The sequence below is a fragment of the Ambystoma mexicanum genome, chromosome 6q (genome assembly GCF_040938575.1).
Source record: "Ambystoma mexicanum isolate Mex_15411 chromosome 6q, UKY_AmexF1_1, whole genome shotgun sequence".
In the NCBI taxonomy this organism is placed as follows: Eukaryota; Metazoa; Chordata; class Amphibia; order Caudata; family Ambystomatidae; genus Ambystoma; species Ambystoma mexicanum.
The window spans coordinates 1,494,411,416-1,494,988,131 of NC_090937.1; positions in this window are offsets into that span (position 1 = coordinate 1,494,411,416).

Consider the following 576,716-nt stretch of genomic DNA (forward strand, 5'->3'; position numbering starts at 1 on the left):
AAATGCAACCAATAATGGAAATTAGCACCACAGACAAACTAGATGTACATGGAATGACACTACCCATGTGTGACCAAGCCACAGCAAGACTAAACAGTTTAGAAAAATCAATCTCAAACACAGCAGGCTTGGAAAAGATATTAAAATTATCCTTAAACTGCAGAGTAATGCTGAAACGTATCCTTGATGTAGAGCAAGGACTAGTTAATAGAGCACTGGGTACAGTTGTTGGCTTTCAAACATACCCATGTGACAACAAAGTTCAGTTTGTCAATATTCTCTTTGATAAACTTTCAGAAGTTAAAAGAATAGGACGCTCAACAGCTCGATTCCTTCTCTTCAAAGACATGTATGTACGCAGAGAACAAGTTTCTCTAACTCTTGCATACGCAGTCACCATTCATAAATCACAAGGTCTAACCTTAGACAAAGCAATGATAGACATTGGTAACACAGTCTTTAAAGAAGGCATGAGCTACGTAGCACTATCACGCTCACGTACACTTGACGGTCTATTTCTAATCAACTTTGATGCAAGTAAAATAAACGCTGATATTCCTTGCATTTTAGAATACAATAGACTTTGTTCACTATACACCCCCCATCTACAAACATATCCTGTTCCAAAAAAAGGAAAATGTTTTAAAAGAAAACTAAATGAAACAGAAATGCAACAGGCTGTCACTGCAAATCCTCCAAAAAGAGTAAAAGAAACTAAAACTTAATCAAGTACCACAATCAAAAAAGAATCAATTAGGGAAAGTAAACCAGGTACTTCTTCAAAGAAGGAAGACAAACTCCAAAAAAAAGCAGTCAGATACATAACTACATGGTCCATTTAAACTCTCAATATAGTTGGTGTAAGTTGCTACGCAAATGTAGCAATGAATATTCTATTTCAATTACCACCAATTGTTGAGAACAATTACTTACACAGTGCAGACCCATTTTGTTTGCAAATGTTAGTACTTCACAGAAATGCAGCAAACAATCCTGACAACACGTATAGTGTTTATGGAATAAGACCACAATAGGACTACTGTGCTGGAATGGTGAAATTCACTATAAACTCACAGGAAGATCCACAAGAATTTCTAATGTACTTACTACAAGTACTGGAAAACAAAAACATACCTATAAATGAAATCTTCCAGATTTCATACATGTGGAAACATACATGCACTCTCTGCAACAATGTGACACAAGAACAAATCCCCAATGAGCGCTTTGTGTATATATCAATACCTAATTGTGAATCTGTTCCATTTCAGCAACTTGTACAAAATGCAAACCACGGTAGATTATGTTCCACCTGCAATTCAGATAATCGCTCCACGTTAGTAATGAAAACACATAGTAAATACGTAATACTAATGCTTCTACGTTACAATGCAGATGGTACCAAAAACAACTGCAAGCTGACTGGATTCACACATGGTCAAATATCACTTGGTAGGAAAACCTTGACTACAATAGGTATCATCTACCAAGCAGGAGCCACATGCAACTCAGGACACTACACTGCATATAAAAAAAAGAAATGTGGATGGTTTGAATGTAATGATAGTACCATTACTCTAAAGCAGAGATTACCAGCAAATCCTACAAACACTTATTTAATGTTCGTAAAACCAAACTTTGATAACTAAACTGTACTTAAACCGTAAGTACGCTTGTAGTAAAAACATATAAACTGTCACAATATTCGAAAAGATATCTAACTGCCCAAAGATGCTACAACAACTAAACAGATAAATTAGGACTCCTCAAATAAATAAAAAAATAGACAGTTAGAATACACCAATTGGTATCTAACTGTGCCAAAATTTAGAAATATTCAAACAGATAAATCAATACCACGAAATTATATCACAAAATAAACAGTTAGAATACGCCTACTGGTATCTAACTGCTCCAAAACTGTACAATATCCAAACAAATACCTAATATCTTACTGCTCCCAAAAACTGGAACAATCCAATGTATAAAGCATTAGCCAGAAACAACAAGTAAACACTGAAAACAAGCAAACAAATAAACTGTAGCATAACAGAAAAAGGTTTTCTTTTTAATCCAACATGGATTTTTTTTCTCCCACAGACCCAATGATTTTAGCAACAAACACAGAAACTGAGCAAATTGCACAGTACTCTCATTTGTCAACGACTAAATATGAGGGTCAAAAAAAAGAAAAAATGTTGATTGTACAATGTAATAACTCTTTATAAAATACTAATACTAACATGCTATTTTCTTTTATCACAGAAATGAACAAGAAAAACATGGACTGCCGTTACTAAACCAAATAGTAAGTGTAACATCATAAATACAACCATCGCAGCATATCACACCCATACTGGCTTATAACATTGTTCCTTATAAATGTGTTTTTGACCCAAAGTTATAAGCCTCTCTGAGTGTGATATACTGCGGTGCTTCTGGCCAGGGCATACACTCTTGGGTGCATGGCATATGACTGTGATATGCTGCAGAGCTTCTGGCAAGGGGATAGACTCTTGGGAGCATGGCATATGACTATGTCACACCCATAGATTCAAGCATTGCAACCATTTTAATGTCCGCGGACACAAGGAAGGTCCTAGAACACATTCAACTTGCCAGAGGACAATACGGACAGCGTCCTCAGGACACCCCCATTTTCTTTGTGTATGAACATTTCAGGACACCGCAACTGTTCTTAGAACACTTTCAGCTTGCCAACGAACAATACAGACAATGTCTCCAGGACACCCCCTGCGAACATTCCAACACCCCACAAGTGTTCTTAGCCACTATGAGTGTGATATGCTGCCATACTTGTGGCCAGGGCATAGACTCTTGGGTGCATGACATATGACTGTGATATGCTACAATACTTCTAGCCAGGGCATAGACTCTTGGGTGCATGGCATATGACTGTGATATGCAGCGGTGGTTGTGGCCAGACCACAGAGTGTTGGGTACATGGCCAAATGGCCATGCACACAACATTCTATACCCTGGCCACAACCACCTCAGCATATCACACCCATAGATTCAAGCATTGCAACCATTTTAATGTCCTCGGACACAAGGAAGGTCGTAGAACACATTCAACTTGCCACAGGACAATACGGACAGCGTCCTCAAGACACCCCCATTTTCTTTGTGTACGAACATTTCAGGACACCGCAAGTGTTCTTAGAACACTTTCAGCTTGCCAACGAACAATACACACAATGTCTCCAGGACACCCCCTGCTAACATTCCAAGACCCCACAAGTGATCTTATGACACTTTCAACTTCACACCGAATCCATTCTGTTTATTTACGAACATTCCAGAACAGCCGTGTTTTCCGCAGACAAATCGAACACAACAAAAGCGTCTAGCACATACAAAAAATACAACATTGAACCTATTTCATACTCCCCCACCCTCCCCAAACACTCTTACACACCAACACACGCCACTAAATACAATTTTAAATTCAACTTTCACTGCGCTGTCGAGGTCGGCGGCGAATGCAAGATGGCGGGCGCGATAGAAAATCTGACGCGCATCACGCACCACACCGCCCAATCAGCGAACACGTCGCATGTCCGCGGACATGACGCAAGTCCATGGGCCAATCGGGGTGCTGTCCGCGAAGCGAACAGGGCAGTCCATCCGCGAAGCGAACACAGATATCACTATTTTTTTGCCTTACATTTTGGTCATTTTTAAAAAAACTACTGGATGGATTTACACCAAATTTGCAAAAGCACGCTTTCTGGACCAAGCCGCCGCTCCTGCCGTAAATTTGGTGTAAATCCGTCCAGCGGTTCGGGCTGTAGCCGTGCGCAAAGTTTTTTCCCATTATGTCTATTGGAAAAAACAAAAGTTTTGGGACCCCCCTATAACTTTGCCCCCCCTGGACCAAACCTCTCCAAACTTTGCAAAAAACTTCAGAGTGGGCCATATACTTTTTTTCCAAAGTTTGGTGAGGATTCGTCCAGAGGGAGCGAAGTAATAAGCCACCCAAAAAGTGCTCTTCCTATGTAAACACCAACTTAACCATAGCTACATGGACGCGGTAGCAGGCTTGTAATTATGGTTAACTTGCTCAACCCATAGGAAGAGCACTTATTGGGCAGTTTATAAATTTGCCTTCCCTGGATGAATCCTCACAAAACTTTGCAGAAAGGGTATATTGCCCGATCAGACCAATTTTGCAAAGACTGGTGAGGGGAAAATTACAGGGGTGTCCCAAAATGTGTGTTTTTACCCATAGACGCTATGGAAAATAGATTGTCACCAAATTTGCAGCAGAAGTGGTGGCTTGGTCCCGAAAGCAGGCTTTTGTAAATTTGGTTTAAATCCACCCAGTCATTTTAGTATTTATCGGTATTGGATCCAGTTCCTTGGGTCGACCAGTGAGTGAGGATCCCTGGATTGGGGGTCCTCGGGGATTGGAAGTGAGATGCAGTATCCCCCTTCTTATAACACCTTATCCCCAATCTACCATGTGGGATACTCATACACTCTACCCCTCCTTTGTCGATACAAACACTTACACATGTCACGAAGGACGACGGACTAACACTCAAGTCATTTAACTGACATATCCTAACTGACATATCCTAACACAAGGATCAGACAAAGTCAGGCAATAGACCCAAAGGGATAAAAGGTGGTTTACCATAGCACAATATGAGCAAGACAGACCACACAACAAGAGAGCTAACCTAGCACAGAGGTTCAAGAGGAGGCGAAAGACGGTGCAAACTGAAAGGGTGACAAGGATAGACGCAACCTTTTTTTCCGACCAAGGCCAGTGAAACCTACGCAGAATGCATACAATAGCCAAAGAGTCTTGCAGGAGAAAACAACAGTACACAGGACCCAGCTCTGCTGATAACTAAGCCGGGGAGAAACGCGTTGCTCTATGGTACCAACTTTGATTCCAGAGAGAAGAAAAACCAAGCGGTTCATAACAGCCAGTGAGTCGACTGGAGAGTCGATAAGAAACCAAACTGTGTTGAAAGAAAGTAGCACACAGCTAATTGAACTCTGAAAGTACAAAGAAATGTTGATAACAGAAGCGGTAAAACCAGTAACAGAGGATTCAGGCACCATGTGGATGCTCACTCAGGAAACTCTGGGTGATTACCCCATTGTTGAAACTAGCATAACTTGAAGGTCTTGGGAAAGGCGAGAAAACAGTCACAGTGATCATACATGGGTCTAGTAAAATCCTCTGTAAAGTCGAAAGTCTTAGACAGATTATTGTGAAGCTAAGGGAAGTGAATCCCGTATAGTGAGAAATGATTGAGAGAATGTGTATGACAGGAGTGAACCTGAAGGATGGATGTCCACTGTGAACTGTTTAAAAAGACATTAAGATTTGTGAACGTCACAGATGAGATTGTGTTGAAAGCAGTAGTGAACTAGACGAAGGGAAGCTTTCGAGAAAAGTCTGAGCCTGGAAGAGCGGGACCCAGGGGTGAAAAGGCATCACCCATCATAAAAGCTGAAAGGAACTTTTGTTTATTATTTTGAAACACATAATGTTTTCTGAGGCTAGAGATTTTTTGTGGAGAAGAGACTTAACCACCGAAGCCCCTGATTGCTGAGAGCGGTACTGTTGGCTCATGCTGGGAAAGCTTGAGCATGTGCTGTGCTCCAAAATCCTACCTTGTCCTAGGCTTAAAATATGGGGAAGGGAGACCCCAAGTGCTGCATCCTGACTTATTATTTATGAGCACTTTGAACATTATTCCACACTTCTTTTTGTATTTAGCGTAAGGATTGGCAATGTTTTTTTTTAGTACAGGCCCTTTTATTTGACAAGACACCACTCGGACTGCCATATTATTGTTTAATGGCCGAAGATTGCTCCCATCTTAGATTTAGGTTTAGATTAGGCGTTTTTCCAACCTACCTATACAGTTTAATAAACACCCTTGAACTGTGATCACTTGTGTATGTCTTTACCGTGGCCACCATGAGTTGCTTCCATATGGTGTCAGGATTGAGATGTGACTCAATTGAAACTAATTGGGGAACCCTACAGTTTCACAAACTTAGTCAGAGAACCTTTAACCCATTGCCACCAAGGAATCAGTGGAGTTTGATATATGCAGTAGTAGGGAAGCTGTTATCCCTCCTGGGAAAAGAGGAATGATTCCTACAGACTTGTGCCTGATACCCCCTCAATTGTGTTACATATAATTGGCCCCAATAACTGGCCTAGTGTGGAAGTTTGTGAAAGACGACTTAGCAGTAATTATTGATCACGACTTCAGAGGAGATATACAGTTTTTCTTACAGAATCATGGTGAGATCCCTTTTGAGATACGTCGAGGAGATCAAATTGCCCAAGGGAACTTTATTTTGAGTTTATTTTAAATATATTTTATATATATTGACATATTACTCAGTAGGTCTAGTTGAACTTGATACTTAATTTGTTTTGTCTGTTGGTCATTGTTGCCACGAGTTGTAATGATCTTTGGTTGTGCTATCTCTTGTTGCTTTCTTTGTTAATTGACAATTTCTCTTTTAGTTTGAGATTTCTGCATGGTTAAATGAGGTGTAGTAATATTTCTCAGAAATGCTCTTGATCCGTTTTGCCTTTTTTGTTTTTTTCATAGGTTCTTTATTTTTATTTTTATTGATTTCTGTTGTGCTTTTGTTTGAAAATATCATAATTTTCTGGCCTGTTTGGCTTTGTCATAGACTCTCTTGCGTTCAAATCCTTTGAGATGTCTTTGGTCACTACTGTCGAGATGCATGCTCTTGCAAATCTGTTTGGTCGTTATTTAAGTAGATCAAATTTGGAGTTGGTGCTGTATCATTTATGGAACTTGTGTGTATTACTATGGATTGTGCCGTGCTTTGTTTAACCAAAGGTCTTCCAGTTCTTATTATATATCGGGAGTCGTTTGGGGATTTCTCTCTTTGTTTTTATTTATCAACAAATATGGACCAGATTTTTGAATATTGGCTGTAGTCATCATTGCAATAAGAGCAGTGGTCATTTGTGTTTTTTCCGACCTATCATTCCTTGCAATGTCAAATAATCGCGCCTGCCACATTGTGCTTGCTTCTGCCTCAACATTAAGGCTGTCTTGATTTTATTGAGAAATGCCTCATGTGAATTTGTTTAGAATGGATTAGGGCTAACTGTGTCGCTTGATCTTTGAGTGTCTCAATATTTGTTTCTTGAGGTTTCATAAACGGAATCATTGTCTGTGTCTTGGTTGCTATAAGCATGTTCTGCAAGTCGAGCATGGTTGTTGGTATGGGGTCTTGCTGGAAGTGTTGTGCTGCTTCACACACACATTGATTATCAGTGAAGAGATCATCTCTTTCGTTCATCTCTAGTTTATTACCCCATTGAACAGGAGACCTCTGTTCCATCAGGGGCGTACTTGTTTTCTTATGTCTTAAATTTGGTGCCTATCCATCAGCTTCTTGGGTCTTGTACTTGTATTTATAAATGTTGACGGGTTCTGCGTATGTGTTTGTCTTGTTTATTGTGTTTTGACAAATACTTCTCTTCATTGTTCGTGATTTTTCATCAATGTTTCTATTTCTGTAATGTCTAGTGAGAGTCTCATCGTCTTTTGGAAGTGGGGAACTGGCTCCAGTAAAACCTCTGATTTCATACATTGCTCATAAATCGTTTGTCATCTATGTTTTTTCCAATTTAGCTTTATCCTTTTGTGAGAGGTCAATCGTACACAATTCATTTGGGGCTGCTTGGTCCTTTGCTGTCCTTCCAAATCTTTGCTGGTCTTTGTCTGAAGCCAGCTGTTTCCCGAATCATTTTCTTGGTTTGGAGTGATCGGGCTCATAGCTTTGCGTTGAATTAGATCATCCTTGCTCCACATTTTGGCGAGTTTAGTTCCTCGAAGGTTCGAAGGCAATATTTTATCATTTTCATCTCTTTTTGTGATGTTCACAGTCATTGCAGCCAGTTCAGTCTGCATGCTCTCCTACAACCTCCCCTTCGGAGCTGGTGTTGTTCAGGAAGGGTATCCATGAGATCTTGTAGCCGTCATTTACCAAGGGCGGGTTCCTCCTGTCCCGACTGTTTCTCTCAGTTAGTTCCTTAGAGTCAATTTTCTTGATGATTGTAATATCTTCCCTCTGCACTAGTCCGTCCCCAGGTAGTGGGGAAATGCTAGATGGGTGAGTCTCAATCATCTGTATTTGGTATTAGTGGATTTTTTTGGTTGAGGACCCAGGTCGTTGTGCTGTTTGGTTGTTTTTTTTAGCTTCTGGTTTTGAGGGCTTACGCCACTTAGGTGATGGTGTATCTACTATCGATAGGGTCTTTGTTCGCTGTCACGTACGCGGACCGGCTGGGCCCTCTTTGTCTCCACACCCCTGTTTTGGGGCATCCATCATTGAGTATTTATCTCGAGTTAGCAGAGTGAAGGGAGCCCCGCAAGTCAAGTCCAGAGCCGATTCTTCTATTTAGACGGTGGCAGGGCCGATCGAGAAATGCTATGCTGTAATGTACCTTGCAATGGTCTGTCTCTCCCAGTAGCCTAGCGCAAAGGTTAATTACTCTGCAATCTTTCGTTGTCAAAATTCTGTTACTTTATCATGTGCCGAGCTCTTCTTTCAGTGTTTCAGCTGTTGCTGCGAGTGCTGAATTTGGGGCACGCTGAGCACGGTATGCAAGGAAGTGTGCTATTTTATAGTACTTTCAGCAGGTAATTAGCAGTTTTGGGGGTAAGAAGTATTTTAATATTTCATGTTGTAGTATCAAGATCTTCGTACGTGGGTCAAAGGCAGGATGTCCACAGTCCCCAGCAGATGTGCTTAATGAATACTTGATTGAGACTCACTAGTCGGGGGAATAGCAGGTCCTGAGCTTGCAATCTGTGAAGATAGAAGGTCTGTGGCCAGGACCACTGCACTGGAACCAATCTTCTAGTGCACAGTATGTTTCTCACGGGATGCACGCACAGCAGAATGCGCAGGCTGCAGTCGTCGCCTGCTTCTTTTTCCCAAATCCAGTGTGGCGGGTGTACTTTTATACTGTTTCGTCCACATTGAGAGTACTCCCAATTATAGAAGTCTTTGTGCGTTCAGCATTCAGGCATTCGTTGGAGTCCAGAAATTCGGGCTAGCCACCGCTGTCTATGGTTCAGGCTCGCCAGCCCGTCCATGCATGGACTGCACAGACTGCTTTCACTCCGCAGCCCACTCCATGGTTGCGAGTGAGATTATGTAGAAATGAGCTCCAGCACCAAACGAAAGAACAGAAAAACTGGAGGAGACTTCACAGACTGCTTTCACTTAAGGCCTCACTCCGACATTATAGTTAAGTTGCACCAAAAAAACTATAAAATTCACTGAAAAATCTTTATTAAAGGGACTTTATGGTTAAGTTGCACTAATAAAAACCTATGAAATTCAATGAAAAAACTTATAGGGACGTTACGGTTAAGTTGCACTAATAGTTCACCATCCTTTCCCCTCACTCTCTGGCCGGCCTCCCTTGGCCATCTTTGACTCCACCCTTTCCTTCTCCGTCCACATCTCTGAGGTCTCTCTAGCTTGGACTATTGTAACAGCCTCTTTCTAAATCTACTTGCCTCTACTCTCTGCCCTCTGCAACTAATCCAGAACAGGACTGCGAGACTTGTCCTTGGCCTCAAGCCCTGGGATCGTATCTCTCCAGCTCTGAAATCTCTCCACTGGCTCCCAGTCGATGCAAGGATTAAATTCAAAACCCTCTGCATTGTCCACAATGCTTTCTGGGGCGTGGTCCAAAATACCTTCAGCTATCTCTCCGCAAATACCTCCCCTCTCGAGCTCTTCACTCCTCTACCTCCAACTCACTCAGGGTCAGTCATTTTTCTAAGAAACGAACTGGGGGTAGATCTCTGTCTTCGGCTGGGGCCTCCCTCTGGAACAGCCTCCCTGCCACTCTAAAACTTGAGGAGAACCATTTCCTATTCCGGAAGCACCTCAAGACCTTCCTCTTTTCTTCTGTCTTTGCTCCCCCTCTCCCCTGCTGATCTGTTCTCTCTTGGCACCGTGCACCTGGCCACCCTCTGTCTTTTGGGCCCAGGTAGCTGATCATCCTGCCACCCTCCCGCACTGCCTCCGGGCCACCCCTTGCACTGGGGTCTGTATCTTTGTTAAAGGTACATTATGGTTAAGTTGCACTAATAGAAACCTATAAAATTCAATGAAAAAACTTTGTTAAAGAGACGTTATGGTCAAGTTGCACTAATAAAAACCTATGAATTTCAATGAAAAAACGTTGTTAAAGGGACATTATGGTTACAAGTAAAACCGAATAACGTCAGAAATTCACCAGTTAGGGTAAGCTAAGCAACCATAACTCGCACTGCCACCGTGCACTGCCAAGAATAACACCTAGAACATCAAAGATGACATCACAATGTCAAAACAAGAGCCAACAACATCATAAAGGTAAAACAGGCACAGTTCAGAGATATACCTCCTTCACCTTTTGTAGTAGCGTGGGTCAAGTGAATGCAAAGCTCTTAAAATGGGTGTGAATGTGATTCAGTAGCAACAACAAACAGCTAAGCATCAGAGTACAAAATAAAGGCAAAGTCCAATCAAGGTTCTATAAAAATAGATATATTTTAATAAAACACACCATAAGTGAAATAACTAAATAGAAAAACGCTAATCAAAACCCAAATCTAAGGAAAGAACCGTGAATCAGCAAAGCTCGCACAATTCCACCCACTGAGTAATTAATCAATGATGTAAGGTAAGTAGAAAACACAATGTTCTTTAAATAAAATATGTTTGTCGGATGCAAACAATGAATTAATCTCCTGACCAGTCTCTAAGGTGCAAAACTGGAGCAAGGGGACAATTAATAGTCAATAGTACATTCTTGAGAATCTTGGAAGAGTAAACCCAGTTGAGGAACTTTGGATTGTGTCTACCCAAGTAGCAGGCTGGCATCAAGCAGGTTTGAATGCGGTAGCACTGTGCTGTTAGAAGGCATTTTATGGTGACGCAGGTTGTAGCGCTCACACAAATCTCTTCGAGGTCAGGGTCCAGCGGGATCGAGTCGGGTTGCAGCCAGGAAGGGTTGATGATTGATGATCCAGGGGTTTGATTCTGCAGGTTGCAATTTTCAAGAGAGTGACCATGGTGCTGCAACGTGCATTACAGCAAAGCAGCAAATCGAGAACGAAGCATGTCGATTTGTGGCATAACCCCTGGTTCGAGTCGGCATGTGACTCTACAGCAGTTTGAGTCGGATCCGGCGTCGAGCCGTTGCTTCAATCCTAGCAGGTGATTGCTCAGCAATGAGTGGGCATACGATGCAGATACTTGTTTGAAGTTTTGAAGGAGTGCAAAAAGCAGAACTGGCAGGAGTACTCAATGTCGAGCCTGTCTCAACATTAGTTGAATCCAAGTTCCGGCGGCAGAATGGGGAGCCTTATCTGATCTGGTCCTCCAGATGTTGTGAGACCCACTTCAGGAGCTTGAGGACAGGATAACTCTATTCAGGATCTGCTCTCTCAGCTTCAGAAAATTCTGGTGCACAGTGGTTGGTTTTGGTCCACAAAATGACTAATCTCCAATATGACCTGGGAGTGGCTAGGGGTGGAGATTTCCTGTACCTTGGACTGCTTCTTTTTAATGTCAGTGGTTGGGGGCTTTGGAAAGTGCAACACTCCCAAAAGAGGACCAGTGAATTCTTCTCAGGTTGTGTTGCAGAGTGAATCAAAGAAGTGGGGTGAGACCCCTTCTTTTAAGGTAAAGTTCTATAGGTGATTGGACTTAAGCTAACTGCTTTAGAGGTCCAATCTCTCTTCTTCAAAGCCGTGGAGTTTTTCCTTCTGAAATCACAACCAAAGTGATTGCTCTAGAGGAAGTGGAGGGGACATGGACGAGAGGCAGAGGCAGGGAGAAGCACAATGGTAGTCCTCAATGGCACAGATCTCTTCCTGTCTAAACTAACCCTGACCCTCCCTTTCTCAATAGCATCAATGGCCTTTAAACATGCCTCACCCTGGTATGAGGCCAACATTTTGAGAATTGGTATGCTCTTTGATTCCTGTGCCCAGGCTAGCTTCCTGTGCAGTGGATGTCTTCTGGGAAGGGCATACGTTTACAAAGGAACTAAGAGAGGTTAGCCACCAAAGCTGTGGAAGCAGTTATAGAAGTTTCAAGGTCAGGCTTGTTTGGGGAGAATAAACATAATCCTTCCACCGCAGAGCATAGGCTCAGAAGGCTAACACATGTGTGATATCAAATTGCTGCAATCATCATCCTTGACCTCTCTGCAACTTTCAACATGATCAACCACACCATTGCCATGAACAGACTCTTCTCCTTAAGCATCAGGGAATCTGCCCTAAGATGGATCTCCTCTTTCCTTTCTGACCATTCTCAAATCACCATTTTCTACCCTTTCTCATCTGCCCCCTGGCTAGTCCCTCATGGAGTCCCTCAGGGAGCTTCCCTCAAACCCTCTCCATTTAAACCTTTACCTACCTCCACTCCCCAGACTCATCTGCTCCCACAACCTCACCTGCTATAACTACACCAGTGGCACCCAGATCATTTTCAAGAGCCCAACTCCCAGCCGTCACCCCATCCAGACGGATATTGCATCCTGCCTCACAGACATAGACCATTGGATGATGAACAACCACTGCCTCCTAAATCCTAGCAATACAGAAATTCTAATCTACTCTTCTTCCCATCCACTGGTTGGGTGCCCTTAGGACCACCACCCACTACATTATCCTCAGTCAAAAACCTGGGTTGCACCCTCAGCTCAGACTTAACCCTATACCACCACAATAATGCTGTTTACAGATCATGCAACTTCCATCGATGCATGCTCAAGCAGATCTTTCCTTATCGCTCTTACCCTTATATAATCTCTGCAATCATGGCCATCATTGAATCCCACCTCGACTATGCCAAATCCCCTTATCTGAGCACCCCTGCCTTTCAACTCAGAAAGCTCCAATTGATCCAAAGCTCTGCAGCCAGGCTCCTCCTTGCCCCAGTGATCACATCTTCCTTGACCCCAGGGTGCTCCACTAGTTGCCTATCAGCCTCCAGGCTTCTTTTAAAGCCATGTACATCACCTATCGTAACCTACACAAAAAAGACACTGAATTCCTCCAAAACAAAGGCCCCTAAAACCTGGCTCTTTCCCTGCTTGACCTGAAACACTGCCACCACCCCCACCACACATGCACTGGCCTTAAGCAGTTGAACCCCCACTCCATTGCTTCTCCATTTAGTTACTTTGATCAACTCCATTTATCTTTCATCTGGGCATTGCCCTCTCAGTCTTTCTCTCCCATGTGCCACTGCCCCCTCTATCTAAATAGTCATGGTATGGTACCCAGAGGAGTCTTGGGGATGTGCAGCATCTCACACTTGTAAGAACTCCATAAGTGGGCTAGGTATTGCACCTGCTTGGATTTGGGCATGGACTATGTGTTGCATTTGGACTGTTTAGGGGTGGGCAATTTATTACTCTTCAATGCAATTTGAGGGTGGTCGTTGTCTCTGCACTTGAACTATTTGATGGGGTAATATATTGCAATTGGGCAGAATTGAGAGTGGGCAGCAAATCACACCTAGATGAACACTGATTGTGGGCAATACATTGCACTTAGATTGATATTGAGAGTGGGCAGTGTTTTCCACGTAGATGGAGTTTGTGGTAATATGTGTATAGCACTTAGTTGACCCGGGTGCTGCACTTTATTCAAGTCCAAAGGGGGCAACCAAGTTATGGTTTCCAGGAGATTGTGCAATGTGTTCCATTACATGTAATGGAGGTGTTAACTGTTGTGTCCTGTTCTCACTACTTGTTGTCCTGTCTCTTTATTAGCGCTCTGATGCCCGCGGGCTTTCAGCGCTTTATAAACAAATAAATAAATAAAAATAAATAAATAACATAATGCTGTCTTTACGGTTAAGTGGATTTTTCAATGTAGCCATTTAATGATAGCTGGATACTCACAGAATGCAGCCACCAAAATTCATCAAACTAGATGTTTTAGAAAGTTGCCGAATGTACCACTTCTAGGTTTTCACTTGATTATAACCAATGGATTTTTTCCACTCGCTTTCTGCGCTTTTGGAACCAGCCAAAGACATGGCCACATTCCTGCTCACATCTGCTTTAACATACAACTCGAATGACACTTTGCACAACACTGCTGCTAAAAGAATGTAGCTACCTTTCACTACAAAAATTAGAACTGTAGCCACACACATAATTGACTATCCTCATACACACACTCCTCTGGCTTATTTCCCTAGTGTACCTCTCTCCAGCCATACACATTCCAATTAGACATGGATGTCTAGCAGGGACCCATCCAAGCCTTCAAAATATGTAATTGCCATTATGCACACACACATACTAGCACCCCCTAACTTTCCCATACTTCAGACTTCGGTCCATACAAGGGTGTTCCACATAAAGTGCATTGAGACCATACCCATGGTGAAAAGTGCTATACAAATGACACAATTAAATGAAATGATTTTAATAATTTGAGCATACTATCCACTGCACCATAACTCAGGTATGGCTTATATTTCAAGAGTATTCATCCACCAGGAAGTAGACTAGGGTATAGGATTTTGGAATAGTGAAATACAAGTGTGCACCTGTGCCTGCTCTGTACCACTGGTTGAACAGGTGTTGCATATCAAGCTACCGATGCAGAGGGGCACAAGTGCACGCAATGCTTCTGGCATGGCGCTTATGAAAGTGGTATCTCATCAGCAGATGAAACTTTCAGAGATGGAATTAACAGCATAATTGTATTAAATCAATACAAATCCAAAATGCCAGGGCTCCTGCACCCTTGCTAAATGACAATCCACCACAGTGAATGAGTTGGAAAATAAGCTCAAAGATGTCTTCTGTATGATTGTACAACTGTGTGGCCAGGCTATACAACAAATACAGGCGGCACAACCTGCCAGACAATATCCCAAATGTGTATCAGTGTCTGCAGATGTTGGTATAGGAGGCACAGCAAAGTGTGCATAAGCAGCAAGGAGACTTCAAGATGGAGGAGATACTTATGTCTAGTAGTGATGACTTTGCAATCGATATGTATGAGACAAGTGTAGAAGTCAAGAGTACAGCAGAGTGCACAGATCACTGGGTTCTGCGTTGAAAAACATGTCATTGCTTTCAATGGAGGGAGTGAAATGAATGCAAAGATAGCAAATTGAAATGCACTATGTGTAAAATGTTCCATGTTATAGTGGATGGGTCATCTGTATAATTTGCACTGAATAAGCCAACCCAGAGTAATCAACTAACATGAAGAAATATGGAAAAATATGGAGCTTAAAGAGGTTTTTGCCATGTGTGCATATGATTGAGGTATAACCAATTTGCATGTTGCCACATTACCAGAGGGACATGGTAGGGAACCGGTGTTTGTGCGTCAATATCGTTTGCCACTGGCATGTTTGGAATCATTAGCTGAGACAATAAAAAATGTATAATCAAGAGGAATTATTAGGCCCATTCAAAGCACCTCAAACACTCCCATTGTGGACGTGTTGAAACCTAATGATAAATGGTGTTTGTTTGCAGACTTAAGAGTGTTAATCAAAAGGGTACCTTTTTCCAGGTGGCCACTTCCATTTATTGATCAGGGTCTCACACAGGTTCATGGGTCAAAGGTCTTTACCACAATGGATCTTACAGCTGGATACTGGTGTGTGCTACTGGCTGAAGACATACAAAATGTGTTTCCATTTTTGTTCGACAAAACCCAATATCCCTGGTCCCGATCACCCTTTGGGTATGTCAATAGTGGGTGTGAATTTGGAATATTTTTTAGGAAGGCGCACCCCGATGCAGCAGAAAGGGGGACAATAGTTTATGTAGATGATGTCCTGAATAAAATGATAACCTGAAGATTCATTTAATTAGATTAGACATGTGCTTGGCCAATTACAGATGGCGGGAGCCAAAGTATCTTTGCAGAATGCACAATGGTGCAAACAGAGTGCAAATGTCTTGGGTCATGAGGTGACTGAGCATGGGTTGAATCCACAAAAGAAAAAGGTGTCGGCAATACAGAAGTTGAAAGATCCTACTAACTTGAAAAAATTGAAGAGTTTATTAGCGATGACACGATATAACAGGACGTTTGTTGAGAATTACTCAGAGATCACTCAACCTTTAACCAAATTATTGAAGCAGAGTGCACCCTGGAAGTGGGAGAAGGAGCAATGTGAAGCGGATGCTAAACTGAAAGAATGTCTCATGAAGGCACCATGTTTAGCCTATCCCATAAAGAACCATGATTTCTTTGTAGAAATAGGATTCACTGATCAGTGTATGTCAGCTGTGTTATCTCAGATGCATGATTTATATCACAAAACTATTGCCTATACGAGCAAGTAATTATCTCAGGAAGAAACTAAATTCAGTGAATGTGAGAAAGAACTCCTAACCATTTCTGCCCCATCGTTCTAGGGGAAAAGTTAATTATTGAAACAAATCACCAACCCCTACAGTTTCTGTAAAGTAAAAGAATTAGGTCAGGTAATTTGGCACAGTCCAGAATTACTTCCTGGACGTTGGCATTGCAGGGATTCCCTGTGGGTGTAAAATATGGGCAGAAAAAAAATATGCCAGTTGCTCAAGGGCTGGCAGATCTGCATGATTGCACAGCGGAATGTATGCCTGATGAAACAGATAGAGAATCTAATTTAAATGCATTTGAGCAATCTCCACACAAAGCTTTTAATGAGAGGGTGTAGGGATTTACCAACGGTGTATGTTGATGGGTGTGCATATCATGTGAAAGATAATTAAGAAAAACAACTTGTGGCAAGAATAGGAAATATCTGGTTTAAATGTGACAACATCCCAAGAGCAAGCATGAGGATTGGAGCGAGGAGTAGCCAAGTAGCAGAGCTGGCTGCCATCTATAAGGCAATTGCTACTGCAGTTGAAAAAAAACTCAAAGAGATGGTTTTGGTGACCGGTACTGATTATGCACAAAATCATTTTGTGGAGTATTTACCATCTCTGGAAGGCAGAAGGTATGCTCACATATAACAAAAGACCTCTTAAACACGGCAAGATGATCCAAGCCATAGACAAACTAGTGTCAGAAAATGATTTAATAGTACACTGGAGAAACATCTGTGGCCATTTAAAGGTGCCAGGTGAGGACAAGGAGGGGAATTACAAGGCGGATCAATTAGCTAAAATTGGAGCTGTAATGGGAGAGTTGTTTCCTATTGAACACCTGCTCGGTGAAAAACAAGTAGATGCGATTATGCAATCTAAATCTCCAAAAGAAGTCAAACAGCCTGTAGTGCAATGGAGTTATGATGCACCAGATCAGGATCTGATCCAAGCGCAAAAAGAAGACCCAATTTTAGGCCGATTTCATAATCATTTGGTAGATGCAGAACACAATCCTCTGTCTGAAAACAATTGCAACGGAAAAGAAGAGTTGAGGGTACTGTTAGAAAACAACATATAATTAGGTTACAAGATGGTTTGATGATTCGGGAATATGTAACAGTTCATATCCAATGGGTGGTGCCTCTATCATTTTGGGGACTGATGCTACATCATGCACATGACACGATAACTGCAGGAAACAGGGATTCACAAAAAACCTTGGAAATTTTAAAACATTATGCTTATTGGTCACATATGTCCCAAGGTGTTGAACTATACACCAGAGGGTGTTTGGTATGTGCACCATTTCAGACTGCTTCTCCTATTAATAGAGGTTCATTAATGAAAAGATGTTTGACCCTTCCATGGCCAGATTTGCAAATTGACTATGTTGGGCCTGTAAAAAGATCATCTAGGGGAAATAAATATTTATTAACTGTGGTGTGTTTGATGTCCAAGTGGATGGAAGGCATTCCAACACCCGTTTGCAGTGTGCAAACAGTAGTACGTTACTGTTAAATTGCGTATTTTCAAGATTTGTGTTACCCCAAAGGATAGAATGAGACCCAGGGAAGTCATTTCACGAGCGCATTGATGTGTAAAGTTTGGAAGATATTGAATGTAAAAAGTAAAAAGGAAGCTGTACATCTCATATCGACCATATTCTTCATGTGGGGTTAAGACAAACAATAGATCTAAAGTAGACATACTAAAAATGTTTGTAGCTGAGGCATGCTCTACTTGGCATCTTCTGCTGCCTTTAGTATTGATGGCCATTACATTGACTCCCGCTAAAGCAACAAATATCAGCCCTCATGAGATATTGACAGGGAGAAAAATGGTGTTGCCACAACATTTATTGTACAGGACGCATGAGCAAACACTTGTGAATGCCTCCACCATTCACAATATGTGGAAGAATTGAGGAAGTATTTACAGCATGCATTTGCATTTGTGCACTGAAATCTGGAGAGGGCTTCTGATAGTAAAAACACCTATTATGATAGGAAGAAATCTATACGAAAATACAAGGTAAGTGATCAGGTTTACAAGTATCACTTTGGGAAAAATAAACATAAACACACTACATTTCTGGAAGCTTGGCAAGGGGCATTTGAAATCATAGATAAGGTCTCCCTGTGGTGTATAAAATTGTTAAAAGGGAAGGTAAAGTACCAGTGGAGCAATTTGTCCATGTGAATCAGATGAAGCCCTGCCACCCAAAGCTTGAGGTGAGAAGGCTTGAGCAAGTTGAGACTAGTTGAATGAATATAATAAATGCAGTACAAATAAAGATAACAGAGAAATCAAGGTAATCACATCTGCTTTTCAGTGGATATAAAGAGGAATGATAAGGAATTTTGAGATGAAGAAATATATTGTGGGGCGTGCATTTTTGGAATTATTTTGGTTGCATGATGTGGGGTGTTGTTTTGAATTGTGTTGATGATCTTATTTCCAGGTTTTCCAGGTGTTTCAGTGTGGCAAACCTATGGAGCCACTATGTATTAACAGTGATCCCAATTTTATTTTCTGGCCTTGTAGCTTGGTACTTATTCTATTTTGTTTCTTTTACTCTAGATGACTAATTCCTTGCACCAGCAGGGGCGGATCCTTGGAGCGCTAGCCCCTAGGAGGATGCCACAGGATCGGAGGCCCCAGGAAAGCTCATAGACCGAAGAATGGGGGTTAAGATGAGGAGCCCAAGATGCCATAATGATGATGCCTATGGAGTAGATTCCATGAAGTGGCGGACTGGAGGATTTCTGCTGATGATAGCATTGTGTGCAGTGGTTGTGCGAGGCCTGATGGACATGACATACCAGAGACGTGGTCATGTATATTCTGCGTACCAGGAACTAAAATGGACATCAGACTGTGGACAAAAGATTTTGTTTGTTTTCCTAAAGAAAAGAAAAGGTTTTTTTCATATACATATGTGGTATTTATTAATGTATCTGTGGGAGAGGTTGCTCATCCCATGGAATATGTACATAAGTGATGAGCGTGTTATTTAAGGTATGTGGTGTTCATTTTGAAATATGGACTTTCCATTTCTTCATGGACATGTATATGTGTTCACTTCAGTCGGGAGTACACATTTTATTTTATTTGTTATTTTATTTTAGCTATGGACATTTCAAATATGGACACTTCAATGGGAGACAGACATATGTTTTTTTTTATTATTGTTTTCAATTCTTGTTTTTATGATGGTTTATGGGAAAAGAGGGTGGAGAATATTGAATTTGTCCGGAGACACTCATTCACTAGTATAGAATTTTATTGAGTCACAAACACGTGCATACTGTTAGGATGAATTTGATTATTGCCGCTGGAGTCATGAATTATCCGGCGCCCAGGAATGGGCAATTACTGGGATATTACAGCCCCGGCAGAACAGGTACTTGCTCATTCCTGGGTGCCGGTAAATATCAGTCCCATTCCCATTGAGTCCCATTGGACTCAATGGGAATGGGGAAGCCGGATGCATCGGCGCCATTCATGAATGGTGCTGGGGCATCCCACATGGTCTGCGAGCGGGTGCCGTTCTGCCCGGCAGGACAGACCTAATGGGCTGAAAGGCACCCACTCGCAGACCTTGTAGTTTGCCGGTCCGGTAACAACGGTACCAGCAAGCTTGTAAATGAGGCCCAAAATCACTGTGAGTAACCAGGGTTTGAGAGAAAGAAACACATTCAACTGGAGGACCTGGGTTGAAAGAGGTATGGTGATTCTGGCAATTCCAATTGAGTTAATGGAGGGATGGCTAGTTCTTACCATCATTAAGATGAGGATGTTAATCCTAATGCTGACAATACTGGGGAAGGAGAGATGCCCTGTGGTGCATGTGTTCAGAAAGGGTTGATTTTTGTTTCTCCTGCAGTGATGTTGCAGGCAATCTCTACATGAGAAAAAGGAGGGAGTATGTAAGGAAAACATGACATTGTTTTCAATGGAGGCAGTGAAATGAATGCAAAGACAGCAAATTGAAATGCACTGAACATGTGTGAAATGTTCCTTGTTATAGTGAATGGGCCATCTGTATAATTTGCACTGAATAATATCTATATCTATATATATTATATATTTATATATATTATATTATATATTATATATATATATATATATATATATGTATTTTTTCTTGATTGAGCTTCCGGTCTTGTGTATCTACTGTATCTGCCACCTTATCTCCTTGCTTTATTCGTCAATTTTTAACCTATGCATAACCTACTGCTGTAACATAAGCTTTGAACATTCTTGTAACCTCTGCGCCCTGATACCCTTGGGTCTGGTGCTCAATATAAATAAATAAACAAACAAACAATAAACTAACCCAGAGTAATCAACTAACAATTTCCAATTAAATAACATTTCCCCGGTAATTAATTAATGCAACCTTTATCAGAGCAGTGCAAATGATTCAGATGACAGATTCTGTTTTGTTCAGTGGAAGTAAACGTGAATGCAAAATGCATTGGCTGCTTTTTTCATTCAGATGGTGCTATTGTGTGCTTTGCTGGAAACAAGTAGATACCAATTTGTTCTGAAGCTGTGGTGTTCGGAGAGAGAAATACCATGATTCTAGACGAATCAACTGGGTGACAGGAGACATCCGGAGAGAAGGGACAGGGTCAGCAAGATTGACAGGCCTATGGTATCAATCTAGCTACAAGGGGGGTGGAGGGTCAGTCATCATTTTGCGGAGACAGGAGATCAGAAGTGCAGCCATCAGCTGAGAAGAGAAGGCCCTGCCAGACAGTCCAAGCCCTTAGGCTAAGCTGGGACTGTGAGCTGACCTTCATGGGGAGAAAACTCTGCATAATTTACAACACTTCTATTTACTGATAATCCACTTCAGAGAGGAGGTTTTCCTGTTAATAACGCAGAGTCTTTACAATTGAACGTGAGTATATTTGTGAATTGAGGAGCACATGTGTGAATGTGTTCTGAGGTAGATAGAGAAAAGTTGTTTTTATATAAAATAATTCAGTATTGTTTAAATGTCATTTGTGGGAATTGTATTTCATGCTAAATGTAGCTGTTGCCAAATGTGCATGAACCAAGGTCGAAGTAGGTAAAGCTTACACACTGTGTTCTCATGTTTGATTTTCTCTCTTACTTTTTTATTCTGGCTGAGTAGTATTCCCATGAATATTTTGTGTCGCTATTCAATGTTGCTGTTTTTTTCCAATTGGTAAGGTCAATGATGAATGCACATTTTAAAAGTTACTGCGCATTTTGATACATTATTCCCGGGATCTTGGTTGTGTCATTTGTTTACTGTGACTTCATCGATAGACAGATTGTATGTGTGCGATATCTCTGCTATGCATGCTGGCAGCTGAGCAGATCCGTCAAAGACGGTAGTCCAGTTTTGTAAATAAGTGACTGGAAAAACAGCTAGTGCTGTTTGTCACCGCAACTGCAAAGCCCAATAGTCTGTACTTATAGTCAACGCTAAACAGAACACAAATATTAGGAAGGGGGGAGTCTTGTCCCATCATACAAGGCATTAATATAAATACGCTATGCTACCACTATTTTATCATGATACTAAAATACTAACAAAGTAATGTAAGAGCCCTATGAAAAAAACCCTAACAGTGCCTAAAAATCTAAACAAAGGGGAACTCCAAGTTCCCAGAAACCGAGGAACAATCTCACAGCAGAAATGGATGAGGTGAGTAAGGAACTGCATATACAGTAAATGGGGGCCTTACTGATAGACTCAAGGAGGCTGAATTTGGGAATTTAGGGCAGGAGCCCAATTCCTCAATAACAAGTGTGCCCTACCTGGCATACATCCTGTGAAAACATTGGTGAGGTTCTCTCCATGTTACTACAATATTGTCTCAATCCATGACCTCACAGGGGCCTTTGCACCAATCCTAAAGAATGTTTATTATCTCTGACAGTGCGTACCGTAATATCAGGAGGCCATTTGTATGATGACTACAGTTTTTCTTCAAGTAATGAACAATTTACTCATTTGAAGGCCCAGCATCCAATCCTTTCACAATGACACAGTGGAGTAAAAGAGCTATGAAAACAATCATGATGTGAGACTCAAGAACATATTAGATTTCTGTTGTGAGCGTGAAGTAACTTTCTGAAAAAAAACATACATATTCAGAAGGGATTGTTTACAGATTGAGGCCATGTGATTAATGGGGAAGGTATATAGCCAAAGAGAGTTCTGGGGCGTTTGGGAGAAGGTTCATTTCGGTGCTAATTCCCTTCAACCTTAGAGATCCCCAGCTCTTTTGCTGGACTTAGGACTTTTTAATTTTAACTCCTGAGTGAGTTGGAACTTTCTCTCTCTCTCTCTCTCTCTCTCATGTGTTTTTCCCTGATTTGGATTTTATGTTTTCACTGTTTTTGGAGTCTGACAAACTCCATAGGCATCTTTTTGTACAGTGACACACAGCATCCTCCGTGCAGTGTCACTGTGCAATCCTTTGTATTTCTCTTAAGTTTTAAATATCTTTTCTTGGGTGAACTACTGTTCCCAAGAATATTAAGGTGAAATTAAACATACTTACATTACTGCATTATAGTTCCAGCACACAACATCTTATGTGGAGTGCTGGTGGGTTACCTAGTAGCCCCTTTCCAACTTTCTCATGTAACATGTGTTGTTACCCTCACTACTTTAAATAGCTTGTGGCAACGGCTTAATGATTACCACCGGTGTGTTTTTTTACTGCAGGCTGAACCCTCAGCTGTAGTAAAAAACTCATGGGTGTCCATTTTGTCAAAATGGCCCTGTCTTCTTTTTTGACATTTCCTGTTTGTGGGGTCTTCCGTGGCTTACACTCTGTACGTTGAGACAGGTTTGAGCCCTTTGTTTGTTTTGCCTTTGGCGGGATTCATCCCTGAAGCCTGCCCATGGCTCCTGTGGATCTGGAAGGACAGGATATGAGGGAGGTGTGCCTGATCGAAACCAGTCCTGATTAGCTGGCTGGCTGTCTGGGAAGGTCAGCCACCTTGCTGTGTGATTGACAGCCTAGGCTGTGAATGAAAGGGGAAAACACGCTTAAAAGCTGAGGGTTTTTGGACTAGAGGCAGATTCGACCACTGGTAGAAACATACGAAGAAAAAATCATGAAGTGAAGCCTGCTGCAACCTCCTGGACCTTGAATAGCCTGATGAAGCCCTGCTGCTGTGCTGATCTCCTTTTTCGTATTGACAGAGAAGCTCTGAACGGGGCGACTCCTTCCCCTAAATTAGTGGAGCCAACTAATATGAGACAAACTCCACTTTGGGGCAATCCCTGACTTGCTGTGCCTCTTCAGTGCTGCAGAAGCCCAATGCCAGGGGTTGAGTGTCCATAACCGAGTGCAACATTTGCTGCAGAACGAATCTAGCCAAAAGGTCCAGGATCCTCCTAAGGACAATCTAGAAGCAGGAAATCCTGATCCAGAGTCCCCTTACCAGAGTCCCGGACCTAGGGAGCAAGGAAAGTCTAGCCAGAGACATTAAATCTGCATCAGTGCTGTTTGCGAAGCGCTGAAACCACAAAGTGCTGCTAAATCGAAGAGCGTCTGTAGCTGCAGAAGTTCTTCCCAATTACTGCCACAGAAGCCCTACAGACGTCCTCCCTCCTGTCCTCATGACTTAGGCTCGCTCAGGAAGCATGGTCTGCTTGGCTTTTGCAAGACGAAATCCAACTGGACCACTTTTCTTCTAACCAGAGTTACTTTTTTCGGGTTGGGGTACTTACCTTCATCCCTTAAGTCATGCTTTCTCACTTGGGAATTGCACTTGCTTAATTTGTTGATTTCAACTCCCTTTTGCACAGGCTTAACAGCTTGTGTTCCTAGAGTGATTTTCTAAACTATCTGACTTTGTGAAAGAATTTTATCCTAGGAGTGCATCAGAACTATAGACTTTGTCCAATTGACTTTGGCTGTCCTGGCTCCCTAAAGGCACCTCTCTGAATCCATAGATTTTGGCATTGCTTGTCCTTCAATTGGTTGTAATTTGTTGAAGACATTTATTGCTGGGAAAAGCTTACCTAGATTTAATTGGAGGATTCAAACTGCCTCACCTGATAAGAAGGTATGTTCTAACCTTTCTATTTTTCCTTAACCCTTCCTTTCTGAAACTCTGAGTCTGAAAAGTAAATTGGTGTTATATATAAATGCAATACTATCCTTGTTATTGTAGTCACTTCAGGGTGTATCAATTACAAAGCTGCGGAACTCTCAGGAGCGAGAAAGCTGTCTGACTTGGGCTTAATAATAAACAATGAACATTGGTCTTTGGAACTGGGATCACAGTGTCGGTGGTACTTTTTTTTCTGCTAAATTCGATTAGTGTTACTGCCACAAGTCTGGCAGATATACTGCCCGATTCAGAGTGGTGGTATGACAGTGTCAACCCCATGTCTTGGACTCCATAGGGCTTCATGGGGATATTGCCACAATTACCTTGGTTAGTACAACTCAAGAACATTTTACTACCTTTTGTGGAAAATGTACCTGAAGGTCAAACTAGGATTTGATAGTAATTATGTTATCACGAAAAAAGGTGGTATTGGTAGTCCCACCACATGGTTCAAATACCACCACCTTAGGAACCCATACTCACCAATGTCCTATATGCCCGCGAGAAGAAGTAAACGTTTATTAATTTTAAAATACTTTGCACATTTGTTTACTCACCCAAAATATTTTCAGGATAATTGGTGTTTTGAATACCCAGTATGTGAGTAATGCGCACAAAGCAGATGTTCCTTTCCACCGAGAATGCTTTAAGAACAGGTGTGCAGTAAATAATATAAGCATATTAATTTTCAAAACGCTTATATATAGAAAAGTAATTAACAAAGTGTCACATTTTCTTTATGCATTTCTGCATAGTATAGTCCCTATTTACCATTGGTTTTATTGTACATGTGCGGTAATATCACTCAAACAGGGTATTGATAAATTACACACATACAACGACTCCAGGGGATAGTGAAAGCATAGAAGCTGTAAAAAACACCCTTTTATCTTGATTCACAAAATATAATCATGAACGTAATGTAGTCAAATTACTTGCCTTCCAATATGTGTGGCACGCCGAAATGTTATAAAATTCATGGAAATTGTGTTTTACATGATTATAAAACCATGCAATACATCTGAAATCCCTGCATCATCAATCACACAGCCACGGATATATACAATGAATGCCCAAATACATTACCACTGGTCTTTTTGCATTTGTCTTATTAAATCCCTTATGAAAAAAGAGGCAACCGGGAGACTCAGAGTGAATAAGAAAACAATTTGCTTCAATCAAATAAATGAACTCTGAAACAGTTTAATGTAGGCGTTGTTAAACATACTTTAGCCGATATAGATTCTCCCACTAAACGACTTGCAAAGTCAGTTCATGCAAACCTTCTGCCAAAATGAAAACAACCCTTGTCCATCGACATTTCAGAATATGCTGACTGGCACCATTTTAACATTTTTCTTTTTTTTTTTTTTACTTTTTTCGAATGCCATTTTGTTCTGTTTGCTTGAATCAAGATTGCGTCTGTAAAAAAGGAACACGGTATAATCAGTGAAGTAGTTAGCGCCCTGTTGTGAGCCAATATGATCTTTTATATTTTGTGTGAGGGAATATATGTTGCTAAATTAGAAGCTTTGCAAAGATGAAGAGAGTCATTAACAACTTGGCCCAATCAGTTCTTAATTGTAATATCTATTTCAATTTTCAGTTGCTATATGATGAGTTGCTTGATTCTCCATTTGCGACTTCTAGTTTATCTCAATGTATTGCTATAGTTTAACACGCACACACTTTCCTTCAAAGCAATGCAAGCATAGCATTTAATTTTTTTTCCGTATGCCCATTATTTTTCTTATTTCATTTTTAAAAAGCATGAAACCAAATACAAGTACACTATAGGAGAATGATTCATTCTCTGTATGTGCATATTCATTTATGAAAGCTTTAGTCTGCCTTTACAGTAAATTAGCCCCCTGGAGAGGAAGACTATTGGGGCCTCCCTGCCAGTTAGGATGCTCGGAACAAGGGCTTTACCACAGGTTGAAGCCCACATGCCAAGCCTTCTCGGAAAAAGGAAGCCAGCATCTTCCCTGCATGGTAGCAGGTAAGTACTTGTGTGTCCTATCACCTGACCCTCTGCCCACAATCTCTATCTCCTCCTCCTTCGCTCACGCCCCCACCACCACTGCTCTACTTACCTACAACTGCCTCTTCCCTTGTCGGCACCTGGAACTCTATGGCATAACAATGACCACCATGGAAAGGGAGAAGAGACTACATCTACATTCCTTCACCCTTGTCCATGGCAGCCATTTTGCTTTGTATTTTTCTTTTTCAGTTGAGAAATGCCAACCCCACCATTTATAAACTTTAAACATATACATCTAAAAAAAAGCTTTTAATATTAATATCTCAGGGGAGCTGATCTGATGGTAATACAGACATCCATGTGCTGCAAAAGAAGTTGATAAAACCGTATTCAATATTGTTCATAACATGTCCATATAGCTTGTGTGAGAGCTGTATCAGAACATCACAGTGGGGTCCCCTTGACATCTTGCATTCCACAATGAAATGATGTGCAATTTTAAAAGATCCAGAGGTTAGTCTTTTGAAAACCAATGTATGTACACTTGTCTGTTTTAAACTATTGGTACAAAACCCTCAACTTTATTTTCAGATCCTTACATTGTAGTAATGTTGATTTAGGAGACGTAAAGCTTTAGAGGAATGGATATCTGAGATTTCCTTGCATCCCAGATGAACAAATCCTGTTTCAATGCATTTTGTTTATCAAGTTTTACCGGAAAATGCGAGGGGGGGGGGCACGGAACACCCACCCATCACCCAACCACACCCTTTGTTTCTATGTGCATAACCCCAAGTCATCATCTAAATATGTGTGCAAACAAACTGCAAATATATAGTTTATCTGAAATCAGGGGTTCAATGATTGTAACCCACCTTGTAGAAAGAAGTCAAATCATAGCTTTTGAAAGGGAACTCAAAAACAGAATGGCAATGAAAAGGAAAAGGTGAAATGCACAAAGGTCAATACATGACATCACACGGATTCATTCGTATACATTGTCACACACCCATTCATCTCATGGCAATTCCACATCCCACAATATAATTGGTATCCTCAGCCTTCCACTCCTCCCCCCTAAAACTCGTGAAAAATAGCAGCCCGCCTCTTTCACATGTTATCAGTCTCGTCCACCATCAGTCCACAGCCTCTTCCATTTCTCAACCCTACCATACATCCAACCCACATCCTTCCAACTTGTATAGAGAAACCTTAAGTATCGAGTACTTTTATTTAGACTTAAAATGCACTTACAATTCAGGTACTGCAAGACAGATGGATTCAGGTGGCCCCTGAGCAGGGTTGTTACTCGCAGACTGAGACCAGTAGCTGCACTTTTCTCTGCACGCACTGCGAGGTGTAGATTAAGGACTTATTTGATGGTGGTTATTTTGTAGCAGCAAGTAAAACATTGAAACAGTTTGAAATACTGCAAACCTAACATAATATCACGAGTTTTATAAAGCAAACGTTTTCGCAGTAAGATAGCATCTCTCTTCTTCCATGTAACTATACCTTTTTCACTTCCATTACTCACAAACACCTGATTCCCCTTTCTAGAAAGGTTTCTAAGTTGCTGTGTCTTTCCATCTGTCTGTGTTTCCCTCCATTGACCTTTTCTAGTTGTGATTATGCATTAGGACAGATGTCTTGGAACACATTTCCTACAAAAGTTGAGAACACCAAAACCAAATCAGCATTGCTGTCAGCTCCCTTTTGAAGTTGCCTCCCTTTCTGAACACCATTAGGGATATTGTCCTAATATCTGTACTGTGTAGTTGTTCACTTAATGCAGGCTCCAGCCCAAATCTCAGACTGTATGAAGTCAAAACAGAAGCCATTAGCTCAGAGCTGCTAACTGCTTAAAGCGTGCAACTTGCTCCATGCCCCATAATCTAAGAAAGTAGCAAGAGACCATTAGCACACTGTGTCAGACCGCGTAAGTGGGTGAACCTACAATGCCTCAGAAAAGAAGGGAACCATTATCCCAACATGGCAGGCCACTTATAGTGAGTGCCTCTGAAGTGCCTCTTTTTCCAAGAAATGAAAAGAGCCATTAGCACATCGAGGCAGACATATAGTGACCGCCTTCTTCATACATCAAATTCCAAGTAAGGGAGAGTAGACCCATTAGGAAAGCATTGCAGACCACACAGAAACAGGGCTGGGCTGGAGGAGGGGCATCACCAGACGGATGGGGCTAGTCATAGCTTCACGATTATGGCATGCAGGGACCTAGCTTTACTAGGGGAGACAGACTATCAATGCACACAGGTGCATGAAGTGGTATAGATGTCATCACTGTTAATGGAGGTTAATTCAATTTCAGATTCTATATAACATTTTATATCAAAAGGCATTGGTTTATTAATATTCGTGTAAAAAGAAGGATTTCTATTCCTACCAACTGCACTCATGGCAGCGTGTGAATTAGAAACATTTCAACGCAGCAATGCCAAATCAGTCTTTAAATATGATTAAGGGTCCAATTCATACAAAAAGTGCCTGAAAACTACTTAGCGCCTTAATCAAATGTGCGCCTACTTGCACTTTTGAGATTTTTTGCACGTTCCGCATATTCATAGATTCAAAAGTGCAAAGTAACCCGAGGCATAAAGAAAATTAAGTTACACCTGGAACGCCCACATCACGCCACCACACAAATAACAACCTTTGCACCTACCTTTTGCTCCTATCTTTGCCCCACCATTCAGCACCCTGACAAAACTGCATGCCATCCCCCTGTAACTCAAGGCAGCACCACAGAAAAACTGCAAACCGTACCCCCATAACCCAAGGCTGCACCCCGGCAAAACAGCATGCCATCCCCACTCAACTCAAAGCTGTAAAAAAAAGTGAAATTGCATGCCGTCTTCCCACAACTCAGGGCTGGACCCTGGCAAAACTGTGTGCCGTCCCCCAGAAACTCAAGGCAGCACACCAGGGTAAATGCGGACCATCAAACCCCAACTCAAGGCAGAACCCTGGTGAAACTTTTTGCCGTCCCTCTGCAACTCAAGGCAGCACCCCGGTGAAAACTGCAGACCATTAACCGTAACTCAAAGCTGTAGCCCAACTGCATGCCACCCCTTGTAAACCCTATGGCAGTACCCCATTGAAACTGTGGTCCATTAACCCGTAACCCAAAGCTGCACCCTGGTGAAACTGTGTGCTGTCCCCCCTCAACTCAAGGTAGCACCGTGGCGAAACTGCAGCCTTCAACCCGCAATTCAAGTCACCCCTAGTTTCAAGGAACCTAAAATGCTGGCCTATACCACCAGGTCATATCAGACCCCTCAATAGCAGTCCATTCAAGTCCTGACACCACCCCCACTGACATTCACCACTACCCCCAGGCAGCCCCCTGCCACTACACCTCCCTCCCCTCACTCCACTGACCTCTGCCACAATCCCTAGACAGCCCCCTCAAGCCCTGACACCTTCACCACCCTGCCACGACCCCTGGACAGCCCCCTCAAGTACTCACACCACCCACCACCTCCACTGACGTCTGACAAAATCGCCAGGCAGTCGTCTGCAGTTACAGCAACCTCCCCTCACCCCACTGACCTTTGCAGAACCCGCAGGCAGCCGCCTGCCACTACACCACCCTCCCTTTATTCCACTGACCTCCGTCACAATGCCCAGGCAGTCTTCCCGCTACTAAACCCCCTCTACCCACCCCACTAACCTCCACCACAACCACCAGGCAGCCCCCTGCCATTACACTCCCTTCCCTCACCACATTGACCTATGCCACAATGCCCAGGCAGCCCCCTCAAGTCGCGACATCATCCACCACTTTCAAATGACTTCTGCCACAACCCCAGGCAGCCGCCTGCAACTACACCCCGCTTCACCCAACTGACCTCCACCATAAACCCCAGACAGCCCCCTAAATTCCTGAGACCGCCCACCACCCCCACTGACCTCCACCTCAACCCCTAGGCATTCCGCTGCTACTACACCCCCTCTCTTCACTCCAATGACCTCTGCCAGAAACCCCCAGGAAGCCTCCTCAAGTCCTGATGCCACCCACCACCTCCACTCATCTCTGCCACCACCGCCAGGCAGCACCCTGCCAGTCTTACCTACTGCCACGATCCCCACTCACCTTCGTCCATCACCCCTGGCAGCCCTGTGCCAGTCTGCTCCCCTACCAGTCCAGTGTGGAGTTGCAAATTACCTCAACTCTTCTGGCCTGCCTCCACCATGAAGTACGCCTACCACATATCCTCCTCCAATGCAAATAACTTGGAGCACTGCTGTGGAATCCAGGACTAGAGCATCTTCTATCTCTCCGTGGCAGACCACAGTTTGCTGGACCTCAACTGGACAGCACACTGTTGCACCACATACACTGTGGATACACCATGTACATGTGACACGGTAATGAAATGCAATGTGGCATGTGTATAGTGCCTATGTGCCATTTCAATTTTTATTTATTTATTTATTTATTTCACACACAAAGCCCAAAGGCAGCTAGGCGTTGTGAAATGCATAAGGATACAGTTAAAAGTCTTACATAATACCAATTTAGTTACATATTACATGATTGAAATTACATTGATTTTTTGCATATTTACACATTTTAACAGTTATGAGGACACCAATTACGTTGCATATTGCACAATTTACATAATTTACACTTTTGCACATTGTTACGTTTCCTCATTGCATCATCTCAGTTGGGTAGGGAGGGCATTCCACAAGTTAGGTGCTATTACTGTCTTTCTGTCTTCTATACCTAGGGGTAATAAGCGGATTTAGATAGGCAGACTGCGTAGTGTCTGTTGGATTGGGCTTTGCAGATGAGTTTGCTTAGGTATTTGGGGGCTTTATTCGCGATACGTGTGTGAGTTATCGTCAAGAATTTATATTTGATCCTATCATGGACCGGGAGCCAGTGGATGCTCCTTTGAGTGGAGGAGATCTGTTCATTCTTTGGTATAATTAGGGCAGCTCTTATATTTATTGATGTTTCTAATGTTTGTTCCTGCGAGGAGTGAATTACAGTAATCAATCCTGGACATAATCAAGGCTCTTGCCAGGGTGATAGAGTTGTTTGAGGAAAGGATAGAGCTGGCTCTTATGATTTTAGAATTTAGATGTGTCGGCTGCTGAGGAGACAACAGCATTGACGTGTCTGTTTAAAGTGAGTGATGATTCTATATAGATCCCTAAGGTTTTTATTTCGTTGGACAGCGGGGCGGTATTGCCATCAATGATAAATGCTTTGTATAGTGATGGGAGGTTACTGAGTTTGGTTTCATTTCCAATGAAGATAAGCTCAGTCTTATCATTATTGAGGCATAATTAATTGATGGCCATCCAAGCTTGGATTGCAGTGCAGATTTTATTCACATTTTTATCATAACATCCAGTGATCAGTATTTGGGTATCATCTGCATAGTTTGTATACGAGATAACCATTTTATCAAGTTTGTCGAACAGGAGCTTAGTGAATCCATTGTATGGTGTGGGAGATACATTCGAACCTTGTGGTACACAACAGGTCACAGGGACAGGCGAGGCTGCTGAGGTGCCCGAGATGGCCCTCATAGTCCGATTGGATAGGAAAGATTTATTCCATTTGAGGGAGTCTTGGGAGAATTGGGCAGCAGTTTCAAGGTGTTAGCATAAGATGTCATGATTGACCAAATCAAAAGCTGCTGAAAGATCAAGCAGGAGGAGAATACACAGTTGACCTTTATCATTGTATTGGTCCATTTGTGTTTTCAAGGTGAGTAAGGCTGCCTCTGTACCATGACCAGGTCTGAAGCCTGATTGTCTTAGACCCAGAAGGTGATTGTCTTCTAGAAACTTTTGGATCTGTAGGTATGCTGCGTGATCAAGTCTTTTAAGTAAGAAAAGTAATGTGGTGATGGGGCAAACATTAGTGGGATATTAGGGTCTAGTGTGGGTTTTTTGAGCAAGGGCAGAACCCAGGCTGTTTTTAGATCTATCAGGACTGCAAAAGAATTATTGATGAGACTGGTAATAAACAGTTTCAGTTCAACCGCGCATTCTTTTACTAAGTTTGCAGGACAAATGTCCCCTTTGCATTTAGAAGGTTTTAGGCTTTTGATGATATTGACGGTATCTGAGGTGGTGAGTGGAGTGAAGGAGCATTTGGAATCATTTGGAATCCTTAAGGGTGTCCAATGTAGAAGGTGTAGTTAGTGAAGTTTGGTTAAGGCTAAGTTTGGATTTATTTAGTTTTAGTTTTCATTGTAATAGTGACATTTTGTCATCTAAGGCATTTTGAATGTTGGAGCACCATAGTTCGTCTTTAACAGTATGATCTAGTGAAGGTGCTTGTGAATACAGTTCACGTAAAATGGTGATTAGCTCTGTAGTATTAGATTGACCATTAGAGATTCTCTGGCTGTAGACTTCATTTTTAGATGTAATAATCTCTTTATTTTAATTGTTGGTTAAAGTCTTCTTGAAATGGAGATTTTAGCCATTTGTTTTCAGCAGATCTTTTTAAGGCATGCAAGGCTTTGAGTTCTGGGGTAAACCAAGGGTTGATATGTGCCGCAGGTTTGGCTTTATTTATTTTTAGTGGGGCAACTTTTTCAATCGCTTCAGTCATGATTTCATTATATTGTCTGACTAGGATTGAGGGGTTGTCTGTTCAAATGAGTTGAGTCAAGCATCTGGGTAAGGAGGGGTAGCATGCTGCCACTAATGATATTTTTGGAGTTTCTAGAGGGAACCATAGGTGTTATAGAGGGTTGTTTCAAATTTTTGGTACTAATGGTGGTGGTAAATATGATAGTATTATGATCCGACCAAAGCAATGGGGTAATAGATTGGAAATTGGTGATGCGGTTAGTGTCAGCTAGCCGGTCTAAGGTACATCCTTTTTCATGAGCTGGGGTAGAGATACTTTGTGTGATTCCTTGGGCCGGCATACAATTGACCTGCATGTATGTCTAGTGGGTCGTGCAGGCCAACATTGAAATCACCCATGATGATCAATGACCTCAGAGCACTGCAAATGAATGCCATTGGAGGTCAGAAGTCCAAGGAATCACAGATTGGGCATAATCATAAAGAATCCCTGGGTGCATTTCTGACTGTGCAAATGAAGGCAGGTAGGTAGAGGTGGCAAAGTCCCTGCTGGTGACAAAATCATAACACACCAGTGTATTGGTGATGGGAAGCCAGTCAGAGAGTGTGTGACTCAGATAGACAGGATCTGTGTGCTGCCAGGCTGAAACATCAATCACAGGCCTTATTCCTGTGGCAGAGGTGATGTGGGTGATTGCAGTTGTGAGCGAGTGGGTGGCCATGACATGGGAGTGACACAGAAATCTACCATCCACTGCCAAGTGATGTGTCCAGCCCACCCATCCAGAGTGAGGCCGCATCTCACTGCAATACCCACAATGGCAAATACACACAACAGTGAATGATGTGTGGGCACATACACATTGACAAGCAAGTGCAAAGGGAATAGTTAAACATCAGTGGACTGGAAATGAAGTCACAATACAATAAACTCCACCTCCAGTAGCAAATGTGCAGAGGAAAATGAGATGATACCAGATACAATGCAAAACGAAAACATGTGCAACATGCTGCAATACACATGAGCATGTGGTAATCATCCCCAATGAGAGACTACAAGCACCATCATGAGATATCTCACACATCACCACAAGCATACACGTCTGTACACCACTGCATACTCACCAGAAGCCTTCACCCCAAAAACACCAAAACACTGATGCCAAACAAGCAGTGCCCCTCCACATTGAATGGAATCTGATAATCAACCAGTGCCCCCTCAAACTGTCTGATGGCCCCACTCCTACATGTCACCCACATGCACACACCTCCCCAATATCACAGTAGACCAAGACACGCACAGTGGTGCCATGACCGATAATGAATAGATGCTCTAGTATCTAATAAACACTGACAGCAATGCCTGCATGGCCCCCATGTTTGCCTCCTGTCTTGCCTCTTCATAGTGGAAACTGCTGAAAATGTCTGCCTCCTTATGGTCACCACCTGCTGCTGCTGGGCAGAGTGCAAGCTCCGGAGGTACGCCCGGCGAGTTGATGACTGTTGTTGAAGCATACAGTACCTGCACTGCCCTGGAGTGCCAACTGCCCCTCCACTGTCTGTGCCCATGTTAGTGTCTGCACAGGCACAGTGACCAGCTCATCTGCCTTTTCAGGGACTCCCACCTTGGCCTGGGAAGAATGTGCAACCAGATTGGTGGTGGTGGTGGGACGGGTGCAGAGGCGGCCATGATGGAATGTGGCCAAGAAGTCTCCCTGGAGGGCAACTGGAGCACAGAGAGGAATTATAGGACTAGGTAGGCCATTGCATCAGACATACCACAGGGCCCACCCGAGAGCAGTGCCATTGCCAGCATGTCCCGGAAGTGGCACATCTCATTGTGCTGCTCTATATGCACCTTGCAAGAAGCTTGTACAGCATCACAAATGGAGGCAGTCCACCGCGTGACACCAGCCATCTGGGGCAGTACCCAATCCCATATGGACACATCGGCTGAAAGCAGGTCACTGGTCTGGGTGGAGGCATCCAGGAAGGTGGTCACTGCCACAGCAGATGACCTAGGGGCAGGTGGTAGTGCACAACCCTCCACAGTGGACTGCACATCCTCATGTCCCTGGGCCAGCAGTGCAGCATAAACACTCCACTTGATGTACCCACCTGACCCCATGGGCTGGCCTGCAGTGTTCTCCTCCATCACCTCCACCTCCATCAGCCTGGATGACTCAGGAGAGACTCCCCCCCCCTGTGTCCCCTGTGTGGCATCACTCTGTCCCATCACTTCTGAGTTGTCCCCCTGTCACAATCACCTCTTGGGTCTCACCCCAACAGCCTCGTCCCATAGTACAGATGCTCCCTCAGCCACATCACTCTCCGAAGAGGAGGTGTTTGCAGTGTGTGGCTGGGGTCTGTGCCTTGTCTGGAGGCACGGTCCCGATGTCCTGGCTGCACAGCACAGCTTCTGCCCTTTAAGCCAGCTGCAGCAACTGTGGGAAAACAGACAAAGAACATTGGCATCAGTCAACAGTGTCAAAGCATGTGTGGAATATACTAGACAAACAGTAACATTAAGTCAGCACGGGTCAACCAGCAACCGCCATACACACACACACACACACACCCATGCAATTTCCATAAATACTGACACACAAATGTAGGGTGAATGATGAGTCACAGTCATTACACATGCCCGTGCCAACTCAGCACATAAATGTGGGTCCACAGAAATATTGTAAAAAACATGACAGGGGTGGGTGGTGAGTCCCTTAGTAGGGTGGCCAACCACTGACTGAATGCATGGAAGCATAGCTGGTTTTGGGTACTGCTGGGAAAACATTGGTGTCAAGACACTGAGTTGTATGCTGGTTCCCACAAGACAGGCATGATTGGACCACACACAGCATGGCCATGCAACTCCCTGCTTGGTTATCTCAGATTCTATAGGTTCTTCCTCTTCTGTCTCCTCACCTGGATATTCTGCGGACTCGTCTGCCATTTCGTCCTTCTTCTCTCTTCTTCGAGAGTCAGTCTTTTTTCTGGAAGAGATAAGGGAAAGCTCCCACTCAGGCCACTTTGCCTTAAATGCAATCTGCCAGGCAGTGGAGACTCCGGGGAGCCAACCCAGGGAAAAGCCGTAAAACAGAAACACCCTGGATGTCTTGAGTCCTGCTGGGTGAGTCCCTGATGGTCATCCTGGGATGATTTATAAGATTCCTGCACTTTAGCTGGCCGATGATGCACAGAAAAAGTGGAGGAATGATGAAGGTTCTATCAGGATTCCTAATGACAGGTAAGTCCATCAGAGTGTCCCACAGAGGAACGCACAGTAAGTGCGAGAAAGCAGAACAACAGAAAACTGACAGGTATGGAAAACTGGAGTGCAAGTACGAGAATGTAAAGGGAGGAAGAGGTGACAGGTACAGCATGGCTTTGGGAGAAAGGGAGAGTGCAGTCCACAACCTTGCAGACAACCAACAAGTTTACTGAACTGCCGGTGGAAGTGGGGTCAGAGCAGCACTGTCGGAGGAACAGTGGGCAGAAAGGCATGGAAGAAAGCTGCAGGCCGAAGCTGCGAGGAGGGTCCAGCACAAGAACAAACAAAGTTGTGCCTCAGAAAATGGAATAGGGCGGGAAGAAAGGAGCAAGGAAGGCGTAACTATGGAGCATCTTACCCGGAGCTGTGGCAAGGGTTGCAACACACCGAGTGAATGAGGGAAAGCCGGTATAATGGAATGGAAATTAAACCGCTACTCACGTTCAGGGGAGAACGTGATGGGGAAATCAATGGAGTCTCCGATGACTCCATAGCTTCCAGGGCTGCATCATGACAGGGCACCTGTCCACCCAATAATATTTAGCAACATGTCTCCCAGACAGCTTGACCTATAAGCATGCAACATGTGCATGCACCCATTGCAGAGGTACAAGCGTGTATGTTGTTGCCCTAACACATTCATATGGCATGATCACACGTCAACTCTGACTTCACATGTAGTGGGATGATAGATCTCATCACCTTCTCTGAGAGGTCAATGCACCAACATGACATTTACCGACATCCTTACACATGTGTCACTTCCAGATGATACAGATGTGTCCTGCATGCATGTCCCTCACATGGCCACGACATAGTAATCTGGCATTCTTACTTTCCAAGCACTTGTTCCCATAAAATCGCATGGCATGTGCAGGAGAGGCCCAAGTCACAAACAAACAACAGTGCACATATCAACGCATGTTGAATCAACAGATGTCAAGCATTATCAGGAAGCTGCATGTTGATGTGGACCACTGCAGCACACATGCTGCATACAGAAGGAAGTACCTGCAATCATGCATGCTCATGCACAACACACATGCACGGTAGAGCAGTGCACCACATGGCTACTCACCAGCAACAGCCTGAAGTCATTGCCACTCCCTAATCTCAGCATGGAGGGATGGGTAGAACTTCTCGAGGACCGACAGCTGGGCAGATGACATCTTGTAGCAGCCCGCACTGTGTACCTCCACTGAGGCACCTGCCTCCAGGGATGCTACAGCCTTGGTATGGTGCTGGTTCTTGAGGTCCTCCCAGCTTTTCTGCACAGTCTTCACGGAACAGAGTGCCACCCCCTCCGCGCTGATGGCGACTGTGATGTACACCCAGATCTGTTTATGTTCTTCAGTTCCCAGATGCGGTGCTGGGTTGAAGAGGGCATCATCATTTTCCAGGACCCGATCCACCAGGATGCCATCTTCAATGGAGGTGACGTTGGTAGCCCTCTGCCTTGCTGTCATGTGGGCACTGCTCGGTGGTGAGGAGGATGGATCAGACAAGGCAAACTCTGAAGCAGATGTGGGCAAGATAATGTCCTGGAAATGGTCTACAGAGCTGTGATGGTTGAATTGAGAGATGGGAGTCACAAGCCAGCAGATGAGGTGGTCACAGGGCCTTGCAGGCCAGCCACAGGAGTACAGTCAATGGGTGGTTAGCAGCCACTCCAATGGAGTACAGGTGGTCAGGAGACACTCACTCTCAACCAGGCAGCAGCAGATGATGAGGTGGGAGGCAGTACAGGACAAGAGGAGGCACATTTAATGGCACAGTGGCAGAATAAGGGGCATTGTAGTGTGTCACATTGGAGGCAGCAGATATTAGAGAAAGGGGCCTTAGCACGTACATTATGTGGTACACCGTGCACACATCACTTCTTCACTGCACATGCCAGTGACAGGGATATTTAAGAGGTGCAACGCGCATCACTGGTTGTTCGCGAGAAGGTACAACAATGGAGGATTGACTGTTGCTGACATGCAGTTGGGGGTGCTTCACAAGATGTTGCCTTTATGCAACGAGTACTGCATTTTTCTTTTTGGGGGTTGCCTGTGTGCATACGTTTTTTTCATTGGGAGGCTTTCTGAGTATGGCATATGCATTTTTTGGTTTTGGGGTGCCTCTGCGTATCGTGTAATTGTAATTATAATTGTTTATTTGTAAAGCGCTTATACACAAGTTAAGTGGTTCAAATCGCTTCACGGCAGGAAGGGAACAAGGGGATATCATCGTCATTCTTAGGCCTTCAAGATTCCAAATGAATTAACAGCAATAACCAGCATACTAGGCCAGGGCATTTCTACTAGTATAAGTGCGTGATACTGAGTTGGAGGTCACACACTTATACTAGTAGAAATGTGGGGGGAAGATGTGGGGGGTGGAGAGGTGGGGAGGGAGAGGAACATACAAGCCAGAAAGGTTTGGTCATCAATACGCCAATGTATGCGGGCACTGCAAGCTAGGGAAGAGAGAGAGAGGAGGGCAGGAGAGACGTACATGCTAAGCCTAGTACATTCAAGGTCGTGCAAGTGCGCAGACAGAAGTGCAAAGGGGAGGGGGGGGCTTTTTCTACTGTTTTTTAATTGTTTTGAAGCTTTCCACATATCACATACACATTGATTGGTTTTGGGGTGTCTCTGCATATCACGTACTGCGTTTTTGTTTGTTCTGAAGCTTTCTGGTTATCGTGTATGCATTTGTTTGGTTTTGCAGTGCCTCTGCATATTGCAAACCACATTATTTCTGTATTCGGAAGCTTTCTGAGTATCGTTTTTGCATTTTATGGCTTTTGGGCTGCCTCTTACGAATTGAGTATCACTTTTTGTTTTGTTTTGGGGTGCCTTGGTACCTTGCAGCACCATATATGTAGATGTTTTTTTTTTTTTTGGGAGATATTTTTGTGGGTGCCTTTCATTTTACCTGCACTATGAGTGGGATGGCTGCAAAAGGGAAAGGGAGAAGACGAAGATGTGGTGAGGCCAAATGTGCCCCTGACCCAGGAGGACGTGATGACAAGGCCCCTGGACATGAACATGGTATTAGGCCAAGAAGTTAAACCCTGCAGTGCAGGAAGAGGCTCCACCCCAAGATCAGGCACAGGCAAAGGATGGGGAAGAAGAATCCTCAGGACATTTTGTTAGGGAACACCGTTTTGGGGTCTACGTCTTGGCAGGCAGTAGCGACACAGTGAAGTGGCAGGAGGTCACAGGCCTAATTAATCATGTGGTGTGGCGAGGCGCACTGCTTAAGAGGTACAAAAGAAGATGAGCAACCTCATATGAAGGACCAAGCAAAAGCTGAGTGACAATCGTAGCCTCTGCCCAGGTCACTAGAGTGGAGCCACCACAGTAGGAGGAGCTCACTCCATTTGAAGAGCTCACACGTGACCACATCAGTAGTGAGCAGGTGCAAGTTGTGGAATGCATGGACACCTAAGTTGACACATCTGGTGTGTGGCATTTGTATCTACCATACGTGTAGACAAATATGGATGACATGCCCATATATGTGTTGTAGGACAGTTGACTGCAGTTGGCTGCCATCCATGGCCAATGCATGTTTTTCATTTCTGTCACATGACCTGAGTTCTGATAGGTGGTTGATAGGTGGGGTTTACATGCCTGGTACATGTTAGTGTCACAGTACACATCACTGTATGCTGGCCTTCACAACTGTGCCAGTACTTGTACAATTTCTAGCCAACTTGGTGCCCACTGCAAAACGCTATATTGTGCCCCCCTGACTGGCACACATCACCCCCAAGCCACACCTATGTGTCACGCAAAAAGACATCTTCAATATCAATGAATTATTGTTAAACTAATGGAGCCATTGTACTTTACAAATGATATCTGATGTGGAAACACAGATGTTGCTGCCGAGGTGCATGTTTGTTCTGTCACCTGCTCTTAGGGAATGCCTTGCCAGAATGTATTTCAAAGTTGCCCTTACTGACACACTCTCTGCTGGGGTCTGAGTGTCACAGACCACTGCACTGTGTGGCAGGCGTGTTGTTAAAACAACCTCACTTGAATATCACAAGGACTGACACTAGAAATACCATGGGGATGATTAGCTGATAGAGGGTCATCATTCCAAGATGAGCAGTCTGGTAAACTCCTATGGTACTGTCTGAAGATAACCCTATAAGACAGAGTAACAGGACGAATATCTCCAATGAATATTCCTGTCTGCTTTGCATCGAATCAAAGTGCATTTGGGAAGTGATACAATGATCAGAGGGCTCCATATTCCATGGACTAGTCCATGATGAAAAGGTTGTATGTGTGAATCATTGAATAAATGCAGACACATGGCTTGGTGCTCCCATCATTGTTCACAACACTCACCCTAACAATGCAATGTTTGCAACCATGAAACATACATACTTGTCCAGACATGTACATTATTTGGGCTATAGAATGATATGGCAGTTACTTTGCACACTCAGATGGGCTATGAGACCTCTGTGGTTCCTTGTTTCAGTATAATTGCAGATGAGGATGGGCTGGGTCTAAGTCTGAGCATTCCCAGTCATCTTTTGTGAGTAATGTTCATAGACAGGAACAGATGCCGCACAAGAAACACACAAACTGGAGGTACAAATGTAGGGAATAATTGTTCCAAGTAAGAAAATTAGCATGTACATTAATGAGCCGATAAAGCATTTAGAACAAAACTGACTTCTGATATGTCGTATGTGGTCTACATTTCCCCAGCCACTGACTCTTCATCATTGTGCATACCTCCAGTACAAAATAGCAAAACCATGCTATGTCTGAGAGAGACGGCATTAGCATCTCTCTGAGTGCTTGCCTGTAGCCAGTGAATATTATGGTGTGGTGGTGTAGTATGGGTGTTTAGCCCAGTGGAGTTTCAATTTGAGGGAACGTCTGTGATAGAAGCATGTGTTAAAGTGTGGGGACAGTATGGCACACTCCTTCTAACTGCATATGTCATCATTCCCAGAATGCTTGTGCATGGCCAAATGACACAGCTGTGCTTCAAAGGACAATCAAGTTGTGCGGTCACAGAGTTTCACTGCAAATATAGGGGAAAGCGAGCACACACAATGTAAAGTATAACTTTAAATTGTGTGAGCTGGCAGCGCCCTTAACATGACAGACAAGCGTCAGTCAAAGACAGTCAATCACTCACTTATAGACAGTCATTGACTGACACTTTAGATGACACTGCCAACTTCCACAATGTAGCGTGAAACAGCCTATTCATGAATTGCGCCTGGCAAACAGCAGGTGATTCGTGCCATCAAGAAATAATACACAGGGTGCTGATAGACCTGCGGTCAGCACTAATGTGACACATCAGACAAAAACAGTTATATTGGCGCAGCACATGGAGGCATAGACAAACAGAGTGGTTATTTGGCCAGTGCACTAATCATTGCTGCACACATATCACATATCACAGCATTGATTGTACATGGACTAAAGTCTGAACAGTGACACAATGGACCCTGCTGTCCTAATCAAGGTGTAAAGTCACAAGGAGGATGAATCTGGCAGTGTTTGGCACCTTGAGAGGATGTAGAGTATATTGATGGTGAGTTGATGCATGCATTTGTTTTGCAAAGGGGGCAGTCTCGTCCCCCCATGCACTTTAAAGTAAAGAGAGATGCATTTGAGGCACTATGATGACCCAAGGGGGAGGGGAGACAGTGAGAGGGATGCCTTATCACCTAGCCGGACCCCATGCTACCATATCCAATTATAGTGTAATCATATGGTGTGGCTCAATGTGTCGGCGGCATTCCTATGTTGCGTAGGTACTAATACTTATAGGTAGAAGAGAAGGCTTGCACAGTTAATGCAGCATTACATGCACTAGGCCCAAATCCGTGAGGCCACAGAAATCTCCAGTCATGCCGGACATCAGATGAGGACAGTTCGCACACCACCCAACAAACTGTTTATTCATTGTTCTTGAAAGTGTTATAAAGATGTTTCTGTCACCCAAGAGGAATGTACCACAGAAGGCCACAATCAGAGGCCGGTGCCTGGTGTGCATGTTATTTCACTTTGGTCAAAGCATGACCTGGCCCATTCTCGAGTGACCACGAATGATATCCCATATTACTGACTAAACACAAAGATCCCCGATTTCCATGACACCAGGTGCCCTTTGATCAGCAACCCCAAAATAACAAGACCTGAAATGTACAAAGAGGACGGATAGGGTTTATTGTTGAAGCGACCATCATGTGATTTGTATTGCATGGTGCTGGGAGGGATACATTACAGTTCAAAATGAGGGCGGAGACTTTGGGGCCGGATGGCGCGGGGGGAGTGAGTGAAATGTGTGTGTGAAGGTTAGAAGGCCCTGGAATCTCATGTTTGTACATATTAAGGCCTGCCAAGTGCACAGTATGAGTGATAAACAAGCTGTATAGTAGGAGTAAAATTAATTCGTTGTCTGACCTTTTACATGAGAAGCACCCACACAGTGAAAGACGGACGGACTGGGCTAGGACCAACAAACTGCCATTCCATTTGGATGAAAACAGTACCTGTCCATCCAATCAGCCGCACAGGTTTTTGCTGTATGTCGTTGCGTCACTATGATGCTGTGTACCTTTAAAGGTTTCAGCTTGTACCTCTCTTTGGCTAAACATTCATAGCAGCAGAGTTCTTTGCTGTTGCTCTCATCTCTGTGTGAGATTAAATTTGTTATCCTTACAAGATCGATTTAGGCCTTTCTTCCCTAGTGGGTTGTATGGTTTATAGTGAAAATGTCGACTGCAAAAATGTCGACTGCAAAAATGTGGAAAAAAAAAGATTTCGAATGTGTTTTTTTTAAATGTATTTCTTTAATGGAAGGGTTTCCCCCACCCCCCATTTATTTTTACTAGCTAGACCCCAAAAAACATACAAATAAAAAAGAAAACATTTGAATTTTTTTTTCGACATTTTTGCATTCGACTTTTTGCAGTCGACATTATAACTGGACCCCGGGTTGTATCTTTTCTGGTGTGAGCGTTCATGGGCGTGTCTTCAAACTCCATGTGCCAATGCAGCCGTGTTAGGCAGAATTACCTGCAGTACCCTTTGGGAACACTACAGGCAATTAGGACTACAAGTGTAAGCACAATTTCACCTTTTGTACAAGCCTGTACTAGACAGTAAAGTGGTAGCGATGGCTGAGCAGCCAGACTTATTTCAAGAGTTTAAGTGAGCAGTAGAACAAGTTACACAAAGGACCAACCAATACAGTGATTCATGTAAACACTTACTCAAGGTTTCTCAGTAAAAGAATATACATTTATTTACTCAATCCTTTATAAACATTACACTAGCACAAGCAGCTCAATATCACACACTAATACACCACAAAAATCCAACCAGTAAGTAACTAAACAAGTTTAGCTCAAAAATGAAGTGTGAGCAAAATGGCTCTTTAGGTACATAGAAAGGGAAGTAAAAGACAAGGTTATAAGACTAGACAGCCCAAATACAATCATAGGCAGGAAAAAGGGTTCAAGTTAAATACAATCAGCAATTCTTCCAATAGGCCTAGGCCAAAGTCAATGGTTCAGAGTCTTTTGTATAGGATAGCTCAGTTCCGGTACGTAACGGTTAAGTCTTTGCCACTGATTTTTAAAGGATTTGGCTAGGTAAAAAGTTTGACGAATGTTTAGGGAAGGAAAAGTCTTCGTAGTTGAAGAAAGTTTCACGCACTTTCTCAATGGCCAAAAAGATTTCCGGACCACGTTGGCACAGTACCTTTTCAATGAAGAAAGCTGGTGCTGAGGCAGTTGTTCCTGGCAGTTTAAGCAGATCTCGCTGTTCCTGAGCTTCAGTCATGGGGACAATAAGGACGACGTCAGGAGATTCCTGCACTGCCCAGCAAAGAGGCCAAAAGCTGTAGCAAGACGTCGGTTTAAGGTGTAAGTGCCTTAAAGTCCTTGTGGTTTCCTTCCCTCTGGCTATCTGGTTTTCAACAGCAATCTGAAGAAAATTCGACCAAAATAGGACAGTGTCCAGGTGGCTTGCGAGTTGGTTGTTCCCACCAAACTCAAGGGAAGAAGTTAACCTTGAAGGGCTTCTCTGTCGTCAGAGTTTCAGGCAATTCGGACCTTCAGCAGGGCTTCACTGGTCATCCAGGAGTTACAGCAGTCCTCTTCATTCCTCTCCTCTTTGGTTATTTCGTTCCAGTGGTCGACTGTCCTTTCCAAGTCCCATAGACCTGCTTTTAAACAGTTTTCCCCTCATTCATTCAGCCTGGCTGTCACTCACACAGCAGGGTGGCTGTCCTTGCCAGACAGCCAGCCTGCCAATCACACCAGAGTTTATTCAGGTCTCCTAGGAGACTAAGCACAGGGATATTCAGGCACCTCCCTTCCATCCTGTGCACCACAGACAATGTGGCACCAGAGAAGGTCTTCAGCACAGAAGCCCACCAAACGGCATAAACAAAGGGACCAAACCTGGTTTGGCGCGCAGATACAAACACAAGAAGGACTTTTCCTAAAAGAAAATGGTGAAAAAAGATGACCAGAGTCTGTTTTTGCAGATAGGTATGGGGCTCCACATTGTAAAATATGGCTACCCCTGATTTTGAGCTACCGTTGTTAGCGGTTGCGAAAAATCATGATAGTTGTTCTAAACCACTGCCACCAGCCACTTAAAATAGGAAAAGGTAACATTTTATTGTTACATGAGTGTTTTGACTCAGGGGAAGCCAAGCAACCCATCCAGCACTCTATAGTAAGATAGGGTGTGCTGGGTCAGTAAATTTAAAGAGACTAGTAAAGTCAATTTAACTTTACTTGTCCTGAGAGACAGTAGTCATTCTCAGGGAAGGTAGTTAAACCTTTGGGGAGTCTGAAAAGACACCCCTGTGCCACTGCACTGAAGATGCTGTGTGACACACAGAAAACGATGATGCCCCTGGAGATTGTTTAAAACAGCATAACCAAAGAACAAAAAAGTAAAATGTATTGAAAATGAAACGTTCAAAGCCCCATAGTATAGCAAAAGAGCTGGAGGGCTCTAAGGTGGAGGCGATTTAGCACTTGTGTGAGAAATCTCCCAATCAAGCCACTATAGCACTTTGTCAAGGATATCACACGTAAACTTCTCAGGCATGTGCCATATGTAGCAATGAAGTAATATTCATTTTTGTGTCGATAAAGGTCACCATAAGAAAGAGGGGTCACTTTGCACATGCCATATTGGTGACTGGGGGAACGTCAAAGATGACACAATGTTGCAATGTTACACAAAGAATCTAATGTAGTTAATGAGAATGGGGTATGTGTTACTTTTAGTGTTACTTTGTGTTTACATTGGTACATTTTAGATTGCATTTACGCAGCAAGATAAATATCAAAACCGCAGATGAAATATAAATGCAATATAGGTATGGTGTGCCACGTAGCACCTTGAAGTTGCGCAGCAAGGAGCTTCATTTGTGCATGATTTGCAATTGGGAAATAACTGTGAGAGGTCACGGTACTCTTGAAGATAGATGCATCGACATTCATACATGGTGGTCTTGAAGTAAATTGTTTTTGGGACATTAGGGGTACAGGATGAATGTACAGATTTGCATGCCTCACAGTCCTCTCAGAAATTGTGCAAGGTCCAGGAGCCTGTGCTGGCCTGATGAAATCTTTGTGAATGGTGAAACTGGTTTAGCAAGGTTGAAGGCTGAGGAAGGGCAATGAGCAGCTGCAACAATATCTGATGATCAGCTACATGCAGGACAAGGATTTTTACGACTTGTCACTATTGCGGAAAGGCAATGTGAGCATGTTATTCATTGTTCAGGGAAATACGGCCATCTGTTCATGGTTGAGAAAAAACCAGAGGTGAAGGAACACCACATTGCAGAGTTGACCAATGCTTTGTGGGTTTTGATTATTTTCTCAGGTTGTGTCCAGAGGCCATGTGTGTTGAATTGGTAGTCCTTTATATTAGAGTGAAAAAAGGATGCCAGCAAGTTTGTGTGTGTGAGATAGTTTTCGCCAGTTCAAAGGGAACTTGTTTATTTTCCCTCTCCTCAGATTGTGTTAAGTGTTCTTGCAAACAATGTGCATCACATCTGGGGTCAAAAGGTCCCAGGACAGTTGAAACTTGTAATGAATCATGTTTGTGTTTAAATGTATAACTATGCGATGATGTCACAACCTACAACGGAAGATCCTAGGAAAGGATAGTGTTACGAAAATTAGCTGATGATGGTAGTTAGATAAGTGTGACCAATGAGAGTGTGGAAATTAGTATTGGTTTGACCAATCGTGAGTGGGGGATGAGTTGCAATAATATGTTTTAACTGTTTTGTCAGTTGCAAAGTAAATATAATGTGAAATGTTTGTCTGGTTCAGGGAGACTCAGTTTAGTTTAACTCTACACTGTCATCTAGCCCCTCCCGACCATTTGAACAATAAGCTTTATGGACAAATGTGCACTCACTTCTTGAGAGGTGATGCTACTTTGCGTTAAGGTGATTGGAGGTCTGCCCCAACATTATGAACAGTTTTCATGTGTTAATTGCATAGAAATGAAGTACATTGTTTGTACCTTTTTCTGAGTGTTATGTTATTTTCTTGAAAGAATGTGTAGAATTTCTGAGCTAGGAGATGCTTTGTGCTGACCTAAAGAATGAAAAGGCCCCATTTTCAGTACCTAACCCTGTGTTCTGGAAGCAAAAGCTTGTTACATGAGCCAGGAGTCATGAATTGTACACATTTGAACTGCTCTGTTTAAACTAAGGGCATGAGCTGCACACTGGGGGAGGTGGCAATCATCTAAGTGGCAGAGTTCTCAAAATGCACTTCTTTATTGGATGAATGAGTATGCATGTTTTTTTAATGGGTGGTGTACTCAGAGTCAGATGTCTGACTTTCCTGCACCTTGAGCTCTGCTGTCGGTGAAGTCGCAACTTCTGAATAGACCATGACATGATGCAGCTTGTACATGTGGCAATGGAATGCAAAACACACGTGACTGCACATTCACTGCACATTCACAGTATCTTGTAGGTGTATCATCATCCAGTGGATGTGACAATCATGACTCATGCAGGATCACAAAATCACGTGCATGTTTCCAAGGCCAGCCATTATCTTGCCTTGGTGGCCGGTGGACATGAATAAGCAACAATGATGTGCGTAGCCGAAGACCTAATAATGAAAACAGGTCACCGAAGAGATGAAGGAACCTAAGTCCTACTTACCACCCAATCAGACATGAATATGATGATTTGGAAGCCCACGGATCTTTTAGCTACGAAAACTCGGAATAACAACTAAACAATAAGGGAAACACAAATATATCCCTTTGCAGTTGGAATACCAGGGGATCAGGACAAATGCTACATAGTGAACATCATGATCTACAGGAGCACCAAATAATCTGTTTACAAGAATCGTGGCTCTCTACTACCCCAAGCTCTGAAGTGTATGACGTATAAATGAACCCTGCAATAACACAATCAAAAGGCCGAACCGCCTCAGGATTGTTTACTCTGATCAAATTAGATGGCACCTTCGAAATCATTCAATCAATAAACCCTAATCATTGGACGAAAATCCCAATTGACCAATACAAAATACACAGTCAAACAAAGACGATGGGATTGTGGAAGTTAGGAATATTTAACCTCTACTGGAATCCCATAGCAATATGTACCACCACCTTTACTGACATTGTATTGCCTGCGGTAGATGATATGCGATGAAAATATAATAAAATAGAAATCATTATTTGCAGAGATTTGAATATCCACCTGTATGAACAGGATGGTGAGGAACTAGATACAATGAAACAAACTTCTCAGGCTTGAATCTGGTCCAAAGAAATGGCTAAAAGACAACTCATGTTGATCAATGAAGACTCTACGGAACATCAACCTCCAAAATCAACATGGCGAGGACTGTCCTTTTGTGAAATATTGGATTATATTTATACATCTGAGGACATTGCAGAGATCATGGTAAAATTCACAAACACTCACAGAGTACACAGCAACCATAATAAAATATCAATTGAATGGCGGGCGACAATATCCCATCCACAGAAAATTCAACTACCAAATTTGGACCTGAACAAAGGCATGTCCCGATTAAGAATCTCTGCAAAGTAAATAGCCAATCTACCAGAAATATTTAAAACTTCACTAGCGCCTTGAGATCATACCAATGGTACATAAGGCGCTATATGCAAAATAACATAACATAACATGACATAAAAAAGACAAACTAGAATATAAATGGATGCTGAAGCCGTTTATGTACCCTATTAAACAGAATAAGAAAACATGGAAAGATCATAAACATGCATATAACACTCTAATTGCCTTAAAGAAAAGTGATTTATGGAAGAACTTAAGGCAAGTAAAAAAGACGGGCAGGTTACACTTCTCAATAACTGTTAAAAAACTAAAACAGCAATACTACAATTGGCTTGAGGGCTTTAGAGCAAATATAATGCAAAATGATGCAGAAACAATGCTAAAAGCACTGCATAACCAAAATACTAAAAACTTGGGGACTTTGCTCAATGAAAACACAAGTCGGCATGCAAAATTGAATGTCCCAGAGATAGCAATAATTGACCACTTCTCAACAATATACAAAAAGCGAACTGAACATGAACAAACTACTAAAAGTATTACCTGGAGCATATCCTGTGACCCGACAGATATTCTGAAACATATCCGAAAATTGAACCCATCAAGGGCCCCCTGACAGACTGATTTAAGGAAAGCCCCAAAGCAAGGGCGGATTTATGTATTGAACTGTAATTAACATCACCAATACCATCCCCCTTACTTGGAAAACAGCTGTCCTTATACCAATTTTTAAACAAGGAGATAGGGCGAACCCTAGGAATTACCGCCCCATAGCGCTGTTGGACCCCTCGGCAAGGATTTTGCTTCTCTACTTTTACAGAAACTTGTAACGTGGGCAAAATCTGCTGGTTCGACCCGAGACAAACAGGATTTGTTAAAAATGTGGGGGCAAATATCAATCTGCTCCTCTTAAATCTGCTGAAACTGGATTCATTGAAAGACAGATTGTTGACCCAGGTCATCGATCTTAAGCTCACAGTTGATGCCATCAACATAAAGAAACCATGGGAGAAACTGGAAAACTGGAACTGCCCTAATAACATATTACAACCTATAAAAGTCTTTTACACCAATACTTCCGTTAAGCTAAGATTATCACAACTGTCTACAGAAATTCTAACATCAAATGGGTTGAAGCAGGGTTGCCCCCTTGCAGCAACTCTCTTCAGTCTCTACATATCAGACATCATGGACACCCAAAAGAACATTAATGCCAATTCTCCCAAACTCAACAATGGCAAAATAACATACACATTATACGTTGATAAAAAACAAGTGGGACTCCAAAAGAGAATCAATGAATTAGCTTCATACATTGAAGCAAATGAACTAAAAATAAATGCAAAAAAAAAGTCATGACTCTGGTACATAACCCGAAGCTGAAGCAAAAACGTCTAATAATATTCCTTGAAGGAACAAAACTGGAAACAGTAACCTTAGTGAAATATTTAGGAGTTATGATAAACCGGTCAGAAATTGAAAAACAATGGGTTGATAACCTGAAAGAAAAAGCCTTATCTATAGCTAGGCAAGGAACAATATTGCTTCGGAAATATGGAGTCTACTCTTTAAAGCCGTTAATAACATTCTACAGGTAGATAATTATTGCCATCCTAACATATGGCTCAGAAACCATGCTTAATGCACCAAAGGATATGTGGATGAGCCTAGAGGGGATAATATGGAGGAAAAAAATGTCTTTGCCACCAACATACCCTGCACTATGCATACGTCATGAATTGGCATTGCAATCTTTGGAAGCAGAGAACACCTGGAAATCCTTAACCCTATACAGAAAGACTCTCCTAAAAGATCATATACCATCGATTGATACATTACATGAGAAGGCAATAACAACAAAGCAACAGTTCTGAACTTATGGAAGGACGCTTGTACTAAAATATTAGAACGTGAGGACATCTCCTTGGACATGTTATTAAATCGGCCACAGAAAGCAAAAATAAAAATGATAAGGAATGACTGGATTCAAACGATCCAACAGAGCGCCCAATACAAACTTTCAATAACACATGACATTGATGCTTGAGTGTTGAATTAATTTCCACTATATCTGCAGCAATTCCCAGAACTAGCTATGAGGGACACTTTTCTGAGACTGTATCTTAAAATACTTCCGACGAAAGAGATTTTGACAAAGACAAAACAACTGTCAAAATTCCTTACTTTCTATAGATTCTGCCAAGTCCAAAATCAGGTATAGAGTTTATATCATATCATCATGCACTGTACTGCCTTAGATGATAAAAGAAACCTGTTCAGTGAGATGTTGCCCCACTCAAGAATCCAACATCAACCAAACCAACATTGGGACTTAATATTGGGGGGGAAATGACAGACCATTCATTTTTAGAGTCATTCAATTCTGGAATTCAATAATGGACCCAAGGAATTTGGAATTGAAGCCAAAATCATGCAACATAGAAATGGAAATGTTAATATGTTAAACTGAATTAATTAATCAATTTTTACCCATTTGTCAGCATAACAATTTGAGTGAAAAGTTTGTAATAAACTAAAACATTCCATAAAAAAGAAAACCAAAATAAGCAACACTGCACATACACGTGTGAGGACATAATCCAGAAGGGACAAGATGTGAAGGGCCAATAGTTGTCTCTGTGTAGTACATTCCACATAGGGAGTGTCAATGGAGCAGTGGCCATGCAAGCATGCCTTTGTCAGTTCCATGTTGCTATCTCCTCATATATGTTTGCAAGGCATGTGATTATGACCAGCCACGTAGCTTCTGGGGGGCCAATGTTGCAATGGTGGTTGGGGATATCATGGCAACACATATCCCTGCATGTAATTTGGGTCATCAGATGTGCAGGTTACACTTCCACAAGTTTCCACAAGAACATGTCTGGGCTTGTGATGGGATCACTGATGATGCACAGACCTCTATACATCCACTGATTATCACTGACAGTCATGTCCGTATGTATGTATCCTCCTGAATTCTCTAGCAAAATGACCAATTTTTCTGCATCCCCAACACTGAAGTGGTCCTGCTCCCCCTCTCGGCCACATTCCTCCAAATCCACTACTGCCCCCACCTTCCTCCTTGAAAACCTCCTCTTCCTCGCTGTTGACCCCCTTGGTACCACTCATGGTACTGTGACTGAGACCCACTATTCCATTGCCCTCCGTATGGCCAAAACACAGCGATTCTTGCGTCTGCTCACGCCACTCCCTGCTCGGCTGAGTCTGTTTGAGTCACTGCCACAACCGCCCCTTCAACTGCTATTTTTGCCAACTTTTTCTGCACTAGTTTTGCATCCTCCACCTGCAACCTCTGTGCCATTTCCTTCTCTCTTTAATCTGCTTATAGTAATGTATATTTATAGTCTGTATTTTGGCCCATCCTTTTGCCTCTATACCCACGATCCTATCGAGAGCTTTCTGTACTCCATTGGGTAACATCCTCCACATCTCTTCTACTTTCAAAATGTATTAAGCAGGGTCTTCATCATCCCCATCATAAAATGCATTATGGACTGCAAGTCCGGTGTATCTGGGTATGCCCGCCGAAATGCAGCCCGCTCTTATGTCATTAAATTGCACATGCACATCATCATCTATTTTTACTCCTGGGTAATCAGCTTTAACCTAAACATTCCCTCTCTGGACCCACCACAATTGCTACAAGCAAACTGTACATGTCCCCCATTGCTAGAGGAATGCCGTCCATTCTTTTTTCAAAAGCATATATCCATTTCCCAGCCACTGCAGTGAGTGGTCAGAGCACTTTGATCAGGATGTGTTTGTCCATCTGAGCCCAGGGTACAAAGTGCACCCTCCCGGGGTCTTTATGCAATAATGGCAATTGTGTGCCCACTCCTTCTCCCCTTCTTACTGTCACTCACAGTCTTCCTTGCCACTGCTGTTCACCCAAATCTGTTCCTCAGTTGTGGACCCCACCAGCTCTCTAACCTTGGGGTAACTATTGGAACCTCTTCTTGATCCTCTAGTTCATCCACTGTGTCCCACTCTTCCTCCAGCAAACTCCCTGTTTGTGTCACCATCCAACTTCATTGTCCTATAGTCTACACTTCCTTCCCCTTGCTCATCGCACACCCCCATCTCCGTCTCAATGTGGACATCATTAATGGTGGTGCTATCCAATCTAAACAAAATGTCTCTTGCTCTCCATTTGTCTAGTCCACACTCTGATTTGCTTCCTTCCCCCCTGAGGGCTTTCAATCATCCAAACTCCATCTATGCTGCATTTAATGCCTCTTGTAACTCTTTTTGTGGTTTCCTATCTATCTCTCTCTTAATATTTTTCAATACAACAGTATTAGTATGTGTTTGGTATAGGGGTGTTAATACAGATGGGGCGGTGCTAGGGCTGACAAGAGCACATATGTTGGATTAGTATATCCGGTGGTGGGAAGGGTTGGATGGAGTAGGGGATGGAGATACCTCCATCCCCTACTAGGGATGGAGGTATCTTTTTCTTCAAACACTACTGCTTTAAATAAACTCAGGGATGGGTTGTTGTCACACAGAGGTTTACCATCATCATTGTCCTCTATGTCCTCAACCATTTTCCAAAGTTCTAAAATCTCTTTCCTCCCTCGGAGATTTTTTCCTCTATTGTTTGTATCCTGCTCTGGCCATGGGCAAAACAACCCTCTTGTGTCTCTGTCACCCATTGTTTATGATTTTCTCAATGTTATCCTTGTACAACGGTAATGCATTGCACACATGTACTCTAATGGTGTAACTATCCCCATGTTGAAAAATCATATGTGCCAAAATGTCACACCATATACAAAATATAGCTTGTCTAAAGTGTTCCTACCAGTCTTTCGCTCCCTCTTCCCCGTTGCCTTCTACCTACAACCCAATTCATACTACAAAATATAGCTTGTCTAAAGTGTTCCTACCAGTCTTTCGCTCCCTCTTCCCCGTCGCCTACTACCGACAACCCAATTTTTCCTGCTCACCACACACCACCAACACCATTTCTTCCACAGGCCCCCCCTTGGCCTCCTCCTACTACATAATATAAATTAAAAACACTAAAAACACCTAAAACAACAAGCTAAAATAACATCTACTTCACCTTATTCCCCAACCAAGGATATATTGGGCCCAAGAATTCAGGCCCTCTAATTATACAGAGCCCATATCAACCAGTAGTCCTAATGCACCACTCAGAAATAAAGTGGAGGAGAAGCTCAACAAGCAGGTGGTCTTTATTTATTGGCTAATAAGCCTTGAGAGATTCTGATCATGCAAGTGCTGAAGAAAGAAGTGCAAAAGTGGAAGGGGTGGTGGGACTGAATACTATGCAAAGGAGAGGGTAGTGAAGGTAGTGAAGGGGCCCAGGGCTAGGTAAATGCTGAAGGAGGCCCAGGGGTAAGGACAAGGAGGTCCAGTCAGTGGGGAATACTGAACTAAGTGCAAAGAAGGGGGCGACCATAATCAGGTGGGATGCTGGTCAGGGAATGAGCTCCCCGGGAGTGTGCTGCTGGTATGGGGGAGTGCTGTAGACTGGTCAAAGGAAGGCCTGGTAACCTTCAAGACTCATATGGACCAGGCCACCAGTCACAGCAGCAGATGTAGAGTTAGCAAGGGAGGGAGAGAGGGAAAGAGGTAGAGAAAAACAAGGTCTTGAGTGTTTTCCAGAACTTAAAGAGTTCCAGCTCAAGTCTGACAGGGGCAGGGATGCTGTTCCAGAGGGAGGCACCTGGCGAAGAGAGACATCTACCCCCACTCTCTGCTTGGAAAAATCATCTTACCTGCAGAGAGTTGGAGCTAGAGGACCAAAGGGCTAATTCAGGTAGGTATTTGTGGACAGAGAATTATATAGTGGGGTCCGAGTCCCCAGAAAGACCTGTGGATGATGCAGAAGGTCTTGAATTTTATCCGCAACCAGGTGCCAGTGGAGAGAGTTTAGGTCTGGAGAGATGCGTTCCCTGAGTTTGAGGCCTAGGATAAGCATTGCAGTCCTATTCAGGATTATTTGAGAGGGTGGCAAAGGGAGGAAAGAGGCAGGTGAAGGAAGAGGCTGTTCCAGTATTCCATCCTAGAGAGGACCACAACTCTTGATACATTGAGTTTCTGGTGGAAGGGGAGGAAGAGAAGAATTCCTCTAAGGAGGTGAAGTTAAAACTGGGCCTTCTTGGCAAGGTACAGTTTGTGAGGGGAGAAGGAGAGGGAGGAGTTTCGAAGATGACACCAAGATTTGTGGCCTCACAGGATGGTGAGGGGAGCAGGCCCAAGGAGGGTGGTCAGAGAGTAGGCAGGAAGGTGGGAAAAGAGGTCCCAATGAGGAGGATCTCTTTCTCACTGGCATTAAGACAGAGATCACTGGCAGTGGACATCATTGAGCAGGTGAATGGACCGACTCCATGGGTCTCCCCAATGGTGGTAGTCCGGAATCCCAAACAACTAAACCTGTTTATAATTTGTGTCGACATGGTCTTACCTAACAAGGCCTTAACATCTTGACCTACATGCAGCTAGACCTGTATCCATCCTCCAGATACATCACCAAATTCACTTCCCATAGAGGACTGTATCATTTCAAGAAGCTCAGTTTTGGATTTTCCTCTGCTGCAGAGGCTGTTCAACATGCCATTACGGAGCCCCGGTCTTCCAGGGATGATAAATATCAGTGATGGCATGCTGATATGACGAAAGTTGAACATCTGGAATGCTTGAAGAAGGTCCACAAAATAATTGCAATGATAGGTCTGACAATCCAAAAAGATAACCATGTTTTCTTCCAAGTAAAGTTAGAATTCTTCGGTTCCATCTGTCTAGAAGAGGGTATATATACTGATCTGAAGAAGGTGCCAGAAATTCATGAAGCTCAAGCTCCCACTAATGTGTCTGAAGTCAGGTGTTATCTGGGAATGCTCCCATATTGGGGAAGGTTAATCAAGAACTTATGAGATTGTCAGAACCTCTAAAATACCTGACTTAAAAGGACACTCCTTGAGAGTGTATTCTGCTTGAGGAGAAAGCGTTCATGAAAATCAAGCGGTTCTCATGTCAGACACAACCGTGGCATTTTTTATTTCCATGGAATCATTGAGAATTGGTGGTTGATGCAAGTCCATTTGGTTTCTGGGATATTGTGCTATAAACCAGAATGGTGTCCTGAGACCGGTGTCATATGCCTATAGGGTGCTATCAGTCACTGTACAGCACTACTCACAGATTGAATGGAAAGCGTTGGCAGTTTTTTGGGCTCTCACCATTATCATCTGTTAGTCTATGGAAAGCCCACTGCAGTAATCACAGACCATAAGCACATGGAACCAAGTATGCAATGGTCATTGTTGCTACCCCCAGCAAGAATAGAAAAGTGGTTGCTGGCCCTACAAGGGTACAATGTGATACTCTTCTACTGCCCTGGGGGTGACAATGTCTCAGACTGTCTGTCTATGCGCCCACATGCCCGCGGGTCAGGTTCACGCATGGATGAAATGACACAGAAAACTACATATAGTTGGTTACTGAAAGTGACATTCCAAAAACAATGTCAAAGATATAGCATCTTCCTGAAGAGGCAATGGGCCTCATTCCGAGATTGGAGGTAGTCATGGTGTTATTTGCGCCATGACTGCCTCCAATACCGGTACCGGCACCGGTCTCGTTCATTGGGGACTTACCGGTGTAGTCCGACCTTTGCGGGACTGATAAGTCCCCATTGAAAAAAACATTCCCCATTCCCATTTCAGCCCCCATAGGGCTCAATGGGAATGGGGAAGTAGCTAATAATGGTACCGCAATTTATGGTACCGTTATTAGCTCTGAAGTCCTTTAGCGGGTCCCGTCCATAACGCCTGGTAAACCAGGCATTGAAGGAGGGACCCGCTAAGGGAACACGTAGTAGGGCGGTAAGGGATTACCGGCACCGTACGCCTTAACGGTGCCCGGTATCCCTTACCGCCCTAATCGTAATGAGGCCCAAGGATTGCGTGCAAATCACCCGGAACGCTGTCAGGAATGGGGAGAGGAAGCAGGTTCTCCAACACATGGAAAAGAGAACTCAATATGCAAAACATATTCATAAGAAATTGTGGAAGATAAAACATGAATTGACGTTCACAGCTGAGAGTCTGCACTCGTGACGCAAAGATAGTCATTCTGCCAAGCCTAGCCCTTAAGTTGTAGGTCTTGCTCATCAAGGCCTGGATTAAACAAATGGTTTAGTTCTCAGGTAGATGAATTAATAAAACTGCACCTGGTGTTAAGTGAATTTCCCCAAACGGAGGGGTCCTCCACTTTAGTCTATGCCGAGATTCTGTAATCCCTGGGAAAAGATAAACTTTGATTATGGATCGACAAGTGCTTAGGAACCCTTTTTCGTGATGATTGATAAGTGGTCACGATATTCGGAGGTAGAATGTGTGTTGTCTACTACTGCAATGGATGTGATACCCATACTGCACAAAGTGTTTGCGACGCATGGGTACTCCACAGATATATGTTCGGACAATAGCCCTCTAATTCAAGGTGATGTACTCCATCAGTTCCTAAAAGAGAGTTGGATTTCCCATAAGGAGATTATCCCCATGGGCAAATGACAATGCTAAGATTTTAGAATAGCTCATGGTGAAAGTGTTACCTTAGACTGGGCCTACTATCACTTCTTCCTTATTATCGTTTAAATCCTTATTCAGCCAAAGGGCTTGCACCAGTGGAGTCACTGTTTGGAAGGTGTCCTCGAGTCGTCATTCCTCATCTTGACTCTTGTGAACCTAAGATTATCGATGACGAGATAGTGGGAAAAGAAAGCGTGATAGTCACTGAAGTTAAAATATACGTCAAAGGCTGCACAGTCACAAACTGGTACAGGGTAAAACTCTGCTGGTAAGAACCTGAAGACTGGCTGTCCAATTTGTGTGGTGGATAAACAAAGGGTCCATGATATTGGTGTCCGATGCAAAGGAGACTATAACGAAAAACTTTATTTTCTTCAAATTGAATCACCATCCTGTCCATGAGCCAGATGGTCATGGGGAGTCAGTAGGTAGTGCTGACAAGGCACAGATTCACTTAGTACTACTTTGGTGTTGACTCACTAGAAAGTATGGCTGAGAAGAATGAGCAAGGATATTAGCAGATATGCTTACTGGCTGGTACAGATAACAGCTTATTTACAGTAGCTTGCCAGGCACACCACTATCCACAGACAGTGTCCATGCGGCAACAGAATATCTGGAGGATACGATATGATATGGCATTATAACGCGCCTATACACAAGTGTTTCAAGGTGCGGCGAGGCAAGGGAGGGGAACAAAGGGAGGAAAGACAGCGATCCTACTAGGCAGGTGTCATTCAGATCGTGCAAGTGCGTGGAAAGGGGTCGGGGACAGTGCAGTACATGGGAATGGATAAAACAATTAGCAAGTAATGGCCAGCAGGTGGCAAGTTTATAGAACAGGGCGCCTGGTGAGGGACCTATTCTGCCCAGGAGGGCTACTTATATAAAAAGAACACTTCAATAGGTCAAAGGAAATCACTTTTGGCACACTCCTCTTAACCTATGACCAAAATGAATGTATACAACACTCTACTCATAATACCCGATCTGGGTAAATTCTGCATTTAGTTAACAAAATATACAGGTATTTCATAGCACTCATACAAATAGATGAAACATAAAACTTTTAGCGCTGATTGGCCTAATAAATTGTGTGTCAAAAGACATGAGGATGAATCATGCACTGTCAAGGTCTAGTAGGCAATGTTTAACAGAGAAAAGATGAACATTCTTAACAAAGACAACAAAATAAATGACCAAATGTTCTTTTCAGAGAAGCAGTGACCATGGACTGTGGTTAAAAGGTGCATCTACACCAAGGTGTTTCAGGCCGTCTTTATGGGCTAGATGATCCTCGTATCTGTCACAGCCTTCTTCACGATGGGGGCTGTATGAGAGTGGAGTGCTAAGGAGTACAATTAAGCCTAGGCACATGGAACGGCGACTGTCTCTTAAGGTACTGATCCCGAATTGATCCTCTAAAAATGGAGGCTGTAATCAGGCTTGGTCTGGTTGTAAGAGGCGAGTGTGCAAGGCGCTTGTGTGCTGTGTGTAGCTGACAGAGAGCTGCCGCAGCTATGGAGTGGACTGCTGAGTCAGTGAGGAGCTTGTTTCCAGGCTCCTCACTGACTCAGCAGTCCGTTCCGTCCTGAAGAAGGCTGTGACAGATATGTTCATCTTTTCTCTGTTAAACACTGCCTATTAGACCTTGACAGTGCATGATGCATCTTCATGTCTTTTGATACACAACTTATTAGGCCAATCAGCGCTAAAAGTATTATGTTTTATCTATTTGTATTCCCAATAGGGAGGCACTAGTCCAGCTGAAAGGCCGAAATGTTGCTCCGAGCCACTAGTACTGCGTAAGGGCATGTGGCCCATTGGCGATCGTCCCATAAGATCGTAATGCTGCTCCACTGATTAACACGAAGCAGCAGGTGTCGGGAGTAAAACCCATCTGCAGGAGTGGCATACAGATGGCAGTGGCAAAAGGGGAGGAAATACCTGTCAACCAAAAGAAAAGAAAAAGAAAAGAATGGCCATCAGAACTACATTCGAACAACTCACTACAATGATCACACTAGATCCACAGCCATATGCATGCTAGCCCACTCCAAAGGATCATCACCACCCCAAAACCACTTGCGACTCATGACTATCCATATCGAGGTGAAAACACCATCACAAACGAGTGTACCTGTGCATGCGTCTGTGAAAACAGAATCCATCAGATGGGATTGGTAACGTGCATGGACACAAGTGTCTGAAGGCGCGTCGAGACAGGGAGGGCTCAACAAGGCCAGATAGACGATGGTCCCACTATGGCAGCCCTACATCACATAGCGCAGGGGAGGCGGACAGATTCCAAGAAGCCCTGTACATGGCAAACACCGTATCAAATTATCTGCCCATGCATCCATTCATCATTCCCTCATCCCGTAATGAGAACGCCTGTTACCATACTCACATAACATGTGAGAATTCCATTGAGTCTGTGCGTTATGCAGCCTGCAAAATCCACTGTGCCCCAGCCCGTAATTCCAGTGTTGTGAAGTAACATGTATTTGGGAACGTCCGGCCTCATCATCCACTTCGCTATTGCGCATCCCAAACTATTCATATCAATCATTGCATCCTCGCCATGGCCCCTGTCCCAAGGACACTGAACAATAGAACGTTATATTTGCAGTCAGACCTGTGGGCATCTCCTCGCCGCTAGCTGAAGACCGAAAGCGCCGCCCTTCGAATTCCTCATTTGCAACATCACGTCGAAAAGGCATCTGTGGCCGCTTGAAATCACAAATTAATCCATCTAGTGCGGCTGTGTGTGAAAATGGCAACTGCCTTCACCCACAAATGGGACGCCCCGCCCGTCGGTGCAACTCGGTACAGTGATGCATGAGGGCCCACCGTTACTCGAGTACTACGTTCCACTGACCCTTCACAAGTCTGTTCGCGACTGCAAAGAATGCATGTGAAACAATGGGACCATAGCCGAATGAACATATCAACCAATGTTACACGGCCATCGGGTACTAATACATGATTGTAATAGCAAGATGCCTTTCCTCGAATTGCAGCGTTGTGTGCGGGACGTGCTCGCCCAAAGGGGAGAGCAGCTTGCACAGGTGGAATGAATCACCACAGGTGGAGGCCATACAGCCTGAAAACACATAAATTGCACGCCCAGTCTCCTCCCACAACCACTCCGAAATGCTACCGGCAGGACTCGCGATGTTGGCCCTGGGGGACCTGATAGCACTGCAAGTACTCCAACTCCAAGAAGAAGACGAACACCAACTACAACCGGCCGCACGGAGGAGACGCAGGAGGAGGAGGAGGGCAAGGCAGGGCCAGCAAGGGCCGCCAGCACAGCCACTACCACCACGCAGGCAGCCCGCAATCCCACGCCTCCGAGCACATCCGTTCAACCTCACTGATGAGCAGATCCACACCCTCTACCGTTTGGACCGGGACACCATAGCCGCCATTGTGGACATGACACAGGCTGACCTTGTCAGCATGATAGATAGCCCAACCGCCATCCCACCCCTACTGAAGGTGGTGTCTGTACTCCACTTCCTGGCCACAGGCACCTACCAGCACACAGTCGGACAGTTGCATGGCATTTCTCAGCCACTGTTCTCACGGACACTATTGCAAGTGCTCGATGCCCTCCTGCAGCACGCAGACGACTACATCTCTCTACCACGCTCGGAGCAGGAAATTACCAACACAAAAGTGGGATTCCATGCACTTGCCGGCATACCGGGTTGCATTGGTGCCATCGACTGCACCCATGTGGAATTGGTCGTCCCACATGCCATGGAGGCCCAGTACCGCAACCGAAAACAATTTCATTCACTGAATGTACAAATGGTGTGTGACTCCAACAGGATCATTACACATTGTTGTGCCCGATTCCCTGGATCAACCCATGATTCCATGGTCTTGAGGAACTCTACAATACCACGCTACATGGAGCGACACGCAGGGAACAGATCCTGGCTACTCGGTGAGTCTCATTTCATAAATGATGATGTGGGGTATGTGATGCGGCAATGACCTGGCAGGAAGGGGGGGGGTGCGTACGTAGCAATGGCATTCCACATAATTCGTTTATCGTCCACATACAGGTGATGCCGGATATCCACTGAAGAGATGGCTCCTCACACCAGTCCGGAACCCACGGGACCAGCATGAGGAGGACTACAACCATGCCCACTCACGTACCCGTGTAGTCATTGAACAGGCATTCGGCCTACTGAAGACCCGTTTCCGGTGCCTCAGCAGGTCTGGCGGGGCACTCCTGTACCGCCATGAGAAGGTTGCAAAGATGGTGATGGCATGTGTCATGCTCCACAACATGTGCGTACGTAGAAATGTGCCCATGCCCCCTGACGCAGAACTGCAAGCACCTGAAGATGGTCATGATGAGGGTGGGGATGTGGCAGCACCTCAAGGAGTCTGCGAGGCACAGGAGGGCCGTGAAATTCGTCAGCATCTCATAGATGCATGCTTCTAGCACTCACGCCTGGTGGCTGATACATGGACACGGGACTCGTGGCACTGTGTGTGTCTGGTACATGCACAATATGGACTGTACGCCTATGATGGCCTAGTACACAAAGATCATTGTCCACACATCTCATTGTTTGATCGTGCATTGTTTATGGCATATGTGATATCATGTTGAACACCCTATCGACCCGCCACCCAAGTGAGCCCAACACACCCCCTCCACCCTCCTACCTCCCCCCCGAACACCAGTGTCCAAAGATGCTCATTGTCAGTGGGCAGTCGCTATTGCAAGCCCCCTCTGCGGGTATCAGGGGCACCCCTGCCTGTGGAGCGCAGGTTCCTCCCAGATCTACGTTGGGGGCTGCCCTGGACGGAACTTGCAACGGATGATGTCTCTGCCTGCTCACGTCCATGCATGTCCCTAAGGGTTTGTGAGAGCTCAGTGAGCACACGGCGCACTGCGGCAAGTTTGGCACATACGTCTTTGGACGTCGCATGCAGTTCCCCCCTCAGGCTCTCGGTGCTTCTCTCCATTTGGACTCTCAGGCTCTCGGTGCTACTCTCGATTTGTGCCCTAAGTGTCTCAGTTGATGTTTCTATGTCTGCCTTAGTGCCCCCACATCCATCGGCATGGTCCTTGAGGAGCGTGGCCAGTTGCTGCTGTTGCACGATTAACTGGTCGAGGGACTGTTGCCTCTGCTGGGCCATGGCCATTTGCGGTGGTGTCACAGAGGGGCTGTTCACCTCATGTTGCCCTGCCACAGGGCTTGTGGGGGATGGCCAGTCGTCGTCTTGTGGGTGCCCCTGCGTGGTATCCTCATGATGTACGGGATGGAACAGACAGGGGGATTGGGACAGGTCATGGATGGATCTGACTTCGACATCCCCGTCTTCTGTGTCGGAGCATGCTGCCATTAATGGGGTGTCACCTATGGTGCTGCTGCCACCAGAGGCAGTACCTTCTGTGGCATCCATTGGGGGGACCTGTGGTGGTGCTGTTGTGGGCATGCTGGCTGCTGGGGTGCCTGTTGATGTTCCCTCCTGTGTGCTGCCACTTGATATGTGCTGCTGCCGTGTCTTGATCCGTGCAGCTGAGGTGGAGGGTGTTTGGCCGTCGGTCTTGGCCCTCTTTGCAGGTGTGCTGGTAGGGGTGTCCTGGAGCTCGTCGTTTGGATCGGACCCTGCGGTGGAGTAAAGGATGGCGAGCGTTATTAATGGGTCTGTGGGAATTGGAATGGCAATGTATCACATGCATTGGGGTGGTACCTGAGGGTGATTTGGGTCGGGGCCTTGGAGGTGCTTTCATTTGTGTGTGGAGTGAGAGTGCAGTTGTTTGGCAGCCTGCAGTTAGGGTGTGCCTGCTGCACGTGTAGTGGGTGTTTTAGGGGTTTTTAATTATTTATGTATTTATTGTGGTTTTAAAGTGCGCTATCAGGCCAATGTGTGTGGACGTTCTCCTGGCCATGTGTTTCTGTTGCACTATGTGGGCACGTGGTACTTCACATGATTGTACATTGTGGTTTTGGCATTGTTTTATTTGGGCCACCTACCTGATTCTCCGGATGTCTGCACTCCTTTCTCCATCCCTCCGACTCCCTCTATGCTCTCCATTCCAATGGTGGAGGCACAGATTTCTTCCCAGGGGGTCAGCTTGATGGGTGATTCCGACCCTCCCCCGGTGGCTGTGGCAATGTTGCGGTTGGCAGAAAGTATGCTACGGACGCGTATCCGCAGGTCGTCCCACCGCTTCCTGCATTGCTGTGGGTTGCGGGGTGCGGTCCCCACCGCACTTACCCGCTGTGCCACCAGGGCCCATATGGCCTTCTTGTTCGCAAGTGCCGTTCTGGTCATTTGCGTGGAGAAGACGGCGGCGGCATTCTCCTGGAGGGTCTCTGTTAGCACGGTGAGTTCCTCACGGGAGAAGTGGACCTGTCGCTTGCGGTCGCACGCTTTCTTTGCTACTTTTCCCATTTTTCTTGGTTTCACTAGGGTGGATGACGGGTTGGGATGTGTCTCAGGGTGGTGTTTTTAGTGGTTGTGTGTGTTTTGTGGTTTTATAGGTGTACGGGGTGTTGTTTCCCGTTCCGGGCCCATGTTTTTACTTCCGTTTCCGTATATTTACGGTCGCCGTACTTTCCGGTTGGCGCTCACTGCGGTGTCCGCTAAGATGGGTGGCGGTATTGCACCTAGGGCGCCGTACGGCGGCGGTGTGGGCCGTTTTGGGGTCATTTCCGCCATCGCGGACTTTGCACTTCCGCCATGGCGTGGTGCTCGTGCCCGATGGGTCGGAATGGGCCGCACTTTGCTCCATCGTGCAATGGCGGAAACGCTATTTACGCTGTGGCAGTCCGGTCAGTCGCTTTCCGCCAGGGTCGTAATGAGGGCCCATGTTTCATTTGTGGTTAGCATTGATATGTATCTGTGCTGTCGACCCCAAGTGTGTGTTATGTTTTCATTATTGTAATCCTTACTAATGCAAATACTATGTTTCAGGCAGTTGTTGAAGCGTCAACCCACGCACTTGATGCAGAGCCTGACATTCAAGTAATTCAAGGGGAAGCGGGACCATGCGTATACGAATCGGCGCAACAGCTTTCGGAAGTGCGCACCACATTGACAACAGCCCTAGATTTTCTTCAGCAGCACGAGGTATGGATACTGACAGCTCCATCGAGTATGATCATATAACGTGATTCCATTTGCTATACTTTCTTCCCTATTAACGCAAGTACTGTGTTTCAGGGAGACGATGGAGCTTCAACTACAATCACAAGATCCCATTTAGATGATGCAGATGTAAAGAAATCGGCGACATAACTCTATTAAATCTGATCATATTTAAATATTCCTTGATTCTTTATGACAATGCAACATTTGTGGTTATCTCTTTATATGTACCTGTGCCGTCAACCCCAAGTGTGTGTTATGTTTACAATATTGAAAACCATACTAACACAGGTACTGTGTTTCAGGGAGTTGCTGATGCCTCCTCTTCAATACAATCATTCGTGGCTGTCCATGCAGAGCCAGAGGTATGGATACTGACAGCTCCATTGAACTAGGTCATCAGAGCTCGAATACTTGTTGTTTGATTGTTCCACACAATGTTTAAATCGTGTTTGGCTATTGAGATGTACATGTGTGTTCATCCTCACGTGTGTTTTATGCTAACAATATTTTGATACACAGTAATGAAAATACTATGTTTCAGGGAGTCGATGGAGCCTCATTCCGTGCTGTCTATGCGGATACAGAAAATATAGTCGTTGCGGCGCAAGAGGAATGGGAGACATGCAGATACGACTCGGATCAACAGCGTGCAGATGTTGAAGGTCGAGTCAAAAAAGTTGCAAAGAAAAGAAACAAATAATAAGGTTAGTTACAAACAGTTTCTAACTTTAGAAATTTTTGTTGTGCTGGGGACTATTTTATGTTTTTTTCCAGTCAATTGTACTATACTTTATCTTGTGTTTAAACTGAACATCCCTTTTCCAATCCGTCCTCTAGTTACCCGTGGGTCTACAAACTATACATACACAGACAGTGAAGCGAATGAGAGATGTTGCTTGCCAGACCATTTACACTATGGAGGCTATGGAGGAACTATTAATTCAGACGCGGCATGTTGAGACTCGGGATGCTCATCTCCAATGGCCAGAAAATGAAATTAATTTGTCCGGAGAATCCAGCAAAGTTGTATTGGATCATTGCTACAGTATGACCGCACCACCACAACAAGATACTGGATGTATTGAAGATAGCTCTGAAGTAGTCGCAGATCAATTCACACAATCTACACCCGCCAAAAAATTGCCACCAAAAAAAGCTGTCGACATTGTTGTGTTCTCCCATCAATGTTGAAGTAGCAGATGTTGAAATGACAGAGAATGAACCAGCAGCAGCATTCACCGACGCATTAGAACATGATAGCAGCGATATTTCTTTCAAATGTGGTGATATGTCCTCAATGTCACAGGCCGAAACAACTTTGACGCAGGATGACAGTCTAATGAAAGAGGGCAAATACATAGTATTCGACAGTTGTTTGATGGATATTATAAGTATGCTGAAATGTGGGCATTCCGTCAGAGGGAAAGTATGTGGGAAGCCATTGATTCATGTGACTCGTCAAAAACAAGGCAGTAACGTCACAATACATGCCGCCTGTAGATTACATCATACGTTCTCATGGTCTGCACAACCGATGCTGGGGAAACTGCCAGCAGGCAATCTACTGTGTGCAGCTGCATTACTTTTTAGTGGCTCCAGTTTTAGAAAGTTAGAGTCTTTCTTTCAGTTTGTGGGACTCCATTTCATTTAAAAAACGCAGTACTACAAATACCAACGTGATTATCTGTTTCCGGCCATTAGTGATGCTTGGAAAATTGCACAATTGTCTCTAGCAAGTACATTCGAAGGCAAACGATTCAGGCTAGCCGGCAATGGACAGTGCGACAGCCCTGGATTTTCTGCCAAGTACTGCACCTACCACTTTCAGGACATGGATAGTAAGAAAATTGTGAGTTCGGTGGTCGTGCAGGTAACACAATGTACATCCTCAGTGGCCATGGAGAAACTAGGATTTATAAAATCAATGGAATATCTGCAATCGAGGGGAATGCACATCGACCTCATAGCCACGGACAGACACGTTTCAATTGCCAAGACAATGAGAGAGCAGTTCCCACATATTAAACATCAATTTGACGTATGGCATCTTGCTAAATCAATCAATAAGAAAATCTCGGCTGCAGGGAAAAAAAAAGGTTTGGAAAGTATTTCAGTCTATCAGCAACCATCTTTGGTGGATCTCCAAAACTTGTGAAGGGTTAGTGGAAATACTGCTTGAAAAATGGCAGTCACCGATGCACCACTATACCAACGTGCACCGCTGGTCAGAAAACCTACATTTCCACCAATATGAACATGGCCCTTTGTCCCCAGTGGACGCACGGAAGAAGTGGTTGAATCCATCTTCACTGACACACAAAGCCATTGAGAAGATTGTTTTCGATAAAACTCTATCAAGAGATTTGAGGGGACTGACATAATTCTGTCACACAGGAGGTTTGGAGGTGTTCCACAATATGTGCCTAAAGTACAGGCCAAAGCGCTTGCATTTCAGCATACTGGGCATGAGACATAGGACTCTACTTGCCGTCTTGGCCCATAATGAGAATCTCGGCCGTGAACAATCTAGGACTACGGGTAATGTAAGGATGCCTCGCTACACTAAGGCCTTTTCAAAAAGAAGTAAGCAATGGGTGATCAAACCAGTCTATGAGGAAATGGAGTTCGACTTTGTCAAAAGCCTTATTGTTGCAGTATTAGAGAAGCACAGATATGGAATTTTGAACGTTTCTGTGCAGAGCACTGATCCATTGCCACCCAACATTGCCACTGTGCCATGTTCACCCAAAGGAGAGCTGGCTGTGAAGTACAAATCCCGGTTTAAATAATTGTAATACGATTGTCTTTTTGTAAATAAATGTTATTGTACAGTGTGCATACAAAGTACGCTAACCCTAACCCCTACCTTCACCATCCTGGGTGCCGAACAACCTGGGTGTCGTCTTTTAATTCTCTCTCTATTCACCTCATATTGCTGACCTTGTCTATATGTGTATGTATATATTTTTATTGATGTAACTAATTTTCGCAATCTCTTGTAAATGCTGCGCACTGTTAACCAAGGGAGGCTTTCGTATTGCAAATAATAAAACAAACAAACAATAAATCTCACTTTCAACTCAACTCCTCGGGTACTTTATACTTTCCCTGACCTTCCCCAAAAAATTAAAAGTCTCAATAGTTTAAACAAATATATTTTATTAATTTTATTCAAACCAAACAACAATACAAACAAACCCAACACACAGTGTAATTTACAACATTTCCAGTAAACACCATTCGTATTTCCATTTTGCCACTGCTCCCCAAGTCCCACCCTCCATTATGAGCCTATTTGTACTTCGCGTTCAGCATCTGCTAGATGTGGCCGGGTCTCACTATGTTCGGATTCCGTCGGGTCCGATATAGATCCGAACAGTTCCGCTATTAATAGTTTCCATGCCATCAAGGTACCCAATTCTTCCTCCCCACTCATGCTGCTCGCCTCCTGCCATACTACCGTTTCAGCCTCCACCCATTTCTGTAACTCCCTCCATCATACCTCCACCCGTGGCTTGTGGCACTTCTTCCATCCCATGGCGATCCTCCATTTTGCTAACACATATGCCAAGTTTCTCAGTTTCTCAACATGTTTAAGTTTCCGTGGTCTGGGGAACCCTCCCAGCAAGCAGGCCCAGGCCGTATCTATGACAAGCATGACCCCTTTTGTCGCAAATTTTTGTGCCACTTCACCCCAGAAACCTTTGATTCCTGGGCATGACCAAAACATGTGTGTTATGTCAGCGTTTTCCATGTCGCACTTAGGGCACGCCTGTCACCCTGCTTTCCGGAACTTGGATATCTTCAGAGGGGTCATGTATGCTCTATGCGTTATGTACAGCTGTATTTGTTTAAGTCTGGTGTTTCTTGACACTTCTTTGTGATATCCCAGGGCACGTTCCCACATCCCATCACCCATTGGGGCCCCCACCTCCTCCTCCCAATCAAGTCTCAAATGTGTCAATTCCTTCCCAACCTTGGTCATCACCATCTCATACAATCTAGAAATCTCATGCCCCCCTTCTGATATGTCATATATGACCCCCATAGTAGCATCTGGGTCCTCTGCCAACACTGTTTCAGGCCACGTTTTCCGAATTTTCTGAACCATCCTATGGTATGTAACATATTTGCCAGTGTGTAATCCCACCCCCTCCCCAATTTCTTCAAAATCTCTAATGGTCCCCTCTTGCCAGATGTCCCCTAACGTTACCAGTCCCACCGATTCCCAGTAGGTTCTGATAATCACCCTCAGCTGCTTGTCCCCTCCTGCTAATGTGACCAGCGGTACTTGCGGGGACAACGGGAATGGGTCCTCCATCATCCGACACGCTCAACATCATCATTTTAGGGCGCTCCTTCATATCTGTTTCAGGCAACCATATAATTTCCCTTAAGTAAAATGGGGTACAAACCCGCCCAAACAACCTATGTTCAGGGGTCACTTCGTCGGAGAGCTAATTGGCCACATATTGTAATTGACTTGCTATATAGTAGACCTCAAAATTGGGCAGCCTGATACCTCCCTTTTCGTAGACGTTCTGCAACTTCCATAGCGCTACTCTATTCTGGGTACCATGCCATAGGAAGTCCCTGCACACACTATTCAGTTTAGCGAAGAACTCCTTGGGTATCTTATATGGGATATTATTAAAATAATGTAAAAGCCTAGGTAGGACCACCATCTTAAGCACTGCCCCGTCCCATCATAGCTAGGGGCAACTTCTCCCAAAACTTCATGCATTTCCGGATTTTCTCAACAGCTACCAGGGTGTTGTGCTTATGTTGCTCTTCCGCGGTGTGATACACATCTATGCCAAGTTAACGGAAAGAACCAATCACCGATGGTATCTGTAACACTGGCAACCTTTCCTCCGAGGTCCCCTTATAGCTACCTAGGGGGAATATACTGGATTTTTGAGGATTTACCGCTATGCCGGACAACCCCGCGTATTTCTCCATCACTTCAAGGATATATTGAAGATTCTCTTCCGGGTATTTCAAGTATAGTAATAAATCATCCTCATATAAGGATATTAGATGCCGCTCCTCCCCAACCTCAATACCTATCATATCGTATTGTTGCCTGAGGTATATTGCTAGGGGCTCCAGGGCTAGGATGTAAAGCATCAGGGACCAGTGGCACCCCTGTCTGGTACCTCTACTAAGCTGCCATCTCTCAGATATCACAGATCCCGTTCCAACTCTGGCTAACGGCTCACTGTATAGCATTTTCGCACACCTGATATAACCCGGCCCTACTCCGTAACCTCCCAGGGCCGCCAGCAGCCATGGCCACTTAACGGAGTCAAAAGCTTTAACTGCGTCTAGGGATACAATCGCTATTTCGCCTTCATTTCTATCCGCCCATTCGATCACACGGTGGAGTCTCCTATGATTATGGGTTATATTCCTGTTAGTTTGATCTGGGTGGATTAATTTACTAATTACTCTCCGCAATCTGTTTGCCAGGACAGCCGTCAGTATCTTGCTGTCCTGGTTCAGCATCGACAAAGGCCTGTAGGAGCTACAGCTATACCCCGGTTTGTTGTGTTTAGGAAGCTGTATTATGATCGCTTCTCTGAGTGACTCCGGCAACCTTCCCATCTCAAACGCTTCGTTAAGCATGTCTAGCATTGGGGGTAGCACTTCTTCTCTATTTACTTTGTAAAATTCACTAGGGAACACGTCTGCTCCTGGGGTCTTACTGGTGGGCAACTGCTTCACAACCTCCTTCAACTCCTCCAGGGTAATTGGTGCATCAAGCTCTTCTCTCTCCTCATCACTTATCTTAGGTAATCCTATATCTTCTAGTGTTTCGGTTATCTCCTCTTGACTACTCCCCTCCTTGTCCCCGTATAGCACCCTATAATAATCTGCAAATTCCTTGTTAACTCCTTCTTGAGTATCTACTACATCGCCATCTTCTCTAGTTATTGTCCTAATCGGTGGTCTAAGGGTCTCACTCTTGTACAGCCACGCTAAAAGCCTACCCGTTTTATCTCCTCCTGCGTGCAGTCTTTCTACATACTTTTTGTAATTGAGGTTACAGAGCCTTTCCCAATATTCCGCACATTGCTGTTGTAGTTTAAGTACTAGCTCAGTGTCCACACTGTCACTTTCTAATGTCCTTTCTAGTTCATCTTCAACTCTTTGTAGGTCAGCCAGAACCCCACCTTGCAGGCCCTTTGACTTAGCTATGGCTGCCCCCGCATCACCACCTTAAAAGCTTCCCATAGTGTACCCGCCAACACTACCAGTATTCGTTTCAAAATAGTTAATGATCTCATCGACCTCACGAAAGACCGGATCTTTGAGTGCATCCGCTCGGAGGTGCCACGTCGGAATCCGCGCCCTCGGGGGGCAGTATTGCCACCCAAGGATCAGGGGCGAGTGATCCGAGAGGACCCTCGCCTTGTATTCTATTTGAGTGCTCTCTGCCACCACATCCGGCTTCGCTAAGACATAGTCCAGTCTCGTCTGTAGCTGCTGCGGGGCAGAGTAATGCGAATATTGCCTATCATTGAGATGTTTTGTTCTCCATACGTCTACCAAGCCGAAATCATCTAGTAACACCTGCAATGCTTTGGACGCTGGGGTGGGCCTATCAATCCTGTTGTCAGATCTATCCACCTTGGGGTTCATTACATATAACCATCCTCCTGTCAGTTTCCGCCATTTCCTGCAGTAGCTGAAACGGGACATGAGGTGCCACCCAGACAAGCACTCCCCTAGCGTAAGCAGAGTACGACAAACCCACCACAATCCCTTTCCTTTTTTTCCCAACTAGCTCCAGCTTCTCCCGCGTCAAATGCGTCTCCTATAACAATGCAACATCTATCTTTTGCCTTTTCAAATACAGCATGACTTTATTCCTCTTCATATAACTGTTAAGTGCCCTGACATTCCACGTCACTGTCCTGAGATCTCCCATAGCGCTCTGATATCTTCCTCCCTCATTCCCAACCAAACCCTCCCGGTCATGCTATGCAGATACAACCCTTCAGCTCTTCTATGTAGGCTTATGTTTAAACTTAAACTCCCCAAAACTATGTACACCCCAAACTTCCCACCTCCCTTCCCTCCCCCCACCCAACCCTTCCCCAACAACGCCCCCCCCAACTGTTGCCTAGCTCCATCCCTGGATCTCAGGCACCCCCACATCTAGCCCCGTCAAGCACAAACTTATGCTCAGGGCTCAGTAGGGTAAAGTCGCCCTAATGGCCACTTAACTATTAGTATTTCGGGGGTGAGTTGCCTCCATCCTATTGCTCCTATTACCAAATGCATTACGCATTGGGTTAACCTTATGCAGCTTCCAATTACAATTTACCTACTATATTCCAGTCCATGACGGGCACAAGGCCCGAATGCTATCCAGTGTTCAACTAGTCTCGCTTCCCGGTATAATCCGGTACCCCCAATGTCCGTGGCACCAGTTTTTTAGCCGTCCTGTTCCTGCCAGTCACGGTCCTCTTCTTGTTCCGGGGAACCTTGCAGATCCAGCCATGTTACCACCTCTTTGGGAGTGTCAAAAAAGAGCGCTCTGCCCTTATGTAGCACCTTCAGCTTTGCCGGGTACAGGAGCATGTACTTGATGCCTGCTGCTCGCAGCCTCCTCTTACGGCCACGTAGCTGTATCTTAGTCTCTGCACCAGCATCGTATAATCCGGGTATGCTGTAATGTTGGCGGATCCTCTCTGTATTGTCCCACCTTTACGAAAATATTCTAGGATCTTCTCCCGATCTCAATAGTGCAAGATCCTCGTGATGATAGGTCGCGGCGGAGCCCCAGGTCGTGGTTTCCTCATCAAGGCTCGGTGCGCCCGCTCGACCGTGAATCCCTGCGAAAGCTTATCTGCTCCTATTTCTTGTAGGATCATGTTTTCCACATAGTTTGTAGGGTCTTGACCCTCCTCCCCCTCCGGCATGCCGACCATCCGTATGTTATTTCTCCTCGCTCTTCCCTCAGCTTCTTCCACCCGATTTTCGAGGTTAGCAACCTGCTGTTTGAGCACATGAACTTCCTTTGCATTAGTTGTGCTGACATCAGTATTGGTCTTTAGGGCACTCTCCAGCCCACTTGTTCTCTCCGCCAGCCCCCTGACATCTTGCCGTAACAGGGTAAGTTCAGTCCCGACCGCATCGATTTTGCCCTCCAAGGCTGTCCGCAAGTCCACCATTGCCGCGCCCCACTTGGTGCTCCGCTCCGATATAGCCTCCAGGATTTGGTGCTTATCTCTTTCTGGGGATTCTTCAGCAGTAGTCGTGGACGCGCTCCGCTCCGATGTTGTGGGGGTCTTCTGCGCTTTCGCGAAGACTTCCATTGTAGGTTGTTTGGTCTTGGTTCTCAGACTTTTCACTGACATGGTGCAACCTTGTCCATGTGTCTGGCTCCGGCCCGGTGCCGCTTAGTTGTTGTTCGAGTCGTTGGAGTCTCTGTTTATCAACCTACACCAATTGTTACACACGGAATTGTTATTCAGGTGGATTGTAACTTTTACACGTCACAATTACCTCTCAGCGTCCGTGCCCGTTATCAGCAGGGTGCTGTCATCAGCATCTCCGGTGCTTCTTCATGGTCTTTGCAACTATCAAAGGCCGATGGTACATACAAGATGCATATACTCATTTGCTGCGTCCCAGACCTTACGAGGCCGCTTCACGGTCCACCAGTGTAATCCTTTGTTCATTTTGTTTCTGGGGTACAGGTCTCGGCGCCACTTATTGTGTCCGTATTTGCTCATCCACTCCTCGGTGCGGCTTCAGGATGTAATCCCTGTGTGCTCGACGCGTCCAACTTATTGTGGGAACACTGTCAGTCTTCTTGTCCATTTCGTGTATACATCGTCCTGGTCTAGTGGGAGCACCAAGGACGTGCCGCCTATCTCATGGCCCAGTGGCCCAATGCTGTGTACATCCTCTCGGGCTATTCGTGGGCTTCTCTCCGGTAGTCGGCCACTCACTGTTTCATCTGCCGCTGCACGCCAGCAGTCCAGTCACTGCCTGCCTGGCACCCGATTTCAAGTGTCCCCGGGGATCCCTTTGTGTTGGCAAGCTGCCATCTTAGTATCGATTGCGCCGCTTCCGGATCAGGACACAAAGTGGCCTAATTCGATCTGCTGTGTCTACTTTCTCTCGCCGATACGCTCATCTGCTGCCTGAAGTATTAACCCAGATACCGTATCTTTTTTCCGCTGGAATCGGCCGTCAACACATGCGTTTTGCTTCAAATCAATAAGTCGGATCACGGAGCTCCAAGGAATCGCAGCCTACTCCATGGCTGCTTGGCCACGCCCCCCAAAAGTCTCAATAGTTATGGTTCTTTGGGGCTTCAAAAGTCGCAGACAACGAGGACAAAATTGGGGGCCTTAGAACGCGCCAAGCGAGCCGTTGCAGATGGGAGAGAAGCCAGTTCGCATCTGCACATTGAGGCGCAGTACATAGATGGATTCGAAACTTCAAGTTCTCACAGATGGCTTTACAACGGGATGTTGTAAAGAAAGAATGTATGCTCATTTCTAGTGAAGGTCAGCGGCTTTGATTTTCAGCTCGCGCCATGAAGAGGCCCACAACTCGCACTGGCAGTATAAGGTTCTATTGTTTTTTGACCTTGAGAGACAGGGACCAATGCCGAAAGAACTTCATTTGAAGGGGGGTGTGCAATAACGTAAGAGACGATAAGGCAGAAAATTCTGAAACTAGACCGAGTTTCATGTTAGTTCAGTATACGAAAAATCGTTGTCAAGAGCACAGTGGGATTTACGGACTGCATTACGCAGAGACACAATGGAAATTGCAAATAAAATGTAAGTAACTCTTTAGACGCTTTTATACCGGAATGAAGAATTAATGAATAGATGCATGAATAAATGAATGAATGAATGAAGAGCTTGGAAATCGTCCTTGTAGCGGGCATATGGGCATGCAGGTCCACATTCCACACACATGTAGACAAAAAGTTGTTTCTCATTGTGTACTAACCTCGATTTATTTCGTTACTTTTCACATTTATTTTAGAGCCGAACATACTCAATTGCACTATCCTTGAAAGCAAATTGTTTCAGCTCAGCCGTAATAAATAAAATGAATAATATTAATAAAGATCGGCTGGTGAGACTAATTATAAATGTTATGTTTTCAAACCAGGTATATCCTTCCCATTTTGCTCGTGCCACCAGTTTCAGACACTGACAGATGGTTTTTTCAACCGCCAGCTGCAGCTTAATGTAAACAACTGCACAATTCTGATGATTTTATGGGACGATCGCCAAGGGCCCATTTACCCTTTCGTGGTACTAGTGGCTAGAAGAAACATATCAACCTTTACGCTGGCCTAGTGCCTACTTGATGGAACAGCCTTGCGGTTCAACGTGCGACAAAAGTGCTTCTTTTAACGAAAACCAACACCCTGTGTACCATAAAGGAACAGCGTGTGACTCACAATAAACTTTTACGGATTTGCGGATAGAGATGAAAGAAAATAAATGACTTTCGGAGTTCATATGGCAATTGCTGAATATTCTATAAACATTTAATGTCAAATAAATGTACTTTACCAAATATACCGTGTTGCTGCTTGATTTTAAAGTACAGTTTCATATTCCGAATTGTGGCGCGCTGTGTTGTGAGTTGATCTGTGTTGGTTTCTGGGTTCTGTGTGAAGTCGCGTAGAAGACGACTGGGCACGTTTGCCTACGCAGCACAAAAACATCACGGAGAGAGTCGGGGAATATGAATGTTTTGATAATGTCAGGCTCAGGGGCGTGGGATATGATTTAGTGCCACAAAAGCAGGTCAGCCAGGGCGATGGAGGAAATGATAGAATTATCACAAAATGGCAGCTCCCTGATGCCTGTTTTCGCGTGCGTTTAATGGACGAAAACTCGGGTAAGGTCCATAGGAAATTTTTCTAAAATCGAGCGATTTAGGCTTAAAAACACATGGTCGACCTGTAGGGGCAATAACATTTTTTGACCGAACCATTCCTTTAAGGGAGGCTGAGAGGCTGTTCCGGAGGGAGGCACCAGCCGAAAAAAGAGATCTACCAATAACTTGTTGCTTGGAGAAGAGGCTGACCCTAGGGGAATTGGAGGCAGATCCTGGATTCCGGTATTTCGGTAATTGTTTGGCGAGATGTTTGGGGGGGTTTTGTTGCCTGGAGTGTACTGTAGCATAGAGTAACCATATAGAGAATCTGACCATATATGATGCAATTATGAGTTGTTGACTGAGTTTGCAACGTGTTTGTTACAATTATGATAAATGAACAATGTTATTAGGTGTAGGCCTTTAAAATGACAGGCTATGAACAGTTGCTTTAATAAATACGTATCACGCTGCGTGAGGCTGTAGAGATCACATGCAGATGCTGTGGAAACAACTCACGAGTCCCAAGTCACATTGGTGTTCGATGTTTGCAACACCCACAATACGAGTAGAAGGTGCTACGTTGACAACTCCCTCAAAACACAAAGCAAAGAAAAGGGCCCAGAATCCTCATCTGTCGTCTTTATCATTGGTCATAACTCCAAGCCTCCAGCTCAGGTTACAGTTGTGTTGCAGTCACTGGAATCTGGAAAGCATAAATAATGAGTGAGCTGGCATGACAAATCCTTCACCAGTACAATGACACGCTGCTTGTATCACTATAAGCACCTCAAATGTCCGGGATAGCATGCTCACTTTCCTCACCTGATTTCTATTTGGTATGTTTGTAATTTGCTTTTGTGAATCATCTTTTTCTGTCCAGCGTCCTTGCTAGTCTCCAAAAATGTAGAGGAAAATGGGGAACAAACGACCAAAGGCAGTTTATCTCTGTCTGCTTGGTATGCAGTTTCCCATTCCCCTCACATTGAGTTAGTAGAAGGACAGGTGGGTAAAAAGGAATGCATTTCATTCATTAGGGAGACTTGGCAAAACATCTTTGACTCTACACTTTCCTTCTCCGCACACATCTCTGATGTCTCCAAAAAAATCTAACTTTTTACTCCACCTCCTTAGAGGTACTCTACCTTTCCTCTCCTTCCCTCAAAAGCTCACTGTCTCCCAAGCTCTAGTTCTTTCCAGACTGGATTACTGTAACAGCCTCTTCCTAAATCTAGCTGCCTCCACTCTCCGCCCTCTACAACTAATCCAGAACTGGAGTGCAAGACTTGTCCTTGGCCTCAAGCCCTGGGATCGTATCTCTCCAGCCTTGAAATCCCTTCATTGGCTCCCAGTGGATGCAAGGATTACATTTAAAACCCTCTGCATTGTCCACAAGGCTTTCTGGGGCCTGGGTCCAAAATACCTTCAACTATCCCTCCGTAAATACCTCCCCTCTCGAGCCCTTCGCTCCTCTACTTCAAACTCCCTCAGGGTTAGTCGTTTTGCAAAAAAACGAGCTGGGGGTAGATCCCTGTCTTCGGCTGGTGCCTTCCTTTGGAACAGCCTCCCGGCCACCTTGAAACTTGAGGAAAAACATCATCGGTTCCGGAAACTTCTCAATACCTTCCTCTTTGCCTCTGCCTTTGCCCCCCTTCTCCCCTGTTGATCTGTTTCTTCTCATGGCATTGTGCACCTGGCCACCCTCTGTTCTTTCGGGCCCAGGTATCTGCTCACCCTGCCACCCTCCTGTATTGCCACCAGGCCACCATCTGCACTGGAGTTCTGTATCTGTACCCATACAGTCCCCCTCCCACGTTTCTTCTGCACTTATCAGATATACCTTTCTGACTAACTTTCACCTGCCACTTGCTTGCTGCACTACCATGGTTTAAAGCCCTTATTTCTTATTTATTCTATTTAATATTTATTTATGTTTCCTCTCCTCTGCTTCGCACTTTCCACTCCCCCCCTCCACCCCTTGCACTTCTCTCTCATTTTCCTTTCACCTGCACTTGCGCTTTCTTAAATGTCACTGGGCCTAGTAAGATCGCTGTTTTCTGTTTTTTCTTTGTTCCCTTCCCTTTCTGCCTGGTCGCGCTCTGAAACACTTGTGTACGCGCGCAATATAAATAAAATTTATATGAATGAAAATATCATTTCATTTCATTTCATTTTCATTTAATATCATTTCATTTCATTTCATTTTCATTTAATTTCATTTCATCCAGCAACATGTTTCACAAAAATACAACTTTTGAATAACTGGGCATACGATATACTTAACAATATCACTGAAACGATGAAAGTAAATATGTGTGCAGATAAGTATGTGGTGGCCAAGATAAGGCCCCCTCGGCCAGCCTCAGTTTGCAGCAAATAAGGAGATCAGACAGCCGGGTGGTAAATCAAGCTTCATGTATTTATATCGCAAATACACAGCATAGAGTAATCAGCAGGGAGAAACTGCATGCAACATGCAAATGTTCGGGCAGCCGGCACAATGAGCTCTCTCTCTCGTCCCCCCGGCACCCTGCAGGTTTAAATAGCATATCATAGGCAAACACTACTATGTTTCTGTATCATCACAATGGGGGTGTTACTTGTCATGACATTACAGACAGTTGGCAAGACTTGTCACCATCTTCCTTGTGACATTGTGATGCAGTGTTGTATTATGAGTATGCAGCAATCACAGAAACGGCTTCTGATATCTCCCGTATATTCAATTTAATTTAATGTGATACCATTTATAAATAAACTTTACACATAATTCATAAATAAATCCTAATCATAATCACATTACAACAGAACAAAATAAAGAAAAAACATTCTCAGCAGTAATAATATTAATATACCATATATAAAACCAATATGAGGAGAGAGAAGAATTCATCATAATACTTCTACAGATATCCTTATCACACATCACGAAAAGCCATTCAAAAACAACTTTAGTTGCTACAGTCACTATTTGTAATCATTCAATATGTGAATATTTAGATTGAAATTAAAATTATAATTAGCGTTTTTTATATAGATATTCCCAAAAGATTCTCTATCATCAGCCAGACATTATATACTGATATACGAAGCTTAATATTTGTTGCATTAACACATCAAAGCCAAAAGGTCATCTTACTTATAGAATCCAGATCGTGTACATATGTGCCATAATGGATCTGGCAAGTCTTTGTCATATTTGGACATTCATTCAGCAGATGTTTGGCTGTGTCTGTTATTTCTCTGTTTTTACATAGTTGACAATAATGTTCTAATGGGGACAACTGGCTTGCAGTTCCATTGACTGCCAAAGCAGGCAGATGATCAATCCTGGTCAGTAAAATAAATTGTCTATGTCTGATTGAGGGGCAGAGGTTTAAATATTGCTGTGGATTCTTGAATGTATATAGTATATATGAGACAAATATTTCTTTAATCTGATAAGGTGAGCGTAATTTTCTAACCAATCCCACAGGTCTACCCGTTTGCATAGTAAGAGCTTCATTGCACCAATCCCCCCCCCCGTCGTGTGGACCAGCAGATCTCTCTATCGAAGCTTTCCATACTCTTCTTAAGATGAATTCATTGACTCCTTCGATATTTCTTGGTACATAGATGGCATGAGCTGATTTTCTTGTTTGTTTCACATTTTTAGATACATCTCTGCTCGCTTTTTTAGAACTAGGGATTTTAATGATAAGATCCCCAGTTCTAACCTAAAGATGGCCATAGGTATACATGTAGGGAGGCCTAGATCTCCTTCCAGAATTTGCCATCTACTTCTTGGAGCCATTTTAGATCAATAGACAGGAGTGATTCGAGACCATAGGTTACCATTGGAACAAGTACCTGAAATATAACTGGTGAGCATCCCAGATAGTGCATCCACCATGGTTAACAGTGAATCGGTGCACCAATGCTGTAATTTGAGCAGCCCTAGCTATATGTGCATGTTTACACGTAATATAGTCTCCCTTGACATCTATCTCAATGTCTAGATATTTATATTGGGGCGTATAATAAATCTCCAGTTCTCAGACCATTAATCTAAGGTGAGTGATCTTCCTACCAGTGAGCACCATCAATTGGGTTTTCTCACAATTGATTATTAATCCGTTGTCTTCCGCATAAGCCCATAATGCTTCAGCAGATCTACAGAGCCCACTAAATGTGTGATCCAGGATGACTAAATCATCAGCATAAACTAGTACTGGGCAATGTACTGTACCGATTATAAGGGGGCAATTGTGATCTATTGAGATAGCCACAGGGAGATCATAAACAAAGAGATCATAAAGTAGTGGGGCCATCACACAACCCTGTTTGACTCCTCTGTTCTGTATTATCTGGTCAGTCATATTCCCCTGGGCATCAAGTTTAAGGGACACAGTGGTATTTTTATGAAGCATCCTCAAATAGTGTATCAATCCCTTTGGTTAACCTAATGACTCTAATTTTAGCCACAGCTGTTCTCTGTACACCAGATAGAATGCCGCTTTGAAGTCCACATAAAGGGCATACGATGGAGGGGTACCACTTTTCCTAGCGCTCGTGCAAAGAGTGACCATGATAACAAGGTTGTTTGTTGTTGAGTAGCCTTGTCTAATCCCACTTTGGAATCGATTAAGCAGCCCTGTCTTATCAACCCATTCTTGTAACTCATTCAGTAGCAATGTTGCAAAGAGTTTGCCTGTGCAATCTAGCATGGATAGGAGCCTATCATTTACTGGGTCCATTTTATTACCCGTCTTATGTACCGAGATTAGAATGGCAGTCCGCCAAGAAATAGGTATACGTCCTTCAACTAGTACCATTTTAAATTGAATTTTTAGTAGACCTGTCCAAAATTCTGGCTTACTCTTGAGCACAAGATTGCCAAAACCGTTGGGGCTTGGGGCTTGGGGGGATTTTATGTTTTTAATCTTGGAAAGTAGCAGGTCACTAGTTACTCTGAGAGGAGGACAGGGTGGAGTAGTATTTGCTACAGCCATACCTTCTTCACAGGTAGGAATATTGCGACTTTCCAAGAAAGTCTCCCATTGATTGGCACCAGTAGGGTTTATCAGGGGAGTTCTTCTGTTACCCCTGGCTTCCCCCAGTAATGCCCAGATACTTCAGGAGATTTTAGAGCACAACCCTTGAACCGTTTCCTGCCATTGTGTTATCTTCTTCGTGCATCTCTTTAGTTTAATCCAAGATCTAAACTTTTTCTTAAATGTCCTAACGGTAGAATGATATTACAGATTTCGGATCTCGGTTGCCTTTTCACATCTCTTATACTTCTGTCATAGGGTTTACTTTTGGCAGTGTCTATAGCTATCATCCCTAGAGTAGAGGAATCATGAGTGCTCGCAAAAGCAGAGATCCTCTTCTCAATATCATTCACAGACATTGGTGTGAATAGTCTATAATTGGAGGTAGACTCTGTAGACGCTTCATGAGCCGCTTTATCTATGTTTATTTCCGACCAGCAAATGCAGGTCGCAGAGTGATCTACCCCCACATTACCCATAGGTTTACCATTATGGTGGACTTCATCAGTTACATATGTTAGGATTAATGAAGCATGGTTGCTCCACACATTAGAGCTTAGCTCCATGTCCTTGACTCGGGACGCTATTTCAGGACTAATAAATATAGAGTTGAGCATACTTTGAGTGAAGCCACTTTTCCAGGTGTATTTACCTGTATAATCACTAAGAGTCCTCCCGTTTACCATTTTGAGGTCCCAGCTACCAACAACATTTAGCCAATGCAATCCCTCAGGGTCTTCAACAGAGTGAATCATTTCACTCCTAGCTTTTATGTGAGGGTTGATGGAGGTCCCCTCAACCCCTCTCATCTGACAGTTAAAGTCACCTGTAACTATAATAGCTTTATTCTCAGGGACCAATGTCCATTGAATCAGGAAGTCATGTAAGGCCTCCCGAATACACTCTCTCTCAGATTGGCTCCCGGTGGATTGCATAGGCTAGGTAGCAGGATTCTTTCCATGATGCCTCCATAATAACTTTCCATCTCAACTGCAATAAGATTGTCATCCAGGTCAGTGTGTTTACGACATGATTTTACAGTGTGTGATACTCCAATAATCATCCCCCTCGAAGTCCCTTTTTTGCTAGGAACTTATATATCGAATAACCATTCAGGACAATAGACGAGGTTAACCACGTTTCCTGGAGACAGGTACATATGTGATTAATGATGTAGAAAAGAGAACCTAATGGAGACAACAAATGGCTAAAATTTCTATAATTCCAGGAGATAATCGAACAATCTCACTGTTTTTGCACAACCACTGGGAAAGATTCTGCAAGCCATTTTAACATATTCTGAACATCTACCGTCTGACCCTCTTTCCCTATCGGCAGTAGGGTCACGCTAAGCATATTCTTCACCTCCGTTATGTCCTTCTTAGGCCATTTTGGATCTTCTTTTTCAGGGTCAGCATCAATTTCTACTTCAGCCTCCAATAGACTCTCCCTGTAGTTGTGTAACATTTGTGCGGTCGCTAGAAACTTACAATGAATTGCTGATACATTTGAATTCTCTCCATTGAGAGGCTCAACAAACTCAAAGTCCTCCGATCTTAGAACTCGCAACTGTGGTACTGAATGTAATCTGACGAAAATTCTGCTCTTGTGAGCCAGTCGTGATCACTATTTTGATACAAATTCTTAATAACGCAAATTCGGTTGCCAGACTGTCCAGCGCAATGAGCTTTATACGTTGAAGTTGACTTTGGTGGTTTCCTTGCCTGATGGACCTTTCTTGAGCTATTATTTGGGGTAGAGGAGTTCTTATTCAGTTCTTCGCAGGGTTGAGGTGACACATGTTCTGGCATTTCCTCCTCTCCACCAGAAGACTCATTATCTTTATCAGGGATGAGGCAACTAGTCAAACAGCCCACTCCATTGGAATTATGTTTTTTTGCTCTTTATGTTTTCTTTTTGGCTTTCTTTGTGCATTTCCCCAGTGAAGCAGTTTCAGGGAGTGGAGAGGCAATCATACACGCCCGTTTACTTATGGTCGCCCTTCTCGCCAACCGCCTTTGTTTTCGTGAGAAGAATGTTGTTGATTTATCCATGGTATTCAGCTCAGGCTCTGGGTTCATGGCAGGCTCTGCTAGATTCTCTACAGCTTCACATAGGTCACATTCAGCCTCATCTTTAGTGTTTTCATTAGCAGCACTTATTGGTGCAATATTCAACGTGTTCTCCAGTATATGACCGCACATTTTTAATAATATTTTCATTGCAAATTGTAACAAAGCCATTGTAGATTGCAATTCCGCCATGGCAGAAGGACATTGAAATGAATCTTCATTTGCCTCTGTTTCTATTCCGGTCGCTGTCACTTCCAGATGTACCGCTAAATTCAGTGAGGCTGATAGTCTATCTGATGGTGCTAAGGAGAGAGGACATTCTTCAGCATTTAGTCCATGGGAAATGTTCTCCAAGGGTTGCAATGGAGCGGGCGTCATTGATCTTTGCATGTATAGACATCATTCTAAAAGGGAATTATTGTCGATATCCCCATAGTTCGTCACATCTTGGGAGTTACTGCTATTATGTCCAATGGGTTCCATTTCTTCCAATACGGTCAAATTCTTCTCATGCTGTGTACTCGTGGCAAAAAGGCAGTTATTGCGTCTTAACTAACTGGTACTTGCTTTTTCATTCTGCTATTGCCCACTACACTGTCTGCAATTCTCGTACAGTCTTTGCCATTCTGTTTCTGTAAATTATAGTTAGATTGTGGACCCTTCTTATAGAATGGCATCTTGTGTTTGCAATAAAGGGCGTCCAGAAAGTACTGAAAATTCCACTCAAACAGCCCATTTCCGGAGATTGCCCAGCAAGAAGAAAAAAAACAAAGCATCGTGTATCTGGCATGCTCGTGAACAAATCCACATTGCGTAAGTGGCAAGAAGCAGGCAATTACTTCTTACTCAAAGGATAAGATCCCACAGTCACCCAGTTGCACTCTTTAAGTAAGTTTCACAGTGGCGTTTGTAAGCAAAAGGCGCTGCAGCAACTTACAGCAACTTGCAGCAACCTATGGTGGGATATAAGGCTTATTGGGTGGTTAATGGAGGTTTCCACTACTACTCTCCTCCAAATCCACAATACACCCTCTCACTAGGTTGCAAAATCAGAGCTATGTTTACTTTTATTTGCTTCTGAAACTGGACCCACTTACACCTGCTTGCGCTGTAAATGCTTCCTGGTGCTACCTAACGCCACAGCTGAGTTTTATGCACTTTGAGCACTATTTGCACTGTAAAATACACTATAAAAATACCACATGTGGCCGCAAGTGCAAACATAGCCAGGGAGTTATATAAGGGGAGTTATTTCAGTGGGACAGAAGCCTACCTGCGTGTCGGATGCTCCCCACACAGAGCTAAAAAGACTCTGTCAACGACTCTATCCACTAGTTGAGCTCCTCACTCCACTCAGCCTTGATCTTGCCATGGTCTCAGAGTCCGGAATTTCCGCTCCCCAAGACCTCTAAGACCCCTGAGGCCCCCTCCGGCTCGGCACCGGCTCGGCACCTGGACCTCTGCTGGTACCGCTAGTGCTGCTGGTACCTTCGTCCTCGTCTTCTCTGTCCTCTCCGTCTCACGCGATTAGAGGAAAGAACCTCAAAACATAATGCATATGGGCAATCTCTCAACTGAAATTTTCAAAAGCAGCCGGTCCTGATGGGCTGCCCCCCTGTGTCTTTAAGGATGACCCTCATTTTTGGGCCAGGTACCTTCTTCCACGTTACCAGTTGATTTATCAAACTGGTAGAGTTCCAAAATCATGGTTAATGGCTATTATAATTCCGATACACAAAAAGGGCGCCCTAATTAATCCATTAACATTTAGGCCAATCGCCCTAATAGATACAGCTGCAAAAAAATTTGCACGGCTGATTCTGTCCGAGTTGGAAGCCCATTTAAGTGCTCTGAACATTCTTTCAAAAGCCCAGGTCGGTTTTTGGCGTGCAATGGGCACTCAGTTAAATGCTTCGATTCTAGATCACCTCCTTCGGACTGCACACTCTAAGTCTAATGGCACCATATACATGGCAGCATTAGATCTCTCAGCTGCCTTTGACAACGTACTTCAAACTCGCCTTTGGCAGAAGATGTTGTCATATGGTATCCCTTCCTCCTTGGTAGCTATAATTGCTGCTCTACACCAACACACTTCTTACCGGATTCCGTATCAACGCTGAAGGGCTATTAACTGATAACATCCCCACGCGCACAGGCATAAAACAGGGTTGCAACTTGGCCGTGGTATTATTTAACCTTTACCTAGCCGATATCGACAAAATCTGGAAGGGCTCAAATTCTTTTCCGGCAACATTGGGTAGCATGCGGCTCCACTGGCTGCCATTTGCGGATGACGTCATCCTATTCGATAGAGAGCCATTTGGACTCCAAAATAAACTAAAGATATTTTATGACTATTGTATGCTGAACAACTTGACCATAAATTCAGCTAAATCACACATAATTGTCTTTACAGCTAAAAAAAAACGACCCAGATTTAATTTTGTCATTAATGCACAACCTATCTTGAGGAAAGAAGAAATTATTTATCTGGGCTATCACCTATGGAATGGGACGTCTATCGGCTCTTGGTGCACAGTGTTGAACGCCAAGTTTAATCCACTGTTGGCCCAAATGAGAATTATCTTCCAAAGATATTGTAGATTCTCACTTTTGCCCCTCTTGCAATATTACACCATGAAAGTAGAGCCCATCCTACTTTACGCTGTAGACGTGTGTCTTTTGAAGTTGGGGCCTCTTTTAAATCTTTTACAAGGTAAACTTTGGAAGAAAATCCTAGGGTTACCAGGATACCTACCCAATGCCATTATTTTACACAAACTAGGTTTATATCCCTTAGCGGATAAACATCTCTGGCAGATGGTAAATGCCTTCTCTAAAATTATCTCTCCTCCTCCAAACTCTCTTTATGAGGACTTTCAGGCAATGCTTGCCCATAAATGTCCCGCATCAATCTCTGAAGTTAAAGGTCAAATAAATGCCACCTTAACATCGCTGAATATGTCGCAGCAGGATTTAATTGATACTCCAAGTAAAGTTAAAAGCCGCTTTTTTAAAAACTCATTGGTATGTAACTCTGATCAGATCGGAGGTTACTCCTCTTTTAGGACCTATGCCACATTTAGGCTGGCAGTTACACCTCGGCTGCCTTACTTATTATGTTTCCCTGATAAAGAGGCAAGAAGGTCTTACTTGCGTTTCCGTTTGGATCTGATCCACACGGGTGCCCGGATCAGGAACTGGTCTGGCTATAGGGATTTGGTGAAGTGGGAGGGTTGTAGATTTTGTTTAAACACTTCTGAGAGTGAAACTCTAGAACATTTGTTCATGTATTGTAACTTTTTTCTCACCCACAGGCGATGTTGCTTGGATGCATTTTTGACCTCTTATTCCTCATTTGAATGTCATCTAGTTTGGCTTCATTGTATGCAGTGAAACACCAATTCCACCATCTTAGCAACCGTTAGACTTGTTGTAATGATCAAGGAGCATCTGCTGCCACTCAATAGGGCCATCTTGAGTGGGCAGTTTGTGGAGTCCTCCCCCTCCAAATAATTTGTCATTGTGTAGTAATTTCACCATCTTTTGCCTCTGAATGTCTGATTTTCTGTATTTTTGTCTTTTTTCTAGTTTTTGTGTCTTCCTTTATGTATAATGATTCTGTTTTGTCTGACTTTGTTAGGTGTATCTTCTGTACACTTTCTTGTGGGACTAAAGAAAGTTGGTGGTGTGTTGTTTTTTTATGGGTAGGCAACAGGTTTCTTTTTAAATGTTTTATTATGTGTTATTTGTTCAAGTAATGATTAACTTTTGATGAATAATGTAACATTGCAGAGTCAAGCCGTGCTGTGGAACCTCACTTTCTCACACAGCCACTTCCGACAATGCACAACCTGCTTGATGGTTTCACGGTTGTGGCATAACATCTCCCGTATATGGGGCTAATGCTAAACCTGTATAGAATAAGTGGAGGAGAAGGTCTGATGTGTCTGATGTGTCCTCTACCCTCTGAGGGGTTTGGGCCTGTCCGGGGTGTCGTGTAGAATGGGCCCAGGGAGGCGGATGGAGGTGACATGGAGGGTCTGAGGCTTAACTGTATCAGAGAGCATAATAGCATTGTATAACATAAGATAGCAGTACTGCATATCCTAGCATAACAATCCTGCACATCATAGCTTAGCAAAGCAATCCTGCACATCATAGCATAGCAATCCTGCGCATCATAGCATCGAATAACAATCCTGCATATCATATCATAGAATAGTAATCCTGCACATCAAAGCATAGCATAGCAATCCTGCCACATCAAACCCCCCCCCCCCCCCATTTGTTTATTCCTTAACAGGGTTCTGACCACAGGGAGCAGGAATGTTATTTCAAAAATTCAACCCATTCGGTGGACATGTGACCTAAAACATCTACCATCTCCTGTTCATTGGAGGCAACCTCGGTAATGTGAAATTTCTCTATTTCAAGTAGCAGTAGTCCAGCCTCAGTGGGAAAGTGAGACCCCTGTTTAGTACATCATGATAGAAGGCAGCAAATAGGAAAAACTATCATTGCAAAGGCAGCAATTATAACAACAATTATTAAAATACCATGTAGAAAGGAAGCACCTATTGACCAGTCTCTCGGGCTAGATGTCAGAGTCACCCCTGGAACTACAAGGAACGGAAGAGAAGCAGAGAGAATGACGGCTGCTGCAACTACCCCGTCCCGGTGAAGCCCTCCTGCAGTCCTGAGCTATCTACCCTTTGATGACTAAGGGGAGATCCAGTCCGGAGTCTTCTTCCCTTGAGCCTGGTGGGGATAACCAGCTCATCTTCTTCAGCCAGAGAACTCCGCCGTGGTCGAAATCGTTGCACACTGCTGTGGTGGTCCGGATAGCCACCTGCTGAGCCTCTCCTGTTTTTAAGGAGCACACCTTTTTGTTGGCACTGCCGGCTTCATCCCTGTGTGGTGCTGTCATGCCTGCGCCATGGGCGCATACATTTACGAACAATATGGACATTATTTCCCATTTGCGAGGCTTTAACTACACTTACCACAATGCACTTGGCTATAACCATATTTTCCTGGCCATTCCTATTCGCCATCTTTGGAACTAAAATCCCCAGAAGCCCTAGGGATCTCCTCTGCTTCCACCAGCTCAGGAACAGAGAGGGAGGTGGCCGATTGTCTACAGGTGTGCTTAGCCAGGTGCGACCAATTAGCCTGCCTCTGCGCTGGGTTGGGCGGTATAAATGCTGCTGCCTGAAGGAGCTCAGTCTCTTGCATTAGGAGTCTTCCCGGAACCTTGTTGCTTTGAGCTACGGATCTTGTTTGCGGTTCCTCCTTTCTCCGGCTTTGGATCCAGTGCCCTGCCGGGCTCTCTACATTGCAGCTGATCACGCTCTGCTGCCTTCCAGCCTCCGCCTTGGCCCTGCCGGGCTCTCTACATTGCAGCTGATCACGCTCTGCTGCCTTCCAGCCTCCGCCCTTGCCCTGCCGGGCTCTCTACATTGCAGCTGATCATGCTCTGCTGCCTTCCAGCCTCCACCCTTGCCCTGCCAGGCTCTATACATTGCAGCCGATCACGCTCTGCTGCCTTCCAGCCTCCGCCCTTGCCCTGCCGGGCTCTCTACATTGCAGCCGATCACGCTCTGCTGCCTTCCAGCCTCCGCCCTTGTCTTGCCGGGCTCTCTACATTGCAGCTGATCACGCTCTGCTGCTTTCCAGCCTCAGCCCTTGTCCTCTGGGCTCCCTGCTCCACAGCCTGCCTCAATCCGGCTGCCTACAGCCCTTGTCCTCTGGGCTCCCTGCTCTGCAGCCTGCCTCACTCCGGCTGCCTACAGCCCTTGTCCTCTGGGCTCCCTGCTCTGCAGCCTGCCTCACTCCGGCTGCCTACAGCCCTTGTCCTCTGGGCTTCCTACTTTGCAGCTGATCACGCTCCGCTGCTTACTACCTACCTTTTTCCGCTGGGTTCTCGGCCTAGCAGCCCTCTACAGTCCTCTGCAACCTTCTACAGTCAGCGGCCCTGCCCTTCAGGGCTCACTCCTTGCTGCCCGGCCCTTCTGGGTTCCTTGCCGTGCAGTCTGCTTTACTCTGCTGCCCTAAGCCCTTTCCCTCTGGGCTCTCTACCTTACAGCCCTGCTCCTGCGGGCTTGCTCATTGCTTCCCTGCTCCTCTGAGCTCTCAACCTTGTTCCTTACTGTCCTCTGCTATCCAATCCTGTTACACGACTTTCCCTTCATTTCCTTCTGCCAGTTTGCTATCAACCTCCTTTTCCTGGATTTGTCTGTAAGTATCTTCTCTTGTACTGTTTGTAGACCCTTGTGTACAGAGCTTGTACGTTGGTTCCCATCAGTCAACCTCTGCCCCTTCCCTTGTCTCGTTTCTACATTACAGACACCCATAGCTGCTGTTCCAAGCCATGAGCAAACAGCGTGGGCATCTGTTATAGCAAACTGTGCAGAAGGCTAGAGTTTTTCCTAAGGTTCATGGAATACTCTTTTCCTATATCTGCATACACCCCTAGAGGGAATCCATTCTGTTGTATCTTATTCCTTGCTACACTTGACTACTCTTCGTTCTCATTACTTTCAGCTGTGTGTGTACTATTCTGTCCACCTTACTTCGGCACAACCACCCGAAACCCTTCCTGGGTGTTCTGTGCCTCTCCTTTCAGGGTGTCATCTCGTGACAGAATGCAAGAGCCAAAAATTCCTTGTTCATTAGGCAGGAAAGGCACACACAGTCCAAGGATGCTTTCCTTTCGAGTTAAGAAACCTTTACAAAAATCTATTGTTTCCCCTAAGATATCAAACAAAAACATTAGTCTAAAAGACAGTCTCGCCTTAGTTAACAGAGATTTACAAGCACTGTACTACACTCACTGGCTAGCTGACCCTTCTTCCATGTATAATTATTATGACATTTGCGACTATGATCCGCAGTCCTTATCTGTTGAAGAGCTACAGCAAGACAATGAATTCTTACAGATCTTGTTAGCCCAAACAGGGAATAACACTCCTGTGTCTTCTGACAATTCTTCTAACACAGCTACAGCCAAGGATATAGCACTCATTGCGGGAAACTCTAAACCAGAGTACGCTGTTGCTAGTGTGTTATGCTCAAGATCAGCTTGGCAAGCTCCCCAGACTGCTGGAAACCCTCATTTGACAGTACAAGGCACTAAGTATCCTGAGGTTAGTCCACCTGGTCCTGGGTACAAAAGACCAATACTGACTATCGGTTGTCTTAATACTTCCCCAGTATCTACCAACCACAATAACCTTAAGGTCAGTCTTCCTATTGCTACAACCAAATTTTCTGCTACACCAGATTCTGAAGCTTTAGATCAGGCCAATGATACATACCTGCTTCAAGAACAACTCCTACGCCTTAGAAGACAGACCGAAGATCTCTATGATGACTTTGTTTATTTACATAGTAAAAATTTAATGAAGGGACACAATATTCCAGACCTTCTGACACTATGTCTTACACCTGATATTCTGTCCTTAGAGATCGACATGATAATGCCTGGAATTGCCACGCAGAAAAGGATACAGACTTATACCAAGCAGATGGAAGACATAAATTTAGCATATGCATCCCTTCTAAAGTCTGACACAGCTCCTTCACCTTCAAACCACAGTAACTCAGGTTGTTGTACAGACAGCAAAACATTAACTCCTTTGGTGGGCCAATTCACTCACACTGCCATTACACCACAAGACAAGTGCAATCTTCTGATTAGTGATCCTTCTGAGTCAAAAGATTGTTCCGCTCTTACCTCTGATTACTGTCCTTTACTCACACTTACAGCCTCTTCTGAAGTGATCAAATCAGAAATATACACTACTTCTAAGGGTTCTTATACCACTGACCCACTTAGAAATCTGAGCACACCAGACTTTGAAGTTCAGCCTTCAGAACTCCTACCCTATCCTGACCCCACATCTGTCATACTGCATGTTACTGTATCTGCTAACCCCATCTCTGATGCTCCTCCTGTTAACACTTCAAATTCTGCTACTGTTACAGCATCTCACATCATTCTTTCTGCAGCAGAAGCACCCCCTTCCTCTCTGCCTGCAAGGACAGAACCTGTTGCTGAGTCCGATAACAACTTTTCTTTTAGGACTACAGCTCCGGTTGTTCCTGCTGGTGCCTCTGCAGCACTAAAACTACCAGACTCAACTCTATCAGTCTCAGTCGCGTCACTGCCCACTGGGTCTTCTACTGCACCTACACTCTCAGTTCCTACAGCATCGGAACAATCTACAGCCATTCATGTTCTCCCTGCTGCTGTGGTTTCCGAACTTCCTACTAATCATGAAGAACCCTCCACTGTGACTCCTGAAATTTCTGCGGCTAATCTCGACTTGGCCATTGCTGCTTCTGATGCCTTGGAAAACCTTCCTAGTGCAACCAACTCTGCTGTACCTCTGGCTCCACCTTCCAACACCTTACCGTTGCCTTTCAAAGCAAGATTTGCTATGGAGCCTGCAGCAGTCTTTACAGTTCCTTTGAACACACTGTTGGGATTGGTGCTCCAAAGACTTTGTCTTTTCTGAATTCTACCTCAAAGGTTCAGAACACTAATACTGTCTCTGTCCTTCAAGACTCACACCTAACAACCTTAAACAGTATTTGGTGCTTCATGTTGTGCCTTTTTGGAATAAGACTCTTTCACGGTGTGACAGACATTCTTCTTGTTGGTCAACTTTCAGGGAGCCTGGAGAGGGGCCTGGAGAGGGGCATACTGTCATGCCTGCGCCATGGGCGCATACATTTACGAACAATATGGACCTTATTTCCCATTTGCGAGGCTTTAACTACACTTACCACAATGCACTTGGCTATAACCATCTTTTTCTGGCCATTCCTATTCGCCATCTTCTGAACTACAATCCCCAGAAGCCCTAGGGATCTCCTTTGCTTCCACCAGCTCAGGAACAGAGAGGGAGGTGGCCGATTGTCTACAGGTGTGCTTAGCCAGGTGCAACCAATTAGCCTGCCTCTGTGCTGGGTTGGGCGGTATAAATGCTGCTGCCTGAAGGAGCTCAGTCTCTTGCATTAGGAGTCTTCCCGGCACCTTGTTGCTTTGAGCTACGGATCTTGTTTGCGGTTCCTCCTTTCTCCGGCTTTGGATCCAGTGCCCTGCCGGGCTCTCTACATTGCAGCTGATCACGCTCTGCTGCCTTCCAGCCTCCGCCCTGGCCCTGCCGGGCTCTCTACATTGCAGCTTGTCACGCTCTGCTGCCTTCCAGCCTCCGCCCTTGCCCTGCCGGGCTCTCTACATTGCAGCCGATCACGCTCTGCTGCCTTCCAGCCTCCGCCCTTGCCCTGCCGGGCTCTCTACATTGCAGCCGATCACGCTCTGCTGCCTTCCAGCCTCCGCCCTTGCCTTGCCGGGCTCTCTACATTGCAGCTGATCACGCTCTGCTGCTTTCCAGCCTCAGCCCTTGTCCTCTGGGCTCCCTGCTCCACAGCCTGCCTCACTCCGGCTGCCTACAGCCCCTGTCCTCTGGGCTCCGTGCTCTGCAGCCTGCCTCACTCCGGCTGCCTACAGCCCTTGTCCTCTGGGCTCCCTGCTCTGCAGCCTGCCTCACTCCGGCTGCCTACAGCCCTTGTCCTCTGGGCTTCCTACTTTGCAGCTGATCACGCTCCGCTGCTTACTACCTACCTTTTTCTGCTGGGTTCTCGGCCTTGCAGCCCTCTACAGTCCTCTGCAACCTTCTACAGTCAGCAGCCCTGCCCCTCAGGGCTCACTCCTTGCTGCCCAGCCCTTCTGGGTTCCTTGCCGTGCAGCCTGCTTTACTCTGCTGCCCTAAGCCCTTTCCCTCTGGGCTCTCTACCTTACAGCCCTGCTCCTGTGGGCTTGCTCATTGCTTCCCTGCTCCTCTGAGCTCTCAACCTTGTTCCTTACTATCCTCTGCTATCCAATCTGTTACACGACTTTCCCTTAATTTCCTTGTGCTAGTTTGCTATCAACCTCCTTTTCCTGGATTTGTCTGTAAGTATCTTCTCTTGTACTGTTTGTAGACCCTTTTGTACAGAGCTTGTCCGTTGGTTCCCATCAGTCAACCTCTGCCCCTTCCCTTGTCTCGTTTCTACATTACAGACACCCATAGCTGGTGTTCCAAGCCATGAGCAAACAGCGTGGGCCTCTGTTATAGCAAACTGTGCAGAAGGCTACAGTTTTTCCTAAGGTTCGTGGAAGACTCTTTTCCTATATCTGCATACACCCCTAGAGGGACTCCATTCTGTTGTATCGTATTCCTTGCTACACTAGACTACTCTTCGTTCTCATTACTTTCGGCTGTGTGTGTACTATTCTGTCCACCTTACTTCGGCACAACCACCCGAAACCCTTGCTGGGTGTTCTGTGCCTCTCCTTTCAGGGTGTCATCTCGTGACAGGTGCAGACCCCCTTCAGACGTCCTCCTTCACAACGAAGCTCCAGGAATCGTGGGTTAGCGGGAAAACCAACAGGAACAACTGCCAGGGCACCAGCTGCATCGTGGAAATAAGGTACTGTGTTCTGCTCGAGGAAACTGGGTGAATCCCTTTTCTTCATCTCCAAGGCTCGTCCTTTTCTTCTCTCCTTCTTATAACTTTTGCTTCCAAACATTTGACAATATCAAAGTACTCTTGGCTCTGCTGAATCGTGAACTGTCTAACGGTGTGATCTTCGGCACAGGTCTCCGGTGTCACCTAAACATGGCTCCGCCCCTTTGACTTTTGCACTCCTGTTTCTGAGTGTTTTTTTCGATACTGCCTGCCTAACCTAAATATTGCCTGTGATTTTTGTCTCCAACTCCTTCTGGGTATCTCAGGTGCTAAGTGTGTTTTTGCCCCGGTAGCATTTCATGTAACAGATACGCGTTTATTAAGTAGACCGAACTGTCAAAAAGTGATCACAATCGTATCCGCAGTATTGTGTTTTGTTTATAACACCGGTTCATTCAAACACAGGGTACTTACCTTGAGATTTACTGTACAAAGTGAATTGGTGAAGTGTCGTATATTTAACGTGTGGTTTTGGTAAGGTTTAATAGAGGTGTTGTGTTCATAACTGACGGTTTAAAAATAAATGTACTTATCTTTTTTACCTGAAACTTTGAGTCAGTGTTTGCTTGAGTCAAAGTAATTGTGGTCCCTTTGTGTAATCTCTGCTACTGCTCATATACTCTTGAGATACGCCTGGCTGCGCTGCTACTGCTACCACTATAACTTAGGAGTACAGGCTTGTACCAAAGGTAAACTTGTATTGCCACCTGTAGTCTTAATCAGGTGTAGTGGTCCCTAAGGGCACTTCACAGGATTCTCCCTAACAGATATGATATGATATGGCATTTATAATGCACATATACACAAGTGTTTCAAAGCGCGACGAGGCAAGAGAGGGGGAACAGAGGAAAGACAGAGACATCGATCTAGGCCAGGTTACATTGACATCGCTCAAGTGCAAGGAAGGGGGGAAGGGAAAAGTGAGGGCGGAAGGGAGAGGGGGCAGTGCAGTATGTAGGATAATAAATAAAAAGTGCAGCAAGCTGGTGGCAAGTGCAAGGGTAAGTGCAGGCATCAGGTGTCAAGTGCTGGTAGGGGGCTGTAGGGATACAGAAACAGTCCCTGAGTGTAAGGGTTGGCAGGGGGGCAGTGCAGGTGTGCCACTGGAGGGGAGGGGATCTGGACACGAGATCAGAGGGTAGCCAGGTAACCAGTGCAATTTCAGTTTCAGCCAGCAGATCAGCAGGGGAGAGGAGGAGAGAAACCAGAAGCAACGCAGAAGGTCTTGAGGTGCTTCCAGAACCAGAGATAGTTTTCCTCAAGTTTCAGAGAGGCAGGGAGGCTGTTCAAGAGGGAGGCCCCAGCAGAGGAAAGAGATCTACCACCAACCCATTGCTTGGAGAAGCGACTGACCCTGAGGGAGTTGGAGACGGATAAGCGAAGAGCTCGAGAAGGAAGATATTTTGGGAGAGATAGTTGATGGTATTGAGGCATAACCCTTGTTAATACTGTATAATGTGGCCTTGGAGGTATTTTATGACATCCTCAACCTTGGAGGGGTTATCGGGTACCCAGGTGCAGCATTATTTTCCTAAAAGTTTACAGGAACCCCTGTAGGCAGCGAGCAAATAATCAAGCGTCATTCTATTCTGGAGGACCATCGTTCTGAGTGTGATTTGCTTGCTCTTCAGTATCCGTACACCTTTGGCAGTGTTGTTAGCTACCTGTTCGAGGAGAAGTGATAAGGCATGAAGATTGGCCCTGTTAGGTGCAGTGCTAATGCTCGGGATCAGGAATCCTACGAGGCCTTTGAACTATGTCCAGGAGTCGCACTTGGCCAAGCGAGGTGTGTAGTGAACTTTTGGAAATAGGGACACATGGTACACTGCTGGGTGAATAAACCCAATGGTGCACTGACCAGTCCAGTTATCTGGGAGCCATTGGTATGCGCTAGCCCCACAAAGGAAATATAACCCTCTGTGTGTAGAGAGATACGTTGGTGCTATTACTATGAAATCATCCTATCTTACCGAAAGCGGAGTTGTTACTGGTGGTTGTGGTAGCACTTCTGTTAAGCAGATTGGTTGCCAGTGTAATACCCATAGAAAGGAGCGTGACTAGCGTGGTGAAATAGATCAGAGCGTGTGGAACAAAGGCGGTTGGTATCCTGAGTGGTAAAGTATTGGCATAGCTGAGGTAGAAGAGTCCCTGTGGAAATATATGTGTCATAATGGGACACAAAGAGTCGTTAATTAACACCATTCAGCAATATTGGACAGGACAGGGATGAAGAGGATGCCCCACTGGCGCACATAGGAGTATGGGAGCATATATAGCAATCAGAAGCATTTGTTAGGTCAGCGTAGGCCCAAGAAAAGTTGAGGAAAGTGTTTGTGTCTGGGTGTAAGATGGGGTATGTATGGTGCAGAAGAGCGAATATCATGGTAAGAATGGTCAACATGTTAAAAATACTCAACATAACCTAATGTAATAGCAGCACTATTCCTAGCTTTAGCAGTCCAACCCTAAGGCGATTGTAGCCTTATGCCCAAAAGTTCCAAATAGTGTCCGTCATCACCGGAAGCGGTAAGCAGGAGAGATGATGATGTAAAGGTTCAGGATCCCCATCAGGGTGATGCTGACAGATACGTGCAGCAGAAAGACTTTTGAGAATGATGGGTCACCTGCCAAAGTCAAGTGTAGCAAAGACTTTGAGAGCGATGAGCCACCTGCCGGGGACAAGTGTAGGAAAAATCTTTTGAGGGCAATGGGCCACCTGCCGGAGACAAGTGTAGCAAAGAACTTTGAGAGCGATGGGCCACTTGCCAGATACAGATGAGATGGTGGCCGCACTCCGAATGTTGTACCTCAGTACCGGTAGTGGAACTTTGTTGTCAAGAAGTGCTGGCTGTGGAGTTCCCTGTGTTTTAGCTTCTTGGACCACAAGGGGAAGCCAAAGAGGAGCCTATTTCTCCTGTACCTATGCAGATTTCAATGTTGCTGTGTCTTTGGTGCTGACAAACAGTGGGTTGGCTTTGTCTGGGACCTCGCGCTGTTTTCTGTCATTAGGTGGAGGCGCTGCTTTCACACACTGGCTAGCGTGAACCCAGGAGTCATTTCCACTACAGTGAACAGCGATGCGGTCATCAGTAATACCTGGAAAGGTCCTTTCCAGTGAGGATTCAGGGATCATTTTTGCTGATGTACTTTCAGGACCACACAGTCTCCCAGCAGGAGGCTGTGGCACAGTGTTTCAGGTGGTCGAGTCAGAGCTTCTTTAAGTTGCTGGAAGGGAGAACTGACAATGAGCATTAGTCTTTTGCAATATGACACCACCAGATCATCATTTAGTTGTAAGTCACCCAGCTCACGGGAATGTAAGGGAGTAACTGAAATGTACATGGGCCACCGCATGAGGATACCGTGAGGGGAGTCCATGTACTCTGTTTACAGAGTTTCTTAGGTACATGAGGACAAGAGGGAAGGCATCAGGCCAGTTTAGACAGGCTTCCTGGCAGACCCTGGCAAGGCAAACCTTCCCGTTGAACGGTTTGGCGTTCCACTGCCCCTGCTAATTGTGGGTGAAAACTACACTGCAGGTGCTGGAGGATCCCCTAGGCACTACAAATGTTCTGTACAATTTGTCCAGTGAAATGGGAGCCTCTGTCATGGTTTATGGAAACTGGCCAAAGCGTGGAATGAACTCTTTTAGCAGTCTCCTGGCCACTGTAATTAAATCAGTGTATTTACAGCGGGTGGCTTCAGTCCACCCCGAAAATGTATCAATTATTAGTAGGACATACTCAAAGGAGGCCCTTTGGGTAAGCTAATGAAATCTATTTGGATATTCACAAATGGGGCCATAAGGGACTTCATGTACCCCTGGAGTGATTTTGACAGGCTTAACAGGGTTAAATGTGAGACATGTTGGACAGTGAGCACACTATTTATGAGCAATGGAGGGGCACTTGGGGGTGAACCAACATTTCTGGACCTCAGCGGTCATCTTCCCCTTGCTTGAATGGGACACAGAGTGAGCAACAATTATAAGGTATGGTCGGGGTGCTAGTGGGGCCACTAACCGGCCCGTTATCACGCCATAGGCGATCGGAGCAAGAAACGCATTCCGGCTTTTCCTAGCCCTGTTTCTCAGCCCCGGGGGCCGCATCTTGAAGCGGGATTTGGAGCCAGAGGGCCATGGAGTGCCACATTCTTTGTATGGCCATCAGCCAGCACGTCACCCTGCGTGGTGCTGTCAGAATGTTGAGTGTGGCCTTTGCACTTCACAAAAGCCAACTCAGTAGGTGGCAGAATCGCATTGGGCAGGGCTTCAACATAGGGTCATTGAGAATGGGAATACCTTGTGCAGTTAGGTAACTTCTCTATTTTCAGAGGGTCTCGTAGTCATGTGAAATACCAAAAGCGTAGCGTGAATCCGTGCATATCGTGACTGTGCATTGTGGTTATGTTTGCACATGGCGATCTTTGACCAGTCAGCTTTGACCAGGTATTTCTCTTTGATGAGGGTGGAAAGTGCAGTAATATTTGCAGTAATAGCCTCCCCACCAGTACGGTTGTCAGGCCTTTGCAGTTTGCCCATCATCTGTTTGTATCCATTGTCTTTGAGAACTGCTAATAGTCTCCAATTGTGGGATCGTAACAACCAATTACTCCGTGCAAATGTTCCATGAACACAGTGGGGTTGTCAAGCAATGTGTGGAATTGCTCTGCCATGTGGTATAAGTCAATTGAGCTCCAGGGAGTGTGAATTCTCATAGGTTCCAGATCGAAATTTGCCTGAGGGCAGGTGTGCACAGGCATAAAGGTGGTGGCTGTAGCAGAGGATGTAGCTGCGTCCATAGTGGGTAGCAAGGGAGGCTCAGACATGGATGAATGTGACAATTGAATATCCTGCCTGTTCAGTTGTTCTGGCCTGGATGTAAAAGTGCAGGAGTCAGACAGTGCTTGCAGATTCTCCATGTATTTCTGGTAAATTGAGTGAGACATGCACCTGTCGGACTGGGGGATAGGCAGAGGAGTGGATGTACCTTGACGTGGCAACCTACTTGGCTGAGAGCACGTCCAGGTTGGTGTGTAAGTCGAGGCTGAAGTGGAGGTGGGACAAGGTGATGAGAATTTGCCGTGTCTCCTCACAGAGGGGATGGATCGGACTAGGAAGCAGGCAGGGGTGTGAGAGGCAGGGGAGGGTGGTGTGCAAATGTGACAGTTGGTGGTGGGGTAGCTGGTGGTGGTGGGGGTGGAAAAGGAGGTGCGTGTGCTGTTAGATGAGTCAAGTATGCTACTAATTTCTCTAAAATGTCTACAGGTGGCGCAGTAGGTGCCTCTGAACCAGCATCTCTACTGGTGTCTGTAGAAATACTTGGGTAGAAGCCTGTTTTTCTTGTGTGTCTATTCTTTTGTCGGCCAGCTTTTGTGAGCAACCTGTACTGCTTTAATTCTTTCTACAACCTAGCCTGAGAGTTCTTAAGCAATGTAGTCTGACTGTCGCGCATTCTGTCCATAGACACTTTGTACCATGCAAAATAAGCTGACCAATGACTATCAGACACCTTACACTTTCTGTGTTCCAAGGCCTTGCGAAAGACAACAAGGTGGTCCTCCTGAAACAACCCCTCAAGTGGCCACTGAAACCCCTTTTGACCCAGAGTCAAAACATTCCACACTTTCAAATATTTACAGGTTAATGCCCCATATATCAAAAATATGAAGAAGCATTTGCTCTTTTACTCTTTTTATGATTGTGATAGACATTAAAATATGTGTTATTTTTTTAGAAAGGCCTTGTGTGTCTGCTTATATATTGAATGGGCAGCTTGTATGTATAGCGGGCAGATGCTACAGACAAACTCATAGCCTGAGTGGGAGGAAGCCGTTGTTGGATTGTGTTTTGTTGGGAGACACAAAGGGAGGCAGGTACTGCAGATTAAGAGGGGTACTGCAAATAACCTCCCAGCAATTGGTATTTGCAGGTGGTGACAGCGTAAAGACAAACAGGAGAGGTGGTACACAAAAGGGAGACAGGAGCAAGCAAGTATTGATAGAGTTTACTGAGTATAAAGATAACTCATATGCAAGAATGACCAGAGAAACTGTGTCCAACGTATCTCAGCAATAACGTTTCCGAAGCCACCACTCCATCACAACAATGTTGATAAGGGAGATCAAGCTTCCTTTGGTATCTTCTCCGCGTTCGGACTCCTACGTCCGCTTGAGCCTTACCAACTTCATCTAAACATTACATTGACCTGGAAGAGGTAATCCCGTTCTCACCAGGAATCTGACATAACTACATGAAAGCTCGAGGCGCATCTCATTAAGGGTTGCTGTCTCTCTCAACTGTTTGTAAAAATTCGTTTCATTGAATTGTAAACAAATAAATAATAAAAAAAAAAAATAACGTTTCACACTTAACGATCAATTGGCCAAAATGCCCTCCACTTCGTCTCTATAGCTGAAATAAGAACATAGATATAGACCACAGGGCTCTGAGTGTTGTGATAAGTAAATCAATGAAAGTGGGAGGCCAATTACACAAATGTAGTTAAGCAGGAACGTTTTTCTTGGCAATCACGGCCTGCCCGTGTCTGGAACAAATGCATGTAGGTATTTCTGTTGTACTAAGCGTGCTGTAGCCTGCATAGTGCATGCACAACACCCAGCATAAATCAAGAAATAAAACCCAAAGTCAATTCATAAAAAAAGAAATTACAATACAAGTAACCGCAAAGGAATATGGCAATTCCCTAAACAAGGTGGGCCTGCTGGCAGCAATTTAAAGATGTCTGACGTAGTTCCACAGATGTGTGTGGTAATGGCATACCATGGTGACCCTTTGATCGAGTGGCAAATCTAAGCTACGGCATGGAGAAATTCAAAAAATAACTCACGACAGAGAATAATCTCAAGGTCAAACAATCAGCTGTGCACCACCAAAATAAAACAGCGATGGTGTGCTGACACGGAACACAGACATAGAACTTCTAAAACCCAGCAAATTACATGTGCATAGAATTCTTTGCACAATCCTGTCCAATGATACTACCAACCAAGGACCAAAATTGTGGTACCTGTATGGCGGTGGAGAGAAAAAGAAAAAAACAAGACAAATCCTGTCCGCTGCAATCCTGGAAACGGCAGGCCACAGGAATGCACAACAATCAATCTGAGAAAATACCCTTCATAGCCACCCAGTGACAACACACCTGGATCCCCCACACCTAGTCACAAAATGTGTTTATGTGACAAAACACACAAACCATGGGCGCAGTGAATCTTAACCCACTTAACTAGGAGACGGCATCATGTCTTACTTGCTCCAAAACAAGAAATCAACCGTTACAGCACACAGCCCCTTTCCATAATCACAAGAAAATGCAATAGTGCAAGCAGGAAAACGAACTGTAACATAAACAGTTAAACCCAACATGAAAAATGTATAATCCAAATAACCAGTGCAACCAGTGATACCAAATTTACCATTAGTATACTCAACAACACTTCCTTCATTCTTACCCAGAACATGACAAATAAACAGAAATTACATTACACGATAGACCAGTTGATCATAAGAAAGGCCCTTTTCAAACAAAGAAAACAACACCTCTCCTGCTTTCTGTAGTCCAGAGCTTGACTTTATCATTGTTTTATGTGTGTTGAGAACAATTGAAAAAACATTAAACACTGAATATTTAACATTCGGCTTTGATGTTGAGCTGTGCCAGTGCTTTCCGCCTTCAGATTGTGCTGCACTGATACAGGGAAGAGGGAGTCATGGGCAAATGCAGGGGCATTGCTCTGCTCTGCTATACCTGTTTCTCTATTTGCCTGCCATAAACTGTACATTAACTTGTAATACTATTTATCTCTCAGTAAATGGCTAATAAAAAAATAAAAAATCCTTTCGTGCAAGATAGCTTGCTGGACTCAATCTTGGTTATTCAATTTTATCTCTACACCAAAGCCAGGATCGAGCACCTAGAAGCCCACAAACAGACAGACAGGCTGCAGACAAACATGATGAATGCGCTCGACAGAGCTGAAACTCTATGCTGTGCTGCTATCACAAACAAATACTCAATACAAAACATCAGGGCATATAAGTAGCAAGGGAAAAAGCATATAAGACATTGCAAAACAACTTTAGTCACAGTAACATGCAGTGCTGAGAAAACAGTTTGCCATAAGCACAAGGTTGATATTTACCACTCCGTCTGAGGAAAATCAGAACAGGTTAACGGTTGTGCTCTGTGACAGAGATTTTCCAGAGGCCATTTCACACCACTGAGTTTGGCATCTTTGCAGATAACAGCTGTGCCAATACTTCTTAACAAAACCCTCAGTATGGACCTAATGTAGCCGGCCGGCGGTGGTTGAGGTCGATGGCATCCCCCCGAAAAAAAACTCATGCGCAGTCCTGGCCAGAAGTCACTGCACCATTTATGTGGTGGCCAAGATAAGGCCCCCTCGGCCAGCCTCAGTTTGCAGCAAATAAGGGGATCAAACAACTGGATGGTAAATCAAGCTTCATGTATTTATATCGCAAATACGCAGCATACATAGTTATCAGCAGGGGAAAACAGCATGCAGCAGACAGGTGTTCGGCAGCCAGCAGAAGGAGCTCACTCTAGCGCCCCCACCATCCTGCAGGATTATATAGCATACTGTTGGCAAACACTAATGTGTTTCTGTACTATCACAATAGGGGTGTTACCTGGTACAACGTTACAGACAGTTGACAAGAACAGTCGACATCTTACTTGTGACCCGTGACACAGTCCTGCAGGGACATTGTGTTCTATTATGAATAAGCGGCATTCGCAGAAACTCCTTCATATATATGGTAATAATAATAAATGTGTAGAGAATGAGCAAAACGGAAGGTCTGACATGTCCTCTGCCCTAGGAGGGGTTTGGGCCTGTCCGGTGTGTCGTGTAGAGCAGGCCCAGGGAGGCCCAGGGAGTTGACATGGATGGTCTGAGGCCTAACTGCATCTAAGAGCCTAATAGCATTGTTTAACATAGCATAGCAAGCCTACATAGTCTAGCATAACAATCCTGCACAATATCAACCCTTCACATCATAGCACAGCAAAGCAATCCTGCATATCATAGCATATCATATCAATCCTGCACAATACAGCACAGCATAGCAATCCTGCATATCATAACAATCTTGCACATCATAGTATAACATATCAATCCTGCATCATAATCCTGCACATTATATCATAGCATAGCAATCCTACATAGCATAGCATAGCATAGCAATCCTGCACATCATAGCATATCATATCAATCCTGCACATCACAGCACAGCATAGCAATCCTGCATATCATAACAATCTTGCACATCATAGCATAACATATCAATACTGCACATCATAGCATAGCGTAGCAGTCCTGCATATCATAGCAATACTGCACCTCATAGCATAGCATAGCAATCCTGCCACATCAAGTAGCATTCCTATGACACAAAACTAAAGCCAACGGGTCTGCCTTTTTACAGTTAAACCTTTTGTTTTGTGAGTGGAGTACTTGTAGTCGAACTCCTCAGAATGCTGTGGCATTAAATATAACACTTCATGGCACCAAAATGAAGGGGAAAAAAAGGTTGCAAACAGTCACATTTACATCTTGTGGCACGTTTTATTGATGAACATCAACTTTTTCACTTATATTTTTTGAAGCCGTGTCATATCTGGGGTAGACACAGTGGCAGATGGTGCCTGAGGGAGAAAGGTCGTGGTGGTTTAGTTTACAAAAGCAGGTGCCTTTATATCACTGACTCTGGTCTCACAATACTGACGAACTGCCAGAGTGGTCTGGGATTTAGCAATCAAGCTCACCTTTTCACTGGCAAACCCCCGAGACGTGATTAAGTTGCACAAACGTTTTTTATTGTCACCATAACATAATTGTACTACCCGTCCCTACAGATTATTTATGTGTTCTGCCCTACTGCAAGGCTGTAGGGTATTTTACGCAGCATCACCACGGAAAGAACATCACCCGTTGGACCTCCTGCCAGAACGGACTGCTAAGAAGCTTCTGAACGTTTTTATTTAATGTGTGATGTGAGAGGGATGGTCAGTGTAGTAGTCTAATGGAGAGGGGATGTGCAAAGATACGAGAGGTCATGAGAGTGCATGCTAGACAGGTATCAGGTGAAAGAGGGTGCGCACAAGACATGGTTGTGGGCACTGAGCTAGTCTTGTGTGGCTGCAAGGGTGCACGAGCAATGCGAAAGCAGAGTGTATACAAGTTTGTGCAGGGAAAAGGAGGCCCATAGGTTTTGGAACAGGTCCCTGGGGCAAAATGATGCCCATGGAGGAGGGGGCTCAGAATTTGCCAAAGGGAAGAGGCACAGAAAACAGTGGACAACAGAGAAGAGGCTGTATAGGGACAGGTAACATGAAACGGGGCAGATAAAAAGGGAGGACCGTTTAGAGTAGCAGGGGGGGTGATCGTTGAGAAAGGGACCTCCTGGCAGTATATCCGGCAGACTTGAGGAGTGTGGGTGGTCATGAAGGAAAGAGTTACCTGATGGAAGGAGGCACATGGGGGCTATGGCATAGGCACATAGAACATATGGTAAGATGTTCAAGGAGGAAGAGGCGCTAAGAATGGAGGTGAAAGGATTAAGGGCATAATACACAGAAAGTCGTATTACAAGTACACTTTGCGACGTGCAATTCTTATACTGCTGATTCATAGATCGGACTTTGCACTGGTCCTTTCCCAATTTGCGCTGTGTTGAGCGCTTTACGCGACGCACAGCGCAAAGTGTGGTTAGGGCAAGTGCAAAGAAATAAGTAGGGCGCGGATATGCAAAATCCCCATTCGATGTGCAAAATGAAGAAAAATTAGGAATAACATGGGCATGTTGCACCATGCAAACCAGCAACACGCCCTATCAAGCGCAATGAAAACCCTTTTCCTGGAATTCATTACACAATTGCCCAGAGTCCAAAGTAGAGCGCACATCTCGCAATCTTATTGCCATATGATACACGTTGCAATGTACACAGCACAAAGAAAGCCAATTATAAAAGTACAATGCAGCCCCATTCAATGTCTCTGTCTCTGCACTGGGCAGCATAGGGAAGCTGCATGAAGCGCATAGTGCATAATTTAGGTGTGTAGGACCCTTCCTCTTGTTTTCAGATTGGTGCCTCTGTGAGTACATGAGCCAAATCAGTTCCACCTGCCTCCTGCCATTTTTTCCTCCTCCTGCCCTGTATTGCTGCCAAACCTCACCATCTGTTTCTGCCTGATAGTGTTTGAGTGCTGACCACCAGTGCTGCCTTGAAGTGCTTGCTGGTACCGCATTTCCTGTTCTCCTGTGGCTCACCTGTGGCTCACCTGTAAGGTTATGTGACCACTTAATGTGCCATCTTGGGACCTCCACCTCTCTGTACTACCACAACAGCTCTGGAGCACATTGTCAGTCCCAGCTGCACCATACCATCCTCAGGGGATGCCATGTTTACTTCACCGTCCGCTATATCAGCCAGCAGCCCCAATGTGAGGATGAGGGCTGCCAACTTCACTGCCATCGAAGCTCACATCCTTGGTGATCGGGTCCTGGCAAACTATGATGCTCTCTTGAAGTCACAGATGCCATCAACGCAGAGTGGGTTTCAGTTGGTGCCATGGACCATGTAAGAAAGTGCTGGGACAACCTCAGGCACCTGTGCCAGGAGAAGGTGACAGCGGTCCTTGAGGCAGGTGCCACTGTGAAAGTACACTGTGCAGTCCTCCATCGGTTTTGTCACCACTTCACCTCCTGGTCCTGGAGAAGGTCATCCCAGTCGTCCACACCCAATTGTTTACCTGCAGGCATGGATTTAAGCTGCTGGTGAATACCCACAAGATCCACTACTCTAAAGTGTTGGTGTATTCTGAATGTATATGCATGATTTAAGGGAATATCTTCTGTTCATGGCATGTGTGTTGCACTAATCTCTCCTGGCATTCAGCCTCATGCTGATGCTGTCCATATGTGATTGCATACATTTGTAAAGTGTACAAGCATAGGAATCCCCACTGTCAGTTCTTTGACAAAAGTATACCCAAGCACATGCAATGTGAATTGATGACCGCAGTTACTCGGGCATGCTCACTTGCCTGATTGAGATGTTGGGGGCATGTGAGGGACTACATGCACAACACCTCTCTGTGTTGCTTATTTGCTAATGATGATTGCATCATCCACACTCAGCAGCTGAAACTGGCTCATGTGTATGGACGCATTGGCCTGACATTTATATGTTTGTGCATTGGAGTCACAGGGACAGCTGTGTGATCTGTCAGCCCACTGCATGAGGGGCCACACATGATGTTTGATCATGCCATGTGTTGGGGCTGGAAGCAAACTGTCAGGGGTGCATTTTGCTGCATGTTAATGGATGTACAAGTAACCAAGCAGGTTTTGTGAAACCTCTCCATCCACTTGCATGGTCATGCCATGTGGAATCAAATTATGACTGTCTCAAGGGGTCCTCCATGGAACATGGTAACTTTACAACTGTGTTGTACTCAGCAATGCACTTTGCACTCCCATGCATTTAGCAGTTGCCCACCCTACCAAGGGCCCCTCTTCCCACTTCCCTACCCATGTGTACTATCTCCCAGTGCTGCGCTGCAAGGGGGGGGTGGGTCTTTGCCAGGAGGCGAGGGGCATGGGCCGCCTGTATCCTTTGTTATGCTTTGAACTGCCAGTTGTCCTCTCTCCATTTATTTATTTATTGTAACACTTATATAGTGCACCATAACCCTGAGGTATCAAGGTGCTTTAACTTAACAATGTGGTTACAGTAGAATTTCATTAAGTGCTTCAGGGATGAATGGTGCCAGCATAAGTTCAAAATCAGAAAGCAAATACATGGTGCCAACCACATGTTGCATGGTGACACCTACACACAAATGTAGGTCAAAATCTGAAAGCAAATACATGGTGCCAGCCACATGTTGCATGGTGACACCTACACACGAATGCAGGTCAAAATCAGAAAGCAGGGGGCGTGGTCAGCATGCTAGCAGCAAGGCGTGAGTCCCATGAGCTCCCTCTGGCTGCCCGCAATATCCTGTTTAAATATCCTTTGGACGGACCGAACAGGCCTGGAAAGACACCCGAGCTGACCTAAAGCGGTATAGCACCCCTGGAAGAAATCCTGACTCCCGGACAAAATCCGCTCAGCATCTACTTCGACAAACCTGGAGGCCCCCTGTGCGCGAGAAAATGCCCGCCAAAATGGCCGCCGCGGTCAACAACTGAGGAGGACACAGGCCGGCAAAGCACTACGAGGAGGGGAGGAGGGACCCATAGCCAGCTCCTCGGTGTGGGCCTGCGGAACACAAGCGTGCACTGACCCGGCAGGACCCTAGATTGCCAACTGGACCTCTGCAGTGCCGGAGACACATGCACGACTGTGTCGAGAGATGCGACAAGTGCTGGTGCCCTGGACACATCCTGCTGCACCACGACCTTGCAAGGTGCTACCCCACCGTGTGAGACGAGCAGGGGGCACCATGGGCAAAGATAAAACAAAACGGGGTACCACACAAAGCACCATTGACCAATACGCAACTAGCACCCCCACCACTGCAATGGAGGTGGAACCACCAACGGCCTCCACACCTGAGGCTGGAGAACTGATGTTAAAGGACGTGATGGCCGCCATCGCTACTTCTCGCTCCTCAATGGAGAAAAAAATGGACGGCATCTCAGCAGAGGTCTCGTTCCTCCGACACGACCTCCAAAAGCTGTCCTCTCACACAGGGGAAGTAGAACAGAGAGTCTCAAACATGGAGGATGATCTTGGCGGGGTCCACCTGCAACTATCACAGGCAATCACATGTCTAAAATCTCTGGAGGCACGAGTGGAGGAGGGAGAGGGAAGATCACGCCACAACAATATTCGCATTTTGGGACTGCTGGAAGGAGCAGAAGGTCCCAGTATGGAGCTCTTCCTCAAGCAATTGTTGGCGGACCTGGCAGCACCGAAATCCTTCTCCAATTTTTTTTCAATAGAGAGAGCCCACCGAGTACCATCAGGGCGTCCAATACCTGGGCCCCCCCGAGGACCGTCATCGCAAAGCTATTGAACTACCGAGACAGAGACACGATACTGTAGATGGCCCGATCCGGAGGCCCGACTACATACAACGGCTCCAAAATCGCGTTCTTCCTGGACTACACCCGGGAAGTGCAAAAAGCCAGGCAATCCTTTGAACATCTAAAGAGGAAACTGCACACTATGAACGTCAAATATGGACTGCTTTTCCCAGCACAACTCAAGATCCAGCATAACGGCACCACGGTGCACTTTACGGACCCAAAAGAGGCCTGGAAATGGGCCGAGACACACATCGCCGGGAATTGGGATTTGGGGATCCTGGTCCCTGGGAGCAGGCCCAGACTCCCAGGAGACAGAGGGCGACGAGGGCGGCTCCCCCCTTGACCGGAACCGAATGGTCCGGCTCAAGGAATAGAAAATTGACGCATTAAACCATGTAGGACAACTGATGTACACCCAGCGAGACTACACCAGGGCACGGGCCAGACACGCATGCAAGGGTACTGTGAAATCCTGTTCACACTTGGCCATAAATCCGTCAAAGGGACATGATGTAAGCAGCGGGCCCCTAAGAGCCACCACCTACGATCCCGAACTCTGTGTGGATTGTGAACAATTTGGGTGGTGTGGCAGAACGAGTAGAGAAAAGAACATTAGGTAATAGTTATTAGTTAATGAGTTGACTGTCCTTTTGACAGTGTGTTGAATTTGTTATACTGGGCGACAGATTCTTCAAGTTGGGTGGAGTATGGGGTGGGGGGTTCAAAGTTGTAATGTTAAACACAGCACCAGTTCCAACACACGCATGGCAACAGCTTCCTTACTAGTAAGCCATGCAAAACACAGGAGTACATATGTCCCGGCAGATAACCACCTTACGTACGACCATGACCAATCCCTGAATGGGCCGCTGTATCACGCAGCATCTCTAGACACCCAACAAAGCGTCACTATAGTCATACAGCTCAAATGGCAGGGACCTCCAACATGAACAGAAATAGAACCATCCGGCTGATGACATGGAATGTAAACGGGCTTGGTAACAGCATCAAAAGGCGACTGGTCCTGCAGGCACTGAACCGAAACTCCCCAGACATAGCTTTCCTAACGGAGACACATCTCGCTGGTACAAAGTGCACACTATTTAAACGTTCGAACTATAGATTGGCATTACACGCTGGTTTCACGATGGGATCGCGAGGGGTATTAATCCTAGTACACAAAAGACTTCCATATATACCCATCACTGTTACACAGGACACGGGAGGCAGATTCGTACACACAACAGGAACCCTCTGGCAACGCACTATATCCATGACTGCTGTATATGCACCACCCAATCTGCTAACCTCTCTGACCAATGACATAACGCCCCTACTTGCTACCAACTCTGCAGATCTCACACTAATTGGGGGAAACTTCAATGAAGTAATGAATATAGACATTGATAGAACACATGTAAGGCCAGAAATCCTGAAACGCGCACTAAACTCGCCACATTAACTAATGCTCCGGGGCTGCAAGACGTATGGAGATCATCGCATCCCAACGAAAGAGAATACTCGTATCACTCTGGAGCACATGCCTCACTGTCCCGGTTAGATTATTTCTTCCTACCATTAAGCAATATACATGAAGCATGTGAGGCACACCTACTCCCCAGAGGCATATCGGATCACTCTCCACTCACAATAACGATTAAGACCAACAGATCAACTCCCCCACCCAGTTGGAGATTAAATGGTTACTACCTAGGATTCCCAGAACTGGTAGAACATATTCAAAAGGTCACCGAATCGTACTTTGAATTGAATATTGGCTCTGTAGACAGCCCGGTAACACTATGGGAGGCTCTAAAGACGGTATTAAGAGGTGAGATCATAGCCTGGACCGCAGCTCACAAAAAGAAACATTTAGAAGCAATACGCGAAGCCGAAATAAAGGTACAGAATGCTGAAGTTGAGCATATAACCCACGACCAACCCGCGACGCACCATACACTATAATTAGCGCAAAAACAGCTGCAACACATAACTTTAGATAACGCTAAACAAGCACACGCAGCGATGCGAGCAAGGGTATACGAGACAGGGGACAAGGCCGGGAAAATACTAGCATGGCTAGAACGTAGGGAGCTGGGCCTTACCCAAGTCAGGAAACTGATGACGGAAGGACCAGATCCACTGGTAACAGACCAGGACATAGCCGAGGGGTTCGCAAAGTACTATACAGAACTGTACAGAGCACAATCCTCACCGCTATTGACTGACATTCTGTATGAAATCATTCTCCCTACTTTAAATGTGCAACAGCTCAACATATTAGAACAAGAAATCACAGAGGAAGAAATAACCCAGGCAATGTCAGAACTCCAATCAGGGAAAACCCCAGGTCCAAACGGCTTCCCAGTCGAAATATGGAAGAAATTGGTGCGAATGTAATCTCCCCGCACCTGCTACGCCTTTTTCAACACTCACATTCACTGGGTTGCCTCCCCCCAGACCTTAGAAAAGCCACGATAATAGTTTTACCAAAAGTGGATAAGCCACCTGACAAGTGCAGCTCCTACAGACCCATCTCCCTAATAAACTGCAAGGCCATACTTGCAAAGGTACTGGCCAACCGACTACAGCAAGTTATACACACACTGGTACACCCAGACCAGTGTGGGTTCATGCCGGAGAGATCCACTAGACAGAATATATACAGATTACATACGGCACTGAAAAAAGTACCTGGGCTGCAGAGCCCCCTGGCCTTGCTTGCCATAGACTTTGAAAAGGCTTTTGACTCTGTTCATTGGGAAGCAATTTGGGCGATTATGCAACAAATGGGCATAGGACCGTACTTCATGAGCTGGGTCAAGCTGCTATATCACCTTCCTGAAGCGGTAACCAAGGTAAACGGGCATGTCTCAAATCCTTTCCGGCTGGTTAAGGGCACAAGACAGGGTTGCCCCCTGTCAGCTTTGATATTCGCATTAGCGATCAAACCTTTATCCTACTAAGATACCAATCCTACTAGGATCCACACAAACATGGAGTGGATTCAGATGGGCATAAGACTGGGAGGACAAGGTGTCCTTATACGCAGATGACCTACTATTATACCTACAGGACCCACGTGACTCTTGCCCTATCGTGACGCAGTTGCTAAAAAGATACGACAGGTTCAGCGGCCTCCTTGTCAACTGGTCTAAATCCATACTGTTCCCAGTGAGGCAGATAAACAACACAGTACCAGACGAATGCCCATACCGCATAGAAAGGGAGCAATTTAGATCCCCAGGCATACAAATTACACATAAATTGACAGACTATGTGCCCAAGAACTTACTCCTTATAACGTTAAAGTTCAAAGATGACGTCCAACATTGGATGTCCTTACCACTTACACTATTAGGACGCGCTGCACTTTTCAAAATGATGGCCCTCCCCCGCTTTCTTTATATATTGCAAAATGCTCCACTGCCTGTTACGACCTGTGAGCTTCATAGAATAGATCAAATATTCAGGAAATTGCTATGGAAAGGGAGACGCCCACGTCTGGCACTCAGGACCCTACAAAGATCCATATGGGAAGGCGGAATCGGACTCCCCCGACTGCAAACATATTACTGGGCCAGTCAAATTGCAATAATAAATGATAAACTACATAGGGACACCACACTACCGCACAACTGAATGCCGGATTCCAACCCACAAGAAAGACCCATCATGAAATACCTCTATTGCCAAAAAGACCGGGCTGCAGCCCCATCCATGCAGACACATATAACTCTAATATGGTCAGATACTCATAAATACTTAGGCTGGGACAGGAAGCTAACCCCAGCACAACCACTGTGGAATAATAAAAACCTCCCGGAAGTGAACAAACTCCCTAAATGGCGCTCCTGGTCCCAACTAGGCATTACGAATATTGGGGACGTAGTGAGAGAAAACGAAATAATACCATTCGAAGTTTTAGCCACCACTTTTACGCTTCCGCCTAATGAACAATACCACTAAATGCAACTTAAACATGCGCTACAGGTCCATTTCCCCGATATGATAGACATGCCAGACTACTCCCCGCTGGAACGCAACCTGTTCCCAGAAACGATTAGACAGAAAGTCACGTCTACCTTATATAGTGCCATAACTTCCTTTGCCATGAAAGAACTATCAGGTTTGAAGGCCAAATGGGAGAGGGATGTGGGCGCCATACTTCCTGAGGACTGGGTGGCTGCATTAATGTTCCCCAGAGAGGTGGCTATCTCCTCCAGGTTCAGGTTAATACAACTGATGGTACTGTACAGAATTTATTACCCGAGGGTAGCACTATTCAACTGGGGGAAAACCACCAACCCGCACTGCCTGAGATGTAAAAGGGAGGAAGGCTCCTACTATCACATACTTTGGCAATGCTGCAGCGAACTGTCAAGGGTAATGGGCAAAATAATTCTCATGAGCCCCAAACAACTACTGTTGGGAATAGAAAAGGATTTCAAGCTAACACGTTATGAAAAAGCGTTTCTATCTACCACCTCTGCAATACTGAAAAGAAATATAGCGCAACTCTGGGGCTCTGCAACAGCCCCAACTTATGAGCAATGGTTAGCAGATGTATTGCGATGGAAAAAAGAGTGCATACAGCCCGGGGATGTCCTGAGAAAGCTCAGGAAATATGGCAAAAATGGGAAGAAATATGGCAAAAATGGGAAGATGCACACTGAACAGTAACCTGTATGGACAGACTGTGCTAAAACCCAAGGACTCGTAAGGGAACCAGTTTGCGCAATATTAATGTGGTTAAATGTCCGGTTGTACCAAGCTCCTCTGTATGTGGAACAACATGTGGTACTACGAATTGGCGGGAAAGGGAAATATTGGTTACCCCGTTGTTCGGGGCTGTATGTTTTCTTTGTGTTTAAAAAACAATAAAATGTTATATTAAAAAAAAATCAGAAAGCAAATACATGGTGCCAGCTACATGTTTTATGGCGACACCTACACATAAATGCATGTCAACATCAGTAAGTAAATACATGGTGCCAGCCACATGTTTTATGGCGACACCTACACATAAATGCAAGTCAAAATCAGTAAGCAAATACATGGTGCCAGCCACATGTTGCATGGCGACACCTACACACAAATGCATGTCAAAATCAGTAAGCAAATGCATGGTGCAAGCCACATGTTGCAAGGTGACATCTGCACACAGGTCTGAATCGGTAGGAAAAAGCATGGTGCCAACTCCAGGTTGCAGGGTGGCAGCTACACACAAATGCATAGTCAGATTGAGAGGCGCACACCCACCAGGACACAGGTGACCAGCAGAAGGGGGGTGCATTCATATATGGTACAGACGACCATAAGGGGAGGGGGTTCATTCATGCCAGGAAACATACAAGGGAAGCTCGCCTCTAGTTCTAGGGAGCTATAGAAGGTACATATAGGACAGACTATATAGTAGGGCATGATATGTACAGTGAGTATAAGCAATAGGGTGCTTGGGAGAATATAAATATGCCAGGCCATCTGATAGTTGACTTCAGGAATGCATGGTAGGTCCAGATCTGGTCAGCTCTGTAAGTCCAGATGGGCTCCAATCTGAAATTGTACGTATGTTGTGTCTGTGAGGTGGCATGACCCTTTTGGCCAGTCCACCTCATCCTCTTTCATCAAGTATACACAAGTATACACAGATTACAATTAAGCATAGTTGCCTTCATCTGCCTTATTTTTGGCAGTATGTATGAGTTCTGTCTGTACGCCACTTGGTTCCTGCTGCCACATCCAGGCTCTGTGCATCCATAAAACGGCCAAGAGCTGTTCACCACACATTGTGCCAGGAGAGATTTGCTTGCTAGGTGCGATCTTCTGAGAGGCCAAGTTCTTTTCCTGGCCAGCAGGGTGAACCTCAGATGACTTACACCTCAAAGTCACGGCAGCCTGTCTATCTGACACAACACGTCCACTGGATATATTGGTGCATTTGGCCCATGTACAGTTGGACTGCTTGACCGGCTTTGGCTGTTGTTAGAGGCAGTGACCTTCTACATACCTTGGGATGGTGTTGGCACGAGAGCACGGCCTTTCGGGGAGTGCCCCCTTACAGGTGTGGCTATCCCCTCTGAGCAGTGAAAAGGCCAAGCAGCCCAGCAGTTTCCCAGTGGTCTTGTCAGAGTAAAAGGGGTGTGGACTGGCCACACGGCCTGGCCACCATACAGTGGATATGGGCCAACGTGAGCCATGCCCTTGCACTTCTCTACCAACTCTTTTTTCCAAAGCAGTCTGGGTCGAATACAACTCCACAGGGTGCCACAGCATACTTCAACATGCCAGTGGTAGCTGCATGTGCAGCAGCCACCACCCTTTACTCAAATTGTGCTTGGGCAGAGCCTCTCCTCTTACCCCTCCAGATGTGCCGTTGGTGCCCACATGACTGACCAGGCACTCAACCTGCAGCACTGGGGCATGCGCTGACACTCAGGTCCAACAGATAGGCCAGAGAGTGCAAAGGTCATCCTAAGGACAGCCACCTGTGCTTCTGTTACCTGGCTACGAACTCAGACCATATTTGGATAACCACTAGTTTTGGGCGAATTCCTGAGTGAAGGAAAATTAAATGTGCAGGAGCCCCTCAGTGACAACAAGTGATTTGGGAAGTGCCCTATGCAAAATTCCCATCTGGCAGTGGGCACAGTAAATGTGGGCTACAGTGGCCGACTTCCCAGCGTCCGTCAGGGGACTGGAGTTTTACTGATCAGGCTCAACCCGTGGACAATGTTATTCCATTTGCAGACCCCATCACAGTGCTAGCGGCTTAAGGCCAGGTCTCAGGATGGTGGCCTTAAGGCTTGCACCACCCATTCCTTCGGCCATGCCCAAATGGCCATTTTAAGGAGCCCACCAGATGCCCTGAATCACGGCTGGCCTGGCTATGTCCCACATTTGTCTGCAGCCAGGCTCTATGGACCACATTGCCTGCATTCTATTCTTTGGTAAATGTCTCCCTATGGGGCAGGGGATCTGGAGGAGCTCCTCCGTGCTGAGACCGGGCCACATAGCAGGGGTGTAGGCCTGGATGCAGTGAGAGTGGCTAAGCAAGGCCAGCAGTTGAAGGCCCAGGGAGGAATTGAGCTCCAGAGTCTCAGGGAAGAGCTACTGGGGCTCCGCCTGCCAGTCAGGGCCTCTGCAAATGGCACTGCTCTAGGCCATCAAAGGCATAGACCCGATGGCCGCGGTGCCTCCCTGCCCTTGGGTGTCGCTGTCTAGGCCACAGCTGTCAAGTTTCCCTGTTCCGTGCGTGTCTCATCATGGCAGTGTTGTTTGTATTCTTTCCCATGCTACATGTTTATGCAAGGAGACAAGGTTATTTTCCGAGGCATGCTATGGTAGTACTGAGACATGTGTCCTGGTGCACTTTGCATGGCCCTGTCTGCTGGTTACACTTGGGTCACTGCAGCATAGGTATACTGATGTGGAATGATCTGTTAACATGTGTTTTGTAGTCAGGAATCAATGTGTTGGGTTTACCTGTCTGTGTAACGTAATTGTGACTCATCATTTTCCCCACACTTCTGGAACGGTATTTATAATGATTACACGAGCATGTGTGGCAGTTACTAGTTGACTTCCGGCTACTGTTACTTTTGTGTATGTCACGCATGCATTGTCACTATTTACTGAGGTCAATGTTCTTTGTTCCCTTTTCCACAGTTGCTGCAGCTGTAGAAGGGAGCGGAAGCAGTGATGTGAAGCACAAAACTAGGGACAAGGTCTCCAGACAAAGATACATATTCCACCCACGCCAAGTTGACACCAGCTCTTCAGAGTGAGATGTGGCTTGAGGAGCATCTGTTCCATCAGTCAAGGCTGCTGAGGATAAGGAGGTAATTGTTGTGGGGGACATAGCAGTGGTGCAACATGGTGGTACTATTGACACGCAGGGGCCAAAAAGGAGTTTCTCTGGGTTGATGGAGGTGGAGGTGGAACTGGAAGCTGTTGCATCCCGACACATGGGGTAAGGTGGGGGCATCAAGAAGGTGTTCAGGCTGCACTCTTGGTCCAGATGTATGACGATGTGCAATCCACCTTGGAGGGGTCAGCACAACCTCCTGTACCTAGGCCATCTGCAGCAGCAGTGATCAAGATGCCTCCACCCAGACCAGTGCCCCACTTCCAGCCGATGTGGCCTTCTGAGATGTACTGTAGCCCATGCTGGCTGTGTCGCCAGGCAGATGGCACCTGTTTGCGATGCCGTACATGCATTTCGCAAAGAGCTTGTATGGCATCAGAAGCAGATGAGTCACTTCTTGGCACACGTGGCAACAGCATAGCTCTAGGGAGATCTCTCTGGGCGTACGACGTTGTTTCATCGATAGGCATTTCAAAGCCTGCAGTTTAAATGTGTATGACAGTTCATCAAATTTGGGGGGGGGGCAGATAAGTGTTTGGGGGGCGGGTATAGTTAGAAATCAGTGCAGGTAGAGGGGGCTGAGGGGAGGAACACCCCCCCCCAAAAAAAAATGGATTAACTGTCAAACACATTTAAATTGCAGGCTTTGAAATGCCTGATGATGAAATGACATGGAACCCTGTCTGGGCTGGACACTGCAATGGCCCCCTCCTCCATTTCCTTATATGTTCCCCAGTCATCTTTCAGTCAAGCCTCTGTGCCATCTACCACCACGGCTCCCTGTGCACCAGTCCCACCATTGTCCAGTCTGGCTGTGCCTTTGTCACTGGCCGAGGTGGATGTCCCACAACAGCACATGAGGTGGTCGATGAGCCTGCCTTGGTAAGTCATCAACGCTATACTCCTTTGCTTCTTAACCACGTTGGCAACATCTAACTGATACTTTTGTGTACATATCTACATATGAAGCTTGAATTACCCTTGCTTCTAAGCAGCATCCATCTACAGAAATATATACAATTTTTGTCACCCATATTGCTTTTTGTCAACTACATCTGCAATCCATGAGGCAGTCTCAGTGATGTTATTTTACACTCATCCCTTTGTCCTGAACTGATGCTAAATAAAAAGGTTATATGACTCTATGGGAGTGGGGACTCAGTAGCTTTGGCACCATTGTTAGAAGTGCCGGCGCTTCCGTGACGGGTCTGCCTGCCGTGGCCACTGCGCTCAGCAGGGTCAGAACTGTTGGCTGCAGCGGTTCCGGAAGGCAGACTCCTAGTTTGCTGGTCCGGAAAAAAGGGTGCCGGTTGGTCAAGCTACCAGAGAATGTCTTATACAATCCAGCAGTATATCCATCTTCCCCCGGGACCTTCCCCACTCTCAACCCGCCAATTGATCTGAGTACCTCCTCTGGCGTAATCAGGGTCTCCATGTCATACATTTCACTTTCACCTAAAAGCGGCAGATACCCATCAAGCTCTTCCTCACCTACATTCCCTTCATCCCCATATAAATGCTCATACAATACCAGCAAGACTTCCCCTGTAGTGGAATGTAGAAGCCCATCCAAAACCTCAATTGCTGCTACCCATTGATCTGCTCTTTGTCCCCAGAGTTTTGATGCTAGCAGGGCATCAGCTTTGTCCCCCTTCTCATAGTATTGCTGCTTCAATGATTGCAGGCCTGAGACCAAACTCCCAACCTCTATTTCCTTCAGATGCCGTTGCTTTACCGTAGCCAATTCTAATCCATCCTCACTAGTTCTTCCTCCCTCCAACCCTCCCGCCTCCAGCACTCAGATCTCCTTCCTCAGATTCTCTGTATGGTGCGGTTCTCTGCTTAGTAGTATCCTCCCGATCAGGAGGCCCCACCACATGGCCTTGGTAGCATCCCACACTGTCCTATGTTCAACCTCAACCCCAACCAAGCCCTGATCGCTCATATAGTCCTAGAAGCCTCCCCACCCTTCCTGTGTCCTGCCACCTCCATCGTACCCCTCTCCGCCACTATGGTCCATGCACCTGTCTGCCCACATTTAACGTCTTCTCAGAGCAATAGCAATCTCACCTTCTGAACAAATATCTCTCCCATGGCTTCCCAGAGGAACTGGGACTGCCCCATAGTAGGGTAATATATCATGGCTAGGGTCACCTGCATTGCCTCCAATATCCCTAAGACCACCAGGGGCCCCCAATCTGCCATCTTTCTCACCCGTGGCTCAGACAACCTGATTCTCCTGCTAAGGAGGATGCCCATACCACCCTTCTTGACTGGCCCAGAAGACCAGAAGACTTGCCCAATTGGAGATCCTGGGATGCACCTTTCCTCTCCCTTGGTCAACCTTGTCTCCACCGTCACATCCAGTTCCCTATTACAAAAGTCCCTCCCCAACAGAAAATCGCTTGGTGGGTGAATTTAGTCCATTAACATTTAGGGTCCCCATCTTCAACTCATCTCCCGTCCCCAGCCTTCAACCTGCACCATGAATGTTGTCAGTCTGTACTCCTGGCCCTCCTAGGCCTGGACACACTCTTTCTCTGGACAATTCACCAGGTCTTCCCGAACCTCCACCAAGCCTTCTCATTACCCCCCTTGAACCTCCACTGCCCTCACCCATGGCCCCCTCCCCCTATATTTCCCCTGGAAAAGAACCGTCCCCCTACCAAGACACCCACCATGTGACGGGCCACCAAGGGCAACAAACAGCCTCCCCAACCATTCTACATAACCCCCACCTCCCCCCATTAACCCTTCAGTGTTTCCTATCCATGCTAGGCCTTTGCCTGTGTCCACCACTACATCGCTCTGCTGGAAGTCTAACATTTTCTCTTGGGTGCGGGAGCATGTTGTGTTTCTTGAATTTCCTCCCTCCTGGCATCCTCTTCTTGGCTAGTAAGGACCCTTCGCAATCTAGCTCCTCTGTCACTCAAGCTGCACCTCACTCCTGATTCTCATTCAAAACCTCCTCTTTCAGGACCTTTAAGACCTGCTGTGGCTCTTGGCCACTGGTGACCCGATAGTCTGCCTCACCTCTCTCAAACGACAATGCATAGTGGTAGGACCAACAATATCTGATGCCATTCTCTGTCAGCCACTGGGTCAGTGGCTGACAGTCTCTCCGCCAGGACAGGGTGAGGCTAGACAGGTCCTGAGAGACCCTGACTTATCTCCTTTGAACTGGATCCTCACCAGTCGCTTTGCCTTCTGGAGGACTTCCAATTTCTCCCTGTATCTGAGGATGCAGGCCACGATGGATCTCGGGCCCCTCCCCCCTCCACCTCCTCCTCTACGGGCTCTTTCCAGTTGAAATTCTTGCCCGTGCTCTGGCGTGAAAAGTTGGTTGATCAGGCCATGTACCTTCTTCCCAACCTCGGTTGCAGTCTCGCCCTTCTATTCTCTCACCCCTAGGATACGCAGGTTGTTTCTGTGCTCCCTGTTTTCAAGGTTATCACATTTCAGGAGTGTGCCTTCCTCCCTGGATTTGAAGTCTGTTTACCTTGCCTTGTATTTCATGCCCAGCAGTTCCACCTGTAGACGGTTCTTTTCCATGCACTCCATCTTATCTGCCAATTTCTCCACCCTGCCCTTGGGGTTGCAAATTGAAGCCTATATGTCCATCCGAATTGCCTGATTTCCATAAAAATGTCCTTCAAGTCATCTCTGGTTAGGGCTTAGGCTGGCGTGCTCCCCCTATGTGCATCCTCCATGCTTGGGGGCACCCCCAAGTCCTTCCCTGGCCTCTTCTAAAGCGGGAACACAATCCCTGTCAGCGCACTCTCCCTTAACTCCACTGGGCATGCTGCTCTCTCCAGTGTGGGTTGGGGCCCGGGTGGCCTTGCTCCCATGTGTCAACTCTCCACATGCCACCAGTACGTCCGTGCGGGCCCACCGCACCTCTCAACTTTCCATGTACCACTCCCACTGTGGGGTCAGCCCTCCTTGGTCGGCGCAGTTCGCCTATGTTCCCTTCCACCAGCCACTCCTAGTGGTGCAGCACCCACCTCCCCGACAGCTTGCCACTGCCTCCCTGATCCTGGGGTGGTGCAGGGTATATTGTGTCCCCGCTGGAGTATAGGTCTTCTGCCCTTCAATGTCACTATGTGGCCCGTCTGCTTCCAGTTACCCCCTCTAGATCCCAGTTGTGTGGGGTGGTGAAGCCTCAATGGTGTCTACCTCTCCAGTGTGGGCTCAGGATACATTGCAGGCCCACTGTCAATCAGACCAACATGCTGGGTTTCTTTCAATTGCAGGTAACAGGCTCTGTGACCATACAAATACCACAGATTCCTTACAACAGCAGGACTGGCCTTATGCGATTAAATCAGAAGTGGGCGAGCACAGTAAATGTAATCCTCCTCAAAAGGGGCTGCGGAAGTACAGCAGCCAGGCCCCTCAAGTTGAGATGGCTGGCAGTCTTGTTGACACAGGAAAAGGCAAGCCTTTTCAATGTGGGCCCGGGACGCGGCCTGGGTTCACCATTGACCACGTAGGCTATTGTGGCCAGGTCCCGCTCCCTTCTATTTCCCAGATCTCCTTCACTCCCGACTTTGGGATCCCACTCCACTGCTGGGACACACCACAGCTCTCTGGGGACTCGATCCTCCAGGTGGGCAAACCGTTGCACCCCTGGTCCCCAACCCCAGCGTGGGCTCTGCACTCCTCCTCTCCACCTCGGTCACAGCTCCAAATATCACTTCTCTGGCTGACTGCAGGCACTCCACACCAGCCGCCCTTGATTCCGCTGCTCGGGACACCACAAGCACTTTGACCGGAAGGAAATGCAATTACAGCTCTATAAGAATGGCATACGGTGGAGCTCTGTTTATATGCAGCCATCTTGGCCCCCACCCCCTGGTTGTCTCAACCTATGTATTTTGCCAATGCCTACACATGACCAGGCAGTGGAGGGACAGCACGCACTTCAGGGCAGTGCAGGTGCCTTTCTCCTCTGATGACTGTCATCTTGTCAGAGGGAGTGCATTCATAGGGCACACACTACCAGGCTGCAGCATATTCTGACTGTGAGGTCAATAATACAGGGCATTGCTACCCAAAGGACTCAACAAAGACAACACCTGGCACAGATGAGGCAGGGGGAACGCCTGAAGCTAGAGACTCTGGTGTCGGTCAGGGTACGCTATGCAAGACAGCATGTGGAGCAGCAGCAGGCAATGGATTTGGTTATTTTAAAGGCCAGGGCTGAGGTGGAAGGAAGGGTTGTGAGGGGGCAGGTTGACATCCCGGTGGAGTCTTAAAGAGCGGTGGAGGAGGTAGAGTTGCAATTGCTGGACACCCTGCAAGCCTTCCATGCAACAATGGAGGCCCACCTACAGGCAGAGGAGGTGCACAGTGAAATGTTCCTGGTCGAAGCCCCAGCCAAAATCCCAATGGACTAGCCCGCTGCCATTGTACATAGTTTTATTGTATTCAGTTTCATTTTGGAGTTTGGAGTTTTTGTTATTCTTCTCCATGGTCATTTCTTCTCTTCCCCTTATTTTTGTGTTTGTATAATTTGTTAATACGACTTTCCATGCTGTTCATACCACAATGCTTGTGGTCTCTTTGTCCATTTGCACATTTACTTTTTTCATGTTCTCCAAGTACATATGTCCTATGGCTGTCATGTTACTTGGGGCATCACTGTGTGTGTCATATTGTTACTGTGATCTTTGGTGGGGAACATGTGCACATGTACCGTTTGTGTGATGGATGCTGCATCCATTCTCAATAAACGTGGGGATCTATTGTAGATGTGGGCAGGTGATGTGCTTTGGGATTCACATTTTTGACAGCTTTGTCATGCACATCTGTTCTTGCCTACTTGCGTACTTTGCAATATAGAGATGTTGTTCAATTGTGTACATGGTGTGGACATATGTGTGTGAGAATTGTATGCTGTGGTTGACTTTGTACTCCATTGGTGAATGTGTTCATGTGTGTTTGGTGATGTTGTTTTTTGTTAGTGCTTGACCTGGTGGCATTCTTTTGATTGACTTGGGCATGTGCACATGTGTTTCACATGTAGGAGTGGGGCCCTCATATGGATGGAAGTGGCAAGTGGTGTTTTCTGATTACATTTCTTGTGCAGGGGGACTGCATGCTTGGTGTTGATGTGTTAGTGCTGTTACTGTGACTTTTCTATTGTGTGTTTAATGGCGTGCATACATGGATGGTTGCAGTGATGCGTGAAAGGTTTCATGATTTTGTGTGGAGTCTCTCATTGGGGATGGATACTCAAATGTTCATCTGTGTTGCCACATGTTCCACATGTTGTTGTATCTGGTGACAGCTCAGTCACCTCTGCCAATTCTCTACTGCAGACTGAATTTATTGCATGTTAAGTTCCTTTCTGGTCCACTGATATTTTGGTGCTCCTTTGTTACTTGTTTTTTAATGTGGATGTGCCCACACTTAATTCATTTGTATGGGTATTTTACATTGTGTTGATGTGAGAGGGATGTGGCCTCACTGTGGATGAGTGGTCTACACACATCACTTGTGCACTCAATGGTAGATTGCTGTACACCACCCAAGGTATGGTCACCCACCCACAAACATCTGCAATCAGCCACTACCTGCTCTCATAACGTGCATCACCTCTACCACTCGAATGCAGATGAGTACCATGATTACTTATTCAGTCTAGCTGAACACATCATAGGTTTCCTTGACTTGTGCATTCTCTGACAGCCTTCACATCAGACAACCGCAAGCCTGTACTACTTGGGTCGCTAGCAGGGGCTTAGCCACACCTACCTACATTTGTACAGGCACACATGCACACACACATTCTAAATCCCTTGTGCCATTCTCTGATTCCTCAGACTTTGTCCCTCCAAGGGAATTCACCTACAGTGCTTTGAGACCATAGCAATTGCACAAAGGCACTATGCAAATGCCACGATACATTACATTGTATTACTATGTTACATGTACATGGAGTGGTAAAAGTATAGCTTGTGCAACAGTGTGGTGTCCTGTTGGGGTGCTGTTGGGAAGAAACTATGGTCCTGTGTTAAATGACAGTGCTCCCAGTTGTTCATGTTGGAGGAGGATATATGGCAGGTGTTCTTCATGGCCGAGGCAGGCTAGAGAAGTTGAGTTAAGTGGACTCTCCACATTGGACCTGACCTGACCAGTGGTCAGACATGAGGGTGGTGCCTGGGGTTGAGGTGTTGGGTCAGTGGGGGTAGTGGGAGGAGGGAGCATTTGACGGTGCTGCCTGGTGTGGGGTGGGGGTCAATGGGTGTTGTGGGAGGAGGGCGGACATGTGGGTACTGCCTAGGGTTGGAACAGAGGTCAGTGGAGGTAGTGGAAGGAGGGTGAACTTGAGGGTGCTGTCTGGGGTTAGATTGTAGGTCACTGGGGGTAGTGTAAGGAGGGAGTACTTGAGGGCGCTGGCTGGGGTTTGTGCCAGTGGGGGTAGTGGAAGGAGGGCAAACTTGAGAGTGCTGCTTGGGGCTGGAGAAGAGGTCAGTGGGGATAGTGGGAGGAGGGCAGACCTGAGGCTGCTGAATCAGAGTGGGGCAGAGGTCAGTGGAGGTATTGGGAGGGGAATAGACTTGAGGGCACTGCATGGGGTTGGGGCAGAGGTCAATGGGGTAGTGGGAGAATGATGAACTTGAGGGTGATGCCTGGGGGTGGGACAGAGGTCAGTGGAGGTGCTGGGAGGGGAACAGACTTGAGGGTACTGCCTGGGGTTGGGGTGGTGATCATTGGGGCTATTGGGAGGAGGGTGGACTTGAGAGTGCATACTGGGGTTGGGATGGAGGTCAGTGGAGGTAGTGGGAGGAGAGCAGACTTGAGGGTAGTGCCCTAGTTTGGGTTGTTGGGTCAGTGGGGGTAGGGTGGAGGAGGGTGAAATTGAGGTGTCTGCCTGGGGTAGGGGGTGTTGGGTCAGTTGGTACAAAATAATAGAGTTGTGGTTATTGACCAGGAACAGGAGTTACAAATGGGAACCACAGGGAACCGATGAGGGAGATCATGGTAAACCACAAGCGAAGCCCCAAGATATCACGAAGGTGATCAAGATAGGGAGGGATCAGAGCCCCTCAAATGTTGAAGACATGCTTACACAAACTTTCATGCAGGATACACCTGAGTAGGTTAGGGCTACAATATGGCAACTGTTGCCAGACAACACAATCAAGGTGGTGAAAGGGAAGGTGGATGAAAGGTTAAGATCGGCCCAGGTGTGGGCGTACATTCTGAATGCAGCTGCTGATGCACGGGTGACAGTGAGAAAAGCAGTGCAAGTGAGGGAGTGCAAGGAGTGTATAGAGAGAGAACACACAGAGGGGCAGGATTGTGAGGGGCTAGCATCAGCACCTGTGCAGATCCTGGGAGTGGTTCAGAATGCTGAGGGGTAGCTCTATGTATTTTTGAGAAAAGGGTGAGGGAGTGAGAGAAAGGGGAAGCAGGCACAAGCTGGCTGGGTACCAGTAGCAGCAACTACGTGCATCAGAGGGGCATGAGGACATTCTGGAAAAAAGGGGTACGATGACAGATTCGGCAAACAGGTGCCTGCAAGGAGAGAGAGGCAGGTTACAGGTAGTCCTAATGGCTGTGGTGACAGCAACTTCCAAAAGCACCACCCACATTCTGACACACACAAATGGGCTCCTGACAGCATGGGGGAGATATACACAGACAGAAGGGCAAGAAATAAACTGGATTTCAGAAGGAGCTGTGTCAGACAAACCAGAGACACTGTCACAACCCAACAGGATGTTTGTTGGGGCATGTGAACCAGAGAAGGACATTGACGGGCCACTATATAAAGAAAGTGGTCAGCAGCTGCATGACTTGATGGTGTTGGGGGAAAATAGCATTGTATGCTGAGTTACAATCAGTGGTGTTGGCTCGGAAAATAACAAAGATAATCACATTTGCGTGGGAGTGGCCCAGAGTGAAGTGTGCTTTATGTACACGTAGTGGGATCAGAGATTACAACTATGGAAGGCTTTGGACAGCAATTGTAGTGGTTCATTGAAATAAAAAGAAGAGAGGAGAAAATGGGCATGTTTTCAACTTTGATACTGCATTTTTACCCTGGTTTCCTCTGAGGTTCACCTGATGCAGTGAGATAAACTGGGCTACAGCTGAACAGCTGTGACATGCAAGGTCACGTTGCTGTGGAATGCATGCACATCATGCCTCAGGCAGCCCGGACGGCTCAATGCCCCCTCCTGAGAAGTACATAGCTGACATAGGTAAAGATGGCTGAAGCAAGATCTGCAAGGCCAGGGGTGATCTTGCAGATATGACAGAGAAACCATTTTTCAGATTGCGATATTGATGCAGCAGGGCACATGTCCACAATATACTTTTAGGATGGAGCATAGGAAAGTGATTCAGCAGATTTCCTTTTTATGGATGAAATGTCCTGCATCATTTTATTAAATTTAAAAAATCCAAATAAAACAGGGCTTCTACACCCTTGGCAAATGGCACCCTGCAATACTCTTCTCACACCTACTTTACTTTCATCTCCAAAGATTGCAATGGTGACTCGCCACAACCTATTAGATATTAGGAGAATCAGGCATCTCGTTCCTTTCAACACTGCCAAGGATCTCTTAACCACTCTTGTCTTCTCTAAACTGGACTATTATACAGAGGATTCCAACACCCTCAATGCCGCATACACCACCATTCAGGCCTGGATGGCGGCAAGCCAGCAATGCCTGAATGGGGACAAGACTGAGATTCTACTCGTAGACGCCTCGCTCTACTAATAAGTCTCAACCACCAATACTCATCATTCCGTATCAACAAGATCCGGGTCCCTGTCTCATCCTCAGAAAAGACACTAGGTGTCTGTTTGGATGCCACCCTCTCAATGTCCCACCAGGTCAGCGCATTTGCCTCTTCTGGAATTTGCACTAAGTCAGCTTGATTGAACAGGCACGTTAACACCCACACTCAGATTTATTGGTCGGGGGGAATTGAAATTAGAATTGGATTTTCTGGAAAAATCATTGACGAGGGTGATCACAAATTGGTGGACATTAGTGGCAGTTGCTGTTTCTCTATTTAAGATTCCAATCACACATCTTGACTAAGAACTCACCAAAATCTCTGCAAGAATACTCAAATCCAACGTATGTACAGGCTTCCAAATCATATCTGAATTTATGAGAGAAATTAAGACATCACAATGCTTCTGTGAGCTCCCACGGATTCACTTGAACCTTACAATTGGACCTGTGAGAATTGTGGGGGATTTGGGAAGATTAACCAAGGCTTACTCATGGAGCAAGGATTGAAGAACGAAATAGAGTAACCTGCAGAAACAAGAGTTTTGATAATACTTCAGATACCACAGATAATTGTCTAAAAACCATGCAAGACTTGGTACACCTGTGATGAATTCACCAGCGGAGGCAGATAGGGTACAACATACATAAAAATGGGTGTCGACCATACGTGATAGGTTGGAGGGCATGGCCGGCTTGTGTGTGAGGATCAAGGATCCTATAAGAATAAACTTTGGAAATGCTCAGAACATTATAAACAAAGTTAGTGCAGTTTATGGAACACTTTTTCATGTTAACAGCTATCACATGGCTGGCAAAGACAAACAGATTGCAGATGGGATAATGGGTCTACTGTACTCCAGTAGCTTTATGAATGCTTCACTAAATAGTGCAATGACTTGCTAACTATACCCAGACAACATTTTAGGAAAGGGAGCTGGCTACTGGTGTTATAAATGCCTCTGATATTATCTGAGGTAGGTTGATACAGGCCTTGACTCCCGAAACAGTCCACCTTTGGTTGTGGCAAGGAGAGGACGTGTTTTCCTGGTGGTGCTGTGTTGTGCCTGCTAAGGAGTAGGAGTCTGCTTCACTTAGTGATTACATGGCCCGAATCGCTCAAGTGAAGCACATGCGTAAAGTGCTGTCAGGCACGTGCTGAAGGTTCACTTGCAGTGCCCTATTTGGAGGTGAGATGTGAGCAACCTTGTTGCACCAATGCATGCCCTCCGTAGTACAGTGCAACACAAAGCTAAGGAGTCAATTACTCACAATACAGTAATGAGAATGGAGGAGTCGGCCTTTCGAGTTCATCTAACCCTACTGTTGCCCGGGTTAATAAGGACCAGCTCACCCTGATACATTTGCATGGTAGCTGTTGTGTCTTGTGTTCTCTGTTTTGGTCCTGCATGAACGCTTGCCTGAGAGAATGCCTGATGGAATGTTATGCCTATGGAATGTGGTGTGAGTGCCCATGAAAGCTCCATGAAGATCAGTTCGAGTGAAGCAGATTGTGAGAGAGGAGGCCGGTGGATGTCTCCTGTGTACCTCCCTACTTGCTTACCCTTGGGCGTACTTGATCTGTATACCTTGTCACTAGAACTTAGTAAAGATGTTCACTTCCCTAACCTCAGTATCATATCTTTCATTTCAAACCGCAAAACTGGTGACAAGCTGGCTTTAGGGATGGGCCAGGAAACTATAGCTGTCCGGAGTGAGCAGTGCCTGAAGGAGGAAAGGAAGCAGTGAGTCCAAGTGGGGGGGACCCACCAGCTTCCGCCCCGCCAAAGGTGAGCTGACCCCTGTCCCATAGCCAACAGCAGCTGCATTGCAGGAAGGAGGTAGCTGGGGGATGGAGTTAACTGTAGTAGCAGTTGGAGTACCAATGGGGCCACCTTACAACATCTGGCCACTGAAGCAGCACTTCCCAGTGGGGCCACCCTGTAGTTTTTGGCCACTGGAGCAGCACATCCCAGTGGGGCCACTTTACAGTTATTTGGCCACTGGAGCAGTGCTTCCCAGTGGGGCCAGCTTACAGTTATTTGGCCATTGGAGCACCATTTCACAGCGGGGCCACCTTACAGATTCTGGGCCTCATCACGACTTCGGCGGTAACCCTTAAATCCGGCGGTAGCGCTGTTACCGGCGGATTTAAGGGTCCGCCGAATCAGGGCTTCGGCGGATTTTGCCCCAGCTCTGAGCTGGTGGGGAATCTGCCGAAAATGTGCGCTATTACCGCGAAGATTCCCCATTGAGCCCAATGGGGCATTCCCGAATGGGCTCAGTGGGAAATGGGGACTTACATTACCGCCGAGCTCGTGATCCAGCGCTATTAGCGCCGGGGAGTTCGGCGGTAGGGCTAATACCGCCCACGCTAATAGCGTTACCGTTACCGCCCAAGTCGTGATGAGGCCCTCTGGCTACTTTAAACAGCTTGGCAACTGCAATAGTAGTCAGCATCAGTTGGGCCACCTTTAAGTATTTTGGCCACTGGAAAAGGAGTTACAAAGATGTGTAGCAGTTCCCATCAGGGTCATCGTGAAGAATTGGTCACTGGTTTACAGCGGGGCCACCTTACAGATTTTGGCCACTAGAGCTGATTTTCCAGAGGAGTCACCATACCGTTATTTGGCCACTGCAGCAACATTTCCCACCGGGCCACCTTGCAGTTTGTGGCCACTGGAGTTGACATATGGGAGCAGCTGTTGTAGCAGCATTTCCCAGTGGGGCCACATTGAAATTATTTTTGGCCACTGGAGCCACTCACCTGAACATTGGCACATATACAGCCTGGGAGAGATTAAGTAGTTAGTGGATCAGACACCAGATGGGCCACCTTACAGCACAATGGCCTTATCAAATATGCAATTCAGGACACAGTGAGCGCTAACAGTCATCAAAGGAAAGCCTGCTGTTGCAAGCATTTCATTCTGGGCCCTGCATGCTATTCAGCATCAGAGGTGCTCATTGGAGGGAGACCTGGGGATATTGCAGATGTTGTTGTTATACCCTTGATGAATCTGAGAGCACATATCTCATGGTTTTGGAAGAACTCGATCCTGATTTCTTGGCTTTTTTTCTGAGAGCGTTCAGTATATAACAGAGAGTACTGACTTGGTTATTGTGTGTGATGTGAGGCCTGTGATATGTTTTGGGTTCAGCCTGGTTATGTTTGGCTCAGTTCACTTTTAGCTTGGTTGTGGTTGAAGTGTTTTTTTGGTGTGGTTGACATGGTCTCTGTTTAGGAGAGTTGCAGTGTGTTCAGATCATTGATGGTTGTGACAACAGTGCATTAATTAATAGGATGTTTCTCACACTAACATTTTCTTCCACAGGACCCACGTGTACGTTATGGACTTCAAAGTTAGTGGTATTTTTACAAAAGATTTAGAGTTCAAAATATTTGGATTGCAATGCATCACCTTTTGTATGTTTGAGGGTGATGTGCATTGGGAGAATGCTGGATGTTTGCTTGGTAACAATGTTAGGGGGTTTGGAACCTGACACACATTGTATAGGGTTGTTCTACCACCAATGCCACAGATTTTGGGGTTTGGAACCCAGCACTGGTTTTATACGGGTGTTCTACCACCAGTGCTACAGATTTTGGGGTTTGGAACCTGGCACTAATTTTATAGGGGTGTTCTGCCACCCGTGCCACAGACTTTGGGGTTTGGAACCCTACTCTAGTTTTATAGGGGTGTCTACCACAGGTGCCAAATCCTTTGGGGCTTGGAAACTGGCACTAGTTTTATAGGGGTCTTCTTCTACCTGTGCCACATATTTTGGGGTTGCAACCCGGCACTAATTTTATATATTTATATTTAAAATGTATAAACCACAACTAAGGCCCAGCCATGGCGTCTAGGTACTAAACGTTTTCTAGTGATGTTCTGCCACCCGTGCCATAGATTTTGGGGTTTGGAACCTGGCACTAGTTTTAGGGGTGTTCTACCACCCGTGCCACAAATGCTGGGGTGTTGGACACTGCACTTGAGGGGGTTTCCTGCCCGTGCCTTGGGGAGTTGGACACCAGTACTTTAGGGTGTGATCCTCTCTGCCTGCTGTGCACAGAGTGGGTGCATGTGCCCTGTGCATTTTGAGCTATGATTATTTGTTTTGGTAGTATACTATAAGATGAAGCACATGCTGTGTTTTAGTACACCTTAATTGCTGGCAGCAGGATGAATTAGGGTGTTGTTTCGGGATCATGTGGCAATACTGCTGTGTTGAGGGTTAAGGCTGGTTCCTTGATATGAGTTTCTGTGGTAGGCCTGCTACAGATTATGAGTGTATTGGATAGTGGATTGGCAGTGTTGCAAGTCATTGAAGGGGCTATGTTGGTGGGTGCATGAGGCATGTCTCCTTGTTCCTTCAGAATAGAGTGAGTGGGATTTGGTTTGGAGTGAGTGGGATTTGGATTGGAGTGTTGGAGTTTGGAGATGAGGTGCCCAGAGAGTTTTTGATTTCATACTTTGGTTGCTTTACCCTGTGTATTTTCCCTCGCACTTCTTTCCGCACCTTTATCTTTCTTTCTGTTGAGGGGAAGGTGTGTTCCCTGCTTTGGTTCTGCATGAATTCCTGCCTGAGAGAAAGACTGATGGAATGTTATCCTTATGGAATGCTGTGGTGTGAGTGCCCCTGTAAGCGCCATGAAGGTCAGTTGGAGTGAAGCAGCCTGTGAGAGAGGTGGATGTCTCATGTGTATCTCCCTACTTACTTACCCTTGACTTACCTGATGTATTTACCTTGTCACTGGAACTTACTAAAGAATGTCCCTGACCTGAGTATCAGATCTTTCATTTCACCCCGCAACAGTAGCCTGCTAGAATTTTCACTAAGTGAGCCGCAGCCGCAGGTAACAACGCTACCAACAAAGACCCCAGTCCATACAATTTTGACGTACTTCAGCAAATCCTCACCAGAGTGCGGCCCGTCATTTCATTTTGAAGCAACAGCAAAGGAGCCGAGAGACATCTCTGTTGCAGACCTGCTGGCGGGGGCTTTGTAGGGTAGCACACAAGCTGATCTCTTGTGCTCTCCCCGCAAGCTACCCGACATAATCCTTTTACAAATACCGGACTCAATACCTAATGAGGCAGTTCTTAACTTAATTGCGGCAGGCCTGATTTTTTTTTGATGGCCCCACATACTTTTGATGACTTGGATAAAGCTTCAGGATTCTCTAATTCCACAATGCAATTACAGTCATCTGCAAGCAGGTTTTAGGATGCTTGGATCAGGGCCACCACCCTTCTAAAAATGCTGCCCCCCCGCCATCGGCCACCCCGCGAAAAGGTAAGCAAAAAAACAAAAATATATATGTTTTCCTTTTTTGCCACGGCCCGCACTGCCTGCGATGGTCTGGATTCAGGGCTGGAGGAGGGACCCAGAAATAAACACAGCCTGAGCCTGGACACGCGCATTTCTGCTTTGGCTCGCGCTTCCAGGCTGTGTTTATTTCCGGGTTTCCTCCTCAGGCTGTATGTAGGTTGTGCCGGCCCGTGCACAGCACATCTGTGTGAACATATGGCACTCGCTGCCAATATGTTTGAATGTTTGAATTGGCAGTGGCACTGCATGCAGAGGAGACCTGGGCTGCGGTGCTGAGAGATTCCACCAAGCAGGCAGCCTGCAGCAAACACTTCAGAGCTGAGAGGTAAGCAGAGTGTGTCTGAGATACAGTCTGAAGTGATAAGGCACCACTTTTGCAACGTCATTGAGCTAATCAGGCACCAGCCCCCAACCAGCGCCGAAATAAACTGGACAGAACGTTTCTTTTGTCATTCAGCATCATAGCCTTTCTTATGCAGGATGATGAATTTCCAACTGAAAGACCACCAGTCACCTTGCAAATCTGTGACAGTTTAAGCAAGCAACACAATAAAGCACCATTTGAAATATGTGTCCATAACCATTATCTCTAATAGCTTGATTTGCTAAAAAATAAAGTTTGCGTTGATGTCCTTAGTTGAATGTTCTTAAAACCATACATAACACGCTGGAGGTTTGTGACGAATCTCCAAACCTAAGTGAGTTTAGTACACAACTTCTTTTACTGTGCATCTTAAAGCGCTGAAAACAAAGTGGGTAAATCGATAGTTTGCCTTTTGCATCTTATAGTTTTCCATTTACGATGTGGAAAATAAAGGTACTCTGATACTGTTTTATCTCAACATTCTGCTATATGGATTTACATGTTGTCATGGTGCTTTATTATGCAATTTGTGTATTTTGCAAGTAAACTCTATAAAACAGTATTATTGTAGTCCTCGACTCCCAAAACTTTATTATTTCTTCCAAGTAAAGCGTGGAAGAAGGTGGCCATGCCTAAATTAGAGAGTGTGTTAAAATCCCTACTTCGTTGCGTAGCATAAGTGTGTGATCCTGAGCAAATAATGCAATCTCACCCTGACTTCAGCTGCACAAATTGGAGTGCTTATCAGTGATTATGTTTCACCCTTACAATAGGATAGTTTTAATAAGTGTAGGGTCAAATTGGTGTACACTGGTGCTCCTCTACTAGTGGCTCCAAGACTGTCACATATCATTGCATGTTTGCTGCACTGGCCCTCCCCCAGTCTCCAATCACTTCATTTGACAGGCAGACAGTCTCACCAGCCAGTCAGTGCACCAGAGTTTCAAGAATAGCAGACTAACTGTAGGTGAACCAACATTACATTTTCTCCCTGTTGCTCCCAGCCAGTGAAGTTGCTTGTGCAGTCCAGAGTACTGCCCCACACTCTGCCATGTCCTGTTATGCTATGATATTAGGGGCCTGTTGGGCAGAATCACCTGCAGTACCCTTTGGGAACACTACAGGCAATTATGACTACAAGTGTAAACACAATGTCACCTTTGGTACAAGCCTGTACTACACAGTAAAGTGGGAGCAATGGCTGAGCAGACCAGACTCATCTCAAGAGTTTAAAGTGAGCAGTAGAATAAGTTACACAAAGGGCCAAGGAGGCAGTTGTTCCTGGAAGTTCTAGCAGATCTCACTGTTCCTGAGCTTCAGTCATGGGGACTAGAAGAAGGACGTCGGGAGGTTCCTGCAATGCCCAAGGAAAAGGCCAAAAGCTGTAGCAAGATGTCGGATTAAGGTGTGAGTGCCTTAAAGTCCACAAGTTGGTTTCCTTCCCTCTGGCTATCAGGTTTTCAACAGCACTCTGATGAAAATTCGACCAGATGGGGACGGTGTCTAGGTGGCTTGTGAGGTGGGCTTCTCTGTCGTCGGAGTTTCAGGCAATTTGGTCGTCCAGGAGTTGCATCAGTCCTCTTCCTTCCTCTCCACTTTGGTTCTTTTGTTCCAGTGGACGACTCTGCTTTCCAAGTCCCAGAGACCTACTTTTAAACAGTTTTCCACCATTCATTCCAGCCTGGCTGTCACTCACACAGCAGGGTGGCTATCCTTGCTGGACAGCCAGCCGGCCAATCACGCCAGAGCGCATTCAGGTCTTCTAGGAGACTAAGCACGGGGAGTTTTGGGCACCTCCCTCACATCCTGTCGACCCAAGACACTCAGGCGCCAGAGGAGGGCATCAGCACTGAAGCCTGCCAAAGGCCAACAAACAAAGGGACAAAACCTTGTTTGGCACGTGGAGAAGAACACAAGCACCTTTCCTAAAAGAAATGGCGAAAAAAGATGACCAGAGTCTGTTTTTACAGATAGGTCTTGGGCGCCATATTGAAAAACATGGCTGATCCGATTTTTAGCTACCGTTGTTAGCGGTCGGGAAAAATCATGGTAGTTTGATCTAAACAACTGTAACGCTCACCTGATTCCCACGGAGGCGCTGGTCTAGGCAGGCAGGAGTCTGTGACTCGAAAAGTGATGTGCAGGACTCGATTGGCTTCTGGGGCTGAGCCTCTTCGCACTGTGTGTCAAACTCGAAGGGTGAGATTTCTGCAGATGAAGGAATATATGGGGTTAAAGATCTGGGCAAGTGAGTGTCCTTCTCTCTCTCTCTCTTTCTCTCTCTCGTCTAGCTTCTTCGTAGAGCCCCCAGGTAAACGTGCTCACCTTAGATAGGTGAATGCTGGGCTCTCCATCTGCGTCTGGTGCAGGGTGCCGTTGCCAGTTCCTTCACTGGGTGAAACGTAGGCCTCTTAACATCAGAGGATCGCAACCGCCGTTCACAGCACGAGCGGTGAGCTTCCGGACACCTTTTAGTCCATATAGTCTTTAGGTGCGTGGACACGTAAGTATTGAACAGGTATCGGAATAATGTTTTGTTCTATTTGTTTTGCAGGGCTCTAGCGTTAGAAGATGGTATGAAGAGAGCTAAACTGGAGCCAGAGCCTTGGAAAGAAGCGCTTGGAAATGCGTGAGATATGCAAGCGCTTTAACTGTCTCTTTCCTTCACAGCTGTGAGTTCGTGCTGAAGAGGTGATGAAAACGCCGGAGTAGTTGCAGGCGCTCTATTGTGGAGAGCGCGATGGGCGTAAGTAAATACCTGTCTAATGTCTCTTCTTTTGTCTTTCAGATGCTGGGTTGCAGTGTTGAAAACATCCGGAATTCGCGGATTGCCGGTGAGTAATAACTATGCTTTTGTCTCCACAGGCGGAGGTGCAGCGTGAAGAAATGGTCGCTGCCGATGGACCAGGTAAGGAAAGCGTTGCATGTGAAGTCGTCGTGCTAACCTGTTGTTTCTTGTCCTTTTACAGGCGCTGCTGAAGACTGGATACTGGAATGGTAAGTATTGTTCTTGCAGATACAGGATCGGAAGAAGAAAAGCTGGAACAGACTCGGTGAGCGTTCTGCTGCAGATGCAGAATAACGCGAAGCACGCTTCATCAATCGGGTGTGGTTTAAATAGCCTAGGAGTGATGAGGCGTCTTCCTCCACGGCCCCGCCTAGGTAAGAAAAGAGTTCCTGTTCCAGAAGAGTTCCAGTGTTGTATCCAGGGCGTGGAGCTTGCCCCACCCAGGTAAGAAAATAGTTCCGGCTTACAGAGGATTCCTATGTAGCTGGTAAGTAAGCAGCATGGTCTGCTGCAGGTAAGTCCACCCAAGCATCTTCACATATAGTATGAGCCCGGCGCTTCCAGTGCCGGGACCGATGGCTTTGATGAGTCTGGTGCCACTGGCGCCAGGACAAGGTCCAAAAGGTCCCAGTAGGGACCGGCTGGTGCCTAGGCTTAGGATTAGGGGCCTGCTTCCAAGGACGTTGGGCTGGTCCTGGCTCCTTGGAAGCAGTGATCATGACAGCACCCCCCCTCAAGGCCCCTCCTAAGCGTGTCTTCTCCGGGGGTTTTGGCTTGTCGGGGTGATTCAGATGGAATTTCTTGACCAGACGAGGTGCGTGGACATATTCTGAGGGTTCCCAAGATCTTTCCTGGGGGCCGTATCCTTTCCAATCAATCAGGTAATATAATTTAGATTTGGCGATTTTGGAGTCTAGGATGTTCTTTACTTCGAATTCAAGTTCTCCTTCTACCAAAACAGGTTCTGGGAGTTTAGTCAATCGGGTTTCTGGTTGGACTGGTTTTAATAAGGAGACATGAAAGACTGGATGTATTTTCATATGCGCAGGTAATTCCAATTTGACAGCCACCGGATTAACTATGGCAGAGATGAGATAGGGACCAAGGTATCTTGGGATGAAGGTGCGGGGTCCTTTAAAGGGCAGGTGCTTAGTGGATAACCAGACCTGGTCTCCTACTGCGTAGTGAGGGGCTTCTTTACGGTGTCGATCTGCTCCTTTTTTGAATTGAGCTTTAGCTCTTTGCAGATGGGCAGTGGCTTCCTTAAAAGCACGAGTGATCTCCGAGTGCAAGTAATCCACAGCAGGTGTTTCGAATTCTTGGGGAGGATCCAGGTTAGAGGTTCTAGGATGGTGTCCGTATAATAGGAAGAAGGGAGTCTTCCCGGTTCCAGAATGAGTCGAATTGTTGTAAGCGTATTCAGCGATCCAAAGAATATCCTTCCAAGGGTTTTCAGTTTGTTGGAGCATGCAACGTAGATATTGCTCTAAAGTCTGATTTGTCCTCTCGGTTTGTCCGTCAGTTTGGGGATGGTGACTGGTTGAAAGTCTTACATCAATTTGGGCTAGACGACAGCAACTTCGCCAAAAGTGGGAGATTAATTGACTTCCCCTATCGGAGACCAAAACCGAGGGAAAACCGTGTAACCGAACAATGTTTTCTAAGAATTCTCGGGCCAATACTGAAGCTGAAGGTAGGCCCTTCAGGGGAATGAAGTGAGCCATCTTGGAGAATAGATCCACGACTACTAAAATGGTATTATACCCTGAGCATGGAGGTAAGTCCGTGATGAAATCCATGGACAGGGTATGCCATGGACAGGGAGGGATGTCTAATGGGTGTAATAGGCCGGCTGGTTTCTCCTTCTGACTTTTATTCTGGGCACACACACCGCAGGAATTTACAAAGTCTCTAATATCCTTCTTCCATGATGGCCACCAGAAATGTCTTTTGATCTTTTCCATGGTTTTGGTAATGCCAGGGTGACCCTCCATTAGAGAGTCGTGATAACAGGAGATTACTTGTTTTTGTATTTTCCCACAGGGCAAGTACAATCGTCCTCGGAAATATGGTAGGTCTTGATCCACTGAGAATTCTTTTCCCTTTCATTGCCAGTCCTGCAAATCGGCCGGATTTAGGAGTGATTTGACTGTAGTCTTGATGTCTTCAAAGGATTGAGCGCTGACCAAACCCAAAATCCTTTGTTCTGGGATTATGGGTATTGGTTCTGGATTGGTCAAATGCTCATCTACTCCCATTCGGGAGAGAGCATCTGCTTTTCCGTTTTTACTGCCTGGTCGATAAGTAATTATAAAGTCAAACTCAGCCAGAAACAGAGCCCAGCGAAGCTGTCTGTAAGACTGAGCTTTGGCTGTCTTTAGATATTGTAAATTGCGGTGATCAGTCATTACGGTGACTGTGTGTCTGGCTCCCAAAAGATAATGCCGCCAGGCTTTAAAGGCCGATCTGATGGCTAAAAGTTCCTTGTCTGTAATTGAGTAGTTAATCTATGGAGCCGAGAACTTGCGGGACCAAAAGGCTACCGGATGTAATTGGTGTGTGACCGGATCTCTTTGTGATAAAACTGCCCCCATAGCAAGACTAGAAGCATCCGTTTCCACGATGTAGGGGAGTTCTGGATGAGGATGTTTTAGAACAGGTGCAAAAATGAATTTAACTTTTAAGTCCTGAAAAGCTTGTTCGGCTTCGGTAGACCACTCAAAACGTTTGTTCTTCTTTAACAGAGCGGTGATGGGCTGGACTATCCGAGAGAATTCATGAATGAATCTGCGGTAAAAGTTAGCGAAGCCTAACATGCTTTGAACTCCTTTTACAGAGGTTGGTGATGGCCACTTAATGATTGCATCAACTTTCTTTGAATCCATATGGACTCCGTCAGGTGACAATATGAATCCCAGGAACTCAACTTCAGTTACGTTGAAAACGCATTTTTCAAGCTTAGCAAAAAGGTTATGTTGACGCAATCTCTCGAGAACCTCTTTGACGTGTCTCTGGTGTTCCTCTTCAGATGATGAATAGACGAGGATGTCATCAATGTAGACAACAACACACACATCTATGAGTTCTCTAAGGACATTGTTCATAAAATGCTGAAAAGCGGCAGGAGCGTTACAAAGTCCAAAGGGCATCACTTGATATTCGAACAGCCCGTACTTGGTGCAGAATGCCGTCTTCAATTCATCGCCCTCTTTTATTCGTACCAAGTGGTAGGCTCCTCTGAGATCCAACTTTGTATAAATACATGCGTCTTTGACTTGGTCCAGGAGTTCAGGGATCAAAGGTAACGGGTATCTGTTTTTAACGGTGATTTGATTCAGGGCGCGGTAATCTATGCAAGTCCTAAGGTCTCCTTCCTTTTTCGGAACGAAGAACAAAGCCGAGGAAGCTGGAGATTTTGAAGGACGGATAAACCCGTTAGCTAGGTATTGGTCCAGATATTGTCTGAGGTGAAGATTCTCTGGCTCGGTGAGGGCATAAATCCTACTACAAGGAGGAGTTGTTCCGGGTATCAGGTCTATTTGACAGTCGTAGGACCTATGAGGAGGCAGGGTGTTAGCTTGGTCCTTCCGAAAGACGTCTTGGAATTCCTGGTATTCGGGAGGTAATTTGGGAACCTCGGAAGAGATTGGTGCCAGTGAAATATCAGGCCGAGGATAACAAGTGGTAAAACATTCTGGAAACTGAACCGTCTTTGCTCGCCAATCGATCTGAGGATTGTGCTTCTCTAACCAAGGAATTCCCAGAATGATCTGGAACTGAGGGTCCTTGATTACATCGAACACGATTTTCTCCCGGTGTCCATCTTGGCTCACTAACGTCACTTCTTGGGTGGCATGCGTTACTGGTCCGGAGGCTATCTCCGTGCCATCCACTGTAGTAATGACGTCTTTTACTGCCTTAGGGACAAGAGGTAGATTCATCCTTGATACCATTTCACGGTCCACATAATTACCGATTGCTCCGCTGTCGATGTAAGCTTCAATTGCATGCAAACGATCCGGACGTTCTGGGCTAATGAGGACCATAGGCACCACGAAATGCGAGGTCACGGGACAGATTTTAACGCTCGGCAAGAGGACCTCTACACTTGTCGGGCTAGGTCGTTTCCTTGCTCAGAATTTTGGGTACAGGTATCTGCGGCTCCTACAGCCTTCTTAGCTGGCTTCACTGGGCAGTCTCGAAGAAAGTGCCCCGAGTTACCGCAATAGAGGCATAATTGCAGCTGTCTTCTTCTTTCCCGTTCCTTTTGAGTTAAAGGTCCTTTCATGCCCCCTAGTTGCATGGGTTCCACGGTGTCAGCTCCCCTAGTAGAGGTCTGTGGTTTAGAAAACACTCGGGTATCAAATCTGGAACGATCAGCCTTCCTGTTCTGTAATCGGTGGTCTAATTGGACAACTAAGTCAATATAGTCTGAGCATTCTTGTGGAGGATTCACAATTTGAGCTAACACATCCTTGAGCTCTCCACGCAGGCCTCTGTAGAAAAGCGTTATTCTTTTATCCTCCGGCCATTGAGTTTCCACTATAAGTCTATTGAATGAGGCAATATAAGTCAAGAGGTCTTGATTACCCTGTCGTAACGAAAGGAGTTCATTGTCCAAAGCCTGCCCCTGGGCATGTCTTGCGAACAGTTTCTCCATGCTGGACTGGAAGGCCTGAAGATCGTGAAGGACCGGATCATCCTGAGTGACCAAAGGGATTGACCAATCTGCGGCACTGCCACTGAGATAAGAAAGCACGAAGGCCACCTTTGTCTGGTCTGTTGGAAAGGCAGCTGGGCGACATAAGAAGTGTAGGCAGCACTGGTTGATAAACACTGCAAATTTCTTTGGGTCACCAGAAAAGCGTTCGGGTGGAGCCAAAGGCACATTACCGGGTAGATTGATTTGCACTGGATTTGAGGATGCAGAAGGGTAACTTACTCCTGGAGCGGGCAAAGGAGTCTGTCCTGCCTGTGTTTGTAGTAATTGCCTAGCGAGGTCTTCCGTTCGCTCCTTGGATATTATCAGCTCTCTTCTCAAAGAGTTTGTTTCCTGACGAGCTGCATGTACCTCTGTTCTTAGTTCCCCAAGCAATCGGGCCAGTTGGTCTGTGTCCGAGGTGTCCATTGCGCCTGGGTAGGAGTTTTGTGGTGGGCTTCGCGTTCTGTAACGCTCACCTGATTCCTACGGAGGCGCTGGTCTAGGCAGGCAGGAGTCTGTGACTCGAAAAGTGATGTGCAGGACTCGATTGGCTTCTGGGGCTGAGCCTCTTCGCACTGTGTGTCGAACTCGAAGGGTGAGATTTCTGCAGATGAAGGAATATATGGGGTTAAAGATCTGGGCAAGTGAGTGTCCTTCTCTCTCTCTCTTTCTCTCTCTCGTCTAGCTTCTTCGTAGAGCCCCCAGGTAAACGTGCTCACCTTAGATAGGTGAATGCTGGGCTCTCCATCTGCGTCTGGTGCAGGGTGCCGTTGCCAGTTCCTTCACTGGGTGAAACGTAGGCCTCTTAACATCAGAGGATCGCAACCGCCGTTCACAGCACGAGCGGTGAGCTTCCGGACACCTTTTAGTCCATATAGTCTTTAGGTGCGTGGACACGTAAGTATTGAACAGGGATCGGAATAATGTTTTGTTCTATTTGTTTTGCAGGGCTCTAGCGTTAGAAGATGGTATGAAGAGAGCTAAGCTGGAGCCAGAGCCTTGGAAAGAAGCGCTTGGAAATGCGTGAGTATATGCAAGCGCTTTAACTGTTTCTTTCCTTCACAGCTGTGAGTTCGTGCTTAAGAGGTGATGAAAAAGCCAGAGTAGTTGCAGGCGCTCTATTGTGGAGAGCGCGATGGGCGTAAGTAAATACCTGTCTAATGTCTCTTCTTTTGTCTTTCAGATGCTGGGTTGCAGTGTTGAAAACATCCGGAATTCGCGGATTGCCGGTGAGTAATAACTATGCTTTTGTCTCCACAGGCGGAGGTGCAGCGTGAAGAAATGGTCGCTGCCGATGGACCAGGTAAGGAAAGCGTTGCATGTGAAGTCGTCGTGCTAACCTGTTGTTTCTTGTCCTTTTACAGGCGCTGCTGAAGACTGGATACTGGAATGGTAAGTATTGTTCTTGCAGGTACAGGATCGGAAGAAGAAAAGCTGGAACAGACTCGGTGAGCGTTCTGCTGCAGATGCAGAATAACGCGAAGCACGCTTCATCAATCGGGTGTGGTTTAAATAGCCTAGGAGTGATGAGGCGTCTTCCTCCACGGCCCCGCCTAGGTAAGAAAAGAGTTCCTGTTCCAGAAGAGTTCCAGTGTTGTATCCAGGGCGTGGAGCTTGCCCCACCCAGGTAAGAAAATAGTTCCGTCTTACAGAGGATTCCTATGTAGCTGGTAAGTAAGCAGCATGGTCTGCTGCAGGTAAGTCCACCCAAGCATCTTCACATATAGTATGAGCCCGGCGCTTCCAGTGCCGGGACCGATGGCTTTGATGAGCCTGGTGCCACTGGCGCCAGGACAAGGTCCAAAAGGTCCCAGTAGTGACCGGCTGGTGCCTAGGCTTAGGATTAGGGGCCTGCTTCCAAGGACGTTGGGCTGGTCCTGGCTCCTTGGAAGCAGTGATCATGACAACAACTGCCACCAGCCATTTAAAGTAGGAAAGGGTAACATGTTACTGTTACATGAGTGTTTTGAATCAGGGGAAGCTAGGCAGCCCCTCAAGCATAGGAAGATAGTGTATGCTCGGTCTGTAAATTTAAAGAGACTAGTAAAGTCAATTTAACTTAACATGCTCTGGGAGATGGTAGTCAGTACCAGAGAAGGTATTTAAACCTTGGGAAGTCTGTAAGACAACCCTGTGTCACTGCAATGAAGGTGCTGTGTGACACACAGAAAAAGATGATGCCTATGGAGTTGTTTTAAAACCCCATAACCAAAGAACACAAAAGTAAAACCCACATCAAAATACATGAAAGAGTGGGGAAAAAAGGCTCACACTCTTTCCAGGTAAAAAAATCAAATCCTAGAAATCCAGAAAAGTTCCTGGGGGTCTCAAATGGTAAGGGACATTAGCACATATTGAGAATTCTCCCTAATAGGGCCCGATTCATGGAATAAAATAGAGCATAAAAACGGGCACTTGCATGCAAAACGCGCGCAGGCACCCGTTTGTTGATTGATGGAACACATTGTGCGTGGTTTACCCGAGACTTGTGCAGAATCCGCGCAGGTCCAGCATGTCACTGCGACACCACGAACGCCTTGCGCGAGACGCCCAGCGAAGGTGCATACCGTCTAGTGCAGTCACCTAAAAAGGGGTTGGAACATGTGGAATGGGGAACAACAAGTGTACATCTGGCCGTTACGTGGGAAGTAGCACAGTAAAATACTTGCAACCTCCACACGCCCGCTAACAACACGTATTCATGGAATCGAACAGGGCTCTCCGGCACATGGAAAAAGACACGCTAATCCGGAAATACGTCCGCAATGCGAAAGCTGGCATAAGCATCACCACACACCAGAAACATGCATAAAATGTGCGCACAAAAGCCAATGCACGTATACAGCTACAATGAATGTACCATTTTTCGCAGCCGTGATTGTGGGACAAAGCAGGAGGAGGATAGCCAGGCCTTGCATTTATTTATGCAGGACCAGCCTTTTTGTGATGCCTGATGACCAGGCCTATGCCAGGTATAGGTTTCCACCTCATGTCATATTAGACCTGGTCACAGAGTGGGAAGATGACCTCACATCACCCACCCTGTGCTCCCAAACACTGAGCCCCTTGGAGAAGGTGCTCAATGTGATGAATTTTTTGGCCACTGTGTCATTTCAGCAGACAACTGCCATTGTTGGGGGCATCTCACATGCCATGCAGTCACGCTGCCTACACCAGGTGTTGGCTATCATGACTGCACGCCCCTCGGTCTGCAGGCACATATACATGCCCAGAACACCCGCTGAAAGGAAGGCCATGGACAAGGACTTTTTCGGGGTGGCACACTTTCCTAAAGTGCTTGGTGCCATCAATTGCACCCATGTGGCCCTACGTCCACCTAGGGCCACAGAGCACATCTATCGCAATCACAAGCACTGGAATTCCATCAATGTACAGGTTGTATGTGATGCCAAGGGAATCATTACCTCTGTATATGCCAACTATCCTGGCCCCATGACAGTTTCATATTCAGAATGTCACCCCTACAGCGGGCCCTGGAAGCTGGGAGGCATGGCGACAAATGGCTCATTGGTGAGCACAAATAGCCCTGCGAATGCATGCATGACTCACACAGACAAAACCACACCACTGACAACACATCTCACCTCCACAGAGGACAGTGCCTACCCTCTGAGCACCTACATGATGACGCCAATATGGAACCCCATCACACCACCCCAGGTAAGATACAATGCAGCCCATTCTGAAACTAGGGCCATAGTGGAGCACATATTCGGAGTGCTAAAGTCACGCTTACGCTCCCTTGACCACTCTGGTGGTGAGCTACTATATGCGCCACAGTAGTGTGCAGGGACATTGTGGCAGCATGTGTCCTGCACAACATTGCAACACAGCGTGGCGTACCAGTGGACATGGTGGTGCCCCCACATCCCCAACCATATGGATGGCGGCTGAACATGGGAGGGGAAATGGCACATGGCGAGGCCACTCGTACCCAGCTTTTGCCACATTTTTTCACCTAAAATCCAAACCCTTCGGAGTGCACACAGCCCTGGCACATTACAGGTGACAATCGATGATGGCAAAGGGACAATCATCTGTCCCAACCTTACCACCCTGAGAACCTGTCCTTAGAAGTGCCACATTGTGTTCATCCCTTAGAACTTAAACCAACTCAATCCGGTGTGCACAAAAGTAGTACATGGAAGATGTAGCATGTCACTAATACCATGGCAAAGTATAACTCTAAATGCTGCTATGTCACCTAAACCATCCCACACTCCATGTCACCTGGTCGCAACACCTTGCCATGGCATGCAATGTCAAAAGTGTAAATCAAATGGCCATCACTCAACTCCACTGTCACAAAGTGCTCAACAATCAACGGAACCAGTTCATAAACAAGTCACTCTCGCACATCAAACTATCAATGTACACAGGGACAACAATTGGGCAGCACAACCTACCAGATACACAAGCAGAGTAGTGAATATGTCTGACAGTGACCAATCATAATTGCACAAGTGCCTCAACATGTCGTTACATGCACATACCACCTTTCCATCACTTTTGGTGGCCCTGATAACTAAAGTGGGCAGGGAAGCACATACAGACCGAAGGCCAACAATAATACAGATAGTCAAGCCAACAAATGAAGAAGGAACATGATCAAAGAATGGATCCCAATGTACAAACACAAAGGGATGGCAACCATGCACTGGACATGCGATCATGAATCCCACTAGGGGTGTATACACAGGCCGGACTTGCGACTGCCCACAGATAGAAAGGAAGCCCAATGCATCTGTGTAAGTTACTCTTGCATGCTGCCCTCCTAGCAAGCCCATGGAAAGGGGAACCAGGAGTGGCATATGTGTCTTGACCCAAGGCACAAACACCAACACGAGGCAAGCCTCTATGGGTCTAGCTGGAACCTACAGTGGATGCCTGCGGATGCCACACAAAGACACACACTGTCACATAAATGCACAATAGACAACAAACAACACAATGAATAGCCCATGGCCCACCCAGGAGGGTGGAGGGGCAGGGTGTTTAGAAGAAAAAAACAAGACCCCTCCACGGGTTCATGGGCCGCATGGCTATCATGGATTGGGAGAGCTGTCGCTGTTGTCACCACCCTCTGGTGTATCATTAGAAGGTGGTAGTGTTAAGGGAGGATCACCACACATAGCCCTGGCCTGGTCCTCCATGGCATCAGCGATGCGGGACTGATATGCTCGCATCTGCAACAGTATGGCTCGGAGGTCCCCATGCAACACCTCACGGGATGCACAGAGTTTCTCTGTTTTGGTATGAGTCAACTGTTGCATCTGCTGTTCAGATCGACTACTACGGGCTTCCTGAAGTTCAGTCAGTGTAATTCTGAGGGACCTATACTCTTCCCTCAGGGCATTCCTGTGTGCACGACCCTCTGCAATCAAGGATGCCCGCAGAGCCCTGAGTTCCGTCCATAAGGTCCTGCTGCTTGCCTCCATGTGAAGCCTGTGTGAGTGGCATGTGGACTGCATTGCCTGCAGCTGGAGCTCCACCTGTCTTTCTGGGGCACCTTAGAATTGGCCACCCTTGCCATGCCCTGATCTAACATCTCATAGGAAGCTCCCTGTTGCTGTGCAACACCATACATGGACTGCTCCCACACAGTACTGCCAGCTGACACACGGCCACCGCGTTGGCAGACCCCACGCCTGGCAGGCACATGGGAACCTGGCCCTTGATGTGATGGGCCAGTCTGTGGCTGATCAGCTGTCCCAGGACCAGGAGCCAATACTGTGGAGCGTGACCCTGCACCCTTAACCACCACAGACTGACATACCAACACTGACTGGCCCTGTTAGGGGTCTTTACCCACTGCAGATGTTTGGGACACAACAGCACCCACAGTTGATCCACTCAACTGCAAAAGTGTTGAGGAGGCCATATCTGGTTCACCACCAGATCCAAAGGAAGCGTCAGAGGCGGAGTCCGAATGAGTCAGGTCCAGGATGGACTGTGGCACCAATGGATCTTCATGGACTACCACACCACGTCCTCCACTTGTGCTTTAGTGGCTAGTGTCCTGTACCACCTCCCCTTCCTCCTCTGCATCACGTGCCTCATCACCTGCACAGGGACAGAAATGAATATGACCCATGTTAATTGCATAACCCACTCACACAGCTACCACAATGTTCAGATGCAACACATTAACCTGTCATGTCACTCATGGCACAAGAAACCACGCACGTATGCGGTGTAAATGGAAGGGAAGGGGACTATGTATGCAGTCATGGATGTGTGATCAAGGGCTCAACAACACATATAGTGCATGGTGCATAGAACCTGCTTTACACACAAGCACCTGACGTGCAATACACAGATGCCACATAGCCATGCATGAACTGCTAAACAGCATGAGATGGAACCTGATGACTACGTCCCGGAGCCATGTACAAAAGTTGTGACATTACATTATATTGTACTCACAAATCCAAAATGCACAAGTGTCACAATGTGCAACGATGCTAGGGTGTCGGAATAGAGTGCAAGGTCACATTGACATCACGCCAGTGAGTAGGCATGTTGAAGGGGATACCTGGGTTTGGATGTGAGAGGGGCAGTGCAGAACATGTGAACGGCCAACATACATGTCACCAGTAATGTAAATGTTGTGGCCTGTTGGCAGTGGAAAGGCAAATGCACACATCAGGTGTCAAGTGGCGGTTGTGGGTTGTAGGGATACAGTAAACACACATCAAGTGCAGGGGATAACCGGGATGCAGTGCATGGGTGAAAATGTTGGCTCAGAGGACCATGTCGGATATCAGATTGTTGTCAGGTCACTAGAGCATCATCTCAGTCATCCTGGACACCAGCAGGGGAGAGGAGGAGAGTAAGTCCAACACATTAGGGAAGCATCAGATGTGCCTACATACCTGGAGAAGGTTCACCTCCAGATCCATTGAGGCAGGGATGCTGTACCAGAGGGAGGACCCAGCCAAAGACAGACGCAAATCACCAACTCATTGCAATGAGGAGCTACTGACCAAGAGTGAATGTAAAATGGCTGAGTGAAGACTATGACAGGTAAGCAAATCTTGAAGATGCAGAAGAAGTAATATCGGCCCCAGGACCCATAAGGACTTCTGGAAAATGAACAGGGTTCAGAAAAGACTAGTTATAGCTACTGGGAGACAGTGGCATCATCACAGTCCGAGGGAGAAGCAAACCCTGGCCCCAACACAAAAGGAAACTTCTGACAGATCTGGTCTGGGTGAGTAGCAGCGGGAAGAGAGTTCAACACCAAAATCTAGTATAAGTCTGTTGCAGTAGCCCACCATAGGTAAGACCAGTCCTCTATAGGCAGTGAGCTGCAGGGGTATTGAGAGGAAAGGAAGAATACCTCTAAGGAGATGCATCTGGCAGGGTGACCCGCCATCAAAGGTTGGAGCAGGAAGAGGGCCACGAGAGGCTGCACAGAGAGTGACATGGAAGGAATGATAATGTGTGGTAAGGACGAGTGTCACAGTGTGCAGCACATCTTATGCATGCAGTCTACAGGACAACAAGCACTTGTCAGTCCACCATTACATGCCCACCCATGGCAGTCATGTAAATACAGGCAGAACTGCCGGACAATCACAACAATCCATACAAGCAACATACACATGTCATGGACGCACACGCATCAACACGCACTAGACATGTCCTCATAAATGGGCAGGTCTCCCACACCTTGGATCTGCTTCACATCAATCATATCACTGGCTTGTTTTTCATATTGAGTGAGCTCATCGTCCTCTTGTGGTGGCCCACCTCCAGTCACCAGAGCTTCTCTTTGACTCAGCCTCAGAGGTAATTCAAATGCTTCAATGCCTCAGAAACTGTGCGCCTCTCACTAGCCAAGGCGTTGATTAGATCTGTGACGTGCACCAGTGGGCCATATGCTGAGCATATCCCGTTCATGTTCCCGCACATAGTCCACGAGGATCTTAAGCTCCTCATCACTGAAGCTCCTCCTCTTCGTGCCGTGCCTTGGGTTAGAGCCTGTCCCGCTACTGACCACTTTGCCTTCTTGCGAGGTGGTGCAGACCCTGGATGGCTGGGACCACTTGGGTCAGTAGTGGCTGGAGCACTGGTGGACTGGGCCATGGTATCACCCAGCGATGTTTGGACAGGAGGTTTCCTTGCAGGTATCCGTACCTGTGTGCAGATGGCCACCACTTCCCCAACACATCCCTTCCCCTTCGAAACAGGTACTACTGCACCAGGGTCCCTGTTGATCTCAGCCTGGATGACTACAGGGCTGGCTGTGTGACCCTGGGCCTGGGTGGCGGGTGCTGCAGCTGTTCCTGCAGCTTCTGATCTAGGCTGGTATGGACAGCAGATGACACTGCTGCCCCAGGAGCCTGGGTGCTGGGGACGTCAGCATCAGCTGCATCTCCTTGACCCTGTTGGGTGGGGGGCACAGCTCTCCCTCATGGCCACCACGGCCACGTCCACCTCGGCCACCCTTCCCACACTTTGCCCTCCCACTCATGGCACTGATGGAATTGTGCAATGGGAGACACAGATATCAATTGTCCTGGGCAATTTCAGTGAGGGGGCAGTGTACGTGATGTTAAACGTACCAGTGTGCTCCAGCAAGGCTCAATGTAACCTCAGGGGAAAAATAAATGGGCAGCATAATGCACAGGCACCCCAAAAATGAAAATTACATGTGCGTGGCACCCAGAAACGCAAACATTTGCATACGCAAAGGACACGTAAGGTAGTATGACCTTGAAAATGGGAGTACGCGAGACACAGGGGCACCCACAGTATGAAAAATGCATACATGACTCACCGTCAGCCTCAAAAACAAAAATTAAAATGCACGCGCGTGTGCACGGAGGCAAATCCCCCACCAAATGAAAAAGCTTGCACTCTCGCTGTTCGGTCGAGATCGTATGGAAACGCTAGAATCGCAGAAGTTCACACGTCCTTCCACTATCACTAGCACAAGCGTGTGATGGTCTCCTACGCACTGATTTATCTCGATACTGTACGCTAACGCCCAATGTCCAGAGCGTGTCATGTAACTTAAGCGTGCAGGCCCTTTCCTCTAAAGCCATGCTAACACATTGTTTCCGCAAGTGCGTAGTCAGTCTGTTTACGGCTGGCCACGCGAGTAACACAGAAGACGCACGCTCCTGCCTACCAGCCAATTTACCTGCCTCCAAGTGCCCCGAGCTGCCTCCTACAAGCCATCTGCTGCTGCCTGCCCCCTGTGTGTGCCTGCTGTCCACGTGTCTGCAATTTTGGTGCCTGCTGTACAGCCATTGCCAGTGCTCCTGTCGTTGGACCTGTGACCACATCTGCTGATCCAGAAAACTCCCGACGTGCCACACCACTGCTCCACAGCCCAGCACCAGGACCACCTGCGTCAGGGGTTGCCATGTCTGAAGCAACATCATCGAAGGCAAGTGGCAACATCCCGGCAGCGACACAGAGGGCTGTCAGCTTCTCAGTCAGGGAAGTTGATGTCCTAGTGGAGCCAGTCCTGGAACATTATGATGCCCTCTTCCACGGACCATTGCAAGTCGGCAAGGAAGGACAGAGGAAGATCTGGGTCATCATCGTGGGTGCCATCGTGGGTGCCATCAACGCGGAGGGGGTGACACCCTGTGACTACATTCATGTCCACAAGTGCTCAGAGGACTTCATAGCCGGGACCTGCAACAAGGCCCTGCGCTTCCTCAGGCTGGCATGGACCACGAGGGGTGCCATGGCCGGTTGACCACCGACAACAAGCTAGATTGGTTCTACCCGGTGCCGTACGCCCTGGTCATGGATTTGGAACTCCGTCTGGAGTCGACTGGTAAGTGTCCATGTATACTTTTCCACCATAGTGCATGTGCATGTTGATATATGGTTGGAGTGTGCACCTTGGCCTTATGTCTGTTATGTCTCTTGTACAGATGTATGTGTGCATGTCCCAGAAAGTGCTACATGTGATTCCATTCAAGCATGTGTCACATCAACGGTGTTTGTGTAGCAATGTGTGATGCGCGACATCATGGAACGGCGTGCACATGGTTGATTATATGTGTCTGCACTTGACCATGTGAGAGGTGTCACGCATGTGTGCTATTGGCAATATCATGGACACCCATGGTGCATATGTGCATGTGTCTGAAGAGTGTGTGTGTGACTGGCCAACACTGTGGGATGGATGTCACTTTCGCATTAGATTGTGTGATTGAGTCATGATGCCAAATTGACATCTGGTGCACTCTGATGTGCTAGCTCCATGGCTTGCTTCATGACTGTCAGCTGACGTGTGTGAAGGAGATGTGTATGTCGAATGATGCAAGTGAGGTTAATGCACAATATTTTGGTGCTAACAGTGCCTTGTCCAAGGATGTGATTGTCTGCTGAGAATGCCAGACATGATTGTGCATGTGTGTTAATTTCACTCACCTGTGTGTTGTGGACGGTGATGATGCTTGTGACCTTTGACAGTGCCACTCAGGTACATTTGCTTTGTGCCAAACCAACATATGTTCAGTTCCCATGATGTTTGTGTTCCATGTCTCCCTATCCACAGCGACTATGGAAGAAGAGGGCAGAGAATGTGCTGTGGAGCAAGGCAGCGGGGATGCCACCACCAGCCACAGATGCACGGCCCAGTCATGCTCCCAGCTCTTATTATCTTCGGTGACCGAGGAGACTGGTGCTGCATCAGAGACAATGGCCACAGCTGCTGCGGGGTGGCCCAAGAGGGTGAAGTTGCTCATGGGCTCCTCGGCACGGGAGGGATAGGTTAGGTGGCACAGGGGCAATTCGATGCGGAAGACGGTGGGGAGGCATCTGGGTTGGTGGAGGAGGTGGTGCAGGAGAAGCCCGCATCAGCCCAGTTCATGGGGCCCGGCGGGGGTGATGACTTGGGTGGGACTGGTGCAGTAAAGACTCGGGGGCAGGCGGCAGTACAGATTGCCGTGGATGGGCCTGTGACTGATCCTAGCCCTGGGGCTACCCACCCTAACAGAAACACCAATAACTGCGGATGTCGCCATTCGGGACCGTCTGGAACCAGCGCTACCCAGTATCATGAGGCACACAGGCACCATTCATGATAATGTGCAGGCTTCCAATCTGGGGCTTGCACGTCATCACAAGGAGGTTCTGCGTCTTGTGTACTGGCTAGCACATTTCCTGTCTCGATTTGGGTGCATGGGCTGGCCACTTCTAGGACGCCCTCCACATCTTCCTCCTCTCTGTGCCAGTCGTCCTCCCTGCTGTCTTCTGGCCCAGATGTCACCAGTGCCCCCTGTGTACCTGCCCCAACCCCGGCGGCCAGTCTGGTGAAGATCACATCTCTGCCAGAGTCGGGAGTCAAAGTTGGTTCAGCAGAGGTGGTCACCACGCCGATCCAGCCGGTGACAGGAGCTGTGGCAATGGAGGAAGAGCAGGCACCAAGGAGCAGGGCATGTGCACGACATCCCCGGGGCTTGTCATCATCCCTGAGGCTGTTCTTGAGGCACAGGCACCAGGCTATTTGGCAGAAGCAGGCTCGGAGTAGGAAGCTACAGGACTCGAGGCATTCAATCACAGGGAAGCAGGTATCGGCATTCAGGCAGGAGGCAAACGTGGACCTTACCCATAGGATGTCTTCCGTGTCAGAGTGTTTGGGCCAGCAGATCGGGGCAGAGCAGCAGTGGGAACGGGAGGCAAGAATCACCAAGGCCAGGGTGGAGATTTCACTGCGTCGGGCAGAGAGGCGGGCTGAGGTCCTCTAGGAGACTTGCAGGGAGTTTGAGAGGAGCATGTTGGATTCTCTGCAAGTCCTTAAGGGGGAAGCAGAGGCCCCTCCTAGGGGAATTGGACACAGTGTTCGATGATGCCCTGGCCGAGACTATGAGGGAGCATAGCGAGGAGAAGGACTAGCCCGCTGCCAGTGTATATAGTTCTTCAGGTGTAAGTTTCATTTATTTTTCCCTTATTTTGGAGTTTTTGCACTGTGCTCCAGTTTTTGTACATACTTCGTTTATGTGATGGCATTTTATGGAGTGTTTTAAAAATTGTTTTGTTATGCATTTGGGACAATGGGCCTCATTACGACCCAGGCGGTATGTTACCGCCTGGGCCGTGACTTTACCACCATGGCGTAAACTACGTTTACGCCATGTTGGTTGGCGGACTTACCGCCCCATTCCGACCTTGGCGGGGCGGTAAGTCCCCAATCCCCATTTACCGTTCCCCATTCCCATTTTTGCCCCATAGGGCATAATGGGAGTGGGGAAGGCGTTAATTACGCCACCGTAAATTAAGGTGGCGTAATTAATTCCATGGTCCCTTAGCGCCATGGATTTTAACACCTGCTAAAAGCAGGTGTTAAAAGCTCCATGGCGCTAAGGGACCTCGTACTCAGGCGGTAAGGGTCGGCACTGTTTACGCTGCCGTAAACCCCTTACCGCCTGGGTCGTAATGAGGCCCAATGGACATATACTACTTGTACATAATTGGAATTTTGTTTTGTTTGTGTCACTGGTTTTTCATTTGGAGAAGATTACTTTTTGTATTTTTTCATGAACAATTTATTTATTTCATGGAGATGAGTGTGATTTCAATACTGATATTTAATATATTTTCAGAACATTTATTCAAGTGGTGTTTTTGGAAATGTTTGACACTTCATTACTCTGTTCTGTTTCCATTATGATGATCTATGTTGTTCATGTGTTTGCACACATGCCGGCATGTGTCATGTTTAACATGGGGCATGGTCTGGTGTGCATGAGCAGTGTATTGGTGTTGGGTGTAGTTCCAGTGTGCTCCGTGTGTTGGCATTTGATTTCACATGTGCACAATGTATGTGTATTGGGCCTCTGTGTGTTTGTGAGGGTGGTGGGTTTGGTGAGTGATGTGAGTGTGATATGTTTGCAATTTTGGCACCAAATTTGGTTGATGCAGTGTAAGGCTTCACCAGCATGTGTTTGTGCTAATTTCATTGTGTTTCGGGTAGTTGAACATCCAGCTTTGCAAATCACTTGTGTGTTTAGGGCTTAATTGGTTCAGGTGATGTGTGCTCATTGATGCTCATGCAATGACACACCATTGCAATGTCTGTTTCTAAGACACATATCTAGCGTGGTTTGTGTTCTGTCACAGTTAGAGAATGCGTACATGTGGAATCTTGACATTACTTTGTCACATAGCATGCTGGGCCTCACTTTGACATACACCTTTGTGATGCGAATGTTGGGATATGGTTGTAGTATGCAATTGCATGTGATCAACTGGGATACCTGGGAAGCTTGTGGGCCAAGTATGTTTTGTTTTCGAGTTGGTGTATATTTGCTGAGGAGGAGGGTAAGGGTGGGTCACTACACAGCAAGCAAGTTCATGAACACACCATCATTGGAGTGAACCTGTATCACTATGTCAGCATCCATCAAGCAGGTGGTGTCCAGTATGGCGGGTCCTGCCTGAAGGTTGCCATGATGGGTGAAGGGTGGTGGGGGTGTCACATGACACAGGGCCTGCCTGAAGGTTGCTGTGACAGGTGAAGGGGTGGGAGTGTCCCCTAACACGAGGCCTGCCTGCAGGTTGCTGTGATGGGTGAATGGGTGGGGGTGTCCCATGAAATGGGGTCTGCTTGCAGGTTGCCATGACAGGTGATGGGGTGGAGGTGTCCCATGACATGGTGCCTGTCTGTAGGTTGCTGTGACGGATGATGTGGTGGGGGTGTCCCATGACACTGGGACTGCCGCGGGGTGTGGTCACAGGTGATGGGGGTGCCATGTGGTGTGGGCTGCCTGCAGGGTGCGGTCATGGGTGATGGGGGGATCCCATGTGGTGTGGGCAGCCTGCAGGGTGTGGTCAAAGATGAAGTGGGCTGAGGGGGCTCCCATGTGGTGTGGGCTGCCTACGGGGTGTGGACACAGGTGAGGGAGGTTGGGGAGGGTCCCATGTGGTGTGGGTTGCCTACGGTGTGTGGTCACAGATGATGGGGCTGTCCCATGTGATGTGGCCTGCCTGCAGGGTGTGGTCATGAGTGATGGGGGTCCCATCTGGTGTGGGCTGCCTGCAGGGTGTGGTCTCAGGTGAAGGGGCCTAAGGGGGCTCCCATGTGGTCTGGGCTATCTGCGGGTGTGCTCACGGGTGATGGGGGTCCCATGTGGTATGGACCAGAGGATAGTTCACCAGTGCAGCAAAGGACCAGAGGAGCAACTGACCAGAGATGTCACTTTTACTTCATTTTATTTTAAATGTTTTCTGTACGCTGTAACTATTGAACTGGAGTACAATTAGTAAGGACTGGACTTGTGAGGAGGGACACTTGAGGGTGTTACATTTACCAGCCCACTACTGCCCATGGCCATGCTAATTCCTATGGCCAATCCCACCCACTACCTGAAGAGTAAGAGTATTCCTAAGAAAGTCTAACTTTTGAACTGCGTGTTTTTTTTTTTTGTTATGCACACTGGCAGGTGGTGACTTTACCAGGGTTGTGTTCACAGTGAAAAAAAATAGTAAAGGAAAGATATGTTGCTCAAACGTACAAGTAACATTCTGAAAACTAAATTGGGAATAGCAGAAGAGCTATCATTTTAGAAACTGAAAATACACCTTTTGGTAGACCCTTATTTTACCATCAACCTGACTTCCCTAAGATTTTTTTGTGGAGACCAATGTGTAAAATGTACCACTGGGTGCATTCCCATTTTAAATGCAGTCCATTGGCAAGATACAATTAGTATTCAGTTCCTACATAAGTCAAACCCTGCTGAGAGCACCATATTGGATAATTAAAAACTTGTGAGTGAGGATTTAGAGGATTCTCTGGCTATGATATGATATGATATTTCATTTATATCGCGCTCATACACAAGTGATTCAGAGCATGACGAGGCAAGGGGGGAACAAGGGAAGACAAATCAACGATCTTACTAGGCCCAGTGACATTGAGAATGCGCAAGTGCAGGGGGAGGGAAGGGGGGAAAGTACAAGGGAGAGGGGAAGAGTGGAAAGTGCTGAGCAAGGGGTACAAAAATACAAAAGGTAGTGCAGCCAGCAAGATGAGCGCAAACAAGGGGTGTCTGGTAAGTGTAGGTAAGGGGACTGTAAGGTAACAGACCCAAGTGCAGGTGTTGCCAGGGGCAGTGTGGGTGAGTGGCTCGGTGGTACAGAAAGCAGTGGGCAAACCTGGTGCATTGTGCTAAAGCAGACAGATCAGCAGGGGAGAGAGGAAACTAATGTAGAAGCAAAGAGGAAGGTCTTGAGGTGCTTCCGGAATCGGAGATGGTTCTCCACAGAGTCGCAAAGAGGCTGTTCCAGAGGGAGGCCCCTGCTGAGGAACGATATCTGCCACAAACTCATTGCTTGGAGTAGTAACAGACCCTGAGGGAGTTGGAGATGGAGGAGTGAAGAGCTTGAGTGGGAAGGTATTTACGGAAGGAAAGTTGAAGGTATTTTGGACTCAGGCCCCAGAAAGCCCTTTGGACAATGCAAAGGGTCTTGAAATTAATCCTTGCTGCCACTGGGGGCCACTGAAGAGATTTCAGGGCCTGAGAGATACGATCCCAGGGCTTGAGGCCAAGGACAAGTCTCACACAAACAGGATTGAGGAACTCAAAATGTTAACCGGACTGGTATAAGTCTATGCACATTAAATAAATTAATTAGTTAACAGTTAAATAATAAATGGAACTACATCAATATGCAATTCCTTAACTCTCATATATACATAGTTTTCAACTGGACTATATACTACATCGACATAGTAGATTTACTGAAATTCAGTTATGTGTTTATTTTGGTGTGCCACCCCAAGATTTCCTGTGGCCTCATCAGGCCACCGCTATAAAAAATATCTGAGGGCACCACCTGCTTGGACTCCTCTACCACATCTTACTCATTATTCTCAGACCCTGCCAGTTTTGCTCCAAGAGCAACAGCATTTCCTGTCATTTCTTCAGCGCTATATGAATTAACTAACAAAACATTTAATGACCATGCAATGTTGCTAGTGATGCTAAATAAAAAAATGATCGAAAGCTACTACAAATTATTCTAACACCACACCTGCATTGCCGAATAATTATCCTCTAGGCCGAGGGGAGGATTGATAGTCAGAATTGCCAGTTCCTAATGATGTTTCTAATTTAGTCGATCTTGAGGCAAGGCCTTCCCGGGAATATGGCTCCGTCCCGGGAAGGCCTCACCTTTTCGAGCACCTGAAAGACTTGGCCATGCTAATGTGCTGGCTGTATTAGACCTGGAAAGGTCAACTACTCCTCCACCAATACTAGAAGAGGTGCATCAGCACACTCTCAATTATGCCATCTTCAAACAAAGGTGTAAAAAGAAGCAAGGAGGTAAGTGGACCAATCAGGACACAAAAAAACCCTATAGCTACATCCAGCAATCGAGGCTGTAGGAAGTTTCTTCGTACCCTGATTTTGACGTCTACGTCTTCAAAAAAGGAAAGCTGTGTTAGGATAACTACAAAGGTCCATGTAAACTTGTAAACTTGTACCTCGGGAGGCTTTACAGTTTTCCTTTTTACCTGGAGTTCAATGTTCTGATAATTTGGAGGTGGTGGATAATCCAGTGGTCTCAAAGGTTGACCGCCCGGACCAACTGAGCCTGAATTCTGGCCCAGCATTTAGCGGTGCATGGGGACCGATTACCCCAGTACCCTTTATTGTTTCTGGCAAGCTTGTACCGTGCGGTAAGGCACCCGTATTTATGACCTTAGAGCAAAAAAGGCACATGGCAGATCTAAAATGCCCTGCTTCAAGTCCCACACAGTGATTTAGGTCAGCCATTAAGCAGAATGTATATATGTGCTTACTTTTAGAAAAACTTCTGATCTCTGATGAAGTCACAATTTTAAATGTTATGTTTTTAATGTATTCTATGCTGTTCACGGTCTGTTGAATGGAAGGATATTGATTGGGTAGAGTTTGTGAGTGATAATCAGTTACATGTGCGTTCCCGCCTTGTAAGGCAAACACTCTTGAGGCAGCCTCATTCCTGCTCCCAAAGGGCTTTGATTTAATTGAAACTGATAAGTATTCTGTGTTGGTCAAGCAGGCTGTGAGTGATGCAAGGACAGAGAAAAGAGACTTGCAATTGTGCCTGCAGCAGTAAACCAGAAGAGGCACTACTGTGGTGAGAGTTGAGGTGCATGGGCTCAAGGCTGATGATGTTGATGTTTTGGAGACTGAGACGTTATCTTCGAAGTATCCCTTGTTACAAGTCACATATGCCCGATCCAATGAGAATGTGTGACATGTTGCAGCGGATAGACGTGCTGGTTCCAAAATTGACCAAGGCATAAGTTAGTCCTGGCTGGCTGAAGCACTTCTCCTTAACAAGGATTTAGCTATGACGTGCTGGTTCCAAAATTGATCAAGGCATAAGTTAGTCCTGGCTGGCAGAAGCACTTCTCGTTAACAAGGGATAGCTACATTCCTGAAACCATTACAGTTGACTCCTGGAACACTCAAGGTTTCTCCCATTTTATGCAATGTAGGAGATTTTAATTTTGCTTCTAATGATATTCTCCTGCTTCATGAAATCTGGCTGCTGACTGTGCCTTTTTTGGAAGGATATTTAATTTTGTTAAATCCTGCCCTGAAAGGCCTGAAGGGAAGACCGAGTTTGGGCTTGCTGGTAGCTGTCTGTAGCGGCATAGGTGTTAGGCAGAATCACATGCAGTACCCTTGGGGAACACAACACACAATTAAGGCTACAAGTGTCAGTACAATTTCACCTTTGGTACAAGCCTGTACTACACGGTTATGTGTTAGCAGTGGTTGAGGATCCAGACGTATCTCAAGTGTTGAGTGAGCAGTAGAACAAGTTACACATAGGAGCAACAAATACACTGATTAAAACAAACACTTAATCAAGGTTTCATGGTAAAAGAATATGGATTTATTTACACAGTTAGTTTGAAAACATTACACTAGCAAGAGCAGCTCAATATCATATACTAATTAACCACAAATACACAACCAATAAGTTACTGAAGTGGGAGCAAAATGGCACTTCAGATACTTTTAAAAGGGGTAAAAAGACAAGGTTATAAGAATCAACAGCACAAAAACTTTCATAGGCAGGGAAAAGGGTTTCAGTGAACTACAACAGCGATTCAGTTCTTAGGACTGGACCAAAGTCAATGGTTCAGAGTCTTTGTATAGGATAGCAGAGTTCTGGTAGTGTATGGGAGCGAGGGGTCCTCAGGCCCCCTCGCGTCGTACGCTCCTCAGTACAAAGCTTGGACCATGTGCCTCCAGTAGTGGGATTGCCCCTTGCCCTTATGTAAAGTTAACCACGGTTGACTGCTGCATAGATGGGACTACTGAGCAGGACACAGGGCATCCATCTTTTGTGCCCCCTTTCGACTCCATCTTGGGTAAACAGGCCTCACTGCGATAGTACAGCAATGCTCAGCTCCCCTTCCACCGCAGCAGCCAAGGACAGAGACACACACACAAGGCGCACAGGCAGCTGGCTGGCCCCCACCCTTGCATTCCCCCTGCGAAGGAAAGCTCTGCGCTTCCATTCTCACGCAGAAGCCAGAGAAAGTTGCAACAACCAATATGATACAGTTTTCTTCCTTTGAGATCACTGCTCGCCTGAGAACCAGCATGTGAACCAGAATGAGCTAAGCACTTTCTGCTCGATTCATCCCCATAAACGTGTCAGCCACCCATCCCCATTTTAGAACAATTTATTGCCCTCCTGACCCTACGCTCCTAGTGAGGTATTTCTTTCAAGTGCCAGACCCTTGCCTGTGCTGCGAAACCCACCAAACACACCAACTACTAACCTTAGGCATTTTTACTATTATATATATATATATGTTTTTACTTGTACTAATGGGTTTGAAACCTAGGAGAGATGTGAAACACACCCTGATTCTTTTACATGCACAATAAGAGTCAAGGACAAGCCACAAATGACCCAATTGTACTGACAATAATCATTGTGTGTGACCTATGTAGAAATATGAAAAGTAGCATAAAATGTTTTAGATAATTTGTTATGTAATGTGTAATTTAATGTGTAACATATTAGCTTAGGTAGTGACCACAGTGACCGGACCCTGACCTACGTGGAGCACAAGATATTTGATGTCTGTCATCTCGTCAGCCACTCAGCCAACCAGAAGGAAGAAATGCCACCCACACCTACATCACCACACCGCCTGGCCAATCGGGTCCATTTAGCATTTTTTGTTAGAGTTACTTCAATTGGCATAAATACAAGGTTGATGTAATGTTGAGCAGGAGTTTTTTGGGCTATTTCCTAGCTGGAGAAGTAAACCATCCTTTGAACTCTTGCAGCCGGGTCTCAGTGCCTCTTTCCCCGACAAGGGGTTGTGTCGGCTATTTTATTTTCTCTCACACGTAGTAAGCCGGGGAAAGGCACCTACATTTTTGGTGACCCCCACAACGTGATTTAGAGAGGTGCCCGACAGCGAGATCCAGTGCGCCCCCAGCAAAACCATCGCCTCTGCAGTTGACCAGACTGTGCACACCAAGAAGAAAGGGTCAAGGGTTCCCGGTTGACGAATACCCGATCGAAAAAGCTGCTTGCCAAGGCAGGCCACGGCTTGGTTGGGGGACGGACCTGAGCGAGGTCTGGCCGTGAGCGGCGAGCCTCGGATTACCTGACTGAACACGTGGAGCCCCATTTGCAAAGACCCCAAAGGAAGGTAAGGGGAAATACGGGAAGAAGGGAATTAGCAACAAAGGGAAGGTAGTTAAGAATAGGGTCTGCGTGAGTGATGGTGATGCTTTTCTGATCTATCCTTTATATGGCCATTAGGTGTTGTAAGAAGTGAGAAGAAGAGAAGTGGTATCCTAGCCCGTACGGAGTAGAAGGTGGCGCCGCATAGAATTTGTCCCGACCAAGTGCAGAATAGCGATAAAGAGAAAACTAGTAAGGATCTCGAGTAAACTCAAAGTAGTTTTAGAATATTGTTTTTCCGTGGAGGTAAGAAATCTTGAGACATAATAAAGGTGAAAGAGGTGGGGAGTGATTGCGAAATAGTAGGTAGAATAGGGAAGAAGAAAAAATTAGGGACAGTAACGGGAATAGGGAAAGAGCAAACGCGCGCAGGCAGTGCATGTGTGTGTTGCATGATTATATGTTTGTCGGTCTGCTTTTGTGTATATGCCTTGTTGAACACGCTAAAGTATTTCAGTACAAGTAATTTGTGATTGATATAAGATAAAGCAAAGAAATAAATTGTGAGAGGTGACCAGGTAACACCTCTCAGAAAGCTAATGCGACATATGGTAATTGTGAGCATTGATAAAGAACGTATTATTTCCATATATTGTAATATTCCAAGTGAGAGGTGGGAAGAGATTCAAGGGTACCAGAATACACAAGAAAGGAAAAGAAACATTGCCATGGGGGAGTAACACCACTGGCACATATTTTCCAGCACCTTGCACTATATAGCGACAGGATACATAAGTATCACAATCAGTGGATCACTGACATAAAAGGAGACAGGGTTACACCAATTTGGCCAGACGGAGGGTCATTTGACAAAAGAGTATTGGACCTAGTATCAACACATTTGCTAGCACGATACAAAGGGAAACAGTAACAGAACCGGAGAGAAGTGTTAGATTTATGGCGAATGTTCGAGGAAGTTGCCCCCACGGCAGAGGTAGGTACAAGCCGAATGATAGAAAAGCAGAAAAAAACAGAAAAAGTAGGCGCAACACCAAAAGGGGAATGCTCAACAACTACAACCGAAAACGAAGTAACAAAAATCTATACCTTAATGACTAGGCCAGCGGTAGGGTTTAGTGAACCCCTGTATATACCACCCACCTCCACTGCTCAGGGTGGGGCAACAGCCCCCGAACCTCCACCATATGACAAAGGAGGCCTGTACGGCCCCACGAGTGCGCCTCCTGAGGACATAGCACGTTTAATAGGTGATTTGAACCGCCAGTTAGCACACGCGCAAATTGAAATAACACGGTTAAGAGCTTTATGTGACAAAGGGCAAATACTGCCAGGGGGAGGGGAGGTACCCCCGCTCTCACTGGCAGATCTCACCCCCCCGATAGGGGCAGCAAGCAATGCAACCCCAGCAGCCTCGGTATCAGGACAATCTATAACATCACAAGGGACGTCATTGCAGCAGAGACAAAAACAAGAGTGGCAGTCAGGACAGTTCCTGTTCCAATTGAATAACAAACCAGTGAGAATTATACGCCCAGATACACCGGAGAGTCAACAAAGTGGAGATAAGGGTGAAAGACAAGGAAGTGAACCCAAGGAAAACTGGGAGGATAATAACGAGCTAGAGTCAGAAATAGAAGAAATATGGGATGATTTAGATGAATACGAAGAGGCAGCTGCCGCAGAGGGTTCCCCACTGCCAAACTGCCGTTACCCAGACACACTATCACCGCCATTATGGCAAGGTAGATTAAGACAATGAACAGGGAGGACAGGGAACATACTGCTAAGTAAAACGAAAAAAGGGAGAACAAGCAAAACGGGAAAGAAACAGAAACTACAAATGCCACTGATACATAATGGAGCAGGTTGGCCAAACTATATTCCGTGGGCCCAAATGGATAAAACCAACTTGTTAAAACTCCTCCCACCGCTGATGGGAGGGGCAGGTAAGTGGATACATGTGGTTGAGAAGAACACGGCAGGCGTGCCGTTAGCTATAGGTGATGTGAAAAGCTTATTAGTATTAGCAATCAGGGACCAAGCAGGCACAATCTGGGAAAGAGCAGGGTTCCCGGGAGTAACAATGAGCTGTGATCGACACGATGGATCACCATTCAACAATGTTCAAGCACAAGTGTGGGATGCATTGCGGCGTGCATTTCCAGACGTTCCAGATTTACATGCAGTGATGCAGTGCACGATGGAAGAGAACGAGGATCCTGCGCAATTCATTTTGTGAGTGCAAGACTTATGGAGAAGCGAAACTGGAACGGCATGAAATCAATCAACAGCTTTATTCTATTTTATCATTAAAAAGGGGTTGCCGAAAGAAGTGCAGAAGGCCTTGGACAAAATAGCTGGGATCGAAGCAAAGGGTGGCCTGAAATTCAGAGCATAATTGTACACCACTGGAGGAGGATCAAAGAGAAGGAAAAGGAGCTCACGCAAAAGAGGCTGGCCGATGAAGCAAAATTAGTACAGACAGAATTAGTGAAGGTCGCCACCATTACTGCCAGTATAACAGCAGACAGAGGAAACGAAGGAGAGGAAAACGCGGGAGGAAGACCCATTGGGATAGCAGCGCAGTGGGTTGGAGAGGACCAAGGACAGTGGAACGAAGAGGAGCAGCCATGCCAAGGATCACAGTGGCAGAACAGACAGGCCCAAGGAAGAGGTGGGTACCGCGGGCAGAGGGGAGGATACGGAGGAATGGGAAACAGAGGGTATGGTGGGCAAGGACCAAGAGGAGAACAACAGGGATCGTGTTGGAATTGTGGAAGATGGGGACATTATTCACGAGATTGTAGAATGCGACCATCAGGGTATTTTCAAGGGCAGCAGCAGCAGCCCATGAACAATGAACAGGGGTGGGGCTGCCCACACCTAGGTGGAGCTCCAATGAGGAGGGGGGGACTACAAGATCAGTACTGCTATGACCCCCAAATGCAACAAAGACAGCCAGACCCACAACAGCAGCAACAGCAGCAGCCACAACAGCAAAACGCACTACGCCCCAGTCCTTGCAAATCCAGATTATGAAAGGGAATTTTTCCTGTTTTCACACAGCAATGGAACATTAATGACAGCAGTATTGACACAAAAGACATCTCTAGGCCACAAACCATTAGCGTGCTACAGTGGAATATTAGACCCAGTAATGCAGGGACATTTCGCTTGCGAACAGGCCCACGCTGCAGTGGCCTTCGTCATTGAGAAAAGTGCCACGATCGTAATGGGATGTTCAGTGACGCTATATGCGGAACACTCATTATTTGCTATCTTGGAAAGATCAAAATCTACTCTCACAACACAGAGAGCCTCTGCTTATGAAATAATAATATCAAGTCCAAATGTACATGTGGTCAGATGCAAGACAGTGAACCCAGCCGCATTCATTACAGAGCCATGCACAACTGAGGATTTACAGGAACACGATTGTAGCACGTATGAGGGAGAGGGCAATGACATTCCCAAAGCAAGAGAAAATGCCCTTAAAGAAGGAGAAATGTATTTCATAGACGGGTCAGCATCCATAAACTCAGAGACAGGAAAGAAACATGTGGGGATGGCAGTAGTAAGCATGGAAGAAGACACATACAAAGTGATTGTTCAAAAGTGCCTCCCCTCACACTACTCTGCACAAGCAGCCGAACTGACCGCACTAATCAGTGCGTTACACACAGCCAAAGATTGTGCCGTAACAATATATTCAGACTCAGTTTATGTCACCACCACAGTTCACTCAGGGCTATCACGCTGGCGAAGGAGAGGGTTCAGAAGAGCAGACGGGTCCCCTGTACAACATGCCACGTTGCTAAATGAACTAATAGAAGCTTTAGTAGAGCCATCGGTAGTAGCGGTGGTTAAATGCCAAGCCCATACCAATAACACAGACGCCGCCTCATTGGGGAACGCGGCAGCCGACGCAGCAGCGAAGGAGGCCTTGTACTTCAATAAGACACCAACATCAGAGTACATTGTAAAAACAACCACAGCAGAACAACCAGCAGAAGCCTACAGTAACACGCCCATAGCACAATTGATAGAACTCCAGAGAAGGGCCCCACCGGAAGAGCAGGAGTTGTGGGGCAAACAAGGATGTAAACAATCAGCCACAGATCTCATTTGGAGACAGGAAACGACAGGCAAGGTAGTGATGCCTGAAGAATTATTAGAAGTAGCATTCCAACAACTGCATTTCCCAGCTCACGTTGCAAAACAACACATTGCCTCAGATATTCAAGAGGATTGGTTTGTTCCTAATCTGCAAGAATACTTGTCTAAATTTGTGACTGAATGTACTACATGCCAAACTTACAACTCAGGAATGACATTATGAACTCTGCATGGCACATTGCCACGCCCTACAGGTCCATTTTGAGAATTACATATCGACTATGCCGATATGAGAGAAAGATGTAATGGAGCAAGATACTTGATTGTGGTAGTATGCCCTTTTTCACGGTGGGTGGAAGCGGGCCCCTGTCCCCATCCTGATGCAAAATTTGCTACCAAGTTCTTTGTGCGAGAAGTATTCTCGAGTAAGGGAATCTGTGACGTGATCCGTTCAGACAACGGCACGCACTTTGTGAATGACCTCTTCAAGGAAGTAACCTCCCTTCTGGGGGTGAAACATAAACTATGTTCGATTTATCATCCAATGGCGAATGGAGTTGTGGAGAGCATCAACGGCTGCTCAAAAGCAATTTATCGAAATTATGCAGCACGTTAAAAAAAATTGGGTATATTGTCTGCCCCTAGCACTCACTCAGAAATCAACCATGCAAGGATCACCATTTAAGCCCGCACGAAATCGTGACGGGGAGAACAATGCACACGCCGCTCTCTCCTGTTAGGAGGGCGTCTGATGCGCACAGGGCTGCCACAGTGCTGGGAGAAGAGTTTAAGGAATACCTAGCACAGCTAACGCACGCAGTACACAGCATAGCAAAACAAATTGTTCCACCATTTACTGAAGATGTAGCAACAGACACCTCCATGCCGGCAGCAGATAGCCCAGATGGGCCATTAATGCCAGGGGAATACGTCCATGTTAGAAATTTTGTAAGAAGGTGGAATTCACCAAGATTTCATGGTCCATACACAGTGGTGTACAGCAACCCAACTGCAGTTAAAGTGAAGGGGTTGAAATACTGGGTGCACCTCTCAGATGTGAGAAGGGCGCAGAGCGTCGCACTTCCCCAAAATGAAACCGACTATGTGGATGCCATCACTAGCACAGTCTGACATGATGAAAACTGCAACTAAAACAGGGAAAGTATAGTGGAAAAGCGAAATGTTTTTACATATTTTGTCTCTCTCTCTCTCTCTCTCTCTCTCTCTTTTTTCTTTCTTTTCTTCTCATATAAATCGTGTTGTTTTTTTCTATTTTTCTTCATTATTTTTATGATAAATGAAAAGAAAATTCTTAAATGCCTAATTGAGCAAAGAGATGAAAAAGAATGAACAATTACAAATATGTTTCTTTTCATGATGACTTAACAAATTTGTCTCGCCCACATAGGTTCAACATGAGCCAATGCGATGAAACGGCTGAGCAGGCTGAGATGTTAGATAGAAATAGGGATGCCACTAGGGCCAGTAGATTAAGTAATGTGGAATGTGTTATAAAATATGCTGCCATACTATTTGCAATAATGATGTTTTATTTTATTTGGTATAACGTTGTTTAATTTGTGGCAAATGAAATGAACAGAGGGGGGAACGGGGCTAAAATGACAAAACCAGGGTCTAAACTAATATGGACTGGAGCAACAACTATTTTGAAGGACACTTATAACATTGAATCTAATAGTATAAAGACAACGGGCCTCATTACGACCCAGGCGGTAAGTTACCACCTGGGTCGTACCTTTACCACCATGGCGTAAACTATGTTTACGCCATGGTAGTTGGCGGACTTACCGCCCCATTCCGAGGTTGGCGGGGCGGTAAGTCCCCAATCCCCATTTACCCTTGCCCATTCCCATTTTTGCCCCATAGGGCATAATGGGAGTGGGGAAGGCGTTAATTACGCCACCGTAAATTACGGTGGCGTAATGAACAACAAGGTCCCTTAGCGCCATGGATTTTAACACCTGCTAAAAGCAGGTGTTAAATCCTCCATGGCGCTAAGGGACCTCGGAATCAGGCGGTAAGGGTCGGCGCTGTTTACGCCGCCGTAAACCCCTTACCGCCTGGGTCCTAATGAGGCCCAACGTCACCCTATGAACAATCGCATGTAAACAAAACTGCTATTCCATTGTTGAGTAATACTATGGCCAAGGAAATAGAGCTTGGATGGAATGTAAATGACGATTACTATTGGTTGACTAACTCCGGAAATACAAGCATGCACACACACACGGCACCAGAAACCACTACTGAATACACACATGTCACCATGAACAACATAGACGATGCATGGTCCAGAATATTCCCTCTGCAATATCCATGAGTTGGTGCCCAATTAAAAAACAAAAGGAGGAGAAAAAGGGGGGTGGGAAAAAACAGATACGATATTTATAATAACCTGGGGTTAGATGAAATAGAGGACCCCTGACACCCTGACCAATCAAATAAATGGTATTCAGACATGAGCGCCGCAGAAAAACAAGCAAGTAATGAAAGTTGCTACGTGTGCTCACTTATTCCTCATGCAACTGGAACCCCAAAATTGTTAATCCCACAGGAAGTACCCTTGTTTTGAGGCCCAATGTTTGATTCATCTGATGCTGTGTAGAATAAAAAAGATATTTCAAGCACACACAGTCACTATGGAAAAATTGGAAAACGAACAAACTTGCACCAGCAGACGACAAGGAGTAATCTGCCTCCAAGAGCCATTTTTCATCATAAAAGGGACAAGGTATGCAGACGACAAGTGGCATGATGAAACGATTAAATGCAAAGCTGAGGGGCTTTGAGGGCTGCCAGATGAAACATACGAGTGGGCAAAAGAAATGTGCATCCCCATCTGGTCACAGCATATCAAAAAGCTAACATGGGTCACACCCCTGGAGAGGCCCATAAAGATTCAAAAAGAAATACCGCACAAACTTTGCTTCCATGGAGAAGGGAAGGTGAATATGGGAACCGTGCAGCAGTGCAATAAGACTTTAATAATGCCAGATATGAAAAAAGGCATTAATGGACATATATTGGATCTGTGGCAAACAAGCCTACCTGCATCTCCCAGCATCCTGGAGGGGCACTTGTGCCCTAGCCACACTTCACTCAGCATTAATGGTGATACCAGAGAGCCACGTTCAGTTTACAGCAAGGCCTTCGGCTGACAGTTCAACAGCAGGCCAATCGGCTGACACATCGGCAGCAGGCCAATCGGCTGACACATCAGCAGCAGGGCAATCGGCTGAACCATCGACAGCTCCCGATGAGACAATCACTGAGCCCCCAGCATACGAACTATTGTCAGAAGAAACATTAAGAACCAAGTTGTCACGCAGCAAAAGATCCAATTATATTTTGTTCAAATTGTCAGAACTCCTTGCTGAAATCCCGCAGGCTTTTCTCATCTGCAAAGACATCTTTTGCATCATTTCTAGCACCAGTCATTCAAGCAAGGACAAACGCGAAATGGCTGCAGATAACACGCTGGGAGCTCATCCAGCTGGCTAACGACACTGAAGAAGGATTCAACATCATAAAAATAGAGCTCCGTGCACTGCGCCTGATGACGATGCAAAACAGATATGTCTTAGATCTTATCACGGCGATGGACGGTGGTGTTTGCAAAAAAATTGGGGGGGCGTGTTGCACTTCGTACCAACTTCAGATGCTGATAACGGGACACTGTCACATGTGATAACAGCAGTGCATAATTTAGGAGAAAGAATGAGAGCAGAAGGTGGAGCAGATAACGACACGTGGTTCGACAATCTTTTCAGCTGGATAAGATCATGGGTGAACATAGCAGCGAAGATACTCATTCCCATTATTGTCTTTCTTCTCCTAATATTCTGTGTGTGCCAACTGGGACTAAGATGCTGTGAAAATAATATGCCTAATTCAGCGATGATGATGGTAACAGTGGGCCGACAGACAACGGTGGCTACCATGATAGATGCCCAAGTACAAACTGGAGAATACACCACACTGCACTATAGGATGACTGCCATCTATGGGCAGTATGGGGATGTGGTCGATAATCTACATTACACTACGATTAAAGAACCAAAGAACTTGCTGTGGTATAATGAGGTTTGGATAGATTTAGATGGGGATGGTGGAATATGCTTAATGGTCACCCCAGAGGAATACACAAGAAGAGTGTAAAGCATGGATGCCAATAAAGGGCACACCTGCTTGGGATGAGGCTGTAGCTGAAGCTGAGCGCTACCAAAGGGAGAACGGAAAGAACGAGATAAGTAGTTTGTTACTTTAGATGTAACGAAAGGGGGGAATGTATCGGAGCGAGGGGTTCTCAGGCCCCCTCGCGTCATACGCTCCTCAGTACAGAGCTTGGACCATGTGCCTCCGGTAGTGGGATTGCCCTTTGCCCTTATGTAAAGTTAACCACGGTTGACTGCTGCATAGTTGGGACTACTGAGCAGGACACGGGGCATCCATCTTTTGTGCCCCCTTTCAACTCCATCTTGGGTAAACAGGCCTCACTGCAATAGTACAGCAATGCTCAGCTCCTCTTCCACCGCAGCAGCCAAGGACAGAGACACACACACAAGGCGCGCAGGCAGCTCTCTGGCCCCCACCCTTGCACTCCCCCTGCGAAGCAAAGCTCTGCGCTTCCATTCTCATGCAGAAGCCGGAGAAAGTTGCAAAAACCAATATGATACAGTTTTCTTCCTCTGAGATCACTGCTCGACTGAGAACCAGCATGTGAACCAGAATGAGCTAAGCACTTTCTGCTCGATTCATCCCCATAAACGTGCCAGCCACCCATCCCCATTTTAGAACAATGTATTGCCCTTCTGACCCTACGCTCCCAGTAAGGTATTTCTTTCAAGTGCCAGACCCTTGCCTGTGCTGCGAAACCCACCCAACACACCCACTACTAACCTTAAGCATTTTTACTACTATATATATATGTTTTTACTTGTACTAATGGGTTTGAAACCTAGGAGAGATGCGAAACACAGCCTGATTTTTTTACATGCACAATAAGGGTCAAGGTCTTCAATTACAAGCCACAAATGACCCAATTCTACTGACAATAATCATTGTGTGTGACTTATGCAGAAATGTGAAAAGTAGCATAAAATGTTTTAGATAATTTGTTATTTAATGTACAACATATTATCATTAGGTAGTGACCGCAGTGACCGGACCCTGACCTGCGTGGAGCACAAGATATTTGACGTCCATCATCTCTCCCAACCAGAAGGAAGAGATGCCACCCACACTTACAGCACCACACCGCCTGGCCAATCAGGTCCATTTAGCATTTTTTGTTAGAGTTACTTGAATTGACATATATACAAGGTTGATGTAATGTTCGAAAGGGAGTTTTTTGGGTTATTTCCTAGCTGGAAAAATAAACCATCCTTTGAACTCTTGCAGCCGGGTCTCAGTGCCTCTTTCCCCGACAAGGGGTTGTGTCGGCTATTTTATTTTCTCTCACACGTAGTAAGCCGGGGAAAGGCACCTACAGTAGTAAATGGTTGAGTCTTTGCCATGGAGTTTAGAAGAATTTGGCTAGGCAAAAAGTTAGATGAATGTTTAGCCTTCAAAGTCGGGAAAGTTTCACAATCTTTCGCAGTGGCCGAAAAGATTTCCGGACCGTGTTTGCACAGTACCTTTAAAGTGACAAAGAGCTGTAGTGGAGGCAGTTGTTCCTGGCAGTTCGAGCAGATCTCGCTGTTCCTGGGCTTCAGTCGTGGGGACCAGAAGGAGGACGTCAGGAGGTTCCTGCACTTCCCAGGGATGAGGCCACAAGCTTGGCAAAACGTCGGTTTAAGGTGTGAATGCCTTAAAGTCCACAAGCTGGTTTCCTTCAGCCTGGCTATGCGGTTTTCAACAGCACTCTGAAGAGAATTCGACCAGGATGGGGACGGAGTCCAGGTGTCTTGTGAGTTGGTTGTTCCCACCAAACTCAAGGGAAGAACTTAACCTTGAAGGGCTTCTCTGTCGATGGAGTTTCAGGCAATTCGGACCTGCAGCAGGGCTTCAACGGTAGTCCAGGAGTTGCAGCAGTCTTCTTCCTTCAGCTCATCTTCGGTTCTTTTGTTCGAGTGGTCGACTCTGCTTTCCAAGTCCTCCTGAGCAAAGTCAAGTTTGCTCAGGAGGATGGCTCTTGACAGCATGAGACAGTTCTTTGGTCTCAGGAACTGTCTTCTTAGAGAGATGAAGTTTGTAGTGTGGGCTGGCGAAGATGCAAGGGCATTCACATGCCTGGTCATGGATAATTCAGCGTCAAGGTAAACCCCCAGGGTTTTGGCATGTTTAAAGACCTGAATAGAAGTGCAATTAATTATGAAGGAAGAGAAGAAGGGGTCAAGGTATTTAAGGCAAGAGGGGCACCCACAACGAGTAGCTGTGTCTTCTCATCATTGAAACAAAGTTTGTGGGTAGCCATCCAGGTCTGGATAGTAGAATGCATGTTGTTAATGGTGTCAGAGTCACTAGCGTGGTTGCCAGAAATAGGGATGCAAATCTGTGTGTTGTCAGCAAAGTTGGTGTAGGTAATACCCAGAGCATCAGGTATGTCAAAGAGAGGTTTGGCATTGGTGTTGTAGAGTGTGGGGAAAGGCAGGAGCCACCAAGGGGGACAGGGATGGGATTGGCTGCCTGGTTGTCGTTGAAGACTCTGGAGGTACAATCACAAAGAAAATATTTGATACTGCAGACTGCCTCAGGAAAGAAGTGGAAGATCAAGGAGAGATTTTGGCAGAGAAGGTCACGTTAAACCAGATCAAAAGCAGCAGAAAAGTACAAAAAGAGAAGGATGGCGAGGTTGCCGGTGTCATTGATACTGTGAAGTTGCATTTTTAGATCAAGGAGAGCTGTTTCACTACTGGATGGAAACCAGACTGTCTGATGCCAAGGAGTGAGCGCTGTTCAAGGAGTTGCTGAAATTGGAGATATCTATGTAGAGTTTATGATATTACTTAGGATACAGGTTGTATGAATTAAAATGTATTGCTGTTTATGCACTCCCTGTCCCGATACTCACTTGTAAGATAAGGAATTTGGTTCCTATGTTATGACATTGTCATTAGTTAGTAATATGGTGAGACTATGATGATTATGTGTTGTGTATAGTGCATGGCACTTTATGGTCTTGCCCACGTGCATGCTGTTTGCCCCGCTGCTGATGTCTGTAGGGTATCACCAGCATCTTCACTCTGCTTTTAAACAGTTTTCACCCATTCATTCCAGCCTGGCTGTCACTCACCCAGCAGGTTGGCTGTCCTTGCCGGACAGCCAGCTGGCCAATCACGCCAGAGTGCATTCAGGTCTCCTAGGAGACTAAGCACATGAAGTTTTGGGCACTTCCCTCACATCCTGTCCATCCCAGACACTCAGGCGCCAGAGGAGGTCTTCAGCACTGAAGCCCGCCAAAGGCCAACGCACAAAGCGACAAAACCTCGTTTGGCACGCAGAGACAAACACAAGAAGGACCTTTCCTAAAAGAAATGGTGACAAAAGTGACCATAGTCTGTTTTTACTAGGCAACCCCTCAAGCACTCTATAGGAAGATAGTGTGTGCCGGGTCCGTAAATTTAAAGAGACTAGTAAAGTCAATTTAACGGTACATGCTCTGGGAGACAGTAGTCAGTCCCAGAGAAGGTACCTTGGGAAGTCTGAAAAGACATCCTTGTTCCACTGCACTGACGGTGCTGTGTGACACACAGAAAAAGATGATGTCTTTGGAGTTGTCTTAAAACTCCATAACCAAAGAACACAAAAGTAAAACAGACATCAAAAGACATGGAAGAGTGGGGAAAAAAGGCTCACACTCTTCCCAGGTAGAAAATCAAATCCTAGAAATCCAGCAAAGTTGCTGGGGGTCTCAAAAGGTAATGGAAATTAGCACATTCTTGAGAATTCTCCATAACAATGGGAAATAACTAGATCTAAAACTCAGAATTGTTATATTCAGGCAGTCAAGTTAACGTGGGACCCTCAACTTTACAGGGATAGCAAAGTTTTCCTTCATCAATTTACATTTGAATCCGGCTGCATTGCCCACCAAGTTTTTTTAATCTAAGTTTGTGGAGCTGTTGGATGATGGATGAATGATATATTGACCCCATTGTGAACAGGGTGTTAGTTTGTGGAGACCTCAATATTGTTTGTTTTGGTAAAAATAAGGAATTATTAGTACAGAGCACTGGCAGTTCTTCACCTTTCAAGCGAGGCTCCTTATGGTTGTCGCTCATGGAATCCCGAGGGTTACACTTGTTAAATGGTCATTTCATGGGGGACATACCTGCGAAGGCACCTGGAGGAGAGGGTCACAAACAGCTACCCTAGATTAAATGTTTGTTTCAGGGAATATTTTTTGATGCTCCTCCGCTTTGGAGATCATTTCGACATTTTGTAATGACCATTTCATTCTTAACATTTTATGGTCACTGCCAAAAGCCGAGGAAAGTGCCTGTAATATATTGAAGTTGGAAGTACCTCACGGAAGAAATCACTTTCTGTACAAAACAGAAATGTAATCCTTGATTTAATGAGGCGCTTGTGAAAGCCTAGCCCAAGAGTTTAAATGCTGGTGTGGATTATCTGCTGATTTTAACTAGATTTTATACAATAAGGGGAAATAATATCAGGTCTTGTTACAAGAACAAACACATTTTTCATTATGAAGTTGAACAGAAAAAAAGGCAGTTGCGATCAGATGGCAGTAATTTTTGTAACCTAGACAGAGTTGATAGTACAAATAAAACAACTGAAATGAAGTTATAAAAACTGGTTGCGCTCTCATCGGGCACTACTGCTGCAGCGAGGCATTGAAAAAATGCTAGCTGCCTCAAGCACTAGACGGTCTGCGGATGTCTGGAAGCTTTTTAAAAGGTTTGGATCCCCCCAATAAGGTCTTCAGTTGAACCATGTATCTGACACAGCGTGGGTTCAGTATTTTGAGAGCACATTGGCGAAGAGCTTACATAATGTGGATTTAGTCTCTTTTACTCGCTCTTTGAAATGGGATCTTGTATATGATGAGGAAGATATAGCAGTGATCATTAAGAAATCCAGTAATTCGTGAGCTCCAGGGCCTGATGTCTTTTTTCAAAGCCATCTTGAAGAAATGCCTTGCGATTTGGTCAGAATTCCCGTATGCGCTCTCTGAACAGGTTTATAAAACTAAATGTATTCCTGCTTCCTGTAATTTGTTTTTTTTGGGGCCTACTAATTTCGTTAATTTTAAAGCAACTAGCTGACTTGATTAAGGAGAGTTGTACATTAGATATTTATCAAATAGGGTTTGTGAGAGGTTTAGGTACAACACTAAATGGTTTTATTTGAAATATTTTTAGGAGAAGAGTTTTATCAGAGGTTTCAATAATCTATTTACCTTTTATAGATTTTGGGCCTCATTACGACCCAGGCGTTAAGGGTTAACGCCGTCGTTAACCCTTAACGCCTATTCTGATTTTAACGGCTGCTCTTAGCAGCCGTTAAAATCCATGGTGCTAACCTACCCTGATGCTAATTACGCCACCGTAATTTACGGTGGCGTAATTAGCGCCTTCCCCACTCCCATTATGCCCTATGGGGCAAAAGTGGGAATGGGGAAGGGAAAATAGGAAATGGGGATTTACCGCCCCACTCACCTTGGAATGGGGCGGTAAATCCGCCATCCACCATAGCATCTGCTGCTATTTAGCAGAGGGCTGACTCTACCAAGGACGCTACATTTTGGTGCATTATAAAGAAATGAGTGCTGAAGAATGGTGGAGAGTTCTTTGTAGCGGCAAAAATACATCAGTGACTTTAACTACAATTAGATTCTTTAATGCAGTTTTTCAAATCTTCGATATTTTACACATTACGAAATGTTAGGTTATCCGATTCTGGAAATCACTTATAAATATGCGTTTTACTCTGCATTTTACTTGTTTTGTTCTTGTTAGAATGTTGAATGATACGTATTGGAATGGTGATCCTTTATTGAAAGGAAAGGTTTGCAAAAAGCCAAACGCTTAGTAATAAATAAATTAATTAATTAATGCAAGACTGAGATCTGGAGGAACAAGAAGTTTCATTTGTAATTTCATGATTTCTTGGATTGGGCTAACCTTTGTCTCCCCTAATATTTGTGCGTATCCTATTAGTACACAATGAGCAAAACATGACAACAAGCCAATAGTACAGATTTTGCTAAGTGCAGTTGGGCTGTTAATCATGTCACATTAATAAAGACATTGTGATTTTACTGGTGTGATATTATCTTGTTTTTAAAAATAATGCAAAATGTCATGGAGCAAGGGATACATATTTACAAGGAGTTGAGCTTTTGTCGATTTAGTTTAGGAACATTATTTTACTATAGTTCTAAATTTTAGGGCGTCAAAATCTTTATTTTTTAGCAGATCAGGAATTAAGATGAGCTTGCATTGAGATATCTGCATTTGTTCAGCAAACAGCACACTGAATTTGATTGCAATATTATCATAATCCATGCAACATTGTGTTCTGTAATTCAAGCCAAGTAAATGTTCTCTCAAGAGGGAAAATGTTATTTTATATGCAGTACCTGTGGACAATTTAAACACCTGCAAAATAGCAGACATCACATAATCTACCAATATGTTTTTTTTGTGCACTTTGCAAAGAATTGTATGTGGGATGTGTGAGAAATGATAATTATGTTTCGGAATGAGACTATGGTAATAAATATGCGAGGATCATACAGACAGGTACAACCGAGATAATGTTGTCCTCTCTTTGAACCCCTGCATTTTTTTAGCATTGTACAATTATTTGTTACAGCTAAAAATAAGCTAAAGCTAAGGTGTGCTTCCTTTTTAGAATATTGAATACCAGTACATCTCCAGTCCCCTCCCAGGCCCTCTGCACAGCCCTGGCTTCTCATTTCATCTCTAAAACTCAGGACATCCTGTCCTCCTTTCTTCTCCCCGTACACCCTCTACTCCCTGCTCTTCCCCTGGCCCTTCTTCGGCCACCTCTCCCCCTCCTTCCCTGCCTTTCCCCTGTTCTCCCTAGACCGAGTTTCTAGACAAGTCTGATCTATGAAAGTCTTGTCAAAACAGGTCAACTCCTGTTCTTCCAAAACCATCAAGGATCATATTTACACCCTGCCTCCTGCTCTGGCTGACTTCTGCAACTACTCCTTTGCCACTGGAGTCTTCCCTCCCCCCTAAAGCACTCCCTTGTGCACCCTCTTCTTAAGAAACTCTCTGCCAACCCTTCCTGCCCGGCTACCTATTGCCCATTATCTCCATCACTCCTTTCCTGGGCAAACTTCTGGAAAAGCTGGCCATCTCCCAGCTTAATCTTCACACTAAATTGGTTAGCTCTCTCCACAACCATCAGTCTGGCTTCAGAGCTGCCAGAAGCACGGACACTGCTCTCCTGAACATCCATGAAGACCTGCTCTCCAACCTTGATTCCAACATCCCCTGCGTCCTCATCTTACTTGCTCTCTCTTCTGCCTTTGACATGGTCAACTGTGCCATCCTGCTCAACCGTCTCTGTGATAACCTGGGTATCACCGATCAGACCCTGGCTTGGCTGGCTTCTTTCCTATCCGATCGACCCTCACAGGTCCAACTTGGGTTCTTCCTCTCCTCTATCTCTTCCTGTGGTGTTCCCCAGGGGTCTAAACTATCTCCCTGGTTGGTCAACCAATACCTGGCACTTCTTGCCCACCGCATTGCCACTCTCTGCCCCAACATTAAGTGCTATGTGGATGACACCCAACTCATTTTCAGGCTCCCTTCTCCCATCTCTTCTCTCTCTCTCATCTCTCACTGTCTGTCTGCTATCCAGGAGTGGTGTGCGCAAATGATCCCTGCCTTAATGCCAGTAAGACTGAGATTCTCCTCATCAGCACACCTACTCCCTCCTTCCCTGTCGCTCTCTGGCCTGCCTGTCTTGGCCCTCTTACTGCTCCCACCTGCGAGGCTAACAAACTTGGGGCCATCTTCGACTCCACACTTTCCTTCTCTCCTCACATCTCTGAGGTCTCTAAGAAGTCACACTACCAGCTGCACCTCCTCAGAGGTATTCTTCAGTTCCTCTCCTTCCCCCAGAAGCCACTGTCTCCAAAGGTCTGGTTCTCTCTAGATGACCTACTGCAACAACATCTTTCTAAATCTTCCTGCCTCTACTCTCCACCCTCTGCAAATCATCCAAAACAGGACTGCAAGACTTGTCCTTGGCCTTAAGCACAGGGATCATATCTCTCCAGGACTTAGATCTCTGCCCTGCGAGGATTACGTTCAAAACCCTCTGCATTGTCCACACGCCCTTCTGGATACTGGGGCCTCAATACCGTCAACTCTCTCTTCCCAAATATCTTCCTTCTCAAGCTTTTCGCTCATCCGCCTCCATCTCCCTCAGAGTCAGTCACTACTCATAGTAATGAGTTGGTGGTAGATCTCTTTCTTCTGCTGGGGCCCCCCACTGGAACAGCCTAACTGCCTCTCTGAAACTTGTGGAGAAGTATCTCTGGTTCTGGAAGAACCTCAAGACGTTCCTCTTTGTTTCTGCTTTCTCTCCTCCTCTCCTCTGCTGATCTCCTGGCTGAAACTGAAACTGCACTGGTTACCTGGCTACCCTTTGATCTCGGGCCCGGGTCCCCTCGCCGCCAGTTGCACACCTGCACTGCTCCCCTGGCAACCCTGGCACTCAGGGGCTGTTTCTGTATCCCTACAGCCCCCTACCAGCACTAGACACCTGATGTCTGCACTTACCCTTGCACTTGCCACCATCTGGCCACACTTTTATTTATAGACTTTATTTATTTCACTGTTATCTTATGTTTGTACTGCCGGCCCACCCCTTTCCCCTGCACTTTTCCATTACCCCTCCCCTGCACTTGCACAATCTCAATGTCACCTGGCCTAGTAAGATCATCTTCCCTCTGTTCCCCATCCCTTGCCTCGTTGTGCCTTGAAACACTCGTATATAGGCGCTTTATACATGCCATATCATATCATATCATTGGCATTTATGAATCCATATTCATCTAGTCAACCTCCTATAAACATGGACGGTACTCACTTTTCACTGTGAGTGCTTACTCAAGTCTGGGCATCCCAATCCAGCAGTGTGGTACCACATTTGACCATGCAGTGGCACCCGTAAGCACAGCATGCTGGTGATACAGGCATCCACATTCTCATTGAGCCCTATGGGGCTGAAATGGGAATGGGGATCTACCGGCACCCGTGCAAGGGCAAATACCGATCCGGCGGGGTCAGAATACACTGGTAATTGCCCATTCACGGGTGCCGGTCTTTCATGCCGGTATGGAGGTAGCCTTGCCGCTCTTACCAGCAAGGCTACCTCCAACCTCGTAATGAGTCTGCTATATGTAGATGACTGGACCAAACTCCAGAAAGACTACAAAGGGTGTACAATGCTTTGAAAAAATATGAAAGTTAAAATCCATAAATCCAATGTATTTGTTTTCATACCATCTGAAGCCAAACAGAATTATGACTACTCGTTGAGTTGGATCAGGCCCATGTCCAAGTTGTAACTAATTATCATTACGTGGGGTATTCATATGAGTAATGAAGCATGAGGCGATGCAAACACTTTGGATCTTAGTAGAAAGGCAAAAAGTGTCGGTAGTTCAGGGAGTTGTACTAGGAAAGGTAGTCTTATGTTGTCCTCCTCTGTTATGGAACCTACAAGAAGGGATATATTGGAAAAGGGTGTTAGGACTCTGATTCATATCATATGTTACAAATTAGGCTTGGTATCCATAAACGGTATGATTAAATGGCGAGTGTTGTCACTTTATTTCTAATGCTTGATGGAAAAGACAACGTTTTTCCTAGTACTAGGGGTGAACTTAAAAACTAAAGCAGACTCATTTTTCTTGAAAAGGGAGAGGGAACGTCTGGTTTGTATGGTAGATGCAGGGATAAGTGAATAATTACTCCTGACCAATCCTGCAGCACGTAAAGAAAGACTCATGCCTCCACGAAGCAGGTAAGTCAAGTACATGCCCCCACAGACACTGAAAAAATAAAACACACACGCCTAAAAACACAAACAAATTTCAGCAGAAGGCTACTTTAAAACAGAAATAGAGTTAGCAACAAAATTACAATTTAAAAAAAAACTGCGTGCAGAAGACACAAGGCAACTGCCTTCTCCAGTTGGGTCACTCACACAGTGATAGCCACGTCAACACAAAACCCCTTACAGGCCAGCTGCCTCACCACTTCTTGGGCATGTTGGCACAATCCAACAATGCATGCACCCCATTGGACCCGTGCCCTGACAACACCACCACTATCTGCAATCAAGACATACATTCCCATGAGCCACAGGTGAAGCAGTCAAGAGACATATGTGAAAATAAAACATATCGGAGATTCGTTGACAATATATTCACATTCACAAAGCAGATAGTACGCAAGTCTGTAACACAGCACACACAGGATGTTAGTAGTCTGAAGGCACTAACAAAATGCAGCACCACATGAAACCTTTGCACAAATAGTCCTCGGCCTGGCACCCTCTGATCACTGACACTGTGAATACACCCAAAAGAGCTGTCAAATCACCAACATGTGACATTCCTTGCCACACATGAATATTAATACAATGTTGCATTGAGCAAATGTACACCCAACACACCAGCTCTCCATGCACAGCCCTATGTTCCCTGAGCATTGTCCACCTCTCTGCCATTTGCATCATCACTTTACAAATGGCTTTCCAACACCAGCTTCTCATGGACATTAGTGCGCTTTCATTAATTGACAACAATCATGCTCCCGCATCACCGACACACAGACATGTCAATCCAAATACACATATGCATGGCCACACACATCACTGGGTGGTCGGCTGAAACTGAATGAAGAATGTAAATTCTGCAGAATCTTTCAGAACCCTGCGAATAAAGAAACAGTGAGGCATACCTTCACGGAATGGCCAAAGCTTTGCCCATTATAGATTGCATACCTAGGACATTTAGTACATAATTATGAGACAATATTAGAGCATGATTTCTGGATCTATTGTCTCAACACTAATTCCACATCAGTCCACATTGATTTGTATTAAATCGGACCGAACATTAAAACAATATATTGTGAAGGAATATAAATAACAAACTTATAAGGAAAACCCCTACAAAAAATTAGGTGTTATGGAATGTTTATGAAGCCAGGTGATAAACAAGTTGCCTGTATTCAATACGTTGCCTGCATTCAAAAGAGCATGGGGTAGGCTAAATATGAAATTGATTGTTCACATGTTGGAACAAATCACATATTCATTAGACACTTTGAAAGAATTTTAAGAATCTATGACTTTTAAAACTGTAAATTACTTTTAACATCTTTTAATCTTTTGATATTTTGAATGTGTATTCCCTTACATGAATAGCAGTTTGACTGTCTACATTTGTCTCTAAATATGAATGATTGGGAACATTATACAGAAGACTACCCAAGTCTGTAGACATCCCCCTACCCGCTTCTTGCCACTTCTCCACAATACACAACATATCCCTAACCCAAAGGTAATTGGTTCCATCAGACGCAATACAAACTCACTCGTAGACTTCACAGGCTTAGAAACCGCACAAGACCCCCTGATGTCTGCAAATGCCCTAGGTCTACTCACACCAGAAATTCACATCTCAGGTACTGCTCCCGACCCACCCTAAAGCACACCACCCTCAAAAATAATTCTAACTACTTGCGCCCCAGCAGACCACCTCCCCAGTCTATCCCCAGTGTCCCAAAAATAGCTTTAGCCACTCAGCCGTCCTCACTGTCCATTATCATCATCAAAGATGTACCTTGTCCCCTACAATGTGCACTCATCAATGCTAGATCACTTCCAGCTCACACAACTGAGATCCAGGAACTCATTACTAACTTGAACCTAGATGTTTTTGGCCATCACCGAAACTTGTCTCCATGAAGCCTCAGGACCATTCATCTCTCTTGCTCTTCTTCCAGGGTGTACCATTCTCCGCAAAGACAGACCTACTTCCAAAGGTGGGGGAGTAGCCCTTATCCTCAAAGAAAACCTAACAGGCAAACAAACCTTATCGCTGTCATTTGAGAACGTGGACTCCATCTCAGTCAAGCTCTCCATCTCAGCAACATCACCATCAATATTCACTTAGCCTACCGGCCACCAGGCCCTCCAGCTGACTTTCATGACAACCTAAACCACCTCGTGGGTGGTAACCTAAAAACTCCCACCAAAGCAATCCTTCTAGGTGATTTCAACCTGGGCCTCAAGAATCCAAAAGATAAAAATGCCAAAGCCCGAGCCAAGGGATTACTTGAACTAGGCTTCCAGCAAAAAATCAACAATCCAACCCACGGTAAAGTACACACTCTAGATTGGCTTTCAGATCATAACTGTGGTGTAGACATCAGCTCTAACGTTCCGTCCCCATGGACTGATCACCACCTTATCCACGTCTCATTCCCAGCACCAATAAAACTAAAGATACGCCAATATCCATCTCGCCGCTATGGCTAGAAGCGCTCGCAACCTAACCTAAGACAGGATCCTCCCATACCTAGACAGCCCAGTCTTCCAGCTCCCACTCTCCTCAGACCCCGCTGTGCAAGTGGAAATTTACAACACCACTCTCACAAAAGCTATGGATGCCATTGCCCCGCTGGAGAGCAAGAAAGCAAAAACTAAGAAACACTCCAATTCCTGGTTCTCTGCCAAACTCAAGGAACTTTGTTCCCACAAATGATCTGCCTTAAGCAACTGGCAAAAGACACCACAGGCATCTACTGTAGACATCTATAAAAGCCTTGCAAATCAATGCAAAAAAGCTATTATTCTAGCTAAATCAGCATCCTACAATGACAGGATTTCCAACACCACCTCTGAATCCAAGGAGTTGCTCTCAATATTTAAAGAACTGGCCTCCCCGGTCACCAACACACAACCAGTCATCAAAGACAAGTCCTTGTGCACCAATGTTCAAAAAGCAATGATTAGAAAAATTGAACTCCTGCAAAAGAAAATCAGCGACCACCACAACTACTTCTCCAAAATACAGATGTCCACCTGCTCCACTTCCAGCACAGCCACTGCAGTTAAAAAGCACTTTTCCTTCAGAGGTTCCACAGCACTGAGTCCACCCTATTGGATCTCAAGATCCAACATTGTAACCTAGTTGACAAAGGCCAACCAGCACTTCTCCTCTTACTGGATTTGTTGGCTGCCTTTGATCTTGTGGACCATGACAGCCTGTGCAAACACCTTACAAATGCTGCTTACTTCTCCACCAAAGCCACAGCCTGGATCTCCTCCTTTCTCAAGGGGAGATTCATGAGGGTCTTCTCAGATCAGGCATTTGCAGCACCCACCACCTTACTCTGTGGTGTCCGGCAAGGTTCTTGCACAGCCCCGCGCTCACCAATATTTTCACCCTTCCCCTCTTCAAGGACTTGGATGAACTTGGCATAGCCTACGTAAAGTAGGCTGATGACACCCAAGTCCTACTCCCCCTCACAGGCTCCTATGCACAAGATGTTGTCGCCCTGGACAACATTTATGCATCCATACAGACATGGATGTCAGTTAATGGACTATGTCTTAACGGGGACAAAACAGAGATCCTCCTTGTAGGCTCTAAAAAATTGCTTAACAAACTTGACCCGCAATATCAGACTTTCCTCATTGACAACACACCTATTAAGGTGTCCCAGCAGTCAAAACCCTTGGGGTCTATTTTGAATCAACCCTATCCATGACATGCCAGGAGAGTACTATTTCCTCAGCCTCAGCATTCACCACCAAAATCATTAATGCTGCAAAACCCTACCTATCCAATACTAACCGTTTAACAATAGGTAGAGCCACAGTTGGGGGAAAACGTGACTATTGTAATGCCTTACTCCTGAGGACCTCCTCCAGAAATCTCCATAGGTTACAAGTTACACAAAACAACGCCCTCCGAGCCGCCCTCAGCATACCTAAAAGGGAACACCTCTCTCAAGCTAGGAGTGATCACATTGGCTACTAGTTAAAGAACGCATCCTTTTCAAAACCATGGCCATCACTCATAAATGCATCTCCCACACTGCCCCCCCCCCCACCTAGCAGAAAAGATAATTCCCCTCACTGCTACCAGACCCATCCGCTCAAACCGTGCCAACATGATGTTTTTCCCCACCTTCAATAGAACTAAATTGGGAGAGGCCAGCTTCCAACATCTAGCGCCCAAACATTGGAATGCCTTGGCGACAGCTGTCAGAAATTAAGCATCTTACACCACCTTTCGCTATGCTCTTAAAACCAAACTGTTTAATTAATTTGCATAAAAATGTAATAAACCGGTTTCTGTTCCAATGTAACCAAGGTACATACTGTACACCTCGCTTCCTGAAACGTACCTATACTTTGTATTGTACCCTGTACTCAAATGTTTGTATGCCATTTCTCTGTATTACCTCCGCAACTAAGTAAGTTTTCTCCAATAGCACCACGATGCCTAAGGGCTGATGTGCGCTTTACAAATGGAAATAAGTAAATAAATGAAATTTGAAAGCAAATTTGAATTGAATTTGGGAAGAAAACATATATTTTTAAAATGTGTTAAGAATATTTTAACAATTTTTTTAGCATCTTTTTTTAGAATATGTAGAAAATGTATTTGTAGTGTATTTGATAAATGTTGTATATCTCTTATGTTTTATATGTGAAAGTAAATGTAGTTGTACATACAAAATACGTAAAAGTGCTATGAACTAAAGTGTAAAAATGAATGAGTACACATTAATGTGCATTTCTGTGTATAAAGATTTTAACGTATACCATTCAGCAATGAAGGCACAGACCACATACAACATGATTGTGGCCATGCCAACAACCATGTACTACACACATATGTTGAATTAAGAACGTCAACCCAGTTTGACACGACACCATTGAATTAAGTCCACTTACCACCAACACGAGCCATTACAGATCTAGTGAAGTTGGCACACTCTGGTTTCTGCAACACCCATGGTACCCCTTCAAATCACAGAAGCAGCCTCCAATTTACACAATCCACCAACTTTTACAAGTGCTCCATGAGTGTCATACCCTTAAATTAGTCAAAGGACACCTGCAAAGTTAGACACAAGTATTGACGTGCACAGAGACATGCCTTGATCAAAGGACCAGTGAAGTTTCATGGCACACAACACTCAAGGGAATGTTAACCGTGTCCCAGGGAAAAAGGTACAGTATATTGGACAGGTAACCTGACACAACAGGGACAGGAGGACACCTGAGTGGGCAAGGGGGGGCATGCAGGACACTGGCACCCTGCCTCATATGCCACAGGAAACCTGCTGGGCTACCACTCAATCAGTCTGTAGGAACACAATACACCAGGACGGCCGGTATACAACCTTCCCAGGCATCCAGGCACACCAGGCTGAGAAAAGAAAGAAGTAGGGATGTGGCAGGCCAAGGAAGCAGCCTTCATCGTACACCTCAGGCTCACATCACCTCCTTCTCGTCACGGCCGGTCAGATAGCAAAGTGAGCTAAGTGCTCACACCTGATATCTGTGTGCAGCTTGCAGTGGCAGGTTCAAATCCCGGCAGAGTCAAATCAGCCGTTCATCCATCCGAGGTTGATAAACTGAGTACAACTCTGTGGGATAATAATGTCTTCTGTTATTTCAGCGCTCTGACACCTATGGTGTGTAGTGCTATATAAGAAATACATTATTATTAAATTGTTGTCCTTCTCTGCCTCCTCCCCCTCTTGCTCCACCAGATACCACTGTCTGATACACACACAACCACGGAGCACCATATGTGCACACTGACATGGACATATGCACATCCACCATGATCCCCCTAACATGCACAGCTCAACATTACCTCCATCCCCATAAATGTTTCTCTTTCATCCCTTGCCTTGTGTAAAGGAATTTTAAGAATGTGACAGGAGTTAAGTTCCAAGTTTACATTAATACCTTCAGGTTAGGCAGTGTCACACACTCAACAGGGTCGAAGAGTGACAGCTGCAATTGTACCAACGCATTAGAACAATCATGGGCAACCATCAATTGCAAGTGGCACGTAGGCATGTGCAACGTGAGAAAGTGCCACAAAGCACGTGGGCCTGATTCCCAACCGCAACTTTCAATAGAGTCATCCACTTGAGCAACGCCATGTAAACCAGGCCCTCTGTGTCCAGCTATTCATATTCCATGACCCACCTTAAATTTACAATGATATCCTCAAAGACAGAAGGGAAGACTCATGGGTGAAGTCACCTGTCAGGTAACGATGCAACATCAGTGAAGCATATTATACCAGGCAGGGAGCAGATATCAGTTGTTTGGCACATATTTATTACATGAAGAAAAGGTGAGTGAAGATGCTGGTCATACCCTACAGACATCAGCAGTGGGGCAAACAGCATGCACGTGGGCAAGACCATAAAGTGTCATGCACTATACACAACACATAATCATCATAGTCTCACCATATTACTAACTAATGACAATGTCATAACATAGGAACCAAATTCCTTATCTTACAAGTGAGTATCGGGACAGGGAGTGCATAAACAGCAATACATTTTAATTCATACAACCTGTATCCTAAGTAATATCATGAACTCTACATATATATCTCCAATTTCAGCAACTCCTTGAACAGCGCTCACTCCTTGGCATCAGACAGTCTGGTTTCCATCCAAAACACAGTAGTGAAACAGCTCTCCTTGATCTAAAAATGCAACTTCACAGTATCAATGACACCGGCAACCTCGCCATCCTTCTCTTTTTGTACTTTTATGCTGCTTTTGATCTGGTTTAACGTGACCTTCTCTGCCAACATCTCTCCTTGATCTTCCACTTCTTTCCTGAGGCAGTCTGCAGTATCAAATATTTTCTTTGTGATTGTACCTCCAGAGTCTTCAACGACAACCAGGCAGCCAATCCCATCCCTGACCCCCTTGGTGGCTCCTGCCTTTCCCCACACTCTACAACACCAATACCAAACCTCTCTTTGACATACATGATGCTCTGGGTATTACCTACACCAACTTTGCTGACAACACACAGATTTGCATCCCTATTTCTGGCAACCACGCTAGTGACTCTGACACCATTAACAGCATGCATTCTACTATCCAGACCTGGATGGCTACCCACAAACTTTGTTTCAATGATGAGAAGACACAGCTACTCGTTGTGGGCTCCCCTCTTGCCTTAAATACCTTGACCCCTTCTTCTCTTCCTTCATAATTAATTGCACTTCTATTCAGGTCTTTAAACATGCCAAAACCCTGGGGGTTTACCTTGACGCTGAATTATCCATGACCAGGCATGTGAATGCCCTTGCATCTTCGCCAGCCCACACTACAAACTTCATCTCTCTAAGAAGACAGTTCCTGAGACCAAAGAACTGTCTCATGCTGTCAAGAGCCATCCTCCTGAGCAAACTTGACTTTTGTAATGTCTTAGTCAAGGGCATGTCTGCTTCCAACTTGGCAAAGCTGCAGCTGCTACAAAACAAAGCCCTGCGTGTGGCACTGGGCCGCCCCATATCGGACCACATATCTGCAACTCGTTGTCAAGTCCAATGGCTAACAATAAAAGCACAGATTGACTTCAAAACATTGTCCATTGAGCACTGCTGCATTTACAATGAAGCCCCCCAATACTGCACTGTGAGGAAACATCACTGTCGCTCTCTCTGTTCTTCCAACCAGCTCACCCTGGCTGCCCCACGCTTGAAACTTGCCAGAGCAGGTGGGGTATGTTCAGCACGTTGCCCCATTTCTCTGGAATTCACTCCCTTTGCACTTAAGAAACAAGCCCTCCTACCCAGCACTCAAGAGACTTTTGAAAACCTGGCAGTTCAATAAGTACGACTAATTTTACTCTGGATCTGCATCTCTACATTGTGAAATGATTATTGAATTCGCACCCTGAGTGTCTGTTAACCTTATTCTAGTCTCCTCGTGTGCAAACGCTGTGATACCCGTGAGTCTGGAGGTTACACAAATAAAACATAAAATAAATAAATACACTAAAACTAATCACACGCTAGCGCAGCTGTATACACTTCTTCAGCAGCCTAAGCACGGTGGCAGTGTGGCCCGCCATCAGGCTCCTGCTGATACTGCAGCATTTTGGGCTGTCTGACATCCTGCGAGGTCGCGACCCGTGGTATGTGGTGCAGCATCCTTCACTACACCCTCCAACATCAGTAGACCTCTGCTTGTGAAACCTGGTCCTACTGGCTGGCCAAGTGGAGTGTTCTTATATAAGAAGCAGGTTGGTCAGGTGGTGGGTGGCGCACAGGTTCGGAGTCAAGAGTGATCGATCCCTAATACTGGAGCAGGGCGGAATTAGGATGAAGATGAAGTGAATCATGCATGGATAAGAAATGCATTTAGAGAGGGCTAAATCCTTGAGCACGTTCTTGAAGAGTACAGGTTTTAAACACTAGTCTCTGGGTTCACAATGGTATGATTGAGAATGGATTTTTTCCTTGGGGTTCTCATATTCATAAATGCTCAGTTAATCAAGCCCAATATGTTCAATGTTAAAAACGGTTTCTTGTAAGGCGGACATCCTCCAGAACACCACGAGACACAGTAAAGCTGCTCCCACTTTATTTCAACGGACACAGGTGGGTAGACCCTGAAGAGCACCCTCCTCTTCTCCCTTTCTCTCTCTCTCTTGCACTCTCTCAGTTTCTCTCTCTTTCTCTAGCTCTCTCTAACTCTCTATGTCGCTCTCTCGCTACTCTCTCTCTCTCCCCATCCTCTGTGGACATCCCACTGCCATCCAGAACAGAAGAGGTTTCTCTAGTAACCTGCCTGGGCAGCACATACTGAATTCACGAATTCACAAAATAGCACGCTTCTTCAGGAACTGACTCACATGATCAGCTATCATGTCTTGCTTCAATAGGCAACAAGCGGATATGGTATGATATGTTATGATAAGATAAGAAGTCATTTATAACTCTCGTGTACACAACTGTTTCTTTAACTCGAAGCAGTCAAGCTTTTAACACTCATCGCAGTAAATGTGCACATGGCTTTCCATGTTGTGCATATAACACCTGCGAATCGTGTCAGCATCACAAGCAATAGGGCTCTAGAAAGATTGCTATGTATTGCTTTGACTTTCTCAAAATAATGACTCACATGCATTGCTACATCACTTTCTATGCCAACATGCCAGTACAGTAACACCATCCTCTAAACAAAAATAGACGTTCTCTGTAAAGATGCTCTTGGGTACACGAGACACTTTTCGGCACAACTTTTTCAGCCGTGTGTCTGCTGTATTACACATTTAGACTCTCTGTAAATGTAGTGGCTGAATTAAGTGTGAGAAAATCTAGAATGTGTTCTGATTAATGCTTTTTAAATATTAAATAAACTACCAGCTGCAGAATGTCCAAACAGGTGGTGTCATTGCATTATGCTTCAAAGCAAACGGGCGTTCAAGTTGCCTAACACCGACTCACTTTAAACATTGTATTGTTGGTGTTTAATCAATACAATTCCTATCGTAAAATACGCAAACAAGTGGTGAGTTGGGTCACCAAGTCAACAAGTGCCTTCCTCCACTAACCCCCTAACAATGTGCCTTTCACCAAATGTAGTTGCAAAATCCACTGCAAATAAAATGTTGTTCTTCCAGTAATAAGAGGAGTTTAGTGTGAGTTCCCCTAACAAGAAATCACAATGTTTACTGAAGAAAACCAAATTGGCTTCAAATTGTGTTTAAAGAAAAAGGCAAAACTCCCAGGTTCGTTCAGTGAAAACGGGACAAAGTGCACCTTTCATTGGTGCTGCATTCTCTCTGTGAAAAAATAATCTACAATTCAGTAGCTCTGTCAACATTCCAACTTCACTCAGTCCTCGACCTAACACAGCCTGTTCTAATAGTGCTTTGTGTCCGTCATTACCTTCTTGCCTTATCAAAAACCCTCCTTCTCAAATGTCTGACCCTGCGTTTGATATCTTCTCAATTCCCCATTTTCTCATTTTTTGGCACCGACCTTTCTTTCTGCTGATCACTTTTCTCTGTTATTTTCTTTTGACTCTCATTTTTCTCATCACCACCCTCTCCTACTACTACGTTTTGGAGTTGTGACCCCTGGCACTTTTGAAACATCTTCATTTCCTAACGTGCATCTACATCGTCCTTCTTTTGCAGATGTGTCCCTTCTTTATCTTGATTACTCTTCTGTCTTTATCTTCGCCTGGTTCTCTTTGCCCTCTCTCTCCTTGCATTCCTAAGTGTGAGCCTTCTCATCCAGAGCTAACGTCTTTCCAGTCAACTCATGGGTTTTAACGTGATGAAAATAATCCCATTTGGCCTTAAATGTGCCAAGACTCTCCTCTCTTCACACGTACTATGCTCTTGATCTATTCAACACTGAACAAAGTTACACTCACCTGTGACTTGTTTTCTTTATCCTCGGTGCCTCTTCCTAGCAATATCCTGTCACCTGCCCTCCGAATCCAACTCATTTTCCAACTAATTTTCCCTCAACTTCTGACTTTTGCCTCTTGACTTTCCATATGGAATGTATAATCTGCAGTCACCATTCCCTCCTGCTCCTACGTTTTAATCACATTGCAGATCCATACTAATCCCTTCCATCAGCTCTCATTCCTTTGGTATAGCTTGACTTTCCACCCATCTTAGCTGTATCTTTAATGCTTACCTCTTTGCTGGCAGTGCATCCTTCTTCCTTTAAGCATGCTGCAATTCTTCCAGTTCACAAATTACCTTTGACCCATCTCTTCCTCCAATCTACCCTCCTATTTCTCTTCATCCTTTTACCGCTAACCTCCATGTGCAGATAGATTTAAATCTGAAAAAAACTCCAGAACTTCTGCACCACATTGGTCAAAAAACATTCAACTTTATTCAGAAGTGTGCCCTTGTTGATAACATGTGTTTCGGCTCTCAAAGCATTTCTCAAATCAGGGCTATTATTCCAAACTTCTTTCCTTTTGTAATTGTATAGATACCAGTTTTGTTAGCGTCTTCTCGCTTATTAGAAAAGCATTGTTGATTTCAGTTGGGATTGATCTCAGAAATGTATTCCTTCTGTGAACGAATCACTCTCGTTGGCTGAATTCACTCACCTGCATGTGCAGATAGTTTACTCCTGTTTTGTTTAAAAAGTCTCCAATTTTCCTCTGCCTATGCTGCTATCCTGCTTTCATCCTCCACACTATACTCAGACAGTGCGTCCTCGAGTGACAGATATCCTTACTGTTTCTTGATAAGTGTCTTTGCTCATTCACTTAGATCTAGATGCTGCTTTTTACAAGGTAGAACATTCTATTCTTTGCTTTTCACTTTTTTCTCTTGTTATTTCTTTTTCTGAACTTTCCTTCCTGGTTCCTTCATATCAATGAAATAATGCTTATTCTGTTTCATGGCATGCAGACCCCTCTTGTTCTCGCCCCTTGAGGATTGGAGTTCCACAGGGGGAAGTTCTTGCTTAACTATACTTTCGCAATAGCATTCCCTGTTCTTCAATTAATCTCTTTTTTGCCTTCTTTGCCACTTTTTGAGTGGTGTCTCACAAAACGTGTTTGATCAACTCAAATCTTCACTTTCTAAATGTTATTCTACCACTAAGTCATGGATGCCCACCCATTATCTTCATCTCAGGCCAAATAAAACTGAGAACCTCTTTTCTTTGCCTCCTCCCCTCACAGCTGTCCACTCCCTCCCCTATTTGCATTCCCTCAAAGGATACCTCTCTTTCTTAATCAGCCTCGAATTGTGACCTCTACTATTACCCCTCACTTGCTTTCTCCAATCATATTTCTCCTCCTACTCATTCTACTCACTTTCCACTTTGCAATATTCACAGAATTCATCATTCTCTCGTTTCCTCTTCTATACAATCTCCATTCCTCACACTTTTTTGGATGGCTTGATTCCTGTTCTTCACTTTTAGTAGGCATTCGTGTGTGCTGCCGCCCCTCTTAAGAATATGTTTAACTCTGATAGCCCTCTTCTCTGTCGTCTTCCACTTTGTACTTGCACCTCTCGTCTCCTTATTGCTCACTGCTGGATATTTCTTTATGCCTTTTCAGTTCCCAAGAGTCCCTTTTCTTGCCTCCCTTATCTTCCTTCTTTCCTCTTTGTGTGCGCTTCATCTCTTTATCTGCTGGCTCGATATGATAGGTAATATATAACGTGCTTAATACCCAGCGGTTTCTAAGCCCGGACCTGGGGATTGACGCCTGTATTGCTCCATGTCGTCTTGCTTCCAAGGTGAGCACGTTGCCCCTGAGCTATCCCCCCGAGACATCCTACCTATGCTCATACTGTTGTCACACCATTTCACATTTTGACCCCAAACTTTGGAATGTCCTTCACATATCCCCCTACTCCTGGTTCTTTTTGCTCTTCTTTTTTCATATATGATTATGTTACTGTGTATTCATTTCTCAGTACTATGTTTTTACAAATTCAATAAAATCTAAATAAGTATCCATTCTAACAGTTTGGCTGACGTCCTTTTAATCCGTTCCTGCGAGGAAAACACTGCCCCCCTAAATTTCCCCTCCCCCTCTGCTATTTATCCGATTTTTCTTTGCAGCTGCCAAAGCAGGGTACCCGAAATATATACCTGCATTCAAAAATAGTTTGAGGAGTTATGGGCATCTCACATAATCTGCATTCCCCTCTACATGAAGTTTGTGTGCCACTGATCATTAAAAAAAACTGCATTATTCGTCTCTGTGGCTAGACACAGTAACATTCCACCAGGGAAGATCTGGTGAAATGAAAGGCACCCGCGGCACAAGTCAGAGTTTGCCGGTCGGGTAACAACGGTACCGTTGTCACTGTACCGGCAACAGCGTAATGAGGCCCATTGAATTGGTGGTCCTTGTATTCACGGAGGGTCCGATCTTGTATCTAGTAATGCATGACCCAGGTTTGCTATAAACAAAAAAATAAAGCAGAGGTGAGTACACCCTTGCTTTAAACCTCTATTTGTGAGAATACACTTGGACAGTTTCTACTGCTGGTTAAGCCATACTTGTAGAAAGGTATCACTATGTGACTGGTTTATGATGCCCAATAATACCTGTGGACACCCCCCAAGTATAAACCTTATGCCACAGTACACCTCTATCAATGCTATCGAAGGCAGCTTCGAAGTCAATAAATCTAAAGAAATTGTACATTCCTTTGTCAAAGCCCTTTTCTTAAAGTAATGTAAAATAAATCATTTCATTATTTTACTGTTACCGTTTATAAAACCGGCTTGGCGCACATATATTCTAAATCCACTTTCAACCCATTCTAGGAGACTCTTCAAAACCAAAGATGCAAATATCTTCCGCTGAGCATCAGGAAGGGCGATAGGACGACAGATCTTTACGTGTGTTGTATCTCCCTTTTAAAAATTGGCAACCCCAATGCATATTTCCAAGAGCTAGGTATCAAATAGTGTTTCTTAATCCTTTAGAATATAGTGTATAATACACTTGCCCAAGCCTTTCGAGATGCCCTTACCATAAAATTGTAGAGGCCATAAGGGCTGAGAGCCCAGGAGGGACTGCTTTTCTTTATTATGTTCTCAATTCCTTCTAAATAAAGTCTATAGGCCATTGACCAGTGCCCCCGTGTTCCCCAGGTGTGAACATGACCTGGGATTGACTGAGTCCCAAATATTAGATCCATGACTCTCCTGCCAATGGATGCATCTACAGTGCTTGTTAAGGAACATCAACAACCTTAATCAGTTTCCAAAACTGACATGACCGGTTTGTCGATAAAGCCCTCAACATCGCTTCAGTATCATTCTGGGCCAAGCTAGCTTTATATCCTCTGAGCCAGTATCAGTAGACTTGCATGCATTTTCAACTTTCCCTACAATATGTAAGATCCTCAAGATCTTTACATTTCTAATACCAGCTGTCAATTTTCTCTTTTACTGTTGTACCATATGTTTGAATCTATGAGTTTGCTTATAGTAGGGTTTAACCAATCTGTCTTTAACAGGTGGGAAAGAGTTCAATATCTGCACATAATCCGAAGATTAATACATTCCATGTACATTTACAGCCACAAGTTCAGTTAACAAAAAGGTATTCAGATTCACCAGATCATGTTCTTTCCAAAAAACCCTATTTCTTCCTCCAGTCACAGTCGTACCGATCATTTAACCACTAGTAAATTATGGTTACTATTAGCACTATTCTCCAGTCTCAGTTCCGTTACCAACTCTAATACATTTTCACAGGCAATTTGCATACTTTTTGTTTCTGTTCCAGGTAGCTTTAGCTGGTATATTGCATACAATGCCCCGTTTAGCATACATAAACCTCTGGAATCCATGAGATTCATACAGATACTCAACCAAAATCTCTCTTCACTGTTTACCTGGGGAGATATAAAACACCCAGGAGGGATACAGCATTGTGCTATAAATATTCCAGTTGTCATGGGATTTTTCAAATAATCATAAATTACTTCAGCAATGCAATCTAAAAAAAGCAATGTTTGCGATCCCTAGCTGATTTCAGTACACATTATCCAGTGCGCATGTTTTAAGTCCGGAATACCTAGTTGTATGCTGTAATTGATTTCAATCCGGAACACACTCAAGTCAATGCCTAGCGTGTAATGCACAACTGAAATCCTTATTTATTTTTGTCTAAAAGTTCTTTTATTCTGAACGATGTACCACTCATATCACACCCCTCTCATTGAACCCCCCCCCCAGGTCACACTGAACCAGGAATCAGGCTGGTTTGCAAAGTTAAAATATTTATGTAGGTATTCACAATTTATTCATACTATGTTTTAATGGGTACACAATAATCACCATTGGGGTGATGTAACAGTGAATAATCTCTTTAATACACAAGGAGCAAAACAATTAAACACAGAAATAATACTTTTGTGTGTGTGTTCAGATCAGATTGCACTGTGGTTAACGGTTCGCCACACACACCCCTCAGCCCCAATAGGCAATGTAAAGAGATAGGAGGAGAGAGCAGGTATTCAGGAATAGCAGAATTCGAACAAAATAAAAATCCCACTTTCCCCCAGCGAACACAGAAGAAAACAGAATTGACTGTCAAGCTGTTTGAATGGCTTTTAAAGTTATCTGGAAATTGGATTGGGCAAAAACACTAAATATGGTTTAAATTCCTGAAATTGTTATAATTCTTATGGGAGCCGCTTTAGATAGTTGCACAAAAACACTAGCAGTGATTTAATACCAAGAAACAATTAGAAATCTTAAAATTAAGGTCGGGAGCAATCATAAGCTGTTTTACACGTGTAAGAATTTCCATAAAACAAAATTTGCGGCAAACTTTACACTGTGCAATTATCGCAATAATGGGATAACTGTAAGGATTTGGGATGCGGTTTGTTTCTAGCACAAAAACTGAGAAGGTTATGGACGTTTTAGTGGAGGTCTTTTTTTCGAGATAGGCGCAAGAAGGGAACCAGGAATGCACTTTTAAAATGACAAAAATGATTTCTTAAACTAGAGGATAACTATGAAGACAATGAATACCACACAGGAACACAGCCACTTGATCAGGGCGACTGCCTGCAGTGGTCCCGCCTTCTTCAGATGAGAAAAGATCAGCGCAGAGATAGTTCTAGCAATACTAGCACAGGAGGAAGATAGTAGGGATTGGATAGAGAGTTCAGGCAATTCAAAAGTACTCCTAACAATGCAGGTTCTGAAGACAAGATAAGATGGATCTATGATAGGGATTGGACTAAGCAAGGTACATATGCTAGTGACACAGTTCTATCTATAGATACTCACTCGATATGTTTCAAACGGAACCGTCAGGACTCTGGTCAGGGATTCTGGTCAGGGATTCTGGTCAGGACAGACTGCTGGGCACGTCGGATTTGAGCAGCGTCAAGGTGCTCTGGACACTGCACGGCACAGGACTGGATCTGATCTTCAATGCCCTTTGGTCACAGCACGTCACAGGACTGGATTGGATCTGCCCTTTTTGTTTCTGATGATAATTATTTCAGCAGGCAAGCAGTACAGCGCAGCCCAGCTGTATTTTAGTTCCCCTTAGGTTTGTGGGGTTGGTTCTGGTTCTGGAAATTGAGGCCTAGCTGAAGGAGGTTCAGCTATGCAATGGGTTCTGCTTTGTCAAGTTTCTGGAGTCTGGAGCAAGGAAGATGGAAAGTTCTGCAGCAGGGTGCTCTGCCAGCATTCGGATAGTGGGTGAACCTGTCTGTCTTTATCTGCCCTCTGCTGTCTCTATTTATGCCATGCTAAAGGGGGTGTGTGTGCTGGTTTAGCCTAAGCTCACCCATTTGACAAGGATTGGTCAGAATCTCCTCTCTGCCTTGATAGGAGGAGAAAAACAGGGTGTCACCTTCATGGTGTGGGTTTATGAGGCTTAGAGAACACCCCTAGCCTCTTGAACACAAAGTCTACTTTTGCCACAATACATATTTACACATATGCAACCTCTATAACAACCAAATATACAGATTACATATTTTGTACAGCAGCTATTCCTCCAAACCCCGTAGCTGTGGGATCTTGTGTCTGCTTTTCCCAGAATTTCGCCCTTTTCATCAGGAACACAATTCCCATTTATCAGCACATTTCTACAAGTGTGCACGTATATAACGTGTGCATAAGTGTATACAGTTTCAAACTTCTAGCAGAAATACATTTGGTGTAAAATCACATTTTCTGTTGTTTCCCTCCAAATTATGTCACACAATTTTACCGCCTCTTGAAATGTGCAGCCACAAATTAGATTTACAATTCTGTTATTTTTGTGTTTTTGACAATTTTAAGTGGCAAGTTATAGGTATTTAAACAAAATGTTCTTTGAGAATGTCCAGCCACAGATGGCTGTTTGTCTCCACCTCTTTTTGTCTCCCTTCAGTTCAGGAGAAGTCTCCTCCCTGTTCTCTTGGCACAGGCCATTTTATGACAGTCTTCACACCTAGCCTTTCCTGCTTTGCAGCTGTTCATTGTTTCCTTCCCCACTGCAGACAAGGTTCTTCCCCCACCCTATAATTATCATTTAGGTGTGATTTCCTGGTGGAGAGAGCCGGAAGCGGAGGTCTTGCCTCTGTGAGGAAAGCTGTTATTCCAGTTTGGTTGCTTTAGCCAGGCTTACATTTAAATGTAAATTCTGTTGAATTTTTCCTTAGCTTACAACAAACTTGTGGGATCAAATCACAGCTAAATACTTCTTCAAGATTTTACACCATGGAATCAAAACAATTACAAGTTGGGTTACTCTCAAGAACAGGCCTCTTAGCTTGCAAACATTTGATTTTAGTTTATACATGTTTAAAGTTTTAATCTTGCAGGCCCCTGACAGCTGTCATTCAGGCGGCCGAGGGTACTGCGTCCAGATTTTGACAAATCCACAGAGCCGCTTTTGCTGTGAAAATCCCTTGATGCTTTCCACTTTTCAGGACATTGTAAGTTCACAATGGTTTCATGCACTAAGTGAATTGTAGCACCAAGTAAGAATTGTGGGTGTTTGAGGGTATTTTGTACTGACATTCTGAAGTTTCAGCAGCCAAGAAAAAGTGATTGAAAGCAAGATTTTGGATTTCATCTATCAAAGCACTGCTTTTCCTTCTGTACTCCATCTTCACATGTTGTGGAGCCCAGTGATATGTTTCAGGAGTGACATCTCTGTTCAACCACTGACAACATGCATGGCAGTTTGGGCAGCCATCTTTTTGTGCGTTGCAAAGTGCGATTTTCAGAGGTTTTGGCGCGCACAGGGGTTTTGCTGACATTTTGATTTTTCCGGCACCATCAGAACACAGTGATGCCGCATTGCAGAACAACAAGTGGGTTGAATCATCCCACAATCCCATACCAGTTCTGCCACCTGAACATAAATATTTGGCATTTTCCATTCCTGTAACCTTAGGCCATCCCCTAAAAAACCTGATGATAGTCTTCTCCTTGGGCCCATTTATCCCAGATTGAATAAAACTGTGTAGCAATCCAAAAGGGGTGGGAGGTACATAAGCCACATTTCTTGAAACATTAACACACCACAATCAAGAACCTGTTCCCACAGATTAAATAAATGAGCAAATCCCCTGCTACTCCACAAACCCTTTTTGACTGCAGTCCCTTTTATAGTTTCTCCTAATTCATTGTTACTCGGACCTTTTGCTAGAGAACCCGCCCACCATGACCAGTTTTCTATTTCCTGTGGCAAGGTTCGAATAGTTCTTTCAAGTGATTTGCAGTGATTGACGAGTTATCTGTAAGATCAGATTCTTTTTTTCTGCCTCACTTTTCAAAGCCTTGCAGAATCTTGTTTCTCCTTATTTCTCTGAAATCATATCCCATTGGCAGAAAGAAAATAGCAGCATCCAGAATGGTTTTTTAAACCAATCCAGAGGGAATGTGCAACAACACTTTATCTAAACAGTTATCACTGTATAACTCAACCTGGTCAATGTTACTAGATAAAATTGCACACAATGTACAAAAGGTTTAACACATTCACTCTATTTAAAATTGTAGAGGCCTCAGATATGGGCCCAAAGTTACTTAAATTATGCAAAAAACAAGGGCAGTACAAAGACTGATATGTTTTTCGATATTTCTCCTCTGTGAAAGATAGTGAGCTAAAGAATCTGGGTAAGGCTCTCCTAACCGGGACTATAATCGACAGAGTGTCTACCAGGAACCACTTTGTTTTTTGCATAATTTAAGTATCTTTAGGTCTCGCCCTAAGTTACTTTGGGAATCCAGACATGGACCCCTGGCTTAGTATTATTAGAGAGGCCCGGTTCCACCCTACTGATGATGTCCAGCCAGACAGAAACATGTGTTTGGGGTTGCTGTTGGTACTCTTGTTCAGCAGAGAATTGTCTAGCATTTCGGTAGTGGACTGCCCCAGGGGAGGACAAAGACTGATATGTTTTGGATATTTCACTCTGTGAAAGATAGTGAGCTAAAGAATTTGGGTGAGGCTCTCGTAACCAAGACTAATGTCTGGCAGAAGGCCCTCTGTCACCACCCTTGTTTTTTGCAATATTTAAGTAATTTTGGGTCTCACCCTAAGTTAATAGGGGAATCCAGACGTGGAACCCTTGCTCACTATTCTTAGAGAGGCACAGCTCCACCCTACTGATGAGGTCGAACAAGACCAAAACACGTGCCTGGAGTTGCTGTTCGTACTTTAGCTCGATCGAGAATTGCCCAGCATTTCGGTGCTGGACTTCCCCGGGGGAGGACAATGACTGATATGTTTTGGATATTTCTCCTCTGTGAAAGGAAGTGAGCTAAAGAATCTGGTTAAGATTATCGTAACCGCAATGGATGCCTGCCAGAGGGACTCCCAGGACTCCACTTATGTTTGGCATGATTTAAAGACGTGGATCCCTTGCTCACTATTCTTAGGGAGGCACAGCTCTACCCTACTGATAAGGTTCAACCAGACCGAAACATGTGCCGGGGGTTGCTGTTGGTACTCTTGTTCAGAGGAGAATTGCCCAGCACTTCGGTGCTGGACTGCTCCAAGGCAGGACAAAGACTGATATATTTTGGATATTTCTCCTCTGTGAAAGATAGTGAGCTAAAGAATCTGGGTAAGGCTCTCATAACCGGGACTAATGTCCAGCAGAGGAACTCCCATAACTCCCATTGGTGTTTGCGTAATCTTTGTAGCCGTCATTTTATTCCTATTTAATTTAGTCCTCACAGTTAGTGTTAGATAAATGTGCAAACCGGTTATAAACGTGTCGGGCGTAGCCAAGTGTGTCGTAGAGGTAACAATGCCTTGATTAGAGTGAGAGAGTGTGTTAATTTCATTACACATGTCCTTTGCAGGTAATCCTTGCCCACTTTTACTTCTTAGGGCATGCATAGCCATTTAATGCTAGGTAGTCAGAATATGAAAACATCACTCACCTGCCTCTCAACTGCAACACTTGGCTGTCACCCTTAGGTGTCATATATAAGGAGGGCAAAAGCCAAAAGAAAGTTAAAGTTCAGGCTTAATTATCTGATGTATGCATGAGGCATCCTGCCTGATGTGTCTCCGTCACCCGAAGATCTGCAAATGGTTCACTCAACATACTTCATGCACCTAATTCAGGTGACTGCAAAAACCTTTCAGGATTCCTCTGGCCCTCCCTCGGGGCACCACCAAGGTGTTGGCACCAGCAACAACCACCCCCAACAGTATTAAAAGTTATTGAAGGGTATCATTGAAGTGTATACCGTGTTTATAATGCTCCAAAAATCTGGACACTGGCTATGTCCTCAAACATTTCTCCTCAGTCATTATGGCTACAGTAAAATGACCACAGTTATTGATAGTGTTCATGGACACTTAGTTGAATATGGTATGAAGACTGCAATCTAAAAATGTTGACACTGGCAATGGCCAAAATACTTTTTCCTTAGTCATTATGGCTACAGTAATGTGTCCTCAGTAATTGATACTGGGCATAGATAATTTGTCATGTCCTCTGTCATGTCCAATCGCTCACCTGCTACTGTTCCCAGTTCCCACATGCACTCTCAACGGCAGCGACAGCAGCAGCGGCACAGCCACAGAGGTTTCCCGGCTGGTGGACCAGTGTCTTTACGCCCCTCTCCATGCTGGCGGTTGCCATGGCGACTCCTTCACCCTCTGCGGCGAAACAAGGGCGTAGGGAAAACTACGCATCACTTGCCCGAAAGACGCCCGCAACACCAATCCCTGTCTGTGTTGCGTTCCACATGACATGCAGCTGCGGTCAGGTGACCGCGTCCCATGACCATGCTCGTATTGGAAAAGGGCAAGCAAACGCGGAAACATTGCTTCACAGCTTCTTCACGGAGAACTGCTTGGCGTTTGGATTACTCTTGTTATTCACGTACTACCTTGATCACGGAACGTTTGTTTGGACTGTCTTTTGGATTTTCCTTACCTGGATTTTGGCGTGCTCTCTGATCACCTGGACTTTTGACCACTGGCTTGGTTACTGGACTTGGTACTTGGATTTCCCTGTCTCCAGTTCTGTCTTTTGGCTCCTGACCTCGGATTGTGTTTTGTATTGATCACGGATTACGTTCTTGTTCCATACCTAACTCAGGGGTCTCCCAGAGTGCCATCAGAACACCTCAGCCTGCCGCTGCTGTCAGCATACTACCTGCCTACGCCTGCAACCTCCCACTTGTCCACTATAGGTAAGCTGTTGTTACATTGTCACTACTTGTCCTTACCATTGTTGTCAATTATCACTGTTTAACATAACCCTTCATTGCCTTACAGTGGTCAGGGGGTTCTTCCGGCGTTCCCGGTTCCAGGCTGACGACACTCTACACCTGTGGCCTCAAAGATTGCTCGAGTAGCGTTTTTGCCCTTACTCGTGTGGTACTTGGGAACAGAGGTATTATTTATCTACACAACCATCAAGTCAGAACAGACTGTGAAGCCTTGTGGTTGTCCAGATAATGGATACCTCAGCCGGGGACCCTGTGACTGCTCTAATGCAAGCAGTTACAACACTCAGGACTGACATGGCCGCTGCCACCACAGCACTCAGGACTGACATGACCGCCGACACTACGGCTATACATCATCGCCTTGACACCCTCCAAAGCTTCCATCATCCTCTGCCTGCAGATTCCGAATTTGGGGATCCTTCCTCGTCACAGAACCCGACTCCTGCCACGCCACCCCCTACATCAGCTGTCCCTGTGAATATTCCAACACCATTTCCTCTTGCAGCCCCGAAAGATATCAGGGAGACCCCAGAAAGTATTGCACTTTTCTAAACCAATGTAAACTCCACTTTATGTGCCGACCTCAGGCATTCCCTGACTCAGTAACTAAGGCTGCATTTTTGCTTTCCCACTTATCAGGTGTGGCAGCCACTTGGGCTAACCCTCTGTTAGAGAGTGGTCATCCTGCCCTTTACGATTTTGATCTATTAGTCAGTGAAATGGCCAAGGTTTTCGATACTAGGTACAAGGCGCAGTCCCGGGATATGGAATTGTTGGATCTCACCCAGGGCAGACAGTCGCTCATAGAATACATTGCTTGGTTTAACCAACTCTCTGCTGAAAACTCTTGGTCCAAAAACAAAAAGGCAGTAGTGCTTTATCGGGGTCTGTGTAACGTCAGTTGTACCATCTCACCCCTCCGTCTATGCTGGCCTGGTTGACTTGGTATTACAGTTGGACGCGAGACGGACCGAACGCAAGGCGGAAACAGGTCTGTCACACCTTCCACCATCACCCACATCTGATCCTACTTGTGAACCCATGCCGATAGGTGATACGCAGTCGCATTACGCAGGCTGAACGAGAATGTAGGAGAACAGACAATGCCTGTTTCTACTGCTGTTTCAACGGTCATTTCGTTAAGCAGTATCCCTGCCGCCCAAAAAATAAGACTCCGGGTTTTCAGAAGACTCGCTTTTGAGATCAGGGTTTGGGGCGAGTCCTTCTCAAAACCCCTCTGACCTTGCCTTTGGTCCTGTCCGACCCGTGATGGTCCAGGCTTCATTTAATCCTCCCACAGGCAACACGCATCCAGTGACATAGTGATCGATTCAGGGGCTACAAGATGCTTCATAGCCATCACACTAGCCAACTCGCTACCATTGATATCCTAAAGACATCCGGAGCCGGTTCAGGCGGTTGATGGGACGTCTCTCGCTTCAGGTCCGATTATGCAACAAACAACCCCGCTGGAGGTTGTAATACAAATAATCCACAAGGAAACTCTGTCTTTTGATCTCATTGCCACTCCTCAGTTTGGGAACATCCTAGGCATCCCATGGTTAAAGAAGCACAACCCTTTAATCAACTGGGGCACAGGCCAGGTTTTCTTCGAGTCTGAGATATGCCAACACTATTGTCTAATAGAGTCCCCTTCGATCTCCAATCTGGTGAATGCGCTTGGGGCAGTAGCTTCTTTGGTCCTCGAGGATGATTCCGTGTCTTTGGGCCTGCATGTGGTAGGAGCGGTCATGGCAGGAATCCCCTCTATGTACCATGACTTTCAAGCTGTGTTCGACAAGGGTTCCGCGGAAGGCCTTCCTCCACATAGGGCATACGACTGCCCCATTGATCTGGTCCCCGAGGCTCCGGTTCCAAAAGGCAGGATCTACTCTTTAACACAGGCTGAAGAACGAGCCCTACAGCAATATATTCAGCAGGCTTTACGCTTGGGCCACATCCGTCCTTCGACTTCGCCAGCAGCGAGTCCGATCTTCTTCGTCCCGAAGATGGAGCGGGATCTCTGTCCCTGTGTGGACTACAGGCAGTTAAACTCCATCACTGTAAAAAACCGCTATCCCATCCCTCTCATCTCTACGCTGCTAGATAAACTCACTCATGCTTCTATTTACACTAAACTGGACCTTCGGGGGGCGTATAACCTTATTCGCAGGCGTAGTGGGCATGAGTGGAAAACGGCCTTTTGCTCCCGACAGGGATTGTTCAAATATACAGTGATGCCATTTGGCCTCTGCAACACCCCAGCCACGTTTCAACGTTTCATGGATGACATTTTCAGTGACATCTTGAACGTCTACGTAGTGGTCTACTTAGACTACATATTAATCTTTTCTTCTTATCTGGAGGAAAATATTATACATGTCCGGGAAGTGCTGTCCCGACTCCAAAAGAACGTGTTGTTTGCCAAACCTGAAAAATGTCTTTTCCACACCAGTCAGGTCGAGTTCTTCGGGTTTCACATATCACCTGGGGGTCTGTCCATGAATAAATCCAAAGTCCGAGCGATCAGCGATTGGCCGGTTCCAGCGAACTTGAAACAACAGCAAAAATGTTTGGGGTTCGCCAATTTTTACCGGCAATTCATTGCTGGTTTCTCTTCTATTGTTGCCCCTCTCACTGCCCTGACTAGTCCCCTAGTCCCTTATTCCTGGTCCGCAGGACAACAAACGGCTTTAAGGCATGTTAGGGAGAATACTCTGTTTAGGCTGAATTTCCTAACCTAGTAAGTCCCCCAGCAGCTTTGCTGGATTTCTGGAGTTTGTTTTTATCCATCCTGCTAAGAGTGAGACTCTTTTTCTCCCACTCTTGGACATGAATGTGGTTAATTCCTTTGAATGTGAATGTGTTCTATGGGCTATGGAGTCTTTTACTCCATATGATCTCATATGTTTTACTATGTGTGTTACACCGCACCCTCCGTGCCGTAACACTGGGGCGTCCTAAAGGACCCCCACCATAGACTCCATACCCTGGGACTGACTACTGTCTCCCAGGGCATGTAAAGTCACCATTGGCTTTACTAGACCTAAATTTACTAACAGAACTAGTACAAACCATCCTATTGTGGACGTACTAGTAGGGGTAGTTTGATTACCCCTGGGTCTGCTATTCGAGGGGGCACTGTCCCGTCCCCCCTCATCGAGTTTTGGCTGGTGGCAGTGGAAACTACTTGTTATATTCGACCCAGAATATAACTCTATGGGATTCTTCCCATTGTTGGAGGTTAATACTTTTTCTCGTTAATCTCTAACATACCACCGGTTTATTTATCTTAAATAAATCTATCGGTTGGTATTTTTTGCCAGAACTCGGTTTTTAAAATGGCGTCTGTGTTCGTCTCTGTGACTCCTTAACCAAAGGTTGAGCCCTTTGTTCCACTTTTGGCGGGCTTCTGCACAGAGGCCCTCCAAAGTGGTGCCATTCTGTCTGGGTACCACAGGGGGTGTGGGAGGGGGTTTAGGTACCCTGGACTGAGTTGCCTTGCCAACTCAAGTCGCACTCTAGTGTGATTGGCCCAAGTGGTGATCCACCCTGCTCACCACTTAGCGTGATTTGATTGACAGCTAGGCTGAATGAATGGGGGTTTTCTGCATAAAAGCAGGGCTTTTGGGACTGGATCTTCAGAAGTTGCCACAGGACCTAAGAATCCGACGAGGGTAAAGCTGAGCCGACCTGCTATGACGACACCTCTGGTGGAGCCCTGCTGAACCGACTCACCACTTCCCAACGACAGAGGAGATCTCCCGGCTGGAGAGTCTTCTTCCCCTGACTGGTGGGAACAACCAGTCCCTTTTGCTTTTTCTTCGCTTCCAGGGCGTAGTGGTCGAATTGCCTGTGCTGAGCACACCGGCAACCGGATAGCCATTAACCCGTACCACGACCAAAAAGGTGGTGCCTTGTGACAGAGCATCCGCGGCTAGTCTCTTCCCTGGTGGTGCAACGATCTTCAACTTTCCTTCGACGACGACAGCATCTCTTCTCTTGGCGAAGCCCCGACTTGCATCCACCACCAGGAACAACTGCCCCCGCCGGAGCTGTCTCTCCACATACAAGGTACCGTGTCCGCCTGGCTTCCCTTGTGACGGTTAGCGTGAGGTGTCTTAATCCTCGCCTCTCCAATGGGCCGCCTCCAAGCCTTCTTAACTTTCTGTTCTGAACTGGTCCAAACTTTCTGTGACAATTTGCGACAAAGACTCGAAGTGCATTTCCACTGTGATACGTTTTGGGACATATCGCCCTGCCTCTCTCCGAGTGGGCCTGGCCTCTGAACTTTTCGATCTACAGTAGACCCTGCCTTACTTGCCTTGCATTTGTTCGTAAAAGTGTTGGTACCGAGTTGATTTCATACCCTGCCTTTTCTCTCCCGTCCTAACGAATATTAGAGTGCCATCTAGGTTAAAGCATTCACCTCTGTCTGCAAATAAGTGGTGCCGTTGAACCTAGACTTGTCGAACTATTGTTAGGGGGTTTGATTTACTTATAGTAATTGTAATTGAAGTTGTTTGCTGTATTAGTGCCAGTGTGTTTTTCATAGATGTGTTTTTATAAATAAATAACTATATATCTTTACACCGAAGCTCTGTTCCGTGTTTGCTTGTTCTACTGTGTAAATTGCCCTATCTTGTATACTCCACATACTGCCTAACTCTTCTTGAGGGAAGTCTGACTGCTCAGCCACAGCTACCAAGTGAATCTGTGTGGTCCAGACTGCTACCAAGTGGGTTTACTGCCAAACACCTGTAGTCCTAAATCTTTTGCAGTGGTCCCAGAGGGAACTGCACAGGTTTACGCCTAACAAGGCAATGTTCACAACAGCACCAGTGCTTCAACACCCTGACCTAGAGCTCCCTTTGTCTTAGAAGCGGATGGGTGCTGTACTCTCACAACCTTGTCCTACTACAGGCCGACTGCACCCCATGGCATACCACTCACGGAAGTTCAAGTCAACCGAACTGCACTATACAGTCACAGAGAAGGAGTTTTTAGCCATCAAAGATGCTTTACAGATCTGGAGGCACCACCTTCTGGGCGCGAAACATCAAACTGTGGTGCTCTCGGATCACAAAAACCTACAGCCTCCCTCAAATGCACGAACAGTCGACAAGTGTGTTGGCATCTTTTCTTTGCTGCATTTGATTTTGAGATTAGGCATAGACCTGGATAGGTTCACGGGAAGGCAGATGCCTTGTCTCGCTCCCCTGGGGGGGAGGCCCTCCCGTCTTTTCCTGATACCCTACTAGGTAAGGGGCATGTTGTTTGCGCCTGTACACCATCGCGTTCCATGTTGTCCACCATACGTCAATGGGCCTCTCAATATCCGCACTCAGTAACAGACTGGGATCGGTTATGCAAGACGGGCTTCCTTTCGTACAAGGGAAGCTCTACTTACCCATGACTGAGACACGAAATCAGGCACTAGACTGGTCCCATGATGCTGCCATTAACGGTCATCCTGGACAACAACGTACCCTAGACCTCCTCAAATGTTGGTGCTGGTGGCCAACCATGAAACGTGATGTTGAGAACTATGTCAACACCTGTTCCGTTTGTGCCCAGGGTAAATCACATATGGGTCGCCCTCTAGGTCTTCTTCAACCTCTTCCCATTCCCCCAAGACCCTGGCATACTGTTTCAATGGATCTGATCACCGACCTACCCCGTACTCAAGGTTATGACACCATCTGGGTGGTGGTTGACTCCTATACAAAGGTGGCACGATTTATACCATGTAAAGGGATACCCTCAGCTCCAATATTGGCCAAGCTATTCTTCAAGTCCATGTTTTGCCTTTTTATGTTACCCCATGTCCTCTGTTATGTCCAATCGCTCACCTGCTACTGTTCCCAGTTCCCACATGCACTCCCAACGGCAGCGAAAGCAGCAGCGGCACAGCCACAGAGGTTTCCTGGCTGGTGGACCAGTGTCTTTACGCCCCTTTCCACGCTGGCGGTTGCCATGGCGACTCCTTCATGCTCTGTGGCGAAACAAGAGCGTCGGGAAACCCATGCATCACATGCCCGGAAGACGCACGCAACACCATTCCCTGTCTGCGTTGCATTCCACATGACACGCAGCTGCGGTCACGTGACCACATCACATGACCATGCTCGTTTTGAAAAAGGGCGAGCAAACGCAGAATCTTTGCTTCACAGCTTCTTCACGGAGAACTGCTTGGCGTTTGGATTACTCTTGTTATTCACGTACTACCTTGATCACGGAACGTTTGTTTGGACTGTCTTTTGGATTTTCCCTACCTGGATTTTGTTGTGCTCTCTGATCACCTGGACTTTTGACCACTGGCTTGGTTACTGGACTTGGTACTTGGATTCCCCTGTCTCCAGTTCTGTCTTTTGGCTCCTGACCTCGGATTGTGTTTTGGATTGGTCATGGATTACGTTCTTGTTCCATACCTAACTCAGGTGTCTCCCAGAGTGCCATCAGAACACCTCAGCCTGCCGCTGCTGTCAGCATACTACCTGCCTACGCCTACAACCTCCCACCTGCCCACTATAGGTAAGCTGCTGTTACATTGTCACTACTGTCCTTACCATTGTTGTCAATTATCACTGTTTAACATAACCCTTCATTGCCTTACAGTGGTCAGGGGGTTCTTCCGGCGTTCCCGGTTCCAGGCTGATGACACTCTACACCTGTGGCCTCAAAGATTGCTCGAGTAGTTTTTTTGCTCTTACTTGTGTGGTACTTGGGGACGGAGGTATTATTTATCTACACGACCATCAAGTCAGAACAGAATTAGTTAAATATGGAAAGAAGGCTACACTCTGTGGTTCTCTGTGAAGAAAAGAAAGTGTATTTTTTATAGAACATACTTTGAAAAATGTAATTTGTTACAGTTCTACAGTTGTACTTATATATTTACTTTTTTGACCCTCATAGGTATCACATTGCATGTCCTAGGTTTGGTACAATACGTGTGCGTGGTACACTGTTGTTGTATTAACATGTAGTAATCATTGGGTCATTGGAAAAATAAAATCCATGGTGGTTTGAAAAAGCATATTGTATACAATTACAGCTTCTGCCATTTAAGTGATTTTAAATTGTACCTGCTACACAATCCATGTGTGTGTTTGAAGTAGTAAGATACCCATTGGCATAATTTAATTGTATTGGATTTTAAAAGTACTATTGTACAACTATGGGTGTATTATGTAAGTATAAGTGTGATAGCATGTTTTAAGTGTATTGTAACTAATATTATTTAATAGGTTTTTATTATGAGCATTCAACATACAAGGGTTTCAATTAATGCTGATGATTTGCATAAAACACATGCTAATGCGTAAATGCGTGAAATTAACAGAATTATTCAAAGCAGAGCAAGTGAGTAAGAAAAACTTCTGGCATGTGTTACTAGAAAGTTTTAAGCAAGCCATATTTTATGATATAGAGAAATAGGGGGGGTAACAAAACTAGAAGTGTAATAATATAATCTACATATAACCGACAAGACAGACAGGACGGAACACATACAAAAGGGGGTAGACAGGGGAAGCAATAAAAGTAAATGTAATAATAGGATTAGTTTTAATCTGAGTTAGATAAAAAAGTCAAGAAACGGTTGCCATTTTAAATTGTGTTTATATAGTAGAGCAGAAGTGGACACTATACAATTTTCTAATCTGTGAATATTACAGCTGTTATTCCACCAACACTTATATTGAGCATGTTGCAAGTGATAGTTTACAAAGCAACTATGAGGCATAAATCAAAAAGTTTTTTTGTATGTTCATTGGCTATTACAGTTTGTAGAAGAGAGCTCCCGAAAATAAGAAAATAAAAATAAAAATCTTGCTGTGTTTTAAAGATCAGTTTGATCATTTTCCATACAGAAATCCAAAATGGTTTGACATGTTGACATTCAATAAACATTTGTTTAAATGATCCAAAACATATAGAGCAACTCCAACAAAGGTAATTTGGTGTCAGATCATGCTTGAAGAGGGAAACAGGGGTAGCAAAGGCTCTTTGAAGGAAGAAAAATAGGGTTTGGGTTAAACTGGCTGACGAAATGCATTCCCAACGTGGAGGCCAGTCATATTGAAGGTCAGGTAATGTACAATCATCTTTCCAGTCGTTATGTAATGGACTAGCTTCTGAAGTTACCATCAGAGATTTGTAGAAGAAAGGGGCAGTACAATTGCTTTTTAGTAAATAGAACAGTCTTAGTACATCAGGAGTGCTGGAGTTAAGAATAAGCTGATCAAAATTTTCAAATAATAGTTAGGTATTTTGTCATGGCAGATGGAGGCAGATGATACTTGATTGCAAATTCTTCAAAAGTAATAAGAACATTATGTAAGAAAAATTAATTACAGTATTTAATATTTCTAGATAACCATGGCTTCCACAATATAGATCTACCTTTTATTTTAATTAGAGGGTTGAGTGAGATTATGGGGGAGGTGAAGGTATACATGTTGGTTAAAGATGGATACAGATATAATTTAAGATATAGTACAGATTGACGGATACGTGAGAATTTCATTAGTTTATTCTTATTTTTAATGAGATAGATATCTGATAGGGGAATTGGGGAAGCCACAACTTTCTTTAGCAGAACCCAATTCGGAACATCTTCTAACATTTCTTGCTTGTACTTCTTTAATAACAAAGGCTATTTGATATTTTCTAAATTCAGGAAAATTAACACCACCCATAGAGAGAGGTTTCTTTAATTTGCTAAGTGATATTCTACATTCTACATCTTCCCTTTCCCCATAGAAATGTAAGTAGCCAAGAGTCTAAAGACTTGAAAAAGGAAAGGGGTATCATGTATGTGTTTCTTTTCCGCATATCACAGATAGAATTGGTCATATGGACTCCAAGGTATTTGAGACCTTGGGAACACCATTTCATTCCTAAGGATAGTGTATGGTGTGGTAAACAGTATTTATTTAAAGGAAGGATTTCAGATTTATCAATGTTGAGCTTATAACCAGATACTTTAGAAAAGTTACTGATAGTCTTTAAGAGATGTGATCCACTATTTTCCGGATTTTTCAGGAAAATGAGAACATTATTCACATATGCCACTGTTTTGATATGAAGATTTTGAGTTTGGATTCCTAATATCTTGTTTTTTTGTCTAATAGTCTTTAAAAATGGTTGAAGAGCTAAAATGAAAAGGATTGGAGAAAGGGGGTATCCTTAGGGATTGTAGTTGGATATGAACTGGAGCATGATCTGAGATCGTAATGAATTCAATTTGAGCTGTTAGGAGAAGTCTTGCTGTGGAATAGGGTATGAAAATATAATCTAATCTAGAAAAGGATTTATGGGGTGGAGAATAAAATGTGAAGTCATAATCTGTAGGATGTGAAGGTGCCATGCATCACAGAGGCTTAAATCTAATACAAAATTGTTAAATTGTTTATGGGAAGTAGAGTTGGTAATGTGGACACTAGATTTCCTATCTAAAAAGGGGTCTATAATCTGATTACAATCGCCACAAACAATTAAATTATGGGGGTTAACTTGTATCATATGATCTCTAAGCTGCCTCCAGAAATTAGGATCAGTGGAAGTTGGGCCATAGATATTAAGAATGGAATGTTCTTCACCATTAATCAATATTTTGAGTAAAGGCCATCTACCCATATCATCAGATTAATTGGAGATTTTGGCACATTTAAAAGATTTACTAACTAACATGATGACTCCATTTTTTGTTTCCATTAGCGGCACTAGAGAACACCTGACCAACCCAATATCTCTTCAGTTTGGCAGCTTCGTCATTGGTAAAATGAGATTCTTGAATGCAGGCGATTGAGGGTTTCAATCTATTTAGATGAGAAAGTACTTTTTGTCTTTTGATTGGATTATGTACAGGAAACTATATTGAGAGACATGTAAATGCTAAGTTGAATCGATAAACTGTATGATATAGAACAACAAAGGCAATAAAAGAAGAGATGCATACATTTCAGTACCAATGTACTGGAATTATATGGCATTTTGATACATGTAATAGTTATATATCTAGTGAAACAAATGAAAATATGAAAGGAGAGAGACACGAGGATGGGAACACAACAAAAAGGTATAACATGGACTTAATTAATAGTGTATAATCAAAAAAGATTATGAATAAGAGGGTGGCTAAATAAAGAGAGCCACACAAGTCCATGTTATTGTAGAAGAAAAAATGTGATGGGGGGAATCCAAGAAAAAAGGTAAACTAGGCCCGCCAAAACTCTGCCCCGGTGGGAAGCATACAGAGGTCGATATCAGCATCTTCAGGTGCTATAGGGTGACATATCCATATCATTGCTTTTCTGTGCTTGGATATACCTTTGTAGATCCGTTGAGTTTTAAAAAGTTGAAGTCTGTCCATTTAGAGTAACGTTAAGGGAGGCAGGATGAACAATGCCATATCGAGCATTTAATTGCCTAGGCGCTGGTCTAAATGTGAGGAGTTATTTTCTTCTTGCTGCTGCTGTTTTGGCTACATCTTGTGTTATAAAAACATGTCTTCCTTCCCATGTCAGATTCTTGATTTGTCTTACTTTATCTATAATAAGAGTGAAATGATTAAAATCAAGAAGAGCTAGTATCATCGTCCTAGGTGGATTATGGGAAATTTGTGAGGGTTTAGGTGGACCGATTCTGTGTGTTCTTTGGATGTTAAGTTGTACTGAGGTTGGGAGGTTCAGGGCTTGATGTATGACTGTATATAAAAAGGTTGTAGGATTATCCTTTTCAATTCCTTCAGGAAGACAAATAATGTGAAGATTGTTTCTTCTATTGCGATTTTCAAGATTTTCAGTCTGTTGCTGTAAAGTTAAAACTGCGGCTTCCAGTAATGTTACGATATTGTCAATATCCTCTGCATCCCCTACCCTCCTTTCTACCTCACTCATCCTGGCCTCAAAAGCAGACCATTTGCTATCAAGTTGCTGTAGTTTGGCATTGGTGTCTTCCATAAATGGCTTGAGAGCTCAGATTTCTGACAATATAATTGGCATAACTGGGTTGCTAGTGTTTTCCATAGGTGGGGGTGACTCACTTTTTTGTCTTTTGAACACGGCTGGTGTTGAAAGAGACCCATCTTTGCATTGTCCTTTCTTTGATGTCATGGTGTATTTGTTAGAGTATATTTCTTCTTCTTCTTCAATCCTAGTTTTCTAACCTTTTTCTTTTGCTTGTCTCCTTCCCTCCTTCCTCTTTCCTTCTCAACTTCTTATCTGTTAATTATAACCGCAGGTTTCTTCTTTCTACTTTTTAGTGATATTATTTTAATCTTGTGATTTACTTGTTGTGTGTTTAAGCTTATCCTTCTTCTTGCTTCTTTTGTTTATCTTTTCCTACTCTTTTTCTACTTTCTTCTCCTTCTCTTCTTATTATTTTACCTTTCTTCTCTCTTTCTCTTCATATTTTCTATCTTTCTTCTTTTGTTCCCTCTTCTTCTTCTCCTTATTCTGTATTCCCTTCTTTCTCTCCTTTCTCTTTCTTTTCACTTCTCTTGCTCTTCTTTCTCTCTTTCTTACTTTCATCCCTTCCTTTCTCTTCTTCAGCTTTGTCTTTTCTTAACTTGTATGTTGTATTCCTTTATTTTCCCTCCTTCCCCCTACTTCTTCATTCTTTCCCTTCCTTTTACTCCTCTCCTTCTCTTTTCCTCACCGTGTTCCTTGCACCTCTCCCACTCCTCCTCTTTACTCTCTCTTCCTTCTCTTCTCTTCTTCTCTCTCCATCTTTCTCCTTCTCTTCTCTTCCTTCTCTCTTCCTTTCTCTTTCCTCTTGCCTCCTTTACTTCTTTCTCCTCTTTCTCTTCTCTTTTTACTTCCTCCTTCTCCCTTCCATTCTCCTCTCATTCTCTCCTTCCCTTCCGTTTCCTTTCTTTTCCTTACTTATTCTTCTTCTTCCCTTTCTTTCACTTCCAATAAATATTTATATGTTAAGTACAGTCATAGTTTTATAAATAAATAAACGAATAAAAAAGAAAAAAAAAGGAACACGTAACTCTTTCCTTTCTTTCCTCTCACCGTGTTGTGTGAATACGCAGTTTCCATGTGAAGAAGCGAGACACGTCTCTCGCCGCTGCCACACAGCGGACAGGAAGCACCAGCTGCGCAATGTACGGGACGACGCGGCTCCAAAGGCTCAGTCCTCCAGAAGAAGATCTCGATGGAAGACAGCATCTGAAGTCTGGAAGAATGCCCCACCCTCAGGAAGCGAAACGGCAGGCAAACGGGAACCAGGAACATAAAAAAATAAGGTAAGTAAAATTCCCTACGGCGCCAAACCACGCCCCCAATCAATAGTATCTTTAAAGTAGTAAGATACCCATTGGCATATTCTAACTGTGCATTGTAGTCATTGAGATATTTCAGTGCACTTTAATGAGTAACGTTTGTTTTAAGCAATATTAAGTAGGAATTTGTTAGATTTGGTGGTAATCTATATTTCTGAGTAACAGACATGTTGTTAGAGTCAAACCAACCATTTATTATTTTCACATATGCAGTATAGTGGCCTGAAGTGGTTATGGGGCAAGTGTTTTATATCATGCCGACTGTTATGAAGGTTTTCTTGCCAAGAGATACTTGGACATGTGTAAAACTAGTGAGCTTACAGTTATTTTTGATACCATCTGTAATGTACCTGAAAAGGATTAGTATAACATATTAGCAATGTGAGTTTATTTGTATGCTGGATAAATTGTCTGAATTGCAAAAAGAGCATAATAAACCATGATTTGCATTTTGTAGAAGCTATTGAAATGGAATGGATTGACAATTTGGTATGGAAACATAAACTTATTATTCATTAGGGATGGGTTCTTGTGAAACATGGTTGTAGAGAGTTCATGCATGTTTCCATGTTTTTTTTCTAGTACTTGTATTAAGCATATTAGGCATTCTTGTGGATTTTCCTGTGTGTTTTTGGTGAATTTAATTATTCCTATCCAGTGGCCCAATTCTTGCCTTAAACCTGAGACACTGTAGGTGCTGTCAGGATTACTTGTGGCATTTCTGGGAAGGATGAGCATTTGCAAACACAACTGGTCTGATCCGTTTAAGTAAATGTTCTCAAAAAGTGGTGCCATTTGGAAGAGATGAGTGATTGCTACATTTCCATAGCAATTTACTCCAGTTGGGTTTCAGAACTTAAATGGAACAGAGAATTATGCCTCTATATCCTATGATGGGACTGCAGTTGTTTTTTCGTTTTTGGGTGGGATTGCAAGGACATTGTTAGGGAGAATTCTCCAGAATGGCTAATTTCCCGCTCCTACTGAGTCCCTCAGCAGCTTTGCTGGATTTCTAGGATTTCTGTTTTTCACCTGGTAAGAGTGTGAGCCTTTTTTCCCACTCTTACATGTGTTATGTTGTCTGTGTTTAACATTTTTATGTATTCATGGACTGAGGAGCCTCACCTACTCCACAAGCATAATCTTTTTACTGTGTGTCACACAGCACCTTTAGTACAGTGACACCGGGTTGTCTTTTTAGACTTCCCAACTCAGACTCCATGTTCTGAGACTGACTACTGTCTCCCAGAACATGTACATTTGCCATTGACTTTATTAGTCTTTTTAAATTCACAGACCCAGTACAAACTATCTGACATAGAGTTCTGAAAAGGGTTAATAGTTATCCCTTTTTGTCTGTTTCTCATGCAACATTATTTTGTTCCCCTTCCTTTAAGATTTGGCTGGTGGCAGTGGTTAAATAGCCTTGGTACAGTTTCTAGGCTATGTTAATAGCCTCAAACTTAAACCCGCTGGACCCCATTTAGGTTTATTTGGTTCCGGCTGGCTTTATTCGGCATTTCTTTTTGTAAAGGTCTTTCTTGTGTTTTACTCTGCACGCCAAACCAGGTTTGGTTCCTTTGTTCGCCGTCCTTTGGCGGGCTTCTGAATAGAGTCCCTCCTTAGGAGCCTGAATGTCTGAGGGGGAGAGGATGTGAGGGAGGGGTTTGAGACTCTCTGCAAAGGGTCTCCTTGGAGACCCATGTCGCACTCTCTATGATTGGCTGTGGTGACTGTCCCACCTGGACAGCCACCCTGCTGTGTGATTGACCGCCAGGCTGTGTGGATGGGGGGAAAACTGCATAAAAAGCAGGTCTCTGGGACTGAGAAGGCAGAGTCACCACTGGATCGAGAGAACCAAAGAGAAGCTGACAGAAGAGGACCTCTACCACGACTGAACCCCCGGTGAAGCCCTGCTACAGGTCCGAATCTCCAAAATTTGACGACAGGGAAGATCTGCAAGGAATCTTCTCCCCTTGAGCTGGTGGGACCAACCAGTTTGCCAAACTACAAGTCAGACATCCCTCCTCTGGTCGAATTTGCTGTGCACAGCTACATTGAACCGGATATCCAGGAAGACCGGACCCTGCTTGGGTTTTAAGGAGCGCACCTTTTATTTGTTCCTTTGCTCTGCTGCTGGTTTGTTCCCTGGGCAGTGCAGGACACTCCAGTCTTCCTACTTCATGTCAGTCCGACAGTCACTTCAGGAACCCTGAGCCTGCAGGACCTGCCAGGAACGTCGGCCTCAGCTACAGCCTTCTTCTTCATTTAAAGTACTGTTCAAACTGTTCTATTATTACCATTCATTATATAAACATTTCTCATACGCAAATATCACCATTCTATATTTTGACACAAAAGGAAAACACACATGAGTGGCTACAAGAGTGCTTTCCTAGTGAACAAATTAGTGATATTGAATCTCCAATGGTAAACAATATATGTTTGAATGCAAACAAATAACATAACTTATACAGAGCTTATTGAAATATTAATTTATTATTTTTTGATGGTACATAATGTAGATCAAGAAACTACACCACAGAGTAATCATGGAGAACCTCAACAACCACAAAGATAATCACAATCCCCAACTGTACAGAATTATATCATGAACTTGTCTTTAAAAATAGATGAATTTAGCCAAGACTTTAAAGAATGTGTCATTTATGGTAAACATCATGTCATTACAAATTTTGATTATTGCTGCCCTACTTGCACCTGTCTCCTTTGCCCCCAGGAATCACCTCAATCAAATTCAGAACATATAAATGACATACAGTGTGTTGAAACTTCTCTCCCTCCCCTGGTGATGACTTTATACAATCTCCAAATACTCCTATGTATGATTCCCATTCGGATTCCCAATCCCTTTCTTAAATTAAGTTATTGTTTATAGTTTGGATATTTTGTTTGTCATTGAATTGTACACATTTTTTGAAATGCCAATTAATAGTCTGCCAACCACATACATGTTCATTTCCACATACACCTGTCACTGTGACATCACAAAAATCTGATATTCGCAGACATTGTGTCTGTTCTGGACGTGTCCATTCTCGCATGGCACACTTTCAATTATTCTGCAAATGTATGCACACGATCACAGATGCCACTGCGCATGCGCCATCTGCTTTTGGCGCCGTAGTCCACAGATGTAGTTCTGGCATCACATACTTCACAGGACATCATCATGTGACTGCAGCCATGCATCGTAATAATTTGTCTACGGTCGTTGTCCAGACTTCGTGGACATTTTGAAACTGTATTTTCAGCCAATCTAGGAAGTTTCAATTTAAAACATTGCCATTCCCCACCTCCTAGCAACACTTTTAACACTTCTTTCAACTTCCTACAACTTTTTATGCAGTTTTTTTCTCTTCGACGTTCAAAAATGTTAAACGACATCACAGATGCTTGCGAACATCACCACCTGACTGCGCCAGTGCAGCCTGATGACGTGTCCTTGATCGATGCCCTGCTTCATTGACAGTTTGAAACAGCATTTTCAGCCAATCTAGGATGTTTGTAGTTAAAGGTTTACCCTTCCAGAGTTCCTAGTACCATTCTTAGTTGATCTCTCAAATTTTCACAACTTATTAAACTCCCGAGTTTGTGGACAAGAGGAAGGTCCATGTACGGTTCCCCACCTACTACTTCTAGTCATTCTCAATTTGGAGATCCTGAGGGCACCTGCTTTGAAGAGCTGCATTGGAGAGCTGCTAACTTGCTGAAAAATGGTATCTTTCATGGCTATGCCCATCCCTCTTCCCCAGGTGCCACCACCACCACCTAGAGGGCCTGGACAGCGGAACAGGGGCACTGAAGCAGAGGAGGAGGAAGAAGAAGACCCAGATGAAGTAGAGGAAGTACCTACAATGAGCACTTACAAGGAATCATGGGGGTGGCAGTTTTTTACTACTGTAGGAGAGGTGCCAAAGGCTGGGTCTGCCCATGTGAAATGCACAGAGTTTGGAGCCAGACTCATTTGTGTACAACATGGACATTACTCCTTTGGTACTACCTCTATGTTCTGCCAGAACTGCAAATTCCACTGAGGTGTATTGAGAAAGGCTGTTCCTTTCTCAGACAGTAGGCTCACCTCCTCTACCCCATCTTCATCAACTGTTCCTGCTGCCACACATTTTAGTGCTGTGTGGCAGAGAATTCCTCCTGCTGCCTCACAGGCCATACAAGAGGTTGTTGCTCCTTTACTAACTAGGACAACACTTCTCTGGATGCACTGCAAAGCCGTCCTCTGCAGGGGGTAGCGGATTCAAAGTGCATTGAAGGCTGCTGTCAAGGAGCACAAGAAGCACTGCCCCCTACCTTAGATTTAAGGTCAGACACCCAACCTCTTCCTCTGTCCCTCCTTATCAGTGGTTGGTGCCCATTCCCTCCCTTCCCTCCCTAACCTCACCTACATGCCTCTCCTTACAAGAAAAACAAAACATGATTCTAAGATGGCCGCCGAGCAGGGAAGAAGTGCGTGAGCAGAGCTCTGTCTCCCGGCTCGGGCCGTATTAATAAAGATAGACAAACAAAGCTGCCACGGCCCCAGAAGAGGTCGATAATCTGGAGAAACACCCATGACACAAAGGCAGGTGTAAAGCTTGGCTGGAGAGCACATTCGCAACGCCATCAGCTGAGTAGCAGTGCCACAGAGGGGGCCCGCCCAGGCCACGACAACCGGCCGGGTAGCACCGCTCCAGTCCTGGGGAGACAAGCCCGGGGGCGTTCCAGGGAGGACAATCACATAAAAAGCCGGGAGCCTGAGAAAAGCAGAGGGCTCGACCCGAGTGCCCCTTACGAGAAGGCCCCACCATCTGGGAGCCCCGCATCCGGGTATTACCTGTACGCAGAGGAAGGAGCAGCACAGGGCAAGGAGAAACGCCCACCGGAAGCCCTGAAGCGTCAAACAGGAGAAGCAAGGCACAAGTCTACAAAAGGAGAAGGGATGCAAGGCCCACAGGGGAACTCAGAACACCCCCCCCCCTGTAACAAAGGCCACAAGCAGCGAACGGCTCCTAGCAACTTTGGGAGCCAGAGAAACACTGGACAGCTCAAAAAGGGGGCTAGAGCACAACGGAGCAGGGGATCATCCGACCCAGCGGAAGGGAGAAAGAGCTACCCGAAACAGGCACACAAGAGGACCCCAACCCATGACCCCCACACGGGGACCATAAGAGGTGAGGAGACACAAGGGCTCCCCTTGGGGAATTGTACACACCAGGAAAATAAACCCACAACACCAGACAGGGCCCTGGGACTACAGAGGAGAATGCTACCCCAGGACCCACTCGAAGCATTATAAGGGGAAAAGAGAGGGACCAGTCACCACAAAGATCCCCGGAACCCCCTAGGAAGGAGCTACAATTGAAATAACACTCAAGAGGGCCCCAGGACACTATAGAAGGAGCTAATCTCCCAGACCCATTAGAAGCTGCGCATGAGTATAGGAGTAGGGGCAACCACATTTGAAGGCCCCCAGTATCCCGTCCGCCCAAGAAGGAAGCACAGGAGAATCGGGATCCAAGAGAAACAAACTAAAGGGGGATGGAGAGAAGCAACACACCTGCCACAGTAAGTGGTGAAAAATAAATCAAAGGGAGCGAACACACGGATCACACACCCCTCCTCAGGAGATCAGACCGGAGAGCCCAAGACTGCATCACAAGAGGCATAAATTGGAGGAGCAGGGCACAAAAAAAAATAAATAAATAAATAGTCCCTGCAACATACAAGTCCCAAATAAAGAGAGCAGGAACAACTAATACGACTCATAGACCACGTCCAGGGCCGAAAAATACACATGTCAAAATCCAGGGGCCGGCAGACACAGGCTACATCCAATAAAGTGAAACCGGACCAGAATCTGACACAACTCTGGGGAACGTACCAGCAAGGGACTCCAAGAAATTTGATGCAAAAGGAAAAGGCGGAGAACAGACAAGTGGAGAAAGACAGAGCCGACATGACCACCAATGAAGATATGAGAGATTGGTTTAAGGAGTTCCAAGAACAATTTATGGCCTCCATGCATTCACAATTCGAGACAATGACGGGTGAAATGAAACAAGCGGTTCAAGAACTGAAAGCGGAGGTAGGGAAACTGGAAGAAAGGACCGACATCCTAGAGAGAACAGTCCAGAACATAGATGAAGAAGCACAACAGTATGCATAATTTCAAGAACGTCTGGCCAGAGTATCCCACAACCTAGAGATACAATGCCAGGACCTAGAAAACAGATCCCACAGACCGAACATAAGAATGAAAAATATGGTTGAGTCGATTGAAGAAAAAGACCTCAAAACCGCAGTTCAACAGGTATTCAGAGACATCATGGAGGAGGAAGAAGAAACAGAGATACACATAGACAGAGTCCATAGAGTAGCCCTGCGCCGATCGGGAGAACCAGGAACTCGCCCCAGAGATGTTTTAGTCGGAATGACTTCATACTCACAGAAGGAGCAGATACTACGGAAAGCGAGGATGATGGAGCAGGTTAGGATGAATGGGGTAAATATACACCTATATTAGGACTTGGCACAAATAACACTCCAGAAGCGTAGGGAAATGGCTCCAATCACAAAAGAACTAATAGCAAGACAAATCCGATATAAATGGATGTTCCCATTTGGCCTCCTATTCACATAGGAGGGCAATCAACAGAGGGTCACCACATGCGAGGAAGGCAGGTGAATCATGGATTTACAAGAAGAAGCAGGGAGGAAAGCCTGTACCAGAGAATCCACATTAGGACAAAGAGCCCCGAGAGGATGGCAAACTATAACCTCTAAAGATAAGTGTTCCTGCAAGAACCAGGAAACCAAGTAGACAGCACCTTCAAGAGGAGGAGAAAAAGATGATGATGTCCACCAGAAAACAGACGCAAAAACCCAAGGAACTAACAAGCGACTGATGGCAAACACATAGGGATGTAGAGAGCTGGGAAAAGCACAAGTATTGTCAGAGACCTATAAGTGGGGTTTAGCACTCCCCACAACCTAGTTATACCTGAGACTAAGAGGGCATGGAGCGAAGGGCAACACGCCCTAGCGATCATAGGACCCAGGGCCCTCCTCAGGGAAGTTATGGGGGGTGGGGGAGTTCAGGGATCAAGGGGGAACAGGAAGGGAAAGTTGGGAAGGGGGGAGGTAGGAAGGGGGATCGGGGAGGGAAGTTATTGGACTATACCAAGAGGGAGAAGAGGAAACCACCGGCATCCACAGCTACCACTGCAAACCAACCAGAAAGAGATACAAACAATATAGGATTGGATGAGGCTGAAAATATTAACACATAAGACTAAACTCCCCAGTCAAAAGAAAAAAAGTGGAACACTTTCTTCACAAGGAGAAGTATGACATAATAATGCTTCAGAAAACACATATAAAGAAACAGGGAAAAGAGAACCTATGCCTGACAGGTTAACACCAGATACTACAAGCCAACGACGGGGAGAAGAAAAAAGGGGTCCTGATAGCATTCGCCAACTCACTGAATGTATAAATTCGAGAAACATTTCCAGTCAAACAAAGATGTTATCTATTTATGAAAATACGAATCGAGAACCGCCCAATGACACTAGCAACAATATATGCCCCACATACAGGCCAGGATGGATTCATAAAGGACACTATAAACAAATTAGAAAACCTCACCAAAGAAGAAGTAATATTAGCTGGAGATTTCAACCTGGCGTGGAATCCCGGTGAAGACCACTCAAATCCCATGCATTCACATCAGGGGACCCTGTCACAATCCCTAAAAAATGAAATGCAAAAACTGGTGCTAGAAGATGCATGGCGGAGAATCAGGGGATCGACCCCGGGACACACATGTCATTCTCTAGTACGCGGCACAAGCTGCAGAATAGATTACCTTTGGACTTCGGCAAGCCTGCTAGGAGAGATCCAGAAAGCGGAAGTGGGCCCCATATCACTTTCTACCATGCCCCTCTATGGATTACACTTCCCACACTCCGCAAACAATATCCAATCTTTGGTGATGAACATTACCAAGAGAAATCATACAAGATCCTGTCATGCGAGAGACAGTTAGAGAACAGATAGCAGAGTAGCGCACCAGGAATGGCAAAAACCACTATATGGGAAGCCTTTAATGCGGTACTAGGGGGACAGATAATTGCGCTTAAAGCACAGAAGGATAGGCTATCCAGAAAATTGAAAAAAGAACTAGAAAACAACCTAGTGAAGATTAGGGAAGAAATGTTAAACAACCACTCCCTCAAATTAAAGAGAGCCTATCGACATGTAGAAGGTTAGCTGGAAGCCATCCAAACCAAAAGAGAAGATAACCAACTGATTAATTTGAAACACTGGTATGCAATGAAAGCAAATAAAGAGGACAAACTCCTGGCAAGACAATGGGAAACAACAAAGTCAAAAAGTAAACGCACTAAAAGACAAGGGCGATCAGATGAAAACGCAGTCGAAGTACATAAAAGAAATATTCAGAGTCTATTATCACAGAACATACACATCAGACAAACCAAAAGGAAGAGGAACAGATGGCCTAGCTGAGAGATATAACACTCCCAACCATAACACCAGAGGAGAAACAACTATTCGACGAACCAATAACAACGGAGGAGGTAACAAGAGCAACAAAGAACTACCAAAAAACAAAGCCCCGGGACCGGACGGCTACATTTTATAAAACCTAAACGGGATCCCTCTCTCTGATATTATTATAACTCTTTAATACCTTTAAAGACACAGCCAATATTACAAACTCGATGAACAAAGCCAAGGTATTAGTCTTTCACAAGAAAGGGAAAGACCCGGAGAGCCCGAGCTCATATCGCCCAATAGCACTAATACATTTAGATGCCAAACTGTAGACAAAAATACTAGCTAACAGACTCACACCGCTAATTCCTAAGCTGATACATCAGGAACAATCAGGATCCATCAATAATAGAACAACACATGACAACATCAGATGAATCACCCATCTGATCAAAAAAGTGGGAATTGCCAACATCCCAGCAGCAATACTAGCGATAGATGCAGAAAAAGCATTCAACCGAGTGGAGTGGTCAATGTTGTTCGGCACAATGTGGAAAATGGGCATGGGAGAAACATACATCAATATGATACGCGGCAACTATAAGGCACCCACAGCCAGGATCGCAGTGAATGGAGAACTATCAGAAACAATCAGAATTGAAAGAGGCACAAAACAGGGTTGCCCCCTCTCCCCCTCCTATACGCAATCTTCCTGAAACCATTGCTAGCGAAAATCAGAGAAACACTCAACATTAAAGGCATGATATGGGAGAGATCACACATAAAACAGCGGCATATGCAGACGACATGATGATGACCCTAGCAGACCCGGTGAGAACATTACCCCTCCTCATACAAGAAATAGATACATTTGGATCCATCTGAGGTCTGAAGATAAACAGGCAAAAATCAATGGTAATGATCCTGGCTGGCGACAAAAAAGAAATCCACAAGCGGGCAGAGGAATTACACCTGAGGGTCGAGGAAGAAGGGATAAAATACCTTGGTGTCACCATGACCTGCAAGATCAAATACCTCTACGCAGGGAACTTTCCAAACCTCCTAGATCAGGTGAGAAGAGACCTGGGAAAGTGGAACCCTCTTTCAATCACATGGTGGGGCAGAATAACGGTCAAAATGACAATTCTACCCAGACTGCTCTGCAATTTCCAGGCACTCCCCATACGGATCCCACATACGTTCTTCAAAACACTCACCAAGTCTATATCTAAATACATATGGCAGAACAAAAAAATGAGACTTTCAAACCTAGCGCTCACAACACAAAAATCAATGGGAGGCATGGCATGCCCACACTTCCGAAAATATTATGAGGCGGTTCAACTCTGGGTTTTGCAGGAATGGATCCCAAATACGTCAGTGAAATTATGGGAAACACAGGACAGGCCAGTGGCAAGGACAAATCTGCAGCATCTACTCTGGCTACGACCGGAACATAGACACCAGAACGTGCAGATAAGCGAAATCATGAGCGCCACCTTGGAAGTATGGAACAACGCAACCCAAAATTAAACAATAACAAAAATCCCGGCCCCCTTTATGCCCTTACTCGAGAATCCAGAATTCGAATTGGGCTTGAAGAGGGGAGCATTCCAGAAATGGCTAGAAGCGGATTACACAAAGGTGGGGGACATGTACGAAGGCCAACGTATTAGAAAATACATAGAATGCAGAGAACTCCTAAGCCTCTCAGAACACAACAGATTTAAATATGAACAACTCCATCACTAGCTTTCCTCCCGAGAATAACATTAGCAGCAACCAGAGCCCTGACCCCCGTTCGAATCATATATTACGACACAATCAGGGACTACAAAATTCATCTCAACTATGTATAAATTTGTAAACGCCCAAACAGAAAAAACAAAATGGCACTATATGAAGAGATGGGAAACAACACTAGGAAGGGAAATCACAAGAGAACAGTAGTCCTATATCTGTCAAATAATCCCAACATAGACGAGGCCAATCCAAACTGGCTTGCTATGCACAAAAATGGTAGCAGAAGGGGCCTCCATCCAACTTGGAATGGTTGCAGAGAGTATGGTCATATGTTGCAGTGGAGCGCATCACATACAACATACAGGGGGCCCACCAGAATTTCATATCTGACTGGGGAGTGGTAATAGAATACCTACAAAGTGACTATATGTTGCAGTGGTGCCCACATCGAATACAAATTCTGGACATGTTTACATGACGAGACAAGGACTCAAAGGTTGCACTAATGGAACTTCAAGAACGTAATGCCAGTGGGGGGAACGGGGAGGGAGGGAAAGGAGAGGGGACAATGTTAAAAGTCCCAATGTTTATGTTTACAAAATGCAAATAAAAACAAGTTTAAAAAAAGAAAAACTAAACTAAAAACTAAAAAATCTAAAACTGCTCAAAAAGGGTTCCTTTGGGAGATGCCTTTCACAGTTAAAAAATAAAACTAAAAAACCATAACCTTATAGTCTTCATCTACATTACATTTTGTGGTAAAGTAGTAAGACTCAACAATGTTCTCCCAGAATGTTGAGCCTGATTCACAGAGCACTTTCCTACGGGATTGTGCCATTATAAAATGCCTCTGTGAATCAGCCCCTTTATTTAGCATCATGTTCTATGCAAATGGAATTAATTGAGCTTTGTTTAATAGAGATACGTTTTCAGCCATGCTCAAGGGTTTTAAACTTCCATGCACATTACACCACCCAACACCATAACTTTGTAAAGACCCTATTTAGTCTGCAGACAGTGTAATAGTCTATGGAACTCTACAAGAATTACAAGGGGGATTTAAACTCAATTTACTTTTTTTTAGTCCACAATAGCGACTCCTAAAATAACCATTTTGGTGTTTGTGGGGGTTTACGCACTATACTAACACAGGATGTTCTGTAGTGATTAGTTTTTTATAACTTTTACAAAAACTGCTTCACTCTTTGTGTTTTTGTTTTTATGTAATATAGATACTAAAAAAATGCTTTACTACTTATTTTACATGTTCCGTTTTCATTTTTTTCACAAACACTGTTCCGTGGCATTCTGAACATTGGAAAGAAAAATCTAATTTCCAACATCTGTTAAATGTACTCCAACTTTTCGCAAAATGTCCACACCATCAAACTTTATACTCTCATTGTGGAAATATCACATTTGTACATCCTGTAAAAAAGCAAATGCAGCTTTATTCACATTTTGCCCAACTTTTTCAATTTGTAGAAATTTGAATGTTTCCACATTTGCCTTTGAGATGTCTGTGAAAAAATAATCTTCAAAGCTGGAAACAAATCCATTAGTGTTTAAACATATCCTACATGGCAAGCTGCAAGGATATTCTAGTCACATACCACAAACTGTTGCCTCCACAATGTACTATAATGATATCTGGATGTTTAAACAGAACCATATTCTCGCACAGCGGTAACAATGCCGTCCAATTTAATCCTCAAACTCTGTACCAGGAGACTTCCACTTCTAATGATCCACATTTAGAAGAGATGCCACAGTGATCAGTGGAAACCTTTAATCAGTGTGACCATGAATCTTCCAGAATTCACACACTTCTCCATAGCCATAGTCAAACTAGCTTTCCACCATGTCACAAAAGAAAGAAATACTTGCTACCCTGAGCTCCTGTACACATGAACTCCTCCTCCACAACCACAAAACCTCATTGGCTACTCCCTCGATGTCCATGGAGGTTTGTGAATGTCCGTGATCTCTGCAGTCCTCTTTGCATGCAGGGTATCCTTAAAAGACCCGGATGGTCTTTGGACAGTATCACACAGGGCAGCCCTGCCCCATTTTTACTTTTATGTTTGTAACACTCCCTCATTGGCTACTTTCAAACAGTCACACATCCTACCACCAATCACATCCAAAAATTCTACATGTAACCCTTTCAGTTCAGTTCAATAGTTCAGATATACACTTCAGCTCTCAGAGTACATGACTCCTGTCATTCACAGTCACCTGCATCACAAACATACTCTGAAAATCTCCAATATTTCTATTTGCAGACTCAACAATACCTAAATCTAACAAGACATTCTACAGGTATGCTTAGATTTTTGAAAGTATCGTTTTTCAACACGTTTATTACAAGGCATGCGGTAGCATCCCTGTATTTATGGTGAAGTTGTCCAACTAATAGAAAAAGCACTTTTTGGGTGGCTTATAACTTTCAGCGAATTCCCAACAATTTCAGCGAATTCCCAACAATCTTTGCAAAAAAAGGATATTGTCCACTGTAAGGAAGGCATGGTATCAACAGTAAGACATCAAGAGTAAGACACAGTTCAGGGGTGTTTATTTAACTTCAAAAAGGGTTGGAAAAATGGCTTTCTAATCCTAAATGTATAGATAGTAGCAAGCTATGACCATGAAAATAATAATAACGCAGTCCTTGTAGTGTCATGTCAAAATAAAAAGGCCTTTACTAATAACCCTATCGCCAATCCTTACCTCTAAATATGAATAGTGTGGCAAACCATGTTATAAAAAAGAAATAAGTGTTCACAAAATTATATGTTATGATGTTCAGGCCTCCCTTCCCCACATTTTCAGCTAGGGACAAGGTGGTACAGTCGAGCCTAACACAGTCTCTGGCTTCTCTAGCACAAGGCCACAATTCAATCATTAGCATCAGAGCCTTCCATGCCCAAGTCTCTTTTTCTTGCAAAGTCTCTTAATTCAGAGGGCCTGATGCGACAAACAAACAATACGTTATTTTCCAATTTCAGTTTTCCACAAATACTCAAGTTCTTAGGTGATTAGTTATTCACCTCGGATCCCCTCAGCCGGGATCAGATCCTTTCACCACAATGTTTGTATACTATTAATGCATCAAATTCTATGTAGGTTATTCTTCTTTGGGTGACTCACGGTTCACACCGTTCTCTTCAGTTTTCATTATACAATGTTGCCGCGGGCAACCTTGGCTGCAACACAGACTGGTCTGGTATCAGTCTCCCCAACTCACCGGCTGTGCTGACTTCACTGGTGCTGTGTTGTTGTAGGAGCCAAGGACAGTATCACATCGGCAAATGATGCTCACAGCCTTGACTATCGACACAGGAGAGCCCCGGTTACCTTCGACACACAATGCAGCATTCTTCAGCCTCGATTCCTGGTCTTATGTTTCCTATTCTCAAAGGTTCCTGAAAGTAACGCTCTTTCGTTGAAAAGGTCAAGGGCACTTATTAAACTGCCATCTTGGAATCGCTGCTTTCTCATGTGCTTTGCCTTGCTTAGAGTGTGCTTTCGTTCTCTGCCTTTTATCTGTGTGGGGAAGTGTGATGGAAGTCTGGTGTGTGTAATTGTCAGTGATCACCTAACCATGCTTGACCATTGTATTTGGAAATGTCCGGTGAATGGCTTGGGTGTTAGTCTGTTTTCTCTCATAGTGAGCTGTCTGTAAAAAAAGTCCTACCTAGTAGGATGGGGTAAAGGTGTTACAGGGAAGGGTATACCACATCTCGCCATCCGGTGTACCACTTCCACTCCCTGAGGACCCCTCACCCAGGTGATCCTCCTGCTCTGGCGGACTGTCCTATAGGAAACTCTGGAGATTTCCCAGTGGGCCTCTGCCCCCTGGGACTCTTTTGTGTGGTAACCTATTTTATTTCCACATTTTCTCATAGGAAAACAGTTGGGCTTGCTGAAAATGTGTACTATGGGGCCACTTTGAACATTATTTCCAGGGCCTCTTTTGGTTCCCAGCCCACCCCTGTCCTCCTGCACTGATCCACCCCCAGGAACTGGATCCAAAAGTGATGGCCATATACTGGCCACCTGGATGACAGATCCCCAGGGACTAGCGGGTGAGACTCCTTCGGGTATCTCACACCCCCTCAGAACAAAGGTTGGTGTGGTTTCATCCAGAGGGGGCAAAGTTATAGGGGGGGCCCAAAATGTGTGAAAATCCTCATAGATGCAATGGAACCCAATTGCTGCTTGCACCCACAGCCTAAACTGCTGAATGTATTTTTACCAAATGTGTGCTAGGAGCAGCAGCTTGGTCCCACATGTGTGCTTTCGTAAATTTGGTGTAAAACTGTTTTTTTTTTCTTTCATTTTTTTCTCATGTGCTTTGCCTTGCTTCGAGTGTGCTTTCGTGCTCTGCCTTTTATCCGTGTCGGAAAGTGCGATGGAAGTCAGGTGTGTGTAATTGTCAGTGATCACCTGAGCCTGCTTGACCATTGTATTTGGAAATGTCCGGGGAACGGTTTGGGTGTTAGTCTGTTTTCTTTCATAGTGAGCTGTCTCTGAGAAAGGGTTCAAGGTGGAAAAGGGGGTGGGAGGTTGAGTTTCTAAGTATCCTACCTAGTAGGATGGTGTAATGGTGTTACAGGGAAGGGTATACCACATATCGCCATCCGGTGTACCACTTCCACTCCCTGAGGACCCCTCACCCAGGTGATCCTCCTGCACTGATCCACCCCCAGGAACTGGATCCAAAAGTGATGGCCATATTCTGGCCACCTGGATGACAGATCCCCACGGACTAGCGGGTGAGACTCCTTCGGGTATCTCACACCCCCTCAGAACGAAGGTTGGTGTGGTTTCATCCAGTGGGGGCAAAGTTATAGGGGGGGGGGGTGTGTGAAAATCCTCATAGATGAAATGGAAACCAATTGTTGCTTGCGCCCACAGCCTAAACTGCTGGAAGTATTTTCACCAAATGTGTGCTAGCAGCAGCAGCTTGGTCCCACAGGCGTGCTTTCGTAAATTTGGTGTAAATCTGTTTTTTTTTTCTTTCTTTTTAATGGCCAAAAAATAAGTAAAAAAATGGAATACCTGGGTCCAGTCCACAAACTCACTTCATGATTCAGGGTCCATGAACACGTCTGGGTCAATCAGGGGTTAGCGTGCTGTTAGAGGGCATTGTAGGCACCCACTGATTGGATGGTGAAAAACTTGAGGTGTGTCATATTTTTCGAAACAGTCATCATGTTGGATCCAGAGGCAGCCACTGTTGTACGTGGGTAGCGCAGTGAGAAGAAAGTCTGGAAAACACATTTGGGGTTATTTGGTGACCGAAAGATGGACTCGAATACATTTGATATGGAGCTGTTTTTATAGGTGAAAAGGGGGTTTGTAGGTGCCACTGGGTCCACTGACAACTCGGCTGACCCTGCTGTGAGAAAAAGTCTGGAAAACACATTTTGGGTGATTTGGTGACAGAAAGAGGGCCTGGAAAGTGTGGAGGAGTGGAATAAAGTTGACATGGAGCTGTTTCAGTGGGGGGGGGGTCCCAAACTCTGTGAAAATCTTCATAGTTGCAATGGAAAAACATTTTTTGCTCACGCCTACAGCCCAAACCGCTGGATGGATTTTCACCAATGTGTGCTAGAAGCAGAGGCTTGGTCCCGAAAGCATGATTTTATAAATTGGGTGTAAATCTGTTTGGTATTATTTTTTAAATGGTCAATAATTAGGTTAAACAAAATTTGGAAACCTGGCTCCGATCCATGGATTCACTTCCTGATTGAGGGTCGGCGAACACGTCTGGGCGATTCAGGGGTTGCATGCTGTACACAGACATTGTACGCACCCGCTGATTGGATGGTGAAAAACTTGAGATGCGTCATGTTTTTCAATACGGTTGTCATGTTGGATCCACAGACAGCCGCTGTTGTACGTGGGTAGCGCAGTGGGACACAAGCCTGCAAAACATTTGGGGTTATTTTTTGGCTAAAAGAGGGCCTGGAAATGGCAGGGCAGTGGAATACATTTGATATAGAGCTGTTTTTTATAGGTGAAGAAGAGGTTTGCAGGTGCTGCTGAGTCCACTAACATCTCCGCGGACCACGCTGTTAGAAAAAGTGTGGAAAACACATTTGGGTGATTTGGTAGCCGAAAGAGGGCATGGAAAGGGTGGGGGAGCAGAATAACGTTGACATGGAGCTGTTTTTATAGGTAAAAAATGGGTTTGCAGGTGCCGCTGTGTCTGCAGACATCTCTGCTGACTGCAGACAGTGTGGTGAGAAAAAGTGTGGAAAACACATTTTGGGTCATTTGGTGGCCGAAAGAGGGCCTGGAAAGGGAGGTGGAGTGGAATAATGTTGACATGGAGCTGTTTATATATCTGGAAAAAAGCTCTGAAGGTGCTGCCAACTCTGCTGTCAATTTTACTGTCTGCAGACATCATTTTGGATGGCAGAGATATGTGTTGTGAGTCTTGTTATTTAAAGGTGTATTGTATGTACTTGTTATATGGTTTAATTATATTGTGATCATGGCCCCAATAATCTGACCACTGGCAATACATAGAATAGTAATATGTGTATAGTAATTATAGGTACGGTATGGGGAGCATACAGTACTTGAAATGTGGTGGAATTATATAATTGAAGTGTATATGGTATTATGATAGTAGCACAATTGAGGATAGTGCACCTTGAAGTCTCCTCCATCTTTAATATTGTCAACCATTCTATCCTCATTAAATGTTTACCTTTAGCAACATGGACCGGACACTGGACTGGCTGACCTGGTTCCCTCACTAACCACGCCTCCCAGCTGCAACTGGACTGTTTCTACTTCACAACCTCACGGTCTCCCTGCTGACTCCCCCAGGGTTGTATCCTATCGTTGTGGCTCTTCAATACCTATTTCATCCCTCTGAGTCACCTGATGTCCTTCTTATTTTCTCATTTCCAGAATCATGTTAATGACAAACAGCTTTCCTTAAACTTCACTCAACACATTTCTTTTCCTTGTTTGTATCCCTGATTTTCTCACCAACATCAAGGCATTGCGAGCTGCTAACAATGTTTGTCTCAATGCCAGTAAGACAGAGATATGTCTGATTGTGTTACCCGTGCCCTCTTTTTCTCTTATCCTCTGACCGCATTGCTTGTGCCCTCAACTCTCAAGATCCTGTGAGTCCCAAAATCTTGGGTCATCTTTAAGTCCACTCTCTCCTGTACTCCTTACATTTTGGAGCTTGTAATGAAAGCCCCCTTTCAGCTTCACCTCCTTAGAGGCATTCTACTGTTCCTCACCTTCCCCCAAAGCTCAACGTCTCTAGAGATCTGGTCCTCTGTAGGGTGGACTACTGCAACAGCCTATTCCTTAATCTCCCCCTTTCATGTCTATGCCCTATCGGCTAATCTAGAATAGGGCTGCAAGATTTATCCTTGGCCTCAAACCCAGGGATCATATTGCTGCCACCCTAAAATGTGCATATTGGCTCCTGGTGGTTGCAAGGATTAAATTCAAGATCCTCTCTATCATTGACAAGGCTTTCTGGGGCCTGGGACTACAATATCTCCAATCTGGTCTCCCTGAATATTGTCCTGCTAGAGTCCTCTACTCCCCTAAATCCAATTCTCTGCTTGTCAAGTGCTATTTGAAACAGAGGGCGAGAGGCATGTCTCTCTCTTCGGCCTGTACCTCTCTTTGGCACAGCCTTCCTGCTCCTCCTATGCTTCAGCTGGACTTCCATAAACTTATGAAAACTCTGATTTTCCTTTCCTGTTTTACTTTATTCATTTACTGCTTACTCAAACCACTGCCACTGGGTCACTGAGACAGTTGGCCTGGTCCCTCACAGCCCTATATCTAGTTGACACCAGTAAACCCTCCCTGCCTTTGTGGGTGTACCATTTTGCGGCTGTGTACCCCAACCATGAGACTACTCTGCCCCAGCAATTTTCCAGCGGCCTCCCACCTTGGCATCTCTTGGCACTTTCCTTCTGTGCTATTGTAAATCATTACTCCCCTTTCGATTCATGCACTTCTCTAATTGCACAATTCATATGTGCATTCATAGCAGCAGTACTATTGTTTGGGATAAGCAAGGGAAATGTAGATGCACAGATGCAAAAGATTTCTAAAACATCCTTAAGTGGCAGTTGGTGTGTTAGTTTAATATGATGATAGGTTTATATATAGAGTTTTGTTAACTGAATGGTGGATAGATCATTGACTGTTTGAAAGCAGGCAATGAGGGAGTGTTGCAAACATAAAAGAAAAAAGGGTAGAAGGACTGTCTTGTGCGATGGTGTGCAATCCTGTTTTTTTAAGGATTCATGGCCTGGAAAGGGTACTGCAGAGTCCACAACTGTAGAGAGCACGGGTAATCATGAAGGTCCATGGATTATGGTCCTTTTTGTATGCTTGAGAAAAGTATTTGGGAGAGAAAATGATGTTTGTGTTTTCTTTTCTTTTTCTCTAGTATAAAATTATCCATTACCCATTAGCATAGTAGAACATGCTAATGGAACTGTTGTAGAGTCTTATTGAGTCTACTTTACTGAACAATGTAAAGTAGATGAAGTCTATACGCTTATTTATTGTGTAATGATAATGATAATGATGTGTTATTTATATAGCGCCTTAACCCAAAGTGCTTTACAGAGCACATATTTACATACAATATCACCCAACCAAAATTGGTACTTCTATTGTTTAAATGTGCAAGGTGGTTCCTAAAGGAACCTTTTTTTGGGTGTTTTAAAAAAATGTTTTGGTTTTTGCAGGAGAGGCCAAAAGTATGGTTGCAAAGGGAAATGAGGGAAGGGGCACAAACCACAGATATTGAGGGGCAGGTGGACTGGGGAATATGCTGGGTGTGGATTAAATGTAAGATACGGGGTGGTGTGTCAGATGCACCTTGATTACAGCCTTGAAAGGACATTTTGAAACTTCAACCCTCAGCCGAGGTATGTGTTGCAGTATATACAGAATACTGTTGTCTTAGAAAGATATGTACCAACATCCTCTTTTATGGCTTGCAAGGTAGCTGGGGGGATTTTGTGCCCCACCGGAGTAGCCTGTGTGGTGGAAGTATTGGTTGAGGAAGATGAGGTAGAGGAAGACAGCCTACTACTTCCTGAGAAAGGAACAGCCTGGATTTGGTGTGGAGGTATATGGAGTACTTCCCAGGTTGTCCGTGACTGAGCACAATGTTGCACTCAGTTAATTTCAACTTGGTAGCCTTAGCCTTTGGTACACCCCCAACAGTGGTAAAGAACCACCAAACCCATGATTTATCTCTGGGTACTGGTGGTAGGCATTTCCAAAATTTCATCTTCCTGGCCCTCTTGATTCTTTTCTGCATCATTGCTCTTTTTCTATTGTCCAGACCCTCCAACTGGTGGTGGTGTGTTGGTGGTGGTGACACCTGATGCCCTTTCGAAGGTAAATAGCAGTTGTGCTAACATTCTCCCAAGCATTTATTCTCTCCTGGATTGCAGATAGAAAGTTACTCTAAATAGGTCTAGGAGCTGTGAATATTGTTTTTTACTAATGTATTCTGAAGACCCACGATTGAGACAAAGGGCCTCATTACGACCCAGGCGGTAAGTTACCGCCTGGGTCGTACCTTTACCGCCATGGCGTAAACTGCGTTTACGCCATGGTGGTTGGCGGATTTACCACCCCATTCCAAGGTGAGTGGGGCGGTAAATCCACATTTCCCATTTTACCCTTCCCCATTCCCATTTTTGCCCATAGGGCATAATGGGAGTGTGGAAGGCGCTAATTACGCCACCGTAAATTACGGTGGCGTAATTAGCACCACGGTCCCTTAGCGCCATGGATTTTAACGCCTGAAAGCAGGCGTTAAACTCACCATGGCGCTAAGGGACCTCGGAATCAGGCGTTAAGGGTTGGTGCCGTTTACGGCGCCGTTAACCCCTTAACGCCTGACTCGTAATGAGGCCCAAAATGTAGAATACATTTTCCACCTCCTGTTCTTAAGTGAGCTAGGAACTCTATGTTATGGAGTTGCACACACAAATGCTCTATTTCTTAAACATGTCAGCTATCCAAACACTTCAAAAGCTTAAAGACAAAAATGAAGTTGTACAGTCAAGTATAACAAATGTCTTGGCAAACCTGCGTGGTGCAAATGAATAGTGATTCTGATGTCACACTGATGTACGTTGTATGCTAAGGAACCTAGGCCAACCCACATGGTTTGTTACTTTAAGTTGTGCAGACTATGCATGGGATGACTTGCATGACTTCTTATGCACTGCAAACCAGAATAAATAGGGAATATACTCACAAACACCAGAAGAACTCTGTTCTCTTGACCCTTCAATGTTTCCAGATCCTTTCACCATCATTTAATTGCCATGCTGCACTTCATCTCCAATATGAATCCCCCTCCATTCAGAGAAGTACAAAAATATTTTGGAGAAATAATATCACTCCAGAGGAGCACCACACATTCACATGCTTTCATGGATAAACGATGCTCACACATTTGGCCATGACAGTGATGCCACTGTTTTACAATTTATTATAAAATACATTACCTGTGGCATCGGTTCAGACACAACACATAGTGACCTACGTACATAAATCCTACGCTTCCAAAACGTAAGTGTGCCAAATACTGCCAACTTCAATATAAAACCAAATTTAAATACTATACCAAATGCCGTTTTTGGCTTCCTTAGACCAGTTTCAACCAAACAACAAGTACATAGCTTGATGTCTTCTGTTAGACACAGGGTAAAAAGGAAATGCCCTGAAAAGACATACCTAATGGAGAAGAATGTGATACGAATGCCAACAAGAGGAAGACAATAAATAAAAACACTACTGATGGCAATCAACCTTCTCTTACAGGAAGTCAAGGACCACCATTCTAAATGAAGCAGACATAGCCATGAATGAGGTAGAAAAGACCATGTATCAATCTAAACAATCTGAAAAAGAATTGTCAGTGCTAAAATCACAGCTAAATGATGAACAACTCACCATTTACCTAGAAATCACTGAAGAAATTGAACATGGATTTAAACATAAAACTAAAGCTTTTAGCTATACAAATTATAAACCTCGGCTCTTGTTTATAAGTGAGGAAGATTGCTCTGGCAAAACCTCCTCTATTAAATCAATCAGGACATTGCTATAAGACTTAACAAACAACAACCTTTCAGCTGTTGTAACAGCCTTCACAGGTCTAGCTGTCTACAATATAGAAGGTGTACCTTTACACTGAAAAATTTTCCTCCGAGTAGAACACTGACACAATTTGAATACTTCAAATTATCAGCAGAAGCTGCTACTGAAATAAGCAGAGTTCTGCAACAAATGAAAGTCCTCCTGGCCGATGAAGTAAGCATGGTTTCAAACCTCATGCTGGCTTTAATTAATTTAAGAATACTGTCCTAAAAAACAACTACAAAGATATGCAGATCTGTGCAGATCTGACCCATGCTAACATTTAAAAAATGCATTAGAACTAGCCTGCTTACTAAAGATGCAAACTCCATTTTATATTCTATAGTAATCAATGACCTATATGTACAAAAGACATTTGCTCCTGATGTCATGGAACAATTAATTCAACAAAATGTAAAATGCATTTGAAAGCTGTAGCCAATTCAACAACACAATGTTAAAAAATAAATGCAACCCATAGTGCATATAATCTCCTCCGACAAACTAGAAGTGATACTCTCTGTGTGTCACCAAACAACAGTGTGACTAAATAGGAAACATGTATCTCCAACACAGCTGGATTTGGAAAACTATTCACACTGTGTCTAAACTGCAGAGTACACTTCAGAGTAATTCTAAAGTGTAACCTTGACATGAATTGATATGATATGATGTGATGTGATATGATATGGCATTTATAACGCACCTATTCACAAGTGTTTGATAGACATAGAGCAGTTGGTACAGTTGTTGGCTTACTACTACTAAAAAACCTAAGAACATCTGCTGCTCCATCAAATAATACAAGAACAATATTCTCGAGTACAAAAACAACTGCACATCCATCAAGGGACACAGAGACAAATGACTCTTGTCAAAAAAGAATTGCAGGCCCATCAAAGGATACATAGTTATTAAAAGTAGCAATCAATCTTCTCTTTCAATTGTCACCAATTGTTCACAACATTAACTTAAACAACTCAGACCAGTTGCTGTTAAGATGTGCATCCCGTGGACGCTGCGTACCTGAGTTTCCAGAAGACTTGTGCACTGGAGTAGCCAGATCGTTTGAGTGTTTGGGCCTCATTACGACCCAGGCGGTAAGTTACCGCCTGGGCCGTGACTTTACCACCATGGCGTAAACTATGTTTACGCCATGGTGATTGGTGGATTTACCGCCCCATTCCAACCTTGGCGGGGCAGTAAATCCCCATTTTCCCATTTTCCCTTCCCCATTCCCATTTTGCCCCATAGGGCATAATGGGAGTGGGGAAGGCGTTAATTACGCCACCGTAAATTACGGTGGCGTAATTAACTCCATGGTCCCTTAGCGCCATGGATTTTAACACCTGCTAAAAGCAGGTGTTAAAACCTCCATGGCGCTAAGGGACCTCAGAATCAGGCGGTAAGGGTCGGCGCTGTTTACGCTGCCGTAAACCCCTTACCGCCTTGGTCGTAATGAGGCCCTTAGTCTGGAAGACATAAGGCATTGCAAAGAACTGGCCCCGGTTCCACCCTGATAACACAGGATTGAAAGGGGACCAGCTCCTAACGCCACGGATGGACTCTTCCCTGTTTTTAACGTGATGCCAGAACAGTGCAAGCACTGTCAGGGAAGGTCTGTCGATGTAGATCTGCAGAATAGAGTGTGTAGTGGTCCAATGCTGCTGGGTTTACTGGGCGGAGTGCGTAGTAGTCCAATGCTGCTGGGTATGCTGAACGGAGTGCATAGTGTTCCAATTGCAGCAAAGGGAGTATAGAGGTCTGAGAGCAACGGCACCCAAGCAAGGCAGGAGGCAGCGAGGCAAAAGAGGGAGAAAGGAACTCTGGTGAGAAGGCAATTGGCCAGAGGAAGGGAACAGGGAGGAGCAGGCAAGGTGGCAGGACAGGAGGAAGAGACCTGGAAGGATCGGGACAGGAGCCTAACCCCAAGGCAAGAACCGGGAACCAAGGACCAGGAAGATAAGGACCCAAGGAGGAACAAGGACTAGAAAAACCAGAACCCAAGAAGAATTCCGGCACATGAACAAGGAGCAAGGAAGGCTGGTGAACAATTCAAGTTCAGGAGCGAAGCAGAAGGTCAAAACCCGAACCGCGTTGAGATGCAGCGAGTATCCAGACCAGATTGTTTAAATAGGGACCCGGCATGGAAGCGAGGCTTGACAAGCAAACTGGTCCGGCACATGCACGGAGGCAGAGCTGCCACGGGAACGAGGCTTGAGATGCAAGCTCACTCACCAACAACCCGTGCAATCGGCGCATGCGCACCAGCCCGCACAGAACAGGATGGTACCCCGTGAGACAATGAATTTTGGAAGCGCATCTCCTCCAGACCCAGAACCGGGGTACAGCCGCCAGGCTCGGGCTCGCCACAAAGGACCCCCCTGCCTCCCAGCCCAGGTAGGTGTCCTAACATTTGTAAATGCTCGTCCTTCATACATATGCCACTAACAATCCTGGCAGTACCTACAGTGTCTCAAGTATAAGGCATGAATTGTACTGCTGTGCAGGAATGGTACAATTCACCATATACACACCATACACACACACAGGAAGATCCACAAGATCCACAAGAATTACTAATGTACTTTCTACAAGTACTAGTAGTACGGGGACGCTGAGTTAAGATGATCATCCTTTCTCACATGCACTGAATTTCAAGGGTTTTGTTGTGTTAATCTGATTTGTTCAATACATTTCAAGATTTTTGCTATGCTATAGTTTATTCAAGGGTCACTAGCCATGGCATTTGGCTGTGGCCATTGTACATGTTGCAGCAATAGATTTCTTTGAGGCCCACTGAAGAGGATCACTGGCACAAAGACCTATTTCCTTTGGTCTAGTAGATGTGATCACAATAGATTTCCCCCCATTAATTTTGTGTTGCTCAGATTCCGCTCCCCCAATAATTACAGCAGTAATCACACTGCAATTACTGCAATAATGTCCAGTTTTATCTGAGAATATTTTAGTCTTCTGAATGTTTGCAATGCATTTTTAACTATCTTCAATTTCTCTGTGATTCATTTTCATTTCTGTATTTCATTTTGTGTCTCTAGGTGTGCATTGTTTTATCTGTGTGCATTTGACAATTACCTTTTGGATAGAAATGAGCACTTTAATTAGGCTGCTTTACTTTTGCACTTTATTTGTGTTCCTAATGATGGATAGCTGCTCCGATAGCACAGCGAGTGGAGCGCTCGCATTGACATCTGTGAAGAGCCTGCTGACACGGGTTTGAATCCCGGCATGGCCAAACTCAGCCTTTCATCCTTCCGAGGTTGATAAATGAGCAACACACACCGTGGGTAATAATAAGCAGCGCTCAGAAACCTGAGGATTCGTAGCGCTATATAAATGCTAAATTATTATTGTTATTATGGATGAAATGGTTTCCTTTTACTGTGGTTTTTAGAGGTTATTTTATATTTCTTTTTATTAAAGGTGTAACTTGATTATTGTGTGAATGTGCATTATTAATTTCTGGTAGGTCAGGCTGCTAGCCTGCCACATTGTGACACTCCTTTTTTTTCCTTACCCTATTTTTGAGTTTGGGGTTTTATCTATGATACACTACTGCAGTAATGTGAACATTTTAAGTGTGACATTATCCGCAGACCGCCCTCAACTCCCCAACTTCACATGTTGTCCTCTTTTCCCCTCCCGACCTCTAGCTGGTTGTGATGTCATCCTTTTTCCACCTCCAAACAGCTTTTTTTCTTTTTGTTTTTGCATGACCCTTTTAAGTATTGCGAAATCGCTTGCATCAAGCAAAACTAAAAATGGTGGCTTTTCATTTATGAAAAACCTCTCTGCTGCAGTACACCATGGGAGATATAGCTATAATTTGTGAGAGAAAGTGTCACAAGCTTCCTCGTCAAATATTTCGAAAACTACTGGATGGAAGAACCCCAGCCTCCTTTCAGAAATTGATTCTATGCTTCATGCCCAAGCAGTTTCTTACTTGGTCCAATCCAAAATCTTTTGCACTGCGCTGCACAGAAATGTTGACCTTTTCTCTATGAGAAAATGAATGGGAGTAGGCATAGCCATGACCAACAGTCCCTATTCTTTGCGTCCACAATATTTAGTCTGAGACATTTCCCATGAATACATAACCACGGTCATTGTGGTATTGCCTTGTAATCCTGTTCAAATAATTCCTGTGGCGACTCAGTGTTTTCAGAACGATGTGGTAATCAGAACAAGCTGAACATTAAAATGTGTTTCCCTTCCCCACAGCCACTCTTCAAGTACATGCTCCATTTAAAATCAAGCCATCCGCCCCACTATCTAAAGCACTCCACACCCCTTTATTATCCTCTTTCACCTGCTCTTTCCAGTAACACTCTTTATTTCTAACTGTTTCTTGACATGTTCGTATGGAAAATCTATGGGAATACCATTGTAAGGCAAAAATGATCTGCCACAAAACAGGCTCTCCAACCATTCCCAAAGTACCCAACTAACAATTTTGTCCTCCTTTCCCCTCACCATAGACATATTTACAACAAGGCCGATTATGCCCAGGCCTAGGCTGCAGATTGGCAGAGGATGGGCATTTCATTGCAGTTTATTTTCAATTTACTGGTTGTCATTTGTTAAATATAAAACCAATTTGCTTTCCCTGAGTCTGGCCGATCCATAACAATGCAAGCAATTTTGAGCAGTTAGCAGTCATTCCACTGTGACAGTTAAAGTATATGCTTGATATTTGCAAAAGGTTTGTTGATAGGGTGACTTCTGGTTTAAAAAAAAAAAAGAAACGCATACCGATCCCACCGTGCCTTAGGTATTTACTGATTCAGACATAAAACTCTCCCAGAAATATCTGACAGATATATTTGGCCAGTCGTATCTTCCCAAAATGCTCTTTAATATGCAAACATCATTGGTTTTAGTGATGCCACTTCACATTATCTTTGGAGTTCTTTGTAATCAATACACACATACACTCCATTTTATATAGCAAGACACAACCTTCAATTTGTGAACAACTCCAAACATGAGGGTTTTCCCTTCACAAAAGTAAAGGTTAAAATGATGCACTATTTTACAATATTAAACACTTTCCTATGCTTAAGTGAGGCACAGAGTTCCTACAGGTTGCACTATAATGATGTTCAGAAGCAAGAACTAAATCCCCTCAAACCCAAACACCCCGTCGGCCTGACATTTCTGAGGTCTGTGGCCACCCAAAAGGTGCAAGCATGAAACAGATCATATAGAAAATAAAATTAAGAGTACAACTGAATGCGCACATGCATCAAGAAACCTGTGAAAGGATACCCAAAACCATAGAAGGGTGAGAACTAAAAGTGTGTGCCAAAGGTACACACTGTTTCACAGTTGTAAAGGTGTCCTATAAAGATATCCATTCAGCCATCTTTACAGAAGCTGCTCAGTGCTAAGCAGGAAAATGGCATTCCTGCTGGGTTTATCATGTGTCTTTCACATTCTGGTGCATGATCAGTACTACCAGGAGAACCAAATGCAAAGTATGACACACAATGCGTAACTCTGATGATTATAGTTTATAAGTAATTATTACATTAATTACATTTTAAACACAAGGTAGGCGTTTTACTGTGAAACAGTTCTTCAAACGACAGCAGGACATCTATATATATACCCAAACATCTCAGGATGTTCCTATGTATTGTACAGCCCAACCAACTCTATGGAGTTAACATTTTGAATTAACCTTAATTGCTGGCTGGCAACACTCACAACCTAAATCACAACCATAAAGGCAGTATTGTGCTGGAACGGCTGACCCATTGCTCAATTCTACCCTTGGAATGTTGGGTATTTTGAACAATTGCACAAACAGCAATGATGTAAACAGTAGGTACCACTTCATTGTTATAAAAGGTGACTGTATTGTACAGCTACAGGGAATGCTGTTGCTTCCAGCACATACATGTTCAGGGTCGCTCTTATCCATTACTCCACCATGAGAATGCACAGCCAACGATTCCAAGAATCTTCTCCAACTGTCTTTACTCTATTGAGGTGTTTATGCCCTTGGCAGGGTTTACATATTTCACTTGTGATTTTGTCACATTTTAATGGGGTCCATCACAAGGGACTGGAGGTACATTGGGTGCAATAGGTAACTTGCCTCATTTTCATTTTCCTCCTGCTAACACCAGAGCTGTAACCATGAGAAGGGGATTGTGTTATTTGTATTCTACAGTGTTGTAAGATGTACCTTTACCACTGTATATATTTCATATGTCAACTTTACCATTTGACAAGACCAGATGTAGAAATTGTGGGATGTATTTACCCATGCATCCGAGCCCTACCTCAAAACTGTGCAGTACTGACATGAAAACATCATGATGGCCAGAGCTTCCCAGAAAATGCACAGGGAAATGCATGAAGAATAGGCTGCCACTCATTTTTGCCGATGTTATGGGCACAGAAGGAAACTGCCTAAAACCACCATTGGACTACCCACACAGTAGTCTGAAACCATTGGGAGTGGCAATGCTGATTGCCAAAAGCAAACCCATAACTGTTGGGAATTCATTTTCTTAAATCCCAAAAAGGGGTGCAGTACCAGTACTCACCACTATCAGAAAGCCGGCGTTTTAAAACCACCAGATTTTGTAGAAAACTGAATAAATGAACCCAAAGCAAGCCAAAGAAAGACTTACTGAGAGGTGGATCCAATGTAAAGTTATATTCTGAAGTGACTTGAAGGTGTATAACAAGACTGGCTGAGCTGTGGATTTCAGCAGTTTAAGTAAATTTGGACTGAAAGACACTAAAAAAATCTAAATGTTTAAATTGACTGAGTGACCTACTTTTGAGTGTCACATAGGTTGCAATTGTTTAAATGTCATAGTTTTAAACTTAGAATCAGCCTTCTAGCTGCATATGTGAAAATGTTTAGTTTTATTTGAATGCAGAAACTGGGGAACAGAAATGACATGTAGCTAAAAACTGGCTTAAAGAGATTCCAATTTGCCTGGCAACTACCCCCATCAGGAGTGAAACTTGAGTCACAGCTGTGTTCCCAGGTCTAGCAGCCCTTTTGCTGCTCACGCCAAAAGGGATATGACATTTCCCTGATTGAATTACCTGGGCTCTGCAGGAAATTGAACAAAGCCCTGTCTTGACTCAGGCAAATGTTTTATGGCTGGAGTCGTAAATGGAGATTTCTCCTGGAAGCACAGGGGAGGGGCACTGCCTGTGAGAGCAAGCTGGCTTGGCAGAACTGGAAAAACCAGAAATTCAACCTTTTGCTGGAGGAAAACCACACCCCTTTGGGGCCAGAACATAACTCTAAAAAGATGAATAACTCATAGAGCGGACATGTGAAAATTGTATAAATGACACCATAATTCTTGTGATTTTTCTGCCCACATTTTAAGAGGTTTTTAGAACCGGTGGCATGTTCAGGGGGGTTTTAGCGGAAAAGAGGATATTACTCAAAATGTGTGCATGTGAAAAATCTGACACTTCATCAACTAATGTCCATACTCCTTGCGCACATGTGTGTAAATTTGGGTTAATGTCCGAAATTGCGAAACCAGTTAAAAAGTGAAATATGTGCCATTTTTGAATGCAAGCCCCCAGGAAGAGCAGATTTGGACAGGGTATACCTCCTGTGATATGTGAAGGGTGCATGTAATTTTAAACAAATGTGTACCTGTGCAAATATGTTTTTTTGAGCAAATATAGATTGTGTGTAAAGTTGACAGGGGTGGGTTCTCTGTATCATAAACAGACCTCATCATGATGACACTTCATTTCATTCCCCCAATCAAGTGGAAGCGGATGAAGTGGCCAATGACAAGTGGAGAGGGGCTGGCTAGTGATGCTGCTCACACACACCCATTTTCAAAACACATAAAAGCAGAGAGACAGGACAGATAGGGACTTTCAAATCCATTTGCAGCTGGAAGCTCTGCCGGGAAAATCCATACTTTACCTCCATTAATCTCCAGAGAAAGCTGTGCAGAAAGATCCAGACTTTAAATCCCTCAATCTTCAGAATCCAGAGAGAGAGCAGACCCAGATCACTGTGAAGTGCAGAGACCAGAGTCCCGTCTAAAACCTGACCAGATCCATGGCGAGGCCCATTTCACTCAAGAATATAGTGTGAGTACCTAGAAAACTGTGCAGAACCAATCTCTTAGTTAAAATAATATAATCCAAGCTATTTTAATCTAAGTAGAACTGCCTCCTAACTGTTACCTATCATTTGTAAAGCTGTCACTTGTCATTTTCTATTTGCAAGCTGCACTTGTCTTTATGAACTTTAAAATTTCAAATCTGAAAAACGACCTTTATTTAATCGCTCATATCTCCGTGACCGTTTGTGCTAGAGACTTGCAGTAACTTTCATCTGGAAGCTGAGATCCTAGGCTTTCCTAGGACCCCAAAACGATATTGCTCCCTTGTAGTTCCTCTGTAATCGCACCAGACGCATTCGCGAATTTTACCGCGATTTGCAAATTTCTCCACTTGCAAAAAGATAGCTGCTTTTGCTTTCCTCTGAAAGAAATTCGTTTGCCTCATAAAAACCATCCCTGCATCATTGCTAGAGTGAGCCTGGACTAATATTAACTAGATACCACTCACCCTGAACCTCTAGAGGGAATTAAAAGCATTTTAGCATATTTTTTCTTCATTTCCAGCACATTTAAAAGCATTTGGGCCTGTGTTTTCAACTTCTGTAGTCTAAGTTGCTGGGGTGAACTGAATCACATTTGATTGCATTTCTGAGAACTGTGTGCTTCCCTCCATTTCCTTGCATTGCATAAAAAGGGGGGGGTTAATTGTCCAAGAAAGTGATTACATTGTCTTTTGCTGAAATCCTATCAAGTTATTTTCTGTACTGCATTTCATTCCACATTGCATTCATTTGAAACCATAAAAGTATTGTTGCTATCTTATCCATTTCATGTCAACTCCTTAGTGATTATAAAGAAGTGTGCTAGTGCCAGATTCTCCGTTGTTAATCTTTATCATATCAGATTAAGTGTGCTATTCAATTATTAATTTATTATAAAGCGTGATATATATATATTGTTTAAATTATCAATTAAACTTTTTAACTTGCAAAACAGAACTACTTCTTGGCTCAGTGGGGTCAGGGTTATTCAAAGAGAGGGGTGTTATATAGGGGTAGTCATCCAGAACGCATGAACTGGACATAAAGATATATTAATAAGGGTTTCCATTCAGTATCCCAGACTAGGCATTGACTTAGCTGTAGTGTTGAATTGAATCCTCTTACAAAATGCAGTTGCATTAATATTACAGACCAGTCTAGGGGCTTCTCATAAATTGCCTGCAGACTATTTGGAGAGAAACCAGATGTGAGCATTGAAGCCAACATTCCTCCTTCCAAACATTTCACATGTGTACAGTTGGCAGGCAGCGTATGTTCTTATCACTTCCTCTAAAAGATTGTTTTCAGACTTAACCAAAAATAGACAATTAGCTGTAAGAATTAACTATAGTGCACTTAACTGTAGAACATGCTGCCTTCCCAAATATTGGGAAGCAGAGATCTGATAACACTCTTTCAACTAACATAACATAGAAGATGGCAGGCTTGAATTAATATAGAGGAAGCAATAACTTCCTAATCCCTGTAACCTTAAAAAACATCCTTATAATGTTATGGAACCAAACTGAGGGACAGAATTGGGGTGAAGAGGCATGGTTTGGACAACACGGACAGAGTTTGTTGAAGGGGTGGAATCTGGTGATTGTGCTCAGTCTTTGGAGTAAAATTGGGGGGCACATGCACTTATTAGGGCATAGGGCAGCAGAAAGCTTAAAGATGCCACTGACCCTCACCATCCCTAGCCTCATGTGAACCACTCTTTTCCACTCTATTTTGAGCATGTTTCTTTTTTTTTACCTTACCACAGATTTGCCAAGTCTCAGCACTGCAATGCACCCTGGGGGATATTTAAAGCTACTGGTCCGGTTTGCACCAAACAAGCACACATAATAATATCTGCTACGCGTTGTGCTCACTTCTTTCTTGTTTACCATTTATGTGAACCCCAGTTTCCATGGTGTGTACCTATAACGAAATCATATGTTCCCAATTTGAACATGAATAGGAAAAGACCGAAACCTGCTTTTTTGAATTGCCTATGATTATTTTAGGTACAATTAAGCCAAATCCGTCCAGCAAGTCAAATGGTGTTAAACATTAAAGGTATCTCAATAATGTTTACTATTTTTTAATACAACCGTTCCATGATTGGGTTCTCATAATTTGCTGCAGACTCAACCAAGGCATTATTTCTAGTGTGCAAAAAATAAATAACAAGTGAACCAACCCATGCTGTCGAACTATGTCTAATCTCATTGTCAATCTTGGTAACAATTAGCATGGATTACCTGTCACTGTGGTTTATGGCCACATCAGTACCGCTGGCAGCGACTGATAAACTGTGCCGAAAAGTGCACATTTTACTGTTGCTGGAAAGCAAGGTCATCATACTGTATTCGTCTTGTCATGCCCGCAGCGGGGGCACATTAAATTAATATAGAGTTTAGGGATATTGTAATTTGCACATGTGCTCTTATTGATGTGTGAAGTCTTTATTGGCTCGCTGGCGCTCCTGATGCAAACAACACTTGAGACTTTAGTCGGCTCAGCAGCGACTGCAGCCTGTAATTGCACACCGTCTCGCTGAGACCCGCAGATACATAAATCAGCCGCAGCAAAACGACTGAACATTCAAGTAGCCTCCAGATGGAGCATTTTACCCATCAGAAAAGGTAATCAGCATTTTGCTTAGCAACAGAGCTTTAATTATGCTAGTTAATCCAGGAGGTGAAAATGGAAGAGTAAGGTCTGATGCTTAACTTAAATTGATTGACTTTACAAAATGTCCTTGAATTGGAAAAGAGGAAAAACCTGACCTTTGAAAGCTATTCAGACTAATAAAGAACCAGCAAAAATAGTTTGTCTCCTTCTTGAGCTGTTTGATGGATCACTTGTAAGCACGCTGTCAGCAAGATGGTATACTTTCCCAATAAGTCTGTTATGCTTCGTCTGAAGGGAACGCTTTGGTACAAAATAAGGTTATTGCAACCTCAGGTGAAGTCATGAAATAATTTCCAATTTATATGCAAAACACCAATTTGGAAAAACACATTGCGATGCTTACCCTCTGCTACTTCCAGCTCAATTAATTGTTCAGAAGCTCAGATTGACTAAAAGACAGCAAGCACTGTCTTACAGGCAAGGCAATAGGAATTTGAGAGGAAACAGCTAATTGGCCACTTCCGCTGCTCAAAAGACCGGAACAAGCTTTGCCTTATGGACCTGCATTGGTCATTGCTGACAAAAGTACCTGAGCACTCATCTGGTTTTGAAGTGGACGATATTTTGCATTGTGAAAGCTGAAACACCCCAAACCTTTTCCTCGGTCCCTATTAAAATAAAGACAGAATAACGGAACACACTCCTATATGGATTCAGTGTATTTTCCACAAATGTGACAAATGCCCGAGAGAAAATTATTTGCCTGTGTCTTCATGTGTGTGTTTATTATACTTGGAATTGATATATGAAGCTTCAATTAGGTTAAAACTGCTCATTGGCCAGAGCTGGACAGGGGGACCTTTGTCATTGGTGATTTAAATAGGGAGGATGCGCTCAGAGTAGCATCCAGTCGGGAAGCTGAAAGGTACCTTTGCATGCATAACTGGTAAACGCCATGCTCAGGCTGTATACCTGACGCAATCTCTCCTATTCACCTTTGCATCGATGTTTGAAGTTCCGCTATGAACATCCTTTCATATGTTATGCTCTACACTGTGTCAAGTCACCACAATAGTAGTCCGCGTATCTGCAAACCGGTTTATTGTGCCCAAAACCAAGGTTATCCAGTACTTCCAATGCGGTTGAGAGCAGATCAGGGGTAAGCTAAGAGGATGGGAAAGCGGGAACATGGAGGGGCGGATGCAGCATGGTGAAGAATATTTTGTGGTATCATGGGTGTATATTGGTCCTGTTAGATGGGGCATACATCTAGAACGCATGCAGAAAGCAGGGTACGTCCCAAAGTGTTTCTGAATTTGACTTTATTTGAAGCCGATTTGGGAAACCAGAACAAGAAGCAATGTTTGGATGCATAAGGAGCTCTAGATTTGCCTGGTAAACCATTGAAGTTTGATGGGTTATTGATCCTGGCTTGTATTTGCTGGATACATAATAGTACTGTAAGTCCTAATCATGACAGTGAAAAACAAAGTAACCCATTAGCCAGTCAGTCTCATATATTCATACCTCTGCTTTGATTTCTTCTTCCACTTATTCTCACTTGTGGCCTTACAAAAATGGAACTTCCTTATTCCCAACAAGGACTGGATACTCCTAAATCACGGGCCTGTGCTAGGAGACACATTTTGTAGTCTATCTTTGTCCATACCCTGATTATGAGATGGACCTTTGGCGCTGAAAAATCCCCAGTAAACTCATGGTAGGCTTTTCATCCGTTTGCAGTAATTGGCTGTCCAATCAGGGCCAGCCTGCAGAGGTGTCACAATACGATGTGTACCTCAGACTGGGGAGGAGTAAAAGCAAATGTAGGTGCTTATGGAGAAGGAAGAGCGTTTTCGTGCTTTTGAGAATGAGGCAAGATATGCCCAAGAGGAGAAGCAGGAAGCTGTGACCTCAACTCTCTACACAACCCACAAGTTCCTAGATGTGGGACAATTTCGCTATATCACTAGAGACGACCATTAGGGGGAGGAGCCGTAGATCTTCTGCACTGGTTGGCTTTGGGAGGGGACTCATTTGAGGAAAGAAAGAATGGGCAAGGTCTGCACCTGAAGTATAGGGAGGATTGCTCAGGGGCAACCTGCTCACCTTGGAAGCAAGACAATACAGAGCAATACAGGTTTGAACCCCGGGTCCGCACTTAGAAACCTATGGGTATTAAGCACGTTATAAATAACCAATCATAGATTAGATCATAAGGGATGATGACCATGAGGAGCCACATGTGTTGGCAGAACACACACGTATACTAGACCACATGTTCTCAGTCTCCACAGAGGCTGCTAGTGAAGAATGCATTTGCCATCACTAGATACAATGATGGCAAGGGGGACACTGAGGGTTCTAGCATATACCCACAGAGCATAGGGTTAGTAGGGCAGTGACACCGGGCACACCATGGCCAAACTCCAGAAAGTGTCCAGCCTGCCTAATATGTGCCAGAAGTACCTGCAACTGTGGCCAGTCTCAGGCTGCTGCTGCCAGCACCACCAAGACAAGCAGTCGGGAGCAATGCACAAGTAGCAAAGTGCCACCTTGGTTAGGACAACCTTAATTACATAATGAGGCATGGGGTGGTCTACTGCCTTTTCTGTGGATCCGTGTTAGTCAGTGCAACTAAACCATGCAATTAACTCTACCACCCTTCCCTCCTGTGTGGTATTGTGCAGTGGGGAAGGAATGAGGCAATATTGGGAGGACCTGACCAGTCATGGTTACTCTCCCATTAGTGATATGGCAGTGGTCTTTGGGAAAATCTGGATACATTTCCAAAATGCTCTGTGGGAGAGCCTGAAAACTTTAGTGGTAGACTGAAAGAACTGAAGTACCTTGGTCGATTGCTGTGTCACATTAAAAATGCAACAACTTAAATCGGCGGCTCCACCATCTGAAAGAGCTACAGTCTTTAGGTGGACTGAAATCTCCTTTGAGAATATGAGAATGTTAGTTTGAAGCTGAGCTATGAGGGCAGAGGTGCCATCAAGAGGTGGCCAAGTAGGTGACGACTACCCTTATAAAAACACTGGCCCCCTCAACAGCCCACCTGCCGGTTATGTGTTTGTTTTGTTTGCCACCCCAGTGACTTCATCAGGCCACCCCTATGAAAAATGTCTGGGGGCGCCAATGTGGGTGAATATGAGAATGCATATCAAGTGTATGATCAGGATTAAGCATTACTCTCAAATTAGTGAAACATATTTGTTAAGACGGATTTCTGAACTCTGTCCTGGTGGCGCAGAAGTTCAGAAGGCCAACCTAATTACTTGGAACAGGGTAACCTCTGGACAAGCCAGACCAATCAGGGTAGCGATCGCGGCGGTCAAGACTAGGTCTCAGGAGGGGTGAGGGTGACTGAAAGCCCGCAATGAGCACACAAAGCAAGGACACTTACAAACTACTCCAAACAGGTGTTATATTAAAAATATATACACATTTATTCCAAGGCCTTTAAAACAATGACCGTAGCGAGAAATCACAATATAACTCTAATAAACCAACACATACCATACCAATACAATATATATACAAATACAACAAGTCTCAAGCGTTAGATGCACGAAATGTGTAGTCCACCTAAAAGGGAAGGAAAACAGGCAGTGCGAGATAATGCTTAGACCCAGTCCGCCTTCAGAGGCACCTAACTAAAAGGAAGTCCGAGCCCTACGAAGAGTGGAGCCTTGTGCTCAAAAGTACCTGCACACGCTGGTGCCAACGGGCAAAAGGGGGAGTCTCTTCGAGGGAGTCAGGCAGTTCAGTTTAGTGCACAAATGAAGAAGAACAGTTCTGCGACTCAAGCGCAGCCTCCACTGTGGGCAGAAGCAGAGCGCGAGTACGGAAAGGCGTGCTGTTTTGACACAGCAGGGAAAAGCTATGGGCTCCTGCAGGAGGGCGACCAGTTCCTAGCTATGCTACTCACCGGTCCCTGATGCAAGCAGACTCAGGCTTCTCCGCGTCAGTTTCAGTCGCTGGCAGGTTCCGGAGAGCAGGGGACGTCTCGTCGTTGTGTGGAATCTGCAGCAGCAGAGTTGAGTACAAGACGTCCCAAATGAAGTGGACCCGCACAGATTGTTACCACAGCAGGGCAACGGAGCAGCCGTGTGTATCTGAGCCAAATGTACACTACTCACTTCAGACCTGGGAACGTCAAGTGTACAAATCGTGTGAGAGTGACAAGGACTCGAAATACTACACAACCTGGCGGCGGTTACAGAGCAAGACTCCTGTGTAGGCTGGTCAGTCTGCTGGATGGCCCAGAGACACTTCCGAAGGCTTACGAGCAGGAGATGGTGAAGATGCCGAGAATAGCTGTTCCCGCTTTTCCAAGGGTCGAAGTACCAGTACAGGCCTTCTGGTTCGATCAAAGGTGAAAAGGGTTTCACAAGGCGACAGCAGTGCAGAGGAGCAGTCCTTCAGCAGGTCACCAGCGATTCCTCGGTTCAGCCTCTTGGTTGCAGGATACTTGGGTCCTGTATTCCTTCGTTCGTGAGAACTCAGGAGATCGACATGGTAGTGGTGTTTCCAGCCCCCTCTTATCCACGTTTCCCTTCGCGCCAAAACGGAGGGGACCCAATGGGAGATCCGCTCATCAACACTCACACCATACGTGACCTATCACGGGCCACGGTGGTCCCAGGTTTCACACCACCCTAGACTCTCTGGCACCCAGGATATGTATTGGGACCAGACATCCCAGCCCACATCCTGGAGGCACACACCAGGCATGTAGAAGCCCGCAAAAGCATCCGTGTTTCGCGGGAAAGTACATGCCCAAATAAGGAAGGCCCCGGGTCGGCTCGACCTGGGGAAGGTGAAGGGAGCAAGACGATCAGTGGACAGGACAAAGGAGCCTTGTGGTATGGCCATTTTGGGAGCCAGGCCACCATTTTGGGCTAAGCGCGAGAAACGCGCTTAAAACGCCAAAAGGAGCTCAAAACACAAGAAACGATCGCTCCCACCATTCCCGTCCGTGAATCACTTGCACCGATCAGTTACAATCCAAAAAGAGTATCCAGGGCCTGTAGAAGGCTAGAGACCCAAGAGAGTAGTAACTTAGCTTACAGTGCCCTCTTGTGTCATGTTGCACGAAAGCCGCAACATGATAAAAGAAACTACGGAAAACAGTGTTTCCCGGTACTGACTGTCTTAAGGGCATGTCAGTTTCCCCGTAAGAATGGAGCGAAAGCCCAGAGGAGTGCGGCAGAAGGCTGCACTTCTCTGGCAAAGTCGAGAACAAGGTGAAAAACAACAGCAAAAAGTTTAGGGGTTGCCACATGGAAGGAAAATTACCTACAATTACGAAATCTTTCCTAACACTATTCACTGCTGAAGATATATATTTCCCAAAACCATGGAACAAATCCACTCTTCTTTTCAGGTTATGACATGCACTGGGGAAAAAGTAATCACCATCTACATACTATTAGGTCTCTGCAAGGGTGTGTAGTGGCTAACACACCTACTCAGCCACCAAAGCTCTACTCACCAATAGTTATCCCAATCATAAGACAAGCACAGCTAAGAGATATATCTCCTTTGCCTTTAGTCTTAACCGGGCAGAAGGACGGCTATACTCTTTGAAGGTGTGTGAGTGTGAGATAGTAGCAACACTAGCTACAGAACTAGTACCACTGCCCAAAAATAAAATACTGTCAGGCAACTGTGACCCTAATACAACCACCGTAGGTAATAAAGTGGCTATGGCAGACTCAGAGGATGTTGACTGACTAAGATCCCATAATAGCCAGCGCAATGCAGGTCAGCACTATGCAGTAAGATTCTGAGCTGGAATATAGCAGGATTGAAGAGGCACTTCATAGGCAGTGAATGGTGTAACTTAATGGAATCCGATAGTGCTGTGTGCCTACAGAATATATTTATACACAAAGGAGAAAGGGCACACCAACCCATTTCCAAAATTACCAGTTTCACTGATCTATACTAGAGCAGGTATGTGGTTACAGGCTTCCCTATACTTATAGTCCGGAAAGAATAGACTAAGTATTGTCAAGATGTACCCAGAATTAAAAAATATTTTAATAATGATTATGCATGAATAAAAATACTCATAAACATGTTCAGACCCAATATTACACACATGGTGAAAGCACAATAAACAAACAAATAACCACACTGAAATTTGACAAAAATGAAACAAAATTATACAACCAAATAACACAGTACAATTAATACACTCTTTTAGTATATCACTCAAATAACATAAAAATCCTGACATGTTTCAGTTATTCCAGGCTGTCATTGCATGAACTTTCTTCAGGGGAGAAAGGCACATATTTTCTTGATTGTCACCATCCAATCCAGGGCCACATGTAGGTTTCCCAAAATCGAAACAAGGATTACTCCTAAAACAACAAACGAAGGGGCCATCAATAAACACCACTACCCAATTTCTTGTACAGTCAGTACCATGCTCAGAACGTAGCATAACACAACTGTCCCTCTACCCCCAACAACAAGTGGAGTACCAGGACATGGTTCAAGGATTGTGTTACCACCTTGCCAACCAAAATATCAAAACATATACCTCTCATTAAGTATTTGTAGTACGGATGCCTTCAGTGCATTCACAAATAGCTTCAAACTTCCTCGGTCAAATTTGTATTTAATTCATGGAAGCTCTTGAGTAGCTCAGAGTCTCAATTATACCTGCAAACAAACACAGAACAACTGAGTAAATTGTCTGTACAAGTGTGTAACCGAACAAATAGTATAGAGCCAGACACCAACACCACTAAAAAGTGCCACTCTCTTATAGCCACCACCGATGTAGCCCAAAAAGATTCGAAAAATGGAGGAGGAGGCCTAATAGGCTGCTCCTCTAATACATACACAACGGTAGAGTAATAATAGGTGGTTCACAATAAATAGCGGTCAAAAACCCACCACCAAACACTAATGCTATCACCATGTTGACTACTACCACCAAAGTATCATACAGTGGCAATGGAGTACCTCAAAACGAGCTTCTGTAATTCAGAACCTTCAAAAGGACAACCTGTCCGCAATGCTAAGGTCCACGTAGCGTGTTTGCACTTCACAGAAAACATAGTCTTTAGATGAGCTTAGGGTACAAGGATGCCAATCCTTCTTCATTTCTGCTTGACAAGGCACCAGGGGAGACCATGTGGAGGCCTTCTTGTGTGCAATCATGCAGCTGCATGCCAGTTCTCCGGACCTGCAGCAATTAAGCATAAAAACTCCTGCTGGGTTGAGAATGCTGCCGTTCAACCTTTATAATAGACCCTCTTTAGCTTAAGCTTTGGTCACTATCATTCTATTGCGGGAGTGTGTGCTCAGCTGGGAGGTGAACAACCCAGGGACATACCTGCTTTTTTAATGGGGGATTTTCATTTACAGATGGATCCCCTCAGAGAGCTGGACCGGCTCTTGTCTGATCAAGATGAAGCATGGGGTATCCCAAGACTAGAAAGTAACCCTGCCCAAGTCATTAATAGCCTTGACCTGATGCCCTGCAATGGGTGTTTTAGAAAGGACATCACACATACTCAACAACTTGCTACCAATGATTGTGGAGATAACGAAGCGATTGCACTTTTCGATAAGCTAATCCAAAGTATCCAGCCATAGGTGGTCAGCTCTAAACCCATTATTAAGAAGGCCACCCTAAAGAGGGAGAACTGGTTCAACGGTGCATTTAGTGAAGCTAAAAAAAAGCCCTGGGAATATATATCAGTCGAACCAGGAGATAGAGTCGAGTTACCGAAACAATTATAAAACCACATTGAGGAGCAAGAAAAAAAACTTTCTGGGAAGAAAAGGGGGAGAAATGCTGGATGCTATTAAACAAGGGGACACCGGAGGTTTTCAAAAAGCAATCACAGATAACGATCTAGATGGTGACATTACAATACATGGCTGCATAACCCCAGACTGTTGGCAGGGCCATTTTGAGCCCATATATAAAGAACATGAAGGCAGGTTGAACCATTGTCTGACTGAAGATGTGATAACCAGGGGTTGTTTCCAATGACTCCAACTTTTTTTAAAGTATGTTAAAGACGCTGTCAGGTCTAAAACAGTTGGGAAAATGACTGGCCCTGATAGAATCCTGGTGGATTAATATAAAGTGGAATTGAGGGTCTTTAATGCCTTGCTCAAAACAAATGAAGTCACCAGATCATGACAGATGGCAGAAATATTTCCTATATATAAAAAAGTGGGCAGGGACAAGCCAGGTATTCCTGCGGAACAGCTCAGTCAAGATCTATGCAAAGGCACATTTGCAGCACATACATGCCTGGGCTGAATTCGAGGGCCCACTAAGTCAGATGCAGGTGGGCTTCTAATCTAGATTGTGTACGCTGGCCCAGGGATTCTGCCTGCATTTGATTGTACAGAAGTACACCATACTGCAGAAGGCAAGGCTTTGCGTAGCCTTCGTTTACCTAAAGACAGCCTTGGACAGCGTTCCCAGGAGTCGGCTATGGCAGGTGTTAGTGGCCAAACATATCCCTAATAGACTACTGGAACTGCTCCAATGCCTATATACTAACAACACAATGAAGGTACGTTGGAGTGCATCAGGTGATGTGCCCAATTCATTGGATGTAGCAAGAGGTGTCAGACAGCGTTGTGTTCTGGCACCTCTACTCTTTTGCATTTACATCAACTGCATCATAGAGGAACTCCTGACATCTGCTCACGATAAACCCCATTTCGGGGATGATAGGATTCTGGCACTGTTTTACGCAGATGACGCCATAATCCTGACAACAACCCCGGCAGACTTACACACATCTCTCCAGTGTTTTGAAAATAAATGTGGTGAACTGGGTCTAGGGCCTAGAAATCAGTATCACCAAAACAAAAGTTATGGTATTTTGCCCACCACATGGGAAAAAAGCAACCCTCCATGTGAAAGTGAGCAGCGAGAAACTGGAACAGGTCCCTTGGTATTATTACCTCACGATCCCCTCCTCAGGTAACACTAGCTGGGGTCCACAATTGCTCAAGGCTATGTCTAGCTGGGAGAAATATGGTGGCACCATCCAAAAGTTTATTTTTCACACACAGGGATGACCCTCTTAGACCGGTATTCAAAGTTTATAGGGCACAGGCTAAAGCACCTCCATCAAGCATCACCCGCGTAAACCCCCAATGCGTTTATGCAATATGGAAATGAAATGTTCACATTTGATAGCGAGGCAGAGTTTAGACCTCTTTTTTACTGACTTCAAATTTGTGGCTGTCCCACAGCTCACCAAAAATCGTGAAGTCTTGAGTCATGTAATGACACTAGGTAGTGACCATCGTATCTCCTGGCTGATTCATGTTTAAAAAGTGTTTGATTATTTTAGCCCTGCGACAATACTGGGACAAACCACAGGCAATCAAAAGGGATGTCAAGACAGGGGTAAACCTGGCTATTAACTATAAAAAGTGTGTCAATCTGCAAACCCTAGTCATTATCTTTGGCAAACAAGGGTGGACATGGATATGAGGGTTCACTTGATATCTTAACCCACTCCCCTCCCCCAACCCCCGAGCCCTATTTATAGAGTTCCCTGTGGGCTGCTTAAAAGTCAGAAAATATACACAGCACTGGGCTGACTTGTATAAAAGTAAATATCCTGCGTGTGGAACTGAGGAAGAGTCAGTGATGCACTTTATGTTCCTATGTGACGGCTTAAGATATCTGAGGATTATATATCTGAAACCGTTATTTGCTCTGTATGGGATTCACACATTGAATGAGGCCATTGCCTTTTGTAAATCAACGTGTAATTGGGACAGTGTGCATTTTCGCCTCCAAATACATTCATAGGGCCTGGCTAAAGAGGCTTTACTTGGCTTGAAAGATGAAAGAACATCAAGGCTTAATACCACATAACGGTAATCATAGATTGGAAAGGCCTGCAGAGTCTATCAGAAGGCCTAAGCGAAGCAACGTTGAGAAGGCCTAATAGAAGCAACATTTAGCTTGCTCCTATTTGCAAACAGAGAGCATGCCAAACATCCTAAAGGTGCTAAAACTCGTTTTTCAAACTCGTTGAGGTTAGTCCCATAAAAAATTCACAGTGACACTATCGTTCCACCTGCCAAAGAATAATGCCCTAATTGAAGCATAACAAGCAGTAGTTAGAGTGAGAGGATGTATATACCAGCCCAATCCCTTTTCCCCATGTTGAAGCAGATGTGAACATATCTAACAATTGGTCTTTTTCAGAATGGTATGTGTGGCATTCATGATCATCAAGAGGGTTTTGTTGTGATAACCCCCTCTATGTTGGAGGTCTCGAGGATAAAGAGGGTGTGAATGCACGTATGGGGGAGACACAGTGGAGATACTTGCAGTTGGCAATAAAATATCAACCGGATGTGCACTCTCCAGATACCAAAATACGAGTGTCAATGTATTGAACCCACATGTGTCCACCACTACCGAAAATGAGCTTCCCAGTGCAAAATCTGTAATGTGCAATTCTTCTGCCCCCATTTTGAATGCTATTGTGCCAAATGTGATCCCACATGTGTCCACCACTACCGAAAATGAGCCCCCCAGTGAAAAATCGGTGATATGCAATTTTTCTGCACCCATTTTGAATGCTATTGTGCCAAATGTGATTCCACATGTGTCCACCACCATTGGAAAGTCGCCGCTGTGCGACTCTTCTACCTCCACCAGCGCAACCACGCCCACCACCGCACCCACTCTCCCCATGGACCACCCAAGCCGTTGCAGAACCCCATCTCAACGCTAGGTCCATCAATGCCCACGCTCTGGACATCCATGACCTCATAACCACCCATGACCTCGATCTGCTCATGATCTCAGAAACCTAGTTACACGAGGCCTCCGGCCCCGCGCTCTCCCTTGCACTGTTCTCTGGTTACTCCATCACTAGACAGGATCGACTCTCTAAAGGGGGAGGTGTAGCAATCATTGCCAAAGACTGTCTTTCGATTAGAAAGGTAGAGAAATCCCTGCACAACAACAGCGACTACCTCCAAGTCAAAATCAACCTCTCTCCCCATTGTACCATTACTATTCACACTGTCTATCACCCTCCAGGCCCAACAGGAGACTTTCAAGTCTCTCTCACCCACCTCCTCTCTGACAACCTCAAAAAAAATTCAAAAGCCATTCCCCTTGGGGGCGTCAACCTAGGCCTCCTGGACAGCAAGCATTCAGCAGCCAAATCCCTTGATTCAGCCCTCAAGGCAATAGGATACAAAAACATCATCTTTAGCACAATTCACACTCAGGGCAGAACTCCCGACTGGGTCACACAGCATAACTGCCCACTCATCATCACTGGAAACACTCCCACCCTTTGGTCTGACCACCACATCATCACCTTTAGCATCCTTACCATCAGCCCTTCCCCCAACCCCTGCCTCCCTGCCTCCCTGCCTGCCTCCCTGCCTTCCCCCAACCCCTACCTCCTTGCCTCGCAAGAAGCTCCCGTCAGCTCACTAAGGAAAGGCTACTGCTCTTCCTCCAAGGCCCAGGCTTCAGACCACCTTTCTCCTCAGACCCAGAAACTCTCACAACAGCCTATGATGTTGCCATCAAAGCAGCAATCAACTCCATCGCCCCACTTAAACCCCGGAAATCCAAACCGACCACCTACTCCAACTCCTGGTTCACCCTGGACCTTCTCATACTCCGCAATGAAAAAAAGGCTGCACTTACACAGTGGCAAACGTCCCACTCTGACAAAGACAAGTTGATCTTTAAAACCCGCTCTACCATATGCAAAAAGGCAATCACCCTAGAAAAGTACGAATCCTTTGAATCCAGAATCTCGGAAGCCCAATCTAGCTCAAAAGAAATCTTCGCCATCTCCAGGGAGCTAGAGACACCCACTCCCCTCCTCAGAATTTCACCAAAGACAAAGCCTGGTGCGATGAAATACAAACGGCCATGCAAACCAAATTGAGTATTCTCCAAAACAAAATACTAGCTACTAAACAAGCCCTGCCTAATATGCACATCCCTGTCCCACCACCTGCCTCGGACCCCCCCAACCTTTTTCCTTCATACCATACAGGAAAAAGACATCATCAACATAATGAGGATTATCAAACCCTCTAACTGTAAAGGTGATGCATGCCCAGCCACTATCATCAAGGACTGTACTGAAGCGCTGGCTCCCTTCCTGACAGCCTTTGTCAATGCCTTCTTTGCCACAGGGAAAGTACCAGCTTCCCTCAAGGAAGCCTGGGTCTGCCCTATCTTAAAAAAACTAACTCTCGACCCGACATCCCCCAACAACTATAGACCCATCACCACTGTCCCATTCTTCCTCAAAATACTGGACAAAGCTGCCTACCTGCAGGTTCAGCACTTCATTGAAGAGAACAAACTTCTGGGACTCTGTCAATCTGGTTTCCGCCCTAGACACGGGACTGAAACAGCCCTTCTTGACCTGAAAAACCAGATGGACGATGCCAGAGACATGAGCAAACCAACACTTCTCCTACTTCTTGCCCTATCCACGGCTTTCGATCTTGTAGATCACAAGTCCTATGTCACCACCTCTCCTCCACGGCCAAGTTCTCCCCTGACGCCACTGCATGGATCACCTCATTCCTACAAGACAGAACCATGCAAGTATTCTCTGACCTAGCCTCCGCCTCACCCACCTTCATACTATGTGGTGTGCCCCAAGGCTCTTGCCTCTCCCCACCCTTTACAACATCTTCACACAACCCCTCTTCCTCATCCTCGACGCTATGGGTATTTCGTACACCAACTATGCTGACGATACCCAGATCCTCCCTACCCTCACTGGCAACTACGACACTGACTCCTTGACCCTTAACAACCTCTACAAAACCATCCAAGCCTGGATGGCAGACAATGGGCTATGCCTCAACTCCGATAAGACCAAACTCCTCCTGATAGGTTCCCCCGACACACTAAAAAAATCTAGACTCCCAATTCAGTCACTTCACCATCAACACCATCAAAATACCTGTCTCAGACTCCGTCAAAACTCTTGGAGTCTATTTGGATTCCAACCTATCCATGGACAGACAAGTCAATGCAATAGCCTCCTCAGCTGCATATCACGCTAAACTAATCAACGCAGTCAGGCCAGTTCTCTCCAAAGAGAACTGCACAAACATAGCCAGAGACATCACTGGCTACAGGCTAGACTACTGCAATGTACTCTTTCTAGGAACCTCCAAAAAAAATCTGGAGAGGCTACAAGTCATACAGAATAGTGCTCTACGTGCAGCCCAAGGAATTGCTAAAAGAGAACACATCTCAGAGTCTAGAAAACTAGCCCACTGGCTCCCAATAAAGGAAAGAATCGTCTTCAAGGCTCTGACACTGACCCACAAGTGCATTCACTTCACTGCTCCTATTTACATCTCACAAAGGATCCGCCCCATCTCCTCTACAAGGCCAACCATATCACCCTATACCAACATGCTCTATCTGCCACTAGTAAAAAGAGCCGGAGCGGGTTGTTCCAGCTTCCCATATCTTGCAAACACATACTGGAATGCCCTACCTCCCACTATCCGAGGTGAGGCCTCTCTCATCGCTTCCCGTAAAGCTATGAATACCATCCTCTTCACATAAGGTCCCTCGCTTCAGAATTAATACTATACCCATGACCCACTGCATAAGCTGTAATGTAATGACCAATTGCATAAGCTGTAAGTATTGAATTATGTCTGTAGTATTTATAATATACCAACGACTGCTACCATTCCTGTACCTCTGTAACTAAGCTCTTACAAGTAAAAGCGCCTCAATGCCCTTGGGCTGTTTGCGTGCTATATAAATTTACATAAATAAATAATTACAATACAAGCTGTTATTGTGATCAGTATCCATTTGGTCCTAGGGGACAAAGGCCCTCAATAGGCGGGCTCATTTTCAGCAAAACGATCAGTATCCTTATCAGTGCGAGTGCTCCCAAACACAGGCATGGTTTCTCAGTGTCCGTTAAGAAGCCTCAATGTAAGGCTCTTTTAGTTCATCCGTGGGTGGCACTTGACCATGTGGCCTATCTTGATTGAATGTAACTTTGCTGGTCCTTGCCTCTTATTGTATGCAGCAGAGAAATGACGAGGGACTGGCTCAATGTTGCTTTCTTGTGGGTTTCTTGTGGGTACAGAATCCTTGCTGCACTTTCCTATTCTATATACATTAATGTAATGTCAGCAGGCCCTAAATCTAAATCCTGTTCTGTGGTCGCAAATTGTACATTAAAACTCCAGGTACGGAATAGTCAGTGAACAAAGCGTTGTCGTTTCCTGAAAAGATGAAGAAGCAGAAACAAGAATGATCGATGTTGAAGAAGAAATTGAAGAAGAAAAAGCAATCTCCCCAGGCCCCACGGGCTCAGGAAGGACTTTCAAAGAAGAAGCAGTAATCTCCCCAGGCCTCACGGGCTCAGAAAGAATTCTTGTAGCACCCTCAGTGTCACTCAAAGCAGGCTTGTTATGAGAGTCAGGATCATCACTTCCCTTCTCCTCCCCTTCATCATAGGGCAGAGGAAAAGGAATCCTCTTCACATGTGTCACGTGGCTCCAGTGTTTCTTTCTGTTCACTCGTACTGCAGTGTGCGTAGCCAAAAGGATCTGATGTGGTCCCTTCCAACTAGGTGCAAGGCAGGTGCCCCTCTCGAAATCTTTCAACAAGACCCACTGACCAGGTCGGAGTCGGGTGACCTGGACCCTCGTATTTTAAAGGGAGGGCTGCTCGTACCTGTTGGTGAATCAAACTCAGGTTTTGAGTCAACTGTTCACAATAATCAGATATAGGCATTGGGTAGCATCCATCTTTGCTTCTCATTATCCTCCCAACAACCCTCATCGTCTAGACCCGCTGGACCTTCAGCCCACTGTTTGATTTCTTCTAGAGTAGCTTCAGCCTGAATTTCTTTTACAACCCTTCGTCCATCATACAAGTATCAATAACCCATCTTGCTGAATCCAGCATGTAGATTTTTTAATGTAAATCAATAGCAGTCTCCTACACTAACTATGCGGACGACACCCAGATACTCATCCCTATCACAGGAGACTACACAGCTGACACCAAAGCCCTTAACGATGTTTACTCGGTCATCCAGGCCTGGATGGCACAGCACGAACTTTACCTTAACAATGATAAGACTGAGCTCTTACTTTTAGGATCAAATCATCGGCTCAACAAACTAGACCAAACCTACAAGTCCTTCATTATTGACGGCAATGACATTAAAGTCTCCAAAGATACTAAGACGCTAGGGGTCTATCTTGACTCCTCGCTTTCTCTGAACAGACAAATAAATGCAGTTAGGTCAGCTTTGGCCTATACCTGCACACTTATCACTGCCTGTAGACCCTTCCTAAACTCCACCAACTGTATCACACTCGCCAGAACTCTTGTTATGGCCAAAATCGACTACTGTAGTGCTCTCTACCTAGGGACCAGTCAGTCTAACCTTAATAAATTGCAAACTGTAAAAAATAATGCCTTAAGGGCAGCCTTAAACATCCCGAGACGCTCTCATATCTCCTCCGTCAGATTGGACTTACGTTGGCTCCCGGTAAAACAGAGAATTGCCCTGAAACCCCTAGCTTTGACTCACAAATGTCTGAACAACAACGCCCCACCTTACCTGTCCACTCGCTTCTCACGCCACACCTCCACTTGACCTACCAGAGCAGCCCAAACTCACAGCCTCATCGTGCCTAGATGCAAACTCCAAAAAGCTGGTGGGGTGAGCTTCCCCGTCCTGGCCTCCAAACTCTGGAACACCTTGCCCACACCTATCAGAATTGAACCATCATTCTACTCCTTCAAGAATAATGCTAAAACATGGCTGCTCTCCCAAGTCTCATGAGACCTTGACACAGTCCAGACTCCATGTGGGGTACAGAACTGAATTTCTCTCTCTGCTCTGTCCCTGTATTATACGCTGTTAATGGTACCCTTCGGTACATGTATATATGCTGTATATTTTTGTAACTCACTGTAACTACTGCTTTTTGTAACATGTTTAAGAGTATGTACATGTATATATGCTGTATATTTTTGTAACTTCTGTAACTACTGCTTTTTGTAACATGTTTAAGAGTATGCGCCCGGTTGCCCCTGGGCCTGGTTTTTTGCGCTTTATAAATAAAATAAAATCAAATCAAATCAAAGTCTGTTTGGCTATTCTGTCAGCAAAAGTGTTTCCTTTTCCTACATCATCCATCACTTTCTGATGTGTGGTGCTTTTGATTATTGCTAGTTGTGTAGGAAGCGCAAGCGCTGATAGCAACCAGACTATCAGAATGCAATGTTGAATATTTGTTCCATGTGAGATCAAGAATCATCTCTCAGACCATGGTCAAAATTATGAACCACCCCAAATGCGTATTGGCTATCTGTATATAAGTTTACGCTAAGCCCTTCAGAAATTTCACAAACTCTGGTTAAGGCAATAATCTCTGCAGTTTGCGCATAGTTATGCAGAATTTGTTTACTCTCCACCACAGTGCTTAATGTGTTGATTGCATAAGCAGCGGTAGATGTACCATCCGGTAGTTTAAACCAGTTTAAAATAGGAGCCATCTCAGAATAGCTACACTTGTGGATTCCTTAAAGGTGTATCAATTAAATCAATTCTGCCCTTTGTTTCTTGTTCTGTAATAATAAGGCAATCATTTGACATTTCATCACTGCATTCCTTCTCTTGTGGAGAAGGCAATGGTTCAGCCGGATTCAATGAACAAAATTTCTTAATTTGAATATGCAGAGCAAATAGAATCAGCCTGTATTGTGTTAGTCGAGCTGGTGTGAGATGTTGCGTCTGCATTCTGTTTAATAGAACATCTACGGAGTGGGGTACCATCACGGTTAAAGAGTGACCTAAAACCATACCCTCACTTTGGTTTACGGATGCAGCAGCTACAGCTCTCCAACATCTCAGCAAAGCACATGTAACAGGGTCTAACATGGAGGGAAAATAGCCGCACAGCCTATCCTTGCTCTCATGTTCCTGTGTCAAAACAGCCAAAGCACATCCATCACGTTCATGCCATACAAAACAAAGACTTTTTTTTTCGTAATTTGGTGTGCCCAAAACTGGTGTTGAACACAATGCAGCCTTAAGCAAAGCAAAAGCTTTCTGGAAATCCATGTTTCACAGTAAAGGCAAATAAATATCCTTCTTTGTCAGTGCTAGCATAGGTTTTATCAACAATGAAAAATTTGGGATCCACTGTCTACAATATGAGGCCATGTCTATTCAAGCTCTGACCTCTTTCTGTGTATTTGGAACAGACATATCGGAGATGCTTTGTATCCGTTCAGGTGTCAGTCTTCTTCACTCCTTCGACAGGATTTAGCCGAAATAGGCAACCTCCTGTCAACAATACTGAAACTTCTTAAATGAAGCCTTATGCCCATGTTCTGCTAAATGAATTAGAAGCAACACGGTGCCCTCTTTGCAGGCATCTTCAGAATCAGCAGCTAGAAGTAGATCATCAACATATTGCAACAATGTGCAAGTAGAAGGCAACTCTAGCGTATCAAGCTGCTCTTTCAATCCTCTACTATAGATACTTGGACTCTCAGTGTATACTTGCGGCACACGAGTAAATGTGAACGAGCGCCCCCCTAGGGTGAACGCGAACAAATATCTGCTATCAACATGCACAGGAATACTAAATAAAGCATTTTTCAAATCCACGACACTAAAATGTGTAGCCGTGGCTGGAATCATAGTCAGAATTGTGGTGACATTGGGTACAATCGGAAACTGTGGTGCAACCACTTTATTAATTGCCTGCAAATCAATAATAAAATGAAAAGGAATCGCATTACCCCCTTTCTTATAGACTGGTAAAATTGGACTATTACACACACTTCCCGCAATTTCTTCAATTACACCTCGGTATACGAAATCTGAAATAATACTTTTCAAAGCCTTTTCACCTTCGACCTAAATCTTATATTACGGGATATGCGTCAATTTAACACCTGGTTTCAACACAATTTTAACTGGCTCAATGTGTAAAATTCCAACGTCATTATCATTAACTGCCCATAAACCTTATTCAATTCAGTTGGTAAAGGCATAGACAAAAATTGTGGGATGGAAGTTAGTTGGGGCGAAATAATTAAGTACACTCCATCTGGAGAACAGTAAATCACAGCATTCAATTTCTTTAATAAATTCAGTCCCAACACATTTTTGCTACAATTTGTCGTCAATAAAAATGGACTAGAATCAGTGAATGGTCCCAGTGAAATTAGTATCGGCCGAGAGACCGGACTAACCACTGGGGTACCAGAGAACCCTACAGAAATCTTGTTCTGCTCTGACAGTGGAATATCTGGAACCCGTGAATGATCAATAGAACACTTCTGTGCACCTGTATCTATCAAAAAGAGATGCTCTCTATTCCCCACCTTCATTTCAACGTAGTGCCCTTTCTGATCAATGGGAATATGTATTGGTTCTAGAACCCTGCTTAGGGCTGTCCTAACGGAACAGTATGTCGTCAGATGCAAAATCCTCAGAAACAGACATTCGAAGGATTATCAAAAATATTCCCACTACTGCCACTTATCTTGTGATGGTGTCTATTGGTTCTGTGCAAACTGATTTCTACCAGGATCCCCTATCCCAGGACAGCCTCTGGATCGTCTACCCACGGCACGATACATACTATTTGATCTCTGCTGTAGGATCGGGCATTGTGCTTGCCAATGACCCTCCTGTCTACAATATGCACACTGGTTTATGTGTGCAGGACCCAGTTGTGCGGCACCTTGTGGTGTTAACTGGCCTCTGAAATGTTTATTCCCACCTCTGGCTCCTCTAGCTATTTGCTTCAAAAACACTCTAGTCTTCAAGTCTCCCTTTTTCTTTTCCACCTTCTCCTTCTCTGTATTAAACAGATGTTCATAGTACTGTGCCATGTGTAACACTTCAGAATGCAATGTCGCTTGCCAAGCACTCTCAGAAGTCATGATCTGTGATTGGATTTCAGGTAACAATCCACGCACAAACTTATCAACAAATAGCATCTTTCCTGGCTCTGTACTCAAATAAATCTTGCCCATTGAAATCCGATAATACTTGCTCAAATCTGTTAAAATACTCAGTTGCACCCTCTGACTTCCCTAAGCTTATCTAATATAATTCTTTTTTCAGAAACCAGAGTTTTTAATTTAGTCACTATTTTGCCTGGCAAGATCAATATTACCTGTGGTGGGCTTTCACCCGCTTTCTTTTCCCCATCTGCTTGTACTAAGGCATCCCATGTGTCACCCATCTCTGCCTGATCATCTACAGTTCTAATCTGCTTCCATAAATCAGCAGGAAGGATCACTGGAAACAACAAATCTATATCACCCAGCGTGAAAACTGATGAATGCAAGATAGATTCAATTTCTTTATAAAATCCTGTTGGATTCTTCCTAATATCTGAAATTGATTGCCTAATGGTATTCAATTCCTGTCTAGAAAACGGGACATGGATAAACTGTGAGACATAGTGTCCTTCAACAGTGGTGGCAGGTGTTCCTGCTGCAGCATTAGCAGGAATCTCTACTTTTGGAACAAATGTTGGAGGAACCTCCCTCATCTGTCATTGTAAAGTAGGCAAATCCGAACGTCTATTAAGCAACGAGGCCAAATCAAGTGATAAAGGAGTCAAAGCAGTATCTGGCGAAAATGCTCTTTTAGAAATAACTATCAAATCTGCGGGACAACATTCCTTTCTCTTCATAAATTCATCTTGTAAATATTCAACCATCACCTGTAACACTTTCCTTTGCATTTGCAGGAGTATATTGACTAACAGTGTCATGCACTTCAGTGGGAGAAATTGAAACATCCGAAATCCATCTAAGAGTGTCTCTTGTGTAAATACGCATTTCTCCACTCATTGGTTTCAATGGAGGAAGAAATCGCTTCTGCACATATGAAGCCTGCCATCCATTATCATCCTTCTCATCTTTCTGTAACTGGTCTAGCTCCCTTTTAAACTCAAATACCTTCTCTGCATGCTCATATACTTTCGGTGCAGTGTCTCTTGAGCGGGCATGGACATTCAAATCTTCCAACCCCTGTGGGACATTAATGTCTGTCAAATCACTCCATTTATCAACTAAATACGCTCCCATCCCTTCTATCAAAATATTCTGTTCAGGAATACCCCCTGGATCAGAAATCAAAACTAAAACAGCCAATTCATCACCCTCTTCTATGTACTTTTTAGCTCACGTTTACAATTCTCTTTCTGTCTTTAGATACTGAACCACAAGTCACTATTATTGGATCAGCTCCAGCCCCTTCAACCAACACAGGTGGAGCAGAACCACCTGGCAAAGAGGGTTCATACAATTCTTGCTCAATAGGTAGCAGAGGCAATACTGCTGGTGGTGTAGAAGGAATTATGGGAACGGCAACTGTTGGCATGGGTAGAGGTGTAGTAGGACCAACAACAACTCATCTGATGTATGAAAATCCTGAGAGGGATATATATGTTTTGCACATCTAGTTGGAAAGCCCTATCCATATCTCTAATGGATTCTCACAGTTTCTGCTGATCATGCAATAATGTTTCCTCAGCATTCGCCATGTGTCTACGTGCATGTGTTTCTCTACTTTTGAGTTGCGGCATAGCTTCCTCTCTCCAATTTTTAACTGCATCAAATGCTGCAGGCCTAGCCTTTTTTCTCAACAATACAGATTGTAAATCCTCTAGGTAGGCAATTTCAAAACTACCATAAACTAGCCACTGAAGTTCGGAAACATGTCTGGTCTGTCTATGCCAAATTTCATTAAATACGATTGCTCCAAGGCCCTACTTACAGTACAGTAAATAAGCCAGCGACTTAATAACAGGATTACAATTTCCCAGTCATAGTTAAATCACAATCTTACCTGGCTATGTTTGTTTCTGCAGAGACAACACTTGCAACAAATATCAGGATTTATTAGGAATCGGGGTATAACTCACCTGATTTAAAATCAAAGGGTCTGATTGGACATCAAATTGTTGTGGCTGGCGTTTTCGCAAAATAGGTTTCGATGCAGTGACCCTCGCCATGAGGCCCTACTAAACGCTGCTCACCGTTCAGGGATTTGGTGTGCAGTACTGTGGAGGAATCACATCTCACTTTGCAGGGCATCCCGTCACTCTCCGATCCCGGTCCGGTAGCTTCATCTTCTTATAGCGATGTTGTATCAATCTTGAGGGTCCCTATTCGGGTGCCACCTGAAAGATTAAATAATATTGAGGCTTAATACCACATAATAGGAATACGCAAGTCACGAGTCAGGAGTCCAAAGGTACCATGTACTTTTATTAACAGGCAGATGTCTGGCTCTCAACACCCCACACTGTGTGCAAGCAGACACTGTGAGATGAGAGTGCTGGACATTTACAAGTTTTCCACAATCCCAGACACATCGTCCAGACCCTCTTTGCTTAATACATTTACCTAGGGTTCATGGCATATCCATATAACTAAGTCATGCTTCAACATCTTGGAATAGTTTGCTGTTTTCCTTTAAACATTTCACATGTTTTCCAAATATAAGAAACAAAGGTATCATTCCTTATTTTGCTTGCTTATATTTGTCTATCATTTGTTCTCAAGTTTAAAGTCAGCTTAGTTTCAAGGAGCGAAAACAAAGATTTCTGCAAGAAGAACATGTTCAGCTATTCAACATTCTACTAGGCTGTTTGAATGGGGAAGGCACTATTGGTACAGATGGTATCTACATTACTGATTAGTACGGCTTTTGTTTAACTCCAAGGTTTCTCAGTGTAGGACAAATAATCCACTTTAGCAGCTTCAACATTCTTATCTACTTTGACATCATGGAAACAGTACAAAGTTAATTTTGCTCTGCTGGAGCCAAAAAACAATTCTAAACATGGGACAGAAAGCAAAATGTGATCAAAATGGCGGCTAAATCAAAATGGCAGCATAGTCAGCCGGTTTAGGTTAATTCAATGCAATTTATAGTGCAATGCGAATGTGCTTAGGCCAATCGTTTACTATCAGGCAGTATTCATGCAAAATATACTTTTACAGGCTAAACATTAAGCTGTTTCCTAAATAAATGCACAACTTTCATTGCTACTGACAAAAAACAGAATGTGGTACTCGCTATACTGGCATTTTGATTTTGTAATATATGATATGAAATTTGGACAACGACTAATTGTGAACAACTGTTAATTTAAGTGCAACTTGTGTACATCTTAATCTGTCTTAATGTATAACAACTGGATATGTCTCCGAAGGTATTCCTGGGATCATACTGTTTATGTTTAATTAAAATCTACTTATTTTATTTGTGCTGGCCATTTAGAATCTGCTATTATATTGGATTGCAATGTGTGTATATTGTACGTTACCTAAACACACCAATAAAATAATGTATGCACAAGGTTGTATAAATATCAGTGCAACAAATCCCCTGAAATTTAGCATTTACATTTTGAGCACTACCACCTCAATGATACACCCTCTGTTGCACAGTGTATGACCGCAATGATGACATCACAGATGACATGACTGATGACATCACTGGTGGCATCACTAATTACATCAAACATGGCATCACTGGTTAGGTCACTGACGGCATCTCAAATTTTATCATGCATGACATCACTCATATCACTGGTTTGAATAATTACATTTTGAAATATGTCAACTCTGTTTTTAAAATAACACATATGTACATATTTCAAATGTACACAGTAGAATGTATTCTTCCAATGCATCGTTAAGTGTAATGTGTGGTATCCAATTGTAAGCACATACAGACATTATTCCAAAAAAAAATAGCATGTAAGCAGTTATGTACTTTGGAATGTAATGTGTTATTTGAATACAAATTCATAATGTATTTTCAAAAGAAATTACTAAAAATAGTAGTTATGTCATTGATCTGTCTATAATTAAATATGTACTTTTTAATCTTCATTTTGTTTCTATAAATGTAAGTATGTAGCATAATTAACTGATGTTTTGTGTGCATATTAACCAAACTTCAAATTCTGAGATTATTTATTATCACAATGCACATAGGCACATACATGTGTTTGTTTGTGATACATTTTTTTATTAAACGTGTAATTTAGAAAAGAATGTGTTCATGTAATGTTATTACAATAAGTGAAATTGTACATTTAAATGTGAAAATGTACTATTTATATCATAACATGTTTCTACTTCTATCTATTCTTATTTTTAGTTTTACTACCACATACAATGATTATATTATGTTTGGAATACCTTAAATAGATTTACCAGAATCAGTTACTTCACCTGCAATGAAGTATTGTAATTGTTTACTAATGTATGAAATTCAAACTATGTTTAGAATGGTTCACATGTAATCATATCATACTTTTGTACCAGTGTATTGTTCCATGTCATGCTCTTCTTATTATTAAGTACACTTAAAATGGAATATGTATTAAAAGAAGTAAAACAAGTGTTCACATTTATGTAATCAGTAATGTCACATTTGATGTAACTATTGATCTCATCAGTGAAGTCATGTATGAGTAATTTGTGATGTCACCAGTTATGTCATCAGTTATGTCATCAGTGATGCCATCTGTGATGTCAATATTGTGGTCATACACTACACAACAGGGAACACATAGTTAAGGTGGACTTGCTATAAATTCTGTTTTTTGTGTTAAATCTAATCACCTTAACTTTCTCTTAACCAAGCTTTTTTCACTGAATTTTAAAGGCTTTGTTTCTATGTATTTTTCACGTTAAACCTGATCACCATAACTCTCTTCTAAAGTGTGTTCACTGAATTTCAAGGGTTTTGTTAAACTATCATCTTTTGGGGACCACTATCCATGCCCTATGGCCATTGCCACTGTACAAGTTTCACAAAGATGTTTCTTTGGGTCCCACTAGCCATTGCTTTCGGCCGTGGTCTCTGTATATGTTGCACCAATAGGTTTCTTTGGAGCTCACTGGGCCTTGGAGCCTTTTCCCTCTCTCGCTATTCCCACAGGATGCCCCGATATTCCCCAGATAATGGCAACAATCTACGCATACAGTGGCATTGAGCTATCCATGCACGCAGGCTTCACCTGGTATTCCCCTACAAATGCTTGAAATCCCAAAATCTTCCATGTCCTCACCGGCAATGACCACGTGCCCCTCTCCTCTCTCCCTGGTACCCTCCACTCCTCTCAATTGCTGTTTCCTTTCTGACCATTACCCGATATCACTGTTTGGTTTGTGTGACGCATCTTCTTCTCCAAAGTAGACTTGATTAAAATACGAGTGTTGATTTTCAGTTTTATTTGCATTAAATCTGATCCCCTTAACTCTCTCTTAATAATTGGTTTTTCACTGAATTTCAAGGGCTTTCCTATACCTTGGGCCCACGAGCCATGGCCTTCTGCCTTGGCCACTGCACATGTTGTACCAATAGTTTTCTTTTTGGGCTTCTAGCCGTTGCCTCCAGCATGGCCATGCCGAACTTGCTGCATCATTTTCTGAGGTCTCAAATCTTTGTTTTGGGCTCACTAACCATGGCCAATGGCCATGTCACACCATGCATTCATTACCAAACACCCACTGCCCCATGCCCATTAACTGTAGGGACAGCAGATGTGTAACCCTTTTTTTCTCTATCTCCTTATTCACGTGACAATTTCACAGTAATCATTTCGAATAACAGAAATTCCTGCGGTAGAGTGTCAGTTTGCTGATTCCCTTGATAACGGGAAACATATTTCAGAAATCAAAAGTCTTCTACATCCTCACACACACTCGACATGTGTCACCATGCTTTATTCCGGGTCCCCCCACTCCACTCAATTGCTTTTTTCCTCCATGACCTTCTCCCATTACCCCCTATCATTCATCACTTGTGTGTGAGGCATATTTTATTCTGAGTGAGTCTTTTGGTGTTGCTGCTGTAATATCATGCTATTTAATAGGTCTTCAACTGACAAACTGGCTTTTTCTACCCATAACTGGCTCTCCAAGCCATCCCCATATCCACAAATTCACATGGTGTCGTCTTTCCCACTCTCAGATTCTAGCCTGATGTGAATGCTATTGCTATTGCTATTACAATTGCCATTGGTATTGGTACTGACATGATAGCCAGAATAGGAATGTATACACCGTCAGGATTATTTTTCAGGGAGGAAACAGTCAAGTAATGTAACAATGTTGTTCAAAAAGATATGTCTTGGAGGAAAAAATATGTTACAATGAATACTGCTGGTTTGGGTCAAAGAGTGATGCAATATTTCAGTGATTCGAGTTGAGCTTTGGTGCAAGGTTACAATGAATACTGCTGGTTTGGGTCAAAGAGTGATGCAATATTTCAGTGATTCGAGTTGAGCTTTGGTGCAAGGTTCCTCCAAGTTATGGGGCTCTACTGGGGTGTTGTGGCAGTAACGTTTTTCGACGATGTGAGCAGTGGTGGTTCAAAGTTTGGGTCAGAGCCAAAGGTAGCACTATTGGGTCCAATTGGTTCAAATATGAAGCACACAATTTGAATGCACCTTGATCAGTTCAAGGGAATGCAAACAGGGTCCCTGGCTGTTCTGATCTCAGGATGCAGTGAAAGCACTGCTGGGGACTCCAGGAGAAGGCGAGTCATTTTTCAGTCTCTGCCCTCTTAGTTTAGTGAGGTATACAAGCAGGCTGGTAGGTCATATTCCTCAGCAAGAGGCATCTCCAATGTGTCCTGGGAGTGGGTAAAGAACAGAGCAAGCCTCTGCCTTGTGGCACCTCTTCTTCACTTCAATGGCTAAGGGCTTTGGACATATCAACTCTCCCAAAAGAGGTCAAAGTGAATTCTTCATTATGAACTTGAAGATACAAAACTGAATGGCGGGAAGGAGTGAGAGACACCACCATTTATAGGCAAAATGTCACATGGGATTTGAGGAAAGCCAGCCTACTATACATGTCAAATCCCTGTCATTGTGACAAGTACCATTTGTCTGTTGATGTCATTCCCAGAATGCCTTGTTCCACAGGAAGGTAAGGGGACAGAAAGGAGAGAATAGCCCACAGAAAGGAAAGGTGGATGCATCCTTCCTAAAACCAATTATGCTCCCTAATTGTCCCAACTCCAGCCCTTTATCAGCCAGCAGTCTCAATATATCGCTGGAGTGCAGTCTGCATTAATGAAGCTTTATTAGTTGAGATGTAATTGAGAGACATACCTGTGTGTTTTGTGGTGCCTCAACTGATTTCCCAAAGAGAATTTCACATGCAAATTACATTGCTCAACTTTAACCAGTGCTCGCTATGTTTAGCCTTAATTGAACCATACTCCTGCTAAATATACAGAAACACTATATGAGCTGAAACCTGGTAGCCGTGCAGCCTCTGCAGTTGACTCCTAATTTTTCCACAATCCTGAAGGGTGCTGCTCAGTTACAGGTGATCCTCATTCAACCCAGTTGGCCAACCCTACCCTCAATTTCCCCACTGTGAGAAACATGGTGGTGTCTCCATAACTAATCCCTGGGGATCTATCACCAGGTGGCCAGGACACGGCCATCACTATTGAATCCAGTTCCTGGACCAGTGTGGGAGGATCACCTGGATGGGGCATCCTCGGGGAGTGGAGTGGGAACACTGACGAGTGAGACTTGGTATTCCCCTTCTCACGACCCCTCTTCTCCATTCTACTACATAGGATACTCAACCTCTCTTCCCCCCTTTTCTAACACAAACCCTTTCACACACCACGAGAGACAACAGACTAACATTACAGCCCTTTACTTGACATGTCCCAACACAAGGGTCAGGCAAAGTCAGGCAATTGACCAGAATCACCCGCACCTGACTGCCCTATCCCTTCCCCACAGGGATAAAAAGTGGAGCATGAGAGCACACTACGAGAGAGGCAGACAGCACCACAAGACAGCTATGCCAGGGCGGCAACTAAAGAGCAGGAGAAAAGCGCTGAGAACCGAAGCAGTGATAAGGAGAGAAATGACCTTGCCCTTTCTGACCCAGACGAGCAGTTCCTCTGTGAAAGGAATCATAAGACCATGAACAAGAGCTAACGTGTGTTGCAGCAGATGTCAAAGGTACACAGAGCACGCCAACGCTAATAAGCCGGAGGACAAGAGGCACTTGCTACTGTGGTACCGCCTTGACTCCATATACAAGGAAAGTCAAGCGGCTCATCACAGTTGGTGAGTCAAGGGGAGAACCAATAAGAAACCAAACTGTGTTGAATGTAAATTGCAAGTTAAGGAAAGTTCAAAGAACTGTGAAGGTTGTATGGGACAGCCAGCTGAAACAGTCCAGCACCATCTGGGTGTACGGCGAGAGACTGTAGTTGGTTCCCCATTTTTGTTGAAACTACTGATAACAGAAGGCCATGCAAAGGCCACAAGTAGAGTGTCAAAGTGGTCATACAGAGGTCTAGCAAAATCTGCTGCACAGTCAAAAGTCTTTGAGCAGCAAGTAAAGGAAAAATAATGGAAACTAATCCTGCAAGGTGAGAGAAAAGATTGGCAGGAGTGAACCCGCTGAAGGGAGGCCGATAAAAGGGGCAAAGCCTGATGCCTCAATGAACATTTGTGTTCACACAAGTGAACATGATAAAGGGAGGTTCACTGTGAACTGATACATTAAGAATCATGAATGTAACAGAGAAGATTATTTAAAATCCCTTGGAATACAAGCTATAGTGAACCCAGCAAAGAGAGGCTAACCTTCAAAAGTGTCTGAGCCCAGAAGAGGGGGACCGAGGGGTGAAAAAGCATCACCCAACATGTAGACAGAAAGGAACTCTTGTGTTTAATGTTTTGATTGCAGCAGGACCTCAGAGGCAAAAGACTTTTTGTAGAAAAGAGACTTAACCACCAGAGGTTCTGATACCTGAGAACGGAACTGTATGCTTGTGCTGGGAAAAGCTTGAATCTGTGCTGTGCTCCGGAGTTCCACCTTGTCTTGTGCTAAAACATGGGGAAGGGAGACTCCAGGCTACTACTTCCTGAGTTATCATTTGTGAACACGTCTTTCTTTCCCCAGAAACTTGTCTCGCACTCTTTCTGTATTTAATTGTAAGGAGTGGCAATAGTTCTTTTTTTTTATAGGATAGGGCCTTTTATTTTGTCAAGGCACCACAAGGACTGCCTTAATATTATTTGATGGTCATAGCTTGCTCCCATCTTAGATTTAAGTTTAGATTAGGCATTTTTACAACCCATTTTGAGAGTTTAATAAACACCCTGGTACTGTGATCACTTGTGTCTGTCTTTACTGTTGCCAGCAGGAGTTCCTTACACTACCCTTAGGCTCGTTTATGGCCCCAACACTACTACTACATTGCATGCCCCTTAAGTCCCAAACAAAAGCATGCCTTTAGTTAATAACAGCTCTGCCCAGGCAGTCAGAATTCATGCACAATAAGTGGTGCACAATTTAAGAAAAAAGTGTTGCTAAGAGCAAATACTTATTTTATATGCAGCTGTAAGGTAGGACAACTTTGAATTTCAAGCACACAGTATAAAAATAAACATGTTAGAACATGTATGTGCACCAACACCTGTAAATACTAAGTGTGAGGAATTTCAGGTTGCATCTCAACCTACAATTGGTGTGAGCTGTTAAAAATACCCATAGCAGAGTAGACTTTATCATCCATGGCCTAGAGAATGCTTTTGAGCTCAATATTATTTTTATTAGACCATACACTGCTAATGCAAGTTTACAAACTTTGTTAGCAGTCACGCTACCCTACACTCACCCATTCAATCTCACGCATTCAATTCAGTACTCAACTATTCCCCTCTACACACAAACCTTCACTCACCTATGCACTCATCTGCTCACATTCTCTACAATCTACTCACTGTCCCATCTATTGACTGTCCCAATGTTATACATTACATATCATATCATATCCACACACTGAAAGGCTTTTGAGGTAGAGGAATTAGAAAAAGTGTATTGTGAAGTTAGCAGCTGAGAGGCCACTTGGTAGAGGTAATATACAAGGAAGATGGTAATGCATGTTTGAGTTCCCATCTGCCCACCGCCAGGCCCATGCCCCACCTCCTTTTGCCAACCCTGCTACTCCCTGTTACATTCTGAAATCAGCAAGCATTCTCCGAAGGCATGTCTGATAAAGCTCATGAGTTCTACCCGGCAGCACATTGAACCCACAATATCATGATGTATGGACAAGATGTTTATAACAACTTTTTTGTGTACAAATAATGGAGATATTTTCATGTTATGGCACCCCTAATTGCAAACAGACACAGTATACCAGTGTGATGAATTGCCATCTGGCAAGGATGTGAAAGCCCTGGCTTTTTTTTGTCCTTAAGTAATAAAATGATGCAGGTAATCTCACCTCTGAGAGGGAAATCTGCTAATCGGATGCCCCTTTAATGAGCTCCATGTCAAAAGCATAGTGTGTACTTGTGCCCTCCTGCATCAGTACCCTGATTTGCAGCACCTGCTCTAACAGTGGCACATTGCAGGTTCATAGGTCACAGGTGCCCACTTGACAGCTGCAGCAACATCTAAGTCTTGCAGCACAAGGGCTGCATTTAAAATATGCAGCCATGTTCAAAAAACCCTATTAGTTTGGGTCTACCTCTTGGTGGCAGAATAATCTTTAAACATAAAACATACCTGAGTTATGGTATGGTGGATGGTATTTCTCATAATCATTACAGCCACATCCAATTTAATTTTGCACATGTGGCCATTCTATGGGTATTACTCCAAGACAAGGCCCACCCCTGCCCACTGACAGGACTGTAGCCTTGGGTGATTGCTTCTCTTTATTCCTTTGGAAAGGCAGGTAACACCCATTCTACTAGAACAGCCACTTCACAGTATGATGGCCTTGGAACAGAAACTAAGAGGCACACCCACACACAGAGAGGCAGGTCTCACCCCAGGGGGCTGCACTTCTAAAGGTTGTAGATCATATTGAGAAGGAAAGGGGTTGGGCGTAGTAGCCAGAGAGGGATCTCTACTGTTTTGGGAGGGTCCTGCCATCTTGATTCTCACTGCTTCACTTTATCTTTCCTGTCCCCTCCACTTCCTCTGGAACAAAGCACTTTTGGGTGAGACACCATAAGGGCACAGTCCACACATTTCAAGAGCACATATTTGACCCCTTATGCATGCTAACGTTATTCCAATCACCTGGGGACTTTTGCCTATAAAAGATGGGGTCTCCCACCACTTTTAGGATTAATCTTGAGAATCATCTTAAAGCATATTTTAATCATCACTTGAGCAGATTTTCTGGACACCGGCGATAGAGCATTCCTTCCTAAAGTCCTCCAGTTGTGAGGTGAAGACAGATGTTCCAAGGCAGAGGCCAGTTCTGGCCCTGTGATGAATTGGATTGTGCCTCACAAGAGTACAAGTATGAGTAGGGGTAAAATGGCTGAACCAGCTATTAAGCTTGCTGTCAAATGGTGATGGTTTATTGATGCAGGTCGAGGCAGTCCCAAAAATGCTTCACAGTTGGCCAGGCCGAGTCGGGCTTTGGGCACTGGGAGAGGTTGGCGTGTACCCCTTGCGCATTGTGCTCAGAGAGGCACAGATCCACCTCACTGATGAAGCTCAACAAGGCTCAAACACGTGTATGGGTTTGCTGTTGGTACTCTTGTTCAAACGAGGTTTTCCTGGAATTTTGGTGCTGGATTTCCCTTTTGGGTGGGACAAAGACTGATATGGAAATGGTTATTCATACTTTGTGAAAAGTACAGTGAGCTAAAAGCAATGGCTGTGGAGTCTCAAAGTGGGAAAAAACCACAGAACAGGTTATAATGCCATGTTCTTTCTAGAGAAGGGTGCCTACTACCTTTTGTGTACTCTTAAGAATATAGCATTCCTTCTGCCCATGTTACCATAAAACACAAAGGGGTTATATGTCATAACTGTGTCTTGTAAGGAACTCATGGTGGCCACACTAAAGGTTGACAACAATGCCTAATCTAAACCTAAATCTAAGATGGGAGCAAGCTACAACCATCAAATAATAATAAGGCAGTCCTAGTGGCATCCTGTAAAGAAAAAAGGGATTATACTATAAAAAATAAATGATTGCCAATCCTTTCTGCCAAGTTACAAAATAGTGTGGGGGTAATGTTCATCAAAAAAGAAAGAAGTGTTCACAAAATGATAAGTCAGGATAGTATGGCTAAGGTCTCCCTTCCCCATGTTTTTAAGCACGGAACAAGGCGGGACTTCTGAGCACAGTGCACTCCTGGGCCTTGCTAGAACAAGGTTACAGTTCCATTCAACAATACCAGGACCTTCAGGGGCTGAGTCTCTTTTCTAGAAAGGCTCTTGCCTTAGAAGGCCTACTGGACCAAAACAACAAAGAAACAAAAGTTCTTTCAGTGCATTCTCTTGGCAATGCGTCAGAGACTTTCAATTGTACAGGGGATTTGACGTAAGCCTTGTAGGACCACTCTGACACCTTACGCTGCCCTCTCCTAGCGCCTTCTGGTACTTGTAGTTTCAACACAGAAAAAAGGGGGCCATCCAGAGTTCGAAAGAATACTCGTCGGCACCTGACCACCCTGCAGCTGCCCCTTAGCTGGGTTTTCCCAAAATGTTCAAACACACATATGTTCTCTGTTAACAAGTCCTTGCATTCACAATGTGTTGCCAATTGCAACCTTCAGATCAACACAGTCTGGCTTACTTATCAACTCTCTCCGACTCACTGGCTGTGCTGAACTCTCTGGCGTTTCTATACGCTGGAGTCAAGGACAGTACCATGGTAGCCTGCATGCCTCCCCGTCTGGGCTATCAGCGCGGGAGGCCCATATGCACCATTGACATCTGGCATGCCACACACCAGCTATATATCCCAGCCTTATTATTCTTTTCACAAAGGCTTTGTGGTATGGGTTGAAAGGGGCATTGGCTCTTCCATCCTTGTTGTCCTTTTGGGTCTTCCCCCTTTTCTTATCAGTTTGAACTGTTGGTTCGGGAATAGCTGCTGCCTTGTGCGGTCGGCCTTGCTCATAGTGTGCTCTCGTGCTTTGCCTTTCATCTATGTAGGGAAGAGGAAGGGCTGTCAGGTGTGTGTAGTTGTGGTTAATTCCCTGACTTTGCATGACCCTTGTGTTTCAACATGTCAGGTAAATGGCCGTGGTGTTATCCCATTGTTTTTCACAGTGTAGGAAAGTGTTTGTGTCGAAAAAGGGGGGTAGAGCTTCTAAATATCCTACATGGCAGGATGGTGAAAAAGTGTTACAGGGAATGGGGTACCAAGTCTTGCCTGTCAGTATCCCACTTCCACTCCCTAAAGACCCCATCCAGGTGATCCTCCCCCAATGTGCCACCCCCAGGGACTGGATCCAATAGTGGTGGCCATGTCCTGGCCACCTGGATGACTGATCTCTGGGGACTAGTGGGTGAGACACCTTCGGGTTTCCCACAGCCTGTATTACCATTATTATTGTGTTGTCTCCTGGTTTCTATAAGTGTGAGGGCTGAGGGGGCTGTTTAGCCTCTACTCGTGCTTATGCGCCTGCAGAGCAGAAGTCAATTTGTCACAGCCATACTGGAATGCTTTCTATGAATGACTTACTTAAATGTATCGTGGAATGCAATAACATCTATACTTGTGTAAGGGTGCTGCATAATTACCCTTTTTGAATGTGTCTTTTCATTGTGGCCCTGTACAATATCTTTCTCCTGATACCTGAATAGCAATGGACAGCTGACTCACATTCAACTGCCAAAAAAAGGCTGAAATTATTAGAAGCAACAATCAAAAGAAAACTAGTTAGCGAGAACACAAGATGTAGAAATCAAACAGTAATTTAATTAAGAATAATAATACATAGAAACACATTTGTATATGATAAAATCAAGGGAAACATCCTCCACCATATCATATCATGCTACATACCACAACTCACTTGTAAAGAAAACACAGAATAAGAATATATACACGAATAATGTTGAGGGGCAGATGAATATTTCATTTGTAGTTCAAGCCCCTCCCCAGGTCAAATATTGTAAAAGTGAGAAACATTATTCACTGAGGCAGCCATATCGCCCATATTCTGAGCAGGTGAGACAACTGAAGAATATGATGTGAGGTCAAAATGGCGAGAATGACCAGATAGATGATAGAAACATACATATGCACACACCATGAAGAAACACAGACATTAGGTAAAAGATGCATTTATACATATCGAATATTACATTTGGAGTCCATTCATACATGAGGAGCACTGCATAAACGAAGTATAAGCTGAATGCAACACAAATTTACACAAGCATAGCTCACTAATATGAACATACGAGAGTAATGGACAGCCATCTTGTCTAAAATGAAAGATACAGCCAAGTTCGCCCAGATAGCACAACATGCTGAGTTAATTAAATGCAGGTCTGTGCAGAGCTTAGACAGCAGTCTGCAGCTGAAGGCAAGCTTACTGAGAATTTAGGGAGGAGATTTGCCCAGAGAATGCCGGTCCACAGACTGGCAGTCAACTGTAATACAAATTAGAATTAAAGGTTAGAAAACAAAGTCTCATCAGTGTCTTGTTGAAGTTTTTTATAACTACAACTTGGCACACAGTAAGAGAACATATAGGGATTGAACATAAGGGCCAACTCGAGTGCACTGGTATGATTTTCCAGCTCATTCAAATTTGCTCTATCTTCAAGCAAATACGAACCGATTAAAACCTATATTTTGCAAGCTATTCTACTGCTCAGTGTATAATGATGTAATATGGGAAGGAGATTTTAGACAGTGATGTCAGAAGTGGGTGGCGTGAGTTTTGAGCCCAGGAAATGTGTTTACCCAATAAGAGGAGGGCAATGCATTTGATCTATAAGGATTTAAAAAAATGGTAGCAGGCACTCCTCTCCAGAAGGAGCATGGCATGATAACCTGTTCTGAGATGAGAGTTTACAGCACACGCATTTTTCTCACTGCACCTTTCACAGATGGGAAATGCCCACATTGCTTAGAGAGGCTCAGCTTCACCTCACTGATGATGCCCAACAAGGCTGAAACACGTGTATGGGGTTGCTGGTGGTACTCTTGTTCAGAGGGGAATTGCCATAGCATTTCAGTGCTGGACTGCCCATGTGGGCGGGACAAAGACTGATATGCAAATGGGAATTTCCCATCTGTGAAAGGTACAGTGGGCAAAAAGCAGATGGCTGCGAACTCTCAATGTGGTTAACAACCACTGAACAGGTTATCATGCCTTGTTCTTCCGAGAGAGGGGCGCCTGCTACCTTTGTTGAATTCTTTGAAGGAACTTGGGGTTCGTCACCCTAGGTTACCTGGGGGCAACCAGACGTGGACTCCCTGCTCACTGTGCTTAGAGAGGCTCAGCTTCACTTCACTGATGATGCCCAACAAGGCTGAAACACATGTATGGGGTTGCTGGTGGTACTCTTGTTCAGAGGGGAATTGCCATAGCATTTCGGTGCTGGACTGCCCAAGACTGATTTGTGAAAGGTACAGTGGTAAAAAATCAGATGGCTGCGAACTCTCAATGTAGTTAACAACCACTGAACAGGTTATCATGCCTTGTTCTTCCGAGAGAGGGGCGCCTGCTACCTTTGTTGAATTATTTGATCTATAAGGACCTGATAAATTGTAATTAATGTGTTTCTAATTTGCTGGTTTTTGATTTAAGAATGGCTCTAAAGTGGCAGACAGAGTTGAGAACCTTTTCAATCAGTTTTGGAGCAGGCTGCTAATGACTTATTCTCCCAGCGGAATGGGGGTTTCAATACATTTTGTTGTTCCATGCAAAGTGGTGTATCCATTTTTGGCATATGTCTGAAAATACGACTTTCTTAACATATGGTGAGCGAGCGCCAGCAGACCTAGGTCTATCTTCATAAGAATGCAGCTGACAGAATCCTGGCACTCTTCCAATGTGCAGCACGGAGGGTGCTGAGAGCCCTATGCAGCCAGATAAGGTGCAAAGAAAAATGGCTTGCAGTCTGACCATATTGATCAAAACAGCTGCCTGACAAGGTGGTCTCTTCATCCCCTGAGGTGGAACGCAGGTTTCTGATGGAGGAGGAATGAACCTCATGAGTTATGGTGATTGCACATCATGCAGGGAACAGGGACTGGAGTATTTATACATGCAAATATATCATTGGCTTGGCAAAATGGGGGTATTTTTGGGGGGATAACAGGGGAATTGTGATACAGGATTAATAATGATTGCAGGGTCATGGAAGACTATGCACTAAACCTTGTATGAGGTATTAATGAAAATGAAATATCCTGGAACACAGTTCCGGAAGGGTGCATTGTAGACTTCAGGTCGAGGTAATATTTATGAGATAAGAAGTTACCTTACCAGGTGGTAAGAAGGGAGCCGTATCGTATTGGTAATACATTCATTTGTGTAGTAATTGTGGTGCGAGCTGTGTGTATTAAGAATGATTACCCCACATATATTTGCAAAGCCAGCTGGAATGTATTTTGTTGTGGTATCATATAGGACATTGCAGGTGTGTTGTTGTGGCAATATTAGGTTTGAAATATAGGTTTTTGTGTAGTGTAATGTTAATGTTGGCTTTGTTTTGGCGTCTGTGAATATTGTTATGTTGTATGTGTGTTTGTATGCAGTTTGGTGAACCCATAGGGCATGTGTGATATCTGGGCAGTGTGTTAAAGGGGAGAAGCAACGGGGTGGTTAGTATATTGGGTATTTATGAAGTGCCTTTTAGGAGGTTCATTTGTACACATGTACTGAATGTGATGTATGGCACATTTTTACAGATTTCTTGAATTTGACACATGACTAATTTTTATAATGTTATTTAAAATGGACACACAGCTAATCTTCACAGTTATGTCGAATTATTAACGTGTGTTTCATGCTATGATATAGGGTTCACTGACAGAGCGCTTCTCTGGATCAAATCCTTCCTCTCAGAACGAACAGAAAGAGTTTGGTTAAACCTTTTCAAATCCATAGCACAGGACAACACCCAGTGAGTGCCCCAAGGTTCATTCCTCCCACTGCTACTCTTCAACATTTACATGACACCGTTTATCAACCTCATCAAAAACATGGGCTAACATACTACAACTACTCAGATGATACACACATTATCTTCAAATAGATTAACATTCAAGAAGAGAACACATCCCTAATAGAGTGTATCAAGGAGCTCTACCAATGGATGAACATCAACAAACTCAAAATTAACCGAGACAAAACTAAAATCATAATTACACCTGAAGACAGAGGAAACAATCAGTAGATCCCACGGCCCATAGAACTGGTAAACCCACGGATACCATCTTCAGCAGTAAAAAACCTTGGAATCATCACAGACAACAAGATAACACTACAACCCTAAAATAACATGGTCATCCAGAAGTTCTTCTTCCCCCTGCTAACGATTACAAAATTCTACCATTCCTTTTATTTATGCTCAAAACACTGGTCATCATTTCCCTCATCATGTCCAGGATAGATTATGCTAACAGCATATACCTCGGAATGCCAGACTGCCTAGAAAAGAAACTGCAATTAATATCAAATGCAGCAGCAAGACTTCTCCTTAAACTCAAAAGAAAAGATCACACCATCTCTTAGGATGTTACACTGGATCCTGGTAAAAAAAAAAAAATCTCTTTCAAAACAATGTGCATAATGCACAGAGCAATACACCATCAGGGAGTGGGAATTATTAAAAAGGAAAAATTAATCTACACACCCACCAGAAACCTAAGAGCTGACATTTGCCTAGAACTCAAACAGTATATGAAGAAAAAACTGGAAGGACCAGCATTCTCATGCTTAGCTGCAAAACTATGACACTCCCTCCTCAGGTAAATTCACACTATGGATGACCATACACAATTCAGAAAACTTTATGAAACTTGATCCAAACACAATGAAACTGGCACACCTCGTAACCGATCTAGTACTGAAAAAGGAAGAGTAGCCCTGAGAAATGAGGGATAGAACTGGGAATAGAGATCCAAACAGAGACCTTCCCTCCCCTACACCTCTAAAGAGGGACTTCCCAGAAAAAGGAGAAGCTGGTAGGCCTGGTATGATTAGGCCAGGGAATGAGGCATAAGGGAAACCAGGTGAGGTAAAATCAGGAAAAGTAGCACCCAGCCTAAGGGCACCCCCCATTAAGAACCATAAAATGAACTGGAGTAATGCACCATACCGTCTTCAATAGATAAAAGACAATGCCCAACGGGTATTGAGAAAGATGAATAACCTTTCCTTGCAGATCTCCCTCAGACCAGTGAACACACCACCCAGCTAGAAATAGGACGTGTACCAAGATATCAGACAGCCTAACGAACCCCAGAGAAGCCTAGGAATCATGACTGCTGAGATGACAAGGTAAAAACCAGAAAGTGCAATTAGGGGAGAGACAACGTTCAAGGCTATCACAGGTAATGCAGGGAGATTAATTTGTTACATACGACATCTGACACACTTTTCAGGGGTGGTAATTGTTCTTGCACTGGGATGGATATCAGGGTTAGGGAATCTTTTGCAATTAGGTGCATTTCAGAAGTAGAAAATGTGATAAACTGAGGTAGATTTTCAAGACAGGGGGGAGTTATAAATACTAAGAGGGATTCCCTGGATGGGAGGTGTGATGCACCTGGATGGACTTCAGGGGTGGGAAGGGCTGCGCACTTGTGTGAATTGCGATGCAATGGTGTGTGATGCAACATACTTGGATGGAGGTTCGGGGGGATGTGAAGCTCTTGGGCTTATAGCCAGGGTAAGTGGAATGGTCCATGGTCCAGCTAGGTGGATTCTTGAGGGGGAGTGTAGCACACCTGGATGGTTTCCTATGGTGGGATATATGGAGAATGTGGGTGGATTTAAGGGGTGGGAGGTGTGGAGCACTCGGACAGATATCCAGGACTTTCATCAACAATCGTTACTAACAAACTCACTCCTTTGCATACACCTCTCAAACTCTGAACTTAACACAACCAGACCGCTGCCGTAACATAACCTGCACAAACTTCACAACACCACAACAACAGAACAAACCACACATAACCTTGCACAACAGCAAACAACGGCCAACTTCCAAAAATCACACCCATGCTCAGTGAATGGTGTTTCTGAACTGAAGGTGCCAATAGCATATCACTGTTCCCTTGCTCTTTTCCCGCTCAATCGTACTAACCACATCTATTCCCTCCTTGCATTACCGATCTGCGTGAGCACCTGGAGACCACACAATCAATTGTGTGATATAAAAACATTGAACAATAACATGATTGTCTTTAACTTGAACATGAAAAGTGTTTCAGTGCCCTGGTGCATTTAAAAGGCCTCATTATGAAATCGGCAGTTTTTGTTTGTGGCTGGTCTGTACACGCAGAACACATTCCAAATGGAGGCGCGAAATTCAGTGGGCATAGCCTTGTTCTGTTCACATAGCCTGCACTTGAAAGGGGTGTGAGGTGGGGGTCGGAGCACACTGTGCAAAGCTCCACAGCTCAGTGGCTATGAGCATCGGTAGCTGAGTTCTCCACATTGTTGGAAACAATATGTATTTTGAGGTAGAATAAAATGACATTTTTTTGGCCATTTTAAAAGTATAACGTTATAAGCGTATGCTTACTTTGCTTGTTTTAGCAAAGTATTAAATACAATTAGGGTTCAGGCAGAACGGGAATGAGGTATTTGAAAAATAACACAATAGTATAGATTAAACAGCTCCTCCATTTGTGCTTGTCTATATTTGATTTATTAAACTCACCCTGATAGAGAGATCCCAAGAAGGAGGAGGAGTTGCTTAGGAGTCAGTGATTGTATTTGTAGAAAAGTTGAAGTCTGGTATTTGAGGCAAGCCCCTTTCTAAGCCATTGCCACAGAGAGGTTAGTAGGGCTGCGGCTGTATCCATTGATTGTTTGGGAATGGCAGTGGGAAAAGTAATCAGAAGTGGATGTATTTTTATATGTAGGTGGCAGAGAAAGGCTGTTAGTAAGTGGTAATGTTTTATACAACCGCAATGTTTGTTTAATTTCGGTTTGTTCATAAGTGTTTTGAAATAACATATGAGAGAAAGTTGCCATGTGTACAGGCTTATTCAGTGAAGCAATGCATTCAGGCACATTTTGACACATAGAGAGGAGCTTTCCTATGTCAGTGCTCATTTTGATGGGATAGTAATAATAATAATGCATCTTGATGTGTCAGGTAAATTGCTTTGGATTAAAGAGCTATATAAATATCAAATTATCAAATTATATATATATATATTGAGCAATGGTGAAATGTAATGTGAAGGAGATGCAGTTTGTTTTGGGTGGCAGGTATTGCATGCTGATTTAGATGCCGAGATGTGAGACAGATATACAGAGTGTATTAAGGGATGATGCATTCTTGTTTTTTTGTTAATTTGGTGTGATCTTATACAAGATGTGCCAATCGAAGAGATTGATTTTCAGAAGCACCCAAGGAAAGGTTAAATCACTGAGGAACTGGCTGGCACAAGTGTATTTGTTTTAAAAGTATATTCTGTGGATGTAGAAGAGAAGAGGACTATAGAGAAGGTACATTAAATGGACTCATCTTTTGTTGATGGTGTGATCTTGGGCACAAAAAAGTGCACATGTGAAAATAGATTTTAGAAACAGGATTTTGGAGGAAAGAATGAAGAAATGTGTGAGGTTATTGTTGTTATATATTTGGTTAGTGTATATTTTTGAATAAATACATTTTACATTTTCATATTTAGCAGTTTTACATAAAACATTTTAGCAGAACATTTTTAGAAAAATAAAAACGTGTTAGTTTTAGTAGAGGGAGCATGCTGTCTCACTGATCAAGAAAGCAGTCAGGGTACATTTATCAGAAAAGGCACTACAGCACTCACACCAATAGGAATAGAGGTACCCAATCAAGAAAGGGAAATACATTTTTGGAGTTTAAGTAATAAACAATATAATGGACAATCATTTAGAAAGGGTAGGAGCCTGGCCCAATGTTTTTCCACACACAATGACACAGTAATGACTGCACAAGCTCTTGGATGTGCCAGCACATAATTAAAATAGTGCCTCACTGATGACACACATGCACAATTATGAAAGGGGAATTGCTCAGAATACAGATGTATATCATTAATTTTTGTAGAATTATAACAAGAAAAGGAAATGACATATGGTATTCATGGACACGAAGGCAGTGTGTGGAGAGAGAGAGAGAGAGAGAGAGAGAGAGAGAGCAACAATTGCAGTGGAAGGGACAGTTAGAAGCAGCATGAGCAAGGATATTAGCACATAGGACCAGTGGGATGTAATACAGGAGTATAGGTATTATCCCAAATGATGGAGGAGCTATCAAAAAGCAAGTACTGTTTGCTGGTCGGCGACTTTCTGCAGCTTTCCTTCGACTTGCATTAAATCAAGAGGCTCGTCTGATATACGGCCTGAGGACGTCTTTAAAGGCAACACCACCCTGCCTGGCTTTGAAAAAAGGAAAAAAGTGACTGTGTTGGCACGTTGTGGCCAGACTGTGTAGACTGTGCCCCGCACGCTTTTTTGCCTCCTGGACCTAGTGCCTGTGAGCACTGTGCACTGTGAAGTGACTAGAAATACGTGTTTTTTTTTTCTCTTTTTTCTTTTTGTTTATGTTTATTCATTTTTTTTGCAATCATACACAACCATGTATCGGACCAAACTATTTTGAATTCTGTTAAAGCTGTCCGAGCTGTCCCTACTAATCACACGCCAATAGCATCAACTCCTATTCCCTTTTGTCTAGGCTCATGTGATGACTCTGCTATATCAATATATGCTTCACAATGTGAATCACCAATTTCCATTATGAACGAAATAGAAGCATGTAAAAGCATGATTGAATCTGTGTCCTCCTCAATATCACTCTCACGGTCTGTGTCTTGCTCCTTTGTTCATCCCCCACCGAGAGCTTCCCATACATTTTCTTCTGCCAATACAAAACTGGCGCCATCAGCAAGTAATACTGCCATGTTAGAACTGGCATTTGCAGCAATAAATTCGTCAGTACAGAGTCTATTTAGACTCTTTGAAACACTAGACCATAAATTTAATAGGCAAACTGCAATCTTGGAGGTTCTTGCTAATGGTCTGGCTGCCAATCGCAAGCTTCTTGAAGCACTAAGTACAAAGTGCTCTCAATTGGCGATCGGTAATCATTGCCTAACCAACCTGTCACATGATAATGGTATGGCTATTGTGTTATTCACAATGAAATCTTTGTGACCTCCTTACCGTTTATCAAAGACATCATTTGCCCGGCTCAAAGCCCTGCCGCAGGGGTTACACCTCACATTACTGAAGATCTATCATATATTGATCTCTCATCAGATTTGGCTGACCCAGTGATAGATGGATCCAATTCTCAGGCTAGACCCCAAATGGGAACTAACCAGCAATCTAAAAAACCTTCTCGTATGAAGCCTAATACCAGACAGCCCAAAACTAAAGGCTTGAGAATTTTGACAAAAAAAACAAAAAATATGCCCAACATTAGAGGGCCTAAAAAAACGTTGAATGCTTTTTTTCAGGCTATTGGAGGCACCATTCCACCGCCTCTGCCCACGGTGCCTGCTATAAATATCAACTCACTGAATAAGGATTCATGCCCGGTTTCTGAGCCAGTAGGTCTGGCTACTAACATTAAAGCATCGATTTCTGAAAGAAGCAAATCCACGGTGACAGTGCCTCTTTTACACTCCCCCTTGAACCAATTGGTAGACGCCTTGACATCAAGAAAAACATCTCCATTGCCATCCTTAAGTGTTCCACTATTGAATAGCACCCTGTTGGCTCCTGTTAATCCTAATATAATTCCAGCCAAAGGAGAACACTCACAAAATATGGCTGAATCTATTAAACAAATGGTAGACGCATATCTGTTTGAACGTGGGGTTGTATCTAATGAGGCTGGCATTCATGTAGAGCATCTACATCATGAAAGAATGGGGAAGGGGGAACACTGCATGCGTCCACCCGCACAAGGAAATGAGGGTGACATAATTGCTGAAAACCCTTTCAATACAGGTTTACCTCCTGTGCAGTTACCACACACACACAAAACCCCATGTACTGGGGATTAAGAGCGCCCTCCGCAATCGGACATCCAACAGAAACACTTAGGGCACTCTTTTATCTTGAAGTGTAGAGATGGTAACTTTCCTTTGTATGTCCTCAATCGCAGAAGTGTGCTGAACATCTTTAGTGATATTAGAAATCTGTGTGATGTCTCTTCTAAAGACATTGCACAAGTTGAATTCATCTCAGAATTTACAAACTCCACCATCAGATTATGGTTGCATTCAGGAGTAGTTGCCAATGTAATTTAGAGAGAGAAAATGTCCCTTTTCAACATGGGATTTTTATTGGCCTTGGAACCTGAACAAGCGCCTCCAAAAAGCTACAATGTGTCTTTAAAACCTAATATCTATGTTAGTGCATGTAACTTGGCTACTAGAGATGATGCCCAGATAGGGGAAGAGTCATGTTAACCACCAATACTATCCACTCCTTCCATTTTGCATCTTGCGAGCTGGAATACTAGAGGACATTTTCATTTACATTCATCCTTTAAAAAATGTGGCATTAAATTCCATATCATTGCACTTCAGGAAACGTGGCTCACATCTGTGCCAACTTGGGATGGATATGATGTGGATTTGTTAACAGCTCTATTAACAGGTGGTCGCCCGTTGTCGGGCTTACTGGTGGCTGTGAATCTAAAGATGGGTTTGGAAATTGAAAAATGGTTTGCAGAAAATGCCTATTTACAATTGGTGAAAATTAAATTTTGCACATGTTGCTTAGCTTTGGTTAACTTATATCGCAACCCGGTGGGTCTCTCTGATGAAGCATTTTATGGCACTTTAAGTAAGATGTTGCATTTAATTAATACTTCTAACGACATATCACATACAATGATTCTAGGCGACTTAAACCTAGATTGTTGGGCATTTAATCGTCATTAGAGAGAAGTGCGTAGATGGATTGCTTACATGGAAGAAAGACATTTTGTGATGATTAATGGAGCTATCCCTGGTGATATAACAGCAAATACAACCTGGTTTAGAAACAACAGCTGCAGCATACTTGATTACATCTATGTTGATTCTGTGCTTTTTCATTCAGTGACAGGTCTATCCTTGCTTGTGTCCGCAAACAGCGACCATAAAGTTCTATCGCTAACCATTAGAGGTGACTTTATTGCACACCAAAGACCTAGCAGATTGCAACCAGTGCTAGTTAACACTGGCAAAACACGCATTATCTTGTCCCCAAGTACTTTGTCAGCTTATGGTATGTCTGTAATGGAAAATGCTAGCTTACCTTTGCCACTTCAATACACTGAGCTACTACTTTCTTTTACAAACACTTTCCATAGACAGTTGAATCCTCGTGGTAAACATTGGCATATCTTTGATCATGATATTCAGTTTGCACGTGTGACCTACCGCAAACAAAGAAGAGCTATCATAGCGATGCGATCGACCACCTGTCAAAATGACCTAAGGCATGCCAAATCCATCTATAAAAACTGGATTAAATCGAGGAAACATCTCATATTTCAACGCGATAGTGAACACATGGCTACTGCTATACTCAATAAAAACTCAGCTCAAATGTGGACACTTTTGAACAATCATACCGGCTTTACACAAGCTGATGCTCAACTGTCTGCCGTCAAAGAACACACTTGGGTTGAATACTTTTCTAGACTCTATGCTGACTCTGAATTCATTGCATGCGAATACACCAGTTCAGACTCAACAGAATGGCTTCTAGTCTTCTCTCCAGCCTCCATTAAATCTATGATCCACCAAGCAAGCTCCTCGCGCGCTGCTGGTCCGGATGGCATTTCCAACATGACATTGAAATCAAATCCCGCTGAGTGGTCTGTTATACTTAAACTAGTATTACAATCTGGCAGGGTACCAGAATCGTGGAAAACCTCAATCATTATCCCGATCTTTAAGAAAGGCGATCGTACTCTGCCAGAAAATTATAGACCCATTGCATTATTAGATGCCCCGGGAACGATATTCACTAAAATAATGCTTCGAGAATTCAACAGTTGGACTACGGCAAACCATCTACGAGACCCATGTCAATCGGGTTTTGTTGCGAGAATGGGGACCAATATGGTCTGCCTAAACGCAATTAAAGCCAAAAGATCACTGTCCCAAGGTGCTTTATGATTTGATATATGCACTACACTCAGACACATCTATTCGAGTCATACTCTCGCTTGATGGAGTATTATCCACAGCAATAAAAACAGCAAGAGGTCTCAAACAGGGCTGTCTGTTAGCATCATCCATCTTCAACTACTTCATACATGATCTTCAAGATGCATTTAGTGATATTTTCTCTGATTGTCCAAAACTAGGTATACATACTATCAAGGCACTCATGTATGCGGACGATTTGATTTTAATTGCTAAAACACAGATTGGCCTACACAATCTTCTTACAACTTTCGAACATTACATTCATTTGAATCAACTGAGAGTTAACACCAAAAAAACACAAATTGTTATCTATTGCCCCAAAAAATCAGGGTCAAGGCATTTTATATGGTCAATTGATCAAGTAGTATTACAAACAGTCCCTCACTACATCTATTTGGGTATGTGTTTTGAGGGTACTGCGAATGTTAATTCCCAGTTGGAGTGGCTTGAGAGAAAGCTTGACACAGCAATAGCACAAGCTAGTTTAATCATGGCAAAATTTGGCAAATTTTCTATCAAGCCAGCCTGGATTTATTGGATCCAGAAGGCAATCCCGGCCATATTATATGGGCTAGAAACATTACCAAGTACCACAGCCCTTGAATTTGATAAATGGGAAGCCAAATTTTGGAAACAAATCCTGCATCTTTCAGGGTGTGTCCCCAATGCATGGATTAAGTATGAGCTGGGCCTGGTTTCCCTTCGAGCCATCTATAACTGGAGATTATGTGCTTTATTTAGGAAATGCCTGCTTTTGACCTCAGCAGAATCCACTTTGCAATCTCTCACTTCTTATATGTTTTCAACCAGGGATAAATTTGTCACAGACTGGATGAGTAAAATCAACTATATCACATGCAAGGCTGATTTTACTCTTGGATTTTTGGTTACCTTTCCGACTAAAGCCAAAACGAAACTATACCAGACAGACTGGATAGATACACTTGACAAATGCTTACAATACAAGGGAGGGGACCATGATAGATTTCTCTTGCCCCCATATCTTTTAAGATCGCCAACTCCGACTTATAGACATGCAATCATGCGTCTACGCTTTCATCTCTGGCAGACGCGAGAGGTCTTAATGAAACGGCGACTAATCCCTGTAGGCGATAATATTTGTCGCTTTTGTGCCACAAAAGGCCTCCCTGAGACTCTACAGCATCTTATAACTTAGTGTCCTTGTTTGATGTTTTAAAGACAGACACATTATGGGAAACAGTGTCTATAGTTTGCAAACTTTAATGAAGATTTATGTTGGACTATTATTCTTAGCTGTAATAAGCCAATAATTCTCTATGCTACAGTACATTTTTTATTGAGTCTCAGTCTAACACCAGAGCCCATTGTATAGTCGTACTCAGGACGGTTATACATTAGGTCTTCTCGGACCTATTACAAATAAGTGTATCAATTTAGTCTATAACTGCATGCACAGAAATACTCACCAACAAGCCATGAACTATGAATGTGCAACAGGAATGAATTATTAATAGTGTCTATATATATGTAAGGATCATGAATTGTAAATAAGTGTTAATGAAGGTCATAAATGCATACTCAGAAACAATTAGCAACAAGTCATGAATCATGAATGTGTAACAGGAATGAATTATGAGCATATATATATGTAAGGTTCTTGATTTGGAAATGTTTTGATATTATTTTAATTTTCCCTTTTCTAATTGAAATTTTACTGTGAAATTGTTTATGATGTACTAATTTTTACTATTGTAAGGTTGATTAAATTCAACTAATTCAAAAGAAACGTTAGAAGAAGAAGATTCAGATAGAGATTGGGAGAAGGAATTGGTGGAAACTCAGATTTGAGTGGAGATAATATTGGGTGGAAACTCAGATTTGGTGGAGGTAATATTGGGCATTATGCACAACATGCAGAAGTAGAGGGATACCACTGCAGGGTTTTGTCACCATATGGTTATAGAGGGTGGGGGAAGGGCCAACAAATGCTGTGCATATGCATCCCCCACAATATCAGACAATATTTCTACCATACAAGCACTGCAATAAATTAGGCAACAGTATCCACATGCCTTGCAGGCCCAAAACACAGGCACATGTGGAGTGAGCACACGTCACATATATAGCACATTTGAAGCATTTGAAAATTACTGAGGAAGGGCAATGTATGGGAGGAAAGGTCTTCATGGCCCCTCCCCTCCATTCTCTCCAAGCATTCAGACTATGGGCCTCATTACACAGATGGCGGAAGGGATTTACCGGTACCGGTAAAATACCGGTACCGGTAAATCCTTACCGCCTTACTACGAGGTCCCTTTGCGGGTTGGGGGATTTAACGCCTGCTTTTTGCAGGCGTTAAAATCCAACCCGCTAAGGGATCTTGGAGCAAAATTGCGGTGCCGTAATTAGCGCCTTCCCCATTCCCATAGAGCCCTATGGGGCAGAAATGGGAATGGGGAAGGGCAATGGCGGAAGGGGGATTTACCGCCCCTCCAACCTTGGAATGGGGTGGTAAATCCCCTTTCCGCCAAGGCGGTGCCGGTATTTTAATAGCGCCATGGGTAATAGCGCCATGGCTCACCGCCTACCGTGTAATGAGGCCCTATGACTCGTCAAGCAGCCACCCATGCGCCTATGGCCAGGGATGCAGGATGATTGCTGACCAACACATATGGCTGCAATGCTCGCTCATCTGTTAAGATGGTAGCAGACTCCATTTTGAGATACACTGAGACTCCATTTTTTAATACAATAATTTAGGCCTCACTGGTACAAGCAGTATGCAGGGCTGCAGCTCTCCTCTCCTGACCGCGCACATCGAGCCTGGTGCTTCCCTCACCATCCTCCCCTTGGTGGCTCTGCTGCAGGCCTGTTCTCACGGGAGACTAGGCACGAACAAGCTACATTACAAACACTGTATCTTTCACCTTCCGCAGTAGCTTTGAGTCCATGAGAAAGATTTTACATATTGAAATAAAATGGACCTCATCTATCCCAGATCGCACACGACACCATGAAGTGCATGATCAAGCCTTTCATTATTAATCAAGGATTACTGTTGTTGAACAATACACAAAGTAATGTATGATATCAATATATACACAATGATGTCCTAAAAATGTGCGATTTCAAATGTATTCAATTAAGTATTACAATAAGTACAGTTTTAATGAAATGGGTGCCGACTAAATAATAGAGTGTCCACTGTAGCATTCGTTTACCCTCTGAGCATTGAGTCATGCACGTCATATTGTAAGCAGAACATTGCAGACCTTTTCACTGTACCAATACACACACTAACCTATTTCTACCTCATTTAAATGTAAGCTCTATGTGTGGGATTGGATTGACAGGATTGCTCTCTTTCAAGCCTGTGTCTTCCTCTATGTATATGTTTCATATGATGTGAATGGACCATAAGGGAATTACTGTAAGAACATACTTGAAGGATACGTCTACAAATGTAGTACTTTTTGAATTTTTAGTTCCTGACTGTTACTGGCCTACATATGTCAGTAAAGGAAAAAGGGGGAGCCAGGCATGTGATGTCATCAGTGATGTCATCAATGACATTTGTGATGTCATCTTTGATGTCCTGGGTGTTAGTCTTAGCAGTTCACGATGGTGGCGCGAGTTATGGTTGCTTAGCTTACCATACTTGTAAATTTCAGGGGTTTTTCGGTTTTACTTTGAACCATAAAGTCCCTTTAACAAAGTTTTTTTCACTGAATTTCATAGGTTTTTCGTAGCACAACTTAATCATAACGTCCTTTTAGCAAAAATGTTGTCACTGAATATAAATATAGATAATGGAAATGTGACAAATGGTTCCTAAGACTCCCTTACCTTACATTTACCTTACATTTAGATAACATAGAAAATACTAAGCCCCCTGCCCCGCTAGTGATTTTGATGTCCGCGGACCGTCACCATCAGCACTCTCCAAAAACTTAGAGGTTTTCTTCCATTATTGTATCATACTATAAAAAACACACAAACATATTCAAAAAGCACCACATAAATACATTGCATTTAATAATAAATCGTGAGTCTTGGGTGTGGCGGTTATTTACCACCATTGATGGAAAGTCAAAAGCTCAAGCAAACAAGGTGATCTGCACTCAGTGCCACATGGTGTTGAGTCGTGGCAAGGCTGATTCGTATAGCTTTGGTACTACATCAATGAAGAGACACCTAAAGTCATTGGGGGTAATTCTTAGAAATCGGCGTACAAGTGGCACACACAGCAGGCGCACAGTGTGCACGTGCGGCAGTCTACGCCAGCTGTATGTGCCAAAACCCATTTCAGCGCACAGCCTATTTATAGATTTCAACATCCATAACCAGCCGTGGCGCAGAGTGGCGCAGCAACCCTGCAGCAGCGCCAGTAATGCCCCCAATCCCGCCCTGTGCACCAAAAACATCGCAAAATTCTCCTACATGGCGCAAAGGCCAGGGGTCCGGCATACAGACCCCCCCAAGCACGAAAATGCATGTAAAAGTCCACAGGCACCCATCAGAATACAGGAAAACACGTGGAAAACTCCCTGCGCACCCCTTGGAATCCACGTACCCCACCCGCACTAGCAAAAACATGTGTAAAACTCCATGCGCACCCCTCGGAATATGCATACACCACCCAGGCTAGCAAAAATGCGTGTAAAACACCCCACGCACCCCTCAGAATACGTGTACCCCACCCGCGCTAGCAAAAATGCATGTAAAACTCCCAGCACACCCCTCAGAATACGCGTACCAAACATGCGCTAGCAAAAACACGTGTAAAACTCCCCACGCAACCCCTCGGAATACACGTACCTCACCCGCGCTAGCAGAAACGCGTGGAAAACTCCCTGCACACCCCTCAGAATACGCGCACCATGCTCGCATTAGGTAAAAGGCATGGAAAAAGTCCCACCTATGGTTTGGCCTGCCTGTGGTGAATGGGGAGGGTGGATTGGCTGCCTGTGGGGCATGGGAAGGCAGGATGGGCTGCCTGCACGTATTCTGAGGGGTGTGCATGGATTTCTACATGCATTTTACCTGATGCGAGTGGGGTAGGTCTATTCCGAGGGGTGCGTGTGGACTTTTACACGTGCATTGGCAGTGTGGGCCCTCCCCATGCCCTGCAAGCAGCCCACACCACAGGGGACTACCCTACATCCCTGACCATACCCCGCAGGCAGCCACATGCCTGTCCACCCACCCACCAGTGACGGGCACCGGCAGAAGGCCCCGACTCATGTCCCCCAACTGCCCACCCACCCAGCTGTGATGAACACCTGTCAGCAGGCCCCAACTCGTGTCCCCCTGCACCCTCACCCACCCTGCAGTGACGGCACCTGCCAGCATGCCCCAACTCGTGTCCCCCAAGAGCAGTGATGGGCACCTGCCAGCAGGCCCCGACACATGTCCCACCAAACAACATGTCCTAACAAAACTGACCCATGTCCCTAATGCCAACCCTATTCCCCCTTGCCCCCCAGTACAATCACGCAACTATCCACTGCACCCACTCCCAAATTACCCATGCCATGAGAGTCTGAAGAGAACCACCATGGTCATGCATAAATGTACAACAGAGCCACACAGTGGCAACACATAACTGAGTCAATGCTCATAGAGACATGCACAAAACCAATGAGAGTAGACCACACCAATAATGAAGATAAATGAAATGTATTAAAAATCATATTGAAAAAAGCATATTATAAATTAAAACTTGTACATTAAGAGACAATGAAATCATAAAAAAAGAAAAAATCCAATGTAAAACAAAAATCCACAAGAGGAAAAAAGGGAAGTGGTCAGTTTCCAATGTCCAAATAAAGTACATGAAAAAATCCAGGAAAAATCATTGATCCATGGGATGATAAAATAACCAAAGTATGTACAAGTTGGGAGCTATATACACTGCAAGTCCAAAGGGTCCATGCTGCCCAAACCAAAGGAAACCTACCAGAACTCCTACAAACAAAAATCCATGAACTCCAAAATAAAGTAAAAACAAAGGAAACATAACACCAAAGAACTATGTACTAACGCAGCGGGCATGTCCAACGGCTCACTCTTCCGGCCAAGGGCATCATCGAACTCCACGTCAATGTCCTGGAGGCGGGCCTCTTCCCTGGCCTTGAGGTACTCAGCCGGCCTCAACGACCTGCACATGGAGTTCTCCGCCCTGACCAAAGTGAGCGTGCCTCCTCCGCCCGCCGCCGCTCTGCATCTATTTCCCGGCCCAACCGCTGCCACACGGAAGAAACTCCCAATCCAGGGTCCTCCTGCCCTCCAGCCGATGCCTGCCCCTCTGATTTAGATGTCCCCGAGCCATGATGCCTCCCACCCTGAGCCTGCTGCTGCCGTGCATGTGCCCTGCTGGTAAATGCCTGCACATCCTCCTCTTGCTGGGGTCCAGTTGTGGGGGTGGCCACCCCTGCTGGACCTCCGACTCCTGACTGTGGCAGGGATGTTTCCTCCACCAGCCTGGCCGCTGGTTCAGGGTCAGCTCCACAGGGTGCCCAGGTGATACTTGGGCTGGAAGATGGCATGGAGGATGACTGGCGCATAGGGGGTTCAGTTGAGGAGGGGGTCGCTAGAATATCCAGCACACGGAGGAACCCAGCTTGGGGACCTGTCCGAGAAGGCAGACGCAGTCAATGTGGTATTCGGAATGACGTGCATTGCCCTCACGAGAACCCTGCACGTCATCCCAAATACCACGTTGACGCAATTCCACCATAGCTAGGGCAGGCTCAACCCGGTCCGGGACAGCCACTCCAGCAGTGAGAGGAAGGCCAGTTGTTGTTTGCACATCCCCTCCCTGAAAAAGGGTCTGGACGAGGGATTCCCTGCTGGTGCGGGATGATGTAGTCACAGGATCGGGACAGGATTACACACAGGCACCTCTGTGGCGGCCTGTGCTGCCTCCTGTCCCTAACCCTGGATTGCGCCACTAGCACCATTGGAATGCACCCTCCAGGCCCCATGCATGGACCTTCCACAGCAACTGAACCCACCACCAACCTGGATGAATCCGTGCCATCTTTCTCCATAGGCCCCTGTGGAGGCTCAGCTGACCCTTCTGCTGCCGAGGAGTCCACCTCCGACCTTCGCCTCTTGGTCCTACCCTCGGCAGCTGTGGCCGCGGACTCAGCACCAGACTCCCCACTCCCCGAAGAGATGACAACCCGGGAGGGGAGCTGAGTCTTGCGTCTCCGGCTGGCGGTGGGAGCCCTGCTGCTGTGCTCCACAGCACTGTCTCTGCCCTCTTCATCAGTTGACGCTGTAGACAGGGAGAGACAGAACACAGGCATCAGGGCACTCTCCAATGGTCTGATACACACATGACAGTTGCACATGAGTGGCAGGATCAAACTTCACAGATGGCATCACACTCCCCAACACACATATCATTTGAATCCACACACATGCGCAAATTAACAGGAATGTTGCAGCAGGCAGCACCATCCATACACATACAACAGCATGAGCATTCCAGATGGGTTTCCCCAATGCATGTCTGCACTTAACTTTGGTGAGTATTAAGCTGACTGTGCATTTCATCTTGTTGCTTGAGATGTTTGTTATTTATTGAATGTCTACGTTGATGCACTTCCTGCTGTAGCTGGTACCATGCAGCCTTCGGCTGCATACAACACAATGATGGTGGGAGGGGTCTATTTGCTGAGAATGTTGAATTGGGACAGTTTTCCAACTGTGATTTTGATATGCCACATGAAGGCTGCACGCTGAGTTTCCCATGTCACCACGCATTTCAACAAACACCCATTCCTTGCTAGCACCACTTTGGACATTTCCCAGCCCTGGCTGGTGTTTGTATGTGACATCTGAGTTATGACTACATTGTTAGTCATTTAAATTTTCAGTTTGTGCCCTGGACCTGCCCCCCCCCTCCCACTGTTTGCATTTGGCCCTTGTGTCAAGCCCCGGTGAAACCCTCCCGATCCTCCTCCTCACCTGTGTCTTCAATTGTGCTGTCGTATGTCTCTGACTCCTTCTTTCGACAAGACTTTCGTACTTCCTTGATCTTTCTATCCTTCTTTTGGTAAAGATAAGGGCGAGCTCCTTCGGAGGCCACATTGACCTGTGTGGGTAACCAGGCCCAGGGGGACCCCAAGGAGCAAGCTCGCAAATATCAGGGAAAAAGCCTCCTTGGCGTAAAAAACACTGAGATGGATGAGCCCTGAGAGCTTCTGGTTGTGTCTTGCAAGTGAATGAGATAAGGATTCTTGTACTTGATAGATGTTAAACAACAGGGGGAAATCGTGGTGCCAGAAGAAATTCTTGTCGTATGAACTGATGGTAGGAGGTACGCTGGGAGAAACTGCTTCAATGAAGATAGACTGGCCAAGCTGAATGAAGGCGTCTTGTGTTCAGGAAGCGAAAGGAAGGCATAAAGAGGGCAGAAGGGTCAACAGAACTGAACTAAAAAGGATAGGACCGTCCAGGTAGCAGAAAAAGGAACGGCAAGTGGAAGAATAGGTAAGTAAGTAAGAGAATACCGTGGACAGGAGAGAGAGAAGAATAGGAAAGTATAAGTGGCGAAAAGAAGGGATAACAAGTGAAAAGCACTTACCCGACACCAGAGAAAAAAAGGACAGCAGGAGGAAGGAAAGGAAAGGGTAACAAGGACGAGGAGCCGGGCGAACCCAGCAAAAGTAAGAGCTCAAGCGAACAAGGAAAAGTGAAACTGGTGCAGGAAGGGACACCGAGCGTATACCAGGAAACGGATACAACGCTCTGAGCAAACGGTTCCACCCAGGAATATAGTGGTGGCAGCCATGTTGGAAGAACACTAGACTGTCAAACGGAACACTGGCCACCATGCTACAAGTACTTCCATCTTTGCCATACTTTCCAAGGGTGCAGCATGACACCTTGTGACAATCCGGCCAACCAGGATGCTTGTGCCTGCCACCACTATCAAAAGCCCACTAAGATGGCCGTGTCTAGACCTGTCCACATGCCTTCTTAGTCGCTTGAGTACCCCCCTGTCTCCCCTGCCCCTGTCAGTGTCCCTCTGTCTCCTCCCATTCTTCATCACATCCCCTACTCTCCTGCACCGTCAGGTTTCCCTCTGCCCCCTGTGTGTGCTTTCTTTCACCATCCTCCCCATTGGTCATTTTGAGCTTTGCCCCCTCCTCCCTTCTCTCCTCCCTCTCCCTCTCCACCACCCTTTGGCCTCCTCCTTGTACTCTGGCTGTCATTTTCAACCACTAGCCCAATTGCCATTGACCATGGTGATACGTAGGTGCTTGTTCTTTACAGACGTTTGCCCTTCTGCCTCCAACCTTCCACACCCCACATTCACGATTTTAAGTATTATTTTGCCAGTCAATTTGATCATTAGTCCATCCACCACTGATTACAGGTCATCTCTTCCCAGTTTCCCTTCTGTCTTTCTCCTCCGCCTCCCCAGCACTATGTTGATTCTTTGTAGAACTACCACAGTTTGCCACTTGTTTTGTTACTCTCCTCACCTCTTCCCTCCTCTTCCATCACTCACCTCCTTATGTGACTCCTGCACTGCGACTATCCCCGTCACGCATAGGAATGTTGATGCTAGTTATGTCATCCTACATTCCCTCCCTAGGCTCTCCCTCATTGGTCCAAGCAATTGTAATATGTACTTTTTCCAGTTCATTCTCACACTGTGGACTGTTTGAAGGACATGCAGGAATGTACTGTTCTTCTCCCTTATTCACTCCCTCATTGATGCGCTTTGATGAAGTTTGTGTGTTGTTCATTTAATCGATTTCTATGAATCAGTGATGGGTCACTGGCTGCCATTGCCGATGTGGTGTACTCTGTACATGATATGTTCTGCTGGTCAATGGCTGATGCAATGTAGTGATTTCTTTTGAGGTGTCAGGGGATGGGTGTGGTTTGAGACACAGGGGGGTCCTTGGTGCTATGTTCACATGTGCTCTGTACGGGACACTGGCATTCACTTCATTTCACATGCATGTATTCTAGGCATGTCCATATGGACGAATACACTTAGGCAACACCCCCCAACTACATTGCACTCAGATTGCCTTATCATGCATGCTGTGTCACGACAATCCATGTTCACTTCTGAGTCATTAATCGTGTACATGCATGACAGGGTAATATTTGGTTTATGCTATTTTTTGAAATGATGCAGAGGGGTTTTCACCAATGCAATGCACACTCACTGTGCTGTGCAGTGTGCAGTATTTGATATGTCCATTTGCTATTGTCCAGTGTGCATGGCAAAAGGTATTCAGACTTTTGTTGCTTGAACGACTGGTGGCATGCATTTGTGGCACCATTTTCAGGGTGCAAGGTTTTGGTCACTCCTTTCTTCCGATTCCATGTGAGGTATAATTGTCTGGTGCAAATATACATTTTTCACAATGGCACTTCATGACTATTGTGTCATGTGTTGTGCATATGGTTGGATGTTTTGACGTTGCATGCCATGGTATGGTGTGGCAGTCAGGGTTGAGGAGTGTTGGAGGGTTTGGGTGGCATGCCAGTCCCTTCATGCCCTGTTTAGCAAGGGGGGGAAGGGATGCCTTGAATGTGTTCCCTTTGGTCACATGGGATTGGTTGTGTTTAAGTAGCTACGGATGCACACAATATGGCACTTCCGATGACACATTCTCAGGGTGGTAAGGTAGTGACAGTTAACTGTCTCTTTCTCATCATCGATTGTGACATGGTATGTGCCAGGCCTGTGTGCACTCTGCAGGGGTTGGAGTTTAGGTGAAAAATGTGGCCACAAGCTGGGTACGGGCTGCCTCGCCACATGCTCTTTCCCCTCCCATGCTCAGTGGCTGTGCGTGTGGTTGGGGATGTGGGGGCACCGCAATGTCCACCGGTACGCGATGCCGTGTTGCAACGTTGTGCAGGACACATGCTGCCACAATGATCCTGCACACTACTGGGGGTGCATATAGTAGCTGTCCACCAGAGTGGTCAAGGGAGCGGAAGCATAACTTGAGCGAATGTGCACTTCACTATGGCCCTGGTTGGAATATGGGCTGCGTTGTATCTTACCTGGTGTGGTGTGGTGGGGTTCCGTATGGGCATCATCATGTAGGTGCTCAGAGGGTAGGCACTGTTCCCTGGTAAGGTGATAACAGTTGTAATTAGTGGGGCTTATGTATTTGTCTGTGTGTATCATGTATGCATGTGCACAGGCATTTGTACTCACCTAGGAGCCATGTGTCGCCATGCTTCCCAGCGCAGGGCAGACATTCTGAATATGAAACTATCATGGGTGGACCCAGGGAAGTTTGCATATACAGTGGTGATGATTCCCTTGGCATCGCATACCACCTGCACATTGATGGAATGCCAGTGCTTGCAGTTTCGATAGATGTGCTCAGTGGCCCTAGGTGGACGTAGGGCCACATGGGTGCAATCTATGGCACCAAGCACTTTGGGGAAGTGTGCCACTCTGTAGAAGTCCAGGACCACGGCCTGCCTTTCTGCGGGTGTTCTGGGCATGTATATGTGCCTGCGGACTGAGGGGAGCGAAGTGATGATTGCCAACACCTGGTGTAGACAGCGTGACTGTGTGGCCTGTGAGACACCCCCCACTATGGCAGTTGTCCGCTGAAATGACCCAGTGGCCAAAAAATGCAGTACATTTAGCACCTTCTCCAAGGGGCTCAATGCTTGGGAGCACAGGGTGGGCGATGTGAGTTCATCCTACCGCCCCTGACCAGCTCTAGGATGATATGAGATAGAAACCTATACCTACCATAGACCTGGTCACCAGGCATCCCAAAAAGGCTGGTCCTGGGCAACAAAAATGCAGGGCCTGGCTAATCTCCTCCTCCTGCGGTGTCCCACGATCATTGCTGCGAGGAACGGGACATTCATCGTAGCTGTAAATGCTTCTTTGTTGTTTGCGTGCACTTTTATGCTGCGCAAGGGCGCTTCCGGCTGCTTTCTTGTGGCGGATGTAATTGTGCGTGTGCATGTGTTTTGACGTGCATGGGTTTTCCCTATTCAATTCCATGAATACATGTAGTTCGCATGCGTGTGGGCGTTCCGTGTACTTCCCAGCGGTACATCACCAGTTCCGCCCTTATTTTCACTCGTTCCCCATTCCGCGTGTTCCTCCCCTTGTTCCGCCCCCTTTTTGATGTGTGCGCTTATGTTGTGTGATTTCCGTGTGCGCGTTGCGCATGACGTTCACGATGTGGAAATGACGAGTACGCTGGTGTGCGCCACGCGCGGATTTGGCACACATCCTGGAAATTACACACGCAGGGCCTTACATGAATCGCACGCGTGCGATTCGCACACGTGCGCTGGCTTTTTCACGCTTGCGCCACTGATTTTGGCGCACATTTATTCCATGAATTACCCCCATTCCACGATGGGGATATTCGTAAGGTTGTACCTTGTAATAAACGTAGTAGGTTGAGTTCCTCTGCAGCATCCTCCATTTCCACTCCTGTCACCACAAAAGACACTCCTGTGGGATAGTGCATCCCTCCAGCTGCCTCACAGGCCATTCATGATGCTGTTGACCCTTACCTTTCGAGTGTCACAATCTTGTGCATGTACTGCAACGCAGTACTCTGGAGAGGGAAGAACCTTCGGACTGCTTCCGAGACTAGGGTCAAGGAGAATCAGAAGGTCTGCGACCTACCTGAATAAGGCCCACTCTACATCTTCCTCTCTCCACCTACCCTGTCTTATCCCCATGGTTGGTGCCCCTTCCTTACCCTCCTTTACCCTTCTTTCTTTGTTTGTTGTGTTTAAAAAACCCCAAAAAATATAAAACAACAAAAAAAAACAAAGTCTCTTTTCAGACCCGCCTTTCACAGTTTAAAAACAGAAATGACAAATAAATAGTGCAGGGTCCTGTGCATTTTTTAGAAGTCCGCGGACATCTAAAAGCTGTGCAGTGCTGCCATGTCACAACCATTGCGCTTTTCTCTGGGAGGAAGTGGTGGCTCTGAAAAAAGCCTTTTTGTGGTGTTTTTTTGTGTTTCGAAAACTTCAATTGGTCAGCACCTACTTCAAAATGGATTGCTCTAATTTCAAAAAAGGTTGCAATGCATTTTGTATATATCACAGAAAAATCTGATTGCCGGCGCAAGTAAGATATACTCCATCTCTGCAAAAAATGTGTCTGCTACAAAACATAATGTTTTCATTCTGAAAAGAGGACATACCAACATCTCTCAAAAAAGCACAAACAGTCTTGTTAACATTGCGCTTTGCTTTCTCCATTTGTGGACCAAATGAAAAAGAATGCATCCACATTTGTCTCTGCGCAATAAGGGAAAAAATTACTCTGGCGTTTGGATACATGTCTAAAACTTATCAAAGTCCTTCTTTCATTGCAAATTGCAAAAAGATTCCAGACACATGTCCTAAACTGTTTCCTCCACAATGAATAATAATAATATCTGGATGACGCTGTGTCACCAAAAAAGCACAGAGAGGTACCAAATCCACCCACTTCATTCCATGCACTCCATGCCAGTTCACTTCCACATGAGAGAATCCTAGATGTTTAGCCACTCCACAGTGATCTGCATGCACCTCCAACCAATTTATCCATGAATCTCCAAACAATCTGCTTTCTCAAACACACAGCCATAGCTATCCACTCTTGTATCAGGAAAAAGACCTATTGACAAACTCTCTCCTTACACAACACACCCAGTAAACCTTATTGACCAATCCCTTCTCTGCTCAGTCTCATTTGCATGCCTCGCAAACCCCAAAATCCCTCTATGTAATACGCGCTGCCCGCGAACAACCGCGCTGTCCACGTACAAATCAAAAAATCTGTGCGTGGGGGATGAAAATGTAATAGTGTACCCATTTCTCCTTTGAGGTTGGCTCTGAAAGGAGCTTTTTTTGGGGGGGTTGCATATGCTTCAGAACACCTTTTATTTTCTATTTTTTTTTCCTTTTTTTTCTTATTTTCTTCCAAAAATCTTCACATTAGCTTCTCCAAAGCAACCCTTATGTTCCATAACAGCATGGCATTTCCCATACAAGATAAAGAAATGCCATCTTCCTTAAAGTAATCAACATTACCAGACTCATTGTTGAAAAACAACATGCCCTATCTAGTCATAAAACCGAACATGCCTCGGTTGACTAAGCACCTAGCAACATTTTGCTGAGGACAAAAAACAGAACTATTGTCCCATATTGCTCTAGGTGTCAACGCAGAAAAAAATAACCTTGGCATTTGGAAGGACTTTCATGATTTCCTGAACCAAATTTTACAGATCTTGCAACAAAGTAGGGCCACTAACATAGCCCAAATGCACTGCACCACAGTCTTGGACAACTACATGTGAACTATGAAACCTAGCCACAACATGACAAACTACTAGAATTACCTGCAAATTCAAATCAGGCACAGTGCTCCACACCACATCCACTCCTTTTGTGTCAAAATAGTTTGTGTCAAAATAGTTAGCCACATTCCAAGATTTTGCATACTGCTCCAAACAATTTACAAACATATCTACAACCAACAACAACCTGACTTTCTGCACCACCGCCATCTTCACTACACACAGCCTCTCTCAATATGAAGCAGAACCTCAACACCTGATTGGCTAATCCTCAAAATACACTCCCACTTCATGCTCGGAAACCCCGGATATAGCATGTCCTGTCTGCGAACAGCCGCACTGTCCGCGGAGGGCGTAAGTAACACTGAAGGCAGCCCTTATACCCTTTCCACTGCACTCTCTGCACCATTTCCTCATTGGCTACTGTTAAGCAGTTGCACAATCATCTACCAATCACATCCAAGAATTCTACATCTGACTCTATCATCACAGATCAGCACTTTAGATGTACTATTCACCACTCTCAGTACAATTTGGCTGTCACTGCAAAGAACCTATAGCAACAACTACTATAAAACTTCCCAAGATTTCCACTTGCAGATTCAAGCACATCCATATGCATGAACACAGACTACAGGTATGAATATTTTCTACACAGTACATGTACACCCCTTCTAGAAATACAATACATCCCAGGAGAATAGCTCAGCGGCAACGTGCGCACCTTGAAAGCAAGACGACACGAAGCAACACAGATTCGATCCCTGGGTCCGCACTTAGAAACCTCTTGGTGTTTAAGTGTGTTATAAATACGCAACTAAGACAAATTAATTATGCAACTAAAAAACAAACAATTCCTGTATCAGCACCTCTATGCCCGTGGGCTCTGTAAGTGCTTTAAAAATGTAAATCAAAATAAATAAAAATATCAACAGAATAAATGCCACTGACCCTGTATAAACTGTAAAATGAAGTAACTGTCATGTCTCCCATCTGCGATGATGAAGTGTCACTTGCAAAGCTTTCAGCTCTCCAAATTTTATTTACTCCGACACCTATCTACAAAAATATTGTTTCATATTTTAAGATGAAAAAAATAACAGTATAATTATGAAAAAGACTGTCCAGTGTGTTATAAAATTACACGCAGCCAGGATGAGTACATACATCTTCATTCAAGCACACACACAGACAATATCATTAGAAAGGCTCCCAGATCAAACAACACCACTGCCTCTATATCAAATCCTTCTGCTTTATTACCCACACCTTCACAAAGGCATACATTGAAAGCTTTTATGTACAATCTCTGCCATTTACCCTGTAAAAAAAGCAAAAAATTATTATGATTATTTCTTCTATCTCGTAACATCCATTAACATAACATTAAAAAAACAAGTGTGCTCTATACGTTTACTTTTATACTCAATCAAAAAAAAAAACATTCAACTAATAGATTCTAAATAGAATATACAGGATGCACATAGGCAAATAAAAGTGCAAAACAATGTCTACATTAGCAAAAGTACTATAAACACACATATGCACTAACTTCTTTCTTTTACACTTTCAGTGAACACCACTCTCCTGAAAAGCAGCAGCGTCTGAAGTACGAACAAGGACTTAAAAGAAACCTTTTCTTTCCCTACAGAAGGGTACGTACAAAACTAACATAATGTTCTAACTGTTACTCAAACAAACTAGCATTTTGGTGTTGTAGATGAAACAAATATATTAACCCTTTACCATTACATGTCTTATTAGTGCTTCCCCTTGCCAGCTACATACGTTATATTGTCATCTGAAGCCCAATATAGTAACACACACATACAAGAATACCCTTCCCAACTTGATGTACCTGCCCATTGCACAATCACACAGCTCCACAATCATACTTACCATCATACTCAGACACTCATGCACAAAGCATGCATACACTGCACAACAGCCCAACCCATACTTTCTTTTTCTCTCCAACAGACCCCAAAGAAGGCCTACCAAAAAGCAACTCTGTAAAAAGCAATGCAGAAGTAGAACAAATCTAAATAAAAGTGTCCAAAATAAGCAGATTTTGTACAGAAAGTTCAAACAAAACAGCTAATACAGTCATTAAGCGAAAAAAAACAAGATTCCAGTACAGAAACGTTCCCTCCTCTATTAAAATGTAAAACCAAACAGGAAGTGATTAACAAGACTTCAACTACCACTACTGCTAACACTGGAACTATAAATCTTGATGTAGTAGCAAGTAAGCATATATCAGAACCTTTTAAAAACAGGAGAGAAATCATGCACAGCCCTTAAAACCTACAGTTGAAAATTAATCCTAGAAGCTCTCGTTGACAGTGCAATCTTTCTCAAAAGGAAGTTATTTATTTTAGTTTTAAACAGGATGAAACCACTAAAAAAAGAACTACTAAACTACAAAAAAGACTTCTCAATAAATGGAATATCACCAAAAATAGCTTCTTAAACATCTGTGCAGGTGAATGGAGACACACCACGACCACAGAACCATATTTTAATGAAGAAACATATAAATAAAAGCAAACAAACCGAATTGCCATACATAGCAGTGGACAAGGGTATGAAAACTTAATATTACCATTATGGAACAAGAAACTCTGCTCACAAAAATATCCCCAGAAAACTCCCCAATCTACTGAACCAAAACATCCAGTCTACAAATGACCGTGCACATCAATGTGTAACATTGCCAAAACATATTTCAAATCTATACGCCAATTATTCAATCAATATGTAAAAAGCAAAGACAAATTCAAAATGAAACTACTACAAAATATGGATGCCTGTCCAGTGTGCAAATACACAGGACTACAAGGACACTCATTAGCTTGCATTTCAGGACCTATTTGCAAACTCACCTTCCATCATATCAAAATGATATCAACATATCATTCAACTATAAGAAATCTAGTCCAAAAACTCTACTATGATAAAAGTCCTGCTTTAGCACTAGCCAACTTAGATAACAATCTTCTACATGGTACAGCCAAAAAACTACTCGAAGAAATAGACCATATCCAAAGAAAATGTTTTGGAATTGAAAGCCACTTAGAACATAAAATAGATGTACAACAAACTAGCAACTACTGTACAAATAGCAACCTTCTGTTAAACACATACAAAAAAGAAATACTAAAGTTTAAAAGTACCTCCACTGAAGTACCAAACCATGTGTGCGTGTGCTGCCGCAGGACTTCTTATAAAAGTACCACAAAAACTATAGACATAATCTACAAAATAGAAGACAATGACGATTCAAAATGGTCCCAATTAGCTATCTACCTTTTAGCAGAAAACAAATACAACATTACTGATCCCTTAATAATTTGCAATTACTGCACTGCAAAACTTGGTAACAACCAAACGCCTTCAAGTGCTATCACAAATAACTTGGAATTATTCTAACTACAACTACAACTAAATGTATATGAGAGCATCATAATTCAAACAGTGCACCCATTTCAAGCAATAATATGCCTCCAACCAAAAACAGCAAAATTACCTCCCTCTGAATAAGTCAAAGGCATTTGTGGCAAAGTAGTTTATTTACCATTAGATCTGACAGAAAATGTAAACACTCTAGGAGTGAAATGGCCAATAGATCAATCTTTAATTATCTTTGTAAATGGCATACCTACAAAAAACAAAGGAAATTGGCAACAACTCGTGGACTTACATAATGTTAGACAAACCCTGCAATATCGAAAAAACAGCAATGAATACTACAAAGAAATCAATATTGAAGAAAACCTGAGAGAAAGCATTGAAATAATTCAAGAGTCACCAGAAACTGGTCAATTTGAACTTCTAAATACTACTACAGAATCCAATATTTTAGACCATTATACATTTTATCCTTTACACTCTAAAATGCTATAGATGATGCACTTGAAACATACCAAATGCGACAGGCTGTTGTTCAGCGATGATTTCTGTCACTAAGGAAAGACAATTTGTGATTTCTACATGACCTTTATGAGCATATCGTGCCACAAACTCTGCATGCAACTAACCTATGTCAGGTACATTTTTTCCTGATTTGGTTCTACAAACATGGTTTCATTATCAATTTATTGATTTATTTTATGTTATTTTTTCCCTTGTTCCCTCCTCACTCTCCTACTTTTGAAAACCACAACTGAATGGTATTTGTTTGACTTTATTTCAATATTTCATGGCACTAATATGTTGCTTTACACAAATTGTTCTTGCTATTTGTGAGCATGTATGTATTATCTTTAGACTGGCCCTGACGAAGGAAACTTATTTCCGAAATGCATTGGCAATTTGGTCTGATTGATAAAAATGTTTGTGGCAAATCCTTCCTCACTAAGAAAACATTAGTGACTTCTCACTCTTGAGATTATTTTGGATAAAATTGTTTTGAAAAAATACTGGAGCGTAATGTTTTTTTAATTTTTTCAACGAAAGGTATCCCCTTTCACCTTCAAGCCGAACTTTTAATAGTTTTGATTAAACACATACCCAGACTGGGTTCTATAGAGAGCGGCTGTGTGACCCAGTATCTCACTTGGTCTCCTGCTTAACATAAACACATCAAGGGCACCTGCCACCTAAACAAATACAGTATTTGACCCATCTCTTACTCCTTAGCCCTCCCAGAGCACTCCTGCACACCAACACACTCCCCACAATTGCATTTTGCCTCTGTTCGCCGCTGCGCTGTCAGCAGATCCAAGGTAGCGGGCGCATCGAAACAATGTGATGTGCCTCACGCCTCACCTCAGCCAATCGGCAAACGCGTTGCATGTCCGCGGACATGACGTAAACCGACTAGCCAATCCGTGTCCTTGCCGCGGAGTGAACAGGCAAGTGTGTCCGCAGAGCGGACATAGATATCACAAGTTTTTTTGCCTTACTTTTGGCCATTTAAATAAAAATGACTGGATGGATTTACATCAAATTAACAAAAGCATACTTTCAGGACTAAGCCACTGCTCCTGACACAAATTTGGTGGAAATCCGTCCAGCGGTTTGAACTTTAGGCATGTGCAAATTTGTTTCCATTATGTCTATGGAAAAAAAAGATTTGGGACCCCCCCTATAATTTTGCCGCACCCCCGAACCAAACCTCACTAAAATTTGCAAAAATATTCAGAGTGGGTCATATAATAGTTGTGCAATGCTTGGTGAGGATTCGTTTAGGGGGAGCGAAGTTATAAGCCGCCCGAAAAGTGTTCTTCCTATGGGATTAGCAATTTAACCATAACTACACAGCCACTAACGTGGTTGTGCAATATCAACAGATATATTCATTCATGTTATAGATTAAAGGGTATTATTTTCTCACGCAGCCTTATCAGAGTATTGCTATTAATGCAGTTGGAAGGAGCAACATAAGAAATGGTAAATACTTGTAGTTATGAAGGGGAGGTGACTAGAGATAAAAGGTGGACAACAAGGCAGTGTGTGAGTTTTTTTTCTGTTGATCTTAATTGAAGGAAGGTAGTCGCATGTGACTACGGGTAAAAGGTAGTGAGCCTAGCAGATACAGGTGAAGTATGTTTTACACATATATATTTGTATATATATATATATGTATATAAGCTTGGCCACATGATATAATAGAGGAATTATTTTCATTATATGATAATAAATATATATGAGATATGATAATGAACTAAATAAAGGAGACCTCTGGACGAGAACGTTATAGTAATATTCTCTATGATTATGTGTATGTTGAATATTGAAAATATATATTCAAGTAAAATGTTTTTTTTTTGCAGGGACGTTAAGGTGAACAATACATTGTAATAAAACCTTTGTGATTCAAGGTAAATACATCACCCGACCCGTTGCCCTAGTCCTCCAGAACACTTCCAGCCAACCAGGCGGCCCACACACCAGTTACATCCAACTGGCTCCAACCAGCACACTGTCAGTCATCGGCCTTGTGACTTGCACCAATCGGGTCATCATTAGCACACAAGCCCTTCCCTGCACACCCTACAACGGAACCACATCAGTAAGTACTAACAAGAGAGAAACCCTGCAGACCAGCTTGGGATTTTTGTCTATACAAGCCTACTGGCATTCGTCTGTCTTATGACCTGCACCAATAGGGAGAGCAACCAGCCGTCCAAATTAGGGCACACGCCTTCCATGCACTTTCTACTATGGAACCACTAGCAGCAACTCCCAACAGGAGAGAACCCCTGCAGACCAGCATGAGTTACTTGTCTTTATAAGTATTCTAATGAGGTTCCCTACAATAAAAGGTATTCACGCACCAACCATTCCCACCCTATTGACCAACAGGATTACTTAACCACCCACGGGTAAACTGATCACACTTCAACCCCCACCCCTTAATGGGATCCACCACACAGTGGGACACACTCATGCACCATCCGATAAAATGGTTCCAACCTAGCACCGAGCAATGTCCAGGTTATATGCCGCCCGCCAGTGCTCATGATCACCATGGTGCTGAATCCCACCCTGCACTAATGGGAGTCAGTGTGTGTGCTCCTCAGCGCTACGCCCACACCTCCTTACCAATAACCAACAATATGTTGTATATAAATGTCTGAGAAATTGACCCACCATTACCTAATTATCCAAGTATCACAGGACCTGGCATTACACATAGCAGTTTTAACCCACACATGGATCACAAATAACTCCCAGCTGCCTGCCAGCCAATCAACTAGTGTCAACAGACAATCAACGTGCCCTTGCATCAGAAAGCTTGTACTATTTATGTTAGAGGCGTTGTGCCCACTTGGTTCATCGAGCCACACACCGCAGAAGCACGGACCACCCTCCAGCAAATGTACAGGTGAGACAACCCCCTCTAGGATCTCCACCAGACGTGACCACAACAAACCCATCGACACAGACATGCTAGATACTACACCACTAGCTTAGCCAGGCTCTGCCCACGTCTGCCACCGATTCTGTGACCGCCCCTTACACTCCGTTGCCTATTGCCAACCTGCACCAGGCCTTCTGGACTCCCCAGTGACTACCTGTCACACCTATTGATCTCCAATGTGCAATCTTTCGTTCCCAACACTAGCCGACACGGGCCTGCTGGAATGCCTGCTGGAATGCATCTTGTACTTCTAGCCCTCAGTGACTACCGGTCACCTCGTTTTGATCTTCAATGTGTTTTTCCCAATACTAGCAGACACTGGCCTGCTGGAACGCATTCTGCATTTCAAGCCCTCTTGAAACCCACACCAGGCTGCCTTCTCCTTCCCTAGGGACGGACCCCTTTCCCGCACCACTCCCACATGGCCAATCATGCCTTCACACGAGTCGACCCTGGCTCCCTCAGCAACCAGGCAACGCGCTGCTCCTCAGTCAACGTGTGCGACAACCTACACCTTTGCCAAGTTCGCAACCTAGCAGTACAGTGGACCGTGTACAACAATGTGACTAATCAAGGACACCCTAGGCATCTTCTCACCAACTCCCCTCCTCACCCCGCCGCCATATTCATGACCCATCATTCTCACCACACAACCCCATTCTCACCACACGCCTCAACACAATGGGGACTCAGACATTGCAATATTGATACATTAAGCCACCCACCTCCACCAGACTACCAGCATGTGGCACTCTCTATCAGCCTTTGGCTAACCACTACTGGCCCGCAATATCACCACACAACACACAGACTCACCAACATAGGCCTAGGTACACCGCACTTGCACAAGAATCACCTAGCAGATGCACGCAATCCAACACATGCAGAGACACTCCATTCATGATATCAAGCTACCATCAGACTGCGTATTCTCGCTCACTAATTTATGCCCTCTCCCTTTCACAGTGGCTAATCAGACTGCTACAAGGAACTGGTACTGCACAGACTGACAGGCCCAAGACATCCTTAAGAAGGATCACCCACCACTCGCCCTGTGCTAAGACGCTACATAATTCATTGAACAGACCCTAGCTAATCTAGCTACCATCACCTAACTAATTTCTACCCCTTCTCTTCATCCTCATCCACTTCTTCTGCTTTGGTACATTATTGTGTATTAATGCAACTTAAACCATGTATATTTCAAACTCCATGGGCCTCATCACGAGTTGGGCTGTATCCTGGCTGTAATACAGCCTCACTGTATTAGCCCTAGCACCGACCGGTCTGATGGTATTACAGCCGGATCACAGGTTGGGTGTTGACGGAAATACCCCATTCCCCATTGGGTCCATTGGATTCAATGGGGCATTTTCAGCGCTAATTATGCAGGCTAATAAAGCTGACGGTTATACAGCCGAAAACAGGGGATTTGCACTTCCAGAGAAAGGCTGGAGGTAAAACAGCCCATTTAGCGCCCAACTTGTGAAAGGGCCAGTTCTTAAACGCAGCAGTAATACCATTATCATTGCATTTAAGGGCTAGAGGCCAACTCATGATGATGCCCTAAGTGTCTTGTATGAATATTCACCTTGTCACCACAATGGCACTTCACACACCACTTTGAACTATGTACATACATAATGTATTTGATTTGTGACCCATACTTGTTGCGTCGACATGCACCGATCCTGTCACCAACACACACTCATTTCACCACGTATCCACAGCCTTGACAAAGACTTTGGTCAAAACATGTGTTGGCTTTTCTTACATGCACCTAGCATATCATGCTAGGCTGTTTGATTTCTTCTATAACTAACAATTAATAATAAACTCTACATGTAAACACGAACAACGTGTTGCAGACTTCTTTGAATCAAGCAATCGCTTCCAACCATTCTCCAGCGCCATTACTAAACAAGGTTTTCATACTTACCAATACACAATACCATTGGGAACTTTGGAGTTTTGGTTCCCTAGCAAAACATGTTCTCCGCTGCAGGGCAGAAATACTAATCATGCAAACTAACTGATAGCGCAGGGGTCCACCTTTCCTTCAAACTCCACATATGCCTATCCACTTATAGGAAACACTTGTACATATGAAAATATACGGTGTGTTGCACAATAAAGCAGAAGTAGGTAATTGCAGAATGTTGTTTTCTCTTCTAATTTATATAATCTTATAAATATTATCGGTACATGTATTAGATACTATTTTTAATGTCCATCCTAGTAACAATCCCTCTACTACTTTACATAAACACTTGTACATATGAAATATACAGTGTGTTGCACAATAAAGCAGAAGTAGGTAATTGCAGAATGCTGTTTTCTCTTCTAATTTATATAATCTTCTAAATATTATCGGTACATGTATTAGATACTATTTTTAATGTACATCCTAGTAACAATCCCTCTACTACTTTACATAAAACACATATTACCCTATTTTTCCATTTTAAACTTTTATTTTACATGTTTATATTCATAAAGAATGTAACACATATTTTTTTAAACTTTGGGTCTAACATAATTAGATAAGCATTCTTTAATCCCTTTGGCAATCTAGCTTGGTGTGCGACTATAGAGTCATTACAAACAATCCAATCTACTTCTGTACGCACCCGTGTGGTGAAATATCCACAATCAATCGATGCCCCCTCATGAAAAATAATTGCACACATTTTACAAGTGTTCTTACTAATAGGAACTTGAGCAAATTTAAAAATCATTATACACATGAGTTAATTTTCCTTCCTTCTACACTGTATCTTTGAAAAATAATCAATACATACTTCTTAACAATTAGATTTTGCAGTGTTGATTGTAAATTACAACCACAGTCACTGCATTGCATGTCACGGAATGCTATACTTACAAGGTCAGAAAAAAGTACACTTTTCTGATTAGGGATAGGAAGATATATATTCACAAATATCTGTAGTAGACTCTTACATAGTGGACGCTGATGATTTCACTGGTAACTAATTCCAACATACCTATCTATACTAACAGTTTCCTGCATTAATACACCAAGGACAGTCATTACAAATTCTTGACTATCTTCATGAGTACTGTGAGAAAATTGTTTATTTCCACTTGCAACACCTACTACATTTCGAATTGACATTGTCAAATGTATACTATGTGTTGTGTTTCATCTACAGATTGTTTAAGAAATGAAAGTTCCACACATAGCTGCTTCTCTTTCATCAATGCTGTTATTTTAAACAACATACACAAAGCTGCATTCGAATAGCATTCAACTCCTATCTCATTACTAAATATGCAATGACAGTGTGTCAGGTAGTTGCACTGCATCCTTATGTTTCCTAGCTAAGGGCTAAGCAGGTACAGGTATAATGTTCAGGTTAGGAGCATACAGGGCATGTAATCTAGAATATTATTCAATGCAAGACATTTCATGTGTCTCTTTTCCTTCAACAAAGTTTATTAAAAATAAACCTTCTATATTTTTCACATGTGACAAAGATGCATATGACATTCCTTCTTTAAATTCTGTATGACCAATGTCAATAAGTGCTGCTTCTAGTGCCAACCCTTGTGATTTATGAATAGTTACTGCATAAGCAGAGCACAATTGAAACTGTAATCTTTTCACAAATATATCCGTAAAAACCATGAAACGTGCAGCAGTCTGAGAAACCAAATGGATTAATTCCACACAATCAAACTTCACTTTAACATGTTCAATGTTTGTATGGAAAAGTATGAAATGCAATCACTCTTCCCATCGCTCCATTAACTAGACCAATTCCTGTATTCAAGTTCCTTTTTAACATTACTCGTTCATTGAAGCACAGTTTTAAAACTCCTTCCAGACCTGCTGATTTAGAAATTAGCAATACTTCCTATACTTTTTTGACTAACCATATATTGCAGCTTTTTGGAAACTGGTTGACCTTTGACAGGAATTAATTGTGACAAGTCTCCAAAAACCAGAACATGTTTACCTCCAAATAAAACATTGTATTCAGTTTTCAAAACCTCTTGCATTCACAAGTGAATGAAAGCTAGCATCAAGTTAGACACCATGCTCACTTCATCTACAATCACGGTATTCAATTTTCGAAGACCTTTTCATACTTCTTGTGCTTAACTTGATACAAGTTTCAGATACTCTAGTTTGTTTTCATGCTCCACTGCTAACATTAGCAGGCAATGTAAATTAACACCTCCTACATTAAACGCTGCTAAACCTGTTAGACCAGTTACAATACATGACAAAGTGGAATCCATAACATCTTGGATCATATCTCTAATTACATGAATTAAAAAAGAAGTTCCTGTTCCTGTTTGACCACTAACTGTACAAGGGTCAGCTATGTCCTCTTCATCAAAGGAAGACTCCGTCTCAAAACCCTCCCCTTCCTCCTCACCTTTATCTTTCCTCCTGTGTTTCCTTTTCTCTTTGCTACCTGGTATCTCCTTTATTTTATGCTGATAGGAACGACCGCGGAAGGATGCCACAGTGCCACTGTATAGGTGGGACGGTGGGCGATCCTCTGTGACCATCTGAGAAATGGGAAAAAGCCAAAGGCACAAAAAGCCCCTGTGTGAAGTGCTCGGACGGATGTAGGACGATCCGTGGTCCTTGGAACATGGACGATGTCCGATGAGGCAGAAGGAGACCCGAAGCCTGTCAAGGGTATGGATCTCAGGAGGACGAGCAAGAAGGTACAGTTCAAAAAAGCTGAGGCAATCCAGTAAGTAGGCCAAAGGTCTGGTACACAGGGAGGCAGGCGGAAACAAATACGGGAGGCAAGGCAGTCCAAATAGAGAAGCAGGGTAACTGGTACACAGAAGAGCAAAGCAGCACAGATCAGGAGGCAGAGGAGTCCGTAAGCAAGCCGGGGTCCAGTACACAGGTAATCATCGGGTCCAGTGGGTAGGGAGGAGGAGGTAAGCACAAGAGAGAGCAGGGGAGAAAAGAACAAGGAGCCAAGGAAAAGAAAAAGAGGCGGAGTGAAGTCCGAAGCGAAGGTAAGAGGGGAAACAACAGAACGAACAGAGAAGGCAGGAACACCGGAGGAGGGGAGCAAAAGAGAGGATGATCCCGGGACAGGGATCACCGAGCGAGAGAGGAAAAGAGCGGAAAACCACACAGAAGGCGAAAGCACAGAGCGAAGGCAAACCAAGGCGAAACCAAGGAAACATTGCAACGCGCACGTAACCCGGAAGTAGGGGAATAAGAACTACCGGTTACATGCGCGAAGCAGAAAAGGCTAGACCTGCACAGGTCATTTGGGGAAAACGTGAAGGGACATTCAATGGCGGATTACAGCACCAGTGATCCCAAACACACCATCTACCCCAAGGTGTGGCACTAACATACAACAATACAGGTTTGTAATGCACACAAAAACATTCAGGCTTGTCATGCTGTAAACCATGTAGGAACTATTCGTACATTGTATAATACACTTCTTTTTGTTCTGCATTAATTTTGTAACTATTTCATCAAAATGTGCACTGCAACTTTACTTTGTTCCATTGCACTTTCTACTTCCTCGATGGTAAACTCAACATCAGTTTGAATAATTGGCTCACCAAGCACATTTTGACTTCCTGATGCAGAATCTTGACTTCCCGCAGGAGTCTCTTTTGCCAATTCAGTAGCCAAAAGTTCTTCTTAACCTAGTTCTTTCTCCAGTATTTCCAACTACTGGTCATATATTCTATATTTAATCATGCAAACTAACTGATAGCGCAGGGGTCCACCTTTCCTTCAAAATCCACATATGCCTATCCACTTATAGGAAACACTAAAGAACTGATACTGAAAAAATCACGTGAGTTGGGTGATTTTGGTCGTGGGGTGGACATAAAATCAGGATTTAAATAAGTAAATATGTTTTGAATAAAAGGAGACTAGTTAGTGCTGCAAAAGAGAAAACTAGAAAGAAGTAGAAATATACAATACTACATGGTCTATCCAGCGATTTTAAGGGTAGTGGTTAATGGTCAGACCCACTCTTTTTCAGACCATAAAAGTGCTGAAGCTTTCTTAACTGATCTTGAAATTTCACCTATGGATACTGCCTCCGAACCCCAGATGAATGTGCCTTCAAAGAAGAAAAGGTTACTTTAAATATGTTGGTTATTCTTTCTTTATTTTTCTCCTGTTTCCTCCTGTTTTTTCTTTACTTGGATGTTTAAATATTTAGTAGTTATATTATTAGTATTGCTTAAGAGCGAGGGCCATTATTTTTTCGGTTTCGATGACGGATGTTGGAATGCTCATTAAGATTAAATAATGCTCCGGAGCTGTGAGGCCGATCAAAGGAAGGCACCTATGGTGTGCTGCAATGGGACACCATGTCATGTGACACGACGCGTAGTGGGGCGCTATGTCTTGTGAGGCCGACACGACGCATAGTAATCTGTAAAGGAGATTGAAGACAGAGGTGCAACGTCAGGGCCCGAGCTGTAATATGGAAGACCGAAGAAGGAGGAGACTCGGAGTTCCAATCTACTGTAACAGACTCAACGTTGACAAACTAATTTTTGGAAGCGGAGAATGGAACCGGATCTCTGTGAAAGCAGAATGTGAGGACTGTGGGCTCGGAGGTAGGAAGCGTCTGGAAATACTTGAAGGGATTCTTGGCACTGAGTCACAGAACTGATGGGCATTATGTCAGGGTCTTGTATATAAAATGACGATTTATCAGTGGCTGTTGGACACTGCTGCTGATGTTCTTGCGGGGTGTTACAACTGTGCTAACTTGAGCCTGAAGCATATGTTTCCTGCAATGATTGAAATGTTGGTCTGTATGCCATTATCCTTCGTTTTGAATGCTCGCAATGGAAGTTGCTGAGCTTTTGCTGCAGAAATATGATTGACTTTCGTATTCTTCAATTCATTGTCAAGTGGGGTTGTGGTGCGGTCTTACTGATCACACACAACTTTTATTCCTTCGTATTTCATGCCAGCGTATTTGCTTCAGAGTGCCAAAAATGTAAAATGCGGGCGGAAGTTCAGGAGGATTATGCCATGATCTGAAGTGACAGGCTGGAGGTTGGAGGGGGGAGTGTTGCATTTATTTTTAAAGAGGCTCTTTCCATCTGGGAATCTCCAGGACATAATGTACATGCTGTACATCATATTATACAGCACCAGCTCTGGTGAACATATTCAAGGTTTGTTGTTATCCAATACTGTCATCAACATCATAAATGGATGGCCGTTCTGGCATGGATGTCGTGTTTTAGCCAGGATGGGGTACTCGCCTCTTCTCTACTGGAGGGTGTGATGGGACATATCTGGTGGAATTGTACTGCGGCAGCAAAGGACAAAGAACCTGGGCTTGAATTATCTGTAGGGTTAAGATCCAGTCATCTTGGCATGTGTTGGTTTTATTTGACAATTTCAAAAGTTTTTTATGCATGGTTTTGTCCGGGTTTTCCATTGGGATGATGTGGGCTCTCCTTTTAGGTTTTTGTCCTGGGGGCATGGTCTTGTTTGGTGGGCTGTCTCCCAATGAATACTGAGTGCATTCAGTGATCAGCTCAGCAATGGGTACACTTTGTGTTTAATGGAGCACAACCTGAAGTACTTTAGGATGGGCACGGACCGACAGCTTTAGGTAATGTGTTACTTACTTAACATTTGGAGACTGCATACAACTCCTTGTGGTGGATTTGATGTGAGGTGTAAGGAAAATTCAAAAAGGGGGGTCATGTAGGCCACCACGGTTGGGAAGGGTAATGCTAAGCATCTCACTTCACAAAGGATAAGAAGATCTCATATTATGTGAACTGCTGTAAGTGTAGTAGTGTAGGATCTGGGGTTTCCTGGGTAGTGCTGTTTATGGAGGGAGGGGATGGTTATGGTTGGTGAGAGGATAGGGTTGTTAAGTATGGGAGGCTGGACAGGACCCACTACCAAATGCAACATTGATTGGAACATTAACTATTCACTGAGTGGTGCTAATTAATTATTATTAGTATCTTCTTGGGTCCTAATTATGGTCCATGGTTGAAGGTTCTTCTTGCACAACATGTGTCTGGCTCGTGCTTAGGAAACCTTGATCCCTAGTTGCTAGGAGTTGTAGTACTAGGTACTGTGGGAGTAGTAGTTCATCTTGGGTTTCGTTGATGTAAGATGAGGGTTCCTTAGTCTGGTAACAAATCTGCTCTTTGGAAGATGTTATCTACTATGCAAGAGTGGAATGAATAGGAAATATGTATGCAGTTGTTTAGTTACTTCTTTTACATAATCCATGATTTAGGTCAATGGTGGGGGTAGGATTGCAATGCCAATGAGGGAAGGGTAAGGGAAAGAGGTACTTGGTCGTCCTTGGGGAGGAGTGAATATTGTAAATTGAATGGCTCTCAGTGTGGGTTAAACTAGGATTTTTTTTTTTTAGACAATACATTGTGATTTCATATTTTTATGATTAGTAATTGATAGGAGGGAATGTACTGTGGTATATACGATTGGACATAGGATCCTAGGGTTGCAGTTTAGTAGTAGCGGTTAGTACTTTGGACGCTATAATTTGTTTTAAGTGTTTTTTTTTATGTGTTTTTTGGATGAGGGTATCTATAATGTTCTACACCATTATTATCCTGGATTATTCATTTTAAGATATAGCAGTGTTTTGATAAGCAGGTCTCAGTCTTTCAGTTGATGGTGTGGGTGACTTTGTTCCTTTCTTTATTATTATAGATGGGGTCCTTGAAATGTGTGGAATGTTAAAGGGCTGAATTGCCCTGAGAAGGGGAAAATATTATGGTAAGGTTACGGCGAGAGAAAGCTGATGTTATGTTTTTACAAGAAACATATTTGACAGTACATCCAGATAATGTTTAGGGTGCTTCTAAGTCCATGAGGGTTCTGCTGAATTGCTATTCAGGACGATTGAAAGGAGTAGGATTGATGATTCGTAAAAGATTGGGTATGGTAGTAGAGAATATACTCATGGATGATGGTCGGTTCATCTTGGCGGATGTGAAACCTGATGGGAATGTGATAACTTTGGGATCTGTGTATAGTCTGTGCACTAATGTGTCAGTTTTTTTAAAGAGCTGACAGACTACCTGAGAAGCATGAATGGTAACTGCATTATTCTTGGGAGCGATTTCAATTGTGTTTTAGATGCCACTTTCGATATGTTATCGGATTGCAGGTTTACAGGCCTCAGATTGAGCTGTGCCTTTCGGAATTTTATTGATACCTTTGCCTTAGTGGATAGCTGGAGGTCATTCCACCCCGTTTGGAAGTAATTCTCATTCTACTCTCTGGTTCATAATTCTCATTCGAGACTGGATTATTTGCTGATTTCGAACAGGTTGGTAAATAAGGTAACTGAAGTTGAGATAGGGGAACAATGTCATTCTGAGCATTAATTGGTCAAGTTGAATATGCATCAGAGTGAATGTAGACCGGTCAATGTTAAATGGAGACTTATTCTGCAAGACGAGACCATTCTATTAATACCTCCATTGATAACTTTTGTCATGATAATATAGATTCTACGGATAGTTTGATGGTATGGGATGCTTTTAAAACAACTATACGAGGGGAATTGATTAATTGGACGTCCAGAGCAAGGAGGGAGGGACAGATGAGGGTTAAGAACTTAGAATTGGAACTTAAATAATTACAGAAGAAACATGCAGTGACCAGTTAAATGGGGCATAGGTTGAAGATGTATTGTGCAAAGGATAGATTGAGAGAGGCATTCGATGATAACATGAAGAAAGTATTATATTTTATGAAGCAGAAGTTTTGGGAAGAGTTTGACAGGGGAGGATGCCTCCTGGCGAACAAACTGAAGAGTTTATCGGAAAGAACATTAATCTGTAAGATTGTGGAGGATGGTTAAAAGCAGAGACCATCTGCAAATGCTTCAGATCTTTATAGGCTTCTCTTTATTCAGATGCTTCACGGATTGATGAAGAAAAGTTGGCTAATTTCTTTGCTAAGATAGAAATCCCCTGTTTGTCTGATGAGGGGAGAGAGGCTTTAGATGCTCAGATTTCTGAAATTGAAGTTGGTGAGGCTATTTGACAACTTAATGTGAGTAAATCTCCAGGTTAGATGATTTACCTGTTGAATTTTATCGATCCTTTAGTACGGCTTTAGAACCTAAAATGTGTGCCTTATGTAACCAATTTCTTTCAGATGGGGTGTTATGTTCTTCGATGCATGAGGCAGTCATCACACTGATTCCCAAGCAAGGGAAAGGTCACTCCAAAAAAGTAAAAAATTTTGTGAAAATCATGCCGATCGGGTTGCAAAATATGTTGGGGAATCGATAGGTTATTCACAAGTGGGTTTCATGGACAATAGATTTGGTTATGATAATATTAGGACTTTGTTGAATATAACAGATTTATCTAGAGCCAAGGCAGAAGAAATTCTTCTTATTTTTTTGATGCTGGAAAAGTGTTTGATTGTGTTAACTGGTCTTTTTTAAATTATACATTAATTCGGATGGGTGTTGGCCCGCAATTCTTGAATGTAATAGGTGCCTTGCAACATGATAGTTCAGCTAGGCTATGGGTCAATTATGTTCTGTCTCAAGCTTTCAGACTTTGTAGAGGAACCAGACAATGCTGTCGTCTTTCACCCTTCTTGTTCAATTTAGCTCTTGAGCCAATATTGGCATAATTTAGGCAGGAACAGAATCTTTGTGGGTGAAAGTTCTAGTATATGTCGATGATCTGACGGTGGTGTTAACAAATCCAGCTGATGGACGGTCTATGCTTAAGAACTTGTTACAGGAGGTGGGGGTTTGTCAGGCTGCAAGGTAAATTGGGGAACAATAGTGGTCTTTCTGCTTAAATTAAGTGCATTAAGTAGAAGGTTATTAGATTGGGTTTGTTAGTGGGCTGATGTCTCAGTAAAGTGTTGAGGTGTTTATTTGGTTGGTACGTGATATTAAAAGGATGGTGGAATATAATGTGGATAAATTGAAGGAGTAATTGTTAAGGGATATATGACGATGGGATAGATTGATTCTTGGGCTAAAATTAATGCTATACAAATGATTTTACTCCCAAATGTTTTGTATTATATACAGTCTCTCCCTTTAAATGTACTAAGAAGATTCTCAAAAGTATTGATAGGATTTTTATGGATTTTTGGTGGGGGGTGGGTAATAGACCGACAATTCCACGATTTATCATGATACGTAAAGTTAAGGATGGGGGTTTTGGTTATCCGGTGTTAGAGAATTATTATAAGGGATTCTTATTAAAAAGGCTTCCTATTATTTTAAGGAGGGGGGGGCCAGATCCTTTTTGGCTTTTGATCGAAAGAGAGAAGTTGACTCCCTTTCCCTTAGATTGCTTGTATTCTTATGGGAGGTTACCAAACTCTGGGGCTAAGTTGGAGGATCTGGTGGCTACGAAATCTGCCTTACACTCATGGATTCAAGGGTTTGGTCAGAACTTTTTTATTTTATGATACGGCTTCTATTTGGTTGAATCCCGGTTTACAGGTTGAGAATAAAATTCTAAATTGGAGGGGTTGGGTTAATAAGGGGCGATAGCGCATTGTTAATGGCAATGAAACATATCATGAAAGTGTAGAAATCTACAAAAAAATGCATATTGAAAACTGGTTAATGGACAGGCATACACTTTCATGGTATGAAAGATATCAAGCATCTTGGCTTCATCAAGAGACTGATTACAGTGAGAAATGGGGATCCTTTAATGATTGATTTGTATAGGGTGTAGGGTTAATTAATGGATACAATAATGATAAATGGGGTTGGTGGGGGGTTGATATTTTGTTTTGTTTTGTACATGGTGTATGTTTCTTTGGTCATATGTTCGAATTTTGGATGTGGGGGTGGGAATTTGGTTGTAATGTATTGTTTAATTGAATCCTACTTATCTTTTAAGGAAATGTCATGTACATACTTATTTATGCTTGCTCTCACTTGTATGTTTTCAAATGTAATTCTTGAATAAATGTTAAATAAAGATGAACAAAAAGAAAAAAATGATTGAAGGCCCACATAGACGAGTCAGTGACGTCGTAGCCGAGGGACTCTATTTGGAGAAATAGCATTCAAGCAAGGAGAACAGGTCATGTAGCCTTGATCCGCTTTGTTCCAGCAACCAGCAGGGACAGAAGCTTTCTTCAAAGAGCCAAACAGAATCTTCAAAGACTTCACAAGTCATATCAGCACAAGTTTACGCCATTCTGTTGGAAGTAAATATAAGATTTACAACACAGAGAGCCTGCTCTGAAAGGAACACCTTCACTGTTGTTAGAATTAGATCTATATAGATGAGGCCCCTTCTCAACCAAGAGGGGACCATCGGTTGAACGAGGGGAAAGACCTTATGGCACAACCAACTTCCAATGCCAGGATCACCGAAGAGGGAGGCATTAACGACAAAGCGATTGTAGATCTTTGCAGGGAGGCCTCTTTACTGCCCTCTGTGATGTTGGCGGGTGGGTTCCACCAGTTTATGTGAGAAAATCAAGAAAATAGTACGGAAAAAAAGTCACCAAAACACAAGTTTAAAACCGGGGGCAGTCATGGAAAACCAAATGTGAAGGTGAATAATCAAAAAATATTAAACCTATCTGATGAGATCCCGATTGAAAAAGCATATAAAAACATATTTACCATCAAACAGAGCGGGAGATTCAAAACTGACTAAAAGGACCTATGGGAAAATCAAACCAAAGGGAAAGCTGCTTTCCGAAAATTTGAAACGATTCTTCCTGAAAAAGAAATTGCATGTTGATGATGTCATCTAAGGAATCATCCCACAAAATCTCAGATGCCGAGCTCCGAGAGGGTGAAGGGGTGACTCTGGACACTGAGATACAACTTCTACCCCAACTTGCAAGTACTGACGTAATTGAAAAGACCCCTTCAAGGCACGATAGTAACAGCCTGCCTAGAAAAGATCCAGGGTTGCTTATGGCCGGACAAGGTGAGAAAGAATCAACCTTTAACGAGAATCCTGGCATAATTAGAATCCAGTTACCACGGAAAACACTAAGAATTTCAGCGCCGGGAACACTGTGCCATAAGAAAAGTATGACAACAAAGCTTAGAGAGACGGAGAGACCGCGGGATGCTGGATTGACTATCGAGGAGAAACTAACAGAGTCCAGGTGGTCAAACCTATACAAAATTAGAACTCCAGAAACAGATACCCCCAAACGAAAGTCTATAGAGTTACATCATCCACCCATGAAGGAGTCTCAACTCAGAGAGCCATGACCCCCACCGGATGCCTTCAAGATCAGGAGAAAGAAGATCGCTTGACCCTCAGGAATCAATACCAAACAACGCAGCAAGGAAAACAGACCTAAAGTCAAATATGTCTACGGTTACAATCGCCCTGGCCCCTTTCTCAAAATTGCACGAAGCCATAAATGATACAATGAAAGATCACACAACAATTATTGCACTGATGCATACAAAGTTGATTTTCTTAGGTTTCATCACAGCTATGACTAAACCATCACAATCAACAAGCCCCAAGTGTACACAAGTAGAAAGAGGAACACAGAGGGCCTCATCACGAGTTTGGCGGTAGCCCTTAAATGCGGCAGTAGCACTGTAACTGCCGCATTTAAGGGTCTGCCAAATGATGGCTTTGGCTGATTTCCCCGCAGCTCTGAGCTGGAGGGAAATCTGCCGAAAATGTGCTGATTTTCAGCGTGTTTACCGCCAGCAGGAAATCCGCCGGCGGTAAAAGCGCAAAATGTCCCCATTGAGACCAATGGGCAATGGGGAATTCCCGAATGGGCTCAATGGGGAATGGGCAATACCCGTTCCACCAAACCCGTGATCCGCTTTGTTCCAGCAACCAGCAGGGACAGAAGCTTTCTTCAAAGAGCCAAACAGAATCTTCAAAGACTTCACAAGTCATATCAGCACAAGTTTACGCCATTCTGTTGGAAGTAAATATAAGATTTACAACACAGAGAGCCTGCTCTGAAAGGAACACCTTCACTGTTGTTAGAATTAGATCTATATAGATGAGGCCCCTTCTCAACCAAGAGGGGACCATCGGTTGAACGAGGGGAAAGACCTTATGGCACAACCAACTTCCAATGCCAGGATCACCGAAGAGGGAGGCATTAACGACAAAGCGATTGTAGATCTTTGCAGGGAGGCCTCTTTACTGCCCTCTGTGATGTTGGCGGGTGGGTTCCACCAGTTTATGTGAGAAAATCAAGAAAATAGTACGGAAAAAAAGTCACCAAAACACAAGTTTAAAACCGGGGGCAGTCATGGAAAACCAAATGTGAAGGTGAATAATCAAAAAATATTAAACCTATCTGATGAGATCCCGATTGAAAAAGCATATAAAAACATATTTACCATCAAACTGAGCGGGAGATTCAAAACTGACTAAAAGGACCTATGGGAAAATCAAACCAAAGGGAAAGCTGCTTTCCGAAAATTTGAAACGATTCTTCCTGAAAAAGAAATTGCATGTTGATGATGTCATCTAAGGAATCATCCCACAAAATCTCAGATGCCGAGCTCCGAGAGGGTGAAGGGGTGACTCTGGACACTGAGATACAACTTCTACCCCAACTTGCAAGTACTGACGTAATTGAAAAGACCCCTTCAAGGCACGATAGTAACAGCCTGCCTAGAAACGATCCAGGGTTGCTTATGGCCGGACAAGGTGAGAAAGAATCAACCTTTAACGAGAATCCTGGCATAATTAGAATCCAGTTACCACGGAAAACACTAAGAATTTCAGCGCCGGGAACACTGTGCCATAAGAAAAGTATGACAACAAAGCTTAGAGAGACGGAGAGACCGCGGGATGCTGGATTGACTATCGAGGAGAAACTAACAGAGTCCAGGTGGTCAAACCTATACAAAATTAGAACTCCAGAAACAGATACCCCCAAACGAAAGTCTATAGAGTTACATCATCCACCCATGAAGGAGTCTCAACTCAGAGAGCCATGACCCCCACCGGATGCCTTCAAGATCAGGAGAAAGAAGATCGCTTGACCCTCAGGAATCAATACCAAACAACGCAGCAAGGAAAACAGACCTAAAGTCAAATATGTCTACGGTTACAATCGCCCTGGCCCCTTTCTCAAAATTGCACGAAGCCATAAATGATACAATGAAAGATCACACAACAATTATTGCACTGATGCATACAAAGTTGATTTTCTTAGGTTTCATCACAGCTATGACTAAACCATCACAATCAACAAGCCCCAAGTGTACACAAGTAGAAAGAGGAACACAGAGGGCCTCATCACGAGTTTGGCGGTAGCCCTTAAATGCGGCAGTAGCACTGTAACTGCCGCATTTAAGGGTCTGCCAAATGATGGCTTTGGCTGATTTCCCCCCAGCTCTGAGCTTGAGGGAAATCTGCCGAAAATGTGCTGATTTTCAGCGTGTTTACCGCCAGCAGGAAATCCGCCGGCGGTAAAAGCGCAAAATGTCCCCATTGAGACCAATGGGCAATGGGGAATTCCCGAATGGGCTCAATGGGGAATGGGCAATACCCGTTCCACCAAACCCGTGATCCGGCACCAATAGCGCTGTGGGTTTGGCGGTAGGGGTAATAACGCCAGCGCTATTAGCGCCGGCGTTACCGCCCAACTCGTGATGAGGCCAAGACAATGGAAGAAGCAAAGAGGGTGGTGGAAGGGAGCACGGGGATGCCAAAAGTGAACATACTCGGCCAGACCGACTTAACAAGCAATCTGAGGAAGAGTTTCCCTCAAGCTCCTGTCACCTTATTGTACCTGGAAGAAAGACAGGAAAGTAAAAACTTGAAAGAAACTGAAGAGGGCTTCAAGCTTACACTGGAATCCCAGCTTAGAACAAATTTGAACAATGGCTGTGTCCTTCTGAGACCAGCGGGCAATCCGATAAAACCAATCTCACCCCAAAGAAGCAGAACAATCACCTTTGAAAAGCCACATTGTGATTGTGGCAAAGAAGAGTATTGGATCTTCGACAAAAGGAACTTAAACAGCACAAGGACAACTGGAAACGCTGATAAAGCCAAAAAGGGGGAGTCGCCCACTACATGTCAAAAAACTAAAGGAAAATTAGGTAAAGAAAAATCACAAATGCACCCCCAAGAAAATCAAGCAAAAGTGGCAGAACCTGGAAACATCAGGCCACTTATAATCAGTTTAGAAGACTCAATCAATCTCATGGACTTGTTGCAATATACAATAGAGTCTCCAGAATCAGAACTTCTTATAACAAGGATGATGGAACATGAAGAATGCCCAAAAAGAGGTCCTGACGAGAGGTGGGACAAACACAAGTAAGCGAAATACAGACCCTTTTCTGACTCAATCAGAGAAAAGGAAAAAGATCATAGAAAAGGGCTTGAGCGTCCCTCAAAATACAAAGTGGTGTCAGTCTCTCTCGAGAAACATCAGAGAGAGCCACAAGACAATAAAATGGATTTAGAAAAAAAGAAGAACATGAAAGATCAAAGCCCACAGACTCAGACTACATTGGCAGAGAGGAACAGAGCCTCGTCAGATAACAGGAAAATGAGGTCCAAAACCAACGCTGAAGATGTTAGAAAAGAAGAGCAAAGAAGATAAAAACCTTCAAGAGAGCAAAGAGACAAAAAGTTCCATTGGAGAAGCTCTACCGCAGACCAGAATGATCAAAGACATAATCACACATTTCAATTAGAATGTCTGCTGTTTTATTTTAAACAGGAGCACTGTAATGCAGATCCTCCATTCCGTTCCAAATTTACGACAAATACAGTCTGAGGACATAAGGATTGTCGAATTTGGAATAAAACATTGAATGGATATTGTATACCTGCACATAGCTTCACCGATTGTCAAAGGAATGTTGAGGGAAGCCATAGAAAACCTGCGCACTGTAGGCTTTGATCTAGCGCCCACTGAACTAACAGATCGTAAACAGGTAGAGAGAAAAACAGCTACAAGCTCAGTCAAAAAGAGGACGACCCATTCAAGAGAAAAAAAGAGCCTACCAGCTCCAATAGGAAACACATGTAATAATTTAGAAACTCTGCCCAAATACCATGACCCACTGCTAGTTGACAGGAAGCCAAGTGGCCCAAGCACTAGCATAAAGGTCACCTTCAAATTTAGATAAAACGAAAAATGGATCCCCAACGTATGATGAAGAATCCGAACTGGAAGCTAAAGGGTTACAGATAGAGGACTAGTCCTGGATTCAAGAAGCGTTATCAAGGGCCCAAGAACAGCCATCCTGGAAGAACTTTTATGAGGAAGAGACGACTCGAAAGGACTCTTCACCTTTAGAAACATACTCAATAATAATAATAATAATAATAATAATAATAATAATAATAATAATAATAATACAATCAAGGCAAGGCATAAGGATGGCATCATGGAATACCAAGGGATTCACCCACTTGATGAGACCGAGTGATGTGAACTTGGGAGCACCAGACATTCTATGCCTACAAGAAACTTGGCTGTTTAAGACCCCACACCTGGATGGCTTCGATGTAACCACAGCCAAGGCTGCAAAAGGCGAAAAAGGCTGCCCTTTCTGAGGTTTAATGATAGCCTTAAGATCAGGCTCTTGCATGAATTTTCAAAAGATCTTGAAGTTTAAGTTTAGTTTGAAGTTTAGTTTATTTGTAAATCGCACCAGGCCCATGGACAACCGGGCGCATAATCTTAGATACAAGTTACAACAAGAGTATACACAGAATTCCAAATTTACAAGTTATACACAGATACAAATTTACAAGTTATGATAGATACAGTGTGGCATATGTACACAGATAAGATATATTACAAATAGAGAACCAAGCTGACGTGAGGAACCTCATGATTTCTGGGTGAACAGCCAAGCTTTGGAGTTGTTCTTGAATGTTAGGAACGAAGGTTCAATTCTTATGTGTGTTGGCAGAGTGTTCCACAGTTTGGAAGGTAGGACAGGGAAGCTCACACCACCCGCTTTTTGGAGTTTAAATCTGGGCAGGGTTAGGCTGTGAATTTGTGCTGATCTGGTGGGACGGGAAGAGGAGTGAAGTGTAAGACGTGAGGAGAGGTAGGGTGGGGCATTGTTGTTCAGGCATTTATGAGTCAAGGCTAGCGTTTTCAGGGCAATTCTTTGTTTTACCGGGAGCCAGCGTAAGTCACATCTAATGATGGAGATATGGGACCATCTAGGGATATGGAGAGCTGCCCTTATGGCATTATTTTGAATAGTTTGCAGTTTATTGAGGTTAGACTGACTAGTCCCTAGGTAGAGGGCACTACAGTAGTCGATTTTGGACATGATGACTGTTCTAGCTAAAGTAGTGCAGTTGTGAAGGTTCAGAAATGGTCTGCAGGCGGTGATGAGTTTGCATGTATAGGCCGAAGCCAACCTAACTGCATTTGTTTGTCTGTTCAGGGAAAGGGTAGAGTCCAGATAAATGCCTAAAGTTTTGGTGTCTTTGGAGACCTTGATGGCGTTACCGTCAATGGTGAAGGACTGTAGGCTTGGTCTGGTTTGTTAAGACGATAGGTGGATCCTAGTAGTAAGAGCTCCGTCTTATCGTCGTTTAGGCAGAGTTTATGTTGCGCCATCCAGGCTTGGATGACCAAGTAGACATCATTCAAGTATTTGTTATCAGCTGTGTAGTCACCAGTAATGGGAATGAGTATCTGGGTGTCATCCGCGTAGTTGGTGTAGGATACACCCAGATAGTCAAGCACATCGAAGAGAGGCTTTGTGAATTCATTGTACAGTGTAGGCGATACACAGGACCCTTGAGGGAAGCCGCAAATAATGGGAGATGGGTCAGCCGATGCTAAGGGTGAGAAGACCCGCATAGATCTGTTGCTAAGGAAAGAGTGGATCCAGAGTCAGAGAAGTAGGCCGCAGATTTGAGATGTTGGCAAAGTATTTGGTGGTGACCAAATCGAAAGCCGCAGAGAGGTCGAGGAGAAGGAGTAGTGCTAACTTTCCATTGTCCTTTAGTGTCTCCATCTGAGTTTTTAGATCAATCAGGGCTGATTCGTTGCCGTGTTTGGGGCGGAAGCCTGATTGTCTTAGCCCCAGGAGTTTGTTAGACTCAAGGTAGTCTTGGATCTGCAGGTAAGATGCACGATGAAGAATCTTAAGCAGGAACGGGACCGTAGTAATCGGTCTGAAGTTGGTCGGGATGTTGGGGTCAAGGGATGGTTTTTTGAGTAGTGGGATTACCCACGCATCCTTGAGGTTGTCAGGGACTATACCCGTTTTGAAGGAGGCATTTATGAAGGATGTGATGAAAGGGGCAAGATGGTGCGAGGCTTCCTTAATGATAGGAGCCGGGCAAGGGTCACCTTGGCAGTTGGACGGTTTGAGGTTGTTTATGATCTTGCACTCAGACCTTTACTGCTTGGCTATCCTCGTGGACTGGCAACCCCAGAAAATAGCTGTAGAAGCCGAAGTGAAAACATGGCTATAATAACTTGTTATTGGAACCCTCAGGCTGTGACAGATGCCAACTTCCTTGAATTAATCACCACCATAATTGACTCTGTCTTGACAAACAACATAGACTCACATATAATAATCTGTGGTGATCTTAACGTTATCTGTCCATCGACCAGGAAGAGTAAAAACAACCAAAAGTCAAATCCAACAGCTCTGAAAAGAGGGAAATTATGGAAAGGATAAATAAAAGCCAGTGATCTACATACAAAAACCAAAAGAGGGAAGTAATACAATGGGTGTTCAAACTTGGGAACGAGGAGATCAAGCAGTTGACCTGGGCTACATCTTTTTCTCTAGCGAATTACTCCCGTATATCAGAGCCTTGGAAGTCATCAGAACAGCGAATAGTGATCACAATTTACTAAGTATAACTCTTAGTTTGGAAACATCGACTTGTGACCAGCACATGAAGGCTGAAGTAGAAGTGACTAATGGGGGGACCGACTGAGACTCAAGTCAAAAGACATAGTAGCCCTAACGAAAGTCTACACCATGGACAGGAAAGAAGATGAGAATCTATGGAGGATGGTCGGCTATAGAACACTTTATGATGCCTTCATCAGCAAGAAGTCGGGAACCAACAAAACAAAAGAAACTGGATGCCTGATCCTATCCTGGTGGAAAAAAGGAGATCAATGGGACACCTGAAGAGAGTGGCAGCCAGGAGCAAACAGCCTGACCTCAGGATCCAAGCATCAAAGCAATTAAAGAGTATAAATCCTGGATCATCTCCCACAGGCATAATTTATTCCAACAAGATTCGGAGCATATGTTAAGAACACTAAGCAGCAAAAAGTCCAAGGTCTTTTGGTCTTTAATTAAAACATTGAGAAAGGCCATTAAGGTTGTGCAACAAAACTAATTGAGTAACTAAGTCTCGGAAAAGCACTTCTTATCTCTGCACTATGGGTAGACATCAAAGACTTTGCCATCAACTTCTCGACGCAAAGATAAACCATGGTAATGTGAATACGAGGTGATAGATATCCAGGAGAAGATAAAAAAATACAATAGATGGAGTCCCCCTGGTCCTGATGGACTTACTAATATAATGTTATTAGAAAACCTGGACAAATGGTAGAGCTTCATACAAGCAGTCTTCAAGAACATCTCGATACAAAGGAAAAGCTAGCAACAATAGTTCCCATCTATAAACAGGGTGACAAGACCAACCCTAAAAATCATAGACCTATCGTGTTACTCGACGTGATAGGAAAAATGATTGGGTCCCTTTTATTGGTGAAATTTCTGGACTGGACAACGGCAGTAGATGCAATAGATTTCATGCTACTTAGCATACTCAACAACAAATCACATCAAGGAATGGGAAGATCTTCATTGGGTTTGAGGACTTTGTCCAAGCCTTTGATCGTGTGAACCGCACCGCAAATTGTTACGGGCAAAACTAGGGGAAAGACAATGCCCAAGTGAAGTAATAGAATCCCTAATTGCTCTCCACACCGACACATAGATCAGGGTTCGCCTAAATCGTGCAGGCTTACTATCCTCTGTCTCCTAATCACAAGGGGTAAAGCAGGGATGTCCCTTGACTCTGGCCATTTACAACTTCTTTATATCAGATATTCAGCAATTTGAACCCCAGCTGAGAACCTTTCCCCCAACAATCGGGCAGGAGAAGATCACGTGAATGTTATAAGCAGATGATCTTATTTTAATAGACCAAACTTAAATAGGTCTACAAAGGTAGTTTGACAGTTTACAGCAATATGTCAATCTCAATCAGCAAGGAACATCGAAACAAGAATCCCTTCACATGGAAGTTGTAGATAAAGACAATAGAAAAGGTAGAGATATTCAAGTAAATGGGAATCACTGTAAATAACAGCGCTGCGGGGGGCATAGCTTGGCAGCCTAATCTGGGAGAGCTCTGTGGGTCCGCACAATATCCGACGAAGCGTGCTGACTTTAAGCTGCAAATCCAACAAGAAAATGCCACTGAAGCTGTATGAACACATGGAGCCTCTGATGCACGAGGCTATACAAGACTTGTGAGGAAACTGAAGAAGTTCTGCAACATTGTTGCTCTCGGCGGGCATCCTGGGCTGGCAACAAACTGGCGGCTGCCCCGTGACCGAAGAAAGAACAATAGAAGCTGGAGCGGGGGCTGGGGCTGGCGAGGGCAGCACAGCTGGCACCCTGCGTGTGAAGCGCCGCAGCAGAAGGAGGATGACGCGGACCAGAACAGGGACGCCCGAGGACTCGATTGTCTCGAGTCATCAGCCCTGGTGTGCCCGAGGTCCAGCGGCAGTGGCACGAGGTCCCGGTGCACCCGTGTGTGCACCGAAGCAATACTCCCTGTGCTCCGAGGCACGGACAAGGTACAGGTAGCAGGGACGTGGAGGGACCGCAGGCCCGCTGTGAAACAGCAGGAACTGCATGACTGAGGAGCCGGTGGGTGCAGAAGGGTTCTGGGGGGCAGCGGCAGATCATCCGTGTGCCGGATTGAAGAGCGGGCATCCGCGGCAACAAGAGAGGAGCCTGAGAGGAGAAGTTACTGGCAACCGGGGCCGCGCACCCCGGAACTAGGATGCCAGTGACAAATTTGCTGGCAGGACACAGCCCACATCATTGATCCGCTGATGCTGCACGATCCCCCGAAAAGCACAGCGTAGCCCCCCCAGCAACAAACGAACACTCCCAAAGCAGAGAACGCAGTGAGCAGATTGCTGGGGAAAGGGAAGGGGGGCCAGACACGCTGCATGAAGAGTGGTTAAACTTTGGAAGCTGAGAAAGGGGCAGACATCCCTCTCTCTAAGACTGCAAATAAGAGGCCTAGCTGTGGAAAGAGGCGGAGGGCAGAAGAGCGCCCCTCATAGCTAGCAGAAGGGCACAAAGAACAGCCCTCGGGATAAGAGGACAAGCACCCATTGCCAAGGAGAAGAGCAAACAGGGGTCCGCCGAAGATAGATAGTGACCGCAACAGGGCATTGGAGGCCCCACCAAGCCGTAGCGGATTGATAAGGACACTGCTTAAACTCTGCCACCCTATCCCAGCGAGCAAGTCCAGATACGGGATTAATGACCATCATGCATGATAGTGCATGACACATACAGCAGGCACAGGGGACTGCCTCGAACGTGCTGGTGGGAGGGGGTATTGATACTAGACCAGTGCACTGCCAAGATACATACTGAGCGAATAAACAGGAGGCTCAGGGAGCGAGAGCTGCTAACTCTCCATGTGGTGGACCAGAACATTACGTATTTAAGAGCACGACTAGCAGTATTACAGGTAGCCCGCAGCCACGAAGAAGAGGCTGAGGGGTGGCACAAGAACCCAAACACCGCCGAAGAAATGTATCCTGGCGTAGAGACTGGGTGGGGCAATGTCTTCAAAGGGAGGAAAAGCTAAGGGCAAGCAGCCCACAATGGACATATTCACCAAGTCGCAGCAGTCTCCCGCCAACCCGGTACAACCCGTGGCTACCACACCTGCAGATGCGGCCCCACCAAGAGATGACCATGTGATCCTCGCAACCATCACGGAATTAAAAACCTCATGGGGGATAGCAATGGTGGACCTGAAAGCTCCACTAGAAACACAAGATAGACGCGGTGGGGATAGAGGTCAATCTGCTGATACAGGACGTGAGAGCACTTGCGGAGAGAATGAGTGGCCTAGAGAGCGCTGTGAAAACCAATACGGACACCAGCACAAATAATGCTAGAGAAGTCCACATACTGAAACAACAGGTGTCCAACCTGGAGAACCGAGCAGAGGAAGCCGAGGGACGAGCGTGATGCAACAACATACGCGTGGTCGGCCTACCAGAGGGGGAAGAAGGCTAGGACCCCACGGACTATGTGGAGAACATAATTATCCAGGAAATAGGAGCTAGCAAGCTCTCCCAAGGGTTTGCAATTGAACGCGTGCACAGGGCCCTGATGAGGAGGCCACAGCCCGGAGCCCCTCCGTGTAATCATAGCGAAGATCCTGAACTACAGGGAAAGGGAGAAGATCTTGGAATTCTTCTGGAAAGGAGGGACGAAAACAAGGGCATCGGAGACCATCACTGCAAACCCTCATTACACTATGCTGGTGCAGAGACAGCGCTATAGCTATGTGGCGATAAAAATGAGACTGCGCACAGCCGGACTCAAATACATGCTTTTGTATCCCGCAAAGCTCAAGAATTTACACAATAGCAAAGCACACTTCTTTGACACCCCCGGAAGATGTGGCGATCTGGTTGGATGTGCATTGCTGCCCGGAGCGGGAAGAGGAGCAAGACCGAGATGAACACGATAAGTTATTAAATGCCACGCAATATACAGTGAGGTGTGAGGGTGACCGGGGCAGAGACAGTAACAAAGGATAACAATGGGCACAGCTAGAAATTATAGCATTGAGGGATTGTAACATGCAGCACTTGGAATCGTTGGACTGGAATATAAATTGCATAAAGTAAAAAGGGTAGCGATAAGCGCGCTTAGCTTGATGATCAAAATAGGAGTCACAGGATGGAGGCAACCTACCACCGGCAGATAGAGGAGTAGGAGAACCAATAGGGTGATATCTCCCTGCTGAGCCTTGAGTACGGGCAATTGTCAGAAAAGGACTAGATGCGGGGGTGGCTGAGATCCAGGGATGGAGCTGGGCAACAGTTGGGAGGGGGAGGTACAGTAGTGGGTGAGAGACTAAGTTGGGGCAAGGAGGGGAGGGCAGAGGGAGCGGTGTTGGAGAAGTTGAGTGGGTAATGGTTACGGGTAGTTTAAGTTGGGGAAATAGCTTACATACACGAGCGCTAGCGCCTAAGGAGGAAGTCAGGAAAGGGCAAGGAGGGAGATGGGAAGTGGCTGGAAAATGGGGGACCTCAAGGTAATTTATTGGAATGTCATGGGGCTGAATAGCTACCTAAAAAGGAAAAAGGTCATGATGTACCTGAGAAGACAAAAAAATAGACATAGCCCTAATACAGGAGACCCACCTCACAAAAGATAAACTAGAGGGGGTCTGGAAAAAGTGGAGAGGGACCCTTGTTGGAGCAACATATTTGACCTATGCCAGAGGGGTGATCACCTGGGTGGCACTGCTTGTCCCATTTCAGTTGCTACAATCCACAGCTGAAGCAGATGGGAGGATGGTGGTACTGAGGGGGCTGGTGGAAAATAAAGAAGTATGCATTGTCAACATGTACGCCCCCAATCAAGATACTGTGACATATTTCAGGGCCCTATATAAGAAACTGTCCATTGATCTAAATGGGACAGTGATCTGGGGGGAGGGGGGTTTTAATTGTACATTGCACCCGAGGGTGCACAGATCAGATAACAGACAAGACAGACCTACCCCCCCTGCTAGAGCCCTTCTGACCCTGTTAACAGAGTTCCTGCTGGAGGATGTATGGAGGGCACATCACCCACAAGAGAAGCAATATCCACACTATTCGGCCCCACAGAATCTGTACACAAGGCTAGATTACATGTTTGTCACGCAGGAGGTAATAGCAGAAACAGCATTAGTAGAATACAAGGCGAGGGTCCAATCGGACCACTCACCGATGGTCCTAATATGGCAATACCGACCTTGTAGAGCTAGCATTCCAACCTGACGACTCAGAGCTGAAGCGCTGAAGGACATAATGTTCAGGGAGGACCTGAGAGAGGAGATTGTACATTACTTTGAGAATAATACTGGGAGTGTAGAGTCGACCGGCACCCTATTGGAAGCCTTTAAAGTGGTGGTAAGAGGGATTGCAATGGCCAAATCCAAAGGATTGCAAGGAGGTATACTAAGGGCACTAAAAGAAGCCAAAAACAAGCTAGAGGTAGCTCAGAGTAGGGGGGGCTGTACGGAGGGGGATGCCAGTCTTATAAGCCAACTGCAACAAGAATGTGCAGAACACTGGGATAGACTATGCAACCTGAATTATAGGAAATATGTAGAAAGGCATCATGTGAGCGGAGACAAACCAGGAAGGATGCTGGCATGGTTGTATAAAAGAGAGATCCCTAGAAATACGATCAGAGTAATACAGGGAATGGAGGGGCAATTGGTTGACACCCAAGAGGGGGTAAATTGAGAATTCCTAAACTACTACCGCACACTGCATGAAGATAGGGAAAGAAGTGACGTTAGGGAAATAAAGGATACACTGGAAGACATAGGCCTGCCTCGAATAAGCACAGTGGAGCGAGAGGACCTAGATGCCCCAATCACCTTAGAAGAATTGGAGGAGGTGATAACAGAACTACCCACCAGTAAGACTTCAGGGGTTGATGGACTCCCCAGAGAATTTTATAAAACATATAGGAAAGAGGTGCTCCCTCCGCTGTTAGATATGCTATACGAGGTTTATGAGAAAGGACGGCTACCAGAATCCCTGAGAGAAGCGATCATTAGCCCACTTCCCAAACTCAATAAGCCAGGTATAGATTGTGGAGCGTTCAGACCACTGTCAATGTTAAATCATGATAGTAAAATCCTTACAGCAGTACTGGCAAACAGAATGAAACGGATCATTGATAAACTAATACTCCCGGATCAAACAGGCTACGTACCGCGTAGGAGCATATCCGATAATCTCAGGAGACTTCACCGGGTCATAGAGCACACAAAAAAATACTTGGGGGAGATTGCAAAAGTCTCACTAGATGCAATAAAAGCCTTTGACTCAGTAAAATGGCCCTGGTTGATGGGAGCCCTAACCAGTTACGGCATTGGGCCAGGGTACCTTAAATGGGTAAAATTACTATATAGCACACCGCTAGCCAGACTGGAGCAATTATCTCTGAAAGGTGGCAGTAGGGCAGAGGTACCAGACAAGGGTGTCCATTGTCCCCGATGCTATACATCCTAGCACTGGAACCAATGGCAATAAATATGAGACAACGATATGAGGGAATAGGGATTAGAACGAAAGGAGAGCCACAGTTAATCTCCCTATACACAGATGACATGTTGCTGTATATAAAATACCCCAAAGAGAATCTCCAATACATCCTGGAAGTGATGGAGCGGTTTGCGACGCTGTCCAGAATAGCAGTAAATCCCCAAGAATCATGTATATTCCCATTGGGGAGGTATGTCGGAGTTCCACAAAAATAATTACCGATCCTGCAGATACCATGGGTAACACAGACGTTCAGATATCTGGGTATAGATATTTATCATATGGTGGAAGTGGAACACCAGCATAATACAGAGAAAGTGGTAAAGAATATCGAGAATAGCATGAGGTTTTGGTACAAACTCCCTTTGGCAATAATGGGAAGAGGGGCGCTACTGAAGATGGTCGTACTCCCGAGGTTATTGCTTTTCTTTGGGAACATCCCATATCTAATACCAAAGCGATTTTTCATCAAACTACATAACATGTGCTGGGATTTCCAATGGCACAGACTAGGAATAGAATAGCTCTTTGAAGTTACAGAACGCACACGATAAAGTGGGTATAAACTGCCGAATTATGAGATCTACTATGTAACTAGCCAACAACAATAGGTGGGAAATTGCCTATCGGAGGACCCAAACTCGGAATCGAGACTGTTGAGAAGAGAATGCGCCCCATACTTTTTGAAAGAGATAATATGGCTGCCCAACGCTATTGCTATTGGGATGGCAGGTATGGCACAAACCCTGCCAGGCCATGGAGAACACAGCCCCGTGTTCCCCACAGGTGCCGCTGGTCACACTGACGAGAGGGGATGAACAGCTATTAAAGGTGATCAGGAGGTACTGGGAAATGGTAGGAATTGTAACAATGAAAGATATATGGCAAGATGAAGAGATTAAAGGATTTGGTGTGCTGTTCGAGGAAACAGGAATACACGAAGGGCAACATCTAACATATAACAGAATATTAGAGCGAATAAGGGACACATGATCGGAAGCCGTACTAGAAGAACAACCTGATGCCGCCATAGACACCATATATGACATAGCGGAGGGGGGGCATGAGATCTCCAGAATATATGAGCTATTGATGTCCAGAGTGGGGAAAGAAGTGGTTCAACTGAGAATTGACTGGGAGGAGGATGCTGGGATACCTATGATGGTGGGATGTGGGATCGAGGCCATAGGTATCATAAGAAAGTATCTAGGAATGCGGGACTACAACAAATACAGCTGTGTATAACCCACAGGGTATACATGACACCCCAGAGGATAGTTCAAAAATGCAGGGAGACAGGCGTGTCCTAAATGCCAGGCAGAAAATGAGGGCATGACGCATATGTTCTGGGCATGCCCCGAAATTGGGAAGTTTTGGGAAGAAATAGCCTGCCGGCTTGAAAGGAAGGGAATCAAGATAGATGTTGAATCACTATGGGCATGTATTGTTGGCGGATTCCCCAGGCCGCGTAAATTAAAACATGTAAGCAAATTAAAGGACTTGGCGTACATACTTGCTAAGCGCAGAATAGCCATGGGGTGGAAGGCATGTAACAGGCCCAGCATAGAAGTCTGGGGAATTACCTCCAGAAATGGATTGAAGCCGAGACAGCAGTATGGCAAGAAGTGGGTAGCAAAGGGGAAGAGGAAGAAGCAGGAACCCTGACAGCCTGGAGATATTTAGTGGCCGCACAACAGGCCCACCCAAGATTGGTCGAGTGGCCAGGACTCAGTTGAAGATATGGGAAGTGAATCCCCTGGGCAAGAGGAAGATGCAGAAGGCGAGCGAAGAAGGCTCGAAAGGGGTGGGGAGAGGACAAACAGTAGACATTGAAGAACATGTGTACATTTCAATTGTTGAGACATGTACTGCAAAGTTGGGTTGTGTTTTGTTTGATTATAATAAAATCAATAAAATTGTTTTTTTTTAAATAGCGCAGCCGAGATCCCGCTGCAAGAATCTCTATTGGATAAAGCGAAGACTCTGGCGATCCAAGCCAAACTTATGTACAGTAAATTAGGGTGTTTTTTGTTGGTGGCAGCCTTAAATTTCTACAAGGGCAAGGTGGTGCCTTCACTTACATACGGCATGGAGGCAACTCTGGCCATACCTGAGATGATATGGCCGCGTCTGGAGGCTATCATTTGGAAAAGGATCCTTAACTTGTCAAAGTCAACTCCGATGACAATAATCCATAGAGAATTAAGTATTACAACTCTTCATGCATTTGTTGAATGAAAAGGCTGACCTTTTCTGTAAAACAATTTTGCCAGAATCTCCGCTCGTTTGAGGATCATAAATCAGGAGATAACGAAAGAATCCTCATCCCAGCTGATACAATGGGGAAGTAACAACAAGAAGAAATTGAACAATCTAGGTTGCTCAGAAGACGATCTAAGAAGGGACCCCATGAGAGTGAAAAGAAAACTCTTAGATCTCGAATGGATATCTGCCGTAGACAGAGCTGGAACATGCAAACTACACACATGAACTTGAACCAAGTGTGTCCATACCTCCTAAAGTTTCCAAATAGATCACACAGAGAAACCTTCATGCAAACTTGCTTCAACTTGATGGAAATAAACAAAATTAAGGCAATACCAGGCATCAGCAAGTCTAATGTGTGTAGGTTCTGCTGGAGCCGGCAAAAGTATAAACAATCCGACATGTGATTATGAACTGCCCAGGCAAGATTGATTAATGGGCCATTTTCCTTAACCTGCTTTTCCAAGAATACACAACTATGGACGACGACTCCAGAAGGGCAACGCTGATGAGCGGTCACAATACATCTTGGGTCATCGATGTGGCCTCCTTCATCCAGGTGGTTTTTACTTTTCCTTTGGCAACCATAAATAAATAAACCATCTAGGAAACGTGAGGGATGAATGCAAGATGAAAGGGGATTGGAGGACGACGTCCAAAAACATGAGCACTGTTCATTATCTTGCACTGAGGACAAAAGAAAGATTCATGTAGAAGAAACTGCATTTCTTAATTTTGTGAAAATTGCGACGCAATTAAATCAAATAAAAAAATAAAAAATATAACACCAAAAATAGTACAATCTACTACAACCACACCTCACTATCAAACAACAAAAATGTACTACGTACAAAACATCTTAGTACAATGATGCAATATAATCTACAATTTCAGTGGCATACAAAAACAGCAATAAAAAATAAATTATCTGATAGGTCCAACAATTAAACATCATCGGAGGAACTTGACATCCTATTGGCAACCACCCACCACACAGACAATGAAAAAACAATCAAAAAGTAAATACAAACATTACACCTTCTCTCCAAATGTACTCTTCCACCATTGCTAATTCTAATAACTGATGTGTCAAGCAGTATTTCTTTTTACCACACCAAAATGGAAAACTACATGCAATGGCTAGAGGACAATTATCCTACATAGGAAGACATAAAAAAAGAAGATGCCTAACACAATGCACCAGAAGAAAATACAGCACAATTAGGATTTTGATAGTACCGTCTATACATTTATTCAAAATAAAACTAACAATTATATTCAAAGAAATAAATATGACTGTCCAACCAATGCATCTGCATAATACGGAGAAAGCGGTAAAGAATATCGAGAATAGCATGAGGTTTTGGCCCAAACTCCCTTTGGCAATGATGGGAGAGGGGCGCTACTGAAGATGGTCGTACTCCCGAGGTTATTGCTTTTGTTTGGGAACACTGTGTGGCTCATAGAAGACAGTCTGCTATGTTTGTTGCTGGCTTTTTGGGAGGAACTAAATATTAACATGGACCTAGGTTTGAGAGATTTTACAATTAAATGGTTGGTTTGGATTGTGGGGAATGGGTTGGGTCCATGATTTTCCAAAATTGTTAAATCTAAGAAATACAGGACAACCAAACATCATTCCAATTCATTGTCGAGGCAATGATTTAGAGAATATAAGGGATCTATCCCTTACTTTAGCGATGAAACAAGCCATTGCAAAACAAATGCAACTATTTACTCACACCGTCTTTATCTTTGCCAGTTTGACTCAGAGGCAAACATGGAGATGGACCACCAAATGTAATGGCAAAATGAAGAAATCCCGAAGAAATGTTAACAAATCAGTTTCAGCATTCATGAGAGACCACAACCAATTATGGTTATCAAACAGCAACAACAACATACAGTTCTACGTGGCCAATTTCTATAGACATGACGTAGTACACCTAACCGATACAGGAAATGCAGTATTCTTTGATAACATCAAAACAATAGTCCAGATGTACTAAAATACTACACTCAGTGCACCCCAAAAACAGTCCTATTAGGGACTACTTATGACATATAAATACACAAATCCAATAAAATATGCAAAAAAAGATGTTTTCTCATACCAGCAGCTGCAGTAAATAGATTTTTATCATAGCCGTGATTACACAACTTTGCTTGAGAAGAGAGGTACTACAAACAAAATGTCAAACTACAACAACATGTAAAACATCAATACACTACAACACAGCTCAAGCAGTAATGCATGATACCTAAAATTAAAAAAAGTTAAATAAAGCTAAAAATAATGACAATAACGTAGGCAGAAAAAAAACGAATACGCACACAATGTGATAGCATGAGAAACAATACACAGAGTAAATTACAATATATGGGGTGTCAAAAACTACATTACAAAACTGCCTTTTAATATAACATTTGTAAAACAATTCTCTTCTGTTTTTCTCCACAGTCTCACATGTACAGAAACCTAAAAACACAACCCAAATAGATAAGACTCAGAAATACCTCTGAGTCACTGACTATTTCTTTTTAATTTTTTTTATTAGATGATTTAGTTTATTTATAAACTTTTTCATCATTTTCTTTGTGATCTGTAAATGATAAGAGCTAATGATTTAGAATGAATCTCACAGTAATCTTTTCTACAGTTCCAAAATGGTGCTTAGGAAAAGAGTGATTGTATAGGTGTATTTATTGTTCTGTCCACTAAGTACGGCAGCCCATCTTTCTTGAGTGTTCATTTGTTGTTCTGAGAGTTGGAAGAATGCTCCAAATTGTTTGCGTTGGGAAGAAAGTGCTTGGCATTCCATAACAAGATGGAATATGGTTTCTGGGATCGCTTGATCCTTGCAGAATCGACAGTAGTTGTTTGTGACGTTGATCTGTCTTGTTGTTGATAGGTATGAGTTTGTAGGTAGAATGTTCAGACGCACTCTTAAGAATGCTGTTCTAATGCCCTGATCTGGGAAAATTTGAAGGTATTTTGGTAGTTCATTAATTTTCCTGTTGCCTTTTGTGCATTGGAGATTCTGTTTGTAGACTTTCTTCTTTTGAATAGTTTTTATCCAGTCGTTCTGCAGAACTTTTATTTTTGCATGTTGTGGGCGAAGAGTTAGCAGTTGTTCTGTATGTCTTCATTTTCCATTTCCTTCCTCATTGAATGTTTCCATTTTTGTAATACTGTGTTGTTGAAGGTATTAGCTTGGGCTCGCAGGATTTGGATAGCTGGGGTTTTTTGGTCGGTAAGTAATTTCTGGAAAATATCAAGTCTTTTCCATAGTACAATGGATTCAATTGACTGCGTTGCCATTTCATATCAAATTCTTGGCATAGGATATGACTGTGGTAAGTGAAAGATTTTACGCCAGAAAATGGTTTCAAATTTCATCCAGTTTACTGTGCGGGTGTTCAGCATTGCTTCTGTTCCATATGTTAGTATTGGGATGTAATTCTGTCTGTAGTAGACAATAATAGGTTTAAATGAAATCTGGCCATATTTCCTGTGAAGTATACATCCTTGTCTTGCTAGGGTTTGTGCGGTTTGTTCTATTTTGTCAATCCACTGCTCCTCCAATTTTGATTGGTTAACTAGGACACCAAGATATTTAAAAGTTGTCACATTTTTTATTTGGTTCCAGTTGATATTGAAGTTCGATTGATATGGTTTTTTTGTGAATGATTTGGTTAAGGTCATTGTCTTAGGTTTTCCGATGTTGATCGTTAGTTCATTTTTGTCCATATAGCTACTCAGAGCTGTCAAAGATGCTTGTAATGCAGTGGGTGTTTTGTCCAACAAAACAATGTCATCTGCATATGCCATCGCAGGAACTGTTGTAGAGTTTATTTTTGGTGGATTAGCTTTGTTGGATCTTAGATGTTCCTCAATGACCACCGTGAACAGGTTGTAATGAGTTGCTGCCAAGGGGCAGCCTTGCTTTAGGCCATTTGCTGTTGACATTTCATTGCAGGTGGCTCCTTGTTTTGATAATCTCACTTTTATGGTGGTTTCTAAGTAGAGGAGAATGATTGGCTCAAGGATATTCGGTGGACAGTTCCATGCTCTGAGCTTTGACCATAGTTTATGGTGTGAAATCGCATCGAAGGCCATCTTTAAATCGATGAATGCTGCATGTATTGTAGTGCGAGAATTGAGGGCTTCATGCTTTATTAGTTGGAGTAATATGAGATTAAGATTTGTTCCGACATTGGTAGTAAAACCTGTTTGCCTGACCGAGAATTAGTTGTTTTCGAGTGCCCATGCAGTTAGTTGTTTCTGAAGTATTGAGGCGAATAGCTTCCCAAGCGGGTCTAGTAAGGCAATTGGACAGAAGTTTTGTGGGTCTTCTCTTGGTCCTTGCTAATGAATTGGAACAATTATTGTCGACCTCCAAGAGTTTGGTATTCGGTTGAGTGTGTTTACCAAAGTTGTGATATGGCACATGAAGTTCGCCCAGGCAGACGGGTCTTGCTTGATGACAGCATTAGAAAGTCCATCAGGACCAGGTGCTCTAGACGTGTTCAGATTTTTGATGAGCTGCATGAAGTCTTTAAATTCTGCATTTACATACCATTTTAGTTCGTTTGTGGTCGTTTGCTTTTGCGGATGCGTTTTTCGCGCTCCGTAAATGGTCAGGAAGTGCTTGATCCAGGTTTCCTGCGGAACATTAGCTGTTAGTTTGTGCTGTTTTTAGAGGTTGTCGTCGAGCAAGTTCCAGTGCTCTCTCGAATTGTGTGTCTTGTGTAATTTCATTATGTTTTCTGCATCTGTTTGTTGGATGATTTTTTGTTTTGATTTTCTCCAGTTTGCATATTTCTGTTTCAGATTTTTGATCTGTTTCCTGTTTTCTGCAGATGTTGTTTTCTTTAGATGTCGTATTGATCGATTTAGGCATTTTTTCCTATCAGCTAATTCTTGGTTGTATGTGTGGGGATGATCTATGTGTGGGCGGTTTTTGAGAGTTTGCTGGAAAGGGAGTAAAATCCACTCATAGTTGAGTTTCTCGGAATCTGTTCGAATGGCATCATGGAGTTTCTTCGATAAGTTTGCCATGGCTGGTTGTGGAATCCTTAGTCTTGATGTTGTGCCGTCGAGTTCCACAGAGACTGTTGATACTGGTTCCCTTTGCTGAGTTGTTGGCCTGGAGTGGACAGTGAGTTGATTATGATCACTTTTTTCAGTTATTATCGTTTGTGCGATTGTGACAGATTTGTGTTGGTTGTATGATAGAAATATGTAATCAATGATTGCATTTGATGATCCTCTAGTCCAGGTTGGCGTGTAAACTGCAGAGTTGTTCCTTGCATGGTTCAGGAGGATGAGATTGTGAGTTGTAATTTCATTCATCCAGTTGCTTGCTTTCAAAGAGAGATGTGGTTGAGTTCGGAGAGATCCATTTTGGTTGTTTAGCTTGATATTCAGATCTCCACAGATTATTATTTCTGGTAGCTGATGGTTTGTCACGGCCTTGTCAATTGCCAGGAACACACCGTTGATGAATGCTTCCGTTGATATTGCTGAGGGTTCCAATACAAGATTAAGATTATAACTGTTGTGTCATTTATTTTTTCACTGTTTGAGTGGATCTTGGTACACATTAGTTTTGTTAGTTTGATCCATGGATCGATGTTTTCAGTACTCATTACTGTGCAGTAGTGGTTTATCTTGATTAGGGTGAGGAGCCCTGATGCCGGTCTTCCTGGATTTTTGACAATAGCAGGGTTGAGAAAGGTGAGGAAGGTTCACTGAGCCAAGCTTCCTGGAGGCATATGATTTGGTATTGTTCTAGGTCTTTGGACGGATTTGTGAAGAGATGTAATTTTTCTCTGGTGTTCCATGAGCAAAGTGACCACGTGTATCCCAGGTTCATTGATTGTTATGAGCGGGAGATTGTTGAGTCTTCTAAAGATGCAGTTTCTGTGAAAGAAGTTTCCGAATTATAGGTTCTTCGGATCGGTCTTTCATCTCTGCTTGATTTTTGTGTTTGTGATGATTGACTCCACTTTCTGTCAGCTCCGGTGTGGTCGGCAGCGGAGTTGGTCGTTTGTGGTCTTGATTGATGTTGCCGGTCTCTGTCTGAAGTGACTCTGTATTTCTATTTATTAGGTATTCTTGTGGTGGTAGCAGCCCAACAGATGAAACCAAGTTTTTGTAGCTAGGCACAACTTGATAAGATCAGTTCCTGGTTGTCAAGATCCGCCAGCTCTATGACAATCTTATCTAAGTTTAGATCATCTTTGAATGTAATGAGATCAATGTCTTTTGATGTTATTTTGTTCAATTGCGATATTGCTCCAAAAAGGTGTAGAACGTTGTTTGTGTTTAGAATTAAAGGTTCCAATCTGTTGGTTTCATTTTCAATGTGAATTTCTTAAATTTCATTTTGTCGTAGCGGATCGATAAATGATGGAAAGATAAAGCTGTGTTTGGTGAGATCATGTTGGCTTGTCGTGAGTGACTTTGATGAGATTTGGTCATAGGTTTCATTTTTTATTTCATCGATTATGTCACTTTCTAGGGATACATCTGAGATTTCTTCTATAGAGAGTTATGAAATTTCTTCTTGGTTGTTAGTTGTTGGTTGTTCATGTTCTACAAGATATTCATCAATTATTATGAAACTCGCATGACTTGTTGGTTGGATTGGAGGCAGTTTGTTGTCTAGTATTTGGTCTTCATGGGTAGATACATTGAGTAGTTCTTCATCTATAGATGATTCAGCTGGCGGTCTTCGTGGCATTTGAGGCTGAGTCTGGGTTTTGGGGTTTTGCTTTTCCTGATTTTCGGTAGTTGGTAATGTCAGTAGAGTTTGAGTTTTACTTTTTGTAGCTGTAAGAAGTTGGTCGGTTGATTTCACGGTTCTTAGGAATGCTCTCGAGCCCGTTTGTTGTTTTTTGTTGGTTTTTGATTGTGTAGGTTTTGGATCCTTTGAGTTTTTTTCTTTTGCGAAGATCTGGTATGCTTCAGTGGGGTTCTTATTTGCTTGTTTGGGTTCCATAACATCAAATTTTGAAGTTGTGATATTTCCAGGTGTTTCTTTCAGTCGAGGTAGCGACAGTTGATTGTTGAAGTAAATTGTCAGGAAGGACGGTTGGTGTTCCTTGTTGAGTAGATATGTTGGGTTGCGGGATTGGTTGCTGTTGATGGTGTGCTTTAAGCAACTGTAGGAGTTCTGTTGTTAGCTTTGTTTTTTCTTGGCAATCCCCTCTCGCTATTTCGGCTAATCTTTGTTGCCAATGATGTGATTCTTCTGCTTCAGCAGTCAGATGGGATTCGAGTGACGAGACAAAGTTCTCCATGTATATTTGTTTCGAGTGTATCAGCGCCAAGAGAGTTGCTTGGTCTTTGATGCTGTCTTTCATACTTTCCTGTAGTTTGAGGAACGGAATCAACACTTGAGAGAGTATTGCTATGAGCATGTTTTGTAGATCTATCATTGTGGTCGGAATTCTCGGATTGTTATTTTCTTCAGGGTAATCGTCTTTTGGTGTGGTATTGGTGTTTTTATCTTGTAAAGTGCTCGGTTTTAAGTTCTTAGTTGTAGGATCTGGCGTGTAGTAAGTGTCGTCTGAATCATAATTGAAGCGTGTTTGGAAAGTTTGTTTATCAGTGTAGTCAGATTGAGGCTCTGTTTTTACAGGTAATTTTTGGGTATCGTGTGTGATACACGGAGTCAATGTTAGTTGGAGTTGATGTATTTCTGGTCGGTTACCAAAAATGTCCTTTCTTTTTTCGATGCTTGTCATTATTGACTCGATTTCAGTAATGTCCATTGATAATCTTGCTGCTTTGGTTTTTGTTTTGTTACCATCAGCGTCTGATGGTTGTGTGAGTTTGATGGAGTTGTGAGTTTGTAGCCACTCAAGTTTCGCTGGCCTTGCTTTTTCTTTCTTTATTTGTTGAGAAGACGTCCATGGTGGTTTTTGAGGGTGTAGATCATCTCTGGGTTCGCTTGGTTGGTGTTTTGGGGTGTTTTTGCCAGGAATGTGGTTAATTTGGTCTTTTGTTGTCAATTTGTTAGTGGTTTCTGGTGTTGCGGTACTAGGTATGGAAGATGGAGTATTTCTTTGATCACTTGTCATTTGAGCTTTTTTTTTACTGTCTTGATGTTGTCGGTAGAGCAATTCGAGTTGTTGTTTAGAGGTTCTATGTGGTCAGATGTCTGGGTTCTTGATTGCTGAGTGTAGGTATTGATGTTGTGTTTTGTATTTTGTTACACTGAGGACTGATCTTTGTAGGTCGATCGTTTTCGGTGGATTGGGCGAAAATATCAATATCCTGCTTGCTGTGGGGTGACAGAGGAGTGCAAATGTTTGGAAGTGATGAATCTTCGTGTTGGTTTACAATACAAGGATTGTGAACTTGTGCTTTGATTTGAGTAAGTATTGGTTCCTCAGTAATTTGTTTCTCAGATTCAGATTGAAGGTTTTTGTGGAGAGTGGTGCCAATATTGGGAGGGTCTTCTGTTATGAGGTGGGATTCTCGTTTGGCTTCGGGGTTCTTTGGTAGAACTTTTGGATTTCCTTTGGCTATCTACAGGAGACCGAAAGGGCACGTCCCTTGGATCCCATGTCGCACGTGGGATCCAAGTTTGGTGCTCTTGGAAGGATTGTTCCATGGTTAGTTGTGACAAGTCTTGATCGGAAGATCCAGCAGTGACAAGTTTAGTTCTTTGTCTAGTTTTTGGCCGTTGAATGCTTTGTTGTTTGATGATTCGATTTGTTGACATTCTTCATGGATTAGAGTATTTCCTGATAGGATCCAAGGGACAAGCCCTTTCGGTCTCCTAGCAGTGCTTGAAGTTAAGTTGTGCTTGGTATAGTATTCAGAATCCAATGGACGTGCCCTTTCGGTCTCATTAGTGGTGGTAGAACCAAGTCTCTAATATAACTGGTATTTCCTGATAGGATCCAAGGGACGAGCCCTTTCGGTCTCCTAGCAGTGCTTGAAGTTAAGTTGTGCTTGGTGTAGTATTCAGGATCCAAGGGACGTGCCCTTTCGGTCTGCTTAGTGGTGGTAGAACCAAGTCCATATAACCAAGTCCATAACCATATAACTGGAACGTTGATTAATGTGTCTTCCTTAATGAGAACTAAGGGACAAGTCTTTTCGGTCTCTTTTTGATATTGAGTTTTCTGTTGAGTTGGATGTGCGACGTGGGATCCAAGGGACGTGCCCTTTCGGTCTCCTGTAGATAGCCGGCACAGATCTCCTGTGTGTTGCTGGTGCTAGTGTCTGCCATAAGAGTCGAGTATACTTTTAGAACTTCTTTTTTGGGATCCAAGGAACAAGTCCTTTCGGTCTCCCCAGCCAGAGATATTTTGTTGATTTGTGCCTGTTTGCAGAAGCACACACAATGAACCAATGATGGAGGTGCACAAGGGATGTGCTTCTTGATTCCGTTGTGGATCAATATTTTTTTAGCTTGTTTTTAAATTTTTGTGCTATATAGAGAAGTATGGTTAGAAAGTATAGGTCATTCTGTACGTGATTCTCTTCACAGGTTGTAAGGATTCCTGTAGTTATGATGGTAAGGAAAGCGCAGAACTAAGCACAAAAAAATCCTTTGGTGTCGTAATAGGAGTCCAGTGATTTTCTTCTCAGGTTGTATGGCTTCCTGTAGATATGATAGTAGGTGTTAGGCGGAAACATGTGCAGTTCCCTCTGGGACCACTGCAAAAGATTTAGGACTACAGGTGTTTGGCAGTAAACCCACTTGGTAGCAGTCTGTACCACACAGATTTACGTGGTAGCTGTGGCTGAGCAGTCAGACGTTTCTCAAGAAAAGTTAGGCAGTATGTGGAGTATACAAAATAGGGCAATTTACACAGTAGAACAAGCAAACATGGGACAGAGCTTGGGTGTAAAGATATATAGTTATTTATTTATAAAAACACATCTATGAAAAACACACTGGCACTAATACGGCAAACAAATTCAATCACAATTACTATAAGTATCCCACTCCTCTAACAATAGTTCGACAAGCCTAGGTTTAACGGCACCACTTATTTACAGACAGAGGTGAATGCTTTAACCTAGGTGGCACTCTAATATTTGTTAGAACGGGAGAGAAAAGGCAGGGTATGAAATCAACTCGGTACCAACTCTTTTACGAAACAAATGCAAGGCAAGTAAGGCAGGGTCTACTGTAGATCGCAAAGTTCAGATGCCAGGCCCACTCGGAGAGAGGCAAGGCGATATGTCCCAAAAAGTATCACAGTGGAAATGCACTTCGAGTCCTTGTCGCAAATTTCACAGAAGATTGGACCAGTTCAGAAGAGAAAGTTAAGAAAGCTTGGTGGCGACCCAATGGAGAGGCAAGGATTAAGACACCTCACGCTAACCGTCCCAAGGGAGGCCAGGCGGATACGGTACCTTGTATGTGGAGAGACAGCTTCCGGCGGGGGCAGTTGTTCCTGGTGGTGGATGCAAGTCGGGGCTTTGCCAAGAGAAGAGATTATCTCGTCGTCGAAGGAAAGTTGAAGATCGTTGCACCACCAGGGAAGAGACCAACCGCGGAGTGCTCCGTCACAAGGCACCACCTTTTGGTTGCGGTATGGGCTAGTGGCTATCCGGTTGCCGGGGTGCTCGGCACGGGCAATTCGACCACTACACCCTTGAAGCAAAGAAAAAGCAAAGGGGACTGGTTGTGCCCACCAGTCAGGGGAAGAAGACTCTCCGGCGGGGAGATCTCCTCTGTCGTTGGGAAGTGGTGAGTCGGTTCAGCAGGGCTCCACCAGAGATGTCGTCTTTGCAGGTCGGCTCAGCTTTACCCTTGTTGGATTCTTAGGTCCTGTGGCGACTTCTCAAGATCCAGTCCCAACAGCCCTGCTTTTATGCAGCAAACCTCCATTCATTCATCCTAGCTGGCAATCAAAACACGCTAAGTGGTGAGTGGGGTGGCTCACCACTTGGGCCAATCACACCAGAGTGCGACTTGCGTTGGCAAGGCAACTCAGTCCAGGGTGCCTAAACCCCCTCCCACACTCCCTGTTGTACCCAGACAGAATGGCACCACTTTGGAGGGCTTCTGTGTAGAAGCCCACCAAAAGTGGAACAAAGGGCTCAACCTTTGGTTCGGAGTCACAGAGACGAACACAGAAGCCATTTTAAAAACCGAGTTCTGGCAGAAAATACCAACCGATAAACTTATTTAAGACAAATAAACCGGTGGTATGTTAGAGACTAACGGGAAAAAGTATTAGCCTCCAACAATGGGAAGAATCCCATAGAGTTATATCCGGGGTCGAATATAACAAATAGTTTCCACTGCCACCAGCCAAAACTCGGCGAGGGGGGACGGGACAGTGCCCCCTCGCATAACAGACCCAGTGGCAATCAAATTACCCCTACTAGTACGTCCACAATAGGATGGTTTGTACTAGTTCTGTTAGTAAATTTAGGTCTAGTAATGCCAATGGTGACTTTACATGCCCTGGGAGACAGTAGTCAGTCCCAGCGTATGGAGTCTATGGTGGGGATCCTCTAGGACGCCCCAGTGTTACGGCACGGAGGGTGCGGTGTAACACACATAGTAAAACATATGAGACCCTATGGAGTAAAAGACCCCATAGCCCATGCAACTCATTGATATTCAAAGGAATTAACCACATTCATGTCCAAGAGTGGGAGAAAAAGAGTCTCACTCTTGGCAGGATGGAAAAAAACAAACTCCAGAAATCCAGCAAAGCTGATGGGGGACTCACTTTGTTAGGAAATTCAGCCTAAACAGAGAATTCTCCCTAACAGTAGGGACAAAGCAAGATTGATAAAAGAGTTCCTTTGGTGTTGTAATGGGAGTCCAGTGGGGGTGTGTTAGTGAACAGCACTGCAATGCTACTCCTCTGTCACTTCTTAGATGTCGCTGTGATGTGACTACTGTTTGCTTGTGCCACGACTAAAGTATATGCCTGTTCAGCGTCTTCCTGGCTGTTCAGGACTCCACGGGAGACCACAGGCTGTTCATGCAGTTGTCTCGTTGTCCGCAATTAGCTGACAGGGTTAAGGGGGGTGCTGTGCAGTTCAGGAAGTCCTCGGTCTCATTGATGTCTTGGCAGTGATGAAGTCGGGTGTTGCGGGCCCCTCCAGGAAGTGAATGGAGTGAACACGGCTCTCTGCTGGCGTGTGTGCTCCGATGTGAGGGCACTGGCGTGGGGGCCGCTGGCCCCTCTCAGGGGCGAGGAAGCTTCAGCGAGGTCCGGTGGTGGGCTGCGCCGCCCAACTCTCACTGATGTCCCAGAGGTGGCGATTCCGCGAGCTGCAGGCTGCTCCAAAAAGCAAGGGAGAAGCCGTAGGAGGCCCGCGTTTCTCCACTCGAAGTGTGTAATCTGGTCTGCAGGCGCCGACGAGGGGAGTTGCGTGCCACCTTGGGGACGAGGGGGGTGGCGCAGAAACCCACATCGAGCTGATGGGCTGCGTCTGCTGGAGTGCACTGGTGGACTCCGCCTGATGGTGCTGACGCAGTTTCTCGCGAGTTAGAGCAGTCGCGGGAGGTTCCGCGAAGGGGGGGTCGCCGGCTGGCGGCCCCACTAAAATCCAAAGGTAAGGGTCAGCTCTCTCTTAAATTCTCGCTGTGCAGAGGTGGGTAAATGGGAGGGTGCTCAGGGTGATGAGTGGGGATGTACGTGATCAGGAATTGTTAGAGAGTCGTGCCGTAGGGGGCCGATGCTCCCCACGATTCTGTGTAGGAGATTCAGTGGAGGGAACGGGGTACTCACAGACTCTTTTGTGGGACTTGTGGTGGATGTGAAGGGTATAGGGGTGGGCGTGGGACTGGTCGCGACTTCTTGGAGGTGCAGGGGAAGGGGGTTAAGGCTGATAGCTGGCAGCTGTAGGGATCTGGTTAATTTTTGCAAATCACGCAAACAGGGATGCAGGGGGGTAAGGCTGATAGCTGGCAGCTGTAGGGATATGGTGACTTTCTGCAAATCAGGCAAACAGGGGATGAATAAGGATAAATAAGGAAGGGTAAGGTGTCGCTCCCGACGTCGTGGGAGAGCGGGCGAGCGGGCGGGTCGGAGCCAGCAGAGCCCGAAGACCCAAAGACTCTGCGACCAACTCCGCTGCCGCTCCGCTGTGTTCTGGGGATTTTAAGTTCTTAGGTGGTTAGGTAGTTGCAGCTGAAAGAGGACTGTTGGCAGTCCAGTGAATGCAGTCAGCAGCAGCAGCCAAAAAAAAGTAAACCTTCTCTAGTGCAGACCCAAAGACTCTGCGACCGACTCCGTGGCCGCTCAGCGGTGTTGTGGGGATTTTAAGTTCTTAGGTGGTTAGGTAGTTGCAGTAGAAAGAGGACTGTAGGCAGTCCAGTGAATGCAGTCAGCGGCAGCAACCAAAAAAAAGTAAACCTTCTCTAGTGCAGACTCAAAGACTCTTCGACCGACTCCGTGGCCGCTCTGCGGTGTTCTGGGGATTTCAAGTTCTTAGATGGTTAGGTAGTTGCAGTAGAAAGAGGACTGTAGGCAGTCCAGTGAATGAAGTCAGCGGCAGCAGACAAAAAAAAGTAAACCTTCTCTAGTGCAGACCCAAAGACTCTGCGACTGACTCCGCCAGTGATTTTTCACCCCTAATCTCACTATACTTATCAAAATAACTTAAAACAAATAAACCACAAATGCCCCCAAAACATATGGATGCGGATACAGACCTACTGTTAATCGCGGGTATCTGTAGTCCTTTGTATCCTTGGATATATTCACAAATATCAGCAGAACAGCCGAATATAACATGAGGCCCTGTCCCCCCAGGCCATCACCAACTGCCCCCCTCATCTATGTCAGCTTTCCCCACTCCCCAGACAGCCTTCCCACCTCCCCTGCTCTCTCCCTTTCACCCCAGAACACACGCTGCTTCTCTGACACAGTTTGCTTTCAGATGTCGGCAAGATGTCGGCTATTCGCAGCTATAGCCGAGGCCACAGAAAGCTTTGTGTTGCAAACTCAGTTTCTTGACCCCCTTCAACTCCTGAATTTTACACAGGGCTATTTAGACATTCCCCCTACTCTATTCTGGTGGCATTTGAATGTTTCTTGACCTGCAAATAGCTGTTTACTGCATTTCATTTTCCCCTAACCTCACATATAGCCGCAAAAATCTCTTGCAACGAGAGAAAAAAAAGATGGCAGGTGTTTAATTTCTGAAAACAATGATCCGGCAATGCACCATGGGAGACATCTCTATTTTTTGGGGGCACAGGGAAACACATTCTCTGTCAAATATTTAAATAACTACTGCAGAGAATGACGCCAAACAAAGCAAAGCACTCTTTTGAATGCTTCATGCACAAATTGTTTCAGACCTTGTCCAAATCCATCCAGCGGTTCGGTCTGTGCGCTTTGGCAAAAAAGTACCTTTTTTGTGAATGGGAAAATGAATGGAAAAATGAATGGGAAATAGGCTACACTTTTGGCAAAAAAAGTTTTGGACACTTAAGAAATTTTTTATTTTTTAACCAATCTTTATGAAACTTTGCAGTCTAGGGGGGTGCCTGTAGACATTTAATCACTTACAACATTTTGGTCAAATACATTACTCAAATCAAAAGCTATTAACAATAGAATACTGAGCGATCCCAATGTGTCTCCAACTCACCTTAACTATAGGGTGGCTATCGCTGCCCTTTAATAAGCCTAATAAATGAAATATGTATAATTAGTATTGGGTTTTGTTACGCTCACCTGGTATCCACAGGGACGCCACCCAGCCTGGTTACTCTCTGGTTTGCTTCTCAGCTTTGCCCTGATGTGGTCTGCGGGGAAGGTTCTGCCTTGTGGTAGAATTAGGCATGCTCTCCATCCTGCCTTCTTTGCAGGGGCGCGTTGTCTTTCATGGGCGAGTGCGGTCCAGTTACTTCACTGACGGCAGCCCGTTTGATATTGTTCAGGTAGGTCTCATTGCTGTTCTTTAGTTTTGTTGCTATCCTGCATGCCTTTGTTTGTTTAAAATGTCTCTTTTTTCTCCCTTAGGTATGCAGAGCTTCAGCGAGGCGAACTGGCTTGGTAGAGCCCCGCTGGTAAATGATGGCGCATTAAGAGCACTATGATGCGTTAAGTAAGCACTATACGCAGCGCTGCAAAGTCTTGCCTTTGCTAACCTGTGTTTCCTCCCCTGTAGGTCGCAGTGTTCTTCAGCGCGAGTATAATGTCCGGAGTGGTGCCAGCCGAGAGGCGACCAGCCAGGTAAGCCTTTTGAGCAGTTCGTAATTTGTAAATGTCTCTACTGCTTTCTTTAATGTTGCCTCTATCTTCCTCTTTCAGGTCGTTCTGTCCGGGAGGCGTGCAGATTCGAGGTAGCTGTTCTCAGTAGCTGCGAGTGTTTAAAGATGAAGACTGCAGGTAAGATGCTGCTGCTAATGATGTTCCTTTTGTCTCCTTGCAGGTTCTGCTTCTCCGAGGTGCGAGGGAATAGCTGGACACGGTGAGCATCACGTTGCAAGCTGCAAAGTAACGCGAAGCGTGTTGCCTTGCTTGGGTGTGGTTTAAATAGCCCCAACAAAATAGTCCAGGTAAAGTAGTCCCTAGGCTGCCACACCCAAAACACTTATGGTATTGGAAGGAATTTACATGGGTAGCATGTATGCTCATTTCTTGACATGTGCACAATCACATGGCTCATCTTTGCATCTGTGGCATGATGCACATGTGTCAGGGGGTAGTCCTGTGATGTAGGCAGTGTGTCCACTCCATAGATAGTGTGCATATCAGGTCATTCAGTTGCAGTGATGGCAATTTTCAGGCATACATGTGGCCTGGCCATGAATGGGTCTACACATCGGGTCAACATCATCTTGCGTCACGTCTATGCATGGGCGAATCAGTACCTGCTGCAATGGCAGGTTCGCACATGGATGGTGAATTCTGATGGTATTTTAATGTGTTAGGTAAGGGGTGCATGGGTAGGAGGGTGTCAGTCGACATGCATTCCTGTTTGCATTTGCCATGGCCTTCCTACATCCTGTGGTAACACTCTGAACGTGGTGTTTCCTGCTATGTCGATAAGGTGAATGACCCCTTGTTTCCTGCAACCTTGTGGGTTGAAAGGGTCTTCTGCCACAGTGATCACCACACACTTTTTTGTTCCCTACATCAACTGATTAGTGGTTAGTATTTGTGTGGTGTGTCAAAAGTCCTTGACCGGATGACTATAAATATGGGTGCACTGTTCCGTCCTGTTAGTATTTTGCATAGAGAATGTCTGGAAGGGGTGTTCCATGGACATCAGACTGTACAATCAGACTACAGGTGGGTATGTTGCGTGTATGCACGTACCCATGTGTACCCGTGTGTCCCATGATGTACGTGCATTGTGAGCCCTTGCATGAACATATTCCTATATGTATTGCAGGGCCAACATGGGAGCTGTGCGCTGGACACGGATGCTGTCATGAATCTATCCTTTGGGACCTCTACATCAGTGGTAAGCACACTTCTTTAGTAGCATGGCTCTTTGTATGTGTCTTGCTGCTAGCTGTGGGAAGGGATGGGGTCGCACGTCCCAGATTGGCTTCTGAACGTTCATTTTCTCTCCTTCGCGCTAAGCACATTGTAATTGTAATTGGTGGTTTATAACATGCTTAATAACCACAGGTTTCTAAGCGCGGACCCGGGGATCAAACCTGTGTTACACTGCATCGTCTTACTTACAAGACGAGTGCGTTGCCCGTGAGCTATCCTCCCTAGACATGTCATTGTTGCTGTCTGTCCCTGTTTCAGAATATTTGCAGCAGAAAATTGATTTTCATCTGCCGTTGTGTGGCTCAATGTTGATTATGCACAATTACATAGACTGATATTCCTGCATGCTGTGCTATGCATGGTGACTGCCCCACTTGTGCTATCGCCTTTATGCGATCTGCGTGATTTGCAATAAAGTGTACAGTTATCCCTGTGCATATTGTAAATGGTGGTTGTTGCTCATGCTGGGTGGTTACTTGCTGCTTCTCTCATGTGCATGCTAAATGGATATGCAGGGGTGGCAGGTGGCAGGTGAAAGCAGGTTCGTGGGGAGACATTTCATCATTTTGGTTCATACAGGGGTTCTGTTGCAATCTGCTGGTATATTTGTTCTGTTGCTTCACGACATGTCATCTGGGGTGGGGTCCGACGTCAAGTAATGAAGGTACATTGATGTTCACACTTGTGGTGAGTTGGTCATGGGCTGTCCTATTGGGTAGAGGGATGTTGGAGTCTCACATATGGGGGGGAGATGTCGTCCGCAGTGGGTGAGTGTGCTTCTGTACATTGTTATGTGGGTGAAGTCGATTAGTAGCCAAAGTGTGGATGAACCATTCTGGTCTGTCAACATTGTTCCAAATAGTGCCCTCTCCCCCTGATCTCTCGTATCAGGTTGTGCAGTTATGCAGTGTGCATCAGCATTTTCAGTTCACCATGTGCATCGTTATCTGTGCCCTCTATGCCAGTGATGTAGTGTCAACATGTTTTGTGTGATCTCTCTGATTAAATGTGTTGATACCTACTGACATTTGGCTGTTTGTTGCCTGCAGCTACAGGACCTTCTGTCACCAGAGCATACCCTTGTTGTTTCTTGGTGATATTGATTTTGGAATCCACACTCAGCTCAACAGAGTCCTCCCAACCTTCATGCTTTGAGGATGTTATGTCTTCCTTCCAACTTTGTACTTGGTGGGACCAGTGCCTCTCTCTTGGGTGCTTGTTATGACATCGCCAGGCTGTGGTCTATCATTTGTGCATCCCAAGCTGCAGTCACATAGTGGTCTAGTTTTGTGTGCAATTGTGGGCGGTGGGATGTTTGATTTTCTTGCTACTTGGATCACTTTACAGCTCCATCCCCGATTTTCCTATGCGTTCCATGCATATGCAGTCATTGTGGGTGAGGTTCAGACTGTGCGTAAACACACCACATCCATACAATATGAAAATGCATTTTTCTCCATGTGCACTTTAGGATGTGTCTCAGTGTACCTCTGCCCCTTCAGCACATGTGCATCCCGAGTGTGTGTTGTCTAGTGATCTGTTGCCATTGCCTGCTTTTGGATGACAGGTGGGTGGTGGATGTTCGACTGAGGGAAGGCAAAGTCTCCACTTAGAGCATGGCATGTCAAGTTAGCCAATGTGTTCATGTTTGTCATCCTGTGTAACACATTGGTGATGGCACAGCAGAGAGGTTGGACTCTGTTCCACTGGACTGTTGTTGTGTCACAATGTGCAATTGGTAATTTTTGTAAGTACAATGTAGACATTTTGTCATGTGTGACATGTCATGAAGGCCGCATGTGTGGTGGTGTGGGTGTATGTGTAAACACTGATGCTGAATCTGGTTTTCCCGGGGGGTAGATGGTGGTTTGAGTGTTGCTGTGTATAGTGGAGATGTTGTTGATCCCCATTTTTTCAGTGGTCATCCCTTATGGGATTTTGTGCATGTGAAGTACTGGCATGGTGGTATGGTTTTTTGTATCTGTCCATTGCTTTGTCGTGCAGTGTGGCGCTGTTTGTGTGAAAGTGTGCATGCTTGCTATGTGTTAGCATAGGCCAGATGTATGTTTCCATGGGGTCCTCAGTCAGGGGGGGGTTGGGGGGGGTGTGTGTGTGTGTGTGTGTGTGTGTGTGTGTGTGTGTGTGTGTGTGTGTGTGTGTGTGTGTGTGTGTGTGTGTGTGTGTGTGTGTGTGTGTGTGTGTGTGTGTGTGTGTGTGTGTGTGTGTGTGTGTGTGTGCGCGCGCGCGCGCGCGCGCGCGCGCAGGCCTTGATTATCAATTTCTGGCAGCATGTGTGCTCATAAGAAGCTGCTGGACAGCCACTTCCTCAGTCACGCGGAAGTCACACTGGGCTCTCCACGGTCGATGGCCTGGCACCTGGCTCTGGCATGAGGTCAGTTACTCGGTCTGCATGTACACCTTTGCACACTGCAATGCTATGCGAAATGTGGCAGGCATGTATGATATTGTACATGATGTGTGGCCCCCTAAGTCATCTTGGCATATGAATCATGACTTCAGGAGGCCTATGGACTACTCAATGATGCCACCGGTGGCCCTGCATGCTGAATTCTACCTTTCCTGCTGCATACTGGCAGGCCGTCTGTATGGTGTCATGAGGTGCGGGCACAATGGACATCACCTGCGTGGGGAACGATACGAATGGTGTCAGAGCACATTGGGTGTCTCTTGGTGTGTCATGTTGGATGCATGCTATTTGGCTTTGTGTGGACCCATTGATGGTGTGCACATTTTTTGGTGGTCATGTGGCTGTGGGCCTGTTTGTGAATGCAAGGGTGTCGTGGAACGTGGAATTTGTGTACGTATATCCCTGTAGTGTTAATCTTCCAGCGAGCATACGTGGAGATCTGGAATATGTGGCTGTCATGGGCAGAGCCCAGGAAATTGGCATACACATTCATGAACTGCCCCCTGACATCGCAGACCAGTTGAAAATTGCTGGAGTGTGACGGTGCAGGTTCCGGTACATGTATGAATTAGCCTGGGGGGAGGCATAGCGCGACATGTGTGCTTTCAATGGTACTGATGACCCGGCAAAATCGTTGCACCATGTAGAATCCATGTGCCACCTGTTTTTGTTTGTCCTGGGCTGAGGGCATGTGGACATAGCATCAGCTGCTTGATATAATGCATGCAACAACATGGCGCAGGGAGCCTGACTGTGTGGCCTGGGTGATACCTGAGGTTATGCCACTGGTCCTATGGAATGATACAGTGGGGAAGAAATGCACGGTGGCCAGGAACTTTGTTTGTGTCTCGAAGCCATGTGAATGCACGGTGGCGGGAAACAAATCACCCTCCTACTCCTGCAACATGTCAATGATGATGTGCAGAGGGAAGAGATACCTTTGGTAGACCTCTGTGTCGGCCATGACAAAGGAGGTGACCCTGGTGCGGAAGACCCACTTCTTCCATGTCTTCCTTGGCTGATGTGTGGCAGCAGCATTATCATGAAATTGCTGCGCATAGAGTGATATCACTATGTCACAGGGATACGTCGCCTGAGGTGGGAGGCCTATAGTGGTGCTGAGTGTCTTCATATAGGGACGTATGGCATGATGATGTGCTTGCTGCTTAGTATCATTAATGTATGGATTGGTTTGTCCTTGTTTGTGTGGGATGTTCAGCAGGTGTGCGCTTGTGGGGTTCATATGTGTCTTGTTTGCTGATGGTGTGTGTGTGTTTGGTAAGGGGGTGTACCTTTACAGGATTCTTGTACAGATATTGGACAGCTTATAACTATCCAAAAGCTGCTTTACGCCATGGTCTAGAGATTGTTGCCACTGTCCATCGGCAAAAGTCATGGAAAGCGCCCCATGGTCCCATACTGCGGATATAGTAGCCACTGGGAAAAGCTGCAGACTAGTCCCAATGTCTACTGTTGATTGCTTTGCAGGGACAGCAACATGTCTGAAGGCCCTGCCCTAATGTTTGCATCCACTCCTCACAGCCAGAAGCCATGGACAGTGAACCAATGTCCCATTATAGTATAGTTGGCACTGCGCCAGACCTCTAGCCATGTCCAGTAGCTATTGTGGCTAGATTAGTGGGGCTTCGGGCATGGGTGGACCCTATACCATTGACAATTCAGCAATAACACAAATCCCCCAACATACAGCCCCAACCATGCACTGCTGAAAGTGACACACATCAATGTGCATTGCAAAAAATGTGTTGCTTAAAGGAACATTATAGTTTCATACATGGCAATAGTGGAATGTGTATTACTAACATACAGTGCTGGTAAAGCATGGCACGTCTTCAGTTATACAAATGTTTTAAACTTTGTTAAAGTGACAAGGTTTTACTGCAAAATCGCTAATGCCGGTGTCTTGGTTTAGCCTGCAAAATGACTGAAGCTCATTCCCCAGAATGCTCATGTGTCTCCCCTAAGAACGATCCAACATGTCACAGCATGCCCCATTACAAGTTTGTGGAAATTTGACAAAATCACAGAATCACCAGCATCCCTTATGAAATACACTGCCTTCCTCTGCTGGAAAGGGTACTGTCAAGACCACGAGTATCTGGTGTCAAGTGGCCTCACGCAGAAAATCAACCAACACGTTTCAATCGCAACTTGCCCACAGAGAGGGGGCACGCAAACTTATCTTCACTTGTCACATACCCACCCTTTGGAACTCGAATTCTGTGTCAGCTTTGAGTACACCAACAAAAGTCTTATTCAGCAAAAACCCCAAAATGTGACTTTTCCAACAAAACCATGATCCATGACTTATCCCGCTGGATGGCCAGACTGATGCTCAAAACGCAAGTTACAGTACGCACTACAGTTACAATACACCAGTATCCATGTACTGTGGTCTGATGCTCTTGAGTTAGGTCTGCGCTTAAACAATAAAACAAAAAAACAAAAAAAATACAATCTCTGGTCACTATAAATATCTTATTTTCTGCAGCTAAATCCTTCGCTGGTTGCCTTCAGCCAACAAGTAAAAGATAAAAGAGTGTCCCAAAAAGTGTCCTATGTCGACTTTGAGGATTAATAATTAAGGATATGAACAGCAGCACCCAACCCAAAGTAGCTTTTAAGGCACCTCTAAGAAACAGAGACGATACAGCTTGAACCTAATCTTTGACTGTCTTGCTCACATGATCAATATTCCAGCAGGAGTTCCTGTAACTGTCATTTGTTTTTAAACATTTTTTAAAACGTGTAAATTCCCTGGCATTCCCCAATTGTATGCAATTTGGTACAGTCCGCAATCTTCGCAATTTGCAAGCCAATGAAAATGTAATGCTTCTGGAAAATCACATTTCCACAGCTGGATCAAGAATGCAAGGCCGATATGGAAACCGATATGGAAACCATGTTCCGTGCCCTTACACAAATCCCACAAAGCACACGTGGGTGTGTTCACAACATGGGTGACTCAAAGATAAAACCCTGCGTTGTTCATACACTTCGATTTTAATTTCAGTAGTTAAGCATGGATACCTTACTGATGGAAACCACCAGAATATTGCCTTTGACGTTCTTTCATAGAGATATTTTTTTTAATTTTAATTTTAATTTTTTGAAAGACAATTAAGATGAGCTATATTATGTAGGCCTTGGTCCCCTCGAGAACATTTCTTAAAGCAGGTAACACTTGGTTTCCTTAAGGTTTAACTTCCGGTTCAGAGTTGTAATCCAGTTGAGCCACAGCCCACAACCTGAGGTCAAATGGATTTGCAAAAACATGTGTATGATTACTTTTCTGCTGTGATTTCCTAACAACGGTCATCATTTTAAAGATACACTTGGTACGGGTGACAATGAAGGTGCAGCCACTTCCACACAGTCCGGCAGAGCAGGTATGTCACGTGGTCCATGAAAGACTGGAAGAGATTGGTGAAAACGACACACCATTTCCGTCGCCTCTTGCTGGTGGGCACTGCTCTATGCAGCTCCGAGCCTGCATGGTAGGAAGTAAATAAAGAGGGAACTGTATATATCTTATTACACAAACATTGTTAAGCAAGAGGCACGGGGGACTATCAACACGTGTAATATGGGAATAAAAATCAGCACAACGATAAACTTTGCATTTTTATGGCTCATGGTATTGATGGCGTTGTAAATTGATTCTTTACCTCATAAAAGGCCTCTGAGACATTGTAAAATAAATCCCCAGGACGTATATCGGTATCATAAATGGTATTTTAACATTGTAAATGGACTTTATGATATTGTAATATAATTCCCATAGGTTCCTATTATCATAACTCATGCTGCAGAAATGTGAATTGCTGCGATTGCACCTGTTTGTTTTAAGTTTTCTATTCAAAGGGCAGGTGAAGGCCGTTTGTACTCTTCACCACTATCGTTCACCGGATTTTGACGGCAAGTGTTGCATTTAATATAATAATGCAATTGTAATCGTACGTATTATTAATGGGAAATATAAATACAATCTGTGTACACAAACTAACACGTGCAATTTTACGTTCATGAAATGCAGAAATAATGTAAGCCGAACAATGCATAAGCCATACAGAGAGTTTGGTGCGGTTCACAGACTAACCAATAACTAATAGCAGTCAACAAGCGGCTCAGAAGACAATGTACACTGATAGTAGTGAGCTGGAAATCAACCTAAAAAACCTTTAAATAAACAAATAATACACCTTACTTTGCAGAGATTATATCCAATAGGTTATTGATTTAATGTAGCCACAATGGCTAACATTTATGAACAAAATATATCAAAATACTGTTTCTATCAGGATATATGAAACTCTGATGGTATGTGTATTACACGGCCGTGCGGTAGCGGGCGTGTTTTTATGGTTATGTTGCTCAACCTATAGGAAGATCACTTATTGGGCGGCCAATAATGTTGCCCTCCCTGGAGGAAATTCACTAATCTTTGCAAAACAAGTGTATGACCTCATCAGATTGATTCTGGAGAGGTTTGTGCGGGGGGCAGGTGGGTGTCAAAGCTGTAAGGCGGGGTCCCAAAATGTGTGGTTTTGCCCATAGACACAATGGAACAAAATATTGCTCACACTGACAGCCCAAACCACTGAATGGATTGTCACCAAATTTACGCCCGGTGCAGCGGCTTGGTCCTTAAAGTGGGCTTTTGTAAATTTGGCGTAAATCTGTTCAGCAGTTGTTTTTAAAAAGTAAGTACAAAAAATGTGTGATCTCAGGGTTTACTCTGTGGACTCACTTCCCTGTTCGGTCCATGGACAGACTTCTGATGGGACCAGGGTGAAGCGATGTCTTCGGACATGCCCACTGATTGAATGGTAAAAAGCATGAGGTGTGTCATATTTTTGGAAACACCCGCCATGTTGGATCCTCCAACACTGTCCAGTGTCCGCAGATAGTGGGGCATGGGAAAAGTATGGAAAACACATTTTGGGTTATTAGGTGGTGGAAAGACAGGCTGGGAATAGTGGAGGAGTGGAATAGAGATGATATGGAGCTGTTTTTTTAAGTGAAAAAAATGGATGGGGTGTTGTTCGCTCTCCAGACACTGAGGTAGTATGCGGTCCGCCGGTGAATGAGTAATTTGGAAAAGACATTTAGGGTTATTTGATGGCTGAAAGTGGGCACAGAGATGGCAGGGGAGTGGAATTAAGGTAATATGGAGCAGTTTTTATAGGTAAAAAAAGGGTTTGGAAATACTGCTGAGTCTGCGGTCTATTTCACTGTCTGCAGATATAATTTGGGTTGCAGGGCTTTAGGCTGTGTTTGATTATTTTACGATGTATTGCATGTCGTTTTTATATGGTTAATTGTCTTGTAGTGGTTGTGGCCAGTGGACATATATTTGGGGAGCATAACTATGCCCCCAAAATATATGTCCACTGGCCACAGCCACCACAGTAGTAATATGAGTCTAGTAAGTATAGGTAACTGGTGGACCACCCAGTGTTGCCTGGGTCTGTAGCTGACATGCATGTGGGGGTCTGCTACAGCCTTATTGATTTTCACTTTGCATCAGATGGAGCTTTTCCAAGTGATGTTTGTTTTTTGGGAGGCATGTTTAAGGCACTTAATGGCTCCAGCACATTTGATACAATATCTAAGAATGATTGATTGATTGTGCCCTTTTCTCGTCAAGTAAACTTAAGTAAACTCTAACTTTGCCATTTCCCAGATTTGACACTTTTCAGAATGTTGCCTCCTGCTAGTACCTACTGTAGTGAATCGGGTTCACTACAGAGTAATATTTTTGACTTGGGGTGACTACGGAGTCATTTTTGTTTTGACTTCCAAACATACCACAATCTTGCCCTAGTAAAAAGATCAATCCATGCAAAATTTGGTAGAAGTGGGTTCAACGGTGTGCATTTGCATAGCCGGTCAAACATACACACACAATACAAAGGTTTTTGCATAAAATTTTGCATCCAAACATAGACTACAATCTTGGCCTAGACAAATGAGAAATCCATGCAAAATGTGGTAGACGTGGGTTCAGCGGTGTGGATTTGTATAGCTGGACAAGCATACACATACATACATTCAGCTTTATAGATGAGATGTAGTAGGAGTATGGCCAGAATCACCACGCTAGTATTATGTGTATAGTAATTACAGGTAAAGCAGTCGGTGTTCAGTGTTTGTAATATGGTGGAATGATGTAATTGAACTTTATATGGTACTTATAATTGTAGTACAATTGGGGATACTCCTTATAGTATATGTATTTGATTATACTTGGTATGATTACTTTTTTCAATTGCATTATGAAGCTGGAATCTATGGGATCTATACAATTTTACATATACATTTTCTTTTTTCGACCCTCTTAAACAGTACATTCTAAGTACTATGTTTGGTACAACGTAAGTGTATGACACACTGCTGTAGTATTGACATTAAATAATCATTGGGTCATTGGTGAAAAAAATCCATACTGTATTTTAAGTGTGATAGCATGTTTGTTTGAAGTATGTTGTTATTAAGGGAATGCTTAAAATATTTTCATACCTGTTGGCCTCTTCTAAATACATTAGAGATTAAAATATATTTTGTCATATAAGAATTGAGATGACGTATTTGAAGTTTATTGCAATGAAGCATATTCTTTAAGTAGTTAGATACCTGTTGGCATATTCTAACTAGATTGACTTTGAAAAATACTATTGTAGTATTATGGATGGAGTTAGATAACTGTCTGCATATTCTAGCTGATAATTGTGCTACAGCTTAGTGACTAAATTTGTGTTGATGGAATATTAAGTAGGCATTTGTTAAATTTGCTGGTAACCTATGTTTTGGAGTAACAGAGGTATTATTACATTCAAACCAACCAATTCTTTTTTTGACATATGCAGTGTAGTGCCCTGTAATGGTTGTGGCACGAGTATGTTATATTATACCTACTGTTGTGAAGGTTTTCTTTCCAAGAGAAAATTGGCCGTGTGTGAAGCCTGTAAGTTTACAGTTATTTTTGGTACCATCTGCATTGGACCGTAGAAGCATTATGAGAAATTGGCTTTGTGAGTTTATTTGTATGGTCGAACGATTGTCTGAATTACAAAAAGGGCATAATATGTCATGATTTGCATTCTGCAGAAACTGGTGAAATGCAATGGTTTCAGAATGTGTTATGGATACATATATAAATCGTTCAATAAGGATGTGGTCTTGTCAAACATGTGTGCATGTATGTTTCCACATGTATGACATTTTGAAGATTTCATTATAGGGATGTTTTTGGTTTCCAGTACTTGTAGTAAGTTCATTAGTAATTCTTGTGGATCTTCCTGTGTGTTACGATTCCTGCACAGAAGTCCAATTCTTGCCTCTTACCTGAGACAATGTAAGTGTTGTTAGAATTATTTGAGGCATTTCCATGAAGGACGAACATTTGCAAACACAACTGGTCTATTCAAAAATTATTTATTCACGCATTGCCCAGAGGCCGATGCGCTCGAGTTTATTTGGTCCCCAAATCGAAAAAGAGAGGCACAGCGTCAATAAAGCTGTGTGTGCTTTTCTGCAAGATGCTGCCATGACACTGTTTCATAATGAGAACATAACATTTGATATTGCCAACATTTTTCAGAGAGATGGAGCCCATCTAATTGATAGGGTAATCATATTTTTTGTGTAAAACATTCAAAATGCTTTGAAGTCATTTTTGTGAAAGTGAGAAGAAATAACTAAATTCAGTATAATGTTTCGTAGTTCAGTTTATAAAATGAAAAAAAAGTATAAAAGCGAAAAAAAAGCTTGTTTTTACAATCTGCTATTTTTCAACACAAAACCATTACAATTATTTCAATGGTCCCACCCTACGCATTGAATTGTTTAAATGTCCGTGACTACAGTGCTGTCCACGGTCTATGCAAGATACACAACGGCCTGTGACTTTTTTCTCACTTCTAAGTTTTAACTGTAAAAAATGGCTCCTAAAGGAATATTTTTTGTGTGTTTTTTCGATTTTGTATTTCTTTTTGGCTTATTTCATTTTTTATCCTGGAGAGGCAAGATAAGATGGGGGCTGGAAGGGAGGGAAGGGGCACCACACACAGAGACAGAGGAGCAGGAGGACAGAGGAAGATGTTGGCCGGGCCTTCCAATTAAGGTGGGGGCATTGTTTCTCATGTTCCGTGACTGCAACTTAGAAAGCACTCCAAAACTGCTCCCCCCTACAGGTTGGTGCTTCAACATACAAACATAACACTCTCACCCTCGAAAGTTTAGGGTCAACAGCATTCTGTATGGCTTGTAAAGCCGCTACTGGTATCCTCAACCCCAAAGTGGTATCTTTTGTGTTAACAGGAGCAGTTGAAGATGATGGGGTGGAGGATGTCAACCTGCTCTTACCTGAGACAGGTATACCTTTTCTCAGAGCAGTCATGTGGTTATATTTGGTGTGGCGCCTCATGGAAGTTGTCCCGTTGGAATACAAGCCAGGATTCCTGTAACTGAGTATATAGTGCATCGAACTTTGCTTGCACAATCCTTTGGCGCATTTGCAACAATCGTAAAGAATGGGCACACCCAGAACTCACTCTGAGTACTGGAGATAGGGACTTCATCCACCTCATCCTCTTCTTCCTCTTGATCCTCATCTGTATCTTTGCGCCTGTTACCCTGTCCAGGACTTCCATATGGTGATGGTGGTGGGTTTAGTTTTGAAGCAGAAGTGGCCATAGCAGATGTCATGATGGTCTCACAAAAAAGATCTCCATAGCAGAAAAGCAGGACCTCAGGAACTGCTAGTAGGCGCTCTCCCCTGTGATTGCCAGATTGAGAATGATGAATAGTAATGGGTGGCCTCCCTTAGAGGAACTGTCTACGGACAGTTTTGCTATCCGCGGACTACCAAGTCTCAAATAAGCCTTGAAAAGTTGTTCCAAGTTGCCAATTTTAAACTGTTCATGGTCACAAACACTGTTCGCGGACACCCTCGTCGTGCTGCACAAGTGCGGTCACACAATGAAGTCCACGGCTGTCTGCGGCCATGACGGCGACCCATCAGCCAGGAATTGCTGGATGCATGCACTGGGTGTTTACTTAAATCACTTTGAAAACCAGTGAATTCACATTTGGTAAATAAATACTTAAATAGATCTGTGGGATCTCCTTGAGTGTTAACGCACTCACATTTGGTAAATAAGTACTTAAATACATTGGACCAGCGTCTCCTCACTGCTGGTAGACAGAATGTCACAGGGACGTACACCATTTAACACAACAATCACCCAGTCCGACTACTGAGCCGTTAATTCGAACTAAGCGAGCCTCCCGGTGCAGATAAAATCATGAGAGTTGGACCTATAGCAAACCTAACCCGCGGACCAAGGTGGGCCTCTGGAAAACAAGAGGGACCTTTCAACACCACAGTGCCTTACACATCGAGTACTCTGAGTTGGCCAAAACCCACCTCGTTATAAGGCGAGTCAAACGATACCCACACCAGGTGGAGCGACTGACAAAGAACAGCCTCTCAGCGTCCCTTTTTTCTCTATTACCCCTTTACTATCTGATTTCAAAGACACAGCGCCAAACACGTCTCAGCTCTTTCTCACACGAGTGGTGGAGGGCCGGGTGAAGCACCCGCTGAGTGCTCCTACGAATATCAAACACTGGCATGCTCTCTCGACCCCGGGTGGGGGAGAGAGGAATGGCGGCCTAGATAGGCAGATGGCCTAAGGGCAACGTGGCGGCCCTGACATGACCAAGGGCCTCGGAGCCCTATGTGTCGATCTGAGCTCCCTTCTCTCCTTGTATCTCCAGGTGCTCTCCCCCTCACAAGCCCCTCAGGGCTATTAAGCAGCCCGAGGACTTTCCACTTTTCACTGCCAGCAGGGGGGCTTCCGCTGGTCATGTGGTGAAATCACTTCAGAGACAGCCCCGCTGCCCCTGCTGGTAGAGCCTACTATGTCTCACTGCTGGCAACAAGGTGCACCTAAACCCGTGCAGCAAAGATGAAACGAACATAGAGAAATGACAATAAACAAACAGGCCAGTCAAACAAAATGTGACACATAGTCTATGCACAATACTGAAACCCACGGGAAATGCAGATTTACTTGTTCATACTGTGTTAAGGGTCCCGTTCCCTTGTATTGATGAGTGACTTAGATTGGCTTCCTTCTCACAATGGTCTTATATTCTCTTGTGGGGTCCTGTGTAGTTATTTGCTCCACGGTGGCATAGGCATCTCTTTGGTGGAAGTATCTCAGTCTCTGAGTCTAATGGGCTTGGGAGCCACAGGTTGCTGGGATTGAATCGGGTTTACAGTGGCAAAAGCCTCTGTGTGATGATTGAATTTCCGTCTCAGAGTTTCATGGTGCTTGTGGGTCCCTGCATTTAGGGTTGTGTAGTGGTTTTGGGATCACAGTGGAAAAAGCCTCCTTGTGTGTTGTAGCTTATTCTCCAGACTTCATAGTGCTTGTGAGCTCCAATATTGCAGTAGTAGTATTAGAGGCCAGATTGAGGTTTCCAGAAATGGTAATAGAAGTTCTGAGTCTTGAAGACCATAATGTACTCGTTTTTAGTCACAATATCTTTTTTTTGGAAACTTTATTTACAAAACTATAAAATCACATACATTACAATACACTCCATAAGACATTTAAAGTACTTGAAACCATCAAAACACATTTTATTTAAAAACAACTAATTACATTGAAGCATATAACCACACATAGCCCCCAGCCTAATTCACCACATCCCCAGTCACCTCCCCCAGCCCCTATTTACATAAGTACAACACCAAGTCTAGTATAGCTGAAGAAATGTACCCCAAATTTTCTCAAATAAAACCAATTTCCCTTCCCTTCTGTAAAGTGTCCTCTCCATAGCCGCCAAGTCATGCATTTCAGTCAACCACGTCTCAATATTCAGAGTCAATACCGCCTTCCAGTTCCGCAAAACAATTTTCTTACCGATCATTGCCCCTCGGAACAACCATTTCTTCTGATTCTGAGTAAGATCCTCCAGAGACTCATCACCCCCCAATATCACCATTTTGAAATCCAAAGCAGGTAAACCCTCAATCACCACATCGCACACCCGACCAACCTCACCCCAGAACAATCTCACCAACCTGCAGTCCCACAGCATGTGCTCCAACGTACCTGCCACATGAATACACCTCCAACAATCCGAGCTCTCCGACATCCCCCTACTCACCATTCTCTCCGGTGTCCAAAAAACCTGATTAAGAATCTTTATCTGTCTCGACCTCTCCGTGAGCCCCAAAGAACAATGGATCCTTAGTCAGGTGGAAGGCAAGTGTGGCAAGCAGCAGGCATTATTGTGGGAGGAAGAAAGTGCAATGTGTTGGAGCATAACACTTGAAAGTTTGAAATGTCCAGCCCAGGGAGCACTGTGTAAGGTAAGTGCAACATAGCAAAACACAACACTATAGTCTGATTTAGAAATGCCAACACACCCAGCCTGGGGAGCACTGTAGGAAGAACATGCAGTGTATTCGAAGATTTAATATGGCAAGATATAGCAAGATTTAAAGTCTAACTAATCTCAAATCAGGTAGTGCTGTGGAGAGAGAGTGCAATGTGGTGGAACACAACACCAGCGGCACACAATTATGCAAAGAGGCTGACTTGGGAAGAACTGTAGATGGAAAATGCAGTGCGGTGGCACTGAACAGTACAGCAAAACTCTAAACATGTCCCCGACTCTAAGCACTGCATTAGGAAAGTGCAATGTGGTGGAGCACAATTTGAATTTTGAAGCACTTGTAAATGCGCACACAACAAACTAAATCGTATCCTGGCGCAGATGGAACAGAACAGTGAGAAACAGAGGACCAAGATGATCAACTGAATCTATTGAATACAACACAGACAAAAGGTAATCCAAGATCGTAGATTTATTTAAAAAGATACATTTTGAGACCTACTCTAAAACTCATCAAGGAGTTAGCTTGTCTCAGGGATAATGGGAGACTATTCCACAGTCTGGGTCCGGTCACTGAAAAGCACCGGTCTCCTCTAGAAATGCACTTCATCCTATGAATTAAAAGGAGGAGTTGATCCTCCGACCTAAGACTACGGGTGGGTTGGTATTGTTTCAGTTTGTTTATTAGATATACTGGTGCCATCTCATGCAGGCATCTATAAACCAGGCAACCAGTCTTAAATTTAATCCGATCTTCGACCGTCAGCCAACGTAGTGATCGGCCGAGACCAGATGTGTGAGTATTTTTGGCTACGTCAAAAACCATTCTTACTCCAGCATTTTGTGCTTTCTGAAGATGATGGATTTGATTACTCGATGCTCCAGCCAGCAGTCCGTTGCAATAATCAAGATTTGAATTGACCAATGCCCCCACTACTACCGCTCGATCTGCTTTAGGCACATAGGGTAGAGCTTGGCACAAAAGGTGAATGTCATAGAATATGGACAGCACCTTGGCTGAGACCTGGGCATTACATCCCAGGTCACTCTGCCAAAAACAGCCCAAATTCTTTACCTTGGTGGAGTATTTGAGGCTAGCTCTCAACAACTGAGGAGGAGGGGGACATTTTCCTCCATCAAGAAGATGTTTAGGGCCAAACAGAATCACCTACGTTTTCTTTGGGTTCAATTGCAGCCAATTTTCTTCCATCCATGTACCTATCTCCTCTAGACATCTAGTAACCAAGAGCATCCTCTACATCATCGAGCCTGATTTACAGCCGAGTATCATCAGCGTAAGAATGAAACCTAAGGTGATATTTTTCCAGGATATTCATCAAGGCACATAGATAAATATTAAACAAAAGTGGGGAGAGAGCTGATTCCTGTGGCACACCACAACACTGAGAGAGGATTGCTAAAAGGGATGATAGCAAGCTGCAAAATGTATCCAACATTACATCAGGATTGCGCTGTGGGTGGAATTCAATGTGGTGTAACTCAACACAACTAGAATCAAATGAAACCAAGTCCAAATTAGGAGTTGGTGTGTATGAAAATGTGCTGTGGTGGGGCACAATATTATATTGGTTAAAAATGCAACATTACAACCATGACACAGTGTTAGGGAGAATTATCCAGAATGGTTTTGCTGGATTTCTAGGATTTATTTTTTCACCTGGTAAGAGTGTGAGCCTTTGTTCTCACTCTTATGTGTTTTTGCTGTGTTTTGTACATTTTCTTGCTCATGGACTATAGAGTCTCGCCCACTCCATAGGCATCATCTTTTTACTATGTGTCACACAGCACATTTTTGATTCTTACTCCAATGTCACCCTGTGTTCTAAGATGGTGGACAGTGTTGTTCGGCTTGTAACATGGTCGTCTTGACCTCTGCATACAAGTTAACGCTTAAACTGCCCGCAGGCCAAATGTTAGGGTCATGTAATGAGACCTTGTCCTTCGCTGACCTGTGATTAGAGGATTACCTGTGCCAACAATACTAATCTGTGAACATATATTGTGCACAATACTGTTCAAGCATTTAATATGAACACTTGGTTAACTAAATTGTATAAATGTGTACGTAGGCTCAATGTGAAATCCAAAGACACACTGTTGCTATTGTAACCTGTTTCGGAATGTATTAAGGATAATCCATAAATGTATGGATGCATAAATTAGGAACAAACTCAGCATGAACCCCTAGCCCAAGGAAATGGTAAACCTGCAAGTGGGCTGAACATCAGATAACATACTGAATAAAAGACACAACCATTCTGATGTACAGTCCCACTCACTGCACACACCGAACAGGGCTGGTATTCGCTGTGTTGTACTGAGGGCCTGATAGCTATCTGTTGTTTTGTCCTTTGAAAACTGTTCATTTGTAGAATAAAGATCTGTGTATCTTTTGAACCTGCGTTTGGTGTATTTCCTTTTGGGGTACTTAGCCTCAATATCTTCTTTTTGCTTTCACACAGTGACACAGGATTGTCTTTTTAGACTTCCACTTCAAAATCCATTTTCTGACTACTGTCTCCCAGAACATGTAAAGTTGCCATTGACTTTACTAGTCTTTTTAAATGTACACACCCAGTACAACCTATCTTCCAATAGAGTACTGGAAGGGTTAACAGTTATCCCTTTTTGTCTAATTCTCATGGAACATTGTTTTGTTCCCCTTTCTCTAAGATTTGGCTGAAGGCAGTGGTATCTACCTTTTTTATTCTACCGCGAGCTATGAAAATAGCCTCAGTAATGTTAGATGCTATGGTGGTAGCCTCAAACTCTAACCCGCTGGACCCCATTTGTTTTTATTTGGTTACGGTAGACCGGTGTAGTCACCATTTCTTTTTGTAAAGGTCTTTCTCGTGTTTTACTCTGTGCGCCAAACCAGGTTTGGTTCATTTGTTCACTGTCCTCTGGCGGGCTTCTGCACAGGGTTTTAGGCCCCCCGCACAGGGTCTCCTTGGCCCAAGTCGCACACTAGTTTGATTGGTAAGGTGGCAACCCTGCCAGGACAGACTGTGTGATTGACAGCCAGGCTGTGTGAATGGGGGTAAACTGCTTAAAAGAAGGTCTCTGGGACTTGGAAGGCAGAGTCGCCACTGGATCGAGAGAATCAACGAGGAGCTGAAGGAAGACGACTGCTGAAACTACTAGACATCCCAGTGAAGGCCTGCTGCAGGTCCGAATCGGCCGAAACTCTGACGATCTGCTAAGAGTCTTTTTCCCTTGAGCCTAGTGGGTCCAACAAGCTCGCCAAACGCCAGACACTGATCCTCTCCCTGGTCGAATTTGCTGTGCATCACTGCAGTGAACCGGATAGCCAGGTGGAGAGTAACCTGTTTGGGTTTTAAGGAGTGCACCTTTTATTCGACGTTTTGCTCCGCTGCTGGCTTCTTCCCTGGGCAGTGGAGGAGCCGCCAGTCTTCCTCCTTCTTGTCAGTCCGAGAGTCGTTTCAGGAACCGTGAGCCTGCAGTAACTGTCAGGAACCACCACCTCAGCTACAGCATTCTTCTTCAATTAAGGTACTGTTCAAATCCGGTCGCTCGTTCCGTCCAGCCGCGGTGAAAGTGTTTGAAATCTTTCACCTCTCTGAAGGCTTGTCCTTCTCTATTCTTTTAAATAACTTTTCCTCTGACCAACTTCGTTTTGAACTCTTGGCAAAGACTTAACCGCAAACTACTCTGAACTGTATGATCCTCTGCAAAGACTCTCAACCATTTACATTGGCCCAGGCCTATTGATTTGAATCATAGTTGTAGCAAGCCTTTTCTAGATTGCCCTGCCTATCACTTGTTGGTGTTGTTGATTTTTGAATAACCTTGTCTTTCCTCCCCTTTTAAATTACTGGAGTGCCATTTTGCTCACACTTCATTTTGAGCTTAACTTGTCCAGAATTGATTGGGTGTTGTGTAGTGTATTAAGATTGTGATTTCCTGCTGTTTTACGTTGGTGAACTGTTTTAAAACTGATGGTGTAAATAAATGTATATTTGTTTACTCAGAAACCTTGAATCAGTGTTTGTTTGCACCATAGTAATTGCTGTCCGTTGTGTAACTTCTGATACTGCTCACTTAACTCTTGGGATAAATCTGGCTGCTCAGCCATCGCTACCACTATACTGTGTAGTACAGGCTTGTACCAAAGGTGAATTGGTACTTGCACTTGTAGTCTTAAATGTGTGTGGTGTTCCCAAAGGGTACTGCATATGATTCTGCCTAACACACAGTCCCCTACTTGTGTGTCGCTGCAGACGCAACAGCTGCACCTTTTGGGGATGGGACATCAGGGCGGACAGACAGACAGGCGATGGAGGTGCTCTAGTGTGGTGCTGGCTGCCTGGGCAAAGCTCCCCTGGGTCTCACTGCTAATGCTGCTTCCTAGTGCCAGGAACCAATCTTGTAATACTGTTTCCGCCGCCTGAGATCCTAGTGCCAGGTGGCGGAAATCGTAAGTCTCCATTCCCGTAGAGTCCCATAGGTGCTGGTGCTTCCATGAAAACTGTGCCTACTGGGGCCAATGAACCTGGCATGTCAGATCCTGCTGGGCGCAGAGGCCCCGGCAAGCACAGTTGGAATCTGCTGGTCCAGAATGGGTGCAGGTACGTTAGTTCCGGCACACTTAATTCTGGACCAACAGACTTGTAATGAGGCCCAATGTGTTATTTTAATGGTCCGTTGGACTTTGGACAAATTATTTGAATCTGTTGAGGAAAGGTAATATTTCTGATTGTAACAGCTTCACCATTTGGTACTTTGAGTAATGTAAGCAGGTCTCTCTGCCAGTGGTGAGGTTGCACCAGGGTAGCTTCCCATGATCTTGGTTTGGGAATACATTTTCATCCAAATACCACATTATGCATAGCAAATTTGAACATTGAACATTGGGTTGCGCCCACCCCACCAGGTTTATAATGTCCTTTTGCTGTCAGAAGGATTTAACAGGTGCATGAGTAGGATAGACAGGAGTACTCTGGACAATGGAAGAAGCCTTCCACCATTGTGTTTCTTGCTATCCCTCTTTCCCTTTCCCTTCTCCTCCGTTTCCCCTGGATCAAAGCACTTTGGGTGCAAGACCAAGAGGGAAAAGTCTACTCCCACCAGGAGCGGGGGTTCGTCCCCTGAAGCTGGCCAGCTTTATACCAATCATGTGAGGACTTACGCCATCAAAAGAAGGAGTCTTGCACCCCTTCAACAAAATACTTTCAGTTCCTTAAAGAACCTTTATGTCTGAAGAGATGTTCTGCAGACTCTCACCTAGACTTCCATTGGGACAGTTGCACTGTCTAAAGCACTCTGCCGTAGGTGAACAGGAGCCACCCAAGACAGAAGGAAGATCCATCACCTAACTTCTCAGAAGTGACCAGTGCTGTGGATCAGGACCAACCAATCTGCAACAGATTTTCTGTGACAGAAGAGCAGTTCCAAAGGCCTCATTGCAACCAGGAATGACAGGCCAGCCAAAGCTCCTTGTCCTCTAGCATCGATCCCTTTGCTACATGTTCCCAGCATCCTGCACAAGAGGGAAGGCTCTGGTGCTGGTATCTGCATTCCTCCAACCTGTCAACTTCCAGGCCTGTAGCATCCGCTCAACACCTGAAACCAACCCAAATCTCTAGAGGATCACTCTCCAATCTTACCCAGAGGATACCACATGGCTCAGCCCAGCTAGACCATGAACCATTGGCTTATTAATTGCACCTTGACGCCCCCATGATCACCACTTCATGACCTCTGCCCACCTACTCAACCTCCAAGAGTGTCACTAGCTGTCCTCAGCGAGCAGCTAAAGCCGGACTTGGCATGGACAATGTTGAAACATTTTTGGGACCTCCCAGAACAGCAGCACTTGACCCACTGCTGTTCGACCACACCAAGCATCAGCATTCAACGCTGCTTGATGCACGCTGGCTGCCTGGACCTCTGCAATCTTACATGCCCAACTGAGCCTTATCAGCTTGCCTTAACGTTTAACCCGATTCTGATGAGTCAGCCCACCAAGAACCGAATTTGGATACTGTGACACAGAACTGACCCGGTCCACTTGGGCCGTCGAGATTGGTTAGATCACGATCATCCCTGTCATCACCAAGATATCCTTTTTCTTAGTATCTTACCAACCACCCCTGGAGCTAAGATTGTAGTGCTTCTTCTCCAGTCTGTCACATCTCCTCTGTCTTTCGTGTGGGCTGGGGTTTTGTACAGCAATCACTTTTCATTCTACACGCAGATGGTGTGTTTTATTAAAGTTTATATTTTAATAGAACCTTGATTGGACATTCCCTTTATTTAGGAGTTTGATACTGTGTTGTTTGGGTCACTACTGGGTCTCCTTCTCACCCCTTTTAGGAATATAGCCTGCCCTCGACCCACGTTACCACAAATGGCGAAGGAGGTATATCTCTTAACTGTCCCTGTTGTACCTTTATGATTGCCTTGTGTTTTGGTTTGTAGAAGTGTGAGGGCTGAGTGAGCCATTTTTTCACTGCTCACCCTCGTACTAATGCGAGGTAGATTCTAGTTTCTTACAGTGTGTTATTGCAACTCTTTGTCTTTCGCACATTATTTAAGAATCGAGGGGTGCAGTTGCATTGGCGCTATGGTATACAATGAATTTGGTTTCTATACTCTTTGCTCCTCAATATCGGGAGTTGATTGCAGAGCGAATCAATGTTTTCCTGTGCTGTGACCAACTTCTAGATCTAGTTCACCGTTTGACAGCACTTACCAAACATTACACACACTATCCCCAGCTCATTAATTCTGCCAGCTCCATGGTATGAATCATTACATCTGAAGGATCAGGGACTTCACAGGTTCGGACAGAATGCTGCTCCGCCACTGAAAGCAGCATCAGCCCATGAACACTTGGTACCCCAGAGATGTCTGCACACTAAAACTAGCAACCTTGCAGTTAAAATGTGAACGTTTACCTGTACGTGCTCTAATTAAATCTGATTTGGAAAGCATATAAGTATGGTAATCTGTTGCAATGACTGAGCTTCTTAAAATACAACATGAAAGAAATGTTCTTGAATACACCTTGTGAGTCATGTTTGCATTGAGTAGCAACCTTACATGTATGCATGCAAAATTGACCCATTTGTGTTGCACGGCATCCCCAGGAACCTTGGTTATGTGCTCAGGCCGTCAAATAAGTCATTTCTATTCCAAACAAGCTCTCCATTCTGATATTTGAAAATATGTGATTACATATTCACGATTTCTGTAATGCAATTTCTCCTTGCCTTAACTAAATTAAACTCCTTGAGAAAGATTTTTAGAGTGGATTTCTCCACAGACCAAGGAACTAGAAAAAACGCTGATTTGAGGACATCGTTTGCATGCGAAATGGGGTGTTCGCTCTTTTCTGCGGCACGTAGCCGAGTGCAAGTCTTATCAGTTCACTGTCATAATATGCCAGTCCAATTTCCATAGCCGTAACATGTGGAACGTTTTTTAGAATAAACTTTATTAATGTTTGGTGAATAAAAAAATAGTTGTATCCAATTAGTCTGTAAGAATGTATATTCGTATTACTGAATTTCCATTTTGGGTATCTTCGAGGAATTCAAAAACACATAAAACATTCAGGCTTATTCATGGAATTATTTGCACCGAAAAACTGAGATTTGTGTGCCATTCTCCCCTCAAATCCCCGTTTAACAAATGGGGATTTGAGGGCAGAATGGCGCACAAATCCCCGTTTTTTGGCGCAAAAATTCCATGAATCAGCAGAACACTCTAAAAAAGAGAGAAAACTTAGTTATAACCATTTACTGACACTTTCATTTCTTGATTTGGTGATAATTGTTTGTAAATGTGTTCTCTGCATAGTGCTTTGACGAAAGCGCTTTGCAAATCACCATGAACAAGATCCAAAAAAACAACAAAAAACAAACGTGCAACTAACATTGAAATGTGACAGGCACTAAGGCAACCTGGTGGCTGCTGGCTCCAATAATCAGATGTACTAATTTTTGTTTGTTCATCGTAAACGTCAGCTTCTTATTCCAGAGTGGAGGTGGGCAAGTTGTTTGTGAATTCAATGAAGCGCCCCTTGAAGGACAACCATGATGACAAGAGTGGAACGTTTTCACCTCCAACATGGAATTCTCTTTCAAATGCATAAGCAGCGCACAGAGTAGAGAGTCCATTCCCCAAAAAGGTAAGGAGGGGCAATCAGTAAAAGAAACATTTAAGAAGAGAGATCATTCAATATTGTCCTGAAATAAAGCAAACATTCCTTTAAATCCTTTCGAGTCAATCACGCTTCTTAAGTGGAATTGTCTGACCTCTGCTTCTGGGCTTTAATTAGAGCCTAGACCTCGGGTCTGCAAACTATGGCTCTCTTGATGTCTTCATCTATGACTCTCGTGCATTTGTATTTATATTGTGGCAAAAAGACCCGAGGCGGCGGGCCAATACCGGATGAGTTAGCAATTGATGTTTTGGGTCCTGTAGATTTGGGAGGAGGACATGGTGAATATGTGATAGTCCTAGTTGATTTATCATCAAGGGGGGCAGAGTACAAAATTGTCTTTGACATAAGTGGAGAGAGTATTGTTGATTTTGTTCAAGAGGTATTTGCAAGAGAGGGTATGCCAGGAAGAATTCTTACAGATAATGTTTCTCAGTTTACTGGTGGTTACTTTGTGGAGTAAGTGAAGTGGTGTGAAATATAGCACAGAATATCTGCAATCTATCACCCTGAGGGGAATGGGGTTGAGATGGTGAATAGATGTGCCATGGATGCACTCGCATGGTTGGTGTGTGTGTGACAGGAAGGTGGCCATTCAGGATAGGTTATATGTGCTGTTGTTGTCAGCCCATGCTGCCACGGGTGTAAGCCTGTTTGAATTGATGATGGACCAAATGGTAAACACACAAGTGTGTCCTCTGTGGGTTTGAAGAGCGAGGAAGTCGGATTGTGTAGTTGATGAGTTGAAAAGGATGTCGAAGAGGAACAACGAGGTATAGGTGATGAGGGAGAAGATGAGATGTGGAAAGAAGAAGGTAAGGGTGGGGTTTAGTGATTGGTTGAGAATAGACATAGGTGTTGTGAAGAGGAAGGATGACGTGTTTTATTCTGACCCTGTACGTGTTGTGGTAGTATTGAAAGGCACTGTCAGGTTGAGTGGGGTCAGGTGTGGAATAAAAACAGAATTGCAGTGGTGAAGAGGGGTTTGGTTGGTTAAGCAAAGGGAGATGTGTTGTAATGTATTCTTATTACTGTGGAAAGTGAGATAGTGAATACTGCATATGGAATGTATTGGGTTCTAAGCTCTTGGCACAGCAGTTGGAGCTGGACTTGTGTAGGAAGAGACTGTACTGGGGGTCTGTGACATATCTTAATACACACACAGGCTGATTCATGGAATTCCTCACAATAGTGTCGCACGTGGCTGGTGCACAACGTGCCCGTGTGAATGTCTGCGCCAGCCTCGTGCGATAAAATCAATTTCCGCGCACAGCGTATTCATGGATTCTCGCCTCCAAAAGCAGACGTGGCGCAGAGTGGCACAGCGACCCTGCAGCGGCGCCAGTTACGCCCCCAAGAACGCCCTCGCGCAAGGAAAAGCCATCAAGATCACAAAACCATCGCAAAGGGCTGCGCCAACCCTGTACCAGTTTACCGGACTGGCAAACAGCAAACGCAAAGCGGGGAACGTGTATTACGGGTTTCGGGAACACGCGTGCGCGAGAAGTCTCACACGCGATCTGGCCTGGGGGAGCGTGGGCATGTATTTCAGAGGTGCGCGAGAAGTTTCACACGCGAACGGGCTGGGTGCGTGTATTTCAGGGGTGCGCGAGAAGTTCCACACGCGATTGGCCTGGGCGCGTGTATTTCAGAGGTGCGCGAGAAGTTCCACATGCGATTGGCCTGGGCGCGTGTATTCCAGAGGTGCGCGAGAAGTTTCACACGCAATTGGCCTTTGCGCGTGTATTTCAGGGGTGTGCGAGAAGTTCCACACGCGATCGGGCCTTAGGGAGCGTGTGCGTGTATTTCAGAGGTGCGCGAGAAGTTCCACACGCGATTGGCCTGGGCGCATGTATTTCAGAGGTGCGCAAGAAGTTCCACACGCGATCGGGCCTGGGGGAGTGTGTGCGTGTATTTCAGGGGTGCGCGAGAAGTTCCACACGCGATTGGCCAGGGCGCGTGTACTTCAGAAGTGCGCAAGAAGTTCCACACGCGATCGGGCCTGGGGGAGCGTGTGCGTGTATTTCAGGGGTGCGCAAGAAGTTCCACACGCGATTGGCCTGGGCGCGTGTATTTCAGAGGTGCGCGAGAAGTTCCACACGCGATTGGCCTGGGCGCGTGTATTCCAGAGGTGCCAAGAAGTTCCACACGCGATTGGCCTGTGTGCGTGTATTTCAGGGGTGCGCGAGAAGTTCTACACGCGATCGGGCCTGGGGGAGCGTGTGCGTGTATTTCAGAGGTGCGCAAGAAGTTCCACACGCGATTGGCCTGGGCGCGTGTATTTCAGAGGTGCGCGAGAAGTTCCACACGCGATCGGGCCTGGGGGAGCATGTGCGTGTATTTCAGGGGTGCGCGAGAAGTTCCACACGCGATTTCAGCAGGGTACGTGTATTTCAAGGGTGCGCAAGAATTTAAAACACGCAATTTCAGCAGGGTACGTGTATTTCAGGGGTGCGTGAGAATTTTCACACTCAATTTCAGCAGGGTACGTGTATTTCAGGGGTGCCGGGGAGTCCTACATGTGATTTGGCAGTGTGGGTCCTCCCAGGTGTCCCCTGTACACCCTCCACGGCCCCTGCAGGCAGCCCACACCACAGGGGACTACCCTGCATGCCTGGTCATGTCCCGCAGGCAGCCCACCCAACATGGGCATGCCCCCCAGCAAAGGCACATGTCTCCTTGCACTACTGATCAGCAACTCATGTCCCCTTGCACCCCCAGCATTGCGGGGCACCTGCCAGCAGGCCCCCACTCATGTCCCACTCATGTCCCCCTGCACCCACACCCCCCAGCATTGTGGGGCACCTGCCAGCAGGCCCCCACTCATGTCCCACTCATGTCCCCCTGCACTCCCACCCCCCAGCATTGCGGGGCACCTGCCAGCAGGCCCCCACTCATGTCCCACTCATGTCCCCCTGCACCCCCACCCCCAGCATTGCAGGGCAACTGCCAGCAGGCCCCCACTCATGTCCCACTGATGTCTCCCTGCACCCGCACCCCCCAGCATTGCGGGGCACCTGCCAGCAGGCCCCCACTCATGTCCCACTCATGTCCCCCTGCACCCCCACCCCCCAGCATTGCGGGGCACCTGCCAGCAGGCCCCCACACATGTCCCCCAGCCAACATGTCATCACAATCTAGATCCCTGGCCCTTATGGTCAGCCTCCAAATGCAAAACACCCACTCGAGTATTGCATCCACCCACTTAGAAATGGCAATGACATGATAGAACCCCAATAGCAAGTTTGGAAATGAACACATGGCCCTCACATTCACCCAATGGGTGTCAGTGAATCTCAAAACCCATATCATGATATGCATGATACCAATGAGATGATACTACACATTGAAGTGTGATGAAAAAAATGTATTAAAAACAGCATAAATGGAATTAAAAATAAACAAATGACAATGGGAATCAAAAACCAAAAGCAGCATGTCCGTAAAATAATGAAAAACGACAAATCATAATCCAAAGGAAAGGTGTCCAAAGTCACAGTTCAAGAAAGTAAATCCAAGGTAAAAACAAAACCGAAAAACATTGCTCCATGGGCAAATCAAAAAAAAAATCCAACAGTCAACTATATACAGATAAACAAACCAGGGTCCATGATCCCAACTGAAGAAATGAAACCTACATAAAAATACTACCTAATAAAATAAAACTATATACAAAAATGTGGCCCATTGTCCAAAAGGTCCAAAATAAATAAAAAAGCAAAGAAAACCTAACACTAACTACATAACTATTTACAAGAGCAGCGGGCTAGTCCGACGGCTCACTGGTTGTTGTCATGGACCAGGGCATCATCGAACTCCTGTTCAATGGCTTGGAGGCGGGCATGTTCCCTGCTCCAACTCCCTGCGAAGACCCTCGAGGCACTCAGCCCGCCTCAGAGCCCTCCGCATGGAGTTCTCCGCCCTGACCATTGTGAGCCGTTCCTCCTCTGCCCGCTGCCACTCCGCACCTATCTGCTGGCCCAACCGCTCCCACAGGGAAGCAACTCCCATTCCAGGGTTCTCCTGCCCTCCGGCCGATGCCTGCACCCCTGATGTTGATGGCCCCGAGCCATGATGCCTCCCACGTCGAGCCTGCCGCTGCCTCCGACGCAACTGCCTGTGCCAGAACAACGGCATCCAGGCTGATGGAAACCACTGACGCCGTCGTGCACGTGCCCTGCCCGATGATGCCGTCACATCCTCCATCTGCTGGGGTCCAGTTGCTGGTGTGTCCACCCCTGCTGGACCTCCGACTCCCGACTGTGGCAGGGATGGGATCCCCACCGAGGTGGCTGCATTGGTCGGGGCAGGTCCACAGGGGGCCCTGGTGGCATTTGGCCCGGAAGACGGCATGGAGTACGACTGGCGCATAGCCTCCACAGAGGAGGAGAGCGTCGCCAGAGTGCCCGACACATGTACGAGACCCCCGACCATGACCGCTCCCAACTGGGCCACGTTGGCACGGTGCTCTTCGTGATGACGTGCGTGCTCCCCCCGGGAAGCACGCACCTCATCACGAATGACAGCCGTGCGCAATGCGACACCAATCAGGACCTTCTCCATACGGCCAGGGGTCCCGTCGTCCGCAGGTGGAGGGGAGTCAGATGACATGGACATCCCCCCTACCTGCGGACGGGCCTGGGATGGGGCATCCCTGCTGGTGCATGGTGGTGCAGTCACAGTGTCAGGGACAGTGACATGCATATGCACCTCCACGGCGACCTGTGCTGCCTCCTGCCCCTGCCCCTGGACTGCACCACTTGCACCAGCAGGGATGCCCCCACCAGGCCCCATGTGCGACTCAGTAGCGGCCTCCTCCTCCTCTGTGGAAACCACCAACCCAGATGGCTCCACACCGTCTTCCGCCGTTGCAAGCCCCTGTGGGGGCTCACCCACCCCTTCCGCTGCAGCTGTGGGGGCATCCCCGCCGCTTAGCTCCACTGCTCCGTCTCCACCCTCTTCTTCACGTGGCGCTGTGTAGAGGGAGACATAGAACACAAGCATCAGGGTACTGTACAATGGTCCCCTAGAAAGGAAGCAATAGCAGATGAGTGGCACTGTCAAAGATCACTTCCATCATGTCCCTCCACAACACATGGGTCAGTGCAGGCAAAACACATGCAGTAACAGGCATGGCGCATGCTATGGACATAAGCAAACATGTCCAAGGGACTCTTGAAGCATACAATGTTGTTTTTGGACTCACATGCATCATGGGTCATGCCTATCACATGCACACACTTCAACGTACTTTCATCCATCTGGACTCGTACACCCCAGACACAGTGGATGCAAGGATAACTAGGCTGCATCAGTGAATCTGAACATTGTCACAGACATGTGTCATGCATCCATGGCATCCACAAGTCACAGACACGCAGGTCAGAAACACAGACATGGACACCATACATGTACATGGCATCAGCACCCATCCCTCACCCACACCCATGTCCAGGAACAGAGACTGGCATGCTCTCATGTGTCCATTCCGCATAGGGCTCCCCATGTTACATTTAAACACATACACCAACCGTGTGCTTCACACATTACTGATCTCACATGCATGACCATGATGTCCCTGCATACACACACGCGTACATGGCCTATGTCACACATACAGGCAAGTATCAGACAACCAGCACGCTGCAACATGCCCTGTCTCACACAGCAATGCTTGGCCACTTACCACTCGACTTCAGACGGGTCTGCCTCTCAAGGATCTGGGCATGGAGCGCTGGGCGTACGCGTTCCAGGACCCTCAGCTGGATGGTACTCATGCTGCCCCGGCCCCCCTCCACGAGGCGCCGGGCCTTTATGAGGGTCCTGGACCTGAAGTCCTCCCAGCGCTTCTTGACTTGCTTGATGTTGCGGGTTGCCACCCCCTCCGCGTTGATGGCAACCACAAAGTCGTCCCAGATCCTGTCCCGTCCTTCCTTGTCGGCGCGTGGTGATCCAAAGAGGGCATCATAATGCCCCAGGACAAGCTCCACCAGGACACCAACTTCCTTCTGACTGAAGCTGGTGGCCCTCTGCCCCTCTGGCTGGGGGTCGCCAGTGGTCTCGGATGGTGTTTGCCCCCACATGGCGACCCCCGAGGCAGGCGTGGGTGGGCAACTGGGTCCTGGGGCTGGGCTGTGGAGCGATGGTATCCCAGTCGGGAGTGTTTTGTTCCAGCAGGGGTGGACACAGCAACTGGACCCCTGCAGATGGCTGATGTGCAGGCACCAAATGGCAGGGCACGGTGGCAGCAGGCAGGCAGGCAGCAGCAGATGGCTCGTGGGAGGCTTCTCGGGGCTCTGGGGGGCAGTAATTCGGCCTTTTGGGCAGGAGCGTGGTCTTCCGTGTGCTTACGCGTGGCCAGCTTGATACGGAGTGATTTGGCACGTGAAAATTCTGCACGTCAGCGTGTGAATTGAGGAAAGGCCCTTAGCGCGTATGCGTGTCTGTGACGTATCGCGCACAGGCTTTGCTTTTCGTGGGCTGCGGTGTGTGTGTTTTGCAGGCGTTGGGGTTCACACGCTATTACTTCACAGCGGGTGGGTGTTGGCTATGCGTTCTTCTACACGCAAGGCAGACGGTGAGTGGTACCCTGCTCCCCCAGGCCCGATCGCGTGTAAAAACACCCGCGAGCCCCTGAAATACACGTACCCCGCTCCCCCAGGCCCGATCGTGTGTAAAAACACCCGCGAGCCCCTGAAATACACGTACCCCGCTCCCCCAGGCCCGATCGCGTGTAAAAACACCTGCGAGCCCCTGAAATACACTGTAACGCTCACCTGATTCCCACGAGGCGCAGGTCTGGCTTCGAGTGCTGATGCTTCTTCAATGGTGACGCGCAGGACTCTGAAGATGGACAGGAAGGGCCCCTCTACTCTGGCTTCTCTGGCTCGCAGGAATATTCCCCTGTGCGTGAAAAGGCAGTATTACCTACTGACGGAATAATGCTCAAGCCTCCCACTCCCTTCCAACCCTCCACGATACCCTTCCACGATTCCCCGTGAAGTCTCACCTTAGGGTCTGGAAGAGTGAGTTCTCCATCCTGCTTCTGATGCAGGGGCGCGTTGAAACCCAGTTACTTCACTGGATTGAGGTTTGATGGGAGTTCAAATAAGCTTGACTATTCAGGTAAGGCGCTGTAAATGTTCTGTTGCAAGCTCAAAAGTTCAAGCTCAATAATAATGTTCATTGTCTTATTGCAGCAAGCGCTAATGCTTGTGTCTTTTTCCCCTTAGGGGCCGGGGTTCGGAATGCCGGAGATATGGAGCCGACCCGAAGTGAAACGTGCAGTTCCAGTAAAGGACAGGTAAGTTCTGGATGAGCGCTCAGGTAATGTCTTTGCATTCGCTCATTCAATGTCTTTGTCTTTTTTCACCATAGGGGCCGGGATGTGGCTGAATCCGGATGATCGCTGCTGAAGATGGAGGCGCCCAGGAAAGGTGAGTGAAATGCAGCGCTGCAGCGATCGAAGCGAAATGCTTTTAAAAATTATGTCTTCCTTTTCAGGATCGTCGGTGTGATGTCTCCGTGATGCAGATTTAGGAGGTAAGGTCTTCTTCCTCTCCAATTCTCTTCTTACCTCCCTTTGCAGGTGATCCAGGATGTTGACAGGCGTGGCTGAAGTCCTGATGCAGGAGCTGACACGGTGAGCGTCCAGCTGCGAGGAGCAGAACAACGCGAAGCGTGAGTTGCTGATCGGGCGTGGTTTAAATAGCTTTGGAAGAAGTTCCAGGTATGTATCCTTCCACCGAACAGGTATGTATCCTTCCCCGACCACACGCGGGTGGAAAGTAGTCCCACAGGTAAAGTAGTTCCATTCAGGCCTCAAGAGGGCCTGGATGTAGCAGCATGGTCTGCATCAGGTAAGTGCACATTAAAACACTTGAACACTTGTCTAGCTTTATGAGCCTGGCGCCTAAGGCGCCAGGACAGGGGTCCAACATGAGCCTGGCGCCTAATGCGCCAGAACTGTGTCCAAAGGGCCCCAGCTTGGGCCCGCTGGCACTCCCCTGGGGGGAATGATGCCTGCCTCTGGGGTTGCTGAGTCGGATCTGGCTCCTTGGAGGTAGGCATCATGACATACACGTACCCCGCTCCCCCAGGCCCGATCGCGTGTAAAAACACCCGCAAGCCCCTGAAATACACGCGCCCAGGCCAATCGCGTGTGAAACTTCTGGCGCACCTCTGAAATACACGCGCCCAGGCCAATCGCGTGTGAAACTTCTCGCGCACCCCTGAAATACATGCGCCCAGGCCAATCGCGTGTGGAACTTCTCGCGCACCTCTGAAGTATACGTGCCCAGGCCAATCGCGTGCGGAACTTCTCGCGCACCCCTGAAATACACGCGCCCAGGCCAATCGCTTGTGGAACTTCTCGCGCACCCCTGAAATACACGCGCCCAGGCCAATCGCGTGTGGAACTTCTCGCGCACCTCTGAAATACACGCGCCCAGGCCAATCGCGTGTGGAACTTCTCGCGCACCCCTTGAATACATGCGCCTAGGCCAATCGCGTGTGGAACTTCTCGCGCACCCCTGAAATACACGCGCACAGGCCAATCGCGTGTGAGAAACTTCTCGTGCACCTCTGGAATACACGCACACGCTCCCCCAGGCCCGATCGCGTGTGAAACTTCTTGCGTACCTCTGAAATACACACACACGCTCCCCCAGGCCCGATCGCGTGTGAAACTTCTTGCGCACCTCTAAAATACACGCACACGCTCCCCCAGGCCCGATCGCGTGTGAAACTTCTTGCGCACTTCTGGAATACACGCACATGCTCCCCCAGGCCCGATCGCGTGTGAAACTTCTCGCGCACCTCTGAAATACACGCACATGCTCCCCCAGGCCCGATCGCGTGTGAAAACTTCTCACGCACCTCTGAGATACACGCACATGCTCCCCCAGGCCCAATCGCGTGTGGGCCTTCTCTGGCGCACATTTTTTTCCTGCACAGGGACGCTACCGCCTGCTTTCGTGTGGCGGACATGTATCGGCCTGTGCGCGTCTTTGGCCGTGCGCTGTTTTTCCCTATTCGATTCCATGAGTACGTGTTGCAGGCGAGCGTGTGGGCGTTCTGCGCACTTGCCTCCTGTACTTCCCCCGTGACGCCCACATTTTCACGAGTTGTTCCCCATTCTGCGTGTGACGCCCCGTGTTACGCCTACTTTTGTTATGTGCGCTGCGCTATGTGCGAATTCGCTGTGGCCTTATCGCACGGCGTTCAATGAACTGTGCGCCAGCGTGCGCCGCGCAGTTTTTCAGCGCACATCCCACATTTTGCCCGTGCACGGACTTCCATGAATTGATGTGCGATGTTTTCTGTGCGATAATCGCACTTGCACTGCGATTTTCGCTATTTCACTGCGAATCGCACGTTTTCGCACGCGTGCAATCGGCCTGACAGTTTCTAAAGTCAACTCCTGTGTCTGAGCATCCATCACATCAGATGGTTTTGTGGTGGTTTGACTGTGGCCCTCCATGTAGATGATGCTATACATACATGTGGTTATGTAGATAATAGTTACAGTTAGGGTGATAGGTTTTTGTGGTGTTACACAATCTCATTAATTCCTGATGATGTTTCTTGCTAGCATATTTATTGGTTGTTCATCACAGAAATATGTCTTCCTAGTATGAAAATGAAAAGTTCATTATAGATTGTTGCATTTCTCTCAGATACTATTTTCTATTCACACAGTAGATGTGCATATTTTAGTGCTACCACTGTTTCAGAAGTAGTGCATTCTTGAGTTTAAGCTGCATTTACCAGCTGTACATTTATGTAATGTTGTGTTATGTTATGTTATGTTAAATGATATTTATACCATGCACTATCACCACTGGAGTGGTGCCCTGGTGCTCTGGTGGATCTGAAAAGCGAGAGGGTAGGGTAAGTCAGTAGTACTGAGCGTAAAAAGCACAAGAGAGCTGTGATGTGCTGTTTGCAGCTTCAGTTTGGTTTACACCGTTCACTGAGCGTAGGTTTGATATTTCAGTCGGTAGTTGTGCAAGGCTAAATGTGTAGTTTGTTTCATTGTTGCGGTGTAGTGAAGTTTGCACCGTTTGTTGGTGTCTGGTGTTAGCAGAGGGATGAGTGTTTTAGTGGATTGGTTAGTGGTGACGCTTCATGGTACCTCCTCTGTTTTGACTACCTGTGGTGTGCTGGGGGGTCCTACTACTATGTTCTGTGCCGGTTTATGGGTTGTCTGCAGGGCTATTTAGCAGTGATGACGCCTTCTCCTTCTCCCCATGTTTAAAATGATGGATGGCCCATGGAATATCCTGTTGTTCAGCTGCCACCGCTTCCCTGTGTCCCTTGAGGGGGGGGGATCTACCCTGTGCCCTTGAGCTACTGGGAGCTATTGTTTATCTGCTCAGCCAAAGCTTGCTTTTTGTTTCGTGAGGTGCTTTTGTACCCCCAATTGAAACCATCATTTTTGAGCTATCAGGTGTCACAGTGGTACAGCATCAAAGAACCAGATGACAATGATAAACATAAAGGCGGGCATTACCATCTTCACGATTACTCCTAGCCACAATGTGGCACAGTTGAAAGTCATGCTCAGCCAATCACTGTTCTGAATTCCTCCCTCTTTCTTCATACAAACCCCTATGCCATGGAGCTCTGCAATAAAGTGAGATAATGATACATTTTCCGTGTCTTCCGGAGGAACGAACGTTCAACAGGGAGTCACCAAATGTTTTGCAAACCTCACCCTCCATTGCTGTTAACATATTGAGCACATATCTTTTTTGTATTGTGATAAGTCTCAGTGCTCGTAACTCAACCTTGATCACATTGAACCCATTCTCTGTGTCGTTTGTGAGCTGGACCAGTTCCCACCACATTATTTGCAGCCATTTGGCATTGGATGCTGCCTGCACCCCTGGCTAGAGTGGAAAAGTGAAGAAGGATTCTGCTGAGCTGAAAAGCCGATACTCTTCTGGTATTTCGGCAAGCAAAGCTGAAGAATCCTTAGAAATGTAATTCGATCTTTTCATTCTCTGCGACTGATGAAATTGTCCTTTTCCGTGGGCACCAAGCTCATATCTTCACTTTGCGCTGTGGGGAAACTCGTTGGCCCCCCTGCAGGCAGCATTCCCCCTTCAGTTGTTCTTCTGGGATTCCCAATAGCGCTGAATGCAATGTGGGCAGTGAACAACAGCGCCTCCATGACGCTGGGAAGTGCACGTAAGCTTGCCGACCACAGATCCAGTAGTAATCCATCAGCAACGCCATTCCTTTTTTCATGTCCGTGATCAAGAGGCTTTTGTTACAATTTTCGTTTCTGCCAACAAAGACTGTACCTTGACTGCAGAAACTGAGTTTATCTTCTTCTTCCTTGTGCACTTGCTTTGGCTTCTTCTTTGTTTAGTGATATGCTCAGTCCAGATTTGTGAACAAAACTTGAGCACTCGTGCAATCCTATCTATTCTATATGTTACCAGCCCTTCTGCCAAGCAAGGTAGTGTGCTGGCCTGCCTATTATTATTGACATATTTCTGCCGCTTCACCTTCAGATACGGCAGTTCCACACAATTATCTTATCTTTAGCATATTTGTTTTTTCAAAGCCCGCCGAAAAGAGCATCACACAAACACAAAGGGAGAGCATTCCATGCTTTAGCCGCCACCACTGAAAAAGACTGCCCCCCTACTCGGGAGAGTATAACCCTCAGGGGCAGGACTGTTTTCAGGGATTCAGAGCAAAGAGGCCAGGTGGGCTTATAAGGACAGAACTTCAGTTGAAGATACTCAGCTCCCCTTTTGTAGAAGGCTTTGTGTACCAGACAAATCGACTTAAACTTAATGGGCCTCATTGCGACCCTGGCGGAAATCGAAAAATGATGGCGGAAATGCAATACCGCCATCGAATAGCGCTCGGTGCGATTATGACCCATCACCGTAAAGTACGATGCCATTAGCGACACCGTAGTGAACGCCAACGCTAACTGCACCAAGTACGCGCGCGCGCCATGCCAAACCGTAATTAGCACCATGGCGCAAGGGTACGCGAATTCCGACCCTAGCGGACATGTACTTAACGCCATCAAGCACGGCGGAAAGTACCATTCCGCCATGGTGAGAAGTACGGCATCGCGAATCAACCGTAAACGGCCCCACTGAGTGCCTGTACACCGCTCCCTGGCCACATAGTACAACTCCCCGTAGGTGCAACGAAGTCACAATGCAACCAGTGAAATGTACAAGTCACCCATGCATGCCAACTAACAAAAGAATCACAAGAGGGGCCAATGGGAGCTGCAGGGCACAGATGGCACGAACACAGAAGCTATTCCAATGGACATGACCTCAGTCTCCCACCAAGAAACGCACGCAAACACAGGCACCTGTGACCAGCAATATTCCGATAATCACATCATTCCACCAATCCACCTGGCTGACCGGCATCTGTTACACAAAACCTAATCCCCCGCCCCTGAGCATGACATCATTCAAACAGTCATATTGGCAGCCCTCACCCCTGACCTCACTGGGCTTTGTAGGCAAACGCGCCCAGCACAGTACCACGCAACTATACTCCGAAGCTGGAACCCAATGCAGATCTCCTCACAATACATCGCCCCCCAAATCGGAATATGCCACATCACTTGCAAAGAAGAACGCTACACGGCCCATATCAGAATAGAAATTTAATGCACAACAAATACACCAAGCCCATACAGCCATTAGGCCATGAACTCCAAAACACATTTCACCATTGTGGGCTGCATCGGCAATAAATGACCAGCTACTTCTTGTGTGACGCCCTGTTCCTTCATGGTACACAGGGGCTACATTCTCGTACGAAAAGGCAACATGGAAGCGCCTAGAACCGCAGGGCCGTCCCAATAGGGAGGCACTAGTCCAGCTGGAAGAGCGAAATGTTGCTCTGAGCCACTAGTACTGCGTAAGTGCATGTGGCCCATTGGCGATCGTCCCATAAGATCGTAATGCTGCTCCACTGATTATCACGAAGCAGCAGGTGTCGGGAGTAAAACCCATCTGTAGGAGTGGCATACAGATGGCAGTGGCAAAAGGGGAGGAGATACCTGTCAACCAAAAGAAAAGTAAAAGAATAGAATGGCCATCAGAACTACATTCGAACAACTCACTTCAATGATCACACTAAATCCACAGCCATATGCATGCTAGCCCACTCCAAAGGATCATCACCACCCAAAAACCACTTGCGAATCATAACTATCTATATCGAGGTGAAAACACTATCACAAACGAGTGTACCTGTGCATGCGTCTGTTAAAACAGAATCCATCTGATGGGATTGGTAACGTGTATAGACACAAGTGTCTGAAGGCGCGTCGAGACAGGGAGGGCTCAACAAGGCCAGATAGACGATGGTCCCACTATGGCAGCCCTGCATCACATAGCGCAGGGGAGGCGGATAGATTCCAAGAATCCCTGTACATGGCAAACTCTGTATCAAATCATCTGTCCATGCATCCATACATCATTCCCTCATCCCGGAATGAAAACGCCTGTTTCCATACTCACATGACATGTGAAATTTCCATTGAGTCTGTGCGTCATGCAGCCTGCAAAATCCACTGTGCCCCAGCCCGTAAATCCAGTGTTGTGAAGTAACATGTATCTGGGAACGTCCGGCCTCATCGCCCACGTCGCTATTGCGCATCCCAAACTATTCATATCAATCATTGCATCCTCGCCATGGCCCCTGTCCCAAGGACATTGAACAATAGAACGTTATATTTGCAGTCAGACCTGTGGGCATCTCCTCGCCGCTAGCTGAAAACCGAAAGCGCCGCCCTTCGAATTCCTCATTTGCAACATCACGTCGAAAAGGCATCTGTGGCCGCTTGTAATCACAAATTAATCCATCTAGTGCGGCTGTGTGTGAAAATGGCAACTGCCTTCACTCACAAATGGGACGCCCCGCCCGTCGGTGAACCCCGGTGCAGTGATGCATGAGGGTCCACCGTTACTCCAGTACTACGTTCCACTGACCCTTCACAAGTCTGTTCGCGACTGCAAAGAATGTATGTGAAACAATGGGACCATAGCCGAATGTACATATCAACCAATGTTACACGGCCATCGGGTACTAATACATGATTGTAATAGCAAGATGCCATTCCTCGAATTGCAGCGTTGTGTGCGGGACGTGCTCACCCAAAGGGGAGAGCAGCTTGCACAGGTGGAATGAATCACCACAGGTGGAGGCCATACAGCCTGAAAACACATAAATTGCACGCCCAGTCTCCTCCCACAACCACTCCGAAATGCTACCGGCAGGACTCGCGATGTTGGCCCTGGGGGACCTGATAGCACTGCAAGTACTCCAACTCCAAGAAGAAGACGAACACCAACTACAACCGGCCGCACGGAGGAGACGCAGGAGGAGGAGGAGGGCAAGGCAGGGCCAGCAAGGGCCGCCAGCACAGCCACTACCACCACGCAGGCAGCCCGCAATCCCACGCCTCCGAGCACATCCGTTCAACCTCACTGATGAGCAGATCCACACCCTCTACCGTTTGGACCGGGACACCATAGCCGCCATTGTGGACATGACACAGGCTGACCTTGTCAGCATGATAGATAGCCCAACCGCCATCCCACCCCTACTGAAGGTGGTGTCTGTACTACACTTCCTGGCCACAGGCACCTACCAGCACACAGTCGGACAGTTGCATGGCATTTCTCAGCCACTGTTCTCACGGACACTATTGCAAGTGCTCGATGCCCTCCTGCAGCACGCAGACGACTACATCTCTCTACCACGCTCGGAGCAGGAAATTACCAACACAAAAGTGGGATTCCATGCACTTGGCGGCATACCGGGTTGCCTTGGTGCCATCGACTGCACCCATGTGGAATTGGTCGTCCCACATGCCATGGAGGCCCAGTACCGCAACCGAAAACAATTTCATTCTCTGAATGTACAAATGGTGTGTGACTCCAACAGGATCATTACACATTGTTGTGCCCGATTCCCTGGATCAACCCATGATTCTATGATCTTGAGGAACTCTACAATACCACGCTACATGGAGCGACACGCAGGGAACAGATCCTGGCTACTCGGTGAGTCTCATTTCATGCATGATGATGTGGGGTATGTGATGCGGCAATGACCTGGCAGGAAGGGGGGGGGGTGCGTACGTAGCAATGGCATTCCACATAATTCGTTTATCGTCCACATACAGGTGATGCCGGATATCCACTGAAGAGATGGCTCCTCACACCAGTCCGGAACCCACGGGACCAGCATGAGGAGGACTACAACCATGCCCACTCACGTACCCGTGTAGTCATTGAACAGGCATTCGGCCTACTGAAGACCCGTTTCCGGTGCCTTAGCAGGTCTGGCGGGGCACTCCTGTACCGCCATGAGAAGGTTGCAAAGATGGTGATGGCATGTGTCATGCTACACAACATGTGCGTACGTAGAAATGTGCCCATGCCCCCTGACGCAGAACTGCAAGCACCTGAAGATGGTCATGATGAGGGTGGGGATGTGGCAGCACCTCAAGGAGTCTGCGAGGCACAGGAGGGCCGTGAAATTCGTCAGCATCTCATAGATGCATGCTTCTAGCACTCACGCCTGGTGGCTGATACATGGACACGGGACTCGTGGCACTGTGTGTGTCTGGTACATGCACAATATGGACTGTACGCCTATGATGGCCTAGTACACAAAGATCATTGTCCACACATCTCATTGGTTGATCGTGCATTGTTTATGGCATATGTGATATCATGTTGAACACCCTATCGACCCGCCACCCAAGTGAGCCCAACACACCCCCTCCACCCTCCTACCTCCCCCCCGAACACCAGTGTCCAAAGATGCTCATTGTCAGTGGGCAGTCGCTATTGCAAGCCCCCTCTGCGGGTATCAGGGGCACCCCTGCCTGTGGAGCGCAGGTTCCTCCCAGATCTACGTTGGGGGCTGCCCTGGACGGAACTTGCAACGGATGATGTCTCTGCCTGCTCACGTCCATGCATGTCCCTAAGGGTTTGTGAGAGCTCAGTGAGCACACGGCGCACTGCGGCAAGTTCGGCACATACGTCTTTGGACGTCGCATGCAGTTCCCCCCTGAGGCTCTCGGTGCTTCTCTCCATTTGGACTCTCAGGCTCTCGGTGCTACTCTCCATTTGGACTCTCAGGCTCTCGGTGCTACTCTCCATTTGGACTCTCAGGCTCTCGGTGCTACTCTCCATTTGTGCCCTAAGTGAATCAGTTGATGTTTCTATGTCTGCCTTAGTGCCCCCACATCCATCGGCATGGTCCTTGAGGAGCGTGGCCAGTTGCTGCTGTTGCACGATTAACTGGTCGAGGGACTGTTGCCTGTGCTGTGCCATGGCCATTTGCGGTGGTGTCACAGAGGGGCTGTTCGCCTCATGTTGCCCTGCCACAGGGCTTGTGGGGGATGGCCAGTCGTCGTCTTGTGGGTGCCCCTGCGTGGTATCCTCATGGTGTACGGGATGGAACAGACAGGGGGATTGGGACAGGTCATGGATGGATCTGACTTCGACATCCCCGTCTTCTGTGTCGGAGCATGCTGCCATTAATGGGGTGTCACCTATGGTGCTGCTGCCACCAGAGGCAGTACCTTCTGTGGCATCCATTGGGGGGACCTGTGGTGGTGCTGTTGTGGGCATGCTGGCTGCTGGGGTGCCTGTTGATGTTCCCTCCTGTGTGCTGCCACTTGATATGTGCTGCTGCCGTGTCTTGATGCGTGCAGCTGAGGTGGAGGGTCTTTGGCCGTCGGTCTTGGCCCTCTTTGCAGGTGTGCTGGTAGGGGTGTCCTGGAGCTCGTCGTTTGGATCGGACCCTGTGGTGGAGTAAAGGAGGGCGAGCGTTATTGATGGGTCTGTGGGAATTGGAATGGCAATGTATCACATGCATTGGGGTGGTACCTGTGGGTGATTTGGGTCGGGGCCTTGGAGGTGCTTTCATTTGTGTGTGGAGTGAGGGTGCAGTTGTTTGGCAGCCTGCAGTTAGGGTGTGCCTGCTGCACGTGTAGTGGGTGTTTTTGGGGTTTTTACTTATTTATGTATTTATTGTGGTTTTAAAGTGCGCTATCAGGCCAATGTGTGTGGACGTTCTCCTGGCCATGTGTTGCTGTTGCGCTATGTGGACACATGTGGATCACATGATTGGACATTGTGGATTTGGCATGGTTTTATTTGGGCCACCTACCTGATTCTCCGGATGTCTGCACTCCTTTCTCCATCCCTCCGACTCCCTCTATGCTCTCCATTCCAATGGTGGAGGCACAGATTTCTTCCCAGGGGGTCAACTTGATGGGTGATTCCGATCCTCCCCCGGTGGCTGTGGCAATGTTGCGGTTGGCAGAAAGTATGCTACGGACGCGTATCCGCAGGTCGTCCCACCGCTTCCTGCATTGCTGTGGGTTGCGGGGTGCGGTCCCCACCGCACTTACCCGCTGTGCCACCAGGGCCCATATGGCCTTCTTGTTCGCAAGTGCCGTCCTGGTCATTTGCGTGGAGAAGACGGCGGCGGCATTCTCCTGGAGGGTCTCTGTTAGCACGGTGAGTTCCTCACGGGAGAAGTGGACCTGCCGCTTGCGGTCGCACGCTTTCTTCGCTACTTTTCCCATTTTTCTTGGTTTCACTAGGGTGGATGACGGGTTGGGATGTGTCTCAGGGTGGTGTTTTTAGTGGTTGTGTGTATTTAGTGGTTTTATAGGTGTACGGCGTGTTGTTTCCCGTTCCGGGCCCATGTTTTTACTTCCGTTTCCGTATATTTACGGTCACCGTACTTTCCGGTTGGCGCTCACTGCAGTGTCCGCTATGATGGGTGGCGGTATTGCACCTAGGGCGCCGTACGGCGGCGGTGTGGGCCGTTTTGGGGTCATTTCCGCCATCGCGGACTTTGCACTTCCGCCATGCCGTGGTGCTCGTGCCCGATGGGTCGGAATGGGCCGCACTTTGCTCCATCGTGCAATGGCGGAAACGCTATTTACGCTGTGGCGGTCCGGTCAGTAATTTTCCGCCAGGGTCGTAATGAGGGCCAATGTGTTGCTCGACTGGAAGCCAATGGAGCTGGTGCAGAAAATGTGTCATATGTGCGCCAACCGGGGGATGGAGAATTGCTCTAGCTGCCATATTCTGCAGCAACTGCAGATGATGGAGCAAATGCTGTGGGAGAGCTAAATACAACACATTAGAGTAATCAATGCTACTGACTACCTGAGATGACACCACCAAGGCATGGAACCTGGAGGGAATACAAGGAAGGTCTGCAGTTTAAATTGGGCCTTTTGACAGGTGGAGGAAACCTGTGCGGCCATGGTTAGTGAGGATGAGCTTTTTTACACCTAAATCCTTAAAGGAAGAGACGGGAAGGGGAAAGGGCCAATGCTCACGTGAAAGAATTCAGGGATCCGGAAGAAGGAAGGGCGTAGCAGTACCCACCACCAAGACCTCGTTTTTTTCACCATTCAGTTTGAGCCAATTCAGAGCCATCCAATCACCCACTGCCTCAGACGACCTGCCGTCTCAGGATGAGTAAGGTCCAGATGTGCAATCATTTGCATGTCGCTGGCATAAAAATAACACAAAAACCTATGTGCAAGGATGATGGCAAGTAGTGGCTGGATGTACATGTTAAATAGAGTAGGGGACAGCGAGGAGCCCTGAGGGACTTCACATAGCAAAGAGACACAAGGAGAATAGAAGGGAGGCATAGAGACAAATTGTGAACATTCCGCCAAGAACCAGGCCAGCACCTGACCAGAGAGGCTGGCAGTAGAGAGACAGGTGACCAGGGTGGGATGGTCAACGGTGTCGAATGCAGCCTACAGATCGAAACGGATCAGGGCACCCACTGCACTCTTGTCCACCAGTCATGCCACATCATCCACAACTGAAACCAGCACCGATTCAGTACCTCGTCCAGGGAGAAAACCTGATTGAAAGGGATCAAAGAAACCAGAACACTCCAAAAAAGTACTGAGAAGTGGAGCAACCAAAGAGTGAAGCAATTTCATCAGGCAAGGAAGCAAAGAAATGGGACGGAAATTAGAAAAGACCAAGTCTCGCTTCTTCAGCAGTGGGATAACAAAAGCATGTTTAAGATTGTCAGGGATCAAACCTGAAGAGAGGAGTCATTAACAGAACTAGTTAACCACAGAAAAACGTCATCAGAGACATTTGTAAGCATTGACAGCAGAATTGGGTCGCTGGGAGAAGCTGATGTTAAGCTCTTAATAGCCACCAAAACCTTTGGAGAACACAGGAAGGTAGAACCAGTGACTGGTACTGTGTTTAGGATAACATGAGGACAGTGGGAAGGGCCTGGCTGCATCACCTTTGGGCACGTCAGGTCGATGGCCTTACGAATAGTGGTTATCTTATCATCAAAAAAGGATGACTGCGAGTTGCAGATTTCCTGCAAAGAGGGGCTAGTGGACTAAGATTTCAGAGACTTGACAGCCGCAAACAATTATTTGTGCTGATTGATGCTGTAAAATCTCGGCACTGAAAAAGATGCTTTTGGCTGCCAACATAGCTTTATGAAATTTAGCCGTAACAAGACAGTAGAAAACGACCGGTAGGTAGGCCGTTCTCCATTTTCTCTCTGCCTGTCTATGGTGCAACATGAGAGCAAGGAGCTCTGCTGTGAATTAAGGCTCTGAGCAGTGAGACTTCACCAAACAGCGTTTGTAAGGAGCAAGAGTGTCAGCTGCAAACTTAAATGCATCAGAGACTGTGGTCAAGGTGCAGTGGGGGCACTAGTACAGTTCTTCATAATGAGGGAACTGATTTTCTGATTCGAGATAGAGCGCCAACAGTGCTTCAAAATGAATTGCTGAGAATGGGAAGAGGGGGAGGCCGCCACAGTTGTAGAAAAAGAGATCACAAAGTGATTGGACCAAATAATGGGAAACAACAGGAAAACAGGCAGCACTGTGGGAAGGGTGAAAATAAGATCAAGGATGTTCCCCCATTGATGTGTGCAGTAAGTAATCAGCTGGGAAAGACCCAAGTCCGACTTGCTGGTCTGGAATCGGCCGGTAAGATGGCAGTTGGATTTCTTAGAAGGGAGATTAAAATTTCCCGCAATAATCAAATTAGAGTATGTCTGACACAGCGTGGCAACAAGAGCAGGAAATCCATCACAAAACTTAAAGTCATAGCCTGGAGAACGGTATATCGAAAGAGCAAATAAAGTGCAGGTAGCAGAGAGAGGAATACGATCAAGAATCCTGTCCACCTGTAATGAGTGATTAAATTGAATAGGGACAGCCTTAAAAACAGATTTAAAATCCCACTAGCATGGCAGTCTGTGATCGCAGAGCACCAGCTGATAATTAGGGGGAAGAGTTTGAGTCACAATTAGGGGCATGATCTTCAATAAGATTTTTACAGTTTTCGGCATGTGCCACCGAGGAGTGAGCGTTAACCAAAAGGCTTTTCATAAATTTGAATATTTAAATAGGGCCACCGCAGAATCACACCCTCTATCAAGGATAGGACGGAAAATGGTAGTCTCTGGGGCAAGACCAAGGAGATCTGCCTTTGATAAGCTGCAAGCAGGCAGAGCGCAAAAAGACCTAATAGTAGCACAGTCCCATGGCCCGGCCTTAGCACAGACGGCACAGACAGGATTGCCTTAAGCGTGCCTTTGGGGCGCTGACTGCGCACCCACTGCACCCATCTGCTGCGTGGGTGTTCTCTCCAGCAAATTTATGTCCGAGAGAAGGAAAGGAAAGCGAGGCCCCACCTTCCCAGACAGGGAAAGTGGACTCGCAAAACGCAAGAATTAACCACTAAAACCTCCGAGTGGAGGGAGCAAAAGTATACAATATAGCACCAATTAAAGAAGGTTATTCAGTGGGTAGAACAACGATAAAATGCTATAGTCACATTCAAAATACAGTGCAACAATAAAATACAAAAATCATAAGGCATTAAAATGACTACACGAGCAGCATAAGGCATTAAAATGACTGCACGAGCAGCCTCACCTCACAGTGTGATGCAGGCATTCTCTGGCACATTTAAGCCAGAGAGAAGGAAAGGAAAGCAAGGCCCCGCCTTCTCAGACTGGAAAAGATGACTCACAAAATGGCAGAATTAATCACTAAGACCTCCGCGGTGTGACGTGTGAGTCACGTTGTGCGCATGCGCGAGCCTCGTTCGGGCTACGCGCATGCGCTGTTGGAAATAAAGTGCGCCCGTGCCGGCAGTTGCGGCCGGGACGTGAGCCGGCCAACACCGTGTCCCGTGCGTTCCTGCATGAATGAGCGCATGAGTGCATGCAGGCAGGCCCGAGGCACGGGCAGCCACACAACATCGTGGCAACGAGGCGGGATGCAAGCGGGGCATAGAGTGATACGCCGCCGAATTCTTTCATCTTCATAACGCCGCATCGCGGTAAGTTACGAACCCGGCGCGAACGGAGGTGTTTTCACTCTTAGTAGACAGCAGTAGCGGCCTGAAAAGGTGCTTGTGCGCTGCTTTTACCTGAAAAAGCCTCTCAGAACCTAATTTTCTGAACTTCTGCAGTCTTCACCAGACAGGAGGACTGCACCTGAACTAGCCGCCACCACCCAAGGGGCAGCTGGTGCAAAATACAGGCAACTTGGAGGTTCAAGGACTGCGCAGTGATCCAAGGTACGTCCACTAGTCACCCAAGTCAGGTTTGCGGCCTCAAACCCACCACGAGGTGCCTGTGTGACCTGTGAACATGGCAGAGAGCGACGGCGAACAAGAGGTAGCGAGAGTGGTGGTAAGGAGGCAACAAGGGGCGTTACTACCCATGCAAGAATTCGACACAGTGGGCCCCCCTTCCAAACTAGGCCCGAGGTGGCTGCTGTTGATCAAGAAATTAGACATGTACTTTACTGCGACGGGGGAAACCGATGACGACGCAAAGAGAGCCACCCTGTTGTACTCGGCGGGCATGGACGTATTACGCATCTATGAGTCCCTGAATCTTCAGGTAACAACCTATGACGCCGTCAAAGCTGCTCTTGAGAACTACTTCATCCCGTTGTCCAATGTGGACTACGAGAGATTCCTGTTTTGCGGCGAAAAGCAGCGGGAAGAGGAGTCACGTGACCAGTTTTGCGCTCGCCTGCGTCAAATGGCTACAACTTGTCGGTGGGACAATGAGGAATCCATGGTTCGGAATCAGGTCCTCCAAGGCTGTGGCTCAGGTAAGTTACGCCGGCAAGTTTTGAGGGAGCCGGGTTGGACTCTACAACAAATTTTGGACAGCGGCAGGACTTATGAGCTGGCGGAGTCAAGGGCTGCCAAAATGGATGCCGCAGTGTGCCCGGGAAAAGTGGATGAGGCATTTGCCATTGACAAACAGGTGGGTCGAAGGCTAAGTGGGTCCAAAGGTGCCAGGACACGGGGTCGGTGCAAGGGGCATCGTCTGTGTGCCAATACTGTGGATATGACCTACCACACTCTTAAGAGTGTCCGGCCAAGTCGAGAACATGCGGCAGATGCAACAGTCCTGGTCATTATGCACGGATGTGTCGTGCTCCTGCCCCGGTGACCGTACGGAGGGGCCCCGCCCGGGCTTTTGGCGGAAATTCAAGGAGACAAAGGAGCATTGCCGTGCTAGAGCAGGAAATGCAGAGGCTCAACATGGCTGAGGAAGAGGAAGATGAGGAGGAGGAGGTGTTCTTCATTTCAAGCTTGGCCACGGGGGCAAGAAAGAAGAGGCAACCGAAGTGTGTTGTGGACATTCAAGGGGTGCCGACACAAGTACTGGTAGACACGGGAGCCTCGGTGTGTGTACTGGCGTCCGACCACTACCAGTCCATACCGGGCCCGCCGGCGCTGGACGTTTCAACGGCGAAAATATTCATGTTCGGAGGAGATACACCGCTCCCTATCAAGGGCGTTTTCGTGGCACCGGTGTCCAGAGGAGGCAAAACCATCAAAGCTCGTTTTTTTGTCACAGATGTGAGCCCTCACTCTCTACTCAGTTGTGCAGCTTCTGAGGCCCTTGACCTGGTGCATTTCGCATGGGAAGTTTACCAAGTCGACATTGAGCAGTTATTGGGCAAGTTCCCAGGTATTTTCGAAGGCGTGCGGAAATTGAAGGCTCCTCCGGTACGTCTGCACATAGATGACACCGTCAGGCCTACGGCGCTCAAGCATTGTAGAATCCCGTTCCACCTCCGGGAAAAGGTTGAAGAGGAGCTTTGTTCGCTTGTGCAGATGGACATCATCGAGAGGGTGGAAGGCCCTACGCCCTGGGTCTCGCCCATTATGGTAGCCCCCAAGCCGAAGCAGCCTGGAGCGGTGCGCATATGCGTAGATATGCGTCTCCCCAACGCTGCGATCAAGAGGGAGAGACACATCACACCCACTCTGGACGACATTATAGGCGAACTGCAGCTTGAACTCCACCCAGACTCCAGATTTATTACGACGTTCACGACGCATGAAGGCCTATACCAGTTTAATCGCCTGAGCTTCGGCATTTCATCAGCTGCCGAAGTCTTCCAGAACACCATCAGGGGGGCGCTGGTAGGCCTAAAAGGCGTTTTGAACATGAGTGATGAGATTCTAGCGTTCGCAGAATCTGAGTCTGAGCACATGAAGAGGTTGGAGTGCACACTAAAGAGGTTGGATGATTTGGGACTCACCTTACATCGCGAAAAATGCAAATTTTTCAAGGACAGAATCAGATTCTTCGGATTCATCTTCCATGCCAGTGGTGTGTCTCCGGATCCGGCAAAGATTAAAGACATTCGTGAGGCCGACGCGCCCCAATCCCCTACCGAGGTGAAGAGTTTCTTGGGGATGGTCAATTACTGCGGGCGCTTTATCAGAGGGTTGGCCTCCTTGTCGGAACCCCTCAGGGCATTGACCAGGAACAATGCTGTTGGCATGGGAGAGGAAGGAGCAAGAGGCCTTTCAGCTCCTCAAGAATGCCCTGTCGGATGGTGACACCATGGCGTATTTCAACCCATCAGTCGAATCTGAAATTGTTGTAGATGCGAGTCCCGTAGGTGTTGAAGCAGTACTACTACAGCCAGACAAAAGAGGGGACATGCAACCCATCGCTTATGCGAGCAAAGCACTCTCTGACACTGAAAGGCGCTACTCGCAAATTGAAAGAGAGGCTCTAGCTATCCTATGGGGCTGTCGTCACTTTCGGCTGTAGATTCTGGGCAAACCTGTGGTGGTCGTGACTGACCATAAGCCATTACTGCCCATCCTGGCGGGAGTGTCGTCCAAGCCGCCTCCCAGAATCGGCATTGGATGCTGGCCCTGATGGAGTATGGGGTGAGGCTCGTGAACAGGCCAGGCACCAACAACCCGGCGGACTACCTGTCGCGTCACCCCAACAAGGGGAGTGGAGACCTGAACGAGGAAGTGTCGGAATTCCAAGGACTACTCTGCCACGTCGTGGAAGGGGCATTGCCAGTGGTGCTATCGAGACTCACCATCGCAACTGAGTCATCCAAGGATGAGGTGTTCCACATCATCAAGGCGGCAGTGAGGAGTGGTGACTGGAAAGCTGTGCTAAGGGACAACTCCAGGCGGCAGCTAGAAGCACAAAAGGACCTTCAGGCGCTCTGGAAGGTGAGGGATGAGTTGTCCATTTCGGATGATGGGCTGCTACTGAGAGGGAGACAAATTGTGATTCTGCAAGCCTTGAGGAATCGCGTCCTGGAGTTAGCACACATCGGGCACAAAGGGGTCGTCAAGACCAAAGCGAGGCTCTGTCCAAAGGTGTGGTTCCCCGACCTTGAAGGGATGGTGGAGCAATTTGTGGGAAGGTGTCTGCCGTGTCAAGCAGCGGCTCCCGGAGACAAGGCCCCACCGATTAGGTCAATGGAACGGAGCGAGAAGCCCTGGGGAACTGTCCACGTGGTTTTTGGATCGACTGGTCGGGGCATGTACTTTTTAGTGGTCGTGGACCAATGGTCGTGATACCCGGAGGTGGAGGTGGTGGAACACACGGCGACTGAATACACCACGAGGGCCCTGGACAAAATGTTTGCGACACATGGATTCCCGGAAATACTATGCTCTGATAATGGACCCCCGTTCACCGGCAGTATTTTCACCCAGTACCTCAAAGACAGAGGCATTCACCACCGGTGAGTATCACCTCTGTGGCCTCGCGCCAATGGGGAGGCCGAAAGGTTAATGCGCACATTGAACAAAGTGCTAAGAATTTCCGCTCATGGAGGGGAAGACCTTCCAAAGAAGCTAGTGGAATTCTTAAGAGAGTACAGAACCACCCCGCACCAGTCAACGGGGGTAGCCCCCGCTGAAGCAATGTTCGGACGCTGCCCCAGGGGCATGATACCGGAGATGGATGGCCGCTGGCCAGGCATCATTGACAATAAGAAAGTCAGATATGATCGCATCGCACAAAACCAGCGAGAAAGTGAAAGGAGGGGTCTGCAAGATAAAGAAGTACGTGTAGGGGACACGGTGCTAGTCCGTAACCGCCATCCCGAGGGCAAGTTGTCACTGCCCTACGAACGACACCCGTGGAAAGTCACCCATGTTAAAGGGATCATGGTGACGGCAGCCTGTGCCCTACGGCACAGTCACTCGCAACAGGTCCTTCTTTAAGAGAGTCGATACTTCATCGGAGATGAGTGAGCCGAGCGAGAGCAGGGCTTCCGAGGAAACCCCGGAGGGTCGAGTGGAAGACATCCAGAGGGATCCTGGCCCAGCTGAGGAGGGTCTCCATGGAGCTGCGCCAGAGATGTCCATGTACCCGATGAGGAGGGATCGCAGACCGCCCTCCTACCTCAAGGACTACGTCCTGGACTCGGGAGACTGAGTCGAGGTGGGGGAAGGCGTTCTCTGTGAGCAAGAAAATGTTTGGGGTGGAACTGTTATTTCCAGGTATGTTGGGTTTGTGTTTTCGTTAAAGAAAAAAAAGGGATGTGACGTGTGAGTCACGTTGTGCGCATGCGCGAGCCTCGTTTCGGCTACGCGCAAGCGCTGTTGGAAATAAAGTGCACCCGTGCCGGCAGTTGCGGCCGGGACGTGAACTGGCCAACACTGTGTCCCGTGTGTTCCTGCATGAATGAGCGCATGAGTGCATGCAGGCAGGCCCGAGGCACGGGCGGCCACACAACACGCGGGATGCAGCAAAAGTATACAACATAGCACCAATTTAACAAGGTTATTCAGTGGGTAGCACAACAATAAACTGCTATAGACAGTTTTAAAATACAGTGCACAATAACATACGACAAATAGTGCAAAAATAAAATACAACAATCATGAGGGATGCGGGCGTTTGCTCCAGCACATTTATGCCATAGAGAAGGAAAGGAAAGCGAGGCCCGACTTCCCAGACAGGGAAAGAGGACCTGCCAAGCGTGAGAATTATTCACTAAGACCTAAGAGGGGAGGCAGCAAAAGTATACAAGATAGCACCTATTTAAGATGGTTATTCAGTGGGTAGCACAACAATAAAATGCTATAGGCAGTTTTAAAATACAGTGCAACACTAAAATACAACAACGATGAGGCTTTAAAATGACTGAACGAGCAGCATCACCTCACAGTGGAACGCAGGAGCACATTTATGCTGGAGAGAAACTCTTGGTGTTTCTTGGCTGTCAGGGCATTTTCCAAAATCTGGGCCCACCATTTGCAGTTCCAAAGTATACAAGTATATGTGTACAACCACTTAAGAGTGTGCTACGACCACTTGAAGTCATTGGAGTGGCAAGCTGCATCAACAATTCCACGAGGCCTGCCCATAAAGGCCTCAGACAAGTGAATCAAAGGATAGATTGGTACTGGCAAATCACGCTTTGCCTCTGGAATAATAGCTTTGTAATACTAAAGTCATAAAGACTAATCAGTCTTGTCAAGTCTTCATCTGTAAATAATGTATTCAACACTATACTAATTCAAATAGAGAATTGCATATAGTGACCATGAAGGAATGGGGTGCATTACATACCCATTCGCATAACATTCTTTCAAGAATAAGGCGTGTGATACAAGTGAATAAGTATGGCATATTTCTCTTGTATGTTCTTCCTGCTGCTTCACCCTCCTTCACTTGTGACTTGATTTTGGGTATGTAACCTTTTGTTTTGGTACAAATGTGCAGTTCCTTTATGTTTCTTGTGTGTGTTTACAACTATTGTTACATCTGTATATACGTGTTTAAAACATTTGTAATACTTGTTTACAATGCTAGGGTTACTGTGTCAGCCTTGAGGACGACTTAGGTCAAAACGCGTGTCGGCTGATCTTTGGGAATACATTATTTACAGATGAAGACTTAACAAGACTGATTAGTCTTTATACCATTAATATTGCAAAACTAGTATTTAGTTATTTTGCAATTTGTATAGCGCCCCAACCCAAAGGCATTTCAGAGGCAAAGCGTGATTCGCGTGCCTGGAACGTTCCTTTTATTCTGCATAGCGCAAGATGAACCATACATTGCGCCTCTATAATTGCGGCTGATTAAGGCTCTAACAGCTTGTGACACGTGGGGATGAATGAACACACATATCAGCTCCCATTCACAGTATTTATCCCCACACCACTCATATCAGAGTACCATCAATTAGAAAATGTGGGGTGATGAGTATCCACAATCACATCAAAACCCAACCATTGATACATGTGATACCTACGCTGTACATCTCTTACGACATACTTCTCTTACTGTCATAAATACCATTGTACCTTTCCATAGTGGTAGACAATCCTCTGCTTATTGTAAACTCTTCCTTCTCTATTTCCTTTACAGACGGAACTTGCATATTGGAGTTATTGAATCTGTTTCCCTTATTATTATGTATGTTCACATTAGTACTAATGTATGTAACTCCACTTGTGTTATTGACATCTATATATATTGTTCCATTTGGATAATATACAATCCTGTTTCCCCCCTTTATAGGTCCTCCTCCTATAAGTCCCTCCCCCAATACAATCCCAATAGTACTAGCAATAGCACACACAATCCTCCAGAAAGTGCTGAACAACAATAACAAATATATGTCCATAGCCTTACATGTGTGTCCCTATGCCCCGGGTCCCTACTTAACAAACTATGTACTTGTGTTGCATCCATCTTCTTTTCACCTGCAATAGAAGCACAGACAAATAAAACAACAACAAAAAGGGGAGAGATCTACAAAACATACACTGTACAAATAACAAAAAGAAACGAGAGGGAACAGGGAGAAAGGGGGAGAGAGAGAGAGAAAGAGAGGAGAAGCGAATTAAAGGAAAAAAGAAAAATCTCTCCTAAAAAAGAAAAGTAAGCAGCTAGCAGAAAGACGATCTTTGGCCTGCCACTCAGATGTGCCACTACTCCCGTCTATCCACTGGACAGGCCAGTAAGGTGCTTCTGGTAGATGTACTGTTACCCTTGATCTCAAGATAACTGATGCACCTCTGTGTTTTCTGGAGGTGCCCCACGAACGTCAGAGGGGTGGACCCAGTAGCGCAACTCCTAAAATTAGAGTTGAGTACCTGAAACTGAGGATTTTTCCACTGGCGCACAAAGTTGTGAACGTAGACGGAATCCCCTGGCAGCAAGGGTCTAGTGGCTATATGCTCCATTTCTGTCACTGGTGTTTGTGCAGCATTGGGCGTCCCTGCAGTAATGATCCTGGGAGGCACAATCTGTTGGGAGACACATGTAATGCCCCGAGTTAGGGGCTGATTCATGGAATTTGTGCGCCAAAAAACGGGGATTTGTGCGCCATTCTGCCCGCAAATCCCTGTTTAACAAATGGGGATTTGCGGGCAGAATGGCGCACAAATCCCTGATTTTTCGGCGCACACATTCTATTATGAATCAGCCCCTAAGTGTCATCAAATATTCCCTGAATTCCTCTCCTTGCACTGCTGCAAACCTATGTGCATCCCAAGCCCTTCATAAAGGCGATATGGGGTATGCAAGCGCCGACCAGTGACCACCTCTTGAGTTGACAGGTGATGGACTTTACTTGGCTGTTTGTACAAATTTATATATTGATTCTACTCCTACTATCCAGCTCGTTTATCACTCATACTGTGCACTTGGCAGCCTTTATAACAGACACACAGGAGGTTCTAAGGCACTCTAACCTTCATACGCACATTTCAGTCACTCCCTCTGCACCGTCCAGCTCCAAGGTCTCCACCCACATTTTGAACTATAATTTATCCCACCCAGCGCCTCGAAATACAAATCACATGATTGTCGTTTTGACGGAGGACTCATTCACCCACTCAGCCATCAAACTTCTACAAACCAAGGCAGGCATATGGTTCAGCAACAGTGTTTACCCCCAATAGTCTCTGAGGGTGGATAGGGGACAGAGCTTGCATCTGCCTGAGAACACCTGCCTTCATTTTACAACTGGAGGACTTAAGAAAGGAGTGCTCTCTCAGCAGGTGAGAAGTGAAATCTTCTCAAGTGATGATTCAAAGATGCTTCAAGAAGTATAAAAGAAGTGGTGAGAGACCCCTTCTTTTAAAGGCAATGAGTGGATGTTGGCCTTCTGATGTCACATTCAAAGTGATTTGCTCCAAGGGACAGCATAGAGAAAGAGAGGCAACAAGATTCGAAATGGTGGAAGTCTCTTTCCCTTGAACAGTCCCCAGACTATTCTAACTCTGCCCTGTTCTCTTTTCTCTTGAAACAACACTGCTAGAAATGCTGCCCCATGGTGTGAGGACTGTGTTAAGATAGGCCCAAATACACCATAAAAGTGAGCAAAAACGAAACAACGGAGTAACTCCAAGTGCACAAAAAAATACAGATTTATTCCTATACAAACGGCCGCTGGGGTAGTGTTGTTAGACAGAATTGCATGCAGTACCCTCTGGGACCACCACGCACAATTAGGACTACAGGTGTAAGCAAGATCAACCTTTGGTACAAGCCTGTACCACACAGTGTGTTAGTAGCAAGCTGAGCAACCAGGCTTATCTCATGAGTGAATGTGAGCAGTACAAGTAGTTACACAGAGGACTTTCAAGTGCAGTGGTTCAAGTAGACACTTATACTCAAGGTTTCTTGGTAAAAACACTTATTAATTTATTGCACAGTCATGTAGAAAACATGTCACTAGAAGAAGACAGCTTAATATTATATACCAATACACTTCAATACAAAACTCTTTTGAGACAGTTTGTGCTCACCTGAAATAGGAGCAAAATGGCAGTTGAGTTACTTAGCAGTGAGCAAAAAGGACAAAAAGAAGTAGAATAGATTACATATACTTTCTAGGCAGTGCAATAGTTTCAGTTCACCAGAGGTTTTCAGTTCAAGTCAATAGGCCAGGCCAAAATCAATGGGCTAGTGTTCTGGATAGGAAAGAGCAGTTCTGGTATCAAACGGTAAAGTCTTTGCAAAAGTTTTCAGACGTAGTTTAGGCAAAAAAGGATCATTTGTGGGGTCACAAGCTGATGAGGCATGCAAGTTGGGAAAGATTCACAAACTTTCACCGCAAGAGTGGTGTTCTCTCAATCGGGTTGGCAGAGTACCTTTACATGAAGAAACATATGATGCTGAGGTTTTGGTTCCAGGCAGTTCCTGCAGATCTCGCTATTCCTGAGCCTCAGTCATGGGGGCAAGAGGGAGGACGTCGGTGCACTCCTTCACTGGGATCGCATGGGATCGTTGAAGAAAGCTAACAAAATGGAGTCACTTCAGTTCCAGTAGCTGTAGATTCAAGAACACAAGCTGGTGTCCCTCTCCCTGATTAATCCTAACCAGCCTTGAGAATGTGTCTTACGAGTTGACGCGCATAGACAAACACTAGAAGGACCTTTCCAAAAAGAAATGGTGAAAAAAGAAGACCGGGATCAGTTTAAACAAAGGGGCTTAAGGCGCCATCTTGAAAAACATGGCTCCTGTGATTTTTAGCTACTGGTGTTCGCGGTCGGGAAGAATCATGGTAGTTCATTGTAAAACCACTGCCACCAGCCTTTTCAATAGGAAAGGGTAGCATTTGACTTCTACATGAGTGTTTAGACACAGGGGATACTATGTAACCCCTCCAGTACTCCATTGTAAAATGGTGTAACGCTCACCTGATTCCCACGGAGGCGCTGATCCCGGCTGGGCTGCTATCGTTTCTTCAATTGAGAAGCGTAGAGCTAGGACCACTCTCAGGACTGGGCTTCCTCTTATCGAATGTCTGACTTGCAGGGTAGGTTTTCTGCAGGTGGAAGAAAAATGGTTAATCACCGTTTGATGGGATTCCTTCTCCCACCAATCGCCAGTTTCTCCCACAGCCTAGCTTTCTACTTGTCTCGGCGAGCTCTCACCTTAGGCGTATAAATGCTGAGCTCTCCATCCAGTGTCTGGTGCAGGGGTGCGTGGATTCCAGTTACGTCACTGGATGAGTTCAGTGTTGAGGCTCAAGTCTTTTGCGGCCTTAATTGTGGCACTGGTGCTGGGATGCCGAAGACCGATGCCGCCGTTACTGCACGAGCGGATGCCTGTAAGTATACTGTAGTCTTTAGGCTTTAAAAGATGGGCACCTCAACAATGTCCCTTTTCCTTTGTTTCAGGCCTCGGGATGCTGTGGGCGTAGTTTTCCGTTGCCGCTGCACGTGCCGATGCACGTAAGTATAATGATCGTTGGCCGCATTTAATGGCACCTCTAATAATGTCCTTTTTCTAGTTTTCAGGTGCCGGGATGCTGCGGTTGATGCAGCCGCTTCTGCGCGTGCAAAAACTGGTAAGTTAAGATGAATGCGACTGCCTTCACCCGAACCCCTTTTTAATTATGTCCTTTGCCTTTCAGTTGAAGAGAAGCTGCCGAAGAGAAGGCCGCGGTTAGCTCCGTTGCAATCACGGATGGATCAGGTAAGCGGGCGCGGCTGCTAGCGAGTTGCACTTTTCTGACTTTATGTTTATTCTTTGCAGGTTTTGCCAGTGACTGGATTCCGGGATCTGGTAAGTATTGTTCTGTGTCTTTCTTCATCCACAGGTTGCTGCGCGGAAGCTGAAGATGACTCTGGACCTGGAATGCAGGAGCCGACTCGGTGAGCATCCTGCTGCTGCTGCAGAATAACGCGAAGCACGTGTTTTCCATCGGGCGTGGTTTAAATTGCAGAGAAGTGCTTCCAGTGTGTGTTCTTCCACCGGTTCCACCCAGGTAAGAAAAGAGTTCCTGAATGGAGGGAATAGTTCCTCCCAGCCCTGATGGCTGGGGACTTCAACCAGACTGAATTATTCTGGGTAAATATGCAGCATGGTCTGCCTCAGGTAAGTCCACCCAAGCATTATTACACTGTTTATCAATATGAGCCCGGCGCCTATGGTGCCGGGACTGAAACCCTTCATGAGCCTGGCGCCAAAGGCGCCAGGACACGGTCCAAAGGGCCCCTGTAGGGGTCTGCTGGGTTCGGAGTAGTGGAAGACGGGTCTGCTTCCGAGGGCGCTGGGCCAGTCCTGGCCCCTCGGGAGTAGCGCCCATGACAGATGGTGTGTGCTGGGTCTATGAATTTGGACAAGACTAGAAAAGTCTATTTCACTTTGAATTCTCTGGGAAACAGTAGTTGATCCCAGAGAAGGTATTTAAACCTTTGGAAAGTCTAAAAGACATTCCTGTGTCACTGCACTGATGGTGCTGTGTAACACACATGAGAAGATGATGCCTATGGAGTTATCTAAAACTCCATAATCAGAGAACACAAATGTAAAACACATATCAAAATACATGAAACAGTGGGAAAAAAGGCTCAAATTCTTTCCAGGTAAAAAAATGCAGCAAAGTTGCTGGGGGTCTCTAAGGTGATGGGAATTAGCACATTTCTGAGACTTCTCCCTAACAAGTGTAAAATAGAAAATTTCAAAATGGCGTTAGGTATAACAAGTACTTAAGCAAAGAAAATGTCATAGTTGATGCCATAGTTAGTAATCAATTTAAAACACTTCTGCTCTCTCACTCAATCAGTTGGTAGAGTATAGAACATATACTTATCTAAAAGTGAACCTTTTTCTATTGGTTCTTTAACAACTACAACTAATAGCTCCTCCTAGGCTCATCCGTCTACAAATGTTACATGCTATTGGTTGGCATTCTACTATATTAATTGATAACAAGAACAGGGTTTGATTGGCCAATTATTTGCTCATCTGGCCTCAGGCACTTTCATGCAGTGCCAAGGTATGTGGTAGGGAAGGAGAGGTGGGTGAACCACTATGATCCAGTTTACAGAAGTTACTTCCTTCTCGTTCCCACGCCTGAGGCCTTATCTGCCAGTCTGTTAGTATCCTTGGCATTGTTTCTATGTCTGGATGTACTAAGAAAATAGCAGGTGCACTATCTTCTTGGGCCTGGAATAAATTACCATTGTTTGGATCAGGTGGTAGAGGAACAATGTTCAGAGTTCAATATCATCTATTTAATGTATTTTTTGCTATCCTAATGGGTGAGTGCTTTCCTTCAGGAGGCTCTCAGGGCACTGTGTATTCATTATTTATGGGATCAATTCCCACGTCAGCTACTTGGCATTCAAGGATATATCTATTTCTCATTGCTACCACTAGAAACTAAATAATGTTATGTCGTATGTGCTGGGAAACATTATCTGGTGTGGTTTCTGCATTTAAGCAAAACTCTCCTCTGCGCAGTGGCCTTTGTGCTTGGGCTGCTGCCTGAGCATCATGAGCCCTGGAATCTTGTGTTAAGCAATTTTTTTATGTCAGAAAGCAATATTTCAGAATTGAGGCCTTGCAGGGTCTGCTCTTAGTAATGGCATCACTTATGTTCATTCTCCGTCATGGTATTGTTCATAGTGTCTTGCATGCATGTCACTATTTAATTATTCACTGCCCGTGTATGCTGCAACCTCTCTCTAGCTGCTCTTCCCTAGACTACTTGTGTAACGCTGTCTGAGTATTCTGCAACCCTTCTGCTTATGTGGAAGCAACCCACTTTTTTCCCTGCTTGTGTCGCGCAACCTATTCTACTCTTAATTGTGGTTGCATGGCGACTAGTGTTTTACTGAATGTTTTTTAGCTTGTACTTTAATTCAATATTGGGAACAGGTGGAGCAGTGATCAGACCTGAGTTTACTCTCATCTCCATCATTACACTCCCCCTCTGGTCAATTTATTTACCACAACTCCATTCCCTTCATCCTGTCATACCCAAATGTAGGTATCCAAACTTTACCCCTAAAGCTACTTCTTTGTTATATGTCCTGCTCTGGCCCAACTGTCATGAAGCAACAATTCCCATCTACTTCACAATCAACCCAGTTCTGGGTATAATTTTCAGGGTTGAAACCTGGTACCTGGTACCTGGGGGTCCAATAGGACTGTCAATGATGTGCATGTTGATGTGGTTCATCTGTTTGTGTGTCAATGTCTACTATGTTATCTTTACCCAATATCTCTGTCATCATGTGCTGTACTACAATCTGTTAATCAGTTTTTACCCCTCTTCCTACACTGTGATAATATTATTAGTAAGACACAGAGACTTGTTAATACCAATACCAGAACTGCTAGTAGTATTTTTTTAAATTATTATTATCTTTTTATAAAAAGTTTGTTTTAGTTGACATACAACTTTACGAATCAATGAGCATTAACTGTCTTTTACATTTTAAGTTTTGTTTTACAATTTTATAAATAAAAAGAAAATGAAAATACAGAAGAAAAAAGATAGATCAATACAGAGTGAGAAATACATTTTGTATAGATGAAAGTTAAGGCCTGAACGGCATCACATAGATTCAGAAATACAATAGTTGGAGAGACCATAATCATGCCATTTGACACTAGGATCTTCTAATGTTCTCTGTACATAAACTTCCTTAAGAGTATTTGCTGGTTTGGTTGTCTTTTTAGTCCTTCCTTGATTATAGTTTGAATGAGCGATTGAGTAGTGTTAATTTTAATACTCTTATTTAGGGATTGTGAATATCTTCAATACATGATTTTAGAAAGGGTTCAATTTTCAATTTGTTTAAATATCTTATTGTTGCCAGATTTAGTGATATTTTTGTGGTGTTGAAAATCATCTCCCATAGTTGCTGGTGATCAACAAGTCTATATTGCTCAAATAATTTATATAAAAATGTGTGCCGAAGGATATGTAGTTCAAGTGCATTCTGTTAGTAGATGCTGAAGAGTTTCAGCGCTGTCCGGTAAATCACAAAATCGATATGTATTCTTTTTCATTTCCTTTTGCTCCTTTTGATAGCACAGCTTTCGTTGGCCATAGGGTAAATCTGAGACACATTCGTTTTGTACAATATTTCTTGATTTGGGAATTTCTCTAAATGTCTAGGTCTTGTGTTCATTTTTTTTTCAATACTTTATTTATGATTTTCATAAACATATTAAAATCAATCATTGAAATCAATAAAACAATAAAAGGAAAACAAAAAGTATCTAATACCACACAGAAGTAAAGAATCACTCCCTCAAGAATCTTTAAAATATTATGAAACAATAAAGAACAACAAAACCACAAGACAAATCAAGACAAAGACAAGACATAAAACACACACCCATCTCCCAACCAGCTCAGAATGAGAAAACACTCATACCTTGACTTATAATCATTCACTTCCATAACATTCATTAAAAGGTCCCCAAAGTTCCTCATAAATTGTTCCTTTTTGCTGTTTACGTAATAAGCACTTCTCATATTTTGAAAGAATCCTCATATCACATAGCCAGTTCTCCAGAATAGGTTTCTTCCTCGTTTTCCACACCTTTAACACCTGTTTAACAGCTACCAATAATCCTTTATTAATCCAATTCCTAACCACATAAGCAATATCACGCCAGCATCTTGGAGACAGCAGGAGCAGAGATAATGGGCTCTGTGAGAAATCAATAGTCCAAATTGCATCAATCCTATCAGGCACATCCTTCCAATAGTCCCTCACCCTATCACAGCACCACAACATATGTAACAGAGAGCCCTTCTCCTTCCGACACCCCCAACAAACATCATGTCTAGCAATCCAAGACTACACATACGAAACGGAGTCCAGTCAATTTTACCCAATACCCTTTGATGAACATAACGCAAATTTAAGTCGATTCTCGCTTTAACTGGGACCCTCCAGATCTGTTCCCACTCCTCCATTGGAATGTCATTGCCCAACTCTTCAGACCAATTCATTCTTAGTTTCTCCCATGAGGCCAACCAAGCATTCTCCAAAGGAAGAAAGTTCATAATATTCGACACCTTCTGTTCCATCACAGAAAACAGCCCACATATCTCTGGCCTCGCTACAAATGCAGAGTTAAACATCTGTTGCCGTACAAAAAGCAAATCCTTCAGTATTCTATACCTTCCTTGTTCCCTCCTACTTATCCATATTTAAAACATAGACCATCAAAAGGAATAATTTCATCATTATCATTCCAAACATCTCCAATTTCCAGAACACCTCTATTACTCCAACTCTTCCAATGCAACAGCATATTATTAACCTGAAAACCAGGATTACATCATAAAGAAGCCTCTTTATACATATGCAATCCCTGACCATTAGTAGTAACCAACGAGATCAAAGTGTCCTTAGTAACAGCAATTGATCTCAGATTCATAGCCCGACGAGGTATTCGCCCAAGGGAATACAAAATTCTTGCATTGTATGGTTTCAACATTTCTCTCTCAATTCTCACCCACCAGGGCACTAAGTCTACATCAGCAATCAAGAAAATGAAATTTTTAAGTAAGAAGCCTTTACAATAGTTCCCCAAAACTGGATAACCAAACCCACCATCGCAAACTTTCCGAGTCATAATATAACATGGGATCCTAGCCCTTTTCCGAACACCCCACAAAAAGTCCTGAAAAACTTTATCAATACCTGCCAGTATTTTCTTCGTGAACCGTAAAGGAATGGACTGTAAGTGGTACAAAACCTTAGGAAGCAGCATCATTTTAATTGCATTAACTTTCGCCCAGATACTCAAGATCGTACATTGCCATTTCCTAATGTCTTTTTGGAGAACCTCTATTATTTTATTCACATTAAACTCAACCAATTTGTTAACATCCCTAACCAGATGAACACCCAAATATTTGACACAATCCCTTTCCCATTTGCAATCCCAACCCAACAATCTATCACAATCAAGAGTAACACTACTGATTTTCCCCAATTGATTTTATAACCTGACAATCTCCCTACCTCCTCCACCATATTTCTCAAAATAGGTCCACCCTCCCTCGGATTATTCAGGATTACCATCACATCATCTGCATATGCCAAGACTTTGATTTCCCCACCCCTACACACAATCCTTTTACTACAACATTTTGTCTGATATAGGCTAAGAAGGGCTCCAGAACCAAATTAAAAAGGAAAGGAGACAGGGGACAGCCTTGTCTTGTGCCCCTAAATAAACGGAAGGGCCCCGAAAATCCCCCATTCACCCAAACCTTGGCCGATATATCCGATTGCAGAGCCCCAATAGCATTGATAAATAGAGGCCCAAATCCCATTTTCTGAAGAGTATAATTAAGAAACGTCAAATTAACTCTATCGAAAGCCTTTTCGGCATCCAAAAAAATCAACAAAGTCTCATTAACTACAGATTCTGGCAAGTGCATAATATCTAGAAGAGTCCTAATATTATCATATCCATGTCTCTGTCTCATAAATCCCACCTGAGCCCTATCAATTAGCCTTCCCATTTGTTTATCTAACCTACTCGCCAAAATCTTAGAACATTTTTTAATATCCACATTTAGCAATGAAATAGGCCGATAATTGCAGCAATAAGCCGCATCTTTTTCCAGGTTTTGGAACAACTGTTACAACAACCTCCTTAATTGATGATTATACAACTCACATAACTCTGGCGCTAGCTGTGTATCAAAACATTTATAACATTTGGTAGATAAACCATCCATACCTGGAGACTTCCCATCCTGCAATCCACCAATTGCAAACAACACATCTGACACAGTAATTGGTGAGTAAAGCAAATTTCTGCCTTCCTCAGACAAGGATGGAACATCAATTTTCCCAAAAAATTCATCCAGTTGTTGCAATTGCGGTGCAAGGTCATCAGTGTATAAACCAGTATAAAATAAACGAAAGCATTCACCTATCTCTTCCCTCGTTACCGCTACACCATCAGTACACTTATCAATTTTATGTACATGGGATCTTTCAAAAAACCCTTCAGTTTGTTTGCCAACAGTTTCCCTCCTCGATCTCCTCCCTCCCAATTCCATTGCCTCATATAAAACAAACATTTTTCCATTTGTGACTCAGTCTCCAGTTTCAGAGCATTGTTCACCACATTCAATTCCATTGTATCCTTATTACTATTAGATAAAGCATACTACTGTTGTAGCTCACCTAAGGTAGTCTCGAGTTCCAATATCTTTGTTGCCCCTTTCTTCCTTGCCCTAGCAGTCCAGCACATCAACTCTCCCCTAATAAAGGCCTTAAAGGAGTCCCAAACCACCAGACCATCTGATGAACCATTATTATCTTCAAAAAAATTATGAATGGAAATACTCAACGCTTTGGAAGCATTTTCCTCTTTCAAAATAAAGTGCTTAAGACGCCATCTATAATTTCCTTTTCTCTCACTAACAAAATGTAGCTTAATTTTCACTATTGAGTGATCAGATAGATTGCGTTCCCCAATACTTGTTTCCACTACCGATTCCATCAAGACATCAGAGATTAGAACATAATCTAGTCTCGAAAATGAATCATGCACCGGGGAATAAAAAGAATAACCAACATCTCTTGAATGGAAGTTTCTCCAAGTGTCCACAAGGTCATGGACATCCAAAAAATCATTAAATTCCTTGCTAGATTTCTGCCCAGAAAAACTACATGTAGAGGACCTATCCCTCCTTTAATCTAATATACAATTAAAGCCCCCCCCAAGATAATAGATTCTCCCCTCATATCACATAACATTGTTTTCAAAGATTAAAAGAATTTACCACTACGAACACATGGACCATAAACAGAACCAATAGAAAGTAATTTCCCCTCATATTTTAAATCAACTAATAGAACACGACCCTCTGTATCCATACTCACCCTTTCCACATTAGCAGTCAAGCCCCTCCGAAATAGAATCCCAACACCCCTACAATTCAATAGGACTTTTGTATATTTTGAGTTAGTGAATAAACCCTCAGATCCCGGCAGTAATTGTATCTCTTGGAGAAAAACAACATCAAACGTATTCCTCCATAATTTGGGCAACACCAATCTCCTCTTTTCTGACAATTTAAGCCTTTCACATTCCAGGTTCCAATTGGCAAGGTCCCCATCACAACCTATACATACTTCTTATCACTAATTGTGTACTACAGTCACTCCTCATCACATAGAACCTCAAAAATAGGAATCAACAGTAGTAACAGCATTCAGGGAGCACATAACAATGAATGGTAAATGTGTAGTCCACAACAAAATCTTGATATGTCCTCTCCAATACTATGAAGACCTCCATTACAAGTGATAACAAGATATGAGATAGCACAACCCCTCCCACACCCACCAACACACACAACAACAACAGAAAAACACAAACGATAAATAAAAAGCATTGTTTGAAAAAAGTCCGACCAACTACGGACCCAACTATCAGACTGTCATATACAATAAAAAAACACATTCCCAACTATACTCCCAAAGATGTGCACCCCAATAATAAATCATATTTACTCCCCTCCAAATATCTACAGTGAGATAAGCATAATAGGCAATACAAAGAGATAAGTATAATAGACACTACAACAAAATATTTCACTTCCCCTATAACCACAAAACAGTATAAAGAAATTACATGTCTATATCTAGAATCAAAATCTCAATATACACTCCAGAGATCAGTAACGCTAAAAGTCCCAAATGCAGCAGACCCCATTAGGAAAGTAATTGCAGTCTAGCAGTAAAAGAAATAGGAAAGGAGTCTTATCGTAGTGAAAGATAAAGATAAAAACCTCAAAATCACCCTCCACCTTCAATCCTCAACTGTTCAACCTAACGCATATAACACCCAAATCTCCCAGAAGCCACACACACACATAAACATACCCAAGCTCTTTAGGACAGAGTAATACAATAGCAGTCTGCATTGGCATAGTATAAACCCACATAATGAAACAGAATTCTAGTAGGTACCCATAAAGCACTTCATATCTGTCCAAATTAATGATAGGGTTCCAGCCAACAGCTCCAGAGTAAAAGGTCAATCAGCATTACGGTCAGCATCTATTTCCATAACAACGCCACTCTCAAATGTCATGTTGTGCCTGCCACTAGATGTCCTGTATAACATACAGAGCGTACCCTGCAGAGTTGAGATGAGTGGGATGCCTAGTTGACATCCATATACAGCTGTCTCAATCCAAATGACGAGCATTTAGTTATAAATGCTACTGTGTGTATTTCACCCCATCATACAATAGTGTGGCGTCATCTGCAACCCTTGCACCACGCCCTGTGTTGACCCACGTGTGGAATAAGACATGAAGCGGACAGTTTTAATTTATCAACGGACGTATTCATTGAGGCAGCATATCTTTGTGAGCTCAATACCTCGCTTTTCACCACCACCTCAATTCAACCCAGCAACCCTCCACTCTTGCCTCTGATGAGCTGAGGATGAATCATCTCTGAAACCAGTCCAATCCCCAAGGAGGTAGGTAACATAAGTGATGGCCCTATCCATGCTCACTGCAGCTGATGCCATCTCCCAGCTCATTCTACACCAATGCAAAGTCATCCATTTAGCCACACAGAGTAGAACTGCTGCCTCCTCTTAAAACTCTGCTGACGTGGCACACCAAGTACTATGTGACCCAACACTCTGAAGTGTGGAAAGAATTTACTTTGGGCTGTGGGGGTATCAATGAGGCAGCAGAACAGCATCACCAACATAGACAGTTTCCTTGTCAGTCAAAGTCCCCTTCCTTGAACAGATATATGTATTTAATCAAGACTTCACTTAATGTTAAACACATAACATACTTAAAATCGGATCTGAATGTGAATGTGTTCATTTTTTTTTAAGTGGACATTTCCCATGGTAAAGGTCTAGTAGTAACTGCATACTTCCCAGTTTGCATTCCAAGCTGTTTGCCAGCATTTTTCTTTTGCTCTGTCCGGGTGTGTCGTGATTAGAAGTAGGTCAATGCCAGCTTTATGCATATTAGTGAGGCAGTCTTTTTCCCACATTGATAATGAAGTTGTTTGTTTTTTCTGATAAGTTTCGCTATGACAGGTATCATTGTGTCTTGTTTTTTTTTCCTTTGTTAATGCATTTATTGTATAATGATATTGCATTCCAAATAACTATTGCTTCCATTGGTATAAGGCCGAGCTCATGTCTTATTATCTGTATTGGAAAGTTAGATGGGATAGGTAAGATAGCTTTCCAGAACTGTCCTTCAATGAAGATCCATTGTTGATGGTTTGCAGAGGACTTGGTATGGGTTCCATACGTCATACGTCATTGTTACAACACATTTTTCTTTATAGAACTTTATGAGCGTAATATATGAATAGGAACTGTATTTTTTGTGTATAATTTTTGCCTGTGGGATTAACGATTGAACCAATGCTTCCACCATAATTTTACATTGTGAGTCTGTTTTGTGGTTGTTTGTAATGATTCCTATTTATAAGTGTTCGTTATTTCTATTATTTTGTTATCAATGCTCCATTTGAACTTTATCATTTTTGATTTAGTAATGTTGATGATTAGTTTGTTCTGGGCAGAAAATTGACTTAGTGCTCTGAGTTGCCTGTGTAGGCTTATGGGGTTCTGTCGAGCAATACTAAGTCACTGGCATATAATAAGTATGACACTGGATGTTTGACAAGTTTTTGGTGGAAAGGCCCTTACTGTGTAGGTGTGTTTTCCTAGCTCTCTGATGTAATAATTAAACAGAGTAGTGGCTAGGATGCGTCCTTGATTTAGACCACAATTTGTATGTAAATGTTTAGTTAGAAGTCTTCCTTGCGTTAACTTTACTTGTACTGTAGTTTCTGTATAAAGTTGGTCTATTTCCTAGAAAATGTAATTTGGTAACTCATCTTCTAAATGTTTTTCCCACAGTAGATCTCGAGATAGCGAGACAAATTCTAGACGAAAATCTATGAATGCCATGTATAAGGGTTCTTTGGTGGTCCATGTTTGATTTTTTAGGGCTGTCAATATTAATAGATTTATTGATGTCCAGAGGCCTGCTACGAAACCCGATTGATGGGAATCCACAACATTATTTTCATTTAACCAGCCTTTTAGATCTTTCATTTTAGATGTGCAAAGATTTTCCCTGTTGTGTCTAATAAGGCAATAGACCTATAGTTGTTAGGCACATTTTGGTTCCCTTTTTTGAAGATTGGTATTAAAATTGAGCGAATCCATGTCTTTGTTATTTTTCCTTTGGCGTTTACATATTTGAAAATGTCATATAGAATCATCGCCCATTTTTCAGGATGTTTCTTCAAAGTTGCATTGGCGAGACCATTGGGGCCTGGAGCTCATGAATTGCTTTGAGACTTGATTAGTATCAGAATGTCAGCTTGGTCGAATTGGAGACAAGTGAAAGCAGTCCAGTCTATTTCCAATATATATTTTGTATGTGTTGATTTCAGATTAGATTCTGATATGTATGTTTCCCATGCTTCTGAATTAGTAGTTAATAGAAGTATTCCTACCTTCGGTAAGTAATTTCCATATCTGGTGACTTGATTTTAATGCTAGAGCTGTTATCATTTGCTCATTATTTTCTTGATGTTTTAGTGCTTTGAATTTATTTTTAATAAAATGCTGTATTTCGTGAGGAATATGGGACATCTTACCACAGCATGCATCTTTAAATTTGGTCCTCATTTATTTTTGAATTTCAATTACGAGGTCACATATATGATGTTGTTCAAAAATAGGGTGAGCATATTCTGAGTCTTTTCTTTAGCACTTTAGTATAATCTTCTCCTGGGTCTTCAAATTGTTTTCTGTTTGCATCGGTTAAGATTGTTAATAAGTTATTCAGTTTTGGGGTGGTCCATTTGATTTTATTCCGTTCTTCAGTCAATGTACACTGAGGTAAATAATATTGGTTCTGTGTTTGCATGGAATATTGATAGTTAATTGTCACTGAGCAAAATATTGATTATGTTGAATTGTTTTACTAAAGTTATGCATTCATTGAAATAAATGCATAATCAATAATTGATGCTGCTTTGTCTTTTTTCCCATGTAGCTTTTGGGGAATCCTCTTTAAAGGTGCCATTAAGTATTGTGAGATTCTTTATTTAATTAAAGTTAACCATCTTTTGGCTTTTGCTTGGATTGGGCTTCCATTTTATTTGATGCATTTTACATTTAAATCTCCTGTTACTAAGATGGTGTATGGTATTACTGAATTTGCTATAATATCTAGAATAAGTCTTGTCATCTCAAAGAAATATTCATCTGTGATTAGGGTGTTGTTCCAATAAAGATTCAATATAGCTAAGTGGGAGAGTTGTTCATTGATGGAATTAATCAAGTCTAATTTTGCTAGTTGAATACATGGATGCAGGTTTTCCCACAGTCTTAATCTAGTTTTTAGTTCATGTTTGGCAGCAATTAGTAGCCCTGCCATTGCTCAGCATTTTGATTGCATGATTTCCGGGATTGCTAGAATTTCAAAACATAGGCGTGTTTACTATCCATGTTTCTTGCAGAATTAGATCATATACATTTAGATGGTTATTTGTTGTGGGATTCATCAGATGGGTGAAGTCTCTGGTGTTCCATAAAGCAATATTTAATGTTGTAGACAAAGGTATCTTCTGGCATTAATGATTTTTGTTGTACTTTGTTTGTTTTATCACCTGATTTCACCAATCCCATGAGGAGTTTTGCTTAGGGGAGCTTGATTTATCCAAATATACTTTTTACATTAAATTCGCTGGTTACTCCTTGGCAATTTGTAATCAAAGGTTCTTGATTTATAGTTGTGCTAGAGTTCTTCCCTATTGGATTTGTCTGATGATTTGATCGAGATGGTTGACTGTCTAACTGATTTACACACTATCACAAGACATGCAGTAAATAATAAACCCGCAAACTAAACATTTGGTATTAAGAGAGGCCTATACATTGTACACACTTATTTACATTATCCTGCTTCAGATGATTTGCGAGGTGAGAGGTGTGCCCCTCCAAGTGACTTGTTGGGAGAAAAAATTAACAGATGTCGGGTCTGGCGCTTCAGACAGAGAGGTGATGGATTGACATTTGTTAGTTTAGGGCAGAATATATAATGACAGGAGCATAGTTTTATTGGAGGTACTCTAGGGTGGTCAGCACGGAAGGGTCACACTTCTTTTACATCAAAAGAAGGCTTGGAGGGTCACAGGGTTGAACAGGCAGTCATTTTCTAACACTGGGGGTGAAAGGTGAATGAGCAGGTTTGTTAAGATGGATGGGCCACAAGTCATGATTCGGCCCGGTCACACGCAAGGCAATGATCTCAGAGGAAGGATTAAAAGAATACACGATTTGCTTGTAACAATTTGCGCTAGAGCATCCATAAGAAATGGACTTGGATGGCACAGGCGTGGAAGGAAAAAGGTGGGGCTGTCAGTGCTCCCTGTGTGCAGTGCTGCTGAGGGGAGAGAAGGCTTCACAGATACCAGAATGCGGCCTACTCCAAAGATGGACTCTGGGCTACACAAAATGGAGTCCAAATGTATCTTACAATATCCCCACTTCTGTATGTGCCAGGGACTAGTCCACTGAGATCACACAAGGGCAAGGAAGGCGTCCCCCCACCATTGCAAGAGCAGGTGGTCACTTTTGTGTCGAATATATGGGACCCCCTACCTCCTTACACCAGTTGTGATCTCATTATTAAATTTAATTAATAATTATTAATTATTAAATTTGTGTTGTTCATTTTTCATGAACGATATAGGAGCACACCTTGTATATTACTTGATTATATTTGTTTCAAGGTTGGAATTTGAGACATTAGTGGAAAAAGGGTATTTCTGTTAGGATAGAGATCACTTCTTTGTCCTTCCAGCATTTTTATATTTATTGTGTCCTTAGAGGTGAGGGGCATAGTACTCATAGTGAGATTTATCTTTCTTTCATGATTAGAGCATTTATTTTCATGTGTTTTATTTACTTCATGTTCATTAATTTAAATTTCATCTTGGTTTGCTATTTTTCCAAATCATTGTTTGATTCTTTGGTTTGTCTCTGGTGTCTTAATTTATATCCCCTGTTTCATGCTGCACTCATTCTGTTCTCTTGTATTTATTGATGTTTGGGTATGGATCACTTTCAATCCTCTCTGTTCTATTGTTGCATATTTGTTGTTCTCATTTTTATTCCTCTGCAAGTGAATTGCTAGCGATATAACATACTCTCACGGAAGTAGGTTGCTCCTAGTTGTCACCAGGGATTGTGGTGATGGAGTACATTGATAGGTTCAGCAATTGCTCATCCTCGTCGCATTGATACTCTCTTCGTTGGTGATATTTTGTTGATCTTGTATTACTACTCTGTTTTGTGGACATGCAGTATCTTTCACTTGAGTGTTGCTTATAGTTTTTTGAGTTAGTATCTTTTTTGTTTGCCTGGGTATCTTAGGTGGAGTCGATGTTGCTTTCAATTAATTGTTTAACTTTCCTCTTTGATTGCTTTAGTTTTACTGGTTGTTTTTTTTTCTTATCATAGGTTTATTTGATATGTATTTTGATGTTTTCTTTTTTATAGGTTATTGCTTTGAAGACTTGAAACATAGAGGGTTATGGAACAGCAATGTCTGTATCCATCTCTCTGCTATCTGAATCTTCAATTTCATTTACTCTGTTATGATCACTGCCAATGTTTGTGGTCTTCATTTTAGGTCCTCTGTTATATTTACACTTTGGGACGTTGTGTAGACTGGTGTTGTATCAGGCGGAGTGATGGACATATTATTACTGATAATTTGATGGTTGATCGCTGTAGCTGGTATCGAATTTATAATCACATCAGTTTTAAAAATTAAGTAAATTAATTATGGTTGCATTCTGTTTGATTTTCTTACTAAGGACTTCATAGACTTGTGTCAATGCAAAGGGCCATTATTGATTACAGTCAGTGTATTTTATAGTAAGATTGATGAATGCTACGGGAAGCCAAAGGATGGTCGTGGGGCCAGTTTTGCAAACGAAATGGTTGATATTGCTAGTGAAATTGAGGAGTTGTTTGGTGATTCAGGATATAAAATTGGGGAATTAGATACATTTGCAAGGCGTGCTCTGAGCAAGTGGTCTCAAGTGGTCTGTTTGCTGTTCGCTGAGACATTGGATGTTTTTGCAGTGTAAATCTTGTCCTAAGATTGTGGCCACGCCCAGTTTACCCAGAAATCCTGAAATAGACTAGCGCACCTGCTGCAAGCAAGTAGTCTCAAGTGGTCTGTTTGCTGTTCGTTGAGACGTTGGAAGTGTTAACCTTGCCTGAAGATTCCAGCCACGCCCTCTTCATCCAGAAATCCAGAAATAGACTGGCACGCACACTCCTGCATGCGCGCTCTGAGCAAGTGGTCTCAAGTGGTCTGTTTGCTGTTCGCTGCTCGCAGCGCAGCTTACCAGTAACCCTCTCTATCTATGTGCTCGATCGGATTTGTAAAGGGCTCCTGCCCGTTATTGCAAGGACGCCTAGCATCAGTGAACAAGCTGACAAACTTCTTGCTAGCTGAGCAGGGAGTTCGTAAACTCGCTGAGGCTGTGTGATTGATGCAGATTGATGCAGGTTTGGAATGAAATATATTTGCAACACTTGTGTCTTGAATTGAAATACAAACAGCTAAACAGCTAAACGCACAGAGGTAGCGTTTGCAGTGCGAAGCAGTTATTAACAAACACTAGAAGGCAGAATTGAGATATAACATGTCTGAAAGTAGGCAGCGTATTGTTAAGGCTGTATTATTGTACGAGGTGTTTCTGTTTGATATGGGTAATATTTAAAAGGGAAGAGCATTGTGTACGATCACATAGTTTTGGTGTTTTTTCCACGTACCACGTTAATATGAAAAGAAAGATAGTCCAAGATAAATGAGAAGTTGTTATGGCTTCTTCTTTGGTTAAAACATGTCACATGAGTATTGCCCATGCTGTTGCGCTTCCACTCCCTGATTCCTCAGATACTGATAAGGATAGAGTGGAGTGCGCACACAACAGCTCTAAAGCTATAATTGAGGAATCAGAAGCACCAATTAATTCAGAGAGTTCACAATCGCTATTTAATGAGGAAAGGATACATGAAACAAGGATAGGCTTGGATATTGGAACGGTTGGTCCAAATAAAGTGGGTGGTTTACATTCTTGCCTCTCGCTCATGGACACTCCACCAACATTTGAGCCCAGTGAAATCACGTTGCTTAGTCTCTCTGAACATTTTGATGCTTCAACGCAGATCTCTGAAACAATAGCCCCCAAAAAATTAGATATGGTAACAGGTGATATGGGTAATAGAAAGAGTATGTATGATGCAAGGGAAGGGAGTGCGTGTGATGCACTGATACTTATGGAATTGAAAAAACAGACTAGTATCCTAAATGAAATGATGCTGGTATTAACTTCCTTGACTGAGATGTGCATGAAAAATATACTAAAGCTGAATCTGCCAGTAATGGGTTATGGGGATAATGTGCACAATCGAAACTCAGCTGTTACTTTTATGGGAATGCTTGAGAAAGCGCTGATGGGGAAAGAGCTCAGGGTGATTGAAATATCTGATCCAGTAGATTCAGGACTGATTGCACAGGATTTACAGGTTCAGACCGCACAAATGATGCAAAAGATGCAGCCTTACAGGTCAATATAAACATTTCTAGAAATAAAATGAAAAAAAAAATAGGTGCACACAAGCGCAGGAACAAGAGGCACTGAATTTATCCTCTCGTAAGTTTATGAGGGATAGTAACGTGTGGGCTGTTCTTCAAGGGAACCAAATAGAAATTGATGCCATCTTGGTTACCGATTCCCCTGTCAAGAAAATGGTGATAAAGAGTGTAATGGAAACCGTGCCGCAGGATGAGAATAATGATCATTATAATGATATGAATCAGTTTGGTTAATGTGATGCTGAAAATAATCTGTCTGGTGCTTTAATCTATAGAAATGGGAATGATGGACATATTTGATTTATTTAAGAATCCTGCTGCCCCTTTTCGTATCAATACCCCTTCAATGGAGGAAGATGAGCACCTTGTCAATCCTATCCTTTTCGGGTCAGCTGTTGTGGCGGACATGGGTAGAGTTGAGAGAAATAGGGTCGCTCAGGAAATACGGGTGTTTCAAAATAGAAGTACTGATATATCAGGAATTGGCAATGCCCAGATGCATGAAGGGATGTAGGGAAGCACAGTTGGTTTATCCCAACCTTCAAGGAATCTTGATGTACCTTTAAATGTAGGACCTGGTAACAATTATAATGCTGGCATTAGAAAAGGACCAGATTTTGCTGCTGCAAGCAATTTTCTCTCTAAGGATTTTGTACGAACCATGATTAAGAACATACTGAAACAGAAAGATGAGAAAATGCCGGCTGCTGATGGAGCATCCTGGGGGAACCTCAGAACAAAGGCAGACACTGTAATGCTGGAGCCTGTTGAGGAAACATGTAATAGTGCATATAATGAAATTGGAGGACACATGGGATGAAATGTTGGGGATAGGACGAAATAGAGGAGAAGATTCAGCCCCCCCATCTGCTCCGAGATTGGTCAATAGTAATGACATTTTGTATGAACGGGAGACACTTGTGTATAGGCGCGTTACAAATACCATATCATATCATATCATATCAATGCATACTATAAAAGTAGTCCCAACGATAATTTGTGACAGCCAGTGTTTTCTAATGATCCAAGTTTGATCATGTAGTACGTGTTCAATGACGGTGCCCTGTATGCCTTGAATAGACTTTATATTTTAAGCATGTTCAGGGATATACCAGAATTGTCATTAATAACATCTTCAGACATAAAACTGATTGACTACATTCATCCCTGTAGGTTTGACTTTGTACGACTGGTGATTTTGTCATCGCTGGTACGTGCATTAATCCTAACAAGAAGCTGCAGAAGAGGGGATATAATATACCTACCTATCAGGATCCACGTAAAATAGAGGCTTAACGTATATAGATCCTTCATCCCAAAAGGCAGTAAAATCTGACAGTTGGAGGGTAAATCTTATGGGCAAGATGATGTAATTACCCTAAACGAAATTAAAGAATGGAGAACTTTGGCTGTGTCACTCAGAGAATCAATAGCACAACTGAAACATATGGGTAATCCCCTTTAGCGAAATTGAAGCATTAAAATTTCTCTTATGGAATTCAAGAGGACACTCACATTTAGTTTTAAATAACAAAGTATGTAACAGGTTAGAAGCTTTTGATTTTGTGCTAATACAGGAAACATGGGCCCGTGGGCAGTTGATGTGGGATGGTTACGTTATATTGTGTCTTTTTGCGAGTTATAGTACTAGGGGTCGCCCCAAGGGAGGGTTAGCACTGGCATTTTGTAACAATCAAGATATTGTAAAGCTTACTGAAAAGCATCTGATTACTTCCATATTAATAGCCACTTTTCACATTAAGAGCAGGAATGGTACTGTGGACTTAACGTTGATAAATATCTATTGGAATAGTGCTGACTACGAAGATCACATGCTGGTAAAGACAATTGAGGAATTGAACAATGTGATAGAGGACTGCCTTGTTTCTAATCCAGGTGGTCTCATAATTATGGCTGGTGATTTGAATGCCGATTGCAATCTCACAAGTAGTGAGGCTGAATGGCTCTTAACTGCCTTTGTAGACCGTGGAGCCAAAACTGGTAACAATCAATACAGAGGTGCCATATGCCTTTTCTTGCGAGATCCGGGGGTATGTTAATGCAGTTTAATGATAAACCAACATGGAATGGCCATGGGGAGGCATCCATCATTGATTTCATATTTACAAGTGAACAGATATATGAGTGGCCTAAACATATGCTAGTGCAACGTGCGTTTAGTGATCATGCCAGTTGATTCTTTTGGTGTATTATTGGGGTCAATGATGTCTAAGTTTGACAAATCAAATCTAGCAGGAACAACTCTAAAAAAAAGACACAGACATGCCTTTGATATAGCTACCAAACAATGCTGAGCCCAGTTGAACAAAGAATTACGTGATATAAAGAGACAGAATTTGTCTCCATTAGTAGCTAAGGAATCAACTAGAATGAGTAGGCAGCGGCATAAGAATTGGAGGATTCAACATCGTGCTGCACAACCCCAGAAAGACGGCGAGGCAATGCTAAATGCAACAAAAGAGACACATTTGAGAAATTATTGGGCCCTTATTAACAGCACCAAGGCCTCCCAAGCACAATTGAATATTAACCCTATAAGTGAAGTAATATGGTGGGATTACTTTGAGAATGTATATTCTCCATCTGCCTCACAGGGGATGGTTCCTGTCAATGAGGAAGCCAAATGGGTATTAGATGTATCGGTTGAAAAAATAAGGAATACTATAAGGAAAGTTAAATCTTCCACCACTCCCGGTCTGAATAACTTGTCCTTTGTCACGCTTAAACAGAATGAGATTTGTGGGCTAGGATACTTTGCCTAATTTTCAGTGATGTGATTGAGAGAAATTCCATGCCAGATTCATGGAAAATATCATATGTGCTTCTGATTTTTAAAAAAGGAAATCACTTGAGCCCCTTGAACTATAGACCTATATCGATGATTAATGTTGAGACAAATATCTTCTCATCTATAGTACTGGAAAACCTGATAAGTTGGATGGATGAGAAAGGAATCCTTCATATAAGACAGTTTGGGTTTAGGAAAGGCATGGGTACTGATGTGGGGGGACTACTTGTCTCCATCTTCCAAAATAAAGCAAGGAAATCAGGGCAATTACCAATGTATGCTGCATCTATGGATCTTTCTGCAGCGTTCAACATGGTGGATAGACCGATACTATGGCAAAGGCTTGTTTCATTGAATATTGAAAGAGGTTAACTTGCTATGTTGATACATCTATACTCTAATGCAGTCTTGAAAGTTAGACTTAGCAAGGAGGGGCTAATGTCTAAGGAAATCAAGTCTAGGAATGGCCTCAAGCAGGGATGTGCCCTTGCAGCTATTCTTTCTAATCTCTACATGTCTGGAGCAAGAGAAGTGTTCAAATCTATTGGTTTGGGTGCTCCAAAGGTGGGAATGACTGACATTAAATGGGTTACTTATGCAGACGATTTTCTGCTCTTTTATCGACAAAAATTGGACTCCAAAGGTTAATTGATGCTTTCTCGAAGATCATAAGTGAATTGAAACTAAAAATAAATCCTCAAAAAACGGTTGTCATCAATTTGGGGCAGACTAATAGGAAATGTTCGAAGTCAATGTGGTTCGTTGAAGGAAGTCATCTGCAGAAAGCATTTACGTATTTGGGTTATTCTTTCTCTTGTACCATGACGCCAAAGTTTTTTGAAAAACTGCTTAGAGGTGAATGCCATGGAAGCGGGAAAACAAATGAGAGTGATTGAAAGGACATTTTGTAAATTTACAATGTCAGCATGTGTGGGACTTTTATACTTTGAAGGTTATTCCGAGACTGACGTATGGTCTGGAATGTTTCCCAGAGAAACTGATTCCATATTTAAAAACTATTGAAGCTTCAATCTGGAGAAAGGTATATTTTTATTTTTACCCAAATCCATACCAATGGAAGTCATACGGTATGAATTTGGTCTTTGTTTTTTTAAAGCAATTATGGAACAAAAAATATAATGTTATATAGAAAATGTGTCACATGCAAAAGGAATTTTCTGTATAAGTTATTAAATGATAATGTTAAGGAGCATTTTATGCAGAACCTCAAAATGGAAGTGGAAAATATAATCTTAAATATTGGCGTGACAATGAAATGTCTCATTAATAGACCAACAAAGGTAAAATTGCTGATTAAAACGTTTCACTGGGTCGCCAATAATGCCGCTATTTTGAACTCAAAGTTGTATTGCCAAACAGTATCCACTTGGAAATAGTATCCAGAGATGGAGAAATACCTTGTTAAATCCTCTTCACGCCAATTGCGAAACAGTACATTGCGATTCAGGTGCACTTAATACAATGGAGATCCGTTTTATACGGAAACTAATACCTGAGGATCAGAAAAAATTTAGATTTTGTGCAATTGCGGGGGAAACATAAACTTTGATGCATCTGTTGTTAGTTTGTCCAATGTTGAGTAAGGAGAGGTTGGATTATTTTTCTGAATTTGTCAACGACACATCGAATGAGAACAGATATGGTTTGAGATGCTTCATGGTTCAGATGTTTCCTTGAAGATAAGAGTTAATACCTTTTTGGCGATCATTTGTGATGTGACGTAAATAATTATGAAAAAGCACTTATGCTTAATATTTGCAAAAGTTGAGGTTCTCCTGCATTTTTGTAGTGTTTGGAGTCAGTTTTCCTTATTCATTTAGTCCTTCAAGTGTTTTTGATCTAATGTATTATTTCTTCAAGAATTCGTTGTGATGCAAGGAATGAAAATGAATTTTAGATTTCTTTACATGGTAATTTTGTTATTGTATTGCTTGAGATACTCACTGAAAAGACTGATAAGAATTTTGATATGCAACTGATTGTAACTGTATGTGTTTTACTGTATTTTATGAGATTTCGTAAATGTTTATATAAACAAATATACAACAAAAAAAGATACATTTTCCATATTTTTCATTCCGTTTAAATTTAGTTCTTCGGTTTGCATTTCAGGTACCCATATCTGACCTAAGGTTACGTGTGTGTCCTTTTATTTCTTTTTACATGTTTTTTTTCCCCTCTATAATAACTAGATTGTTTGTTCAGATTTTTTAATATTATTTCTTTGTCAACCGTTGCCAGAGATCGAGATTGAGATTGAGTTTGCTGAATGCAGCACAGACCTATGACAAATTCTGGCATGCTAAACACATAATGAGTCTTAGGCATTCATGCCATCTCCTGACTCCTCTCTGCGCCCATCCACATGCCTGACCTAATGGTTTGCTCTCTACTGGAGTCTGGCCAGCCCTGCTAAGCCTTATTTGGCCAAATGCACACACACATGCTAATTGCACTTCTTGACATCTTGACACCCAACACTCTAGACTTTGGTCCTCTGGGTGGCATTCCCACTAACAGCGCATTGAGACTGAAATAATGGTAAAAGGTGCTATATATGTGAGAAGTACAATACATACAATTAGAAGCCAGCATGCTCACAATAGCCTTCTTCACATCTTGACATTCTCCATCACACGTCTCAAACAAAACAAATGCAACTCATCTTTTGCACAGACCTCTGATATTCTTGCACCTGTCTGGAAAGTGTACTACAAATTGAGTGTAACATTCCACTAGTCCTAGAAATAAAAAAACCTATTCCTTATTCATTGGATCCTTTACTTCCATGATAGCCATTGCCAGCTCTTCCCCATCCCCTTCTCACTGTTGTGTCCCAGATACTCAACAGACCTTTTCCTAAATATACACTTCTCCTTAAGAAGTGTCAGACTTCCCCCGGATAGTACCCGCAACAACCTACTCAGTTTATGGTCATGTTCCTCCATTTACATTCCGTGATGAGAATGTCATCCAGGAATTAGGTAATTCCTTCCATCTCCGGCAAATAATGGCACAACACTCTTTGAAAGAACAAATGCTGCCACAAGACCAAACAGCATCCTTTCAAAGATGAACTTCCCTTCCTTTGTCATGAAGGTGATGAGGTCCAACTATTAGGATGTAGTCTCAGCTGATGATATGCCGAAGCCAAATCTAATGTACTAAAAGCTTTTGCCCCTGCTGCCATGCTTACCATCTCACCAATATTGGGCAATGGAAATCTGCCCCCTCAACTTCTCTGATCAATTCTCTCAAGTCAACACCTGACCACTACAACCACTGGTGACACCGATTCAGATTCCTCCACCACTTCAATCACCCTTTCATGCTCTAGTCTTGTTAGCTCAGTGGTGACTTCTTGTCTCATATCAATAGGCACTGACCTCACCTCTGCCACCACCGGTTTGGCACCTTCCTTCAAACAAATCTGGTGATGTAGTTCCATGAGGCACCTTAAACCTTTCCGAAACACCCAATTCTGGACCAAGTTCAGCACACACCCATAATCATTCTTCACAACCACCACATGTCCTGGTACACTGGGATCAACCACAATTCCCATGTCAATCTGCTTGTACCAATCTAACAAGCACCCCCTTTCCTAGACGCACAGACATCTGCCACAGTGTGTTTCCCTTTGCATTCTAGTTTGGCCTTAAACACACCCATTAACACTTCCTTCTAAATAGAAACTTGGACTGTATTTAACTGTATACAAGTGATGCTGCAGCTTTTCCACGGCAACATAGAAATTAATATATAAACACCCATTACCTCTACAAATCATATAACAAAATGTCTCCTATATTTTAAATCAGTTGTCACAGTGAATGGACATGGTCAAAAGCATATGAGATAGCCACACATGCAATAAAGAGCAAAGGTCCATATGTCCATATGTCTGGCCAATAACTGAATAAAATCAACCATCCTCTCTGCTTCAGTCGTATGACAATATTGATATAATCAATAACGAGTGTATCATTGAGTTTGTTTTGGTTGGCTTGAGGGGATTCTGCCTGAGAAAATATTAAGAATACTGGGTTAAACTTGTGTATTTTAAAGAACACACATCTGAAAAATGAATTACGTTTTGAGAGAGGTTTCAATGAGTTCTATAGAGAAAAACATGAAATCCTCCAATAGAAGCCATGTGACCAAGAAATGCATGCAGCCGATCCTAGACATATATGTCAATGCATTTCCACATTATTATCGATTTTTTTCCAAAAGAAGATCATGAGCGTTGTATAAAACATGTTTTTTTGTGGCTTTTTCCATAATTCCCGATCCATATTGCTGCTCCAGTTCCAGTTCTTCCCTATTGGAACCCTCAGTGACAATGTCTGCCCCCATAACAGTATCAGTGTCCACGCGCAGGCCCTTGCTCATTCACAAAGCACACGTTTTCCCCAAATTACTTGTGGTTGTAAAACAAAATGACAAAAAGAGAGAATAAAAGAAGTGATAAATAAAGAAAATGATTAATATACAAATTAAAGAACACCCATATACTGTTGAATACAATTGGTTACAAAGCGTAAAAAAAAACTAATATTTTAAATGAAGAAGAGAAGAAATAAAAGAGAAAGAATAAATAAAAAGGAAGATAAAGAGAAAAATCAACAGAATAAAATTAGATATCATAAACTAAGAGCCTACCCACTGATAGGCAAATATATTATCCTAAAATCAACCAATTAGTGAAACCTAGTGATTTTTTTTTAATTTTAAATCTGTCATCCCTAAACCTAACTCTTTTAAAACAGCCACTACTTCAAAGGTCAAAAAAGTCTCATTACCAGATGATAGTCTTTCCCAAACAGCCTCTGAATTAAGCCACCTCACATCATCAACCCATCTCTAAAGTTGGACACTCTCACCGCCCATGTACCCGGGCATTTTAAGAGTACATGATATAAGGACTGAATTACTTTATCGTCAGACTTATCACAGATAGCAGTCAGATACTCCTCCTTATATCGTATTGCCAAGATTTCCTGTGTGAGAAGTAAGTTTAATCTAAATCTCATAAAGGTAGGTCTAATAGCTGGATCAGATGATCTATTTAGGTATTGCGGCAAAAAGGATCTCAATGTATTTGTTTTGTTATGCAATGTAGATAACTTGGCTTGCCTCATATTGTCGATTGTCCTAATCCAATCCGCTCATAGCATACGTGCTTTGACCTTCATAGGGTTTTGAATAAGCAATTCAACTGAATAATCAGAGTCAAGCAATATATCTTGACATCATATAAGATTTTTGAGAACAATGTTCACTGCTTCTAGTCTTAACAGAGCCACATCTTCATATAAGGAGCCTTTAGGCAGATCTAGAATTAGTCTCAACATGGAGACCCATTTCCACTCCATCATAACTCTGAGCGAGGCCAGTCCTAATTCATAACTTAAACAAATGATAGGTACACAATTGTGTACATTTAAATGCCTCTTCCACAGTTTGGCCTCTATTCTGTCCCAATGTATATTCATAGACAAGAGATTAGAGACCAGGCCAAACAAGATCATCAGAGCTACTTTGCCTATATAAAACCTCCCCAGGGGCTTGATTGAGAATTTACAAACTGTGTGGTGAATTCTTTTCATCTGGCCCCCCATATAAAGCACCTTGTGGTCAATCTCTGGATGAACATGGCCCATGGTCGGGTAAGCTTGTATGCTTGCCCCGAGATAAGTGATCTCGGTAACTACCTCTACTGGACGCTTCTCCAAGTCCCAGATGTGCGTTTTAAGAATTTTTTGGGGATGTTTAAAAACCAAGATTTTAGACTTATTGGGGTTGATTTTTAAATCGTTACATTTAGCATACTCTGCTAGTGCTGAGAGTAATCGTTGAAGCCCAACCTTAGAGTGGTTAAAGACCACCACATCATCAGCATAAGCCAGCCAATTGGTTTTAATATCTCAATTTTTTGGAGAAATGAGGCCCTTGTCATGCAGCCATAGGTTTAAGTCAGATATGAAAAGAATAAAAAGGAAAGGGGCAATCAGGCAGCCCTGTCGAACTCCTCGGTTGATCTTAATTGGAGCTGACGGGGCGCCTGCTCTGACACGCATAGTTGAATTATGGTGACGTTCGATAAGAATAGATAAAAGATTAGGTGAGGCTCCCCATGCATGCAATTTCTTCCAAGATTTCTATTAATAGTGTTGAACGCCTTGGAGAGGTTGATCCATGCTCCAAACAAGGGAGAGCCACCCCTCCATAGGGCCTCCCTTGAGACAACTCAAAACTAATCAACTGAGCGAAGTCGATAGTCCCCTTCTAAACCCTGTTTGCTGCTTAGGGATTAGGCCTTTCGAATTGTCCCAAGCTTCTATCTCTACATATACCAGAGGTTGACTTGTTATGGCTCTCAGTACCAAGGTGCGCACATCTTTAGAAACATATCATCATCTTTATTTTTATTTTGGATCAATGCAGCAAACATTTTTAATACAAAAAAACTATTCAATAAATAGTTAAACAAATTTAAAACAGGATACAATTAACAGCTAATTAACACATTCAATATCTTATCGAGTCATGCTGTGTACAATCCTTGCCCTGATACTGGCACACTCTCAAGTGATCTTATGCATGCCCACCAGCTTTAATATGATAATGAGAAAAGGACCACAACACTGAATAGGAACGTTGTCAAACTGCAGCCGCAACCAGAGGACAGCAAGACGTATCCTTCGCTGTGGGCTTCTCTGTGGGCAGGTCCAAAACTCCTGATTCCAGAATTCACCCGGTACAACTGATCAAGACAGCATAGGTGGCTGGGGGTGTAGCTAGCAAAAGTGTGTATGTCGAATGGATAGACACAATAAATGTGTTTCTGTCAATTAAAGGGTGAAAAAGTAAGGCCTCCTGCAGTCCCAACAGTGGCTCCCTTAGTGTGTGTGAACCTTGTGGCAAGGGTTGAGTCAGGCCTTTTTTAGTGTTGTGGCACTCTGGGACTGTCCAGTAGGAGGCAAGGCGAAGCCTGGCAAGCATACAGGGAGCCAGATGCGCGGCAGTAAACTTGCACAGAGCCCCAATGGTGGCACCCTTACTGCTGCGGCCATCACCACAAGGGTTGAGGTGGCCCTTTTTCACTGTCCTTGTGCGCCGGCGCTGTGTCGTAGTAGGTGGGGGCAAGTGTACAGTGAACCACGTACACGCAGCAAACTGAAGTGGTTCCGCAACAGTGGCACCCTTAGTGTCCTTAGTGCCTTTAGTCCTTTTACCATTTATGCTCTCAGTGCTTAATTTGGCCACAATGTATCTATCAGCATCTGTTTTCTATCCCATGGGCCTTATTTACAAAACCATTTTCAATGGGAAAATCTCACTGAAAAGCGTTAATCAGGACCCATGTCTCCAACAAGGTATGCAAGACTGCTGTATCCCTGAGATGCATGCACACAGGTACTCACCAACCAAAACAGTCACTCACATTGACACATGCACTCCCAGACAAACATAGACACACATCCTTTCCCATGGTATGCATTGGCACACATACACAAAACACACAGACACAACAAACAGAAAGATTGCACTTGCCGCAGTTTGGCACTGTATCCACAGCAGTCTTTTCCATTCACCTCTAGTCCCCCTTGATGCTTGCACACAGGGTCATGCTGTTCTAGGTTGATCCCCTCCGCCCCTCCTGAACAGTGCTAGAGGTATCGACTTGCATACCAGGGAAAAGGAAGACACATACTAAAGAGTGCCTCCATTCATCCCTCTTGCTGCTTGTGAAAAGATAGGCCATCATTTGTGTTGTCTCCACCCAAGCTTTCGTGACAGGATAGGGTGTGGCGGTGAATTTCCTTGGGAAGATTTGATTTGTAACGCCACCCAGGAACTATTTGCATTCAGGTTGCTCCACCAGCCAGCCCTGATGTCTATTGCATTGCATTTTTAATTTCCCAAAATGTTTTCAATATAGGAAAGTTAATGCATCATTTCATAAAATGATCCCTTTGATACCCTATTACGAATCGGCGAATGGGACATCCAGCATAGGGAGAATGAGAACCACGGAGTGTCGAGGAGAACTCGGAGATCAACCAGATACTCTCTGGGGGTTCGGTAGACTGACAAAAAACCGAGGTTCAACCAGATTATTTATCAGTTTTACTCAGCTGTTGCATGGAGGAACAGGACTGATCCACTTAAGGAGTGAGAAGGGGCGCGTGTGCTGTAGCCACAAGAGAATGTTAAGTCTGTTACAGATTTAATTCCATGTTTGTGACAGTTTATTTTGTGTTGTGATTATTGTGTTAAATATTCTGCTTTGAGGAATCCTTTATAAGGCCGTTTCTGATTGTTTGGTTTTTCCCTCCCTTTTAAACACGTTCTCCCGCCCCCCACAGAAGGGAAACACACATAGACAAAAATACATCCTTTGTGAAAAGCTTTGGTGAACCCCTTTGTGAAAGAACGAAAAAAAGAGAAATATCATTTTCAAATATACCTTTGTGAATGTTATTTTTTGAACCCCTTTCTATTTCACCAACCAAAAAGTAGAAACAATTTGAACACTCGAAATTCCTTGTTAAAACATTTTCCCTTTTTGTCTCCCATACCCACAGCTGTTATGGAATAAGTGGAACTATTTTTGAGCATCTGTAGCATGGTCAGACACAGGTGATGCAAAACCAAGAGGCAGAAATGGACTGTGGCCCTCATTACGACCCTTGCGGAATTCGGAAAACGATGGCGGAAATGCAATACCGCCATCGAATAGCGCTCGGTGCGACTATGACCCGTCACCGCAAAGTACGAAGCCATTAGCGACACCGTAGTGAACGCCAATGCTAACTGCACCAAGCACGCGCGCGCGCGCCATGCCAAACCGCAAACACCACCATGGCGCAAGGGTACTCCAATTCCGACCCTAGCGGACATGTACCTAACGCCATCAAGCATGGCGGAATGTACCATTCCGCCATGGTGAGAAGTACGGCATCGCGAATCAACCGTAAACGGCCCCACTGAGTGCCTGTACACCGCTCCCTGCCCACAAAGTACAACTCCCCGTAGGTGCAATGAAGTCACAATGCAACCATTGAAATGTACAAGTCACCCATGCATGCCAACGAACAAAAGAAACACAACAGGGGCCAATGGGAGCTGCAGGGCACAGATGGCACGAATACAGAAGCCATCCCAATGGACATGACCACAGTCCCCCACCAAGAAACGCACGCAAACACAGGCACCTGTGACCAGCAATATTCCGAGAATCACATCATTCCACCAGTCCACCTGGCTGACCGGCATCTGTTACACAAAACCCAATCCCCCGCCCCTGAGCATGACAACATTCAAACTGTCATATTGGCAGCCCCCATCCCTGACCTCACGGGCTTCGTAGGCAAACGCGCCCAGTACAGTACCACGCAACTAAACTCCGAAGCTGGAACCCAATGCAGATCTCCTCACAATACATCGCCCCCCAAATAGGCATATGCCACATCACTTGCAAAGAAAAACGCTACACGGGCCAAATCAGAATAGAAATTTAATGCACATCAAAATCACCAAGCCCATACAGCCATCAGGCCATGAACTCCAAAACACTTTTCACCATTGTGGGCTGCATCCGCAAGAAATGACCAGCCACTACTTGTGTGACGCCCTGTTCCCTCATGGTACACAGAGCCACATTCACGTACGAAAAGGCAACATGGAAGCGCACAGAACCGCAGGGCCGTCCCAATGGGGAGGCACTAGTCCAGCTGAAAGGCCGAAATGTTGCTCCGAGCCACCAGTACTGCGTAAGGGCATGTGGGCCATTGGCGATCGTCCCATAAGATCGTAATGCTGCTCCACTGATTAACACGAAGCAGCAGGTGTCGGGAGTAAAACCCATCTGCAGGAGTGGCATACAGATGGCAGTGGCAAAAGGGGAGGAGATACCTGTCAACCAAAAGAAAAGAAAAAGAACAGAATGGCCATCAGAACTACATTCGAACAACTCACTTCAATGATCACACTAAATCCACAGCCATATGCATGCTAGCCCACTCCAAAGGATCATCACCACCCCAAAACCACTTGCGACTCATAACCATCTATATCGAGGTGCAAACACCATCACAAACGAGTGTACCTGTGCATGCGTCTGTCAAAACAGAATCCATCAGATGGGAATGTTAACGTGCATGGACACAAGTGTCTGAGGGCGCGTCGAGACAGGGAGGGCTCAACAAGGCCAGATAGACGATGGTCCCACTATGGCAGCCCTGCATCACATAGCGTAGGGGAGGCGGATAGATCCCAAGAAGCCCTGTACATGGCAAACTCTGTATCAAATCACCTGCCCATGCATCCATTCATCATTCCCTCATCCCGGGATCAAAGCGCCTGAATAATTACTCACATAACATTAGAAACATCCATTGAGTCTGTGCGTTATGCAGCCTGCAAAATCCACAGTGCCCCAGCCCGTAATTCCAGTGTTGTGAAGTAACATGTATTTGGGAACGGCCGGCCTCATCGCCCACGTAGCTATTGCGCATCCCAAACTATTCATATCAATCATTGCATCCTCGCCATGGCCCCTGTCTCAAGGACATTGAACAATAGAACGTTATATTTGCAGTCAGACCTGTGGGCATCTCCTCGCCGCTAGCTGAAAACCGAAAGCGCCGCCCTTCGAATTCCTCATTTGCAACATCACGTCGAAGAGGCATCTGTGGCCGTTTGAAATCACTAATTATTCCATCGAGTGCGGCTGTGTGTGAAAATGGCAACTGCCTTCACCCACAAATGGGACGCCCCGCCCGTCGTTGCAACTCGGTACAGTGATGCATGAGGGCCCACCGTTACTCGAGTACTACGTTCCACTGACCCTTCACAAGTCTGTTCGCGACTGCACAGATAGTATGTGAAACAATGGGACCACAGCAGAATGAACATATCAACCAATCTTACACGGCCATCGGGTACAAATACATGATTGCAATAGCAAGATGCCATTCCCCGAATTGCAGCGTTGTGCGCGGGACGTGCTCGGCCAAAGGGGAGAGCAGTTTGCACAGGTGGAATTAATCACCACAGGTGGAGGCCATACAGCCTGAAAACACATAAATTGCACAGCCAGTCTCCTCCCACAACCACACCGAAATGCTACCGGCAGGACTCGCGATGTTGGCCCTGGGGGACCTGATAGCACTGCAAGTACTCCAACTCCAAGAAGAAGACGAACACCAACTACAACCGGCCGCACGGAGGAGACGCAGGAGGAGGAGGAGGCCAAGGCAGGGCCAGCAAGGGCCGCCAGCACAGCCACTACCACCACGCAGGCAGCCCGCAATCCCACGCCTCCGAGCACATCCGTTCAACCTCACTGATGAGCAGATCCACACCCTCTACCGTCTGGACCGGGACACCATAGCCGCCATTGTGGACATGACACAGGCTGACCTTGTCAGCATGATAGATAGCCCAACCGCCATCCCACCCCTACTGAAGGTGGTGTCTGTACTCCACTTCCTGGCCACAGGCACCTACCAGCACACAGTCGGACAGTTGCATGGCATTTCTCAGCCACTGTTCTCACGGACACTATTTCAAGTGCTCGATGCCCTCCTGCAGCACGCAGACGACTACATCTCTCTACCACGCTCGGAGCAGGAAATTACCAACACAAAAGTGGGATTCCATGCACTTGCCGGCATACCGGGTTGCATTGGTGCCATCGACTGCACCCATGTGGAATTGGTCGTCCCACATGCCATGGAGGCCCAGTACCGCAACCGAAAACAATTTCATTCCCTGAATGTACAAATGGTGTGTGACTCCAACAGGATCATTACACATTGTTGTGCCCGATTCCCTGGATCAACCCATGATTCTATGGTCTTGAGGAACTCTACAATACCACGCTACATGGAGCGACACGCAGGGAACAGATCCTGGCTACTCGGTGAGTCTCATTACATGCATGATTATGTGGGGTATGTGATTTGGCAATGACCTGGCAGGAAGAGGGGGGGGTGTGCGTACGTAGCAATGGCATTCCACATCATACGTTTCTCGTCCACATACAGGTGATGCTGGATATCCACTGAAGAGATGGCTCCTCACACCAGTACGGAACCCACGGGACCAGCATGAGGAGGACTACAACCATGCCCACTCACGTACCCGTGTAGTCATTGAACAGGCATTCGGCCTACTGAAGACTCGTTTCCGCTGCCTCAGCAGGTCTGGCGGGGCACTCCTGTACCGCCATGAGAAGGTTGCAAAGATGGTCATGGCATGTGTCATGCTCCACAACATGTGCGTACGTAGAAATGTGCCCATGCCCCCTGACGCAGAACTGCAAGCACCTGATGATGGTCATGATGAGGGTGGGGATGTGGCAGCACCTCATGGAGTCTGCGAGGCACCGGAGGCCCGTGACATTCGTCAGCATCTCATTGATGCATGCTTCTAGCACTCACGCCTGGTGGCTGATACATGGACACGGGACTCGTGGCACTGTGTGTGTCTGGGACATGCACAATATGGACTGTACGCCTATGATGGCCTAGTACACAAAGATCAATGTCCACACATCTCATTGATTGATCGTGCACTGTTTATGGCATATGTGATATCATGTTGAACACCCTATCGACCCGCCATCCAAGTGAGCCCAACACACCCCCTCCACCCTCCTACCTCCCCCCCAAACACCAGTGTCCAAAGATGCTCATTGTCAGTGGGCTGTCGCTATTGCAAGCCCCCTCTGCGGGTATCAGGGGCACCCCTGCCTGTGGAGCGCAGGTTCCTCCCAGATCTACGTTGGGGGCTGCCCTGGACGGAACTTGCAACGGATGATGTGTCTGCCTGCTCACGTCCATGCATGTCCCTAAGGGTTTGCGAGAGCTCAGTGAGCACACGGCGCACTGCGGCAAGTTCGGCACATACGTCTTTGGACGTCGCATGCAGTTCCCCCCTCAGGCTCTCGGTGCTTCTCTCCATTTGGACTCTCAGGCTCTCGGTGCTACTCTCCATTTGGACTCTCAGGCTCTCGGTGCTACTCTCCATTTGGACTCTCAGGCTCTCGGTGCTACTCTCCATTTGGACTCTCAGGCTCTCGGTGCTACTCTCCATTTGGACTCTCAGGCTCTCGGTGCTACTCTCCATTTGTGCCCTTAGCGTCTCTGTACCTCTCTCCATTTCTGCCCTAAGTGTCTCAGTTGATGTTTCTATGTCTGCCTTAGTGCCCCCACATTCATCGGCATGGTCCTTGAGGAGCGTGGCCAGTTGCTGCTGTTGCACGATTAACTGGTCGAGGGACTGTTGCCTCTGCTGGGCCATGGCCATTTGCGGGGGTGTCACAGAGGGGCTGTTGTCCTCATGTTGCCTTGCCACAGGGCTTGTGGGGGATGGCCAGTCGTCGTCTTGTGGGTGCCCCTGCGTGGTATCCTCATGTTGTACGGGATGGGACAGACAGGGGGATTGGGACAGGTCATGGATGGATCTGACTTCGACATCCCCGTTTTCTGTGTCCGAGCATGCTGCCATCAATGGGGTGTCACCTATGGTGCTGCTGCCACCAGAGGCAGTGCCTTCTGTGGCATCCATTGGGGGGACCTGTGGTGGTGGTGGTGTGGGCATGCTGGCTGCTGGGGTGCCTGTTGATGTTCCCTCCTCTGTGCTGCCACCTGATTTGTGCTGCTGCCGTGTCTTGATGCGTGCAGCTGAGGTGGAGGGTCTCTGGCCGTTGGTCTTGGCCCTCTTTGCAGGTGTGCTGGTAGGGGTGTCCTGAAGCTCGTCGTTTGGATCAGACCCTGTGGTGGAGTAAAGGAGGGCGAGGGTTATTGATGGGTCTGTGGGAATTGGAATGGCATTGTATCACATGCATTGGGGTGGTACCTGAGGGTGATTTGGGTCGGGGCCTTGGAGGTGCTTTCATTTGTGTGTGGAGTGAGGGTGCAGTTGTTTGGCAGCCTGCAGTTAGGGTGTGCCTGCTGCACGTGTAGTGCGTGTTTTAGGGGTTTTTAATTATTTATGTATTTATTGTGGGTTTTAACGTGCGCTATCAGGCCGATGTGTGTGGACGTTCTCCTGGACATGTGTTTCTGTTGCACTATGTGGACGCATGGTACTTCACATGGATGGACTGTGTGGATTTGGCATTGTTTTATTTGGCCCACCTACCTGAATCTTCGGATGTCTGCACTCCTTTCTCCATCCCTCCGACTCCCTCTATGCTCTCCATTCCGATGGTGGAGGCACAGATTTCTTCCCAGGGGGTCAACTTGATGGGTGATTCAGGACCTCCCCCGGTGGCTGTGGCAATGTTGCGGTTGGCAGAGAGTATGCTGCGGACGCGTATCCGCAGGTCGTCCCATCGCTTGCGGCATTGCTGTGGGGTGCGGGGTGCGGTCCCCACCGCACTTACCCGCTGTGCCACCAGAGCCCATATGGCCTTCTTGTTTGCAAGTGCCGTTCTGGTCATTTGCGTGGAGAAGACGACGGCAGCATTCTCCTGGAGGGTCTCTGTTAGCACGGTGAGTTCCTCACGGGAGAAGTGGACCTGCTGCTTGCGGTCGCACGCTTTCTTCGCTACTTTTCCCATTTTTCTTGGTTTCGCTAGGGTGGATGACGGGTTGGGGTGTGTTTCAGGGTAGTGATTTTAGTGGTTGTGTGGTTTTAGTGGTTTTATGGGTGTACGGCGGGATGTTTCCCGTTCCGGGCCCATGTTTTTACTTCCGTTTCCGTATATTTCCGGTCACCGTACTTTCCGGTAGGCGCACACTGCGGTGACCGCTAAGAGGGGTGGCGGTATTGCACCTAGGGCGCTGTACGGCGGCGGTGTGGGCCGTTTTGGGGTCATTTCCGCCATCGCGGACTTTGCACTTCCGCCATGGCGTGGTGCTCGTGCCCGATGGGTCGGAATGGGCCGCACTTTGCTCCTTCGTGCAATGGCGGAAACGCTATTTACGCTGTGGCGGTCCGGTCAGTCACTTTCCGCCAGGGTCGTAATGAGGGCCTGTGTAAGCAAGAGGACGTGGAGATGGAGGTCCAGCAGGAGGGCAAGCATCAATCAGGATTACATTAGGAAGCAGCAGGTGGGGAACATGAAGAGATGTTTGAGGTGAAGCAGGCGGTTCAGAAGGTGGAGAAAGATGATGTAGATGGAAGGCACGTGAAGGCAGATGAGTGGTAGGAAGTGGTGGATGTGGGGCCTCGGGAGGATGAGGGCTAGCAGCAGGTGGATGCAGAGTAAGAGAAGGCTGTGGATATGGGGCAGGAAGAAGACAGCCAATAGGAGGAGACATGATAACCAGAGGTTGGTAGAAGAGGCAGAATCTGGCAGAGCAGATGCTACTGGCTCCCACCTGTTTTGAGTGCAAGGTGAGCTGGAACAGTGTAGTACCTAAACACTTTCTAGACTGTCCCCCTCATTGGAGTGAAAGAAATAGGCGTGTGAGTGTGCAGTTGTGTGTAAGCTCTGCAATAAAAAAGTTCAGCGGCCAAAACGAATGAGCATTGTACATTTGGCACAACTTCAATAAGTCGGTACATTTGGCATTAATCCAATCCTTAACATACACGTGTCATGAATTTCATGAATTGCTTCTGGCATCAAAATATCCTTTTCCAGTTATGTCAGCTCGGTTGCCAAAGATAGACCAACCACAGCCAAAGGCAGTAGTTGAGCATATCATGCCTACCTTTCTTTGGTTAATTTGCCACTCCTCTTCAGCAGAATAGTTGGTTGCGCTTACATAGGGGAGATAGCCATCATGATTTGTTAGTTCATGCAACCAGGCACACATTCACTGCAGTATGTGGTTGTGGTCAACTGGAGTGAGTTGGAGGACACTGCTCTTCAACATGCCCTGGAGACACACTTACATCCCAATTACCACAGCATTCACCACTAAATTGAGCAAGAATGGATTGCCTTACAACGACAGAGACAAGGATTCATGTACTACTACTGTGTTACTCTGTGATCATGAAGCTAGTCATAATAATAGTGGTACACATTCTTTACGTTCTGAAGCTTTATGAAAGCCACAATCTGGGGTTATGCAAAGGAATGGGTTATGTAGAGAAATAACATGGTGGAGATGCCCCAGTGGATCCTGCATATACGTACTCCAGGGTTGGCATCAGAGAATGGGTGGTCTACTCTAGCGTTCAGTTTCCTCTCACACCACTTCCTGGACATAGTGATGGGAATCTGCATTAAGATTGAAAGCACATGCCTCACTAGCAACAGGATGGACCCTTATGTTGGACTTGTTGGGATTTCCTGCACATTTATTGTTTCCAGTCATTTCCATACATGAAGAGCAAGATACATGTTATTATTCACCTGGTGCAGGAAATCAACAACCCATGTTTCTGGAAATAATTGATACCATGGAAAGGGATGGCACTTGCATTTAGACGTGTGGGCATTGTCTTTGGAATGTGGTTGGAAATCGTCGTAAGCAATGGTGTTGACTAGGCTTCTAATAGACTTTTCTCATGTCTTGCGTTACAAAATAGATTTTAATCTGCGTTGCTTTTTACCTAATGTATAACCGCTTATTTAAATAATATTCTGTGGAGAACCCACCCAAACCCATGTTGAGGGGTTTGCTCTGCCATGCTATGCTCGCTAGCTCCTGTGAAATTAGCCAGGGAAAAAACAAGCCCGGTTACCTCTTTGGGCTCCCACTCAGCCTATTAAATTAGCTCGAGAACTGACTTGTTTACACAATTCTGGCTAAGACCCTAGTGATTTGGGAGGAAAGATGCATTTAATGGACCAAATGAAGCTGTCATATCTTTTTAGCCTCCTGGGCATGGTGTGTGGAGGTCAACAGTGCAATAAATGTCATGGTCCCACTCACAACCAGCTTTCAAAACTGCCATCCAGCCCCCCTCCACAACTTTGTGGCTGGCTCCACCCCTGATGGGGTGACACCTCTACTTGGATGAAAAACAGCTTGCAGTTGGGTGAAGGGCTCAGTTGCAGAGGGGAGATGTGATTGATTTCCTTTGTAAGATGGTTTCCTGTTCTCCTAGCTATGCTTTAACTGTAGGAAAGGCAGTAGTTCTTAAAGGAGCATGTTGTCAAAATTGGGGATGGTGGAGTATGTGAATATGTTTCTATGAGGAGAAATATATCACCTTATATTTTAGAGATGAGGTGATGGATGTTGTAGGTGTACTTAATGGATTATCTGATGTTATTGGCAAAGTTGAGTAATGTATATGTAGCATTGGTCCCTGATCATTTGTAGAGGGATTGGTTTGTGTTCTGTTAATAGCTGTTGCAGATTCTCAGCAATCTTGATCAACAAGTCCTTCCAAACATGGAAATGATATCCTTCTCTGCCCACATCTGACAATCACTTGGTATATAGATCTAATAATACACCTGGACGCATACCAGATACTACAGGACAACTCATCAGCAAATAACTGGGACAGGAGCTAACACAGGCTGGGCACATACCATATACTGCATGACAAAGCATCAGAAAATAACAGGGGCAGGAGCTAACACAGGCTAGGCACATACCAGATACTGCATGATCTCTCATCAGAAAATATCAGAGGCTGAAGCTAACACAGGCTGGCTACCAACAAAAGGCTCAATTAATGGAATTACTTGTATGGAAAATAGGGTAACTGCACGCAATTCCACATTCTTTGATTCATGGAATCGAATGTGCTGTACTTTTCCAGGACTTGTGTGGCGTTTGCCCATGCCTGGCATGTTTCTGCAAGCCGTTGATGTCCTTGTGCGAGACTCCACACAGAGCATGGGGGTGGCTTGGGAAGAGGGCTGGGAAGGGGACACAACAGCAAAAATGGGGAAGACTTGCTAAAAAGTGGCCGTTCCGAGGGATGGCCTGCAGGCACGTCTCTCACACGCCCACAATTGCATGGCATGAGATGGATTCATGGATTTGATCATGCAACCTCTCGGCTGGGAAATAGCCACGTAAGTCCTTCATACTATCTGCCACCCGAAGGCAGGTGTAAGTACACTTGGATGTAGGAATTGCCACACGGAGGTGGTATTGCATGTCGGATTTTGGGGTGCGTGTACACAAAATGGGATACTGATGCAACTTCGGGGTGCGCATAAGCAGTGTAGCGAGGTGCAGGAATGGTTTATGGGAGTTTGCACGCAGATATTTTGAGATTTCAACCAAGTTATGATTTTTCATACGCATGTTGTCGAGGTGCCGGATACAGTTACTGGGGACCCTGCAGAGGGTCCCCTTGATGCAGGCCTGCTTGCGGGGGACCCCACGCACTTTTTCACGGGTGTGTGTATTTGCACCCGAGGAGCACGCAAAGGTTGCTGTTCTGGCTGTATTTGCTTTGTGTGGGGGTGTGTCAGGGGTGTTCAAGGCATGACTTGCAAATACGGTTACTTTGCACAGTAAATTCCATAAATACGCGAGGCACGCTTTTTTAATCAGCGCGCATGCTTGTGCAGTGTCCCTCACAGCGCGCAGCCCCTTCAGGATTTCTGCTCACATTTCCATGAATCGGGACCAAATAGTATAGCATCCAGGTTGAGACAAGGGTCGCAATGGGGGACATGTGATGAGTCTCGCTGGAATATTTCATGCAAGCTCAGTAAATACGAATAAACCATTGCAAATAGAATCATGATATGATATGATATGATCGAGTATTTATAACGTGCTTAGTACCCAGAGGTTTCTAAGTGCAGACCAGGGGTAGAACCTGTGTGGCTCCATGTCGTCTTACTTTCAAGATGAGCACATTGCCCCTAAGCTATCCTCCCAAGCCATCATGCATGTTTTGCTTTTCAATAAACAGTATTTAGTCACGGAAAATCTGTAAATGGAGACATGCATAATTCATACTGAAAACATTATGGGCCCGATTCATAGAATTTTTTGCACAGATCGTCGTGACTTTGCACTGCTGAAAAGTGACTTTGCACTAAGTGTGGCGCAGCCAGATGACAGGGCGCACATGCGGCGGCGTGACGTTGCACGCTGCCGCGTGCAACATAAATAAATGGGGCGTTTCCCGGCCGCGGCAGAGCGACCGGGAAGCCCGAACCGAGAGGACATGTGGGTGTGAGTCCTTCGGGGTCTGGGGTTTACGGGAGGCGCCGGGGGTCGCAAGCAACCCCCAACAGTGGTGACGAGTGGGGGAAACGATGCCTGGGCCCGGCGGTGAATTATCCGTACATTTTTTTTGATGCAGCGAGGTCGTCCTGAGACTTTGCTCTGGCCCGCAGGCCGTGCGTTACCCGCGCGGCTGTCGGCCATTTTGCAGATCAGGCCGTGGGAACTTATATTTACCGAGCTCCGGTTTGAGCAGGGAGGTGAATCCAGACCTCATTTTTGGAAATCCTGTCAGCAGGCAGTCATACCTGCACGCGAATATGCCCAGTTTGTGATTTTTCATTTTCTTGGGTATGCTACGTCGAGTGCAAGCAAGGAGGAGAGCTTCAATGGCTGGGCCTGCATAGCCCACATTTCTTTCTTGTTCTAATTTTTGGAGCAGCTGGAAGCTGAGGCTTCTTTTCATCCTCTTCATCATCAGACTGGTGGCCCCACTAATCTTCATCCTCTTCATCATCACAGAGGTGTGTTGCAGTAGCTGTTTCTTCAATGGTGCATGCTGGAGTCATTTGGACTTGGTGTTTGAGTTGCAGCCTCTGTCTTCCACGCTGGGGGGTACCTGTGCGCTCAAACTGATGAGTGATACTGAGGACCAGGATGGAGCGGCAGTGCAGCAGCCTCCAGGTTCGCCAGTAGCACTTCAAGGTTTGCTGCCTCCAGTGCAGCCGGCACAGCAGCCTCCAGTTGGTCAGGCAGGTCTTCCAGGTCCTCTACCTCCAGCACAGCCGGCGGCAGGACCTGTTGTTCAGCAAATTCCCCCCGCTATGGCTCAGGTACATGCACAGGCGGCTCTGCAGCCCATCCCGGAGTTTGATGTATCGGGCCCGCCTTCCAGTTTGGGGCCCAGATGGAGGAGGTGGGTGAACCACCTGGACATGTACTTTCGGGCTGCCCAGGTGGTTGATGATGACACCAGGTTGGCAACCCTGCTATACTCGGCAGGTCCATCTGTCCAAGAGACTTTTGAATTGCTTCTGCCGGGGGATGAATCCTATGATCAGGCGAAGGCCGCTCTGCAGGCTTACTTTCTGCCTCTTGCCACCGTGAATTATGAGTGTTTTGAGATGCTCTCAGCCAGACAGAAAGACGATGAGACTCTGGACACTTTCTATGGGTGCCTGAGGCGTCTCTCGCTGGCCTGAGCTTGGGATGATGCAGAGGACATGATCAGGACTATGCTTATCCAGGCGTGTTCATCAGGCAAGCTCAGGCGCCAGGTATTAAGGGAGCCTGGAATCACGCTTCAGCGCATCCTTGAACTGGGGAGATGCCATGAGGTGTCGGAGGCGAGAGCAGCTAGAATGGAGGCTGGGTCGCGCCCCATCAAGACCGAAGAGGTATGTGTGATGTGTCGAGGTGGCAGGGGCACCAGAAGACCTGGCGGCGGTCCCCGGGATAGAGCCAGGAGGGCAGGAGAAATCTGCCAAAAATGTGGGTATGACCTGCCCCACCCAGCAGAATGCCCTGCGGCTGGAAAGACCTGTAGACTGTGTGGGTTACCGGATCAATTCTCAAGGGTATGCAAGGCGGCAATACCGGTGTTGGTGCCGAGGGACCCGGGCAGTCCAGTTTCACTCGCCAGGGTCGACCATCCAACGTCGCTAAGGTGTACCAGAGTGAGGAGGATGCCAAGGTGGAGGAAGCGGAAGAAGAGGAGGAAGAGAACATTTTCTTTGTCTCGACTGTGGGGATCCTGAAAAGTAAGAACAGGAGACAGCCAAGGTGCGTGTTCGAGGTGAATCGATCTCCAGTCCCGGTCCTCGTGGATATGGGGGCATCAGTGAATGTAATGGCCCGTGTACACTATGATGCTATGGACCAGCCCCCGAAGCTGGCCGCAACGAAGACCCGCATCTTTGCCTTCGGTGGTGTGGACCCTATCCCTCTGGGCGGTGTGTTCGTGGCAAAGGTAGAACACGATGGCTCCCAAATCACAGCACGATTCTATGTGACACTGGTGAGCACCAATACATTGTTAAGTTGTGCTGCAGCAGAGGCCCTCTGCATTGTCAGCTTTGCATACTCTGTCTATTTAGAGGACATTAATGACTTGCTCGAGAAGTATGCCGCACTGTTCAAGGGGATTGGGCAGATGGCCGGTGACCCAGTGAGGCTGCACATTGATGAATCGGTGCAGCCCATTGCCCTGAAACATCGAAGGGTACCGTTTCACCTCCATGAACATGTCGATAAGGAGCTGGACAACTTGGTCAATCTTGACATAATAGAAAAGGTTGAGGGTCTGACTCCCTGGGTGTCCCCGATAGTGGTGGAACGGAAGCCTAAACAACCTGATGCTGTCAGAATCTGCGTCGACATGAGGCTCCCAAACAAAGCCATTAAGAGAGAGAGAGACACCTCACCCCGATGATTGATGACATCATTGCAGAGGTACAGGGTGCTCGCTTCTTTTCGAAACTGGACCTCCGGGCAGGCTATCACCAGGTTGTCCTCCACCCCGAGTCGAGGTATATAACCACCTTTACTACACACCGAGGGCTATACCGCTATAAGAGACTGAGTTTTGGTGTGTCCTCGGCGGCAGAGGTGTTTCAGAACATTATTCGGGGCGCCCTGGCTGATATAGAGGGCGTTTTGAATATAAGCAATGACATCCTGGTGTTTGCAAGAACGGAGGTAGACCATCTGAGGCGGTTGGCGAAGACGTTCGGAAGACTGCAATCCTTGGGCCTCACCCTCCACAAAGAGAAATGTAAATTTCTGCGACCATCAATTGAATTCTTTGGCTTTATATTCAAGGAGGGGGGGAGTGTCTCCTGATACCAGGAAGGTGCAGGACATAAAGACGTAGCCTCTGGAGTCCGTGTCTGATGTGCAAAGTTTCCTGGGCATGGTTACATACTGTGGACGATTCATAAAAAATCTTTCCTCCAGGTCGAAACCGCTCAGGGCACTGACAAGGAAAGATGCCATCTGGAACTGGGGCCCGCTTAAACAGGCGGCTTTTGGGGACATCAAGGGTGCCTTGGCAGCTGAGGATACCATGTCATTTTTCGATCATGCGTTACCATCAGAGATCATCGTTGACGCCAGCCCATTCGGCCTGGGCGCCGTGCTAACGCAGATAGAACGCAGATTGAACGCGAGGCGCTGGCGTTACTTTGGGGATGCCGGCACTGCCAGCTCTATGTCCTTTGACGCCCGGTGACGGTGGTGACAAACCACAAGTCACTGCTTCCCATCCTAGCGGGGTCGTCATCCAAGCCACCAGCACGCATTGAGAGGTGGATGCTCGCTCTTTTGGAATATGGAGTCACCTTGGTGTACCAGCCGTGGACGAACAACACGGCAGACTATCTCTCCAGACACCCTGGGGCGTCCGGAGGGGAAGACCATGACATCTGTGCAGAGGAGGCCGAGGAGCACGTCCGGGTGGTGGTGGAGGCGGCCACGCCGAATGCCATGCCTCTTCAGGAGCTAGAGGCAGCTGCAGCGGATGATGAGTGCTTCAAAATCCTGTGGCACTCTATGCAACAGGGCTTCTGGAAGTCGGTGCTGGAGGCTCTGGCGGGGCGCACTCAGGAGGCCAGGACCGGACTTGAGCAGCTATGGAAGGTCCGGGAGGAGTTATCGTTTTCAGCATCCGGCCTTCTACTCCGCGGAGAACGGATTGTGGTGCCCCAATCGAAGGTGGACGAGGTGATCGCCCTGGCACACCATGGTCACCAGGGCGCCGCCAAGACCAAGGCCCGCCTACGGCTGAAGGTGTGGTTCCCCGAGCTGGAGCGCAAGGTGGATGACTTTGTGGTGGCCTGTGTTTGGTGCCAGGCGGCATCTCCCCTGCAGCATGAGCCTGCCATAGAGACGATGCCTAGGGGGACGCGCCCTTGGGAAGTTGTTCATGCGGACTTTGGGTCCACCACGATGGGCACTCACTTCCTAGTACTGGTCGACGAATACTCAAGGTATCCCGAAGTGGAGTTTGTGGAGTCTGTGGCATATGAGCACGTCATTGTGGCCGTGGAGAAGGTGTTTGCGGCCCATGGTTTCCCACGCGCGCTGTGCTCGGACAAGGGGGCGCCATTCCAGAGCGAACGCTTCTCGGAGCTGATGGAGAGCTATGGGGTGGTGCACAGGAAGATCATGCCTCTCTGGCACCGGGCCAATGGTGAAGCAGAACGGCTGATGAGGACTCTAAACAAGACCTTTAGAATTGCTCAGGGGTAGGGGCAGTCCCTCCAGAGAGCCCTGTACCAGTTTCTGAGGGTGTACCAACCCACGCCACATGCATCCACTGGAGTGGCCCCGGCAGAGGCATTTTTTGAACAGTGCCCTCGAGGTTTGTTGCCGGAGGTAGGAGAGAAAGAACCTGGGGTGATCAATGACCAAGATGATGGACCGGCGAACAAGAATCGAGCAAGAGAACATTCGGAGAGGGCTTCGCCCGCAGCGGCTGGAGCCAGGTGATGATGTCCTCATTTGAAATAGACATCCCCATGGAAAGCTCTCCCTACCGTATGAGCCAGAACCGCTGGACGTTGTCGCAGTCCGGGGATCAGCGACTACGTGTTGGGTCATCTGGCTGATCATCCTAATGATGAGAACTGTTAAGTAAGGGGACCCGGGTGGATGTTAATAAAGGGGTGTTTTGAACATGGGGCATTGTGAAATGCTACGCATATATTTTGGTTTGGTTTGCAGTGTTTAGTGTTAGGATGTTTATTGTTCTCCCGGAGAAAGGAGTGTGGCGCTGCCCGATGACAGGGCGCGCATGCGGCGGCGTGACGTTGCACTCCGCCACGTGCAACATAAATAAACAGGGTGTTTCCTGGCCGCGGCAGAGCGACCAGGAAGCCCGAACCGAGAGGACGTGTGGGTGTGAGTCCTTCGGGGTCTGGGTCTTACGGGAGGCACCAGGGGTCGCAAGCAACCCCCAACACTTATGACACAAACCCTGAATCATGGAACTGTGTATTTTTGCAGTGCAAAGTCTGTTCAAATGCAGTGCATATTCATTTTTGCATTACCAAATGACTTTGTGCGGACTTTGCACGGCAAAAATACACTTTGTACAGTTCCATGAATCAGGGTTTGTGTCATCATTTCAAATCACTTTTCAGCAGCGTAAAATCATGTTGAACAGTGCACAAATGTCCATGAATCGGGCCCATCTCTGCAATGATGTTTGACTGCACCAACTATTGTCTTGAAATGTAATCAATTTAAAATGTGGATCAATCGACAAACATCACTACCAGTGTGTTAGGTATTACATGGGGATCTTCACAAATTTGCCTAGTTGCCCAGCGTGGTAGATCACACCATTCTGACAGTGGAAATAATATGTGCACAATATTACTTTTATGTCAAGTTGCTTGATTATTTCCCCTTATGTGTCTGCGGTAAGAAGTGTCCTTCTGGAAACCTCAGCCTGGTCAGCTTGGACAAGAAAAGCTTTACAAAAGCTTAAAAAGCAAGTTAGTTGCAGTAAACACACACAAAGCATGAACAAGCAGCGTGCAATCATTTGCCACAAATCAGGCGATTCGTTGTGAAACAAGCTTTACAATCCACATTATGAAGGCTGCTGAACATCTAGGAGTGTTCATCTTACTGAGCATTCATCAACACAGGTGGTATACACACTCACATCTATTGCATTTTACAAAATTCATCCACTGCTCTCCTTTTTATAAAGTAGTAGTTGACGCCTCGCCGTTTCTGCGTATTACAGTTTTCCTTCATATGTATAATTTCTTCATATGTATAATTCATTATACCTGGAAACACACTTGACAGTGGTTATTGTATATTTTAAAAATCACAGAACGAACACATCTGTAGTTACATCTGACACAAAAAAAAGCCTAATATATGCTGAGGAAATTGCATTTTCAATGAACTAACTCACATTAACATATTTAGAGGTAAGTTATGATATTGCCTAAGAGGAGAAAAGATATGCAATATTCAACTGATGTTACCTCCAAAGCTGGGCACATTAATCACAATTTCAAAACATCTAAACGTTATCTTCAGACAACCATCCGTGGGGTAGGAAAAGCGAATCTATCTAGTGCATACATATACTTGTATGCATATTGCAATTTGTATTGAATATTCTGATCACAGTCTGAGATGGCATATTGTGAGTCGTTCAGAGACTTGTAAATAACTATATAGAGAACACAATTTGTGTTAACAGAACAGTTCTAGGTTTTCTTCTGTTCCATTATATAGCTTTAATTGGAGGAAATGGCCAGTTTACTTTCTAATATAACTAGTTACCTTGTATAATCTCTGGCACACTGAGTAAATTGTCCAAGTACCAAATCCTATTTTATGTCTCGATGTCCACTCGGATTAGAAGCATTTACAACTATCACCTGGGTAACCTTACATATTTTGTTAACACCAGATTAATTTTATTATGGACAATTTGTTCTGTATGTATGCTACTGACTTTTGGTACCAGAGACAGCTATTTCTCCCCTGCACCCTTAATATTAACACATTTCTCCAGAGCTACATCATTGCTCTAAATCCAAGAACAAACAGAACATTGTTGATCAAATCTGGAGCGCTTAACCACTTCTCAATTGTGAATCATTTTAAACCAAAGGTTAACACATAGGGCCTCATTACGAGGTGGGCGGTAGCCATGGTGCTATTAGCACCATGGCTACGCCCTTACCGCATTCTGGGTCCGGTTTGGCGAAATAGGGGCTTACCGGGTCATTCCAGCCTTGGAGGACTCGGTAAATCCCCATTCCGAGAACCATTCCCCATTCCCATTCAAGCCCCCAGAGGGCTCAATGGGAATGGGGATGGAGCTAATAACGGGCCCGCTAATAGCCGGCTAAAACCAGGCACCCATAGCAGGATGTGCTAAGGAACCTCGGAATAGGGGGGTAAGGGTTTACCGGCACTGGTCTCGTTAACCCTTACCGCCCACCTCGTAATGAGGCCCCTAGACAATTGTCTGGGTAATGTATGTCTTCCACAGAAACCAAACATGATCATTGGGGCTGTTAACTAGTGAATGATTATGTAAAAGACTTCCAAAACTGGGTACAACTAATCTGGTTATTAATAAATGAAGACAGAATATTGGAAGCCAAACCACTACCTTTGATTGCTCAGTAACTCTGCCAGTATCTGTGCATAGTCTTTATACATAACTCAGTCAGAAGGGGTTCGGATTCACTCAGTGATCTGCTCCCGAAAATATATCTATCATATCTTCATGTTATCAAGCAAACCTTCAACTCAAAAATGTACTCAGTTTGGAATAATATGTTCTGTCAAATTTAAATTCATTACATGTTTGAAGACGCCTGTCCATAGTTCGACCATCAAGTGAAATGTCTAGCTTATTATCTGAAGAATATTCCACTCATTGAATGAGTGCCCCAGTAAACTGTCTTTGCCGTTAGCCATTGTTTGTCTCTCATCATGTCCAATAGTACCTCTTTGCCTCTGATTGGGACAAATAAAAAACGCACAAGTAACTCCCCTGCTATTGGTCTGTATGCTATTCTAAGGCGATATGGCCCGAGGTGGCGGGCCCATCCTATGGCTAACAGCCCACTGCCCAAGTAAAAGGCCTGAGCGAATCAAGGGTCCCTTAACGAGGGTTGCAGTCCTTACCCACAGCGTGGGCCCAGCCACCGAGGGACACAATAAGTCAATGAGTGCGGTTTCAGTCCCGTGTTGAGGACGGAACCCTGATTGTCTGGATCCTAAGTGGTGGTGATCTTCCAAGTGCTTCTGTATTTGTACATAGGCAACCTTGTCCAAGAATTTTGGTAGGAAGGGAACGGTCGTTATGGGTCAGTAATTTGTGGGTGTGACTGGGTCAAGTGTAGGTTTTTGTCAGTAGTGGACGTACCCAAGATTGTTTTAAATTGGTGGGGATGGAGCCAGTGGCGAAGGAGGCGTTGATCAGTTTTGTAATGAAAGGGGAGAGGTCACGGGCAGCGTCTTTGATAAACTGTGCTGGGCACAGGTCTCCCTGACAATTGGATGGTTTCAAGGACAGGATGATTTTTTCAACTTCAAGTGTGTTGATTTTGGAGAACTTGAAGCGGGTGATATCTGTGGGCGTGAGCTTGTCCGGAATTTTCGGAGGGAGAGTGACATTGAGGGAGGCTTTTTTGCTGGAGATTTTACTTTGGAGGGTTGTGATCTTATTCGCTAGGGCACTTTAAATTTCTAAACACCAGTTTTTATCTTTAGTACAGGTGCCAGGGGATACTATGGGGGTTTCTACTTCTTTGAGGGTAGAGAAAAGTTCTTTCATGTTGGATTTTGCTTGGCATATGCCAGAGTCACAGGAGGTTCGTTTATCCATATACATTTCTGTTGCGAAGTGACTTGCAGGCTTAATTTAGGTTATATATTAGGTTTATTCAAGACACTTCAGTTACAGTTACATGGAAGTAAATACAGGAGTATGGAGTATTTCAGCACTGGCCCCATCACCCAGGCAGGGGAGCTCTAACTGCCTGCCTCAGTACGGAACCCTCAGATCAGCATTCCATCATTCACCCAACAACATTCCATATGACATCACACACTCACATATGGCAGATCAACACAGACAGTCACTATATAACACATCTCCCTCCTTTTCCAAAGCCACACACACACAGGAAGTCACAACGTAACAATTTCTTTTTTGTAGAGTGCGGCTAGTTTGGAAAGTTTGAGTTTGTTCGCGACTGAGGGGTTTTTTTGCAAGTTGCCTCGCAGTTTATTTTCTGCTGCCTAAGGTTTTTAAGGAATGGTGTGTACCATTTGCTGAGGTGTGTTTTTGGTTTGCTTGGTCTGAGTTTAAGGGGGGGCGATAAGGTCTAGCGAGGTGGACATAATCTTGTTGTATTCTTCGACCAAGGTGTGAGGGTCAAGGTTGGCAGGGAGTATGTTGAGTGTGGGGAGTAGGTTTTGGATGAGTCTTTCTAATGTCACATTCTTCTTGTTTCTAGTGAGAGTAGGTGAGGCCATAATGGTAGGCGGAGGTGGAGGTCTGTCAGTAGAAAGCATGAATGATACCAGATGGTGGTCAGTCCAGGCTAGGGGTGAGATATTTGTGATATTCGCTTGGCAGTTGTGATCGGTTAGGAAATGTGAAGCCCCACCCTGAAGATGGATCATTAGATCCGAAACGCGTTGGTCATTTGTATAATCTGCAAAGGGCTTCCCTGGAGGGAGTTGATAGTCTATAAAACCCATAAAGGGCCTCCTGAGAGGGAGCAGATCACCCATGAGACAATTGTCTCAGATTATTGCTACAAACACTGTAACAATTGTATGATCTTTCTTATATTTATGTTATGCTTTTATGTTGTGTGATTAGACTTTGTCAGAAATGTATTGTTTGGAAAAACATTGATTGGTTAATTAAAGTGAACCATATCTCTAAACACTGTTGTAAATATTGGTCCACACCTTTGGTCTATTGAAATACATGCTTGACAGTGAATGTACTATTGAAAACAGTATTGAACAACCTTCACTAATTCAGAAAAAGACTGTTTTAAGTTATTTGCATTTATCTAAACCATGTGGGTCTAAAATCCACTTAAGAATCAATAATCGAATATCTGAACTTAGGTTCCTTTAGGTGTGCATTTGGGCTTACTGCTTAGCAATACGCAGTTCTGTTTTTGCGCACAAACAACAAAGCACGTATATGCAGCTACGATGAATGTCCCATTCTGTTGCCCGTTTGGAGAAATGATGTGTCACGCAACGCTCAGGCATCCCAAAAAAGCAAGAAAAAGAGATACGTGACCCCTGTAGCCCACGTGCATGTAAAAAAACACACGCAGTACGCTGTGGCAGCCAGGAACACAAAACATGTGTACGTGATCAACACGCAGGCTAGTATGCCCGAAAAAAAGGAGTACACGACTAACAGGGACACCCGCAGTATGAAAAATAGCATGTGCGACTTGAAGCGCCCTTTTAGCTCTGAGTCTGGAGCACTATATAAATAAATAAAACAAACAAAACAAACAAACCGTCTGCCTGCGTGTAGAAGAAGAATGCATAGCCAACACCCACGGCAAAAGAAGAAGTACGCACTGTAGCTGCTGTGAAGTCATTGCGTGTGAACCCCAACATCTGGAAAACACACGCACCGATTTCCACGGAAAGCACGTACAGAGCGCTGGAAAACCACATGGGACCTTCAACCCGTGCCGAGGGAAATGCTGTGCGCACGTTACGCCACCTACGCACTTACGCGATAAGGGCCTTTCCTCGGAATTCATGCAAACGTGCTGTTTTTCACATGCCAAATCACTCTGTATCAAGCTGGCCATGTGACAATACATGGAAGACCACGCTCCTGCCCAGAAGGCCGAAATATTGCCCCCCAGATCCCCAAGCAGCCTCCCATGAGCCATCTGCTGCTGCCTGCCTACCTGCTGCCACTCTGCCCTGCCATTTGGTGCCTGCACATCTGCCATCTGCTGTGACCACCCTGCTGGAACAGAAGACTCCCGACTGGTCTTCCATCACTCCACAGCCCAGCCCCAGGACCCAGTTGCCCACCCACACCTGCCAGAGAGGCAGAGGGCTACCAGCTTCAGTGAAAAGGAAGTTGGTATCCTAGTGGAGCAAGTTCTGAGGCATTATGATGCCCTCTTCACACCATTGCACGCTGATAAGGAAGGACGGAAGAGGATCTGGAAGGACATAGTGGGTGCCATGAACGCGGTGGGGGTGTCACCCCGCGACCTCAAACACATCCAGAAGCGTTGGGAGGACTATAAGTTCAGGACCCTCAAGAATGCCCGGCGCCTCTTGGAAGCGGCAGATGCAGTGGGGAGCTGTGTCCAGGTTACCACCCAGCATATGAGGGTCCTGGAGCGCATTCGCCCAGTGCTTCACCAGCAGATCCTCAGGATGCAGGCCCGTCTGGAGTCAAGCGGTAAGTGGCCATGCATTTACGTTTAAAAAAGGGCATGTTGCAGTGTGCTGGTAATTAGCTACTTGGCTGCATGTGTGACATGGGTCATGCTTGGATGTGTTTGTGCAGGGACATGATGGTACTGCATGTGAGTCCAGACAGGCGTGACCCACATGGATGGTTTTAAAAAAGGTAGCAGGCGCTCCTCTCCAGAAAGAACATGGCATGATAACCTGTTCTGAAATGAGAGTTTGCAGCACAAGCTTTTTGCTCACTGTACCTTTCACAGATGGGAAATATCCATTTACATATCAGTCTTTGTCCCACCCACATGGGCAGTCCAGCACCGAAATGCTATGGCAATTCCTTTCTGAACAAGAGTACCACCAGCAACCCCATACACGTGTTTCAGCCTTGTTGGGCCTCATCAGTGAGGTGAAGCTGTGCCTCTCTGAGCACAGTGAGCAGGGAGTCCACATCTGGTTGCCCCCAGGTAACTCAGGGTGACCAACCCCAAGTTCCTTGCAAATATTTTTAAAAAGGTAGCAGGCGCTCCTTTCCAGAAAGAACATGGCATGATAACCTGTTCTGAGATGAGAATTTGCAGCACACACGTTTAGCTCACTGTACCTTTCACAGATGGGAAATATCAATTTGCATATCAGTCTTTGTCCCACCCACATGGGCAGTCCAGCACCGAAATGCTATGTGTTACAATGCATCATGCGGAGCAGCATGCAGAACGCACACATGTATGCATGCCTGTGTCTGTTCTTTGACATGTTTGGGATGTGAAAGATGTGTGCTGCTGTTTGGACATGCATGATATACATGTCCGGGTGTCTGAGTAGTGTGTGCCACATGGATGCATGACACATGTCCGTGACAATGTGTTGATTCACTGATACAGCCTAGTCATCCTTGAATCTACTGTGTCTGGGGGTATACCGGATCAGATGCATAACCCTCTGGTGATGTGTGTGCATCTGACCAGCGTGTTCCATGATGCATGTGAGTATCAGCCCGCCATTGGATGAATCTACGGTGCCTTGGACATGGATGCCAATGTATGTTGCATGTGCCATGGCTGTTTCTGCATGTGTATTGCCTGCACTGACCCATGTATTGTAGAGAGACATGATGGAAGTGACATTTGACAGTGCCACTCATGTGCTATTGCTTTGTGTCTAGGGAACTATAGTTCAGTACCCTGATGCTTGTGTTCAATGTCTCCCTTCACACAGCAGCGAGTGAAGAAGAGGGCGGAGACGGTGCTGTGGAGGAAAGCAGCAGGAATGCCTCCACCGGCCGGCGACGCAAGGCCCAGTCACCCTCCCAGGAAATTCCATCATCTGGGAACAAGGGGACTGGTGTTGCTTCTTCCACTACGGCTACAGCAGAAGGGGTGGATGTGCCCCCACAGGGGCTTGCAATGGCGGAAGATGGTGCAGAGCCATCCAGGTTGCTGGTGTGTATAGAGGAGGAGGAGGCCACTACAGAGCCGCACATGGGGCCTGGTGGGGGTGGTACCACTGGTGCAAGTGGTGCAGTCCTGTGGCAGGGGCAGGAGGCAGCACAGCTCGCCGGGGAGATGCCTGTGCATGTCTATGTCCCTGACACTGTGACTGCATCACCATGCATCAGCAGGGATGCCCCGTGCAGGCCCGTCTGCAGGCAGGGGGGAGGTCCATGTCATCTGGCACTCCTCTACCTCTGGACGAGGGGACCAGTGACCGGATTGAGTCCATCCTGATTGGTGTCGCTTTGCACACATGTGACATTTATGATGACGTGCGTGCTTCCTGGTGGGACCACGCATGTCACCACGAAGAGCTGTGTGCCAACTTGGCCCAGTTGGGAGGGACCGTGGTCGGGGGTTTCCTCCATGTGTCGGCCAGTATCGCGGCCCTCTCCTCCTCTGTGCACACTATACGCCAGACGTTCTCTGTGCCGTCTCCCGGCCCAGATGCCACCAGGGCCCCTTGTGGATCTTCCCCAACCAACACAGCCAGCCTGGTGGAGATCCCATCCCTGCCACATTCGGGAGTCGGAGGTCCAGCAGGGGTGGCCACCCCACCAACTGGACCCCAGCAGATGGAGGATGTGCCAGCACCATCGGGCAGGGCACATCCACGATGGCTCCGGTGGATTCCTCAGCCCAGATGCCATTGTGGTGGCAGAGGCAGTGGCGTCGGAGGCAGCGACAGGCTCAGCGTGGGAGGCATCATGGCTCAGGGCTATCAACATCCCGGGGGCAGGCATCGGCCGAGGGGCAGGAGGACCTTGGAGTTAGAGTGTCTTCCGTGTGGCAACGGTTGGGCAGGCAAATAGATGCGGAGAGGCGGCGGGCAGTGAGGGCACAGCTAAGGATGGTCAGGGTAGAGAACTCCATGCACCGGGCTTTGAGGCAGGCGGAGGGCTTCGAGGAAACTCGCAGGGAGTTGAGGGATTCCATGGCTTCATCCCTGCAAGACCTCGAGGCCAGGGAACAGGCCCGCCTCCGGAACATCGACGTGGAGTTCGATGATGCCCCGGCACGGAACATCACTAAATGAGCCGTGGGACTGGCCCACCACCTTTGTAAATAGTTTAATAGGTGTGGGTTTCCTTTCTTTCTTATTTTTCTTTGGGGTGCATGGACTATGCCCCGCCTTTTTGTAAATAGTTGTTTGTTAGGTAGGTTTATTGTTATGTTTTATTTGGATTGTCGGGCTCATGGACCCTTGATTTTATATTTGTACATAGAGATGGTCCTGATTTTACTGTATTATTTTTTCCATGGAGGATTGCTTTTCTTTTTTTCGAACTTTGGATTTTAGTTTATGGACCGATGCTTTGCAGCCATTTAACTTTGGATTTCATTGATTTCTGCATTCGTTTTTGACTTTATTTTGGACATCCAGGCTTGTTTTTTTTTTTTTAGTTGTGTGATTTCATTTCATTGTTCCGTTTTGTATAGAATACAAATTTATTTTTTAATTCATTTGTGTGGTCTTCTCGCATTGGTTTCGTGCATGTCACAATGTGAGTTTTCTCAGTCATGTGTTGCCATTGTGTGGTTCTGACAGACATGTATTCATGGCCATACTGGTTGTTTGGGATCTGTCATGACATGAGGTTTTCAATGTGGAGTGGATGGAATGTTTGGTTGGGTGTTTGGACCGGGGTGGCGTGGGGTGGGATTTGGGTGCCCATTAGGGCCATGGGTCTACATTGTGATGACGTGTTGGGTGGGGGTCATGAGTAGGGGCCTGCTGGCAGGTGCCCGTCAATGGTGGTGGGTGGGGGTTGGAGGGGATATGAGTCAGGGCCTGCTGGCAAGTGACCGTCAATGGGGGTGGGTCGGGGTTTGGGGGGATATGAGTCGGGGCCTGCTGGCAGGTGCCTGTCAATTTGGGGGGACATGAGTCGGTACCTACTGGCAGGTGCCCGTCAATGGGGGTGGGTGGGGGCTCGGGGGACATGAGTCGGGGCTTCCAGGTGCATGGTGCCATGTGGTATGACCGCGGGGCATGCCCAAGGGTGATGAGCTGCCTGTGGGGCATGCCCAGGGGTGATGGGATGTCTGCATGTTTCAGTGGGGATAAAGCTAGCATGGGAGTCAAGGGGGCTCTGGTGTTCATACCACAGTGGTAAAATACAGCTGGTGGTAAAATCAGAGAAAAAGTGGATAGAAGAGTTGTGTGTGTGTGAATGCGAGGGGAGGGGGAGGGAAAGAACATGTGAACAAACAAGCAGTAACATTAATGCATGATGACAATTGAATGTAGTGCAAGTGAAAAACAAGAGGAATGGAAGGATGGACAGACAGACTGTTATCAAAGGTCAAGGGACACATGATAGGAGTAAGTGCCAATGGCATGAGGGACAGAAAGAGGGGGGGAGAGGGGAGAGGGGTGATAGGGGGGGGCAAGACATGCAGCCATCAAGCATGTCTAAGCAAGGATATGAGGTAGCAGAGTGCAGAGAGGGAGAGAGCCCACACCAAAGGAGAACAGGGGAGAGAGGGCAAGAGGGTCGTAAAACAAATAACAGTGGAGGGGCATGGGATATGGAGGAGTAGGTGAAGAAAAGGGAGAGAGGAGGAGAGGGGGCAAGGGGACAATTCAGGTGGGGAAGGGGGAAGAGGGGAGCAACACGGAGCATGGAGGGGCGGGGTGGGGGGGACAGGGGAGCAACACAGAGCAGGAAGGGGGTGGGGGACAGGGGAGCAACACGAAGCATGGATGGTGGGTGAGGGTACAGGGGAGCAACACAGAGAATGGAGGGGAGAGGGTGGACAGGGGAGCAACACGGAGCAAGGAGGGGGGTGTAGGGACAGGGGAGCCACACAGAGCTTGGAGGGGGGGTGGGGGACAGGGGAGCCACAGAGAGCATGGAAGAGGGGGTGGGGGGACAGGGGAGCCACACAGAGCATGTAGGGGGTGGGGGGACAGGTGAGCAACATGGAGCATGGAGGGGGGTGAGGGGACAGGGGAGGAAATACAGAGCAGGAAAATGAAAAGGGAGGGACTCACTGGTAAAACGTACAGGGAAAACAAACAGGGCCTTAGAAGGCGGGCCTTGGGGAGGAGGGCCGGCGTCCACCTGCCGGCTTGGGATTGACCCATAAGTACAGACCAGGGACCAATCGTACTACGGCAAGAGCTGGACAGGCAGAGACAAAGGGAAAGTTGGTATCGACTGCCATCTTGGAAGGTGGTAACTAGCATCACCCATAGTATGGCTGAAACACAACAAAGGCAAAAGTCACAGTGATCCGGGAGGTGCACTCACCAGGCAGGATGTTTTCAGCCTGTGTCCTCACGGAATGTGCACACTGCAGAATAAACAAACTTCAATTGTTGTTGGTGCAGCATGCTCTCACGCATGTATGCAGGTTCCAGAAATCAGTAGTAGTTCCCCAAATCGAGCGCAGCCTCGAGAGGGTGTCCGGGTCCCCAGAGGAGGGGGAGATGCAGGCTCAGTGAGAGTAGGAAGTAGAGTGGGCACACAGGGAAAACAAACAGGGCCTTAGAAGGCGGGCCTTGGGGAGGAGGGCCGGCGTCCACCTGCCGGCGTGGGATTGACCCATAAGTACAGGCCAGGGACCAATCGTACTACGGCAAGAGCTTGGCAGGCAGAGACAAAGGGAAAGTCAGTATCGACCGCCATCTTGGAAGGTGGTAACTAGCATCAGCTATAGTATGGCTGAAACACAACAAAGGCAAAAGTCATGGTGATCCGGGAGGTGCACTCACCAGGCAGTATGTTTTCAGCCTGTGTCCTCACGGAATGTGCACACTGCAGAATAAACAAACTTCGATTGTTGTTGGTGCAGCATGCTCTCACGCATGTATGCAGGGTCCATAAATCAGCAGTAGTTCCCCATGTCGAGCGCAGCCTCGAGAGGGTGTCCGGGTCCCCAGAGGAGGGGCAGATGCAGGCTCAGTGATAGTAGGAAGTAGAGTGGGAACACAGGGAAAACAAACAGGGCCTTGGAAGGCGGCCTTGGGGAGGAGGGCCGGCGTCCACTGCTGGCGTGGGATTGGCCCATAAGTACAGGCCAGGGGCGAATCATACTACGGCCAGAGCTTGGCAGGCAGAGACAAAGGGAAAGTTGGTATCGACCGCCATCTTGGAAGGTGGTAACTAGCATCAGCCATAGTATGGCTGAAACACAACAAAGGCAAAAGTCACGGTGATCCGGGAGGTGCACTCACCAGGCAGGATGTTTTCAGCCTGTGTCCTCACGGAATGTGCACACTGCAGAATAAACAAACTTCAATTGTTGTTGGTGCAGCATGCTCTCACGCATGTATGCAGGTTCCATAAATCAGTAGTAGTTCCCCAAATCGAGCGCAGCCTCGAGAGGGTGTCCGGGTCCCCAGAGGAGGGGGAGATGCAGGCTCAGTGAGAGTAGGAAGTAGAGTGGGCACACAGGGAAAACAAACAGTGCCTTAGAAGGCGGGCCTTGGGGAGGAGGGCCGGCGTCCACCTGCCGGCGTGGGATTGACCCATAAGTACAGGCCAGGGACCAATCGTACTACGGCAAGAGCTTGGCAGGCAGAGACAAAGGGAAAGACAGTATCGACCGCCATCTTGGAAGGTGGTAAGTAGCATCAGCTATAGTATGGCTGAAACACAACAAAGGCAAAAGTCACGGTGATCCGGGAGGTGCACTCACCAGGCAGGATGTTTTCAGCCTGTGTCCTCACGGAATGTGCACACTGCAGAATAAACAAACTTCGATTGTTGTTGGTGCAGCATGCTCTCACGCTTGTATGCAGGGTCCATAAATCAGCAGTAGTTCCCCATGTCGAGCGCAGCCTCGAGAGGGTGTCCGGGTCCCCAGAGGAGGGGCAGATGCAGGCTCAGTGAGAGTAGGAAGTAGAGTGGGAACACAGGGAAAACAAACAGGGCGTTGGAAGGCGGCCTTGGGGAGGAGGGCCGGCGTCCACTTCCGGCGTGGGATTGGCCAATAAGTACAGGCCAGGGACGAATCGTACTACGGCCAGAGCTTGGCAGGCAGAGACAAAGGGAAAGTTGGTATCGACCTCCATCTTGGAAGGTTGTAACTATCATCAGCCATAGTATGGCTGAAACACAACAAAGGCAAAAGTCATGGTGATCCGGGAGGTGCACTCACCAGGCAGGATGTTTTCAGCCTGTGTCCTCACGGAATGTGCATACTGCAGAAAAAACAAACTTTGAATGTTGTTGGTGCAGCATGCTCTCATGCATGTATGCAAGGTCCACAAATCAGCAGTAGTTCCCCATGTCGAGCCCAGCCTCGAGAGGGTGTCTGGGTCCCCAGAGGAGGGGGAGATGCAGACTCAGTGAGAGTAGGAAGTAGAGTGGCCACACAGGGAAAACAAACAGGGCCTTGGAAGGTGTGCTTGGGGAGGAGGGCCGGCGTCCACCTGCCGGCGTGGGATTGGACCATAAGTACAGGCCAGGGATGAATCGTACTACGGCCAGAGCTTGGCAGGCAGAGACAAAGGGAAAGTTGGCATCGACCGCCATCTTGGAAGGTGGTAACTAGCATCAGCCATAGTATGGCTGAAACACAACAAAGGCAAAGGTCACAGTGATCCGGGAGGTGCACTCACCAGGCAGGATGTTTTCAGCCTGTGTCCTCACGGAATGTGCACACTGCAGAAAAAACGAACTTAGATTGTTGTTGGTGCAGCAGGCTCTCACACATGTATGCAGGGTCCATAAATCAGCAGTAGTTCCCCATGTCGAGCGTAGCCTCAAGAGGGTCCCTGGGTCCCCAGAGGAGGGGGAGATGCAGGCTCAGTGAGAGTAGGAAGTAGAGTCTGAAAAGTGATATTATTCATGATCTTACTGGGTTCCCTATATATGCGCTAGGTCTGGGAGAGGGGTCACAGTCAACACGAAGTATATCATAGTTATAAATAGGGAAGGTTTGTCTTATCATAGGGCTGTATTATAGAAGGTATGCTCACTACTAAAATTATCATGGTACCGCAAAAATAAGATACCATTGAAAACTGCCACCAAAGTAAGCTAACACTAAATTACCAACAAAATAAGATAGTACTGAACTATTACCAAAGTAGGGTAATACTGAACTACCACCAATGGTAAGGCTTTTTTACCACCAACATACTGCCGAAATACCACAATACTAAAATATCGCCAAACCCGGAATTAGCCCCAAAGACAGAACCTCTTACATAATATGGTGCGTTGGGCCTGTGGGAACAGACTGTGAAGAAACTACTGGGCGTGGCAAGTGTGTTCCACACTGCCATCTGTGCATTAAAGGAAACTCATTTTGTGAGGTTAGTGTAGCACTACAAACTGAATTTTCAGTATGTCTCAAATTAAAGCCACATTTCCTGAGCTGGTAAAATATCTAGAGACAAAATTATATGCGCATGGGGTATGATCATCGGACAATGCTATATAATGGTGTGACCGCATTAGTGGGAAAGTGCAGAAAGAACCGCTGCATTTTTGAAGAGGTCAGCATAATATTCAAGTTTGTCTTCTGAGATTATTTAGAGCAGCAGACAACAATATTGAAAGGGACTGCTTGATACGGCTGTGTGCCAAAATCTGGTTCATTTTAAATGGATCTCTACGAATGCAGAAAAATTATGTTGAGTTCATTAGCAATCTAAAAATCGAATTAGATGGAGCTAATGAGAAGGAGAAAAAGTTAAGATCAGAACTTGAGTTATGTCAAAAAGAAATGCAATGAATTCGACACGCAGCTGTCTCCGAGCAGGAAGCATTTTGAGGACAGTGAGCAAGACCTAAAACACCTGAAAGGGCTGTTAAGCAGCATCAGACAAGACAAAGATGAGGTTATATTAGAGATGCACAATCTACAGAGAGACAATATAGAGAAGGTGAACTCCAAGCTATTGAACAAGAAATAGCTAAAATGTTCCAAGAGAGGGACACAAGGGACAAAGAATTTGATCAATGCCAAATGAAAATAAGTCTGATGCAGGATGTGTTTAATAAAATGGGCGATGAAAATACTTAACTATGTCAGGAGGCAGACAGGCTCCATAAAAAGTGCAAAGATTTGGAACAGCAAATATGTGATTTCAGGTCTCAGGTCAAACAACAAGACACCACATTTAATTGGATTGAGCTTAGCCCTATGCATACATGGGGGAATAATGTCCACGTGGCTGTACCGGTGGCTTGGCCTGGTTGTAACGCAATTGGAGGGTTTGGCTCACCCACTAGTGGTTGCCACCAACCCCAGAGACCTGAAAAGAGGAATGAACAACAGAATAATGCAAATCCAAATATAGCGCCAAGTAGCCCTATCAAAATAATGAAATCATCAATCAAGGCCCTAATAAAACCCTTCAAAAAGGGGGGTGGTTGCTGTATAGAGGATCATCTGGAAGCAGTGCACAATATATATTTAAGGCCCTAAAAATACCCAAGGAACAATACCGACAATACTTTCACTTGACTCTGGATGCGGCCACAGCAAGCATTATCAGAGGTTTGAATGAACAGGAAAACATGTCCTGGGCAGAATTTGAAAAGGAGGTTAGGCACCATTTTTCTCCATATCAATCACTACAGGATGCGAACAAAGCTGCATATACAATGACAGCCAGGCCAAATGTGTCACCTTGATAGTTTCTTTAAGAGTAAAAAAGAGCTTTCTCTCGCTTTGATGTATCTTTTAGTCCTAATTCAGTTGAATTTAAGAATGCCTATTTCTGTGGCCTACAAAAAAATATTATATTACAATTGATTTGCGGGTTTGATCGTGAGAAGTCTCTTGAATGGATTGTAGACCAAGGTACTAAACTATATGAGGTGCTATATTGCAGAGTGGAGAGGGAGATAACATTAAAGAAACTAGATCAACATCTAAAGACTCACCAGCAACTGTAATGGAGATAAGATCTGCCAAAAAGTCACTCGAATCACCACAAACTCCAGGGCGAAATAATATGACATCCGATCAGAGGGGTGCACCACTGAGGCCACCATCCTTCGGCGCTGATGTTTCAGTCACATGATCCAAGCAATAGAGAGATTTACATTATCCCTAGGTAGATGGGAGATAGCCCAGGGTGATATACCGGCCCGAAATGTCAGGCATGAATAACAATTACTGACAAAATCAATATCAAAGAAACAATAGTCCCTACCAGACATTGGGGGCACATAGCAGATTTGACCCCAATACTATGGTGTATGCCAACCAGGAAGGTCCACGATATGTGGATCGGTTCATTGAAAATGGAATCATAATAGGAGACAGTTCTCACAAAATGAAAGACAAAAATATGAACTATACCCTGTGTCACTATAATCAATCACCAACACCAATGGATCACAACTAAAGAATGAGACTTCCACGTTCCCCATCCTGCATGAATCAAGAGTTCAGAAACAATCCAAATAGAAATCAATCTCCTGAGAGATACCAGAACAGATTTAACCAGGGTGAAAGTAACCAGTACCGTTCTAGGCTGCCCTCTCACTGGAATGCCCTACCACCCACTATCCGTGGCGAGGCCTCCCTCACCACCTTCCGCAAAACCTTGAAGACCACCCTCTTCACTTAAGGCCAGACACACCAGCACAAATACCTCCATGTATCATGTATTATACGACCAAAGCAATATATGTAACATTCACAAGGTGTCAACAACTTCTACCATGCCTGTAACATGTAACTAAGTTTAATGCAAGTAACAGCGCCTCAATGCCCCTGGGCTGCTTGCGCGCTATATAAATGTAAATAAATAAATAAATAAATACATTCTAGAGAAATTGACAGATTTCAATGTCTTGAGACCCAAGTAAAAATGTTACCTGAACAGATAGGGAAGCTTTGTGCAGTTTAAAAACAGTCATAAAATGAATGGGCGGGAGGTCGCAGAAGCGATCTGATCGTTTCTGATAACAAGTGACTAAATACTAATGGCACCTGCAATGATAAAAATACAGAATCCCATAAACCAGTTTTGTGTTACGGCCCTGAATTGATTACTGATTTAAACATTAAGATGCCTGCAAATGAGAATGAGGAAGCGATTGCAACCACACCTAAGAAGGAGGTATGGTTTAATCTGGCCTTGAATCAAACTATTGAAGTATGTACCAATGAAAAAGAGAACATGAAAGATAAACAAGATACACCAAGAGAGCAAACAGACAGATTTCAAAAAGACTTCACATACCTTGATAAGACCACTGACGGAGAAGTAGATTTGACTGTTGGAACATTCTTCCTAGATACTCAAAACACATTTACAATGCAAACAGGAACAATGAGTACTAAAAAGGAGGGTTCAGCTCAGTCACCTGAAGAGTTCTTTGAGCCACATATATTTCAAGAGACTAAAAAGGATGATGCTGTGCCAGATGCAAATGGGTGCTCAGTGTCAGAAAATGACAAATTACCATGTGATATTTATGAGCATGGTGAGTTGAAGAACTGTAGTGTGAACACTGATGGTCCCCATACAGAAGGGCAGACAGTGGCTACACTCCAGATGACTTCTGAAAGTGACAAGACAAACCAAGATTCCCGAGATGAGATCGGCAAAAAGGAGGGAAAGATATCTTTTCATGTACCCCTGTGTTTGGCAAAAAGTGAGAAAAGGGCCTGTGAAAAGTAAGTCCTGTAATCAGCAGAAATTCAAACTTTCTTTGTGTCTTGGAGGAAGTTGAAGACATGTATTATGGTCATATTACTGTGGAAGAAAAGTGCAATACATTTGCAATGATTTCCCCAGGTGCACAGTCCACGATTATGTCCAACAAATTATGTTCAGTACACAATTTTAACAGCGAGGCGGTACCTATCGAAGGTGTCACTGTGGTTGACATAAAGATAGGAAAACACAGAATGAGACAGGAAGTATTGATCACATCTATCAGTGAAATTCCATTCCTGATGGGAACAGATTGCCTGAAAAGGTTGTCACCCCTCAGTGATGGAATGAATGGTGTCCTGTGGTCTCTGACAAAGAAACCATTAAGGCCTAAGAAAATAAAGTAACAAAACAGCAGTGATGTTACTCTCACCTGATATCCCAGGGGGTATCTGGAAAGCTCTGAGATCTGGAACCCTAGATGCATAGTTGCCCAGTGCTGAATAATGAATCTTATTTATTTGTAGGGTGAGATATCCATCCTGCCTTCCTTGTGCAGGGGTGCTTGACATTTGTTGGCAAGCTGCCCGAGTTGCTTCACTGGTGCAGTACGCCTTCCTTGGGCCCAGGCCTGCTGTGACCCCGAATCTGCTGGTAGGCAGGTAGGTTTGATAATTGTAAGTCATTGTTCTGTTTATGGAGGGAATTCGTTAATGTCTTTATCGCCTTCTTTTCAGGTGAGAAGGTCTTCATGCTGGCGTGCCGGATGGAGAGGCACGTTTCTAGGTAAGAGAAAGCACGAAGCGCTGCGCCTTTATTGACTTTTAAAGCTAACCTGTGATTTCTTCTTCTTCTCCTCACAGGCCGCTGTGGTGCTGCGAGTGGATGAGAGCACGATGAAAAATAGAGCCCCAGAATCTGTTAAGGTAAGTACAGTGCTGTGTGGTTGTTTAATATTGAAAGCGAACCTGAATATGTCTCTTTTCCTTTGCAGATATTGCTGTGGTGCTCCGGATGGAAGCGTGGTGTAGAGAAATGGAATTCAGATAAGACTGATGGAATTCGATGTTTTCTTCTTCTCACGGTTTCCACAGATTGCAGCCCAGTTGAGATGATGAGTGCTGGATGGTGTTTTCTCAGATAATCGTGTTCTTGTTCTTGCAGGATTACAGAAAGATGCTGAAGACCAAGAGCTGTACACTGGGAGCGTCACGCTGCTGGTTGCAGAATAACACAAAGTGTGTTCTGCAGTCAGGGTGTGGTTTATATAGCCCAGGTAAAGTAGCACCAGGGAAAGTAGTTCCAGGCCTGCCACACCCAAAACACTAAACCACATGGCTTGTTTCTTAGAACTAGACTGTGTGGGTGCTTCCATGTTGGATTTAAAGGCCCATGTACATAAATGGGATCTAGATGGAACAGCCCTTCCTTCCTACACAAGAGCCTGTTGCCAAAGGCGCCAGGACCGGCTCCAGGAGCGCTTTTGCAGTGGTTTTAAGGCCCTCAGGGTTCTGGTGGGAGCCTGCTTGTGGCCCAACTTCTGCCACCTCACAGTGGTCATGACAGCGTAAACGAATGCCATACTGTTGCAAAATCAAATGATGCAGTGGAGGTATATCATCAAAATTGCTGCGTGTCTAGTGTCACTGTCATCCTGATGTGTCATGGTGAAAAGCAAGTGAAAAGGAGAAACAATCCATGCAGATTTATGTATATCCTATGAGAAAATGGCAACCTGAAATAAATGAAAATACATTGCGATTTTATCTAAGGGAGGAGAAGTGCAAGCAAAATACTATCCCTGAAGTAGCCACAGAAAATCATATCACAACCCTTTCTGAAATACACAAGGAAGATGAGCATCCATGGATTCATGTTGTTATAAATGGCCATTATGAAGTGATAAAAGCCACTTTAGCACTTGAACAAGAAAGGAGAATAATGGAAAGGGAGGAGATCCCAAAATTCAGAATTAAAAAACAATATATTTCTGGGATGGACAATTCGAACTATGAAAACAGAATTGCAGGAAGGTGCATGCTAAAGATCACCATAGGCCAGAAAACCATGTACCACAATTTGTGGATTTTGAGTGGAACACCATGTGATTTTTATTTGGGAAATAACATTATGCACAGTGTTTAATTTTCTTAACCAAAAAGTGTGCTCCCGTCTACGAGGACCTGCACCTGAATTTGAAGATAAAAAACAGGCTTATCATTGTGTGCAATTGGTGCCATATGCAATTGAGTTACAAGTGAAAAAGAAAGTTACCATTCCTGCATTCACCAGACAGGTTACTATAACACTAAAGCGGAAAAGTGGACAGCAGATGAAGGATTCTGATGCCTTTGTATGCATAAGTGAATCTATGAAGCAGCAAGGGCTGGACTGTCAATATACCCCATTGGTAGATATTGGGGAAGGCCATTCACAATTGTAGTTCATAATAAAGGGTGTAAAGACATTTATTTAGAGGAAAATTCTGTGTTAGGAATGGCAATACAAAAATCACATTACACTGCAGATTTCAGCAATACAATAATTGGGAACATCCCTGAGAGATATGTAGATGCACAGGGCATGTTGCCAGAGTCAATGGATTCCCAACCTAAAGCGATATTCAAAGTTCAATCTGTGTATCCTTATGATTCCAATGAGACGGTGTGCTGTCATCAGGAGAATTGCCTATTGTCTGATTTAAATGAAGGTGAAACTGAAAATCAGCCCATTGCAGTGGAGGCTAATATTCCAAAATATTTAAAAGTGGCAACATTGCAAAGAGATACAGCCACACAATTAGAAGAAAGCACATAGGTTCCTCCAGAATTTTCAAAAACGGTAGAGAAACAGATTCTGTCAGCAGATGCATGTGATATTGAAGAGGACAGGAGTGAATTGAGAAACATATTCATGGAATTTAAGGAGGTTCTTGCCAAGGATGCATATGATTGTGGCCTAACTGATTTGCATGTTGCCACATTGCAAGAGGGATATGGTAGAAATCCGGTAATTGTGCATCAATATCAGTTGCCACTGGAATGCTTGGAGTCACTGGCAGAAATAAATAAGAATTTAGAATCCAGAGGAATGATCAGACTCATTCATAGTACCTCAAGCATCCCCATTTTAGGGGTATTGAAGCCAAATGGTCAATGACGTTTGTGTGCAGACTTGAGAGAACTAAATAAAAGGGTGCCAGTGTCTAGATCACCACTTCCATTTATTGATCAAGGCCTCGCTCAGGTTTATGCGTCAAAGGTGTTTACCACATTAGATCTTACATCTGCCTACTGGTATGTGCCAGTGGCAGAAGACATTCAGAATGTGTTCGCATTTTCATTTGATAAAACACAATACGCTTGGTCCAGAACAGCATTTGGTTAGGTCAACAGTGGGAGCAAATTTGGCATATTTCTGAGAAAGGTGCTTCCATATGCAGCAGAAAGAGGGGCCATAGTTTATGTAGATGATGTTCTGCTAAACAATTAAAGCCTAAGAAGTAATTTTGATGAAATTAGACATGTGCTTAGCCAATTGCAGAGGGTGGGTGCCAATGTATCCTCACAGAAGGCCCAATGGTGCAAAAAGAGAGTGAATTTCTTAGGCCATGTAGTAACTGAACATGGGTTAAATCCACAAAAGAAGAAGGTGGACGCGATACAGATATTAAAAAAAATCCTAAAAATATGAAAGTTTTAAAAAGTCTATTAGGATGACAGGATATAACAGGAAACCTATTGAAAATTACGCTGAAATCACTCAACCTTTGACTAAATTGTTGAAGCAGAATGTACCCTCGAATTGGAAAAAAGAGAAATCTGAGGCAGTTGATAAATTGAAAGAATTTCTGATGAAGGCACCATGCTTGGCTTATCCCATACACAATCAAGACTTATTTGTCGAAATACGATTCACTTTGTATGTCAGCTGTGTTACCTCAAAAGTATGATTCAAATCATAAAACTATTGTCTATGCAAGCAAGGCGTTATCGCCGGTTGAAACTAAATTTAGTGAGTGTGGAAAGGCTCTCTTGACCACTGTCTGGGCAAGCAACACTTTCGTCCCATTATTCAGGGAGAAAAGGTGATAATTGAAACAAAATATTAACCGTTACAATTACAATTACAAGTAAAATGATTAAATCAGGTAACCTAGCGCAGTCCAGAATTAGTTCTGGACATTGGCATTGCAGAGATTCCCTGTGGAGGTAAGATATGGACAGAACAAAAAGAGCCTGATTGCTCAAGGGATAGCAGATCTGCATGACTGTGCAGTTGTATGTACCTCTGATGAAAATGAGGTAGAACCCAGTTTGGATGAATTTGAACAATCACCACACAAAGCTTTTAATGAAAAAGTATCCAAAGATTTGCCAACCAAGGGTTAGAGATACACAAACTAGTTGTTTGAAAAGAGATTCCAATCTCAAGTTTAACCTGTAATAAAACGGAACAAGAAACAATGTATGAAAAATCTATTGCCTTAAAACCCAGGTAAGACACAGATTGGGACAGCACATTATTCTGCTAAGAAATGTTCAACCCTTAAAGGGCCTAGCACCTCAATCCTAAACGGTCATCTCCCTCCTTTTCCATATATTTTCTCCCAAACAGTGGGTCATTGCCTACCAAGATTAGACACAAGGAATGGAAGACCAACCTAACGTTTTACACTATACGACATTATACCAAGGATTATTTTGAAGCTACTGGAACTTAGAGCACATAAACACAGCTTGCTAGAAGTAAGTCAACTTTATCTACAAATTAACTATTCTTGCTAATACCAAAACAATCTATCAAATATAGAGGTCCCTCAGGCAATAGATTTTTCATACATTGTTTCTTGTTCTGTTTTATTACAGGTTAAACTTGAGATTGGAATCTCTTTTCAAACAACTAGTTTGTGTATCTCTAACCCTCCTGATGAACCATTCAAACTGGATGGAGAAACACGTGTTGAGGGGAATTTTTTCAATACTAATGATTTGAATGGTTGAAGCTAATATCTCTGTCTGAATGGAATATAGAGCATATCCAGAGAAGAAAATAGGAATGTTGAAATTTCATTTGTCATAACGATAATCTGAACTGCCAGACCTTTCATCCCTGTATGAATGCAATACAGAATTATTGTGTAACATATAAATCAAAAAAGTAAAAAACTTTGATAATCAAATCAATAAATAACCATTAAAAACGGTAATTTGGAGCGCACCTTCATCCCTGTTATTTAATTTTTCTTGAACTCAACTTTTACACTGGACAGTCGCAGTGGAACAGAGATAGGTGCTGCATACTACACTTTTTGAAAGATTCATAATTACAACAGGAAACTCGCCACAGTTGTTTACAGACTGGAACTTACTTACAATGTGATTTGATAATACACTGGAGGAAAATTTGTGGACATTTAAAGACACCCGGAGAGGATAAGGAGGGAAATGATAAAGTAGATCAAATGGTCAAGATTGGGGCTGTCATGGGAGAATTGTTGACCATTGAACACCTAATTGGTGAAATACAGGTGGATGCAGTTACACGCTCTAAATCTCAAAAAGAAGTTGAACAACCTGTAGTGCAATGGAGTTATGATACGCCAGGTCAGGATCTGGTTAAGGCACAAAAAGAAGACGCAGTATTGGGGGCTTATTATAATCATTTAATAGACCCCGAACAAAATCCCTTAACTGAAAATGATTGCAAAGGAAAGGAAGAACTGAGACTGTTGTTAAAGAATAAAATGATAATTATACTACAAGATGGTCTGATGATTAGGGAGTCTGTGACAGGTCAGATACAGTGGGTGGTGCCTCTTTCATTCAGAGGGTTAATGTTACACCATGCACATGCTGCAATAACTGCAGGACACAGAGGTTCACAAAACACTTTTGAAATATTGAAAGACTTTGCTTACTTCCCACATATGTCCCAGGTTGTGGAATTATACACAAGGGGTGTCTGATATGTGCAAAATATAAACCTGCTTCGCCAATGCTTAGGGCTCCATTAATGAAAAGGGGATTGACTCTTCCATGGTCAGATTTGCAAATCGACTAGGTTGGGCCTTTAAAAAAATATGCTAGGGGAAATAGGTATTTATTGACGGTGGTATGTCTCATGTCGAAGTGGCTGGAATGCATTCCTACGCCAGATTGTAGTGCACAAACATCAGCCACCTTGTTGGTAAATCATATATTTTCAAGGTTCGGGTTACCCCAAAGGATAGAATCAGACAGAGGAAGTAATTTCACGAGTGCTTTGATGAGCAAAGTGTGGCAGATATTGGGAGTAAAAAGGAAATTGCACATCTCCTACCTGCCGCCTCAGCTGGAAATGTTGAGAGAAGCAATAGATCTATTGTGGAGATACTAAAGAAATTTGTAGCAGAGGCCAGTTACAGTTGGGATTTACGATGACCTTTGGTGTCAATGGCCATAAGGTCGACTCCTGCTAAAGCAACAGGCATCAGTCCTGCTTAATCTCTCTTCTTTCTGCCTTTGATACTGTCAACCATGCCATCCTGCTCAACCGTCTCTGTGATAACCTGGGTATCACTGGTCAGGTTCTGGCATGGCTGACTTCTTTCCTCTCTGACCGAATCTCCCAGGTAGAACTTGGGTTCTTCCTCTCTGCTATCTTTTTCTCTACATGTGGGGTCCCCCAGGGGTCCAACCTTTCTCCCTGGCTTTTCAACCAATACCTGGCACTCCTGGCCCACTGCATAGCCGCTCTCTGCCCCAACTTTCAGTGCTATGCGGATGACACCAGCTCATCTTCAGGTTACCCTCGGCCTCCTCCTCTACTTTCCTCATCTCCGACTGTCTGTCTGCTATACAGGAGTGGTGTGCCACCAATGACCTCTGCCTTAATGCCAGAAAAACTGAGGTCCTCCTCATCGGCACACTGCTCCCTCCTTTCATGTAGCTCGATGGCCAGCCTCTCTTGGCCCCCTTCCTGTTCCCACCTGCAAGGCTAAAAACATTGGGGTCATCTTCGACTCTACACTCTCCTTACCTCCTCACATCTCTGACATCTCTAAGAAGTCACACTACCAGCTGCACCTTCTCAGAGGTATTCTTCCTTTCCTCTCCTTCCCCCAGAAGCTCACTGTCTCCAGAGCTCTGGTTCTCTCCAGGCTGGACTATTGCATAAGCATCTTTCTAAATCTGACTGCTTCTACTCTCCGCCTCTGCAACAATTTTTTCAGAACAGGACTGCAAGACTTGTCCTTGGCCTCAAGTGCAGGGATCATATCTCTCCAGAACTGAAATCTCTGCTGTGGCTCCCAGTGGCTGTGAGGATTAAGTTCAAAACCCTCTGCATCGTTCACAAGGCCTTCTGGGGCCTGGGGCCTCAATACCTTCAACTCTCTCTTCCTAAATACCTTAATTCACAAGCTCTTCGCTCATCTGCCTCAAACTCCCTCAGGGTCAGTTTCTTCTCCAAGCAACAAGTTAGTGGTAGATCTCTGTTTTTGGCTGGGGCCTCCATCTGGAACAGCCTCCCTTCCTCCCTGAAACTTGAGGAGAATCATCTTCTGTTCCGGAAGCACCTCAAAACCTTTCTCTTTGCGTCTCCTTTTTCTCCTCCTCTCCCTTGCTGACTTCCTGGCTGACATTGAAACTGCACTGGTTACCTGGCCACCCTCTGATCTCGGGTCCAGGTCCCCTCCCCCGCCAGTCACACTCCTGCACTGCCTTCCTGGCAACCCCCACACTTGGGGACTTTTCTGTATCCCTGCAGTCCCACTACCAGCACTTTACACCTGACGTCTGCACTTACCCTTTCACTTGCCACCTGCTGGCCATACTTTTACCTATTGTTATTTATTTTTCTTATCCCATGTAATGCACCCCCTTTCCCCCTGCACTTCTCCTCCTTCCCTTCCCATGCACTTGCACGATCTGAAAGACACTTGGCCTAGTAGGATCGTTGTCTGTCCTCCCTCTGTTCCCCCTCCCTTGCCTCGTCGTGCTTTGAAACACTTGTGTATAGGCGCGTTATAAATAGCATATCATATCATATCATGAGGCATTGACAGGAAGGAAAATGGTGCTGCCACAAAACAATGTGTACAGGACACATGAGCAAACATATGTGCGTGCATCCACAGTTCATGAATACATGGAGGAATTGAGGAAGCACTTAAAAATGCATTTTCGTTTGCACAGCGTAATTTGGAAAGGGCTGCTGAAAGTGTAGAGACATATTATGACAAAAATACATCTGTGAAAAAATATAAGGCATGTGATCAAGTATAACTTTGGGAAAAATAGACATAAACATTCATAAATTCTCGCTGCATGGCAAGGGCCATTTGAGATTGTAGATATAGTATCTCCTAGTAGTATAGAAGAAACTGAGAAAGGAGGGTGAAATGGTAACAGAGCAAATTGTTCATGTCAACCAAATGAAGTCCTGCCACCCAAAACATGAGATCAAGAGACTTGAGCAGGTGGAGACCAGCTAACTGTACTGATTGCAACAAACATAAAGCTGACAGTAGAGAATAATTATAAATACACGTATTGTTGGCAAATGCATGGAAGAGTGACTGTTTTATGATGCAAATAAATTAAGAACATGTGAGTAGGTGCAAGGTGGTATATATTTCACTCCATGAGTAATCAGAAATATGGTCTAGTGCGTAAGAAAAAGCAAACAAAAACGCCACGATTAGTCTTTGACAAAAGAAATATGATGCCATTTTTCATGAAAGATGCTGAATCAGACTGAGATGTTTTGATAATGTGTGGTAAGATTCTTCTGCATGGAATTACTGTTATGTATAATGATGCAAGGTGTAAAATGTTGTTTGTTTCTCTATAATGTGTGTTTAATTGCAGGTGTCCAAAAGTGGGAAGTCCTGGAAGCTATCATATTTTGGGGAACTTTTTTTTTTTTTTAAAGTTGCGAAAAAGGGATAGACAATTGTGCTATGTTAGGTAGTTAACTGGTTTCTTTTCTATTGAATTTAGATGCAAATAACATATTATCCTGGCAAGGGTCAGTTCCGGGAGATGATAGACCATTGGAGGCCATGGGACTGGAGCCCACAGGATCGGAGTCCATGGGAGGAAACCCCAGCAACGCCTACGGACAGAAATATGGAGGTGAAGATAAACAGCCTGGGATGCCAAAAGAGATGACTTCTGTAAAGAAAAGTCCATGAGTGTCAGGACGGAGAGTTCCGCTGGGAAAGATGCTGTTATGGAAGTCTGGTGACCAGGACATCTCAGAGGTGTGGTTCTGAGGATTGTGAATGCCAGCAATGGAACCGTTTTCAAATGATTTTGATTTCACAGTTATTACTGTTGGAGCATAGTATTATGTGCGTGCTTTACCAGTTGGAACTTAAACTGGGAACAATAGACATTGTTTATATTATTTTAATTCATTTATTTCAGTGTTTTAATTGGTGCATACACAGTGATGAGAAATGTTCACTCCATAAAATAGATAGACAGAGACTATAATTCAGAAATTATAACAATGATATGGAGCTTAGACAATTCATGGACACATATACTGTTGAATGTGTACGCTTCAGTTGGAAGTGTGCACATATGTTATTCCATCACATATTTGGGTTCTGATTCATTTTTGTTTATAGTTAAACAATTATTCGTTGTGAAATATGTATATGTTCATTTTCATTAAGAATTAGGTCGAAATATTGGCTGACACGCTTCATTTCTTACCAATCATACCTCACCGGCAGGCGAATGCCGGCCCAACGAATGCCCAAATTAAGGCACAGCTGGCTGTGCTTCCAGTTCATTTCCAGCCACAAGCAGAGTAGGAGCTCTTGCGCTGCTCCCCGTGCTGCAGGAAATCATTGGTTTAATCAATCATGAGTGCGTTAAACGGTAATCTTTGGGCATGGTTCCTGCAGCCCTAAAGCCCCTTTACTAACGCGTTGCATTTGCCCTGCAAATACCCTCCCCTTACGATCACCAGCCTGGAAGGAATTTGCCAAGGAATTTGCCATGCTCTTTCCTGATTTGGAGCAAGCAATAGCCCACTTCCTTGGGTGTTTACCAAATTTCTCCATTTCTCCATTGCCCGCAACGTGGAGCGCCCTTTCAAAAGATGCCCGTCCTGCCTGATGTGACCACCCCCACCCCCGCTTCTAATCAGTTGGACACTGTCCTGATTGGCCGACACGCTTCTTTTCTTACCAATCATACCTCGCCGGCAGGCGAGCGCTGGCCCAAACAAAGGCACGAATTAAGACACACTGACTGTGTTGACCGTGCGCTACCGGCACCCATGCAACCCATCCTAGCGCCCGGACATCCGCAGCCATGTGACTCAGCCTCAATCTACAACGCAGTGAGTCCTAGCGGCCCAGTCCAAGTGCTCAGCTGTACCTCAAGAGACATTCATCTAACCCGCTGCTGAATGATTAACGGCTTGCAATTGCTTGTAGTATTTGCCCACTGCCTGATGTTTAATTGTACACAGTCACCACAAGAGTTAGCCCACCGTAAAATGGTCGCAGCCGCCTGTCCGGAATCTTACTTCCCCACTATACATCTTTGCGCATAGACGTTGCCTAGTTAGTATGTACCGCTTAATGTTACTATCCTGCTATTCCACCGTTTCATTTGAAAACTGCATTCAATTACTGCCGGTACCTACAAGCTGGTGCACGCTAGCCTCCTGCTGAGAGCAACCATGATCTGCAGTTCAGTTCACTTTGCTTAGTGAGCGCTACAAATGATTTGCCATACACTGTTCTATTGCTCGCTATCGCTCTGTGATACTATTTACACCTATTAATATATTGCTTGCGCACACTAGTATTCACGATAGGTGCATGTTAGCCCCTGACACTTTATATTCTAGCATATCGTGCTTAGCAAACCATTCACATGTACTAACTTGCCCTACCACCTAGCCATCTGCCTGCACTCCTCACTCTACCTCTAACTGCACTCCCCAGATAACAATACAGGTAATGTTTGCTACTGCATTTCCTATCTTAGATATAGATATAGATATATAGCTAGGCTATCTGCCATTTGCTAAGTGGAACTAGCCTATTGCTTGTTATCTATGTGCCCATGCTAATAGTGATTAGTCTCTACTGCTTGTTATCTTATGCGACTATGTTAACAGAGAATAGTTTACTGCTTGTATTACATGTGCCCTATACTGATTAAGTATATTGCTGCCACATTCTTGCTTAAGCCACAAGGTTAAAACTAGCCTATTGTTACTCATCTTGTTGCTCAAATAGCCTATGGTCGCTACACTACCGTAATTAAGCCTGTACCTGCCTATTCTCACGATGACTGAAAGTGCTCTCTAATTGACCCTTCGCCTATTGCTGTACCTGCCTACACCTGGGCAGTGCAACCAATACCCCTGTCTAGGCACACATACAGATACCACATGTTAGGTGCCTAGACAACACGTATTATGTATCTACCGTCTATTTATACTTTCCAGTTGAGGATTATCCTCAACCTATTTTTCTCTCTGAACGTTACCATGACACCAACCCACCTCTCAACTGTGTCCACTCCCTGTATTGCATCACTGCATAACAATCCTCCCAACTATCTCATTTTGGAAACCAAACCTCATTGTCTACACCTAAGAAATCTCAAACTCTGAGCTAGGCTCCTGAAAATATTCGAACCAGCGGCTAGAACCCTATGCTATCCCATAACAAACATTACCAGAACCACGGGCCCTCTATCCTTAACTAATAACTCCTTCCGCAAAGTTACCTCCACCAGACTCTCACCAGCAAACAATAGTCGATGTATTCATGAAACCAACACCCCTTTCAAGCACCTTCACAACCCCCAGTCACTGTCCGCTGAAACCAACCAGACTACCGTCAAAGGTGCCCTAAGAAAATGCCCGTTCCATGGTAGCTCATGCTACCGAAATAGCCAACCTACTTCAATTAGAAACAAATGGACTTCCTTGCCATTACCGAATCCTGGCTCCACTCAGCAGCAGGCCCAGCAATCATGCTAGCCCGCCCCCAGGACCATACACTCCACAGAATAGATTGAACTAAATCCCGAGGTGGAGGCCTCGACATAATCACTAAAACCAGCCTAGCCACAAGACTTGTCAAAGCACAAAACCTTGATTCCTTGCGAATCATTGACAGTCAAATTACCGATCTCCGACAATCAAACCCTGACTATCCACCTCATATACAGACCCCTAGCGCCTTAGGATCCTTTGATGAAGATCTAACTACCTTGCTAACAGACAACCTTAAAAATTCTTCACATAGCCTCCTTCTAGGTGATCGTAACATAGGGTTCAATGACCTTCTAGACCACAATGCTACGCAAATGAATGATTCCATTGCTGAATTGGGGTTCACACAAAAAGTGACTCTTCCAACCCACATTAAAGGAAGGACTCTCGATTGGACAGCAGAACAAAATTGCCAGACTTCCATCTCATCTATAACACCACAACTTTGGTCCGATCATCCCCTGATAACCTTCACTTTAGAAGCCAAATTCCTTCTCACGCCTAACAACAGTATAACTCCGGCCATCCCTACCAGAAATAAAAGAAATATAACAGCGGAAAAACTCACGCCTTTGATCGATCCTATGTTGAACTTGCTTCCTGCCCATGCTGATCCATACACCTTAGAAGAGGAGTACAACAAAATAATGATCTTGGCCTTGGACACCATATCACTGCTGAAACTAAGAAAGAGCAAACCGAAAAAACATGTGAACCCCTGGTTCTCTCCTCATCTGAAATCAATCAGACTTGAACAGTGCAAAAGTGAACAAGTTTGGAGAGAAGATCCATCACTTAACAATATAACAATAAAAATAACCTTAGTAAGATAGTTACACTCTACAAAAATGAAATTGTCCTTGCCAAACAATCCTCCTTCAACGAGCATATCACACAAGCCAATTCAAGCACTAAAGATTTGTTCACTATACTTAAAGAAATGGAATTTCCACCCTTGCCCCAGACACCTGTTTGAAGGACAAAACCTGGTGCACCAGCATTCAGAATGCCCTAGCCAATAAGGTAACAACCCTCCAAATTAAGATTACCAATAAAATAATCACTCAAACTTACATCTAAGTCTAGCTTAGCGTCTCTGCCACCTTATCCCCCCCCAACAACACTCTTGCCGCTTCACCTTCAATAAAGTCTCCATTTTAGAAGTCGAAAAAGTCATCCTCAACCTCAAACCCTCTAACTGGCAGTGCGACCCCTGCCCAGCTCAAATCATAAAGAACGCAGCGCAAGACCTTTCACCATGCATTACCAAACTTATCAATGCCTCCTTCTATACCGGTACTATCCCCAATAATCTGAAACAGTCCTGGGTTCTCCCATTACTTAAAAAAAAAAACACACTTGACCCTTCCATGCCTACTAACTACAGACCTATCACAACAGTCACCTTCCTCTTAAAAATCTTAGACAAGGTAGCGTACTTAAAAATCCAACAATACCTGGCACGTAACAAGCTACTAGGAGTATGCCAATCAGGTTTCAGACACCAACATGGGACTGAAACTGCTGTGATCGACCTGAATGCACAAATCAACACACTGAGAGACAATGGTAAGACAGCCCTGCTGCTCCTACTCGACCTCTCCGAGGCATTCAACCTAGTGGACCACAAAATCCTCTGCAACCACTCGGACTCCGCCGCCCATTTTTCCCAAGAAGCTATGCGTGTCTTTTCACCAGCAGCAGCAGCTGATCCTATTCCCATCACCTGCGGGGTGCCACAGGGGTCCTGCATGTCTCCTACCTTGTACAACATCTTCACAAAGCTCCTTCTTGATGATCTAGATGGTCTGGGTATCACCTACACAACTATGCTGACGATACTCAGATCCTCATCCAGCTGACAGGAGATTATACGAAGGATTTGGCCTTTGTGAACAGAGTTTACCTCATCATTCAGGCATGGATGACCTTGCATGGTCTATGCCTGAATGATGAAAAACAGAACTCCTCATCCTCGGCACCCCAGCCAATCTTAATAAACTTGGCCAAAACTATACCAAATTCATAATAGATGACAATAACATTACAGTAGCTAAGGAAGTCAAAACCCTTGGCTTCTACCTAGACTCCACCTTAACCTTAAAAAAACAGGCTAACTCCATTGCCTCCTCCACGGGCTATACATGTAAGTTAATTAGAGCAGCAAAGCTGTTCCTCTCCACCAACAATTGCATTACCTTTGCGAGAGCCCTAGTTTTGTCTAAACTGGTTTATTGTAATGCCCTATATTTAGGGAGCAACAAATACATTACCAACAAAATCCAGATTCTACAAAACAATGCGCTGAGAGCAGCCCTAAGCATGCCTAAGACAGCTCATATGTCGGCCATTAGAAGAAATAATAACGGGCTTTCCACTAAAGATAAAATTCTACTAAAAACAGCCTCCCCGATACATAAATGCCTCCACAATGACACCCCACAATACCTCATAGCTAGATTTATGAGGCATTCCTCCAACCATCCCACGAGAACGGCAAATGCCAATCTCCTAACGGTGCCTAGATTTAAACATACAAAGACGGGTGGCAACAGCTTCCTGGTTAAAGCTGCCCAATATTGGAACTCCCTCCCTCCGCACCCGAGGGAAGACCTGCCCTACCTTCACTTCAGGTCTAACCTCATCTACTGGATCAAGGATAATGACCTCTAATCACATCTCTACCCTCTCCTTGCCCCTCCTCTGCCTTGACCGCACACGTTGTGCTCACCATGACTACATAATGTGTATTCTGCTTAAATATGCATAAGCACCTGTACATATTCTGCACGCTGAACATTTGCATTGTATATATTTTGTAAATACGTAATCCTATGCCCTCACGTCTCTTCCTGTATAAACTGTATTAACTGCATAAAATGTATAAACTGCCTGCCCCTGCACTGCAATGTAACCAAGCTGAACAACTTCTTGATGCTTATTGCACCCTGAAAACCCTTGGGTCTGGCTCACATTATAAATATTAAAACAAACAAACAAACAATTATTTATTTAGTGGCAATGGGGAAGGAGAGATACCCTATGGCACATACATTCTTAAAAATGGATGTGCGTTTACTCCAATTATGAATTTACCAGTCATAATTGTCTGAAAAAGGAGGGAGTATGTAGGGATATATATTCATGCAAATGACAACACATGTGTAGGTAGCAGTGTTTCAAAGGGAAGCAAAATGGGTGTTTTGTTGGCAGTTTGTTTTTTTAAAGCAGTCACTACAGAATGCGTGTGAAGGTCAATGTGTTCATCGGCAGTGTTTTAAAATGACAGTATGTCTTTAATAGCAGCCAGTAAAATGTGGTACTCATTATTCTAAAGCACTGTGCAAGTTGTTTTCAGTAACAAACCGGTAAAATGAGTGTTCACTTTAAGAAACACTAAATGAAACATACAGTCATTTTAAAGTGGGTGAAAATTAGGGGTGCAGTTCAGAATGGTAATGGGATTAACCCAAAGGAAATGATACATTGGGTTATTAGAACAGTGGGACAGTGATTCAGGCATTTCATGGCAAAACAGAATGCAGAAAGAAAACAGTGGATTTGGGGTGCAGTGCACATAGACAGCATTAGGAGTGTTCCCATCTGGGGTATTCTTATCTGTGAAGAGTCTGTGAAGAATTGCATTTGGAAAATAACATATATAGCAACGCTAACTTAAATATTAACAAAACCTTAACTCTGATTAACGTTGAAATGCAATTTCAGCAAACTCGCAATGAGAATTTGCATTGGTATTTCTTCATGGAAGTGAAATGTAAAAAAAAGTGAGCAGTCATACATTCCACACAAAATAAATGTGGAATGTATGATATTTATTATCAGTCAACATAGAGATCTATTTTTAAAACAAAACTTGGTGTTTTCATTTCACATGTTCAAAATAATTACAGTGTAAGGTGACAGTTTAACAAATGGTATCAGTTGTATGCAAAGGCCTGTTTTGTCTTTTCTCTTTGGATCTTCAGCAGAACTAATGTGGGTAAGATTATTGGAAATGCACCAGTTTGTTTGGGCTGTATTTTCTTATGTCTCCAAAGTTTCATGTTTCAGTCGGGATAAAACTATCCTGGGAGTCAAGAGGGCTCTGGTGTTCATACCACAGTGGTAAAATACCGCTGGAGGTAAAATCAGAGAAAAAATAGATATCTGTCTAGGCAGGATAGAAGAATTGTGTGTGTGTGAATGCGCTTCACTCTGCATGCTGAAGAGGAAGCAGTGCTCTTTAAGAGTGTAGGTCTTTGTTGTATATAAACCACTGACACAATTTACAGGTGACAAGTGATATTATTCATGATCTTACTGGGTTCCCTAAATATATGCTAGGTCTGGGCGAGGGGTCATAGTTAATCCGAAGTGTATCATAGTTATAAAGAGGGAAGGTTTGTCTATTCACAGGACTGTATTATAGAAGGTATGCTCACCACTAAAATTACCACTATACTGCAAAAATAAGATACCACTAAAAACTACCACCAAAGTAAGCTAACGCTAAATTACCCCCAATATAAGATAGTACTGAACTATTACCAAAATAGGGTAATACTGAACTACCAACAATGGTAAGGCCAATTTACTGCCAAAATACCACCACAATACTAAAATACAGCCAAATCGTGAATTAGCCCCAAAGACAGAACCTCCTACAGGACCCATTGGTCCAGGTCCAGCATTGTTCAAACTCATTACCTCAATGGTTTACCACACCACAGTGACGTGAACAAAGAAAGTCACAAACACTATTCCTGCAACATCATATGATTGACTTTCCAAGAAGTCCACGCAAAATATGTTTTATTTTATTTTACTAATTTTACTCAAGTAGCCAGAAAAAAAACAGTAGTGAAGAAGTAAAAAGTAGAAGAAATAGCACATATCAGTGAGACAAACATAACCTTGGAGAGTATGATTGTCATCCTCCAAATGTGTTCTGTAAATGCCAGAGGTGTCTTCTCTCTCTTGTCTTCCCCATGGATAGAGCATTTCCACAGAGCCTTTCAGAATTAAGAATGCATTCTTTGGTAGCGAACTAGTGAAATGCAGCTATCTAGGCAGCAGATCTAGGACACTTGGGTGCCCTTCACTGCTTTTCAATTTCCTGTTATTTAAAAGCATGTGGCAGAAGGTCCATGTAAAGGAAATGTTACTACAAAAATGAACTGGCTTCTATATGTTTCCCTTCAGCTGCTAGTGCAGGAACTGCATAATCATACTCACTCCATGCAATACCATACAACCTAGTCATCCCAATTACCAACTCAGAATAAGGTTAGCAACGGCCAAGCTTGCATTCAGCCGTTATGCAGCAAGAAGCATCTACCTGCCTCTTACTAGGAAATACCATATCCTCTCTTGTGCCACATCTACTAGCAGACAGTGCTCTTCGCTTCAAAGAAATCCTAGCAGCTATCCATCACAAGCGTGTCCTATTATTCCAATATACCATCTTATCATAATTACATTAAGCAGCCGATCGCAGACAGGCATTAGATGCCAACAGCTCATATGCAGTGGTGAACAATCACAGGTGGCGTGCTTGCCGGGCCACACACTGATATAATCACTGTGCTGTTTGATACTTTCCTCAGAGACTAATGTAGCATGCCAGAATGGGAGACTGTTGATGTATTTCCCTGCTTCCTGCATCTTGTTGGTGAATGATGCACAATGTATGACCAATAAGAGAGTGGTGGCTCTGAGACTTTAACATGTGGGACATGATATTGACAGAAATAGCAAAGAGGAACAAAGAAGGGGAGCAATGGTTGGAGTTTTGTTTGTTCAGTCCACAGCCACTGCTTTTGAAGGGTTGGTAAATTCGTCTCATTGGCATTTCCTGGTTGTTGCCTTGCATTGTATTTGTACTATAACTAACATAATCAAAAGTGCAGAGGATTCAAGAGTAGGCCATTCCCCTTAACAGATCCCAGAAACCACATCGAGTGGTGATAATGACTTCCAGAAAGGCTCATACTCAGTTTGTGATTTATGCATTGAAATCTACACTGAACCCTACATCTAAAGGCCTTCATGCCAAGCACACATTACAAAATAAAATAACAGACATATTCAGGAAACGTGTTCTACCTGCTAGCTCCAATGATCTGCCTGTGAAGCCACCAAATACTTTAACATTACACATTCACTGCAAGATGATCTTACGAGGAGCAGTAGGATTATCATAGAGAGGACAATGAGATGGAAAAAAGAGTTGTGTCCTGTTGGGAGTTGTGGATATCCAAGAACCAACACAGGCTTCAAAAAGGACTACATTATCCCACCAATAGTGTTAGGCCATCAGTACTTTGTATGGAACAGACTGTCAGCAAGAAAACAACATAACAGCAACTTATGGACAAACATATGGGGATGTAAATAGGCAAAATCAAGTGATGTTCAAAGTGATAACATTGCCCATTAAATATCAAAACCTCCTTTTCTGCCCAAATTCATACATTCCCAATGTGCAGACTGTGGCCCTCATTAGGACTCGGGCAGAAAACCATGGTGCTATTAGCACCATGGTCGATGCTGTAGTCCGCCATGGCGGAATGGGGAATTACCACCCCATTCCATGGTTGGCGGGGCAGTAATTCCCCATGCCACCATGGCCCTTCCCCATTCCCATTTTTGCCCCATAGGGCATAATGGGATTGGGGAAGGCGGCAAGTACGGTACCGCAAATTGCGGTACCGTACTTACCTAGAGAGTCCCTTTGCGGGCCCCTACTTTAACGGCTGGTCTAGACCAGCCGTTAAGGTCGGGTCCCACAACGGGACCTCGTACTAAGGCGTTAAGGGTTTAACGGCGCTGACACCTTTTACGGCGCCATTAACCCCTTGATGCCAGGGTCCTAATGAGGGCCTGTGTCTGCTTTTAGTCAACCTTTCTATCATCCAATTTCCTCCCGAATTCACTTCAGAGTGCCTTGCACAGCCATATCAATGAATACAACACATTTGCAAATGCACCTACTGCTCCATTTGCAGACTTCCCGACTTAGCCACTTCTGAGAAAGTAGCATCATCTGAAGCCATTGGTGATTATCCAATGATCAGATTAATAGTACACTGAAGGGAATAATATACAATATATATTTCAGCTTTCTATTGTAGGGATGCATTACAAGGTCCACCCTTCTAGCCACAATACCATGTTAGCACAGTGAATGAAGCAATGCATATAATTCGAAGGGAAAATGAAAAATACACTCAGACTTCTACCCACCTGGAAATAGCAGAGATGAACATCAGCTCCCACTTCTCCAAGTGGAAGACAGATTATATTGCAGATGAAGTAAAGCATGGAAGTGAATAAATGGTGAAAGTACCTTAAGAAAATGACAGACAGGATCAAGAAAAGAGAGCTCTTGTGGACATGTTATGTCTATTCCTTCTTTATTTTGGTTTTCAGTGCATAGAATGGCATGCAAGTCATCCCATGCATATTATGCACAACCTAAAGAAACAAAACATGTGGATGATGCCAGCTTCCTTAACATGCAACATACGTCAGCATGATGTCAGAACTAGTATTCTTTTGCAACACTCATATTTGCCAAGAGATTTGTTACCCTTCAATGTTACACTTTGGGCCTCATTACACGGATGGCGGGAAGGATTTACCGCCTTACTACGAGGTCCCTTTGCGGGTTGGGGGATTTAACGCCTGCTTTTTCCAGGCGTTAAAAACCAACCCGCAAAGGGACCCAGGGAGCTAATTACAGTACCGCAATTTGCGCCTTCCCCATTCCCATTGAGCCCTATGGGGCAAAAATGGGAATGGGGAAGGTCAATGGTGGAAGGGGGAATGGGGCGGTAATTCCCCTTTCCGCCAAGGCGGTGCCGGTATTTTACCGGCATGAACCATGGCGCTAATAGCGCTATGGTTCTCCGCCATCCGTGTAATGAGGCCCTTTATCTTTGTCTTTTATCTTGTGAAGGTGTTGAGTAGCAGGCATGTTTAGGAAATGGGTGCATATTTATAGTGTGTGAGCAACTCTAACATCGAGTTGTCAGATTACTTTCAAACAACAGGTGGAAAATGTATTCCACATTTAGCTGGTATTGCAGAGCTTCACAATACATTTGTATAGAATGATATTCTGATGCTGTTAGGGACATTTCTCACACCAGTGCTTAATTCCCTCTGCCTTAGAGCCCTCCAGCTCTTTTACTATATTTTGGGGCTTTGAACTTTTAATTTTCAGTGTGTTTTACTTTTTGTGTTCTTGGATATGGAGTCTCAGCAACTCCATAGGCATCCTTTTTTTACTGTGTGTCACACAGCATCTTTAGTGCAGTGATACAGGGTTGTCTTTTTACAGACTTCCCACTTTAAACTCCATTTTCTGGGACTGTCTCCCAGAGCATGTAAAGTTGCCAATGACTTAATTAGTCTTTTTAAATTGACAGACCCAGCACACACTATTTTACAATAGAGTGCTGGAGGGGTTAATACTTATCTTGTCTGATTCTCATGTACCATTTTATTTTATCCTTTCTCTAAGATTTGGCTGGTGGCAGTGGTATCTACCCTTTTTTATTTTACGGCAGACTATGAAAATAGTCTCTGGTACCATTGGAGGCTATGGGGGTAGCCTCGAACTAAACCCGGTAAACCACTTTTATTTTAACTTGGTTCCTTTTGGGTTTTTTTGCCATTTCTTTTTGTAAAGGTCCTTCTCGTGTTTTTCTCTGCGTAATACTTGGAGTCGGTACACTGTCTGAAATATGATTCTCTCATAAAGGTGAAGTTGTTGGAGAGCTTATGGAAGTGACCATATTTGCCCATGATGGCATTTGATTATTGTCAAGCTTAGTATTGCAGAGTGTGCATACTATTAAGGGATCAATTAGTTTGTGTTTATGTTCTGCAGTGAGATATGAAGCAAATTGTGATCCCTCTTTCTTTTCTATTTTATAGGCCATATCTACTATTTTTGTACATTTTTTATAGAAAGTTCTGCAACAGCAGGCACAAACTCTGTCTGGAAATTCAGCAGATGTGGTTTGGAACTTTGCTATTTCTTTTTTGTATGGGTTTGTAAGCAGTTTACTGTTGGAAAGTTGCTGGTTTAAGTTTTCTCAGGTACCCGTATTTTCTTACTCTACTTCAGTTCCAAAATATTTACTTTGCATGTGTTCTTTTTATCTGATGATTTCTTCAGCTGTTCCATTCAGGATATTGTCATTTAGTTGTAGTTCTAAAGCTGGGCTTTTTGCATTGTACAATCTATGAACAAGGTTTCAGATTGAAGAATGATGCGTAGCTCTCATTTTTACATGATGATGGTGCTTTTCCAAGCAGTTCCTGAAATGCAAGCAAATTAATGTCCTCATAGTCCAGTGTGGTGCGCACTGGGCAGGAGTCCATGGTTTGTAAAGTTTGTATTCTACTTTTTACCTTTTATTTTATTTTAACATAATGATAAAGGAATTGTCGTAAACAGTTGAGAGAGTCCATTTGTTTACTGGTTGACTTGTCGGGACAAATGGAACACTTGTTAGAAAATATTTTGGTGGAAGTTTTCTCTATTAAGGTTTCTTTTCCCATAATGGTGTCGGCTAGTAATTCATAGCCTTGTCCATTATTGTCTATGGCAATTTGGTGTGTATGTTTTTGTTTATATGCTTCCTCATTGAAATACGATTCCATATTATTGGGGTGAAACCATTCACCTGCACAGAATTGGGGAGAGCACTAATTTAGAGGACCTCAGCAGAATGGAAAAATAACAGATTCATCAACATGATGGCCAGTTCTTTGAATTTTCAAATTTTTGGTCATGTGTGCACTTGCGGGGAGCAGGCTTTTATAGCTCAGTCGATGGAAGCACCCCCTTTCTTTAATTTTCATTTTTTAATTCCCGGCACCATAATGTGGACATACGGGCAACATATCCAGCGGTATTAACAGATGCACTGAGGTCTCGGTGGGGCCATACAAGCCATGCACCCACACAGTTATGATAAACAACAACACCCATATATAATGGCTGAAAAAAATAAAGTGTCTCATCCCAGTATGGGGTGAAAGTTATGCTTTCAACATTACAATATATGAGTTGGATGGAGTACGGATTGAATCATTGGGTATCATGTAGCCGTCTAATATCTGAAACAGTATGTTCTCTCCTCCCTTTAATAAACATACTTACGAAGGCCATACAATCAACTGGAGCATACTTTCCAGATAGTGCTGAATAAGAAGCATTAGATTAGATTTTACACCAAAGAAGTGTTATGGTTATGTGGACAGCAGGCATGCAAGACGTTACCTTGGAATTGTAAAATGGTGTGCACAATGGGATACTTCCACCCAGATGTCTTATAAGGCAACCGGGTAAGGTTCCAAACAGGTTTAGGAGGGAGCACAGACGTTGGAGAATCTTTTAGTGATTCACATTACAGGGTTCCATAACACATTGTGTGGGATGCTCCCTCAACTAGGGGTATATGACATAGAGTGAACAATGGTGTACATATCAACATCTTTGGAACTATTTGTGAATGCTACAGTGCATGGCTTGGAACTTCTGCAAAATGAAATTCACAGTGTGAGGGCAATGGAGATGCCGAACAGGATGGCTCTGGATTTATGCAGGAGTATGCACAGTTCTGAATTCATCATGCTGTGTCTTTGTGCGGGGGAGGGGGCAATCACAAAGGATATCAACTCCATAAGGATGCAGGCAGATTTATACCACAAGGTTGCACTGAAAAGGATGCCAGCAGTGGGCTGGTGGGCATGGTTAACAGGTCCCATGGGGGGGCTGGGGCAGAAGATAGCAGTTTGTATTATGTTTGCGTTTGCTTAATTATTGTGAATATATGTTATGATGACACTATTGAAATTCATTTTGCATAGAGGATTAACTTGTGCCGAACTGATTGAAAATGTTGTCAACTCTAATGCTGTACTTGTTCTTAAATTTGGGTTATGGCTGGTTATGGCTGGGCAGTTGATCAAGCATGCAGTGTTGCAAAATACATGCACACCACACCTCAGGCAGCTTGGGTCGGCCTTTGGCCCTCCTGAAAATACATGTCATGCATGAGGGCATGCTGCTTGAGGCCAGATCCTCGAAGGCAGCCACGTAACCAGGGAGGCATTCTACCATGAAACTTAAATGTTTCCTCTTCTTCCCTTCAGCCCTGTGCCTTATATGAAATGCATTATATGGTTAGCTGAGAAAGGTTTAGCCACTCAGTTTGTATATAAGGATGGTAACGCCTGCCATGAGGTATAACAGTACTCTACGGTGTTGGTTTCTTCTTGCATTACACGGTATAACTTTCTACATCTGGTCTCAACTGTCTTATTTGGTGTCCAAGTGAGCAAAATAGGGGGGAGCAGGATGAGCCGGTAACAGGCAACTATATTGTCATTGCGCATGTTTAGACATTGGTTTTGTATTTTTCAAATATAATTTAGTGGTTTCAGTCTGTTTAAACGTAATATAAAAAATTGTCATTCTAGTTTGAAGGTGCTGTCAATCAAAGCTTCAAGGATGATTTTTCTCGAGTAGTTTTTAGGTGCAGAACATGACTTTTTATAGTTTTTAATGATATGATATGTCATGGCATTTATAGTGGGTCTATACACACGTGTTTCAAGGCACGGCGAGGCAAGGGAGGGGAAACAGAGGGAAGACAGAGACAACAATCTTACTAGGCCAGGTGAAATTGAGATCTCGCAAGTGCAGGGGGGGGAGGGGGAAGTGCGGAGGGAAAGGGGAAGGGGGCAGTGCAGTACATAGGATAATAGTACAAACAAATAAAACAATGAATAGAAAGTGTAGCCAGCTGGTGGCAAGTGCAAAGGTAAGTGCAGACATCAGGTGTCAAATGCTGGTAGGGGGCTATAGGGATACAGAAACAGCCCCCGAATGCAAGGGTTACCAGGTTAGCAGTGCAGGTGTGCAACTGGCATGGAGGGATCCTGGGCCCGATTTCAGAGGGTAGCCAGGTAACCAGTGCAGAGTCAGTTTCAGCCAGGCGATCAGCTGGGGAGAGGAGGAGAGAAAGCAGAAGCAAAGAGGAAGGTCTTGAGGGGCTTCCGGAAACCGGAGATGGTTCTCCTCAAGTTTCAGAGAGGCAGAGAGCTGTTCCAGAGGGAGGCCCCAGCTGAATAACGAGATCTACCACAAACTCGTTGCTTGGAGAAGTGACTGACCCTGAGGGTGTTGGAGGCGGATGAGCGAAGACCTCGAGAAGGAAGATATTTAGGAAGAGAGTTGAAGGTATTGAGGCCCCAGGCACCAGAAGGCCTTATGGACAATGCAGAGGGTTTTGAACATAATCCTTGCAGCCAATGGGAGCCAGTGGAGATATTTCAGTCCTGGAGAGAAACGATCCCTAGGATTGAGGCAAAGGGATCTTGTTGTCCTGTTTTGGATGAGTTGCAGAGGGCGGAGAGTAGAGGTGGGCAGATTTAGAAAGATGATGTTGTGTAATGAAGCCTAGAGAGAACCAGAGCTGTGGAGACAGTGAGCTTCTGGGGGAAGGAGAGGAAAGGAAGAATACCTCTGAGGAGGTACAGCTGGTAGTGTGACTTGTTAGACCTCAGAGATATGAGGAGAGATATGAGGAGAGAAGCTTTTTAGCCTCACAGATGGGAGCAGGAAGAGTGCTAAACGAAAGGACTGGTGAGTCTTCTCATGCAGAAGGGTGCCTCTCTACTTCTGGAAAGAGGGCTCTGATTCCATTGAAACAACAGACTGTTCCCCAAGGGAATGGCTCCCTTCCCCAGGTCACCATCCAAGGGGAACGAAAACAACACAGTTCCAAAAGAAGAAGAGTCTTAAAGGGGACTACAAGTTGTTGGTAAAATCCAAATCCAAAGTTCAGAAAAACAACAGCATTCTTTATTGACCACGATTACTGTCTTTACAATTGGATACCTGGAGAGTTTCTCCCCTCTCCAGGTGTTCTACTTCTACCTTAGTAGTTATGCCTCTCTTCCCCAAGATTTTGTTCAGGCTTCCTTCTGTGTGCTTTTCATAGGTAACACCAGATATGATCGGCCTCATTACACGGATTCCTGGCACCGTTAAGGGCACTGGTGCCGGTAATCCCCTACTGCCCTACTACGAGGTCCCTCAGCGGGTCCCATCCTTAACGTGTGGTCAGACCACACATTAAGGAAGGGACCCGCTGAGGGACTTCAGAGCAAATAACGTTACCGCTAATAGTGGTACCGTTATTAGCTCTTTCCCCATTCCCATTGAGCCCTATGAGGGCTCAAATGGGAATGGGGAATGGTAATTGGCATGGGGACTTACCGGGTCCACAAGGGCCGGAATGACCCAGTAAGTCCCCCATACCACCTACCCGGACCCAGAAGGCGGTAAGGGGTAGCCATGGCGCTAATAACGGCATGGCTACCACCTACCGTGTAATGAGGCCCAATGCCTTTCAGCACAGGTACGGTGGTGGTGGAGGGGGGTCATATGCCTGTATTCCCCTGTTTATTTTAGGCTTCTCACAATGCCAGAGGAAATGACAGCCGTTCCCTTGGCATTTCTCGACACCAGGGGGAATGGCTCCCTTGCCCTGGTCTTTCTCATGCTTCTCAAATTGCTAGAGGAAATTGGTGAGATTGGTAAGAACGCCATTTCTTTGAAAAATTGATTTCTTTGAAAGTTTTATTGTTTATCTCAATATTGGTAGATATAGTTTGAGGTTGATCTTGAGTTGTAGTTTCATTATTCGATATGTATTTTAATTGGGGTCGCTGTTGCGTGCGCACGAGATGGCTGCCTGAAATGGGAGCTCCTCTCCAGTGAGAATCCTGTGTTAAAGAAAATCCTGTTCGGGAGCCACCCAGGAGACCCACACAACGTGTGCTTGATCCCATCGTGTGGGTGCACCCTCTGTGAAAATCCAGAGAAGAATTGGATAATATTTGCCTGGTAATCCGATTTGCTAGATCCAGTGGGTGAGGCAGAGGCAAGACGCCTGGAGTGAGAACCACGCCAAGACCACTTGAGCCCACCGGCTGAGAAACGCCCCTAGGCCATTGAGTGGGCAGAGTCTGTGTGGTGGCTTGGAGGAGCTTTGGTTGCTTTCCAAACTACATATCCGGCAAGGGCGTTGAGGCCTAGCGACTGCTTGAAAGGACATCCCGTGTATGATACTACATACTTCTCAGACTAGCGATGGCTGTCCAGACCGCTGCTGGTGCGTTCGAGTTAGCAGTCTTGACAAACACACTCGGCAGCGCATGGGCTCTATAATGATACCCTGGTGATTGTGAGAGACGTACTGCTTATCCTACGTGGATACCCCCAGCGCCAGGGGGCGTCTTGCCTTGTAACTGGGGGGTCTATGCCCGGAAGATTGGCTGGGTATTTTTTCTGCGGCGGCACTGAGGCCAGGGTAGCGTACAGCAGTTTGCCTCGATCCTACTGTGGCAAACAACATCCACCCCGAGTGTCACTGGAGACAGGATCAGTGAAGTGGGCATCCTACAATGTGACATAGGCGGTGGACCCGGCCCTCACGCTGGGACACCCAGCCGATAGCTGGTGGAGAGTGACGACCCAGGGATACTGCCCCTTTGGACACTTTGCGGCTGGACGCATGATACAGGATTGCAGCGCTGGACCAGGGCATAATCTCTGATGGCTCTCTGGGTGGCCATGATTCGGTGATGCGCCAGAGACAAAAGCCGTGATAACTGTCAGCTCTGTCACACGCTGTAGGATTTAGGCCCCGCGGGGAAAGCTGGTTGTAGCGGGTGCCGTACCTCGAAATACAATGCCAGACCGAACGGCAGTACTATAATACGGGCTGAAGTCTGGAGATCTGATGAACTGCGTGAGGAAATGTGGGGAGACTGCCAGACCCTAGCCAAAGGTACGTGGAGGAGTGCAATACATCTGAGTCAACTAATATCATATAGATAGACTGTCTAATACCCACTGGAAGTGCTGCGGTTCCATAACAATATATCCCTGGAGGCCTGGATTGCACAAGAGGCTGGTTTAAAAACTGTCTAATACTCGTTGGGAGGGCAGCGGTTCCATAGCAGTACATCCCTGGTGTACAGGAGATTCCAAGCTGGTTTAATTTGTGCAAAACGCTCCATTCAATCTGTTAGCAGAGCGCCACAAGAGACCTGTGGTAACTGAGACAACTGTGCGTGGTCACTCTTAAAAATTGCACCAGAGTGCCTGCACCAGTGTAGAGCGGCTGATGGTATCTTCTACAAATACAGTCACAGGCGTACACACTGATACAGCTGGACCAAAAAATGAAAGGTGGGTCGCCGAAGCGGAGTATTAAAGTGCATATAAATCCACTGTTGCGGTTATGTGAGAGATCATAAACCATTCAGTCATTCTAATATTTCATGGTCGTGAATGCATACGCACACTGATGAGACAGAGCTACTTACCTGCGGCCCTCTTTTTACTATAAAAACCTCATGTTTGTTTGTTTGTTTGTTTGTTTGTGTGTTTGTTTGTTTATTTATTGTGCGCACCGGACCCTGAGGTAGCAGGGCGCATGTGACAAGAGGGCTTACAGCCTGGTTAAAGAAGTTACAAATATACAGAGCATGGTAAAAACTATTTTCTTATTTCCACAGGATGAAGGTAAGGCAGTAAAGTACATACAGTATAGTACAAGTATACAGAGCATGGAAAAAACAATTTTCTTGGCTCCACAGGGTGAGGTAAGGCAATAAAGTATATATACAAGACGGTATGCAGACAGCAAGTCATCATATATCTGACGTTTACATAATAGCAAGTGTATGAACAGGTACAGTACAGAATGCGGGTTACATAGCATTCTCAGTAAGCCATTTTATTGCGTTCTTTCTGAATTTCTTGAACGTTTGGTCAGATCTAAAAGCGTGAGATAAGGAGTTCCAGAATTGAGCTGCCCTGACTGGGAAGCTGGACCCTCCAATAGTGGTCAGTTTCAATCTGGGCACTTGCAAGCAGTTGGGACTGGCTGTTCTTATAGGTCTAGTGGAGTTTTTTCTAGTAAAACATTCTGTTAGGTAATGAGGGCATTTGTGGATGAGGGAGGCAGATTTGAGGTTGATTTTTTCCTGGGTGGAGAGCCATTTGTGTTTCCGTCTTATTTCAGAAATGTGTACTCTTTTAGGAATACATAGGGCCGCTCTAAGTGCATTGCTTTGGAGCCCTTGTATTCTGTTTATGGTTTGTTTAGTTGCCCCTATGTAGAGGGAATTACAATAATCTCATTTTGATAGGATAAGGGCTCTGGATAGGATTAGGCAACTGTCATCTGATAGGAATTGTTTCCCGGCTCGTATTAATTTACATGTATAGGCCGTGGATGAGGCCAGTGAGTTTACCTGTTTGGTGAGGGATAGGGTCGAGTCGAGGTAGAAACCTAGCGTTTTTACTTCTCTGGCGACCTTGATATTGTTCCCATCGATAATGAATGCTGAGTAGTTTGGGTTCAGTTTAGAGATGCGAGCAGCGGTGCCCATGATGATGAGCTCCGTTTTGTCATCGTTCAGGCATAGGCCATGGTTGGCCATCCATGCCTAAACGATGCTATAGACTCTTTTTACCAAAGCCAGAGATCCCCATTATCCCCGGTAAGTGGTAGGAGAATCTGAGTATCGTCTGCGTAATTGGTGTAGGTGATACCCAGATTGTCAAGATCGTCAAAGAGTGGCTTGGTGAAGATATTGTAGAGTGTTGGCGAGACACAAGATCCCTGGGGCACTCCACAAGTAATAGGTATCGGGTCTGCTGCCGCTGAGGGGGAGAAGACTCTCATGGTCCTGTCACTGAGGAATGACTGTATCCAGATTATAGCCTCCCCTGAAAAGTGGGCCGCAGAGTACAGGTGATTACACAGGACTCTATGGCCCACCAGGTCAAAGGCGGCTGAGAGGTCTAGTAGGAGGAGGAGTGCTAATTTACCCTCATCTCTGAGTGAGTCTATTTGGGCCTTTAAATCGATAAGGGCAGTCTCTGTGCCATGTTGGGGGCGGAAGCCAGATTAGCGGGTGCCAAGGGGATGGTTCACCTCGAGGAAGTTCTGAATTTGGGTGTATGCTACCTTATCTAGTATTTTAGTAAGAATGGCACCGTGGTGATGGGCCTGTAGTTTGTGGGAATGTTGGGGTCCAAAGTGTGTTTTTTCCGGAGGGGGAGTACCCAGGATTCCTTTAGGTTGCGTGGGATTGGTGCCAGTAGTAAAGTAGGCATTAATAAGTTTGGTGATGAAGGGAGCTAGATCTCTAGCAGCGTTCTTGATCAGTTGTGCTGGGCATTGGTCGCCTTTGCAATTGGATGGTTTAAGTCCAGGAATGGTTTTCTCCACCTCGATCACTGAGACCTTAGAGAAGCTAAATTTCGGTGAGTTCTTTGGGTTTAGGTATTGGTGTTTTGTTCAGGGAAATTTGGGTTTGGGATGATAATGATGCTTTCTTTAGAGCAATTTTTGTTTGGATGTTGGCTACTTTGTTAGTTAGTGCCAACTGTATGTCTGTGCACCAAGTTTTATCTTTAATGGAATCATCCTGTACTGCAATAAGGGGGTTCCAATTATTTTAGAATAGAGAAGAGTTCCTTCATACTGGAGTTGGCTTAGGTAATCCTATTGTTATACGTTTCTTGTTTGGCCAGGATGATAGCCTTTTTGTATTGCGCTGAAATATTTATTAGATTATTTTTGTTTTCTGCGGGAGGATGTAGGTTCCATACCGTTTTGCATTTTCTTTTCCGTAATCTTAGGTTTTTTAGGTGGGGTGTAAACCAAGAGTTAAGATGCTTTTTTGGTTTACTGTTCCTAAGTTTAAGTGGATCAATGCTGTCGAGAGCCGTGGTCATAGCATTATTGAATTCCTCCACTAGAAGGCGTGGGTCAAGGTCATTTTCCAGGATAGTGTCTGCTATGTCTGTGGCATGAGCGACTAAAGTATTGATTAATGCACCTTTCAGGACGGGTTCTAGCTGTAGTGTAGGACTACAGTTAGCGGTGGCAGGTCGGTTAGTGGTGGTCTTTTTTCTTTTAGGGACGGGTTTGCAGTTAGGAAGAATTGAAGTTTCCAGAGGTGGGAGTAGTTTCGGTCGAAGGTGGTCCAAGTTAATGTTATATTTGTTGACAGGTTTGAATATTTTGGGTAGTCATGCCCAGAGTCTATGGTTTCTCTGTGCTGTGCTACAAGGGGATTTAGAGATACGTTGCATATGAGAGGCTCCTACGCCCTCCGGGGGCAGTATGGAGGGCATGGTGATATAGACAGTAGTGATAAATAGAGTTATCAGGTTAGTGAATGATGCTCGATAGACTGGGGTTGGCAAGTAAGAGTACATGGTGTTATGGCTGGTCGACATAGATCCTGCTATGCATGTATCGATCAAATGTTAGACAGCATAGGGCTAGTTATTAGGCAGAGTAGGCTGAGTATTGGGCCGCATAGGCTAAGTGCGGCTATCAGGGGTGGAAAAAAATAGGCTAAATGCAGCAATCAAATATAAGGCAAAAAATAGGATAAATGCAACAATCAAATATAAGACAAAAATAGGCTAAATGCAACAATCAAATATAAGGCAAAAATAGGCTAAATGCAACAATCAAATATAAGGCAAAACATAGGCTAAATGTATCAATCAAATATAAGGCAAAAAATAGGCTAAATGCGCCAATCAGGGAGTGGACAGAGTGCTGGTATGGAGCCACCTGGGCCTTGAAGCGCCATAGGACAATCAGCGTAGGTAGTTAGAGGCTAGGTACATAGATGAGGCATGTTTGTGCCACCTGGTACAGGGTTGTAATATGGGGCAGGGCACTGTTGGTAGAGCTTATGAACGTAGGGGCCTGGGTCTAGTTCTATCTTGGAGCATTAACGATATCTGGCCTATGCTGTGTGTAATGAGCTATACTAAGCATAGTACTGGAGATATATTATGGTGTATGGTACAGTTGTGGTAGATAGGCAGAGAGTTCACAAACATAGGTTGAATCTATCAGTAGCAAATAGCTAATAATGGGTCAATTTGTTGCAATATTGTGGAGGGTGGCTGTGTTTGGGTTAGTCTAGATGCATTTTAAAAATGTTTGCTTATATATTCATTACGATGTTATACATTGGTATTCTATGTCATACAATTTGTCTGGAACGATACATATAAAAATAACAGTAAATTGACATAGCGCGTTAGAGGCAGTGGTAAGGATGGAGTCAAAGGTGCATGACTATGTGTGGGTCCACATATTGAGAATAAGAGTTTCCTGCAGAGTGATGTTGGACAGTGTCACGTGGAAGTTATAGGCAACGAGATGGTTTGGGGAATTAGGATGGCTTGCGTTGTGCAACGTTGCTTCAGGATGTTAGACAAGCTGGGCTGAGGATACGGCAATTCACATTGGGATGCAGGACAGCGTAAGGTAGCGGATACAAGTTAGATGGGGCGGCGGGGGGACGTTATATGGACTAAATTGAGTGTGGGCTAATTGCAGCAGACCTGATAACTACACAGAGCAATATGAGAACATTTGGCTCCTTTCATGCAGTAAACTGATATACCCTCCCCTCCGGATACCAGACTGCCACAAGAACCACGCCCATTCTAGATACTGCACAGTACTAAGATTTCATACGTCGTTGGTGCAATAAGAGACAGATAAGCCGTGACTTGATGTGAAACCACAACAGGCACCCACAGATAGTTATCCGTGTTGTAAAGGCCCGAGTGTGGGCCAGCTGCGTGGGAGGCAAATCAAGATCTACGCCTCGAGTACTTGTTCGGGTCCAAAAAAAAAAGATCGAGCCCATGGACTCCTTTACAAACTCCCAAACTCCAACAGCCATGCCTTTCCCACCGGCTGAGCCCCCGTCCACCTCACCCGAGAATGCCAGGTATGAGCAGCTCCTTACCACAGTACACAGTACAAGGAAGTCCGCTGTCATATTTCCCTGTTCGCTGCGCGGACATGATACCGATTGGCCGGGGAGTGGTGTCATCACCGCGGAGACGCGACGTGTGCGCCAATTGGCTACAGAGAGCTGTGATGTACGTCAGAATGTGTGGATGCGCCCGACATCTTGGATCCGAAGAGAGCACGCTACTTACCAGAGGCGAAATGCTGTTTTCGAAACTGTTTTGCTCTCCTATAGTGCGTGGGGAGGATCACAGAGTAATAGACGGATGAAATACTGTACTTGTTTGGCCGGCAATTGTCTATTATAAATTCTGCATTGACGCGTTCTTCAGGATGTTTGTACGTGGAGAAAATGAGGGATCTAATAAGGCTACTATTTGAGTCCGTGCTGTGTACAGGCACCTTGAAAATGTACGGAGGACATGCGTTAGTGACCATTAATTGTGAGTGTATTTCCCTATTATATTACAGTTTGCTTTGGGTGTGTTATTGCTTAGTACGCCACCATGGGCGGCACATGCTGCAGTGGTTGTGGCAAGAGCCTATATAACCTGCATTGGCGTCTTCTTCAGGATGTTTGTTTGTGCAGAAAATGAAGGATCTAATAAGGGTACTATTTGATTCCGTGCTGTATACAGGCACCTTGAAAATGTTCGCAGGACACGCGTGGCATTAGTGATCATTAATTTTGAGCGTATTTCCCAATTACATTATATTTTCCTATGGGTGTGTTATCACTTAGTACACCACCATTGTCGTGACAAGCTGCAGTGGTTGTGGACAGGGCCTAGATTCTTGGATGCATGGCCGTAGGCCGTAGGCCGAAGGCCATATTTCCAAGACTGTAGGCCCTGCCCACAAGCACCTTTGCATTTCACGTCCATGGCTACACGTGTAGTATTCATTATCGGTTACATGGTTGAGGGGAGTGTGTACAGTGTTGGGTGCATGGCCAAAGGCCTTTCTAAAAAAGGCCTTTCTGTTTGTGCCTTTCTAAAAGATGTTGGCATGTGCTCTTTCCACAATGAAAATATTATGTTTCGTAGCATATTTATTTTTCACAGAGATGGAGACGATCTTACATATGCTGGCAATCACAATTTTCTTTGAAATGTACAAAATGCATTGCAACCTTTTTTGGAATTATAGTCACCTATTCTGGATTAAATGTTGACACATCCAAGTTTTTCAAACACACAAAACACCACCAAAAGGTTCTTTTCAGAGCCACCACTTAATCCCAGAGAAAAGTGCATTGGTTTTTCTATGGTTGCACCCTAAAATTTTGTCTGTCCTAGGACTGTCCGTGGACTTTTTGAAAAATGCGTGGGGGCCTACACCGTTTACTTGATAGTTCCATTTTTAAACTGAGAAAGGCGGCTCTGAAAAGAGCCTTTTTTTTATTTCTGTTGTTTTATATTTTTTGGGATTTTTTACACACGACACACTATGACAGGAGGGGGAAGGAGGGTAAGGAAGGGACACCAACCACGGGGATAAGAAAGGGCAGGTGGAGAGAGAAAGATGAAGGGTGGGTCTTATTTAGGTAGGTAGCAGCTCTTCTGGTGCTCCGTGACCGTAGTCTCGAAAGCACTTCGAAGGCTCTCCCCATGCAGAGTACTGCGTTGCAGTACATACAAAATATTGTGACCCTCGAAAGGTAAAGGTCAACAGCATCGTAAATGGCCAATGAAGCAGCTGGAGGGATGTGCTCTCCCACGGAAGTGTCTCATGTGGTGAGAGGATCGGAAACAGAGGATGCTGAGGAGGAAATCAACCTACTACATTCTTTAAATGGTACATACAACCTTTTGAATGTCCGCACCGTGGAACAAAGTTATGTGTCGCTTCATGGTTGTCGTACCAAACCTGTACGCACAAGGTCTGCCATGACTCAGCACCAACTTGCACTGTTTACAGGTGACCTGGTTCGCACATGCTTTTGGTACGTTACCAGAAATGGTAAACCACCGCCACACCCACGACTCCCGGCGAGTGCTGATAGTAGGGAGTTCCTCTACCTCATTCTCTTCATCCTCTTCTTCCTCGCTCTCTACATCCTCACGCGTATTTCCCTCTGCAGGCCCTTTGGGAGGTGGTGGTGGAGGGTTTTGGGGTGGTGCTGAGGCTGATGTAGCAACAGCAGCAATGGATGCCTTCAGGGTTGGTGAGGTAATCTCTTCTAGAGGACTAAAGGCAGCAAAACTCAATCTACAATCACCAAAAGTACAATGAAGATGAGCTCAGGGGTGTGGCCTTTTATAGGGGTGGAGGGGTGCGCCTCGTAACCATATCGATCAGTCAAAAGCGTTCAAAAAGCTAGGGCCATTGTATGGGACAATGAAATGGTGATTTTGTATTGTAAAATAATTTGGCATGTCTGCATAAGTTCTTTTGAAATGTTGCGGAAGTGGAAAAAGTGTGCAAATTAGGACACACGCTCAGCGTGGGTGTGGTCACATGATGACGTTGTGAACCCATTTGCGAAGGAAATGGGTACCCGCAGGACACCAAATGCATAGGAACAGTTGTGCGCATGCGTGTGCGTGTTCTACGGACAATTTTCGGGTCCTGAAACTAATTAAAAGTGCGACACAAGTGAGATGGACAGTTACGGACGGGTGCAATGTTCGCGGGACTTACGGCTGTGTGGTGCACATGTGCGTAGATTTTCTGCTGACTGTACGACCAGGTATAGTGTCTTTAGGACACCTCCATTTTGTTTGACTACGGACATGCCGGACACTGCGCCTGTTCTATGGACAGTTCCATCTTGACTGCGGACAGTACAGACAGGTATAGTGTCCTTAGGGCACTGCAATTTTGTTCATTTACGGACATCCCGGACACCTGGTGTGTTCCAAGAACAGTTTCATCTTGGTTGCGAACAGTACAGAGAGGTATAATGTCCTTAGGACACCCCCATTTTGTTGATTTACGGACATCTTGGACAGCTGGTGTGTTCTAAGAACAGTTCCATCTTGGTTGCGAATGGTACAGGTAGGTGTATTGACCTTAGGACATCCATATTTTATCAATTACGGACAGGCCGAACATGCGCACTGTCAGCGGACATTTTAACTCTTTTAAAACAAAAAAAATTAGACGCAAGCAAGTCCATTAAAACTAACATAACATTTTTTTTTTAATCAAACACATATACAGCAATTAAGAGTGAGAGGGGGAAGCAGACACTGAAAAAAATATAGGGGAATTAGGGGTTTCCACAGGCTGGTTGTGAGGGGATGAAGGGATGAAAGTTTTGTCGAAATGTTTATGTTGTTCTTGAGGGTTTGGGCATAGTTCACTGGGAAATGGAGAAGGGGGACAGGTACAGGTAGTACAGTGGTATCTAATTTTTCCTTTGACGTGGTTATCCACAAATTGCCTTAACCCATTAAAATTCTCTTTCAGCATGTCCACTTTCTCTTCCATGTGTATCAAGATGTCTTTCACTGTGTCTTTTGGTGGACTTTCTTCAATTTTTGCATGGTCTGTTAAAAATAAATATATATATGTTACCGCCGGTGAATGCTCCAGCCTCAGCGTGGGAGTTCAACGTGGTGCTGACCAGGCTCATGGGGCCACCATTCGAGCCTCTGCATTCGGCACCGTTGAAATTTCTGTCGTGGAAAACAGTGTTCCTTGTGGCCATCACCACTGCACGACGAGTGGGAGAGATCCAGGCCCTATCCTGCAAGCCCCCATACTTGACTTTCCACGAGACGAGGGTGGTGCTGAGGACGCACCCCTCCTTCATGCCCAAACGTCCGCACCGTGGAACGAAGTTAGGTGTCGCTTCATCATTGTCGTACCAAACCTGTACGCACAAGGTCTGCCATGACTCAGCACCAACTTGCACTGTTTACAGGTGACCTGGTCCACATGTGCTTTTGATACGTTACCATAAACGGTAAACAACTGCCACACCCACGACTCCCGGCGAGTGCTGATAGTAGGGAGTTCCTCCACCTCATTCTCTTCATCCTCTTCTTCCTCGCTCTCTACATCCTCATGCGTATTTCCCTCTGCAGGCCCTTGGGGAGGTAGTGGTGGTGGAGGGTTTTGTGGTGGTGCTGAGGCTGATGTAGCAACAGCAGCCATGGATGCATTCAGGGTTGGCGAGGTAATCTCTGCTAGAGGACTAAAGGCAGCAAAACTAAATCTACAATTCCCAGAAGTACAATGAAGATGAGCTCAGGGGTGTGGCCTTTTATAGGGGTGGAGGGGTGCGCCTCGTAACCATATTGATCAGTCAAAAGCATTCAAAAAGCTAGGGCCATTGTATGGGACATGTGAAATGGTGGTTTTGTATTGTAAAATAATTTGGCTTGTCTGCATAAGTTCTTTTGAAATGTTGCGGAAGCGGAAAAAGGGCACAAATTAGGACACACGCTCAGTGTGGGTGCGGTCACATGATGACGTCGTGAACCCATCCGCGAAGGAAATGGGTGCCCGCAGGACACCAAATCAATAGGAACGGTTGTGCGCATGCGTGCTCATGTTCTACGGACAGTGTTCAGGTCCTGAAACTAATTAAAAGTGCGACACAAGTGAGATGGACAGTTACGGACAGGCGCGATGTTCGCAGGATTTACGGGTGTGGTGCACATGTGCGTAGATGTTCTGCCTACTGTACGACCAGGCATAGTGTCTTTAGGACACCTCCATTTTGATTGACTACGGACATGCCGGACACCGCGCCTGTTCTACGGACAGTTCCATCTTGTCTGCGGACAGTACGGACAGGTATAGAGTCCTTCGGGCACTGCCATTTTGTTCATTTATGGACATCCCGGACACCTGATGTGTTCTAAGAACAGTTCCATCTTGGTTGCGAATGGTACGTGTAGGTGTATTGTCCTTAGGACATCCATATTTTATCAATTACGGACAGGCCGAATATGCGTGCTGCCCACAGACATTTTAACTCTTTTAAAACAAAAAAAATTAGACGCAAGCAATTCCATAAAAACTAACATAACATTTTTTTTTATCAAACACATATACAGAAATTAAGAGAGAGAGAGGGGGGAGCAGACACTGAAACAAATATAGGGGAATTAGGGGTTTCCACAGGCTGGTTGTGGGGGGATGAAGGGATGGAGGTTTCGTCAAAATGTTTATGTTGTTCTTGAGGGTTTGGGGATAGTTCACAGGGAAATGGAGAAGGGGGACAGGTACAGGTAGTACAGTGGTATCTAAGTTTTCCTTTGACGTGGTTTTCCACAAATTGCCTTAACCCATTAAAATTCTCTTTCAGCATGTCCACTTTCTCTTCTATGTGTATCAAGATGTCTTTCACTGTGTCTTTTGGTGGACTTTCTTCATATTTTTGCATGGTTTGTTAAAAATATATATATATATATGTTAAGTACACATAAAGTACTGACTGTTAATTTGCTTATGCAGAGAAGTGTGTACCGTTATTATCACTATCTTCCGACATTAACCATGCGGAAAATTGTCCTACAGCCACTCCTAAGTACGGCACATTTCTGTATGAAAAAAACAGAAATACATTATTTGTTCTGCACCTCATACAAAAAGTAAACAAACATATAAGAAAAACGAAGTTCACTTACTACTTTCTTGTAATTTGTATTTGTTGTCTTGTGTTCGTCTACTGTCGCTCCTAGCTGTGCACTTTCGGTGACGTAATTACGTTGGAGGCATATCTTCTTTTTGTTATGGTATAATCCATTTCATTATACATGGTATTTAAATGGATGGGTTAATTGTGAGACGTGTAGTTTCCAATGGTTATTTATTACTACTTATACTGTGTTTATGTGCTGCTTTTCAAACTTGTGCCGTTTTTATATGGCATGATAGAACAATTTCAGATACCCCCTGAGTGTTTGGGTAGTGTTGATCTCGTCTGCGCCCGTCCGCGGACATACACTCAGTCAGTGCCCTTCAAATATCATTAGCGAGGGGGTTCAGTATGTTCTATGTTACATGTATATAAAGTAAGGGAATCCTAGTAAATTTCTCCCAAATTCACATGATGAAAGTGTATATTCAGTAAAAAAACGTTGTTAAAGGGATGTTATGGTTAAGTTGCGCTACTAAAAACCTATGAAATTCACAAAAAAAAACTTTGTGAACAGGACATTATGGTTCGAAGTAAAACCGAAAAACCCTTGAAATTCGCCAGTTATGGTAAACTAAGCAACCATAACTCGCCCCACCACCGTGCACTGCTAAGACTAACACCCAGGACATCAACGATGACATCAGCAATGTCATTGATGACATCACTGATGACATCACATGTCTGGGTCCTCCTTTTTTCCTTTACTGACATATCTAGGCCACATGGTTTTCTTCAATAACAGTCAGGAATTAAAAATAGAAAAGGTACTATATTTTTAGACTTATCCTTCAAGTATGTTCTTACAGTAATTCTCTTGGGGTCCTCATACACCTTGTCTCAAAATTAACTCAATACCCATCTCTTGCATGTAACTGTTCCGAAACAAAATGCTTTGCTTGATTGTGAAACCCCTTCTTTAAACATCTCTGTAATACAATACACCAATGGAAGTTTAATTCTGTAAATTCAACCCAGAACTGCCCCAAAACTACCCCAGCATACAGAACAGATCTAAATAACGGTGATCCAACATGATCCTTCTCACAATAGTTAGCACCAATCTACAGAAATAATTTGTGAGGGAAGTGTCCTTGGTCTTTGCTCCATTATTTACTTGTATACATTCCCCAATAAATGGGCCATATTACAGAATCCTTGCTCTGTTTAAGTGTAATATGTACTATTGCCATAGTGGGAAAGACAATGTTTTCAATGCAGTAGGGTACAGTTATGGATGTAGGGCAAACAAATATCTGATGCAAATACACACACAAGAATATGGGTTGATCTTTATAAAAAATACTCTTATTTTGTAATCGATATGTCACTATGACCCTTGAATATCTAAGCACTCTGCTAATCACAAGGAGATGCACACATGCAAAACAATGGGGCAAATGACACGATGTGCACATTTCTATTGCACTCTTTTCCATGCTAAAATGACGCAAGATGCATAACAATGTGTGACAAAACATGCAGATCAAATCAGATGCAGATATGATATGATAACGCGCCTGTACACAAGTGTTTCTAGGTGTGACAAGGCAAGGGAGGGACGACAGAGGGAGAAGAAGACAGGCACACTTACAAGACCTTGTGTCATTCAGATTGTGCAAATGCGAGAACGAGAAGTGCAAGGGGAAATGGAGGGGTGTGTGCAAGGCAGGGGGGAAGGGAAAACAGGGCAGCAATGCTCTAAGTAAGTGCAGTCAGAGTAGCGTGGCTTTGGGTAGTGCAAGGAGAACAAGGGACTGTAGGGCTACAGTTTCAGCCCCTAAGTGCGTGAGAGGCCTGTAGGCAGTGCAAGAGTGACTGATCAAGGTTAATTAATTATAATCCGGTGCTTAGAGACCTGTACAAGCTCAGTCTCTCTACCTATTTAGCTAATGTTAAACTTGCTAAATCAACTTTTTTTGCTCAAAGAATTGAAAACGCTTTACTTAAGCCGAAAGCTCTATTCTCTATTGTTCACTCTCTTGCTGCCTCTGAATCTTTGACCTCCATGGTTAAGCCATCACAAAAGTTGTGCAATGACCTTGCATCCTTTTTCACTACTAAAATGTATGTGATTCGATCAAACATTGCTAAATCCTCGACAATGCTGCCTTTGGATATCACCAAATTTGTGCCATCTCCCCCTACTGACCCTTCTCCTAGCTGGTCTACCTTCCCTCTGTTTACTGAGGTAGAAGTCTTGGCAACTATTTTAAAGATTAAATCCTCGTCCCCGGAGGATGCTGTTCCTTCCATTATCATGAAAACTATTGCCTCTGACATTTTGGCTGAAATTACTGTGGCTATCAATAACTCCTGTCAATCCGGACTGGTCCGCCGGAATTGAAATCTGCAAGGGTTATCCCCCTCCTCAAGAAACCCGTATTTGACCACACGGTCCCTGCAAATATTTGCCCCATCTCTTTACTTCCGTTTCTGGCTAAACTCTTGGAATCTCTGGTCACTCCCCTTCTGTCCTCCTTTCTGGAATCCTCTAATATCTTCAACCATGCCCAGGCAGGTTTCAGGCCAGGGAGAGGGACGGAAAGCGTGCTTGTCTCAGTACTTTGATCCTACTGGATTTGTCTGCCGTGTTTGACACGGTGGACCATCCTATCCTTCTTTCACGTCTTACACTGATTGGGATCTCTGGCCCTGTTCTTGCCTGGTTTACTTCCTTTCTTTCAGATCGCACCCAGACTCTCGCTGTGCCTCCTTTTCTCTCCACCCCTTGTACTCTTACTTGTGGTGTCCCTCAGGGATCTTCTCTCTCCCCGACTTTGTTCAACATTTATATGTGGGCACTGGTCGGCCGTATTCACTCCTATGGACTTAATTGTTATTCCTACGCTGATGACACCCAAATCCTGATCCGACTTGATCAGGATCAATCCGTGGTCTCAGCCTGTCTTCATGACTGCCTTGAAGCAGTCGGTGCCTGGATGGACCAAAACTGGCTTAAGCTCAACGGCGATAAAACGGAAGTGATGTTTGTGGGCTGCCCCCCCAACTCCTCACTATGGACCCCTGCCTTTTGGCCTACATCGCTGGGTCCACTGTCCTGTCCAGTTAATAAAGAAAAGAACTTGGGGGTCATTCTTTCTGCCTCCCTCTCCATGTCCAATCAGGTTGCGGCTGTCTGCCAGTCCGCCCATCACCAGATCAGGGTTTTAAAGAGGGTCCTGCCTATGATTCCGGAAGCCATGTGTCCCCCCCGTGGTGACGGCGCTGGTCCTTTCACGCTGGGACTACTGTAATTCCCTGTATCTATCTCAACCAACTTGCTTGCTCCAACGCCTTCAATGTATGCAAAATCTGGCAGCCAGACTGGCCACTGGCTCCCCCTATGGTGCCCATATTTCGCTGATGCTTCGTCAACTTCATTGACTTGCTGTGGCCCAAGTCATGTTTAAGTCATTATGTATTGTCCATCGGGCAATCCATGGCTTGGGAGCAGAATTCCTTCAATCCAAATGTTCACGTTACATTCCGGAACGCAACCTCCGCTCCTCTTCAACCAACTTACTTGGTGGCAGAGCTTTTTCTATTGCCGCAGCCAAGCTTTGGAACACTCTCCCATTATCACTCAAATCCTCCCGCAATCGTTTGGCTTTTAGGAAGGCTTTGAAAACCACTTTGTTCTAGCTCACTGATTCCTCACTGTTCCTCTCTAGCCTGTAGCTTCCTTACTAGCGCCATGATGCCTTTTGGTGACCGTGTGCTTTACAAATTGAGGTAACATAACATCAAGAAAGAGTCTGGTACCCAGTGAGACTCTGAGAGTAGCCAAGCAACCAGTCGGTACAGGAGACAGGTAGGTCAAGTAGGTCAGCAGGGCAAGGAGAGAGTGAAAGCAGAGGAGAAGACAAACGTTTTGAGCTGCTTCCGGTCATATTTCCACATTTTAAAGCCTGAACACAAAAAATACCATTTTTTTTGGCTGTTTTTCTGTCGGCTTTAAAGTGCTGAAATGTCACATACTAGCCCCCACCCCGCAATGTGATCCCTTCCCCACCCCCACCCTTTCCCACCAGTTGTGTGCTGCCCATGTATGCCATCAATATTTTCCGGGGACCTGACCCAGCAGCACCACAGTCAAATATATTAGCCCAATTTCTACAATATCTGAGTGCATGCCTTTGGATGTGCTGTTGAAATGGAATGATATGATATGATATGATAGTTTATTTATATAGCGCCTATACACAATGTGTTTCAAAGCGCTACAAGGCAAGGGAGGGAACAAGGGAAAATACAATGACAGGCCATGAACAGTAAGGATGTGAAATTAACTATCGTACTCGGCCTGTCGACATTTCAGATAGTGCAAGAGCTAAGACATAGATAAGGAAGGGAGGGGAGAGTGGGAAGGGAATGGAAAAAGACAGGCGAGTACCGTACTAAGCCTGACGACATTTCTGGTAGAGCTGGAGAAAAACAAGAGGTGAGGGAGAGGTGTGCAGAAAAACAGGGGAGGAACAAAACAAGCGACTTTCATACTAGGCCTTATGACATTTCAGATAGTGTTGGAGGGGGGGGAAGGGCGGGGAGGAAAAAACCAGTACGGGGATGGGGGAGGAGGCAGACAAGGTTGCTGTCATACTAGGTCCAGTGACAATTCTGATAGAGTAAGTGCATAGAAGAAAGTAAGGGGAGGAGATAGGAAAAGGGAGAAGGGAAAGGAGGAGTGAAAAGAGAGATAGCAGTCAAACGAGTGGAGAAGCAAGAGGGGAGAGTGAATACAATTGCAGAAGTCAGTAGAAACACATAATGTTGCAAGCCATGATACAAGATGTGGATGGGAACAGCATGATTCAGGGCCACCATGAGTACAAGATGCCAAGGAAGTTCAGCATGAGAGTTGAGAAAGGGTGACGCACCATGAATGAATGAAGTCCATAAAAGTAAAATCCAGCATTGGCCACAAGACAGTGATGCTGAAACCCAAATTTATCAGGACAGACACCTGCAGAAGTAGGCTTGAAGGCGGTGAGGGGGGAGCAGGGTAGAAGAATAAAAACAAAACAGGCAACACCTGTGTGTGAGAATGGTGGGGCACAAGGGAACATCACAGGGGGGACATAGGGGGTGGGGATGGCCTGTGTGGACAGAGGGAGTAACACATGACACATGTTGGTGCATGCTTACCTGCTGTCTGAACAGGGGGTCGGGCCCTGGGTCCTCCTGGTCCGAAAAGAAATTGCCCATTTCTTCATCTGCCCTTCGCTTAGGACGCCCGGGCAAGAGATGCCCTTGATCTAATAATTAAGAGCAGGAAGGAAGAGCCAGGACTAAGAAGGTGGGTGGTGCTCAGGTCAGGTGACCTAGATCCACTTGCACCTGCTCCCCATCTGCAAAGAAAAAGAGGCTGGAGGGCTCCTTCCATAGGGCAAAAGAGCAGCAAGCAGGAAAGGACCGGGTGGGTGGGGCTTGCTAAGTGGTGAAAAAGAGCGGCAAGTAGGAAGGCACCTGGTGGGCGGGGCTTGCTAAGTGGTGAAAAAGAGCGGCTAACAGGAAGGCACCAAGTGGGTGGGGCTTGCTAAGTGGTGAAAAAGAGTGCCAAGCAGGAAGGCAAAAGGTGGGCTGGGTTTGCTAAGTGGTGAAAAAGAGCGGCAAGCAGGAAGGCACTTGGTGGGCGGGGCTTGCTAAGTGATGAAAAAGAGCAGCAAGCAGGAAGGCACCAGGTGGACGGGGCTTACTAAGTGGTGAAAAAGAGCGGCTGGCAACGAGCCACCAGGTGGCGGGGGTTAGGCCAGGTGACCTAGATCCACTTGCACCTGCTCCCCATCTGCCAAATGTGCTGGGCACTTTGCAGCAGCTGTGAGACGAGACAGTTGGTACATCACATGGCGTGTGTTACATCATGTAACCAGATGCTTTCCAATAACCCCTAACAAAATGTAGCTGAGACATGTCATCTGGAGAAATAACATGTGATGGCCCAATGCAAAATGATCTCCCCAATTACAAAATGTGGAAAGCCCTTATGCTTACTTGTGCTCAATGACAGCTGCACAGCAGAAAACATGGTTTCACCACTGCTCGACTGACTCTTACCAAGAAGAAAATGAGTGCTTCCACTAATCTTGCTGACATACAATACATGATGCCTACATGAGGTGCATTGCAGAACCTCCTCACATTCCATGTCTACAACAACGCAGATGGCGCAGGTGACCAGACAGCAGCTGATGACCCTGAGATGCTGCCACTTGTGGGTGTTGACATCAATACATCACACAATGTGGTGAAGAAGCTCCTACCACAGGTGAGTGAGCAATACTACCCCTGCCACAAGATGACGGTACTACAGACAATGCAGACACTGCCCGCTATCCATTTCACATATCTTTGTGACACGCAGACCCCAAAGGAGGAGAGTTGGCACCGACCAGCATGAACCATGAACATACACATCAATGGACGAGATGCAAATCCATTAGCAGATTGTGTGTAGTCAGCTGTAAATTGGGATAGGGCCATACAGAGACATATCTGACAGCAGGCAGATCATGGTACAGAGGGCAGAGCAAATAGGGTGAATCTCATGGCTCCCAGAGGAGGTCAGATCACACAGGGAAGAGATTGCTGACATGTGCAACTGCATGCAGCAGATAGTACATAAACAGATCTTACTGCAAATGTGCCAACATCACAAGACCATAGTTTCAGCTAACTGCATTGCAACTGCCCGTGAAGGGTGGATTGCAACACTAAACGATGAAGGGCTTCAGTCAGACCATAGGCTCCTCAATGTACTCAAAGAGTTGAATCTCCTATGCCCCTCTGCACCTTTCAAACAACTAGTTGATAGCAGCCTCCCATGATGGGGAAATCCACCAGACAAATAAAGCACCAGGCCCACAAGTGACTGACATTTGTTTTGGAATACATTTTGTTTCTGGGATCCGCATTTTATTGCCCATGTTTAGACGACACAGGAAAGTCCCAAATTACGCAGAGGACTTGAAGTCAATCGAAACTGGACTCAAAGACAAAGTAGACAAAGTGCAAGGCAAAATCCAGGTCTATCATCCAAATAATGCAAGTTCAGCATACAAGCCATACAATATTGTTTCTCTCAGAGGATGAATAGAAAAACAACTGGTTAAAGACTACAAATTAGTCATCACTGATGACATAACATATTCCTAGTAACACAAACATATAGGGATTGGTTAATGGTGGTGGCTACATATACACTCTATATGTATTAAACAGTTGATTGGTTGTTGCATATATCATACCTCCACCTGGAACCACCTTTAAATTGATAATGGTAACAATACATCATCCCTGCAGCAAGTCATTGGTTGGCAAGCTATTTCATTGGTGGCATACCATTGAGGGTTTTGATAGGTTGGTTTCTTACTAACCAACCTTGGACAACTGCCATGTCGTCAAGCCATGAGCCAGACAAAGGGTTGGGGGAGAGGCCCCTGGACCGTTCATTGTTCATTAAAAAAAATACCATCCTTCATTTCTAGGCCATGAGCAAGGGTGATCTATTTGTACTTGGCTCTGTGCAGCGTCTCGTGGCTTTGTGTATTTGTAGGAAGTACGACAGGTGTCCTATCTGCTTGCTTTTTAATGAATAGACAATGGGCCTCATTATGAGTCGGGCGGTAGGGGATACCGGGCAGGAGACTGGTGTCGGTATTCCCCTACCGCCCGATTCCGAGGTCCCCTAACGGGGACCGCTAGGGACGTGTGGTCGGCCACACGTGCCTTACGGGTCCCGTTAGTGGATCAGGCCGCTAATTACAGGCCTGCCATTAGCAAGCCCGTAAATAGCGCCTTCCCCATTACCATTGAGCCCTACTGGGGCTCAAATGGGAATGGGGAATGGTTGGTGCAATGGGGACTTACCGGTCCCGCCAGGGTAGGACTAGACCGGTAAGTCCCCATTGCACCACACCAGACTCGGTCCCGTTATTGGTGGCAGTCATGGTGCAAATAGCGCCATGACTACCACCAATCTTGGAATGAGGCCCAATGTCTTCCAATCATGGGGTGTGTTTGAAATCGAATTACCTCCTGTTTATTAATGTTTTAGCTAATATTTCCATCTGTGCTGTGCTTTGTTTTCTGTTGCCACCAGAGAGTTATCCTTCATGAAGCTTTTTAGTTTACTGTGCCCTGCTCCTGCCTAACAAAGACTGGTTGTGCCCCTAATTAATTTGTGAATATATTGCTTGAATCTTGGGAATTGGTATCTTGTGCTTTCGCTCTGCTGTTCCTATACTCCCTTATTCATGGCAACCTTGGCTTGGGTTGCTACTTACTGTCTGAGCTCTGCATGGATCTGTATTTCTGTGAAGTCAGTGTTTGAGTTCTCAGTGCGGCTTCCATTTTAAAGAAGATGGCTGCCCAATTAGATGTTCTATTCTATGTTATATAATTATATTTGCATATTGTTCATTTTGCACATAACGTGTACATATATTATGTTAGTGTTCTTCATGTATAAATGAATATTTTACCTACTGTCTCTGTTTCTTCATGTGGAGTGCATGTGTGTTTTGTGTCTAATGCATGTGCTTTTTATTGTTCCAATGGTAGTTTGACTGTTTTTGCCATCTTCAGCCTAAATGGTCTCTATGTCTTGCTGTATCTGCCTGGAATAAGGGTGGTACAGTTGCCTCAGTGAGTAGTGTTTCTCACCTATGGGGCAGAAGTTACAGATGACACTTTCATCTGCCTCTCAACACCCATGACTCGGGGTAAGTTAATTGTGCACAGTTGTTTGATAAGTTTTTTTTTATGTCAAAGGAAAGATTAATACTTGGTTGTTGCAGCTGTTTGATGTGTTTTAATGTAATTGTTTTTTTTGTAACGTGGATACGGGATTCAAATCTTTGTTGGTCTGCATGGTCTTGCTTCCAAGACCAGCTTTTTGCCCCTTTGCTATCCTCAGCTTCTCGGATAGTTCACTTATATCGGTTTTAGGATTGTGTCAGATCACAGAAATGTGTTGTTGAATGACTAATCAATTCATATATGCTTTATTGGTGTTGTCTACATGTTAGGAGTATTGTACTGGTCACATGCTCAATGGCATTGTCCCTTCCAAATGACAGGTCCTCTTCATTGTGCCAGATTGTTAGTGAGGGAAAAGATTGCTGCTAGCCATGATGCAATAATCACTTTTCCATGAGGTCCTGTGCATGTTAGTCACTGACCATTGCCATGAACATCTTATATCATTCATGCAGAGGGATTTGTGACACAGGGCTCAATCACTGTGCAAGCAGGCTCAGGAGAAATATTCAGCAACAAGCTAACCTCATACAGCTGCCCACACACCAGTCAGACCACCAATTGCATCATGTGGACCAGGTGGTGAAGCCTGCATATCCAGAATTCCCCCAGCCCCCTGGAGTGGTTGAGGCACCTGAAACATGACTTGAGAATTTCAAAAGTATTCTGTATTTGATTCCGGTTGTGTGCTGCATTGTACATTTACAGTCCTCTAGTGACCTGGTTCATTTACGGTTGGAGTAGATGTGTCCTCTGTGTTGAACACTGTCACCTGTGTATGAAATCAGAATCATGGCATTGTCCTACTGTTGAACGGAAAATCATATCATGCCTCCTTTACTGTATATATTGGCCTAAGCACAGTCGCTCTGCGAAGAAATCCGCGTTGCAAGGTTCTGACCTTAGATCGATTAAGACGCCACTTTAGGATCATCCGCCATTTTGATTCTCGCTCCAAAATCACCCTGTGTTCTAAAATGGTGGACAGTGTCCTTCTATTAGTAACATGGCCGTCTTGACCTCTGTATGCATGTTAATGCCTAATCTGCCCGTAGGCCAAATGTTGGGGTCATGTAATGAGACCTTGTCCTTCGTTGACCTATAGATCTAGGATTACCTGTGCCAACGTAATGGATCAGCGAGCATATATTAAACACAATGGGTCTGATCACGACTTGGGCATTACCGCCGGCGGTATTACCGCCGGCGGTAATAGCCCTACCGCCGAACTACCCGGATCACGAGTTCAGCAGTAAATTAATTCCCCATTCCCCATTGAGCCCATTCGGGAATGCCCGCCGGTGGTAATAGCGCAAATTTTTGGCGGATTTCCCCCCAGCTAAGAGCTGGGGCGAAATCCGCCGAAGTCCTGATTTGGCGGACCCTTAAATCCGGCAGTATTATCGCTACCGCCGGATTTAAGGGTTACCGACAAAGTCGTGATCAGGCCCAATGTTGTGTAAATACTAACTGCATGGTATTAAAATATGTACTAAGGCTTATGTTAGATCCGAGAATATACTGTTGCTATTGTGATTTGTTGAACATATAAACTGAAGGTGATCCATGTGCATATAGCTGGGCGAGTCAGAGGTGAACTCGGCACAAACCCTAGATTGGGAATTATTAACGTACAGAGGGGCTGAACATCATGTTACAAAACTTCTGATGTACACTCCCACTCACTTCTCACATCGAACGGGCTGGTATTCGTTGTGGTGTACTGAGGGCCAGATAGCTATCTGTTACTTTGTTCCTTTGAAAACTGTTGAGTTACTTTGAATAAACATCTGTGTATCTTTGTAAACCCGCGTTTGGTGTATTTCCTTTTGTGGCACTCAGCCTTGTTATTTCTTTTTGCTTTTACACTACCATGTTGCGTTGGGATGTGTATGTGAGGTTGTGTGTTACATTTTACTAAGCAACCATGTATTCCCGTTGTCTCCAGCTTCAAATTGTCATGCAGTGGTAGAGTGCCCCTATATCTAGCTGTCATGTGTTAAACGGGGGATGTTGGAATCTCAATTAAGGATGATCTTGGAAGTATCACACCACACCTGTGCATTCACGGAATGCCAGTGGTATCTGTACTTCTATGGGTGTTCTGCGTGAGACAGTGGTGACAGTGCCACATGGCACTACATCCCCCAAGGGATGCCAGCATTCTCATAAAATGCTATTGCCATGGCTACCCGTGTGCAGGGATCATGGGACATACCGATGTGTTGCCTGGCACATTAAAGAATCAAAGTGAGGACCTAGTGTGGACTTCACAATCCCCACAATTATGCGACTGGACCTCTGAAAGGAGTCTACGGCAAATAAAGTATATTGACTATTAGAGAAAAGTCATGTCCTGGTGTGTAGGTGATGCTAGACCCTACTCCCACTCTCTTACTATCTCCAGTATAACAGTATAAGCCGTACCACTGGATGATCTCTTCATCTGCCAGTTGAATTTTCCTATACATCATTTCCCTCTTCATCCTACCTCCCCCCCTCATTACTTTTCGCACAGCATCATGCACAGTGGATCGGCCAGTTTGCTAATGTGTTCATGCTGCTATATAGTGGATTCATATATTATGTTTTGTTGTGTAATTGGAGATCGATGGTATGATATGATAGGTTATTTATAACCCTCTAAATACGCAGAGGTTTCTAAGCGTGGACCTTGGGATCGAACCTGTGTTGCTACCTGTCGTCTTGCTTCTAAGGTGAGCACGTTGCCCCCAACCCATCCTCCCGAGATGACAAGGACATTTGTTCTGGTGGGCGAATCACTTGCCCTCTATTGCATGGCACTTGTTCCACTTTTTGATTGGAGAGGGTTTTGAGGGTCATTTTTGTGAGTAAATAACGCGCTCTGTTTTTGTAAGTTTGTGTTTTTGTAAATGTTTCCCTCTTTTGGGTGGGCACGCCCCTCTTTTATTTGTGTGCTTTCCGTCCACTTTGTGCATGCTTTGTACTCTCGCTGTGCACCCTGTTTTAAATGCTGCATCTAGGAGATGCCACATCTGTGGTTCAGCCACATCTTTTTAAAACAGATTTCCTCCACATCTCCACCTGCTCTCTGGTTTGCACCATTTTTGGTTTTTGAGAATATTCCCCTATGTTATTTCCACAGTTTCTTTAATATCACTTATGCAATGTTTAAGTACTGTCTTAAACTGTTTTTTTTTTTGCTAAAAGGCAACTCAACGCCAATAGGTGGAGCTTCAAAGGTGTAGGTGATGTGGTTGTTCTATACCTAAAATAAACATGCTTTCTTTTTGAAATAGAGGAACAGCTATTTTGCCAAGATAATGTAAGGATATATAGAACAAGAAAACATATGTGCTACCGTTCATTGAAAGCTAGCCATGTTAAAGCAATTTTACTTCCAAAACAGCACCTGACTCTTTTTATTAAAGCTCAGGCAGTTCACTTTGCAGGAAGAAAATACAGTTTTCATTGGTTTTTCTTGCAATAGATGTTGGCATTATCGTGCTGACATTTCTCACCTCCTGGGGAAAATTGTTCATTATTGTGCAGCCTGTTTCCTATTTAATGGGATTACATATGTACTTTAACTCAATGTATCAGACTATCGTAAAACGCATTAATTCTAACTTTGTTTCTGCTCAACTTCTTCAGTTTAAAATTGGATTAGCGTCTGCTGCCCCAGCAGCAATTTTGCGCGACTGAACTGTCTCTCGTCAGTGTAATGGGGTCAGGCTGCAGACAAGTATTCTGAAGAGACCTTTCTTCCTGTGCCGTCCTCACTGTTCATAGCCTGAGGGTATTTTAATTGAACGAGGTGCCGTTTCAGGTTTAATATTCATGCTTGCATTAATTACATTTCGGATTCCTATTTGAAAGAATTGGCAGCGAGGAACTCCAGCAACGCAGTGTTTAGACATGTACGGCTGTTAATCCACAGCCACTTTGCCCTGGTGCACGTGTAATTGCCACCAACGTACAAAGTGCCCTGGTGCAAAAAACATATTCGTAACATTAATGTTAGCAACAGGGACATGCATAGGACTGCAACAAGAGCAAACATTGCTGTGGTATACAAATATAAACAAAGAATATGTTTTTTGCTACTTTTTTCCTAGACCGAATTACTGAATGCATTAAAGACGATGGGCCGGATTCACAACATGTCTAGAAAAGCACAACGTGACATTGCGCCTAATTCGATTTTCCCCAAACCCAATTAGTTCTGGCAAAGCGTTGTTTGTGCCCTGGGCAAACACACCATGCCCAAACATGTCAGCGCAACTAGACCTCTAAGAAAGGGCCGGTGCGATAGTGGAGAAAAAGGCAGAATATAATTGTTTTATTATATATAATAAGTCATTTATAACGTGCCTGTTTCCAAGTGTTTCTAGGCACAACAAGGAAAAGAGGACCGAAGAAGGACAAAACAATGATCTTACTAGGCCTTGAATCATTCAGATCGTGCAAGTGGGGGAGAGGAGAGGGAAACGTCCCAGATGGGTGGGGGTTAGAGGGGAGAGTGAAAGTTACTTGTAAGTGCTGCCAGGAGGTGGCTCATATGTGTCAGGGGACTGTAGGGTCTGAACTTCAAAACTTAAATGTTCAGCCAGTGGGTCTGCATCACTGTTCTCATGTGAGGCTGTTCCTTGAATGGCAATTCAGGCAGCAGTGTCCGCCTGGTTATCTCTTGAATGGCGCTAAAGGCACCAAACATTTAAGTAGCTCCTCACACATTTTTCCAGCTCTTTTTTGAGCTTTCCCAATGAAGATTTTGAAAGCATACTGAGATGGTTTTCTTTCGTGATAAGGAGGAGACTCATGGCAGTTTCATGGGAGGGAACTGGCAAACGCACATCCACACCTGCCAATGTGCAAATCTACCCTAATAAGACAAAAAAAATAACAACAGCACCATCCAACAAAGTGAAAAGGCTCCTAAATGTTTCATCAATCCATTGCAGGGGCAAAGTACAAATGCAGCTTTCAAGCACAGGCAAGGTTTACCACAATGGCAGATCCACCTCTGCGATCACTGATACTAGCACACCATGCCAGAAGGACAATGAGGAGGCCGATGATCTACCACAACATGATATCTTGGACAAAGATGGGGGAGTGGACCAGAGGTCGAAGTGGGCGGGAGCGGTCGGGAGTGGTGCTCCTATACTTTTTATTTTTAAGTTTCATTGTTCCTATACTTTTATTTGAAAAAAAAAACTATTCTGGAATGGTTTAGTTTAAAAATAAAAGTGTAGGAAGAAGTTGAAGCTGGCACTTCAGTGCACTGCACTGAACATTCCTTTAAATAGCAGGTGTGTTTGGGGGTTTGTATTGTGCGTGGGAGGAGGCACAGCATGGGGTTTGTGGAGAACGGGGGCAGGTCAGCAGGGAACATAGTTCCAGTACTTCTTTTCGTACACTTCGACGACCACTGGAGTGGACACCATAATTCATTTCCAACAATACTCGCTATCAGGCCATATCCCCCTATGAAAAAGAGCTATCAGCCCTGCATTTCTTTGCAGCTGGCTCATTCCAGCAAATCACAACCTTCTGAAGGGTCATATCACAACCCACCCAATCCAGGTCCAATCTCAGGTGTTGCAATGCATTCTTAGTGGCTTGCACAACCAGAAAGCTGCTCCCCACACCATACAGTCCAGGCAAAGAGTAGTACAGGTCTTCAATTACACTTCACATTTTCCCAGGTTACTTGGAACCATCAATTGTACCCATGCAGCACAGCAGCCACCCTGCTAAACTGAACTGCTCTACCGCAACAGGAGGAACTGGCATTCCATAAATGCAACCATCATCTGTGACGCTAGAGGGCCCATCATGCATGTAACGTCAAGTTTTCCTGGATCCATGCATGACTGTGTCATACTGCACTAGTCACCTCTGCATCAGGCATTGACATCTGCAACCTTTAATAATAATAATATCTTTAATGTGATTGAGTTTACAAAATAAACTGTACACATATACATCATAACAATATAAACCATATATAAAATAAGCAAATTATATATATTACTAAGATAAAATAAAATACATTTTTGCAAAATCAAATCAAATTAAGCACTACATAATAATAATATTTTATCTCTTAGTCTTAATGTAGTAGTCCAAGTTTGACCTCATTTTTTGTTACCACACTCTGGCTATACAAACAGGGCCTAAGTATATCATAGGAGACTTCATAATGATATGCCCAATTTGACTTCCACCTTCAACCAGATGTTGTATAGTGCAGTTAACAGGCGCATACTATCAGTGTTAACACAATGATTCCAAAACCTAGTCTCTCCAATAGTGTCACAATTGTGTGCATACTTTCCCAGCAGTTGTTTAATGTCACCCACCATTACCTGGCATTTGGTGAGGACATGCTTAGCTGTCTCAAGTATTTCCTGTTTCTTACGGAGGCGACAGAATCGCTGTTCTTTGGATACATTCTCTGTCACCCCTGTGGTCATCTTGATGTGAAGATGATCTAGTCTTAATAAGAGTATAAATCTTCTCAACCTATGGGACGGGCATAACATCAAATATTGTTGTGATTTCTTAAATGTGTATAATCTAGATTGTACAAAATTATATCTTTTTAACTTGCGGAGATGTTCGTAATTCTCTAGCCAGTCCCATAGCTCAACCCGTCTTCCCAATGGCGCCTGCAATGCCTCTGTAAGAGGCCCAGCTCAGTGCGACCAGCAGATGTCCCTTAACAACTGTTCCATTTGATTTTTGAGTTGGCAGGTTGATCTTTTTTTATTGATTTCCAATGCACTGTCGGCAATAAAGCATTATCTGTTCCCTTCACCATTTTTAGATAGAATCCTACTCTCTTTTTCAGACCCAGTGCTTTTAAAGATATAAGTCCAAGCTCAAGTCGTAGCAGAGGCATTGGAATACATGGAGGGAGTCCCAGCATCTTCCTCCAATATTTTCCCCCAATTAGTAGCAACCACTTCAGCTCCATTTGAGTTAATGCTTCCAACCCATACACCATCATAGGGGAGAAAACTTGGATATAAAGGTGACGAGGCCCCCATAGGGTAAAGCCTCCCTTTTTTATTGTGAAACGTTTGAAAAGGGCTGTGATTTGAGCAGCTCTTATCATACGGTTGCGCTTGCATGTGAGATATTCACCTTTGGGTTTAAAATCAATTCCAAGATATCTATATACAGGAACATATGTGATTTCGACATTATTAATGTAGAGCTTAACCCGTGTAGTTCTTTTATTTGTGTATCTTATCACGTGTGTTTTCTCTGCATTGATGGTAAGACCATAATTTTCAGAATACTCCCAAAGGGCTAGTGCTGATCGACGTAGTCCACTGATGGTATGGTCGAATACCACCAAGTCATCAGCATATGCAAGCACCAAGCAAGGAATTTTACCAATGCTCGGGGGGCAGTTATTCAGCCAAGCTATTATTAGATGAATATCATGCACATATAGATTGTACACTAGGGGAGCAGTCACACACCCCTGCTTGACCCCTTTATTCTGTAAAACTTCTTCGTACATATGTCCTTGCTGGTCTAGTTTAAATTTTACCTTGGTATTCTGGTGTAATAGATAATATAGGAGGTCTTCGGGGCAGCCTAGTTTTTGCAACTTCCTCCAAAGATTCTCTCTGGGGATAGAGTCAAATGCTGCTTTGAAATCAACATAGAGTGCGTAGAAAGTTGGTTGCCCGCACTGTCGAGCCCTACTACGCAAAATATGCATGACCAAAAGGTTATGGGTGGTAGAATAACCTTGCCTAAAACCGCATTGGAACTTACATAAGATTTTAGTTGAATCCACCCATAGCTGTAATGTTTTCAGTATTAATGAGGCAAATAGTTTTCTATTGTCGAGCATAGAAAGTAATCTATAGTTGTTAGGATCAAGGCAATCTCCATTTTTGAATATTGGTATTAAAATCACTGAAAGCCATGAGCATGGGACCTTACCTTCCTTCAAGATTTTTGCAAACAAGATATTCAGCAGAGACGCCCAGAAGCCGGGATTGCTCTTGATTGCATATTGGCCAAACCATTGGGTCTTGGAGCCCTGGAAGATTTCAGAGATTTGATCTCTGACAGAATAGATTCATATGAGATGTCAATAGTGGGTTTGGGAGGTATTTTGCTTACCAATATTGTTTCCTCACCCATAGTTGTTATATTGCGTTTCTCCAGAAACCTACACCACTCAACACTGCCAATGGGGTTAACTGTCTGACATGTTTTATTGCCCCTAGCTTCACTAAGTAGCACCCAGATATTGCTTGCTTTCCTTGAGCAGATAGTCTGCACTAACCTTTGCCAGGTTCTATTTCTATCTAGGCTTCTCTTAGCCTTTATATCTGCCCGATATCTGTTCTTACGTCTCTTAATAGTAGAGAAATAGGTCTCCCGTGACATGCTAGATTTCTTATCCCATCTTAGTTCCGCCCTCAATGATCTCTTTGCAACTCGAATATATCTATCGTATGTAGGTGGATTCTCCTGTTCACTGATCATGGCCTTTACTGGGGTAGCTGCCTGTTTATCAGAGAACAGGTGAATCCATTCCTCTATGTCCTCTATGGACATCATATCAGGTTCTTCAAAATTCGGGTAGCAATCATTGTTTATCACTTCAGCTGCTCGTTGTACATTCTTATCAGACCATCGAATACTTGTACCTGCATGATTCACTTTTAATTGCCCCCATACAGCACAGTTGGATATCGACTTTAGGGGTGTCAAATGTACATGTCAATGTGGCATGGTCACTCCAGTTGTTCGGGGCTATGGCCATGTCATTGACAAGGAGCAGCATACTTGGGGAAACAAAAATATAGCCCAATGTGCTGACCAATGGCTCGTTGTTTCAAGTATGTTTACCTGGATAATCGCTTTTGGTTCGACCATTGATCATCTCAAGTTCCCAGTTTTGAAAGAACTGCACCCAACCTAACCCTTCCTCCTCTATTTTATGATGTACCATTCCACATTGTGAATGCAGTTTAGGATTGGTGGTACTCAGTTCCCCCCTAACATATGGGTGTTAAAGTCTCCTACCACACAAACATCAGTATTATTTTGGATGTTTAACCAGTTGGCCAGAAGCTCATGCCAGACTTCCTTTATAGCCTCTCTCATCCCTTCCCCTGAGGGGTTGTATAGACATACTACTAGCAATCTATTTGTACTCCCTTTGCCTTTGTGCGCTATTTCAACAGCAATCATGTGGTCATCTTGGCTCAAATCAATCCTCCTAGAGCAAAAGATATTAGACACCCCAATCCATAATCCCCCATAGGGCCTTCCCCTTTCACCTCTTTTAGCAAATGATGATGTCCCTTAAACCCATTTAAATATAGGGGGTTCATCGCCAGTGTTTCTTGTAGGCAGATGCAATTGTGTGTGACTAATTGAGTCATCGGCCCTATTGGATTTATGATGGGCTAAACCCTGGCAGTTCCATGATACCAAGGATTGCTTTCATTTGTTTGCAGTGACCATATGTAAAGCTTCCGCCAGCCACTTCAATACAAATCTGGGGCAGGCATCTATAGGGTCAGCTGTGACTATTTCTATATCCTGGCCACTGGATTTGTTGTACTTCAGTTCCGCATCTATCTCAATGTCCACTGATCTCAACTCTTTTTTGAATGTTCTTAATAGTTCAGCAGTAGATATGAATTTACAGTGTAGTGCTGACACCTTAGGATTAGATCCCGATAATGGTTCCAGGAATTGAAAATCATCAGATTGTAATACTCTTAGTTGAGGTACTGAAAACATTCTCTTCAGAAATTCTGAGCGTGAGAGCCATATGCTTTTGCCAGTTTGATATAAGTTTTTAATAAGCCAAATACGATTCCCCCAAGCCTCATCACCCTCTTTAATAGATTCTGATGTAGAGAGTGCAGGATTATATGGGCTGCCATGGGGACTCGCCGCCTTAGAGACATTTTCGGTAGCAAGGTCTTCCTCAGGGAGAGAGTCGATCACCGATGTCTCTATTTCAATGGCCCCCTCTGGGGCGTCGTCCTCCTCCGCAATCAGCCAACTAGTTAGTAGGCCATCGCCCAAAGCATTCCGCTTCTTGGCACGGGCAGCTCTCTTTTTAGCTTTTTTAGAGCGGATAGTAGGCATCCCAGTCTCCATCAAAGGTCTACCATGTCTGCTTGCTCTTATCCCCTGGATACTTGCTTGGCCATCCTACGTTGCCTGTGTGGGGGTGGAACCTCTGTGTGTTCCGGTAGCACTGGATCTAAATCCGATGTTTGTAGCTGATGTGCCTCGTTTACTCTCTGAATGGCCTCAGATAGATTACATTCCACCTCGTCGGCTGCCTTCTGTCTTTCCGATCAATGCATCAGTGTTTGCCAAAATACGTCCAGATATCTGGAGTAGAATTTTTAATGCAAATTGCAAAGAAGCCACAGATGCTTGTAGCTCAGCAGTTTCTGCAGCAACCGGGTAGCTATTGCTTACTTTCTCTGTATCAATGTCAAAGGTAGCGTCAATGTTTAAATTAGGCGAGGCAGATAATCTCTCCAAAGTCCCCACCTGGTTAGGTTGGTCGACATGATCTTTGCGCTGACTCTCCCTCTGGGAAATGTCCATGCTCCCAGTGGGCACCGCTAGCTGTGGGGTCATGCCTCTCTGTATGCTCAAACATAGGTCCAAAAGGGAATTGTTGTCGATGTCTTCGAAGTTCAGCGAGCTACCAAGATTAGAGGTGTTAGTCTCTTGGGCCAAGGGTGCCTCCAGGGTTGTGGAATTTATTTCAACTGGAGGGTTCAAAGGGAAATATCCCGTAATCCTTCCTTGGTCAGCAGGAGTAACCTTATTAGGTCTATTCTTCTTGCCTTTAGCTTAATCGCCGGTGAGCACCTTTGCTTGCACCTGCTTCTTTCTTCTTAGATTGTATTTAGAAGGCATGATTTTTTTAGAGGGTGCCATTCGCGTTAGTCTTTATGCAAGGTAATCAAGCCAATCTTAACTCAAACAGAGTACAATCTGATATTTAGTATGCTAGTAGTAATTCAATTCACAGGAATTCAGGATCAAAGGGCATACGTCCCTGCAGTCTCCTGGTAGTGTCAAGGTTCAGGATCAAAGGGAAAAAGTCCTCACAGTCTCCTGACCACTGACACTCGCTATGTCTCAGCTTTAAGTTCTAGGTATGGGGTGCAAATTACTATGTCTGAAGTGGTGCCCAATATTAACTGAGTAAGTAGCCACGTCTCCTGGCTACTCCCAATATCTATAAGCCTCACTTTAGCATTTACAAATGCCACTTAGCCAGATCTCACCCTTCAATAAGAGCATATAGCTATCTTTCTACTGGCTTGTTGATACGTGAAGTTGTGGTGCTAGAGAGGGGGACCAATATGTCCTAATATTGGCCCTCTCACCGCCCCACCTGCATATATCACACCCACTCCCAGAGTTAGTGGGCGGCTCGGCAGAGCAAACGATGCCACTAGGTCACCGCAAACCGCTACCTTCGTGATAGTTAAGTGGTAGCTGCGGCAAGCGGCAACGACATCCCTGCTCACCGTACTCCGTATCCTATTGCACTATATCATAGCATATCACCGGGCGCAGCTGTGAACAGTATAATGGGAGTGCATGGCAAAGTGACTTGGGCTGCGAATCCGTGTCACCTCATCAAACTCTGCCGTAGGGTGTCCAGCCTAGGCGCCAGGCTCAGGAGGTGTGGGGGGGGACTTCTGTATGGGCTACGGGGTCCTGGTCGAAGCTCGGCACTCCGTAATTACAGAGCTACCTGCTCCCACGCCCGTTTCCTCGTCTGCGTCCACTCCAGTGCTCACTCTCGAGATTCGAGGAAAGGACCTAGAACCATCAAGCCACACCTCTCTCCAGCACACAAACGACCAAGCTCGCATTACAGAGGCCGCTTCTGATAGTTTCCCGATCAATCTGCAACCTTTGGCAACATGTGGTTGCTTAGTTTGACTTATCCCATTAATCCTACAACATACCCATATAAGAACATGAAAATCATGTACTTTCAACTGTATCAGGTAATATTGTTCCATAAATAATGTTGCCATACATATAGTCGCCAGGAAATGGCATAGGCAACATTATTTATGGGGACAATATATGGGGTAAATGGGAGCAGGGTTTGCGTGGGTGTTCCCCGCAGGTTCCATATGATAATGTCACCACAAAAAAACAGCACCATTCTTATCTTGCAACATTTTTTGCGGGGACATTATCACATGGAACACTTTCAACAGAAATGAAAGCTGTCCATTATTGCATATGTATTCCTTTGCCGTGGACAGTGAAAACAAACTTTCAACCTTTCTCCAGAAATACCGCTGGAATCCTTCAACCCCAGCAGAGCACAGGTACAATACTGCCCACACAACATCAAAAGTCAAAGCAAAACACACTTTTGGTGTCCTCAAATCAGGCTTTCTTTGCCTTCGATCATTCAGATGGTATATTTCTGTACACACCACTAGTAGTGTTGAAAATATTCATAGCCCGTTTGGTGTTGCAGAACATCTCATCACAATGTGGCCTATATGTGAAAGTGCAAGAGGATTTTATTCCAAATCCATGCACTTTACCTATATATCCAATGGGAGAAATGGCACAGTGGAATGTTACGGGTCTTCTTCATATGAAATCATGCCATGTTGTGGCATTTTCACACTCAATTTTCTCATCAATTATCTCATCCCTAACATGTTTCAATGATAAAAGAGACCAATACTTGTCCATCCAACAAAAGCGCCTGAGAAGAAATGTCCATGAGGGGACGTGAAAAGGAAGACCTGAAGAAAACATTAGAACCATACCGGATGATTGCATACATCACACAAAACTACAAATATAAGGAAAATACTTAGACCCATGAGCACATCATACAACGTGCTGCAATATTTACGAGACACAGATGCATGCACATGCATTTGTTTATTTGTATTTAATTCATTTTATTCATTTATTGATAAAAATCGCAGGAAAGTAATGCATTTTTCACACAAAAACTTCGCTTTAATATATCTATATTGCACACCAAGTGGTCCCGGGGGCAAAAGGGCACAAGACAGACAACATATAACAAATAAGAACCCCATAAAAACCTAAAGCAGACACCATTGGGTGTACAAAAGAAACCCTATTATAAATAAAAAGGTCCTCGACTTCTTTCTCAACAATTCTGTGCATTTCAATTCTCTCAAATCCAGAGGAACTGTGTTTCAGGCTTTGGGTGCCGCAGCAAGGAAAGCACACATATTAGCCTGTGAGAGTGTACACCTAGGCACCTTCAGCTGAATGGAATTATTTGATCTAGGTGTTCTTACAAGTCGTTTACTCATCAGTGCCTCACTCACAGCCTGAAGTTAAAAGAAGTACCTCCTTCTTCTTTGCTTCAAATACAAACATTGGAAAATCAACCCAATCCAAATACTTCAAATAAGGATCCATGTTGGGGAACTTGCAAAGCTGAAAACAACATCCTCAACAGGATTTATCAACAAATATATGAACGTTATTCACCTCCTGAAGATCCATGTATAGTGGTGAAACACATGCAGAGGTTTTTTTTGGTCAATTTGAGTATTTTCTGTTGAACAATGTACATTCGAATCTTTGGATGAACACTGTGTATTGATTATCACAACATACAGTAGAAAATGCAAAAATGTACTTAAAATGGAAAATTGAATGTATCGTCTTTCCTTAGTACACTATGCCCCTCACTGCACCGTATTACCATTAATTTAGCACAATTCGTCTTATTTATACCAACTAAAATGCTGCCATGGTGATCAATTATTGAGCCAATAATAGCTCTATCCAGTATCCACGTTCTTGCTATTAGCTTTGGAGAAGTATGGATGTAGTCGTGCAAGCAGCTTGATGTAATGGGTGGAGGCAGAGACCAAACTGTTCACTTGAGAACACATATTCAAGTTCTCATCTAAATAAATCTCAGGGGTTTTGACTTTCTTTTTGGTGTCAATCTTGCAGTCGGCCACCTGAAATCGCCTGTATTCTGCAGGACTTTGTTTTCAGTGCCCATAAACATCAGTTCCGTTTTTTCATAGTTCAAAGCTAGATCATTTTCAACCAGACATGTATCAATTCATAACATTGTGGATATTTTTTAACATCTTCCTCATAGTTACTAGATAGAGTAATGACACAATGTGTGTCATCAGCATAGTTTGTGGACCCAATGCCTTTATCTTGCAGCAAGTTAAAAACGGGGGACAGTAAAGTTAATGTATAGGGAGGATGAAAGGAAGGCATCCTGGGGAACCCCAAACTGAAGCGGCGCTGGCAGGGTCTATGTGACCTCACTACAAACCCTACAAAGTCTATTGCTAAGGAAGGACTTAATTCATGTTGCAGTTTTATGAGAGAAAGCTGTAACTTCTTTCAGCCTGGTGATTAATAATGCATGGTCCACCAGGTCAAAAGCTGCAGACAAGTCCAGCAGCATAATAAGATCTGTTTGTCCCTTGTTCATTACTTGCAGTAATCTAGATTTCAAGTACAGCAGTGCAGTTTCTGTGCCGTGCACTTGCCTAAAGACGGACTGCAATTTGAAAGAAATATTGTGATTGTTCAAATGTTGCAAAATCTAAGAATATGCATTACGATCTAAAGTTTTTAATAGCAAAGGGGTGTTAGTAAAAGGCCTGTAGTTGGCTGGCCCCATTGGGCACAGACCTGGCATTTTTAAGAGAGGGGTAATGAAGGCATTTTTACGTTTGTCTGGAACATGGATTTCCTTAAAAGAAACATTTACCCATTTGGTCAGAGTTCAAATCAGGGTAGGAGCATACGCTTTTTTGTGATACAGCTTGATGTATTAAGTTTATTAACACCTCAGCTCTAGACACTGGTCTGAAGTCAAACTGGTGCTCTAAACCCTTCTGTGTTATTATATTGGGAGACACTCTGCCTGTCTCAATGTGTTTCTCCTAACCTCAATATTCTGTTTGTTCTGCTCCAGCTCCCCCAGCAAAGCTTCTTGAATAAATGCATGTATTTATTTATTTATTTATTTATTCATTCATTCACATTTGTAGAGCACACAGTAGCCTGTAGGCATCGTGGCCCTTTTTTACATGAGATGTGTGCTTAGTCACATAGAGAAAAACATAAGGAAATGCAAATAGTACAGATTTAGTTACAGAAACAATAGAGTAGACAGTCTAGGGGAGGTTCAGCTGAAAAGGGTGGTTTTCAAGTTTTTTTCTGAAAACTGAGAGGGATGGTTCTGCTCTAAGAGAGTTAGGGAGGAAATTCCAGAGTTTGGGTGCGATGTGGGGGAAGCCAATGCCTCCAGCTTTGGTTCTTCTTATTTGTCAGAATGCAGAGTTTATTGGCATGGGAGGCTCTTTTTGGGTGAGAGGAAACATCACCTGCAATAGTGTCAGAGAGGTAGGAAGGAGCATTGAATGATAGACACTTGTGTGTGTAAGTGTCTTAAACGTGATCCTGTCTTTCACAGGGAGCCAGTGTGTGTCATGTCATGCTTGAGAGATATGGTCCCTTTTAAGTATGTTAAGAGCAGCTCTAAGAGCGTTGTTCTGGATAACCTGAAGACGGTTCATGTCCTTACAAGGAGGACGTTGCAGTAATCAAGTTTTGCTCTGATAGTGGTTCTAGCGAGAGCAAGGCAGTTTTGTTTGGACAGATAGGGTTTAAGTTCATTGATGAGTTTAGTGGTGTGGGCAGAGGCTGGGGCAATGGGGCTAAACTGGCATGTCATGGAATGAGTGGAGTCTAGGTAGACCCATTGTGTACACCATGCTACATCTTTAATGGGATAATCTTGTTTGCTGGGGCATAGATCTTCAAGTTCTTTTAATACCTTAAACAATTCTTTAGTCTCATATTGAGCATTGGAGAGCCTGGTGTCATACATTGTTTCTTTGCTGGGATGACAGATAATTTAAACATCTTCCACGCAGTGTTATATGGCTCCTTCTCTTTACTATCCTTAGATAGTTTCCAGAAGTGAAAACACTTGTTTTTATAGCATTTAGCTTTTGCATTTCCAGGTAGAACAAAGAATTCACCTTATTAATTTGAGCTAACATTGTTGTAATAGGTGCGAAAATTACAAAATGTAACACTGATAAAAGAGAGGGGGACTTGGGCCCTTGACAATGGGGTGATAGAATGTGACTTGAAGACCAGATGTTGCAGTAAAAACATAAACCAGGGATGAGGACAGGCCATAATAACATTAGAATGTGATGGTCGAAGAAGTGCTAAATTAATGAAGAATGTGTGATGGAAAAGTGCTGTACGGTTGTCTGTCTCAGAGGGTAGGGAGAGAGGAAAGCAGGGTGATGGAGTAACGTAGAGTGCAAGGGAACAGGTTCTTCAGAAAGGAGGTGGGCTTTGAGGTTGTATTTAAATAGTGGTAGAATTGGACTAGTACAGAGAGGCAGAGGAAGAGCATTCCAAGGGATGGGAGTAAGGATAGGGAGAGAGCAGAAACGAGAGGGAGTGCAGGGGCCCTGAGTAGTGTGAAGGAGGTGAGCCAAGGATGATGGTAATGACCAAGGGTGAGAGTAGAGATTTAGATGAGCAGATAGGTAAGGTGGGGCAATGGATAGTTTTGAAGATGATGAGAAGAAGTTTATACTTACCTCTTTGTTTCATAGATAGCCATCCAATACAGGCAGAGTCAGAGAACATATCCAAAGAAAGGTTGACAAGTGTGCTGACTGCAAAGTTGAGGATTTTTCCAGAGGTTAAAAAGCATAGTTGGGAAGGTCATAGAGGAGTCTTGCACCATAGTCAGATCTAGAAAGGGATAGGGAGGAAAGTTGCTGTTTCGCCTTATTGAAACAAAGAATATGACAGCTTTTCCCGATGTCGAGGAGGTTGAGTTTCTCTCCAGTGACAGATGTGGAGATATAGAGCAAGTCGTTATGAGATGGGTCAAAGATGACACCAATATTCTGAGCTGAAGCAGAGCAAAGAAGGTAGCCAGGAGAGAAGAGAAGAAGACAAGGGGGAAGAAATAGACTGGCAGGAAGTAGAGAACTTCAGACTTAGTGGAGTTTAGCATGAGCAAGTGAGAAGCCATCCAATATTTGATGGCGGAGAGACAGTTTGATATTTTTGACAGAAGGAGATCTGAGTGTCATTAGCTAACATCAGAAACATGCATATGCCAAGACATATCACACTGCAACCATTACTTGAAGGACACAGGCAATAATGTACCATTCAAACCTTTTTTTGTGATTGCCAAAAAACAGATCCAAGACCACAAATCTCAATGACACAGCCACGGAAGTATGGTTATCAGGAGCCATCAATATGCACTTTCAAATCAGGTCATCCCGAATCCATGGTCTGAGAGCACAATCACTGTAACAGAACGTGTGGGCCCATGGAAGCAATGGAGACATCGGAGCAAAACATGTGGAATGAAAAACTGAACACACATTGAGGCACAGAGCACATGTTGGATATGACTAAAATACAAATAAAAACAAGTATTGGAAAAGCCAGCCATGTTGGCTTCTTTATAGCTGTTAGCCATTTGACATGCACTGCTATTAGATATGCAGGCATTCACACCATTTGCCCCTGCTACCATCAATGGCCAGCTAATACCACTACGGCTGCACCTGGAAAGTGCCTTTCCTATTCCTACACAAAAGCCCACACTGTATCAGCCAGAGAGGGTGTCACAACTGGACTACAAGGTCCAGAGCTTGACCCAAGACCTGAACCACGTGTTGAGGACTCAGAAGTGCCATCAAATGAACATGGCTGCCTAGAACAGCCCGAACCCAGTGTCTGTCACCCCTGAACAATGATGGGGAGAGAACCCCAACAACCAGCAGGTTCCAGAGGAGGTTTGAGAAGAAGGGGGATGCAAAGCCCTAGACGTAGCTTCCTTCCTCACTTGTGAATAGCCCCTAGAAACTTCTGAACCTGAACCCAAATCTCCTATGCCCGAAAAACTGCAACCTAGGGAACAGAGGGTAAGTAGGAGAAACCAAGGGACAAAGAAGATACATTTTGTGGAGGAAGTCAGCGTCCTCCAGTTTGAAGGGGAAGAATCCCTGGAGGATTCTGGGAAGAAAGTCTTCACTTTCAAAGATGGGGGTTTCCTCCCAAAGAAAAATGGGTCCCAAAAGACCTTAATTTAAAATGGGTAAGTATGGGGATTGATCTGGAACCGCCTATCTTTGAACCCCAGAAATGTCATGCTGGGAACACAGAAGTGAATGAGGGATCCTCAAATCAAACCGGTTCAAGTGACTTTCTCTGGGAAAAGGGGGGCAGTACAGAATGAGGGGGAAAAAGGGGATTCTAAATTCCCACAAATCTCCAGATGCCAAATTTTGTTTACAGGTTCCTGAACTCCGGCACAGAAAACTGCCCAAGAGCCTATGGTCCAAAATAAAGAACTGAATTGCCCAGTTGGCCCAAAATGCCCATTTCCTTTGCCCCCCTGGAGGAGAAAGAAGGTAGGTTGTACGCCCCTGTCAGGGTGCAAGAACAGGGTGCCCTTTCAGTGTTGGTGGATACAGGATCCCAAGCCACCCTCCTGTCCAAAAAGGCATTTGAGCAACTTAATTCAAGAAGGGGGTAGAGTCCCCAAATTCCCCTCACACCTCTTTCTGGACAACTCCAGAACTTCGATGGTAATGATATTTCTGTGAGCGGACGGCTGATCTAGAGTTCAAATTTGGCCGACACAAGGTGAAAAAAACGGTTATAGTCGTTACTCCAGAGGGAACACCCTGTCTCTTAGGGAATGACCTCCTTCGGAGATTGTCACCCCTGATAGACTGTGTAAACAAGGTCCTCTGGACCCAGACTAACCGGCCAATAAAATTAAAACAGAGCACCAGCTATGTAAGTCTAAATGGCACATGCCATATGGTTGAGCAGCGGTATGAGAAAATTGAGTTCCACTTTAGGAACAATCAATTCCCTGACATAAATGTAATTGCTGTAGGAGAACAAACTGGTGATGGGAACCCTTCTCCATTCCTGAAAATCAACCTTCCTTCCAGTTTTAAGTGGCATTCCACACTGGAAGGAAATACACTAAAATTGTGTACTGATCCACGACTTCAGAACACAAACCCCATGATAAAAAGGGTGGTCGGTCAAAAGGCGCAAAAAAAATCTCGAATAACAAAAATCTCGAAAAAAAAGGCTGAAAAAAAAAAATATAGTTTTTTTTTTATATATATATATGTATTTTTTGGGTCAGGTAAGTTAAAATAAAAACAAATAGAAAAAAGGGTGGTTGGGGGGGAACCCCCCCATTTCGAAAAAAAACATCATAAAAAAAATGCGATATTTTTTTTTCGGCGTTTTTTTTTCGAGATTTTTTTTTTCGCGATTTATAAGTTCGGTATTATGACTATAAACCGAAAAAAAGTGATGAAAAAACCAGCTCAAAGCTTGGCTGATATTCAGAAAAGGGGTGACCAGCTGTTTCTCCAAATTCAGGTAAATGAGGGGGACCTATTCTCACCAGAGTATGCCTTAATCATGAGAAAAGCTTCATCAGTGAAGTGTTATTCAGGAAACTCCCAAAATATCAGACCATTCCCACATTTAAATTGATTGATAAGTGGGAAATGGGCCTGGATATTCCCAATTCCAAACATCTCCTGCCTAGCAGATGCATGCTAAAAATTTCCATTGGTAATAAAAGCATAGAGCATAATTGTTGGGTCGTGCGAGATGTCCTCTCTGCCTTCTACTTAGGCGGTGACATTCTCAATCGATTCGCAATTCGTTTGGACCTCATTAATTACAAGGTCTGGTCCGGTCGGGGAGTAACCCCATGGGCTTTGACAATGCTGAAAAAGGTATTTTGGTCAACTCAATTTCTACCGTATACAGTTAAAATTCAAACTGGAGAAGAGGTCACCATCCCAGGACTGACCTGACAATTTCTAATCCCCCTAAAAATTAAGAGAGGACAGAAACTCCAAAACCTGCACGCTTAAGTACATTTAAACCATCATCTCCAACAACAGAGGTTAGGTTTGAACCTGACACCATTAGTTAACTTAGAACACAACACCATTCCAATATTTTTTTTATTTATTTGTTTGTTTGGCTGAAGAATTCAACCTTTCAAAATGTCTTTCTTACAACATAATTACAACATAATTAAACAATTAATGAACAACAAAAACATCACATTTTTCTTCCACAATTTTACAATTTTACAACAGTAACCACTGTTATACACAATTCTTTAAAAACAACGCAAATGTGTTCAAGAGTTCATTTACATATAATAACACACACATTTTTAGTAAAAAGGAAAACTCCCAGTGTCATAAAATATTTGCAGGACTAAATTGAACACGATTTGTTGCAGAGCATACAACAATACGGTTTTCAATTTTCATTAAAAATGGAATCAGGCGGCAGTATTGTTTTTATGAACTGCGTAAGCGCAATTTGGATATTGGTTCGGTTACTCGTGATTAATAAACTCCATATTTCATAGGAAGAACGATCACAAGAGAATTGCAATAAATTGCGAAAATAATGTTCACGTAGTCCACACAATGCAGGACAATCAGCTACTAAATGAGATAATGGCCCTCATTACAACTCAGGCGGTAAGGGGTTTACGGCGCCGTAAACAGCGCCGACCCTTACCGCCTGAGTACGAGGTCCCTTAGCGCCATGGCGGACTTAACACCTGCTTTTAGCAGGTGTTAAAATCCATGGCGCTAAGGGACCATGGAGTTAATTACGCCACCGTAATTTACGGTGGCGTAATTAACGCCTTCCCCACTCCCATTATGCCCTATGGGGCAAAAATGGGAATGGGGAAGGATAAATGGGGATTGGGGACTTACCGCCCCGCCAAGGTCGGAATGGGGCGGTAAGTCCGCCAACCACCATGGCGTAAACGTAGTTTACGCCATGGTGGTAAAGTCACGGCCGAGGCGGTAACTTACCGCCTGGGTCGTAATGAGGGCCAATGTCTCTAACTGCTTTAAATTTTTACAGAATCAGCAAAAGTTTTCATTTTCAGAGATTAAGCCAGGATTTGATTTGTCGGGCAAAGATTCAGGCGTAACATTAGCATTTCAGCACGCACAAAATGTGATGGACACTTTATGAGATAATGACCCATTTGTTTAAATTTCTTGTGTGGGAACCGGTTTAAATCAAAATCGACATAGTTTGTACCAATTTGTTGTGTCAGAATCCAATCATGCCAATACATTTGTTTCTTAGCTTTTTCAGGGTTAGTGAGTAATAAATCAATTGTGATATCAGCATCAACAAGCGCAATCAAAATAACTTTGACCCACTTCTTAGGAAACGCATCTTTAGAAGAGTAGATGTACATTGCTACTGAGCCTAAGATGTTCGGAGTATTACGTCCTAATAGACATTCACGATAAAAGTTACACAGTTTCCAGAGAACACGTCCAAACAATGAAATTAGGCCCAATTCGTATCTAGGAAAGCAAATAGGAGTACGGGAAGGTAAACGAAAAACAGCTTTCCAAAATTTCCCTTCTAAGCAATCCCAAAATGTTCTTGATTTTGGTAAAGTAGTATCCGCTCCATAGGAGAGAATAGGTGCTGCTTTCTGATTAAAGAAGGTCACAACATGAGTTGAAGTAAATTTGCCATACTTATGCAAAATTATCTTTGCTTGGGATATTAAAGTCGTAATTTTGGCCTTCAGAGTGTCATCATAGATCTGATTTTTCACAGAACCTGAGAAGGGAAGCCCTAGGTATTTATAGTAGGAAACAACCTGTAATGGCAGTTTACCATTTTTGTTTTCGTAGTTCTTTGACAAATTACTATTTGCGTCTTAGCCACATTGATGGTCAAATTGTTGTTGCAAACGTACTCGTCCAAATTGTTTAACAGACCTTGCAAGCCTTTAGGGGTTTGGGAGAGTAATACAAGATCATCGGCATATAAAAGCCATATGATCTTTTGTAGTCCCAACTTTGGTGAATCAGAGTCTATATCTCCAAAATAAACTCCTATATCCAACAGAAAGAGGTTAAACAAGGTAAATGCCAAAATGCACCCTTGCTTTAACCCCCTCAGGGTCTCAGTATTTGCAGATAATAAGCCATCAAGTAAAAGTCTAACTTGCATACTAGTGTTTGTGTGCAGTTTTTTAATCACAGTTAGTAGGGAAGATGGACAACCATAGTTTTGTAATTTATGAAATAGTAACATTTGATCAACCGAGTCAAACACTACACGGAAATCCACAAATGCCATGTAGATCGGTTGATTGAGTTCAGCATATTTAGACTTTAGCATGTTTAAAGTGATTAGATTCACAGAGGTCCCTAATACGGCAACAAAGCCAGTTTGAAACGGATCTCTTTTACACTCTTTACTGGTCCACATATTCAGTTCTTGTAAAATAATTTTCCCAGGTGCATCTAATAAGGTGATGGGCCTATAATTCTCTGGGAGACATTGATCGCCTTTTTTATGAATGGGAACAATTAAAGAGTGTTTCCAAGAAGCAGGTATATTTTGCGTGATGTTAATGTGTTCAAAAATTTGGCAGAGAATTGACGACCAAATTGCAGGATGTTGTTTAAAGATTTTATTAGACAGGCCATCAGGGCCTGGAGCTCTTGACTGACTTATTTTGTTGATGAAATACAATATGTCAAACTTGGAAATAGTAATGTGAAACGGGGTGTGAGAGATCGTTCTAGAGTCTAACCCTAAATTGGGGGCAAGCGCATACATTTAAGAAAAATAACTAATCCAGCTCGCTTCTGGAACACTGTGAATTTGCGACATGGTCTGCGCAGGAGATAGGACATTATGTAACACTTTCCAACACTTTCCAGATTTGAGCTGTATTCTGTTCACAAGAAACTCGTAGCATTAGCTCACCATCCTATTGAAATAACTTACTACGATGACATCGCCGCCAATTTCTATATGAGGTTTTGACTTTAGTTAGCGCTTTGAATCTGACACTCAAAGGTAACTTCAAGGCTTTCCGTTTTTAGAAGCGAAATTCAGTTTTCCTATTTTTTGTTTCCATATGAAACATATGGGTACCTCTAAAAGTCTGAGAAATACGTGCCTTTTTATCCACAAAGCGTTGCATGCGATCATAACAGGGAGTGTCAGTAGATTATATGTTTTCTCGAGAGTGACAAAAGGCAACTTGCAAAGATTTGTCAAAGTCATTCAGGTTTGTTTCATTCCATTGTATACGATTTAACTGTTTGGAAACAGACAATATACCTGTAGTAACAATTGGACACGGATTGATAGGGGCCACAGTGACCAACCATTCTACAATAATCATTTGATGATCACTGTTTAGTTTTGATTCTATGTGGAAAGATTTGATTTTAGAAAATAATTTGTCGTCCACATAAATATAATCAATAGTGGCTTTTAAAGTGCCCTGTTGCCAAGTGTCTTTAAAGTCACGGTTGTCAAGTGTGCTCCCATTTAACATACAAAAACCTCTCACAAACATAAGTTGTTCCCACATTGTACGTCCCGAGTCTTCTGTTGCATTCCTTTGAGGAAGACAATCAAGATTAAGATCGCCAGCCACAATTGTGTGCTGAATTCTCGGCACAAGTACAATGTAATCCAGCATAGTAGAAAGATCAACTAAAAACCTCTGATTGTCAATGCCTTTGGGATTCCAGTATAAGTTCACTATGGCGTACAAAATTGCTTCAATTGAGATAACAGTTAATTGGGCAAAGGGATTTGGAGCATAAGTAAAAATTATGCTAGTTTTTGAACTCAATTTGGAACCAGTCAGGAGACCTGACATAGGCCGACCTTTGTCTCCCTTCAATGATGGCAAAAAATGGAGTGCATGGTTATCCCAAGAAGGTACAGTCGTTAGCCAAGTTTCCTGTAATAAAATCACATCGAGATTATTAAGAGTGTTGTTGTGTTTTACCTATCCTGACTATGTGGCTATTCCCTGTATGTATGTGTGCCTGAGTCTGGAATGTTTGGAATGGAGTGTTCTGGTTGGAATGTTTGGATGTGAGTGCCTGTGTTCCTGGATTGCCAGTTGGAAACTTAAGCTTGACACAGGGGGACCGGTGGATGCTTCTATCCTATGAACTTGTCCTGTATTATATCCTGATGTACTTACCTGTGTTCCTGTGGACTTACTAAAGATACCTAAACAGAACAAGGCTCATGAGTGGTTATTTATAACCCCAAACCCACAACTTAACATTGGCGACGAGGATGTTTGGAAACTGAAGGGAGCAAGGAAAAAAAAAAAGAACAAGGAAAGCAGCAGTACAAACAAGGACGGTTAACAGGAAGCAGAAAGTGGCAAGGAAGTTGCCCACCAGCAAGGAGCAGTAACCACAGAGGCATCCACCGGCCCCCCCCGTCCCCCAGGTAAGCGTGCTGTGCCTGCATGGATGAGTGAAAGGCTCAACTCAGTGACACTGCAGGACAGCGCTGCATGGCTGTCAGCGTAATTAAAATTGGCCTTTGAAGTGAGCAGCGGCCGATTGTGACAGCAGGTAAGGGGCCGGGGAAATATCGAGGATTAATGTGGCCAGCACATTATAACTTTGCATCAATAGCAGAGACTGCAACATATATTAGCGGCAGTGATGCTAATGGCTTTACCTTTTGGAGCAGCTTTGGAGTGGCGTGTGAGGGTTCGCACTTTCTCTGCGTCTTTGAGGGATGCCTGCTTTGGCTGCACCGGCGACGGTTGGTGCGAGGAGCTCTGTACGGGTCGGCGTGCCCGACAGTAATGGTGATGTCATCAGAATGCTGGTGGTGTCGGCGAGGGTCCGCTGTGTTGGAACGTTGGAGCGAACGTTCCTGGAGTGCGCAGCAGCCTGCTTCGTGTCATGACGAAGTGTGCTGCATTGGAAAAAAGGACCTTCCAACGTGCCCGCAACGTGCAGTACTTCCGGGTCTGCGGCATCTGTTCATCTGCATAGCATGAAGGATCCATCAAGGAAATGGATTGCAACAAATACAAAATGTGTTACGGCGTCTATCGCATTTCTATGGAATGTTTATAACATTTGGATCAAAGTGCTCGTTTTGTGGCATCCGGAAAAACGTATTGTGCAAGTTTACAAGTGGATCAGCTGTGTTAGCTGCCAAAGCAGAAGAGTTTTTTTTTGCACCTAATGCATACTAAACCATCGGAGACATGAGGTACACGTTTATTTTGCAGGATACGGCGGATTTGTTTTTTTTTTTAGTTGACATTACAATTGTACATGGCCTGTTATTTTCTTATGGTTGGAAGCAGCATGTCTCGAGCTCATGGAAATTATATTGAGTGATGCAAAGGTCATTATAAAAAAATAAAAAAATAAAAAAAAGTGTTATATTTCTGTATTGCAATGCTGGATATTGGTGGGTCAATGACAAAAGATTTCAACATTACATCTTGCAGTGAGAAGATGTGTTTACTTCAAATGTATTTTGTGGCAGTTGGTGGTGTTGGTTATTATGCTATATGGCATTCTAAGGGCATATTGTGTTTGGGGATGCATTTCCCAGTGTTGAGGTGCCTAAAGAGGTGGTGAGTTTTGCCAGTATTGGTGACGTTGTCTGGCGCTAATGGGTGCGTCTATGGGAAGTTCTGATGTCTTGGCTATGTGCTGAAATTCAAGAGATATGTACCGAAATTAAAAACCTAATGTGAGTTGTGTTTATGTTTTGCACTGAATTAACCAATTATTCTTCCACAGGAAAACAACCATAAGGACTTTGTAAGCTTTATTATTGGACTCAAGTGTGGTGCTTAACCCTTGTTTATCACATTAAATGCTCAATTTTCCTGACTGGTGTGTTTGAGGGAATGAGTCTGTGCAGTGATGTGAGCATGAAGTAGCTCAGGCATGGTGCCCGGAGCAGTTGTTAGTGTGAGTATTGGTTGCTCTATGGTGAGCATGGGATGCTCAATGCTGAGCATTCATTAGCTCAGGCATGGTGCCTGGAGTGGTGGAGTGGAGGAAATGGTATTGTGCTCATTTGGTGTGTCAAATGATGGGGTATCAAGAATACCAACACTTTGGGGTGTCAAATTGTGGGGGATGAGAAATCCCGACTGGGTGCTCAGCAGTCATTGGCGGTCTTCCTGGGTTCAGCTGGTCGTGCCGTATCTTGGGGGCCTGGGTGTCCCGGCACTAGATGCCATTGTGGTGGTCTTCCTCGGATGAGGTGGTCGCGCCAGGTACCTGTTGTGGGGGCTGTTGGTCCCGTTGGGGAAGTGCGACACTTTGGTGTGTCATAGATAGGGGGATAGAGAATCCCGACACTGTGGTGTGTCAAATGGTGGGGTATCAAGAATCCCGACACTGTTGGTGTCGAATATTTGTGCTCAGTGGTGGGCACAGTCCAGTTGGCATGTTTTGGTGTAATGCGAAGGCTTATGTGAGGGAGTTGGCATGTTTTTGGTGTGTTGCTATTGTATGTGCTCTCTGGTGAAGCATGTTATTTTCAAAGTAGTGTCCATGCTGCTTACCTAGTATTAAGTTGACATCTACTTAGGTCAAATACTGTGTTATATGAACGACATTGGTTTTGGTGCCAGGTGAGGGTGTTTTGAAGACACTCACAGTGGAGTGGAGATGAGTACGCTTTAGGCAGATAGTGGGGTTTAACCCTGTAGAATGTGTTAGCACAAATTGTAGTTGGTGAATGATGATGCAGGGTTATTGTGTGATGTAGGTGGTAATGGTTGTGTATGAGATTGCGGGCTGGTTCCCTTGTAGCGAGTTCCATAATAGGCCTGTTATGGTTCTAGTGATTGTTTTGGAAGTGTGTTAGCTAATTGGCAGATACTCTAAGGATTTGGTAGGGGATAGCTTTATGCTAGGAGCAGTTTGCTGGATGGATGTTCAGAAGGATCGTTTTTTTTATATACATACATGTAAGTAACACTGTTCCTTCTGTTTCTTCCCTTGATTGCATGGTTATGTATGGGGGGAGATGTGTTGTGTTTTACCTATCCTGACTATGTGGCTATTCCCTGTATGTATGTGTGCCTGAGTCTGGAATGTTTGGAATGGAGTGTTCTGGTTGGAATGTTTGGATGTGAGTGCCTGTGTTCCTGGATTGCCAGTTGGAAACTTAAGCTTGGCACAGGGGGGCCGGTGGATGCTTCTATCCTATGAACTTGTCCTGTATTATATCCTGATGTACTTACCTGTGTTCCTGTGGACTTACTAAAGATACCTAAACAGAACAAGGCTCATGAGTGGTTATTTATAACCCCAAACCCACAACTTAACAAGTGTCTTGCTTGTTATTAAGCAAATGACGAAAACCCTGAGTATTCCAGGATGCAAGTGTTCCTTATCAACCTTGTGCTGTAGTTAACTTCTGGAATCACAATTACAACAGCATTTGGGGGACACTTCAAATGCTGAGCTTACTTCTGGAATCACAAGAGCATGGCTAAGCTCTTTTGTAGCTGATTCAATCCAAGCAACTGCCTTTGGGAGTCCATTTGGGGTGCTTGTTGGTCCCAATAATAAGATAAAGCCCAAAGCTAGGAGCTGATCTTTAGCCTCCCAAATGAGATTCCTGACGACTCGAGACGTGAGCCACAAACATGCCGTACTCACAGAGTTGTCATTAAAAAACTCTACCTGGGCAATATCTGCAGACCCGATATCCTGCAGTAACGGGATATCTGAAAACAATTCTAAGATGCTATGCCGATTAAGAACATATTGCGGATGCAGCGGTGGACGCCATCCCAATACTAAAGCAATGTTATGCTCCTTTCGCACTTTTTTTCCAGTATTGACTCTACAGAAGGGTTTTTATTAGGAGGGGTTGGCACAACAGAGGGAACAGGTTTGTTTAGCAATGGACGTATTGATTGCAGCAATTTTGCTATTTCTGCATCGTGCGTAGTCGAGGAAAGAACCAGAAAGTTCGACTTCAGCGTTTTTATTACACTTGAATGTGACCGTGGGCTTGTATGTAAAATGCTGATTTATTTCAGTATTAGGATTCACTGGCCCAAGCGAAGGAGCGAGGAGTGTCAGTATGGACGAAAATCTGCTCATATAAGAATCAACTTCTTTTCGAATGTCTTGTCTTCGAATAGCTAGAGCAGCTTGTTCATTTTCAGAGGGTGAACTAGACTTGGGAGGCAAATCTTGGCTCACTTTTTTCTCCTTGGAAGTCAGTGCATCAGTGCTTTTCAAGGAAGCTTGCTCTGAATTGGCACCAATCGCCTGAGTGGAATGCTGGGCTTCCGACCTAGCTTTCTGATTGTCGTGATTCTGGACCGCTTGAACTAAGTTATCCAGTGGAGCATAGGGCACTATGGATGTTGGATTATTATTTGAGATGGCAAACTTTGATTTACAAACTCGACTCAATTGCATGTACTTTTTTGTTATCGCTGAGGAAGCCAGCTGGCTGTGATTACTGGGAAGAGTGAGTATATTAATAAAATTCATTCGAACTCGCCTAGTACTTTTAAAATTTTTGGATTTTTCCCAACAGCTGGAGTCAGTATTTTTTTCAGTGGAGGCAGATTTTTACAGAAAATCGTGTACGGCTCCTGAGCTGGGACATTAACAGTCGCAATCGGAGGGCCAGTCGCACAATTTTCATTATCAAGATTTTTTATTTTCTCTGATAATTTGGCCGATATAAGGAAGGGAACACAGTATTCCAGAGTTTTCTATGGTGATAAGTGACATTTGACTCACCGAATTTACGTGGAAATCCGACTTATCCTTCGGTTTCGGCAGCGAACTTGAGAAAGATGTATTAATTGCCATGGCTGATGTTGAGGTTGCAACAGTTCCAAACTTTATCGGTGATAGACATTTATCAACTAGTACCATCGGAGGCAAAATGGGATCAATTATAGTAGTTCGCTTTTGGGCCCAGACTATCTCTTGTTTTGCTTGCCAAGCCAAAACAGATATTAGCTGTGCACTTTGTACATCCAATTTAGTGTTCAGTGTGTTAAACAATTTGGTGATAGTTTGCATGGTCAAATTCATGGCTTCTAAAGTCAATTTGAACACTTTCGGCACATTTTGAAGAGGTTGACAATTTTCTAGTGGAGAGCATTTTCGAGGAGTATGAACCAAGAAAGATGCCGTTATGTTAGATTGAGTGCAACCTCCATTAGAAAACAGTTTAGGCGAAAAAAATAGATTGCCTAATGATTCTTGAAGCGTAAAGTTGGAACCTGGGGAAGGGAGGTCAATCACAGCTACATCCTCAGAAATCTTTGACGACGATATGCAATGATTGGCCTCAGATATTTGAGCCATGGAGTCTCCTCTTAGGACTGTACTGTCTGATAAGCAGACATGTGAGGTCGTGCAATGCACACCCTGATTGTTACTGGTTGTTTTAGGAGGAGACTGAGTGCTGACTATGTGACTCGTTTGAGTCTGATTTGTAACTACACAATCAGGATAAAAAAGCGCATGTCATGAGTGCTTGGAATTTTTTTCCTTGCATTTGATGGATGATAGATAACTTGCTTTTTTATTTTCAAACCTGTGTTCAAATCCCCTCCTACTGGTCGCGGGGTTGAAACACATGGCACTGCCTTACTTTGTTTATCACTTAAATTCAGGTCTATACACTTTAAAGGTGGCATTCCAGTTCGCAAGGTATACAGGTTTCGCATCATTTATACCTTAAAGGATCTAGGGCAAGTGAGTGAGAATTCAAAAGTTTTCACCAACCAACATCAGATACAAATGCTAAAGCACTCTAAATTCCCCACCTGTAGGTAAACATAAAAGGCGAGCACAAACGGCGTTCAATCCAAGTACCTCGCTTTGCTGCGATGCCGCGACAAAGCGGCAAAGCGGGACTTCGCCGGTGTGCGTGCGCGGTGCACGCACAAGTCCTCTTAAATAGTCACGCCCACAATAACACAAAGCCTAGATAAGAAAAGATACAGAATTAATATACGTGTAATACGTATTAACAGTGAGTATGAGGTGATAGTTCTATATGCATCACCTTGTGGTTCTTTGAGTCCTTATTTTAAATGAAAAGAATTTCAACACGTCTTCAACATGTCCTCAGATAAAAATCTGGAACAGCGAGCCGAGAGTAGCGGGCAAAGCGGGACTTCACGGGACTTCGCTGGTGCGCACGCGCGGTGCGTGCACGAGTCCTCTTAAATAGTCACGCCCACAATAACACAAAGCCTTGTGGTTCTTTGAGTCCTTATTTTAAATTAAATGAATTTCAACACGTCTTCAACACGTCTTCAGATAAAAATCTGGAACAGCGAGCCATTCCCATATTGGTGGATAACAGCAACCCTAGGAGTATCACTCTGGGCGCAGACACCTTTATTGGAATGGCGGTTGATGCCCAACATTTCTTCATTGACTTATTGAATTAAAACAGGGACCAGGTGCCCAATGACTGCTACGAATGTGACGATAACTAACCGGCAGAAAAGATATTCACCCGGCAAGGGGGTTATTTCTTGATGTAATCTTCCTGCCCTTATGGGGGTGGGGGTAGAGATGACCTGTGACATCAGGAAGGATGAGGTGATATTCCAGGTCCACAGTGACTGCCTCACCTACCTGAAACCTCCTGTCCAGGCCAACACCATAACCAGAGTTCTGTCCACACAGCTGGAGGATACCACAGAAATTGCAAAACCCCAGATCTTTACAGGCTTCAGGCTGATGGTTTAAGAACGAGTCAACCCAGCTGATGCCTGTGAGACCGAGGAGCAAAAGCAAAAGCTGAAGCAGGTGTTCTTAGATTTTCAAGAAATCTTTGCTGTGGACTCGAACGACTGTGGTCACTCCGAGATACATTCCACCTCCATACCCACGGACCCTGAGATGACTCCCGTATTCATGAAGCAATATCGATTATCTCTCACGTCTATGGAGTCACTCACGGAAATCATAAAGAACCTAGAGTGCTGTGGGATAATTTGTTCAATCCACAGTACCTTTAACAATCCGGTCCTGGGGATACTAAAACTTAATGGCCAATGGAGATTGTGCGCAGACCTTAGGGAGTTGAAGAAACAGGTCACATATCCCGATGGCCTCTTCCCAACAATGACCAGGGACTGGCCCAGATCCATGGGCCCATGGACCTGACCAACTGATACTGGACAGTACCCGTAAGTAGGGAAGAGCAGTACAAGCTGGCCTTTGCATTCGGGGAGCCGCAGTACACGTGGACCCGAACTCCCTTTGGAGAAATAAACTCTGGCAATGAATTTAACATCTTTCTGCACAAGGCCTTGCTCGACTTGGGTGAAAGGGAAACCTGGCCTATGTGGATGATGTCCTAATTAAAAGCTCAACTGTGGAGGAACATTTAGCAAAAATCTGCTATGTTCTGACCCAGTTAAAGAAAGCCGGAGAGAAACTGTCCTTCCAGAAGGCGCAGTTGTGTATGACCCGTGGGAACTTCTTAGGGCATGAAATTACCCCTGAAGTATTACTAAAATTGAAAGATCCCACAATACTGCGTGAACTAAAGAGCCTTCTTGGACTGACTAATTACAGTACAAAGTTCATAGAGGACTACGCAGAGGTCACAAGACCCCTGGTCCATTTATTAGAGGCCGGGGTCAAGTAGGAAGGGGGTCCAGATCAAACCGAGGCAGTGAAACAACTGAAAAGAAGCCTCTCACAAGCACCTTGTCTCGCTTACCCCTTAAAAACAAGGAGTTCTTCTTGGAAACGGGTTTCTCAAATGCTTAACAGCAGTATTATACCAGAAGCATGACAAGGTCAATACAGTCATCTCCTATGCGAGTAAGACTTTATCCTTAGTGGAGGAAAAATTCAACAATTGTGAGAAGGCACTCATTGCAACGGTGCGGGCATTGAGAAATTACTGCCCGTTCATCCAGGGGGAGAACATCATCGTCGAGACTCCTTATCAGCCTTTGCAATACCTCCAAAGTGACAAAATCCTGTCAGGGAATGTGAGTAATTTGAGAATTACTTCCTCGATTCTGCCCATGCAAGGCTTACCTGCGGAGGTCAGATATGGGCAAAACAAGAAGAGTCCCCTCGCGCATGGTTTGGCTGACTTGGCAGGGTTGCATGATTGTGCTCGATAAAACTGTCTCAAGGACGAAAGTCTCAAAACACAAGACAGCATGGAGGCGTACCTGAATACCCCTTAGAAAGTCTTTGAAGAAGACACGTGCCAGGGGATGCCTACAGTTTATGTGGACGAGTGCTCCTACCATGTTGATAACGACATGGAAATGGAACTAGTGGCCGTCATTGCGAATGCCTGGGTGAATGATGCCCAAGAGCCCTCCGCCGGGTACAAGATCTATCACAAAAGTAGTCAGGTGGTGGAATTGACAGCGGTTCATCAGGCCATCCTCACCACCGTGCAACACTGACTCTGGGAACTGGTCATAATCACTGATTCAGATTATGTCTAGAACGGGTTTGTGGAGCACCTGATAAATTGGAAAACCAGAGGCATGCTGTGTGCAAACAATAAACCACTCAAGCATGGCAAACTAAAAGAAATCCATTGAGGATCCTGTCATCTCTAATGAGATGACCATCTACTGGAAGAGGATCAAGGGTCATTCCAGAATAGCGGGACCAGACACAACTGGAAATGACCTGGCTGATCATTTGGCCAAAACCGGAGCCATCCATAGGGATCTCCTTGAGATTGAGTCCCCTGTTGGGGGAAATCCAAGTTGCTGCTGTCACCAGGTCCCAAACACTTTCCCAAAATTAATACTCAACTGCCCATTGGAGTAAGGAGACCCTAGATGCTGATCTGATTACAGCACAAAAAGTGGATCCAATTATTGGGAAATGTTATCATCACATTGTAGACCCCGTGTATTTTCCTCTGACCGAAACTGATTACATCGGGAAGGAGGATCTCTCGATGACATTTCCCAAAATGTTCCGAATCCAAGACGGTTTGTTGATACGGAGATCCATCTCTGGATGTGACCAGTGGGTGGTACCTACCTCATTCTGAAGCCTGATGCTAAGACATGCCAATGACACGTCCACTGCCAGTGATCGGGGGTATCATACTACTATGGAAATATTGCTAGAGGTTGCATACTGGCCACACATGGGTCTGGACCTCGTCCAATATTATAAGGGGTGTCTTCTGAGTGTGCAATTTTAGCCAAGTTCACTCACACACCGAGCTCCCCTCCAGAAAAGGGGGATGACACTGCCTTGGTCAGATTTACAAGTAGATTTCATAGGGCCATGATTCGCTCCTCTAGAGGAAGCAAGCACACGTTAACAGTAACAGGCTTGTTTACCAAATGGGTGGAATGCCTCCCAGCCCCTAACTGCAAGGCAGAAACAGCAGCTGCCCTGATGATCAACCACATCTTCTCGTGTTTCGGCCTTCCCCAAAGGATTGAGTCGGATGGAAGAAGTCACTTCACCAGCGAGGTGATGACAAAGATGTGGAATTTACTTGGGGTAAAGAGAAAATTCCATATTGCCTACTGCATAGCCTCTAGTTGGGGAGTTGAGAGATACAATAAAACAATTGAGAGCATACTTAAGTAAGTGGCGGACTCTGAGCCTAGTTGGGACATCCGACTACCTCTTGTCCCGATGGCCATCTGGTCTACACCATCTTCTGCAACCAAAATGTCTCCATCCAAGCTAATGACTGGATGACAAATGGTGCTACCCCAGCATCTGCTCTACAGAACAGAAGAGCAGAAACTAATTAACACATCCACGACACATGAATATATTGAGAATCTGAGAGAATACCGTCAGCATGCTTTTGCGTTTGCTCAGCGGAATCTGGAAAAATTAGCAGAGGGGATGAAAACCCACTACGAATTAAAGACTTGCAAATAAACAAGTAGGAGACAGGGTCTACTTATACAATTTTCAGAGGAACCAGACCAAGGAGCGGAAGCTCCTCCCCTCCTGGTGTGGCCCATTTGAAATTTTAGACCAAATCTCACCTGTCACCTATATGATCCACATGCCCAAAGGAGAACAGACAGCAGAAATATGGTTCCACATCAATCAGTTGAAAAGCTGTCATTCCGGACATGCATTGCGACTGATTGATGAGCCAGATGAAGGTCGAGCAGAGGAACCCTCTGAAGAATGAAAAAGGAAGAAGGAAAAAGCAGACAGACATAGTTAAATGCATGTGTATATATACATAACAGGGATAATGTATTTGGTGTTATTGTATAAATGAAAAAGTTGTTTATGATAAACAAATGTCATATGAAAATGGCAAGTTGTTGTAAATTCTTTGTAGATCTTTTGTTTGGAAAAATGTTTTGAAAAATTATTGAAACTTGTTTTTTTTAATCTTCTATTAGAGAACTAACATCCTTAAATTCCATCCTGGAAAGGAGAACCTTGGGGACTTGGAAGGGAAGGAAGAAAGGGAGTGCTGTGCCACACTCTCCAACCCAGATATAGAAGGGACTACTGGAATGAAGGAAGGAAACCCCACTCTGCCCTACTCTTCCCCAACAAAAAGTAATGGAAGTGAAGGGGGGATTTGTGGGGTGTATTTAAAGGCCCTAGACAGAAGCCTCTCTCACTTGAACAGCAGAATTTAAACACTGCCACCAAAAATGCCTTTGCTGTGCTGCTTCATCTGAACAACACAAAGTTCTACACTGCAACCAAAAACGGCATTGCTTTACTTTCATTTCATCGGAATGACAAGAAGTTATACACTGCAACCAAAAATGGCCCTTGCTTTACTTTTATGTCACATGAGGGGCAAGCATTTCAACACTACAACCAAAAATGGCTGTTGCTCTCCCTTGCACATGAACAGCAGCCCTTAACCCTTTAAGTGCCATGGGTATTTCCCCCCAGTGCCAGGGCCTCTTTTGGTGATTGCGGTATGTGGCCATTCAATGCCTTGTAACTTTTTTGTTACATCAGATAACTCAGCGAAATGTGGCTTTTTTCCCCACATGTAGGTGGTCGTAACGCCACCAAGGAATCCTAGGTTGATGTAGAGGAAGTAAGAGAAAATAAGCAAAAATGGCAAAAATGTAGGGTTTTTTAAAAAAATGCCAATAAAATGATGTACAAAGAAGCCTGTGGTTGTTTCCTTGTAAGAGCTAGGAAACAATGGTTTGATGTGCTGAGTTCCCCAATTTCCTGGCTTTCAAGAACAGGTTGAGTGGAAAGGAAAAAAATATATTTTGATGTGGTTATCAACTGTTTTATTAGAGGTAGGCGATTTTGGCCATTTTTCACGATTGGACATGCATGGACGGAATGGAAGAAAAGGGTAGGAAAGCCGAATTGGAGGACAGAAAGGCATATATTTCTGAAAAGTAGACAACATTCCAAGTTTAGGAAGGGGTGATTTGCGTAGGTCAGGCAACAACTATGTAAGGGAACATGCCATAGATTGGGGGAAAGAGGGAAAATGGCCAAAAAAAAAGGTATGTGTTGGACATGGTTGGCTTGGTACGGCAATGGCTTCTATGAAATTTGAGAAAAGCAATGCTCCGCTACATTCCCCTGACTCTTGCAGTTAGGAAAGCACATATTTTTTGTAGTGTTTTACAAAACAAGCAAAACCACAAGCCAAACACTGAACCATGGTACACAGGAGTTTTACGCTCACGGCCTGAACAGACGCATTTAGCATGTGTAAATCGGGAAAACCAATGTGGTGAGGAACAGCAATCATCCATTTTTTGAAAGAGCACTGGCAGACCTTTTCAAGGGTAGGTGACTTGTGCGGGTTACCAAAGTGTATGGGGCCTAAAGCAGCGTAAATGTACATCACATTTGGGAAATGAAAGGGTTGTGTGACAAAGGGCACCAACAAATGGGTCAAAACGTTATGAAAACCACACAAACACAACAAATGTTATACCTTCCTGCGTTCCCGCAGGTGTCCCAATGAAAACGGTACCTCACATGTGTGGGTGCACCTACCTGGGCGCCAAGGGGAAAGCCTAAAACGCAAGTAACCCCAAGTCTGTTTTCAGACCTAAATTTCACACTTTCTCCAGACAAGCGCAACATACAGATATGGGCCTAGAGTGTCCAACAAGGAAAACAGGGAACCCCATGCATTTCCAAAAAGAGGACACCTGTGGGAATCCGCAGAGGTATGATTTGCAGAGGTATGATTTGCGCAAATCGGCCCAGAATTTATTACCCAGACACCCCCGCAAAGTCCAAAATGTGGGAAAAAAACACATTTTCTGCACATTTCACTCGGCGCACCCATCGAAACACACCGCCAACAACACATGGCCTACCATCCCGCGTTCCCACAGGTGTCCCGATGAAAATGGTACCTCACATATGTGGGTGCACCTACCTGGGCACAAAGGGGAAAGCCTAAAACACAGGTAACCCCAAGTCTGTTTCGACACCTGTATTTGACACTTTCTCCAGACAAGCACAACATACAGATATGGGCCTTGGGTGTCCAAGCCACCAAGGAAAACAGGGAACCACATGCATTTCCGAAAACAGGACACCCGTGGGAATCCGCAGAGGTATGATTTGCGCAAATCGGCCCAGAATGTATTACCCGGACACCCCCGCAAATTCCGAAATGTGGGAATAAAAAAGGAATTTTCCGCACATTTCACTCGACGCACCCATCGAAACATGCCGCCAACAACACATGGTCTATTATCCCAGGTTCCCACAGGTGTTCCGATGAAAATGGTACCTCACATGTGTGGGTGCACCTACCTGGGCGCGAACGGGGAAAGCCTCAAACACAAGTCTGTTTCGACACCTGTATTTGACACTTTCTCCAGACAAGCACAACATACAGATATGGGCCTCGGGTGTCCAAGCCACCAAGGAAAACAGGGAACCCCATGCATTTCTGAAAAGAGGAAACCCGTGGGAATCCGCAGAGGTAAGATTTGCCTAAATGGGCCCAGAATTTATTACCCAGACAACCCTTCAAATTCTGAAATGTGGCGAAAGAAATGCATTTTCCGCACATCCATCGATACACGCGCCAACAAAACATGGCCTACCGTCGCACGTTGCCACAGGTGTCCCGGTGAAAATGGTACCTCACATGTGTGGGTGCACCTACCTGGGCGCCAAGAGGAAAGCCTAAAACACAGGTAACCCCGAGTCTGTTTCGACACCTGAATTTGACACTTTCTCCAGACAAGCATAACATACAGATATGGGCCTTGGTTGTCCAAGCCACCAAGGAAAACAGGGAACCCCATGTATTTCCGAAAAGATGACACCTGTGGGAATATGCAGAGGTATGATTTGCGCAAATCGGCCCAAAATGTATTACCCAGAAGCCCCGGCTAAATCCGAGATGTGACGAAAAACCCCACATTTTTCACTTTGTCAGGGGTTCTGGATAAAACATTCTGGTCCACTTCGCGCAAGGTGGACCTCTGTGGATTGGTACTGGTGCCCTCTTTTCAGAAATGCATGGGGTTTCCAGTTTTCCTTGATTACTTGGACACTCTATGCCCAAATCTGTAGGTTATCTCCCAAACCCTTTTGTGGTTACCAGTGGATTAGCGGTTTCCCTTTGCGCCTAGATTGGTGAATCCACACATGTGAGGTCACGTTTTTGTTTGGACACCTGTGGGAACGCGACAAGGTATGACACCTGTTGTTGGCAGCGTGTTTCGGTGGTTGAGCCGAGTGAAATGTCTGGAAATTGTGTTTTTTACCCCCAAATTTGGAATTTGCCAGAGGTTCTGGGTAGTATATTCTGGTGTCCTCTTTTGAGAAATGCATGGCGACCTGTTTTCCTTGCTGGCTTCGACACCCTAGGCCCAAATCTGTAGGTTGCCCACATGAACAAAATGGGCTGCGCCGAAAGGCTTGGGGTTACCAGCGGGTTACCCTTTTCCTTTTGCGCCCCCAGTAGGTGCACCCACACATGTGAGGTACCGTTTTTGCCGGGACACCTGTGGGAATGCGAGCATTTATCACATATGTTGTTGGCGATGTGTTTCGGTGAGTGGACACAGGGAAATGTCTCTGAAATTGGCTGGAAATGAAGACAATTCTCAGACATTTCGCTCTGGCCACCGACCGAAACACATCGCCAACAACACATGGCCTACCTTCCCGCGTCCCCACACGTGTTCCAATGAAAACGGTACCTCACATGTGTGGGTGCACCTACCGGGGGCGCAAAACGAAAAGGTTAATCCTCTGTTAACCCCAAGCCTTTCGCCACTGCCCATTTTGTTCATGTGGGCAACCTACAGATTTGGGCCTAGGGTGTCAAAGCCAGCAAGAGAAATATGGAACCCAATGCATTTCCCAAAAGAGGACACCAGTGGGAATCCACAGATGGCCAAATTGAAGGGGCGGCCCATCTCATGTAGCCGTCCCCAGGGGCAGATAAGGGGGGGTTGTCCTGCACTCCTCCCTGGGCTCAGGCGTCCGTTCCTAGGAGCAGATATCTGGTACCAAGAGGGGCTGCATGACATGGCACCCACTCCATTGCGGCTGGGGGGGTCAACGCCCCATCCCATTAGAAAATTCCCAGACCCTTTGGGGTGCCCCACAGCCCCCTAAAAAGTGTTTCACCATTTTCACTTTTTTCCTTTGGTAACCCAACTCCCCTTGGTGCAGAGAGGCGCATTCATGTGCCAATCTGGCCCGGGGTGCCCAAACCTTACTGCCCCACCCACTGGTGGGCCTGTCCCACCATTTTTGGGAGGGCTACAAGGGGTGCCCCCATTTCCCTTTGGGGTGAGGGGGATAGGGCCACCCCCCATCTAATTTTATGTCCCACTACATGCAAGCCATGTGGAAAAACTGTGGTGTCACCTACAAGTTCTCTACAGCCTACCATCCACAGACAAATGGACTGGTAGAGATGTTTAATCAAACTTTGAAGAACATGATAGGTGCTTTAGAGGAACCCCTTAAAAGAAAGTGGGACCTTCTACTGCCATGCCTTCTCTTTGCTTATAGAGAAGTCCCTCAGGAGGGAGTTGGTTACAGTCCCTTTGAACCTCTTTATGGCCATCCAGTTAGAGCCCTCTTTGCCCTGATTAAGGAGGGGTTGGAGAGTGATCCTTCCCCCAAGCCAGTCAGAGTGACTGACTATGTGATAGGTCTCCGGAGGAGAATGTCACACATGATGGCAGAAGCTAGTGATAACTTAAAAGCAGATCAGGCTCTGGTCAAACATTGGAATGACCAGAAGACCAGCATGGTTGAGTTTACTCAAGACCAGCTTGCATTAGTTATGGTGCCAACAAGGTAGAGGGCCTTGCAGGACAAATGGATAGGACCTTTCAAGGTTGTGGGCAAACGTGGAGAGGTGAACTATTTGGTGCACTTAGACAGAACTAAGGAAACTCCCAGAGTCTTTCACACCAACCATTTGAAGGCATATGTCTCGAGACCAGAAGTGGGAGCTTTGCTTCTAGCTTCAGCTCAAGAGGAGGAGGAGAGTGAACCTCTACCTGACCTCCTCAGAGGCCAACCTTTGGATGAGATAATAGAAGGAGTCAATCTCTCTTCTCAACTGACATCTGAACAACAGGAGGAGTGCAAAGTTCTATTAAATCAGTTTGCCTCCCTGTTTTCACTTTCATCAGGACTGACCCCTAGGGGCCAGCATGATATCCTCACTGGTGACTGTCTACCTGTGAAAAGCAGAGGTTACAGAATGTCATAACATGTCAGATCCAACATCAAAGGAGAGGCCAACAAGATGTTTGATATCAGGGTTATAGAGCCCTCTACATGTCCATAGTCTAGTCCAATTGTCTAGAGCCAAAGGCAGGATCCAAGGAGATGAGACTCTGTGTGGACTATAGAGCTCTAAAAGCAGTCACAAAGACTGATGCCTATCCTTTGCCAAGGACAGATGAACTGGTGTATAGACTTGGTTCAGCCAAGTACCTCAGTACATTTGATCTGACGTCGGGCTAGTGGAAAATATCCTTGACAGACAATGCCAAGGAGAAAACTACATTTTCAACCCTAGCCGGTCTCTACCAGTTTATGGTTAAGCCTTTTGGACTAAAGAATGCACCTACTACATTCCAAAGGATGGTCAATCAAGTTCTGAATGGGATGGAGGACTTCTGCATGACATACTTGGATGACATTGCAGTGTTCAGCCCTACATGGAAAGAACATATTGATCACTTAGGATATGTTTTGTAGGCTCTTGAGCAGGCCCATCTGACCAAAAAGGCAAGCAAATGTCAAATTGGTCAGAGCAAAGTGGTGGTCTACCTTGGTCATGAGGTAGGAGGAGGTGAAATAAGGCCATTGCCTTGCAAAGTACAAGCTGTACAAAATTAGGCCACCCCTACTACTCAAACCCAAGTGAGAGCTTTCCTAGGTCTCACTGGGTAGTACAGGAATTTCTTAGAGAACTATGGGATCATACCTTCTCTCTGGAATGTGATCTCCTCTCCAAAAGTCCCTAAAAAGTTTAGATGGAATGAGGAGTGCACTCAAGTCTTTGAAAACCTAAAGAAAGCCCTTTTTCAAGCTCCAGTCCTAAGAGCTCCTGATTATCACCAAACCTTCATTGTGCAGAGAGATGCCTCCAATACAGTTATAGGTGTGGTCCTTAGTCAACTGGATGAGAAAGGTAGGGAGCACCCCATTTGCTTCATCAGTAGGAAACTGAAGGAACCAGAAACAAGATGGGCACCCATAGAGCGTGAATGTTTTGCAAAAGTGTGGTCTCTGAAGAAGTTTAGACCATGCTTGTATGGATCTACTTTTGTGATTCAGACAGACCACCAACCCTTGAGATGGTTAATGCAAATGAAAGGGGAAAACCCAAAACTTCTGTCTGAGATGGTCAATCTGCCTGCAAAGGTTTGATTTCACCATTGAGCAGAGAGCAGGATGTCACCACCAAAATGCTGACGCTCTCTCTCGGATGTTTTTAACCAACTAGAGGTAGAGATTCATCCAGTAGTGGATTAAATCCTCCTGTCCCTTAGTCTGGCGGAGAGGGGGAGTGTTAGGGAATTCTAAAGAATGGCTAATTTCCCTTACTTATTGAGTCCCTCAGCAGCTCTGCTGGATTTCTAGGATTGTTTTTTTTTTTTTTTGAGTGTGAGCCCTTTTTTTTGAGTGTGAGCCCTTTTTTCCCACTCTTACATGTGTTTTGCTGTGTGTGTTTAACATTTTCTTCTGTTCATAGATTGTGGGGCCTCACCTACTCCATAGGCATAATCTTTTTAATTGTGTGTTACACAGCACCTTCAGTGCAGTGACACAGGGTTGTCTTTTTGGCTTCCCAACTCCGACTCCATTTTCTGGGGCTGACTACGGTTTCCCGGAACATGTAAAGTTGCCATCGACTTTATTAATCTCTTTTAAAACTCACAGACCCAGTGCAAACTATCTTAAATAGAGTTCTGGAAAGGGTTACTACTTATCCCTTTTAGTCTGTTTCTCTTGGAGCATTGTTTCACTCCCTTTTCATTAGGACTTGACTGGTGGCAGTGGTAACTACCCTATTTTTCCTACTGCGGTTATCTTAAATAGCCCAGGTATTGTTTTAGGCTATCTTGGTAGCCTCGAAATTAAACCCCCTAGACCATATACGTTTTTATACGGTTCCGCTGCGTTTATTCACCATTTCTTTTTGTAAAACTCTTTCTTGTGTTTTCCTCTGCGCGCCAAACCAGGTTTGGTACCTTTGTTCACCGTCCTTAGGCCCCTGTATGTCTGGGGGGGACAGGATGTGTGGGAGGGTTTAGGACTCCCTTTACAGGGTCTCCTTGGAGACCCATGTCACTCTTTGATATGATTGGTTGTGGTGGCTGTCCCGGCGGGACAGCCACCCTGCTGTGTAATTGACAGCCAGGCTGTGTGAATGGGGGAAAACTGCATAAAAAGCAGGTCTCTGGGGCTGGAAAGGCAGAATCGCCACTGCAACGAAAGAATCAAAGAGGAGCTGACAGAAGAGGGTCCCTACAATGACTGAAAAGCCCGGTGAAGCCCTGCTGCAGGTCAGAATATTCATACTCCAGTGACAGGAGAGATTTTGAAGGAATATTCTCCCCTTGAGCTGGTGGGAACAACCAGTTTACAAAATATCTCATCAGGTCTCCCTTCTGTGGTCAAATTTGCTGTACAGAGCTACAGTGAACCAGATAGCCAGGAGGAACTTACCCTGCTTACGTTTTAAGGGGCGCACCTTTTATTCGTTGCTTTGCTCTGCAGCTGGTTTCTTCCCGGGGCAGTGGAGGACCCTCCAGTCTTCCTACCTCGTGTCAGTCCAACAGTTGCTTCAGGAAGCGTGAGCCTGCAGGACCTGCCAGGAACGTCTGCCTCAGCTATAGCCTTCTTCTTCATTTAAGGCACTGTTCAAATCCGGTTGTCCATTTCGTTCAGCCATGGTGAAAGTGTGTGAAACCTTTTGCCAATCCGAGGGCTTGTCCTTCTCTATTCTTTAAACTAACTTTTCTGCCGACCAACTTCATCTTAAACTCTTGCAAAGACTTAACCGCAAACTACCCTGAACTGTGTGATCTTGAGCAAAGACTTTTGTCCATTGACTTTGGTTCAGGCCCCCTTGAATTTGATTTCCTGACTGTAGATCCTTTTTCTAGATTGCTCTGCTTACTTACTTGTTGGTGTTGTTCAATTCTTGCCTAACTTTGTCTTTCAATCCCTTTTAAATTGCTGGAGTACCATTTGCTCACACTTCATTTTGAGCCTAACTTGTCCAGAATCTATTGGGTGTCGTGTAGTGTAATAAGAGTGTGATTTTTCAACTGCTTTACTTTAGTGAATTGTTTTACAACGGATGTGTAAATAAATGTAAATTCTTTTACTCAGAAACCTTGAGTCAGTGTTTGTTTGAATCATAGTAAATGCTGTCCTTTGTGTAACTATTGATACTGCTCAGTTACTCTTGAGATAAGTCTGGCTGCTCAGCCATCGCTACCACTTTACTGTATAATACAGGTTTGTACCAAAGGTGAATTTGTACTGTCACTTGTAGTCTTAATTGTGTGTGGTGTTCCCAAAGGGTAGTGCATATAATTCTGCCTAACAGTCCACTGAGTTGACTGACGACTAACAGGAGGCCAGAGCAGGAGCATTGCCTATTGAGTGGCCGCTGAAATTGGTGATGGGTTACTGCGGGGTAGTGGGAAACTTCACTTTGAACACAGCACTTGTGTACAATATAGCCATTTGCCTGCAGAAATGATGTGCAGTGTCCCCCGACAAACGGGGCTTTGCAGTCCATCCACAAACATAGGCAGGCAAATGCCTAATGCATAAAAAATTCACAAGTGCAGGAAGCAGCTATTGCTGTAGACTCATTCTCAACAAGACACTCACCACATAGTAATTACGCCAACACTAACCCAACCATAAGCAAGGAACATCCATTGTGTATACTGCAATAGATAACAACAATTTTCTCCTGAAAATGAAATGTGTATTGGTCTCCAGAGTGTGCAATTCGTGAGTGGAAATAAAACAGAATCTGTCGGACATTTTATTTTTGGTCTTTCTAGCTCCACAGATCTGGGAGCTTTGGCATCCTTATCGGACTCTTCAATGTATTCGGATTCAGAATCTGACATTTCAGAAACCACCAACCATGCTACAAAACATATATGTTCTATAAACCTACTGGAAAATAATCAAGACACCATCAACCTTATTATGGAAAACTTTGTTTGGTTGGATTCAACCATGAAACAACTCTCGGAAGGTCAAGCAGTGATAAGAGACATGACAGCCAGTTTAACCGACATAGTATTTAAAGTGGCAATCCCTGATAAAAAAAGAACACAGGCTACTGCTTGAGTAGCTAAGGGTGATGTATTAAAGCCTAAACCAATACAAGAGTGTATTAAAGGTAAGGAAATGCAGGAAATTGGATTGTGGACTCCCAAATCTCATCCACTAGCAATACACACAGATTGGCTGCATCCTCAGAGGAGCTGTCTGACTGTGAATATGAGGAGATATTTGTACTATTCAATGAAGCACACCCCGCATCGAGGAGTCATTGATCCTTCCAAGCAAGAGTCAAAATAAGAGAGAAGAAGCAGGTGAAGGATGGAAAGTATCTAAGGGGAAGAAGGCTAAGGAGAAGTCAAGAAAAGGTGACATCATTGAGGCTTGCTTACCGGATGGGTCCAAGAGGACCACTTACCTCAATAGCCCCTCCGTTAATTGGGAGCAAGGCCAGGAGAAGGTATACATCCAGTAAGAATTACCAGAAGGCCTGAAAACAATTCAATTGACCTTAAAGTGATTTAGTACTCGATCAACGACAGTTAACTTTAAAAATGGACAATCAGAGGAAGGCCTGGCTATAGGAAATGTGGAAACGCCTTGCAAACAAAGCACTAAGACCATGGCTGGAATGGTGCCAACTGTGGCAAGGAAAATCCTGACAGGTGAAGAGGATTTAACTGTCCTGGGTTGGTGGATGTTGATACAGGAAAGGAACACCACAGCCTAAAGCCCATCTTGAACCTAGATTGTTTGTATGCCTTGTGTGCAAAGAATGACCAACTCAGGGTAATAACATCAAGAATTGCCCAGAATAGACAGTGAATCCAATTGGGTCTTGGTGGAGTTCTCTTCCCCGTTAATGGTATCCTTAACTGTTTGTAGGAAGTCAAAATGCATGGTCCATCGACAAGCGCACTGCAAAACCCTGATGAGGAAGGTATGAAAACAGAGAAAACAGTATCTATGACCTCGGGCTCCCTAAAATTCAAAAGCAAACAAATTATCATTGGAGATCACAATATGTGCGAGGTGGGACATATTGACAACCTGATATGGTGAATGGATTAAAGTGTGTAAGCTGGAATACACAGGCTACAACTCTTTTCTAAGGAAAACAGAGGGTTTCTCGTTTATTGTTAATACTGATCTCTTTTTCTTGGAAGGAACCTGGGCTTTGTGGCCATTCTATATTGATGGATTTTCCATACTATACAAGCATGCTCACCCCTCAGATAAAGGTAGAGCAAGTATGGGGCTTGCTATTGGAGCATGATCAAATCTAAAGGCACACAATTATGTGGGACCTTACAGTTTGAATTATGTTTTTTCAGCTGTAATTCAGATTTCCTCCTCTACATTGCACCAGATTCTGTTTATAAATGTGTATGAGCCCACCCACGGGACAGTATACTGGGAACATTTTGAAAATGATCAGGTCATTAATGCACCAATGGATTGGGTATAAATCTTGGTTGTGATATTATAATTGTAGGTGATTTGAATGTCAGAAATGTGGCAAAAATGGGATCAAATGATGAATGCTTTTGATCTGAAATGCCTCAATTATAAAGAAGATGGTTCACTAATGGAAGTAGTACTTGGGCGAATGGCAAAAGCCGCTCATAAATTGACTGTCATTATAAAATAAGAAAAGGCTGACATTTCCCACCCTATTACTACCTTATTGAAGAATGAAGTTAGAGACCATAAAGCTCTATCCTGGGAGTTCATTATATCAAAGCCAGCCAGACCAAACTCCATTGGCGGAACCATCTGTGTGAATAATCAGGGAAACCGTTTGCATTGGACAGCGACCAAAATTAAAGAAATAAATAACCACCTATTGTGAGACCCCAAAAGTGCCACGTCCCTAATGACCAAGGGTGAATGGCAGTTGGAGTCATTAATGCATAAAATAAAAATTGGCACAGGAATGGAGAACATACATTCTGCAAGAGCCCCTATAAACCTCGATATAAATCCTTCTGATATACATATTCCTATGGAAAAGGTAAAATTTAGAAAGGTTAGGGCAGGCATGCGTGGGAATGCCCCATGGGCAGAAACTCAAAAAATTATTGGTAAAATTGAGGGTTAGCTAGAAGAATTGGCTACATCAGAATAATATTGGTAAAATGGAGGGTTAGCTACAAGAATTGGCTACATCAGAATATTTTTTGCACACCGTGAGAAAGTGTTCATGTCGGAAAAGGGGGGGTAGCATTTCTAAATATCATACCGTGCATGATGAGGAAAAGGTGCCATAGGAAGGGGATACCGCAGCTAACCCTTCGGTGTCCCACCTCCACTCCCCAAAGACCCCCCCATCCACACTGGTCGACCCCCAGGAACTGGAGCCTATAGCGATGGACATGTCCTGGCCATCTGATGACATTTCCCCGGGGACTAATAAGTGAGCAACCTTCAGGAGTTTAGGAGGTCTGGACTATGGATGATGTTGGGCAGAGAGAAATACATCATGTCAAAATTACATAAAGTTGCATGTTTGTTATTTCAGAAAAATAACACTATGACAACTTTCTGCAATTTTCGGATAGCTACAACAAAGTCTATGTTTTTGGATTCTGTGATTTATGATGGATCTGGGGACATTAATTTGCTCACAGCATGACCTTTCTTGGGGGAGCCATCAATTTTTGTGTAATATTTGACATTGCTTCTGGGCCTTATGTCCATGGGTAAGTCTTTCTTTAATATATTTGTTCAAAAGACACGAGTCCCTTCTGTATTGTTCACACATAGTGCACAGTTTAACATGAGAAACAGATGTCCATTTTAAAACTCCAAATAAGCTTTTCCATTTAATGTTGGTTTTGTTGTTGGACAGTAAGTGTTTTAATTCATGTCAATGAAATGTCACTTGGCTACACCTATATTTCCAGATCACAGTCTTCTACTGAATAACTTCAATGTAACATGCTGCTATCTGTCTTTCTTAACAAAACTGTGCCTTTTTTCCACTCTATAGAGTCATGATTTGCAGCAATGCATGTCTTTTGGAATACATTGAGCACATTCAGAAATGTTCACGTATAAGGCACACTCTCCTTCAGCTGAGTGCCTTTCCTTTTTGGTAAAGCTGAAGGAGGCCCATTTTCGTTCATTCACTAGGTCCAATGTTGGAAAACAATGTTTTGAACTGGCCTGCATGTTCCAGTGGGTCTCACCCATCTGCCAGCTTTACTCTCACAATAGGGCCCTTTCAAGGCCTTTTTATTTCTGTCACTCAGGGGCGGAATTTGCACCCCACAGTTTTATCTCAGTGAATTGTGATCATTGTATAGGTTGTATGCTTTTTTTCCTCCTCCAAATGTTAAAGGTTATTGTTTAACCATATAACATAAAACAAAAAAAATAATAATAATATGCCCATCACGAGTGACTTCCATCCACTCATATACAAATTTCAACAATTTTCCCAAAAATCATCTAGGGGAGCCACATGCCAAAAAATATTAATTGCAAGCAATTGCGCACAGGTAGAACCCAAATAAATATTCACAACTACAGCCAAAACCCCTCTATATGTATTATAATGACCTTCCACTTTCATCCCAGCACAGGATTTGATAGCGGTTAGAAGCCCACCAAAGTGGCAACCCAGAAGACTCTTTCAATAAAAAAGCCATCCAGCCATAGGCTTTCTAAGATTTAAGTTTCTTGAAGGAAGATAATCTCATACTTGTTCAATTCCTTACCCAGTGAGGCTTTTGGAAATTGACAACAGTGACCACCGGAGCTCCATGAAAAAACATTGAAAAGACTACTTTGCCCCTCTTTCCTCAGGTGACGCCCAGGCGCCAAAGCACCTGCCAACCAGGGCCAATCAGATAGATCTGCAGGAACAGAATGCTTTATGGGGCCGTATGCACTAATCTACCTCCCTTTCCCATTCAATCAATGGAAATATAAATATCTGTCAGTCTCAAATCCGTTTTTCTACTAACAGGCACAAACTGAACATTAACAAAAGCCATTTTATAAGGAGTAATATCATAATCTAACTGCCTCAAGGGAGTATATTCAAATAAAATGACATGATAGATTATCTTAGATTTGAAGTCCAGTATTACCACTACCATCCTATGCTCATCAATACATTCTTCTCTGGCAATGTCACGTGTCCATATTGCCCTTAGATTTGGAACCTCTGAATGCATGGCAAGGCCATTTGCTCTATTCAATAGTTTCTTCCTGGAATAAATGATCCAGGAGTAATTGATTCTGCCTTTTGTCCTCCATCATAGGCAACTTCCACAGACAACTCTTTAAATTGCCCTCTGCCCTGTGAGTCTAATAAAATACTGCAAAGGAAATGTTCCACTCAGTACACTAAAGACAGGGGCCTTATCAGACTGTATAACTGCTCTGGCAGATGAAACAGGCAAACCCTGATCAACTCCACCAAGAGGTCACAAGTCATTACTACTCAAATTCAAGTGAAAATGATCCATACCCTCCTCTTGACTTGTTTGGGTACCTATTACCCAAATAGAAGTAACATGCCTAGTTTTTAAACCCCCTGATCTAGGTTACCCGTCTCTTCATTAGTCTGTATACCTATTGCGCAGGTGGGGCCAGCGTGATGAACATTTACAGTTCCATGAACTTCATTATGAGAAGGGCAATCATCCTCAAATTATTTATTTGTGACTCTGGCACCTCCCCTAGAAGTCCTCACAGCCGCATCTGACTCTAGGTCCGGGCTCACAGAATAATTCTGTGGTACAAGTTGAAATAGCATTTCTGTTATTTCTAATTTCCAGTGAAATATTTGGGAGGTGCTGCGTGTAAAGACTGGTCAGGTTCTCAATTGTTAAATGTGGGTGAGCAGCCATGGCTGAGACTCAAGGGAGGTGATGAAGACTGGTTCTTAGGTACAGTGAATCTACAAGCCCCAACAATGGCATGTCCACACACTATGTTAGGTCTTATCCTAGTTCTTTTATTAACTAACATAAAATGTATGTGGATATATACAAATACATAGGGTTCACTTTGTACTATGGAATTCTATTCCAACTGTTAACTCAGTGTATACAGTTCTATGCGGTACCACAGTTCCTTAGTTCAGCAATAATACACCCACTGGTAATAGTTATTAATAAGCAATACAATTACTAAACACTGTTTAACCCCACAGAGATACATTTAGAAATGCAGGTAATTGTTTAAAACACTAGCAGAATACGTTTCAGAGTAATAATGCAATTCTGTATGGAGATCTACCCACCTGGGCAACCTGCAAAAAAAGATATGTTACACTTTGCTTTGTGTAAATGCCCAGTCGTGATGTGTTCAATAATTGTCTGCTTGTGTTTCTACTCTACACACCCCACCACCCCAAAGTACTTGGGAAGCAACAGAAGAGCTGAGCCCAAGATGAAACTTGGACACTTGGATGACCCCAGGGGTGTTGCTAGGTCTGGAAAAGACCTTGGGCTACAGTAATGTTGGAACTGTCAGGACAGGGGGTTAGCTAGCCTTTTGGATGTAGCTCCTGAGATTCTATCCAGGGCAACAACCAAATGACCAGGGATTATACCCCCACAACCCCCCCTAGCAACGCCTCTGGATGACCGTGAAGGAGGAAATGCCTCTTCCTCGTCTTGAGTGCCTTGGAAGGCAAAGTGGTTGAGTTTCTCATTATTACTCAATGATGCCCTATAAGGATGGACCCCTTTTGGAAAATGAAGTCATTGGGTCATTGCTGTCAAACAAGCAAAGGAAACCAAGCAGTGTCGAAAATTCAGCAGTGCAGGTCAGTCGCGGTGGTCTCCTTGGTCAGGTTGCTATGCCAGCGGTGTTTTCCCATGAAGGTGAAAACCACTGTGGACCTTTGAATAGCATTGGTGGTGAGGATGAGTCCTTTGGTTTTCGTCAATGACTTTTGGTGGCGATGGGTGTAGTGACAGAAGTAGGTGTGAGGTTTCAGTACACTTAATTCGGCTGCTGTTCAGCCACAGCACTGATGACAGGATGGCCTTTGGTGACATGGACTCAAGCACTGGACTTCTGTGTGGACTACCACCAGGTTTTGACCTTCAAGTCTCGTTCTTTGGTTCAGTATGATGGGAAACACACTGGCGTGCACCTCTCTGCAATCGACAACACTGGACTACCTCAGTCGTGGAAAAGCAGACAGATGGGTTTGCAGCCCCTCTTCGAGAGTTCTGCAGACGGTTGGAAGTTGGCAAGCTCTGGGTATCAAGCAGCACTATGCCAGGGTAACCCCTCTTTGAGGCGATACACAACAGTCTGGATTTATTCTGGTCATGGACAGCCTCTGGAAACAGGATGATGCTGGTTGAATTATTGCACTCCAGATGTCTGTTCACTCTACTTCTGGACCTATGAAGTTACTTCTGCAGGATGACGAGCACTCAGGACTGGATTTAAGAACAATTTGGGTGAAGAACAGCAGTTTTCCAATGTCCCCTTGTAGATACAGGAAGAGGTTGCCTGTCCAGGTCCTCTCTTGATTAGTCTTTGAATCAGCAGCACAGCAGCCTTTGTATTGTGTGAAGAGCTGCAGCAGCAGAACCTCTTCCTTCCAGCTGGATTCAGGACACGCCTACAGGAATATTCCAAACTTCTGACACATGAGGATTTAAAGCTTCTGACTGTGGGCTTCTGACACAGAGGTAAGTGAAGGGTAGTCTGACATTCACAACCCTCCCATTCACTTAGGCAACATCCAATCAGGCTCCCCAGCATTCAGGTCATTCACCCAAATCCAGACACTCAAAACAGTGAATGTGTATTGGGGGCAACTCCCAACCTTTCAGAGCACACACTGCAGTCACTCCAGTTTCAGACATGGCTTGCTCAGGAAGACCACAGACATTGTGATGCACAACCAAATCCAGACACCCACAACACTGAATGCAATTGGACTCCTCTCTTCATTCAGTCAGGTCCCACCCTTTGGGTGTACCCAAAAGAATCAGTCCTGGGGAAGGCCCCTCATAGTCTAGCAGGAGCAGCCTCAGAGCCCTATGTGGTCCTTCCATCCAACATCCAATCAGGTGAGGGGATCAGTGCCAATGCTTCTCAGGACTTTGTGAAACAGGAATGGAAGGCAATGACAGTAGGCATCTTACCTTGGTTCAGGAATCCATCGATTCCTATAGCAGGGCCTGGATATCCAAAAATGGAAGAGCCCTGGAGCCCCTGGAGAGTCAGCAAGTAGCTGCCACCAGGCCATACCCTGCTGTTGGGGCATAGGTGCCCAAAACACACATAGACGCGGAGAGGGGTACAAAGGAGTATCCCTACCTTATGGTTGCCATAGTGGTATCTCATGGGTCTTGTTCACCAATAATAAAAATGAAGAGCACCACTGCCAGAGGTCCAGACTGGATTCTTGTGGCCGAAGAAGATACAGACAAACACATATACGGAAGTAGTGGAACAAGGAAGAGAAGGTCCTGTCCCTAAAAAGCATTTCCAGCATCACACTCAGGTTATTCCTTTTAGCTTTCATATATATATATTTTTTTCTTTGGTTTTCAAACTTTTCCCATTCAAGACAACCAGATGATGTAATGATACTCTCCATGTTGCTCTGCATAGTCTTACCCCTGTTACTCCCAGATGGTATGTCAATAAGTTTCATGTCATTCTGCTGAATCTTGCCCCATTTAATAAGCCGAATGCCTGAAACACTAGCCACAGATTCAAGGTGAGCATCAACTATCGCCAAAGTCTCTCTTTGGTGGCCAGGTGGCAAATTAGTAGTAAACAACTCTTGTTCACCTATAGTAGAAGGCATAATAACCTCCCGTTGCCCTGAGCCCCCTCCCCAATTAAGCTGTGCATTGATAACAGAAAGAATGAATATCTTTACCATTCGCTGAAAAGTCAATATTTTCCCTTATTGAATCCAGCATCACAGAGGGGATTTTAACCTCTGTGTTAATATTCTCGTAAAGATAGACAAACAAAGTTCACACATAGTTTAGCCCCTGCAGAGCAGACTGATCTGCATCCTGACTGAATGATTGTTTCAAAAGAGAGGTAAAATCAGAGCACACCGGTAGACGCGGAACTATCGCTATTGTCACATGCATAGTCTGTAAATATCAAGGGCGTGTTTAGGTGAGAATCAGCCTTCTTATTATCCTTAGGATCCCCAGTCAGCCTTAAAATCTTGGTAGCTTGGTATGCGATATAGAGTTATTTCCTCTGTCAACATTCACTGTCTAGGAGGACAGGGATCTCCTACCATATTTCCCATGCTCACCCATTTGCATATAATATTAAAAAGACAGTAAATTTCTAGGCTTGTTTTGCTTTTTCGGATTGTTGAAGTTGGGCACGGCACTAGGCATTATCGTTACTTGCTCAATCGTGGACTCTAAAAGAGGTAGTGCTCTAGCCACATCAAGCATGTTAATACAGTCAAACTTATCTCCTTTCATACCTTTACACCTCAACTCATACATGAACTTAAATACGAAGTTTGGAGACTCACCCTTTGATTAGAGAGTTGGTCCAAGGGATCAACCAAATTCAGCACTCCATAGGTACTTTTGCAAAAGATTTCAGATCAAACTTTACCTTTCACAAGTAAAACTCTCAAACCAACCCAACAATGACGATGGTCACAGCATGTCACTCCAGGGAGGTTACCTTTGATAATGGCAGAACACGTTCACGGATCTGTGATTAAACACAGTCCCACAAATTCCAGCTCTCCATCACTGTTACACCAACACAACTGCAAGACTATACTTTTGAGGGGCAGGCTCCCTCACACGCCAAACACAACAATGATGATGGTCAGAGGCGGATTTAAATGTCACCAGGCAGACAAACAGTGAACACGCCCATGTGCCCTGCCCCACACCTTTCCTTCCCAGTCCCTCTCAGAGATACAGGCCACAAGGCCCTTTCTGTTGTGACTCCAGCCAGTGGCATCCATTCCCATAAACTAAGGGCCTCATTACGAGAATGGAGGTAATGAAAATAGGAATGCGGAATGGTATTACCGGCTTCGTTAACGGGTCCTGGCCATTACGACCCGACAACCTGCCAATACCGCCACCGCCTGTACCGTGCCCCTTCATACCGCTTGCGCGCATACACGCGCCCCTTTGCGGAGGAAATACTGGGATGCCGGTAATAGGAGGACATCACAAGTTATGCGGGCATGCACTTACCGGCATCCTGAAGGTGGTAAATAGGGCCTGCACGACGGCGGCCATACAGGCTTCGCGGACCACCCGTAAATAGCAACCGGCAGTGAAGGCAAATGCCACAGGTGCACACAATCACCACAGGTGGAGTCAATGGAGCCTGTCCCAGTATTAAAGGAGTACACCCACATACCATATCGCTTCCCACACCAAAATGATACCACTAGCTGTTGCAATCATTGGGCTGGAGGACATACCTGTACTGCTACAACTACAACAACAACAGCAACTACAACAACAACTACAGCCACAACAACAGGCAGCCCAGAGGAGACACAGGAGGAGAAGGAGGGTGAGACAGGCTCAGCAATTACCACCAGTGCAGCCAGTAGTACCTCATAGACAGCCACCAATCCCTCGCATCAGACCCAGTCCATTCAATCTAACTCCTGAGCAGATCCACAACCTGTACTGGTTGGACCGGGCCACCATGACCATCATTGTGCAGATGATACATGACGACATCGTCAGCCTCATTGAAATATGCACTGCCATCCCCCCGCTACTAAAGGTGATGATTGTGCTCCACTTCCTGGCCATAGGCACCTACTACCACACAGTGGGGCAGCTGCATGGTATATCACAACCACTCTTTTCACGCATGCTGACCCAAGTGCTAGATGCCCTCCTGAAGAACGCTAACATCCACATATCCCTACCACGGACTGCCCAGGAGATTGCAGACACCAAAGTAGGCTTCCATGCACTGGCAGGCATGCCCAATTGCGTTGGTGACCTCGACTGCACCCATGTCAAATTGGTAGTTTCTCATGCCATAGATGCTGTGTACCGCAATCACAAGCAACACCACTCCATCAATGTGCAGATGGTATGTGACTCCGGCAAGATCATCACACATTGTTGTGCCCAATATCCCGGATCGACACATGATGCCATGGTGCTGTGCAACTCCACGCTACCCCGTCACATGGAGCGACATGCTGGACGATGTGCCTGGCTGCTTGGTGAGTTGCCTGACTGGCCCATGGCAGTGCATCAGGGTTGTTATATGGGGAGATGCATACTCCACCTGGGTGGGAATGGGCGGTCACTCAGAGCTAAACACTTCTGACCTGAACCTCCCAACCTGAACATGACACATCACTGCCACACATTGGACCAATGCCGTACATCAATGACAACATGTAAGACACACAACCAGGCCACCATGGGTATGTCAAGCGATGCATGACTAAACATGATTACAACTGTGCAAATGTGGCTAGTGTGATTAGGCACAGAGTAGCATACACTTCAATCATGGGAGGCAAGACATTGTTCCGCATCCACCGTACATCTGCATCAGCATGCAAGTTAACACCCTGCATCATCTGTACAACGCCATCCAGACTAGCAGACCATATTGCAGTACACAATGCATCCACATAATCTTTGTGCATATGTACAGGGACATGTGCATGTCAACAGCAGATAACTGTGGCCATGGCTGTGAATCCTGAAGGTGGCAACTCAGAATGACTCACACAGACCTCTTTGTACTCCCATGCAGGTGATGTAGGATATCCCTTGAAGCCGTGGCTACTTACCCCTGTGCGGAACCCGCGGAACAGCCATGAAGAGGAGTACAATCGGGTTCATACCCGTACCCTTGTTGTGATTGAGAAGACCTTTGGCCTGTTGAAGGTGCGATTCCGCTGCCTAAACTGGTCAGGTGGAGCACTCCTTTATAGGCCTGAGAAGGTGGAAAAGATCACCATGGCCTGTGTCATTCTGCACAACATGTGCATCCGTAGAAATGTACCACTGCCACCTGACATTGACATGCATGCACCGGGTGAGGATGATGAGGATGAAGATGGAGGAGAAGCAGTATGCGATGCACAAGATGGCCGTTCTGTACATCAATCACTGATTGACGAATACTTCTAAACCACAGGGGCGTTGATGTATATATTTCAGTGCTACACTGAGCACTGGGTCCATGTGGACATGCACACAGGGTATGTGGGGAGTTGGGCACTGTGCACTGTCATGAATAAAATGAGTACATGAGTACACACGAAATGAACAATGTCCAGGCATTAAATGATTTTTTACACAACAAGTGTATTAATATTAATGTAAACTACAGAAACGTGCCTCATCCCTACACCACTGACATGCCTTCCCCCGCCCCTCCAACACAACAAAACTCCCCATACCTCCAATGAACTCCCCGTATCCCCCAATGAACTCCCCATACCCCGAATGAACTCCCCATTCCCCCAATGAACTCCCCATACCTCAATAAACTCCCCATGCCCCCAATGAGCTCCCCATTCACCCAATGAACTCCCCATACCCCCAATTAACTCCCACTTATTCACCTATACACAACCGACACCACCTCCCCCACTCCCATTGTTGACCCACACTATTTGCATGATTTCTTGGTGTCCGGGGGCAGCATTGCTGACTGCCTCGCACTCCGCCTTGTCAGTCGCACAGGGCCGGAGGGTGCAGAGGATGTGGGTGTGGAGGATGGGGTGGATGCCGTAGTGATTGGCACGGCTCGCGCCGGTTGTTGTTGCTTCATGTGTTGCAGTATGGCGTCAGGACCTGCGTGACGGCCCTCAAACTTTCACGCATCATGACCGCAGAGGCATTTATGGCGGCAGTGTTCCCTGCAGTGGCCTGAGCGATCTCTAGCCTTGTGTCCTCTCCTTCTGCCACATATTGGCAAATGAGGTCAAGCATGGAATCCTGCCTTGCCTCCACCCTTGATAGCCGTGCCTCAAAGTCAGTGAGAGCAGCAGAGGTTGAGGGTGCTGCGGCCGGGCGTGCAATTGCATGGCTGGCCTTGGGGGTGGTGCTGAGGTCGGAACTGTGCAGTGCAGGATTGCAGTGGGGCTGGAGAGTGTGGCCTGAGTGTGGGGTTGGGGGTGGACGGGGAGCTTGGGGTGTGAGGACACGCCACATGGATTGCGCCTTCTTGGTCCACATACTCCTCCGCTCCTATGTCAATGTCACTGAGTGGGACTGTGGCTGCTGCCTCACCCACAGAACTTGTTGCAGCAGAATGGGTGCCACTGGCCTCCCCTTCCACTGTTGTAGGCAGCTCTGTGCTTGCAGAGTCATCCGCAACTGTGGGGCCCTCATGTGCCGGCATGGCCTGTGCACTCACCCTGGATTGTACTGGGGGCCGCGATGCTGCCCCAGAGGTGGTTTTGCCAGTGCCAGGTGGTTTTGCCCGGGATGTGGATGGCCTTGTGGCTGGGTCTTGATTGCCATCTTCTCCATCAGTGCCTGGGGGGGGGGGGGGTAGAAGAGATGCAGGGCATCAGTGATGGTGTTACAAGCAAGATGCATGAGATGGTGCTGTGGAGTTTTTCATTTCTCATGCATTGATATCTTACAGGTGTGTCACACAGGGTAGTTTGAAGGGGGTGGCATTTTGGCATTAGCTGTGATGTCTCAATTCGGCAATGCTGCATGCCAAGTATTATGCCGTTGTATTGGGGTTTGTGTGATGTATGAAATGGTCCCTGTGTGTTGGCTGTCTGTTGGTAATGGGACTGGCACTCAGCATGCATTTCAGTGTGGCAGGGTTTGGGCCTCCATTAAAACATGGATATGTTGATGTGTGTGTGATGGGACATGCATTGCCTTGCCTAGGCTCTATTCCACATCACTTGTGCTACGTCATGGTTTGCCCTACTGGGGTTTGCAGGGTCACTCACCTCCATCTCCAGAAGTTGCAGCACCCGTCTCCATCTCCCTGAAGCCCTTGATCGACAGCTGGATGGTAGCACTGCATGTCTCCTCCCAATGGATTAGTTTGACCGGGGAGTGGGCACCCCCGCCTGTGGCCATGGCCTCCCGACAATTGCTAGCCAGGATGTTGCGTACCCTGAGGCGGAGGTCATCCCACCTTTTCTTGCAGTCTTTGATTCTGCGTGGGGTGGTGCCGACTGCAGACAACTTGCGGGCTACCTCCTCCCATATCTCCTTCTTCCTCTGCTGCGCCTCCCTTTTGAGGTTATGGGTGTTGATCTCATCAGCATGGGAAGCAAGGGTGTCTGCCAAAATGTTTAATTCCTCGTCAGAGAAACGCTTCTTGCGCAGGCGGGGTTTGGTTTTTCGGGTTGCATTAGACATGTTCTTTTCAATGGCCCTGGTTTCTCCTATGCAACACTTGTGTTTTGGGAGGATTGCAATGGATTGTGTTTTTAAAGATGGCCGCCGGCGCATTTCCCGTTCTGACGCGATGATGTTACTTCCGGGTCTGGTATTACAAGCCCAGTATTTACATGGTATTATTACCGGGTCGGTATTAAGGGGTGCCTCCTAGGCGGAGGCGGTATCGGCGGGTCCTGTGATGCCGCTATCAGGGGTTTGGAGGGCCTTTAGCGGCATGGCAGTATGGCAATTACTGGCAAAGGGGTTCGCGCTTGCTCACGCACTCGTAATCAGCCGCTATTAGTGGCGTCAAACGAGCACGGACCCACTACTTCCTTTAGCGCACCTCTCGTAATGAGGCCCTAAATGTCAGTGAGGAAGGAACAGAAAGGACACATTCTGCCGCAGCATATGCCGTGTTAAAAGAACCGCATTGGTGTAGTGGTTAAGAGCATTCATTAGATCATGGGAGGCCCGTGTTCGTATTCCACCTGTGACACATACCTGTAAAGGTAGGCTAAGCAAATCCCCCCCACCCCTTTGGCATTGAAATAGCATGGAACAGCTTCTAACTGTTTTATTTGAGATAATCTTAACACATTTTACAATGGGGCTCTTGCTTTGGGGTTTGAAAACAAACTAGATGTTTTGAAACTGTTATTCAGGATTTCCACACACAATCTTTTAACAAAACAGCTTGATTGGTGGAGAATAGTAACAAAATTGACGCTGCATGGAGCTACATCATTTACTTAAAACCCACAGCAATGGCTATCAGGTCGCAGGCGGTGATAGAATGGTAAAAGTGTGGGGGCCAGTAGGATCATTGAGGCACCTCGAGGGGCAAACACAGAAGTGTTGCTTCACTTGATCCACAGACCACTTGTTGTCAGTCATGACAGCTGACTTTCCTCCCAGTGTGGTCCCCCAAACAACAAATGTGCCGCACAAAATCTTAAAGTGTGTTTTGCTGTGGCTGTCCAGGCTCTTTTGGCTGGGGTGTCCCAAAGTGGGGCACTGACTTATGCAGGGGAGGCATGAAGTACGAGCGCACACACATAATGATCATAGTTTAGGCTAATGGGATGGCACCTAGGGTGGCCAATCAGAAAAGTTGAAAACTGAATTGCTTTTATGGGCTCCCAATGTATATACATTATGGAAATGTGTCAAGCAAAAAGAATGTGAGATGTTTATTTTGTTCATCCTGAATCAAGGTTTTCACGTATATGCCAAGCGAAGTTCATGTTGTGTGCTATATGAATGGACAGTACATTATTATGTAACAATGTAGCTCAGTGGGTTGAGCACTAGTTTCTGTGTGGGTGTGTGTGTGCGCGCAAGCGCATGCGTTTCTGTGTTTGTGAGATATCTGCAGGACGAAGATTCTAATACTGGCAAGGCCAACTCTGCCTTTTATCCTTCCAAGGTCGATAAATCAGTGCCAACTTTACTTGGGTGATTATTGTATTGTATGTTCTATGTATAGTGGTTTGGCGAAGCGCTATTTACATAACCAATAATTAATAACCAATAATTATCATTAATTCGAGGTTAGTGACTCTTGAGAGTGCATAACAAAAGTTGAAAACTGAATTGCTTTTATGGGCTCCCAATGTTGGTAGATCAGGCACGATGAGATTGGATAATTTCCCAGGATTAAACACTTTGTTTAAGTAGCAAAACTAGGATTCTTTCCCAGGTGGAGATATAAGACCTTGGTGACACATCTTCCCAGGTATACTTCATATCAGTATTTTTAAGGCGCGGTAATCAAAAGGCTAGATAATTGTCTAGCGATGCCTTGAAAAGTGCGCAAATCACATAATACGTTCACCTGAGAATATATCTACATTAGAGAAACAGGTCAAGCAAAAGAATGTGATTCTACATTTGTTTTCCCCACCTTGGATGCCATGTTTTCCTGTGTAAACCAAGAGAATTTAGTGGCGTGCAATATATGAATGGACTCTTTATTATTGACGTCTTCTCATTGCATTGTTTTATGAAGCCTTCCGGGCAATTGAGTTTTTACTTCACTTATTGCATAAGAATGTCTATAAAGGAACTGTTTTTATTTTTTGCACAATACTTAATTTATTGTACTGAGACATGAGTACTTATTAAAGACAAAGTGTTGTACTTTTGTGAAACATTTCCACAGTTGTAATTACAAACATTGAATCCATTTAGTTTCAAGGCCCAGCTGTTTCAAGTTAGTCAGACCGCTAGACACAGGTAACTGAAATAAAGACAACTTTATAAAAATAGCTTTTGTCCTTAAAGTTCGCCATTGTGCACTCGTGACCTCAATTAACTACACCCACCCTAAGCTCCGCCTCCTTGACCAGCCCACCTAGGGCCCTGTGTCAGGTGCTGCCCACGGAGCCCTGTGCCTTAAATCTCCCACTCATGATGGTCACGGCACTCCAAGTAGGTTACCTTTGATAATGGCAGAACACGTTCACGGAGCTGTGATTAAACAAAGTCCCTCAAAGAACCAAATTCGAATACTGCAAGACTATACTTTGCGTCTCGATTTCTGAAACCACTTTGCTGCTTCTTGGACTGCAATAAAGGTTGAGTGGATGGTCCATTCTTCCAGGATGTGTTCTAATATCATGCATTTGATTGCATCAGCCGCATTCCCCGCTCACGGAGAGCACAGTGGTGGACTGCCAATGTACCAACACCTTTGCTTTTGCTGCAACTGTTTTCTAATGAAGTGAGCGGGATGAGAATGGAGAAACATGGCAATGTGCCATGCTTGGGTAGCCCCTGACTGTTATGTCCTGCCTCCGCGGCTCTGCGTGCGGGAGACAGAACTGGTAGGCGGTGCTACGCGGCCTCAGCGTCGCAGCTCCGGCGGGAGCAAAATGAAAGTACGCCACACACAAGTCGCTGTCTTGCCCGGAACTGCTCCCCGTTCTCGGGGACGGGGCTTTTATTGAGACGCCCTGCGTCACCGTGTTGCGGAAAACTTTATTTCAACTCAATTCAACATCAAAACAAAACATGTCCAACCCATTATACAGACAACTAAACTATCGGGGCCCCTGGGGTCCTCCCCTCTTACAGTCTGAAAGGGGCTGTCTACCACACATAGTCTTTGAGCAGAGCGGGCAGCTTGGTAGCAGTTCTTAGGCTATATCGCCCACCTCTGGGGCCGAGCCCTACTGTCTCACTGGGTTTCTCACCTTCCATGTCCGGCTCACCCATGTCCGACTCGCTCCACTGCTCCCACGTCCTGTCGCCCACTTCTACCTCCTCTTGGAGGTGTGCGGGACCTCCTTCGTTCGACTGGGATGCGTCATCTTCTTGGTTGCCTTCGCCATCAGTCCACAGGTTGCGTGGCACTGCCTTGAACCATGACGCGTTACGTGTCACCTGTCGGCGTCCTCTCTTCGCTGTTACCATAGTCCCTTGTCTCTCACTGACGGTCCATGGGAGGGATTTGTATCGAGAGTCCAGTTTGGACCATGTCAGGTTCCGCAGCATGACCACCTGGTCGCCCACCTGGTGGTTGGACGGTCTCGACCTCCTCTTGGCACTCATGTGTGTGTTAGCTCTTGTTCTCCTTCTTTCAGTGAGCTCCTTGTCGACTCCGTCCGGGACCCTGCTGGGGTGATGTGGGATAGAGGACTTTATTACGGTGACAAACATGAGGTCCGCTGGTGGGTCACCTGTCGTGCTGTGAGGGGTGACCCGGTAGTTCCATAGAAAACGGTACAGGTCAACTTTCCACGGGCTGGCATTTGCTTTGGATAATCTCAGCACTTTGATAAGTGTCCTCATAAACCGTTCCACATCACCGTTCACCTGGGGCCATCTCGGCATGATGTGATGGTACCTTATGTTCAGTTCCCGCAGGTACTCTTTGAATTCCTCCCCTTGGAACGCGAAACCATTGTCGCTTTTGATTGTGGTGGGCAGTCCATGCATTGCAAACATCTCTCCATGGCAGGTATAACCACCTCTGCTGCTGTGGATTCTACCACCTCGACTTCGGGATATCGGGAGTGATCGTCGATGGCCACCAGGAGGTAGAGGCCTTCTTGTAGTGTGCAGAAATCGATGCTGAGGGCATCCCATCTGCTAACACCACGTTCCACTGACTGGATGGGTTCTGGTTCCGGTGGAGCTCCAGTTATCTGGCAGGGTAAGCAGGTGTTGATTAGTCTCTCGACCTTCTCGTCAATCTGCGGAAACTACACTCGGTGCCTGATTCAAGCTTTTGCCCGAGCCATCCCTTGGTGGCCTTCATGGGCTAGTGCCACTATTCTGTCTTGGATGCTCGGCGGGATGACGATGTGATTACCCCTGAGCAACAGTCCTTGCTCTGTGATCGACAGGTCCTGTTTTACGGTGAATATCCCCGAGAGGAATGCCTTCGCTTCCACTGTCCTGCTGTGTGTGTTCTTCATGAAGGACTTTCAGTCGCCTGATGTCACGATGCCTGCCACCGGAAAGCCAGACCAGGCCCAGCAACCCCAGAAGCAGGCATCATGCCACTTGAAGCATGCCCAAAAACCCCAGTTAGGGGCTATTTGGCTAAAGTCCTGGCGCCTATGGCGCCAGGCTCATAAGAATAAAGTCAGTCCTGGCGCCATGGGCGCCAGGCTCATTACAGAAAACTTACCTGATGCAGACCATGCTGCATACCTACCTGATGCAGACCATGCTGTACAAAGCCACAAGCCAAATGAGGCTTAGAGGGACTATTTTACCTCAGGGACTCCTTTCCTCTTGGGTGGGGCTGTGGAAGAATACTTACCTGGAACTTCTTCCAAGGCTATTTAAGCCACACCCGGACAGCCACACGTGCTTCGCATTATTCTGCGTTCTGCAGCGTAACGCTCACCGTGTCTTCAGCAGCTCCAGTCTTCAGCCACGCCCGCTTCAGCCCTGTAACACCTGGAACAAGAAAAGGAGAAGGAGAAGAGATCAGAACAAAACCCTTACCTGAATCCTTGATCCAGCACATCGTCGATCTGGAAGAGAGAAGCCTTCACAGTGCCTCGCAGCGCTGAACTCACCATCCGGGGCTGCATTCCTTTACTCCATCGTGAACCCAGCATCTCCAGGCCATTCTTCAACACCTGGGGGAGACAAGAACAAATAGGTAAGCAAGGGCAATACAAACCACCCCCAAAGACTTACCTGATTACCACAGGGGGGTACTCACCTCATCTCGGGTCGGCGCAGTCAATCCTGCATCACTGTCGCACCCCGGCCCCTAAGGGGAAAACAAGGACAGTACAACCTACCCCCAAAGACTTACCTGATTACCACAGGGGGGTACTCACCTCATCTCGGGTCGGCGCAGTCAATTCGGCATCACTGCCGCACCCCGGCCCCTAAGGGGAAAACAAGGACAATACAACCTAACCCCAAAGACTTACCTGATTTACCACAGGTGGGTACTCACCTCATTTCGGGTCGGCGCAGTTAATTCTGCATCATCGCTGTACCCCGGCCCCAAAGGGGAGAACTACAATAGACTTACCAGGATCTTACCAATTGCCACTTGGAACTCTTCTAGTGGTTTAAATCTTCAACCTGCAAGGAATCTGGCAGAGTGAAGATCAGACTTTTGAACTCTTACGAACGATTGGACTTAGAGTCAATACTGGAACTCGCCAATTCCTCCACGCCAGTGAAGTAACTGGTCGTCTATGCGCCCCTGTGCTCAACGCAGGATGGAGAGCTCATCTTTCCAAATCATCAGGTGAGATTAAGAGGGAACTTCAAGAGTGTTCTGTGGCCAGACAAGGGGAGGGGGAAGGCGGGTTAACGCTCAGATTACGGGAGGTTAATTCCCCTTCTCCATTGCAGAAAGATATTCATACGAGTCCAACAAACGAACCTAAGTGGGTCTGTCCAGTCTGTCATCTCGGCTCTACATGTTACTCTGGTGGAAGCAACAGCGGGCCAGTCCAGATTGTTGCCCCTGTGGGAATCAGGTGAGCGTAACACCTGAGATAATGGCATCCTTCACCAGGTCGCAGCACGGGTCCTTGTGTGTCTCCAACTCAATGTCCTCAATGCTGATAGCCTTTGGCCTCATGGCCCGCACTACCTGGCATATGTGCTCCTCAGTCTCTTTGGCTACTTGGACTTCTTGTGGGGTCGCCGCTCGAGGGTGTCTTGAGAGGAAATCCGCCGGGTTACCACTTCCCGGCTGATAGGCCAGTTCAAAGTTGTACTGCTGGATGTGCAACAGCCACTTGGTTATTCTGGTTGGCGGGTGAGAGGATGTGCCCATGAAGATGGGTAACAGGGGTTTGTGATCTGTTATTGCCGTGAATCTTCGTCCATAGAGATAGAGGTGAAAGTGACGACACCCCCATAGTAGGGCAATGGCCTCCTTCTCAATGTGTGAGTATCGCTGTTCTGTCATTGTGAGAGCTCTTGACGCGTATGCCATGGGCCTCTTCTCCCCTTCTTTGGTGACCTGCATGAGGATGGCCCCTAAGCCAACAGGGCTCGTGTCCACAAATAACTCTGTTGGGAGCTTGGTGTCGTAGTACGCAATTTTTGTGTCTAAGGAAAGCGACTCTTTGATGTTTTCAAATGCCTCCTGACACTCTTGCCCCCATTCCCACTTTGTGTTCAGTTTGGTAAGCTCTTGCAGGGGTTCAGAGAGAGTAGCCAGAATGCGGATGAACCTCCAGTGGCCATCCCCAGGAAGCTTTGCACTTCAGTAGGTGTCACTGGCGGGCTCGCAACCTGAATGTCGGCAACCTTCTGGGGGTCCAGTGAAATGTCAGTGCTGCTGAATTTGTAGCCAAAGAAAGTTATTTCCGTCTTGAAAAATTTGCATTTCTCTTTGTGGATGGTTAACCCAGAGTCTTCTAGCCTGCCCAATAGCGTTTTGAGTCTCTTAAGATGTTCTGCCCTGTCTTGAGCATGGATCAGGATGTCGTTGCTCACATTGATGACACCAGGAATGCCCCGGATGACCTCCTGAATTGTCTGTTGGAAAACGTCTGCCGCCGATGAGATCCCGAAGCTTAGATGCTTATATCTTCGTAGACCCATGTGAGTCGAGAAAGTGGTAATATATCGAGAGTCTCTGTGAAGCTTCAGCTGGTGGTATCCTGCTTTCAGATCAACCTTGGAGAAGACTCGTGACCCAGTGAGATCAGCCACGATTTCGTCGAGCGTAGGTGTGATGTGGCGCTCCCGCTTGATAGCGGTATTCGGAAGACGCATGTCTATGCAAATCCGGACTTTCCCGGGCTGTTTGGGCTTTTTTGTGACCACCATCGGAGAGACCCATGGTGTTGGCTCAGTCACCTCCTCTATTATTCCAGCTTTTTCCAGCACTTTAAGTTCTTTTTGTACTTGCTCACGCATGTGGAATGGGGTCCTCCTATGTCTCACGTCCTTTGGCTGGACCGACTTGTCTATGTCGAGCTTGATTGTCTTTCCTTTCAAACATCCTATCCCCTTTTGCAGATTGGGATAATGTTCCTGGATCTTCTCAACTTCTTGCACTTCATCCATCTGACAGACGAACCTGACTAACCCCAAGTCTTCAGCCGCGTCACTGCTTAGAAGGCATTCGATCCCTGCATTTACGACGTAGATTTTTGACGGTAATTTGCTTTCACCATGGCTCAGGGTGGTGCGGAACCTGCCGACTACCAGTAGGGGTTTCCTGCAGCCATACGCAAACAGTAGAGTGTCTGTGCTCTTCAGATCTGGTTGTGGTTTCAATGTCTGGAACGTGCTTGTGGGCATGACATTTACGGAGGCTCCTGTGTCTATGGTCATCCACATTTGCTGGTTTTGGAGAGTGACCAGACATTTGCGCCTCCGGAGGCACTTTTTTCTGTGTTGCCTGTCCATGGTCCAGGGCTGATACCAGGTAGACCTTCCTCCCTTTCTTCCATTGTTCCTTTCCGGATTCATGTTGGGTCCCTGTGACATCATCCCCTTCTTCCTCAGTCGATGAGTTTGCGTTTTCGACTCGCCTTGAATTGGCCTGCTTCTTCTTCTTAGTCCCGCTCTTGTCTTGGGGATTTTGCGGGGGCGGCAATGGGGTGCCTGCTGACCGACATACTTTTGCATAGTGGTCCTTTCTGCCACATGCCC